This window comes from Saimiri boliviensis, chromosome 5 (assembly GCF_048565385.1).
Source record: "Saimiri boliviensis isolate mSaiBol1 chromosome 5, mSaiBol1.pri, whole genome shotgun sequence".
NCBI lineage: Eukaryota > Metazoa > Chordata > Mammalia > Primates > Cebidae > Saimiri > Saimiri boliviensis.
The window spans coordinates 103002450-103472334 of NC_133453.1; the positions used below are offsets into that span (position 1 = coordinate 103002450).

At 38.4% G+C, this 469885-nt stretch overlaps 3 protein-coding genes, 1 long non-coding RNA gene, 2 other non-coding genes and 1 pseudogene across 21 annotated transcripts; 5 read left to right on the forward strand and 2 right to left on the reverse strand.

Moving 5' to 3' along the window:
• The first annotated feature begins 43291 nt into the window (after nucleotides 1-43291).
• Nucleotides 43292-333372, forward strand: ZRANB3 (zinc finger RANBP2-type containing 3). 13 transcript variants are annotated; one of them, XM_074399747.1, is made up of 21 exons: nucleotides 43292-43371; nucleotides 63733-63900; nucleotides 156846-156864; nucleotides 186574-186752; nucleotides 191368-191599; nucleotides 202043-202128; nucleotides 229171-229342; nucleotides 231097-231213; nucleotides 256125-256244; nucleotides 258334-258453; nucleotides 261388-261567; nucleotides 264511-264663; nucleotides 294516-294930; nucleotides 297419-297610; nucleotides 301692-301783; nucleotides 307371-307472; nucleotides 308965-309107; nucleotides 318329-318439; nucleotides 319494-319896; nucleotides 324452-324583; nucleotides 329810-333372. In XM_074399747.1, exons 1-21 carry the CDS (start codon nucleotides 43298-43300, stop codon nucleotides 329906-329908), a joined length of 3309 nt encoding a protein of 1102 aa, XP_074255848.1. In that variant the 5' UTR covers nucleotides 43292-43297; the 3' UTR covers nucleotides 329909-333372. The 13 variants fall into 13 exon arrangements, with proteins under 13 accessions (XP_074255848.1, XP_074255853.1, XP_074255847.1 ...); XM_074399752.1 differs by lacking the exon at nucleotides 43292-43371 and adding an exon at nucleotides 43384-43405; XM_074399746.1 differs by lacking the exon at nucleotides 43292-43371 and adding an exon at nucleotides 43649-43868 and having other exon boundaries at nucleotides 297419-297604.
• Nucleotides 55949-59898, forward strand: LOC104650171 (ras GTPase-activating protein-binding protein 1-like; annotated as a pseudogene).
• On the forward strand, nucleotides 139914-144466 carry LOC101046466 (ubiquitin carboxyl-terminal hydrolase 16). The gene has a single exon (XM_003922014.4). The coding sequence runs from the start codon at nucleotides 141906-141908 to the stop codon at nucleotides 144384-144386; it is 2481 nt and encodes an 826-aa protein (XP_003922063.3). The 5' UTR covers nucleotides 139914-141905; the 3' UTR covers nucleotides 144387-144466.
• A 13669-nt stretch (nucleotides 333373-347041) lies between the features above and the next one.
• LOC104650052 (uncharacterized) lies at nucleotides 347042-361574 on the forward strand. The gene is made up of 3 exons (XR_743784.3): nucleotides 347042-349861; nucleotides 353852-357573; nucleotides 361145-361574. It is a non-coding gene; the product is annotated as an uncharacterized LOC104650052 (long non-coding RNA).
• On the reverse strand, nucleotides 356495-462411 carry RAB3GAP1 (RAB3 GTPase activating protein catalytic subunit 1). 4 transcript variants are annotated; one of them, XM_074399757.1, is made up of 26 exons: nucleotides 462315-462411; nucleotides 462113-462159; nucleotides 461953-462008; nucleotides 456410-456485; nucleotides 429239-429371; nucleotides 426369-426447; nucleotides 411045-411164; nucleotides 409099-409264; nucleotides 403149-403248; nucleotides 399830-399911; nucleotides 397557-397625; nucleotides 396831-396904; nucleotides 394054-394146; nucleotides 393107-393276; nucleotides 390560-390649; nucleotides 388843-389015; nucleotides 387269-387323; nucleotides 386649-387020; nucleotides 377694-377831; nucleotides 374162-374389; nucleotides 363919-364015; nucleotides 363719-363822; nucleotides 363469-363584; nucleotides 361568-361670; nucleotides 357993-358013; nucleotides 356495-357171 (listed from the first exon to the last, which is right to left on the reverse strand). In XM_074399757.1, exons 2-26 carry the CDS (start codon nucleotides 462128-462130, stop codon nucleotides 356935-356937), a joined length of 2970 nt encoding a protein of 989 aa, XP_074255858.1. In that variant the 5' UTR covers nucleotides 462131-462159; nucleotides 462315-462411; the 3' UTR covers nucleotides 356495-356934. The 4 variants fall into 4 exon arrangements, with proteins under 4 accessions (XP_074255858.1, XP_039325939.2, XP_039325941.2 ...); XM_039470005.2 differs by lacking the exon at nucleotides 462315-462411 and having other exon boundaries at nucleotides 462113-462195; XM_039470007.2 differs by lacking the exons at nucleotides 357993-358013; nucleotides 462315-462411 and having other exon boundaries at nucleotides 462113-462195.
• Nucleotides 447338-447442, forward strand: LOC120364500 (small nucleolar RNA U13). Its single transcript, XR_005579748.1, has one exon. It is a non-coding gene; the product is annotated as a small nucleolar RNA U13 (small nucleolar RNA).
• A 5411-nt stretch (nucleotides 462412-467822) lies between the features above and the next one.
• On the reverse strand, nucleotides 467823-467925 carry LOC120364485 (small nucleolar RNA U13). Its single transcript, XR_005579736.1, has one exon. It is a non-coding gene; the product is annotated as a small nucleolar RNA U13 (small nucleolar RNA).
• Nucleotides 467926-469885: the final 1960 nt, after the last annotated feature.

The window sequence follows — 469885 nt, forward strand, 5'->3', positions numbered from 1 at the left end:
TGCTCATTTCCACAACTTTGGGAGAACCATTTTTATTGTAGGTCCTCAGTTGTAAAGGGGAACTGATTCTAGCACTGGGCGTGGAATGCATCATGCAATCAATATTTTTTTTTTCCAAAAAAGTTTTTATCTCTCTTTGGGCATATAAACCAATTTTCCCTCATGTTTTCAGCTGCTAATTAAGTTATACAAAATAGATTCTTGAGAGGCTGAAGGTAACAGTGACACAGTCATCTAATCACTAACAGTAATCAAATGAAATTTATTTCATTTGCAAGTACATGGGCCACAAAGTAGAAGGCAATATTTGCTTACGCATTGCTGCAGTATAGACACATCATTACACATGGAAAATACTTTAGACAATGCTTTACTACCCTACATGACATTTAATACCCAGATCATTTAACTTGATTTTCAATTAACTGTTGATTGTAAACATCTTTTATTTTTAATATTTTATATTTGAGATGAGGAATTTTAAAATTTAAACAATTATTCTTATTTGCTCCCACTTAAGCTTGTGTTCAACAGCTGTATCTAGAATAATTCTCTTACCTTTCATTATTTGTTACACAATATTAAAAATAAAACATGTTTACAATCAACAGTTAATTCAAAATCATCAGCTGAGGAAATGGATTTTTTTCCAATTCTTGAATGAAAACAACAAATGGATCAAGAGTTAACACTTAAAAAAGAACTTACTATGTGGGCCAGGCGATGTGGTTCACGCCTGTAATCTCAGCACTTTGGGAGCCCGAGACAGGTAGATCATGAGGTCAGGAGACCGAGACCACCCTGGCCAACACGGTGAAACCTTGTCTCTAGTAAAAAAAATACAAAAATTAGCTGCGTGTGGTGACACACGCCTGTAATCCCAGCTACTCGGGAGGTGTAGGCAGGAGAATCGACTCAACCCGGGAGGCGGAGGTTGCAGTGAGCCGAGATCGTGCCACTGCACTCCAGCTTGGCAACAGGGTGAGATTCCCTCTCAAGAAAAAAAAAAAAAAAAAAAAAGAGCTTACTATGTGAAAGATATGTTTTAAGCATTCTTTATGAAGCAAGTAGTACTAACATCCTTATTTCTAATTTGGGAAATCCCAGACACAGGTAGGTAAAGTAACTTGTTTAAGGTCACACAACTAGCGAGTGGTAAAGATTCGTATTTGAAGTGAGCAGTCTGGCAATATAATCCATGTGCTTAACTACTTTGATATGCCACCCAATTCTCCGTGATTGCGATTTTTTTTTTTTTTTGAAATGGATTCTCACTCTGCTGCCCAGGCTGGAGTGCAGTGGTATCATCTTGGCTCACTGCAACCTCCACGTCCCAGGTTCAAGACATTCACCTGCCTCCTGAGTAGCTGGGACTATAGGTGCATGCCACCATGACAGGCTAATTTTTGTAGTTTTAGTAGCAATGGGGTTTCACTTTGCTGGCCAGGCTGGTCTTGAACTCTTGACCTCGTGATTCATTCACCTTGGCCTCCCAAAGTACTGGGATTACAGGTGTGAGTCACCTTGCCCGGCCAAAGTATGATCTTTTACCAGCGTGGGGAAGGGGACTAGGGGCTTACTGCTTGACCAGTATTTGATGAGAATGGTAAAGCTGAGTATTTCACTTGTTCACCTCTAGAGCTGAGTATGCTACAGTATATCAAAATGCATCTATTCCCTTTAAAAAAGTAAAAAAAAAAAAAAAAAAAAAAAAGTCACACTTTGAGAGTGAAAGTAAATCTTGTAAGTACTCATTCATCTTTGGGAATAAATCAAGTTACTGCCTATAAATATGACTTAGGAAATTAATAGCACCCAACATACCTAGATGTATAATTCCAAGGAATAAGTACTGATTAACTATATTGAGCTCTAACTGGACCAAGTGTACAAAGAGATGTAGAGTGTTAGGGGATAGCAGGGGTTGCAGATTGGTAGGATACTGCTGAGTTTACTGCAAAAAAATTCATACTGTGATGTGTATCCCAAACACTATTATAGACACTTTTGAAATTAAAAGGAAATTCTTTCACACTTGAAAAAGCTGAGAACTTGACCACAAAGATGAGTAGTAGAGCCAGTAGTACCAATACCAGCAAGGTAGAAAGCATCTCCCTGGGGTTTTTTTTTTTTTTTTTTTGAAACAGAGTCTGGCTCTGTTGCCCAGGAGTGCAATGGAACAATCTCCACTCACTGCAACCTCTAACTCTTGGGTTCAAGAGATTCTTCTGCCTGAGCCTCCTGAGTAGCTGGGATTACAGGCACCAGGCATCATGCCTGGCTAAGTTTTGTATTTTTGTAGAGATGGGGTTTCACCATGTTGGCCAGGCTGGTCTCAATCTCCTGACCTCAAGTGATCCACCTGCCTCAGCCTCCCAAAGTGCTGGGAGATTATAGGCACGAGCCACCCCGCATGGCCTACAGTTTTATTTCCTTCTCTAGGACAAGTATATTCCTTCCAGACCATTCAAACAACTAACAAACCTTAATCTGAACCTCTTGCTCACCCAACAGCCTTCTAATTATAGTTTGGATTTCCATGCAGATTTGCAGATTAACCTGAAGAAGAGGATATCCTGGCAAGGCTGACAGAAGCACTACTCAACCCTCACAATAAATTAATAATCTGGCATTCAGATTTATTCAGTCTCTGCAAATGTCATTAGCATATATAACCTGAGCTTATGTTATGTGAATCTACAAAAACAAAATTTCTGAGTTCACAAAGTTGAAGCCACAAGCACTAGATTTCAATAATGTAAATGATGCCTTGTGAGGTCTCTGAGCAGTACCACTCTTACTCCCTAACTTACCCCTTTCACATAAAGAGGCTATATAAGATAGTATAAAGAATTTTACATATATTCTGGATAAGTATTACAAAACAATTGCCAAGTTTTTTTTTAAAAAAAAACTCCCCTGCTTTCCCCCGAAAACCCCTAGCCTTCTATCTGCTTCAAAAGGGTGTGTCTAGCTCAGGGAAGGTGGAAGTAGTTCAGGGTAGACAATCAGATAAAATAAGATGCAAGCATGATATACAAATCATAAGTTTTTTAAGAGAAGTTTTCAATTTTACTATATCTGAAGTTAAGTTTCAAATATATCTTTTTATTGTACAAGGCAGATTTAATTTCTTATTGTTGAAACTGCAAAATAAAGGCTGGCTCTAAGCAGTAATTACTAAAATTTAATAATCAATATTGGCCGGGCGTGGTGGCTCAGGCCTGTAATCCCAGCACTTTGGGAGGCCGAGGTGGGTGGATCACGAGGTCGAGAGATCGAGACCATCCTGGTCAACAAGGTGAAACCCCGTCTCTACTAAAAATACAAAAAATTAGCTGGGCATGGTGGCACGTGCCTGTAATCCCAGCTACTCAGGAGGCTGAGGCAGGAGAATTGCCTGAACCCAGGAGGCGGAGGTTGCGGTGAGCCGAGATCGCGCCATTGCACTCCAGCCTGGGTAACAAGAGCGAAACTCCGTCTCAAAAAAAAAAAAAAAAAAAAAATTAAGGCATATATTTTTTAATATTACAAGTAAAGAATAAAAAGATGAACATACCCATGAGAAATAGCCAAAGAAATGAACAGATAGTCCCAGGAAAAGAAATTAAAGATTTTTGATTAAAGAAAAGCAATTTTTAAAAAAAGCAGCACTTCTGAGTTAGATGCAATGGCACGTGCCTGCAGTCCCAGTTATTTGGAAAGCTAAGGCAGAAGGATCCCTGATCCCAGGAGTTTAAGTCCAGCCTAGGCAACATAATAAGATCTCATCTCTTAAAAAAAAGAAAAAAAAAAAGCATTTTTTTTTTTCCCACTGGTAAAGACAGAAGAGAATTTTGCCAAGTGCAAGGAGGGCTCACCAAATGTGTACTCTCATAAACTGTTGTGAAAAATGGTCCAGACTCTTTGGAGGTCACTTTAGCAGTATGTATCAAAAAGCCTTATACTGAATACGTCCTTTGATCTACATCACTTACAGAAAGTTCATCCTAAAGAAAAAAATTGCAAAATACATCAAAGTGTTGTTTCAAAAGACTGAAAAATTGTACAAACTAGAACTGGCTGTGTTAAACAGAAATACAGTACATTCAATAAAATCAGAAATTTATTTACTGGCAGCCAAGAGGATGATGACATTTTAGGTAAAATGAAAAAATAGATGATAAAATGTTATGTACTGTCTGATTTTTATCAGTTAAAATAAGAAAAAGAAATACCTTATCCATTTTGTGGTAACTACTTGCCACGCAATGTGGAAAATACATTTTTAAAAGTCTGGAAGGATATACACCAAATGTTAACAGCAAATAGTAATTTATTGTTGGCTAGTTTTCATATTTTTGTTTACCTTGTATTTCGTCCTCTATGAATGTGTATTACATATTTATTTATAAAAATATAAACAAAAATCAATTGCTAGGACCTATGCATGAGGGAAATGTGACTCGGAGACAAATCTTACTCTGCTATGTACTATAGAAACTTTTCTGCAACATTTAGGCTGGGCTTGGTGGCTCATGCCTGTAATCCTAGCACTTTGGGAGGCAGAGGTGGATGGATCACCTGAGGTCAGGAGTTCGAGACCAGCCTGGCCAAATGGTGAAACCCTATCTATACCAAAGATACAAAAATTAGCCAGGCATTGTGGTGCACACCTGCAATCCCAGCTTCTGGGGAGGCTGAGGCAGTAGAATCGCTTGAACCAGGGAGGCAGAGATTTCAATGAGCCAAGATTGTGACACTGCACTCCAGCCTGGGCAACAGAGTGAGACTGTCTCAAAAACAAAACAGAACAAAAAAAAAGAAATTTTTCTGCAACATTTAAATTCACCATTTGCAGAACGCACATTTCATTCATATTACACATGGTAAGAAAGCAGCTGTATATAACTTACTGCCTAGGTAGAGATACAAAATATACAGTAATACAGTTTGGATGTTTGTCCCGTTCAAATTTCATGTTGAAACGTAATCCCCAATGTTGGAGGCAGAACCTGGTGGGAGGTGTCTGGGTCGTGGGGGCAGATCCCTCATGAATGGCTTGGTGCTGTCCTTGTGATGATGTTGAGTTTTGGCTCTGCGATCACAGAACATCTGATTCATGTGGCACTTCCCTACTCTCTCTTGTTCCTGCTCTTGCCATATGATGTGCCTGCTTTCCCATTACCCTTCCTATGATTGAAAGCTCCTTGAAGCCCTCACCAGAAGCAGATGCTGGCACGATGTTTCCTGTATAGCCTGCAGAATACTAAGCCTAAACAAACTACTTTTCTTTATAAATTCCCCACACTCAGGTATTCCGTTACAGCAATGCAAGAATGCACTAACACATATAGAATACATAAGAGCCAAACTGTAACCATCAAAAATTAAGGCTGGTATTGTATAACTAGCTTATTTTTAGTGATTGGTCTTTTCCTCCCATAACAGGATTATAAAAATATTCCACTGGGCTTTGGGTACTTACCCTTGTCCCCACTTGTTTAAAAAACAGTAATGGCTCGGCCAGGCGTGGTGGCTCAAGCCTGTAATCCCAGCACTTTGGGAGGTAGAGACGGGTGGATCACGAGGTCAAGAGATCGAGACCATCCTGGTCAACATGGTGAAACCCTGTCTCTACTAAAAATACAAAACATTAGCTGGGCATGGTGGCGCGTGCCTGTAATCCCAGCTACTCAGGAGGCTGAGGCAGGAGAATTGCCTGAACCCAGGAGGCAGGGGTTGCGGTGAGTCGAGATCGCGCCATTGCACTCCAGCCTGGGTAACAAGAGCGAAACTCCGTCTCAAAAAAAAATAGTAATGGCTAATATTATGGAGTGCTGAAAAGATACTTGTTATGGTTTTATATCAAATACCTTGCCAAAAATTTTAAATGGCTACTAAAGAGCCAAAAAGTACACAATAAAATCAAATAAATCACTCTTACCAAAAGGAAGACATGTTAATCAAAACCGCTAATACAGATAACTGGCAGGAGATTAAATCTGGGTCTAGGAGTCACAGTAGCAAGAGCAAAATGGAACAAGCTATGTACACAGTTCTCATTCTCAGAAAATCAGGAAATATGCCAAAGTTTTTAGAACAAAGAAGATTTTTCTTGCTTTAAATTAAAAGGCAATTCTCAAGTTTGCTTTGGCAGTGCATAAGCAAAAATTATATTATAGGGTTCCAGGACAAGAGTGACACACACGCATGAATTTATTCACCATGCTAAGGATTTTGGAGTACCTGAGTATCATCTCATAGGCTACTTGCTAGTTGCAAGAGGTAAATGAAAAAATTAAGTTATTAGTCAAATGAAACAAAACACTCACATAAGACATTTCTGCTAATCATTGTCAGAAATAGTAAACAATAGTGAGGTTGACCAAATAACTTATCATCCAAAGTGGAATACTTTTCATAATGAAAGGGGATACTATTGGTTTTGCTAGGCAACAGGTAATGTGGTCCCCCTAGTTATAAACCTGACAGCAAATGGTAAAGGTAGAAAGGAAAACCATGACAAATTAAATAATATGAACAGTTAACATTTACTGAGGTTGAAACAGGAAGTTTTTGCTAAAGATGAATTTATCCCAGCCAGATAAGGTTAGTTGACTTAGCATAGTTGGCTTTAAAAAGATACCTGATAAACTACGGGACTAACGTAGGAATGTAAAGGTGAAAGCACCTGGCCACTTAAAGTCAGTTCAGCTGTACAGGTGTTCATCAACCTGAAGGTGTAAATACATTTGAGAAGGAAAGTTTTATACAATTAAGGAGATAAGATTTTTCAAGTCTAGATACTGGTAAGTGAACTCCTCGTTTGCAAAATATGGTGTAAGTTCAAGCGGCTTAGCACATTTGATGCCAAATCCTACCAAAATTATAGTCTGAATTACTAGAATAAATGCATCTAAAAAAAAAAAAAGTGACCACGAATTTAGAACTAGCATCGACAGAGTAAGTCATATCACTTAATACTGAATTTCATATTCTTTTTTGGTAGGCTTAGTATGTTGTTAATATACTACAGACTATATATACTATATGATATCCAAAAAGTTCTTGACCAAATATCCTATAGAAGCTTTGGGGATGATGGTCAAAAACATATTGAAAGATGTCGGCTAGAAAGATCAAATGTAAAGCCTGGATGCCCATATACCTCATTCTTACAAACAGCTATTAGTCACCTGCTGTGAAGACAGAAAAAGAAAATAAAAGATGGATTTCATTGTAACTATCTGAGATCATGAGATAACGTCCAATGGGCTATTTCTCTTTAAAATTAAGCATCTTTAATTCTTTTAGCCATTCCCTATGTTTATGGTGTCTAGACTTTTGTTGAGACATTCTGGTGACCATTCCTCCAGACTAACTTTGTCAATTTTTCCTGTAAAATTTGGTTGCCTTGAATGTAATAGAAGAGGTTGGACTGGTTCACAGTACAGGAGAGAGATCTGCCATAAACAAAAAGCCAAGCCTATAATTCAGTTAATGTTTTAATGGTTATTTTATTGTTTTATACTAAGTTGACACTTTTTTCTCATGAATTGGGTCAAATCTTACAGCTTCTGTAGTTAATTTTTCTAAACTTAAATTTAGTTTATTATATTCTAGTTAATAAAACTTTTCTTTTAAGCTTGATGGGTTGTTTTTATTTTTGACACGGTCTCACTTCTGTCACCTAGGCTGGAGTGCAGTGGCTCTATCACGGCTCCCTACAGCCTCGATATCCTGGGCTCAGGTGATTCTTCCAACTCAGCCTCCTGGGAACCTGGGACCACAGGTACATGCCACCACAACCAGCTAATTTTTTTATATTTTTAGTGGAGACGGGTTTTCGCCATGTTGTTCAGCCTGGTCGTGAACTCCTGGGCTCAAGCAATCCGCCTGCCTTGGCCTACCAAAGTGCTGGGATTTCAAGTGTAAGCCACCACGCCCCACCAAGCGTAATGCTTTTTAAAATGTCATTTGCAATTTTATTCTCTTTTCTTCTAGGTTAACAGACCAGGGAGACCTGAAAACTATCTCTGGATAATAAAAAGCTGCCATAAAGTATAAAATTTATCTGGAGGCAGAACTGGAACCAACAGATAAAATGGAATCATGACTTTGGCTCACTAAAAAGAGAAAAATTTGTTACAGATACAGTTGTCCATCAATGGAATAGATCATCTCACAGAACGTACAGTGCAGAGATTCCTGATCTCAGAAGCAGTCTTTAGGAATCTGGTGGAGTCAGTTAGATGAGATCACCTGTGATCTAGTAAGTCAAGCAATGCTGTGATAATTAACCCTTAAAACTCACTGGATTAACAGAAAGACTTCATCTTGCTTGCACCATACATTTGTTACTAGCACAGAAGTTAGTAAATGAGGGCCTGTGGCCTGTTTCTGTATGTCCCTTGTACTAAGAACGACTTTCATATTTATATTTGCTATCTTCCTTCCATGTCATGACTCAGAGATTCAGAATGCTTTAAGTTTGGGGTTCCCGGTTTCTCTAAGTGGCTCTGCCATCTTAACATACAGCCTCCACAACAGTCTCTCCTCACGCTCCAGAAGGAGTCACCTGGTACGACCTAACTGCAATGGGCCTGTGAAGTATATTGTTCCAGATGCCCAGAAAGTAGAACTGAGTACAGATAAATAAGCACTGCAAGTCTCTACCACAACTTGTATATTTATTATTCTTATCCAAAGATTCTATGATTCTGAATATTTCAACTACATTTTCATTTTTAGTACAAATTTTAGTGAAATGGTTTTAATGAAAGATTCAGAAAGAAATGTGTCAAAATATCACAGATGGCAGTAAAGTAAAAATGCTTTATGTCTGGTAAGAACTGAGACAAAGGGAATCTAAGTATCATGGGCAGCATGTTTAGATTAAACTCTTTAGTTTACATACCTTCAATTTTTAGTATGCCCACAATGTTACCAGTAAATTCTAAAAACTTGAAATTTTAAACATTAAGTGGTTTAGAGTGAAAAAATCAATAGGTCCTGCAGACAAAAATATGTATGTACCGACTTTATAAATAAAGACCAAGTAACTTCTATGCCATCACTGCAGGGAAAATTTATTTGGTCATTTCAAAATCTCAGCCCTTTCACTGAATTGATTTACTAATTTACGGTACAGATGCAGACTGAATTATGTATGATGATAGTGAAATATTTTATAGTTTTGTTCAACTGTTATCTACTGCGCATAGTAAAAGGCATACATAAATTAAGAGTATTTCTTTTTCCTTTAGTAAGTGAATGTTTCACTACTCAGACGAATTTATTACTAAGAGAAAGCTATAGTCAGCTCCACATTCCAAAAACATAAAAGGGTTCTGCCTGGGCATACTTCAAACATTCATGGAGACAGACAGGTCCTTCAATCAACTAGTGATAAGAGACAACCAACTACTAAATAATTGTCTAAAATACTGAATTGCAGACAGTGGTAAATAGCTGGATACTACGGCGGGAGAGAGAGAAATAAGATGGCCCAAAGGGCTCAGCACAGGTATCTAACAATTGATAATACAGAGATTAAGGCATATAAACCTACTTCTAGTCAAGGGTTATTTTAAAAGCTTCAAAAATAATAGAAATTAGAAGAAATACAGGATGGACCTGGTGATTTTCTACCATCCCAAAATATCTCAGGGGACAAAATAACAATCTAGTAAGGAGTGAAAGATGATAATATATTTTGTGGACCAGGCATGGTGACTCATGCTGCAACCTCAGCACTTTGAGAGGCTGAGGTGGGAGGACTGCTTGAGCCCAGGAATTCGAGACCAGCCCAGGGAACATGGTGAGACTCTGTTTCTATTAAAAAAAAATTTTAAATAAAAATAGCTGATGTGGTGGTGTGCACCTGTAGTCCCAGCTGCTTGGGAGGTTGACATGGGAGGATCATTTGAGCCCGGGAGGTGGGGACTTCAGTGAACCATGATGACGTCACTGCATTCCAGCCTGGGAGACCAAGCGAGACCCTGTCTCCAACACACACACACACACACACACACACACACACACACACACACACACTCACTCTCTCTCTCTCTCTCTCTCTCTCTCTGGAATAATAAATACCAGTTTTAGTTTTAAGGTTTCATAAAACAATTTTAAAGTTAAGGTAGACCAAAAAGTAGTAACCTTTTAAGTCTTTTTAAATTACATTTTAACTTTCAGAGAACAAAACCCTTAAGAAATCCTAAAGGAAAGATGATTATTATTTTAGAGGTTAAAAAATACGTTTAGCTGCATTAAAAACAAAATACTGAACAAATTACCATGAAATATGTACAGAAATCTTTGGCAAAAATTTCAAATTGCCAAGACAGTACTGAAATGTTCATCTCTAGATCTCCCCAAATTACATTTTCTGTACTCAGTCTATAATAATATACACCAATATACATTAACAAATGGCTCAATTGCTACAGCTCCAAAGACGTTCAATACAAATTTAAACTGTTGGATTACTGGCTTTCATTATTTTAGCTCCCATTCTAAGGTAGTGATATAACAATGACAACAAAGCCTAACACTTAAATGCTATATGTCAGCTGAGTGCGAACCACATTTACATAGATTTAAGTCATTTAATACTCAAAATAACACACTAAGATAGGTATATATTTACTCACATTTTATGAATGGGAAAACAACAGCAAGTTTGTAAAACTGCCCAATATCTTAAAGATGTTAAATACAGGAGGCAGGATATTGATTAAGTTATTCCAAATTTAGATAGCTGTGCTGTCTAATAAGGTTCCTAACAGCCACACAGGGCTAAATTACTAAGTAAAATTAAAAATTCAGGTCTTTAGTTAAACTAGACACACCTAAATTGCTCACTAAGCATATATGGCTAGTGGCCACCATGTTGAGCAGTGAAGATATGAAACATCTCCATCACTGTATAAAATTCTATTGGATGGTACCAATGTGTGAAAACTGATGTTTTCACATCAGCTGCTTATGATGTGTGCTTATTTACAGAATTGGCATTACACTTGAACCAATCAATCTAAAATTCATTATTTCTAATGTTTCATTGTTATTTTTCTCCCAACGCATTATCATTTATCATCCACTATATGTCTTAAAATACATACTTCTCTAGCACTGTGGGCTCCATTCAACTCAAAGAATTAAAGTTTTAATGTATTCTAAGATCTGATGTCATTCCTTTGTACATGGGCCCATGTTTTTTGTTCAATGTATACTAACTACACATACTAGCCTCTATCATTTCTGTCTCTTGAGTGCCTTGTTCCTCTACTTCCCCTGGTAATAATATCACGCAATGTCAGCAGCCTTGCTTGGCACTTAAGTTCCACTTCCAGCCCCAGGGGTGAGAACATCACATAGACATGAACTATACCCCAGTCCCTGGTCACAGTTCAGTGTTGACCATGTGACTTAAGCTCGGTCATTCAGAATATGATGTAAGATCTTCCTTGTCACTGGCTCATTGCTATTGAGATCAAGAGCTATAAGGACCAAGTAAGTCAGGATTTACAGCAACCAATTTTTCTTGGTAACGTGAATGAAGCTGTCTACAGAATACCTGTGTAGAAGACATAAGACTCAGATTATATCATCTGAGACCTGAACCTGGCTGTCTCTTAACTTCTAGACCTGTCATTCAGATGAGTTTAGTAAATTCCCCTACTCCAATTTTGTTGAGTTTGTAGGCTTTGGATTTGTATCACTTACAATTTAAAGTACATGAGTAGAATAATCAGAGATAAAGAGTTTTAAGCCCCTTGGTATAGTACACGAAGAAAAAGATACAAAGGATATACTCATGTTAAATATGCACTGTAAAAAGAAAAATAGTAAAATTAGTAGAGGAAAAAAAGAGCAATAAACTAACAACAAAATATTTCCTTAAGGTTACTAAATTGCTAATTATCACTGTGGAATAAGTAGAACCACAAGGGCACTTGTCCTAGAATTCTAGATTTAGATCTTTGAACTAGAGCCAAGTAGAGGTTCAAAAGTCACTGACTGGCCGGGTGCGGTGGCTCATGCCTGTAAACCCAGCACTTTGGAAGGCCGAGGTGGGAGGATGATCAAGAGATAGGAACCATTTTGGTCAATATGGTGAAACCCCGTCTCTACTAAAAAATACAAAAAATTATCTGGGCATGGTGGCATGCACCTGTAGTCCCAGCTACTAGGGAGGCTGAGGCAGAAGAATTGCTTAACCCAGGAGGTGAAGATTGCAGTCAGCCAAGATTGTGCCACTGCACTCCAGCCTGGTGCCTGGTGACAAAGCAAGACTCTGTCTCAAACAAACAAACAAAAAAGTCACTGATTAAGTAAGAAAAAAAGGTGTAAGATTCTATGTTTCAGTCTTTACCCTACGGTCTTCAATCTTTAAACAGCAGCACCTTCCTTACCAGTAAGGGTAAAAACTTTTCTAAAATAAGCTAGATCAGTGAAGAATTCTTTGGGTTAAAAAAAAAAAAAAAAAAAAAGGATGCTAGAGCAATATGATCTAGGTAAACAGCTGATAAAGTTGTAAGACCTAGAGAATCTAAGCAGAGGAATTTTAATTTTTTTCTCTACAAATTCTAATAAGTGTTGCTTCAAAATGATTGTTTTGATTCTTGTTTTATTCAAGTTACTTAATGATTCTGTCTTTTCAACTAAGATGAAACCCAACTCTCTTGTCTTTTCTCATCCAGTATTTAACAAAGAATCTGACATAGCGTATGCATAATAAATGATTAATCAACTGCTACTCTTAAACACAGATTACCAGGTCTAGTTGATTTTTTCATTGTTTTGATCATATATGTTCTAGTGTTTTTTTTTAAAAAAACTGCTCTTCTCTTCCATTGAGAAGTCTTTCTGTGTCGTGAATAGCATTTTGATGACCTGTTGACACACATAGGCAAATAACATAGGGACGTATCTGTTATGAAAATCCACAAATTTGGCCGGGCGCGGTGGCTCAAGCCTGTAATCCCAGCACTTTGGGAGGCCGAGGCGGGTGGATCACGAGGTCAAGAGATCGAGACCATCCTGGTCAATATGGTGAAACCCCGTCTCTACTAAAAATACAAAAAAGTAGCTGGGCATGGTGGCACATGCCTGTAATCCGAGCTACTCAGGAGGCTGAGGCAGGAGAATTGCCTGAACCCAGGAGGCGGAGGTTGCAGTGAGCCGAGATCGCGCCATTGCACTCCAGCCTGGGTAACAACAGAGAAACTCCGTCTCAAAAAAAAAAAAAAAAAAAAAAAAAAATCCACAAATTTTTAGATAGTGCCCTAAAAACAATTTTATATGCCTCACTGGTTGTTATTCTTAGGTTGTTCACACACTTGACTTTATCATTGTTTACTACTAGTAAAAAGTAGCATTGCTAAATAATCCCTAATTTTCCACTAAAAAAATAATGAAATGAGGTTAAGCTTTTTGAAAAGTTTAGATTAAACCTACTGTTGTTAGATTAACGCATTTCTTGCTTCCCTTTATCTGGAATGTGGCATTAGCTTTTTTATTTTAACTCTCTTTAATTCTTATTCAATTCCATGACTTACGTTTGAGAGCTAAACACTGGGATTTTTTGGATAACAGACTGACAGTTTTGTTTGCATAATTATAATCGGCATTGTACACAGAAAGGATATGGCTACCTTTTGTTAAATCTGCACTTAATATCAAAAAAGGGAAATGAAGTATAAATCAATTTTTTTAATATCCGTTTGAAATATGAATTTTATTTGCTTAATATTAGGGCTTTGCCCCTTTTCTGTAAGTCTCTTGGGATCCTGTGTATAAGCTGTTCTCACTAAACACCAAACTATTCTCTGGTACTAGCTACAAATTCGGTTTCATACGCTACTTAACAATTTAAATAAACGGAAATATTTCTAAATGGTCTACTTCTGTTCATATAAAAACAAAACTTGATCTCCAAAAAAAAACCAAAAAACCAAAACTGCTCTGCTATTATTCATGTACCACACAATGGCATATTACTACCGAATGGTATAAAAGCCATTAAATGGCTTTTGTATATTCAGAATAGTGTGACCCTCACCACAATCAATCTTAGAACATTTTTATTACCACAAAAAACAACCCCACTGCTCTTAATCATCACCCCCTAATCCCCTGCATTCTCCCAGCCCCAGGCAATCACTAATTTACTTTGTGTCTATAGATTTGCCTATTCCAGACATTTTGTATGCCTGGAATCATACACTACATGGTCCTTTGTAACTGTCTTCTTTTACTTAGCATGTTTTCAAGGTTCATTCACGCTGTAACATGAGTCAATACTTCTTTCCATTCCCCGCCACTCCCTGCCCCCTTGGGACAGGGTGTCATTCCATTGCACAGGTTGGATTGCAGTGGCAAGATCTTGGCTTACTGCAGCTTCAACCTACTTGGCTCAAGTGATCTTTCTCACCTCAACTTCCCATCTAGCTGGAACCACAAGTGTATGCTACCATGCCTGCCTACTTAAAAAAAAAAAATTGTAGAAATTATGATGTCCAGGCTGGTCTCAAACTCCTATAACTCAAGCGATCCTCCTATCTTGGCCTCCCAAAGTGCTAGGATTACAGGCATGAGCCACTGTGCCTGGCCCATCATTCCTTTTTATTGTCATACAATATTCTAATGCATGGATATACCACATTTTGCTTATCCATTCAACAGCTGACAGAGATTTAGGTTGTTTCTACTTTTTTACTATGATAAATAATGCTGCTATGAACATTCATGTACAAGTTTTGTTTGGTCATATTTTCATTTCTCTTGGTTATATACCTAGGAGTGAAATTCCTGGGTCATATGGTAACTCATGTTTACTTATATAAATGTTTAACAAATTGAGGAACTTCCAGACTCCTTCCAAAATGACCACACCCTTTATATTCCTACTGGCAGTATATGAGAATTCCAATTTGTCTACATCGGGCGTCCCCAAACTTTTTACACAGGGGGCCAGTTCACTGTCCCTCAGACCATTGGAGGGTCGCCACATACTGTGCTCCTCTCACTGACCACCAATGAAAAAGGTGCCCCTTCCTGAAGTGCAGTGAGGGGCCAGATAAATGGCCTCAGGGGGCCGCATGTGGCCCACGGGCCGTAGTTTGGGGACGCCTGGTCTACATCCTTGTTAACACTTATTATCTGATTTTTAAAATTAAGGACATTATAATTACAGACACGGTGGTATCTCACTATGGTTTTGATTTGCATTTCTGTCATGGCAGATGACATCTATTTTACTTTTAAGTTTACTTCTGTACGTCACAGGAGGAGTGTGGCATCAAAGCAAAGGAAGAAGTTTGCCTATTTGCTAGGACAGAATGAACATGGACCACTTCATGTAGTAGTTTGCAAGGGCTTTTGTGACAAAGTATGACAAACTAGGTAGCTTTAACAACAAAAATTAATCATCGCACAGTTCTGAGTATGAAATTAAAGTGTTGGCAGGGTTGGCTCCTTGTGATGGTCAAGTAGGATCTGTTCCAGGTCTCTATCCTTGGCTTATAGATGGCCATTTTCATGTTCACATGGCATTTTTCCTGTATGAATAACTGTCTCCAAATTTCCCTTTCTGATAGATATCAGTCATCAGTACACTGAATTAGGGGCCCACCCCTAACCACAGCTTGATGAGTATACAAAATGGTAAAGCCACCTTAGAAAACTGTGTGACAGTTTCTCAAAAGGTTAAATATAGTTACCATATGACCCAGCAATTCTACTCCTAGACATATGACCAAGAGATATGAAAACACACATCCACTCAAAAACTTGTCCAAAAACGTTTACAGCAGTGATGCTCACAATAAAAAAAAAAAACAGAAAAAAAAAAACAAATATCCATCAACTGATGAATAAAAACTTACGCATTCAAAGCCATATTATTCAGAAAAAGGAATGAAGTACTGATTCATACAACATGGATGAACCCTAAAAACATTATGTTAAATAAACAATCCAGTTGCAAAAGACCACGTACTATACGACTGTATGTATATGAAATTTCCAGAATAGGAAAATCGATAGAGACAGAAAAGCGTATTTAGTGGTTGCTGAGGACCAAGGAAGAGGGAGAACATGGGAGAGATGGCTAATGGTTATGGGGTTTCTTTTTGGAGAGATGAAAATGTTGTATAATTAGATTATGGTGACAGCTGCATAACTTTGTGAATATATAAAAACCAAAAGAACTGTATACTTTAAAAGCGTTAATTTTATGGTAGGAGAATTATATCTCAATAAAGCTGTTTAAGAAACCAGCAGAGGCTGGGCACCATGGCTCATGACTGTAATCCTAGCACTTTGGGAAGCTGAGGCAGGCAGATCACTTGAGGTCAGAAGTTCGAGACAGCCTGGCCAACATGACAAAATCCCATTTCTACTAAAAATACAAAAATTAGCCAGGTGTGGTGGCTTATGTCTGCAATCCCAGCTACTTGGGTGGCCGAAGCAGGAGTATAGTTTGATCTGGGAGGCAGAGGATGCAGTGAGCTGAGATTACACCACTGTACTTCAGACTGGGTGACAGAGTGAGACTCTGTCTCACAAAACAACAAAATCAACAACAGAATATCAACGTCGACCACTTTCAACATGATTCATATGAGTCAGGTTATATACAAACTTTAAAAAAAAATCACATTTTGAAACCTCCTTATAGCAACTTATAACAGCACTTGATAGAGAGTATCAGCTTGACCCACATTCACATATTCTGATGCTCCTGAATTCTTGATTTCTGCAACTACTACACATCTCAATTCCTGCCTATTCCTCTTTCCATGGTAATGACTTGGAAACATTATTGCCAATGTTAATCTGTTGAAAATTTATACAAATCACTGCTGTTTGGCTTTTGCCACAACATATTTATTGTGATCCTAAAAAGCACAAATGTCACTTTATAAAAAAGGAATCAATGATTGTACTTCATTTCAGTATGAAATATACTGAATTTCCTCCCATTTAGCTGAACTTTAGTTCAGAAAGACTCTTTCAAATATTTAAGCAAACATAATCTAGACAACCAAGAAATCTATTCATAGAATGGATGTCAAGTAATGTTAGAACCAGACACGGTAGCTCATGCCTGTAATCCCAGCACTTTGGGAGGCCAAGGCAGGCAGATTGCTTGAGTTAAGGAGCTAAAGACTGGCCTGGGCAACACAGTGAGACCTTCTCTACAAAAATTAACCGGGTGTGGTGGCACGTGTCTGTGGTCCCAGCTATTAAGGAGGTTGAAGTAGGCGGACTGCCTGAGCCCAGGAGGGTAAGGGTGCACTACAGCCTGGGCAAGAGAGTGAGGTCCTGTCTGTGAGGGAAAAAAAAACAACCAAAAAAACCCCAATATTAACACCAAACTACCTATCAAAATGTTCTGCTTCACAAAATTTACTTCATTTAAAAATATATTCTGGTTTGCAAAATGAGTAAGCAGTTATAAATTTCTAAAAACTACTTTTTTCAAGTCATTATAGTGAAGAAAGCTAACTTAAACTGCAGTGCCAAGTGATGACCTGGGTTTTTTAAGAACCAAGATCTCTATCAATTTTCTCCAAAGCCACCCTTAATTAATATACAATCTAAATAAATACAGTGTTTTTGCTATGAAAAAAGTACCTAGGGTCAACCACCAGATTGTCACTCTCAAGTTACTCATTAGAAATTCTGAAGCTATGACTGGTTGACTTAGTCTATAACATGAAGAATTTAAATTCTGGATTAGGCCAGGCATGGTGACTCATGCTTGTAATCCCAGCACTTTGGGAGGCTGAGGCAGGTGGATCACTAGAGATGAGGAGTTGGAGACCAGACTGGCCAACATGGCAAAAACCGTCTCTACTAAAAATACAAAAATGAACCAGGCATGGTGGTGTGTGCCTATAATATCAGCTACTTAGGACACTGATGGGCGAGAATCGCTTGAACCCGGGAGGCAGAGGTTGCACTGAGCAGAGATCATGCCGTTGCACTCCAGCGTGCGTAAGAGAGCAAGATCCTGTCCCCAACCCCTGCAAAAAAAAATCTGGAATACATTAGATCGAGGCACAAGTTAAAAGAGATGTAGGTATGCTTTCATAATTATTACAGTATATATTTTATTATTAAATCTTACAATGCTGAAAGCAAAATCCCTTGCATAGTAGACACAAAAACTTCTTTACTAAATAAACTGAAAGTATTTTTCATTTATATGACGAATAATTTATGCTACCTTTTCAATTTTGCAATTAGACTCTAAGCAGCTCATGTTAATTTACGATACAGTCATAAATACTACCATCAACAAACAATCATTTTCATATTAAAATAAACTTTTGCTTTCAAGGTAATAGTGAGTTAAACAAATCTGAAGCTTAGTGAACTTTCAAATCAGTTTACATGTACATTTTTGATATTTCACTCAAAAAATTTAAAAAGCTGTAGAAACAGAAAGAAACCAGAAAGATACACCGCCCCCTACCCTCAATCGCAAACAGCAAGCACTCTAGCAATTCCATTTGAACAGATTCTCCTAATACCTCACAATGTAAAAGGACAAAACTATAAATTATATATGAGTCAGCTCTGAGTTTGAAATAACTATCAGTGCTCACATGCAATTCAACGTGATTTAACTTTTAATTTGGTAATAATTATTTGGCATAATCAAAGAATGAGGATATTTTCTAGATGATTGTTGCACTCTTTATTTTTTCATTATTCTTTTAAAAACAAAATATCACAGTGCAACTGAGTAACCTTAGCAGTTTTTTCTTCTAGTAGGATACACAGACAATTTATCCTACACTAAATGGTCCCAAATAGTTTTAAACTACTTAATGCCATTTACAGTTCTATTTCCTTCTTTGATTTTAGTTATCAGTTTCTGCTGCTAGTGCAGCTACAATGGGCAGCCTCTCCCACTTGTAATTTTGTTTCTACTTTTCTATGAGGAAAAACAAACCTGTCAGTCTGCCTGAATCTCCCATTAACCTACTGCCATCACGTTGGCTAGTTAAAAGTGCTAATGATATATTGGCAGGGAATCACTACGCTGTCCTATGATCTTAAAACTACAATCAATGAGAAAATTCTAGGTTTCCTCAGCCTCCTGTCCATAAATGAATTTACAAATTTGGATTATATGCTATAAGTCCCTTGTCCACTGGTGGATGAATTAATTTTTTTCTTAATCTTCATGACTTGAGTCAGTAGAGAAGGTCTTCTAAGTGCATGAGTAATTTGCTATAAGCAACTGGCAATTCTAAGAACATTACAAAGTATGAACAAAATATGGAGTATAATTGTAGTATGCCTGACAACCTATTCATTTTGAAAATTTCCCCAAAAAACCCTTTAAATTCTGGGGCTAAAGATACATTAATTGATCTGATTTGTAAAATAATTTATACTTGATACAAGTATAAAGTTGGACTTTTATAAGGGGAGGACAAGTAGAAAGAAGAGAAAAAAGAAAGTGGAAGCTACAATTTTTTATATTGAAATTCTGACTCAAATGGATCTCCACTAAGTCATGAGCAGAGGTATATCGTTGATGATGGAAACAAGTTAATTAGTAGCCATTTCTGTGATCTTGGTGTGACTTTTACAAATAAGAACACAAATTACCCTACCCCTTATTTTTATTTTACTTTTTTTCAGATGGAGTTTCGCTCGTTACCCAGGTTGGAGTGCAATGGCGCGATCTCGGCTCACTGCAACATCCGCCTCCTGGGTTCAGGCAATTCTCCTGCCTCAGCCTCCTGATTAGCTGGGATTACAGGCATACACCACCATGCCCAGCTAATTTTTTGTATTTTTAGTAGAGACGGGGTTTCACCATGTTGACCAGGTTGGTCTCGATCTCTCGACCTTGTGATCCACCCGCCTCGGCCTCCCAAAGTGCTGGGATTACAGGCTTGAGCCACCGCGCCCGGCCTACCCTACCCCTTATTGTAGGAACAGTATTTCTGTGAGCATTTTCATAATGCCACATAAGCCAAGAAAAAAATGACATGAGAAAAGATGATAAGCCCTTTCTAAAATTACAGTAGAGGTGTTAATTGCTAATAAAGTACAAGTCAATTCTCTTAAACTGCCACCTATTTTGCCATTGGGTTTTCCATTTCAGTAGCAAGATAAATGCAACAAAAACATGGTAGAGCAGCAGTATGAAAGCTGCTTGCTTACGAAAAGGCATAAAGAAATTTCCATATACCACAATAAAACTTGAACACTAGACTAAAAACACTTTATCCTTTCCTTAATTAAATTTCAAAATCAGCATTCATTAAACGGAAAGTCAACACTCACAAAAAGCTGTGGAGTGTAAAAAAAAATATTTTGTATAACAGAATGACAACCAAAAAATTTCATTTGCAATTTATTACATGGACTTAACAAAACTTCAGCTGGAAAAGACACTCCAGATCACGAAAAGAAGATTTTAAACTTGGGTCTTATGAATATAAACTGCCATTCCCAAAGCTATGGAAGGTAGAACTGACAATAATCTTCACCAAAGAACAAAAAAAAAATTATAACTAAAAAAGTTATGTCTTTGTGTCAAGGGTAATTCATATGTAATGTATTCTTATTCAAATGAGGTGAAAATCAAACACAGTTGACCATTTTAAAGACACAATTCAGTATTATTGAGTGTATTCACAATATTATCTCTACCAGCTATCTCTAGTTTTAAAACTTTTTCATTACCCTGTAGAACACCCATATCCATTTAAGGAATAACTATTTTCCTTTCCCCCAACTCCTGGTAAACTCTATTTTCTGTCTCTGGATTTGCCTACTATGAATATATCATATAAAAGGAACCATATAAGCTGGGCATCCCTTGAGCCCAGGAGCTCCAGTTCAGCCTCAGCAATATAGCAAGCCCCATTTTTTTTTTTTTTTTTTTTTGAGGCGGAGTTTTGCTCTTGTCTCCCAGACTGGAGGGCAATGGAGTGATCTCAGCTCACTGCAACATGTGCCTCCCAGGTTCAGGCGATTCTCTTGCCTCAGCCTCCCAAGTAGCAGGGATTATAGGCGCTTGCCACCACGCCCAGCTAATTTTTGTATTTTTAGTAGAGACGGCTTTATTATGTTGACCAAGATGGTCTTGAACTCCTGACTTAAGGTGATATACCTGTCTTGGCCTCCCAAAGTGCTAGGATCGCAGGCATGAGCCACAGTGCCCGACCAAGACGCCATATATATATATATATATATATATTTTTTTTTTTAAATCAAACCAAACGAAACCAAAATCACACTATATGTGTTCTTCAAAATTAAATGACCATATGCTGAATATGCACATAAATACATTCTAGGAAAGACTCACACTTAATTACACCTAATTAATATAAACAACTACTTACCTAGTCAATTAAGAGTTAGAAAGGTTAATTCTAGTTTCAATAAATATGTTTAAATCTTTTTAAAATGGGGATGACTTTAAATAATCTTCTTCCTGCTCTTTATACTACTGAGAACAAGAAATCATAAAAAGTTTGACAGTATTAAATTATGACTGAATTTTGTTATTAACAAAATTTCAAAAACTAGGTATAAAGAAATGCAGGACTAACAAGTAGACTTTTGAGCACTATATTCCATGTTAGCAGGTATTTCTTTTTCGAAGATTTAAAACATTCTCAAATTACTAGGTAACAGAAAAAACCCGGAGCCATCAACAGAAAGGAAAAATTAACTGTGTATTTATATAATAAAACAAAATGATATTCATATGTGCAATAAAATGGATAAATCTGAAAAATATATTGAGTGGATGAAGCCGTACACAGAGTATATACTGTATAATTTTATTTATGTAAATCCTAAAACAGCCAAGTAAATGTTGGAAAAGAATCGGAAATTTTGGTTGTTGCCTCTTGGGGTACTGTGGGGGGTCACTGACTGGGAAAGAAAATGAAGGAACTTTCTTGGGTGACAGCAACGTTCTATATCGCGATGGATGTATGGGATGTAGAGATGTATACAATTTGTCAAAAACTAATTGAATGGTATATTTATGATTGATGCATTTTTCTGTATGCATACGTACCTCTAAAAAGTAATCAAATACTGAACTCTAGTTAATGATATGTATGCCAAAGTGTTTAGGTAATGTATACTATTATAATACCTGCAACTTAATTTAAAATGCATAAAAAACATGGATTAATATGGGAGAAAGCAAAAGAGCAAAATGTTAACAACTATAAAATTGAGTAATTTATCAAATTTTTTGTATGAATGGAAAATTTCAAAATAATATGAAATGCCAGATTGGCAGCAGATCTCTCAAAAGCAATTTAGATGTTGGAGGACAGTAGAGATTATGTCTAAGTACAAAGGGAACATGATTCTGTACTTAGCATTCTATGCGTCAATGAAGTCTGATGTCAGAAAAAAGATTTCAGGCCGGACTCAGTGGCTCACACCAGTAATCATACTACTTTGGGAGGTCAAGGTGGGCAAATCATGAGGTCAGGAGATCGAGACCATCCTGGCCAACACGGTGAAACCATATCTCTACTAAAAATACAAAAAAATTAGCCGGGCGTGGTGGCACGCGCCTGTGGTCCCAGCTACTCAGGAGGCTGAGGCGGAAGAATCGTTTGAACACAGGAGGCGGAGGTTGCAGTGAGCCAAGATTGCATCACTGCATTCCAGCCTGGTGACAGAGCAAGACTCCGTCTCAAAAAAAAAAAAAAAAAAAAAAAAAAAAAGAAAAATTAGCTGGGTGTGGTGGCACATGCCTGTAATTTCAGCTACTTGGGAGGCTAAGGCGGGAGAATCACTTGAACCCGGGAGGCGGAGACTGTAGTGAGCAAGATCACACCACTGCACTCTAGCCTGATGACAGAGCAAGACTCAGGTAAAAAAAAAAAAAAAAGAAAAAGAAAAAAAAAAAGACTTCAGACATGTAAGTTCTCAGAGGGTTTACTTTCTAAGCAACCTTCCTTGGAAAAACATCTCAGACTATTACCTAATAAATGTAAAAAAACAAGAGAAGGATCCATAGGATCCAGCAAACAGTTGATTCAACCCAGTAGGGCAGTGAAGGGATGAGAGCTGTGAGCAGGACATTAAGAATCCAAGAGAAAATCTCATGGAAACACAGACTAGATAATCTTGAGGATATACTAATGTGCACTATTATCAACCAGGAAAAAAATAAAGATAATTAGAAACTCCAGAAAAAATAGAGGACAGTCATGCTTCTAATGTGCAACAAGTAACAACGTGCTATAATTCTGATAAACTGATGGAAGCATTTAAAAAAATCCATTTTTTTGGGTGCTAGAAACATTATCTTCAAGTAACTCATGAATCCTGATAATAAAACAGGATGAGAATGACAGTCAAATGCAGACCCATCATACTGATTTTTATGTGTGTGTACTGTTTTGATTTGTCAAAATGCTATTTAAAAAAAGTTCTGGGCTGGGTGCCGTGGCTCATGCCTGTAATCTCACCACTTCGGGAGACAGAGGCGGGCTGATCACGAGGTCAGGAGTTTGAGACAAGTCTGGCCAACATGATAAAACCCCGTCTCTACTAAAAATGTAAAAAAAATTAGCAGGGTGTGGTGGTGCACGCCTGTAATCCCAGCTACTTGAGAGGCTGAGGCAAGAGAATTGCCTGACCCCAGGAGGCGGAGGTTGCAGTGAGCCGAGATCGCACCATTGAACTTCAGCCTTCGCGACGAGAGTAAGACTCCAAATCAAAAAAAGAGAAAAAACTAAAAAATTAATTAGAGAAATGTAGTAGGTACATTCAGGCTCAGTTTTCTATCCCATGCCTGCCACCAAAATGTATATAATTTGTCAAGTATACTGAACAATAAATATGAAAGGTGTTTTGAGTTCAAAAGATGCAGAAGTTATCAAAATTACTTGAGATAAAACCAATCTGACCATCTTCTTTCTCAAATCAACTTATCAAAATGATCTTAAAAAAAAAAGGTTTTTAAAATGTCCTTCAAAACATTTCTTGGCTGGGCGTGGTGGGTCATATTTGTAATTCCAGCACTTTGGGAGGCCGAGGAGGGCAGATCACTTGAGGTCAGGCATTCAAGACCAGCCTGGCCAACATGGTGAAACCCCATCTCTACTAAAAATATAAAAATTAGCCAGGTGTGGTGGCACATGCTTGTAGTTCCAGTTACTCAGGAGGCTGAGGCATGAGAATGTCCTGAATCTGGGAGGTGGCGGTTGCACTGAGCCAAGACAGCAACACTGCACTCTAGCCTAACCATTTCTTTTCTGTGGTCATACCACCCTGAGTAAGACAAAAACCAAAATCACGAACATAACATCATGGTCTGGTTGCCTGGCACTGTGATAGTATCTCATGTGCTTTGGGGACTCGATTTAGCTTCTTAGTCAGCAACAACAGGGAATACACCCTGGTAAGCATAAGGAGCATGCCAAACAGCCAAAGGGAGTAAAAAGGGGCGATAATTACTTACTGAGGACATTTATAGAATTACTCCTCCACCATTTCCCCCTTTTTAGGACAAATGAACCAGGCAGGAGGGTCTTGAGCCTTGCAAACCAAGTCTCCCATCTCTATTGCTATCCCATCTATTCTATTCTCTTAAGGGTAGAGAGGGAAGGAAAGGGAAGAGGGGATAGGTGACATTGATACTAATGCACTTTTAGGGTAACAACTCACTTGTGTCCAGGACCAGGTGGATTTCCTCTCCCTTGCCTATGCCATTCCTCCCTATATCCAGAAAGGAGAACAGAACAAAAAGATTATATCGTAATTTTTAGACCCTGAAACATAGAAATACAATGTAGAGACAAAAATTATCTTAGGAATGTGCTCTTGGCACTAGAATAGTTCAAGCAAAGAATTAAAACATTATCTGCCTGATTTCTCTGTTAATGTCAGATACCCACAGGCACTTGCTCAAAAGGCTTAGCCAGGCATCTCTTCTTCCCCTATTTCGATATTTCCTGGAAGAAAACAGACAAGGAAAAGCAGACAACTTTAGGAAAAACTGCCCAAGTGATTGCCCCTAGATGGGTCCCACACCACTGAAGTTGGATCAGTTGACTTCTCACATTCTAATAGCTAAGATTTATCAGTCTGTCTAAATGGAGGTAATTTTATTTAAGAAAAACTATGGCATCATTTGTTTAAATACTGAGAAGACAGGAAATCCTTGATATACGGAGATTAAAGATTGGAATTTAGACTTCCCAAGTGTTCCCCCAAATCCACTACATTTGGGATGAAGAGACTACTGTGGGAGTGATTCACGTAACTAACGAATATACCTAGCTAACAGCCCAGAAACACACCTCCAGTATTCTTTATGTACTTATTTTAATTCCCAATTTTCTACAAGAAAACACTGCAAACTTTAGTAAACAAGTATATCTGCAACTTCATCCAAGTGTGTACCTCTTTCCTGGCCTTTGTACTTTCTGTTCCTTCCACCCAAAATATTCTTCCCTAATAATATCTCACGGCTTGTTCCTTCACTTCATTCAGGTGTTTGCTCAAATGTCAAGAGATGTTGCTCTGACTACCCTTTGTAAAATAAGCCCTACAGTCCATTCCACCATGTTCTAACCTCTCAACCTCCTCTTTTTAAATCATTGCAATAGTTTCTGACACTATATTATACACAAATATTTCACTGTCTCACTCACTAGAAAATAAGATCCATGAGGGCAAGGGACTCTGTGCTTTATATAGCCAGTATAGGGCACATAGTAAATTATCAATAAATACTTCATGAATGAATGCTGAGTGAATCCATAATTTCCTAGGTTAGCAACAATCCTATCATTTTAGTTTTGCAGATATATTCAAAATTAAAATTACCACCAGAATAATACAGAGTTTAATCACAGGCTTTTACTTTTTAGAACTTTGTATATGATTTGGTCCAGTATTTATGGAATCATTAAGGATGTGGGGGTTATTTATATTTTATTAATTTTAACAGGCAAAATACATGCTAAAGCACCATGTTCTTTTTTTTCTTTTTATGAGACATTGTCTCACTCTATTACCCTGGCTAGAGTGCAGTAGTATGATCTCAGCTCACTGCAATCTCTGCCTCTGAGGTTGAAGTGAATCTCATGCCTCAGCCTCCTGAGTAGTTGGGATTAACACGAGTGCACCACCATGCCCTGTTATTTTTGTTTTTGTATTTTTAGTACAGACAGGGGTTTCACCAGGTTGTCCAAACTGGTCTCAAACTCCTGGCCTCAAGTGTTCTGCCCACCTCAGCCTCCCAAAGTACTGGGATTACAGGCATGAGTGAGCCACAACACCTGGCCCTGTGCTCTAATTTAATGTACAATTTTTGCAATTTCCTTCATTCTTCAATAGTTGGTACTAGGATTAGGATAAGTGGCAAATGGTTTTAAAGGAGCTACTAATTTTATTCCCCCATTTCTGGAATTTTTAACTTTTTGTTAACCCTTCCCTTTCCTTGTTAATATCTTTTTTTTTTTTTTTTGAGATGGAGTTTCGCTCTTGTTACCCAGGCTGGAGTGCAATGGCGCGATCTCGGCTCACCGCAACCTCCTCCTCCTGGGTTCAGGCAATTCTCCTGCCTCAGCCTCCTGAGTAGCTGGGATTACAGGCACGCGCCACCATGCCCAGCTAATATTTTGTATTTTTAGTAGAGACGGGGTTTCACCATGTTGACCAGGATGGTCTTGATCTCTTGACCTCGTGATCCATCCGCCTCGGCCTCCCAAAGTGCTGGGAATACAGGCTTGAGCCACCGCGTCCGGCTTGTTAATATCATTTGTCGAGAAAAGGCCTGATAATAAGAAACTATATGAATACAGCTCAGCTCACTGTAAATACCACTATCATAAACTAAAGTTTTCACATGTAACATGAAAACTTTCACTGGAAAAAAAATTAGCTAATCCTATACAGAGAAGTCAACAAGTATAAACGAATGAAAACAGCATAGATTCTTTAGTGGTATCTACATACCAAAACGTTTACTGGCATTACCTTGTTTCCTCCCTACAAAATCCCTAAAAGGGGATGTCATCATCTTCATTTTATAAATGAAAAAACAGACTGAGAGGCTAAGTAACTTGTCCAGCTGTTAAGTGGCAGACCTCTGAATTTCAATTAGGTCTCTGAGTTTCCATATAAATGGAATTAAATTAAGACACAATTTTTATGTCTTAATTCTATTAAGACACATAAAATTAATGAAATTGAATTGAAAGTCCAGAAATAACCACATTTTTAAAATCAATTTTCAACCACAGTGACAAGACAATTCAAAGGGGAAAGAAGAGTCTTTTCAACAAATGGCGCTGAAAACTAGATATTTACATGTAAAAATAAATCTGATCCCCTACCTCATAACACATACAAAAATTAATCACCATTTTACATATTACAGAGAGTGTATCCTCCCCAAGTTGGTGGTCCTTTACTTTTGATATCCTCACATTCCATTCCCATTGCTTTAAAACATTCAGGCCAGGCACAGTGGTTCACACCTATAATCCCAGCCGTTTGGGAGGCTGAGGCAGGCGGATCACTTGAGGTCAGGAGTTTGAGACCAGCCTGGCCAACCTGGTGAAACACTATCTCTACTAAAAATATAAATATTAGTAGGACATGGTGGCACATGCTTATATCCCAGCTACTTGAGAGGCTGAGGCAAAAGAACTGCCTGAATCCTCGGAGGTTGTGGCGAGCCAAGATCATGCCACTGTATTCTATCTAGCCTGGGCTTCAGAGTGAAACTGTGTCTCAAACAAACAAACAAACAAACATTTGATACTTTTGGTCATACAGTAACCATAGTGTAACTTAAAGCATTTACATTACCCTCTTCCCTCAAATTAGTTATCATTTGCCAGTTTGATGTTTGATATGTCATCACAGGGGATGAAATCTTTTATTTCATCTTACAGATAATACGCTGACAATATACATATCTGGTTGAATAATGCCTTTTGACAAACCACATTATAGCAACTGGACAATGAAACATATAGATAACAGATTCTTTCTAGTTTATACGAGTTAAAAAACGAACAAGCAGCAAGATCTAACAAAAGGAGAATGAGAAAAGAATTGGCTTTAGAAAAAAACAAGGCATACAAAGTGAAAACAAAAACTGCAACTTGGATTTGTTTGATGTTAGAGGTATTTCTATTGTGCTCCATACATAGGAACATGGCTTAGTAAAAATAACACAATTGGGCGGGGCATGGTGGCTAACCCCAGCACTTTGGAAGACCAAGGTGGGTATATCACGAGGTCAGGAGTTCAAATCCAGCCTGACTAACATGGTGAAACCCTGTCTCTACTAAAAATACACACACACACACACACACACACACACACACACACACACACACACACAAAATTAGCTGGGCATGGTGGCACATGCCTGCAATCTCAGCTACTCAGGAGGCTGAAGCAGGAGAATCGCTTGAACCCAGGAAGCGGAGGTTGCAGTGAGCCGAGATCACATCACTGCACTCCAGCCTGGGCAACGGAGCGAGACTCTGTTTCAAAAACAAAACAAAACAAAACAAAAAACAAACATAAACACACAAAATTGAACTATGTTAAATATATGAATGGTATTTTGCAGAGGATATTTGTTTAAAAACAGGTACTTTACTCCCTCAGTACTATATAGGAACACACACAAATTGCGTAGACCTAATTTGAAAATGTGAAATCCAAAAATCCAACAGTTTTGAGCACCAACATGACGATACAAGTAGGAAATTCCACACCTGATCTCATGTGATAAGTTGTAGTCAAAACTTTTATATGCAAACAATTATCTAAAATAGAGTATAAAATTTTCTTTAAGCTCTAAGTATAAGGTATATATGAAACAAATGAATTTCCTGTTTAAATTTAGGTCTCATCCCATAGATATCTCAATATTCCAAAATCTGAAAAAAAATCCAATACACTTCTGGTCTCACACATTTTGGGTAAAAAATACTCAACTTATATGCACTTTAGAGAGACATTGATTTCTTTTTTCTTTTCTCTCTCTCTCTCTCTTTCTCTATACATATATTTTAAACAAATTGAAGGTTTGTGGCAATTCTGAGTCGAGCATATTTTTCAGTACCATTGTCCCAAAACATGCTTACTTTGTGTCTCTGCATTATATTTTGGTAATTCTTGCAGTATTTCAAACTCTTTAATATGTCTGGCGATGGTGATCTGCAATCAGTGATCTTTGACTTTACCATTGTTTTAGGGGACCACAAACCACACCATGTAAGACAGTGAACTTGGTGGATAAATGCTGTAGGTGTTCTGATTGCACCACCAACCGGCTGATGTCCCATCTCTTCTCCCTCTTTGGTCTTCCCTATTCACTGAGACAAAACAGTATTGAAATTAGGTCAGCCGGGCGCGGTGGCTCAAGCTTGTAATCCCAGCACTTTGGGAGACCAAGGCCGGTCGATCACGAGGTCAAGAGATCGAGACCATCCTGGTCAACATGGTGAAACCTCGTCTCTACTAAAAATACAAAAAATTAGCTGGGCATGGTGGCACGTGCCTGTAATCCCAGCTACTCAGGAGGCTGAGGCAGGAGAATTGCCTGAACCCAGGAGGCGGAGGTTGCGGTGAGCTGAGATTGTGCCATTGCACTCCAGCCTGGATAACAAGAGCGAAACTCCGTCTCAAAAAACCAAAACCAAAACAAAAACAAAAAAAGAAATTAGGTCAATTAATAAACCTACAAAGGCCTCACCATGTTTAAGTAAAAGGAAGAGTTACGGATCTCTCACTTTAAATCAAAAGCTAGAAATGATTAAGCTTAGCAAAAAAGGCATGCTGAAAGCTGAAATAGACTAAAAGCCAAGAGAGGCCTCAAGCTAGGCTACTTACATCAAATAGCCAAGTTGTGAATGGAAAGGAAAAGTTCTTGAAGGAAATAAAAACTGCTACTGCGGTGAACACACAGATGACAAGAAAGCAAAAAACCCTTATTGCTGATATGGAGGTTTCAGGGGGTCCAGACATGATCAAACAAGCCACCATATTTATTCCCTTAGGCAAAAGCCTAACCCAGTACAAGGCACTCTTCAATTCTATAAAGGGTGAGAGAGATGAGGAAGCTAACAGAGTCTGATTTGTGAGGTTTAAGGAAAACGACACCATCTCTATAATATAAACATGCAAGGTGAAGCAGCAAATGTTGAAGAAGCTGCAGCAAATCACCAGAAGATCTAGCCAAGATCACTGATGAAGGTGATCACTAAACAACAGAATTTCAATATAGACAAAGCAGCTTTCTTATTGGAAGATGCTATTCTAGGACTTTGATGAACAGAACTCAATACCCTGCTTCAAAGCTTCAAAAGACAGGTTGTCTCTCTTGTTAGAATTTGAAGCAGCAGCTTAACTTTAAGTTGAAGCCAGTGCTCATTTACCATTCTGAAAATCCTAGCCATTAAGAACTATGCTAAATTTACTCTGCCTGTGCTCTATAAATGAAACAAAACCTGGATGACGGCACATCTGTTGACAACAAATGTGCTATTTACGAATACTTAAAATCCACTGTTGACACCTACTGCTCAGAAAAAGAAGATTCCTTTTAAAAAACTTACTGTTCATTGATAATGCACCTTGTCATCCAAGAGCTCTAATGGAGATGTAAGACGAAATGAATGTTCTTTGGCCTGCTAACATAACATGTATTTTGCAGCCCATGCATCAAGGATTAATTTCAACTTTTAAGTTTCATATTTATGAAATACACTTTGTAAGGCTATATGGCTGCCAAAGATAGTAATTCCTTGGATGCAACTGGGTAAAGAAAGCTGAAAACCTTCTGAAAAAGATTCATCATGCTAGATGCCATTAACAACATTTGTGGGCATGGGGGCTAATGCGTGTAATCCCAACTCTGGGAGGCTGAGGCAGAAGGACTGCTTGAGGCCAGGAGTTTGAGACGAGCTTGGGCTACAGAGCAAGACCTTGTCCCTACAAAAAAGAAATTTCATTATTTTAAAAACTTTTAAAATTAATTAATTTATTTATTTCGCTTTCAACAATTCCAATCTTTTTTTTTTTCTATTGCATTTTAGGTTTTGAGATACATGTGAAGAACGCGCAAGATTGTTGCATAGGTACACACATGGCAGTGTGGTTTGCTGCCTTCCTTCTCATCACCTGTATCTGGCATTTCTCCCCATGCTGTATCTCCCCAACTCCCCACCCCCTGCTGTCACTCCCCTATTTCCCCCTGACAGACCTCAGTGTGTGATGCTCCCCTCCCTGTGTCCATGTGTTCTCATTGTTCAACACTCACATGTTCAACACTCACATGTGATGTTTGATTTTCTGTTCTTGTGTCAGTTTGCTGAGAATGATGGTTTCCAGGTTCATCTATGTCCCTACAAAAAACACGAACTCATCATTTTTTATGGCTGCATATTCCATGGTGTATATGTGCCACATTTTCCCTATCTATCCAGTCTATCATCGATGGGCATCTGGGTTGGTTCCAGGTCTTTGCTATGGTAAACAGTGCTGCAATGAACATTCCTGTGCATGTGTCCTTGTAGAATGATTTATAATCCTTTGGATATATAACCAGTAATGGGATTGCTGGGTCAAATGAAATTTCTATTTCTAGGTCCTTGAGGAATCGCCACACTGTCTTCCACAATGGTTGAACTAATTTACACTCCCACCAACAGTGTAAAAGTGTTCCTATTTCTCCACATCCTCTCTAGCATCTGTTGTCCCCAGATTTTTTAATGATCACCATTCTAACTGGCGTGAGATGGTATCTCAATGTAGTTTTGATTTGCATTTTCTAACGACAGTGATGATGAACATTTTTTCATATGTTTGGTGGCCTCATGTATGTCTTCTTTTGTAAAGTGTTCATATCCTTCACCCACTTTTGAATGGGCTTGTTTTTTTCTGTAGATCTGTTTCAGTTCTTTGTAAATTCTGGATATCAACCCTTTGTCAGACAGGTAGACTGCAAAATTTTTTTCCCATTCTGTTGGTTGCCGATTCACTCTAATGACTGTTTCTTTTGCCGTGAAGTAGCTGTAGAGTTTGATTAGGTCTCATTTGTCTATTTTGGCTTTTGTCGCCAATGCTTTTGGTGTTTTGGTCATGAAGTCCTTGCCAACACCTATGTCCTGAATGGTTTTGCCTAGATTTTCTTCTAGGGTTTTTACGGTGTTAAGTCTTATGTTTAAGTCTTTAATCCATCAGGAGCTAATTTTAGTGTAAGGTGTCAGGAAGGGGTTCAGTTTCTGCTTTCTGCACATGACTAGCCAGTTTTCCCAACACCATTTATTAAACAGGGAATCCTTTCCCCATTGCTTGTTTTTGTCAAGTTTGTCAAAGATCAGATGGTTGTAGAGGTGTTGTGTTGCCTCTGAGGCCTCTGTTCTGTTCCATTGGTCTATATCTCTGTTTTGGTACCAGTACTATGCTGTTTTGATTACTGTAGCATTATAGTATAGTTTGAAGTCCGGTAGTGTGATGCCTCCCACTTTGTTCTTTTTGCTTAGAATTGACTTGGCTATGCAGGTTCTCTTTCGGTTCCATATGAAGTTTAAGGTGTTTTTTTCCAGTTCTGTGAAGAGGTCATTGGTAGCTTGATGGGAATAGCGTTGAATCTGTAAATTACTTTGGGCAGTATAGCCATTTTCACGATATTGATTCTTCCTAACCATGAACATGGGATGGTTTTCCATCTGCTTGTGTCCTCTCTTACTTTGTTGAGCAGTGGTTTGTAGTTCTCCTTGAAGAGGTCCTTTATGTTCTTTGTTAGTTGTATTCCTAAGTATTTTACTTTGTTTGTAGCAATTGTGAATGGCAGTTCATTCTTGATTTGGCTCTCTTTAAGTCTGTTATTGGTGTATAGGAATGCTTGTGATTTTTGCACACTGATTTTGTATCCTGAGACTTTGCTGAAGTTGCTTATCAGTTTCAGAAGATTGTGGGCTGAGACGATGGGGTGTTCTAGATATACAATCATGTCATCTGCAAATAGAGACAATTAGACTTCCTCCTTTCCTATTTGAATACTCTTTATTTCTTTTTCTTGCCTGATTGCTCTGGCTAGAACTTTCGAATATTACATTGAATAGGAGTGGTGAGAGAGGGCACCCTTGTCTAGTACCGGATTTCAAGGGAGTGCTTCCAATTTTTGCCCATTCAGTATGATGTTGACTGTGGGTTTGTCGTCAATAGCTTTTATTATTTTGAGATACATTCCATCAATACCTAGTTTATTGAGGGTTTTTAGCATAAAGGGCTGTTGAATTTTGTCAAAGGCCTTCTCTTCATCAATTGAGATAATCATATAGTTTTTGTCTTTGGTTCTGTTTATGTGGTGGATTATGTTTATAGACTAGCGTATATTGAACCAGCCTTGTATCCCCAGGATGAAGCCTACTTGATCATGGTGGATAAGCTTTTTGATGTGCTGTTGCAATCGGTTTACCAGTATTTTATTGAAGATGTTTGCATCTATGTTCATCATGGATATTGGCCTGAAGTTTTCTTTTCTTGCTGAGTCTCTGCCAGCTCTTAGTATCAGGATGATGATGGTCTCATAAAACGACTTTGGAAGGAGTCCCTCTTTTTGGATTGTTTGGAATAGTTTCAGAAGGAATGGTACCAGCTCCTCTTTGTATGTCTGCTAGAATTTGGCTGTGAACCCATCTGGACATGGGCTTTTTTTTTGGTGGTAGGCTCTTAATTGCTGCCTCAACTTCTGCCCTTATTATTGGTCTATTCAGGGTTTCGAGTTCTTCCGGGTTTAGGCTTGGGAGGATGCAAGTGTCCAGGGATTTATCCATTTCTTCCAGGTTTACTAGTTTATGTGCACAGATTGGTTTGTAATAATCTCTGATAATGGTTTGTATTTCTGTGGAATCTGTGGTGATATCCCCTTTATCGTTTTTTATTGCATCTATTTGTTTATTCTCTCTTTTTTTTTATTAATCGGGCTAGTGTTCCATTTTGTTGATCTTTTCGAAAAACCAGCTCCTGGATTTATTGATTTTTTGAAGGTTTTTTGGCGTCTCTATCTCCTTCAATTCTGCTCTGATCTTAGTTATTTCTTGCCTGGTATTTTAAAAGCAGAAAGATGTGGTGGCATGCACCTGCAGTCCTAGTTACTCAGGACTGAGGTGGGAGAACTGCTTGAGCCCCAATGTTCAAGGTTACAATGAGCTATGACAGCAGCACTACACTCCAACCTGGTCAACAAAGCAAGACTTCAACGTCTTAAAAGAACATTTGTGCTTCATGAGAGAAGGTCAAAATATCAAGTTTTAAAAATTTTTATTTTTTGACTACCTATGCATCGGTGAAGTTACAAAATAACAGGAGTCTGGAAGAAATTAATTTCAACCTTCATAGATTACTTGGAGGGGTTCAAGACTACCACTGAATAAAGTAATTACAGATGTGGTAAAAACAGTAAGAGAAATAGAATCAGAAATGGGGCCTGAAGATGTGACTGAATTGCTGCTCATGATATCATTAATTTGCCCATGATTATGGATGAGCAAAGAATGTGGTTCCTTGAGATGGACTCTATTCCTGTTAAATCTATTTCTGTGAGCATTGTTGAAATAGCAACTCAGTATTTAGAATATTACACAAACTCAGTTGTAAAGTAATAGGAAAATTGGAGAGGATTGACTACTAGTTTGAAAGAAGTTCTACTGTGGGTAAAATGCTTTGAAACAGTAGCGCATGCTATAGAGAAATCTTCCATGAAAGGAAGTGTCCGTCAACGTGGACACTGTTTTAATTGTTGACTTATTTTCAGATATTGTCACAGCCACTTCAACCTTCAGCAACCACCATCTTGATCAGTCAGCACCCACCTACACTGAAGCTAGTCTCCACCAGCAAAAAGATTACATCTTCCTGAAGGTTTAGATGATTATTAGAAATTTTTTTAGCAGTATTTAAAAATTAAGATATGTGCATTTTTTTTTAGCATAATGCTGTTCACTCTTAATACACTATAGTATTGTATGAAACTTTTTTTAAAAAGTGGTAACTTCAGTAGTAAGCCTAACTTTTAAATGCACTGGGATACCAAAAAATGTGTTTGACTGGCTTTTTCATGGGTGTCTGGAACTGAACTCACAGTATCTCCAAGGTGTGCTTGCAATTCTTTTGGGATCCATTCTAGTTGCTGTATCAACACAATCATGCACTGCATAATGATACTTCAGTCAACAATGGACTGCATAAACGTCAGTGGTCCCATAAGACTATAATGTTGGTGAAAAATTCCTATCACCTAAGCATATCATAGCCTTCACAACACAACGTATTACTCACGTGTTTATGGCGATGCTGGTGTAAACCTACTGCTCTGCTAGTCATATGAAAGTACAGCACATTAGTATGTACAGCACATAATACTCGATAATGGTTATAAATGACTATGATACTGGTTTATGTTTTTACTTTTTATCATTAGAGTGTACTCCTTCCACTTATTAAAAAAAAAATTAAAAGTTAACTGTCAAACAGCTCAGCAAGGTCCTTGAAGAGGTATTCTAGAAAAAGACATTAATATCAAGTTGACAGATCCATGAGTGTTATAATCCCTGAAGACCCACCAGTAGGACAAGATACAAAGGTGGAAGACAATAATAGGCCATGCAGGCCTAGACTAATGCACGTGTTTACGTGTTAGTTTTTAACAAAAAATTTTAAAGGAAAAAAAAAAAACAACAAAGCCAGGCGTGGTGGCTCACGCCTGTAATCCCAGCACTTTGGGACACTGAGGCTGGTGGATCATCTGTGGTCAGGAGTTCGAAACCAGCCTGGCCAACATGGTGAAACCTCGTCTCTACTAAAAATACAAAAATTAGCTGGGTGTGGTGGTGGGCGCCTATAATCCCAGGTACTTGGGAGGCTCAAGCAAGAGAATGGCTTGAATCTGGGAGGCAGAGATTACAGTGAGCCAAGATCGTGCATTGCACTCCAGCTTGGGTGACAAGAGCAAAACTCTGTCTCAAAAACAAACAAAAAACCCAAAAACTTTTGAAACAGAAAAATGCTTATAGGACAAGGATATAAAGAAAGAATATTTTTGTACAGCTGTACTGTGTATTTTAAGCTAAGTGTTATCACAAAAGATTCAAAACTTAAAAATTTATTTAAAATTTATAAAGTCAAAAGTTACAGCAAGCTTAAGTGAATGTTTTAGACAGAAAAATATTGTATAAATTTAGTGGAACCCAAGAATACAGCATTTATCAAGTATGCATTGATGTACAATTATGTCCTAGGCTTTTGCATTCACTGACTGGCTCGCCTACCATAATTTCCAGTGTTGTAAGCTACAGTCATGGTTAAATGCTTTAGGTATACCATTTAAAAATATTTTATACGTTATTTTTACTGTACCTTGTCTTTGTTTAGATACACAGATACTTAACTACCGCGTCAGAATTGTCTACAGTATTTAGTATAGACTGTATAGTAGCATACTGTATATATTTAGTAGCATACTGTATAGGTTTGTAGCTGAGGAGCAACTGGGCCATACATATCACATAGCTTAGGTGTCTATCAGGCTATATACCATGTAGGTTTGTGTGAGTACACTCTATGATGTTGGCACAAAACTGTCTAACAACACGTTTCTCAGAACTTATCCCTAATGTTAAACAAGATATGACTTCAGTTTGTTCCTTTTTTTATGGTAGTGTAGTATTCCATGGTGTGGATGTGTCACAGTTTAATAATTCACGCAGTGAAGGACATTTGCGTTGTTCCAGGAAAAACCAAACAGATACAGAGCAATTCTGTATGGAGGAAGCTTCTTTCCCAAGAGCATTTTTAAAATGAGGACTCATCAGGCATGGTGGCTCATATCTGTAATCCCAGCTATTAGGGAGGCTAAGGCAGGAGAATTGCTTGAGCCCAGGAGGTTGAGTGAGCCAAGACTGAACCAATGCACTCCAGCCCAGGCAACAGAGCAAGGCTCTGTATCAAAATAAATAAATAAATAAAATGAAATGAGGACCCATTAAATGAAGGCCTAAGTTTGGCATGGTGGCTCATGCCTGTAATCCCAGAACTTTGGGAGGCCGAGGCAGGCGGATCACTTGAGGTCAGGAGTTTAAGACTACCCTGGCCGATATGGCAAAACCCCACCTCTACTAAAAATACAAAAATTAGCAGGCATGGTGGCTCATACCTGTAGTCCCAGTTACTTGAGAGGCTGAGGCAGAAGAATCCTTGAACCTGGGAGGCGGAGGTTACAGTGAGCCAAGATTATGCCACTGACTCCAGCCTGGGCAACAGAGCAAGACTACATTTAAAAAATACATATATGAAAGCGTAATGCTCACTTTAGCTATTGTTCTGTACACATGTACGAACAATTTTGTTCACAACAGTAAGCCTTTTTTTAAAAGTTCCAGAGCTTCTCTCCCCACTGAGGGGCAAGGTAAAAAAGTAAATCCACAGTTAAGCTACCTTAGACTGTAAAGTGTTATTTTACTCTAGTTATGGAACTTCTGTCCTTAGAGCAGCAGTCCCCAACCTTTTTGGAACCAGGGACCTGTTTTATGGAAGATAATGTGCAGGGGGTGAGGCAGATGGTTATGGGATGAAATTGTTTTACCTCAGATCATCAAGCATTAGATTCTCATAAGAAGCATGCAACCTAGGTCCCTCACGTGCACAGTTCACAATAGGGTTTGCAATCCTATGAGCATCTAATGCCACCGCTGATCTAATAGTAGGCGGAGCTCAGGTGATGTTCACTGGCCCACCATTCATCTCCTGCTGTGTGCCCAGTTCCTAAGGGTTGGGGACCCTTGCCTTATAGGACAGGTTAGTGAAGTTAATTGTACAACTAACCCACAAAGGTAATTTATATTTGTCATTCATCAAACTAATGTTGGGAGAAGTCAAATTTGCTATTTTAAATGCTTAGATCAATCAAGTTATTCCCTCTCAAGAATAGTCAAGAATTAAAACAAATGTAGTTTATTTTCTCTACTTAATTTCTTTTGCAGATGAAGTTGTTATAGAGAGTTATAGATAAAAACTTTAGTAAAGCAAGCACCATTTAAATATGCTGTGCAATTTATGAAACAGGCTGGGTGCAGTGGTTTATGCCTGTAATTCCAGCACTTTGGCAGGCCAATGAAGGAGGATCACTTGAGTCCAGGAGGTGGGAGACCAGCCTGGGTAACACAGTTAAAAGCTGTCTCGAGTAAATAAAAAATTAGCTCTCTGCCTGTAGTCCTAGTTACAAGCTTGTATTCCTAGTTTCTTGGGCACATAAGGTGGGAGGCTCACTTGAGTCTCAGAGTTCAAGGCTGTGGTAAGTAATGATCCTGTCACTGCACTCCAGTTTGGCTGACAGAGTGAAACTCTGTCTCTTAAAAAAATAAAAAATGAAATAAGGGGGCTCAAAACCCTTACAATTTGCCTAAAGAAGTGAGCTGACAGGCAGAAATTTGGAAAAAAAAACTCACAAATATAAAATTCATAAGGCAAAGAACGAACAAAGATCATAAACTGCAGGTTTTCAAAATTTTCAGAAAAAGAAATTTAAGTTAATAGGTGTGTGTGGAAACTAAGAATGGGTAAGATGAGGCAAAATATTAAAGACAAAATCTAGATATAAAAAAACCAAATTGCTGGAAAATAAGGTACAAAACTAAACTAACTTTCAGCCAGGATTTAGTTTCATCTCTATTTCATCCCTCAGTCAATAACTAATTGAATAAAATTCTGGAAATGATATGCATTCATGTGCATGCTAATGTCTTATTAGGTACAAGCAAATGTGTTTAATTATATAACTTTCTTATTTGAGAAGCAAAGTTAATGTGACAAAATTTTGTTTAAATATATGATTTGATTCTTTGCACATGTCCTATTAATAAACATCATGGGAAGGTCTAGGGATTAAGTGGAAGATGATTTAATTTTTTTTTAAGTTTATAATTATACTAAGAAAAACTGACTTCCTTTTCTTTATAACAGACATCTCATTTTATTTATTTTATTTTATTTATTTATTTAGTTTAATTTTTGAGACAGAGTCTCACTCTGTCACCCAGGCTGGAGTGCAGTAGCACAATCTTGGCTCTCTGCAACCTCCACCTCCTGGGTTCAAGCTATTCTCCTGCCTCAGCCTCCCGAGTAGCTGGGATTACCAGCACCTGCCAACACACCCAGGTAATTTATGTATTTTCAGTAGAGACGGTGTTTCACCATATTGGCTAGGCTGGTGTCGAACTCCTGGCCTTGTGATCCGCCTGCCTTGGCCTCCCAAAGTACTGGGATTACAGGTGTGAGTCACCCTGCCCGGCCCCCCATTTCAGTTACCTTAAGTCGTAAGAAATAATTATCCCTATATGCAAATGTGGCTATAAAGACAGAGTATTGATTCTGTGATTTGGTGCTTCAATAGTTATTTTAAAATTACATTACCATTTGTTACCACATCTCCTTGACACACTAACTCCCCAACTTATTTATAATAGCCTATGGAAAGTGTCAATAGTGAAATTTTCTATTTCAAAAAGCAACAGTATTTTACAAACCCATCAAGCCTTGTTTATCACTGTAACATTTTCAAGAATAGGAAAAACAAAACTTCTACCAATTTTCACTAATTTACTTCTGAGAAATTAAAATTTAATACTAACTCAAATAGATAGAATTAGGTATACTAAAGTACCAGTTCAAAAAAAGAAAAATAAAAACTGTTACTTGCAAGGCATGGCAATGCACATCTTCTGCATAATATTTGACCAGCTTATTTCAAGTTTATATAATTTTCTACTGCTGCTGTCACGTAAGACCTTGGAGGAGCACCCATTTGCACTAGGTCCAACGACATGGGAGGCCCACCATATATGCCTTAGCTCATTATTTTGCATAAGGTGCAGCTTGCCTTGAACCCTGGCAGGGCATTCCTGTCAGAAAGACTTTGTAATTTAACTGTCTTCATGCTAACCTTAAATTTATTTAATTATACAAATTCCAAGAACACTATTATGTGTGAGGATTGTACATTTTCAGAAATGACTGGAAAGATAAAGGAATAGCATCATTCACATACTGTTTCACAGAAAAGAAACACTCAGTGTTGATAAACAAGGAGAATTAAAAAGAACAGCAACAAAACTGTAGTCACATATGGTCATAACAATTTCAAATGATTTGCTTAATCTTAACTCTGTATTAAACAGTTGAAATGTCTCCTGGTAGCACAATGAATATGGATACCAATTAGAGCTTGAATATGGATATAAACTAGAGCTTGAAACATATATCGCATAAATAAAATTTAAAATATATTAATAGTTAACCACTACATGGAGCACAATAATTTTTATTCCCAATAATCCATATGAAATATATTCCATAGACACTTGCATCTTAAATCAAAGTCAAAAAAACTTCTGTAAGCTAGTAAAAAATCACAAGCAACAAACGGCGCTTAAGTCACTAGATAAATTAATATGCCTATGGTACTCTTCACTAACAGAATATTTTCTAAGGTTGCAACTCCCTGAACATATGAGCAACAAATCCATTCTCTATGCATGAAAATAACAATGGTTAATATTTAATATCACAAACTACGTGTCAGACACAATGCTAGGGGATTTACAGACTTTATTTCTAATTTTCATAACCCCCTAAGCATATCATCCTCATTTTACAGATGAAGAAACCGAACTGAGTTTCGTGGAGTGATCCAACAGCCAGGAATAAAATGTAGAAGACTCCTATAATTTCAACAGCCCTTTCCCTATATAAAGCACACAAGATCTGAAAGTATCAATTGTATAATTTATCAATTAACTAATAAGTTTTGGAAAATATTATGCTGGCAGCTGGCAAAATATGTTACAGGAACTTTGTGGGGATCTCAGGGGACTTACCTTCCAAGGCTACATATTTCTTTCTTTTTTTTTTTTTTTTTTTGAGATGGTGTTTTGTTTTTTTTTTTGAGACACTGCTTAGGCTGGCCCTGAAGTCCTGGGCTCAAGTGGTCTTGTCACCTCATAGTCCTGAGTAGCAGGGACTACAAGTCATTACCGCATGGCTGGCAATTTTCATTTTTTGATAGATACCCAAATTTCCTCCAGGACTTGAATATATGTATCTATGTCAATTCTGTATCTAGGTGTACTAGTTATGGAATACAGAAGACCATTAAGCTACCATAGTCAGACCCCGAAGAAATGATCAAAACTAAGATGTTTCTTCAGAACCCAAGTTTATTCTGCTAACAAGTAAACCTCAGAAATGGGCCTAGAATTTCATCTCTGATCACAAGCACGTCTACTACAGACTACAGAATCCATGATTTAAAGACATACTCTCCCAAGCAAAAAAAGGAGAGTGGTATTTGAAAAGATGAGCATTCGATCAAAATATGATGCAGAAATAACAGAATGCCCTGAAAATAGCCAAATATGCCAAAATTTTAGAAATTGAGAAGTGTCCAATTATTCCTGTCAGAATCCTACTAAATATTTAGATCTTGTTTCAAATATTATATATAAATGGGGAGACTTCCAGTTTGACTTTAACCATCTTTTCATTTAGAAGTTTTTGTCATCAGGTCGGGCGCGCTGGCTGACGCCTGTAAACCAGCACTTTGGGAGGCCAAGGCGGGCAGATCATGAGGTCAAGAGATCGAGACCATACTGGTCAACATGGTGAAACCCGGTCTGTACTAAAAATACAAAAATTAGCTGGGCGTGGTGGCGCGCGCCTGTAGTCCCAGCTACTAGGGAGGCTGAACAAGGAGAATCGCTTGACCACGGGAGGCGGAGGTTGCAGTGAGCCAAGACTGCGCCACTGCACTCCAGCCTACGGACAGAGCAAAATAAAAAAAAAAAAGTTTTTGTCATCTATGACATTTAAGCTACAAGCAAAGGGTTTCTTCAAAGTTACAATTAGGTAAACCACAACCAAGAAGATATATCTAAATTTAGAAAATTTTATTAGAAAAATCATTTGCTGTTTACTAATCCTTACTAATCTGGAAAGCACCTCTTCACCTTTTACTCAGTTGACTTGCTATCCCAGGACAATTATACACGAAGCATGATGGACTCAATAACTTAAGTTTCTTTATAAAAACAAGCTCAACAGAGGCACCCTTTGCACCTAATAACAACAGAAGAAAACGAAACACAAAATAACTTCAAAGCACACAAAAATTTTTTTGGCAGCCTCGGACTAAGGCATAAAAACGTGTGTAAATCTGATCCCGGGGGACCGTGGCATTGACAGTCATTCAACTTTCTTTTTAATATTCCCATTGTGCTTTTTCTGGTACCAAAGGCAAAATGTACCTACATTTCACCAATCGGTCGAAGCTGAAATTTCTCTCGGTGCAAGGCCAGGGGCTGCGGCCGCGGGAGCCCGGGGCACCGGCGCCAGCTACCCGAGAGTAGCACACGTTCCTGGCAGGCCTGCTGTGGCTGGCTCCTGAGTCTCTGGGGCTGCGAGAGCAGCCGCGGCGGCGGCTGCAGTAGCAGCCATGGCAGGGACTCGGAAACCTTTCCCCAGCCTCCTCCGCTAGGCCTCGAGGGGTTTGCTTTTCACATGGCCCCCGGGTGGGGGCGGTGGGCACAAGGTAGTGGCTGCAGCTGCAGCCGCAGCCGCGGGCCAGGCGAGCCTGGCTCCCGCGGAACGCGACCTCCTGGCGGGCTGGTAGCAGCGGGCCGTCGTAAGGCCCCGGCTGGAGCGCCGACGACCCGGCAGGGAAGGCCACCTTCTCAGACACACATCTCTCCCCTGCCTGCCTCCTTCTCCGTTAGCGCTACCGGTTGGCGGGCGGGGGAGGGGAGCGAGGCGCGTTATGCCCGGGGAGCTGGACGGGGGAGGGGAGGGCATCTCTTACCCGCGTTACTGAGGAGGAGGAGGCGGTTGGAGCGCGGCGCGGCGGGGCGACGGCGGGGCTGGGTGGGTGCAAGTAAGAGTCTTACGAAAGGGAATTAACCCCATCACCAGCCCGGACACCGGCTCCAGCGGCAGCCGCGGCTGGCAGAATCCCGCCCCTTCCCACCACGCACTAGCCCCGCCTCTTCGTTCTCTTTGAGCAGCAGCCGACTGCTCATAGGCTGCACGTCCTCGGAGTGACATGAGTATTGCCCAATCAGGCCTGAAAAATTGCCTTCTCTCCACCCCTTTATCTCCTCCCAGGCCGCGGGAGAGCCATGCCAAGTCTTCCTCCAACCTCAAGGGGAAAAGAACCAATCCATGATAAGTAACCGCCCTTGAAGGACGCAAAAGCCAACCAATGGTAAAACTAGGAGGACAGCCATTTTGCCCACTTGTAAAAGAGACACCTTTTCCCACGAGTTGGCGCCTAAGGTGAGCGAGTTTCGGGAGTTTTTACTGACCCAAGGTATTTAAAAGATAACCATATATCCTCATGGAGTATTTATAGTGCTTTTTAGGTGTAAAGGAAAATTATCATCCTCCATGTGGGCAAAGTGAGACATGCTGCTTAAGGGCTTGGCTCCTCCCCTTAGCGCTAACGGGTTCTAAACCGAACACCTGGTTTCTCCGGCTTCAGGGGCGGAGGGCGGGGTGATTGGGCTCTTTGGCCGGGAGCGGACTACAATTCCCAGCACGCTTTCCCCCTACTCACAACATCTCCTCCGTTCACTTGTCGCTTTGATTGACGGGAATTGTAGTTCCTGAGAGGTACCCATGCCGCGGCCTCAGCCAATAAAAAGGGGTAGAGTTTTGAATGATTTGGAATTAGGAACGAGTTGTCGCGAGGCCGTACTGAGCCCTTTTCCCAACCCTAACAGAAGAGAGACAAGATGGAAGAAGGGTGGCCTGAAGAGTTTTCTCAGAACACCGTAGGTATTTTAAACTATTAGGATATATTTAAACTCGTCTACTTTCACTTTGTCTCGTTGAACGTCATTTCCGCTTAGGGGTGGACACGTCCCAAACCTGTGGCGGGAGTTGGAGCGTCTGCAGCGAATGCTCCAGGTGTGACTGTCTGGAAGTGGCTTGGCGTGGCGGGCAAGTCCCTAGTTTCCTGTGTGGGAGATAAAAAGTTGAACGGAATTTAATGGCGTTTTAAGAAAGCGTGGGTGACCTGGGATGGGGGTAATTCCTATGCCCCTCATGCTGTTCCCCACCCCGGTCTTCAATTCCGGGGTCCCATTCTTTGTCGTCTTGGCCTGTTTGCTATTAGATTGCAGGGATAAATTTATAGAAGGTACCTCTAATGACTTTAGGCTTCGCGTGGTCAGTTTGAACTATAAAGAAAGGGCTCCGAAGTTGTGAACTAACTCCTCCCATTTTTACAAACACAGTTCTAAAGACGGCTTTGAAGGAAAAAAGTCACAGAAAAGGGCTCAGGTTTGAAGGATTGATAATCAAGAATGGTCTTTTAAGGCCGGGCGCGGTGGCTCACGCCTGTAATCCTAGCGCTTTGGAAGGCCTAGGTGTGTGGATCACCTGAGGTCAGAAGTTCAAGACCAGCCTGGCCATCATGGTGAAACCCCATCTTTTTAAAAAAATAAAAAAAATAATGGTCTTTTAGTAATGACCATTCTTTGAGTAATGACCATTCATTAAACGAGTGGCGGCCAGGCGCGGTGGCTCACGCCTGTAATTCAAGCACTTTGGGAGGACAAGGGCGGATCACTTGAGGTCAGGAGTTTGAGACCAACCTGGGGAACATAGTGAAACTTTGTCTCTACTAAAAATACAAAAAAAAAAAAAAAAAAAAAAAAAAAAAAAGCCGGGCATGGTGGCGTGGGCCTCTAGTCTCAGCTACACGGGAGACTGAGGCAAGATAATCGCTACTCGGGAGGTGGTTACATTGACCCGAGATCGCGAGACTCCGTCAAAAAAAAACCAACAACCTAAAAACAGGTGACTACGGGGTGCCAACTATAATACACCAATGAATAAAGGCGTCATTAAAAAGATTAAGGAGCCCACAGCCTAATCTTAGCATGTCAGGCCCTCATTTATGCCCCCTTTGGAATTCAAGGGCGACTGTATATATGCTTTTGAACATGACATTTAAGGTCCCCGGGAAAACTGACTAAGTAAAGGAGATACAAGTTACAGAAAAGGCTTTCCCTCCCTATGCGTTTGCCCTTTATTCTTATATTCTTCCTTATGATTTTGAGACTTTCTCAGATCAATTTTAATTCAGTTTACTCCGTGATTTTACTGAGATTTTTCTTTTATAAATCCTCTTGTATATATGGTATGAGCGGTTACACTACACTGTATTAGGTACTATACCAGAGTTTATCGGTAGAGCAGTGCTTAAAAAGACAGGCTCCTTGTCCAAAAGTCATGAGGAAGAGAGAGGCTAAACAAAATTGTAATGTCACTTACTCATTTAATCTCTAAGTAAAGTCTTCTTTAGTCACATTTTGTGTGTTTATTTGGTCTCTTCTTTCCATTTTACCTTTGAATTAAAATAAGCACATTTTCCTCTTTGCATTATTTTTACTAAAGCACTAAGAAGTCTATGTCCAATACTCGTGAACAATGTTTATATACAAAGTATATGGTAAATTTTATAGTGTAATCCTGCTAGATATAGGAATGTAACTGTACCTTTTGCAAGATGTTTTTGTAGACCTACCTGACAAAGTGTTGTCTCTTGCTTTTTAATGCATAGTCAATGATAATTTAGCAATGCGGTCTTCTGTAGATGCTTAGTTTTTTAAATTTGTTTTTGTCGGCAGTTCTTTCAGTGTAAATCCAGTCAGTAAATTGTAATGATGCCATCATTTTATTACATTTCATCTGAGCTAGAAATGATGTTATGTATGATAAGTACATTTTCCTTGTCGACAACCTGTAAGTCTTCTTTGACATTTTTATAGTTGAAGAAAGTGGGGTTCAATGAAGTTAAAGAAGAAGAGTATTTGAACTATACAGTATAAGGCTCACACCTGTAATCTCAGCACTTTTGGAGGTCAAGGCGTGAGAATCACTTGAGTCTAGCATTTCTAGACCAACCTGGGCAACAGAGGAAGACTCCATCTGTACAAAAAATAAAAAAATTAGCTTGTTGTGATTGTGCACAACTGTGGTCCAGGTACACAGGAGGCTGAGGTGAGGCTTGGGCCCAGGTCAGGGCTGCAATGGGCTGTGATTGAGCCGTTTATTCAATAATTCATGTTTCCACTCCCACTAATTTAAGGTATCATTTTTATCATATTTGCATTTCTCATTTATACCTGGCTCTCTTTGGACACTTCTTTTTCATTTTTCTGTCGTTTCTTTGACTTTTAACCATACCCATTATCTTAATTTCAGTAACTTTGTGTTTTGGTATCCAGTAGGTAAAGTGTGCCCGTTTTCTTCTTTTTCAGACATTTTCTTGTTATTCTCAGCTTTTCTTGTAATCTATTAGTAGGATTTTTGTCAAGTTAAAAATAATCTCTGCACTTTTATATTTTAACAAAATGCAAGTTTGACATTTATAGAGACACTGAATGTGACTTTTTTTTTTTTTGAGACAGAGTCTTGCTCTGTTGCCAGGCGCCAGGCTGGAGTGCAGCGGCGCAATCTCGGCTCACTGCAACCTCTGCCTCCTGGGTTCAGGCAATTCTCCTGCCTCAGCCTCCCAAGAAGCTGGGACTACAGGCATGTGCCACCACGCCCAGCTAATTTTTGTATTTTTGTAGAGATGGGGTTTCACCATGTTGGCCAGAATAGTCTTGATCTCTTGATCTCACGATCCACCCACCTTGGCCTCCCAAAGTGCTGGGATTACAGGCATGAGCCACTGCACCCAGCCCTGAATATGACTTTTTGAAGAAAGCCAAGTATTCCATTTCATATTAACAATACAGAATTTTTCATAGGTGTCATCGAGGCTCAGTGGGCCATTCTGTGCTTTTTTAAAACATTGCCATTATAGAATTCGACGGGCTGGGTGCGTTGGCTCAAGCCTGTAAACCCAGCACTTTGGAAAGCTGAGATGGGTGGATTACCTGAGGTCAGGAGTTCAAGACCAGTCTGACCGACAGGGTGAAACCCCATCTCTACTAAAATACAAAAAATTAGCCAGGTATGATGGTGCATGCCTGTAGTCCCAGCTACGTGGGAGACTGAGGCAGGAGAATCCCTTGAACTTGGGAGGTGGAGGTTGCAGTGAGCTGAGATTGCACCATTGCACTCCAGCCTGGGTAACAAGAGTGGAAACTCTGTCTCAAAAAAAAAAAAAAAAAAAAAAAGAATTCAATCGAAATGGTTACAGTTTAAAAGCACATCCTGTTTTTTAAATTATATAATCACTTTTTAAATACAGACACTTGCATTTTGTAGGCTGCTTCCAGGAGATCCTGATAACTTACAAATGCTTGTCTCTAACTTACAACTACTTATCCCACTGTACTTCACAGCCGTCTCCAAGTACTTCAAATTCAGCATGTTCTATATCATAGCCCATAATCTTTACCCCTAAATCTGCTTCTACTCTCTATATTCTCTCATTCATTTATTTGTTCATGGAATATTTATTGAGCATCTACTAAAAGAGGTACTGAATAATTGAGACTATAGGCTGTAGTCTGCCTATGTCTGATTCTTTGTTGTGTCATTGTGCTACCTTGGACAGATTAGTTGACCATCTGTGTCTCAGTTTCCTTGTCTGTAAAACTGAGATAATAAGAATACCTACCTCAGAGGCTTTTGTGAGGATCAAATAATATATATAAAACACTAAAAATAGTACTTTACACATAATCAGTGTGTGTTGCATTTTTAATTAATGCTGTTTCTGTTAATCACACTGATGCCAGGTGCTAGAGTGCTGAAATAAAACCATAAGAAAGTCTGTGGTCCCTGATTTATGAAGGCATTCTAACAGAAGTGAGAGACAAAATTTAAGGAAACACAGAGAAATAACTGCCAATTACAATAAGTACTTTAAAGAAACCAACTGGTATTAAGGGAAATGTAGAGGAGTCCAGTTGGGAGCTATTGCGCTAATCATGTTGAGGGGTGATGATGGCTTGGGTTTGGTAATAGCAGTGAAACTGGGGAAAAAAAGATTAGACTTAAGACACATTAATATGTTGGGAATAATGAATAATAAGTGGATTCAACTTGGCGGTTTAGGGAAAGAGAGAAATCAAGAATGAAACCCAGTTTGAGTACCTTGCATGGTTGTACTATTTACTGAGGCTTCAGGGGCACATAGATTTGGTGAGAAATCAAGACTGGTTTTGAACGTTTAAGCTAAAAATGTCTGTGAGAGATCCCAAATGTCTGTGAGAGATCCAAAATGTCAGGTAGGTAATTAGATATAGTATTCTAAAGTCAAGAGAGTATGAATTATATTACCTGGACTATTTGTGGTAGCCTTCTGAAAGGTTATCCCTGCCCCTACATTTGTCTAAACTTGACGAGGTAATCTTTGTAAAATAGCAACCTGATTACACTTTAAGAATTGCTTCCAGTTCCTTACAGTAAAAAGTCCAGGCTCTTAGCATGGCACCTCCTTGACTTTGCCTGTTTTTACTTCTTTACTACATGTCATAAGCGTCTTTTTCTTTAGCTATACTAAAGTGCTCTAAGATTTTCTAAAACTTTTTTTTTTCTTTTGACATGGAGCCTTACTCTGTCGCCCAGGCTGGAGTGCAGTGGCTAGATCTCAGCCTGGCTAATTTTTGTATTTTTAGTCGAGACAGGGATTCATTATGTTGGTTAGGCTGGTCTTGAACTCCTGACCTCAGATGATTTGCCCACCTCAGCCTCCCAAAGAGCTGGGATTATAGATGTAAGCCACTATGGCTGGCCAGATTTTCTAAAACTATGCCTTTGCAACTGTGGCTTCTTTCTCCCTAGAATATCCTTATCATGATTTCCTGTCTACAGACTCCACTCTTCAAGTTTTGGCTTGAGTTGCATCTAGTATTTAAGTAAGGTATACCATACCAAGCATTTTTTTCTCCCAAATGAACCCTTTTTTGATTCTTTGCTACCATACAGAGTCAACTTATGTGCTTATGTGTAGTGCCTTATGATTATTACTGTTATTTTGTGAGAGTCTCTGTTGTCCAGAGTGGACAACAACCAGAGAGAAAGGTTGTGTTACTAACAAAGGGAAGCCTGTCAGACTCATAGCAGATCTCTCTGCAGAAACCCTATAAGCCAGAAGCACTTGGGGGCCGGTATACAACATTCAACAAAATAGACTGATATCCAGACTAGTAAAGAGAGAATCAAATAGACACAATAAAAAATGATAAAGGGGATGTCACCACTGATCCCACAGAAATAAAAACTACCATCAGAGAATACTATAAACAACTCTACGCAAATAAACTATAAAATTTGGAAGAAATGGATACATTTCTGGCCGCATGCACCCTCCTAAGACTAAACCAGGAATAAGTCAAATCCCTAAATAGACCAAAAACAAGTTCTGAAATTGAAGCAATAATTAATAGCTTACCAACCAAAAAAAGCCTGGTACCAGACAGTTACACAGCCAAATTCTACCAGAGGTACAAAGCGAAGCTGGTAGCATTTCTTCTAAAACTATTCCAAACAATAAAGAAAGAGGGACTCCTCCCTAACTCGTTTCATGAGGCCAGCATCATCCTGATACCAAAACCTGGCAGAGAAACAACAAAAAAACAAAATATGAGGCCAGTGTCCCTGATGAACATTGATGCAAAAATACTCCATAAAATACTGACAAACCGAATCCAGCAGCACATCAAAAAGCTTAGCCACTACGATCAAGTTGGTGTCATCCCTGGGATGCAGGGCTGGTTCTACATATGCAAATCAATAAACATAATCTATCACATAAACAAAACCAAAGACAGAAACCACGTGATTATCTTAATAGATGCAGAGAAGGTCTTTGATAAAATTCAATACCACTTCATGCTAAAAACTCTTTTTTTTTTTTTTGAGATGGAGTTTCGCTCTTGTTACCCAGGCTGGAGTGCAATGGCGCAATCTCGGCTCACCGCAACCTCCGCCTCTTGGGTTCAGGCAATTCTCCTGCCTCAGCCTCCTGAGTAGCTGGGATTACAGGCACGTGCCACCATGCCCAGCTAATTTTTGGTATTTTTAGTAGAGATGGGGTTTCACCATGTTGACCAGGATGGTCTTGATCTCTTGACCTCGTGATCCACCCGCCTTGGCCTCCCAAAGTGCTGGGATTACAGGCTTGAGCCACCGCGCCCGGCCAGCTAAAAACTCTTAATAAACTAGGTATTGACGGAACATATCTCAAAATAATAAGAGATGTTTATGTCAAACTCGCAACCAGTATCATACTGATTAGGCAAAAGCTGGAAGCATTCCCTTTGAAACCAGCACAAGAGAAGGATGCCCTCTCTCACCAGTCCTGTTCAGTATAGTATTGGTAGTTTCGGCCGGGGCAGTCAGGCAAGAGAAGGAAATAAAGGTATTCCAATATGAAGAAAGGAAGTCAAATTGTCTCTTTTTTTTGCAGATGACATGATTGTATATCTGGAAAACCCCATTGTCTCAGCCCAAAATCTTCTTAAACTGATAAGCAACTTCACCAAAGTCTCAGGATACAAAGTCAATATGCAAAAATTACAAGCGTTCCTATATACCAATAATAGACAAGCAGAGAGCCAAATTATGAGTGAATTTCCACTCAAAATTGCTACAAAGAGAATAAAATACCTAGGAATACAATATATAAGGGAGGTGAAGGACCTCTTCAAGAAGAATTACAAATCATTGCTCAAGGAAATGAGAACACAAGGACTTTTGTATGTTTTGTTTTTGTTTTAGATCTTTAGATAACACTTTACATCTCTTAGGCTTTGTAGCCATCCCAACTTTATTTGAATCTTATTTTTCTCACTGTGTTATAGTTTCCTTCCTAATAAATAAGAATACAGGCCGGGTGAGGTGGCTCAAGCCTGTAATCCCAGCACTTTGGGAGGCCGAGGCAGGTGGATCACGAGGTCAAGAGATCGAGACCATCCTGGTCAACATGGTGAACCCCCGTCTCTACTAAAAATACAAAAAATTAGCTGGGCATGGTGGCGTGTGCCTGTAATCCCAGCTACTCAGGAGGCTGAGGCAGGAGAATTGCCTGAATCCAGGAGGCGGAGGTTGCGGTGAGACGAGATCGTACCATTGCACTCCAGCCTGGGTAACAAGAGCGAAACTCCATCTCAAAAATAAATAAATAAATAAAAAAGAATACAATACTGTACTTGTTTCGTAGTGTTCTTAGGAGAATTAAATAATATAGTATATGTCCAAGTTCCTCACATAAAATAGACATGATTGTATGATAAGCAGTCCATAAATATGAGTTCTTTTCTCACTTTTGGAAACTAGTAACTGGCTTTATTTTTACTGGGATTCACATTTCAGTGGCATGTGGTGTTATTCTGAGAGTTTGTTTATATTATAATCAGTTCCATTCTGTTAACAGGATTACTACTTTTTTGTTTTAGATCTGATTTTTTTTTTTTGAAAAATATTTAATTTCTGTGTGTAAGCCTTGCACATCTTTTAAAAATAATCTCTGGTCTTTGAATTTTTTGATGTTCTTGAAAATGATATCAGTTAAAATTTTGTTTTCCAACATAATTCATTGTGTGTATTAATCATATATTCTTCAACCTTACCAAATTTGCTTATAAATCTATTATTCTATGTACTTAATCTTGCTACATTAAAATTTTATTTCAATTTTTTTTTCTGTCTCTTTCTCCTTTGTCTTGTTGAAGGATCTCTTTACAGTATTAAACTAGAAATAGTATACATACTTACATCTTTTTTCTTATTGTTCAGGGAAAGCTTTTAACATTTTATCTGAAGTATGATATAAAATCCATCATATAAGGCCAGGTACAGTGAGTGGCTCATGCCTGTAATCCCAGCACTTTGGGAAACCGAGACTGGTGGGCTTGAGATCAGGAGTTTCACACAACCTAGTCCACATAGTAAAACCCTGTCTCTACTAAAAACACAAAAAGTATCTGGACATGGTGGCACATGCCTGTAATCCCAGCTACTCAGGAGGCTGAGGCAGGAGAAGTGCTTGAACTTGGGAGATTGGAGGTTGCAGTGAACTGAGATTGTTCCATTGCACTTCAGCCTGGGCGACAGAGCAAGAATCTGTCTCAAAAAAAAAATATTTGTTAAGAAAATATATATTTATTAAAATATATTTGTGTGTGTGTATATGCACACAAATATAACTATGTTTTTGTATGTATATTTGTGTATATATACCTATATTTGTGTGTGTGTGTGTGTGTGTGTGTGTGTGTGTGTGTATATTTGGGAGGCTCCCCGTGGCCTCCCGAAGTGTTGGGATTACAGGTGTGAACCACTGCGCCTGGGCCCTTTTTTTTTTTTTCTTCTGAGATGAAGTCTTGCTCTGTCGCCTAGGCTGGAGTGTAGTGGTGCAATATTAGCTCTTTCAGCTCACTTCTGAGATAGATACCTATCTAGCTGTAAGGGAGCTACTCAGTTCATTATATAGGCATTGCACGACTGCACTAGAACCTGGGTCAAGGAGCGAGACTCAGTCTCAAAAAATAAATATTAAAATTTTTAAAAATCCATCACATAAAGTTGTTAGAAAATATTTGGTATGCCAGCGAGCCTTTACTCTGAATGGATTTTGAATTTTATCAAATGCTTTTCCTCCTGCTATTAAGATGAGAATGTTAATTTTTTTATGTTGTTGAGAATTACATTGAATTTTTTTACAATACATTTTTAACTGCTTAATTGAGATGTAATTCATATACCATAAAATTAACTCATTTTACAATTCTGTGTTTTTTGACTTATTCACGGAGTTGTTGAATCATCATCACAATCTAATTTCAGAATATTTATCACTCTAAAAAGGAACCCAGTACTAATTAGCAGTTACTCCCTCTTCTCTACCCCATTTCCTTACCCTCCTTAACCTCCCCTAATGTACTCTCTATCTTTATAGATTCGCTTACTCTGGAATCATATAAATAGAATCATACAATATGTAGTTTCTTTGTGACTGGCTTCTTTTGCTTTACAGAATGTTTTCAAGCTTCATTCATGTTGTAATACGTATCAATGCTTCATTCCTTTTTTTTTTTTTTTTTTTTCTGTAGACAGTCTTGCTGTGTTAGCAGACTGGAGTGAAATGGCGTAATCTTGGCTCACTGCAACGTCCATCTCCAAGGTTCAAGCAGTTTCTTCTGTCTCAGCCTCTGGAGTAGCTGGGATCACAGGCGTGTGCCACCACACCCGGCTAATTGTTTGCATTTTTAGTGGAGATGGAGTTTCACCATGTTGGCCAGGCTGATCTTGAACTCCTGACCTCAAGTGATCTACCTGCATTGGTCTCCCAAAGTGCTGAGATTACAGGCGTGAGCCATCTTACTCGCCCCCCTGCCCTTTTTTTTTTTTTTGAGATGGAGTCTTGCTGTGTCACCCAGGCTGGAGAGCAGTGGCACAGTCTTGGCTCTCTGAGCTCACTGTAGCCTCCGTCTCCCCAGTTCAAGTGATTCTCCTGCCTCAGCCTCCTGAGTAGCTGGGACTACAGGCATGCACCACCACTCGCAGCTAATTTTTATATTTTTAGTAGAAACGGGGTTTCACCATGTTGGCCAGGCTGGTCTTGAACTCCTGACATCAAATGATTGGCCCACCTCAGCCTCCCATAATGTTGGGATAACAGGTGTGAACCACCATGCCCAGCCCATTTCTTTTTTTCTGAGACAGGGTCTCTCTATTTCCCAGGCTGGAGTTCAGTGGCATGAGTATGGCTCACTGCAGCCTCGACCTCCCAGGCTCACGTGATCCTCTCACCTCAGCCTCCTGAGTAGCTGGTAATATAAGCATGTGCCATCATACCCAGCTAGTTTTTGGATTTTTTGTAGAGACGGGGTTTTGCGGTGTAGCCCAGGATGGTCTTGAACTCCTGGGCTCAAGCAATCGATGTACCTGGGCCTCCCAGTGTTCTGGGATTACAGATGTGAGCAACTATGTCTGGACCATTCCCTTTTATTTTCAAATAATATTGTATGGACATAGCACATTTTATATCATCAGTTGATAGACATTTGGGTTGTTTGTACTTTTTAACATTGCTATGAAAATTTGCAGTAAGTTTTTGTGTGGTTGTATGTTTTTATTTTTCTGGCGTATATTTAGGAGTATAATTTCTAGGTCATATGGTAACTATATTTAATATTTTGATGAACTGTCAGACTATTTTCTATAGTAGCTGTACCTTTATGCATTTCTACTAGCAGTGTTGGAGAGTTCTAATATTTCTACATCCTCATCAACACTTGTTATTATTTGTCTTTTTTGTTTTAGCCATGCCAGTAAGTGTGAAGTAATGTCTTATTGTGGTTTTGATTTCCAGTTCCCTTCTGACTAATGATGCTTAAGATCTTTTCATGCTGTATGTATGACATTGATCATATGTATACCGTTTTCGGCAAAACATCTATTCAAATCCTTTGCTTATTTTAAAATTGTATTGCCTTTATTATTGAGTTTTATCTGTTTTTTATCTATTCTAGTTACTAGTTCATTTTCGTGTATAGTTTGACCGTTGGCAAGTATTTTTTCTCCCTGTGAGTTAGTTTCCCTTTCTTATGGTATCATTTGTAGCCCTAATGTATTTAAGTTTGGTGAACTTCATTTTATTTTTTGTTTTCTTGTTTTTGCTTTTGGTGTTGTATCTAAAGCCATATTATAACCCAAGATTACAAAGGTTTACTCTGTATGTTTTCTCCTTGAAGTTTTATAATTTTAGCTCTTATGTTTTAATCTTTGATTCATTTTGTTGGTTTTCATATACAACATGAAGTGGGGTATAATTTCATTCTTTTATATGGACATCTAATTGTCTCAGCACTATTTGTTGAAAAAATTATTCTTTTCCTATTGAATCCTTTTGCCACCCTTGTCAAAAATGAATTGTCTGTAAATGTAAGGATTTATTTCTGGACTTTCAGTTCTGTTCCATTGACCTAGCTGGTCATTATGCTGGTAGTGCTACACTGTCTTGATTGTTGTTACTTTGTAGTAAATCTTACAAGCAGGAAGTACAAGTCCTCTAGCTTTGTTTATTTTCAAGATTGTTTTGGCTATTTTACGTTCCTTACATTTCCATAATTTTAGGATCAGCTTGTCAGCGATTGAAATTTGAAAGTATAATCCGCTGTGCATTCCTAAGCCAAAATAAGCCCATTTTAGTCTTGGTGTGTTAGTCTTTTAATATTTGGTTTGCTAATGTTTTGTTTATGAATATGAGAGACTGGATTATATGTGTTTCTTGTAATGTGCTTGTGAGATTATTTATGCTGGCATTACACAATGAGCTTGAAAATAATACTCCTGTCTTTGCATCAAATGGGTCTGATTTGTTTATTGTGTTCTTTAGATCATCTTTATCCTATTAGAATTTCAATCAGCTTGTGTAACCAATTACTGAGAGGGATCTGGTTAAACTTTTCTACTATGGTTATAGATATGATTGTGTCACATTTTCCTTTTATTTGTATTAGTTTTTGCTTTATATATTTATTAAGATATATTTTGAGGCTAAATGTTTATAATAAATCTTTTATCATTATAAAATGCTGTTCTTTAGTTTAATACTTTTTTTTTGTTTTGCCTGAAACATGTTATCTTATAATGTAAAGCAATATCAACTATACTTTGGCATGTAGAACATACCTTTTAAAATTCTTTAACTTTCCATGTTTATTAATTCTTCTATGTAGGAATTCTTTTTAATCTTTCTAATTCTTCTATTTAAGGGTATGTCTTTTAAAAGCAGCATGTAGATTTATATATATTTTAATCTAATATGGGAATCTTTTTCTTTTCATTGATGTTTTTGGTCCATTTACATTTAATATCTTTTCTAATAATTCTTTATTCTGCAGTAAATTTCATCTAATACATTATTAATTAAAAAAAAATTGTCTCCCCAAATTCTATGTAATTTTCCAGACTAGCCATTTATTTATTATTTCCAAAATAAGTCTCTAGGTAGTGTGTTTTAACGATATCTGATCTCTTCAATACAATTCTACTGTTTACTTAAATGAGTCAGTGAATTCCAGTTGAATTTACCTTGTTCTCAATTGATTACAAAAACACTATCTTGACTTTAAAGATAGAAAATAAATCTTTCCTTCATTCTTTTTTCAAGTTTTGCTTACCAAGAGAATTGCTTAGAAAATAAGTTATACTAGATTTTGCTTTCACTCAATTTCTGTAGCCAATATTGCCATTTTAATTTTAATAACATGGTATTAAAAATTATGTATTGCTGATGTGGATGCAGTTGCATGAGGGGTTTCTGCCATCCTCAGTGCTGTGGAGCAGAGCTAGTTAGTTCCTCTCCAGCTCAGCCATGCAGGTTTGGACGTATTTGACATTTTTCCCTCCCAAGTTGAATTGACTGAAGCAATGGTGATGGAGAAGCCTAGTTTCCTACTGGTCAGGTGAGAATTTGTGAGTCAATATTACACACTGCTGAACCAGGCCCCAGACATGCTGCATAGATTTTATGAAAAGAATTCTTCTTATGTCCGAGGAGGATTGGATTCAAATGGAAAGCCAGCAGATGCAGTCTAAAGACAGAAAGAAGTCTACAGGAAAATGATGTCACAGAACTTCACCAGCTTGGCCACACCAAGATTCGCCATGTTGATGCTCATGACACACTAAATGATGGTGTGTATGGGCTTTTCTCTAACAACAACCAGGCTTTGAGGAGATTCATGCAGACGTTTGTCCTTGCTCCTGAGGGGTTTGTTGCAAATAAGTTCTGTGTTAATTAGCACTGCTTCAGATACTAAGATGAGGTCTTTGGTGGGTTTGTCAGTGAGCCTCAGGATCAGTCTGAAGAAAAATTAGAGAAACCTGAAGAAAGATATTAAACACCTGAGGTGATACCCAATGATTCTGGAACATTCTGTTATCAAGCAGTTGTCAGTAATGACATGGAAGAACATTTAGAGGGCCTGTTGCTGAACCAGAGCCTAATCCTGAACCAGAGCCAGAACTAGAACCTGTATCTGAAATCCAAGAGGAAAAGTCTGAGCCAGTATTAGAAGAAACTACTCTGAGGGTGCTCAGAAGAATTCTTCTTCAGCACCTGCAGACATAGTTCAGACAGTACAGGAAGACTTGAGGACATTTTCTTGGGCATCTGTGATCAGTAAAAACCTTCCACCAAGTGGAGCTGTTCCCATTACTGGGATACCACCTCACGTTGTTAAAGTACCAGCTTGACAGCCCTATACAGAGTCTAAACCTGAATCTCAGATTCCACTACAGAGACCTCAAAGGTATCAAAGAGTGTAAGAACAACTAATAAATATTTTTTCCAGAGTGGACCCAGACCAATCCATGAGGCTGGTGACATTTAGTGCAAGAACAACGAATAAATATTTCTCCCCAAAGGGGACCAAGACCAATCTGTGAGGCTGGTGAGCAAGGTAACATTGAACCCCAAAGAATGGTGAGACACCTTGACAGTCACCAACTCTTCATTGGCAACTGGACTCATGAAGTGGACAAATCAGAGCCTAAAGATTTCTTTCAAAATTGTGGGAGTGGTGGAGTTGCACATTAACAGTGGTGGGTAATTACCCAGTTTTGGTTTTGTTGTGTTTGTTGATTCTGAGCCTGTTCAGAAGGTCCTTAGCAACAGGCCCATCATGTTCAGAGGTGAGATCTGTCTAAATGTGGAAGAGAGGAAGGCTCGAGCTGCCAGGGAAGGGGACTGAGAACATAATCACCTTCAGGGACCTGGAGGCCCTCGAGGTCAGCTGTGTGTGGAATGAGAGGCCTTCGTTGTGCAGAACCAGGATTTGGAGTGGGAAGGGGGCTTGCTCCACAGCAGTGAAACTTCACAGATCTTCACGCAGCCATACAAACCGTTGTTCCTACAGAATGGTGAATTTCTTCGACTAGCCTTTGGTATCTTGAGTATGACCCTAGCCTGTTTTAAACTGCTTAAGTTTGTATAGTTTCACTTTTTTGTGTGGGTTAATAGTATGTGCTTTCTCTCCCTCTCTTCCCTTTTCTGACCTTTCACTTCCAATTTTGTGGAATGATATTTCAGGAGTAACAGATTTTTAAAAGAAGAAGAAAAGACTGAATTTCCTTGCTTACTTTGTATACAGACTCGACCTTTTTTTTTAACAGTCATTTCCCCAAAGGAATATGTCTTGTGTATTACTGACTTTTGGTATGTTTAGTTCATTTGGAGTATTTCTTACTTATTTTCTACATGTTTCAAAGCCTGTGAGAAATACAGGATTTGATAACATTTTGAAGGCAGGAAAAAACCTAAATTGTTTCTTCTTTGAGAGTCATGAGTATCTTCTGGTGTGGAGAAAGTGCCATTGGAAAATTTGATAATTTTGATTTTCACTGGTATGTTTAAAACTGAAAAAAATAAATTGAATTTTTCTTTTGATATAGGATCCCAAAACAGTTCTAAAACCTACTGTTTTTACCACTGAAATTTAAATTGTGATGTAGGTTTTAAATGTCTAGAATGCATCTGATAGGCTTCTCTTGAACTGTTAGTTTTTTTGAAGTAGATTTTTTCATGTTTAATTTGTACTTGTAAAAAAACAAAAAACAAAAAGATTTCCCAAACCCAGATAACAACCAGAGCAAAACTGTTGTGCCTTCTATTTATCTTTGATTTCAGACTTGGCAATTGTTTAAAGAAAAATAATTTTTTTAAAATCTAGATTTGTTTTATTGGGGTCAGAGTAGGTGGGGAATTGTAGAATCCCTCTTTTATCGCCTTGTATGTCTTCTGTTAACATATTTGCCTTATTCTAAAATTGAATCTTAGAGGATCCTTCATATCTTCTGCCTTTGAAGACAGGGTCTTTGACCTAAATAGTTCAGCATTTGTATTAAGTTTTATTCTGGTATCTAATCAGATTCCTAATCATAGCTCATAAGAAGGAATGTGACTTTAATATTGGATTTTGCTGATGTGCTCCTGTCCTCATTTTATTTTCTTTAAATCATAGCCATATGGTAAATTTTCTATTTTGTTATGGTTCTCTTTTATTGATGGGCATGCAGTGGGTGTTTCTTGAAATGGACAATTTTTATTAAAATATTTCTGGAAGAAAATTTTAAAAAATTATGTATTACTGGTTTTTTGATATGCTCCTCCCAGCTTTACTATAAATTGGTATACATATGTTGAATAAAACCTTTTAAGCTAAACCGCTGAACTGAATACAGTGTTCATGGTTAGAGAGGTATACAAATTATTGTAACTGTTAATTTCTTGGCAATTTAGAAAGATGAAATCTGAATCTTTTATTAATGTAATATTGGTTACAACAGACTTTTCACTATATGGCTGAACCTACGTGAGATATTCTTTATACATCTTTTTTACTTTAAATCCTATAAATTGAAAAGAATATTTTAAAAATTATTTTCAGAATTAACAAAAACATTCATGTTCTATTTATTAGATATTAGATTGTACCACTACACACACACACACACACACATACATACATACATACATACATACATACATATATATATTTTTTTCTTGAGATGGAGTCTTGCTCTGTTGCCTAGCCTGGAGTGCAGTGGCACAATTTTGTCTTACTGCAACTGCTGCCTCCTGGGTTCAAGGGATTCTCCTGCCTCAGCCTCCCCAGTAGCTGGGACTACAGCTGCTCACCACCATGCCTGGCTAATTTTTGTATTTTTAGTAGAGACAGGGTTTCACCATATTTGCCAGGCTAGTCCTGAATTCCTGGACTTGTGATCTGCCTGCCTCAGCCTCCCAAAGTGCTGGGATTACAGGCATGAGCCACTGTGCTTGGCACCCCCTACATATTTTTAAGTTCTTTATGTATCCAAATATCTGTTTAAATCATCAGTGAGCCACACCATCATCTTGTTCAACTGAAGTTTTTCCTGTACATTCTCATGATGTTTTAGATTTCTTCTATCTTCATATGTAAATAGTTATTTCTTCTCTTATTTGTGACTATTAAAACAAATTTTTGATTAACATAGCTTTAGTTTCATTGTTTATTTTTTACAAATATCGTGCCTGAGTCAATCCTCATAAAAATAAATCATGTAAGTGGAAAAGTGACCCCAATTTACCAGATTCTTTTTGGAGTATCTATCAAAATTTTTTATTAAGTAAAATAAAAAGAAGTGGTTTTGTTTTGTTTCTCTCTCTCTCTCTCTCTCTCTTTTTCTCTCTCTCTTTTTCTCTTTTTCTTTCAAGATAGAGTCTCGCTCTGTCTTCCAGGCTGGAGTGCAGTGACACCATCGTAGCTCAAATTCCTGGGCTCAAGCAACCCTCTCAAGCCTCCCAAGTAATTGGGACTATAGGCATGCACTGCCACAACCCAGCTGATTTTATAATCTTGTAAGTAACAGGATCTGCCTGTGTTGCCCTGGCTGATCTTCAGCTCCTGGCCTCAAGCTGTCCTCCTGCCTCCACCTCCCAAAGTGTTGGGATTACAGACATGAGCCACTGAGTCTAGCAAAGAAAAAAAAAGGAGTCTTGAACAAAGATGATATACAGCAAAATTGTTTGTTTTTAAAATTTTTTACTTCTTGCCAGTGTTCCACTCTGAAACATTGCATCCTTTATTCCATTGACCCTGAAAAGTGCTTCTGAAACGCCTGTTAACTTCTGGAAAGTGGACATGGTTTTCTGCTGCTCTTAGCTGTGCCAGAATGAATTTTACTTAATCTCTGCTCCTTTGAGTTTTGACTTTCTAAAGTCCACAGTGGGTATATCTGATTAAGAAGTTCAGTAGCTGTAAGGCAGGCTGGGAAAGTGTCTAATATTTCTCGTATGTATCCAGCCTCTATCCCTCCCTATAGGAGCTTCAGACTCATATTTTCGAACATACCTGAGATTTCCACTTCATATCTTATAGCCATCTCAAACTTTACTTATTCCTAGAAGATCTATTGATTTTTTTCTTCCCAGTTTATTTCTTCTGTAGTTCTCACTGTCTCAGCCAATTGCGTTACTAACTACATCACTCTAGGTTCACATTTTGATTCTACATTTCTCTTGTTCTCTATGTGTACTTCATCAGCAAGTCCTATTTGCTTTACCTCTGATACACTTCCCGAATCTTTTCAGTCTCACTACTAAGGATTTTTTGCCTTGTCTGTTGCAACTTGAAAACAGTTTTCCTGTTTCCATGCTTTCCCTTTTTGCTCCATTCTCTATTCCTTGCTATGTTTTGTTATGAGGGTGGTGGTGTTGAGAGGGTCCTAGGGAGGACCATCCATGAGTTTTTATGAAGACCTTATTCAGACAGAACTGACTCATAAGTCATTTCTAAATTCAGTTGCCTAATGAAGCAGTGGAGGCTTTCTTGACTGACCAAATCCTAGAAGAACATTTATCTCCTATCTCCTTATTGATACCTTTGTCTCCTTCTGGTGATTTTTGAACTGTAAGGCAGAGTATGTCATTCCCCTGTTTAAACCTTCCATTGAGTACTGTCCAATAGAACTTTGAGTGAAGAGAAAAATGTTCCGTATCTTTAGTATTAAATATTGTAGCTACCAGCTATATGTGACTGTTGAGCCCTTGAAACATGGCTGGTGAAACTGGAGAACCGAATTTTTAATTTTAATTTTAATTAAATTTAAATAGCCACATTTGCCTAATGGTGTATGGGACAGCACAACTCCATTAGCATTCCTTCCTTCTTAAAATGGAATCCGAAGTTATTATCAAGGCTGTATATGATTTGGCTCTTGTTTATCTTGGTAGCTTCATCTTTTACCTTTCCTTCCTTTGGATTGGCCACGTTGGCCTTTTTTTTTTTTTTTTTTTTTTTTTTCTCTGACAGTCTTGCTCTATTGCCCAAGCTGGAATGTGCAGTGGTGCAATCTTCTGCTTCCCAAGTTGAAGCGATTCTCATGCCTCAGCCTCCTGAGTAGCTGGGATTACAGGCATGCGCCACCATACCCAGCTAATTTTTCGTATTTTTAGTAGCGACAGTATTTTGCTATGTTGTCCAGGCTGGTCTTGAACTCCTGACCTCAGGTGATCCACCTAGCTCGGCCTCCCAAAGTGCCTCCCGTTATAAGCATGAGCCACGGTGCCTGGTCCATGTTAGCCTTCTTTCTGTTTTCTGAAAACACCAAGCCCTTTTCAACTCAGGTCCTTTGCATTGATGCTCTCTGCCTGGACTGCTCTTCTCTTAATTTTGATTCTGGGTGGCTTTTACGTCTTTCAGACCATAGGCCAAATAGCGCTTCCTAAGACAGGCCACTGTTGGTCAACCTACCTAAAGTGGCCAGTACTCTCTTAAATTCCTTATAATATTTGTGCTAATTTATAATTAATCGTCCTTCCAATTCAAGCAGATGTAGCTAAAAAAAAAAAAAAAAGAAAAATTACCTTATTTATTTATTTGGTTATTTTTAGTCTTTCCCTGAAGAATAGAAGCCCTGTAAATGTGTGTGGGTCATGCTTCTCTAGATTGCGGCATGTAGTACCTATTTGTTATTAATAAATAAATACTTGCTTTATTCTTGACCACCTTAGTAGACACAGGAGTTGGTTACTTTTGTGGATGGAAGTAATTGAGGAAAAAAGCAAACTTGTTTTTAAAGATGAAATGAGATAATATATAAAGAGAAGGCAAGGTACCATCTAAATACAAAATATTATTACTTGAGAGGCATTATAGTATAGTGGTATAATATGACATTTTCTTCCAGAGTTACAAGAATATACAGATACATGAATTTTTTATGTGGTAGAAAATTAAAATAACATCTGTGGGAAACCAGGGGGTGAGGAAGGTGTTAATCAGGCAGAGTGTCATACTGTGGATTCATTCAGCTCATTAAAAAGAATTAATTTTAATAGTTAAAAATCAATTTAATTAGGCCAGGGGCGGTGGCTCAAGCCTGTAATCCCAGCACTTTGGGAGGCCGAGGCGGGTGGATCACGAGGTTAAGAGAGCGAGACCATCCTGGTCAACATAGTGAAACCCCGTCTCTACCAAAAATACAAAAAATTAGCTGGGCATGGTGGCGCGTGCCTGTAATCCCAGCTACTCAGGAGGCTGAGGCAGGAGAATTGCCTGAACCCAGGAGGCGGAGGTTGCGGTGAGCCGAGATCGCGCCATTGCACTCCAGCCTGGGTAACAAGAGCGAAACTCCGTCTCAAAAAAAAAAAAAAAAATCAATTTAATTTAACAATATTGCATTAATTTAATTACTATATGTTTGAATTTGGAGTTAATGTCTTTGTATTTTATAATTTTTAAAAATGCTACTCTACTTCAGTTTTAGAAAATCTGGTGTGATAAGAAAATGTGCATCCATGAAAGGATATATTATTAAAGAACTCATCTTTCTGTATCAGACTCATCCCTTATTTTAAAAAATTATTCAATTTGTGAAAAATTTAGTTTATTTATAATTTTTAATACATTTGTTGCATTTAGCTGGTATATGACTGTATTATGGCTGAAAATGAAACAGAGCATACTGAGTTCCTAGAGAGTTCATTAAGTAATTGCTTTTGGACTCAGTGCCTTGAACTTTCTTAGTAGCTTACTGTGAGAATATGATTTAGTTTATATAAATGGTATGTCAAGACTATAAGTGCTTTAATATTATTTGTATGTGATTCTGTAACATATTTAGTAATATCTATTTCTTCCACCCCTCCCTTTTTTTGTGGTTTGTTTTTAGGATCATCATGCCTAGTGTTCATAATGTAAAAAAGTCTCTTACACCTCAGATCTCTTGTTTGACAAGTGAATCTGATAAACTGCTGGATTTTTTGCCTGACAGACTAAGAGCAAAGTTGCTTCCATTCCAGAAAGATGGCATCATTTTTGCCCTCCAAAGAAATGGCAGGTAAAGTTCTTCTTTTATGACATGCTAAAAATATTAAATTCCTGACAATTGTATTAAAAACAAAGTTCTATTTGAACCATTCTTTTCATATATTCAGTCTTTCTTTAGTAGAACTGTGACTAAGTTAACTTTATTCATTTACTATGGTTGACTGAAACTTCATGTTGAAAAATTATGAACCAATTCTGATTTCTTAAGAGAAAGTATGTTCAGTTATGTTAATTATTTCAGTTACCAGATATTCTCACTTCTCATATATTGACAGTTTTTAGAATGTATTGCTTTCATTTGAAAGTAATTCAACTAATTTTCATCGTGTTTTGGTTTTTTGTCTGTTACTGGAAGGATTTTTTTTTTTAACAGACTTTGCCCTTTCACCCAGGCTGGAGTACAGTGGCTCACTGTACTCTGTCTGTAACCTCTGTCTCTTGGGTTTCAGCGATTCTGCCACCTCAGCCTTCTGAATAGCTGGTACTATAGCATCTACACCACCATGCCGGGTTAATTTTTGTTTTTGTTTTGTTTTTTTAAAGATGGGGTTTCACCATGTTTCCCAGACTGGTCTCAAACTCCTGGGCTCAAGTGATCCTTCTGCCTTGCCTCTCAAAGGCCTTGCCTCATTGCATTTTTATTCATTTTATTTTTCACTTTAGATTAGCAACTTCTAGGTGTGTCTTATGAGTACCTTATACCACTGTCTGTATTTCTTTACTCTTTTCAAACTTTGTAATAGTTATATGATCTCTTCCATCCAATTGGGTCATTATGTGGTTTTCCATATATTTAAGGATAGTATTGTCTTGGTTCCATGGTCACATATATCATATACTTTCTCTTCAACATTTTATTATGAACAATTTTCAAAAACATACAACAAAGTTGAAAGAATGTTAGAGTAAGTGCTTGGTATAGCCCACACCCACAGTTTATTATTAACATTTTGCCATGTTTGATCATTCACGTATTTATTTATTAATCCATCCCTCTATCCTTCTAGTCCATGAGTCCATTTTATTATTTTCACTCATTTCAAAGTAAATTGCAGTTATTATTATATTTTTCCCATATATACTTAAGCATATGTATGATTAACCTGCATTCATACTTGTTTGTAGACTTTTTTCTGTTGAGATTTAATTAATGAAATGTACAAACCTTGAAAAATGCATATACTCGTATAACCCAAACCCACCATCCTAGAAAGTTACCTCATTCCCTTTCTCAGTCAATCCCCACTCTCACAGTCCTTGATCTGATGTTTTTTAAGTTATTGGTTTATTTTGCCTGTTTTTAGTGCTTTATATAAATGGGATCCAGTAATATGTGCTGTTGGTGAGATTTTTTTAATTGTTATGATCTTATTGAGATTTTTATGTTTTTACATGTATTAGTAGTTTGTTTCTATTGTATACATTTGTATTTATAGTTGTTAGTTGACACATAAGATTATGTATCTGGTGTTTTTACCTTACACCTACATCTTCCCAGTTTTTCCAGCCTAGACATCACTTCTGTAGATTTCCATTGCTTTTATGGAGTTAGAAAAGTTGTTCTTTTCCATATTCACAGTGTCAACAGTCCTCCTCAAATTCCTGAAGATTCAGTCACAAATGCCATTTTAAACTTCCATTTGACAGCCTTTAGGTCCTTTAGGTATTTCATATTTGTGTGGTTGGGCTTGTCACTATGACAGAATAGAAAGAACGTATGGTTTAGGGTCAGGCTTGGTTTAAATCTGAGCCACTTACTATCTCTGTGATGCTGTGCATGCTTCTTTAAGAATTCATACCTCAGGTTCATTAACTATAAAATGGATTTTATAATCCTAATTACTGTGGTTACAAAAGAAGACCAAGTTCCTCATAATGGTGAAATAAAATGCCTTTTCCCCTTTTCATAGCTAGACTTAGTAATTTCCAAACACTTGTCCTTGGATTGTTAACCAATCCTAAAAAAATATGAATACATGTAGCAAAATGAGAAAATAAAAAGTATGCTGTTCACAAAGCAAAATTCATTCATTTTAGAGCAGCTTCATTTATTTTGAAATTAAGTCTTTTTGGAGGCTTAGAACTATCCTTTCTTTTCTGAAAACATGATGTTAGTAGCAGAAATGTTTTATTACATTATTTGGCAAATGAAAAGTTGGCAATGTTATATTGGTTTTTCATCATTTTTGTTTGTTTGTTTTTTTTTACTGTATCATGAAATAATAATTTCAGGATTTAAAAATAATTTCAGGATGTATTTTTTTTTTTTTTTTTGAGACGGAGTTTCGCTCTTGTTACCCAGGCTGGAGTGCAATGGCACGATCTCAGCTCACCGCAACCTCTGCCTCCTGGGTTCAGGCAATTCTCCTGCCTCAGCCTCCTGAGTAGCTGGGATTACAGGCATGTGCCATCATGCCCAGATAATTTTTTGTATTTTTAGTAGAGACGGGGTTTCACTATGTTGACCGGGATGGTCTCGATCTCTTGACCTCGTGATCCACCTGCCTCGGCCTCCCAAAGTGCTGGGATTACAGGCTTGAGCCACCGCGCCCGGCCAGGATGTATGAGTTCATTCTTCAGTAATATTTTCATTGGCAGTATAGGTTTGCTTTAATAGTTATTTTTTTCTTAGCACTTTGAAGGTTGTATCTTCCTGTCTTCTTTCCATAATTGTCATTGATAATACCCTTAAGTCTGAAAATATCGCCTTATAGATGACTTATTTATTACAAAGGGAAAATTTGCAAAATGGCCAAGGTTGGTATTGCTAATTATGGGACAGCCACATGCATAATGTGGTGTACAGGAGAGACATAACATTACCTTATGTGGTGTTTTTACTGTAAACATTTGATGCAGGAATCATGAGGAAACAGTCCACCTAATCCAGAATGTGGAACTCTTTTTATGACAACCGATCTGGAATCTTCAAAGCATTCAGTATCATCAAAAATCAAAGGAAGTAGTGTATCAAGGAAAGTCTCTAAATTGAGAGAGACCTAAGAACTATACCATCTGAAAGTAATGCACAAGCCTTGATTAGATCCTGGATCAGTAAAAAGAAAAGCTTTAGGGAACAATTTTAATATCACTGGGAAGATTTCATCGAAACTCTTTTTAGATGATGTTATTGGATTAATGTTGTCTTAGATGAGTTAATGGTGTTGTAGTTGAATAGAATTTTCAGATGAAGAATAGTGCTATTTATAGTGCTATATTTGCTACATTTTCCCCAAAGGGAAGGACTTATGTTCAGAAAAATTTTAAATGGATAAGCCAAAATGTTAACAGTGTAAATTTAGTGAGTAGTATATTCTGGTGGGTGTCTTCATTGGTGAGTGGTATAATCTACAGTGTAGACTCACTGAATTATTCTTCCTGGCTTTTCTTTGAGTTTGAAATTTTTCAAAATGAAACAATAAAATCAGTCTAATTTTTGTTCCTTTTTGCATCATCTAACTTTAAGATTTTCTCATTTTCTTTGGAATTCTGCAGTACTTTGTTCGGTATGATTTTATTTATCCTGTTTAGGATTATTGTGCATTTTAAATCTGGTTTTTGTATCTGTTGATTCTAGGAAATTCTCATCTATTACCTCTTCAAATATTGCTTCTCCCCTATTTTGGCTTCTGTAATTCCAGTTAGATTCATAATTGACCTTTTTACTTTATCCTATGCTTCTGTTAACGTCTCTTATATTTTCTCTGCCTCTGCTACATTACGACTGTTTTCAAGTTGTCTCATACAATTTATAACCAGCTGGTCTAATCTGCTGAATCTATTCAGTTTTTTAAAGAACTTTTTTTTAAATTGATATATAACTTACATGGACAAAGGTGTACAGATTATGAATGTATAGCTTGAGGAATTTTTACAGTACAGCATCACCAAGATCAAGAAATAGAACATGGCCAGCATCACAGAAACCTCCCTCTTGTCCCTTCCCAATCACTACTACCTCCTTTCTCTTGACAAGTAACCGCTATCCTGACGTCTAACATCGCAAATTGCTTTCGCCTGTTCAACTGTGTTATTGTATTTATCTATTGTATTCTTTGGTGTCTTCTTCTTAACATTATTTTGAGATCAATGTACGTTTTTGTATGCAGTTGTAGTTCCTTCATTCTCATTGTCATGTAAAATATATATACCATAAAAATGAATATACCATAATTCATTCTCCTGTGGAGCATTTGGGTTATTTCTAGTTTTGGACTCATAAAATAGTAATGATATGAATGTTCTTATGCAAATCTTTTGGTGAACATACATACACATTTCTGATGTGTCTCTATCAAGAAGAATTGTTGGGTCATAGAGTGTGCGTGTATTCTACTTCAGTAGATAATGCCTGTATTAGTTTGCTAGGACTGTCTAGAAGTATACCACAACTGGGTGGCTTAAACAACATAAATTTATTGTCTTACAGTTTTGGAGGCTAGCAGTCTAAAATTAAGGTGTTGGCAGGGTTGGTTCCTCTTGAGAGCTGTGAAGGAATTATCTTTTCCGGGACTCTCCTTGACTTGTAGACTGCTGTTTTCTTCTATTTCTATTCAAATCGTCTTCCCTCTGTTTATGTCTCTGGGTCCAAATTTGCCGTTTTTATATGGATACTAGTCATACTGGTTACATTGGTGATACCCTAATGACTTCATCTTAACTAATTATGTCTGCAATGACCATATTTCCAAATAAGGTCACATTCTGAGGTGCTGTGGGTTTGAACTTCAACATATGAATTTTGAGGATACATAATTCAACCCATACCACTACTAAATATTTTCCAATGTGATTTCACCAATTTTTACTTGTATCAACAGTGTGTAAGAGTTCTACTTGTATCTCATCCTCACCAACATCTCATTTTGCCTATCTTCATTTTAGGTATGCTGGTAGGTATATAGTGATGTACGTTGAGGTTTTTATTTACATTTCTCTGATAACAAGTACAATTTAATACCTTTTCATATGCTTCTTAGCCATTTGGACATCTTTTTTATGTGCCTGTTCATTCTTATCTGTTTTTCTACTGGATTTTCTATTTGCTTTTATTGTATTGTTTTGTAGGGGTCCTTTTGTCAGATTTATATTCTGAATATGAGTCTTTTATCAGGTATATTTGTTGTAAGTAAATTTTCTCAGGTTGTGTTTTGCCTTTTTCTTGTCCTAATGACATCTTCTGATAAGCAGAGATTTTCAATTTTAATTTCATCTTACATAATCTTTATCAGTATTCATTCTATAGCTGGTACTTTCATTGTCTTAAAAAAAAATTTTTTTTTTTAAATCTTTGTCTTCAAAAAAAAAAGAAAAAAGACTGGGTGCTGTGGCTCAAACCTGTAATCCCAGCACTTTGGGAGGCCAAGGTGGGCAGATCACCTGAGGTCGGGAGTTTGAGACCAGCCTGGCTAACATGGAGAAACCCCATCTCAAAAAAAAAAAAAAAAAAAAAAACTTTGTCTACTACAAAGTCATGAAGAGGCTTCCTATGTTTTCTTTTAAAAGCTTGTTTTAATGTTTACATTACCTCAGGTACAGTCTACTTGGAATTGTTTTGTGTATATGGTATGAAGTAGACATCAAGATTGATTACTTATTTATTTATTTATTTTTTGAAATGAAGTCTCACTCTGTCACCCAGTCTGAAATACAGTGGTGTGATCTTGGCTGAATGCAACCTCCGCCTCCTGAGTTCAAGTGATTCTCCTGCCTCAGCCTCCTGAGTAGCTGGGACTACAGGTGCCTGCCACCATGCCCAGCTAATTTTTGTGTTTTTAGTAGAGATGGGGTTTTACCATGTTGACCCAACTGGTCTCGAACCCCTGACCTCAGGTGATCCACTTTTCTTTGCCTCTCAAAGTTCTGGGATTACAAGCGTGAGACACCAAGGTTGACTTCACTTATTTATTTTTTAATTTATTTTTACATATGAATGTCTACTTGCTCCAGCACAATGTATTGAAAAGACTTTTTCCTACTGAATTGTTATGTTACTTTTGTCATAAATCAAGTAATTTTATGTGTATACCTTTCTAGATAAGGGCTATCTAATGGAACTTTCTACTGTGGAAATATTCGTTATAGATATGAGTCAGTTCAGTAGCTATTGGCCCCAGATGGCTATTGAGTGCTTGAAGTGTGGCTAGTGCAACTAATTAATAATTGAATTTTTTTTTTTTTTTTTTTGAGATGGAATCTCACTTTGTCACCAGACTGGAGTGCAATAGCAGGCTCTCAGCTAGCTGTAACCTACACCTCCAGGGTTCAAGCAATTCTCCTGCCTCAGCCTCCCAAGTAGCTAGGACTGCAGGTGTGCACCACCATGCCCAGCTAATTTTTGTAGTTTTAGTAGAGATGGGATTTCACCATGTTGGCTCGGATGGTCTCGATCTCCTGACCTTGATCTGTCTGCCTCGGCCTCCCAAAGTGCTGAGATTACAGGCGTGAGCCACTGTGCCTGGCTAGAATTTTTAATTTCACTAACTTTAATTAAATTTAAACAGTCACATGTGTTTAGTGCCTACCATATGGAATAGTATAGCTGTAGATTCTTTGTTTTGTTTCTCTGTTTGCAATCTTTGTGTCAGGATCATACTTCTTATTGTAGGTTTAAAATAAATATTCTCGTACCAGGTATTATAAATCTTTCAGCCTCACTCTTTTTTTTCAAAATTGTCTCAGCTATTATTGACTCTTTGTATTACATGTAAATTGTAGAAGTCATTTATTAATTTTCACAGAAAAATTTACTGGGATTGTGAATGGAGTTTTATTGCATCTATAGATCAGTTTGGAGAGATTTGATATATTTATAATATAGAGTATTTCATTCCATGAACATGAATTATTTGTACGTTTATTTAATTGCTTTTTTGGTGTCCTGTGTATCTCTTTTTTTGTGTGCTACAGTTTTGATATTTTATATTTAGTCATATTCAAGCTTACTGATTTTATCTTTTGCTGTTAATTAATTTATTGAATTATCTTAAGGACAAGACCATCACTCAATACACTTGAAACCAAAAACCACTCAATGTCTTTGTTGCTAAGCAATGGAGAACTGTGCTTCTTACTTTCTAAACCAAGCAAAGAGTTGGTATTGTGGGCTTTGCAAGGCTGGAGACTTTCAGAAACAAGAGTGTCTAAGAACTGACTGAAATTTCTGTGTGTAGTTTAGGGATTAACTGACTACTAGAGAACAGTTAATCCTTTCCTTTCTTGAAATTGGAGAATAGGGACATTTAATTTTCTGTTCTTAATGTCAGTAAGTATATTTTGAAGTCCTAGAATATCCAGTTCAGCTCTGCCTGCTTATGTTGGTAGTTTCTTGCTTTTTACAATATTTTGATTCTGTGTCTCATTTCTGTAGAATATTTAGAACATACTAATTTATATAAGTCATACTTATTTATATATTTGAAGTCCTTTAGAGGTTAATTTTGCCTTTTATTGTATGTGGTGGTTTATTTCCCCATGTATTTTAAAATGTCTTAAATTTTGTTTTAATAATTAAACACTGTTAATCTGTGGAAAAATAATTTTACATATATATATATACACACACACACACACACACATATATATATATATATACACACACACACACATATATATATATATTTAAGATGGAGTTTTGCTCTTCTTTTTTTTTTTTTTTTTTTTTTTTTTTGGAGACGGAGTTTCGCTCTTGTTACCCAGGCTGGAGTGCAATGGCGCGATCTCGGCTCACCGCAACCTCCGCCTCCTGGGTTCAAGCAATTCTCCTGCCTCAGCCTCCTGAGTAGCTGGGATTACAGGCACACACCACCATGCCCAGCTAATTTTTTGTATTTTTAGTAGAGACGGGGTTTCACCTTGTTGACCAGGATGGTCTCGATCTCTCGACCTTGTGATCCACCTGCCTCGGCCTCCCAAAGTGCTGGGATTACAGGCTTGAGCCACCGCGCCCGGCGTTTTGCTCTTCTTGTTTGTGTGTTTGTTTGTTTATTTGATACAAAGTCTCACTCTGTTGCCTAGGCTGGTGTGTAGTGGCACAATCATGGTTCACTGCAATCCCTGCCTCCCATGGTCAGGCAATTCTGCTGCCTCAGCCTACTGAGTAGCTGGGATTACAGGTGTGTGCCACCAAGCCCAGCTAACTTTTGTATTTTTAGTAGAAACAAGGTTTCACCATATTGGTGAGGATGGTCTTGAACTCCTGGCCTCATGATCCACCCGCCTCAGCCTCCCAAAGTGCTGGGATTACAGGCATGAGTCGCCGTGCCTGGCCTGCTCTTCTTGGCCCAGGCTGGAGTGCAATGGTGCGATCTTGGTGGCTCACTGCAACCTTTCCCTCCTGGTTCAAGCAATTCTCCTGCCTGAGCTCTCTGAGTAGCTGGGATTACAGGCGCACGCCACCACACCAACTTATTTTTTGCATTTTTGGTAGAGATGGGGTTTTGCTGTGTTGGCAAGGCTGATCTCAAACTCCTGATAGCAGGTGGTCCACCTGCTTCAGCCTCTCAAAGTTGTGGGATTACAGGCATGAGCCACCATGCCTGACCATTCTGTGGGAATTTTGAGAGATGTAAATCATGAGTAAATTATTCTATGGAGGATTTGTAAAATTTGATTCTTGGCTTGCAGTTTCCCAGGTCACACAGATAATGTAAATTCAAACCTCAAATTCATTTTTAGTCAGGTGCATTATTATGAATTGTGATCGTTAATTTTCATCTCCTGTCAAGCTTTAAGATTCCTGATTAGCTTAAATAATTAAATATAATTAATTTAATAAAATATATGGATTTCAGATGCACAGTTTTGTGGATTCTGATACCCTGAGTACCTCTGTTTTTTCGTAAACCTCAGTCAAGATGTAAAACATTACCACCACCCAGAGTAGGCCTTTTTCTATACAACCCCATCCTCCTAATTTAAAATCACTGATCTGACTTCTGTCAGAAGTGTATTTTTTTTAAATTTTTTTAAATTTTTTAATTTTTTTAGAAAGAAAAAATAATAAAAAGAATAAAGAAGAGGAAGAAAGAGGAAGAGGGAGAGAGAATGGGGGTATTGCTTTATTGCCCAGGCTAGAATGCAGTCTAAATATGGGTATACCTATAATTGTCCTTAATAATGGAGACATGAAAGAAAATGAGGGAAGAGAATAACAAACAAGGAGCCAACTAACATTTCGTTTAAACTTCTAAGTTGATATGATGTGGTACTGATAAGAGTGTATATTTTGTGTATTTAAAGTGGTGAGTTCTATAAATGTTAATTACGTTTACTTGTTCCGGATCTGAGTTCAAGTCCTGGATATCATTGTTAATTTTCTGTCTCATTGATCTGTCTAAAGTTAATGTTGAAGTCTCCCACTATTATTATGTGGGAGTCTAAGTCTCTTTATAAGTCTTGTATGCCTGGGTATTCCTGTATTGGGTGCGTATATATTTAGGATCTTTAACTCTTCTTGTTGTTGCGTTGATTCTTTTATCATTATGTAATGTCCTTCTTTGCTTCTTTTGATCTTTGTTGCTTTAAAGACTATTTTATCAGAGGCAAAAATTGTAACTTCTGCTTTTTATTTGTTTATTTTTGCTCTCTGGTTGGTAAATCTTTTTTTTTTTTTTTTTTTTTTTTGAGACGGAGTTTCACTCTTGTTACCCAGGCTGGAGTGCAATGGCGCAATCTCGGCTTACCGCAACCTCCGCCTCCTGGGCTCAAGCAATTCTCCTGCCTCAGCCTCCTGAGTAGCTGGGATTACAGGCACGTGCCACCACGCCCAGCTAGTTTTTTGTATTTTTAGTAGAGACGGGGTTTCACCATGTTGACCAGGATGGTCTCGATCTCTCGACCTCGTGATCCACCCGCCTCGGCCTCCCAAAGTGCTGGGATTACAGGCTTGAGCCACCGCGCCTGGCCTGGTTGGTAAATCTTTCTCCATCCCTTGTTTTGAGTCTTTGTGTATCCTTGAATGTGAGATGGGTCTGGATGCAGCATACCCATGGGTTTTAGTTTTTTGTCCAAATTGCCTATCTGTCTTTGAATTGGGGAATTTAGTCAATTTAAATTTAGAATTAATAATGATATATGTGAGTTTAATACTGCCATTTAATATTAGCTGACTATTTTGCCCATTAGTTGATGTAAATTCTTCATTATATTGATGTTCTTTACTTTTTGGTATTTTTTAGAAAGGCTGATACTGTTTGTTCCTTTCTATGTGTACTGGTTCTTTCAGAAGCTCTTGTAAAGCAGGCCTGGTGGTAATGAATTCTCTGAGTGCTTCCTTGTTCACAAAAAACTTTATTTTTCCTTCACTTATGAAGCTTAGTTTGGCTGAATGTGAAATTCTTGGTTGAAAGTTCTTTTCTTTAAGGATGTTGAATATTGGTCCCCACTCTCTTCTGGCTTGTAGGGTTTCTGCTGAGAGATCTGCTGTAAGTCTGATAGGCTTCCCTTTGTGGGTAACCTGACCTTTCTCTCTGGCTACCCTTAGTATTTTCTCCTTCATTTCAACCCTGGTGAATCTGACGATTATGTGCCTTGGAGTTGCTCTTCTTGAGGAATATCTTTGTGCTGTTCTCTGTATTACCTGGAGTTGAATATTATCCTGCCTTATTAAGTTGGGAAAATTTTCCTGAATAATATCCTGAAGCGTATTTTCCAGCGTGGATTCATTCTCTTCGTCACATTCAGGTACACCTATCAAGCGTAGATTAGGTCTTTTCACATAGTCCCATATTTCTTGGAGACTTTGCTCGTTCCTTTTTATTCTTTTTTCTCTAATCTTGTCTTCTTGTTTTATTTCATTGATCCATCCATCCATCTATCCATCATCCCATCCATCCATCCGCAGATGGACTCACAATTTTTTACTGTATTATATCTTAGTTTTATCTGTTTTGGAACTTTTTACAAACAGAATTATGCAGTTTATGTGGCTTTTCTCTCACTCAGCATAATGTTTTAGCAATTTCATTTTTGTTGTTTTACCTCTGAATATGTCACAATTATTTTGTTCATTTACTTGGTGATGGACATTTGGGTTGGCTCTGGTTTAGGGCTCTTATGAATAAAGATGGTCTTAACATTCTTAGACGAGTCCATCTGTGGACGTGTTTTCAATTCTCTTGCTACCTCTTTAGGTGGGAGTCTGTTTTAGCTTTATTTAAAAACTGCTTATTTTTTTCCTACCCAATCAACAATATGTGAGAGTTCTAGATAATCCACGTCTTTGTCAACATTTGATATTTTTTATTTTAGCCATTCAAAATGAATGGCTATTCGACAGGTAGCTTATTATGTTTTACTTTGTACTTTCTAAATGATGTCGAATGTGTTTCCCTGTACTTATTGATCATCCTTATATAGTTATATATGTTATATACAACATAAAATAAATTGTGAAATGTTGAAATGTTTTGTCCATGTTTTAATTGGGTTAACTTTTTTTTTGAGACAGAGTCTTGCTCTGTCTCCACGCTGGAGTTAAGTGGCACAATCTTGGCTCACTACAACCTCTGCCTCCTGGGTTCAAGTGATTCTTCCACCTCAGCCTCCCAAGTAGCTGGAACCACAGGTGTGTGCCACCATGCCCAGCTAATTTTTGTATTTTTAGTAGAGACGGTGTTTCACCATGTTGGCCAGGATGGTCTTGATCTCTTGACCTTGTGATCCGCCTGCCTCGGCCTCCCAAAGTGCTGGGATTACAGGCTTGAGCCACTGTGCCCGGCTTAAGTAACAGTCTTAAATGCACTTTCATTCATAGATATTAGAGATATATTTAGTATTTATTCAATTATCATAGTATTTGTTGTGGTTTCTGTTGCCTAAATATATGTTACTATATGACCATTCTGTGATCCACTAAATATGTCATTATATAATCCATATTTTCCTGTTTTCATTTAGTATGCACTATTAGTAATTTAAAGGTTTGCTTTGGAATCCATTGGTTATCTTTATAACTAATGTTTTGTGTAATATACTTGGTTCTCAATTTTATTGTGTATTGTTTTCTTATTCCCAGTTACGTGAATGTCATTGGTATACTGCCTTTTTCTCCCTTTCTGTCCTTTCTAAGCACGTGATATTGATTGGTTAAATTATTTTTTTTACTGTTCACCTTTATTTAGTAATACTTACACTTTTCGTTTATAAAAATACATTATTTTCTTTACCAACTTCAATAATCTTTGCCTTTGTTTCTTCTGTACCTCCCCTTAGGTATGTAATTTCTGTGTTGTGATTATCTATAACTTATGTTCTCATCTGTAGACCAGATTATTTAAATAGTTAAATATTTTCATTGCTTCCCTTCAGTCCCTTTTGTTTCTGTGTAGTGTCCTTTGTTTGAAGTTATTGGAATTTTTTTAAAAAGAGCTAATGTGTCTGGTAACAGTGACGCACGCCTGTAATCCTAGCACTTTGGGAGGCTTAGGCAGGACAATCATTTGAGCTCTGGAGTTCAAGATTTGCCTGGGCAACATAATGAGACCCTGTCTTGAATGAATGAATAAGTAAATAAAGAGTAATGTGAGGCCGGGTGTGGCGGCTAATTCCTGTAATCCTACCACTTTGGGAGGCCAAGGCAGGTATATCTCCTGAGATCAGGAGTTTGAGACCAGCCTGGCCAACATGGTAAGACCCCGTCTCTACTAAGAGTACAAAAAATTAGTCAGGCATGGTGGTGTGTGTCTGTAGTCCCAGCTACTTCAAAGGCTGAGGCAGGAGAATGGCTTGAACCTGAGAGACAGAGGTTGCAGTGAGCCGAGATTGCATCACTGCACTCCAGCCTAGCCAACAGAGCTAGTCCATCTTCAAACACACACAAAAAGAAATAATGTGAAGTCTATTCCCTAATTTCTTGTACTTTATTTATGTATTTTCTTCTTTGTTCCTTCTTTTTTGATATGTAAGAGATGTATGCATTTTTGGAGTACATGTGATAATTTGATAGATTCATATAGTGTGGAAAGATCAAACTGGGGTAACTGGGATATCTATCACCTTAAATATTTTTTTCTATGTTAGAAACATTCCAATTTTTCTCTTCTGGCTCTTTCAAAATGTACGATAGATTAATGCTAACTGTAGTCACCCTATTAACCTACTGAACATTAGGTCTTATTTCTTCTATCTAACTGTGTATTTGTACCCATTAATCAACTTCTTCATCCTCCCCTCCCCACTATCCTACTCAGCTACTAGTAGACACTAATGTGCTCTGTACCTTTGTGAGATTCACTTTTTTAGCTCCCACATATGAGTGTGAACATGTAATATTTGTCTTTCTGTGCTTGGCTTATTTCACTTAGCATCATGACCTCCAGTTCCATCCATGTTGCTGCAGATGACAGGATTTTATGCTTGTTTATGGCTGAATAATATTCATGGTGTGTGTGTGCGTGTGTGTGTGTGTGTGTGTGTGTGTGTATATATATGTGTGTGTGTATATATATATATATATATATAGCATTTCCTTTTTCCATTTATCTACTCATAGGCATTTAAGTTGATTCCACTTTTTGGCTATTGTAGACGTTGCTACAATAAACATAAGAGTGCAGATATCTCTTGATTTCTTTTGTTTTGGATATATACCTAATAGTGGAATTGCTGGATCATTGGTATTTCTATTTTTAGTTTTTTAGGAACCTCCATATTGGTTTCCATAGCAGCTGTACTAATTTACATTTCTACCAAGAGTATGCAAGGATTCCCCTTTCTCTACATCTTCACTAGCATCCCTTATTCTCAATTTCTTTGATAAAAGCTATTTTAACTGGGGTGAAATAATATCTCATTGTGGTTTTGATTTGCATTTCTCTGATGATTAGTGATGTGGAGCTTTTTTTATATACCTGTTGGCAGTTTATATATCTTCCTTGAGAATTGTCTGTTTAGATCTTTTGCCCATTTTTAAATTGAAGTACTTCTGTTTTTGCTACAGAGTTAAGTTTCTTATATATTCTAGAATATATAAGAATATATATAATATATTTTAACTGTGGCTCCCTTGAGCTCTGTTATTCTTATATATTATTAATTTCTTATCAGATAGACATTTTGCAAATGTTTTCTCTGTATTCTAAAAATATTCTTTCACTGACTTTATAATTACTCATCTGTTGGGTATGAAATTCCTCAGGCCCATTTTAATTCCTGGCTCATTTTGTTGGCAGTGGTCCACTGTTTGCTATAGTCTAGTCTGAGGGCTCACTGGATTATTTTCTTCTTAGAAGTGATCAGTTTTTGCCCATTTTTGAATAGGCTTGTTTGTTTTTTTCTTGTAGATCTGCTTTAGTTCTTTGTAAATTCTGGATATCAGCCCCTTGTCAGATGGGTAGGCTGCAAAAATTTTTTCCCATTCTGTTGGTTGCCGATTCACTCTACTGACTGTTTCCTTTGCCGTGCAGAAGCTGTGGAGTTTGATTAGGTCCCATTTGTCTATTTTGGCTTTTGTCGCCATTGCTTTTGGCGTTTTGGTCATGAAGTCCTTGCCTACACCTATGTCCTGAATGGTTTTGCCTAGATTTTCTTCTAAGGTTTTTATGGTAATAGGTCTGATGTTTAAGTCTTTAATCCATCTGGAGTTAATTTTGGTGTAAGGTGTCAGGAAGGATATGAACAGATACTTTACAAAAGAAGACATACAGGAGGCTAACAAACATATGAAAAAATGCTCATCATCACTGGTCATCAGAGAAATGCAAATCAAAACCACATTGAGATACCATCTCACACCAGTTAGAATGGCGATCATTAAAAAATCGGGAAACAACAGATGCTGGAGAGGATGTGGAGAAATAGGAATACTTTTACACTGTTGGTGGGAATGTAAATTAATTCAACCATTGTGGAAGACAGTGTGGCGATTCCTCAAGGACCTAAAAATAGAAATCCCATTTGACCCAGCAATCCCATTACTGGGTATATATCCAAAGGATTATAAATCATTCTACTACAAGGACACGTGCACACGAATGTTCATTGCAGCACTGTTTACAATAGCAAAGACCTGGAACCAACCCAAATGCCCAACGATGATAGACTGGATAGGGAAAATGTGGTACATATACACCATGGAATGTTACGCAGCCATCAAAAACGATGAGTTCACGTCCTTTGTAGGAACATGGATGAACCTGGAAACCATCATTCTCAGCAAACTGACACAAGAGCAGAAAATCAAACACCGTATATTCTCACTCATAGGTGGGTGTTGAACAATGAGAACACATGGACCCAGGGAGGGGAGCACTACACACTGGGGTCCGTTGGGGGGAAATGGGGGAGGGGCGGAGGGTGGGGAGGTGGGAAGAGATAGCATGGGGAGAAATGACAGATACAGGTGAGGGGACGGAAGGCAGCAAACCACACTGCCAAGTGTGTACCTATGCAACAATCTTGCATGTTCATCACATGTACCCCAAAACCTAAAATGCAATAAAAAAAAAAAAGTGATCAGTTTTTTATCTCACTACCCATTTTTTGTAATCCAGTACTAGAATATGTCTTGGCATTGACCTTTATGTTTCTCTTTTTCTTGGATGTGCCATATTCTTTTAGTTTCTAATTTACATTTTTCTCCTATTTCTAGAAACTTTTCTTGAATTACATTGATAACAGTTTTTTAGTTTTTTTATTTTGGTTTGCTTCTTTGAAGACATCAAATATGCTTATATTTGGTGATTTGTCTTGGCCTATTTATATCGTTTTTTTCCCTTTTTTGCATTCTTAATTTTTTTTTCCAAAACCTATTTATTTATTTATTTATTTATTTATGAATGAGATGGAGTCTTGTTCTTGTCTCCCAGGCTGGTCTTTGCCTCCTGAGTTCAAGCGATTCTCTTGCCTCAGCCTCCCGAGTAGCTGGGATTACAAGTGCCTGCCACCACACCCACCTAATTTTTGTACTTTTAGTAGAGGTGGGTTTCGCCATGTTGGCCAGGCTGATCCTGAACTCCTGACCTCAGGTGATCCACCTGTCTCAGTCTGCCAAAGTGCTGGGATTACAGGTGTGAGCTACTGCCTGGCCTTTTTAAAAAAAAAACTTTTTGAAAATTTCCTTTTCAATCCTATCCTGTGTGTACTCTCCTATTTTAGCAGTACCTGTTCTCTCTTCTTCCATTTGGTCTTCATTTCAGTTTTGTTTATTTATTTTTTTAATTTTTCTGACCTGTCAGTTCACATTTTATTTCTTCATCTTTTTGACCGTAGCTCCCCTAAGCTCCTGCATCTCCTCTTTAGGTTTTCTGTTGTAGAGGTGATTGCTGCTTTAAGTTTATATTTGTGGCAACATATTTGACTATACTTTTCATCTGCTTCATAACTGTTTTTATTGTGTGTTTCCATTTGATTTTTCTTTTTCTTTCCTTCATTTTATTTATATAATTTCTTTTTTAAGAATTACTGCTCATCAGTCAACGAAGGACATTTTTTCCTATCATACTGTTTGTGAAAGGTAATCGTGGAGGCTAGAGCAATGTTATATAGACTAACACCTATTCTCCTTATGACATTATTTTTGTAGGTAGTAGATTTCTTTTGATTAGATAGCATACTTTGTTTTATTATAATTTGCTTTCTTGTGCTTTGTGTATATTATGGTTTTTGCAATTTGAAAGTTTGTGCATTCAGCACGTCTTTTGGCACCAGTTTTCAAACAGCACGCCTTAAATTTGTGTTTCTGTGTCATATTTTGTTATTTCTCAATATTTCAAACTATTTCATTATTACCATATCTGTTATGGTGATCAGGGATTAGTGACCTTTAAGTTTATAATTGTTTTGAGGTGCCGTGAAACATTCCAGTTCATGTAAGATGGTGAACCTAATGGATAAATATTTTGTGTGTTCTAGCTGCTCCACTGACTGGCTATTCCTCTGTTTCTTTCCCTCTACTCAGGCCTCTACATTTTCTAAGACAAAACAATATTGAAATTAGGCCAGTTGGTAACCCCATAGTGGCCTGTAAGTGTTCAAGTACAAGGAAGGATGATACATCTCTCACTTTAAATCAAAAGCTAGAAATGATTATGCTTACTGAGGAAGGCATGTGGAAAGTGGATATAGGTCAAAAACTAAGCCTCCTGTGCTAGGCAGCCAAGTTGTGGATTGCAAAGAGAAAGTTATTGAGAAAAATTTAATGTTCTCCTTCAGTAAATGAGAGATAAGAAAGCAAAACAGTTTTATTGCAGATGTGGATAAAGTTTCAGTTGTGTGGATAGAATGTCAAACCAGTCACAACATTCCCTTATACCTACCAAAGCCTAATCCAGAGCAAGGCCCAATTTTATGAAGGTTGAGAGGTAAGAAACCTGCAGTGGATTATGAGGATTAAGGAAAAATGCCATCTTTATAACATAAATGTGCAGGGTGAAGTGGCAGTTGCTGATGTAGAAGCTGCAGGAAGTTACTCAGAAGATCTGGCTAAGATCATTGATGAAGGTAACGACACTAAACAACAGATTTTCAATGTAGATGAAACAGGCTTCTATTGGATGAAGATACCATCTAAGGCTTTCATAGTTAGATCAAAAGGAGCACATGTTCATTACCATATTTTAGCAATTTTTTTTTTTTTGAGATGAAGTTTTGTTCTGTTGCCAAGGTTGGAGTGCAGTGGCACAATCTCAGCTCACTTCATTCTCTGCTTCCTGGGTTCAAGCAGTTCTTCTGTGTCAGCCTCCAGAGTAGATGGGAGGAGTGTGCCATCATGCCCAGCTAATTGTTATATGATTAGTAGAGAAGGGGTTTCACCACACTGGCCTCACTGGTCTCAAACTCCTGACCTCATGATCTGCCTGCCTCCCAAAGTGCTGGTATTACAGGCATGAGCCACCACGACCAGCCTTAGCAATGTTTTAAAACTAGGATATGTACATTGTTTTAGACATAATGCTATTGCACACTTAATAGTTTACATTTTCGTGTAAACATAGCTTTAATATACACTGGTAAACAAAAAAGTCTGTGTGACTCACCTTTTTATGAAATTAGCTTTATTTAGGTGATCTGGAACAGAACCTGCAATATCAGGTATGCCTGTACCAGTCTTACAGTATTGTGACCAACTATAAGGATTAAATTCCATGTTTATGACAGCACCCTGCACAGTGTCTGTAGGGGAGCACACACCGTAAATGATGATTGCTGTAATAATTATTGTAATAATCTATATCATTCTGGGCTGAACCTCATAATGTCTAGGAGGTATGCCTGTATTTTCTGAATCAAGAGAAAGATGGCTAGCAGGGAAAAGACTCCAACATGTGCCTGCCTTAATATGAGTACTTCCTACATTCAGCATTTGTCATTGAGCCTTGCCTGCTTCTCTTCTCCTGCAGCCAGAATGGCCCCAGGGATAGACAGTGTACGTATCATCCTGTGTTGCTGCAAATAAGGGATTCTTGACTTTGCAACACAGCTATTCCTCCTACTTTGGAACTGTGTTTGGCTGTTATGTTTTGGTTTGTTTTATTTCTCTGAGATATATAGCTTGAAGTGTTCTTTGGGGTATACTCCCTCAGTTATTGGGGTTTAAAATATATCTTTATTTTTATTTATTTTTAAGATGGAATCTCATTCTCTTGCCCAGGCTGGAGTGTAGTGGCACTATCTTGGCTCACTGCAACCTCTGCCTCCCAGGTTCAAATGATCCTCCCACCTCAGCTTCCCAAGTAGCTGGGATTACAGGTGCCTGCCACCTCACCTGGCTAATTTTTTGTATTTTTAGTAGAGATGGGGTTTTACCATATTGGCCAGGCTGATCTCGAACTCCTAACTTCAAGTGATCTGCCCACTTCAGCCTCCCAAAGTACTGGGATTACAGGTGTGAGCCAACATAATATTTAGGATATTTATTAAATATTTGAATTTAATTAATTAATTTTATTTTATTAATATTTATAAAATATTTAAAAACCTGGCTTTGTTTTTTTAAACATTTAATACTTTTAGTAACCTATCTTTTTTTTGCCATTTGAGATTTTTAGATTTCTCCCAGTTTTTTAGATATCTAATAACCATGCATTAAATCTTTGAATCTCTGCTCCATCAAGCTTAGTGTTAGATACATTACCTAATTCTTTTATTAATGAGTATTTAAGTCATGTATTTATTTCTGGATATGTATATTTGTGAATATACATGGTTAAAAATAATTGACAAATGTATTAATAGATGAAATTTTTAGTATACAGTTGAACAAGAACATTTGCTATTTGTCATGTAGATGTAAGAAGCCTGTGATTGAATAAAATTATTAGGCTTAGCATTGTATATTGTCTTTTTTGCCTTTCTCATTAGTTCATAGTCTTTGTATGAATATTGTTCTGAAATGAATTTTATTTTTTTCTGGAAATTCTGGCAGAGCAGTTTAATTGTCTATCTGTTGGGGGAAGAGAAGACTGTGGTATTTAATGCTTTTGCTAAAGGGCTAAGAGAAGATTTTGTAGTAATTTTTATTCTTTGAAAGTATCACTTGATGACAACCTAATTTCTTTCATTTTTTTTCCTCTCCTAAAATTGAAAAGTTTTCTGTTATATTACTCATTTAGGTGTGTTGTTTTTGTTGTGTTATAATCCTTAATTATTTGGCTGATTGTAGATTGAATTTTTGCAATAGTGAACAAAAATCTTGAAACACCTGGTGGTTTTGCTATAAAATGATTCTTTGTTAAATTATTTTAAGGGCATAAATTTCCATGCTTATCATCTCAACCTAATAAGGTAAGGTTACCAAGTGAAAGTATGAATGAACCCTAAGTGTAGGTAGAAAAAAAGCCAAAGAAATGAGTTACAAAAATGTAATTAATGGAATACTGCCTGAGTCATCTAATTTATGAGAAATCGTATCTTGGCATTCTGAATCGTATAATTTCATTTGTAGAATAATGTCATTGTTTTGTCCCTTCTTCAAGTAGGGTAGGTCCTGTAAGAATGTCTAAAGAGAGACTTGGCTGTTTGTGTCTGTTATTCATGCATATATTAGTAGGTGTATTTTTTTTTTTTTTAAATGAGATGGAGTCTTGCTCTATTGCCCAGGCTGGAGTGCAATGGCCTACTCTCTTGACCTACGGCTCCGCCTTCCGGGTTCAAACAATTTTCCTTCCTTAGCTGGGGTTACAGGTACCCGCATCATGCCAGCTAATTTTTGTAGTTGTGGAGAGATGGGGTTTCACTGTGTTGGCCAGGCTGGTCTTGAACTCCTGACCTCAGGTTATCTGCCTGCCTTGGACTCCCAAAGTGCTGGGATTATAGGCATGAGCCACCTATCCTGGCCAATAGGTGTACTTTTTAAATAGATGAACTTAACTACTGTTTTCATTTTAGATAAACTTTCTACTTTATCAGACTCTGTATCCGAAAGTACTCTTCCACAATTCTCTAGCCTGTGAATTTTGGAATAATATTAAGTTGCATTGGTGAATATATATATATACTAATTTCTGTTGGAGATATGCATATATAAGAACAAAATTGCAATGCCACTACATACATACCCACCAGAATGACTGCATTAAAAAAAAAAACAACAATACCAACAAAGATGTTAAACAGTTTTAACTGTCTTATACTATTGTTCAAGGGGAAATTGGCACAACTACTTTGGAAAACTATTTGGCAGTGTCTACTGTAGATGAACATATGTGTGTTCTGAGAGCTAGTAATCCTTCCTGTAGGTATATAAGTATATATAGCATACGTGTAAGTATATATACACACTTACATATGTTTACATGTATACATATATAACACATAATATACATATATGTATATTTGTATACATATTTATATATAGTAGTATATATGTATGTTTATATATACACATATGTACAAATATGTATACAAATATATGTATATACATGTATATTTGTTTACATATTTGTATATGTGTATATATAAAAACATGTACAAATATATATATTTACATATATACAAATATACATATATGTATGCTTATACAAATATACATAGATGTATACTTACATATAAATATATACATGTAACATATACATATAAGCATCTATATTATTTATAAACATATGTTATATATGTAAACATATGTACTTATATATATATGTTTACCAAAAGTATAGTAGCTCTGTTCGTAATAGTTAGCTTCAGCTGTTTATCCATCCTATGATGGGAGATAATCGTGGTATATTCACATAATGGAAAACTTACAACAAGAATGAACAAATTTATAGCTACCGTAAGAACTGTATGAATCTTTCAAACATAATGTTGAGAGAAGAAAACCAGCTATAAAAGACATATATTAATTGTACATACATAAATTTATTGTATATGTTCATTTACATAATAGATATATAAGATACTAATTTATGTATAACCACTTATGTGAAATGTAAATAACATGTTAATCTACAGTGTTCAGTGTCAGTGATTAGCCAGCATTCAGTGGAGGTGGGGAAGGTTGTGAAGGGAAGGGGCCACAAGAGAGGCTTCGGGGGGTGTTGATAATATTCTGTTTCTTGAACTTCATGCTCTTTACATGGGTATGTTCTTTTTTTTTTTTTTTTTTTTTTTGAGACAGTTTCGCTCTTGTTACCCAGGCTGGAGTGCAATGGCGCGATCTCGGCTCACTGCAACCTCCGCCTCCTGGGTTCAGGCAATTCTCCTGCCTCAGCCTCCTGAGTAGCTGGGGTTACAGGCGCGCGCCACCATGCCCAGCTAATTTTTTGTATTTTTAGTAGAGATGGGGTTTCACCATGTTGACCAGGATGGTCTCGATCTCTTGACCTCGTGATCCACCCACCTCGGCCTCCCAAAGTGCTGGGATTACAGGCTTGAGCCACCGCGCCCGGCGGTATGTTCATTTTATGAAAATTCTTAAATTTTCTTAAGCCGTATGCTTGAGATTTGTTTAATTTCTGTATTTTTAATACTTCAGTAACAAGTTTACCAAAATACTAAATGTGGTTTGCTTTTCCATATGTATAAATAGAATGTATATATGTATATTTATATATTTGTGTCTGTGTATATATATATATTTTTAAACATAGACACTCTCGAAATAGTTCTATATTAGATACTTTATCCAAAACAAAGGATATTCTAATAAGCCATAAAAAAAGTGTGTGTGTTTGGGGGGTGTATGTGTGTATGTGCGTCTGTGTGTGTGTGTGCTTCTGTGTGTTTCCAGACTGAACTGTTAACATGCTATTTTTTCTTTTTTCTTTTTTTCTTTCTTTTTTTGAGACAAGGGCTCATTCTGTCACTCAGGTTGGAGTATGGTGGCATTATCATGGCTCACTGCAGCCCTGACCTCTAGGACTCAAACAGTCCTCCTTCCACCTCAGCCTTCTGAGTAGCAACCATGGGCACATGCCACCATACCTGGCTAATATTTAAATTTTTTGTAGACATGGAATCTCACTGTGTTGCCCAGGCTGGTCTCCAACTCCTGGGCCTAAGCAGTCTTCCAGCCTTGGTTTCCGAAAGTGCTGAGATTACAGACCTCTGAGCCACTACACCTGGCCTACTCTATTTTTTTCTTATACTACTTAATTAGTCAATTAGCAGGAAATAGAAATTTACTCAGATGATTCAACTTAAAAAATTTTAGTGGGAAACTGTTTCAGAAGTGTAAGGTTAATGTGGCCATTCGACACATCAGGTCTCCTCACATCAGGGGTCACCACCTGTGACATTGATTACTACGTATGGAGGTCTGTTGCATACCCTGACTCAGTGACAGATGAATGAAATATACTCTCACACACCAGAGTACAGTGTAAGATTTGGGCTAGGTTGTCATCAGCTGCTCTTAGAGGGTTATTGCAGCTAACCTAAGGCTATACTCCCTTTTTCTCCTCACATTTATTCAGTATAGATATAATAACAGGGATTCTAAGTCAACAGTCTTGCAGATAATTAACATGGTTAAAAGAGTGGTTTTATGAATGATAAAAGGTTTTGGTTTGGGGGCCCTGATCAGAGTAAACACCGTTAAGGGGTAATTCCCCTTCAACTTCCCCCTGAGAGGGCCATCAGGCACAAAGTGTACATGAGTAAACAGAGTAGAGACAAAGGAATGTGGGATAAACAGACTTAAATGGGGAAACTTTTATTATCCCTAATCTTTAGCCTATGACCTAATGCTCTAAGGTAAGAACTGGCTGCCTTCAGCCAGTCACATTAAACCTTTTGGCCTTCCAAAAGGTTTGAGACTATAATCTTACACTTTCCCTAATACTTCCCTTAATATTTTGACACCACCCTGAGTGAATCTCAACAGTTAAGAGAGCCAGCAATTAGTTTCAGTCACAAAGAAACCAGCGATACATAGCGGCCAGTTGTGACCATTCCTAGGCCTGAGAGAACAAGTACAGCCTTGTGGGCTTTGGAGCTAAGGAAGAGGCGTTGCAGGCAGTATGCAGCTATGACCAGACCTTCCTCTACCATTTCTTCTTCCCGTTGTATAATCTCCAGCTGGTACCTCCATTGAGCTAGTTGGCAAGGGAGTATTCTGTAGGAAGGAGCAAATGGAGAATAATCAGCATAACTACTTAGACTTTGGGCAACTTCAGAGAATTACTATAGACTATGACTTCTGTGCCCCCGTCCCCATCACCTTTTGCCTCTGAAGTTCCATTTTGGGTATTTTCATGTTGCATGTACATATCTATCCTTCTTTCTCCTGCTCTCTGGTTATGTGTATGTATATTTACACGTAACAGAGAAAAAGACATACTGTACTTGACAGCAAATAAAATGAAAAACACTAAATTTAAAATCAACACTAATTAAAAAGTGATGATATATAAGCAAATATGATAAGAGTTTAAAATAGTAAAATATGTTGTTAGAAATATAGAGAAGCTAGGCATGGTGGTTTATGCATATAATCCCAGCACTTTGGGAGGCCATGGTGGGAGGATAGCTTGAGCCCAGGAATTTGAGACCAGTCTGGGCAACAGAGTGGGACACTGTATCTATAAAAAAAGTGGTTTTTTAAAAAATAAAAATTAAAAATTAGCCAGGGCATGGTGGCACATGCTTATAATCCCAAGCTATAAGAGAGGCTGACGTGGAAGGATCCCTTAAGCCTGGAAGGTCAAGACTGTAGTGAACCATGGTCACGCCACTGCACTCTAGCCTGGGATACAGAGTGAGACCCAGTCTCAAAAAAAAGAAAAGAAATATGGAGAGCTAAATATTTGTTGGATTTTCTGGTTTTCTCTCAACTAAGGTTTGTGACATAATTACACAGTGTTTTGTACCAGAAAGAAAATGTACAAAGTATAGTACTGCCTTTTGTTTTATCTAAACACTAAGAATTTTCAAGTGTGTATAGAAATACAGAGAAGAGTATATTAATCCCTTGGGTGGATATCACCCAACTTTAGTAATTATGAACATTTTGCTAGTTTTTATTGTTCTGTCCTGTTCCTGATCTACAGACATACTTTGCTTTCCATTGAATGTTTAATAGTAAATGTAAGAAATTATACTTTACCCATAAATACTTCTGTTATTTTAATCTAACAAATAAACTTTTTCCATATATACAGTGTTATTATCACAGCTATCAAAATTTAATTGCTCAATATAGCTAATGTTTGGTCCATATTAAAATGTCCCCACTTACTTCAAAAGTGTTTTCATGCTGTTGGTTTATTCAAATTAAGATCCATACAAGCCCTATCATTGAATTTAGTTGTGTCTTTAACTTTTATTAGACCAGCAAACTTACTAAAAATTTTAATTTTTTTTTTCTTTTGAGACAGGGTCTCATTCTGTCATCCAGGCTGGAGTACAGTGGTGTTGTCTTGGCTCACTGTGACCTCTGCCTCCCGGGTTTAAGTGGTTTCCTGCCTCAGCCTCCTGGGTAGCTGGGATTATAGGCGCCCATCACCATGCCTAGCTAATTTTTGTATTTTTAGTAGAGACTGGGTCTTACCATGTTGGCCAGGCTGGTCTTAAACTCCTGACCTTAGGTGATCCTCCCACCTCAGCCTCCCAAAGTGCTGGGATTACAGGTGTTAGCCACTGCACCTGGCCAAAATTTTAATATTTTTATTTGCTTTATTAGCCACTTTAATTTTTTCTTTGGTTAATATAAATATCCATGAGTCCTTTGTATGTTTTTGTGAATCGCCAAAAGGACTTAATGAAATAACTTTAAACTTGGCCTTTCTGGAAAGTATCTGTGTAGTGCTTAGCATTGCATTAAATACTTAATAACACGGGGCTAGAACAAAAGAAGCATGAACTTTGGCAAAAGCTGGCTTTAGGTTCTCTCCATTCCTTCCATGTCAAGAGTATGCCCATGCCACCATTGTAATCTTGGGCATAGTCTTAAAACTCTGAAAGTGAGTATGACAACATGATGCCCAGTTCAAAAGATACACTTAAGATGCGTTAGATTTAATTATTGTTAGTTATTTACATATTTATGAATAAATGAATCGTCTCTGCAAACTGAGGCTTTCAGAATGACTGCAGACAGAGAAGTGGATGGAGGGCAGGAAGAGGATCCTCTCTAGTAGTGAAGATGTAATTGAGACCCCAGTGTTAGGTGAATGCTTGTGTAAGTGTAGACTGTGTAAGAAAGTGTTCTTTTCTTCTATTCAGAAACTAGAAATTTGAGAAAAATAACAAAACACAGAAGAATATGTTACATTTCTAATAACAATTAAAAGTGGCTACTGGGTAAGTGAATGGTTGATTCTGTTGTTAGGCTTCAAGAAATGAGGAGACCAATAAATGAAGTGCAAGGTAGAACAGCCCTTTTGTCTGCAGAACAGAAATCCCATGGTTCTTTTCAGTTCATAAAGGCAGAGGCCAGGATCATTCTGAAAGTCAGGGTGTGAATGGGAGTGTGGGGGTGGTGTGTTTTTGGATTAAGATAATGCCCTTTTGAGTTGCATTTCAATTCTTAGCTTATGATACCTCACTGGTATGTATAAATCCTTTATTTTCCCTATCTTAGAAGAAATAACTTTGAACACCTAGATACTGAACTTTCAGCTTATCATAGTAACTGTGCTATATTTAAACCAAAATACAAGTATTCTCAAATCTGTTTCAGTATCCATCCCTATATTAGTCCTTTTAGCATTGCTATAAAGGAATATCTGATGCTGGGTAATTTATAAAGAAAATAAGTTTATTTGGCTTATGGTTTTACAGGCTGTACTTGCATGATACCAGCATCTACTTGGCTACTGGTGAGACCTCAGGAAGCTTTAACCCATGGTGGAAGGTTAGCAGCGGGCGTATCATATGGAGAGAGAGGAGGTGCCAGGTTCTTTTTCACAATTAGATTTCATGGTAAATAAGAGTGCAAAAATTCACTTCTAACCATGGGGACAGCACTATACCCCCATGAGCCAGATTCCTCCCATGAGACCCTACTTCCACCACTGGGGATCACTTTTATTTTTTTGAGACGGAATGTTGCTCTGTTGCCCAGGCTGGAGTGTAGTGGCATGATCTCGACTCACTGCAGCCTCTACCTCCTGGGTTCAAGGAATTCTCCTGCTTTAGCCTCCTGAGTAGCTGGGACTATGGGTGCACGCTGCCATGCCTGGCTAATTTTTTGTATTTTAGTAGAGACGGAGTTTCACAGTGTTGCCCTGCTGGTCTCAAATTCCTGAGCTCAGGCAATCCACTCTCCTCAGCCTCCCAAAGTACTGGGATTACAGGGATGAACCACTGTGCCTGGCCTGGAGATCACATTTTAATAAGGGATTTGGCAGGGACAAACACCCAAATTATATCAATTCCTTGAAAGAGGAAATTTAAGGCTAAAGTTTGGTTAAGTCGAACATGGCAGAATCCAATGAATTTATATTACTGACTAAAACTGAACTGAAACTAATTGTTGGTTTTAGCATTTTAGATTAGTTGTTTGTTTGTTTGTTTTTGAGATGGGATCTTGCTTTGTCTCTCAGGCTGGAGTGCAGGGGCGCAATGCTGGCTCCCTGCAATCTCTGCTTTCCAGGCTCAAGCGGTCCTCCCGCCTCAGCCTCCCAAGTAGCTGAGACTACAGATGCATGCCACCATGCCCTGCTAATTTTTGTATATTTGTTTTTGGTAGAGACAGGGTTTCGCAATGCTGCACAGGCTGGTGTCAAACTCCTGACATCATTCTGTCTGCCTCAGCTTCCCAAAGTCCTGGGATTGCAAGCATGAGCCTCTGTGTATGACCTACATTAGTTTTTATAAGTGTGTCTATCAGGCAAGGTAAGCTTCCTCAGCGGGTGTTTTTCTGTTGGGTAGGATTGGAGCTCTGCAACTGAGAAAGTGACTTCTAGTGCTCTAGGCCGCACTGCCACCTGGAGGTCTCAAAGAAAGATGGCCATTGTGTCACAGCCAGAAATCTTTGACATTGACCTTGGCTCTACTTAAGACAAACAAAGGCCGGGCACGGTGGCTCAAGCCTGTAATCCCAGCACTTTGGGAGGCCGAGGCGGGTGGATCACGAGGTCGAGAGATCGAGACCATCCTGGTCAACATGGTGAAACCCCGTCTCTACTAAAAATATAAAAAATTATCTGGGCATGGTGGCACGTGCCTGTAATCCCAGCTACTTAGGAGGCTGAGGCAGGAGAATTGCCTGAACCCAGGAGGCGGAGGTTGCGGTGAGCCGAGATCGCGCCATTGCACTCCAGCCTGGGTAACAAGAGCGAAACTCCGTCTCAAAAAAAAAAAAAAAAAAAAGACAAGACTTACTTGGTTCTATTTAAGACAAATACCAAGAATGCACTTAATGCCACCAATATCTATTCAGAGGCACCAGAATAATTCTGTTGGTTTACCTAATGATGTGGAATGATACAATATTATGAAAACACATTTTAAAATTGAATGTGTATTTCCATATTCTTTTCCTTTCCTTTTTTTTTAGCATATTGCCAACTATCTTGAGTCAAAGGCAATGTACATTACTTAAGTCCTTTCATATGTATATTACTACTTAGTATTTATAAAAAGCATTATGTGGGAAGTGTTAGTAGTTATCCAGTTATGCCATAAAATTGGTTGGTAAATCAATGTTCTTTTCTCAGCTCAAATTCCTTGAACATAAAAAAAAAGATCTTTGTGGTGTTGCTATGTACACATATGTTTATTTTAGGTCTTTTTGCTAGAAGAGTTACTATTATTAAATATGCCATTGGATTATTTGACCCTTTATATATAACTAAAGGACAAACATTGTGATTTCACTTACATGCGGTATCTAGAATAGTCAAATTCATAGGAACAGAAAATAGAAGGTGGTTACCAGAGTTTATGGAGACAGGACATCATGAGAATTATCATTGAATGGGTACAGAGTTTTAGTTTGGGATGATAACGTTCAGGAGATGGATAGTTGTGATAATTGCCAAACAAAGTGAATGTACTTAATGCTATTTGACTATATATTTAAAATGATTAAAATAGTGAATTTTACGTTGTATATTTTACCATAATAAAAATAGTGCAGCTGTACTAGTAATATTAACTGGTCTGCTTTCTTACGGTATAGGAATGAATATGAAAGTCAATTTGATTTTTAAAAGCACATTTTATATGCTAGAAGTGTTACGTGTATAAGACTACAACCTTATGATGTATATACTTATTACTAGCTCTCTTTTACCTGTAGATGAACCACTTTGAGCTTAAAGGGGTTCATTCATACAGATTTATTAACAGCCTCCTGTTTTCAGGATAATTTGTCTGTGGTGTAAGACTTCTAAGCCAATAACATGTCAGGCACAGTAGCTCATGCCTATAATCCAAGCACTTTGTGAAGCCAAGGCAGGTGGATCACAAGGTCAAGAGATCAAGACTATCTTGGCCAACATGGTGAAACCCCATGTCAACTAAAAATATAAAAAGTTGTTGGGTGTGGTGGTGTGCACCTGTAATCCCAGCTACTTGGGAAGCTAAGGTAGGAGAATCACTTGAACCCGGCAGGCAGAAGTTGCAGTGAACTGAAATTGTGCCACTGCAATCCATCCTGGCGACAGAGTGAAACTTCATCTCTAAAAAAAAAAAAAAGCCAATAACAGACATGGCTGATATTTGAACTTACTTCTGCTGACTCTATTCCACAACTCTACCTTTAGTGAGAATATTGCAGATTCTTGTTATGTTGAAATATGGACATGGCATTTTGTTATACCATAGATTCTGCCATGTCATAATTCAGGACTGGGGGGAAAGAGTCATGTGGTGACAGTGCAAGCATCCCAAGATAATCCCAAGCTTGTGAACATCTGTGAGTTTTAAAAGGTCATATCTAAGTTGAATACATTGTAAGATGGAAATGATTCATGTACCATGAGGTCATTATGACAGGATTTTTTAAAGTTATTTTCTCATCAGTTATAAAGTTGGTGCTTTTCTTTATAATGCCACAAGTCTCTAGACCAGGCGTCCCCAAACTATGGCCCGCGGGCCGCATGCGGTCCCCTGAGGCCATTTATCCGGCTCCCGCCGCACTTCAGGAAGGGGTACCTCCTTCACTGGTGGTCAGTGAGAGGAGCACAGTATGTGGTGTGCCTCCAACGGTCTGAGGGACAGTGAACTGGCCCCCTGTGTAAAAAGTTTGAGGACGCCTGCTCTAGACTATCTCAGGGAAGAATTTGATTCTTATATTTTATTTGTTGTTTTACATTGGATTCCTTCATTTCTGTTTTTCTTTCTTCTTTTGGGAGCCTTCATCCTTCTTTGAAAGAAAACTGAAGTTGTCTCTTCTTGACAAATAATTCAATGGAAAATGTCAGCATATAATAATTTCTAAAGTTTAGTCATAGAATGACTGATTTTTGGTAATGCTAAAAGTAAAAGAACTTTAGCTTATATCATAAAAAAAATCTAGATATTCCCTTTGTATTTGTGGTAGCTTGATTTTACATTTACCCTTTCCATTACCCTTCAGTAATGGAATGTTTGATGTACTGTGGAGAAAACTAAATCAATTTTACATTTCATGAACCGTGTTACTTAACTATCTTTATATTTCCATGGCTACTAAATAATTTAATAACGATGTATATAGATAAATATATATTTATATATAGTTAATTTATATATAGTTTATATATAGTTACTAAATGACTGCCTAATTACCTAATTTTCTTTACATACAAAAATGACTAATAAAATACAATGTTTTTTAAGTAGTTATGATGTTTTGTTACAGTGAAGCAATTTATGTATTTTCTTAACATCTTTCCCAAAACTCTGAGAGTACTGAAACACAGTGAATGCGTCTTTGGAAGCCAAGGAGCTTGTTGCTGACATAGTAATAATTTGGTTGTTTGCACATTTTATAAAATACTAAAATGTTCCAAGTTACCATATTCCTTAAATTACTCATGATAAGACGTTATCTCTGAAGTGTTGGCTTGTGTGTGTAGGAGGGAAATTATATGTTACAGTGTTATATAAAACTGACTCATATGAGTAGGTGAAAGATCCCAAGAATACCAGGACACCCACACTAGAAAAAGCCAATATGTACACTTTCTCTTTACACTGTGTTCTAGCAGGCTGCTTAATGGAACTATATTCATTAAAGAAATTTCTGTCATTTCTTTCATTGCCTTGGTGGATATCTTTCTGGTAAAAAAAAGTGAAATTGAAATTTTTTGATTATTTAAAAAATTATTTTCTGTAGGATAAAAAAGCTTGACTCAGTATTTGAAGTAATTAACTTCTCTATGCTTCAGTTTTTGGTTTTGTTTTGTTTTGTTTTAAGATGGGTTCACTCTGTTGCCCAGGCTGGAGTGCAGTTGTGTGATCTTGGATTATTGCCACCTCTGCCTCCCAGGTTCAAGCAATCCTCCTGCCTCAGCCTCCTGAGTAGCTGGGATTACAGCTGCCCACTGCCATACCTGGCTAATTTTTGTATTTTTTAGTAGAGATGCACTTTTACCATATTGGTCAGGCTGGGCTCGAACTCTTGACCTCAGGTGATCCACCCACCTCAGCCTTCCAAAGTGCTGGGATTACAGGCATGAGCCACTGTGCCCAGCCTAGAATATTTTTAAAGTTCTATATAAATACAATTAAATTATCTTTTACCAAATACTTTTCCAAGTCTTGACAAATAGCTCATACTGTTTTACTAACAAAAACTGTGTTGTGTGGGAATCTTCTCATCTCAGATTTAGTCCATTTAAGAGTTAAACATTAATTAAGATACTCATTTGCATAGTAACCTTAAATGTCCTAAACTATATTTGTTATATTATCTAAAATATTGTTTTGGTTGAATATCAGAAGTTAGATTTTGATTGGAGAATTTTTTGTGGGTGTTTGTTTTTTTAAAGAACGCTTCTGAGGTTCTTTCACAACGTGTTCACTAGCCTCATTGTTTCATCAGAATTCTCATTCTATTTTTAACCAATGTTCTTCATCTAAAGTGAGAATCTCAACCAATACTTAAAAGAAACCATCCTATTTTGTTGAGAAGTATGTAAACCCCATTTGAAGACAGCAAAAGGGCAGCTCTTGTGACATAGACCTTCTACAAGACATTTTCATTAATGGTGTACAGTTACTACAAGATCTTTGTGATAGTGATGGTGTTATTCTGACTTTTTCAGAGAGAAAGCTGTGGCTATGAAAGATAAAGTGACCTGACTCACTAATGCAGAGTTGAGATTTGAACATAAGCCTGTCTGACAAAACCCCTGCCATTCAATTTGAGTGCTATTACCATGATATATCTGCATTTGTATATCAGTATTTTTCCTTCGTCTCTGCATTGGTGTTTACATGTGTAGCATACATTTGTTTGCATGCCTGTCTCAGCCCCCAGTACAATAAGAAATCTAACAGACTTTTAAGGAAGTTTGTCCCTGCTATCTTCTCAAAATGGGATGCTATTCAAACTGAATTCTATTATACATTAGTATGGTTATATTTTCCAGATTTAAAAAATGAGTTTAAATTGATTATATATATTCTTAATTGATAATGATTAAAATAACCATCCTTATGATAGTTAGAATTTCCATTCTTAATCATACTTTCGAAGTATGTAGCAAGAAATACACTCTGAGCCATAGAAAGAGGAATTGGACCAAGAGAGACATAGTTCCTACAGCTCATTTACCTTAAAGGTTATGAAAACCTACCATGTAGGCCGGGCGCGGTGGCTCAAGCCTGTAATCCCAGCACTTTGGGAGGCCGAGGCGGGTGGATCACGAGGTCAAGAGATCGAGACCATCCCGGTCAACATAGTGAAACCCCGTCTCTACTAAAAATACAAAAAATTAGCTGGGCATGGTGGCACATGCCTGTAATCCCAGCTACTCAGGAGGCTGAGGCAGGAGAATTGCCTGAACCCAGGAGGCGGAGGTTGCGGTGAGCTGAGATCGCACCATTGCACTCCAGCCTGGGTAACGAGCGAAACTCTGTCTCAAAAAAAAAAAAAAGAAAAAGAAAACCTACCACGTAAAATAATAGAATAGCATCACACTTAAAAAATACTTGATCATGTAACTAAAGCTGTGATCAAATGATTAATGTTACTTTTACAAATTGTTTATTTACTTTAGTAAAGAGGACTCATGCAAGAATTTTAAGTAAATCCAAATTTCCGGGACGTATATGTTTATCCCATATGTGTGTATATCTGTGTGTGTTTGTGTCTGCATGTGTGCTTGTGTATGTATCAGATTAAATTTTAATTTAAGATGTGTTGTACACTTAGAAAAATATTGATTTGTAAATCCTTCTGAGCCTTTCCTTAGTCAGTGGAAACTTAATTTGATCAGTAGTGTCTTCAGAAGTTTAGTTTTGAATCGTAATCAATCATAATTGTAACTCTAGCAATCATTCCATGGATTTATGTGGCATCTTTATTTTTTTAATTTAATACTTTAATGTGTATGATTTCATTGTAGTTGTACTATGTACAGATAGTATGTTGAAGGAGATAATTCTTGATGATTTTCTTATGTAGCATAATATCAAAGATAGAAATAGAATTCAGGCTACTTACGACCACTGACCCTTAGTTCTTTCCGCCAAATCATTTGCAAATATGTCTGTCAGATCTGTGAGAATTTTTTACATTGTCTTTTTAGCTTAATGAAAAAATAAGTTCTATAGGTAAAAGCTCATGTCTCATAATAATTTCTTGTTGCAATGACATTTTCATAGGATTGGACTTTGTTTCTTAAGCCAGTGTTTTACGACTTAGGGTCTAAATACTGTTTTTGCTTTCTGGTGTTAGTTCAAATAAATGTCCACTGAGTGGCAATATATTGGCCACAGAGAGAGGCCCTTAGAATGCAGAAATAAATAAGACATTGTCTTATCTTCAAGAAATGCATTGCCTAGCTGGAGAACATACATAAATTTTGTTACATTGTATAGATGTCACAGCGGAAGTATGTTCAAAATACGTAGAGCATACTGGTTGAAGATGGCATGAAAGGAAAAGTCGTCTTGGAATGCTTCACAGGGGACTAATGTCTAAACTCGGTTTTGAAGGACAAATATGCATTTACTAACTAGATAGAGTTAGGAAGGGATATAGGAAGGGAATTTTTATGAGGACATTCAGGTAAAAGGAACAATGATTAGGGAAACATTATGCAGAAGAGCAATTCACATGTATTTCAGATGATCTTTTTAAGCGTGTTTCTTCTTGCTTTTTAAGTAAAATTTTGCGGTAATTAGAGCATTTATCAAGTAGTACTTGTACTGATCCAAGCTTCTATCCATCTCTGATCATTGATAAGCATTAAGGTGGCACTAATAAATGATAAAGTAACTGAATAGCAGGTAATAAAAGAGGAATGGAAGAACAAGATGTCTGAATTATCTACCAAGTTTATAAAGAAAAGGTAACTATATATTTTCTAAAGCATAAATTCTGCAGAACACTCATTTATTCAGCACATATATATTCAGCTGGTATCCCCACTTCACAAGCCGTAAAATTAAAGCACAGAGGTAAAGTAATTTGCCTAAGCTTACCAATATAAATGGATGAGGCAGCTTACATTTTGATTCCAAGCCAGTGCTTAAAGAGCTTGAAAAAAGCTCAGCATCTAGAGTGCTGGTAGTGAGACAGAGAGACTCACTGGAAGCTGGAAGCTAGGCTGTGAAGAGGAGGGAGAGAATGACTGGAAGCTAGAGAGGCAAAGTAAAGACCAAGGAGGCATTTTTGTTTGTTTTTAAGATAGGCAATGCTTAGCATGTATAAATGCTGATAAAAATTATCCAGCAAAGGGAGATAATTAGAAAGTACAGATGAAAGAAGGAGGGATCTTCAATAGTAAAGGTTTCTGAGAATATAAGAGGGGTCAGGACCCAGAACACCAAATTAGAGTTTGCCAGAAGGAACACCCCCAAAGAGGATGAAGAAAGGTGTGGTACAGATGAGGAGTTAGGGTTTGTATTGGGAAATTAAAGGTGATTTATTTATCTCATGTATTGGCCTGTTGGGCTGCTTTGCTTGTGCATGTTGTCCTTTAAGTATCTCTGATATACCAGAAACAACAACCTCATAAGGTTTATAAGTTCTCTTAGAAGTCATCTAGCTGTCTTAACTATAGATGTGGACAAAGAGGGGTTGGTATTTGGTAGTTTTAAGAGAGAAAGTTGTGACTGCCTGGTACAAAGGAAAAAGTGAGATAATGCTCTGCTCGTTTGTTTAAATGGGAGCAGAGAATGAAAGCCACTGAAGCCTGGGTCTAGGAGAAGATGTAGCAAGAAATACACTCTAAGCCATAGAAAGAGGAATTGGACCAAGAGAGACATAGTTCCTATAGTTCATCTACCTGAAAGGTAACGAAAACCTACCATGTAAAATAATAGAATAGCATCACACTTAAAAAATCTAACCTTTTTTCTAAGTGCTTTTATATGCAATAACTTTTCAGATCACAGATGATAAAGCCAGGTGTGGTGGCACATGCCTGTAATCCCAGCACTCTGGGAGGCCAATGCAGGTGGATCACTTGAGTTCAGGAGTTGGAGACTAGCCTGAACAACATGGTGAAACCCCATCTCTATAAAAAACACAAAATATGGAATAGTGACGTGTGCCTGTATTCCCAGCTACTCAGGAGTCTGAGGCAGGAGAACTACTTGAACCTTGGAGGTGGAGGTTGCAGTGAGCCAAGATTGTGCCATTGCATTAGCCTAGGCAACTGGAGTGAAACCCTGTATCAGGAAAAAAAAAATCAAAACAAATAATAGAATTATAAAGCTGAAGGATCCTTGTATACCATTATGGACCATTTAATAAAAAAAGAGAACTGAGATCCATCAAAGTTGAGTGATTCATCCAAGATTCCAGATACAGCTTTTAGTGGCAAAGTCAGAACTCAAACCACAGCTTCTTAACTCGCAGGTCACTGTCTTTCCACCATACCGTGCTTTCTTAAAACATGACCATTGCCTCTCCAAACATTTTTTTCTCTTAAAATAGTTTATGCATCCCTTTCTCCTCCTTCCCCCTTTCTACTCTTTCCCCTCCTCCTCCTCCTCCTCCTTTTTGAGATGGAGTCTCACTTCGTTGCTCAGGCTGTAGTGCAGTGGCAGGATCTTGGCTCACTGTGACTTCCACCTCTCGGGGTTCAAGCTATTCTCCTGCCTCAGCCTCCCTAAGTAGCTGGGACTACAGGTGTGAGTTACCACACCCAGCTAATTTTTATATTATTAGTAGAGATAGGATTTTGCCATGTTGGCCAGGGTGGTCTCAAACTCCTGCTCTCGGGTGGTCCACTTGCCTCAGCCTCCCAAAGTGCTGGGATTACAGGTTCACACCACTGCGCCTGGCCTATCCATTCTTCATATATTGTGTTTTTCAGATTCTGTACTGTTTTAGTGAGTCCTCAGCATTTAATTGATACTTTTCTTCAAATATCTAATTTAAATGGCCAGCTACTTGGTCTGCAAAATATGTTAGATGAAACCATCAAATTTATTTTGTTATTTTTGTTATTTTGTTTCAGTAAATATTTATGATATGGTAGGATATTCTGAGCGAATATACTATTTCCTTATTAACTTAGATTTTGATTACCTCATTTTAAAATTATATAAAGGTACTCTTTCAAAATTTTAAGTTTTCTTCATTTAGGAATGTTTTAATGAAAACCTTTTAAAGCATAAAAAATTCAGGTCAAGTCACAGTTCATCATTATTCTTAGGATGTAATCAGACTGGCTGTTCCATAGGGAACTTGGTGAACAAATGCAGCAGTGACATTTCATTTTATTTTTTTTTAATTCCTGTGTTTTCTTTTGGTGGATTGAATCAATTTTCAGAACATGAACTGAATATTTATGTGAAGTTGAAAATAAACGTTTCATAACTTTGACTTGTACTTTTGGATATAGATTTCATTAAGTTGTCATAGGAACCAATGGGTAAGATAATGACAAAATTAGCTAACTGTCAGTTAAGGTGGAAATGTTTACATGAACTTTAAAATAGGACCAGAACTAAAGATTTCGGAATCTAAGATATTTTAACTTGGTGTCCTTTGATAAGTCAGCTTAGGATTCATTGTCTTCATTGATGGAATGAAGAGGTTTATGAATGAATGCAGGAATTGTTTACAAAATACCTACCACACATAAGGAACTGAGAATACCATTTTATTTCTCAACTTCTTTGATTCTTTTCTCCTTTTGCTCGCCTATATACTAAATGCCTTCTACCGCCCCATTTTTAGTTTATTTTGGGGATATAGTATGCACTCCAGGCTGAGGCTATTTTTTAGTTCATCCTCCCTGCTCAGAGTAACAAAGCTTCTAATTATATGGTATTCAAGTAGTTTGTGTAATTTTCTTTTGAAGCAGAGGTGGTGTTCCACCATATCTAAACAAACTCCCATTCGGCAACTCTTGTTATTTATTAAAATATTAAATGAAAGACAAATCTTTGTATTCCAGCAGTCACATGATTGGCATGTTCAAGCTGTGGAATAAGTACATGGCTTAGTTACCTTTCTTACTGTAGATCTTAAGAACTACCTGTCAATTTCTCTCAAAAATCAACTTGTAGGCCACAGGTAGGTAACATATACCCACAGATTTTTTTTTTTTCTGAGTTGTTTTAAGGGTTGGTACCTCAGAAATCTATATTGTCATTCTGAATAGATCCCTCAAAGGTTAACTTCATTGTTAGAAGGTTTGCTTCGTAAGGAGAATTTCTAGATATGTTAAGCTCTGGAACTGGATGAAAACTATTTTCTTTGTACATATTTTACTATTTTAGATCTTTATGTTTTTCAGATTTTAAAAGGCAGATAGAGATACACAATTGCTTTAACAAAATCAAAGACAGTGATAAAATTCCTGAATGGAGCAAAGGATCATAATTTCTTCTGTTAGGGCCTTTCTTTGACAGAATAGTAACAAGACATTTGTAATAAGAGGAAATTAGGGTAATATTCATTCTTCTCTGGGCCTGGTATGCTTCTTCCTTCGTCCTTTGATTTGAGCTTCAAATTTTACTGAAGAAGCTGGGTACTGTCATTGTCTCAATAAGCTGAAAGTGTATTAAAACGAGATGAGGAGATGAGTTTTATAAGCCTATTGGTGACATCATAGCCCCAAATGTCTCATGTATATGAGAGTAGTCTTATATTCAAGAGAAGAATGAGACAGAAGGAATTGACAAAGAATGATTATGCTTTCTGCGTAGCTACCAATTCCATTAATATAATATTAGGCCCCTCTGAACTGTGACAGTCTGGGAGTCTGTCACATATATAAAAAGAGTGATGATCACTTTCATTTAGTTTTTTTTGGTTACCCAAGGGAAGATGATAAGAAGTGGGAAAGAGGAGGTTCAAAAAACTTAGATTATAATCTACAAACCACAGTATCTTTGGGAGTTAGGAGACTTGGGTTTTAGTTTTAGTTTAAATATTTAGTTATCTGACCTTGAGCAGTGCTTTAACCTGGCTTGATCAGAGTTTTACTTTTTCTTTCTGTCCCTTTTTAAAATTTGAAAATATTTTATTACAGTCAAAGTAATGTATCTGAGGTATTGTTTCTACTATAGCAAATAAATTTAGCATGCATCACCCTACAACTGAATTAAAAAATATAGGAATATTAGTGATACTATTAAATTTAGTACTGGGTGGATTAGAGTAGGTCTCTGTGTTTCCTCATAAACTTTTTTGTTGTTTTCTTCACCCCACTTAGACCTAGGGACAGACTGGAAGAGTTTCTGATTCTAAATAGATTTTATTCCTAGAATAATTTTCTTCTTTTATCAATAGAGTTCAGTATCTCTGAAGTACCAATTTCATAAGTGATTAACATGGTATATAATAAATATGATCATTTTTCTCTGAACTCTAAACTTAACGTCTTTTTTGCATCTCTGGTAGACATATATGCAGCATGTCTAAAATCAATTGATACTACAGATTCAATGTAATAGTTATCAAGATTCCAGCTGCCCTTTTTTGTAGCCTTGGCAAGCTGATTATAAAATTCATATGAAATGCAAAGGGATTCAGAATACCAAAAGAATTTTGAAAAAGTCTCATACTCCTGATTTTGAAACTACTGCATAGCTATAGTAATGAATGAAGAGACTATAAGTATTGGCATAAAGAGAGACACATACATGATCAATGGAATAGAATTGAGAGTCGGAAAATAAATGCATACATCTATGGTCAATTGATTTCACCAAGTATGCTGACTCAATGGGGGAAAGAATAGTATATTCAACAAATAATGCCACAACAACAGTTAACTCACATATAAGAGAACGAAGTATAAACCCCTTCTTTACATGATTCACAAAAATTAACTCAAAATAGATCAAAGATTTAAATGTAAGGGCTAAAAGATCGAAGATTTAAATGTAAGCTGAAAAATGTAAACTTGAAAGAAAACCTAAGTGTAAATTGTTGTGACTTGGCAGTAGGCAGTGGCTTCATAGATATGACACCTAAAAATGTACAGCCAAATTAAACGTAAACTGAATTTCATTCAAATAAGAACTTCTGTACTTTAAAGGTCATCATCAATAAAGTGTAAAGATAACCCATAGAATAGGAACAAATATTTGCAAATTATTTTTCTGATAAGGGACTTGTATCAAGAATATATATACAACTTACAACTCAGCAATAAGAAGATAACTCAATTAAAAATGTGCAAAGGATGTGAATAGACATTTATCCAGAGAAGTTATACAGATTGCCAATAAGCTCATGAAAATATGCTGAACATCTTTAATTTCACCTATGAGATGGCTATAATAAAAAAGAAAGACAATAATAAGTGTTGACAAGGATATGGATTAATTGAAATCCTCATGCACTGCTAATTGGAACATAAAATAGTGCAGCCACTTTGAAAAACAGTTTGATAGTTCCTCAAAAAGATATGCATAAAGTTACCACATAATCCAGCACTTCCACTTCTAGATGTTTTGTACCCAAGAGAATTGAGAATATATGGTGACAAAAACATGTATACAAATGGTCTTTCACCATTTTTTCATGATATCCTAAAGGTAGAATAAACCCAAATAGTCATGAAGTGATGAATGGACAAACAAATGTGCTGAATCCATAAAATGGACTAGTATCTATGAAATGGAATACTAATACACTGTACCACATGGAGAACCTTGAAAACATCATGCTGAGTTAAGGAAGCCAGACACCAGATGCCGCTTACTGTATGATGACATATTTATGAAATGTCCTGGAATTAGATAGATGGTTGTACAACTTTGTGAATGTATTAAAATCTACTGCATTGTATACTTTAAAAGAGTGAATTTTATGGCAAATGAATTATATTTTCATTAAAAATATTGAATTTACTAATTTCCTTTTCAATTTGCGCCTCCCACAATCTCTGTTTCAGAATTTAGAGGTCATTTGAAAGGCGTTCCGCTGTCAGAGGTGGCAGATTCTTACATGAGAATGAGATCCAGACACAGTCAATAGAGTGATAATTTGAAGTTTTTTAGAAACACACTGTACTCCAATCCTGTACTTTGCATACTCATAAAAAATTCTGCTGGGCGCTGTGGCTCAAGCCTGTAATCCCAGCACTTTGGGAGGCCGAGGCGGGTGGATCACGAGGTCGAGAGATCGAGACCATCCTGGTCATCATGGTGAAACCCCGTCTCTACTGAAAATACAAAAAATTAGCTGGGCATGGTGGCACGTGCCTGTAATCCCAGCTACTCAGGAGGCTGAGGCAGGAGAATTGCTTGAACCCAGGAGGCGGAGGTTGCGGTGAGCCGAGATCGTGCCATTGCACTCCAGCCTGGGTAACAAGAGCGAAACTCCGTCTCAAAAAAAAAAATAATAATAATAATAATTCTTTGGCCAGGCATCTAGTAATGTAACAATCTAACTCCAGATGAATCTGTAAGTGTGGCTTTCTGGCTCCTTTGGAAAAATCGCCACAGCTTCCCATGGCTGGCATTCTTAAGATAAATGAGAACTACTTCACCCACAAGATTAACTATTAATACAGTCTGCCCCAAAGCACCTCCCATCTTGCCTCTAAAAATAGATTGTCATAAATAGTGCCTTAACAGAATGACTATGACAAGACTGTTAGCTGTTCCTCAGAATCTGTTTCTTATTCTTATTGAGTATACAGCTAGCCTACATTTCCCCACCTTCCTTACAGGTAATGTAAGGCCATGTAACTGAGTTCTAGCCAATTAAATATTAGCAGAAGATACTTCCCACATGTGTTTTCTCACTTTTCCCCCTTGCTAGTTAGATGGAGAACCTAGGTGTTGGCAAAACCTCAAGATGGAAGGAGCCTGGATTCCTAAGTTACCGCATGGAGGAAAACTGCATGCTGATCAGCAACACCTTCTCACTACTATGTGGTTAGGAAATAAACTCCTTTTTCAGATGAGTTCTTCCACACTTTGGAGTCTATTTGCTATACACCCAAGTGTACCCTTATCGATATACTGGCTGATTGTAATTCTCACAAAAAATAATGAAAAAACAAAAATTTGCAAAGCCAGTGTCATGACAGACAGTGAACTAAACAAGTAAATAAACTTTAATCCAAGGAAATAAGCAAAGTATATTTTGGAATAATTTAATCCTTTGGAGATGTGAAATATTTTATCCATAAACAATGATCACCTAGAGATACTGGCAAGCTGGAATTTTAAAAAAATCAATAGTTGGGCTCAGTAGTATTATGGAGTCATTTGAAGGGTGAGCTAGAAGGGCCAACATAGATCTTGGGCTGTGGCTTCAGAGGGTGAAAGCCCCAAGCCTTGGCAGTGTCCACATGATGTTGAGCCTACAGGTGCGCAGAAGTCAAGATCTGAGCTTGGGAACCCCTGCTTAGATCTTAGAAGATGTATGGAAACACCTGCATGCCAGGCAAAAGTTGCTGCAAAGGCGGAGCCCTCATGCAGAACTTCTGCTCGTGCAGTGTGGAAGGGAAATGTAGGGTTGGAGTCCCCACGCAGAGTTCCTACTTGGGCACTGCCTAGTGGAGCTATGAAAAGAGGGCCACCATCCTCTAGACCCCAGAATGGTAGATCCACTGACAGCTTGCACCTGGAAAAGCTGCAAACACTCAACACCAGCCTATGAAAGCAGCCAGGAGAGAGACTGTACCCTGCAAAGCCACATCCTACCTCTTGCATAAGCGTGACCTGGATGTGAGACCTAGAGTCAAAGGAGATCATTTGGGAGCTTTAAAATTTGCCCTCCCCTGCCCCCTACTGGATTTCAGACTTGCATGGGCCCTGTAACTCCTTCATTTTGGCCGATTTCTCCATTTGGAACTGCTGTATTTACCCAATGACTTTACACCCATTGTATCCAGGAAGTAACTAACTTGCTTTGGATTTTACAGGCTCATAGGCAGAAGGGACTTGCCTTGTCTCAGATGAGATTTTGGACTGTGGACTTACAGGTTAATGCTGAAATGAGTTAAGATTTTGGAGAACTGTTGGGAAGGAATGATTGGTTTTGAAATGTGAGGATATGAAATTTGGAAGGGCCAGGGGTGAAATGATATGGTTTGGCTGTATTCCCATTCAAATCTCAACTTGAATTGTATCTCCTAGAATTTCCATGTGTTGTGGGAGGAACCCAGGGAGAGGTAATTGAATCATGGAGGCCAGTCTTTCTCATGCTATTCTCTCTCTCTTTTTTTTTTCCTATGAGACTGTAATGCTATTCTCATGATAGTGAATAAGTCTTATGAGATCTGATGGGTTTATCAGGAGTTTCCACTTCTGCTTCTTCCTCATTTTTACTTTGCTGCCACCGTGTAAGAAGTGACTTTCACCTCCCACCACGCTTCTGAGTCCTCCCCAGCCATGTGGATCTGTAAGTCCAATTAAACCTCTTATTCTTTCCAGTTGCGAGTGTATCTTTATCAGCAGTATGAAAATGGACTAATACAAATGTTTATAATTTTTCTTTTTTTTTTTTTTTTTTTTTTTTTTTTTTTTTTTTTTTTGAGACGGAGTTTCGCTCTTGTTACCCAGGCTGGAGTGCAATGGCGCGATCTCGGCTCACCGCAACCTCCGCCTCCTGGGTTCAGGCAATTCTCCTGCCTCAGCCTCCTGAGTAGCTGGGATTACAGGCACGCGCCACCACGCCCAGCTAGTTTTTTGTATTTTTAGTAGAGACGGGGTTTCACCATGTTGACCAGGATGGTCTCGATCTCTCGACCTCGTGATCCACCCGCCTCGGCCTCCCAAAGTGCTGGGATTACAGGCTTGAGCCACCGCGCCCGGCCTATAATTTTTCTTATACTTTTCTCCTTCTGTTTCATTTTGAATGTTATGCTCTGTCTTCAAATACACTAATCTTTTCTTCTACAATGGCTTATCTGTTGTTAATCATGTAAAATATATTTTTATCTTTTTCAGACATTATAGTTTTCACCTCTAGAAGTTTAATTTGGATTTTTTGTGTCTCATGTATCTCAAACATGCTAAGTCATTTTTTTCTAGCTTCTTGAACATATGGAATGCTGTTATTAGTAACAGTTTCTTCTAATGGTCCTTCTGGTTTAAACTTCTACTGGTTTTAGTTGATTGGTTCTCCTCCTCATTGTTGGTCAGTTTCCTGGGGTTTTCTTTTTTCTTTTTTTTTTTTTTTTGAGACAGAGTTTCGCTCTTGTTACCCAGGCTGGAGTGCAATGGCGTGATCTCGGCTCACCGCAACCTCCGCCTCCTGGGTTCAGGCAATTCTCCTGCCTCAGCCTCCTGAGTAGCTGGGATTACAGGCACGCACCACCATGCCCAGGTAATTTTTTGTATTTTTAGTAGAGACGGGGTTTCACCATGATGACCAGGATGGTCTCGGTCTCTCGACCTCGTGATCCACCCGCCTCGGCTTCCCAAAGTGCTGGGATTACAAGCTTGAGCCACCGCGCCCGGCCTAGTTTCCTGGGGTTTTTATGGCTGGTAATTTGTGTGTGTGTGTGTGTGTGTGTGTGTGTGTGTGTGTGTGTGTGTGTGAGATTTTTGGTTTTTGGATTTTTAGCTCGTCAGCTGTTGTTAGTGTTAGTGGTTTTTTGTTTTGTTTTTGTTTTTGTATGTGTGTGTGTGTGTGTTTTTGCAATGGAGTCTCACTCTGTTGCTTAGGCTGGAGTGCAGTGGCGTGATCCCAGCTCACTGCAAACTCCGCTTCCCAGATTCAAGTGATTCTCCTGCCTCAGTCTCCCAGATAGCTGTGATTAGAGGCATGTACCACTTCGCCTAGCTAATTTTTGAATTTTTAGTAGAGACACTGTTTCTCCATGTTACCCTAGGTGGTCTCGAACTCCTGATCTCAGGTGATTTGTCTGCCTTGGCCTCCGAAAGTGCTGGGATTACAGCTGTGAGCCACCATAACTGGCTGGTAATTTTTTACTGGATGCCAAACATTGTATATATCACCATGTTGATGCTGGAAAATTTTAATATTCATAGGAATATTGTTGAACTTTTTTCTAGGACACAGCTAGTTTACTTAGAAATGATTTGATCCTTTTGGGCTTTGCTTTTTTTTGTTGTTATTGTTAAATAGGACTAAAGCAACGTTTAGTCTAAAGATAATTTTGCCTCACTGTGAAGGCAGAAACCCTTCTGAGTACACAATATCCTGTGAATTATGAGCAGAAACAATTCCTGGTGTGAAGATTGTTCCCTCAGATCTTTTAAGTGATTCTTTTCCTGTACTTTGTTAGTTTGCTCACTGGCATGCATTAAAGAGTGAGTACTAGGCTAAAGACTTAAAGGGATCTTTGGATCTAATAGATCCAGGTATCTCTCCCATGTGAACTTTAAATTGTCTTCGTTTCCCCAGACGCTCAGCTTGACCTCCTTAACTCACAGACTGTGGATATTATGAAAATCCATCTGGGTTCCTCCTGGAAGCTCTTCTCTAGGCATACTCTTTGACTTTCATAGGGCGAACATCCTTTGATACTGGTCTTTCAAGGATCACTTCCCTTTGTTGCTTCATGTCCAGTATCTTAAAACCCATTGTTTAACTTATTTTGCATGATTTTTTCGTTTGTTTTCAGTTTTAGATAGGGAGTTAAATCCAATCTTTTACTCTCTTGGCTGGAACTCTTTCTATAATTTTAAGAAACTCATAAAAGCAATATGAGAAGGCTGTGAAGCTCACTTGCTTCAGTTTAAATGCTGGGTCTTCTACTACTAGCTGTTTGACCTTGGATACATTACTTAACCTCTCTGAGCCTCAGTTTCCTAATCTATATTAGGAAAATAAAAATTTTTAATATCATAGGGTGTTTTCGAGGATTAAAAGTTAATACATGTGAAACACTTCAAATATTGCCTGTTATATAAGCTCTCAATAAATGAGTTATTCTAAAATAAAACTTCTAATGCAAGAATCTCCACCTTTGGAAGGAGAGAGATGTTGATTTCAGTATCAGCTCCACCACTTATTTAGCCTCTGTTAATCTCATTTTACTCACTACAAAATGTGGGTCAGGTGCCATGGCTAATGACTGCAATCCCAGCACTTTGGGAGGCTGAGGCAGGAGGATCACTTGAGCCCAGGAGTTCGAGACCAGCCTGGGTGACAGAGTTAGATCCTGTCTCTACTAAATATACAAAAGTTATCCATATGTGGTTGTGTGTGCCTGTAGTCCCAGGTACTTAGGAGGCTGTGGCAGGAGGATTGCTTGAGTCTGGGAGTTCGAGGCTGTGGTTAGCCAAGGCTGTGCCACTGCACTGCAGTCTGGGTGATAGAGAGTGACTCTGCCTCAAAAAAAGAAAAAGATGTGGATGATAGTAAAACCTACTTATTACCTAGTTATATGGATAAAATAAAATGGTATTTGTAAAGCACTTGGTGTAGTGCCTGGCACACATTACTCAGTGATTATTATTGTTCCAATTATCTATTGATGCATAAGGAATTGCCCCAAATCTTTGTGTCTTAAAACAATTCTTAAAATACCATTTCTTGTTTTATTATCTCTAATGGTTCAGGGGTTTGGCAGGGCTCACTCGGGATTTCTCATTGCAGTTGTATTGAATGGTGGCGTGGGCTGCAGTCATCTTGAGGCCTTTCTAGTCATATGCCTGTCAGTTGATTTAGGTTCTCTGCTGGAATCTCACTGGTGCTATGCACACCCTCATTTGATCTCTTTAGTTTCTCATAGTATGGCTACTGAATTCCAAGAACAAACATCGCAAGAAGATCAAGTAGGAAAATGACCTTTTATGACAGCCTCTGAAATAACATAGTATTACAGTGTAGTTATAATCATCTAGTATTACAATGTACTAGGTTATTTTTATTGTAGTCGTGGGCCCACATAATCTCAAGAGGAGGGAACATAGACTCCTCTCTCATAGTAGGATGAGGGTCAATGTCATCTTGCAAGAACATGTGTAATGGGAAATATAGGTGCATCCATTTTTAGACAGTACAGTCTACCACAGTTAGCTATTATTCATGTGCATGTTTACATGTATGCACACATTTCACATAAAATTTTGGGTCCTCTCTTCTTCTTTATGAAGTTTTCCATGTATTTTTTGTAAACTCTTTTTTCCATATCTGAAGTACCTGTGGCCAGAATTCTTCTAGCTTGCATTCTTCTGGCTTCCATTTGAGCCTTCTACATTATTTAGTCTTTAATCAGAGTGCATGAGACTAAAACATTAATTCCTTCTCGTTTTTATCATAAACGAATACGTTGCCCACTCATATGTTTATGGAGGACATCAGCAATTGGTATAAAGTCTTGACTCCTGTTTCTTGTGTTTTGCATACAAAATCTAATAATGTGTGTTGTAGTGAATGTCTTACTATCTTCCAACCGTTGTTTAACTGAAGTATCTTTTATTACTTTACAAAGAGATTGAATTTCAGATTGATGTCATTGAAGTTTCTTTATAAGATTACTTTGAGATTTTTCAAAGTAAATGTATGGCTGTTCAGATAAATGTCAACATTTTATTGATGTCAACTCAACAATTAATTGCCAAGAGTAGCTTTCATTAAAATTGGTATGCAGCTGAGAGCGCAGGAAATCTTTGTTAAAAGAGAAAAGATCATGAATCATAATGCCTAGTTCTTAACTAATTAGGCTATTTGTGTACTTTTCTATCTCTTTTAATCTTGCTCAAGCCCAATAGACCTGGAAATTTGGTCAAAAACAAGAATTCTAAAATATTAAATATATTAAAAGAGCTCAACTATTCCTTTTTTCTTTGTAATTTAGCACACAGATTTGGGAAGTTGGGTCTCCAGGCGGCAAAAATATGGCAACTCTTCATCTTTGTATAATACTCTAGAGTTTCCAAAAGTACTTTAACTAAGTGGGCTTTCTAGTTGAATACATTAAGTACAACACAAAGAATATGGCTTCTGGTACAAAATGGTAGAATAAGTAACCAGTCATTTCCCTTGGGTCCCTCTCAAAATCTCATTAAAACTCACTGTAAGTATAAAAAATAAACCTACAACAGTGCAAAAAGATTGGTCATTTATAGATGAAAAGGTTCAGCAAATTTATTGAAGATTGCTGACAGCCGAAATAGAAAAAGAGGAAGTTCCAACTCGCAGAGCAATATAGAAGGAAACTTAGTGGAACTTGGAGCTGATTTTTCTACATAACGAACAGCAGAAAATATAAAACACGTTACCTAGAATTATAAGTCCACTCCTTCATTCTTATTATAAATGAGCCACCAGTGATCACGCTGAAAGAGGGAGACTTGAAAGAGGGAGACTGTCCTCAGAAGAAGCAGATTATTCAGGGAATATAAGATAATTTAGAAAACACACTCTGAGAAACATAAGAAAATGTTGAGAAAACCAAAGCATTTATAAGATGAAAAATGGCTATGAAAAATGAACAGGCTGTGAATAAGAAATAACTCTTATAAATAAAAAGTATGATTCTTGATATTTTAAAAATTCATAAAGGGTTAGTTGGGCATGGCGGCTCACACCTGTAATCCCAACACTTTGGGAGGCAAAGGCTGGCAGATCACCTGAGGTCAGGAGTTTGAGACTGGCCTGGCAAACATGGCAAAAACCCATCTCTACTAAAAATAGAAAAATTAGGTGGGTGTGGTGGTGTGTGCCTATAATCCTAGCTACTCAGGAGGCTGAGGCAGGAGAATCATTTGAACCCAGGAGGCAGAGGTTGCAGTGAGCCGAGATTGTGTGCCACTGAACTTCAGCCTGGGTGACAGAGAGTCTCTCAAAAAAAAAAAAAAAAAAAAAAAAATATTAAAGGGTTGAAATGAGGAACCCAAAAAGACAGAAAAATAGAGAAAAAAAATTAAACAGAACAACCCCAAAAGTTAAACACATAGCTAAGAGATACTTCATAAAGGGAAAGCAAAATAACAAAATTAAACATTAAATTGAAGGAATTATCAAATAAATTTTATAAGGAAAAATTTCACTTCTTATTTTTCCTGCTCACACCTTTTCTACTTCAGCTCCAACAAATTAGTCAACACGACTACGACCTGCAATCTATTGATCCTTCCAAATGCTACATACACCTTTGGACAGTCTCCCACTCTCCTGATAGCCTGCCTTGTCATCAAACCTAGATTAAATTCCATAGTTAATTATTCTAATAATTTTCTCAAATGCATTTCTCAAATTTCTTCCTCCCTTTTATTTTCTGTCTTCAGGTGGCTAAGACAATTCTGGTTAAATCCAACTTTTCATCAAGCTTGTTCCAGTATGCTTCTGCTCCTAATGGTGGTTGGAGAAAAACCTGCTGATTATTCTAACTTTAAATTCATGCTCTGGCTGGCAGTCATACTATATTGTGCTACTCATTCTCCGTCATTCTCCATGACAACTATTTCTTTCTTTCTCCCATGTCCTCAAATTTCTAACACCTCCTCCTGCCTCTTAACACCTAGCTGATGATGCTGCTTCCTCCGTTTCCAAGGAAATGAAGCTACCAGACAAGAATTATTACAAGCTCTCTATATCTACTCATGTCTCTACTTTTTTGTGTCCTCTCCCCTATTACCGCGGATGAACTGTCTGTTCGTGTTGTCATGCAATATTTTTTTTTTTTTTTTTTTTTTGTCGACTTGAGTTTTGCTCTTCTTGCCCAGTCTGGAGTGCTGTTGCACAATCTCGGCTCACTGCAACCTCCACCTCCCGGGTTCAAGTGATTCTCCTGCCTCAGCCTCCCCAGTAGCTGGAACTACAGGCATTCACCAGCATGCCCAGTTAATTTTTATATTTTTAGTAGAGATAGGGTTTCGCCATGTCGACCAGGTTGATCTCAAACTCCTGACCTCAAGTGATCCACCCACCTTGGCCTCCCAAAATACTAGGATTACAGGCATCAGCCACCACACCCGGCCTATTTTCCCCTTTAAAAAGCAACCAACCAACCTACTCCTGACTGCATATTCTCCTCCAGTTTCAACTATATTTCTCTACTTCTTTCCTGTAAAACTCCATGTAATGATTATCTGTATTTGCTGTTTCTAGTTCCTCAGCTTCTGTTCTTGTTGGGTTTTCATCCTAACCATAACACCAAAATTATCCTTTGGAGGCTACTAATAATCCTTAGCATGGCTAAATCCAGTGATCATTGCTTATTTCTTAATTTTATCAAAACTATCAGCATAATTTGAGTCATATGTTGTCTTCTTATCTTTCTGATTGTACTGCCCCAACGCCTACTGCTTTAATAGCTTATTGCAGTATAATACACATATAAAAATTAACATATAACTGTACAATGTGTTATAAACTGTATAGTTTGATCAGTTTTTAGCAAGCATCACTAGAATTGTTTTAGAATTCCATTTTACCAAAAGTTTGTGTCTGTTTGTAACCAGTCAATCCTTGCCCCCACCTCCAGACCCAGGCAACAAATGATCTTGCTTTTTTCTGTCTTTACCTTTTCTATAAATTTCACATAATTGAAGTAATATACTGTACAATCTTTTTTTTTTTAAGTTCCTATTTTTTTTCCAGTCACCAGTTTGCTGGCAAACTATGTAATCTGTTGTTTGTGGCTTTTGTTTCCAGGTTCATCCCTGTCGTACACATCAATAGTTTGTTCCTTCTTATTGCTGAGTATTTCGTTGTATGGGTAGACTACATTTTGTTTATAAATTCACTAATTGATGGACATTTGTATTGTTTCCACTTTGGGGCTATTATGCATATATAGCTGTTATGAACATTCCCATGCAATTCTGGATATATGTTTTCATTTCTCTGGTATGAAAAACTAAGAGTAGGATTACTGGGTTGTGTGTTAACTCTGTATATTATATAACCGCCTAGGACAATGCCAAGTAGTTTTCTAAAGTGGCTATACTATTTTACATTCCTTCTGGTAATATATGAGGATTCCAGTTTTTCCTCATTCTTATCTCAGTGCTTTTTTTTTTTTTTGTCTTTTTGATTATAGCCATTCTAATAATTTGCATATTTCGTTGTGGCTATAATTTGCATTTACATATAAGTAATAATGTTGAACAACTTTTCATGTACTTGTTTGCTGTAACATATCGTGTCTAGTGAATTGTCTATTCACATATTTTACATAACTTTTTTTTTTTTTTTGAGACGGAGTTTCGCTCTTGTTACCCAGGCTGGAGTGCAATGGCGTAATCCCGGCTCACCGCAACCTCTGCCTCCTGGGTTCAGGCGATTCTCCTGCCTCAGCCTCCTGAGTAGCTGGGATTACAGGAACGCGCCACCATGCCCAGCTAATTTTTTGTATTTTTAGTAGAGACGGGGTTTCACCATGTTGACCAGGATGGTCTCGATCTCTCGACCTCGTGATCCACCCGTCTCGGCCTCCCAAAGTGCTGGGATTTAGGCGTGAGCCACTGCGCCCGGCCATTTTACATAACTTTTAATTGGGTTGTCTGTCTTCTTCTTAAGTTGAAATAGTTCTTTATTCTGGTTACATATCTTTTGTCAAATAGAAGATATGAAAAAATTTTCTTCTAGTCTGTGACTTGTTTCTTTATTTTGTTAATTTAGTACAGGCTACCACATTGCATTTAATTATTGTGTCTCTTTAATCTTTTGATTCTGTGGTAGTTTCTTAGTCTTTTCTTATCCTTCAGGACCTTGATGCTTTTGAAAAATATTGCCAGTATTTTGTTGAATGTCCCTTATTTCAGATTTGTCTGATGTTCTTTCACTGTAGACTGAGATGATGGACTTCCAGGAAGAATACCACAGAAATGATGCATATGTTTCTCTTTGACTCCATTCTTTTGTGATAAACAAATGCCTTTTGCTTACCAATGTAAATTTTTAGCCTTTTAAAAAGTTCTTTTTCTTAGTTGTTGCTCTAGGAATTATAATACATATTTTTAACATATCTCAGTCTACTTCAGTTTAACATTGACTTAATTCTTGTAAAATACAGCAATTTTGTTCCAGTAACACTCTATTTCTTTCTCTTTCCTTTGTGGTATTGTCTTGTATTATATGTGTATATATTATATGTAAGAATATAATGTTTACTTGATATATCCTCAGGAGAGAAAAAAAAAGAATATAATGTTAGGGTTATTGATTTTAAAATCTTTTTTAATAAAGAGAAAAAATACATGTGTATGCATGTGTATATTCAGTCTTTTATATTTATAGGAATATGTACTCAAATATTGACCATTGTGAGACATACGAACGACCACTGTAGGATAGGTCTGCCTGCAACAAATTATCTCAATTTTTGTTTTTCTGAGAATGTCTTTATTTCATCTTCAGTTTTGAAAGGCAGTTTTGCTGGGTGTGGGAGTCTTGGTTGTTAGTATTTTTTCTTTCTACGCTACTGTCATTTGATTGCCTTCTTTCCTCTGTTGGTCTGATGAATAAGTCAGTCACTAGGTGGCGTATCATTGTTTTTCTCTTGCTGTTTTAACATTCCTTCTTTGTCTCTATCTTTAAACACTTCTGATGTATCGATGTGTGCTTTTTTTGTGTGTTTATCTTACTTGGGATTTATTGAGCTTCTTGGGTCTGAGAGTAAATGTTTTTCTTCATTTTGGGAAGTTTTGGACCCTAATTTTTCCTTATATTTTTTTCTGCTCCTTTCTCTCTGTTTTTCGGGGCCTTCCATTACATGAATGTTGGAATGCTTTACATTGTCCCAAAGGTTTCTGTCTGAGGCTTCGTTAATTTTTCTTCAATCTTTTCTATTCTGTGTACCTTATATTGGATAATTTCTATTGTTCTATCAAATTCATTAATTATTTTTTCTCATAAGTTTGTGAGCCCATTATTAGTTTCTTTTTGCTGCATAACAAATTACCACAAACCTAGTAGCGTATAATGATACCAATTTGTCACTCACAGTTTGTAGGTTAGAAGTCTGGCATGACATGGCTGGATATCCTGCTCAGAATATCACAAGGTTGAATCAGAGTGTTAGCTGGACTGAATTCTCATCTGGAGAATCCATGGGAAAAAACCTGCTTCCAAGCTCTTTCTTTTTTTTTACAGAATTTATTTTCTTGCAGTTAGTTGTAGGAGTAAGGTATCTCCCGGCCTTGATGTAGAATAGTAGGGAAGAAATACAACCTGAGAGCACAGCTTGGTTCTACTCTGAACAATACATAAATCCTGAGAGTACATGCTATGTATTGATTTTTTTTTTATTAGAATTAACTATATATCCAAAGTCTGGAAGTCTTAATTATGGTACTAGAATATAACATAAATTTTATCAGCCTGAAAAATGTTTTTTAAAAGTAGAGGTGATAGAAGTTGGGAGGGACAAGTATGGTCACTGCTACTAAAACTCTTAATCCTATTAGTGGTTCTGAAACTTCGTTGCATATTGAAATCACCTGAGAAGCTTTCAAAATCTTGATACCCAGACTTCATCAAACTGCATCATACCAGTTAAATAAAAATTTTTGGTGGCAGGGAAAGCTAGGTATCTGTTGTTTTCAGTTTACCAGATGATTCTAGTGTATAGTCAAATTTGAGAACCATAAGGCTAAAGTTCCCATAAATAGTCCTAGAATCTTAAGTAAATTTTCTACAATCACGAATGTGATGAGTGGTAGAATCATTTGTAACTATTATTGTTGGGAAAAGAAAGGAGGAAGTGAGGTAGAGGGTGCTGGAAGTGAACCAAGTTTTTTTTTTTTTTTTTTTTTTTTTTTTTTTTTTTTTCGAAAGCCAAATCTGTTATAGTGGGATGTGGTAACAAATCAAGATTCTGCATTTTACTTCACAGTTAATCTGTTAGTCATTTTATTTTACTTGCAAAACGGAAATGTTCCTTTAGTCATGTTCCTAATTTTATGAGAATCTGTATCATCTTTTTATATAGATTTGTGTTAATTAGAGCTAGATCAATGAGGTCATTATGAATACATTATTATGTGGATGTTAAAATCAACTTCATTTGGCAAACATAGTTGACATTTATTAGTGAATAGACAAAGTATTCTGTAAAAGATATTTTAACAAATGTAGTTTTCTCTGACAGACTTTAGATACAAAGTTACATGCTAATAGTCCTTGGAACCATCAAAACAGAGCTTTCAGTATTTCAGTAATGTCATTTGTCTTTCTTAGCAAAAAACTTAGGAAGAAGTTCAACTTTTTAAATTTCTTACAGTGTCCATATTTGGTATACATTAGCAAACACAGATAATATAAGGTACAAAATAATTATGGATTTACTTTATATTTTATAGTAATTAGAAGGTAAATATATTTCAGCTTTTTCCTTTTTTATCTGACTCAGCCTGTATCAGCCTTGACTGTGCATTTGTGTCACCTGCAGAGTTTTGAAATCAGTCTTATCTTTTTAAAAGTTCTTCATTACCTTTTAAGGATCCCAGTGCTTTGTCTGGCCTCAGAGATACTCATTAGAGCCTAGTATTCTAGCCTCAGAGATATTTTTCTAATTAGGGTAAAATTCAAGAATATGTATTTATGATTTTCTGTTTCCACAGAAGTTAGTAGATAATGTCTGTAGTTAATGAATAATGGAGTTGTAAAATAAGTATATTATTTAAGATTATCAAGGTTGTCTTCAGGGGTGGTATGGGGACTTGAAGTAAGAAGGGATCAAGATAGAGGCAGTTGCTTTTCACTATAAGCTCTTCCATACTATGTCCTTTTAGAAATAAAAACTATGGCCATGAAATACATTGATTTTAAAAAAAAAATTTTTTTTTTTTTTTTGAGACGGAGTTTTGCTCTTGTCACCCAGGCTGGAGTGCTGTGGTGCGAACTCGGCTCACTGCATCCTCTGCCTCCCAGGTTCAAGCTATTCTCCTGCCTCAGCCTTCTAAGTAGCTGGGATTATAGGTGCCCACTACCACGACTGGCTAATTTTTTTTTTGAGACAGAGTTTCACTTTTGTTACCTGGCTGGAGTGCAATGGCGCGATCTTGGCTCACCGCAACCTCCGCCTCTTGGGTTCAGGCAATTCTCCTGCCTCAGCCTCCTGAGTAGCTGGGATTACAGGCACGTGCCACCATGCCCAGCTAATTTTTTGTATTTTTAGTAGAGACAGGGTTTCCTCCTGTTCACCCAGACACATTCCTTTATATTTTGTAGCAATAGGATGTTTTTTGTGAGAATGGAAATTTATGAACTCTGTAAGTTAGAGTGTAGTTATTTTGTATGAAAAAATAGTTTTAAACTTAAAATCCTTTTTAGAAAGTCTCTTCTTGATTTTTCTTTTTCTTTTCGTTTTTTTTCTTTTTTTTTTTTTGAGACAGAGTCTCACTCTGTTGCCAGGCTGGAGTGCAGTGGCACAATCTTGGCTCCCTACAGACTCTGCTTCTCAGGTTCAAACTATTCTCCTGTCTCAGCCTCCCGAGTAGCTGGGACTACAGGTGCATGTCACCATGCCAAGCTAACTTTTGTATTTTTAGTAGAGACAGGGTTTCACCCTGTTAGCCAGGCTGGTCTGGAACTCCTGACCAGGTGATCTGCCCACCTCGGCCTCCTAAAGTGCTGAGATTACAGGCGAAAGCCACCATGCCTGGCCTCTTCTTGATTTTTTTTAAATAAGCTTTTTACTAAAGTATATCATATGTGCAGAAAGGGCCCACATCATAAGTGAGTATCTCTGTGAATTGCTCACAAAGGGAACATTCCTGTATAACCAGCATCTAAACTGGGAATATGTATTGCCCAGATTCAGGATGTTTAGGATGTGTTCCTTCCAGTCACTATTCCCTCATCTCCAAACTACTGTTCTTGCTTTGTACATCATTAAATAGTTTGTTTCTGAACATTATGCAAATAGGATAATATATTGTACACTCATTTGTGTTTGGCTCTTTTCACTGAGCATTATGTTTATTAAATTTGTCATGTTGTATAGTTGTAGATAGTTCATTCTCATTGGTATATGGGATTCTGTATTAAGAATATGCCATAATTTATCCACTCTAGTATTGATGAACATTTGTAGTGTTTCCATTTTAATCTATTATGAATAGTACTGCTATGAAAATTCTCTAGCCTCGTTGTATAGTTTGAAGTTGGATAACCTGATGCCTCTAGCTTTACTCTTTTTGCTTAGGATTGCCTTGGCTATTCCAGCTTTTTTTAGCTTTCATATCAATTTAAAAATAGTTATTTTCTAGTTGTATGAAGAATGCCATTGGGAGCTTCGTAGGAATAACATTGAATCTGTACATTGCTTTGGGCAGTATGGCCATTTTAATGATATTTATTCTTTGTATCCATGAGCATGAGATGGTTTTCCATTTGTTTGTATCTTCTCTGATTTCTTTGAGCAGTATTTTGTAATTCTCACTGTAGAGATCTTTTACCTCCCTGATTTGCTATCTTCCTAAGTATTTTATTCTTTTTGTGGCAGTTGGAATGGGATTGCCTTTCTGATTTGGCTCTTGGTTTGGCTGTTGTTGTTGTATAGAAATGCTAGTGATTTTGTACATGGATTTTGTATCCTGCAAATTCGCTGAATTGTTGATCAGATAAAGGAGCTTTTGAACGTGCAAGGCTACACTAACCAAAACAGCATGGTACTGGTTCAAAACAGGCATATAGACCAATGGAACAGAATAGTGAGCTCATAAATAAGGATGTACATCTATGACCATCTGACAAAAAAAAGTAATACAGAAAAAAACTCCCTATTCAATAAATGGTGCTTGGATAACTGGCTAGCCATATGTAGAAGATTGAAACTAGACCCCCTCCTTACACCATACTCAAAAATCAACTCAAGGTGAATTAAAGACTTAAATGTAAAACCCAAACTATAAAAAGCCTGGAAGACAATCTAGGCAGTACCATTCTGGACACAGGAATGGGCAAAGATTCCATGACAAAGACACCAGTAGCAATTGCAATGAAAGCAGAAGTTGACAAGTGAGATCTAATTAAACTTACAAGCTTCTACACAGCAAAGAACTATAAATAAACAGTCTACAGAATGGGAGAAAAGTATTTGCAAACTATGCATCTCACAAAGGTCTAATATCCAACATTATAAGAAAGTTAAACAAGAGAAAAACAACACCATTTAAAAGTGAGCAAAGGACATGAACAGACACATCTCAAAAGAAGACATGCATGTGGCCAACAAGCATATGAAAAAAAGCTCAATATCACTTATCATTGGAGAAATGCAAATCAAAACCACAGTAAGATACCATCTCACACCAATCAGAATGGTTATTAATAAAAAGTCAAAAAATAACAGATGTGGGCAAGGTTACAAAGAAAAGGGAACATAAACACTGTTGGTGAAAGTGTACATTAGTTCAACCATTGTGGAAAGCAGTATGGCAATTCCTCAGAGAGCTAAAAGCAGAACTGCCATTTGACTTAGCAGTCCCATTACTGGGTATATATCCAGAGGAATATAAATCATTCTGCTATAATCCTTGCAGACAAGTGTTCATTCTTGCACTGTTCACAATAGTAAAGATATGGAATCAACCTAAATGCACATCACTGACAGATTAGATAAAGAAAATGTGATACATATACACCATGGAATACTGTACAGCCATAAAAAAGAACAAAACCATGTCTTTTGCAGGAACATGTATGGAGCTAGAGGCCACTGTCCTTAGCAAACTAATGCAGAAACAAAAACTAAATACTGCATGTTCTCACCTGTAAGTGGGAGCTAAATGATAATTTATGAACACAAAGAAGGAAACAATCAACACTGGGGTCTACTGGAAGTGAAAGAGTGGGAGGAGATAGAGGGAGCCGAAAAGATAACTATTGGGTACTAGGCTTAATACGTGGGTGATGAAATAATCTGTACAACAAACCCCTGTGACAAATGTTTACCTCTGTAACAAACCTTCACGTATACCCACAAACATAAAATTAAAAATTTTTTTAAAAAGTTTAAAAATTTTATGTATATCTTTTCTGTTGCTGCATTTACCTAAAATTTGCGTTTGGGATCTTCTGCCAAAGAAAACATAATCAGATGATGAAAATAAGAAATTGGCTTTTCATTTACAAAAATTCCATGTGTACTTTTAAGAATGCATGTATATGCTGGGCGCCGTGGCTCACGCCAGTAATCCTAGCACTTCGGGAGGCTGAGGCGGGCGGATCATGAGGTCAGGAGTTTGAGACCAATGTGACCAGCATGATGAAACCTTGTGTCTACTGAAAATACAAAAATTAGCTGGGCGTGGTGGCATATGCCCATAATCTCAGTCACTCAGGAGGCTGAGGCAGGAGAATCACTTGAACCCTGGAGGCGAAAGTTGCAGTGAGCCGAGATCACACCATTGTGCTCCAACCTGGATGACAGAGCAAGATTCCATCTCAAAAAAAAAAAGGAATGTATATGTAACGTGTACCTTTCTTATTCAACTTGGATTAGTTTATATTCTACCTTCTGAACAGTTTGGCCTGTGAGTACACTCATATTCAATGGAAAAACAGGATTGGTGATAGTAAATCTGGGTATTTATAAATTAACCTCTGTTGCCTCAAGTTTTTATGCCACATCAGGGATAAAAATGACAAAATCAAAAGTAATAGGTTTTGATTCTGATAACTGAGCTCTAAGGGAAACTATGTTCCTTTAAATATTCACTTCTAGCCCTGTATTTTAAGGGCTGTTGCACACTGATAACCATTTTAACTGATAGATTATCATCCTTCTCCAGTGTTTCAGAACATGCAGTCTGAAACTGGCTTTATTCTTGAATCCTAGTTCTCTCTTAACTTACCTTTTCAGCCTTTCCATCATTCAGTCTTCTCTTTGTTTACTCATAACCTTCCTTTTTCATTTTTTGGGCAGCCATTTGACTTTGTTCCTCTGCCGAAGTACCACCAACAGCAGACAAGGGACTCAGATCCACATGTTAATGTTTGGGACATCTAACATGTATTTCCTCATGGACAACCCTGCCAGAGGTTGCCCTGGATCAGTTTTCAAAAATTGTTTTATTTTTTTTCCCCTCTGTCACCTAGGCTGGAATGCAGTGGTGGGATCTTAGCTCACTGCAACCTGTGCTTCCCGTGTTCAAGTGAGTTTCCTGCCTCAGCCTCCTGAGCAGCTGTGACTAGAGGCACCTGCCACCACACCAGACTAATTTTTGTATTTTTAGTAGAGCTGGTGTTTCACTATGTTGGCCAGACTGGTCTCGAACTCCTGACCTTAGGTGATCTGACTGCTTTGGCCTCCCAAAGTGCTAGGATTACAGGCGAGAGCCACTATGCCCAGCCCAAAATTGCTTTCCTTTGTCAAATTCATCTAGTGTTTTTTTGAGCCTGAGAATTTTTACCTTCTGTCACAGGGTAGGCCTATCTCAGGTTCTCACTGGAAGGAGAAAGTCTTTGTGTCCTGTTTTTGATCAATTGCTTTTTAAACTCTGATTTCTTTGTTTGTTTGTTTGAGACAGGGTCTCACTTTGTCACCCATGCTGGAGTACATTGGCACAAACACGTTTCAATGCAGCATCACCCACTTAGGCTCAAGCAATCCACCCACCTCAGCATCCCAGGTAGCTGGGATCATAGGCGCATGCCACCACACCTGGCTAATTTTTGTATTTTTTGTAGAGATGGAGTTTTGCTGTGTTGCCCAAGCTGGGAAATCTGATTTCTTCTTTATGTCAAGGTCTTCTTAGGGGGGTTCATTCATCCTTATCCACATATAATACCCTGTTTTCTGCGTCCATTTACCTAGACCTCCTAGAGTTTCAGCCCAGCATATATAGGTTAGGTCACTCACCTTGGGTACCTTTGATAGTCTCACCAGCTGTGAAAAATAAGCACTTCAGTCTAGCTTGTCCTTATTTTCCAGAGGCATAGACTCCTAGTGCTAAATAGCCATGACTGTTTGAAGTTGGGGGTGAGGGGGATTTTCCTGTGGTTCACTTGGCAACAGTGACATAGAACATTCCTCCTAGCCTCTGGAACAGAGTATTGGCCTCCTATTTAAGACGTAGCCCTTTAACTCCTAACTTTTTGTCATTGTTGTTCCTTTCTGGCCTTATTTGAGACATTTTGGATAACAATTTCCTATGTTTCAGACATTCCTGTTTGGACTAACCAAAGCCTAGAGGAGGGGTAGAGTGGAAGAATAGTTGATTTAAAAGGTTAAGCTCTACCTAAGTGCCCAGTGTTTCCATCTATGCATACCTGGCATTCGTAAGTGTTATCAGTCCAGCTTGTCAGCTATGGTTAACTCTTAAAACCATAAAGTTTACCAAACTTTATATCCATGTTGTCTTATTATTATCAGGAAATCTTTCTTACACAACTTCATTTTACTCTATAGGTTAGGTTTTATGTTGATTGCTGATCTTGACTCAAAATTTTAGAACACAAAAAGTATCATCATTTCTATAACTTGTAGAAAGCATTAACAATTTCTATTGTCATGTAATGTTTTATATATTTGAGTAAATGTATATTTTTAAAATTCCTCTAGAAATATTTGAATCCTTATTTTTGGCTCTATTCGGGATTATTTTGACAGTTGAAAAAAATCCCTATTGTGTTATTGAAAAATGCTTATATTTTGTTATTTTTGTATTCTTGACTTCCTAATAACATCATATTTCTGCATTCTAACTCATGTTACTTTTTTCCAACTTTAAAAATTGCTGTAAAATATATATAACATAAAATTTACCATTTTAACCATTTTTAAGCCTTTACCTGGGCTCAGTGTTTACAGTTCAGTGTTAGACACATTCAAATGTTGTACAACTATTTAAATTTGTTATAAATTTTTCATTTCCACCAGAAAATACATGAGGTTCTAGTCACTTTGCATCCTTCCCTTTTAATTTTAGCCATTCTAGTAGTTATATAATGGTATCTCACTCTGGTTTTAATTTGCAGTTTTCAGATGACTAATGATAATAACATTTTCTTGACTTACTGGCTATCTGTATATTTTTGTTAGTCAAGCATTTGCCCAAATCTTTTGCCAGTTCTAAAAATTGGATTGTCTGTCTCCTTATTACTGGATTATAAAGGTGTTTGCATATTCTGGATATAAGTTCTTTATATTTTCTCCCAGTGTGTGCCTTGTCTTATAAAGTGTCTTTCAAAGAGCAGATGTTAATTTTAATGAAGTCCAATTTATTTTTCATACTTTTTGTGTCTTCTCAAAGAAAAAGCCTAACTCAAGATCACAAAGATACATATATAATCCAAATATATGTAAATATATAAATTATATATAATAATATATAATATATAGTAATATATAATTGATCTATATCATCTTTTTTTACATATATATTTTTATATATACCTATACACATTGAGACAGGGTTTCACGCCATCATTTAAGCTGGAATGCAGTGGTATGATAACGGCTCACTGCAGCCTTGACTCTCTGAGCTCAAGCGATCCTCCCACTTCAGCCTCCTGAGTAGCTGGGATTATACATATGTGCCACCACACTCAGCTAATTTTTATTTTATTTTATTTCTTTATGTATGGAGAGATAGAGTCTCACATCATTACTGAGGTTGGCCTCAAGCTCCTGGGCTCAAGCAATCCTCCTGCCTTAACCTCCCAAAGTGCTGGGATTATAGGCATGAGCCACTGATTCAAGCTGATATTCTATGTTTTCTTTCACAAGAGGTATGGGTTGAGAGTTTTGTTTTTGTTTTTACTTATGGAAATCCAATTCTATCACCATTTGTTGAAATGACTGTCCTTTCCTCACCAAATGACTCTCTCAAAAATCATTTGTAAAAAATTTTTTAACCATATATGGATGGATTTCTTTCTCAACTGTATCCTGTTTCATTAATCTATATACCTATTCTTAAGCAAATGCCACATAGTTTTGATTATTGCAGTTCTGTAGTAAATACTGAACGTTGGATTAGTCTTATATTGAGAAAACTCTACTTTGAGCTGAAATTTTTCTATCTGTAAATTCTCCTTTTTAATTCTGCCCTCTAAAATTACTTCCTATTTTATCTAACAGTTCTTTGTCTATTTGAACAAATGTTTATACATTTTCATCTGGACCAAGCCTCTATATGCTCTAAAACTCTGCACCTTACTATGTGTTTGGTTTTATTTCCCTAAATCTTCTTACTTTGTAATATTAGGAAGTCAATCAGTATTTATTGAAGTAAAACTAAACTCTCTGTGGAATAATTGCTCATTAGTATCCTTAACATATGTATCTTACATTGAATGTAGTAAAAAACAAAACAAAACATAGTTCCTAAGATCATATCATTAAAAAAACCCACGGCTCTCTTTATCAAGAAATGAATCTTTCTGGACTCTTGCATTTGTTTAACTTGTAACTGGTGTGGTTTTTTTGTTTTTGTTCTTGATTTTTTGAGATAGGGTCTTGCTCTGTCATGCATGCTGGAATGCAGTGGTGTGATCATGGCTCAGTGCAGACTCATCCTTCTGAGCTCAAGCCATCCTCCCACCTCAGTCTCCCAGGTACCTGGGACCACAGGCATGCAATACCATGCCTGGCTAATTTTAAACACTTTTTGTAGAGACAGGTTTTTACCATGTTGCCCACGCTGGTCTCTAACTCCTGGGCTCAAGCAATCCTTCCATCTTGGGCCCCCCAAAGTGCTGGGATTATAGACATGAGACACCAGGCCCAGCCTGATTTGACTTTTATATGCTGGAAAGTTCTTCATTTTATTATCAACTTTACTTTTTATTTTTATCAGAGTTTTACATGAACGTGGTTTAAAGGGTCAGTAACTATATAATGTTCATTATTAAAATAGCTACCTCCTACTCTCCCCCAATCTCTCTGTACAATATCCCGTATCTCTAAATGATGTACATATATTGAAGTTTTTGTTTTTCCAGTTATGGGCCATTCTCTGTTAACTCTCCAATATGGAAGATGAAAAATTGCCTCTCTTTCAGTCTACTTCCCACATCACACACTACTTCTCATTCTTACCTTTTCAGTATAGATTTGCTATAATTTTGGTTAGATAAATATTTGATGTTGCGAGTTTTTTTTTTTTTTAACTTTTAGGTTCAGGGGTACATGTGCAGGTTTCTTATACTGGTAAATTGTATGTCATGGGCATCTGGAGTACAGATTATTTTGTCTTCCAAGTGATAAGCATAGTACCTGATAGTTTTTTGGATTCTCTCCCTCCTCCTACTCTCCATCCTCAAGTAGGCCACAGTATCTGTTGTTTCTACTTTGCATTCATGTGTACTCAATGTTTAGCTCCCATTGATAAGTGAAAACACAGTATTTGGCTTTCCGTTCCTCTGTTAATTGCTTAGGATAATAGTTTCTAGGTTCATCCATGTTGCTGCAGAGAACATGATCTTGTTCCTTTTTATGGCTGCGTAGTATTTCATAATGTATATGGACCACATTTTCTTTATCCAGTGTACCATTGATGGGCATTTACATTGATTCTATGTCTTTTCTATTACATAGTGCTGTGATGAACATATGCATGCATGTGTCTTTATGGTAGAACAATTTATATTCCTTTTTGTATATACCCAAAGGGTATATACTAAATGGGATTCATAAGTCAGATGGTAATTCTGTTTTAAGTACTTTGCGAAATCTCCAAACTACTTTCCACAGTGGCTGAACTAATTTACATTCCTACCATCAGTGTATAAATATTCCCATTTCTCTGTAACTCCAACAGCATCTATTATTCTTTGATTTTTTAATAATAGCCATTCTGGCTAGTGTGAGATAGTATGTCATCAAGGTTTGGATATTCGTTTATCTAATAATTGGTGGTGGTGGTGTGCATTTTTTCATATGCTTGTTGGTCTCATATGTATCTTTTGAGAAGTGTCTGTTCATGCCCTTTGACTATCTTTACATACAGTTGTTTTTTGCTTGTTAACTTGTTTAAGTTTCTTATAGACTCTGAGCTTTAGATCTTTGTCAGATGAATATTTTGCAGATACTTTCTTTCATTCTGTAAGTTGTTTAGTCTGTTGTTTCTTTTGCTCCTTAGTTAATTAGGTCCCATTTGTTTATTTTTGCTTTTGTTGGAATTGCTTTTGGAGTCTTCTTCATGCTTTTTTTTTTTTTTTTTTTTTTTTTTTTTTTTTTTTTTTAATGGAGTCTCACTCTGTCACCCAGCCTGGAGTGCAATGGCAAAATCTCGGCTCATTGCAACCTCCACCTCACAGGTTCGAGTGATTCTCCTGCCACAGCCTCCCGAATGGTTGATACTGTAGGTGCCTCACCTTGCCAATTTTTGTATTTTTTAGTATAGATGGGGTTTTTCCATGTTGGTGAGGCTTGTCTTAACCTCCTGACTCAGGTGATCTGCCAGCCCCAGCCTCCCAAAGTGCCAGGATTACAGGCATCAGCCACTGCACCTGGCTTTGCCATGAAATCTTTGCCATGGCTTATGTCCAGAATCGTATTTCCTAGATTTTCTCCTAGGGTTTTTACAGTTTCAGGTTTTACGTTTAAGTCTTTAAAATATTTTGAGTTGATTTTTGTGTATGATGAAAGGAAGGTGTCCAATTTCAATCTTCTACATACGGCTAGCCAGTTATCCCAGCACCATTTATTGAGTAAGGGTTCCTTATCATGTTGCTTATTTTTTTGTTAACTCTGTTGAAGATCAGTTATAGGTGTGAGGCCTTATTTCCATCAGTTTATGTGTCTGTTTTTGTGCCAGTACCATGCTGTTTTAGTTACTATAGCCTTTTAGTATAGTTTGAAGTCAGGTAACATGATTCTTCTAGCTTTGCCCTTTTTCCTTTGAATTGTTTTGAGTATTTGAGCTTTTTTTTTAAATTCCATATGAATTTTAAAAGTTATTTGTAATCCTATGAAGAATGTCATTGGCAGTTTCATAGGTATAGTGTTGAATTTGTAAGTTGCTTCAGGCAATATGGTTGTTTTAACAATATTGATTCATCCTATTCATGAGCATGGAATGTTTTTCCATTTGTTTGTTTTCTTTGAGCAGTGTTTTGTTATTCTAGTGGAAATCTTTCACCTCCCTCATTAGCTGTTTTCCTAGGTATTTTATTCTTTTTGTGGCTGCTGTGGATGTACTGGGCTCTTGATTTGGCCCTCAGCTTGGATTTTGTTTGTATATAGGAATGCCACTGATTTTCATATATTGATTTTGTATCCTGTAAGATTGCTTAAGTTGTTTATCAGATCCTGGAGTTTTTGGGAGAGACAATGGCATTTTCCAGGTATAGAATTACATCGTTTGCAAGCAGATACTTTGACTTCTTCTCTTCCTATTTGGATGCCTTTTATTTCTTTCTCTTGATTGCTGTGGCTAGGACTTGTAGTATTATGTTGAATAGGAGTGGTGAGAGTGGGCATCTTGTCTTGCTCTGGTTTCAAAGGGGAATGCTTCCAGCTTTTGCCTATTCAGTATGATGTTGGCTGTGGGTTTGTTGTAGATGGCTCTTAATATTTTGAGATATGTTCCTTTGATGCCTAGCTTGTTGAGTCTTTTAATGTGAAGTGATGTTGAATTTTATTGAAAGCCTTTTCTGTATCTATTGAGATCATTATTTGGTTTTTGTTTTTAGCTTCGTTGATGTGTTGAATCATATTTATTGATTTGCATATATTGAACCAATCTTGCATCCTAAGGATAAAGACTACTTGATTATGGTAGATTAGCTTTTGATGTGCCGCTGGATTCTCTTTGCTAATATTTTGTCAAGGATTTTTGCATCTGTGATCATCAAGGATATTGTCCTGATTATTTTGTTTTGTCTCTCTCTACCAGGTTTTGTTTGGTGTTAGGATGGCAACTGGTCTCATAGAGTGAGTTAGGGAGTAGGGAGGAGTCTCTCCTCCTCAATTTTTTGATACAGTTTTAATAGGAATGGTACCAGATCTTCTTTTTACATCTGGTAGAATTTGGCTGTTGATTATTCTGGAATATGGCTTTTTCTGCTTGGTAGGTTTTTTATTACTGAATCAGTTTTGGAACTCATCATTGGTCTTTTCAGGGATCCAGTTTCTTCCTGGTACAGTCTTGAGAGGTTGTATATTTCCAGGAATGTATCTATTTCTTCTAGGTTTTGTAGTTTGTTTGCCTACAGATGTTTGGAGTAGTCTCTGAGGGTTTTTTTATATTTCTGTGGGGTCAATGGTAATGTCCCCTTTGTCATTTCTGATTGTGTTTGGTTGGATCTTTTTTTCTTTATCAACCTAGCTAGTGGTCTATCTATTCTTTCAAAAAAACAATCACTGGATTCGTTGATCTTTTGTATGATTTTTTTGTATGTGTATCTCTATTTCCTTCATTTCAGCTCTGACTTTGGTTGTTTCTTGTCCTCTGCTATCCTTAGGATTGGTTTGCTCTTGTTTCTCTATTTCCTGTAGGTGTGATGTTAGGTTGTTAATTTGAGATCTTTCTAACTTTTTGATGTGGGTGCTTAGCACTGCAAACTGCCCTCTTAATACTACTTTAGCTGGGTTCCAGAGATTCCGGTATGTTGAATCTTTGTTCTCATTCATTTCAAAGAATTTCTTTCTTGATATCTGTCCTAATTTCATTTTTTACCCAAAAGTCATTCAGGAGCAGGTTGTTTAATTTCTGTCTTTTACAGTTATTTGACTGTGGAAAAATATACTCACAGCAGAGCCATGTAGCTTACTATAATTTCTTTTATTAACACTTTTGGAGTTTATAATTAGCTTATTCACTTGCTTAACTTTCTATGTTTTTTATTATTAATTTGACTCAAACTAACTTCTCCTTGGGTAAATCTCTTCTCAATACTTTCATACACATTAAGTATTCTATTATTTTTATCTTTTTGATGTCTCTTCCAAAGGCTTCCGACTTTTTCAGTACAATTTTTTGCTGCGTGTGCTGTGTAGCTGTTGTTTTTTTTTTTTTTTTTCTTTACCTCATCATCCTGGAGATTTTATACACACTCTTTTCTTGAATTTCAGGGAGCTAATAATGCATGAAAAATGCTTTGAGAGCTTGCATGTCTTAAAACATTTTTATTTCACGCTAACAATTTGATTGACAGCTTAACTAGGTATATAATCATGGCTTGTAAATTTTTTTCCTCAGAATTTGTAGGTATTGCTCCCTCTGTCTTCTAGCTTCTGGAATTCCTATTTAAATCCATTGAATTTATATGCTCCATATTTTTCTAAGCTTTCTTGTTCTGATACCTCATCATTTGTATGCAGTCTTTTGTATAATAGGTACCTTTTGTATGAAATCTCTTTATGGAAGCTTTCAGGATCTCCTATTTTCCTCATTCTGAAACTTTGCAGGAGTAGCTTTAGGGTTAAAGTTATTTTCAGACTTTGTGCGGGGTACTGGTTCAACCCATTAAATATAGAAACTCATTTCCCTTAGTTTGGGGAATGTATGTATGTATGTATGTATGTATGTATTTATTTAGAGATGGAGCTTAGCACTGTCACCCAGGCTGGAGTGCAGTAGCACAATATTGGCTCATTGCAAGCTCCGCATCCCAGTTTCAAGTGATACTCCTACCACAGCCTCCCCAGGAGCTGGGATTACAAGTGCCTGCCACCATGCTTGCCTCATTTTTGTATTTTTAGTAGAGACAGGGTTTCACTATGTAAACCAGGCTGGTGGCAGGCACTTGTAAATACAAAAATTGCCTAACCTTAGTGGTCCACCTGCCTTGGCATCCCAGAGTGCTGGGATTACAGACGTGAGCCACCACACCCAGCCTAGTTCGGGGATTTTAAAAGAATGATTACCATTAATAATATTTTTATTCTTTTTTATTTTGTTTTCTTTCTGTATTGTTCAGATAATAGATGTCTTGGAATTGATCCTTTAATGTTTGTATTTTTTTATCCTGTTTTTCAACTCATTGTTTTGCTGCGTTTTATGAGAATTTTTTCAACTCTATTTTCTAGTACTTCTATTGAGCTTTTATATTAATGCTATTATTTTTAAATTTCAAAGAGCTCACTTTTGTTCTTTAAATATTTTCTTTTACTAGTATTCTCTTCTGGCCTCATGAGTGAGACTTCTCTGAAGGTATTAATGATAACTTTTCGTAAGTTCTTTTTAACTTATTAGTGTTTTCTCCAACTTGCTTTTTTTTTTTTTTTTCTCAGATGGAGTCGTGCTCCGTCACCCAGGCTGGGGTGCAGTGAGGCGATCTTGGCTCACTGCAACCTCTGTCTCCTGTGTTTAAGCGATTCTTCTGCCTCAGCCCCTTCAGTAACTGAGAGTATAGGCATGCACCACCACGCCTCGCTGATTTTTGTGTTTTTAGTAGAGAAGGGTTTCACCATGTTGGTCAGACTGGTTTCAAACTCCTGACCTAGTAAGCCTCCCACCCACGTTGGCCTCCCAAAGTGTTGGGTGGCGTGAGCCATCGTGTCTGGCCCAGCTTGCTTTTTTTTTTTTTTTTTTTTTTTTTGATATGGAGTCTTGCTCTGTTACTTGGCTGGAGTGTAGTGGTGTGAACTTGGCTCACTGCAATCTCTGCCTCCCAGATTCAAGCAATTGCCCCTGCCTCAGCCTCCCGAGTAGCTGGGACTACAGGCTCACATTGCCATGCCTGGCTAATATTTTGTATTTTAGTAGAGGTAGAGTTTCACTTGTTAGCCAGGATGGTGTTGAACTCCTGACCTTGTGATCCATCTGCCTGGGCCTCCCAAAGTGCTGGGATTATAGGCATAAGCCACGCCCAGTCCCAATTTGCTTTCGTAAAATGGGTTTTGCATTCTGTCTTTCATGTTATTAGCTCTTCTTAAATGTCTAGAGATCCATCTCTGGATGATTTGGTTTAAGATCAAGATGTTGAAAAGGCGATCAGAAGCACCCTGACTAAATGAGGTTGTGGGGTCGTTAACTACAGTCTTTGCTGTTGATTATTTGGCTGAGCTGATCCCTTGGAGGACCTCCTGATGGTAACATATTTAGATAATTTATTCTGGGCTGGTCTGATTGTCTAGAGAAGATACTTTAAGAATTTTACCTGAAAAATATAAAATTAGCTGTCAGTTTTCTTTAAATTAGGAAAGAAGCCTGGAAATTTTCCTAAAACTTTGTAAAGCCTCACCTATCTCTCTTATTTTCTGTTCCTATCCCCCTACCCTCACTGTGACTAGTGTTCCAACTCTAGAAATCCTCTGGGTAGTAGATGAAATTGTGTCTCCTGAAAAAATATGTTGAAGTCTTTATCTCTAGTACTTGGGAATGTGACTTTATTTGAAAATAAGGTCTTTGCAGATGTAATAAATTTAAAATGAGACCATAGTGGATTAGAGTGAACCCTAAATTCAGTGACTGGTGATTTTACAAGAGAGTTTTGTTTTGTTTTGTTTTTGAGACAGGGTCTCACTCTGTCGCCCTGGCTGGAGTGCAGTGGCATGATCTCAGCTCACTGCAACTTCTGCCTGGGTTGAAGCAATTCTCCTGTGTCAGCCTCCCTAGTAGCTGGGATTACAGGCATTTGCTGCCACACTCAGCTATTTTTTATATTTTTAGTAGAGACAGGGTTTCACCATGTTGGCCAAACTGGTCTTGAACTCCTGACCTCAGGTGATCCACTCACCTCAGCCTTCTGAAGTGCTGGGATTACTGGCATGATCCACTGCACCTGGCTGAGAGAGATATTTAGACACAGAAAAACACAAGGAATAATGCTATGTAAACAGAATGGCAGATATTGGAATGATGTACCTACAAACCAAGAAACATCAAGGATTCCAGACATCCACCAGAAAGTAGGAGGGAAGCATGGAACAGATTCTCTTCAACACTTCCAGAAGGAACCAACCTTGCTGACATCTTGATTTTAGACTTCCAGCCTCCAGAACTGTGAGAAGATAAATTTATTTTGTTTTAAGTCACGCAGTTTGTGGTACTTTTTTACAGTAGCCCTTGGAAACTAATATATTCTGTTTCACCCTCTTTAGAGAAGAAAGACATCTAATACAATGTGAGAAAACTTTGTATCAAGTAGGGGATCTGTAAATTATTTTATAAACTTTTAACCAATCATCCTGTTTTCTTTACATCTTAACCATCCCTCCCCCTACCCTCCACCCTCCTGTCGTAGAAATACCCTTTTCTGACATTTTCTGAGCTCTTTGGGGGTTCATCAGTGCCAATCAGGTTGCTTTTCTGGTCTGTCCCCTACTGAAGTAGAGTTCACATTCTCACATCTGTTAATGCACTTTTTAATTGTTCCTCTCCTTTCCACCCTCTGCAATTTACTTGCTGTTTTCTCCTTCTGTTCTGTGGGTTTATGTCCTTTTTTTTTTTTTTTTAAGAAAGATACCAGAAGAATATGGCACTCTAGAAGCCAAGTAAAAATATTTTCAACAAGGAGACAATGAACAACTGTAGCAAATGATGCTGAGAAGTCTAAATGACCGTTGGATTTGGCAATATATCGTTCATGGCTTGGACAAGAGTAACTGTGATGGAGGGGTAGGGATAAAGCCTTACTTGAGTGGGTTCAACAGAGATGAGAGGAAAGGAGAAACAGTGAGTATAGATTACTGTCTCAGGAATTTGTCTTTTAAGGGGAGCAAAGAAACATAGCTGTCAGGAAAACTGAGGTCAAGAGAATTTTTTAAAAAAATAGAATAGACAACCAACTAAGTGTCTTATTGACTATGAATTTGACACCTTGCAGGCAGGTAAAAATGTGATTTGGGAACTTAGAAATCAATTCGAGACCATGAAGAAAAATAAGAAAGAAGCTATGCGTGAAGATAATAATTAAAGTGGAAATAAATAGTGTTCTCTCATGTGTAAAATGTAGAGAAATGAGAGAAATTTTGCATGGCCAGAACCTTGGGAAATATTCTTTTAGAAAGAGAGGAAAAAAGGAAAGTATTCAAAAAGGAGGAGAACAAGGATAGGAATTTAAGTCGACAGTATCAAATACCACAAAGATGTTGCAAAAGAAGAGGGCTAAAAGGCCACCATACTAAATAATTATCAGGTTGCTTGTAAACAGCATTCAAAAATAGTTAAGGAGATTTTAGGTAGCAGAAAAGAGGCAACAGATACAGAGTAATCAGAGAGGAATTTTGGTAGCAAAGAAAAGTTTAAAAATAGGGCAGGGGCTATGAAATATGTTGCAAATCTGGAGAGTGAGGAAGGAGTCAACAGTGAGAAAGAAAATAAGAAAGATGACTAAGGAAGCCTTCAAGTGCTACTATAAAAGGGGGAAAATATGGCTAATACGACTTTTTATAGAAATTTCATACCATATTTGACTGCAAATGAAGTCCACTTTGTAAACGGTGGACTCTATAATTACAGTTATCCATGGAAATAAAAATTGCTTTTTTTCCCCACTAGAAAATGGTAACTAGGATCTGAGTTAGAGGGTTTTTAACCTACAGCTAAAAAGAAAACTTCCTTCATTAAAGACAATCCATTGTATTTTCCAAATCTGGTTTGGTATGCCAGCAGCTATATTTTCTATCAGAATTTTATAAGCAGTTCAGTTTTCTATAGTTACAAAAAGTAAATTATATTCTTCATTTCAAATTCATTGTTAATTGCTTCAATTGTAATTTATCCAGCTTGGCTGCAGACTTCAAGCAGCTTTCCATTTCAGAGTGGATTTCAGAACCTTGCGACTCTTTACATTAATCATCCACTTACAATATCAATACATATACTCTCCAGTGTTCACAGCAGCCATATCTTTGGATGCACATACTCAGTGTTTGCTATTTTTAATCCAAATTCTGATGCAGATAGAAAATAGAAAACTAAACAGCATTACATTTTCCTGAGAATCACTTTAAATACCAGCTAAATTACTGAAAACCCATAAACTGAACAATGTGTCTAACCTGAAATTTTCCCTTAATTTCTTTACAAAAAAACCCTTTTTCTGTAGTTAATACCCATATATCTTTTAAATAAATTGTATCAATATAAAGAAAACAGGAAAACTCTCCAAAATAAAATTTTGATTATGCCAAGAATTTAATGAGGTGTACAGATAAAAGAAGAGCATTCTTACTGTCTTTGGAGTCGTAAGTACAGGATTCAGGACACGAAAATAGGATATGCTTAATCAATTACCATGCACACTTCAGCCTCAGAAGTAGAGTATTAGCTCAAAGAGAACTGGCCCCATTTGGACATTCATATGTAGTCTGTCCATAATTAGGAATCAGTCGTAACCTACTCTTTTATATGACAGTTTACTATGGCATGCATATTCCCATTTCAGTGCCTATTCGCAAATAAACATCATTTTCTTTGAGAGTTTTCCTCTCTGTTATTTAGGTTATCTCTCTCTCTCTCTTTTTCTCTGTTCACACACATACACACACAATGTGTGTATGTCACATATAATCTATGATTTATACCTTTCCTGATCTTATGTAAAATCCAAAATGTGTACAGAAGGTACACAAAATAGCATTGTAATATTATGAAACTAAGAAAAGGAAAAACTTTGGTTGAAATAAGAAAAAAAAGAATTCTTATTTTTCATTGCTCTGGTAAATGGCAGGTTTATATAGTCAGGAAAACCTTCATTGTCAACTCTCATCTAGCTCAGCTCTTTGTAGTGTCTCAGGTGGAACCACTGCTTCCCAGTAAAGCTCCTCTGGGCCCCTCAGCTTTTCTAATTCTTTAAGCTCTCATCTCTGCCTCTTCTGTACCTCCTCTTCTGCCCACCCTCTTCAGTGTTCAGTCTTTATCATTTTCAATTCTTCTTTCACCTAATTTCCTGAGGCTATCATCCATTTTCATAGTACCACCCATTTACAAGTCCTAAATCTGTACATTGGCCTCTTATCATATGCTCCAGATCCAAACTTAATACCTACTTTTGGATATTTTTTTCCTGGATATTCTGAGGTTACTATGACATACAGTGCATGTTGTTATTTGAAACTAAAGCTAGTTAAGCCCTAGATTAAAAAAAAACAAAACTCTAAATGCATTAAACAATTTGAGTCTGTGATTCTTATTCTTGGGTCAGAAGTTTCTGTTTAAAAACTACAAAACAATAGTATTGTCATGCCTTGGTATATACAGGAGATTGGTTCTAGTACTCCAATGGATACTAAAACCCACAGATGCTCAACTCCTTCATGTAAAATGGCATAGTATTTCCATATAACCTACATATGTCTTCTCATATACTTTAAATTATCACTAGATTACTTATAATATTTAATAAATGTAAATGCTATGTAAGTAATTCTTTTGTATTTTTTATTTGTATTGTTTTTGTTATTTTTTTTAAATTTATTTATTTTACTTAGGTGCATACTGTATCTGGCATTTCTCCCCATGTTATCCCTCCCCACCCTCCCCTCCCTCCTCACCCCTGGCTGTCTCTCCCCTACCCTCGCAACTGTCCCCAGTGTGTGATGCTCCTCTCCCTGAGTCCACGTGTTCTTGTTGTTCAACACCCATGTATGAGTGAGAACATTGTTGTTTTTTTAAAAAAATTTTTATCTGTGGTCGGTTGAATCTGCAGATATGAAACCTATGGAGGTTGCATAGCAAAGCACTACTCTGTTTGCAAGCATATAATTATAAATACCTTATATCTCTGTACTGAGTTTCCTAGTCTCATGCGTTTTTGTGAAAATGACTAAGCCAAGTAAACCATGCTATGATCAAATAAGGAGAGATAGTACTTTGTAAATGGAAAAATGTCATAAAACCTTTATTGCTATTGTCAGTAAATAAATATGGACAACAGATAAAAGGAAGTTGCAAAGGGTGGTTGCTTCAAATTTAGCCATTATAAACTGCAGGAAATGTGATTAACCTTAATACCTGGTTTTATAAAAACTTTGAATTAGGATGTTGTACCATAACAGAAATACAACTCAAAATGGCTTAATCACTAAAGAGAACTAATATATCACATAACACATAACAAGAGTGGGATGGATCTACGATTGGTTAATTCACCAGCCTATTCATGTCATCTTTCTACTTTTTCCATCCTTAGCAGCTCCAAATATCATATCCTTACCCAGCAATGTTCAGAAACACATGGAAGATACATCCAAGGAGTTCTAAGGTATCTTAATAGGGAAGGAAGAGGAGAAAAGCTTTAGGTGAAGCAACCCATTATCTGCTGCATATGTTATAACTTTGAAAAACTGGTTAAAATAGCATTCAGTGTTTTGTTTTGTTTTAGTTCTTTTTACTCATTATCAAATATCAGTAATATACAGGAAAGACATAAAAGCCTGTAATAATTACAAGGTACATAAGAGATCCAGAATAATGCAAAAAGTCCTTTGTGTATTCCAAAAACCTAATGAATTTTTAAAAAGAACTGCGTTTTCTGTTCATAAGCTTTAAAAAAATTGAACTAGTCAATAATGCTTAATAATAACTTGTAAATATTATGCTTCATTAGTCTGACTCCATTAGCACAAAATTGCCCTATAACTTTTACTAATAAAGAACAAAATAGGAATTAGTCTCTGCATCTTACTAGATGATTTGAACAAAGGTATATCTCAGCTGTTTTGAGAGAATTTATGATTTTCAAGATGTATAATAATTCCCACTTAGCCATTATTTCACACATTGGCTTTTATACAATTATTTATTCTTATTCATAAGACTGTAGATCAAAAAACTTGATTATGCCTGCAGCAACTAGTAGAAAATTTTTAGGGCTTAATTAGATAATAACATTCATTAAAATATTTTGGAGTTAAAAACAAAAATATATTTTATATAAAAAAGCAAGAAAAAGTAAGCCAGGTCTTCTTGACCTAGTCTATCATGGTTTTGTAAGTAGTAAAAACGATTTACAATATTAAAATCACTTCATTCATAAAGATGTGGATATAATTTATACCTAAATGTTGATAGATGGCGAAATAAGTCAAATAGTTTTGTTACAAACTGAGTGCCTCTTTTAGAATATAACTTGACACCAGTCTTTTGTCTACTCATCAGGATTAGTCTGGTTGTTTGATTTGGTGAATTATATGCTAAGAAAAACTGAGCATTTCTGTTACAATCTCTATCTTGTGGCAATGTGGAGATCAGTTAGAGCAAGTATATACCAAAAATTGTTTTTCCATTTCAGTAACCATCAAATACACATTATTTATTTAGTCATTCACAAAACATACCTTTGAGCATCAAGCACAGCGCTAAGCCTTTAACAAGAGATAACTGTATAAACAAATAAGTGTACCAAATGTTATTGATGTTATGATAAGTTTGTTCAGAGGTAGAAGAAGGGTGCAGTCACTTCTTTTTTAAAAAATTATAGATTCAGAGGGTTACATGTACAGGTTTGGTACATAGGTATATTGCATAATACAAGGGTTTGGGCTTTTGTAAGTTCACCCAAATAGTGAACTTACACAATAGATAGTTTTTCAGCCCTTGCCCTCCTTTCCCTCTACCCCCTTTTAGAGTCCCCAGTGTCCATTGTTCATCTTTATGTTTATGTGTACCATTGTTTAGGTGCCACTTACAAGTGAGACCATGAGGTATTTGATTTTCTGCTTCTGTGTTTTTTAATTTCAGTAACTATTAGGATAATGGTCTCTAGTTGCATGCATGTTGTTGCAAAGGACATCATTTTGTTTGTTTTTGTGTTAGTAATCCCTGGTGTGTATACACGAAATTTTCTTTATTCAGTCCACTTTTGAGGGACACTTAGGTTGATTCCATGACTTTCCTATTGTGAATATTGCTGTGACAAATATATCAATGCAGGTATCTTTTTGATAAAACAATTTCTTTTGCTGTGGATAAATACCCAGTAGTAGGATTTCTGATTTGAGTGGTAATTCTATTTTTAGCTCTGTGAGAAATCTCCTACTGTTTTCCTTTGGGGTTGAACTGATTTACACCCACCTCCTCCCTCAGCGGTGTTTAAGTGTTCTCTTTTCTTCATATTCTTGCCAATATCTGTTATTTTTTTCTTTTTTTCTTTTTCTGAGATGGGGTTTTACTCTGTCACCCAGGTTGGAGTGCAGTGGCACGATCAGGGCTCACCGCAGCCTCAACCTCCTGGGCTCAAGCAATCTTCCTACCTCAGACCCCCAAGTAGCTGTGACTACAGGTGTGTACCATCACGCCCAGCTAATTTTTTGTAATTTTAGTAGAGACAGGGTTTCACCATGTTACCTTGGCTGGTCTTGAACTCCTAGACTCAAGCAGTTCACCCATATTGTTCTTCCAATGTGCTGGGATTACAGATGTGAGCGCCATATCTGACCTATTTTTTGACTTCTTAGTGTAAGCCATTTTGACTGGTATGAGATGGTACCGTATTATGGCTTCAGTTTGCATTTGCCCAATAATTAGTGAGGTTGAGCATTTTTCATGTTTGTGGGCAACTTGTATGTCTTGAGAAGTATCTATTCATGTCCTTTGCCCACTTTTAAATGGGGTTATTTGTTTCTCCTTGTTGATTTGTTCCAGTTCCTTATGCAGTTTAGATATTAGTTCTTTTTCAGATGCATAGTTTGCAAATATTTTCTCCCATTCTGTAGGCCATCTCTTTACTCTGTTGATTGTTTCTTTTTCTGTAAAGAAGCTCTTCAGTTTAATTAAGTCCCATTTGTCTAATTTTTGTTTTGTTGCATTTACTTTTGTGGTCTTAGTCATAAATTCTTTGCATAGGCCAGTGTCCAGAAGATATTTGACTAGGTTTTCTTCTAGGAATTTTACAATTTGAGGTCTTACATTTAAGTCTTTAAACCATCTTGAGCTAATTTTTGTATATGGTGATATGTAGGGTTCCAGTTTCATTCTTCTCCGTATGGCTAGACAGTTGTATCAGTACCATTTATTGAAAGGGAGACCTTTCCCCATTGCTTGCTTTTGTCAGCTTTGTCAGAGATTAGATGGTTGTGTGGCCTTATTTCTGGGCTCTCTATTCTGTTCCACTGGTCTGTGTGTCTGTTTTTATACCACTACCATGCTGTTTTGGTTACTGTAGCCCTGTTGTATAGTTTGAAGTCAGGTAGTGTGATGGCTTCAGCTTTGTTCTTTTTGCTTAGAATTACCTTGGCTGTTGGGGCTCTTTTTTGTTTCATATGAATTTATAGTTTTCTCTAGTCCTGTGAAGGTTGCTATTGGTAGTTTGATAGGAATAGTATTGAATCTGTACTTTGCTTGGGGCAGTATGGCTTTTTTTTGGTTGTTTTTTTTTTTTTTTTTTTTTTTTTGAGATGGAGTCTTACTTTGTTGCCCAGGCTGGAGTGCAGTGGCACAATCTCAGCTCACTGCAACCTCTGCCTTCTGAGTTCAAGCAATTCTCCTGCCTCAGCTTACTGAATGGCTGGGACTACAGGCGCATGCTGCCACACCTGGCTGATTCTTTATGTTTTAGTAGAGAGAGGTTTCACCATGTTGTCCAGGCTGGTTGTGAACTCCTGAGCTCAGGCAATGAGCCCGCCTCAGCCTCCCAAAGTGCTGTGATTACAGGAATGAGCTACCGTGCCCAGCCTATATGGTCATTTTAATGACATTGAGTCTTAGTATCCATGAGCATGAGATGTTTTTCAATTTGTGTCATCTATGATTTCTTTCATCAGTGTTTCATGCAAAGGAGATAGAGCTCTTTCATTTCACCTCCTTGGTTAAATGTATTGCTAGGTATTTCATATTGTGTGTGTGTGGCCATTGTAAATGGGACTGAAATCTTTAATTGGCTCTCAGTTTGAACATTACTAGTATATAGAAATGCTACTGATCTTTGTACATTGATTTTGTATCCTGGAACTTTACTGAAGTTGTTTATTAGGTCTGGGAGTCTTTTGGAGGGATCTTTAGGGTTTTCCAGGTATAAAACCATGTCATCAGTGAACAAAGATAATTTGAATTTCTCTTTCTCTATTTGGATGCTTTCTGTTTCTTTTTATTCCTCTGGCTAGGACTTCTAGTACTATGTTGAATAGGAGTGGTGAGAGTAGACATCTTGGTCTCATTCTAGTTCTTTGGTGGAACACTTTCAACTTTTCACCATTCATTATGAAGTTGGCTGTGGGTTTGTCATAGATGGCTCTTATTATTTTGAGGTATATCCCTGATGCCTAAATGTTGAGAGTTCTTTTACCATGAAGGGATATTGGGTTTTATTAAATTCTTTCTCTGCATTTATTAAAATGATCATGTGGTTTTTGTTTTTAATTCTATTTATGAAGTGATATAGTTCTTTTCCGAATTTCATGTTGAAATGTAATCCCTAGTGTTGAAGTTAAGGCCTGGTGAGAGATGTTTGGATCATGAGGGTGGATCACTCATGAATAGCTTGATGCTTTCCTTGTAGTAGTGAGTTCTTGTGAGACCTGATTGTTTAAAAGTATTTGACACCTCTCCACTCATTCTCTTCCTTCTCCGTTTGCCATGTGATGTGCCTGCTCCTCCTTCACCTCCCAGCATGATTGTAAGTTTTCTATGGCCCTCACCAGAAGCAAATGCCAACACCACACTTCTTGTACTGCCTGCAGAACCATAAGCCAACTAAACCTCTTTTCCTTATAAATTACTAAGCCTTGGCCATTTCTTTATAGCAATGGAAGAATGGCCTAATACATGTGTATGGTGCAATAAAGGTTACATTGAGAAAGAATGGACTGGCTGGGCATGGTGGCACTCATGCCTATAATCCCAGCACTTTGGGAGGCTGAGGCAGGTGGATCACTTGAGGTTAGGAGTTGAGACCAGTGTGGCCAACAAGGTGAAACCCATCTCTACTAAAAATACAAAAATTAGTTGGCATGCACCTTTAATCCCACCTACTCAGGAGGCTGAGGCAGGAGAATTGATTGAGCCCAGGAGGCAGAGGTTGCACTCCAGCCTGGGTGACAAGAGTAAAACTCTTTCTCAGAGAGAGAGACAGAGAGAGAGACAGAGAGAGAGACAGAGAGAGAGACAGAGAGAGAGGAGAGAGAAGAGAGACTCTGGCTTCGGCTCCGTCGCTCTCAATTCACCACCAGAAGGAAGGCAGAGCTGGATGCCCAGCCCAAAGGCCCATGAGGGGATGCAGTTATGGGCTCTGTCGCCGTGGTTCCAGGAGCTGGCCAAATGAGATGCTGCTGCTGGCGCTTCTCGACCCCGTGGACCCCGAGCTTCCCCTGTGGGATCGGAGCTGTTAGAAGGGGAGGAGAGGGGAGATGTGGCAGGCGTGGAGCAAATTGTTATTTTGTGTCAGTAAGTAATCCATAAAGTGCCAACATGGGAAAGAAACGGACAAAGGGAAAAACTGTTCCAATCGATGATTCCTCTGAAGCTTTAGAACCTTTGTGCAGACACATTAGAAAAGGATTGGAACAAGGTAACTTGAAAAAGGCTTTGGTGAATGTGGAATGGAATATTTGCCAAGACTGTAAGACAGACAATAAAGTAAAAGATAAATCTGAAGAAGAAACAGAAGAAAAGCCTTCAGTTTGGCTATGTCTTAAATGTGGTCATCAGGGTTGTGGCAGAAATTCTCAGGAGCAGCATGCCTTGAAGCACTATATGACGCCACGATCTGAACCTCACTGTCTGTTTCTTAGCTTGGACAACTGGAGTGTATGGTGTTACATATGTGATAATGAGGTCCAGTATCGTAGTTCAAACCAATTGGGTCAAGTGGCTGATTATGTTAGAAAACAAGCCGGTATTACAACTCCAAAGCCAGCAGAGAAAGATAATGGAAATATCGAGCTTGAAAATAAAAAATTAGAAAAAGAGAGTAAAAATGAACAAGAGAGAGAAAAGAAGGAAAACATGGCTAAAGAAAATCCTTCCGTGAATTCTCCTTCCCAGTTAACCGTGAAAGGACTCAGTAATTTGGGAAACACGTGTTTCTTCAATGCAGTTATGCAGAACTTGTCACAAACACCAGTACTGAGAGAACTACGTAAAGAAGTGAAAATGTCTGGAACAATTGTAAAAATTGAACCACCTGATTTGGCATTAACAGAACCGTTAGAAATAAACCTTGAGCCCCCAGGCCCTCTTACTTTAGCCATGAGCCAGTTTCTTAATGAGATGCAAGAGACCAAAAAGGGGATTGTGACACCTAAAGAACTCTTTTCTCAGGTCTGTAAAAAAGCAGTGCGGTTTAAAGGCTATCAGCAGCAAGACAGCCAGGAGCTGCTCTGCTATTTATTGGATGGGATGAGAGCAGAAGAACACCAAAGAGTCAGTAAAGGAATACTTAAAGCATTTGGTAATTCTACTGAAAAATTGGATGAAGAACTAAAAAATAAAGTTAAAGATTATGAGAAGAAAAAATCAATACCAAGTTTTGTTGACCGCATCTTTGGTGGTGAACTAACTAGTACGATCATGTGTGATCAGTGCAGAACTGTGTCCTTGGTTCATGAATCTCTCCTTGATTTGTCCCTCCCAGTTTTAGATGATCAGAGTGGTAAGAAAAGTGTAAATGATAGAAATCTAAAAAAGACAATGGAGGATGAAGATAAAGATAGCGAGGAAGAAAAAGATAATGACAGTTACATAAAAGAGAGAAGTGATATTCCTTCTGGAACAAGTAAGCACTTACAGAAAAAAGCAAAGAAACAAGCCAAAAAGCAAACCAAGAACCAACGAAGACAACAAAAAATTCAAGGAAAGGTTCTTCATTTAAGTGATATTTGTACTGTTGACCATTCTGAAGATAATGAATATGAAGCTGAAATGTCACTTCAAGGAGAAGTAGATATTAAATCCAGCCATATTTCACAAGAGGATGTTATGCATAAAGAATATTGTGTCAACCAAAAAGATTTGAATGGCCAAGAAAAAATGATAGAAAGTGTAACTGACAATCAAAAATCCACAGAGGAAGTTGATACGAAAAATATCAACATGGATAATGATCTGGAGGTTTTGACATTGTCTACCACTGAATGTACTAGAAATTTAAATGGTGCCCACCTGAAGGAAGGGACCAATGGAGAAATGGACATTTCCAGTGGTTTCAAAAACCTGAATTTGAATGCTGCTCTTCATCCTGATGAAATAAATATAGAGATTCTGAATGATAGTCATACTTCTGGAACAAAGGTGTATGAGGTTGTAAATGAAGATCCAGAAACTGCTTTCTGTACTCTTGCAAACAGGGAAGTTTTCAGTACTGATGAGTGTTCAATTCAGCATTGTTTGTATCAGTTCACTCGTAATGAGAAACTTCGAGACGCAAATAAACTGCTTTGTGAAGTATGTACACGGAGACAGTGTAGTGGACCAAAGGCAAATATAAAAGGTGAAAGGAAGCATGTTTACACCAATGCCAAAAAACAGATGCTAATTTCTCTTGCTCCTCCTGTTCTTACTCTTCATTTAAAGCGATTTCAGCAGGCTGGTTTTAACTTACGCAAAGTTAACAAACACATAAAGTTTCCTGAAATCTTAGATTTGGCTCCTTTTTGCACCCTTAAATGTAAGAATGTTGCAGAAGAAAATACAAGGGTACTATATTCCTTATATGGAGTTGTGGAACACAGTGGTACTATGAGATCGGGGCATTACACTGCCTATGCCAAGGCAAGAACTGCAAATAGGCATCTCTCTAATCTTGTTCTTCACGGTGATATTCCACAAGATTTCGAAATGGAATCAAAAGGGCAGTGGTTTCACATCAGCGACACACATGTGCAAGCTGTGCCTACGAGTAAAGTACTAAACTCACAGGCATACCTCCTATTTTATGAGAGAATATTCTAATATCAAAGTGCTTTCTCTGGAAACACGTTTATGGCTTTTATAATGGCTGAAATAACAATAAAGTATAAAGACTAAAATCATGTTGACCTAACATTAAATACATGCCAGAAGAAATCATGTTTAAAATATTGAAGGGAAAAGTACCTAAAAACTTAACAATAGTTTTGTATTGTTATGGTGGTTTTTATTCCTACTTTGTTTCTGGAAAGGAAATCCTGAATTACTTAAGTCTTCTGTGTTTAATGTCTGGGTGATAGATCATATCAATAAACTGACTTACCCCCCCCCCAAAAAAAAAAAAAAAGAGAAGAGAGAATGGACTAATATGTATATGTAATAAAGGTTACACTGAGAAAGACATTGAAATATTAAAGTATTACCTCAAATCAAGGTTAGTACATCACTCCAAAGCAGTCTTCTTATGTGAGTAATCACTGAAGTCATTTCAAAGGAAAAATATTTTCCAAAAGCACCACTGTTTACTTAAAATTTATTTATAGAAACAAAAACCAGTTTTAAAAAATTTCATATACTACTAGTTGAAAAAAAAAATTCACATACTTACAGCTTTTAGGGAATATTTTCAAAATATGAACAACTTTTCAATATTAAATATAAATAAGACAAAAAACAGTTCCATTAACAATATTAGTTTAATGTGATAGTATTATTTGGCAGATGCTAAATTGATGGTATTGAGATCTTATGGCCAAAATAAATAGCCTCATGTCTCTAAAATGTTTAAACTTCATTCATATCCTATACTTCCTTTTTAATGATGAGAAATTGAGTTCAGCTGTACTTAACAAATAGCTAAAATGTACTGGAGTATTTTCTCCTGCACTTAACAGGATTTCAGAGCTGCACCTTTCCAATCTTCTTGTCCTTTTCTGCCCAGTTGATCACAAGGTAGCTATCACAGTTCCAGATTTGGCATCATTGCTTGATGCAGGAAGAAAGGAAGAGGACAAAACGACATGTGCCAACTGAGTCAACCCTATTTTAACAATCTTTCCCAGAATCACCACCTAGTGATGTCGACTAAGGCCTCTTTGGCCGCACTTTGTCATATAACCACCTCTAGTTGAAAAAGAGATTGGAAAAGGAGAGGTTTAGTTTGCTACAGGCCTCCACACCCATATGTCATGTTAGTGAGGGGTAAGGGGAGAAGGGATTTTGGAAAAGCAACAGCAAGCTCTACCACAACATCTAAGGCCTTTTTTTTTTTTTTTTTTTTTTTTTTGAGATGGAGTTTTGCTGTTATTACCCAGGCTGGAGTACAATGGCATGATCTCAGCTCACTGTAACCTCTGCCTCCTGGGTTCAAGCAATTCTCCTGCCTCAGCCTCTTGAGTAGCTGGGACTACAGGCACGCGCCACCATGCCCAGCTAATTTTTTTGTATTTTTAGTGGAGACAGGGTTTCACCATGTTGTCTAGGATGGTCTCGATCTCTTGACCTTGTGATCCACCCTCCTCAGCCTCCCAAAGTGCTGGGATTATAGGCGTGAGCCACTGCGCCCGGCCCCCTAAGGCCATTTTTAATGAGGGATGATTTGGAAGCACTATAGCCACCTTTATGACATAAAGATCACCTCAGCTTTGGGGTATCATTGAAAACAGTTCTCTCATGAGTATGGTGTTCTCTATGCATGCATCCCTGTGTGCCAAGTGATGTCTCAATTATTCCAAATCTTCCTAAGTCCGACTATTGTAAAAACCTCTATTTACTCAGCATTCCGCAATAAGAAGTATTTAATATAGGTTAATGGTGAGGGATTTCTCATGCAATACTAAATGCAAAGGGATCACTAAATATACATATGCCTGATTTTAAAGTAGTTGTTCAGATGATCCAGAATATACTTAATGGTAATATTTTTTGACTTAACAATTAGCAAAGAGAATTCTGAGTCCCTTGCAAGTTCACAAATTACTGTCCATAGGTCAAACCAGGCCCACCAATTATGTGTGTAAATTAAGTTTTGTTGGAATGAGTTTTTGCTCATTCGTTTATGTATTGGCATTGGCTGTTTTTTTGGTATAAGAACAGAGTTGAGTAGTTGTGACAGACATTGCATGCATGACCTGTAAAGCCTAAAATATTTAGGCTTTAAGAAAAAATTTGCCAACCCCGCCTTAGAATATATTGTTAAGCCACCTTTTAAGAATTAGTGACAGACCGTGCACGGTGGCTGAAGCCTGTAATCCCAGCACTTTGGGAGGCTAAGGCGGGCGGATCATGAGTTCAAGAGATCGAGACCATCCTGGCCAACATGGTGAAACCTCGTCTCTACTAAAAACAGAATAAAATTAGCTGGGCGTGGTGGTGTGCATCTGTAGTCCCAGCTACCTGGGAGGCTGAGGCAGGAGAATTGCTTGAACCCAGGAGGCAGAGGTTACAGTGAACCGAGATCGCGCCACTGCTCCCCAGCCTGGCACCTGGCGACAGAGCGAGACTCTTGTCTCAAAACAAAACAAAAAAAGAATTAGCGACATAAAGTCAACCCCCTGCCTTAGAATGTATTGTTAAACCACCTTTTAAGAATTAGTGACATAAAGAAAGTTTCTGGTACAGTGCCAAAAGTTATGACTTTAGTTTGATATATAAAACTGTTCTATTAAGACTGGATGAGATCAAGGTGAGCAGATCATGAGGTCAGGAGTTTGAGACCAGGATGGCCAGCATGGTGAAACCCCATCTCTGCTAAAAATATAAAAAATTAGCTGGGTGTGGTTGCCTGCGCTTGTAATCCCAGCTACTTGGGGGACGGAGGTAGGAGAATCACTTGAACCCAGGAGGTGGAGGTTGCAGTGAGCTGAGATCACACCATTGCGCTCCAGCCTGGGCGACAAAGCAAGACTCTTTCCTGGGGGGGTGGTGGGGTCAGACTGGATGACGAAACAAAATTTGGATTTATCAGAAGAGTGAACACATAGAGTCCATGCCAATAGGATGTAATTTAATAGGAATAAATTTGAAGTCCTAAGTTCAGAATTAAGAAAAATACAAAAACATTGTTTAAAAACAAATTAGGCCCTATTCACTAAAAGAGCTACAATGACACAGAGATTACCAGTTAGAGAAATGGTAGTCTCAGATTGATAGAATCTTGTGTTTTACCCCTTCCCCCTGACCATATGCCAAGGTGGCATTCATTCACAAGCATGTTATTGGCATTTTTTACAAACAGCACTCAAACTACAACTACAGGGTCCGGGCGTGGTGGCTCACACCTATAATCCCAGCACTTTGGGAGGCCGAGACGGGTGGATCACGAGGTCAAGAGATGGAGACCATCCTGGTCAACATGGTAAAACCCCGTCTCTACTAAAAATAAAAAAATTAGCTGGGCATGGTGGTGCATGCCTGTAGTCCCAGCTTCTTGGGAGGCTGAGGCAGGAGAATTGCCTGAACCCAGGAGGCGGAGGTTGCGGTGAGCCGAGATCGCGCCGTTACACTCCAGCCTGGGTGACAAGAGCAAAACTCCGTCTCAAAAAAAACAAACAAAAAACTACAACTACAACTCAAACTACTTAAACTACAACTCAGTTATAAGTGAACAACATGGAATACTAAGCAATACTAAACATTTTTTATTTTTGTCATCATCTTATGAGTTAAAGTGCCTAAAGAGAATCTTCTGTCTAACCTTGTATGCCCCTCTCTTGAGAATATAAATAGCATTCCTATAAAAATAAAACGATGTGAAAAAACCACTCCAGTTTATATGTGTTCACCCTTATTCCTTCCAGGGTACAGCTTAGTCAATACTCTAAACCTTGAGTCTGTGCTGTTATTTCCTATTACATTGTTCATATTTTTAAAACCTGTGAATTTTTGTCAATGGCATACTTAATATATTGCCACTAATTGAATGTACACTTTAATACTATCTGAGGTTATAGTTTTAAAACACTGTATTTCCGATCTGTAACTCACATGTGCTTATAAATTCATATACTTGTAGAGGGTACATAAGAAAGTGGGTCCAGAGGTTGCTTCTGGGAAGGAGCCTGGGGAGCTGGAAGACCAGGTGACAGAGTGAAGAGAGAACTGGTTTCACTGTATACCCTATTGTGTCTTTTTACTCTTGGTCCATGTACGTATATGGCCATTCAAATAAACCAATGAAATATCTTTTAAAACCCATATATTCTCCAGAATCATCTTCTAACCTAGCCATAGTCCATTTGCAAATCATACTATCATCACAGTCACACTCTGGACATGAAACAGCCAACCAAAGCAACTGTGACAAGCCAAAGACTAAACAAGTATACCAAACACTGTGATTAGGTGGTTGTCATCACTTAGGAAAAATACTTTAATTGGTTGGATAGGTATATGAAAACCAGTTTACACAGCAATCCAAGGATAACTAATCAGTAAAAAACACATCAAAAGAAATGGTTTTTGTTTGGTCACAGGAGGAGAAAAAAAAGAGTAAGGGGGAAAAGATGCAATGAAATGTGCGACATAAGACTTGATACCCTTACAGTGGAACACAAGAGTCAGAAGCTAGTAGATGAAATTAGGAACAGGCATGTAAAATGTGGAGAGCAAATGGACATGATCCTTATTGCTGCAGTTCTCCAAAAATATGAAATGCATAGATGTGCAAGATGGGGAAACAGCCACTTCTGCTACATATGCAGACAATAACCCTGTTGTATGTATGTCTCTTCCATGTATATGTTTTGGGGGAGGAGAGGTAAGAGAAAGGGTTACATGGTAACTTTCAACATTCTTGACCTAGGACTGTAAAGCAGCAGAATAGTGTATGTTATTGACAGCACAGCAAACAGGGCATTTCTAGAGTGTAGCAGAAAGCAGGCAAGGAAGCACACTGTATTCCTAGCATATGTTCAGTTACCAATGGAAACAATGGTTACTTTTAGTAGCCCTCCTGCTAAAATAACTTAAATTAGAACTAGGTTCTTGCCTGAAGAAACTGAGAAAGATTTTTGGTTAAAGGGAAGTTTTAAGAAAGAAAGGAACTACATGAGCATGTTCTTTATAAGGAAATCTTTCTTATTTCTTCAACAGGACACACCCATCCTAAAGTGACAGTAAAGGGTTTTTTTTTTTTTTTTTTTTTAAGACAGGGTCTGGCTTTGTTGCCCAGGCCAAAGTGCAGTGGTACGATAATGGCTCACTGCAGATTAAACCTCCTGGGCTCAAGCATTTCTCTTATCCCAGTTTCCTGAGCAACTGGGGCTAGAGATACATACCACCACACGTAGCTAACTTTTTCTTTTTCTTTTTAGTGGAGAGGAGGTCTCACTATGTTGCCCAGGTCTGTCTCAAATTCCTACATTCAAGTCATCCTCCTACCTCAGCCTCCCAAAGTGCTGAGATTATAGTCTTGAGCTACCTTGTCCAGTCTCTCAGGTTGTTGTTGTCGTTTTGAGATACGGTTTCACTCTGTTGCCCAGGCTGGAGCACAGTAGCATGATAATAATAGCCCACCATAGACTCAACCTCCTGGGCTCAAGGGATCCTCCTGCCTCAGCTTCCCGAGTAGCTTAGACTACAGGCGTGGGTAACATACCTGGCTAATATTTTTAAATTTTTTAGTTTTAGTTTCTGTGGGTACGAAGTAGGTGTATATATATATATATTTATGGGGTACATGAGATATTTTGATACAGGCATACAGTACATAATAAGCAGATGTGTCACCTCAAGCATTTATCCTGTATGTTCCAAACAATCCAATTATACTCTTTTAATTATTTTTAAATGTACAATTAAATTATTATTGACTATAGTCACCCCATTGTGCTATTGAATCTTATTCATTCTTTCATTTTTATTTACCTTTTAACCATCCCTACTTTCCCCCAACCCCACCATACCCTTCCCTGCCTCTGGTAACGATCGTTCTATTTTCTATCTCCATGAGTTCAATTGTCTTAATTTTGGGTTCCCACGCATAAGTGAGAACATGCAAAGTTTGTCTTTCTGTGCCTGGCTTATTTTGCTTAACATAATAACCTCCAGTTCTACCCATGTTGTTGCAAATGACAGGATCTCATTCTTTTTAATGGCTGAATAGTACTTCATTGTGTATATGTACAACATTTTCTTTATCTCTTCATCTGTTGATGGACATATAGGTTGTTTTCAAATCTTGGCTATTATTAATAGTGCTGCAGTAAACATGGGAGTGCACATATCTCTTTGATATACTGATTTCCTTTCCTTTGGATATATACCTAGCAGTGGGATTGCAGGATCATATAGTAGCTCTACTTTTAGTTTTTATGAGGAACCTCCAAATTGTTCCCCCCGTGGCTATACTAATTTACATTCCCACCAACAGTGTACAGATGTTCCCCTTTTTCCATATCCTTGTCAGCATTTGTTGTTGTCTTTCATTTTAACTGGGGTAAGATGATACCTCATTATAGTTTTTATTTGCATTTCTCTGATGATAATGATGTTGAGCACGTTTTCATATAACTGTTTGCCCTTTGTATGTCTTCTTTTGGCAAATATCTATTCAGATCTTTTGTCCATTTAAAAAACTGGATTGGCCAGGTATGATGGCTCACATCTGTAATCCCAGCACTTTGGGAGGCTGAGGCAGGCAGATCACCTGAGGTTGGGAGTTCAAGACCAGCCTGACCAATAAGGAGAAACCCTGGTGGCACATGTCTGTAATCCCAGCTACTTGGGAGGCTGAAGCAGGTGAATTGCTTAAACCTGGGAGGTGGAGGTTGCAGTGAGCTGAGATCAGGCCATTGTACTCCAGCCTGGGCAACCAGAGAGTGAAACTCCATCTCAAAAAAAAATTGGATTGTTAGATTTTTTTCCTGAAGAGTTTTTTGAGCTTCTTTATTCTGGTTATTAATCCCTTGTCAGATGGATAGTGTACAAATATTTTATCCCATTCTATGGGTTGTCTCTTTACTTTGTGAATTGTTTCCTTTTGTGTGCAGAAGTTTCTTAACTTGATGTGATCTCATCTGTTCATTTTCTTTGGTTGTCTGCATTTTCTGGATATTACTCAAGAAACCTTTGCCTGGCCAGGTGCCGTGGCTTACCCCTGCAATCCCAGCACTTCGGGAGGCTGAGGGAGGCAGATGATTTGAGGTTAGGAGTTTGAGACCTGGCAGAAATGGTGAAACTCCATCTCTAATAAAAATACAAAAATTAGACAGGTGTGGTGGTGTGCATCTGTAGTCCTAGCTACTCTGGAAGCTAAAGCACGAGAATCGCTTGAACCCAGGAGGCAGAGGTCATAGTGAGCCAAAATCACTCCACTGCACTCCAGCCTGTGTAACAGAGTGAAACTCTGTCTCCAGAAAAGAAAAAAAATGAAAAGAAAAGAAATCTTTGCCCATTCTTGTGTCCTGTAGCATCTCCTCAGTGTTTTCTTGTAGTAGTTTCATGGTTTGAGGTCTTAGATTTGTCTTTAATCCATTTTGATTTGGTTTTTGTATATGGTGAGAGATAGGGGTCTGGTTTCATTCTGCTGCATGCCAATACCCAGTTTTCCAAGCATGACATATTGAAGAGACTGTCCTTTCTCCCAGTATGTTTTTGACACCTTTGTCGAAAATGAGTTCACTGTAGATGTATGGATTTGTTTCTGGGTTCTCTATTCTGTTCTTTTGGTCTATGTGTCTGTTTTTATGTTAATACCTTGTTGGTGACTAAAGCTCTGTAGTATAATTTGAAGTCAGGTAATGTGATTCCTCCATTTTTGTTCTTTTTGCTCAGGATGGCTTTGACTATTCTGGGTCTTTTGTGGTTGCATATAAATTTTAGGATTGTTTTTTCTGTTTCTGTGAAGAGTGTAATTTTTTTTTTTTTTTTTTTTTTTTTTTTGTAGAGACAGGGTCATGCTATGTTGTCCAGGCTGATCTCAAACTCATTCCTGTTCAAGCAATCCTCCTGGCTCAGACTCTGAAAGCACTGGGATTATGGACATAAGCCACCATACCCAGCTTAGTATCTTTCTACATAACTGGACGTTCCTTCTCATTGTCTTTTACTGGATTCTTCCCCTTACTTGAACTGTCATTGTTGTAGTGCTTTAAGGCTTTTTTCCCTTGTGATTAAAAAAACACGATGTAGGCCGGGCGCGGTGACTCAAGCCTGTAATCCCAGCACTTTGGGAGGCAGAGGCAGGTGGATCACGAGGTCGAGAGATCGAGACCAGCCTGGTCAACATGGTGAAACCCCGTCTGTACTAAATATACAAAAAATATTAGCTGGGCATGGTGGCGCGTGCCTGTAATCCCAGCTACTCAGGAGGCTGAGGCAGGAGAATTGCCTGAACCCAGGAGACGGAGGTTGCAGTGAGCTGAGATCGCGCCATTGCACTCCAGCCTGGGTAACAAGAGCAAAACTCCGTCTCAAAAAATAAAATTAAATTAAATTAAAAAAAAAAACCATGATGTAATATTTACTGTCTTAACCATTTTAAATTTACAGGACAGTAGTGTTAACTGTGTGTACTTTGTTAAGTAACAAATCTCTGCAACTTTGTCATCTAGTAAATCTGAAACTCTATACCCACTGAAAAGCCCCCTGTTTTCTCTTCCCTTGTCTCTATACTCTTCCTTCCTAGGTGATCTCATCTACTGTCTTGACTAAAATATCATCTATTTTGCTTTAGAATAATTTCAGCTTCCCATCTCCCTACCTCCCTTCAGTTTTGCACATTCAGATTTTTGGATCATGTCCCTTCTGTTTCTAGAGTCTTTATTTAGAGTATATATGGTCATTAAATTCTCACATATCAAGCTTCATTGCTTACCAGATTCCCTTTTCATCTTCTCCTATCTTGAATCTATGTTAAGGTGTTTTTATTGTTTGGTTATTTTCTCAAGTATTTTTAATGAGATGATTTGCTTTAGTGGTGTAATTCTGGTAATCTTGGATAGCCTCAAATATCTTTTTGCCATCCCATAACAAATAGGGGGTATCTTGACTGAGTATAAGATTCATGACTTCTGCTGCTTTTCTTTCAATTTGTTTAAGATCCTGTTGCATTGTGTTCTAGTTTCTGGAGTTGACGATTAGTCCAGCCCCAGTCCTAGTTTTTCCCTTTATAGATAATTGTTCTTTCTGGACACTTTTTTTTCTTTATTTGTAAAATTAATGAATTTTATAAGGGCATAATAGATATATGTCTTTTCTCTTCAATCTGCTCTGAAACTTGGTTTCCCTTTTCACTTATCCACCAAAGGTCAGCCCAGAGAAATTTTTCTTTTATCGTTTACTTAATTGTTGCCTCTCTTCCATCTGGTGCTGCTTCTCTTTTTATCATGTATTTTTTGTATAATAGGTCTTCTGGGACTACCTTGAAGTCTTTCTTTTCCTTCAGTATTTCCATTTATTTAATTTTTTGTTCTGTGCTTTGAGATAATCCAGGGACTTCGTCTTCCAGTCTATGTATTTAGCTGTCAATAATGATCATCTTTAAAGTTCATGTACTCATTTTGCTTTGAAATCTATACATGAATCTTCCTGGAAAAAAATTATGTTTTTCCAAGTATTGCTTTTTAGTTTTCTACTTTCCCGGTTTGTTTACAGAAAATGTAATAAATTTTTTACTCTTATGTATGTTTTACTTTTCAATTAAAGTATTTGAATTTTATTTTTTTATAAAGATGTTTACTGGGGCCAGGTGAAGTGGCTCACGCCTGTAATCCCAGAAGTTTGGGAGGCTGAGGTGGGTGGGTTACATGAGTTCGGGAGTTCTAGACCAGCCTGAACAACATAATCAAACCCTGTCTCTACAAATAAAAAAACTAGCTGTTTATGGTGGCATACACCTGTAGTTCCAACTACTTTGGACGCTGAGATGGAAGGATTACTAGTGGTTGAGGCTGCAGTGAGCTGTGATCATGCCACTGCCTTCTAGCCTGGGTGACAGAGGGAGACTCTGTCTCAATAAAATAAAATTTTATAAAAGATATTTATTGGGTAAGCTGCCTTTCTTTAATAAAGAAATTTCATTTTTTAACTGTAATGTATTCTTTGATAATATATTTACTCCAAATGCTTAATTTGTTTTGTTGTTGTTGTTGTTTTGAGATGGAGTCTCAGCCGAAAACAGTGGCTCACGCATGTTATCCTAGCACTTTGGGAGGCCGAGGTGGGTGGATCCCCTGAGGTCAGAAGTTCAAGATCAGCCTGGCCATCATGGCAAAACCCCATATTAAAAATAAATAAATAAATAAAATAAAAAGAGATGGAGTCTCGCACTGTTTCCCAGACTGAAATGCAATGGCAAAATCTCGGCTCAGTGTAACTTCTGCCTCCCGGGTTCAAGTGATTCTCCCTGCTCAGCCTCCCAAGTAACTGGGATTATAGGCACTCACCACCATGCCCAGCTCTTTTTTTGTGTGTTTTTAGTAGAGACGGGGTTTCACTATGTTGGCCAGGCTGAATTCGAACTCCTGACCTCGTGAGCCACCACACCCGGTGGCTTTGTTTTTTTTTTTTTTTTTTTTTTTTTTGAGTTGGAGTCTCACTCTGTCACCTAGGCTGGAGTGCAGTGACACAATCTCGGCTCACTGCAACCTCTGCCTCCCAAGTTCAAGGGCATTTCTCCTGCCTTAGCCTCCTGAGTAGCTGGGACCACAGGCATGTGCCATGATGCCTAGCTAATTTTTGTGTTTTTAGTGTAGATGGGGTTTCACCATGTTGGCCAGGCTGGTCTCGAATTCCTGACCTCAGATCCTCGGCCTCCAAAGTGCTGGGATTACAGGCATGAGGTACTGTGCCCAACCATAATTTGTATTTTATATAAAAATAAACCTTACAAGATTATGTAATATCAAGACCACTGGGAAAAAGGAATAAAATAGAAAAAGTAGTTTATTTTTTGCCTTTTTTTTGTTTTTGTATTTTTGTTTTGTTTTGCTTTGTTTTAGAGATAGGGTCTGCCTCTTTTGTCCAGGCTGGGGTACAGTGGTACAATCATAGCTCAGTGTGGCTTCCAATTCCTGGCCTCAATCTGTCCTATTTCACCCTCCTGAGCCACTGGGATAACAGGTATGTGCCACTGTACCTGGCCACTTGCCAATTTTTATAGTATTCCAGCATTTTTTTTAGGTTGTCTGGATATCTCCTCAGTTAAGAGATTGGTTTCCCCCCTTATTATGTTTGCTGTCTCAAAGGAACATCCAATGATCCTGACCATGCCTGCTTTTCTTTCCCTTTGCCCTTTGTTTTCCTGCTACGTAATACTTAAGTTTATGCCCCCATCTTCAATTATCATTGTATAGAATTTATTTCTATAGGCTAATAAGAAAGAACTGAAAAAAGAAAGTTTAGCAAAATAATGGAAACAAAGTTCGGCTTAAAGGTAGGCTGAGCATATATACTACAGCATATATAGTTATGTGTTTAACTTATACTAATATGTAATCACACTTATTTTCTTGAATTTTAATCCATAATTATTTTGATTTATAGGGAAGACCAATCTTAAGGTTTAAGGATGAGGAGGGTAGTCAATAGTATAATCACTTACCACTCTGCTCACATATTTTTTTCTAACTAGAATAACCAGTTTATTTTTCTTTTATTTCTTTTTCTTTCTTTCTTTCTTTTTTTTTTTTTGAGACGGAGTTTCGCTCTTGTTACCCAGGCTGGAGTGCAATGGCGCAATCTCGGCTCACCGCAACCTCCGCCTCCTGGGTTCAGGCAATTCTCCTGCCTCAGCCTCCTGAGTAGCTGGGATTACAGGCACACGCCACCATGCCCAGCAAATTTTTTGTATTTTTAGTAGAGACGGGGTTTCACCATGTTGGCCAGGATGGTCTCAATCTCTTGACCTCGTGATCCACTCGCCTCGGCCTCCCAAAGTGCTGGGATTATAGGCGTGAGCCACCGTGCCTGGCCTATTTCTTTCTTTTCTAACTAGATTTTTTTTCTTTCTTCTAACTAGATTTGCTCACATTTTTGAAGGGTCATTGTAGCTATTTTCATGGGCGAGCTGTGGGAACAGCACATCTGAAGCTCTCCGTATATGCCTTTGGCAGCTAAAGAGTCATATAATATCAGCAATGGCCCATGTTCTCATACTTATAAACACCTCTCTCTGGCTTACTACTTTAGTATTATAAACTATTTTGTAGTAAGCTACTTAATCAGAACTTGAAAAATGGTTCACTTTGACCGGGCACGGTGACTCATACCTGTAATCCCAGTACTTCGGGAGGCTGAAGCAAGTGGATCAAAGGTCAGGAGACTGAGAACATCCTGGCCAACATGGTGAAACTCCGCCTTTACTAAAAATACAAAAATTAGCTCACGCCTATAATCCCAGCTCCTCAGGAGGCTGAGGTGTGAAAATGATTTGAACCCGGGTGGCAGAGATTGCTGTGAGCCAAGATCACGCCACTGCACTCCAGCCTGGTGATAGAGCAAGACTCCGTCTAAAAAAAAAAAAAATTCCCTTTGATAATTAATTTTTTCTTTTTTTTTCAGGTGTATGGTGGCTGATGAAGTAAGTGTTTCAGTGGTTTTTATGTCTTTTATAAGATTACACAGCTAGTTTTTAGTATCTACTATTTTCTATGCACTCTTTTTCCATGTGACTGTATGTCTATATATGGGAACGAGGAGAGAAAGGAAGATGAGAAGGTGGGGAGGGAGGGAGGGAGAGAGAGAATGAGAATGAATGAGTGTGTATGTGTGTGTGTTTTCAAGATATGCATGTGATACATGTTGATATTAACATTAGTGACTCTAAATTGTTGCCTAAGGATGCATGAATGAGCTTTGAAATGCAGCCCTCCAAAAAAACTTTTCCATTATAATAGTATTTGCTTAAAAGCTAAACTTTTAAGATTCTGTTCTAAAGGTTATTGTTAATTGTTTTCTATGAGTATGAAACATAGTGCTGAAATGGTATTTTATTATCACTCAACAATTTAATGTATTTAAATGTTATGTTCTTATATGTATCCCTGTTCATGTTTTCTCATGTTGTAACATGAACTGTGATACTCTTTGTGTACATTCTCAGAGTAATATAAATCAATAAAGTTGTAATTTTATTTATTTATTTATTGAGACAGAATCTCTCTCTGTTACCAGGCTGGGGTGCAGTGGTGCGATATCAGCTCACTGCAACCTCTGCCTTTCAGGTTCAAGCGATTTTTCTGGCTCACCCTCCCAAATAGCTGGGACTACAGGTGCGCGCCATCAAGCCCAAAATAATTTTTGTACTTTTAGTAGAGACTGGTTTCACCATGTTGGTCAGATGGTCTCCATCTCTTGACTTCATGGTCTGCCCACCTTGGCTTCTCAAAGTGAAGTGCTGTGATTATAATCATCAGCCACTACTGCATCAGGCCCCAAAGTTGTAATTTTTATTATTATTTTAAAATTTATTTATTTTACTTTAAATTCTGGGGTACCTGTGCAGATCATTTGTTACATAGGTACACCTGTGCCATAGTGGTGACGATCCTTTGCCCCATCGTCTACACCAGGTATTGCTTTTAATGCTCTCTCTCCCCAATCCCCCCACCCTCTGCTATTCCTCCTCTAGCCCCCCACCCCTTAGGCCTCAGTGTGTGGTGTTCCCCTCCCTGTGTCTGTGTGTTCTCGGTGTTTAACAACCACTTATGAGTGAGAAAATGTGGTGTTTAGTTTTCTGTTCTTGTGTCAGTTTGCTGAGAATGGTTTCCAGTTTCATCCATGTCCCTGCAGAGTACATGAACTCATCCTTTTTATGGCTGCATAGTATTCCACGGTGTATATGTGCCACATTTTCTTTATCCAGTCTGTCATTCTATTATATAGACATATGCACACATATGTTTACTGCGGCCCTGTTCACAATAGAATGATTTATAATCCTTTGGGTATATACCCAGTAATGGGATTGCTGGGTCAAATGGTATTTCTATTTCTAGATCATTGAGGAATTGCCACACTGTCTTCCACAATGGTTGAATTAATTTACATTCCCACCAACAGCGTAAAAGAGTTCCTGTTTTTCCACATCCTCTCCAGCATCTGTTGTCTCCTCATTTTTTTTTTTTTTTTTTTTTTTTTTTTGAGATGGAGTTTCGCTCTTGTTACCCAGGCTGGAGTGCAATGGCACGATCTTGGCTCACCACAACCTCCGCCTCCTGGGTTCAGGCAATTCTGCCTCAGCCTCCTGAGTAGCTGGGATTACAGGCATGCGCTACCATGCCCAGCTAATTTTTTGTATTTTTAGTGGAGATGAGGTTTCACCATGTTGACCAGGATGGTCTCGATCTCTTGACCTCGTGATCCACCCGCCTCGGCCTCCCAAAGTGCTGGGACCACAGGCTTGAGCCACCGCGCCCGGCCGTCTCCTCATTTTTTAGTGATTATAATCCTAACTGGTATGAGGTGGTACCTCAGTATGGTTTTGATTTGCATTTCTCTAATCATCAGTGATGGTGAGCTTTTTTTCATGTTTGTTGGCTACATAAATGTCTTCTTTTGAAAACTGTTCATGTCCTTTGCCCACTCTTTGATGGAGTTATTTGTTTTTTCTTGTAAATTTGCTTAAGTTCATTGTATATTCTGGATATTAGCCCTTTGTCAGATGGGTAGATTGCAAAAATTTTTTCCCATTCTGTTGGTTGCCAGTTCAGTCTATTGATAGTTCAAAGTTGTAATTTTTAATAACAATTTAAGAAACATGTTAAAGGCCAGGCGCGGTGGCTCAAGCCTGTAATCCCAGCACTTTGGGAGGCTGAGACAGGTGGATCACGAGGTCAAGAGAGCGAGACCATCCTGATCATCCTGATCAACATAGTGAAACACCGTCTCTACTAAAAGTACAAAAAACTAGCTGGGCGTGGTGGCGCATGCCTGTAATCCCAGCTACTTAGGAGGCTGAGGCAGGAGAATTGCCTGAACCCAGGAGGCGGAGGTTGCGGTGAGCCGAGATCGCGCCATTGCACTCCAGCCTGGGTAACAAGAGCGAAACACCATCTCAAAAAAAAAAAAAAAAAAAAAAAAAGAAATATGTTGCTGTTTTTCATTACATTTTTAAGAATAACGGCAAAACATACACTTTTCAAAATGTATTAGAAATGAAGGGAATGGAAACTGAATTGTTAACAGATAAAAGTGGAAACATTAAAACATTCTCCCAATTAATTTTGTGTTAGTTTTACTTACATATAGACTCCCACAAACGGCTTATCTTTATAGTCTCTTTTTAAGGAAAAGCATGAATAGAGAATTTAAGGATTTAAGGAATAACATGAGTACTATACAGAAATGTTGATATAGGGGTTCATAGTTCATGCTGATTTATAATTACCTAATTTTTTAGTTTAAACTCTTCATTCATTCATTCAATAGGCATTTATTTAGACTAGATGTTATAGTTAGTAAAAGAGTCATTGCCAGTGAAGAAGTTTAGCAATATAATTGGAGAAACAAGACATAGCCATTTTGGAAACAATAAACAGAAATTTTTCCTTTGAAACAGAATGAGTTCCAAAAGGCTCTTCATAAATTAATTAGAGTCCAAATGACTGAAACAAGCTTTTTATGTTTTCAGTCCCTAAATATGTTTTCAACAAATAGAAATGTGAACTCATTTTCCAAAACCTCAAGACTAGCCACAACTATCTCCTCTTACATACACATATATTGAATATATATCATATATGTATATGCATGTGTATTTATTTTTTCCCAAACAGACCAGTTTTATGTCCACAGAAAATATATTATTAAAGGTAACAAACAGCATCCTTTATGATCTCCACAAGTAAGTCATTGTGAAAATCTTAGCAGTCATGGTACACCATTGGTACTTTCGTTCTTGCTTTTATGTTTTAGGGATTTAGATGGGCCTTAAATCTATGGAATTCACCATGAATTGAGATAAACACTTGATCAGTATCATAACCCTTCTGATATGTTTTGTCTGTGTCTCCACCCAAATCTCATCTTGAATTGAAGCTTCCATAATTCTCACGTGTGATGGGAGGGGTGACCCGGTGGCGGGTAGTTGAATTATGGGACGGGTCTTTCCCATGATGTTCTCATGATAGTAAATAGCATGAGAGCTGATGATTTTATAAATGGAAGTTCCTCTGCACACACTCTCTTGCCTGCTGCAGTGTGAAAGAAGTGACTTTGCTCCTCTCTCACCTTCCACCATGATTTTGGGGCCTCCCTAGTCATGTGGAACTGTGAATTAAACCCGTTTCCTTTAATAAACCCAGTCTCAGGAATGTCTTTATTGGCAGTGTGAGAACAGACTAATACACCTTCTTAACCCTTATGTCCTCCAACAAACCCTTATCTTATCCTCAGTTAACATCAGTTAAGGAGTATGCAGAGTTCATGAACCCTTAGCAAGAGTCTTCCCATTATACAAATTGCTTTTCCTCATCTTGTTATTTGTACTTACGTAGCACTTTTCATATTTGGCTAATTCACATATTGTCATCTTCTTTCAGAACCATTCTTATTTTTTAACTAAATAAATTTTAAAGATCTGTTTAATATTTCCTCAGTACTTAAAATAACTTCCACCTTTGTGTCCACCATAGTTACTTAATTCTCTCTTTTCACCAGTGTTTTTGAAGACCCATTATTTTACACCTGTTTGACTTGACAGGGTTTATGATGTTATATTGTATTAATAATCTTAATTAAGAAAAAAAATCCTCAACTTTATACATAAATATGAATCAGGCCATAGAAATAAACAGAATGACGTACAAGACTTAAGATCACATCTCATAGCCACTAATAATCTATTTAGTGGTAGAGTTGGAGTGCCATTTTTTATGGAATCTTACCATGCCATTGTGGATGAAAGTTAGTAAACTAAATGTGCTGAAGTAAAAAGAACTTGTATATATGTAAATTATATGAACTGTGGTTTGAAATTCATTCTGTTTCCTAATATTGTTTTCCTTCTCTTGCTCTTATCATAAAACAGTGATGAAGCCAGAGAAGGAAGTATAGTTTATAATTTGAAGGTCAACCACTTTTTGATTTGTAAATTTAAAATATATTTGATGTGATGACTGTCTCATCAAATAGCTAAAAGCCTTGGGAGAGCAATTTTACATCTCTGTGTTATTGAACCTACTATTTTTTTTTTTTTTTTAACATTTGAATACCCATTTGGAATATTGTGTAATTTAGTTGTCTGCAGTGATCTTTTCTCCCTAGCTTTAGAAACAAATGTCTTCCTTCACTGGTATTACTCCCCATTCTTTTAGTATTTTTTCGCTGGTATCTTTTTCTTTCTTCTTTTTTTCTTTGAGACAGTATAATTCCATCACCCAGGTTTTAGTGCAGTGGCACGATCGTGGCTCACTGCAGACGCCACCTTCCAGATTCAAGCGATTCTCCTGGCTCAGCCTCCCAAGTAGCTGGGATTATAGGCCCCCACCACCATGTCCAGCTAATTTTTGTATTTTCAGTGGGGTGATGGATGCAGCAAACCACCATGGCATGTGTATATGTATGTAACAAACCTGCACGTTCTGCACATTGCCCCAGAATTTAAAGTATAAAACAAGAAAAAGACAAGTATAATATATAAATATAATTATTTTTAAAAAAGGAAACAGGACCATCTTGCAGTACCTTGGTTGGGTTTTTGTGTGATTCAGATGAATAAAGGTGGTTGATGTGTTTGTAAACAGTAATGTAATACTCAAAAGAGAGTAGCAGCAGGTTGCTTTGTCAATGCTTTATTTTGAGGAACGAATTAATGTTTTCAATAAATGTTATTGAGTATTTACTATTAAAAAAAAAAAAGTCCATTTCTACTAAGAAGACCTTAAAATTGAGAACATATATAGAGTCTGCCAGCATTAACTTCATAGGTTTGATGACAAAGAAATTAAGCTAGACATGAAAATTTTTAGTTTTCCTCTTATATAAGACTACCCTTGTTTGGCAAAGTGGACTAAGATTGCAATTTTTATGTCATTTTCTTCTACAGTTCTTAGTTTTTTATTTTTATTTTCCTACCGTGCCAAAGTTGAAGTTAGCACTTTGTCCTTTGAGCTCTTACTGTTTCTAATTTATAACCCTTCTTTTTTGTCAGTGTATGTTTGCTGAATGAATGAATAAATGAATAAACTTAGTAATTAGAAAAGACTTAACTTTCATTTATGAGGTTCTGGTCTAATGCTTTACGTGTATTAATTTAATTAATCCTCATAATAAGCCTGCGGGGCCTTCTTACTCTTTCTTTTGTTCTTTCTTTCTTTCTTTCTTTCTTTTTTTAAGAGACAAGGTCTGATTCTGTCTCACTCAGGCTAGAGTGCAGTGGTGCGATTAGCTCCCTTCAGCCAAAAATTTCTGGGCTCAAGCAGTCCAATTTCAGCCTCCTAAGTAGCTAGAATTACAGGTGCACACCACCACGCTCAGCTAATTTTTAATTTCTTTGTAGAGAGAAGGTCTTGCTTTGTTGCCCAGGATAGTTCCAAACTCCTAGCCTCAACCAACCAATCCTCTTGCCTCAGCCTTCCAAAGTGCTGGAATTATAGGTGTAAGCCACTGTATCTGACCTCATATTGTGATTTTTACACTCATTTCACAGACAGGAAAGCTGAGGCACAGAGAGGTTAATTAAATTGCTCAAGCATGTATAACTAGAACATGCCAAAACCTGATATTTGACCTGAAGTCAAATAATTGGAGTGATTCAGCTCCAAGTCTCACTATCAATTACTATTACAATCCCCAGATACCAGACTTTCTATTTTTGAGACAGGATTCTTGAGGACAGAAGAATTTGGAAGACACAGTGCTCAAAGGAATAAGACAGTAATGCTACAATGAAGGTGATAGCATTAAAATTTTGTGTTGGTGGGACTACACGGTGCTTCTTTAAGTCAGTGTCACCTGCCTGCTTGCTTCTTATTTCTAAGACAAGCTTTATTATTTTTGAATGCACTTTAAAAAAAAAAACTTAATTTAAAACAATTTTAAATTTACAGAATTGTTACAAAGATACTACAGAGTTCTTGTATACCCCACACCCAGTTTCCCCTATTATTGATATCTTAGATTAGTATGGTACATTTGTCTCAATTAATGAGCCTATATTCATATATTACTATTCACTGAAGACCATACAGGTTTTCTCAGTTTTTCTCTCATGTCCTTTTTTTTAAAAAAAAAACAAAACTCTGGGATCCCATCCAGGATACACATTACTACATATATTAGTAATGTCTCTTTAGGCTTCTCTGAATTTTGACAATTTCTCACACTTCCTTTGTTTTTGAAGACTTTTACACTTCTGAAAATTAATGGTTAGCTATTTTGTAAAATGTCCCTTAATTGGGATTCACCTGGTGTTTTCCTCATGGTTATACTTGGGTAATATGTGTTTTGGGGTGAAGACCATAGAGATGAAGTGTTGTTGTCATCACATCATACAAAATGTGCTTACTATCAATATGATTTATCACTGTTAATGTTAACTTTGATCACCTGACTTAAAGTAGTAGATTGCCAGGTTTTCCCACTATAATGTTACTCAGTTTTTCCTCCCTTTTTATACTGAATTTTTGGGAAGAAAGTAACTATTCCCAGCCCAGTCCATACTTGAGTAATGGAGAGTTGTGTTTTACTTTCTTTACTTTCTTTCTTTTTTTTTTTTTTTTGAGACAGAGTCTCACTCTGTCACCCAGGCTGGAGTGCAATGGTGAGATATTGGTTCACACCAGCCTCCCCCTGCCGGGTTACAAGAATTTCTCCTGCCTCAGCCCCTCGAGTAGTTGGGATTATAGGCACCCACCACCACGCACAGCTAATTTCTGTATTTTTAGTAGAGACAGGGTTTTGCCATGTTTGTCAGGCTGGTCTCGAACTCCTGACCTCAGGTGACCCACCTGCCTTGGCCTCCCAAAGTGCTGGGATTACAGGCGTGAGCCACTGTGCCTGGCTGTGTTTTACCTTCTTAAACCTTGTTTTTGTCAGGGTTCTCTAGAGGGACAGAACTAATGGGATAGATACATATGTAAAGGGGAGTTTATTAAGTATTAACTCACATGATCACAAGATCACATAATAGGCTGTCTGCAGGCTGAGGAGGCAAGGAAACCAGTCCGAATTCCAAAAGTGAAGAAGTTGGAGTCTGATTTCAAGGGCAGGAAGCATTCAGCATGGGAGAAAGATGTAGGCTGGGAGGCTAGGCCAGTCTCTCTTCTCACATTTTTGTACTTGCTTATATTCTAGCCATGATGGCAGCTGATAAGATTATGCCCACCCAGATTAAAGGTAGGTCTGCCTTTCCCAGCCTGCTGAGTCAAATGTTAATCTCCTTTGGCAGCACTCTCACAGACAAACCCAGGATCAATACTTTGTATCCTTCAATCCAATGAAATTGACAGTGTTAACCATTGCAAAGCCAGAGTAAATACATAAGATATTTGGAATTCATTCATTTATTTACTTAATCATGTATTTATATCAGTGTGGACTCATGGATATTAATTATATACTTTGAGTTATAATTCATTACTGCTTTCTTTATCTTGTTGCTCCAATTGTTCCAGCTTTGGCCATTGGGAGCCCAATTCTATGTCCCTTTGACATATCCCCTTCATTTGGAACTTTTTTGTTTCGTTTTTTTGTTTTTTGAGAATTTTCTTACTTTCTGGTACTACATGATGCTTCAGGCTCATCTTATGCATTTCTTGTCCCAGTCTATAATCAGCCATTTCTCGAAGAATTCCCAGTTCATTTTATTGAAGATTGATACTAGAATGATGACCTGGGTGCTCCATTTCTCCTGGAGTTTCATTCCTTCCAGGTTCTATTAGCTTGTAGAGCAAGGAGATAAATGTATGTAAACTAATGTCTGTGTGTGTGTGTGTGTGTGTGTGTGTGTGTGTGTGTGTGTAGGTAGATAGACAGATACACATACATATATCTATATGTATAGTGGAGTGTGAAGGCCAGCAATCTTTGACATTCCTTGGTTTGCACAGGCTATGCACTCACATTGCTATATACATATATTACTTATTTGTAATCTTTCATTCTAACAGTGGGTCCCACCATCTGCCATCTATTTAGTGAATTGCTAATTTCCAGTATACATGTATAGCAGTTTCACAGTTGTTAACCCGTACTTTCATGAGAAAGAACTTTATTAGCTAGAGCATGATGTAATGTAGAGATCCTTTTGACTTTATTCTTACAGACTCCATTTATATCCAGAATTACTCAGGTCAGCACCTTATTCCTCTACACCCTCCAATGAGGGTATTTCAGACGTTCGTAATACATATACATTCCTTTATCACATTTTGCTTTCCATCCTGGTATTCTGTACCTCCTAAATTATTTTTAAAATATTTGCATACATTCAGGTTTACTCTTTATGCTGTAAAGTTCTATGGAGTTTCACAAATGCTTAATGTCTTGTATTCATACAAAACTGTTTCACTACCCTGCACAATCCCTGTGACTCACTTACTCAATTTTCCCCAGGACTGAACCCCTAGTAACCACTGATATGTTTAATGACTTTGTTTTTGCATTTTCCATAATGTCATATAATTAGAATCCTATATTGTGTTATGTTTATGAAGCTTTATTCACTTAGCAATATGCCTTTAAAATTCATTCATGTCAGGCTGGGCACAGTGGCTCACGCCTATAATCCAAGCACTTTGGGAGGCCGAGGCGGGTGGATCATGAGGCCAGGAGTTCAAGAACAGCCTGGCCAATATGGTGAAACCCCAGTGTCAACTAAAAATATAAAAATTAGCTGGGTGTGGTGGTGGGCACCTGTTATCCCAGCTACTCGGGAGGCTGAGGCAGGAGAACTGTTTGAACCTGGGAGGCAGTGAGCCGAGATTGCGCCATTGCATTCCAGGGTGATAGGGCGAGACTCTGTCTCAAAAAAAAAAAAAAAAAAATTCATCCATGTCTTTTCCTGTCTTGATAGCCTTTTTTTTTTTTTTTTTTTTTTTAAATCACTGATTAATATTCCATTGCATGGATGTAGCACAGTTTGTTTTTTCATCCATGAAGATGAAGGGACATCTTGGTTGCTTCCAATTTTTGACAATAAAGCTGCTGTACATATTCAGAGTATTGCTCTGTCTGCCAGGCTGGAGTGCAGTGTTGGTTCACTGCAACCTCCGTCTCCTATGTGCAAGCGATTCTCATGCCTCAGCTTCCCGAGTAACTGGGATTACAGGCATGCATACTACTACACCCAGCTAATTGTTGTTGTTGTTGTTGTTGTTGTTTTGATATGTATCTCACTCTGTCACCCAGGCTGGAGTGCAGTGGCTCTATCTTATCTCACTGCAACCTCTGCCACCCCAGTTCAAGTGATTCTCCTTCTTCAGCCTTCCGAGTAGCTGGGATCACAGGCACGCTCCACCATACCTGGCTAATTCTTGTATTCTTAGTAGACACAGTGTTTCGCCATGTTGGCTAAGCTGGTCTTGAACTCCTGGCCTTAAGTGATCTGCCTGCTTTGGCCTCCCAAAGTGCTACAATTATAAGTGTGAGCCACTGTACCCAGCCCACCATGACTTTTTATGCTTTAATATTTCTACATAGTTCTTTTTCTGATTAATTCCTTCTGTATCACATACTTTTCTCAAGTCCATCTAAAAAGTAAACCTTCAAAACATTCTTCAGATATCATTACCTCTGTATTGCCATCTCTGGTTGCCTTTTGGTACCTGTGTGCTCTCAATTCTTCAGTAATTTGAATCATATTCTGCTGTACTTGTCTGGCTTGTCTGGTTTCCTCCCCAGATTGCATCTCCAAGGCTGGAGCCATATATAACCACAGTGCCTGGGAACATATTTCTAGTAAATGCCTCCTGAACAAATGAATGAACTTTTTTTTTTTTTTTTGAGATGGAGTTTCGCTCTTGTTACCCAGGCTGGAGTGCAATGGCATGATCTTGGCTCACCACAATCTCCACCTCCTGGGTTCAGGCAATTCTCCTGCCTCAGCCTCCTGAGTAGCTGGGATTACAGGCATTCGCCACCATGCCCACCTAATTTTTTGTATTTTTAGTAGAGACGGCGTTTCACCATGTTGACCAGGATGGTCTCGATCTCTTGACCTTGTGATCCACCTGCCTCGGCCTCCCAAAGTGCCAGGATTACAGGCGTGAGCCACCGCTCCTGGCCCCAAATGAATGAACTTCTATAAGTTTATTGTTTTTATTGACTTAAGATCACGTGAACTAGTCAGACAAAAGATCTCTTCATCTAGACAAATGGAGGTCTTGTGTATCAGTAAGCAATGCTTTTTTTTTTTTTTCTTTTTGAGATAGAGTCTTGTTCTTGTCCCCCAGGCTAGAGTGCAGTGGCATGATCATACCTTATTGCAGCCTTGAACTCCTGGACTCAAGCAATCCTCCTGCCTTAGCCTCTCATATAGCTAGGACTACAGGTGTGTGTCACCACATCTGGCTAATTTTTAAACTTTTTTTCTTTTTAGAGACAGGGTCTCAGTATATTGCCCATGCTGGTCTCAAACTCCTAGCCTCAAGCAATCCTCCTGCCTTGGCCTCCCAAAGTGCTAAGAGTACCCGTGTGATTCACTGCACCTGGCCTTTTAGCCAGTGCTTTAAATCAGGTCCACGCCTACTACCACTCACGTCCATTTGTTGTAAGCATGGAGGTAAAGGAGCAAATATTCCTTTAAGTGGGTTTGGGGTTTGGGGATCATCTTGATCCCATCTGACTCCTATAACAAAAATGCAATGGACAGGTGGCTTAAACAACAAACATTTATTCCTCACAGTCCTGGAGGCTGGGAAGATCAGTATCTGATGGGGCCAACTACTCGTTCATAGACAGCCATCTTCTTGATGTGTCCTTACATGGCAGAAGGAGTGAGATGGCTCTTAACATCCTCTCTTGCCTTTTTTTTTTTTTTTTTCTCCCCTGAAACAGAGTCTCTCCCTATTACCCAGGCTGGTGCAGTGGCACCATCTCGGCTCACCGCAATCCCTGTCTCCCAGGTTCAAGTGATTCTTGTCATCAGCCTCCCAAGTAGTTGAGATTACAAGCACCTGCCACCACACCTGGCTAGTTTTTGTTATTTTTAGCAGAGACTGAGTTTTGCCATGTTGGCCAGGCTGGCCTTAAATTCCTGGCCTTAAGTGTTCCACTTGCCTTGGTCTCCCAAAGTGTTAGAATTAAAGGCGTGAGCCACCATGTCTGAGCTGAAGTCTCTTTTTTTTTTTTTTTTTTTTTGAGACTGAGTCTCACTCCTCTGTCACCAGGCTAGAGTGTAGTGGCATGATCTTGGCTCATTGGAGAGCAATTCAAGCGATTCTCCTGCCTCAGCCTCCTGAGTAGCTGGGACTACAGGTGTGTGCCACAACACGTGGCTAATTTTTTTTTATTTTTAGTAGAGACAGGGTTTCACCATGTTGGCCAGGCTGGTCTCAATCTCCAGACCTCAGGTGATCCACTGCCTCAGCCTCCCAAAGTGCTGCGATTACGGGTGTGAGCCATGGTGCCCAGCCTGAAGTCTCTTTTAAAAGAACATTGATCCCATTCATGAGGGCTCCACCCTTATGACTTAACTCCAAAATCCTCCACCTCCTAATACATTGGGCGTTAGAGATTTTAACATGAATTTTTTGGGAAAAAACGTACAGCCCTTGACAGGAATCTTTTCAAACACTTTATTAAAATGTCTAGCATTGAGTATTCTTGTTTTTCTAAATAAGTTCAAGTCATTTCTCAGTCTAAAAATTTATCTTGAACACTAGCAAAGTAAAAATGCAATTGATTGCATTTTCAATTTTAAAGAGGTCTATCCTGATTTCTTTGAAAGCTAATGTCATTTTGTTGAGACCTCCTGCTGTTTTGCATGGCTGGGTTATTTCAGTGTTCTCTCAATAGTCTTAGACAAAATTCAAAATAAAATGCAAAGGTGTCAGTGATGGTGAGTTAAACCATACCTAGATAGTATCAGGCACAAAGTATCCTCCCGGAATTTAATGTTTAAGTTCACATAAGCATTTGAAAAGCACAAAGCACTAACAGCATCATCTCATCCCGAGTATTGTTATTACATTAATATATTAACACCTCCAAGTGCATTATAAGGAGGATGTTGCAAACATTCCTACCATACCAGTTTTTATTAAATGAAATGTTCTTGATGACTAGAAATTGTTTAACTGGGAGGAATGGTTAAAATTAAATATCACCCTGTAATCTCCTTTTCCTTTTTGAGTAATGAGCTTAAATTTTTATAGAACTTAAAAATCCAAAGAGGCCACAACTTTGTTGGTATGTTAGTACATTCTCGTGCTGCTATGACGACATATCTGAGACTGGGTAATTTATAAAGAAAAGAGTCACGGTTCTGCATGGCTGGAGAGGCCTTAAGAAGCTTAAAGTTATGGCAGAAGGCACCTCTTCACAGGATGGCGGGAGAGAGAATGAGTGCAAGCAGGGGAAAAATGCCAGATGCTTATAAAACCATCAGATCTTTTGAGACTTACTCATTATCATTTGAATAGCATGGGGGAAATCCTCCATGATCCAGTTACCTCCACTTGGTCCCACCTTTGACACATGCAGATTGTTACAATTCAAGGTGAGATTTGGGTGGGGACACAGAGCCAGATCATATCAGTTGGCTCTTCCCCCATCTGTATGGGAATTGGACAATTGTGAATATACATAAAGGCTCCTAACTTTTTTTTTTTTTTTTTTTTTTGGAGACAAAGTTTCGCTCTTGTTGCCCAAGCTGGAGTGCAGTGGTGGGATCTTGGCTCACTGCAACCTCTGCCTCCCAGGTTCAAGCAATTCTCCTGCCTCAGCCTTCTGAGTAGCTGGAATTACAGGTGCCCACCACCACGCCCAGCTTATTTTGTGTTTTTAGTAGAGAGGGGCTTGTCCTCCCCAAGTGTTGGGATTACAGGCGTGAGCCACCTGGCCCCAACTTTTCATATAGAGTAGCTAGGGATGGTTATCAATAGAAGTCTTAGTCTTAACTCTTTGTACTAAAATATTTTAAAGCCATATTTTCCTGTATCCATTGATTAATCTTTTACTACTGTATTCAACAAATAAATATTGTTGAATCTTCTATTTGATAAGTTATTAGAAATATGGATTAAGAAACATGCCTTCATTTGCTGAAACCTGTATGATATTGGAGATCATTATTCTGAGTGAAGTAACTCAAGAATGGAAAACCAAGGGGGCCGGGCGCAGTGGTTCAAGCCTGTAATCCCAGCACTTTGGGAGGCCGAGGCGGGTGGATCATGAGGTCAAGAGATCGAGACCATCCTGGTCAACATGGTGAAACCCCGTCTCTACTAAAAATACAAAAAATTAGCTGGGCATGGTTGTGTGTGCCTGTAATCCCAGCTACTCAGGAGGCTGAGGCAGGAGAATTGCCCGAACCCAGGAGGCGGAGGTTGTGGTGAGTCAAGACCGCGCCATTGCACTCCAGCCTGGGTAACAAGAGCGAAACTCCGTCTCAAAAAAAAAAGAATGGAAAACCAAACATCATATGTTCTGACTTATAAGTGGAAGCTAAGCTATGAGGATGCAAAAGCATAAGAATGACAGTGGACTTTGGGGACTCAGGAAAAGGCTGGGAACGGAGTGAGGAATAAAACACTAAAACTGAGTGCAGTGTATACGGCTCAGGTGATGGGTGCACCAAAATCTCACAAATCACCACTAAAGAACTTACTCATGTGACCAAACACTACTTGTTCTCTAATAACCTATGGAAATAGAAAAAAATTAAAAAAACAGATTACAGAACAATAGGTGTAAAATGAGCTTGTTTTTGTTTAAGCCACCCACCTCAAAACACAAAATTATAGCTATTTATTTGTATGTGTATACATAAAGATTTTAAGATATTAAAAAAAAAAAAGAAAAACATGCCCTCCCTCTAATCAAGTATGGATGAGTAGGGGTGTATTACTCTGTGTGGTATCTGTAAAATGTAGGGTACTAGAAATGTTAGAAGTTTACAATATAAATTATATGATAATGATTGTGGAAGGAACTATTAATTTCGTTTTGATTAAGTTGGAAGGGTCTGTGGGAGAGGTAGATTGGAAGTGGGTCTTGTAAAATAAATAAGTAGAAAACCAACATTGAAAAAAGGAGTATTGAGGAGTTTATTCACTGGGCAACACTCAGTGCTTTGCAAGCCCTGTTTCACAGAACTGTTTTTCACAGAACTGAGGTGGTGACTGAGGGTATGGGGCTCTGAGGTCCCTGCTTTACATTGACTATAGTGGTCTCACTTTTTCTGCTTTACAAATGTTGAGTTTCTATGTAATAATTTATTTGAAAGAAACTTTCATTGCTTTTTTGAAAAAGTGTAAAATTGGCTTTTTAGAGTCTTAGCTTCTTTGTGTTGTCTTCTGTTGTTTTGTTTTGTGTTTTTTGAGACAGAGTCTTGCACTGTCTCCTGAGCTGGACTGCCCAGTGGCACAGTCTTGGCTCACTCCAACCGCCACCTCCTCTGTTCAAGCAATTCTCCTGCCTCATCCTCCTGAGTAACTGAGATTATACAGGTTTGCGACTCCACGCCTGGCTAATTTTTTGTATTTTTAGTAGAGACGGGGTTTCACTATGTTGGCCAAGCTGGTCTCGAACTCCTGACCTCGTGATCCGCCTGCCTCGACCTCTCAAAGTGCTGGGATTACAGGCGTGAGCCACCGAGCCTGGCCTTGTATCCTCTTGTTGTATATTAAAGCAAAGTGTGTCTATCTCTCTTACTCCTTGTCTAATTTTACTCACCACTGGTTCAAAAATTTAAAGTAGAATGATTTAATCTTTGACATTTTCTGCAGGTTCAGATCCTCTCATACTGCTTCCAATTTTTTAAACATTAATTTAGAAAGTCAAATTATTAATAGAATGTATTTGTAATGATGGCAATGTTTTCCTGTTTTGAAATTTTATATATTTAAGTCTATAGGAAATGAGGTATTTCTAGAGAGTCAGAATTTTTAGGACAGCAGGCATTCTGGGTTTTTTTTTCAAATACTTTCTATATATTTCTGCTTCTTTAAACATTGTACTTTGGACATAATTTAACCTTTTTTGTTACTCAAAGTTATCAACTACTGAGACAAGTTAGGCCCTTTACTTAATCGAATAGAGTGTTTTAAGTTATATATCTGCATCTTATTTTTCATTTACCCTCCTCCAAACCCTTTTTCTTCTCTGTTCTGAGTTTCCAGGCAAACTGAAATGGCTATCTATTTTTGTAAATATTGGTACTGTGGCTTATTTATTATTGATAAATAATATTAGAAAAAACAAATGAGTAGATACTGTCTGCTGAAATTTTCTGTCATTTTTCAGTACATTTTTATTTGAAATTTATATTTTAGCTATTTTATAATATATCATTAATTCATGGATTAAGTTAGCTATCTTTTTCAATTTTTAATTTTGTGGGTACATAGTAGGTGTATTTATTTATGGGGTATAGAAGATATTTTGATACAAGTGTACAATGTGTAAAATCACCTCAAGGTAAATGGATATCATCATCTCAAGCATTTATCCTATTTTTTTTGAGACAGAGTCATACTCTGTCACCCAGGCTGGACTGCAGTGGCTCGATCTCAACTCACTGCAACCTCCGCCTCCTGGGTTCAGGCGATTCTCCTGCCTCAGCCTCCCAAGTAGCTGGGACTACAGACATGTGCCACCATGCCCGGCTAAGCATTTATCCTTTGTGTTGCAACAATCTTCTAGTCATTTTCAGATGTACAATTAAATTAATACTGACTACAGTCACCCAGCCATCTTACTGTTACTTCAACATTGATTCCTATCATTTATTACTTTATTTCAACATTTTTATAATGTTATGTTATTTTCTTTTATTACTTTATGACATGATGTTAACTATGAATTTAATGAACTATTTTCACTGCTTTTAATGCCACTAATAGTTCAGTAAAATAAAATAAAGCCCAGATTAGGTCTTAACATATTCATTTTCCCATAAAAATTAACTTTCATTATTGTTTATTTTTGTAGTTATTAGTACATAGCAAATAACATTTATTTTGATGCTTAACCCAATTTGAATTTATTTTTTTAGGAAGATGTTTTTAGATAACCTTCTTGTTAACTTTTCTGAGGTTCATATGTATTGCATTTTCTCTAATCAACTGGTTCCACAAAATTAGTCATTTTTTAATTTAGCATGAGTAATATCTAATAAATGAGGAATGTGACTAGTGTATGATATTGTCAGTTTTGACATATCTCATTTCTTTTTATAGATTAAAAGTGAATTCCTAAATAATTGACAGACAGTGCACTTTGAGAGTATTCTACATATAGATTCATTTAAGAAATTTGGAGCCATTACTAAGTCTACTGGAAGACAAAAGAACAGACAAGTAATTGAATAATAAGTGTTATTATTGGTTGTTATAACTAATGATTGAATATATTATTGAATAACTTCTCAGTTAATTCATGCTACTGAATAACAGTGAAGTTATTCAATAATATATTTAGTTATATTGGGGAAACAAGGGACATCCCTATCCAATAAAAATGTCAGAAACTAAATATATTTCACCTTGCCATAATACTACCCTTAAGTTCATGGTGATACTGTATTATAGGAAGAGTTTTCTGTCACTATGTTTAATGTATAAACAATTTATGCAGATTCTACCCTAGAGAAGAAAACCATATGGTTTAGACCCAGGAAACTCTACCTTGATATAGGGTGGTTGGTTTTTAGGTAAAAATCACCTGTGTAAATATTCTTTAAATATATGAAAATTAATTTATAAATAATAAATACTTTAAAAGAATTGATGATTTTCTGTTTCTTATTCGTTAGTAGTCCTGGTTTTTCTCCTTTATTGCCTAATACAATTTAAACAGCAAATTTTACTTTTGGTAACATTCCATATCTTTTTCTTAGAATAACTAATTGATTTTGCTGTCTCAGTTGATTCACATTCTTGTTTTCATTTCTGCAGATAATACCCAGCCTAATCTCTGAATTCGGTGGCCTTCCTTTATGTTTTAAGTTTTGAACACTAACTACTCAGCGCATTAGGGCTCAATTTTTAGTCAATTGTGGCATTTTGGCAACTGGCAGAGGATGTGATTAATTAGCATTTTGTTTTCTTTTTGTTTATTTTCTTTTTCATTTTATGTAATGATTTAGTAACCAGTACGTAAGTTAATTTTTACTTTTCTTAAAAAAAAAAAAAAAACCTTTCACAAAGGCTTCCTTTCTTTCTCCTTCTTTTTAATATGTACAAGACCCATCTTAAAAGAGTGTACGTTCTGAATCTGAGTAGAGAATCTCCATCATTGTTTACTTAACTTTTCCAAAAATTATCTAGTTGAGATTTGGAATTCTTTCTAATGGTTATTCTAAAGTGATAGTTATGGGTCAACACATGAATTGACTGATTAATCCAAGTCCTTGTTCAACCGAGAGTATCCTAATAACCTGCAAAAATTTTGTCTCAAGCTGTTGATGGATACGCTTTTGATTCCTTATTTTGAAAGCAGAAATAATTTTCCCTTTGTTACAAGTAAGTGGTGGCCTTATTTATTTATTTTACTTCTACCATAATTTTATGTGTCATTATTTAACTGTAGAACATAGTATTTTAATATGCTAATCTGAATTTCAATACAAGGTTCTTTATTTTCTAATTCTGATATTGTCTTCAAATTCATTATAGTGTTGTCACATTAAAAAAGGATGTAAAGCATCACACTTCAATTATTTGCTATACTAAGCAAGGGATTCGTTCATCTTATCTTTTATAAAATCTCCAACTGAATTTATCTGTGGTCCTTAATGGTAGTAATCAAGTTTGCCAAGTACAAATGCTTCTTATCTGCTCTTTGTTTCCTAATCCATATTTTAATAAACTTTGAAACACCCTTTTGTTTATATTTGTGATAAACAAACTCACAGTTAATAAACAAAGAAAATTTAGGATTTTTCATATATTCTTTTTTAAAGAATGTATTATATTTAGTTTCACTGTGTTCATTACATTTAGAAATTTTAGTGATGTACGTTATTGTTCTTCCAATTTGTTAAACAGTTAAGGTTGATCATTGAGGTTTATATATAGCACTTTAATTGATTACCTAAGATACATAATCAAAGCAAGGTGCAAATTAGATTCCCTTTCAGAGCTTTATTAAACTTCTGAAATTAGTCTTTTTCTATTAAATTGCTAGCTGATAGAAGTAGATTGTTAAGTAAGAAGCCAAATTTTGTTTTTGTTTTTTTGAGACAGAGTCTTGCTCTGTTACTCAGGCTAGAGTGAAGTGGCGCAATCTTAGCTCACTGCAACTGCGGGTTCGAGCAATTCTCCTGCCTCAGCCTCTTGAGTAGCTGGAATTATAGGCACCCACCACCACAACTGGCTAATTTTTGTATTTGTAGTTTTCTTTTTCTTTTCTTTTCTTTTTTTTTTTTTTGAGACAGGGTCTCACTCTGTCACAACCTAGGCTGGAGTGCAGTGATGCAATCTCAGCTCACTGCAACCTTTGCCCCCTGGACTTAAGCAATTTCTCCTGCCTCAGCCTCCCAAGTAGCTAGGATTACAGGCATGAGCCACCGCACCTGGCCTAATTTTTGTATTTTTAGTAGAGTTGGGTTTCACCACGTTGGCCAGGCTGGTCTTGAACCCCTGACCTCAAGTGATCTTGGCCTCCCAAAGTGCAGGGATTATAGGCGTAAGCCACTGTGCTCAGGCCCAAATTCTGTTTTAGATAAATTTATTCTACATACTATTTAGCAGGGTAGAAAGTGCTATGTTTATACTGCCTTGGAATTGTCACTAAAGGTAGGTCAGAGAACAAGATTCTCCAGAAATGATTTAAAAGTTTAAGAATAAAATCATGGAAGTGTTTTTCATGGTTTTATCTTTTGTTTCTCCTGATGAGAAAATGGCCAAAAATTAGGCAAAGCTCTCTAAGATTTTTTTTTCCAAAGTTTAATCATTATAGTAGTTACTCTCAAAACACAACCCGAGAGCCATCCACGTAAGAATCATTTTAGGGATTGCCTGCCTGCGTGTCTGCCTGCCTGCCTTCCTTCCTCCCTCCCTCCCTCCCTGTTTCTTTGTTTCTTCATTATTTTTAGAGACGAGGTCTTGTTCTTTCAGGCTGAAGTGCAGTGTCCTGGCCTCAAGCAATCCTCGTACCTCAGCCTCCCCACTAGCTAGGACTACAGGCACACACCAGCACATTAGTGAATTTTTTTATTTTTTGTAGAGATGGAGTCTCACTCTATTGCCCAGGCTGATCTCAAAACTCCTGGCCTCAGATAATCCTCACTTCTCAGCCTCCCAAACAGATTTTTATCTTAAAAGTCCATTTTGATTGAATCAGAATTTGAGTTGTTGCCCTGAAGTCTGAATTTTCAACTAGTATCTAAATGATACCTAGGTATAATAGGTTGTAAAGACTTAGAGCATAATTAGGAGATTGGACTTTTTCCCTTCATATCTTTTCCTCCTTTCCTTTTCTTTCTTTCTCCTACCCCCAAGCATTTACAGTTATGTTCTTCATGCTGTGTTGATCTCTCAATTTTACGAAATTGCCAAGGCACTGATCCTATGATACAGGTGGAGAAAATGACTAGACTCTTGATTCAGTTTGTTAATTTGGTTTTAATTTTACAAAACAGATTTAAAAGGTACAAAAATTAAGGAAAATTTACTTTGAACTGTTCAGGATTATCAGTCTATATTAGGCTGTCATGACCTTTTATTTATTCATATTTTACCTGAGGAATGGTACTGTTTAAATGAATAATACATATGCATGTGAACAGTTCCCATTACAGTTAAGTATCTCATTTTTTACTGTCTTGTGACTCTTTAAGATTAAATATGAGCTGGGTGAGGTGATGCATGCCTATAGTTCCAGCTACTTGGAAGGCTGAGGCAGAAAGATCACTTGAGCCAGGAGTGTTGAGATTTCAGTGAGCTATGATCATGCCACTGCACTACAGCCTGGGAAACAGTGCAAGATCCTGTCTGAAATAAATGAGTAAGAATTTAGAAATGTTTCTTCTTTTGGCATTGTCTGCTATAGATTACTGTCGTTTCTTTTTGTCTACTATTCTTGAAGGGTAGAACAGCCTGTAGAGCTGTAACTTTTTGTTTTTGAGCTTTTTATTCGTAAGTTATTTTATACTTACAGAAGAGTTTCAAGAACATGAATAATATGAAGAGCATCCATATATCCTTTACTAAGATTTATCAGTTGATGACATTTTATCCCATTTCTGTAACTTTGAATAAAACTTTACTAGAGACTGGAGGAGGATAAAAATACCATATTAAAAGCATAACATTTAACTGCCACTAGAAATGGCTACTCTTAAAGCACATTTGCTCAAGTGGGGCACAGTGGCATGCACCTGTAATCCTAGGTACTCTGGAGGCTGAAGCCAGAGGGTTGGTTGGCCCAGGAATTTGAGGCCAGCCTGAGTAACATAGAAAGGCCCATGTCTAGGAAAAAAATAAAGAAAGAAAGAAAAGGGGGCATATATTTGCTTATATCCAGCCTCTCAGACCATTCCAGAGCCTTCTCCCTGATTTGTTTTTTCTAGTCCCAATGTGGGTATCTCTAAGCCACGCTTTGGACTACAGTGCAATTTGAGTTCTGCCACCATCCCCAACTCAATGCCTTGCCTTTAGATAAATAAGTTTTTTTTTCTCTCATCCTGCTGCTCTCTAAGGCCCATCTCCTTTTGACCTTCCCCTGATTCCAGTGCATTCGCTTCAGGAGAAAGCCTGCTCCTGCACACAAGGACCAGCCAACCATCAGGAAAGTGTGACAGCACAGTTCCCAAAGCGTGGACTCTTCTGTCTTGAGTAAGGAGAAGATCAGGGCTGTATGCATACCCATATAGCTTGTTCTCTGTTCCTTGTCTCTTATGAGAAAAGAAGAAAAGATTGGAATGTACACACACTATTCTAAGAACAAATAATCTTCACATGTACCATCTAAAATTCTCTATTGGAAAGAACACTAACAATCTACAAGAACAAGGAAATAGTTCTGCTAAATATATACCCCCTTAACAGTAATAAATAACAGAACATAGTATTTCAGTATGCTATTTATTTATGTGGGTTTTATTTTTTAATTGAAATTCTCATTAAGATTTTAAATGCATACCTAAAGGGGTCTTCCAAAGTGATCTCTTTTAGAACAAACAGGCCACCTATTTTAAAGACAAACCTACATCTCATCTCTGCCCTCAAAGGAACAAGTTGCTTATAACTTTAAAAAAATTTTTTAGTTTTGAAAAATCATCAATCAACAGGCATTTTTTAATGCATGGGAATAAAATTTGCTGTATGAAAGCCATCACAGTATAAAAAACTGAAACTGAAATTTTATATATCAGTATCAGTTATTTGATTGCTCTTAATAGTTTTTTAGAATAAAACATTTAGGAAACCTAAAATTAATCTCCTAAGTAAAATGGTGATTTACAATTTTGAAAACATTGATGAAATGTGTTCTTGAGGTTAATGTATTGTATTTAATTCTTATGTAGCTACCTGGACATTTGTACTATTGTTTAGTCAAGGCTTTGATTCTTAGTCATTGATTTAGCCTTAATGGTGATGAAACACTGAAGGGTTCCACTTTAACAAATTCTATTGTTGTTAGAGCCCAGGGCTTTGAACCACATATTGAATGTAGTTATTTCTGTATGCCTAAATTACTTGAAGTTTATTACTGTGTTTATAAATGAATGCTGTGCTGTTTTAAATTCTTTTCAAAATACTGAAATCTGGCCAGGTGCTGTGGCTTATGCCTGTAATCCTAGCACTTTGGGAGGCCAAGCCAGGAAGATTGGTTGAGCCAGGGGTTCAAGACAAGCCTGGGCAACAAAGTGAGACCCTCCCATCTCTACAAGGAAACAAAACAAACAAACGAAAGCAGACCTGATGGTGTGCACCTGTAGTTCCAGCTACTCAGAAGTCTAAGGTGGGAGAATAGCATGAGTCCAGGAGTTTGCGGTTGCAGTGAGCTGTGATCCGGCCACAGCACTCCAACCTGGGTGACGGTGAGAGCCTATTTCAAAACCAAACAAAAATCCAAAATCTAAGTACACATTTTAAAAGTTTACTTGGCCAGGCGCAGTGGCTCACGCCTGTAATCCCAGCACTTTGGGAGGCTGAGGTGGGCGGATCACGAGGTCAAGAGATCAAGATCATCCTGGCCAACATGGTGAAATCCCATCTCTACTAAAAATACAGAAATTAGCTGGGCATGGTGCCGTGCGCCTGTAGTCCCAGCTACTTGGGAGGCTGAGGCAAGAGAATTGCTTGAAACCGGGAGGCGGAGGTTGCAGTGAGCCAAGATCTCGCCACTGCAGTCCAGCCTGGCGCCTGGCGACAGAACAAAACTCTGTCTGAAATAAAAAACAAAAACAAAACGCAAAATAAAAGTTTACTTTATTTTATCTATGTATTCATTTATTTTATTTTTGAGATGGAGTTTCACTCTTGTTGTCCAGGCTAGAGTACAATGGCATGATCTTGGCTCCACCTCCCATGTTCAAGCAACTCTTCTGCCTCAGCCTCCCGAGTAGTTGAGACTACAGGTATGCACCACTGTGCCTGGCTAATTTTTTTGTATTTCTCATAGAGATGGGGTTTCATCATTTTGGCCGGGCTGGTCTCGAACTCCTGACCTCAGGTTATCTGCCTGCCTTGGCCTCCCAAAGCACTTGGGATTACAGGCATGAGCTGCTGTTCCTGGCCTTAAAAGTTTATTTTAAAATATAGTCCTTTTACAAATTTTGTTTAGAACTGAGTTATTCTAGGTATCATTCCTTTCTTTAATGGGAATATGGGATTACAGCAATATACTTTTATTTTCTAATTTAGAATTATGTATTTTTCTAGTTTGTTCCATCAAACTTTATTTCCTACTTGATCAGGTCCAAAAAATGAACAACCAAAAACAAATATCTAAGAAAGCTAGTACCCAAATGCTTCCCTTTGTATTGATAAATACCTTCCTTATTTCTGATAATCACTTTTAGTCATTTCACTATGTGATCTTTAAACTAAAGGATGCTGAATAAGATGTTGAGGGTTGTTACCAGGAAAGATAAGTGGACAAAAACTGAGTGTCAGTGTCAGTCCTAATATCATAGGATATTATCTTCAAGTAGATAAGGAAATCGGTAGATTAAGAAACTTTCTCCCTCCCTTCCTTCCTTCCTTCCTTCCTTCCTTTCTTCCTTCCTTTCTTTCCTTTTTTTCTTTCCTTTCTTTCTCTGTCTTCCTGTCTTTTTTTTTTTTTTTTTTTTTTTTTTAAGACAGGATCTCATTCTGTCACCTAGCCTGGAGTCCAGTGACGTGATCATGGCACACTGCAGCTTAAACTTCCTGGATGCAAGCTGTCTTCCCACCTCAGCTTCCCAATTAGCTTGGACTGCAGGCACATGCCAAATAATTCACTAGGAATTATTTAATTTTTTTTATACAGACAGAGTGTCACTCTGTTGTCCAAACTGGTCTTAAACTTCTGGCCTCAAACAATCCTCCCACTTCAACCTCCCAAAATGTTGGGATTACAGATGTGAGCTACTGTATTCAGCCAAGAAATTTATTCTATTCAGTGATGGCGAGGTGATAAAATTCTGAGATTTTTTTTTACTGTAGCTAACAAAGCTGAAGGAAAGTCTTTGATAAAAATCACAGTGCTACTTTATTAATGTATGGCTTTTGAAAGATGGCTTTCTGTTTATCATGGTCACCATGAAGAGGTGCAATGGACACTTCCACTCAAAATTTCATTTGGATGTCAAGGCTGATGATGCTACCCAGACATGAAGAGGGTATCAAAGGATTTATTACTCACATAACAAGTCTTTCTGGGAAGAGCAGGGTAGGCTTCCAAGTAGGTATAACAATGACCTGAAAAAAGAAAACAAGAAAAAGAGACAGGCATAGTCTGTTATTAGGCTTTTGGGGTGGGGTTAAGGTGAGAGTTCTTACCATGTGGGCCAGGGCTTGTATGGCTTTGATTTCCCCCAAGTGCCAAAGGAAATAGCACCCACACTTTTGTATCTGCTTGTACAAAATTGGGGCAGGTGGGTAAGAGGGCTTGCATGTAAACCTATAACATGGAGCCACTCTTTATTTTATCCTTCTGTTTGCTTCCTTTGCTTACTCTTAGATTCAGTACATCTTCTTCTTTTCAAGGCCAGTCTTTCCATGAGTTATACTTAAGACTACTTGACTTGAGAACCGTTTTTTAAAATGACTTCATATTTCTTAATTGGTTCTTAATGCTTTATGTTTAATAGTTCTTAAATGGCAATCATGTTTTTTAAGGTATTAGGAAAGAGTATGATATGATAGCCGGGAACAGGAAGAAAATGTTTAGAATTTTGAAAACCTAACAAAATTAATACATTCTTAGCTCCCGAAATTTGTTTTTCCTTTTTCAGCTGCCTAATTCATCACTGAATGTTCAGTTGTTTCTCTTACTTATGCCTTAAGCAACATAGACAGGCTGCTTATACTTGTTTCTATCAGAGACTATTCTGTCTAGTTCCCAAACTGTGCACTGTGCCATGTAGATATGAAGATACAAATCTCAGAGAGGAGGAAACTTGAGAGAATTATCAAGAAAATCTGCATGTGCATCACCCTTAAGTCGTTGGCTATTTCATAAACTATAAATGCACAGAATGAGATCCCAAGAAACCCAGAAGAAATACAGAGTTGGGAAGGATTAAAACTAAGCCAAGGTTTTAGCAGTATCCTGATACTAAGTAGACAGAGATTAGGTTGAGCCTTGTTGAGGTGAGATTGTTTACAAATATCCTGCCTTGGCTTCTACTGACCCCCACAAGGGCCATCTTCTGTAATAAATACCAGGCTCTGGGAATAAGGGCAACACTGAATAAAATTGCTTTTTAAAAGCCTAAAACCAGATCTTAAAAGGAGTGAGGTATTTGCTCTTACACAGTTCTCTTGCCCTAAGAAAACTTAACCTAACCCCTTTTGGGAGAAGATAATATGACCCAAAGTTTCTATACATTTTTTACCCATGATATCTGGTGTTAAATCAGAAAATATAAGGGATCCTGGAAAACCAGTAACAATATCTGAATACCGAAAGAAAAAGGAAATAGAGGCCAGGTGCTGCGGCTCACGCCTGTAATCCCAGCACTTTGTGAGGCCGAGGCGGGTGGATCACGAGGTCAGGAGTTTAAGACCAGCCTGACCAACATGGTGAAACCCTGTGTCTACTAAAAATACAAAAATTGAGCATGGTGGCACACGCCTGTAATCCCAGCTACTCAGTCGGATGAAGCAGGAGAATTGCCTGAACCTGGAAGGCGGAGGTTGCAGTGAGCCAAGATCAATCGTGCCACTGCGCTCCAGCCTGGGTCACAGAGTGAGACTTCGTAACCAAAAAAAAAGAAGAAGAAAAAGGAAATATAGCCCACACGGGATCAGGTATTGTTATCAGAGAGAGACTTTAAAATAACTTGTTGTTTTTGGCTAAGCACAGTGGCACACACCTACAATCCCAGCATTTTGGGAGGCCGAGGCAGGCAGATCACTTAAGGTCTAGAGTTTGAGACCAGCCAGTCAACATGGCACGCCTGTGATCACAGCACTTTGGGAGGCCAAGGCAGCCAGATCACCTGAGGTTAGGAGTTTGAGACTGGCCAACATCATGAAACCTCATCTCTACTAAAAATACAAAAATCAGCTGGCATGGTAGCTGGGACCTGTAGTCCTAGCTGCTTAGGAGGCTGAGGCAGGAGAATCGCTTGAACCTGGGAGGCGGAGGTTGCAGTGAGCCGAGATTGTGCCACTGCACTCCAGCCTGGGCGACAGAGCAAGGCTCTATCTAAAAACAAACAAAAAACCTGTCTCTACTAAAAATGACAAAAATTAGTCAGGTGTGGTAGCATTCACCTGTAGTCCCAGCTGCTCAGCAGGCTAAGGCAGGAGAATTGCTTGAACTCAGGAGGCAAAGGTGGTTGCCGTGAGCCAAGATCATGCCACTGCACTCCACCCTCAGTGACAGAGTGAGACTGTTTCAAATACAAAACAACAACATCAAGAAAATCAGCAAAAAGGATGAACAGTTTCAAAGGAGAATGTAATCTATTAAAAAGAATATTTAGGCCGGGCATGGTGGCTCTTACCTATAATCCCAGCACTTTGGAAGGCCAAGACAGGTGGATCGCTTGAGCTCAGGAGTTCAAGACCAGCCTGGCCAAAAAGTATTAAAAAAAATTCTCTGGGCATGGTGGCACATGCCTGTTGTCCCAGCTACTCAGGAGGCTGAGCTAGGAGGACTGATTAAGCCCACATCAAGGCTGCAGTGAGCCATGATTATGCTACTGCACTCCAGCCACAAGAAGATCCTATCTCAAAACAAAAACAAAAACAAATATCTTTAGCATGTTAGAACAACAATAAAAGAGAAACAGATTCTAGAGGACATTTTAGAACTGAAAAATAACATCTGGAATTAAGAACTCATCTAGTAGATTTAATAGATTAGATGTGAGAGTATAGAATTAGAGAACTAGAAGAAAAAGTATTCAAACTTCTAATCAAATTAGCTTCCCAACATATCAGGATTATTCTTATTCTTACCCATACTCATGCTAGTTTCCCTTTTCTTTGCCTGTCCTCAACTCAAAACTTCTTTTCCTTATTTTTTCTTTAAAAATTTATTTGACAAAAAATATATATATTTATGGTACAGTATGTTGTTTTGAAACATGTATACATTGTACAATGGCTATATGGAGGTAATTAACATCTATTACTTCACATGCTTTTTTGTGATGGGAACACTTAAATTTTACTCTCTTTGCAATTTTTAAGAATTTAGTACGTTGTTATTAACTATAGTTACCCTGTTGGACAATATAGCTCTTCACCTTATTCCTTCTTACTGTAATTTTATTGTCTTTTTATTCTACCCATTGTTTCAAGTCTCAATTCTACATATCCTTTTGAAGGTTTACATACCTGATCTCAGTAGACAATATTAGGAAATTTTGAGGAGTGCTGGTCTTTGGGAGAGAGTTGCCTGGAAAGCCAACACAGAACACTGTTGATCATACATGAAGTGCAAAATGTATAGATGGATGGGTGACTGGCACCAACTAAATTTAACGGCAGGTAGCCAAGGTTCTAGTGATAGAATCTGGGTCCCAGGGAGAGAATTCTACTTTCCAGAAAATCAGGGAAGCAAAGCAGATCCCTATTTCCATATAAATTAAAATTAAGAAAATATGTTTTGAAACCATGGCAGGAAACAAAACCAAAGACCCCTAACCATAGCACAAAGTTAGTGATATTATCCACACACCAAAAATAGGGCCAAGCCTCAGTTCCTGGAAGTGTGTTTTTGGCAGAGTTGTTGAGGTGGGGAAGCAGCAACACTGAAGAACTCTAGCCAGGTAAAGATCTTTAATTGTTAAAGTTCTTCTGTATTGGAACCAAGTTGATCCCAGAATCCAGTGAGTTTGAGTGGTTTCAGATATGAAAATTGGAGGGCTTTGAAGATAGGGAAACATACTAGTCATCAGCCCACCAATGTGTAAATGTAACTTTGCATGAATTATTCTAAGATTGCTTTTTTTGTTGTTAATAGGAGCAGTTAAAAGAAAAATACATAAAATAAGGTTTTCTCAATGGAAACTTGCTAGAAGTCTAAAATCTGCTCTTTTCTTTTTTCTTTAGTTTTGCTCAGCATTTAAAATTCATTTTTAAACTCATTGTTTTCTGTTTGTGCATTTTTCTTTTTTATCTTTGCATAGTCTGGTAAACAGGGTCTGTCTTTAGTCTCTCTTTCCCATTGTTTGCCTTAGTAACTAATAAAAAGGAAGAATTATTGAGGTATAATTCACACTTGTAAGTAAATTCACCCATTTTTAGTGTACAGTTCTGTGAGTTCTCAAGAATGCATACAGTTATGTAACGGCCACTAACATCAAAGTATGGACCAACTCCATTCCCAGAAGTTCTCATGCTATTTCTCTCCCCTACCTCCAGCCCCTGGCAACCAATGATCTGCTATGGCTCCCTTTTGTTTTACCTTTTCCAGAATAAGACATATAAATGAAATCATATAGTATATAGATTTTGAATCTGACTTCTTTCCCTTACCAAAATGCATTTTAGATCTATTCATGTTGTAGAGAGCATGAGTGAGTTCTTTTTTCATTACCAAATAGTATTCCATTGTATGAATATGATGTCATTTGATTATTCATGCTTGGGTGAATCACATTTTTTACTGTATCCAGTTTCTGGATATTTTGAATAAAAACACTATAAATATTCACTAAGTGAGCGCTTTTTAAATTAGAACAGCTTAAAAGTCAAGCAGTGTGACGGTGTGGATACAAGTCAAGTGAGAAGACACCTGAGACCTGGATCTCATACTAGTTTTGCATCAGCTAACTGTGATTTAAATAATTTAACTTCTCTTTGTCTGTTTCTTTTGTAAAATGTGCATCATTCAGGGCTTATTCTAGTTTTGAAATAGCATGGTTTTGTGCTGTTAAGACATTTACTGTTGTCTAAGAGGAGACACTATAAACGGTTACATATATTTTATAAAACTAATTATATGAAATCAACGTAACTAATATTTAACCTTAGGAGTTATTTTGTCTCTTTAAGTTCAATCATGAGTAGTTTGAATATAATATGATTTGCTTAATGAATTTTACAGGTCCTTACAACCTCAAACTTTTTATTAACTGTATAATCCAAGTGATTTTACGTTGGAAAATTATTTCGATAATAATTTTTTTTAGACAGTCTTGCTTTGTCACCCAGGCTGGAGTGTAGGGGTTCAGTCTCCGCTCAAGATAACCTCAACTCCCTGGGTTCAAGCAATCCTCTCGCCTCAGCCTCATGAGTAGCTGGAACTACAGGTGCATGCCAGCACACCCAGCTAATTTTTTGTACTTTTTTTTTTTTTTTTTTTTTTATAGAGACAGGGTTTCATCATGTTGGCCAAGCTGGTCTTGAACTCCTGGGCTGAAGCAATCCACCTATGTCATCCTCCCAAAGTGCTGGGATTACAGCCATGAGCCATTGCACCCAGCTAATAATACTCTTAAATATTTGATAAATATTTTATTTTAAAATATTTTAGTCTTTATTATTAATTGGCATTTATTTATTTTTTAACTTAGATGGGTCTAGGAAAGACAATCCAGGCAATTGCAGTTGCCTACTTCTATAAAGAGGAATGGCCTCTGTTAATAGTGGTCCCTTCATCTCTGAGGTACCCTTGGACAGAAGAAATCGAGAAATGGATCCCAGAGCTAAGTCCAGAAGAAATCAATGTTATTCAGAATAAAACTGATGTTAGGTAAGAACAATTTTTTAATCTTTAAGAAAAAAAGTCTTCCTTGTATGTACCTGGTATATATTCATGTTTTAGAATGCAATGTCACCTATAGATCATAATTTAGAAATAAGTGGAGTAAGTAGTGTGGAGAATTTATTTTATATTTTAAAATATGAGTCATCTAAAACCCAACAGTATATTTTATTTTTAAGTTCCTTTATGGTGTATTTTTAAAGTAAATGCAAAATATGTATACTTTTAAAGATATGTATAATATATCTATTTTATAGGTACCTTAAGTATATTTGAAACTATCATAAGGTTCAAGAATAAATCTCACAACTTTTCATTGATTAACTTGAAGCTTTGTGATCTTTTATTATCAGCAACTATAGTAGATTTTGCTTTCCAGTTTGTTAATGAATATGCAAGTTTTGTGTATAAACTAACTAGTTTGATTTTTCTTATTATAATTTTAACATTTTCTATGTTGAAAGTATTTGCCTCGTGTTTATTTGAAACTCACTCTATGTTACAGTGTATTGTTTTTCCTTATTTTGCTTTCTAGCCATTAGAATAAGACAATCAATTTGAATATTGTTAAGTTGTTACATGGAATGGTTAGGTGATTCATACAAATTATGTTTCTGGAGGTTCAGAGTTATCTATTTCTGAGCATTAAATAAAAAGCAGTACAGCTGCTGAAATAAATATCTGTTAATACTTAGATTTTAAAATTTTGGTATTGTACTGTATGTATTCTCTGAAACTGTTAACATAAAAGGTATATGTAAAAATAAAGTTGTCTTATGAATGTGGAAGGAAAAACAAAATGTATGGAGGGCCTTTTCAGTTTCAGCCTTGAAATGCTGATTCAGTAGAATATGTCTTTATGAGCCCAAGAAAATCCGTACACTATTTACATGGTTAAAATAGAAAAACTTACATCTTATCCTAATCATTATAAATAAAGCTTCTCTCTAATAAAACTGCATTAAGTTAAAAATACAAATTTGGAGAATGTAGATATTTGTTGGGGGGGGGGCGTGCTGTTGTAAATGGTATTCTTTTTTCTTCTTTTTTTTAATTGTACTTTTAGGTTCTGGGGTATATGTGCAGATCATGCATGATTGTTGCATAGGTACATACATGGCAAGGTGGTTTGCTGCCTTCATCCCCCCATCACCTATATCTGGTATTTCTCCCCACATTATCCCTCCCCAACCCCCCACTGTCCCTCCCCTAGCCCCCCAACAACTGACCTCAGTGTGTGATGCTCCCCTCTCTGTGTCCATTTATTCTCATTGTTCAACACCTTCCTGTGAGTGAGAACATGCAGTGTTTGATTTTTTAGTCTTGTGTCAGTTTGCTGAGAATGATGGTTTTCAGATTCATTCATGTCCCTATGAAGGACACGAACTCATCGTTGTTTATGGCTGTATGGTATTCCATGGTGTATATGTGCCACATTTTCTTTGTCCAGTCTATCATTGATGGACATTTGGGTTGGTTCCAAGTCTTTGCTATTGTAAATAGTGCTGCAGTGAACATACATGTGCACGTGTCTTTATAACAGAGCAATTTATAATTCTTTGGATATATACCCAGTAAAGGGATTTCTGAATCAAATGGTATTTATATTTCTAGGTCCTTGAGGAATCGCCACACTGTCTTCCACAATGGTTGCACTAATTTACACTCCCACCAAAAGTGTAAAAGTGTTCCTATTTCTCCACATCCTCTCCAGCATCTGTTGTCTCCTGATTTTTTGATGAGAATGTAGAATTTTTTTAAGGCCCCTGTAACCATCATCTGTTAGATATACCTTAATTTATTTTATTTAATTAATTTTTTCTTGTTTTTTATTTATTTTTTTTGAGACAGAGTATCACTCTGTCACCCAGGCTGGAGTGCAGTGGCACTATGTCAGCTCACTGCAGTCTCCGCCTCCTGGGTTCAAGGGATTCTCCTACCTCAACTTCCCTAATAGCTGGGATTACATGTACCACCACCTGTAATCCCAGCTACAGGGAGGCTGATGTAGGAGGCTGGCTTTTTTTATCTTTAGTAGAGATGGGGTTTCACTATATTGGTCAGGCTGGTCTCAAACTCCTGACCCCAGGTGATCCACTCATCTCAACCTCCCCAAGTTCTGGGAATACAAGTGTGAGCCACCACACCTGGCTGATATACCTTATTTAAATGTTTACATTTAAAAAAAAAAAAAAGAAAGAAAAAGAAAAAAGTAAATGTTTACATTTAAATTTTCTTAAAATGACTATTCTGTCATCTTTTTTTCTTTTTCTTTTTTTTTTTTTTTGAGACAGAGTCTGGCTCTCTTGCCAGGCTGGAGTGTAGTGGCCGAGTCTCGGCTTACTGCAACTTCTGCCTCCCAGGTTCAAGCGATTCTTTTGCCTCAGCCTCTTGAATGGCTGAGATTACAGATATGTGCCATGATGCCTGACTAATTTTTGTATTTTTAGTAGAGATGGGGTTTCACCATGTTGGCCAGGATGGTCTCAATCTCTTGACCTTGTAATCCGCCCGCCTGGGCCTCCCAAAGTGCTGGGATTTCAGGCGTGAGCCTCCGCGCCTGGCCTCTATCATCTTTTATAGCACTAGGGCATCTAGTTTTTATATTGTTTTGAAAATACACTCTTCAGCCTGACCAACATGGAGGAACCCCGTCTTTACTAAAAATACAAAATTAGTCAGGTGTGGTGGCACATGCCTGTAATTCCAGCTACTTGCAAGGCTAAGGCAGGAGAATTGCTTGAACCCCAGAGGCAGAGGTTGCAGTGAGCCAAGATCACGCCATTGCACTCTAGTCTAGGCAACAAGAGCAAAACTCTGTTTCAAAACAAAACAAAACAAAACAAAACAAAACAAAACAAAACAAAACAAAACACACCTGGCGGGGGTGGCTCATACCTGTAATCCCAGCACTTTGGGAGGCTGAGGTGGGCGGATCACAAGGTCAAGAGATCGAGACCATCCTGACTAACACCTCTACTGAAAAAAAAAGTACAAAAATTATCTGGGCATGGTGGTGCGCGCTTGTATTCCCAGCTACTCTGGAGGCTGAGGCGAAAGAATCACTTGAACTGGGAGGCGGAAGTTTCAGTGAGCCAACATTGCGCCACTGCACTCCAGCCTGGTGTCAGAGCCAGACACCATCTCAAAAAGGAAAATACACTCGTGCAGTTAAATGGTGCATAATATTTTTATTTGAATAGTGTTTGGGATATGTTAGATAGGACTACAACCCCAAAGTATAAGTTTCCTGGAGGATGTTAGTTAAGGACAGAAAAATTATATAATGTCTTCCAGGTACTTAAAGTAGCAGTATTAGGTATATACTAGTGTCTCTACCACAAATATATATACTTTCCTTCTATCAGTTATTCGTGGACTGTTCACTAATCAAGATACGGTAGGACAGAAGCTGCAGACTGCTTGCTACAGTGGCCTTTGAAGCCATTGTCTCCTATATTTTGCTCTCAGTATACCTAAGTTAGTAATTAATGTTAATCCTGTACTTTTCTTCTTCAGGCTCTTCTGGTATTTGAATACAGAGAGAAAGTCATAGGTCTCTGTATTAAGTAGATTTATTCAGGGCTTATAATGCATTTGACATAGTAGCTCTGGCTGCTTAGGAGCTCTGCCTTTTCTGTGAGAGGATAGAGAATTGCAGAAGACTGGCCCTGTACTGTATCATTATTTTTGTTTTTTTGTGCATGATACAGAAAATGCAAAAGTGATATGTTTTAGTATTAATGAATTTGTCTAATTATTTCATTTTACAAGCTTCCTTTGGAATCATAGCACTGTATATACAAAGATGAATAAGGCACATTCCCTGCCCTTACCAGTATCATGATGTGCCCTTACCAGTATCAAGGGACATAAATATGTAAATGAGTGATTTAATGACGGTAAGATAAAGAATATTACAGATGTATGTATTATAGAGATTTAAAGATCAGGAATTATTTTAGCTTAGTGGTTCTCAATATGAGGCAGTACCTGCCTCTTCTAAACACACTTCATACTTCATCACCTCAGGTCCAGGAAACTTTTTGTTGTCACAGTGACCAGGACTCCACTGGTCTTTAATGGGGACGACCAGGAAGCAAAGCTCTGCAGTTCGCTAAACAGCCTTGTACGTCTGTTCTGCTACTTGTATTTGAGCAGGAGGGGCTGCTAGTGCATTGCAGAGCTTCACTTAGTCCTGCTCAAAGTACCAGTAGCATCTGGATTGAAAAACTTCTGTTTGTGTAAAGGTTTCATTGAAGAGTCAACTAATATTTAAGTATCCATTTTATGCACGATCCTAGGTGCATAGAAGCAGATATTGTCAGAAAGTAATGTGGCTTGCTGGATGTCAAAATCTTTCAAAGATCATTTGACTAAAATTTTGGTCTTGGTCAAGCAAAACTGTAAATTTTGGATCCTGGTTTATTATATTTAAGGACTGTAAAATCTTAAGAGAAATCTTAAGAGTTTCAGTAGTAGTACCATCTCCTTTTATTTTTCCTCTATTCTTCATTCTTCTCTGTATTTTTTCCCAAGAGAGCTGTATTGTTTATAATAATGTTACTGTGATTTTTTTAAGTACATGTATTTTCTTTTCTAGGAGAATATCGACCAGTAAAGTGACAGTTCTGGGTTATGGTCTCTTAACCACAGATGCAGAGACTTTGATAGATGCACTGAATAATCAGAAGTTCAAAGTAGTTATAGTGGATGAATCACACTACATGAAATCCAGAAATGCAACTCGCAGCAAGATTTTATTGCCAGTAGTACAGAAAGCCAGACGAGCCATTCTTCTTACAGGAACACCAGCTTTAGGAAGGCCTGAAGAGGTACGACAGTCTTTATACTTTGAACTTAAAAGAAGAGAAGGGAGTTGGGGGGATATTAATGACCTGTTTTGCAATTTTTCATTTCAAATTAGATGCCTTAACTGCTAGAGGAGTACATTGGGAATTTCTAGATAGTACATATGTTTTATTATGGCTATTTTAATCTATGTACATTTAAACCTTAGCCAAGCTTGTAGGTATGTATAAAAAATAGCTTTTGCCTTTATGATAAGGCTTCCATATTTAGTACAACTTTCTAATATTCTTCACAATGTGTTTCTGTGGTCTTACTCTTCATTTATCCTATTTTACATTATAAGCTTCTTAGGATCGGGATTAAATCTACCTTATTTCTTTTATACCACATTGCAGAACTTCTGTCTGTTCTTCGTTCACTTAAAGATTCACATTTGGGAAAGTAAAGAGAAACTAAAGCTTATGTGCAGACCTGATAAGGTATCTGGTTAGAATGAAAGAATAAGGCAGGCATTGGATACCCCATTTAGCTTTTCTATTCTAAGAGGTGAATAGTACATGGAGTGGTTAAAGGGTTAGGAAGAAGACATGATGGAAGAAACATAGGTAAGGTTTAGTGTTCCTTAAGAAAGCCCTGCTTACTAATGAACACTAAATCATAGAAAAAACATGGGTTGTCCAACGAAATAAGAGAGGACACAAACAGATGGAGAAACATTCCATGTTCATGGTAAGGAAGAATCAATATCATGAAAATGGCCATATTGCCCAAAGTAATTTACAGATTCAACGCCATCCCCATCAAGCTACCAATGACCGTCTTCACAGAACTGGAAAAAAACACCTTAAACTTCATATGGAACCAAAAGAGAGCCCGCATAGCCAAGTCAATTCTAAGCAAAAAGAACAAAGTGGGAGGCATCACATTACCGGACTTAAAACTATACTACAAGGCTACAGTAATCAAAACAGCATGGTACTGGTACCAAAACAGAGATATAGAGCAATGGAACAGAACAGAGGCCTCGGAGGCAATACAACGTTTCTACAACCATCTGATCTTTGACAAACCTGACAAAAACAAGCAATGGGGAAAGGATTCCCTGTTTAATAAATGGTGTTGGGAAAACTGGCTAACCATGTGCAGAAGGCAGAACTGAACCCCTTCCTGACACCTTACACTAAAATTAACTCCAGATAGATTAAAGACTTAAACATCAGACCTAACACCATAAAAACCCTAGAAGAAAATCTAGGCAAAACCATTCAGGACATAGGTGTAGGCAAGGAATTCATGACCAAAACACCAAAAACATTGGTGACAAAAGCCAAAATAGACAAATGGGACCTAATCAAACTCCACAGCTTCTTCACGGCAAAAGAAACAGTCATTAGAGTGAATCGGCAACTAACAGAATGGGAAAAGATTTTTGCAGTTTACCCATCTGACAAAGGGCTGATATTCAGAATCTACAAAGAACTAAAACAGATTTACAAGAAAAAAGCCCATTCAAAAGTGGGCAAAGGATATAAACAGACATTTTACAAAAGAAGACATACATGAGGCCAACAAATATATGAAAAAATGCTCATCATCACTGGTCATTAGAGAAATGCAAATCAAAACTACGTTGAGATACCATCTCACGCCAGTTAGAATGGCGATCATTAAAAAATCTGGAGACAACAGGTGTTGGAGAGGATGTGGAGAAATAGGAACACTTTTACACTGTTGGTGGGAGCGTAAATTAGTTCAACTATTGTGGAAGACAGTGTGGCGATTCCTGAAGGACCTAGAAATAGAAATTTCAGCCGGGCACGGTGGCTCAAGCCTGTAATCCCAGCACTTTGGGAGGCTGAGGCGGGCGGATCACGAGGTCAAGAGATCGAGACCATCCTGGTCAACATGGTGAAACCCCGTCTCTACTAAAGGTGCAAAAAATTAGCTGGGCATGGTGGCGCGTGCCTGTAATCCCAGCTACTCCGGAGGCTGAGGCGGGAGAATTGCCTGAACCCAGGAGGCGGAGGTTGCGGTGAGCCGAGATCGTGCCATTGCACTCCAGCCTGGGTAACAAGAGCGAAACTCCGTCTCAAAAAAAAAAAAAAAAAAAAAAGAAATAGAAATTTCATTTGACCTAGCAATCCCATTACTGGGTATATATCCAAAGGATTATAAATCGTTCTACTATAAGGACACATGCACTATAAGTTCATTGCAGCACTGTTTACAATAGCAAAGACCTGGAACCAACCCAAATGCCCATCGATGATAGACTGGACAGGGAAAAAGTGGCACATATACACCATGGAATATTACACAGCCATCAAGAACGATGAATTCGTGTTTTGTGTAGGGACATGGATGAACCTGGAAGCCATCATTCTCAGCAAATTGACACAGGAGCAGAAAATCAAACACTGCATGTTCTCACTCATAGGCGGGTGTCGAACAATGAGAACACATGGACACAGGGAGGGGAGCACTACACACTGGGGTCTGTTGGAGGGAAATAGGGGAGGGAGAGTGGGGGGTGGGGAGTTGGAGGGGGGATGGCCTGGGGAGAAATGCCAGATATAGGTGAGGGGGAGGAAGGCAGCAAATCTCACTGCCACGTGTGTACCTATGCAACAATCTTGCATGTTCTTCACATGTACCCCAAAACCTAAAATGCAGTAAAAAAAGAAAGAAAAAACGTGGGTTGTCTTGTAGGGTTGCTGGGAGAATTAAAGGCAGTACTGCTTTGAAAGTACCTCACCATGTGCCTTGTAACACTCAACATATGGTAGCCAGTATTATATTAATTTTTGAGCCAAACCTGTGTGACAGCTATTAATTATTGTTACCTGTCTAACAGTATTACCTTAGCTCTGCTTTTCAATTCTGTCCTGGAAATTTTGTGAGATACATATAATAGTACATAGACAGTGATGACAAAATTCTTAATTTTATCTTTTACAGTTTTTACTCTTGGATACCAACTGACAGTGGGGGTAGAGTAGCCCCAAGTAATTTACATATGTCCCAAAATTATGTCATTGAATGATAGGGGTGATTATATTCTTTTTGGGGGTGGAGGACAGAGTTTTGATTTTGTCCAGGCTGGAGTGCAATAGCACAATCTTAGCTCACCTCAACCTCCACCTCCCAGGTTCAAGTGATTCTCTTGTCTCAGCCTCCATAGTTAGCTGGCATTACAGCCTTGCGCCACCATGACCGGCTAATTCTGTATTTTTAGTAGAGATGGGGTTTCACCATGTTGGTTAGGCTGGACTCAAACTCCCAACCTCAAGTGATCCACCTGCCTCAGCCTCCCAAAGTGCTGAGATTATAGGCATGAGCCACCATGCCCAGCCTTGATTATATCCTTTAAAAAGACATCGTAAAATGTGTTCTTCGAGCTAGTATGCTAGACGCAGTAGCTCACGCCTGTAATACCAGCACTTTGGGAAGCCAAGGTGAGCAGATCACTTGAGGCCAGGAGTTAAAGACCAGCCTGGCCAACATGGTGAAACCCCATCTCTACTAAAAATACAAAAATTAGCCAGGCATAGTGGCCAGGGCCTGTAGTTCCAGCTACTCGGGAGAATCACTGGAACCCGGGAGGCAGAGGTTGCAGTGAGCCAAGATCTCGCTATTGCACTAGCCATTGCACTCCAGCCTGGGCCACAGAGTGAGACTCTGTGAAAGAAAGCAAGAAAGCAAGAGGGAGGGAGGGAGGCAGGCAGGCAGGCAGGCAGGCAAGCAAAAGATACATGCATCTCGAATGATAATACAGTGAATACTCATCTGCTTATTATCAAGCATAAGAAATAGAACATTGGCAATACAACAGTGGCTCTTACAGCCCACTCTTACCACATTAGTACTTTTCACCCCTCAATATGGTAGCCACTATTCATTGCAAGGGTAAATCCCAATTTTGTGGGTTCTGATGACTGTACAATTTGTGTTTGGGATTTTTTATTTGTTTGTTTATTTTATTATTATTTTTTATAATGCAGCCCCAGCTGTTGCAATGTTTGGGATTTTTTTTTTAAGAAAAAGAATCTAAAAATACAAATTCTAAGGAGTTTTGAAATAAGGAAGTGTGAGTTCTCTAATTTTTTTTTTTTTTCTTTTTTTGAGTCAGAGTCTCCTTCTGTTGCCCAGGCTAGAGTGCAGTGGCACAATCTCAGCTCATTGCAACCTCCACCTGCCAGGTCCAAGCTATTTTCCTGCTTCAACCTCCCTAGTAGCTGGGATTACAAGCGTATGCCACCATGCCCAGCGAATTGTTGTTGTTGGTTTTTTTTTTTTTTTTTTTTTTTTTTTTTTTTGAGACGGAGTTTCGCTCTTGTTACCCAGGCTGGAGTGCAATGGCGCGATCTCGGCTCACCGCAACCTCCGCCTCCTGGGTTCAGGCAATTCTCCTGCCTCAGCCTCCTGAGTAGCTGGGATTACAGGCACGCGCCACCACGCCCAGCTAATTTTTTTGTATTTTTAGTAGAGACGGGGTTTCACCATGTTGACCAGGATGGTCTCGATCTCTCGACCTCGTGATCCACCCGCCTTGGCCTCCCAAAGTGCTGGAATTACAGGCTGAGCCACCACGCCTGGCCTAATTGTTGTATTTTTAGTAGAGATGGGGTTTACCATGTTGGCCAGGTTCGTCTGGAACTCCTGCCCTCAGGTGATCTGCCCACCTTGGCCTCCCAAAGTGCTGGAATGCAGACGTGAGCCACTGCGCTCGACCTTGTTTTTCTTTCCTTTTTTAAAAAAATTAATTATTTATTTATTTTTATTGTACTTTAGCTTCTGGGGTATATGTGTAGATCATGCAGGATTGTTGCATAGGTATATACATGGCAAGGTGGTTTGCTGCCTCCGCCCCCCCATCACTTATATCTGGTATTTCTCCTCGTGTTATCTTTCCCAAACCTACCCACCCCCAACAGACACCAGTGTATGATGTTTCCCTCCCTGTGCTCATTCATGTGTTCTCATTGTTCAATACCTGCCTCTGAGCGAGAACATGGAGAATTTGCTTTCCTGTTTTTGTGTCATTTTGCTGAGAATAATGGTTTCCAGATTCATCTATGTCCCTGCAAAGGACACGACTCATCATTTTTATGGCTGCATAGTATTCCATGGTATATGTGTGCCACATTGTCTTTGTCCAGTCTCATTCATGGGCATTTGGGTTGGTTCCAGGTCTTTGCTGTGGTGAACAGTGCCACAATGAGCATACATGTGCATGTGTCTTTATAACAGAATGATTTATAATCCTTTGGGTATATACCTAGTACTTGGATTGCTGGGTCAAATGGAATATCTATTTCTAAATCCTTGAGGAATTGCCACACTGTCTTCCACAATGGTTGAACAAATTTACATTCCCACTAACAATGTAAAAGTGTTCCTTTTTCTCCACATCCTCTCCAGCATCTGTTGTCTCCTGATTTTTTTAATGATCATCATTCTAACTGGAGTGAGATGGTATCTCAATGTGGTTTTGGTTTTTCTTTTTCAAGATTAGTTTGGATAATTATGAGTCCCTTAAATTTCTAGATGAATTTTTTGATCAGCTTGTTAATTTTTGCAAAGAATCAAGCTGAAATTTTTGTTATGTATTGTGTTGAATTCATAGATTGCTTTGGGGACTGTTGCCATCTTAACAGTATTAAGTCTTCCAATCCATGAATATGAGATCTCTTTCTGTTTTTTTAGGTCTTTAATTTTTTCCCAGTGATACTTGATAGTTTTCACAGTATAAGTATTATGCTTTTTTTTTTTATTAAATTCATTCCTCAGTATTTTGTTTGTTTTTTGAAGCTTTTTTAAGTGGAATTTTCTTAATTTCATTTTACATTGTTTATTGCTAACTATAGAAATACAGTTGGTTTTTGTGCATTTATTATGTATCTTGCAAACTTGCTAAACACATTGTTAGCTTTAATACTATTTTAGTGAATTCCTTAGGATTTTCTGTATATTAACATTATGTCACCTGCAGATAGAAACAATTTTACTTCTTCCTTTTTTACTCTTGATGACCTTTATGTTGGTTTTTTGTTTGTTTGTGTTTTGAGATGGAGTCTTGCTCTGTCGCCCAGGCAGGAGTGCAATGGCAAGATCTTGGCTTACTGCAACCTCTGCCTCCCTGGTACAAGCGATTCTCCTGCCTCAGCCTTCCAGTAGCTGGGATTACAGATATACACCACAAAACCCAGCTAATTTTTGTACTTTTAGTAGAGACGAGGTTCCACCATATTGGCCAAGCTAGTCTCGAACTCCTGACCTCGTGATCCACCCACCTCGGCCTCCCAAAGTGTTGGGATTACAGGCGCGAGCCACCGCACCTGGCCTTATTTTGTTATCTTACCTGTTTGCCCTAGAACCATGTTGAATTGGAATGGCAAGAATGGGCATCCTTTTTTTGTTCTTCATCTTAGTGGGAAAGCATTCAGCCTTTTACCTTTAAGTATAATGCTACTTGTGGGGTTTTCCTAGATTTTCTTTATCAGATTGAGGAAGTTCCTTTCTATTTTTGGTTTATTGATTGCTTAATCATGAAGAGATGTGAAATTTCATCCCATGCTTTTTCTGCATCTATGGGTATATTCATGTGTTTTTTTGTCCTTTATTCCGTTGTTACAGTATATTACATTAGTTGATTTTGGAATGTTAAAATAACCCTGCATTTCTGCAGTAAGTCTCACTTGGTCATGACATATAATCTTTTATACATGTTGCTTGCTGGATTTAGTTTGCTAATTAATATTATGTTGATGATTATTATTTCTTTATTCATAAGAGATATTGGCCTGTAGTTTTCTTTTCTCATGATGTATTTGTGTGGTTTGGGTATCAAGTTAAGACTGGCCTCATATAATGACTTGGAAAGTGTTCTTTTCTTTGGAAGGGTCTGTGAAACATTAACGTTACTTTAAAAAAAAAAGTTAGCTAGAATTCAGTGGTGAAGCTATTTTGGCCTAGGCTTTTCTTTGTGGGTAGTTTTTTGATTACGGTAATCTCCCCTTATCCACAGTTTCACTTTCCATGGTTTCAGTTACCCTGGTCAACTATAGTCTAAAAATAGCTGAGGATAGTATGGTAAGGTATTTTGGGAGAGAGAGAGAGAGACAGAGAGAGAGAGAGACACCACATTCATATGACTTTTGTTACATTTTTATGATAGTTGTATTTTGTTATCTATTGTTATTAATATCTTTCTGTGCCTAGTTTGTAAATTAAATTAAACTTTGTAATAGGTATGTATGTACAGTATAAGAAAAAGCATAGTATATATAGGGTTGGGTACTATCTGAGTTTCAGGGACCCACTGGGGGTCTTTGGTACATGTCCTCTGGGGTAAGGGGATACTACTCTGCTAATTCAATCTCTTCACTGAGTACGTATCTATTCTAATTGTTTTTTTTTCTTGAGTCAGTTTTAGTACGTTGTTTCTTTCTAGGAATTTGATCATTTCATCTGAGTTATCTAATTTATTGGCAAACAGCTGTTCATAATGTTCCCTTATTATTATTTGTGTTTCTGTGAAGTGGTTGTATTGTCCCCTCTTTCATTCCTGATTTGAGTAATTTGACTCTTTGAGTCTTCTATCTTGTTTTCTTGGTTAGTCTAGCTAAAGTTTTATCAATAATGTTGATTTTTCGAAGAATTAATTTTTGGTTTCATTGATTTACTCTATTGTTTTTGTTTTCTATTTCATTTATGTCCATTCTAATCTTTCTTTTTTTGATATGGAGTCTTGCTCTGTCACCCAGGCTGGAGTGCAGTGTCATGATCTTGGCTCACAGTAATCTCTACCTCCCATTTTAAAGCAATTCTCCTGCCACAGCCTCCCCAGTAGCTGGGATTACAGGCATGTGCCACCATGCTCATCACATTTTTGTATTTTTGGTAGAGACAGGATTTCACCATGTTGGCCAAGCTGGTCTGGAACTCCTGGCCTCAAGTGATTCGCCCATCTTAGCCTCCCAAAGTGCTGGGATTACAGGTTTGAGCCACTGCTGCTGGCCTATTTCCACTCTAATCTTTATTGTGACCTTCTATTTGCTGTGGGTTGTTTGCTCTTCCTTTCTCAGTGTGTTAAGGTGGAAAATTAGATTATTGATTTGAGTTCTTTTTGTTTACCATAGGAATATGCACCTATTAATTTCCTTCTAGGCACTATTTTTGCTGCAACTCATGTTTTGGTATGTTGCGTTCTCAGTTTTCTTTGTCTCAAAGTGTTTTCTAATTTCCTTTGTGATTTCTTCTTTGGCCCATTGGTTATTTCTGAATATGTTGTCATATTAAATGGATATAAAACACTGAATTCACTTTAGAAAAATGTAAGTTATTTAAAACATTACTGTATGACCCAACAATTTCATTTTTAGGTATATACCCAAGAAAACTAAAAACAAATTCACACCAAAAATTACATACTCATGTGCAAGGTTACATAGTAGCATTATTCATGCTGTTTCAAAAAGTGGAAACAAGTAAAATGTTCATCAATTGATGAATATATAAACAAATATGATATAGCCATACAATGGAATATTATTTAGCCATAAAGAGGAATGAAATACTATACATGCTACAACATGAATTAACTTTGAATGCAATATTCTAGGTGAAATAATCCAGATACAAAAGGCTACGTAGTGTATGAGTAGATTTATATGAAATGCCCAGAATAGGCAAATTCATAGAGACAGAAAGTGGATTAGTAGTTGGCCAGGATTGGAAGAAAGGAGAACTAGTAGTGACTACTAATGGGTATGGAACTTTTTTTTTGGGGGGGGGAGTGATAAAAATATTACAGAATTACATAGTAATGAATGGTGCACAACTATGTGAATCTGGATATGGAGCTTTTTTGGGTGGTGATTAAAATATTACAGAATTAGATAATGATGTTTGGTGCACAACTATGTGAATCTATTGAAAGCCACTGAATTCTGTTTTTTAAAAGTTTGGTATATGAATGCTATATCACAATAAAACTTGGTTTTTTTTTTTTTTTTTTTTTTTTTTTGAGACGGAGTTTCGCTCTTGTTACCCAGGCTGGAGTGCAATGGCGCGGTCTCGGCTCACCGCAACCTCCGCCTCCTGGGTTCAGGCAATTCTCCTGCCTCAGCCTCCTAAGTAGCTGGGATTACAGGCACGCGCCACCATGCCCAGCTAATTTTTTGTATTTTTAGTAGAGACGGGGTTTCACCATGTTGACCAGGATGGTCTCGATCTCTCGACCTCGTGATCCACCCGCCTCGGCCTCCCAAAGTGCTGGGATTACAGGCTTGAGCCACCGCGCCCGGCAAAACTTGGTTTTTAAAAGCATATTAAAATAACAATGAGACAGTACTGTGTGCAGCCTATCAGAGTTGTAAAAAATGAGAAGATTTCATGATACTATTGATGGGAGTGTGAATTGGGACAATCTTCTTACTGGGCAACATGGTAACATTATCAAACTTTTAAAAAGCGTATACCTTAAAAATCAGCTATTCCATTTCTAAATATACATACTACATCACGTCTAATAGAAATACAAATGGATGGATGGATGGATAGATAGATAGATGATTAATAGATATAGATATAAATATATATACTATACCCATATATTCACATATATATAGACACAATTATATGAAGTTATTAATATTAGTAACTGCCTAAAAGCTAGAAATAGCCTATATGTCCAATATCAGGGGTCTGTTTAAATATTTTACAGTACATCTACATAATAATAATGGGTAGCTATTTAGTTTTTAAATAGTGCATTATTATTATATTGCTTGTATAGGTATTTAAGACTAAAAATAGATACATCTGTACTTTAAAAGTGTCTGAGACATGTGTAATGGGACAAAATTCTAGTTTGACAATGTGTATTATTCTGCAGTTTGCTTTCTTTATCTAGTATATATGTGTATAAAAGCATAAACATATGCTTATATCAGCATAGAAAAATGTATAAATGGGCCAGGCTTACGCCTGTAATGCCAGCTCTTTGGGAGGCCAAGGTGGGCGCATCATGAGTTCAGTACTTTAAGACCAGCCTGACCAACAGAGTGAAATCCTGTCTCTACTGAAAATGCAAAAATTAGCCGGGCATGGTGTTGCATGCCTATAGTCCCAGCTACTTGGGAGGCTGAGGCAGGAGAATCACTTGAACCTGGGAGGCAGAGGTTGCAGTGAGCCAAGGTCAGGCCACTGCATTCCAGTGTGGCGTCAGAGCAAGACTCCATCTCAAAAAAAAAAAAAAAGGAAAAGGAAAAAGAAAAATATGTAAATGTATATTTATAAAACAGACAATGGTTATTCCTGATGAATAGAAGGGAGGGGACTTGAGGAATAAAGAGTTGGATTTTCTTTTATACTTTCTACTATTTTGTTAAATGGTTTTATTATTGTAATAATAATTTACTTGAAAATATTACAACATATTAAAAACACTTCTCTTATTATAGCTTTTCATGCAGATCGAAGCTCTCTTTCCACAAAAATTTGGAAGATGGACTGACTATGCAAAAAGATACTGTAATGCACACATCAGGTAAGACAAACTATTTTCCACAAACTTTTTCCTCACATATTAACTGTGAACATTGCTTTATTAGTCATTCTTTATGCCATTGTTTTACAACACAATTAGTGGTAGCTATGAAATAATTGGTGCATTATTATACGTATAGGTGGATGACCTATATGTAAAATAAATAAAAGTAATAGATAATGGCAAAGTTTGCCTTTATTCTTATTTTTTACTTTCTACTTTTTATTGTTGAAATTATTTATTTTTATTGGCTAGATTTACATGTATGTTATACAAAAGTAAAAAGTAAGGTGTTTCTTCTACTCTTGTCTCTCAGCAAACCATTTCCCTTTCCATGTAACCAGTGTTGGCACTTTCTTTTGTATCCTTTTGAAAATACCCTTTGGATGAACAAGGATGTATGATTATATGTACATAATATTTCAGTTTATTTCAACACATATAGCACAATTTGTGCATTATTCTGCAGTTCACTTTCTTCATCTAGTATATATTGTAGATCTTTCCATATCAGTTAAGAGCTTTGATACTCATTTTACTTTCTTTTCTCTTATTTTTTTGAGACAGAGTCTTGCTCTGTTGCTCAGGCTGAATGGAGTGAGGTGGCTCAATCTTGGCTCACTGCAACCTCTGCCTCCTGTGTTCAAGCAATTTTCCTGCCTCAGCCTCCTGAGTAGCTGAAATTACAGGCATGTACCACCATACCCGGCTGATTTTTGTTATTTTTACTGGAGACGAGATTTCACCATGTTGGCCAGGCTGGTCTCGAGCTCCTGACCTCAGGTGATCCGCCCACCTCGGCCTCCCAAAGTGCTGGGATTACAGGCATGAGCCACCACACCCAATCTAATACTCATTTTAAATGCTGCATGTATTCTAGCGTTTAGAATTTATTTATGCCATCCACTCTTAGTGGACATTTGTAGTATATAGCTATGCATGCAATGCAGCAATGAGTATCTTTGCGCATGTAGAGAGCTAGTTTTTTATAGTTGTCAAGAGCATGGAAATTTAGAACTAGACCACCTGTGATTTATTTTCACACCTACCACTTACCAAATGCTTCATTTTAGAAAAGTAACTATCTCCCCATGCCTCAGTTTCTTCAGCTCAAAAAAATGGCAAATTATTATGCCTACCTTGGAGAGTTATTATGAGATGTATATTAACTAATATTTATAAAGTGCTTAAACAGTAACCATACATAGGGGGTACTCAATAATTGCTAGCTATTTTAGTATTTCATGCCATATGCATAGGGGAAAAAAATCTAAGATAAAGTTACAGAAGTGACATTGCTAATTTAAAAGGCATGTGCATTTTTATATTATTAGATTTTTCCAAATCATGCTCCACAGAAAGTATAGCTTTTTATATTCCCACCAGCCGTGTGTCAGATTGTTTCTTTTTCCATACCTTTCCAACATAGTGGAATATAACTTATTTCATTCTTGCCAATGTGAACTGATAGTAGCTTTAATTCACATTTACCCATTATGTCATTAAATGAATTTGAGCTTTTTTTTTCCTACACATATGAGTTATTTGTACTTTTTTTCTGTCAGTTGTCTGCGTGTGCTGTTTGCCCTTCTGTCTACTAAATGTATTGACTTTTTTCTTGGTATATTGAAAACCTTTATATATTACAAAAATAATCTCTTTATATGTGATATGAGTCTCTCATTTATTTTTCCCAATGCATTCTTTTTTATAATTCCTTTAAATAAAACCACACGGTCATGGTTTTCTCATGCCTTTTAAAGGGCTCCAGAGTACAAAGATAGAAAGACTTACTCGAAATTGTTTCTATGAAGTCAGTGTAACACTGATACCAAAATCAGACGAGATAGCACAAAAAATGAAAACAAGAGACTATAAATGTAGAAGTCCTCAATATTAATAAATTAATGGAATCTATAAACTCATCAAAACCCTAATGTATTGATTATATGCAAATGGCATTCACATTAGGAATTCAAGGAATGTTTAATTTTTTATTTTATTTTATTTGTAGAGATGGGGTTTCTCCATCTTGATCAGGCTGGTCTCGAACTCCTGACCTCGTGTGATCCACCTGCCTGGGCCTCCCAAAGTGCTGGGATTACAGATGTGAGCCACTGTGCCCGGCCCAGGAACGGTTAATATTAAGAAATACATAAATGTAATTTGCCATATTAATAATGACAAAGAAAAACGGCATCATATCTATATGTACTGGAAAGTTCTTAGGTAAAATATAGCATTTACCACTCCCTCACTTTTTTTAAATTTTGAGATAGAGTCTCTGTTGCCCAGGCTGGAGTGCAGTGACACAATCATGGCTCACTGCAACCTCTGCCTCCCGGGTTCAAGCAGCTCTACTGCCTCAGCCTCAGAGTAGCTGGTACCACAGGCATGCCCTACCATGCTCTGCTAGTGTGTGTGTGTGTGTGTGTGTGTGTATTTAGTATAGATAGGGTTTCACCATGTTGTCCAGGCTGGTCTCGAACTTCTGACTTCAAATGATCCACCTGCCTCGGCTGCCCAAAGTGCCGGGATTACAGCCGTGAGCCACCATGCCTGGCCAACATTTACCCTTGATTACAGTTTTAAATAAACTTAGGGTATGTGTGTGTATGTGTGGTTTTACATATGCTTGTTTATATATGTTTATGTGTGTCTTTCAATTCCAAGACAACTACCACAGCATACCTTTACTCTGGAGGACTGATCAATTCAGTTACTCAAAAGAAAAATAAGAGGATATGAGGCTAATTTCATCCGGAAAAAAATTTTTTTAATTAAAAAAAGAAAAGAGAAAAAAAAAAGACAGGCACAGTGACTCACAACTGTAATCTCAGCACTTCATGAGGCTGAGTTAGGAGGGTCACTTGAGCCTAGGAGTTTGATACCAGCCTGGTAAACATAGTGAGACCCCATTTCTATTAAAAGTGATAAAAGTTTTCAAGAAAAACAAAATTATCATTTTCTACAGCTGTTGTTATTTATTTGGAAGACTGAGAATCAGCTGAAAAGTGTTCAAAACAAAATAGAATAGATTAAAATAGCCTAGCACAAAGTTAATACTAAAAAGTCAGTTGTCTTTCTCTACATAAATAATAAATAGTTCTAAAATACAATGAAAATAAAAGATAGTAGAAAACTCAAGAATATTAGTGAAGGACATTTAAAAAGATAAGTAAAAAGACATGCTCCTATTTGATGAAGAGACTTGATATTATAAAGATTTTACTTTTTTCTGAACTTATTCATAAATATAGTATATTCAATAAAAGACAATTTTTCTTGTAGATCCAGAAAATTTGAAAACATAAGTAACAATTGTCAAGAAAGTTGTGAAAACCTAGAGTATTAGAAAAAGGGGGACTGGGCACAGTGGCTCACGCCTGTAATCCTAGCACTTTGGGAGGCTGACGTAGGTGGATCACCTGAGGTCAGGAGTTTGAGACCAGCCTGGCCAACATGATAAAACCCCCTCTCTACTAAAAATACAAAAATTAGCCGGGCGTGGTGTCGGGCACCTGTAATCCCAGCTACTTGGGAGGCTGAGGCAGAAGAATCACTTGAACCAGGAGACAGAGGTTACAGTGAGCTAAAATTGAGACATTGCACTCTAGCCTGGGCAACAAGAGCAAGACTCTGTCTTTAAAAACAAGGGGAGCAGTTAAGGATTTCTTTCCCCTGTTTTTACACAAAAATTAATTTCAGATGAATAAAATGTTTAAACATTATTAAATAAAACCCTAAGTAAAACATAGAGGAATTCTTTTATAACTTTGTTGTAGGGAAGTCATAAAAAAGAATATATTTGATTGCATAAGAATTTGAGAGTTGTCATCCTTCTAGAAAATATATCTAAAGTAAAAAGAAATTTCTAATTAAGGAAAAATTATTTATGTGTTGCAAATAAAAGAGAAGGCTAATTTCAATGACTGAGAAAAGTGTGCAAAAAATATTAACAAATAATTGATAGTAAAGGAAATACAAATAGGTTTTAACTATATAAATGTAATCAATAAGAGAAATTCAAATTGAAACTGCAGTAAGTCAGATTTTTACCTATTGTAGCTATAAAAATTATAACATTTAACAAAACAATATATAGATGAGCATATAAAGAAACAGGAACTGTCTTACATTGCTGAAAGAAATGTAATGGCTATACCATCTACTTTGGGGTTTTTTTGAGTTAGTGTCTTGCTTTGTTACCCAGGTTGGAGTGCAGTGGCACGATCATGGCTCACTGCAGCCTTAACTGCCTTGGCTCAAGTGATTCTCCCACCTCAGTCTCTCTAGTAGCTGTTAACAATGGGCATGCACCACCGTGTCTGGCTAATTTTTTGGTTTTGTTTTGTTTTTAAAACGATTTCTTGCTCTGTCAGTCAGGCTGGAGTGCAGTGGCGTGATCTCAACTCACTGCAACGTCTGCCTCCCAGGTTCAAGAGATTCTCCTGCCTCAGCCTCCCAAGTAGCTGGGATTATAAACATGTGTCAGCATGCCTGGCTAATTTTTGTATTTTTAGTAGAGACGAGTTTCACCGTATTGGGAAGCTGGTCTCGAACTCCTGACCTCAGGTGATCCACCTGCCTTGGTCTCCCAAAGTGCTAGGATTACAGGTGTGAACCACCACACCTGATGATTTAAAAAATTTTTTTGTAAAGATAGAATCTCACTATGTTGCACAGGCTTGTCTGGAACTCTGGGCTCAGGCAATCACCCACCTCAGCCTCCTTAAATTCTGGGATTACAGGCATGAGCCACCATGCCTGGCCTATACCATCTATTGAAAGAAATTTCACTATACCTACCAAATATTTAAAAGCCCGTACACTTATCTTAGCAATTAAAATTTAAGTTTATCCTGCACTTGTTCATATACACTATTTTATGTAATTGTTCATGTATCTTCTTATCATGTATATTATTCACATATTTATCAAATACACAACATACAGATATACACATACACACATAGGCACATGTATGCAAAATTTAAATTGCACATTTAGTAAATAAAACATGATTAGATAACAACCAGCTAAAGGAAACTTACTGTTAAATTATTATACATCCCTACAATGAATATGTGTAATTCATTGTGTAATCTTGATGCAACTCATTTTCAAGATATAGTGTTGAAATCTTGGAATGTTGGAATACTGTGTAATCTTGATGCAACTCCTTTTCAAGATATTGTGTTGAAAGAAATTGTGTTACCTTTTGTATTTTTTAAAAATGTGTCCGTATAAAACAAACACACACACACACACACACATGCAGATTTTCCCTGGATATCTTGAAATTGTCAACATGGTAGCCTCTGATGGCCCTGACCCAACTGACAGTCTCAGACTTCTCTGTGGAAGCCACTGTGGAGTCCACTTTCCATGCTGTTAGTTCAACTTTTCAGCATAGTGTGATTACCCAGCTGGCTGAAGATTTGTAGCAAGAGACACTTTGCAGTGGCATATGATCATTTTGACAGGGAAATTGACCTACCTTGTGTTCTCCATTGGAGTGAGTTACTAGCTAGACGCTCTTTGAGGGTGGAACACTTGTTTTTTTCCTGTGTTCTATTCCCAATGGCTAACACAGCACCTGGCACATGATATCCAGTGTTTATTGAATCATTGAATACTAGATCTGGGTTTTTTTGTATGCTAGATCCATGTAACTTCTTGGTATGAATAACATCATTCATCTGCTAAATCTACAGATGTTGTCAAATTAATGGGGTTCCTCAGATATAACTTCATATTGCTCTGAAAATTGACACAGTATTAAAAAATAAGCAGCACAGTCATCTTGGAGAAGGACTTCTTATACTTTAAATTTGGAGCTTCTGGAATAAAAGGGCCGAACTAAGTGATTTGGATAATCTTTCCCAGCTCAAAGTTTGGTTTCTTCATACTGACTTTAAAAATCATGAGCAAAACTGGGATTCTTCTTATAATAAATGAAATACTAATAGGAGTTCTTACATAACTAAAACTGTTAAATTTATTTTACTACTTCTGTATAAAAGAAAATAATAGAAAAACTGGTATCATTTGGCTACTTTCTATTAAGAATTTTAAGTTAATATACTTTTGTGACGGGCTCAGAGGGTTCTGTGACACAAAGTTCTTAGTTGTTTTTCTAGTAACTGGGACTATAATTAATTTACTAACATCAGTTTTGATTAAACTATAAATTGATTTAGATGCTAGTTTCACCAAAGTAATAACTCTTTAGTCTTTACTAAGTGGTTTTTTTAAACAATGCATGGAAATTACTATAATGATTTTGTTACAGTACCACATATTAATATCCCTTCCCTCCATTAGGAAATCAACAGTAGCAAATGTGGTAAACACTGTTAGTTGCCTACCCCGTCTTTCTTCCAAACAGATTCCTGATTTACTTTAGGTATATGTATATACATGCCTATAGGACTGTGGGGAAGTTGACTTTGTATCCGATATCACAGGTGGATTCCAGTCATTCTAAGCCAGTTAGTACATGGTATTCTTCAGACAACTATTATTGGTCTGGGGTTGGTCATGTGCCAATTATGCTGAAGAAAAGGGCTTTATTTCAAGGAAGGAGGACAAGATAAGCACCTTAAGCTGAATATGAGCAAAGAAGCATGTTGTACTACCTGCTGCTGGTAGCTGTCTTCTGACCATGTTGGGTATTTAGTTTAGATGAGCAGGCTTTTTAATGGCACAGTGAAGAGGTGCAAGGAATCCAGGAGTTGACCAATCCAGGAGCCTTTCTTTTATTCATGTTGTAAAACATTTCTTTTTTTATTAAGCAATTTTAATTCAGAGTTTCAGTTCCTTATAGCCAAAAATCATGGTTCCTGGTACGTCATTCCTAAATATTCACTTTGTTCCTATTGTAGGTCTGTTTGGCATGATACCAGGTTTTGTTGGGAAACCCTTAATCATAATTCTTGCAGACTGTCAATGCCAAAAGTTTACCCACGTAAGACAAACATACTTACACGTATTTATCTTTTGGAGACTGGGAAAACTTAAGTGATGAATAAGCATTTCTTTTTTTGTTTCCTGACTAGGACCTGTCATATGACAAAGAAGCATATACCTGTCTCTTTCTTAATTAATGCCTACACTGTTTCACAAAAAAATTCATCTTCTTGAAATGTTTTATGATTGTGGAAGACATATTCTGTTTTCTGGAGAAAGCCATTTCAAGGTTAAGATTATGCTTCTCAAAAGGCATATTCTTTCAGGTTCCATTTCAGAAGTTTTATGCGATTCCTTTACTTCTTTACCTTGAAAGCACTATGGTGCCATAGACTCTAATTCAGCTCAAGTCACTTCCTGGCATTTTAAGTTAGTCTGTGGAATGCTATATATTTTTCCATAATGTTTTGATTCTGTGAAGGTGTCATTTTCACACTATAATTTTGCAGAATGCAAATTTTGGTTAGTTATTCAGTTCTAGACCCATATTTTATATTTGAAATGTCATGACTGTATTCAAAGTAAGTTAAATGAAGCTTCAGCAAAAGTGTAACTTTGATTTTATAAAGTATTTTAAATACCTAAGTAATGACAAACAGAAATGTATTAATACAAATGTAGTTTGTCAGTCAGTATAGGTGACCAACTACCTGGTTTTACTTCACAGACAGCAGAAATATTACTCAACCAGAAAAATTCTTATCTAAAATGCCTTACATCATTCACTTTACAGGATTATATTTAGAGGAACTATAAATGCAAATATGATTTGGAGAAGGCAACATATTCAGTTGTCAACCGTTAGCACATTGAATGATCAATTGTTAAAACTAAAATATTTTGGAGATTACCCAGTTCCCCTCTGTCATTTTATAAGTACTTGGGGAGTTTAAATGGCTTGCTCTATCTCACTTGATAGAAGTAATAAAGATTTAGGGAATGGCAACTTTAATAAATACTCTTTGACATAGAAAACAAGGACATATAGATAACCCAGCCAAGCATCCTGTTATCAACAGCTATCTTCAAAAACTATGCTGTGGGAAGACATATTGGTCTTCCCTAATATTATGTCTTTGTTTTGTTTTGTTTTGTTTTGTTTTGTGAGACAGAGTTTTGCTCTGTTGCCTGGGCTGCAGTGCAGTGTTGCAATCTCTGCTCACTGCAACCTCCGCTTCCCAGGTTCAAGCGATTCTCCTGCTTCTGCCTCTTGAGTAGCTGGGGCTCCAGGCATACGCCACCACACCTGGCAAATTTTTGTATTTTTAGTGGAGACAGGGTTTCCTCGTGTTGGCCAAGCTGGTCTCAAACTCTGGACCTCAAGCCATCCACCTACCTCAGCCTCCCAAAACGCTAGGATTACAGGCATGAGCCACAGTGCCCGATGTCTCCCAATGATATGTTAATGTTATCTTTGAATTGCTGTTAAGATATTCTAGACGCTATTCTGTCACAAAATTCAGCAGTTTTTTAAACATTATTTGTCATTGGTATTGTATTCCAGTTCCATCTCTAAGGAGAATTCCTTGTCTAAATTTTTATGAGAGGAAAAATGTTGGATGATAATATAAATTAAAGGTATTTATAGCCATATCCAAAGATTGTTAATTAATGGGTCATTGTTAGCTTCAAGAAATGTCTCAAGGGAGAACACCAGGATAAATAGCTAATGCATGCGGAGCTTAATACCTACATGATGGGTTAATAGGTGCAGCAAACCACATGGCACACGTTTACCTGTGTAGCAAACCCACATATCCTGCACATTTATCCTGGAACTTAAATTTTTTTTTTTTTTTTTTTTTGGAGACGGAGTTTCGCTCTCGTTACCCAGGCTGGAGTGCAATGGCGCGATCTCGGCTCACCGCAACCTCCACCTCCTGGGTTCAAGCAATTCTCCTGCCTCAGCCTCATGAGTAGCTGGGATTACAGGCACGTGCCACCATGCCCAGCTGTTTTGTATTTTTTTTAGTAGAGACGGGGTTTCATCATGTTGACCAGGATGGTCTCGATCTCTCGACCTCGTGATCCTCCCGCCTCAGCCTCCCAAAGTGCTGGGATTACAGGCTTGAGCCACCGCGCCCGGCTAAATTTTTTTTTTTAAAAAGGAAATGTCTCTTATGGATTTGCACTGTGTTACCACTGTTGCATTTAATGTTCTCAACCGTGACTAAATAGAGGTCGCGTCTATTCCATTTGCAAATGATTCACATCTGAGAGAAATACTTAATATAGTGAATGGCAGAAATATGTTTGAAAAATAATTAGATAAATATTAACAGAATATGTATTCTGCATTGAGACTTAGAAAGTCAGCTTTGTATAGAAGGGACTTGAGAAACCCTCACCTATTATCAATAGTTCAGTTCTAAAAGATTTGTGGTTTTTTAATAACCCTAGGCTAACTTGGAGTAAGGGGTGGTTTTACTCCATTCATTGATTAGACTGCATCTAGAGTACAGTTTAATTTTGAATTTATTCATTCATTCTGAAAGTATTTTAGGATGTCTCTTACATGCTAACCCATATGGTAGCCATCAGATACGCGTTAGGGAACAAGACCCACATAGTCCAACCTTCACTGAGTTTTCAAGTCACATGCTAACGTAGTTGAATAGTCCAGAACTAAAAGAAGAGAGTTTCAAGACAGTGATTGAGTTAGGTAGGAATAATATACAGAGTCTTGTTCTTCATCAAAATGGCAATAAGAAGGCATCGCAGGGTTTTTGGGGTTTTGGTTGTCAGTATTGTAGGTTTTTAAATTGCAGTAAAATATGTATAACAAAATTTACCATTTAAACATTTTTAAATGTACAAATCAGTGACTTTCAGTAGATTCTAATGTATTTCAGTACATTCTGTTGTTGTCCAGTCATTACTACTTTTCATCATCAGAACTTTTTCATCACTCCAAAGTGAAATTCTGTACCCATTAAATAATTGTCCCCATTTCCCCCTTCTCCAGTCCCTGTACTGTGACACTTAAAGCATGAGACATACATGATTAGATTTACAAATTTGATTTATTATCTAAGATATTTCACATGGTTCAAAATTCTAAACCTATAGAAGAGTATATACATTAAAAAATCCCTTTTACCTAAGTTCTTCTCCCTATTGGCAACTGTATTTAGTTTTTACTCTTTCCTCAGAAACTGTGTACATATTCAAGCAAATTCATGTTTTTAAAAGATTGTAATATAAGCATAAACATTGTTTTATACTTTCCCCTTTTGTCTTTTTTTTCACATACATAAATAACTTCCTCCTCTTATGGTTGTGTGGCATTATATAATTGGAAATATACTGTACTTATGAGGATGGCAGGAAGTTGAGAGTTTGCATTGTACAATTTATATTTTCTCTGTGGAATGGGAAGGAGGATAGTCATATGTTCAGAGAAATGGAAAAGGGTTAAAGGTTTAGTGAAAGTTGATACGGTTAGAAATTTTGCCAAATGATAGGGAAAATGTGGTACATATACACCATGGAATATTACGCAGCCATCAAAAACGATGAGTTCACGTCCTTTGTAGGGACATGAATGAACCTGGAAACCATCATTCTCAGCAAACTGACACGAGCAGAAAATCAAACACCGCATATTCTCACTCATAGGCGGGTGTTGAACAATGAGAACACATGGACACAGGGAGGGGAGCACTACACACTGGGGTCCATGGGGGGCAATGGGGAAGGGGCGGGGGGGTGGGGAGGTGGGAAGAGATAGCATGGGGAGAAATGACAGATACAGGTGAGGGGATGGAAGGCAGCAAACCACACTGCCATGTGTGTACCTATACAACAATCTTGCATGTTCTTCACATGTACCCCAAAACCTAAAATGCAATAAAAAAATAAAATAAAAAAATAAAAATAATAATAATAAAAAAAGAAATTTTGCCAAATGAGAATGAGATAATGTGATTAATGTGGTAGTATTGTTAACAGCTCTCAGTAACCATTTGAGATCAGCAACCCCAAATTTGTAATGGAACCAGTTTTCTCTAAGGTACAGTTTCTCCAGTCACATCCAGTAGCCTGGATACAGGCCTGGAAAAGGCTTCAGGCCTTTTTGAATCCTGAAGTTGGATCCATTCAGGATTGGATTTTTTCACCAGCTTATGATGCATGGACTGTGGGACAAGGGAACTTAAACTATATTAATAAGAACAAAGCTAATGTATGAACTCAGAAATCAAAAGGGCTGAGGAAATATGTGAAGACAGGGAAAATGTAATAGATTTGGAAATTAGAAGAGTCAGTTTACCGAAATGTACTGATGAGATAGTGAGTATAAATGAACATAGTGAGTATAAAGACATAGTGAGTATAAATGAACAAGCACCCTTGAAAGATGGGGTAGGTAGAGAGTAGAATGTCTGAATTTACCAGGTAGAAATGTTTTTTTTAGGACCTGGTTGTAACCACAGGAATAGTTGGAGTAGATTTTAGATTTAGTAGAAGGTCATTGTAGGCAATGAGTGTGAGGAACTAAGAGGGAATTAAAAGCATTATTTTAAGAAGCTTTTCAACAATTGAAAACATATCTCAGTAAAGGTGACCAGAATGAGAGGAATCTCAAATCCAGCTCTACAAATGTCTAATGTTATCAATTGCCTACTATATTTAAGACATTATTTCAGAGCTGCCGGCAATACAAAGATGAATAAGACATGATCCTTGATCTTATGAAGCCTATAGGAATTTGAAAAAGAGAAGCCCTAAGGGGGACAGGTTTTTAAATATTTAAAGATCTGTCATGTTTTAAAAGAATTAGGTAACTGTCTTTGTGGCCTCAGAGAGCAAAACTATTTTCAAGTAGGAAAACTTAATAGGGAAGTAGATTTTGGCTTAATATGAGTAAGAACTTTTAAAATACATATACTTATGTATGTAGCACTATAACAGTAAAAATCGAAAGGAAAAATACCATAATTCTGCTATACTAACAAGTAAATTGTTTTCATTTTTAATTTCTACACTTATCTGTATATCTAATAATTTTTACATAGCTTTAATCTAGCTTATATATAATGAATGCTATCATTTGCTAATTTTCTCTTAGCAATGCCTTGTCCCATGCTTTAACATTGTTGTTTTATTTTCTTTACTTTTATTAATGTAAGGATAGTTTATTGCATTTGGAAAAGTTATTCATACTTATTTTAATAAACCGCACATAGAAAAAATATTTTTTTAAAAAAGTAAAAGTCAACTGATGTGCTTTGGTAACTTTCCCTCTAGATAGCTTCTCTACTAAGTACATAAAGAAGGATGATTTGATAGATAAACAATTTTATGTAAATAGGGTCATATTGCACACACTCTTCTGTAATATGCCTTTTCCCTTTAATGCTGTCTTAGGACATTTTTTGGTATCAGTAACTGAAATATATAATTTTTATTGGCTATATGATTATATTTTGTATATAAGATACTATACCGTGTGTCTTAGATGTATTATTTTTAATTCTTTCAACAGTCCTACAAGTAGATGATAGAATGTCCATTTTATAGATGAGGAAGCTGTATTTGGAAAGGTTAAGCTGTATTTGGAAAGCTTAAGTAACTTGTCAAGTCACATAACTAAAAAATGAAAAAACAAGAATGCAAACACCCTTTAACACCACTTTTCTTCCATTCTCCTTCCAGTATTTGAATTATTTGGTAATTCAGTGTCCATGTTTATATTGTTAACTAAATATGTTAAATCAATGGACTAAATAAATCAATATTCTCTACTAAATCAAGTAGTTGACTGTTCCTTTCCTGGTCAACTTTTTGTTTACCTTATAATTCATTTTTTTCCCCATCTGTTTGGTTTTCTATATAGCTGTTGCTGCTTTTTCACTGAAAGACTCCAACCAATCTGTCAACTTCCAGCATGTCTTCTAAGCACATAAAATAATCTTTTTCTTTTTCCTGGAGATTTTCCTCCCACAGCCTTCTGTTTTGTTCCTATGTAAGCTGATTTTTCTTTAGGCATGGCACAAAGCTGTCACCCTGAATTTCCTTGGGTCATTCTGCTCTGTTTGGATCCCGACATTCCTGGATTTCATGTCTTTTATTTCTTTGTTTATTCCCTGATAGTTTCAATATTTTATTATGGAAAAAATAACGTATACAAAAGTACATGCTATAGTATAATGAACCCCTATGTACTCATCACCCAGTTTCAACAATTGCTAACTCATGGCCAGTTTTGTTTCAGCTATGCCCTCATCTACCTCTCCTACCCCATATTATTTTGAAGAAAATCCTGGACATTGTATTTATCTATAAATTATTTCACTATATATCTCTAAAGAGTAAGGAAGGACTGTTCTTAAAAATAATTATTTGGGGCTTAATACCTAGGTGATGGGTTGATGGGTGCAGCAAACCACCGTGGCATGTTTACCTATGTAACAAACTTGAACATTCTACACATGTATCCTGGAACTTAAAGTAAAATTTTTTTTAAAACCTTTATAAATATTAATCCCCATTAAAAAATTATAATACCATTGTTATGCCTTAAAAATTAATTGCATTGGCTGGGCGCGGTGGCTCAAGCCTGTAATCCCAGCACTTTGGGAGGCCGAGGCGGGTGGATCACAAGGTCAAGAGATCGAGACCATCCTGGTCAACATGGTGAAACCCCATCTCTACTAAAAATACAAAAAATTAGCTGGGCATGGTGGCGCATGCCTGTAATCCCAGCTACTCAGGAGGCTGAGGCAGGAGAATTGCCTGAACCCAGGAGGCAGAGGTTGCGATGAGCCAAGATTGCGCCATTGCACTCCAGCCTGGGTAACAAGAGCAAAAACTCCGTCTCAAAAAAAAAAAAAAAAAATTAATTGCATTAAATCCCTTGATTGCATTAAAATGCAGTAAATGCTCGGGTGATGGGTACACAAAAATCTTACAAATCACCACTAAAGTACTTATTCATGTAACCAGCTACCACCGCTACACCTATGGAAAAGCACAAGGATGTACACACACTTAAAACATATTTAATTTTACATAATTAAAATGCACTTATATTACAAAAAATGCAGTAAAGGTTGAAATTTCCAGTTGTTTTGTGAATAAATAATTTTACAATTTTGTGGGGGGGTTTTGTTAGTTTTTCCTCTAGTTTGTATAGATCAGTACTCAAATAAGGCTCATATATAGCAAATGTTAGATGTCACTTAAGTCTCTTAATCTCTAGATTTCTCTTCCATTTCCTTGTTTTATTCATTTATTTTTCCATTGTGGAAGAAACTCAATTGTTTTTGTAATCTAGATTCTGCTGCCTCCATCTTCATGGTGGTGTTTAACACATTCCTTTGTCCTCAGTATTTCCATATTCGTGTTTAGATCTAGAAACTTCTAATTTTTGGAGACAATTCTCCTTTGTAGTGATGTTTTCTTTTGTTAGTTGATATTTAAAGCCTCTCTTTTTATGATGTTAGCAGCTGTCAATGTTTGGTACATTATTTATTAAGTCGTTAGACATTGCAGAATGCTGATAGTCTAACACACTGCCTTCATTTAATAGTTGGCATGCCTCCGTAAAAGAAAACCTCCCTCTCATTTATTATTTGGACATTCACTGGTTCACTTTGTTTAAGAAAGACAGGATAAATTTTTTTCCTTGTCATTTGTTCATTTTCAATGTAGTAGATTGTTTCATTATCAACTTGCGGTGATATCCAATGCACTTTATTTTTGAAGTTGGCAAGTTTAAGTTCTTCAACTGTGTTCTTTTTCAAGGTTGTTTTGGCTAGTCTGTGTTCTGGCATTTTTATATAAATTTCTGTATCAGCTTGTCAATTTCAGCAAAGAGGTCAGCTGGAATTTTGATAAAGATTACATTGACTGTAGATTAACTTGGGGAGTTTGACATTTTTATAATATTAAGTATTCAAATTCATGAACAGTAATGTCTTTCCATTTATTTTATTAAAAAAGAAATCCTACAGTGTTGTGTAGCTTATAAGTCTCAAATTTTAAAAATCAAGTTGAGGGCTGGGCACTGTGGCTCATGCCTGTAATTTCAGTACTTTAGGAGGCCAAAGTAGATGGATGACCTGAAGTCAGGAGTTCAAGACCAGCCTGGCCAACATAGTGAAACCCTGTCTCTACTGAAAATATAAAAATTAGCTGGATGTGGTGGTGCACGCCTGTAATCCCAGCTACTCAGGAGGCTGAGATAGGAGAATCACTTGAACCCAGGAGGTGGAGGTTGCAGTGAGCCAAGATCACACAACTGCACTCTAGCCTGGGCAACAGAGCAAGACTCCATCTCCCCCCCACCAAAAAAAAATCAAGTTGAGGAAGGACTCTTTCTAACCCTAGTTTATAATTTGAGGGTTTTTATTTTTAAGTCATATTTTTTTCAATCAATTTTATTTATAGACCTTGTTGATTATCGAATTTTCCCTTTTTTGACAAATGGGACCACCTCCAATTACTTTGTAATTTACATTCTTCTTTTCATCATGATACCTTTATTCTACTTTCAGAGCAATTTCATATTTCAGTATTTAGTGAGCAAGTTTGTGTTCTGTTTATCTGGGCTGTTCTTTGTCAATTCTATTTGTAATCTGCCATTATCATTTCACTCTGAATAATTTCAGTTTTTCAATGTATCCTCCTATAACTTCCACATTCCACTATCTCCCTCTGTTATGGTAACAATTAGATTGGTTCCCCTTTGCAAATCTTGTCAAGTTTATAATATTTCAATGATACAACCATAACTACACATTTACAGGACACTGTTAGTTGACTGTTGGGATTACAGGCATGAGCCACACCATGCCTGGTCTCAATATTTCCTTTTTTTTTTTTTTTTTCTTTTTTCTTTTTTTTTGAGACAGAGTTTCACTCTTCTTGCCCAGGCTGGAGTGCAATGGTGTGATCTTGGCTCACTGCAGCCTCTGCCTCCCAGGTTCAAGCTATTCTCCTGCCTCAGCTCTCCAAGTAGCTGGGATTATAGACATTTGCCACCACATTCAGCTAATTTTGTGTTTTTAATAGAGATAGGGTTTCACTATGTTGGTCAGGCTGGTCTCAAACTCCTGACCTCAAGTGATCCACCCCCTCAGCCTCCTAAATTGCTGAGATTGCAGGCATGAGCCACCATGCCTGGCCTCAATCTTTTTTAAATAGCAGTTTCCCTCAAATTGTTCTGTAGATTCTGTGCAAAAACAGTCAAACCCGTCTGGGTGCCATGGCTCATGCCTGTAATCCCAGCATTTTGGGAGGCCAAGGCAGGTGAATTACGAGGTCAAGAGATCCAGACCATCCTGGCCAACATGGTGAAACCCCGTCTCTACTAAAAAATACAAAAATTAGCTGAGCGTGGTGGCATACACGTGTAATTCCAGCTACTTGGGAGGCTGAGGCAGAATAATTTCTTGAACTGGGAAGTGGAGGTTGCAGTGAGCCGATAATGCACCACTGCACTCCAGCCTGGCACCTGAAACAGAGTGAGACTCTGTCTCAAAAAGAAAAAAAAAAAGTACAATTTTTGTAGAAATTTACATTTTAAATCTAAAATGCCTATGCAAAGGCAAAGGATAGGCAAAGCAACTTTGAAAAAGAAGAAAAAAATAAGATTCACACTACTTTTCTTTATAGTCATCAGTAAAGGAGACACACATAAATCAGTGGAACATACAGAATCTAGAAATAGACCCATAAATGTGGTCGGTTGATTTCTGACAATGTGCAAGACAATTCACTGGAGAAAAGCTAGTCTTTTCAACACATGCTCTTGAAACAATTGCACATCCTTATGTGAAAAGAAGAAGAACCCCAACCTGTATCTTAGACCATAGGCAAAATTTAATGATAAATGGATTGTATATTTGGGACTTTGGGTTAGGCAAAGATTTTTTCAGACAGGGCACAAACTTCATGAACCATAGAAGACAAAAGTGATGAATTTCACCTCATGATAATTTAAAATTTCTCTCTCTAACACTGTTGCGAGGTGAAAAGACAAGCCATAAACTAGGAGATAAATTTTTGAACTACATATGTGTTAAGGAAAGAAATATATAAAAAGGACACAACATGAATTTTTAAAATAATATATTAAAAATTCTCACCAAGGCAGAGTGGCTCACATCTGCAATCCTAACTTTGGGAGGCCAAGGTAGGTGGATCGCTTGAATCAGGAGTTCGAGACCAGCCTGGCCAACATGGCAAAACCACATCTCCACTAAAAAAATAAGAAAATTAGCCAGGCATGGTGGCACACATCTGTAGTCCCAGCTACATAGGAGGCTGAGGCAGGAAAATTGCTTGAACATGGGAGGTGGAGGTTGCAGTGAACTGAGATTGCACCACTGCCCTCCATTTTGGGTGACAAAGTGGGTCTGAAAAAAAAAATTCCTAAAACTCAGTAATAAGAAAACAAAATAATTTTTTTTTCTTTTTTCTTTCTTTTTTTTTTTTTTTTTGAGATGGAGTTTTGCTCTTGTTACCCAGGCTGGAGTGCAATGGTGTGGTCTCGGCTCACCACAACCTCCGCCTCCTGGGTTCAGGCAGTTTTCCTGCCTCAACCTCCTGAGTAGCTGGGATTACAGGCACGCGCCACCATGCCCAGCTAAAATTTTTTGTATTTTTAGTAGAGACGGGGTTTCATCATGTTGACCAGGATGGTGTCGATCTCTTGACCTCGTGATCCACTCGCCTCAGCCTCCCAAAGTGCTGGGATTAAAGGCGTGAGCCACCACGCCCAGCCAGAAAACAAAATAATTAATTTTAAAAATAGTTAAAAGATTTAGAAAGACACTTGACCTAAGGAGATATACAGAAGTCAAATAAACACATGAAAAAATGCCCAAGACCTTAGCCATTAGAGAAATGCGAGTTAAAACCAGAGAGGTATGAGTACACACGCATTAGAATGGGTAAGATTTTTTTTTTTTTTTTTTTAAAGCTTACTATATCAAACGATGACAAGGATACTGAATAACTGGAACGTTCTGGTGGGAATTACATTGTTTACATTGCTGCTGGGAATGCAAAATGTTCAGCCACTTTGGAAAACAGTATGGCATGTACTGACCATATAGACCAGAAATCCTCCTGCTGGATATTAGTAAAGATAAATGAAAACATGTTTACTCAGAAATCTGTGTGCAGTTGTTTATAGTAGCTTTATTTATAATAACCTAAACTGGAATAATCCAAATGTTCTTCAACTAAAGTGACTGCAGAAATTGTCATATAGCCATACAATGGAATGTATTACCAGGTAATAAAAAGCAATGAACTATTAATATACCCCAATAACATATATAACTTTTTATTTTTTTGATACAGAGTCTTGCTCTTTCATCAGGCTGGAGTGCAGTGGAGCAATCTCGGCTCACTGAAACCTCCACTTCCTGGGTTTAAGTGATTCTTCTGACTCGGCCTCCTGAGTAGCTGAGATTACAGGAGCCCACCACCACACTCAGCTAATTTTTTGTATTTTTAGTAGAGATGGGGTTTCACCATGTTGTCCAGGATGGTCTCGATCTCTTGACCTCTTGATCCACCCACCTCGGCTTCCCAAGTGCTGGGATTACAGACGTGAGCCACTGCGCCTGGCCAGCATATGTAACTTTCAGATGCATTATGCTAAGTGAAAGAAATAAGATTTAAAAGGCTACCTACTGTATAATTCTATTTATGTAACATTCTGGAACGTACAGAACTACTAGGGAAAAAAACAGATTAATGGTTGCCAGGAGCCAAGGATGAGAAGAAAGGATTGCTACAAGAGACACAAGAGGATCTAACTTTAAAAAATCAGAGGGTGATTTACAAAGTCAAAGTTAACTCTGCATGTGTATGTGTGTTCGTGAACACAGATAAGCATACATGTTCTTGGCCATAAGCTTCCTGTTTCATCATCATAAGCTAATGTTATGTGCATACTGGGAAATGCCTCTTTTTAAATTAAATATGATCAAAAGGAGATTAAAAGGCATATGTTTATTCTTTCAATTTAGAAAAGGATAAATGAATTTTTACTTACTTTGTAAAACTGAGTGAGAAAATAATTGTTCTGAATCCAAACGAAGGTTCACATTTCATAATATCTTTAGAGACATTTGCAATTTTTTAGCAGTTGCTAATTTTAGTTTGTTAGGAATTAAGAATCCTTTTGTTTTAAACCTACCCCCAAACTGCACTACTTATACTTTGTCCTTAAAAATATTTTTCTTACTCATTTATACCTTTTGTCTTTCTTCTGTGCACTTTACCTATTCGATATTACATTTACAAATTTGTTTTATAATTTTCTTTCCTTCCGATAAAACTGTGAACATTAAACTTCAGAATCTCATTTTTAGCTGGGCCTGGTGGCATGTACCTGTAGTGCCAGCTACTCGGGCACCTGAGACAGGATAATCACTTGAGCCTAGGAGGTGGAGGCTGCTGCACTATGGCCATGCTTGTGAATGGCCACTGTATTCTAGCTTCAGCAATGTAGTGAAAACCCATCTATGGGGGAAAAAAAGGGTTCACTCACTTCTCAGGCCATTTTAAGACCCTAGGAGGGAGTTTTGGCAGTTTGCACAAGATCATATGTCCTTATCAAATTTATAGAAGGAGACACTTTTAATAGATTAAAAGGTCTCTTTTCAGCAAAACTTCCTCTTCTCATATTTTTCCTTGTGTTTTTTGATGGTGGAGTATCGGCAAGCATTTTTAGAATCAGTCTAAGAAGAAATTACATTAGGGGTATGTTTGGTTTGGATTTAGTGGGCTATATTTGTGTATTTAGTTAGGTTACTGCTAGCCAACCTAGTATAGGAATGGCTTCCAGAAATATTTCTGGTATGGAGTAAGTGGACATATTGCAATGTGAACGTGTCCTATGGTGCCAGAAGCTGGGAACATGTGAGTACTGAAAGAGAAACAAGGTTGAAATGTAGAGAGCCAAAGGATAATCTTCTAATAATTCTTTTTTTTTTTTTTTTTTTTTTTAACAAGTAGTCCTGCCATGGATCTTCCCATTCTTATAGCTTGTATTTGACAGAAATTTGATAGAGGTTGTTTTTTTTCCTCCAAATTTGATAATAATTTAGAAATATATGTACACACACAGGGTATGCCACTAAGTTATGAACTTGAAGTAAACTTAAAAAAATGATTATCAATAAACAACAAAATTTGAACATCCATACTTGAGTAAAGACTGAATTATCCTGTTTCTCAAGTATTACAAAGTTCTTGTCACACTGAAGAGGCAGTCAAAGTATAAGCAGTGGATAGTGTTGAAAAAAACATTATAGATATGATAAGTGGTTAATTAAAAAGTGTTATTTTTCTGGATTTAGGAACATATGTAACCCTCCGTAAACTTTCTGTGTAATTTTTTTCATTGTAGACTCATGTTTGTACTTTTTTATTCGTAATTCTGTTTAAGTAACAAAAGTATCTAACTCTAAAAGGTCTCATTGTGTCTTTACTGGCCAATTTTTTTCATTCAAGTTGTGCCCATGCCTGATGGGCTCTTGCCAGTCTTTTCAACTCTGTATACACCCCATTTTAAAGCATTATTTTTTTTAGCATACAGCCAATGCATGAATTATATTCATGTTACTATTCTAAGCATTATGTATATTTTAAAACTTAAATGAAAAGAGAAGCTAATTTAGAAAGCTGAGATAAGAATACAGTATATAGAGAATGTTTCTTTCTGCACCTCAGTGGGGTGACTTGAACCCTTCTGGAGTCTACCCATCCCCACAGTTTGAATACCACTGCTATGAAGTGTGAAGCTATTGAAGGTGTCTTTCTTTAAGATTCTTTAACATTGGATTTTAATTGCAAAAGCATTATTTGCTTATTGTAAACTTTCAGATAGACAAAGTGAAAACAAAATGGGGTGACAAAACCTTAGTTTTTCACTTAACCTTTTGATTCCCTACCACTGTGACCCCCAAGGTAAGCAATGTATCATATTTGATGTGTATTCTCCTGGAACTGTTTCCATTATTATACATACATACATATGTACACACATCTACACACATACATAATCCTTCATACCAAGCATATTACTCTGCGGCTTCCATTTTTCATTTAACATATATCTTCGACATCCTTCTTACTCCATACATAAACATCTAAATGATTCTTATGAATAATTGCTGAATAGTCCATAGTTGGCGTGCCCCACATTTTATTCAACCATCCCCCAAACAGTGGATCTTCCCGTTTTATATATGTAGGAATTGAGAATTAGGAAAATAAAGTCCAAAACCTGAAGTCAGGAATGCTTCCTAGTCCCAGAATCTCTTGCTTTTGTGTAGCTACCCCCACCATGTACACACACAAAAAAGTATGTAAATAGCATAGTAAAATAATCCCAAGAAATATATTTAATGTAATTTTTATATTGTTAGGTAAAAGTTGGCTTTTAGTAAAGCAAGTCTTTGGAATCAGACTGCCTTAAGTTCAAATCTCAGCACCACTATTAACATCCATGAGATGTTGAGCAAATTCTTCAATCTCTTTGTGTCTCAGTTTCCTTATCTATAAAATGGGGATGATATTGGCACTTTACCTATGTATAGAATTGTTATTAAGGCTAAATGTATTCATTCACAGAGTACACTCTGCTGTAACTATTATCATTGGCATTGATGTCATTATATAGATATTTCTTAAATACTAATATTAACTGAGCGTTGTTGTTTTTTGTTTTGTTTTGTTTTTGGCATTGTGGAGCCAGTAACTTGTTCTTTTTATTTCGTTTCTGAGGTTTTTTTAAAGTCTTATAGGCCTTTGAAAATTTCTAGCCCCAGGCAGGCAATTAAAAAGTCCCCAGCCCAAGATTCCAAGCAGTCTGACACCAGTGCAGGTACCCTTAGCTAAAAAGATCTGTAGCCTCAATGGGACTGGAGAGGAAATCCTGGGAAAATGTAGGACAGTGACTGCACTACACACATACATACTAGTTTTTGTTTTTGATTAATAAACTCTATTTTTTGTTTTTTTTGTTGTTGTTGTTTTTGGTTTTGTTTGTTTTTCAAGAGTAGTTTTAGGCTCGCAGCTAAATTAAGCAGGAAGTACAGAGGCTTCCCATATACCCCATGCCTATACACATGCCACCCTCCACTATCAACACCTTCACCACAGTGGTATATTTCTTACAACTTCTGAACCTGCATTGACATATCATCACCCTATGTCCGTAGTTTGCATTGCGATTCACTCTTGGCATTGAACATTGTATGGTTTTGACAAATGTGTAATGATATGAATCCACCATTGTAGTATCATACAGAATTGTTTCACTGCTCTGAAAATCCTCTGTTTTTCTGTCTATTCATCTATTCCTCCTTTGTAACCAAGGCAACCACCAATCTTTTACTATCTCTATAGTTTTGTCTTGTCCAGAATGTCATATAGCTGGGGTCATACAGTATTGTAGTGTTTTCAGATTTGCTTCTTTCCCTTAGTAATACGCATTTTAGTTTCCTCCATGTCTTTTCTTGGCTTGATAGGTCATTTCTTTTTAGGACTAAATGTTTTCTTGTCTAGATGTACTACAGTTTATCCATTCCCCTACTGAAGGTCATCTTGGTTGCTTCCAAGTTTTTGCAATTATGAAAAAAACTGCTATAAACACCCATATGCAGGTTTCTATGTGGACATTTGTTTTCATTGTGGTAATGCTGGCCTCATAGAATGAGTCCAAAAGTATTCACTCTGCTTCTAGCCTCTGAAAGAGATTATAAAGAATTGGTCTAATTTTTTTGGTAGAATTCACCGGTGAGCCACCTGGGCCTGGTGTTTTCTGTTTTGGAGAATTACTGATATTTAATATATGTCTTTAGTACATATAGAACTATCCAGATTGTCTATTTCTTCTTGTGTGAGTTTTGGCAGATTGTGATTTTCAAGGAATTGATCTGTTTTCATCTAGGTGATAAAATTTGTTAGCATAGATTGTTCATAATATTTCTTTACTATACTTTTAGTGTCTTTGAAATCTGTAATGATGTCCCTCTTTCATTTCTGATATTAGTAATTTGTGTTGTCTCTCTCTTTCTTAACCTTGCTAGAGTGTATCAATTTTATTGATCTTTTCACAGAACCAGTGTCTTAGTCTGTTTTGTGTTGCTAAAAGAGAATACATGAGGCTGGGTAATTTATCAACAAAAGATGTTTACTTAGCTCATGGTTTTGCAGGCTGGGAGGTTCATAAAACATTGTCCCAGCATCTGCTCATCTTCTAATGAGAGCATTTTGTTCTGCATCATAACGTGGCAGAAAGTCAAAGAAGAGGATATGTGCAAAGAGGCAAAACCTAATGAGTGTCCTGGTTTTATAATACTTTTGTGGAAACTTCCATATCTGCAGGAACTAATGCAGTCTCATCAGAGCAAGAACTCACCTACTATCCTGCGAACAGCACCAAACCATTCATGAGGGATCTATCCCCATGACCCAGACACCTCCCAACAGGCCTCACCTCCCAACACCAGCACAGCAACCTCTGCTTCCCAGGTTCAAGTGATTCTCCCATTTCAGCCTCCCGAATAGCTGGGACTACGTGCATGTGCCATTATGCCCAGCTAATTTTTGTAGCTTTTTGGTAGGGACAGGGTTTCACCGTGTTGCCCAGGCTAGTCTCAAACTCCTGAGTTCAAGAGATCCACGCACCTCTGCCTCCCAAAATGCTGGGATTACAAAAGGCTTGAGCCACCATGCCCAGCCAGCCATTGACATTTAAAGTAATTATTGATACTGTTGGATTAATAGCTACCATGTTTGTTAATGCTTTTCTGTTTGTTGCCTTTGTTCTTTGTTTCTGTTTTGTCTTCCACACTCTTTCTGCCTTCTGCAGCTTTAATTGAGCATTTTGTATAATCCCTTTTTCTCTTCTATTATTTTTAGTATGTCAATTATAGTTTTTTCAATACTTTTTTTAGTGACAGCCCTAGAGTATGCAGTATACGTTTACAACAAAACTAAGTCTGATTTATGAAAGTCCAGAATAGGGAAATCTGTGGAGAAAGAAAGTAGATTAGTGGTTGCTTAGGTCTGGAGAGTTATGACATGTTCAGGGGTAATAGCTAAAGGATACAGTGTTTCTTCTTGAGGTGATGAAAATGTCCTAAAATTTACTGTGTTGATGGTTGTGAATTGCTACATTTGTGAATGTAGCAGAAATAACGGAATTAATTCACTTTGGGTGAATTGTATAGCATTATAAATTCAATTTCAATAAAACTATTTTAAAATGTAAGATATTCCAAAACGTATATATAATTATTATCAAATTTAAAGAGACTAGGGGTTTACAGGAGGCAACTCTTCTAGCCCTCCCTACACCTCTTATTTCCCCTTTGCACCCCAAACATGGATCTGGGGTTTTGACAAATGTGGTATTGCCACCACTTTTTAGAACAACTCCCACCACTAGCATTCCAAGCTGTAGATGAAAGAGATGGGTGTGGGGAGAGTGGGTAACAAGAAATAATTCCTCTGAACCATGGTTCATGCCAGGCATATGGCTTAGGATCAACTAGTGACATAAAACCCAGGAGGCAACTAGCTAAAACTTCTCTCAATAACGTACCCTCTCCTGGAGCAGGGAGGAAACCTCATTGTTACAGACCAGGTACTGGCACAATGACACTCTGAAAATAGATTGCTCAGACTTCAAAACAGATCTGCACTTCGGGAGTACAACTATTGGTACTCTGCAGGAGGCAAGTGTGGCCTATGTGGTTAGCCTGTTTGAAGACAGTTGTATGTTGTCTCTACCAGCATGTAACAGTCATACAAAAAGACCTCCAGCTCCCATATTGTACACCTGTACAATGTCTCATGTAAGTAGAGAGTGTACTTCAGCATCCATTTTCATCTGGGCACGGTGGCTCACGCCTGTAATCTCAGCAGTTTGGGAGGCCTAGGTGGGATGACCATGAGGTCAGGAGTTTGAGACAAGTCTGGCCAATATGGTGGAACCTCATCTCTACCAGAAGTACAAAAATTAGCTGGGCATGGTAGTACATGCCTATAGTCCCAGCTACTCGGGAAGCTGAGGCAGGAGAATTGCTTGAACCCTGGGATGGGAGGTTGTGGTGAGCCAACATCGCCCCACTGCACTCCAGGTGGGGCAGCAGAGTGAGACTCCCATCTTAAAAAAAAAAAAAAAAAAATCCATTTTAATGGCAAACATTGCATTTTCAAAAAAACAAAAACACCACCTTCTAAATTCTCAATATTGGTAGTTCTGAATGTTAGATTTTTTTAAAACCATGTGATCAAAAGTATATGAATGGAAAAATAGGTGTAGAATAGGTATTGGCAAGTATTTTCCCATTTTTATTAGTGTGTGATTTTTTTTTTTTTTTTTTTGAGACAGAGTCTTGCTCTGTCACCCAGGCTGGAGTACAGTGGCATGATCACGGCTCACTGCAACTTCCACCTCCTGGGTTTAAGCGATTCTCCCACCTTAGCCTCCCGAGTAGCTTGGATTACAGGTGTCCGCCACCACACCCAACTAATTTTTGTATGTTTTGTAGAGACAGGGTTTCACTATGTTGGCAAGACTGGTCTTGAACTCTTCACCTTGTGATCCACCTGCCTTAGCCTCCCAAAGTGCTGGGATTATAGGCGTGAGCCACTGTGCCCGGCCTGTGAATTTTTAATATAAATATGGGAACATAATGTCTTAAAGGAAGTCAAAATATTTTAATGAACAAGTTTCAGCAGTTCAATTTATAACAGTTATTAAGTAAACCCATTAAAATATTTATACAATGATAGCACTTAGATTTTTTTTTTAAAAAAGTACATTTCTTATTGATGACAACTAAATGGCATGTGTATAATTTTATCATACAGTAGATTCCATTCATTCACTATAGTTATGTAATTGACTCTACATGCAAGTATATCATTTTAACATTGCATGTACTATTTATGTTTAATAGTTATTTTTTAAAAAGCTAATGTTAACGACTTCCACGTTTCTCAAATTCACATCTATTCACGCTAAAATCCACCCAGTATTTTTTTATCCAGTAAAAGGAATGAATAGTTACTTAAATTATTAATACTAGTAATCTTAATCCAATCTAACAGGAATTTTTTCTTTGTAAATTATTCTCTAACAACTGTTTTCAATAGTGGGTAGTATGTACCCCTGGGAGATGATTGGGAATTTTATGGGGTAGTATTTTGGTTGTCACATTGATAGGGAAATGTTACTGGATCTGTTGCCCTAATGTGTAAGTTCAATTGATTTCAGTAAGTTGTCCTAATGTGTAAGTTCACTAGATTTCAACCCTTCTCTCAACATTTTTTCACAGTACTTGGTGCTTTGAGCTTCTAATTTCCTCAGAGGTCTAGAGAATAACTTGTCTTTTACAAGCAGTTTAAGTTATCGCTTTCTTTCGCCAAGTCAGTTACCACTTGTCTGCATCATGCCGTCTAAATATTTCTTTAAATCGCTTATCCTCTGATGTCTCCTCTTTCATTCTCTCTTTCATAGTAGTTTTGTGTCCTCTTATTTTATCCCTTTGCTGTCGATCCAGCAAAGGGTTGGAAAGGAAGAAGTGGTTTCAAAGGAAAAAAAGACCACCTTGTAATCAATCTGCTATGCTTTTTAACACCTCTATTGGAGGTAGCGTCTCCTCCTAGACCGAATAGGAGATGTTCTAGGTGTTTTTGGTTATCATAATGACTGGCTGATGCATTGGCAGTTCATGCCTGCTTTACAGCTAGATCTGCTAAAACATACTGCCATATGTGAGCCCACCCAAAATGCCAGTAACAGCCCGATTTACAAACAGTGACCTAGTACAATTCAAGTTCATCACAGCCTTGCATTAACTCAGTGTAAACAGTATGTTTAGATACTAACATCTTCTCTAATTGAGAGTAGTGTCAAATCTTACTCATTACTATTTTTCAGCTGAGCTTTTGAAACTAATGTTCATTCAGAAAGAACAATGAATACAGTCTTGGCTCCTTATTATTAAAAGGAAGCACACATTGGATAAACTGTTTTCTTAACTACAGCATTCAATTTTGCTACATGTTTTGTCTTCGTATTAACAGATATTTTGGTAAAAGACCTCAGTGGGATTGTAGAGGGGCATCAAATCTTCAGGAACTTCATCAGCTATTAAGTGACATAATGATTAGAAGATTAAAGACTGAAGTTTTAACCCAGCTGCCCCCTAAAATCAGACAGCGTATTCCATTTGATCTTCCATCAGCAGCAGCCAAGGTGAGAACCCTTGCTTGATTGAAAGTCTTACTTTAAATAATTTTGATTATACTATTACAGATTGCGGGTATTTCATATTTCACAGAAGGAAAGGTTTGCTTTCCTAAAATGGATTTAATTAATAGAGCCTACAAATTGGTTTTGTATTTCAGCAAAAAAGTAGGAAGATTTCAGTTTTATTCATCAAATACGTAAAAAGATATGGTAACCTAGTGATTTTTTTTTTAAAGTACTTTTTGCTGAAAAAAGTACTTCAGTTGCAACAGAGATGTAGTATTAAGAATTGTAAATATCAGCCTAGCGAGGTAGCTCACACCTGTAATCCCAACACTTTGGGAGGCCGAGGCAGGTGGATCACCTGAGGTAAGGAGTTTGAGAACAGCCTGGCCAACATAGTGAAACCTCATCTCTACTAGAAATACAAAAAGTAGTTGGGCATGGTGGTGCACACCTGTAATCCCAGCGACTCAGGATGCTGAGGCAGGAGAATCACTTTAACCCAGGAGGCAGAGGTTGCAATGAGCCGAGATCATGCCATTGCATTCCAGCCCGGTGACAGAGTGGGAGCGAGACTCCATCTGAAAAAAAAAAAAAAAAAGAGAATTCTAAGTATCTGTAAGGTGTGAAACCCAATAATTAGCAAGGGAAATTATGTTTCTCGCTCTAGAATTTCTTTTTAAAGTATGAATAGCTGTCTTCTAGAATAACTTCATGCAGCCCTATTCTTGAAATTCTAAAACTCTGTGATCATGTTGTAAGACATGAAATTCAGTATATCAGAAAACCAATTTGCTAATCCTTACCTAATTCTTATCCATGTTTACTTTTGGGAAATCCAATGCTTTATATTCTCTGAAATTTCTGCAAATCTTAAAATAACTTTATTAATAGAGTTTTTCATTGTTATCCTGAAAACTTAAAGTAAGCATTTTGTAAACATTGAGCAATATGTTACTTCTAAAATAAGAACAATCTGATTTTTTTTTTTTTTTTTTTGAGATGAAGTCTCGCACTGTTGCCCGGGCTGGAGTGCAGTGGCACAATCTCAGCTCACTGCAACCTTTGCCTCCCGGGTTCACATGATTTTCCTGCCTCAGCCTCCCCAGTGGCTGGCATATAAGCGCACCCTACCACACCCAGCTAATTTTTTTTATTTTTAGTAGAGATGGGATTTCACTATGTTGGTCAGACTGATCTCGAACTCCAGACCTCATGATCTGCTGGCCTGGGCCTCCCAAAATGCTGGGATTACAGACATGAGCCACCATGCCGGCCTCTGATTTTCTTATCTATTATTTTAGCATTCAAAAGAAAAATAAAATGGAATCAACGTATGATTATATTATATTTTTACTTAATTTTATTTAATATTCCCCATCTTTAAATCAAACCGTATCTTTTTATAAAGTACTTAGCTGCCATATACATTTTTACTAGTCTGATTTCTTATGGTTCTTATGTTTGCTTTATAGAATGTATCTTCTTAAAAAGTTATAATTGTTTGATTTATGCTGTTAGCAAAAGGCTTTGTTTTCATTCACAGCTTATCACTGGTTTCTATAATTGGCATGAAAATGTGACTGACCTACCTCTGAATTGATGTTTTTAAATGAACATGTTGGAATCTTTGGGAATTTTCTTTTTATATCTTTCTATAGAGAAAAGGAAAAAAAGTAGGACATGATTCATGATTGCATTAATTTGTTCTGTTTGTTGTGTTATATTCCTAAACAATGTTATTTTTTCCCACATAGGAATTGAATACCAGCTTTGAAGAGTGGAAAAAATTAATGAGAACTCCAAATTCAAGGGGCATGGAGACAGTCATGGGGTTGATAACTCGCATGTTTAAACAAACTGCTATTGCCAAGGTACTCTTTGCTGCGTCATCATGTATTTGTCTTCATACAAATTATTCAATATATGTTACTGTTTTTAATTAAGCAGGTTATTTATGTATTTGCAAAATTTCTTTGCCATTGTTCAACTCTTTTTTTTTTTTTGAGTCAGGAGTCTCACTTTGTCACCCTGGCTGGAGTGCACTGGCATGATCTCGGCTTACTGCAAACTCCGCCTCCCGGGTTCAAGTGATTTTCCTGCCTTAGCCTCTCAGGTAGCTGGGACTGCAGGCGTATGCCACCATGCCCATTCTGTTTAATTATTATGGAAAAATTCAGACTATTCAAAGTAACCAGTAATGCTATATCTAACCACATATTCATCTGTTCCAATATACAGGTATATTTTGATGAAAGAAAATAATATACTTTATACTTTCTCATTTAAAGGACTTACATATATATATTCATCTTTTTTTTTTTTTAAACAGAGTCTTGCTCTGTCACGCAGGCTGGAATGCAGTGGCTCAATCTCAGCTCACTGCAACCTCCGCCTCCTGGGTTCAAGCAATTCTCCTGCCTCAGCCTCCCAAGTAGCTGGGATTACAGACACATGCCTCCACACCTGGAAAACTTTTTAAAAATACTTTTAATAGAGACAGGTTCCACCATCTTGGCCAGGCTGGTCTTGAACTCCTAACCTCAAGTGATCCCCCCGTCTCGGCCTCCCAAATTGCTGGGATTACAGGTGTGAGCCACTGCACCTGGCCTACATTTATCTTTATTATTAGTATTCCCATGGTTTTACAACATTATTACTGCAAATAATCTTTTTTTATTTGTCAGTCATCTTCCATTGATAGTCTGTGTTCAGTACCCTACAGAGGTAATTGTGCTCACATTCTGTTTGTCTAAAAGTGAAAAATATAGGATTTTAGAATTTAAGTCTTAGTGTAACTGTCAAGTAAACTGATCATATATTTGTGGTAGTTGTTGTTTTTGCCACCATAGTAAACCTGTAAATACTGAGGAGTGTCACCCCGCTTAATTCTGAGACTTTTTTATAACATAATTTTTTAAGTTGAGGATTACTGAGGTATATTTACATGAAATGAAACTTACCTTTTAAAATGTATGGTTGGGACAGAGGTGGTAGTGTGCCTGTAGTCCTAGTTACTTGAGAAGCCGAGGAGGGAGGATCCCTTAACTCAGCAGATCAGGGCTAGAGTGAGCTATGATCGTGCCACTCTACTCCAGCTTTGCAACAGAGCAAGACTCTGTTTCTAGAATAGAGTAGAGTAGAGTAGAGTAGAGTAGAGTAGAGTAGAGTAGAGTAGAGGAGTAGAGTAGAGTAGAGTAGAGTAGAGTAGAATAGAATAGAATAGAATAGAATAGAAGATAGTGATTGGATGAGGCTTGACAAATGCGTGTAGTTAGGTAACCACCGCTGCCATGAAGATACAGATATTTTCCGTCATGCCAAAAAGTTCCCTCATGTCCCTTTGTAGCATTTCCCCTTCACCCATCTCTATACCTTGGCAATCACCGATCTGCTTTCTGTCACTGTCGTTTTACACTTTCCAGAATGTCACAGAAGTGGAAGAGCAGCATGTAGCTTTTTGTCTGGCTTCTTTCACTTAGTATAAAGCTTTTGAGATTGATTCAAGTTGTTGTACATGTTATTTTTTTCTTTTTATTGCTTACCTTACATCCTCCAATGTATGGGAACAAAACTTAAAAACATTTTTTTTTTTTGAGAGACAGGGTCTTGCTCTGTCACCTAGGCTAGAGTGCAGTGGCACAATCGCAGCTCACTGCAGTTCTGAACACCTGGGCTCTTAGGGATCCTTTTGCCTCAGCCTCCCAAAGTACTGGGATTACAGTTGTGAGTTACTTTACCTGGCCTCTTAACTTGGTTTTGTTTTGTGTTGTTTTTTTTTTTTTTTATTCCTTCACCAATTAATGGATATTTTGAATATTTCCATTTTAGACTATTATAAGCAAAAGTAATATAATCATCCATATACAGGCCTTTATATAGTCATATATTTTCATTTTCCTTGAGCAAATACCGGGAAGCGGAACTGCTGAGTCATAAGAAAAGTGTAGATTTAACTGTATGAAAAACTGCCAAATTGTTTTTAAAAGTAACTCTAATATTTTACATTTCTACTGGCATTGTATGAGAGTTCCATTTGATATCTTTGTCAGCACTAGGTATTGCCATCTTTTTAATTTTAGCCATACTTGTGGATATGTAGTGGCATCTCATTGTGTTTTTAATTTGTCTCTTCCCAATGACTAATGGTGTTGAACATGTTTGGCTATTCATTTTCTTTTGTGAAATATCTGTTCATGCTGAGTCCATATTTATGTGAGGTAATAACTTTATTTATTTTGGAAATAAGATATATAATATATATATCTTACAAATATGTCCTCCAAGACTAGGGATTCCATTTCTATTTTATTAACATTGTCTTTTGGTGAACAGAAGTTTTAAATTCGAAAACAGTCTAGTATATTAATTTTTTCCTTTTTTTTTTTTTGTATTTTGATTTCTAAGAAATTTTTGCCTAATCTTAAGTTCACAAAGATATTCTCTTATATTTTCTTCTAAAAGTGCCATAGCTTTAGGTTATCAGTCATGTGCTACTTAATCAAATTTCAGTCAACAAAACACCACATATACAACATTGGTTTCAAGATTATAATGGAGCATATATGGAAACAATAAATGGCACTTGACATTGCATTGCAGATCAAGTAGGAGAAATAATTGGTATTCAGTAATGGTGCTAGGTCCTTTGGTTTTTCATATGGAAAATATATATATAAATAAAAATATATATACCATCTAGGTTTGTGTAAGTACACTCTGTGATGTTCTCACAGTGACAAAATTTCTTAACAATGCATTTCTGAGAACATACCTTGTAGCTAAGTGATTCATGACTGTATATATAGGTCTATAAACTATTTTTAATTAATTTTTTATATGCTACAAAGGAAAGGTAGAGGCTCTGATTTTTAAAATTTTGTTTGGTTTGTCATTTTACATATGGATTTTCAGCTGTTCCAACATTCATTGAAACACGAAAGATTATTTGGCCCTCCTTACATTTCCTTGGCACCTTCATCAAAAATCAATTGGCAGTATATATGTAGGTCTGTTTCTGAACTCTATTCTCTTTCATTGGTCTATTAATCATCCTTATACTACAATGGCTTGATTACTGTAGCTTTATAATAAGTCTTGAAGGCTGGGTGCAGTGGCTCACACCTGTAATCCCAGTACTTTGGCAAGCCGAGGCAGGTGGATTGCTTGAGGTCAGGAGTTTGAGATAAGCCTGGCCAACATGGCAAAATGCCATCTCTACTAAAAATACAAAATTAGCTGGGCATACTGGCACATGCCTGTAATCCCAGCTTCTTTGAAGGCTGAGACAGGAGAATCGCTTGAACTCAGGAGGTGGAGTTTGCACTGAGCCGAGATCGCGACACTGCACTCCAGCCTGGTCAACACAGTGAGACCGCATCTCAAAAAAAAAAAAAAAGTTTTTGAAATTATATAGTGTTTACTGTGCTTTATTCCTTTTCCATATTGTTTTGTCTTATGTAGGTCCTCTGCTTTTTCATATGAATTTTAGAATCAGCATTTTAAGTGTACAATTTTGTTGGAATTGTGTTAGATCTGTTGATTACTTTGGAAGAATTTACTTCTGAATAATATTTAGTCTTCTGGTCCCCGAAAAGAGTATTTTCACCTTTAATTTATCTCCACAATGTTCTCTAGTTTCTTGAACACATTTTATTAGGTACATCCATAGGTATTTTATGACCTTTTATGTTCCTGTAAATGCTATTTTTTAAAATGTAAATTTCCAAGTTTCCATTGATAAGTATAGATTTATTATAGATTTTCATATATTAACCTTTTATTCTGTGACCTTGCTGAACACCTTTTATTAGTTCTTGTGGATTTTTGGTTAATTCTAGAAGATAGAAAATCTTTTTGTCTGCACATAAAGACACTTTTATTTATTCCCTGTAATCTATATTCCTTTTATTTATTTATGTTGCCTATTATGTTGAAGAAACACTAGTACAATTTTGGATAGAAATGATAGGACTGCACAGCCTTACCTTGTAGCCAATCTTAGAGGGATGGCATTTATTTAGTCTTTCACCATTAAATGTGATATTATTGCTAAGTTTTTCTTAGGTGACTTTTCTTATGTAAGGGAAAATTTCTTCTTTTTTCAGTTTGTTGAGAGAAGAAATGGAACATATGAACATTTTTTTCCTTTGGCAGAGAAGGAAAGGAAGAGGTAGCTATTATAAAAATGGATATGAAGAAAATAGCTAAAGTTCTAACACTACTCTAACTGAAAGAACTAGGCTTTTATGAATATTCACCCGAGTGTAGTGGCTTACATCTGTAATCCTGGCACTTTGGGAAGCTGAGGTGGGACAGTCCCTTGAACTTAGGAGTTCGAGATCAGGCTGGTAACAGAGGAAGACCTCGTCTCTATTCTGTAAAAAACAAAGAAAAGGACAAAACAAAAAAAAAGAACAAAAATTTTTCAGAAACAAAATTTTAAAAAAGAAAGTTAGTTCACAATAAAAAGGAGTCCTGCCACAGGGGAGTTTATACTCACTCACAAGCTTTATTTCCACTGGCATCTACCAGGTGTTAACTAGGAGTCCTGAGAGCATATCCATTAGCTCAAGCTCAGAACTATTTTCAGTACCCTTTCTTTTACTAAAAAAAAGCCTTAAGCCATTGTAGAAATGACAGAGTACCCCCTCCTCCATCCTCAAAGCCTAGTCCCTGATGGACTGCTTCTGGTGGTGGGATAGGGACAAATGCTGCCTACCCATGGGGAGTGAGCAGGAAGCCCTACTGGACTCAGGACCCTGCACTGCTAGAAGGCAGAGATCTGTAACTGCCAAGGGAGAGGCAGGGACCTCTCTAGTACCACCTGCAGTTACAAGACATAGTTTCGTTAGTGGTGGGGGCAGGTACACCAAAAAAGTTGCACCCTCAAGGCTCAGCTGCAGCAAAAAGTTTGTCTTAATGCTGAGTTGGTACCAGGAGACTCAAAAGGTTCCCCAACCCCCACTATGAACTTACACTGAGAGACCTTTAAGATCAGTCTACCACTGGGAGACAGAGACACACCCCTCTATAATACGGGCATGCAGGACTGCTGAAAGCTGAGAGTGTAGCAGGGATACTTAGCAAAACCTTTGACACACAGTATTACAAGTTAGAAGTATCCCATTGCTGGGGGAATTTGAGGTTCGAGGTGCTCCAAAGGTAAATGTAACAAGAGAACCTAAACACAACTCAGGGCTGACTACATTTACTCAGTCCCTTCCCCCACCATACTATCCCCTCAAAGGAAGAAGCATGCCCAATTCCGAATGTAACTATCATTTCCTCAGTATGGACTGTTCTTCTACACACAACTCGTAGCATTCAATAGAAATTGCAAAATGACAAAAAAGACGTTAAAAAAAAAACAAAACCATTGCCAAGAGATAAAGCAACTGATAATGCCAAATGCAGAAATGACCCAGATTGTAGACAAGGGATTTAAAATAGCTATGAACAATATGTTACAGAATCAAATAGAAAAGATAAACAACATGTTTGAAAAGATGGAGAATTTTAGAAATAGTATGAAAATTATAAGAGTAAAATGGAAATGCTAGAAATAGAAAACACAGTATCAGAGATAAACAAAATTTCTTCGGTCAGTTTATAAACCAATAGTGAAGATAAAATATAATCATAAAAAATCTGGCTGGGTGTGGTAGCTCACACCTGTAATCCCAGCACTTTGGGAGGCTGAGGCAGATTGCTCAAGCCCAGGAATTTGAGACTAGCCTGGGCAACATGGTAAAACCCCATCTCTACTAAAAATGCAAAAATTAGCTGAGTGTGGTGGCATATGTCTGTGGTCCCACTATTCAGGAGGCCGAGTTGGGAGAATCGCTTGAACCCAGGAGACAGAAGTTGCAGTGAACTGTGATCATGCCACTGCACTCCAGCCTGGACAACAGAATGAGTGAGATGCTGTCTCAAAAATTTAAAAATAAATAAAATAAAATTCATCAATTATAATATTTGGCCAGGCACAGTGGCTCACACCCGTAATGCCAGCAGTTTGAGAGGTTGAGGTAGGAGGATTACTTGAGGCCAGGAGTTCAGGACCAGCCTGGCCAACATGATGAAACCCCGTCTCTAATAAAAAACAGAAAAATTAGCTAGGTATGGTGGCTGATGCCTGTAGTGCCAACACTTTGGGAGGCCAAGGTGAGCGGATTACTTGAGGTCAGGAATTCAAGATTAGCCTGGCCGGTGTGGTAAAACTCCATCTCTACTAAAAATATAAATATTAGCTAGGCATGGTGGTATATGGATATAATCCCAGCTACTCAGGCGGCTGAGGCAGGAGAATTACTTGATCCCAGGAGACAGAGGTTGCAGTGAGTCGAAATGGTACCACTGCACTCCAGCCTAGGCGACAAAAGTGAAACTCTGTCTCAAAAAAAAAAACAAATTAAACGTATTAGTTGGGCATGGTGGCACGTTCCTGTAGTCCTAGCTACTTGAGAGGCTGAGCCGGAAGGATCACTTGAGCCCAGGGGTCAAGGCTGCAGTGAGTCGTGATTGTGCCACTGCATTCTAGCCTGGATGACAGAGCAAGATACTGTCTCAAAAAGAAGAGGAATTCTGACCGAGACTAGGCTGGAGGTCACTGAGAGCTGTAACTACATTATGTCAGTCACAGTTTATAATTTATTCTAAGTGTTTTTAGCAGTCAGTTACAGTGGATTGGAGTAAAATCATCAGATTTGGGCTCTAGATGAATAACTGTAGCTGTATGAAGAATGTATTGGAAGCAATAACTAATAGGGAGAGAATCCATTTTGGATGTCTCACTGGGAATCTAAATGAACAGTGCTGGTGATCTATACCAAGGCAGTGGCTGTATCATATCTTAACAGGAAAAGGAATAATTCAAGAGATATTAAGGCAGTGCGATCAGTAGACACTGGTGATTGCCTGAGTGTGGAAGTGAGGGAAAAGGTCAAATCTAGATTTCTTGCTTGGTCAACTAGATTGATATTTGTGCCATTCATTAAAACTGAAAAAATAGGAGATACATTTTGTGCCCAGACACTTATTAAGCATGATCTGTGCCAAACACAACAAGGTGAAAGCTGTTAGATAGTAGAAATTTTCTTTGTATTCTGTGGCATCATTTTAGAAATACTTTTATTTTTATTGAATCATTTGAATAGTTCTGTTGAGAAATTTGAAGATAATTTAAAACTATCTGACGATGTTTTATTTTTAATATCTTGATAATAAGGAAAAATTTAAAGAAAATAATGAATTTTCAATAAATAGGATTTGTGTAAATATGCAGCTATTTATAGGATATGCTATTTTAAGGGCATATACTTAATTATTACTTACAGTAAAATGAATTCCTCATTATTTGTGGTGTTTAATTTTTAAAAGGCTATAATTCTATAATAAATACATAAATGTATGAAGTACGAAATCTTGTTCTTGACAAACTGAGGAAATGAATACTTTCCCTATTCTTTTTTTTAACACTATTCACTAATTGTGATTAGAGAATTTCTAGGCACTGGGCCCAGAAAGGACCTCTGGGGGTCATCTTTCCTCTTCCTTTGCTCTAGGCAGAGTTATATGCCTAAAGCCTTCCAGACAAATGGGTCTCCATCTATCTGAATTTTATACATCTTCAGGATAAAAGATTTCTTTCTCTGCTATAATCTTTTTTTTGCCTCATATCCTACATACTGTTGTAGGCAGACAGGAAAACGGTACAGCGCTTCAAATTAGGTCATATCTGCAAATTAGGTCATATTGATAATACATTTTAATATGTATAGTACTATGCTACAAAATTATAATATTGGCAGGTATTATTTATGTGCTGTATAAATATTTATGCTAGTCTCCCTTTGGAAGTACTTCTATTTCTTAAAAGAACAGAGTATATTTTAAGTATGTTTGGTATCTCCTTGGTGTTATTAGGTTATCAAGGTTTCTTTTTCAGATAGTTCTTAATGAAAACAAATAATGGCAATGATAAATAGTAAAAAATGATGATAGGGAGGGCTGCCAATAGAATTGGGAAAGGGCCACAAAGAGAAAGAAACTTCCAGCTGAACTTTGTAATAATTTTGACCGAGTGCAAATATTCTTGGGCAGAAACCTGGGAAGAGGGGTAGTGTGCAAGGAGAATGAAAAGTACAGATACAAGCACAGAAGCAGTTGTAGGCAGAGCCAGGGAGGCTTCTAGCCTGGGGCAAGAGCTGCCTGGATGTAATCTCAGTGCTATTGGTAGAGCACAGTGGGATTGAGACTGGCCTTGCTGGCTGTCTGGCAGCTGGATGAGGCCTGTCACTGTCAGCTTTCCCCCACGTCCCTGGCAACCTGTATGACACAGCAGAGACAGCCATAATTTTCCTGAGAACATAACTCCATTAGCATGAGAACCATACTCACATCTCCCACAGTGGCTGCAGCCATCTAAGCCCAAGGAATCTGAGTTTGGACACAACTAACCCTGATCCCATGGTGGTCTTCTCTACCCACCCTGGTAACAGAAGATAAAAGATATAATCTCTTAGAATCTCTGTAGTCCTGCCTATCACCTGAGAAACTGGAATACTTATCCAGGCAACTTTAGAACAAGCTTGTATGCCCCTTATACTGCTGAAACGGCTGTTCTCTTGAAAGTGACTCCTCCTGGCTGGAGGCCAACCAACTCAAGCCGTTACAGCAATTCAGAACAACCCTGCTCCAAGAAAGGAGGAAACAACAGCTAATAACACTGCCTTTAACATCCTGGATAACCAGAGGTCCTGAGTCTGTCCATGTGACAACTTGACTGCTAACACAATCAGCATTCAAGAAAACCAGTGCACTAAACAAAACCACAACCAAGGACCATCACAGAGTCCTTTTCACTCCCCTACCACCTTTTCCAGAGCAGTTGATGGTATGCACAGCTGAGAGGCCTGAAGATGGATCACATCACAGGAGTCTTTGCAGACAGTTCCCAGTACCAGCCCAGAGGCCAGTAGCTCTGCTGGGTGGCAAGACCCATAAGAGCAGTAACAATCACTACAGTCCAGCTCTCAGGAAGCCCCATCCCTAGGGAAAGGGGTGAGCACCACATAAAGGGATCACAGGGTTGTGGGACAAAAGAAGATGAACAGCAGTCCTTGATCCCCAGATCTTTCCTCTGTCATGGTCTACTCAAATGAGAAGGAACCAGTAAAACAATTCTGGTAATATGATAAAGCAAGGTTCTTTAACATCCCCAAAAGATCATACTAGCTCACCAGCAGTGGATCCCAAACAAGAAATCTGAAGTGCCAGAAAAAGAATTCAGAGGTCAGTTATTAAGCTACTCAAGGAGGTACCAGAGAAAGGTAAATACCCACTTACATAATATTTTGTTTTCATCATTGTTGTTGAGACAGAGTTTCACTCTGTCACCCAGGCTGGAGTGCAGTGGTACAATCTTGGCTCACTGCACGCTCTGCCTCCTGGATTCAAGCAATTATCATGCTTCAGCCTCTCCTGTAGCTGGGGCAACAGGCACGTACCACCACACCCAGCTAATTTTTGTATTTTCAATAGAGACAGGATTTCACCATGTTGGCCAGGATGTTCTCGATCTCTTGACCAGGAAGGCAGAGGTTGCAGAGAGCCGAGATCCTGCCACTGCACTCCAGCCTAGCTGACAGAGTCAAACTCCATCTCAAAAAAAAGAAAGAAATCAACTCCAAAAGGAACCTCAAAACCATGCAGATACGCGGAAATTAAATAGTCTGTTCCTCAGTGATCACTGGGTCAACTATAAAATCAAGATGGAAATTTACAAATTCTTTGAACTGAATAATAATAGTGACATAGCCTATCAAAAACTCTGGGATACAGCAAAAACAGTGCTAAGAGGAAAGCTCATAGTATTAAATGCCTGCATCAAAAACTCTGAAAGAGCACTAATAGACAATCTAAGGTCACACCTCAAGAAACTAGAGAAACAAGAACAAACCACACCCAAACCCAGCAGAAGAAAAGAAGTAACAAAAATCAAAGCAGAAGTAAATGAAATGGAAACAATACACACAAACAAATACAAAAGATAAATGAAGCAAAAAACAGGTTCTTCGAAAATATAAACAAAATTGATTGACCATTAGCAAGGCTAACCAAGGAAACAGAGAAGGTCCAAGTAGGCTCAATTAGAAATGAAACAGGAGGCCGGGCGCGGTGGCTCAAGCCTGTAATCCCAGCACTTTGGGAGGCCGAGGCGGGTGGATCACGAGGTCGAGAGATCGAGACCATCCTGGTCAACATGATGAAACCTCGTCTCTACTAAAAATACAAAAAATTAGCTGGGCATGGTGGCGCGTGCCTGTAATCCCAGCTACTCGGGAGGCTGAGGCAGGAGAATTGCCTCAACCCAGGACGTGGAGGTTGCGGTGAGCCGAGATTGCGCCATTGCACTCCAGCCTGGGTAACAAGAGTGAAACTCCGTCTCAAAAAAAAAAAAAAAAGAAATGAAACAGGAGATACTACAACCGATACCACAGAAATACAAAAGATCATTCAAAGCTGCTGGTAACACCTTTAGGTACACAAACTAGAAAACCTAGAGGACATGGATAAATTTGTGGAAATATACAACTCTCCTAGATGAAACCAGGAAGAAATAAGAGACTCTGAAAGACCAATAATAAGCAGCAAGATTGAAATGATAATTTTTAAATTGCCAGCAAAAAGATGTTCAGGACCAAATGGATTCACAGCTGAATTATTTCAGATATTCAAAGAAGAATTGATACCAATCCTATTGTAACTATTCCAAAAGATTAAGTGGGAATCCTCCCTAAATCATTCTATGAAGGCAGTAATATCCTAACACCAAAACCAGAGAAGGGCATAACAAGAAAAGAAAACTACAGACCAATATTTCCAATGAACACAGATGGAAAAATCCTCAACAAAATACTAGCTAACCAAATCCAACTGTATATCAAAAATATAATCTACCATGATCAAGTGGATTTCATATCAGGTCTGCTGGGATGCTTTAACATACACAAGTCAGTAAATGTGATACACCACATAAGGAGAATTAAAAACAAAAATTACATGATCGTCTTAGTAGATGCAGAAAAAGCATTTGACGAAACCTAGCATCGTTTTCTGATTAAAACCCTCAGCAAAATCAGCATAGAGGGTACATATTTTAAGGTAATAAAAGCCATATATGACAGACCCACAGCCAACCTTATACTAAATGGGGAAAAGTTGAAATCATTCCCCCTGAGAACTGGAACAAGGCAGGAATGCCCACTGTCACCACTTCTATTCAGCATAGTTCTGAAAGTCCTAGCCAGAGCAGTCAGACAAGAGAAAGAAATTAAGAGCATCCACGTAGGTAAAGAGGCAGTAAAACTGTCGTAGTTCACTGACAATATGATTGTATACCCAGCAAGACTCAACCAGAAGCTCCTAGATATGATAAATGAATTTAGCAAAGTTTCTGAATACAAAATCAATGTACACAAATCAGTAGCACTGCTGGGCCAGGCACGGTGGCTCACACCTATAATCCCAGCACTTTGGGATGCTCTAGGCACAAATCTTTCTCCTATTAAAAAATTATTTTATGGCCAGGCGCGGTGGCTCAAGCCTGTAATCCCAACACTTTGGGAGGCCAAGGCAGGGGGATCACGAGGTCAAGAGATCGAGACCATCCTGGCCAACATGGTGAAACCCCGTCTCTACTAAAAATACAAAAAATTAGCTGGGCATGGTGGCGCATGCCTGTAATCCCAGCTACTCAGGAGGCTGAGGCAGGAGAATTGCCTGAACCTAGGAGGCGGAGGTTGCGGTGAGCCAAGATCACGCCATTGCACTCCAGCCTCGGTAACAAGAGGGAAACTCTGTCTCAAAAAAAAAAAAAAGAAAGAAAGAAAAAGAAAGTAGCACTGCTCTGCTATACACTGTGACCAAGCCCAGAATCAAATCAAGAACTCAAGCCCTTTTACAATAGCTGTAAAAACAAACAAAAAAGAAAAAAGCCTTTTCCGCTGGGCACGGTGGCTCACGCCTATAATCCTAGCACTTTTGGAGGCTGAGGTGAGTGGATCACCTGAGGTCAGGATTTCAAGACCAGCCTGGCCATCATGGTGAAACCCCATCTTTAAAAAAAAAGCCTTTTCCAAAAGAAGGAACATGGAAGAAAAAAAAAAAAAACTTACCTAACCAAGAACCTGAAACACCTCTGCAAGGAAAACTACAAAACACTACGAAGGAAATCACAGATGGCACAAACAAATGGAAACATATCAATACATTCCGTGCTCGTGAATGGGTAGAATCAATATTGTGAAAATAACCATACTGCCAAAAGCAGTCTACAAATTCAATGCAATTCCCATCAAAATGCCATCGTTCTTCACAGAACTAGAAAAACAATCCTAAAATTCATTTGGAACCAAAAAAGAGACCTCATAGCCAAAGTAAGACTAAGCAAAAAGAACAAATCCGGAGGCATCACATTACCCGACTTTGAGCTATCCTATAAAGTTATAGTCACCAAAACAGCATGGTACTTGTATAAAAATGGGCACATATACTAATGGAACAGAATAAAGAACTCAGAAACAAAGCCAAATTCTTAGAGCCAACTGATCTTCCACAAAGCAAACAGAAGTAAAATGGGGAAAGAACACCCTAATTTAGCAAATGGTGCTGGAATAATTGGCAAGCCACATGCAGAAGAATGAAACTGGATCCTAGTCTCTCACCTTATACATAAATCAACTCAAGATGGGTCAAATTCTTTATGTGACCTGAAACCATAAAATTTCTAGAAGATAACATTGGAAAAACCTTTGTAGACATTGGCTTAGGCAAAGAGTTCATAACCAAGAACCCAAAAGTAAATGCAACAAAAAACAAAGATAAATAGCTGGGACTTAATTAAACTTAAAAGCTTCTACAGAGCAAAAGGAAGAAGTCGCCTGAGTAAACAGATAACACACAGCGTAGAAGGAAATCATCACAAACTATGCCTCCAACAAAGGACTAATAGCCAGAATCTATAAGGAACTCAAACAAGTCAGCAATAAAAAAAATAATTAATCCCATCAAAACTTGGGCTAAGGACGTGAATTGACAGTTCTCAAAAGAAGATATGCAAATGGCCAACAAACGTGAAAAAAATGCTCATCATCACTAATTACCAGGGAAATGCAAACTAAAGCCACAATGTGATACTACCTTGTTCCTGCAAGAATGGCTATAATTTAAAAATAAAAAAATAATAGACATTGGCATTGATGTGGTAAAAAGGGAAAACTTTTACACTGCTGAGGGAGTGTCAATTAATATAAACAGTATGGAGATTCCTTAAAGAACTAAAAGTAGAACTACCATTTGATCCAGCAATCCCACTACTGGGTGTCTACCCACAGGAAAATAAGTCATTATATGAAAAAGACACTTGCACACGCATGTTTACAGCAGTACAATTTACGATTGCAAAAATACAGAAACAGCCTAGATGTTCATCAACTGAAGAGTGGATAAAGAAAATGTGGCATGGAATACTACTTAGCCACAAAAGGGAACAAAATAGGCTGGGCACGGTGGCCCATGTTTGTAATCCCAGCACTTTGGGAGGCCAAAGCGGGTGGATCACCTGAGGTCAGGAATTCAAGACCAGCCTGGCCAACATGGTGAAACTCCGTCTTTACTAAATATAGAAAAATGAATTGGGCATGGTGGCACACACCTGTAATCACAGCTACTTGGGAGGCTAAGGCAGGAAAACTGTTTGAAGCCAGGAGGCAGAGGTTGCAGTGAGCAGAGATTATTTCACTGCGCTCCAGCCCAGGTGACAGTGCAAGACTATGTCTCAAACAAAAGGAACAAAATAATGGCATTTGCAGCAACCAGGGTGAAGTTGGAAACCATTAATGAGGTAACTCAGGATTGGAAAACCAAACATCACATGTTCTCATAAGTGGGATCTAAGCTATGAAAATGCGAAGGTAAGGCCAGACATGGTGGCTCATACCTATAATCCCAGCACTTTGGGAAGTCACAGTAGGCGGATCAGTTGAGTCCAGGAGTTTGAGACCAGCGTCGCCAACACGGTGAAACCCCATCTCTACAAAAAATACAAAAATTAGCCGGTGTAGTGGTGTGCACCTGTAGTCCCAGCTACTTGGGAGGCTGAGGCAGGAGAATTCCCTGAATGCAGGATGTGGAGGTTGCAGTGAACCGAGATTGTGCTACTGCATTCCAGCCTGGGTGACAAAGCAAGACTCCATCTCAAAAAAAAAGAAAGAAAGAAAGAAAGAAAATGCAATGGCATAAGAATGATAGATACGATGGGACTTGGGGGAAGGCTAAGGAGGGTGTAAAGGATTAAAGACCACACATTGGTTGTAGTGTACACTGCCCAGGTGATGGGTGCACCAAAATCTCAGAAATCAAACCTGAAGAACTTATCCATGTAACTAAACACCACCTATTCTCCCAAAAGCCTATTAAAATAAAAATAAAACAATGGAACATTTCAAAATAATGATAAGTAGTAAACAAAGGAATGAAACAAAAAATAATCAATGTTACCAGTACAAAGTCAGTTAGTGGAGAATCGGAGATAATTAGAATTACTTTTCTTCTTCCATATCATTATTTTTGTTGCTTTGGAATATATGTTGAGAATACAGTGGATGAAAATGAACAGATTCTTCAGGTTTGGCATCAGCATAATATTCTCCTAGAAAAAAAAAACAGATTTATGTGTTACATATGGTTTAGCCGTCTCTCAATACAGGTACATTACAATGGGTACATCACAACAATGCCTCATTTTTAGAAGAAACCATTTTAGGAGAAATGCCAGTTATTTTTCTATGAAAAGGATTTAAGCCAACCCATAATTTAAAATTTCTTGTCACTGGAGGGATGGCAGCATTCCTTAGTGCCTTAACAACTTTCCAGAAGGCAAATTACTTTAAACATGTTTCCATTATGCACAAAGTGTGTTTCCTCTTTATTGCCTTAGCAGCTTAGCACAGGTGGAATCCTATTTATAAGATGCGGTGAGGTATAATGAGGCCACTGCAAGTATTCTCTGCTGCACAGGGACTGGGAAGATATGAGACTGAAGAGTGCTTCTGGTTGTGCCAGTTCTGTAGTTTCAGAAGGATCTCTGGTTCTGAATTGGGAACGCTCTGCCTCTTCAACATTAGCAGGAAATAGCAATAATCAATAAAATGCACATAAAATAATGATGTTACTATTTTAGAGGAGGAAAGTGTATATTAGCTATATGGAAATGTGGTGTGGGGGAAGGCTTTATTAAGGAAGGAATTGTCCACTTGAGAAGGAGTGTTGTAAAATTTTTGAGGTGGCGAGAATTGGTAGGTTGGAATCACAAATAGAGGAGTTTACCATAGAAAAAGAAGAAATAACCTCTCTTGTTACAAAAGGAAAGGAAGTGAGGATGAGTAAAAAAAGTAAGCAAAGGTAGCAGAATTCTCAGGTGTTGATTCTATTTTCTTTGGGCAAGGGATGGTTTGCGAACCAGGAGTCATAGGCTGTGATTTTGAAGCAAGTGGAAGAGGAGAGGTTAAAATTGTTTTTGCAATTTGCTGGAGAAATAGGCTAGTAAGAGCTAACACTTTTATAATCTTTACTATGTGCCAAGCATTAATCCAGGCAGATTTCATGGACTAACCTATTTAATTTTCACCACAACCCTATGCAGTGTAGTTACTTTTCTCTTCTTTTATAGTGAGAAAACTAAAGCACAGAGATTAAATTACTTGCTCAATTTCTCTCACTTTGTAAATATTGGAGCCAGGATTCAAACCCAGACTGACTGTCTCCAGAGTTCATGTGCTCAGCCATCATTCTACCAGGATAGCTAAATAGATATAATACTTGTTAATAACCATGGATTAATGTGTTACTTATTTTTCTATTAGTGATTTTTTTAAGGGTCAGGGTCTTCCTCTGTTGTCCAGGCTGGAGTATAGTGGTGTGATGATGGCATTCTCTAACTTCTGGCCTCAAGCAATCCTCCCACCACAGCTTCCTGAGTAGCTGGGACTACAGGCATGAGCCATTATGCCTGGCTCCCTGTTGGTGAATTTTCAACATCCCTGGGTAGGCATGGAGAAGATACAGACTTTAAAGTCCATAAATTCTGTGTATTTTGATTTTTAACATCCAAATAAAGTTTATTCATGAATGAATAAATAAACCTCACCAAATAAGGTTTATTCTGTACTTTAGTAGGACAAAGTTGATTATCTTATTGACATGACTAGTGGATGGAGTTTAGAAATAAATCAAGAAGGTTTTTAAAAATTGAATTCAGTTTTAAAAGAATTAAATTAGCTATTTTGTTTGAGACAGGGCTTCACGCTGTCACCCAGGCCGGAGTGCAGTGGCACAGTCACAGCTCCCTGCAGCTTCATCTTTCCAGGCTCAAGCAATCCCTCTGAGTCAGCCTCCCAAGTAGCTGGGACTATAGACACACATGCCACCATACCCAGCTAATTTTTAAAATGTTTGTAGACAGGCTCCCACTGTACTGCCGAGGCTGGTCTTAAACTCCTGGGCTTGAGCAGTCCTCCTGCCTCAGGCTTCCAAAGTGCTGGGATTATAGACATGTGTCGCTGTGCCCAGCCTAGATTAGCTGTTTTGATCAGTGACTTTTATGATCAAACTTCCATGAAAATAACATTTTTGAAGTTCATCATGCTATTGGCTTTGCTTTGTCAAACTTTGGGTAAATTTTGGATAAATGGAATTATGTCATTCATGGGAATGCTCTCTCTCATCTATCCTTGCCAAATTGATTGATTGATAATGATTGCTTTATTATAACTTGTTCTGAAAAGCTTATGGGAGATTTAGGATCCCAGATTTTTGTGTAAAATTGGGTTGGTTAAGATATAAAACTGGAATTGTCCTCTTCACGGGGTATTATATCCCATCTACTTTCCAGTGCACTGCTTGGGGAACTCCACCAGTGTCAAAAGATAAATACATTAGAGGTTTTAGATTTGTATTTGCAGATATATTTATAAGGAAATAAAACTTTCTTTGAGATAAGAAAATAATACTTTTTATTTTTGAGACAGAGTCTCGTACTGTCACCCAGGCTGTAGTGCAGTGGCGCGATCTCAGCTCACTGCATTCTGTACCTCCTGGGTTAAAGCAATTCTCCTGCGTCAGCCTCCCAAGTAGCTGGAACTACAGGTGTGCACCATCATGCCCAGCTAATTTTTTTGTATTTTTAGTAGAGATGGGGTTTCACAGTGTTGGCCAGGATGGTCCCAATCTCCTGACCTCGTGATCCGCCTGCCTTGGCCTCCCAAAGTGCTGGGATTACAGGTGTGAGCCACCGTACCTGGTGGAAAATAATACTTTTGATAGTTTACTGGAACCATCTTTTGAAGTGAAACTATTGTTTTCTTTTGGAAAATTTAGGCATGAAGCTCTGTAAAAATATTCAAAGCCTTGACATTATGGAATGGAAACTGCCAATCTTCTCCTGAAGGCTGTCTTCTACCAGATTTGAAAATGTTTACTAACAGATTTGAAAATACTTTTTCAGGTTGATGAAAGAGTTTCTAAATTAAAAACTATTGGCAAAAGGGGAAGGAATACTGGAAGACAATGTCTAGCCTTCCTTTTGTGGTGGGCTACAGAAGCTAGTCAGGTAGTAAATAAACAATGCATAGTCTCCTTTACTTTGGTACTTGCCTTTGCTTATTTAAGATAATTTTAAAGGATAAAAGGTAAATCAGCTATCACAAAATAAAGTTAATAAGGAACAGTGAGTTAGATAAATGAATAAAAATAATAGTGTATCAACTGATGAATGGATAAATAAAATGCATATATATTCATACAATGGAATATTATTTGACATTAAAAAGAAATGAAGTACTGAAGTACGTTACAACATGGATTGAAAACCATTATGCTAAGTTAAAGAAGCTGTCTCAGGAAACATGTATTATTTGATTCAATTTATATGAAATGTCTAAAAGAGTTAAATTCATAGAGACAGAAAGTTGATTAGTGTTTACCTGGAGCTGAAATGATGGGGAACCGTGGTGTGACAGCTGAAAGTTGAAAGAATTCTATTTAGGGTAATGAAAAGGTCCTAACATTGATTGTTGTGATGATATAGAACTCTGCAAATGTACAAAAAGCCATTGAATTGTACACTTTAAAAGAGTGAATTTTATGGTATGTGAATTATATTCCAGTGACGCTATTTTTGCTAAAAGAGAGAGAACCTAGGTCCTTTTATCATTTTGTTGTCTAACCCAGTTCACTGCTTGCCCTCTGCAGCTCCTATTATTGCCCCAAGATAACTGTTGCCTTCCAGGATATCAGATATCAAGTGCAGCCTATAACACGCAAAGCAAGGAAAAGCATTCCTAAAAGTGCCTTTGTCAGTGAGGATTTTTTTGAAACCCCCAGCAGACTCCTCAGATGTCATATTAGTCAGAATCATTCACAGAGGAAATGAAATTGCCAGGTTTACCTAGACCAATCACAAGACTAAGACCAATTAGACCAAGACTAATTAAGGAGGCATTAAAAGAGCTTAAAAAAAGAGCTTAAAAGGACATGAGATAACCGAACAAACTGTCATTTCGTTGAGTTCTGAGGACTTGAAGATTTAAAAGGAAGGTTCCTTTATGCTCACACTCTTAGCTACAAGTTACGGCTGTTAAAGGAAAGAGGATTCTTATTTGGTAAAACAGTAGGGAAGACTACTCAAGACTATTACAGTACAGGTCAACTCTTTTGCAGTAGAGGAGAAAGGTTGAGCTCAATTCAAAATACAAGGACAGTGGAGATTTATAGCCAGGGAGTAGGTTGAGAGAGTTGATGAATGGAAAATTACTAAGAGGAGACATCAAGGATAAGAGGATTCTTGCTAAAGACAGGTCAAGGGCTTATACATCAAAGGTGCGGAATGAGGAACTAGATCCATTATCAAGAGTTGGGGGATTTTCACTGAAATGACTTAGCAGGATTCTTACTAAGTAAGACTGGGCTCTGCCAGGCGCTGTGGCTCACGCCTGTAATCCCAGCACTTTGGGAGGCCAAGGCAGGCAGATCACTTGAGGTCAGGAGTTTGAGACCAGCCTGGCCAACACGGTGAAACCCCATCTCTACTAAAAATACAAAATCAGCCAGGCGTGGTGGCGCATGCCTATAATCCTACCTACCTGTGAGGCTGAGGCAGGAGAATCGCTTGAAACCAGGAGGCAGAGGTTGCAGTCAGCCAAGATCATGCCACTGCCCTCCAGCCTGGGCAACAGAATGAGACTCCCTCTCAAAAAATTAAAAAATAAATTTAAAAAAAGACTAGGCTATGCAGACATGGCAAGGACAGAGTGAACACAGAAGGCCAATGTTCAATGAAGGCTTAGTTGAGAAGGGGGCTCAGCAGAGCCTAACTAAAGTTAGGTCAAAGGAGAGTCTTTGTCATACCTCAGATTTAATGTTTTTGTCTTTCATTTTTAAAATTATTATTATTTTATTAAAAGCCAGCAATTTGAAATCAAGTAACTTTTGTCAGGTCTTTAGTGCAATATAGGTTTTCCTTTAATTGCTTTTACTTCAGAAAGTATAATGTGTACTTCTTTGCTGATTACAAAAAAAAAAGGATATTCTCTTCATTGCTATATTTCTTTAAATAAGATATATAGTCTTCATTAATTACTTACATTAGACCTTTGACTAACAGGCTCATTACTAACAGATCAATTCTAGTAAAATAAAATAGAGTTTTGAACACATGCATTTTCTGCAACTTCTGTGAAACCTGAACTGGCATAACCAAGCTGCTGATTATTATGAGGACCTGCCATTCTACATACTATGTACTTGAGATAGTTTGGAAGCAAATTTCTGTTTAGACCGTTTAAAATCTGACAATGCAGTGATAGTTTTTATTAGAATAAAATCAAGATAGTTAAAATACATGCATAGTACATTTTAAAATGAAAATCTGTGTAATCCCTAACTGAAGAACCTAAGAAAATCCTAAAAGTTCATTTGTTACTTTTGATGTTTTTGGTATTCCAAACACATTTTCCCCTGAAAAGCAATATCACAAATGATGGTTAAGTTGCTATGTTAGTCCTAAGAGCCTACTTAGCTAGTTATGTAATTGAACTTTACAATAATGTTAGTAACCGTAAATCTTTTTGAAGCACTAGTGGAAAGGAGTGGGAAAAGGGGAGCTTGAGCTTTGGCATCAGCAGCTCTGGTTGTGATGGAAGCAGTTGATATGAGTGGAGGAGGCTCTGACAAAAATTGCTCACTTGTGAAGAGGAGGGGGAATCCATCTGAGACTAGAGGTTTAGCAATTATATAGTTTTTGTAAGTCTGAATTGGATAGTAATGAATGTACCTTAAAAGTACTCCAAATTGACATGTACATTTTAAAAGGCTTATCACAGTAAATATAGCTCTTTAGGCAAACATGCACTTTATTAAAGTGGTTCAGTTGCCATGACAGCATATCCGGAATTTATAGCTCCTTGTTTTGACAGTACTTCATTTCCACTTTCTGAGGCACTGAAATCCAGGGCTAAAGTTCTTAACAGCCTCTACTCTCATTGTATGATGAATTTCTATTGTTTAGAAAACTTAGACATGCAAAATGTAGTTTGCTGAATTTGTCTTTTGACTTTACAGTCATATGGATGAATTTTAAGTAGGTATTTTTCAGTTTTGAAATGCTTCCTTTATAATTTTTTTATTATTACCAAAGCTACATAGTATTATAGTTTAATGACCAGAGATAGCCATCCCAAAAAATAAGAGTCCCCAACCTTTTTTCCCAAAGGCAAAAACCTTCTTTTCTTTGAGCTGATTTTTTTTTTTTTTTTTTTTTTTTAGTATTTACTCCAGATCCCTCAACACCATACTTATATTGCTGCTTACTTTGTATTTCTGTTTGCTTTGTTATTTTAGCTGTCATAATATGGGAGGTAAAATTTCAGCCCTGTCTTCCATTGCCTGACTTTCACACACATATCTTTCTGTTATTTCTAACCTTCTATGAAAGTGCTAGTCATAGTTTTACTGATTTTATAGCAATTTATTACTAATTTTGGCTTAATCAGTATTCACCATCTTTATTATTAGAACCACATTTACAACATTGACAGGTAAAATGTAGTATGCTATGGATATGTTTTTCTTCCACAACTCATTTTATTTTCTTTGGCATTAATAATTATAAAGGTTTTTCTTCTTTTATTAGTTTTCTATGTAGTTATCACTAATCCATCCTCAAAGTTTCCCCTAGTTATTTAATCTCCTTCCAGTATCTTTAAACAGTAAGCATTGTATAAATCTCATCTTGTTAAAGACATTTCCCCTGGTTCCTTCTGATAAAAGCCAGTCTGAGCTGTTACTCTTTAGGCCTGCTGCAGAGCTCTAATCCTGGAGATTTTCACCTCTTTCCTTTATATAATTTTCTTTCTTTGTTTACTTCCTTGTTTTGCTGGAGCATTTTCTCCAGTAGTCTCCCAAGAAAGGGTACATTGGAAGCAAATTATTTGTGTTCCTTGCATATTTGAAAATATCTTTGTTCTACCTGATTTTTAATTAGCTGGGTATAAAATTTGAGGAAATAATTTTCTCTTATTTCTAGTATTAGTATTGGGAAATCCAATACAATTCAGAATTGTTATTCTATTTTGATTGTGTGAAATCTTTTTGGCTGGGCGCGGTGGCTTATGCTTGTAATCTCAACACTCTGGAAGGCTGTGGTGGGCAGATCACAAAGTCAGGATATCGAGACCAGCCTGACTAACATGGTGAAACCCCGTCTCTACTAAAAATGCAAAAAATTAACCGGACATGGTGGCACATGCCTGTAATTCCAGCTACTCGGGAGGCTGAGGCAGGAGAACAGCTTGAACCTGGGAGGTGGAGGTTGCAGTGAGCCAAGATTGCACCAGTCGGCCTCCCAAAGTGCTGGAATTACAGGCGTGAGCTGCGATGACATCTAGCCTATATTTTGTATTTTCTTTGTTATTTTCTATGTACTTTCTGGGAGATTTCCTTAGCTTCATAACCAGTTATCAATTTCTACTATATTTTCTTGATTTCTGAGATTACTTTCTTCTCTTCTTTATACATATATAAAGAATATTTTTATATATCGTATATATATATATATATATATATATATAAATATATTTTTATAGCATACTGATCTTGTTTTACAAATGCAATCTATTCCAGTTTTCTTAGCTCTGTATATTTGATCTGTTCATACGTGTGGCTTTCTACAAATGTCTGTTGATCTTTGGTTGGTTGCTTATATTTATAAGAAAGACACTAAACACTGACTGGAATCTCTATGGATGTACACGATTTATAGACTGTGGCCTTCAATAAATGGTGATCTGAATGGGATGGGAAATCCCATTGGGAAATGGAAATTTCCCAATTGGGAAACCCCTGATAGCCATATCTTCAATTTTTTCTCTTGGCTGGTCAGATTCCTTAGAAAAGAATTTGTATGATTCTGCTCTCTTTCCTGAATGACATAAGCCTGTTTTTCTGTTTTGGGAAGTATGGGGTAAAAAGGCTGAGAGAGAGGGGAAGATCTCAGCATTTATTTTGTAACTTTCATGTAATCCCCATGAGTTTTGTAGGATATACCTATCATCAGTATAGGATTCCTCCATTTAAATACCCTCTATTTTATCCTCTCCAGAGAATAAGTCTGTTTTTTTTTTTTTTTTTTAATGGAGTCTCACTCTGTCACCCAGGTTGGAGTGCAGTGCCACTGCAACCTCCGCCTCCTGGGTTCAAGTGGTTCTCCTGCCTCAGCCTCCCAAGTAGCTGGGACAACAGGTGCGTGCCACCATGGCTGGTTAATTTTTTATATTTTTAGCGGAGATGGAGTTTCACTGTGTTAGCCAGGATGGTCTCAATCTCCTAACCTCATGATCCACCTGCCTCATCAGCATCCCTTAGTGCTGGATTTACGGGGATGAGCCTCTGCGCCTGGCCAAGTCTGTAGTTTTCTACCAGAATGGTTATGGTAGTTACCTATTGTTGGAATAGGTAGAGAGAAGGTAAATAGCAGTATTGTACATAATCAACTACTTAAACATTCTTTCAGCAGGCCCTCCTATTCTAGCCACACTCCTGTCCCCATTTCAGTTGTGTTATTTTCTGAGACTTTTTAGATAACTGCAGCATAAGCCAAGTGCTTCTCCACTTTCCATCTCTAGTTAGGATCTGTCATATTGGTTTATCAGTTATCAGACATTATCTACTTCTTAGCTTCCAAAGTTTTGTTGCTATTGACTTTTCTCCAATTCTCTTTGTCCCCATGCACTTCACTATCTTTTAAACATAGCACTGAGAAGGAGCAGAAGCTAAATGTGGTCAGCCTGGTATATCTTTCTCCAAAATTTCTAAATAACCAGTTTTTAAAAGTTAAAAGATACGTATGTTCATATTTTACACTTAATTCATGCTATCCTCTTTAATTCCTGTTTAATTCATACCAAACTGATTTTTCACTCTTACTAAGTAACTTGACCTCAAGTTACCTGTTAATCTGAACTTTCTTAATTTTCTTCCTTCTGCCTCACAGTTGTTCTATATGTCCCCCTTTTCTCTCAGACCTCACTACTGTTGTCTTTATCCCATCACTACAGCCTCTTCTGGAACCCTCTCCATCCCAGAGATAAGCTAAGTGACCTCATTTCCATTTCTCTTAATCTCTGTATTTGTAAATCTACCTCATTTCCATTTCTCTTAATCTGTGTATTTCACCTGCCTATTTACAGTCTACCTAAGTTTCTTAAGTTAAAAAGAAAAACAGCAACAAAAAAAAGCTTTCCTGGCTGGGTGTGGTGGCTCACGCCTGTAATCCAAGCACTTTGGAGGCCAAAGCGGGCAGATCACCTGAGGTCAGGAGTTCAAGACCAGCCTGACCAACATGGTGAAACCCTGTCTTTAAAAAAAAAAAAACAAAAAAAAAACAAAACTTTCCTTAACCCTTAAGCTTCAGTCCCTGATTTCTTACTCTTTTCAGTCTTCCCTTTAAAAAAACAGGCTCTTCGTCTCTTTTTTTTTTTTTTTTTTTTTGCCTTCCGTTTTCTTCTTAACTATATTCTATTTAGTCTTCTATAGAAACTTTTTTGAAAATCATCTTCTAAACAAAACTGCCAACTCCTTCTTGGCCATCGCCTACTTGACTACTCCTTTCCATTGAAATCCATCGTGTTGTTTTCTAATTCTTCTAGTTTTTGTCTTGTTCTCATTTAACTGCTCAGGTTTTCCCCTTTTTGTCCCTCTTCTTTCACATTTTCCTTGCATGTGGGCTTCTACTTCCTTAGGCTACCTAGAGAACAATGCAGCTAAAAGTTCATATTTACTCATTTTTAAGCCATTTTCTTGCTTTATTAAAAGTGACAGCCGGGCGCGGTGGCTCAAGCCTGTAATCCCAGCACTTTGGGAGGCCGAGGTGGGTGGATCACAAGGTCGAGAGATCGAGACCATCCTGGTCAACATGGTGAAACCCCGTCTCTACTAAAAATACAAAAAATTAGCTGGGCATGGTGGCACGTGCCTGTAATCCCAGCTACTCAGGAGGCTGAGGCAGGAGAATTGCTTGAACTCAGGAGGCAGAGGTTGTGGTGAGCCGAGATCGCGCCATTGCACTCCAGCCGGGGTAACAAGAGCGAAACTCCGTCTCGAAAAAAAAATAAAGTGACATAAATTTTAAATAATCATTTTTATGACACTAATAAGGTTTAACTTTTAGGCAGGTGCTGTAAAGGATTATATTAAGATGATGCTTCAGAATGATTCGCTTAAATTTCTGGTTTTTGCTCACCATTTAAGCATGCTCCAAGCTTGCACAGAAGCAGTCATCGAAAATAAGGTATGTTGCCATTTTTTAATTAAATACTTTTTAGAACACATATTTTTATTATATAAACATCAGTTGTAGTCTCATAATTGAGTTTTTTGTCTTCTGTAGTTGGTGACGTATAAATTATTACACGTTTTTCTTAAAAATTATATTAATATTATAAGATGATGATATACTATTAAATTTTTTTCTTTTCTTAACTGATCTTAGCATTTTTCACTGATCAAATTATCTGGATTGATTAAAGCTACACTGACATGACAGGCTATAATGTGAATTTAATTTTTGTTTCTGGTTATACCGTTTCAGAGTGGTGAAAGCAGTTTAACATTAAACTTTTTTTATTTACCTACATGATGGTCTTTGAATGTTGGTGACGTAGAGAGGAAAGAAAGAATGAATTTGGCCAATTTTAGTGTCCAACTGCAGTCATACCATTAAATTTCCAGGCAATATAGTCTGTGGAAAATTATTACTAAAATTTAGTGTAGATATATTTGAAACATATGGCCCAAGTAATTTATCAGGTTAAGCTCCATCAAGACATGTGGCTTACTGCGTCTTCTTAAGTCTACCTTGATTTCCAGTAGTCCACCAGTGAGTGACAACATCTTCCTTTGTTTCTATCAAAGATAAAAACAGTATACATTGTTTAAACCTTAATTAATATGTTCATTAACGTTACCAAAGAAATAATTCTAGTGTTTGCTTCATAGGAAGATTTAGAATATAATAAGGTGCTATACATTAAAAGATACTTTCTCACTGGTTATCATATAGTTTCTGAAAAACACCCTCTAAGAGTTAATTAAACTTAATAATATTTTTAAATGATTGGGGAAGATATTAGATTCATAATATTTTTCTTATTCTGATTCCATTATACCTTGAAACTACTGGGATTGATTCCAAGTATAGCAGCCTTTTTTTCTCACATCCATTTTACTGATATGTTTAGAATCCCATTTAGCTTTACTAAGAGTTAAAAATGTAGATATTCATGGAGTTGGAGGTCAATTTTTCCCAAATTCTCCCTACCCTGACAATGTATTTTCTTTAGAAAGACCCTCAGGGGATTTTATAGTCATCCTTAATGGATATTAAATGGTTCATTAATAGTCATCCTTAATGATATTAAATATAAATTACTTGGGCCATATGTTTCAAACTAGTCAGTTTATACTTGCTCTATGAAGAGAGAATGTTAATACAGGACATTCTACTTAATAATTAACTTGGATATTCCCTTATAAAAGTGAATATTCATATGTTCCAATAGTTAAGGCTATAGCTTCTATAAAAGTGCATATATGAATAAGTTTTTTTGAAATTTAGGACTTACTATTTTTATAAGTTGAATAATGACTTCTTTGTAGAAGTTATTATTCTAACACATAATGATAACCCCCTTTTCTCAAATCATTCTTAAAAGCAACAATGTTTAGTTTAACACTTAATGTTTTCCTACTTTTTAAAAATGTGTATGAGTGCTTCAGTTCCCCACCTCACTGGATATGACCATATTACATATTTCTTTTAAGTTTAATAATGTGAAAAACCGGAATTGAAATGATAGATTAAAAGCTCTATTTTCCCAGTTAATATTTGCAGTATTTCGGAAACGTACTTACTACTCTCCATGAATCCATAATATGTGGGCAGAATCATCTTTCTCCTTTTTCACATGCCTGGCTTTATTTTCACTTTAGAATTAGTGATTTTATAACTTTAGAGTTAGTCTGATCCATGGTTTATAGTTAGCATGTTAATTTACATAGAATTTTACTGAAGACAACATTAGCTTAATTCATAAAAGATTTGTGGAGCTTCTGCTATATACAAGGCCTTGCCCTTGACATTGATGGGATAAAGATGAATTAGACATAGATGCTACTCTCAAGTAGCTTAAAAGATTTAAATAAACAAGAAATTGTTATAAGAAGCTATTTCAAAACTTTGGTAATAACATTTACCAATCTGCCATCTTAACCAAGTTCAATTTTTTTATGTGACCATAAAAATAAGCTGTAAAATTTATAAAATTAGATGGGCGTATAGGGGCTTGTCCTAATTTTGCTATTTCCCTTGTTGATGCTAGACTCGTTACATTAGGATAGATGGAAGCGTTTCATCTTCAGAAAGAATACATCTGGTTAATCAGTTTCAAAAGGATCCTGACACTCGTGTGGCTATCCTAAGCATTCAGGCTGCTGGCCAGGTAAGAAATTTCAGGTCTAAATTTGGCGATGAAATGTCATTGAAATACGAAAAAAAGGCCATTCACTATGACTTTGGTTTGTAAACTCGTAACTTTATATCTGGATGATTTGTATAATAAACATTAATTCTTCTTCAGAGACTGCTAGAAAGTGTAACAGAATGAGGCCTCAACGTCTTTAACACAGATCTTCCTAAATTTTCAAGGAAAGAATGTTTTTGAAAGACTATACTTTCAAAGAAGAGTAAGAAGAGTATAGTTAATTCAATCATAATATATTTGTGACCTTTTTTCCTTCCTTTGAATTTGTATAGGCTTTTCTCATACCTGTCTTATAGCCAGCCCTTCACTTACTTGGTTGTGTTGCATTAGGATCTGTGTGGCAAGGTGGTCTGGGGGAAGAGAACTCTTCTGTCTCAGGACTTTTTATGGAATGCCCATTTTGTCCCTTAGGATTAAGTTTGGGGACAAGTAAACAAAAATGCTGATTAAGACTGACTTAAATACACTAAGTTTCATTCTCTTATGTAGACTGTCCATGCCTAGTATGGTGTTTGCACGAAGTCCTTAGGACCCACGCCCCTTCTGGCTTTCTGCTTTACCACTCCTAGCAAGTATCTCTTTCTTTTCTTCTTTTTTTTTTGAGACGGTCTTGCCCTGCCACTTAGGCTGGAGTGCAACGGCATGATCTTGGCTCACTGCAACCTCCACATCCTGGGTTCAAACAGTTCTCAGGCCTCGGCCTCCCGAGTAGCTGGAATTACAGGCACCTGCCACGATGCCCAGTTAATTTTTGCATTTTTAGTAGAGACGGGGTTTCACCTTGTTGGCCAGGCTGGTCTCAAACTCCTGACCTTGTGATCTGCCTGCCTCAGCTTCCCAAAGTGCTAGGATTACAGGTATGAGCCACCACACCTGGCCTAGCAAGTATCTCTTATCTAAAAGGGCTGCTAGAGCTTCATCATATTTGCAGTCCACGCAGCTGCCTGGAAAAAAGCACACTGCATCTCACTGTCTTGTAGTTAGTCCCACAACACACCTAACTTCAAGAGAAGCTGGGAAGAGTAGACTTTATTCCAAGTGGCCCTGCTAAACATTGGGTGTTATGTTACAAAGGAATAAGAGAAGGATAGATATTAGGGAAAGTAATGGCAGTCTCTGCCGCACTATATAAGAGGTGATCCTTTGGACTGTTTTTCTGCTAACATTCTAAAATATTTTGTTGTAAATGTCTAAGCTAGGATGTTTAACATAGGGAAAAGTAATTGAGCATACTGTTATTCGACCAAGCTGGTGCATGCCAAAGATCTGCTTTTACCCAGCTAATTGAAGTATGTAAAATTGTATATAGAGAGAAACTTTATGAGGAGGAAGCAGTTCCACAACTCACTGGGAGTTCTAACCAAAAGGAGGGTTGTTTCAACACTTCCCGCATGTTCAGTTAAACTTCTAATAACCAGTTATATATCTGTTAGACTATTCCAGCCATAGAGAATATCATCAAAAAGAGCTTAGAATTAGAAATGAAGTACTTAGAGCTGAGGAGGTGCTAAGTAGGAGAAAGCCAGACAGGAGAGTCTAGGACCTTTTGAAATTAATAAAGTATGGGGCACTTACATTTTATTCAAGGCTGTATTTCTGAAAACCCTATATAAATCAAGACTCATATACTTGAGGACTAATATCTCCATAGGAATGAAAGAAAGTAGAAAGGTCTTTGTTCTTGGTACTGTGTATCTTACATTATAGTTTAATAGCTGCTTAGAATGGTATTGATCTTGCCAACATATTTTCCCTTTATACTTGTATAGCCAAATGATGCTTTTTATAAAATTAAGGCTGTCTCTCTTTAAATACTACTATTTATTTTTTCAGCATTATTTCTAATATTCGGTGGCATTTTCAGTCCTAAATAGCAGTACAGTTTAACATGTTTGGGTCTGGTCTGTGTTTTCATTACCTCTAACTTCTTTTTCAGAGAGATTGATTTTCAGTGAATTTTTTAGCTTAAGAACTAGTACCACTATTTAATTAATGTTAGTATGATTTTGTCATGTGATATGAAAACATTTTAAATGAAAATAACATATCAAAATGATAGCACAGCAGTCACAAAGGTCACTCACAGGAGTTTGGTGCATGTGAACAACTAACAGCATTGATTAGATGATTCTCAAAAAAAAAAAATAGATATTTCTGTTTACCACCTAATGTCATTTTACTGCTGTATGGCAATAGCATAAGCATGGCTCGCATTTCATTCAGCCTACCAACATTAAAGTCGTGCATTTTTGACACATTTTTTAGTTAGACGCATTTTTTAGTTTGAGGATATTTGCATTATTTCATATATTGATTATAAAGCAAGACTTAGTTACATTTTTTACGTCACAGTATTTGAAATTCATGAAAATGCAATTGCACTGTATATATTGAGACATAGGCAGTAAATTTCAGGTCTTCGGAATATAACATGAGAAATTTCACAGGAAGAAAATAGTATGACCCAAGACATGATTTTCTTGCTTTATAACATGACAGTGTGAATTAAAGAAGATGTAAATGCTCTCTGCCTAGTTGCTATGGATACCATATGTTAGGAATTATATCCTCATTGATAAGGTATTTTATTAGATTTTCCAGTGGTAGTGTGAATCTAGTCATCATCAGAATAAAGTGATTTAGTTTATTTACTTCCATCAGCTAACTTTTGACATTTTGAAATACCTTTTAAATGCGTTTTTTTGTAGTTAAACATTCTTCATTTGCCTTTCATGAATTAAATTTTAATTTGGCCTAAAATAAACAACTAATTTGTTTTTAAGTCCTTTAGTGTTCTCAACTTAACATCTTCTGAAAGAGTTTCTTATATATGGCTGTGTGTTACATTCTCAATTTATTTGAATCTCAGTTTTTTTGCTTTATTTCACTTAGGGATTAACATTTACTGCGGCAAGTCATGTTGTTTTTGCTGAGTTGTATTGGGACCCTGGACATATAAAACAAGCAGAAGACCGAGCTCACAGAATTGGCCAGTGCAGTTCCGTGAATATTCACTACCTTATTGCAAATGGAACTCTAGACACCCTTATGTGGGGAATGTTGAATCGCAAGGTAAAGCTTGAATTTAAACCAAATTAGCTGCTTCCTTATGATGATCCATAGCCTATGTGAGTTAAGAGGCCGAGTTTTAGTGTTTTCAGGCAAAGGCTACTTCCATGCATCAAGATAATAATGATAATAGAGACCAAGTTAAGAAAAGGCTTCAGTAGTAGTACCTTGGCTGCTATCTTCTGTAATAAGAAAGGCATGAATTTCCATGTATTCCTATTATCTTCCAAGCCCTTCTACTGCTTTAGAGGCTAGAACAATGGACTTGGCTAGCAAGGGAATATACTATTTCAAGCCCCAAGTCCTTTGTGTAACCTAAGAATAAATCCTTTCCAGAAGAATTCTTGAGTTCCCAGATAATTTTGGACTGAAGATAGCCTGTACCTAGACTCTAGAAAATGTAGGAATGACATTGCTTCCTCCATCCTCTCAGCTGTCTCTTCTCAGTCTTAACAATGTTATAGAAAGGACTTGACTAAGGCTTAGGTGATTTCTGGCTGGGTGCGGTGGCTGACGTCTGTAATCCCAGCACTTTGGGAGGCCAAAGGTGGGTGGATCCCCTAGGTCAGGAGTTTGAGACTAGCCTGGCCAACATGGCAAAACCCTGTCTCTACTATAAAAATATAAAACATTAGCAGGGCATGGTGGTGGGTGCCTGTAATCCCCACTACTTGGGAGGCTGAGGCAGGAGAATTGCATGAACCCAGGAGGAGGAGGTTGCAGTAAGCTGAGATCGTGCCATTGCACCCTAGTCTAGGTGACAGAGCAAGACTTTGTCTCAAAAAAAAAAAAAAAAAAAAAAGGATTAGATTATATCTGAGTTAATTTGGGCAGCCATAACAAAATACCATAGTTGGGTGGTTTATAAACAATAGAAATTCATTTCTCATACTTTTGGAGGCTAAAACTCTGAGATTAGGATGCCAATGTGATTGAGTTCTGGTGGACCCTCTTGAGGACCCTCTTCCAGGTTGCTGACTACTGCTTTCTCATTGTGGAAAGAGGGCAAGAAAGCTCTCTGGATCTCTTTTACAGGGGACTAAGGCCATTCATGAGGGCTCCACCCTTATGACCTAATCACCTCCCAAAAGCCCGACCTCTGAACACCATCAACATTGGGAGTTAGGATTTTAACATATGAATTTGGGGGGATACAAACATTCAGCCCATAGCACTGTTTTTCAGTGCAGTGTTTTTCAAGCCCTGAATATAGATGCTCAAAATGGCCAGTCATATGTTCGTTAAGTTCCAAAGCATATAAACATTAGAATAAAAGTTTTTATGAAGAAACTGAATAGTATAACTTCTCAACTAAGACCATTTTCTCATTAAGCATGAAACCACTGACTAGGTAATGGATTATAATTTTGGATAATTATTGCTCTGGTTTGAATGTTCATTTCCTCTAAAATTTGCTTTGAAACTTAATCCCCATTGTCGGTATTGAGATGTGGACCATTAAGAGGTGATTGGCCTTCTTTCCCACCCTCTTCTCAAAAAAAAAAGAAAAAGAGGTGATTGGGTCATGAGGGCTCTGCCTCATGAATGGATTAACCCATTCATGAATTAAGGAATTAATAAATTATCATAAGAGTGGGACTGGTGGCTTTATAGGAAGAGAAAGAGAGACCTAAGCTAGCACCACTCAGCCCCTCCCCATGAGATGGCCTGTGCTGTCTCAGAACTCTGTAGGTACCCACCCCCAAGAAGCCCTCACCAGATGTGACCCTCAACCTTAACTTCTCAGCTTCCATAACTATAAGAAATAAGTTTGTTTTCTTTATACATTACATAATTTCAGATATTCTGTTATAAGCAACAGAAAACAGACTAGGATGTCAATGAAGAGTCAGACTGTAATCATTTGAAGAGATTTATTCTAAGCCTGTTGTGAGTGACTATGGCTGATGAAACAGCCCCAGGAGATTCTGAGAACTTGTGCCTTAGATGGTTGGGCTACAGCTTGGTTTTATGCAAGGTGTGGTGGAGGGAAGCATTGATTACAGATCACAGGTGGATGCAGATTTTTTCTGATTGGCAGTTGGTTGAAAGAGTTTATCTGAAATCTTGGAATATCTGGGTTAAGAAAAGGGGTTGTGGAGACCAAGGTTCTTATGCCGGTAAAGCTTCCAGGTAGCAGGCTTCAGACAGAATAGATTGTAAATATTTCTTATTAGACTCTAAAAGGTGCCAGACTCCTTAGTTAATTCTCTCCTGGATCAAGATAAAGACCTGGAAAGGAAAGGGGATTCTCTACAGAATGTAAGTTTTCCCCACAAGAGACAGCTCTGCAGGGCCATTTCATAGAAAAGAAATATTTTGGGGAATAAAATACTTCAGTTTGTTTTAGGGCCTGCTATCTGTCATGTTGATGTCTTACTGCTGCATGGAGTCTGCTTTGTCTGTTTTAAGATCTGTTTTAATGTTAATGCTGGTCAGCTTTTTTGAGATGGTGTCTTGCTCTGTCACCCAGGCTGAAGTGCAGTGACAAGATCTTGGCTCACTGCAACCTCTGACTTCTGAGTTCAAGTGACTCTCCTGCCGCAGCCTCCCAAGGAGCTGGGATCACAGGCGCCTGCCACCATGCCCGGCTAATTTTTGTATTTTTAGTAGAGATGGGATTTCACCATGTTGGCCAGGCTGGTCTCAAACTCTTGACCTCAGGTGATCCACCTTCCTTGGCCTCCCAAAGTGCTGGGTATTACAGGCGTGAGCCACTGCGCCTGGCCTGTTTTAGGTTACTTTGGATGCTCTTGGCTAAGACGAGGGACCCGTTCAGTTGGTTGGGAGGCTTATTATAATTATATTACAATATAAAGCCCATATGTTGGAACATAAGATTTTCTTAGTGGGTAGCTTATGATTTAAATGCAAAATTAAGTTACTTAGTGAATTTCAGCTGTAAGGCAAACTGGTGTAAAATTCATGTATTTTTTCCTCTTGTAGGCTCAAGTTACAGGGAGCACACTGAATGGTAGGAAGGAAAAAATTCAGGCTGAGGAAGGTGATAAGGAAAAATGGGATTTCCTGCAGTTTGCTGAAGCCTGGACTCCAAATGACAGTTCTGAAGAGTTAAGGAAGGAAGCTTTGTTTACTCATGTAAGATTACTCTTTTCTATTTTTTAAAATCCTAAAACTATAACAACTTTATATGTATGGTTGTAAATAGCAGCTCTCAATTATTTATCGTGTTGAAAGGAGACTTCACATAAAGCTGGAAACCTCCTTAGAACCAAAAATTAACATTGCTGTCCAACAGTTTTAGTACTCACCGTTCAGCTCCTCAGATAAACAAACTGAATAGAATTCAGAATTTAGAGGAAAATATAGGAGGCTATCTTTATGATCCTAAGAATAGGGAAGGATATATTAAATGTTTCTTAAAACATGCAAATAATAAAGACAAAGATTAAGATATTGAAGTATATCGAAATCAAAGGTTTTGTTTTACAAAATGTCCCATATATAAATCGCAGACTCAGTAAAGATATTTGCATTACAGTGTCCAAAGTATATGAAGAATTTATCGAACTCAAGTAGTGGAGCATAAACAAGCCAACAGAAAAACAGGCAAAGAGCCTGGCATGGTGGCTCATACCTGTAATCCCAGCACTTAGGGAGGCTGAGGCAGGCGGATCACCTGAGGTCAGGAGTTCGAGACCAGCCTGGCCAACATGATGAAACCCTGTATCGACTAAAATTACAAAAATTTGCAGAGCATGGTGGTGCACACCTGTAATCTCAGCTACTCGAGAGGCTGAGGCGTAAGAATCTCTTGAACCGCCGGAACCAGGAAGGCAGAGGTTGCAGTGAGCTGAGATGGTGTTGCCGCACGCCAGGCTGGGCGACAGAGTGAGACTGTGTCTCTGTCTCAAAAAACAAAAAAAGAAGAAAAATAGGCAAAGAATATTAGCATCAGAGGATACCTGAATAGCCAATAAACATGAAAAGAAGCTCTACCTCACTAAAATAAGGCAAATTGTAAAGATAATTTCCCCCTTTACTATTTATGATTATTAGTAACTGATATAACACTTTAAAAGCATGGGATCCCCCACCCCAGCCCGTTCCCGAAACTTTTCACTGAATGATTTTAGGCATTTATTGATGTTTGCATGAATCACCTTTTAAATGGCTTTTCTGATTCCATCATTGCTTCTATATTTACTAGTTGGCATTTTTCTATAAAGAAGAAATTTATCTCCCTGCTTTAAAAAAATAAATTGCCACTGTGGGCTGGGCGTGGTGGCCCACAGGCCTGTAATCCAGAACTTTGGGAAGCTGAGGTGGGTGGATCAGTTGAGGTCAGGAGTTCAAGATCAGCCTGGCCTACATGGCGATCTCTACTAAAAAAAAAATACAGAAAAAAAGTTAGCCAGGCATCATGGCACATGCCTGTAATCCCAGCTACTCGAAAGGCTGAGGCAAGAGAATCACTTAAACCCAAGAAGTAGAGGTTTTGGTGAGCCAAGATCACACCACTGCACTCTAGCCTAGGCAACAGAGTGAGACTCCATCTGGGGGAAAAAAAAAAAAAAATTACTATGACCTTTGGGGTTTCAATTAATGTTGTTACTCAATATGTTATAATCCTTTACCTTTTTTCCTTTTCTTTTTCTTTTCTTTTTTCTTTTTTTTTTTTTTTTTTTTTTTTTTAGTAGAGATAGGGTTTCACCATGTTGGCCAGGATGGTTTCGATCTCTTGACCTCATGATCTGCCCACCTCGGCCTCCCCACCAAAGTGCTGGGATTATAGGTGTGAGCCTCCGTGCCCAGCCCCTTTTCTTCTTTTTAAGCTTAAATCTGGCTAATGAAAGCTCCCTTAAACCGGCTCTTTTTTTAAAAACACATCCTTATAATTCTCTGAGTGCTTCCTTGCTTTCTGGCACACACACTCTCCTCCCAGAGAGGAGAATGGGTCTGGGGAAGAATAAAAATGTGATAGCAACTTAAGCAAAAATGTTATATTTCTTTTATTTTATAAAAAGATCAGAAGTACAATATTAGTATTTGTAAATTTTGAATGGTGGGTATATAAATTTTTGTTGTGTTCACTGTATAGTTCTATATGTAAAAATCTGTCAGTCTCACCTCTAACAAATGGTATTAGGAAATTATTTATAAGTTTAATAACAAATAATATAATAGAGAAACTTATAATTTATACTGTCTGCTGTTTCCTAGCCTTTATTTATTTATTTATTTATTTATTTTCTTTTAACAGTGCTTATTATGTTGTGGTCTACAAAAAAGTAGAAATCCTAGCTATTTTAAAAATACGTAAATAAAACTATGATTTATAACTGTTCTTTCTCTAAATTCCTATCAAACTGTTTACAAGTTCATTTCTAAGATAGGTATTAAGAATTTGAAATAAATCTTCCTACATATGTATATGTTTATTGTTTTTAAAATTTTCTCTGAAGAAAAATATATATTTGTATACACAGTTTTTAAAAATCACCCATACCAGGCTGGGCATGGTGGCTCACACCTGCAATCCCAGCACTTTGGGAGGCAGAGGTGGGTGGATCACCCAAGGTCAGGAGCTTGAGACCAGCCTGACTAACGTGGAGAAACCCCATCTCTACTAAAAATACAAAATTAGCCATGCCTGTAATCCCAGCTACCCAGGAGGCTGAGATAGGAGAATCACTTGAACTGGGAGGTGGAGGTTGCAGTGAGCCGAGATTGTACCATTGTACTCTAGCCTGGTCAACAAGAGCAAAACCCATCTCAAAAATAAAAATAAAAAAATCACCCATATCAAATTTTACTTTCTTAAGTGTTTTTCATAAGTTAGTATTGTCTTACAGATTTTCCAATGCATGTCTTTATATAGATGCAGTTTGATATAAATTGGAATTTTAGAATGTAGAGATTATTTGTTTGTTTTTATTAGTTTTGCTATGCTGGTATTTGTTTATTTGTTTTCTGGCCAGCATATGAAGTGTGCTTTGGTGACTTCAGGTGGCGTGCCCCCTCACTACTCTGTCTGTAACCTCCCAGCTTCATGCAGTTTAAGAAATGTTCAATTTCAAAGAAAGAAAGAAATGTTCAATTTATTCAAAGATCCTAAGGAAATTTAGTCTACTGATTAACTTATTTTTCTTCTGAACATTGCCAGAATTTCAGTATTTCCAATGGGAATTTTCCTATTTGTTTGATTCCTTTTTTATCTGTTTACAAAGCCTCTTAAAGAACAATTTCAATATTTAGCATTTTTCGAAAACTTCCAACTTTCCATTAAACTTTGTCAAATTAACCAAACTTGCCATTTGATATCAAAAACTTCTTTGACTTAAAAGTTTATATCAGTTCTAATTGGATTGTTTTTATGTAACAGCTTTTGGATATTTCAGTAGTATCAGCACTTTAAGTAATGTTCTTTTCTTCCCCGTCCCAGTTGCCTGCTGCTGCAGCTGGAGGGAGCTAGAGCAAGGAATAGTGGCCTAACACTATTCTCATCTGTGGGAAGAACAGATTGTGTTAGTCAGCGTATGACTCAGACCAGCTGGGCAGCCACAGAGGTGCAGAGTCCAAAAGGCTCAAAGAGGAGGAGACCCAAGGGTAGAGAGTGAGCCTGGAGGACAAGAAAGGATAAATTAAGGGCAGGAAGAGAGTGAAGAGGCCCCAGCACCCTGGTTCCTTAGGTCTCCATAGTCTTCTTAACTTTACCAATCCATCATATTCAAAATGATTTTTTAGGAAACAAATGAATTTGGTGAATTTGACTAATTGGTCTTCAGTGAGTATGATTTCAGGTGAATTGACTTTTAGTATATTGGTTACTGGGCAAATAAGTCACTTCTTGTATGAGTTTTGGCAAATTGGTTTTCTGTTAATTGACCTAGAACCTAACATTACTTTGATTATGGGTCCTGGGAGCCGGGAAACTTGTGGTTAGGAAGAGAAAGAGGTAAGAATGAGAAAAAAATTCCAAGGCAAAATATTTATATTAGTTTTGATATTTTTTGCCTTCACATCTGGTGCTCATCACTGCTCAAATTGGCATTATCTTTTCTTTCCTTCTTCTTTTACTCAGAATTCTCTTTCTGCCACATAATTCAGCTGTTAGGATTAAAAAAATAAATAAATAGAACCAAGGGTGGTACTCTTAGCAGCAGTGAATCTTTACAGTTCTGCAGCAACTAGCTTTTTGCCTCCTTAGAGGAGAGAATTTGGCTAAGGGGCACAAGGCAGGAGAGACTGAGGCAAGTTTTAAAGCAGGAGTAAAAGTTTATTAAAAATGTTTAAGCATTTTCTTGGCCTCTGACCTTCTAGTTGAAACAAAATTAGTTACCTGTAGACATAGGCAAATGCTATGCTGCACATAGGCACACAACCCCACCTATATAAGCACTAAGAAAATTGTAACACTTTGCGTTGGTCTGCTGGAATTGTCTCCTCCGACCTTCTCCTTGTATCCAGTTAAAGCAATAAATTCTCTTCTTTCCTATTTTGTCTGCTCATTACTGGGCCAGGAGAAAATGCAGCTGGACCAGCTCAGTTCCAGGAACAATCTGGTTATCACTAGGACTCTGCTTCAACCCAACATTGGCTAATGCCGCTGCTATACCTTGTATATACTTGAATATGTTACACACACACACACACACACACACACGAATGAATATATTATTCAAATATTTGAATAATACCTTGAATGAAACTAATCTACACAAATGTATGAGTCATAATTCTTTACCTATGCTATATATATTTACATTTTTAAAAGAAATTACAGTATTAACCCAAATGAAACTCAAATTGAAGTCCAACTCAAGTGAAAAGAAAAAATTCCACCACCACAAGGAAAGGTACTTTTGCACAGCTCAGTTGGCTGTCCCATAAGTAAGTAGTCCTGCCTTGGAGTCCATCACCAGGGTCACTGCCTCAGATGTGGTCAGTCCAATTTCTACCGCTTCTTCCTTTCTTCTACATCTGAATGTGCCTGACTTCTAAGTACTATTTTGGTTTTGAGGTGTTTTGATTTCCCTACAGTGGCTTCCGTTGAGTGATAATGTAGGTCATCTCCAGGCGGGAGAAAGGTATGCATGACATTAGTGTATATTATTTCCAAGCAATGAAAGCCTGTTTCTGAATAAAGCAAGCTGAGTGGAGTAGTCAAATAGTGAGCCTGCTTCTCTCTCCAGTTTTCATTTTGCTACCATCATCTGACTGGAATCTCTTTCTCTAGCTCTAGCTGTGGGAAATTGGGGCCCTTCCCTTAACCTCTTTAGGGCCTTTTCTTATCCTCTTTTACTCCTTTCTCCAATAATCAGCAACATTATTTATCTAGCCATTTGAATCCCTAGATTACTAGATGGCTTCTAAGCCCCCTTTCATCCATTATATATAAACTATAATGTATCCTAAGAGAAACTTGGTGCATAAATGATTCATAGGTGAGAAAAAAAAAAGGACTCTAATTTAGTATGGGTAATGACTCCTGCTTCTGGTGACGATATGTCTGATTTCTGCTTGGCTTCTCTTCATCTCAATAAGCCAGAGCTGCTTCTGTTTCCTTACTTCATACACTAGTTTATCTTTACATTTTGAGATGGATCTCTAGGAAATTCACAAATCCAGCCAGAAGGACTACTTCTTCCAGTCATTTCTTAACTACCTCTTGCATCAGCCCACAGTGCAATCTCTGTTTTCCCTTGGCAGTTGTTTTGTGTGCCCTTAGTTCAATGTGTCCCATTGTTCCTTGCCCTCATTCGCCTCTCCCTAGTTGCCTGCTTTCCTCACCCTACCTCTGTGTGAGCATCTTTGGCCTGCCTTTTCTCCATCACAGTCACCCTTAAGTTCCCTGGCCTGCTGTCCTCAAGGGCTTCTGGACCATCCTTTACCCAAAGCAAATTTACATTTCGAACACTTACATTTGCATTAAAAATATGTAGAATGGTTGCTTGTCTGCTGCAAAAAATTGTATGTAATTAGGAGAGCTCTTCAGCATTATTATGAAATTTTAAAATATGCCCTCAAGCCAGAGCTTGGTGGCTCATGCCTGTAATCTAAGCACTTTGAGAGGCCCAGTTCCACTTGAGCCCGGGTGTTTTGAGACCTGCCTGGACAACATGGCTAGATCTTATCTCTATTTAAAACAATAAGAAGAAAATTAGCTGGGTATGGTGGTACACACCTGTAGTCCCAGCCACTTTGGAGGCTGAGGTGGGAGGATCGCTCGAGCCCAGGAGGATGATTGTGCCACTGTACCCCAGCCTGGGCAACAGAGTGAGATTCTGTTTCAAAAACAAACAAAAATAAAACAAAGTTCTCAAAATTCAAAAATAAACCACATTTTTTATTAAATGCCAACATTGTATGAAATGTTTGCTTTGCTATGGTAAAAAGTGCAAATTAAAAAGGTCTCATATATACAAAAAAAAATCCTTTTTTCCTGCATGTTGTCTAATTGAGTAAATGGTAACAGCATAAGGAAAGCTGACCACAGGAGTTGTGGCATTCATGAAATCTAACCCTCTTGCCCAAAATCTCTTCTATCGGAATATGGTAAAGACCTGGTTTCTTGGGGCTAGCACATCTTAAATATTTATTTAATATATATTTTAGGAATTCAGAGCACTTTCTAACTATTATGTAATTAGTCTGCTTAATAGCCTAATAATAAGGATATAAGGGTAGCCTCATTGTTACAGATAGAGACATACAAATGTCTCTGTCATAGTGTCGTGGGAAAATCTAGGTTCTTATCACATGACCAGGATAATTTAGGCATGCAGACACATTGTAGGGTGAGAAGGACAGGGTTTATTGGGTGAAAAGAATAAAAAGGGAAACAGGGACTCCCAGCAAAGCGAGAGTCCTGCTAGCAGTTACCACCCAGGAACAAAAGAGGCCAGGCTTCTCTTTCCTGCAAAGGGTGTGAACTTCCCAAGGCTCCACCCCATCCTCCCAATGCACAGGCGGGTTGGAGATTCTCCAGGGAGCCCTTTTTACTTTATTGTTTCAATAGCTTACATCACATTACGTTATTATTAGACATTTGTCTTATTTACTTTTATGACTTTAATATACTCAATAATAATGACTAACATATATTGAGTTGTTATTTCTTGCAGACACTGTGCTAAGCCCTTAACATTCAGGATCTTTAAAAAAAAAAAAAAAAAAAACAAAGAAAACTTATTTAAATAAAGATGAGATCTCACCATGTTGTCCAGGCTGGTCTCAAACTCCTAGACTCAAGCAGTCCTCCTACCTCAGCCTCCCAAAGTGTTGGGATTACAGGTATGAGCCACCACTCCAGGCTCATGATCTTATTTTATAGCCGGAGTGGCCACAGGAAATGGATCTCTCGAACACCAGATAAAGGAGGGAAGAGTTTATTTGGCCGGGAGACGAGGCAGTAATTTGTGGAAAGCCCAGCTCATTTAACAAAGGAAGGTTCTGGCCGGGTGCCGTGGCTCAAGCCTGTAATCCCAGCACTTTGGGAGGCCGAGGCAGGTGGATCATGAGGTCAAGAGATCAAAACCATCCTGGTCAACATGGTGAAACCCTGTCTCTACTAAAAATACAGAAAATTAGCTGGGCATGGTGGCATGCACCTGTAATCCCGGCTACTCAGGAGGCTGAGGCAGGAGAATTGCCTGAACCCAGTAGGCGGAGGTTGCGGTGAGCCGAGATAGTGCCATTGTACTCCAGCCTGGGTAACAAGAGCGAAACTCCATCTCAAAAAAAAACCAAAGGAAGGTTCTTTTTTATATAGGCTTATACTTTAGATGTTACACATGGAAGAATCTTAGGTTTATAGCTTTAGGAATCACATATGAAAGGGTTCTGGTTTACAGTTTCAGGAATCAAATATGAAAGGGTTCCGGTTTACAGTTTTAGGACTCACATGTGAAAAGGTCTCTGTTTACAGTTTCAGTAATCATATATGAAAGGGTTTCAGTTTACAGTTTTAGGACTCACATGTGAAAGGTTCTCTGTTTACAGTTTCAGGAATCACATATGAAAGGGTTCTGGTTTACAGTTTTAGGACTCACATGTGAAAAGATCTCTGGTTTGATCTTGTTTTAAGTAAAAATAGTGTCTTCCAGAGAGTTTCCCCAAGACCAAGGGTGTTATTTTTAGGAAGGAGATTCAGGAGGCGCCAGCTTGCCTGCTGTCTCTTCTGTTGAGCTACACAGTGGATGACAGAGTGGGAGGGAATCCCAGATCCCTTGGTCTCCTTCCTCAATTTAACCTTCAGAGCAAACATCATGAGGAGGATACCCCACTAAATCTGAGAAAGGTTACATAATGTACCCAAGGTCATACAGCCAATAAGTGACACAATTGGGGCAGAAAGTACCAGGCCTTTTTGCTCCAAGGTCTGTTCTCATAACTTTGCCAAGCTATACTAGATGCATTAGAGTTAGTATATCGTGGGCCTTCAGTAAATGTACATGGAATGAATACAACATTGAAACACTTCAATTTGGTTTAGTCAGTGTTTCTAGGATGTGAGCCACATACAGGACATTCAAAGATCATTCATTATATAAACATTTATTAAGATGATATGAAATACAAGTCAAAACCACAATGAGATGCCACAACACACCCAGTAGGATGACTAAGACAAAAAAAGACAAGTATTGACAATGATGTAGAGAAATTAGAAGACTTTATATTGCTGGTAGGAATGTAAAATGATACAGCCATTTTGTAAAACCATATAGGAGTTCCTCAACTTAGAGTTACCATATGACCCAGCAATTGTACTTCCAAGGGAATTGAGAACATCTGTCCACACAAAAACTTGGATATGGGTGTTATAGCAACATGATTCATAATAGCCAAAAAAGTTAGACCAGTCCAAATGTTTATGAACTGATGAATGGGTAAACAAAGTGTGATTAATCCATATGTTCCCAGAAAGGGGTCCCGGTTCAGACCTCAAGAAAGAGTTATTGGATCTCATACAAGAAAGAATTCAGGGTGAGTCTGCAGAGTAAAGTGAAATGACACTTATTAGAGAAGTAAGGAGACTAAAGAATGGCTACTCTATAGGCAGAGCAGTGACATGGGCTGCTTTACTCAGTATACTATGGTTATTTCTTGATTATATGCCAAACAAGGGGTTGGATTAGTCATGAGTTTTCCAGGAAACAGGTTGCAGTTTCCTGGAACTGAAGGTTCTTTCCCTTTTTAGACCATTTAGGATAACTTCCAGATGTTGCCAGGGCATTTGTGAACTGTTACAGTGCTGGTGGTAATGTCTTTTAGCATGCTAATACATTTCATTAGCATATAATGAGTTGTGAGGATGACCAAAGGTCTCTTTCATTGCCATCTTGGTTTTAATGGGTCTTGGCTACCTTCTTTATTGAATCCTGTTTTATCATCAGGGTCTCTGGGACTTGTGTGTTGTGAAACCAGTCCTATCAAACTCCTGTCTCATCCTTGAAATGCAGTCCAGCAGGTCTCAGCCTTATTTTACCCTGCCCCTATTCAAGATGGAATTGCCCTAGTTCAAATGCCTCTGACACATACAGTGGAATATGATTTGGCCTTAAAAAGGATACTTGCTGTACCATGGATGAACCCTGAAGATATGCTAAGTGAAAGAAGTAGGACATAAAGGCCACTTCTTACATGACTCTTTTTATTCAGATTAGCCAGAATAGGCAAATCCATAGAGACACAAAGTAGGCTAGTACTTGCTAGGAGAGGATGGATAGTGACTGCTGTCAAAGAACAAAATTTAGCCTGGACAACGGGACAAAACCCTGTCTTTACAAAAAATACAAAAATTAGGTGGGCATGGTAGTATATACCTGTAGTCCCAGCTACTCAAAAGGCTGAGATGAGAAGATCACCTGAGCCCAGGGCAGTCAAACCTGCAGTGAACCATGATTTCTCCACTGCACTCCAGCCTGGATGACAGAGTAAGTCCCTATCTCACCAAAAAAAAAAAAAAAAAAAAAAAAAAAAAAATTAACAAATTGAGTTTTAAATATCTGATTGTGTTTTTTGTTTGGGAAGGGTTATGTGTGTGTGTGTGTAAGAGACAGTCACTTAACCTTACCCTCACCACTGTAACTGATTTTTTTTTTTTTTTTTTTTTTTTTTGAGACAGAGTTTCGCTCTTGTTACCCAGGCTGGAGTGCAATGGCGTGATCTCGGCTCACTGCAACCTCCGCCTCCTGGGTTCAGGCAATTCTCCTGCCTCAGCCTCCTGAGTAGCTGGGATTACAGGCACGCGCCACCATGCCCAGCTAATTTTTTAGATTTTTAGTACAGACAGGGTTTCACCATGTTGACCAGGATGGTCTCGATCTCTTGACCTCGTGATCCACCTGCCTCGGCCTCCCAAAGTTCTGGGATTACAGGCTTGAGCCACTGTGCCTGGCCCACTGTAACTGATTTAAAAAAAAGAGAGACACAGAGTCTCACTCTATTACCCAGGCTGGAGTTCACTGGAGAGGTCAGAGTTCACTGCATCCTCAAACTCTTGGGATCCAGTGACCCTCCTGCCTCAGCCTCCTAAATCCAGCACTATTGTCATGCTACCATGCCGGGCTAATTTTTTATTTTTTGTAGAGACAGGGGCTTCCTTATGTTGCTTAGGCTGGTCTCAAATTCCTTAGCCCAAGCAATCCTCCTGCCTCAACCTTCCAAACCATTGGGATTATAGGCGTTAGCCACTGCGTTCAGTCTGATTGGTTTTTATTAGCGATTCATGAATTGGGCAGCATCTCATTTATGAACTAGAAAGATCCTTCACTAAGCTGAGCAGAGCAGAGTAACTGAGTTTTATAGGGAGAAAAGGAGAAACAAGGAACACAAAGCAGATTAATGGTTTCAAAGTTATTTTCCTTGGAGGGTTAAAGTAGAGAGGACTTCCTCATCATACTGGTTCAGGTTGACTGGGCCCCTTTTGATTGTTTGCTTTGAATCTCCAGGGGTTTTGTTTGTTTGTTTGTTTTTGTTGTTATTTAAAAAAGAAAGCTGGCCTGTTTTTAAGTTCGGTTTGATTAAGTAGCACCTAGCATGTGTTACTCTGTTCTGGTTTGGTTTAGTCTTTTGGGTCCTAGTGTAGGAGCTCAGACTAAAACAATGGCTTCACATAAATTTTATTTAATGTTGCCTAATGAGTGTAGGGTTTCTTTCTGAAGGTAATGAAAATGTTCTACAAACAGGGGTGATGGTTGTAAAACTCTGAATATACTAAAATAATTGAATTGGACACTTTAAAAGGGTGAATTTTATGGTGTATGGATTATATATCAATACAGATGTTTTCTGTTTTGTTTTTTTTTTGAGACTGGAGTTTCACTTTGCCACCCAGGCTGGAGTGCAGTGGCGCGATCGTGGCTCACTGCAACCTCTACCTCCCAGGTTCAAGCGATTCTCCTGCCTCAGCCTCCCGAGTAGCTGGGATCATAAGCATGAGCCACCACACCTGGCCAAAGCTGTTATTTTTTAAAAGACTATATGCTAAATTTTGAGGAGATAAAGATGAGGAAAATGGCTAACTTTCCTGTGAAGCTTACTCTTTAGTTGGGAAAAAACAGTTAAAAACAAATCATTTTAATGCAATATGTTAAATATGAAAATAGAGACATGTAAGCCAGGCTCTGGGAACACAGGACAGAATAACTACCTGTTACATTTGAGAAAATTTCCCTTAGGAAATATCTGAGCTGGATTTTTTTTTTTTAAGAGATGGGGGGTTTCACCATGTTGGTCAGGCTGTACTCAAACCCCTGACCTTATGATTCACCCGCCTCAGCCTCCCAAAGTTCTGGGATGACAGGCATGAGCCACCATGTCTGGCCCTGAGCTGGATTTTAAAGGATGAATTCAAAGGCAATAAGTCCAATTTCAGGCTGAGAGAACATCAAAAGCATGCCTTAAAGCGCAGCAATATGAACAAACGTCAGTTGTTCTGGGAATGTGAAATCTACACAAATATGTGAGCTTATGGCACATGAGAAGTGAGTTGAAGGAGAGGAAACCTAAAACTGTGGCACTAACCAGTTGGAGAGGAACTCAAACTTGCCATGCCAAGAAGTGAGACCTGATTCTGGAAGTATGTAGTGTCATGAGAGATTTTTAAGCAGACAAATGACATGTTCAGATTTCTGTCTTCAAAAGATAATCCTAATGGCAATGTGAAAAACAAATGGGAGGGTAAAGAGACAGAAGTTCTTGGAGGCAGTGGTACTTGGGGAATGGATTACAGTCATGCATCACATAATAATGTTTTGGTCAACTACAATCGTGCATACAATGGAAGTCTCATAAGGTTATAATGGAACTGAAAAGTTCCTGTCACCTGGTGAGGTTGTAGCCACAGTAACATGGTAGCACAATGCATTACCTTTTCTATGTTTACATACACAAATACTCACCATGTGATACAGTTACCAATAATATTCAGTACTGTAACTGCTGTACAGGTTTGTAGTCTAGGAGTAATAGACTATACCACATAGTCTAGATAATGGTATGTATGCTATACCATGCAGGTTTGTGTAAGTATACTCTATGATGTTTGGCACAGCCGTGAAATCACCTAAAGATACATTTCTTAGAATGTGTCTGTATCTCCATTGTTAAGCAAAGCACAGTATAGTTTCCCATCTAGTTTCAGTCTGTGGTGAAGGTATCTCTCTCCATTCCTTGTCAGGGCTTTCTCCTGCTGATTTTTCAGAGCGTGAGAACTTGTTTGGGTCACAGTTCAAGGTATGTGAACTGTGCTTCGCTCTTTGCCTCTCCTTTGCTTTCTGCCTCCACTGTGAGCACAGCAAACAGGCCTACTTTGGCAGGCTCTACCACTCCTCTGCTGCTATATCTGAGCTGACAGGTTAGGAAGTCTCATTTTGGCCCTGCGTTCTAACTGGCTTCTTCAATATAACTTTCACCAGACTTTTACTTTGGTACTATCAGGCACTTACAGGTCTATTATTAATAAAGCCGGTTCCTTTTTATTCATGATGCTATTAGTATGTATAAAGCTTCCCCCAAGAGGGGATTTGAGGCACCATACCCACCCTGAATTCCTAACAATGCTAATGACAATAGAGAGGAAAAAAATGCCAGACATTTCAGCAGTAGAATCAGTAAAATGAGACCTGGGTAGAATCCTATCTAATAGCAGCAGAACAGAAGGAATTGAAGCAGGCACTTAAGGAAAACACCACAGCCAACAGCATGCAGGTAGATAAGGAGAGAACAAATTGAAACAATGGAAAGAGATCCAGTTTAGTCTAAACCTGGAGATTCCATATAGAGGACTTTATAGTTAATTTAGATGAGCAGTGAAGAGCTGAAAGATTGTAATGGTAAAGAGGAGCTGGCTTAAGGACAGAGGTGAAGAGTTCACTCAGAGTATCTGGAGAAGGAGGTGTCTCTGAACTTCAGCTGTTGTCCAATAGTCGTTTGGAGGCCAGCCCTCGAGCTTAAAAGAGAAATAATGATACATAGATGCACACTAGATATAAGTGGATTAATTTAACCCCCTGAGTTACATTCTAATAATTCATATGTTATATGACATTTTGCCATAAATTCTAATTGTCCTTATTGGAAGAGACAGTCATTCTCAAAGACACTTGCTTATACTACTTTTGATGTTATGATTTTTTTTTTCTACAAAAAATCCTTTAATCTTTTCTTTATATTTTTTAACTTTTACTTTAGGTTTGAGGGTACAATAGAAGGTTTGTTACATAGGTAAACATGTGTCTCAGGGGTTTGTTGTACATATTTTTTTCACCCAGGTATTAAGCTCAGTACCCAATAGTTATCTTTTCTGCTTCTCTCCTCATGCAACCTCCCCCCTCAAATAGACCCTAGTGTCTGTTGTTTCCTTCTTTCTGTTCATAAGTTCTTATTTTTTAGCTCTCAGCTCACTGCAACCTCTGCCTCCTGGGTTCAAGCAATTCTCCTGCCTCAGCCTCCTGAGTAGCTGGGACTACAGGTGCGCACCACCATGACCAGCTAATTTTTGTATTTTTAGTAGAGACAGTGTTTCACCATGTTGGCCAGGATGGTCTTGATCTCTTGACCTTGTGATCTGCCCACCTTGGCCTCGCAAAGTGCTGGAATTACAGGCATGCATCACTGAGGCCTGGTCTGTTTTAGTCCATTTTCATGCTGTTGAAGACATAACCAAGACTGGGAAGAAAAGGGTTTTTTGTATTTTATTTATTTATTTATTTATTTATTTATTTATTTATTTATTTATTTTGAGGCGGAGTCTTGCCCTGTGGCCAGGCTGGAGTGCAGTGGTGTGATCTTGGCTCACTGCAGCCTCTGCCTCATGGGTTCAAGTGATTCTCCTGCCTCAGCCTCCCAAGTAGCTGGGACTACAGGTGCACAACACCACGCCCAGCTAATGTTTATATTTTTTAGTAGAGATGGGGTTTCACCATGTTGGCCAGGATGGTCTTGATCTCTTGACCTCATGATCTGGCCACCTTGGCCTCCTAAATTGTGGGGATTACAGCATGAGCCACTGTACCTGGTGGAAAAAGAAGTTTAATTGGAATTACAGTTCCACATGGCTGAGGAGGCCTCAAAATCATGATGGGAGGTGAAAGGCACTTCTTACATGGTGGTGGCAAGAGAAAATGAGAAGGAAGCAGAAGCAGAAATCCCTGATAAACCCATCAGATCTAGTGAAACTTACTTACTATCAGAAGAATGGCACGGAAAGACCAGCTCCCATGATTCAATTACCTCACTCTGGGTCTCTCCCACAACACATGGGAAATCTGGGAGATACAATTCAAGTTGAGATTTGGTTGGGGACACAGCCAAACTATATCATTCCACCCCTAGCCCTTCCAAATCTCACATCCTAACATTTCAAACCGATTATGCCTTCCTAAAAGTCCCTCAACATCTTAACTCATTTCAGCATTAACCCAAATGTCTGTAGTCCAAACTCTCATCTGAGACAAGGCAAGTCCCTTCTGCCTATGAGCCTGTAAAATCAAAAGCAAGCTAGTTACTTCCTAGATACCATGGGGTTACAGGTATTGAGTAAATACAACTATTCTGAATGGGAGAAATTGGCCAAAACAAAGGAATTACAGGGTCTATGCAAGTCCGAAATCCAGAGAGGCGTCAAATTTTAAAGCTCCAGGATGATCTCCTTTGACTCCAGGTCTCACATCCAGGTCACACTGATGCAAAAGGTAGGTCCCCATAGTCTTAGGCAGCTCTGCCCCTCTGGCTTTGGAGGGTACAGCTTCCCTCGTGGCTGCTCTCACAAGTTGGCAGTGAGTATCTATGGTTTTTTCCAGGAGTATGATGCAAGCTGTCAGTAGATCTGTAATTCTGTGGTCTGGAGGACAGTGGCCCTCTTCTCACAGCTCCACTAGGCAGTGCCCCACTAGGGACTCTTTTTGAAGGATCCAACCCCATTTATCCTTCTGCACTGCCCTACCACTGTTCTCTGTGAGGGCCCTGCCCCTGCAGCAGACTTTTGCCTGGACATCCAGTCATTTCTATACATCTTCTGAAATCTAGGCAGAGGTTCCCAAACTTCAATTCTTGACCTCTGTACACTTACAGGCTCAATACCATATGGAAGCTGCCAAGGCTTGGAGCTTCCACCCTCTGAAGCCACAGCCCAAGCCATACGTTGGCCCCTTTCAGCCACGGCTGGAGCAGCTAGGACACAGCTAGGACCCAGGACCTGGCCCACAAAACTACTTTTTCCCCCTGGGCCTCCGAGCCTCTGATGGGAGGGGCTACAATGGAGGTCTCTGAAATGACCTGGAGACATCTTCCTTACGGTCTTGGGGATTAACATTAGGCTTCTTGCTACTTAGGCAAATTTCTGCAGCTGGTTTGAATTTCTCCCCAGAATTTTTTTTTTTCCTATCACATAGTCAGGCTGCAAATTTTCCAAACTTTTATGCTCTGCTTCCCTTATAAAACTGAATGCCTTTAACAACAACGACGTCCCCTCTTGAATGATTTGCTGCTTAGAAATGTCTTCTGCTAGATACCCTAAATCATCTCTCTCAAGTTCAAAGCTCCACAAATCTCTAGCATAAGGACAAAATGTCACCAGTCTCTGCTAAAACATAACAAGAATCACCTTTGCTCCAGTTCCCAAAAAATTCCTCATCTCCATCTGAGACCACCTCAGCCTGGATTTTATTGTCCATATTGCTATCAGCATTTTGGGCATAGCCATTCAACAAGTCTGTAGGAAGTTCTAAATTTTCCCATATTTTCTTGTCTTCTTTTAAGCTCTTCAAACTGTTCCAATCTCTGCCTATTACCCAGTTCCAAAGTCGCTTCCACATTTTCAGCAACATCCCACTCTACTGATACCAATTTATTGTGTTAGTCCTTTTTCACGCTGCTGATAGAGGCATACCTGAGACTGGAAAGGAAAAGAGGTTTAATTGGACTTACAGTTCCACATGGCTGGGGAGGCCTCAGAATCACGGCAGGAGGCAGAAGGCGCTTCTTATATGGCAGTGGCAAGAAAAAATGAGAAGGAAGCAAAAGCAGAAACCCTAGATAAACCCATCAGATCTTGTGAGACGTATTCACTATCACTAAACTAGCATGGGAAAGCCTGGCTATGATTCAATTACATTCCCCTGGGTTCCTCCCACAAAGTGTGGGAATTCTTGGAGATATAATTCAAGTTGAGATTTGGGTGGGGACACAGCCAAACCATATCACACTTCTAAGTGAGAACATGTGGTATATGGTGTTCTGTTCTTGCATTAGTTTGCTAAGGATAACAGCCTCCAGCTCCATCTATGCCCCCACAAAAGACATGATATCATTCTTTTCTATGGCTACATAAAAAACCATATTCTGTGGTGTATAAGTACCACATTTTGTTTATTTAATCTGTCATTGATGTGCATTTAAGTTGATTCCATGTCTTTGCTATTGTAAATAGTGCTACAACGAGCATTTCTGTGCCTATGTCTTTATGGTAGAATGATTTCTATTCCTCTGGGTATATACCCAGTAATGGGATTGCTGGGTCAAATGGTAGTTCTGCTTTCAGCTCTCTGAGGAATCACTGTACTGCTTTCCACAATGGTTGAACTAATTTACACTCTCACCGACAGTGTATATGTTCCCTTTTCTCCGCAACCTTGCCCACATGTTATTTTTTCACTTTTTAATAATCGCCATTCTGACTGGTGTGAGATGGTATCTCACTGTGGTTTTCATTTGCATTTCTCTAATGATCACTGAGGTTTTTTTTCATATACTTGTTGGCCATATGTATGTCTTCTTTTGAGAAGTGTCTGTTCGTTTCCTTTGCCCACATTTTTTTTTTTTTTTTTTTTTGAGACAGAGTCTCATTCTGTCATCCAGGCTAGAGTGCAGTGGTATAATCTTGGCTCACTAGAACCTCTGCCTTCCAGGTTCAAGCAGTTCTCATGCCTCAACCTCCCGAGTAGCTGGGACTATAGATGCACACCACCATGCCTAGCTAATTTTGCATTTTTAGTAAAGACAGGGTTTCACCATTTTGGCCACGCTAGTCTGAAACTACTGACCTCAGGTGATCCACCCACCTCAGCCTCCCATAGCTCTGAGATTATAGGCATGAGCTACCACACCAGACCCTTTGCCCACTTTTTAATGGAATTTTTTGCTTTTCTCTTGTAAATTACTTTATTTAAGTTCCTTATAGATGCTGAGTATTAGACCTTTGTCAGATGCATAGTTTGCAAATACTTTTTTCCTTTCTGGAGGTAGTTTGTTTACTCTGTTGATAGTTTATTTTGCTGTACAGACGCTCTTAATTTAATTAGATCTCACTTGTCACGTTTTGCTTTTGTTGAGATTGCTTTTGGTGTTCTTTGTCATGAGATCTTTGCCTATTCCTTTGTCCAGGATGGTATTGCCTAGGTTTTCTTCCAGGGCTTTTATTGTTTTGGGCCTGGAGGCTCTATACAGGGAGTTGTTGAGTCACTACTGGCTCGATAGCTCTGGTGGGGGATGGCTAGAGCCCCAGGCTGAGAGGACCTACCCAATGAGCAGATACGGGAATGGGCACCCATGTAACAGTCTGGCCAGTTCTCCATAGGGCTACTGGAGAATGCTGAGTACCCCTCCAGTCCCTAGTCACCTCGGATTTTCCAGTACCTAGAGGTATCACCAGTGAAGTGTGCGAAACAGCAAAGATGGTAGCCTATCCTTCCCTCTGGGAGCTTCATCCCAGGGAGGTACAGGCCTGTTGCTGGTCCAGAGGCTCCTGAAGGAGATAGCCGGTGACTTGGTTGGGAGGTTCTGCCCAGTGAGGAGAAATGGGATCAGGGACTCACTTTAAAAAAGCAGTCTGGCCACATTTTGATAGAGTAGCTGTGCTGTGCTGGGGGATGTCTTCTGCCCTCCATACTCCCTTCCACTCTTCAAAGCCTGAAGACTGGAAGGGCTAAGGTGCCCAAACAGCAAACATGGCAACCAGCCCCTCCCCTCAGGACCTCCTTCTTAGGGAGGTGCAGTGCTGCTTCTGGTAGCTGACTGGAATTCCAGTGGTGCCATGGAAGTGAGTTGCTGTGGAAGTGGGGCCTGCAGGCTGTTGCTGCTCATCCACCTGCATTCAGCCTCTTTCCTAGGGATGTGTACAGGAGTCTGACCTCTCACTTCATGGGACATCACACCTGGCTAAGACCATGTCTCTAAAAAGTAATAATGATAAGTAATAACATTTTCTTTTTTACTACTTCAGGTTTTTTAAAAAATCAAAATGTGTTTTGTTTTCTCTCTACCTGCAGAGAAACTCTAGTAGTTGTGCCTAAGAGTGGATCGTTGTGAGTGTTTTATTCAGTTATATGGGAAGGAACATTTTGGAAAATCTGAAAAAATACGGTCATTTCCTTCTTAGAATAATTTAAACCTATTTTTTCAGTTAGATTATTAAAACCCTACTGTGTCACTCTATATTTGAAAACAGGCTCTTGTTGGCTTGTTTACAAAGGCCAGTAAGGGCTCCTTAGTTCCAGTTCCAATCATCAATGTGGTTGAAGAGACCAGCATGGTGTCCCAATCACCCATTTGTAAAACAGGTTTATTAATTTTTTTTAGGAACTGGAGCCAGATGACATGAGGCAGTAATGATTCCTACCAGAGCTGCCCTTTGATCACAGTCTATTAAACCTGACATTAGTGCTTTTGTTGGTAGCCTGTGCTTCCCTGGAATAGCACCAAGCTTTGAAGTGCCTTATTTTTTATGAATTTTACTAGATTTTTTTCCCCTCTCCTTCATTTCTAATAACTGACTTTTAATCCTATCGTCATAGGGGATTTGTCTGTAAAGACTAGTAGTTTGCTATGGTGCAAAAAAGAGCAAATAGATTACGACTCTGAACTTTTCAGATAAAAACATGCGTTTTGCCATCTTAAGCATTTTGCAGTTTGTATTCCCAGCACTTCTCACCAAAAACAGTATTTTTCTTTTGTTTTTCAAAAACAATATTGAACAAAAGACAGGAACGTAAAACCTGAATTTCAGCTGTATAAAGAGAGGAATATGTTCTTCTTTCTTCTACTTTCCTTATGACATGGGCATGTTGTTGTAATTATATTTTTCTCATCAGCTTTGTGATAAAAATTATTGTAGACTTAGATCACTCCTCCTCCTCTGAGGAGCAGGGAATCATGTTACTGATGAATCTAACATTTTTGGAAAACATGCATTTACTTGGGGAGCATTCTATTTGCAATTATTTCTTACTGCCTTTTTCCCAAATGCTTTAATCAGTGAATTTACTAACATCTGTAGCAGTGTCACCATCTCTACTAAAAGGGGACAGTCTATGAAGAATTAACAAAAAGGACAACAGAAAAGTCATTAGAAGCATCTTACAGATAGAGAAATTTTATATTTATATTGGTATCTGTTTCTACAAATCAGTATCTTGTTTAAGATCATCTGCGTCTTTTATAAACCAGACATATCCCCAATACCCACTTGAATCTTCATGAGTTGATAGTTATATGTCTCTGTGTCAAAACATCAAAGATGGCTGGGCGCTGTGGCTTACGCCTGTAATCCCAGCACTTTGAGAGGCCAAGGTGGGTGGATCACCTGAGGTCAGGAGTTCGATACCAGCCTGGCCAGTATGGTGAAACCCTGTTTCTACAAAAAATTAGCCGGGCGTGGTGGTAGGCACCTGTAATCCCAGCTACTTGGAGGCTGAGGCAGGAGAATTGCCTGAACCTGGGAGGTGGAGGTTGCAGCGAGCCGAGATCATGCCACACTCCGGCCTAGACTCCATCTCAAAAAAAAAAAAAAAAAAAAAATTCAAAATAATGTGTTTTGTTTTAAACCGACCTGTGTGACCTTCAGGTCCTGCCAATATGGTAACTTCCTAGTCATTCAAATCCATGTGCTTTTTTTTACTTACCTTATCAGCGTTTCCCTCTTTTTGGTTGTGTGATTCTGCTTGTCATTTGCTATCTTATGAAAAACTATCCAAACTCCAGTTACAGTGACAGACAGATGAGCTCAGCTAGCACATTTCATGCCTGCACAGGGGTTACTCTGTGATGGCATTCTTCAGTTTTTAAAAATTATTATTTCAGAGAGGCCAGAGGAATTCTCCTGAAGTATGTCAGAGAATTCATGTATTTGTTTCTCCTTAAAAAGAATGTCACCACCCATGTGTTTATTCACATATGAATTCTTAATTCCACTTTACCTGCAGATAATTAAGGAAAGAAATTAAGCTACTAGGCCAGGCCCTCACGCCTGTAATCCCAGCACTTTGAGAGGGCAAGGCGGGTGGATCACCTTAGGTCAGGAGTTCAAGACCCACCTCGCCAAGGTGGTGAAACCCTGTCTTTACTAAAAATATATAAATTTGCCAGGCATGGTGGCAGGCACCTGTAATTCCAGCTACCCGGGAGGCTGAGGCAGGAGAATGGCTCGAACCTGGGAGGCGGAAGTTGCCATGAGCTGAGATCACACCATTGCACTCCAGCCTGAGCAACAGAGCGAGACTCCATCTTGAAAAAAGGAAATGGAGCTATTAAAACCACAAGTGCCTCTTCAGATGTTTTATTTTAGTCTCTTACACCTAGCCTTTGTTGGGTCCTGAATCTTTTTTTTGAGACTATGGAGACAGTAGAGAACTGCTTCCCACAAAACACATAAAATGCAGAAAAAATGACAATTTCAGGGGCTTCCCAAGTTCACAGATGGCCATCCAGGGTCTTGTGAGCAGCCCATAGTCTCCAAGTTCAGAGCTCATATTCAGGCCAGGCGCCTGTAATCCTAGCACTTTGGGAGGTCAGGGTAAGCAGATTGAGCTCAGGAGTTTGAGACCAGCCTGGCCAACTTGGTGAAACCCCGTGCCTATTAAAAATACAAAAAATTAGCCAGGTGTGGTGGCACGTGCTTGTAGTCCCAGCTACTTGGGAGGCTGAGGCACAAGAATCTCTTGAACCGGGGAGGCGGAGGTTGCAGTCAGCCAAGATCGTGCTGCTTCATTCCAGCCTGGGTGACAGAGTGATACTCTGTCTCAAAAAACAACAAAAAAAATCATTTTCAGTAAACCAGCAGCTCCTCTCTGTTTCTATCCAGCAGATATAAATGTCTTTAGCGTATATCATAGAGATATTCTCACTTGTTTTTCTATTTGTCATAGCTACTAAATGTCAAAGAGACCTGTCAACCAACTTCCTGCCGATTGCCCAGAGGCTACAATTCAGAAAGCACAGTTGATGACATGGGTCAGGTTTCCCACCGATTACCTTATAGGAACTCTTTATTCCTTTTAGGCCTTTTAGCTGCTGGCAGCCCTGTGGCCAGGACCCTAACTTGTTAAGTTTTACTCCCTGTGACAGCATTCATCATTGTTCAATTTAGCCACCATAACATTGGCCGTAATCTTGCTAATCTTGCCGTCTCCTTTTGCTAACATATTAGAATATCTTTTGGTTCACAATATTATTAAAACTATTTTCTTTCTACTCTCTCCCTTGTTTTCTGAATTTTATGTGCTAAAGCCTCAATTTGATTACCCAAGTGGTATGTTCTGTTTTAGAATAGCACCTATACTCATTACTCTCATGTACTGTTTATGAACTACCATAATGGCAGAGGTATGCATCAATTTCTCATTACTGTCAGTCACTGCTAAAGTTTCCTCTCAACCTGCCTTCAGCACATAATGAGAATTCTCAAATGCTATTTTTCAAAATAAGTTACTGCTTAAATAGTAGAAAAAGTTTTTGGTTTTTTTTTGTTTTGTTAGAGATGGAGTTTCGCTCTTGTTGCCCAGGTTGGAGTGCAATACCACGTCTCGGCTCACTGGAACTTCCACTTCCTGGTTCAAGCACTTCTCCTGCCTCAGCCTCCCAAGTAGCTGGGCTTGCAGACACCTGCCACCTCACGCAGCTAATTTTCTGTATTTTTAGTAGAGATGGGATTTTGCCATGTTGGCCAGGCTGGTCTTGAACTCCTAACCTCAGGTGATCCACCCGCCCAGGACTCCCAAAGTGCTGAGATTACAAGCGTGAGCCCCCATGCCAGGCTAATTTTTGTGGTTTTAGTAGAAATGGGGTTTTGCCATGTTGTCCAGGCTGGTTTGATCTTTTTGGCCTGATCAAGTGATCTGCCTACCTTGGCCTCCCAAAGTGCTGGGATTACAGGCGTGGGTCACCACACTCGGCCTTCTTTAGTTGTTTTGTTTTGTTTTTTTTGGGAAAGTTGCTTGTGTTTTTAAACAAATATTGCGAAATTGTGATTTGTTTTGTTTTTGTTTTTTTGGTGGGGAAATGGAGATGTAAGTCTTTAAAGAAACAGATTCTTTAAAATATAGAATGGGACAAAAGATTCAAGTATTATTTGAACATTATTCAGTGTATATGACAGTGGACTATTATGTATTTTATATATATAGTTATGCTGATGTCAGTTTATTTGCTCTTCTTAAAAAAAAATTTTAAGGCCAGGCATAGGATAATTCCAGCACTTGGGGAGGCTAAGGCAGAAGGATCACTTGAGCCCAGTAGTTCAAGACCAGCCCAGGCAACATAGGGAGACCCTTGTCTAAGTAATAGCAACAAAAAAAATTAACCAGGCATGGCAGCATGCCATGGTTAATTTAGTAGTCCCAGCTACTCAGGCGGCTGAGACGGGAGGATCTCTTGAGCTAAGAAGGTTAAGGCTGCAGTGAGCTATGATGGTACCACTGCACTCCCACCTGGGTGACAGAGTGAGACATTGCTTCAGAAAGAAGAAAGAAAAAAGAATTTAAGTATATATAGGAAGAGAGGTGGTTGAGAGAACGAGTGAGGCATTAAATTGAAAACAAGCAGATTAAGAAAGATTTCTTAATTAATGGTGAGATCTTTAGCACCTTTCTCTGACCAGCTCTGTGGTAGTTAATATTGTATCCTCTGTGGAGAAACTGATTAGACCAAGCAAAAACTTGTGTAGACTGAGGGAGAGATCATAGAAGAGTCAGTGATGAACCTACAGTGAAGTCTCCCATATGGAACTCCTGATAGCATTTTAGCATCTTATTAGTATCAGTGGATAACAAAAGGCCACTACGCATTGAGGAGAGCCTCTCATGTGGGGGGGAAAAAAAAAGAAACAACTTAAAACAAACATGCAAGCCAAGAATGAAATACAGAAGAAACAATGTAACAAGCTGAAGAAAATGTAAAAACAAAACAAAAAACTACCATCAGTAGCCACAGAGAAGTAAAAATATTGTGCTCATGAAGCAATAAGAAAAAGGAAAAAACAGAGAACACAACAAGCTCTCAGAGCTTAAAACTATAATATCTGAAATTAATAATTAAATAAGGAAAGAAAGGTGGATAATGAAGAAATTACCCAGAAAGTAGAAAAAAGATAGAGAAAAAGTGAAAAAAGGCCAGGCGCGGTGGCTCAAGCCTATAATCCCAGCCCTTTGGGAGGCTGAGGCGGGTGGATCACGAGGTCAAGAGATCAAGACCATCCTGGTCAACAAGATGAAACCCTGTCTCTACTAAAAATACAAAAATTAGCTGGGCATGGTGGCGCACGCCTATGGTCCCAGCTACTCGGGAGGCTGAGGCAGGAGAATTGCCCGAACCCAGGAGGTGGAGGTTGTGGTGAGCCGAGATCACTCCATTGCACTCCAGCCTGGGTAACAAGAGTGAAACTCCGTATCAAAAAAAAAAAAAAAAAAAAGAAAAGAAAAAGCGAAGAAAATCAAATAATCTGTTTAGAAGCTTTCTTCCTAAGAGGAGATCTAGAAAGAGAAGATAGAAGAAGAAAAAAATCATTTAAAAAAACTTCCCATGATGAAAGGATGCAAGTTTATTTGAAGTACCTACTGAAAGCCAGGTGCAATGGTGCATCTGTAGTTCCCAGCTATTTAGGAGGCTGAGGCAGGAGGATTGCTTGTGCACTAGGAGTTTCAGCACAGGCTGGCTAACACAGCGAGACCCCATCTCTTTAATAAAAATAATAAACAAATTACCTGCTGAGTGTCTAGTATAATGAATGGGAAACCAAAACACACAATAAAGCCACTACCCTCCTGATTTTTTCTTTGAGTTTTCTTCTGGATATTTTTCTCATTCGACCATTGATTTTATTCTCTTGTTTTCTGTCCTTGACTTTTTACCTTTTTTTTTACTTTATTGAACTACCTTGTGGCATGACATCCACTTTTATGATTTTATCCACCTGCATGTCCATGATTGTTCTCTGAAACCTAGATCCAATTCTCTCTCTCTCTCGCTCTCTCTCTCTTTCTCTCTTTTTTTTTGTTTTGTTTTTTGTTTTTTTGTTTTTTGTTTTTTGTTTTTTGAGATAGTCTCACTCTGTCACCTACCCTCGAGTGCAGTGGCACAACTCAGCTCACTGCAACCTCTACTTTCTTGGGTTCAAATGATTCTCATCCCTCAGCCTCTCAAGAGGCTGGAATTACAGTCATGTGCACCAAGCCTGGTTATTTTTTGTGTTTTTTAATAGAGATGGGGTTTTACCATGTTGGCTGGGCTGGTCTCAAGTCATCTGCCAGTCTCAGCCTCCCAAAGTGCTGGGATACAGGCGTGAGCCACTGCGCTTGGCCTCAATTGTCTCTCTTATGTACTCCAAACCTGCTTCCTGGAATTGTCTACCCCATTACCACTAGTTCTTGCACATTTCTAAAAGTGAGCTTGTTTCTTTATCTCTTCTTTTTTGGTCTTCTAATGAACCTATTTATCTTTCTGTATTTTCTCTTGTAGTAACTGAAAATGTCATCCCATCCCTACCATGTTACAAGTCAAAAATCTAGGAGTCTGAGGATCACTCTAGGCCCCTGCATCTTCCTCACCCCTCATGTTCAATCAGCCTGTCTTATCAGATCTTGCTGATAGCCCCATGTATCCTGAGTTCCCAGGAAACCCTCCCATTCCTCATTCTTATATAGGAAGGGACAATCAAGGGTCATTAGACATTTGAAGAGAAAATCTATAGCATGAAAAATATAAATAAAAGTAAACTAATCAAAAATTGATTCTCAAGATAATTTTTGAAAAACTCTCAAATAGTAGTTTCAGATTTGAGATTATATTGCCCATAAAAATAAAATGAGAATATGGCTTAATAAAAATAAAGAATAGAGCATAACAAGGAACTTGTAGATGTTAAAATATAACTGCCAAGCTAAAATAATTCTATAGAAGGGTTGAAAGTTAAATAGAGGAAAACTTCAGAGTTTACAGGTAAAAAGACAAAAAGAAGGAAAATATTAGAGTAAAATATAAGACATAAATGTGTAAGTCCAACATTCTACTAATAGGAATGCCAGAAAAAGAGAAAAGAGGAAGGAACTAGCAAAGAATAATAGAAATTTTTAAGAGCTAAAGATAATAGTATTCAAAATTAATAAGGTATCTTGGGTGCTGAGCAGAATTTTTTAAGGCATATAAATATAGATTATATAGAGGTAGATCACTGAGAAATTTTAAAACGCCAGAAATAAAAGTTTCTGAAGGGCCGGGCGCGGTGGCTCAACCCTGTAATCCCAGCACTTTGGGTGGCCGAGGCGGGTGGATCACGAGGTCGAGAGATCGAGTCCATCCTGCTCAACATGGTGAAACCCCGTCTCTACTAAAAATACAAAAAATTAGCTGGGCGTGGTGGCACGTGCCTGTAATCCCAGCTACTCAGGAGGCTGAGGCACGAGAATTGCTTGAACCCAGGAGGCGGAGGTTGCGGTGAGCCGAGATCGCGCCATTGCACTCCAGCCTGGGTAACAAGAGCAAAACTCGGTCTCAAAAAAAAAAAAAAAAAAAAAAAAAAGTTTCTGAAGACCTCTAAAAGGAAGCAAAAATGTGCAGCCTACAAAGGAACAACATCTGCAGCATCATCAGATGTTGGGAAAAAACAGAACAATGCCTTTAAGGATTTGAGAGGTCAGGCATGGTGGCTCATGCCTGTAATTCCACCATTTTGGGAGGCCAAGACAGGTGGATTGCTTGAGCTCAACAGTTCAGGTCCAATCTGGGCAACATGTTGAAACTCCATCTTTACAAAAAACTCAAAAATTAGCCAGGCATGGTGGTATGCTTCTGCAGTCCCAGCTACTCGGGAGACTGAGGTGGAAGGATTGCTTGAACCCAGGAGGTTGAGACTCCAGTAAGCTGTAATTGCACCACTGCACTCCAACTTGGGGGACGGAGCAAGACCCTGTCTCAAAAAGGAAGGATTTGAGGAGAATTGTTTGCCCAGCAAAACTACTGAATAAGGATGAGGACAAAATCAACTGATTTCTAAATAGGCAGGGACAGAAAGTTTACCTCTCTTGGGAAAACAGTATGGTTTAACTAGAAATAGCTGATAGAATTTGTTCATGTTTGCTGAACATTTGCTAGTATTTTCAAAATTCTTCACGTCCTCTTTGCAGTTTTATTGTATAGAATAGAGTATTTTCTTTAAATATTTAATTACTTCTGTTTCTTTGTTATGTTTTTTAAGAGACAGGGGTCTTGTCATGTTACCCAGACTGGTGTAGAATTCCTGAACTCAAGTGATTCTCCTTCTTCAGCCTCCTAAATAGCTATGACTATAGGCACACACCACCACACCTGGCTAATTTTTCTATTTTTTGTAGAGACAGGATCTTGCTATGTTGCCCAGCCTGGTCTCAAACAATCCTTCTGCCTTGGCCTCCCGACGTACTAGAGTACAGGCACAAGCCACTAAGCCTGTTATTTTAAAAAAAAAAAACAAAAAACAAAACACCAAGCTTCATCAGCCAATTAATCTCTCTGCTTTCTTCCACCTTCCCCTGCTTTTTTTTTTTTTTTTTTTTTAAGTGAGATGGAGTCTCACTCTGTCACCCAGTCTGGAGTGCAGTGGCGCAATTTCGGCTCACTGCAATCTCTGCCCTCCTGGTTCAATCAGTTCTTCTGCCTCAGTCTCCCAAGTAGCTGGGACTACAGGTGTGTGTGCCACCATGCCCGGGTAATTTTTGTATTATTAGTATACACAGGTTTTCACCGTGTTGGCCAAGATGATCTCAAACTCCTAACCTTATGATCCATCTGCCTCAGCCTCCCAAAGTGCTGGGATTACAAGTGTGAGCCACTGCACATGGCCCACTCTTTTTTTTTCCCAGAATTTCCCTTATGCATTGTTCTAAAAATCATGTCTCGTGGTAAATGATTTCATTCTTTGTATTTATCTGAATTATGTATATTTCTGCAACTAATTAGATAACTTTTTATAGTATGTAAGAATGTATAAATTAACAATCAAGCAAAAAAAGAGTTCTACATTATGGGAAGTAGTGGGGTAGGGGAGCGCTTTTTCCCTATTATGACATGTTTTAATTTTACTAATTAATTTTCCTCCCTTATTTTTTTGCTTCCTTTTTTTGTTTGGGATTTTTATACTGTGACATAAAATTTGCCATTTTAACCATTTTGAAGTGTACAGTTAGTGGCATTACATTCACAGTATTGTGCACCCACCACCAGTATTTCCAAAAAATTTCCATTACCCCAGAGGTTCTATAATCATTTAGCAGTCACTCTCCATTTCTTCTTCCCCTCTAGCCTCTGGAAACCACTAATCTTTCTGTTTCTATGAATTTTATTTTATTTTATTTTTATTTTTATTTTTATTTTTTTTTTAGACCGAGTTTCGCTTTTGTTACCCAGGCTGGAGTGCAATGGCGTGATCTCGGCTCACCGCAACCTCCACCTCCTGGGTTCAGGCAATTCTCCTGCCTCAGCCTCTTGAGTAGCTGGGATTACAGGCACGTGCCACCATGCCCAGCTAATTTTTTGTATTTTTAGTAGAGACAGGGTTTCACCATGTTGACCAGGATGGTCTCGATCTCTTGACCTCGTGATCCGCCCACCTCGACCTCCCAAAGTGCTGGGATTACAGGCTTGAGCCACCGCACCCGGCCTGAATTTTATTTTATTTTTTACAGCAATAATTTAAGTGAGATGTTTCTATGAATTTTATAATTCTGTCTTATGCAGTACCACTAAGAAGTACAGATAATAATCATTATGTAAAATATCATTTATAATATATGGTATTTTGTTATTATCTACAGTGTCTGTCTTTGTTATCTATTACTGCATAACAAATTGCTCCAAAACTTAGTGTCTTAAGACAGCAATAGCCATGTATTATTTCTTACAGTTTCTATGGGTGCAGAATTCAACCAGCATACAACAGGGATGACATGTCTCCTCCAGGATGACTGTGGCTTTTGCTGGAAAACACCCCAGGCTAGGGACTGAAAACTTCTCTGAAGGCTTGTTCACTCACATGTCTGGCAATTGGTGCTGTCTGTCACCTGGGGGCTTTTCTGGGGCAGTCAACTGGAACACCACAGGATTTCTCCATGTGGCCTAGGTTTCCTCACACCAATGGTGGACACTTCCCAAGGCAAGTGTCCCAAAAGAGAAAGAAAGGGAGGGACAGAGGGCCAGCCAAGTGGAAGCCGTATTACCTTCAATGACCTACTCTCAGAATTCACACAGCATTGGCCAAGCGTGGTGGCTCACGCCTATAATCCCAGCAATTTGGAAGGCTGAGGCCGGTGCATCACCTGAAGTCAGGAGTTTGATATCAGCCTGGCCAACATGGTAAAACCCCGTCACTACTAATGATACAAAAATTAGCCAGATGTTGTGGTGTGCACCTGTAGTCCCAGTCCTCAACCTCACAGGCTCCAGCAATCTTCCCACCTCAGCTTCCCGAGTAGTTGGGACTACAGGTGCACACCACCACTCCTGGCTAATTTTTGTTTTGGGATTTATTATTTTTTAATTTTTGTAGAGACAGGATTTCAGTATGTTGCCCAGGCTGGTCTTGAACTCCTGAGCTCAAGCAATCTTGACATCTCAGTTTCCGAAAGCTCTAGGATTACAGGCATGAGCCACCACACCCAGCCTGATTAACAGCCTTTGTGCTGTTTGAAAAATGCTTCCTGGTCAGGAAAACATTTTCACATAAATAACATTATTTGTGAACATTGTGTTTATTAGTTTGAGTGTGAAAGCATTTTTTTAGGTCCTTGATTGACCTGAAATATTCAAATACACAGCTGCCTTTTTTCCTCTGACATACATCTAGGGTAAAATATTAGGTATGTTTTTGTTATATAACTTCTCTAACCAAGTTATCTTACCTCTCTAAAGCTTCAGTTTCCTCATTTGAAATGTGATAATAATAGTAGTGCTGACCTTACAGCTGACATGAGGATTAAATAAGTTAATATATGTAAAGTGTTTGGCACACAGTAAGTGTTAAGGAAAAAGTTAGACATAGGAAGTCCATGGATATGTTTTACATATATATACATATATAGATAGAGGTATATGAAGGGTCAGAGCATAATGAATTCATTTCCAAAAAGGTATTCAAAGGATAAGGCAATATGGTTAATTAAAATATTTTGTTAAGCTCTTTCATTTAAGAAGAACATATTAGATTGTTTCTTACTTTGATAACTACTGTTTGCTTTTCCTAGTTTGAAAAAGAAAAACAGCATGATATTCGATCATTTTTTTTACCACAACCTAAAAAAAGACAGTTGACGACCTTCTGTTATGAATCAAAGAATTTCCAGGAGGAAAATACTGTAGTGTCATCAGACCCTACAAAAATAGCTGCAAGAGATATCATCAATTATGAAAGTGATGTTGAACCTGAAACTAAAAGATTGAAATTGGTCACCACAGATGACCACTACAGTCCCTCAAAAGAAACACCATCTCAGTCCAGACAAATCAGAACTCCACTCATGGAAAGTGTCCAGGAGGCCAAGGCCCAGTCAACCACCCCAACCTTTCCTGTAGAGGGCTGGCAATGTAGTTTCTGCACCTATATCAATAATTCAGTGTTACGTTACTGTGAAATGTGTGAGAATCCTCAAGGCAGTGCTGGTGAGTATATAGAAGGTGACCATGGAGGTAAGGGCTGTTAGTAGTGTCTTCAGATAACCTGTGCTTTTAGAGACTACTGTTATCCAACATTAGTGTGACTCAGCACAACTTTGGCTTTTAAACTGGAATAAGAGCTTCATATAGTGAAGATTGAATTTATCCCTTGTGGAATGTGAAAAGCTCCCAGTTCTGTCAAGAATGTATATCCCCAAGCGTCTGTGATATGGCATTAATTTGGCACAAATGGACATTTCTGATTAATGTCAGCAGGATATGAATTCAGTGGGCAAGAATAGAAGCTCTGTTGCTATGGTAGCAAATAGGCCTTATACTCATAGACCTGCTGTTTTCTCTCCTCTGTAGATAATACTTGTTTTTAAGGAAATTATGGATTATTTTTATGTTTAAATTTAAACAAAATAATCTAATGTAGCTTCTTTGCCTACTCAGTATACATTGTGCCATAGTTTTTGCTTGTCAAAGCATTGAAATTCCTCTATAGATCAGTCTTCATTTGTGAACCAATTTGGTGTCTTTTTTTTTTTGAGTTTATTCTTTTCTAAAACACATTTTAAAGTCAGAAATAATAAATATACTTCAAGTATGTTTTTATAGCGTGGGATACCATTTTCTGATGTTTAGTTTCCGAAATGATAATTAATACCCATGGTTGTCATAAGACAAAGATCATTAGTATTCTTGTTTCTAATTCTAGAGAGCATTTTTATAATAATAAAAATGCCAAGTTGACAGTTTTGGAAACTGGAAGTACACATTTAATTTATCAGTTTTAATAATTGTACACATCTAATTTTACATCATACATTAATTCTTCAAAATATTAGCATCAACAAAGATGCAGCTAAGATATAAATTTTCATATCGCCATTCCTTTTTCCTGCCTTGCTCTTGTCTCTGTCTTAATTTTGATTTGAAGGAAAATGTAGAGAGAAGCTGAGTCTTCCTTCTTTCACTTCTGGGTGCTCCTACCAAAATTGACAAGTCTGCCATCTGGGAGGTTATATTTGTATGTGGGCACCTGTTGTCTGTGAACTAAATTGGAATCGTGTGCTTATTTCATGTAATATCTCTGTCACAATTAGCATGATTCCATGCAATTCCAAACTGCTACAGGCAATAAAAATAAGCTCTATTGTAACCATAAAATAATGTCAGTTCACATTAAATGTATAAGTTGAATTATATAGCAACAAAAATCAGTTTAATATGGATTTTATAGTTCTGATTTTTCCTTTGTGATACCAAAAGCAAAAATGAAAATTTCTAGACCCATAATTTAATAAGAAATCTGTCAAGCAACTTAAAAAAATAAAAAAAAATTCTAAGTAACAGCGATATTACTGTATATAAAAATATATTAGATTGTGTTACTACCACTGCCACATCTAATACCCAGATCTACTCCCTGATCTTTACTACATCATGCTAAAAACCTGGCCTGTATCTTTTGGTCTCTTTCTCTCCTCCTACACTCAACCCATTGAGTAACCTCCAAAATAAATCTTGATTCCAACCACTTTATCTTTATTGCTACCATCCTACTCTAAAGCCACCATCTTTCTCCCATACCTCAGTAGCCTCTATATTAATCTGATCCTTCTGTGCACAACAGCCAAAATAATCCTTTAAAAATATAGTTCATTATTATTCCTTTGCCTAAAACTCTTTAATGGCTTCCAGTTACATTTAGAATATTTAAACCAAGAATATAGGCCTGAGTCCAAGTTTTCTAGATTCATGAACAGCTCTCAGCTTAAATGGGATTCCTCTTAGAGCTTGATCCTAATGACTTTTGCTATAGTAATACTCTGCAATGGCCTGGCGCGGTGGCTCAAGCCTGTAATCCCAGCACTTTGGGAGGCCGAGGCGGGTGGATCATGAGGTCAAGAGATCAAGACCATCCTGGTCAACATGGTGAAACCCTGTCTCTACTAAAAATACAAAAAAATTAGCTGGGCATGGTGGCACATGCCTGTAATCCCAGCTACTCAGGAGGCTGAGGCAGGAGAATTGCCTGAACCCAGGCGGCGGAGGTTGCGGTGAGCCGAGATAGTGCCATTGTACTCCAGCCTGGGTAACAAGAGTGAAACTCCGTCTCAAAAAAAAAAAAAATACTCTGCAAAACCTTCTTACTTAAAAAAACAAAAACAAAAACAAAACTTAGTTGTGTTCTCTTTATCTGAAAATACACTATTTTCCTATTTGTTTATTTTATTGTCTCTCTCTGCCACTTACAATGGAGTCTAGGATGCAGGGATTTCTCTGCCCTGTTCCTGCTGTCTCTTCAGCATCTAGAATAGTACTGGGTGTATAGTAGGCTCTTGATAAATGTTTTGAACATATGAATAAACATTATTCACTTTGTTTCTTTTTATAAGACCTAGCTGTTACAGTCTTTTTACTTTACTTTTAAATGTAAATTATTATATTTTTGTAATAATTTTTATTTTAATCGTTACGCAAAAAGATAGCCTCAACCATAGCCAGGATAAAAACAAAAATGAGGACGATTCTCTGAAAGATACCTCTGAAGTTCAAACTATCTTAGACTGTGAAAAACAAGTCCTTGCACAGTCAGAACCTGACCAGTTGGCTGACAGCAAGGAAGAAACATTAAAAATCGAGAAAGAAGACAGACTTACACCCCAGCCAGGTAATGGTAAGTCTTGTTTCCATTTCTAGCATCCAAATAATAACCATGTACTTTCACACATAATACTGTTATTAGATTTGTAATTACTACCTTATTCCAGGTTCCTTTTACTCTCTTTTATATTAAAAATACCAACCATTTGTAACTACATACTTAAACACCAGATGGCTGGAAAAGCTGAGTGTATCTGTTGGCATTCAGACATTACACATAGAGCAAAATTGATAAATAGCTACATGTGCTGCCACCAAGCCTGTTGCCCAGCCTCAGCCAAGCCTAGCTCATTCACACAGTGATGGTGTTTTGAGATTTGGGAGGTGCTTTGGGACAAAATAGTAAGACTGACAGATAATTAACTAACACTTAGCATATCATTAATCCTTTACACAAAAATTCTTGTAAATGGCTACAGTTAATTGGCATATTTTTTAAAAAGTATTTTAAAGAAAATGTTTTTAAGGAACATAGTGTCAAGACTGAATCATGACTGCCTTTGGAGCCAACCATACAGTGTTTCGGATTTATTTACTTTTTGGTCGATTCCATTCATTATTTATAGCTGTGACGGTTAGCAAATATCAGCCTGTATGTCATACGTCACTACCATTTATGGGCCAGCTGGCAAGAGGCTGAGTACTTTTGGGTTACTCGTTTAGTGACTATAGTAACCTACAGATTGATATTCTTATTAAAACAAACTCAATTGTTGGGATGAAACTGTTGAAGTTTTTCTTCTAAGTTAGTTGCTATTAAATACTGACATAATTTGGAGTCTGGCTCAGCTTTAAAATGAAATGTTCATTTAAGAATTTCTGAGCTCGGCCGGGCGCGGTGGCTCAAGCCTGTAATCTCAGCACTTTGGGAGGCCGAGGCGGGTGGATCACGAGGTCGAGAGATCAAGACCATCCTGGTCAACATGGTGAAACCCCGTCTCTACTAAAAATACAAAAAATTAGCTGGGCATGGTGGCGCGTGCCTGTAATCCCAGCTACTCAGGAAGCTGAGGCAGGAGAATTGCCTGAACCCAGGAGGTGGAGGTTGCGGTGAGCCGAGATCGCGCCATTGCACTCCAGCCTGGGTAACAAGAGCGAAACTCTGTCTCAAAAAAAAAAAAAAAAGAATTTCTGAGCTCAAGGCATCCTCCTTTCTTCTTCTTTCTGCCTTCCTTCTAACTCCTCAAGATCTTCCCAAAGAATGTCTTGGAATGGATCTGTTTAGGTCTGTTAATTTTAGCAGCTTTTAAGTAGACAGCGTAGACTCAGGTGGGTTGTACTGTTTTGTGTCTCTAGTTTTCTTGGTCTCATTCTGAGAAATTCAAGTGCTGATGAAATTCTGGTTGTGGGACAGCATATGGCTCAGTGAACTGTACATCAGACTAGGAACCAACACCTGGCAATTGTCATCTATGGCAGGGAACTACTGGCATGTTAGTTGTACATTGATCTCTTAATGAAAAATATGTTAGCTTGTACTTAAAAATGCTTTTTAGAAATCACTAGACTTTTGAAGTTCTATTCTGCCAATGAAATTTGCTTTGGCCTCATTCACTCCAGACAATGCTAGCATTTACCCCTTACCTAGTCCTGCTTCCCTTTTTTGACTTTTCAGATCACTAGGCTGAGAATTCCACTTAAGAGGTATGTTTCACATCTTTCCACTAGCATGGATTTCCATAAAAAACTAACAGGAAGCCAGGTGTGGTGGCTCACGCCTATAATCCCAGCACTGTGGGAGGTTAAGGCAGGCAGATCATCTGAGGTCAGGAGTTCAAGACCAGCCTGACCAACATGGAGAAACCCCATCTCTATTTAAAAAAAAAAAAAAAAAAAAGGCAGAAGACAAATGAGGCACACTTAGAACCAGAGTAATTTTGTTCTCTCTGGAATTCTAGAAGTTTGGAAGAATGACCATAGGTCCATCATCTATAGTTTCAAACCATTGAATTACACTTCCTGGCATCACTGAAAAAAGAACTATGTTCCCTAATGTAGCTAATAGCTATCAAGAATGAATATCAACTGATTTGGAATTGTTGTTACAGTTATTTTTATTAAAGAATGGCTTCTGATCTTTAAGCATTAATGCATAGTTCTTCAAATCTGACGATATACTGATTATGAGATGTACTTATTTTCTGTATCATTAAGAAAGAAAAGAAAACTGCTCATTAAGTTATGACACAATACCTTAATGACAGCCCAGACCAGACCACATCATCCTCTGTTGCTTTGACATTTCTTTCATTTGTTTTGAGAGATTTGGCAATTTCTCCTGCTTTCGATTGGTTTGTTTGGCATGTAATAGGCAATCCTTTTGCACATATTAGTAACCGAATGTAAGACAGCTTCCTCTATTTGCAGAGATCTCATTTCCTTCAGTACCATGAAGCACTCAGTTTTTCCTTTACAAGAAAATAAGATATTTTGGTTATTCCTTCAGTAATACACATTTGCTCCTTTAATATCAAACTTCTACTGTCCTGCTCTGTATCCAAGTTTTATGGTATGCATGGTAACTTTTCATTTCAATACCAACTCATAGTGAAAAAAATTAAAGACATTTTAAAGATAATGAAGTCAATACATATAGTAACAACAATGCATTTACCTCATGTAATGTAAAAGTGACAACAGTATTACAACTGTGACTCAGCTCATGCATACTAGGGCATTGACTACTTTACAACTGCCACTTGGCCAGCAATGATTGTAAAATGCCATGTTGTTATTGACTGTAAGATGCCAGTTTCAGCGATATTAAAGTACATTTTTGAATTTACACAGTAAGAGAATAATTCATAAACCAAGTTTATAAAGTGGCCAATGCCTTGATTAGAAAAATAATAGTATGATGACATTGCCAAGTAGAAATGGCAAACAAATCAGACTCCTAGATCTGGGAAAGTACTTTAAAAGATCACTGATGAACTGTGAGAGAAGGTAAGAGCATAAGCCCTGGAGCCAGCTTGCTGATTTTAAGTCCTTTTACTAGCCATGTGACCATAGGCAAGTTAATGTGCCTCTGTTTCTTGTTTTTGAGACAGAGTCTTGCTCTGTCACCCTGCCTGGAGTGTAATGGCACAATCTCAGCTCACTGCAACCTCTGCTTCCTGGGTTCAAGTGATTCTCCTGCCTCAGTCTCCTGAGTAGCTGGGATTACAGGCACCTGCCACCACACCGGCTAATTTTTTTTATTTTTAGTAGAGACAGAAGTTTCCCCATGTTAGTCAGACTGGTCTCAAACTCCTGACCCCGTGATACGCCTGTTTTGGCCTCCCGAAGTACTGGGATTACAGGTGTTAGCCACCACGCCCAGCCTTCCTCTGTTTCTTCCTATGTAAAGTGTACTTTTTATTTCTGAGCGATGTTACTATATATACCTACAACAGTGGCTGGCACATTTTTTAATTTACAAAATAAGGGAATAACTCATAAACCTAGTTTATAAAGTGGCCAATGCCTTGATTGTGTGTGCTCACTAAGTGTTAACTATAATTATTATTTAGACCTGCATTGATAATCCCGTCTCTCCTACAAAATAATTGGATAGTAGGACTGAGAAAGGGCTAAATAAGAAGAGATTATCAGAAGAGAAGCTTGTCTACCTATCTTCTTTTGTGAATGTCAGGCACCAGGCTACAGGGAATCAGGCATTTAATTGGCCCTCAACATAGCGATGTTGCTTCTGATAATCAAAGTGGTACTCATTCAGTCTCAAGTTAAATCTACTCTAGCAAAAGGAATAGATTAGTCTAAACTTCTTCGAGGCCAATAACAACTCTTATTGGCAGAGATTCTTCCTATGCCTACCTAACTTGTATTTTTTCAGCTAATTCTGAATCTGTTTGTTTCTCATTAGGCCATTAGCAAAAACGTAAAACAATTGGTTACCATATAAGCCAATACACTCTTCAGTGGCCTACCGTGGTAGTTTTATTTCAAGCCGAGACAATTACTTTTTGTTAAATATATATATGTATATATTTTGATATAGCTATTTCATCACTCTAACCTACACAAGATTAAAATAAGCTATTTAAGATAGAGGTTAGATAAGCCTTCAGGTTCTCTTTTGTCTTCTTTAATAGAACAGTTGAAGAGTTCAGACACTTTGCCAGTGTATGACACCTTAATGTTTTGTGCAAGTAGGAATACTGACCGGATTCACCTCTATACTAAGGTAAGCATAATGCAGATTCTGTAACTTGAAACATAAAAAAGACTTCCTTTTTTCACTTTACAATCGAGATACTTAGTTTTATTAACAATGAGATAAGCATCTAGTTATTCTCCTCCTTAAAGCTAATTCTCAAATTTCTATGTTAAATCCAAAGACAGTGAGAAGTAAAACCATATAGTCTTTAGACTTCAGGGCCAGGCTGCCTCATTTCAAATCTGTTAGTATGTAATCTTGGACACATTGCTTAACTGCTCTGTGCTTCAATTTCCTCAGCTGTAAAATGTGATATACCTCATTTACCCTGATGTGATTATTACATATTGTATGCCTGTATCAAAATATCTCATGTACTGCATAAATATGTAAACCTACTGTGTACCCTTAAAAATTAAAAATTGTTAAAATAATAAAAATAATAAATAAAAAATAAAATGTGGACAGGATTTGTTGCAAAGATAAAATGAGTTGAGTCCTGTAAAGCAATTAGCACAGTGCCTGGCCTACATGAACTCTGAATAAATGTTAATTCCTGCACCGATCACTTGCAGCAGCAGGAGCAGCAGCAGAAGCCTCGGCCTGCCCATTCGTGTTAGTAAATGCTAGGAAGCTTTTGTCAGTTGATTGCTGATTCCTGCCATAGGCTAGCTTGGTAGTGCCCAAAACTTTTTAGACTCAGTACCCCTTTGCACTCCTAAAATTTGTTGAGAACCTCGATGAGCTTTTGTTTATATGGGTTATATCTATTGATGTCTACTATATGTGAAATTAAAATAGAGACTCTCAAAAACATTCATTTATAGCACCCTTGGTGGCACACGCCTATAATCCCAGCAATTTGGGAGGCCGAAGCAGGTGGATCTTCTGAGGTCAGGAGTTTGAGAGCAGCCTGGCCAACATAGTGAAACCCTCTCTCTACTAAAAATACAAAAATTAGCCGGGCGTAGTGGCGAGTGCATGTAATCCCAGCTGCTCAGGAGGCTGAGTCAGGAGAATTGCTTGAACCTGGGTGGCAGAGGTTGCGGTGAGCCAAGATCATGCCACTGCACTCCAGCCTGGGTGACAGCATGAGATTCTGTCCTAAAAAAAAAAAAAAAATTATTTATTCACTTAAATGTGAATAATTAACAAGTACATTTTTCTATTTCTGGTTTTTTTTTTTTAGACAAAGTGGCTCCATTGCTTAGGCTAGAGTGCAGTGGCGCAATCTCAGCTCACTGCAACCTCCATCTCCTGGGTTCAGGCAATTCTTCTGCCTCAGCCTCCCAAGTAGCTGGGACTACAGGTGCTTGCCACCATGTCCGGCTAATTTTTGTATATTTAGTAGAGACGAGTTTCACCATGTTAGCTAGGCTAGTCTAGATCTCCTGACCTTATATACACCCACCTCACCCTCCCAAAGTGCTAGGATTACAGGCATGAGCCACTGCATCAGGCCATTTTTTTGTTTTCCTTTTTTAATAGAGAGAGGGTCTTGCCATGTTGCCCAGGCTGGTCTCAAACTCCTGAGTTCAAACAGTTCACCCCCCTCAGCCTCCTAAAGTGCTAGGATTACAAGCGTGAACCACCATGCCTGATCAACAATTATTTTTAAGTGAATAAATGCATATTTTAAGAGAAATAAACCCATTATATATTTATATAAATAACATTTTTTTAAAAATATATTTTTGAAGTCAAAAAATATTTAGTGAGAAGAGTGTCATGTTTTACATGTTTAGCAATTTTCTCTAAAGTCTTAATGAAAAACAATGGGATTCTCATCTCTGCCTCTGCATTCCGTTTGTTGAGATAGCATGTCATGTAGCCAATGGGAAAAGTCACGATACATTTGTGAAAGAGTAAGAGTGGAAAAGGTAAATAGTATCTCGTTATTACAACTCATTATTAGTATGAAAACACTTAAGACTTTCTGAAAAGATCACTGGAACCACGTGAGAATCTGCGGCCTGGGTAGATTATGAATACTTTTATTTGGTCTAAAATTTTACATTTCTAATCTTTATAAGATAGTATTTGAAATTTTTAAAACACATGGCCCCTTATATCGATGTTTAAAAGATAATATGTTGGAGATGACCAAACTTTCAATTACAGGTTTTCTACTAAACCAAATAAAAGTTATTTGGTACACTGTCTAGGGTACCATGTGATAATCTTCACTTAGGAGGAGATGGCTAGGATCATGAATCCCCAAGCAGCCTCTAGCATGAGACCATGGCTGAGAGAGAGACACTAAGAACAAAGCCAGGCAGTAATCAATGCTCTTCTTATAGGTGTGGAGCCTGGTCTACCATGTGCAGCCTCTGACATGGTAAACCAGGCTGCAGGGAGCACCAGTGACTCCTTTGCTCATCTTGAGGGAGGTTTAAGTGCCTGACCCACCCTCATTGCCCATATTGGGGGAGCTCTAGGTCATGCTTCTGTCTCAGACTATCACATGAGAGGGATAGAGAAATTTTCAAGAGGGGCTTGAAGGTAGAGAAACCAAAGGGCAGACACCAGGCAGAGCATACCACAGAAATCCAGAAACCCTTCAATTCTTTAAACTTTTTTTACTCTATACAGTGAAAGCTCTGCCTTTTGGATTACCTGATCACTGTTTTATCCATGTTGAGGTAGAGACAGGGAGAGAACTGCAAGCTCCTGGTAGAGGGTATAATGCACCTGCTGCCAAACCAAACCACAGCAACCACCTCACTGACCCACAGTCAGGCTCTGCCACCAGCCCAGTAGCCTGGGACACTGCTTCTTCTTGACATCTCTGTTAATGGTCTCAAATATATTTTTATGACTGTTCTAAATACTTACATGTCCCTTTACCATAAAATGTTATTACCCAACTAATTTTCCAAACACAAGACACTAAGCAGATGAATTGTTGACATATCTTTTCACAACCAGGGTCGAGTTTAAATGAAAGCTTTCCTTTTCACCTTAAAAGAGCTGAAGTAAGGCTGGGCACAGTGGCTCACACCTATAATCCCAACACTTTGGGAGGCCGAGACAGGCGGATCACCCGAGGTTATGAATTCACGACCAGCCTGGCCAACATGGTGAAACCCCCTCTCTACTAAAAATACAAAAATTAGCCAGGCGTGGTGGTGGGTGCCTATAATCCCAGCTACTTGGGAGGCTGAGGCAGGAGAATTGCTTGAACCTGGAGGGCAGGGGTTGCAGTGAGCCGAGACCGCACCATTGCACTCCACCCTGGGCAACAAGAGCAAAACTCCATCTCAAAAAAATAAACTGAAGTAAAGTCTGGATAAAATTCCTAGTTCAGCTGGGTGTGATGGCTCACACCTGTCATCCCAGAGCTTTAGGAGGCTGAGGCAGGCAGATCATAAGGTCAGGAGTTCAAGACCAGCCTGGCCAACATGGTGAAACCCTATCTCTACTAAAAATGCAAAAAATTAGCTGGGCTTGGTGGAAGTCACCTCTAATTCCAGCTGCTCGGGAGGCTGAGGCAGGAGAATCGCTTGAACCCGGGAGGTGGAGGTTGCAGTGAACCAAGACCGTGCCACTGCACAAAAACAACAACAACAACAACAACTTGTTTATTGCCTAAAAGAATACCCCTTAAAAAGAAGAGTAGTCGACCAGGCGCAGTGGCTCACACCTGTAATCCTAGCACTTTGGGAGGCCAAGGTGGGTGGATCACCTGAGGTCAGGAGTTCAAGACCAGCCTGGCCATCCTGGTGAAATCCCATCCTTTTTTATAAAAAAAAAAAAAAAAAAGAAGAGTAGTAACAGACATTTAGCATCCTGTGTCATATTTGAACTGTTCATTTCAGCAGAATCTCAAGTGTATATCAGGGTTTAGAATTACATATTGCCATTACATATCAGAATTTTAAATTAGTTTATACTTTTTGTATGTTCTTTTCCATAGTAATTGTGGGAGCTGTAACTTTTTTTTAACTGAGAGAATATGAGTTCAACTATTGTTGATAGAATAGATTTTCGTATGAGAGGTTCTTCTTTCTCTTTATAAAGGAAATACCTCTACTCATGTTTAACTGACTACACTGCTGTATGTGGTTACTTTCTACCCTTAAGATTTCAGGAATCAGGCATGGTGGCTCATGCCTATAGTCCTAGCACTTTGGGAGGCTGGGGTAGGAGGATCACTTGAGCCCAGGATTTTGAGACTAGACTGGGAAACATGGTGAAACCCCATCTCTACAAAAACACAAAATTAGCCAGGTGTGGTGGAATGCACCTGTAGTTCCAGCTACTTGGGAGGCTGAGGTGGGAGGATCACCTGGGCCCAGGAGGTTGAGGCTGCAGTGAGCCGAGATCATGCCACTGCACTCCAGCCTGGGCAACAGAATGAGACCTTGTCCTTCCCCCACCCCCTGCCCCGCCCCAAAAAGAAGTGTTGGGGCCAGTGGGGGAATATTTTAGGATGTTGTGCACCCAATTATTGGGACCTAAATGCAGTTCCACTTACTCTCCAGGTGGCCCCATTGGCAGACAGTCCTCATTGACTGATATTGTGACGTTGCTTTGGGGGAGCAAATTTTTAAATAATTTATCTAGAATTTATCTTTCTACCTTTTCTTTTTTTTTTTTTTTTTTTTTTTTTTTTTTTTTTTTAACGGAGTCTCACTCTGTCTCCAGACTGGAGTGCAGTGGCACAATCTCAGCTCACTGCAACCTCCACCTCCCAGGTTCAAGCTATTCTCCTACTTAACTTCCCAAGTAGCTGGGACTGCAGCCATGCACCACCATGCCCGGCTAATTTTTTGTATTTTATTAGAGACGGGCCAGGCACGGTGGCTCACGCCTGTAATCCTAGCACTTTGGGAGGCTGAGGCAGGCGGATCACTGGAGGTCAGGAGTTCAAGACCAGCCTGACCAATATGGTGAAACCCCGTCTTTTTAAAAAAAAAAAAAAAATATATATATATATATATATATATATATATATATATATATATATTTATTAGAGACGGAGTTTCACTATGTTGGTGGGGATGGTCTTGATATCTTGACTTTGTGATTTGCCTGCCTCAGCCTCCCAGAGTGCTGGGATTACATCCACGATGCCTGGCCTCCATCTTCTCTTTATTTCCTTGTTCCTGTTAACAGTGGACAGGCATATCATTTGGGGAAGGTTATTCAGACTATTCCTTGACACCCTTCTTTAATGTGATACTTATATTGTCAGTGAGTATATATTTGCAAATTTGGGAATGATTGTGCTACTATTAACTTCAAAGATGTAATATTCTTCTGTATTAATTTGCAATGTACAAATTCTATTATTTTGATACTTATTTGCAAGATTAGTTAGTAGAAAAGAGTATGACACAGCAGTAGACATAGCATTCCAGGTGGAAGGCAATAGCCTTGGGTAGGCATGGGCAGTGGAGGCATTCAGTGCAATAGAGAGCCTGCCTCCCCTTCTTGGCTCACAGTTTCTCCAGGGGAGCCATATTGGTGGACCCTTGTCTAGAATGTGTCACCTCAGTTTTTCTTTTAGGAGACTATGCATATTGTGTCATAATGTAATTATTTTCATTTAAAATAGTTGCTAGTGCCTATACAAAAATGGATTATTAATGTCTTACTAATCCATCATCAGGATGGAAAACAGATGAGCTGTAATTTCATTCCTTTGGATATAAAATTAGACCTTTGGGAAGATTTACCAGCAAGCTTTCAGCTGAAACAAAATCGCTCTCTGGTAAGAATAGTTTTAAATAAAATGGCTTTATTTATTTTAAATAAACTTGTTTTAGTAGAGTTAATGATCTTTTTGAGTTTAATTTTTAAAAAGCACTTTGTGGCATGTTATAGAGTGAAATCACTGGTTGCATTTTCATCAGTCTAGGCGGTGCCTATTAATTACCCAGTGCTAAGAATATATGTGAAATCTGTTTCCTTGGCAAATGATCACACCTAGAGTTGCTGTTTCTGTGGATAGAATCATCCTCACATTATTTAATTTCTCATTCACAGGATTAGCAACTGTGATATTTGTATCCGCTAGAATCACATTTTTTTTCTGTTAAGGTTTAAGTTCTAACAATGACAAATTCCGAGATCAGAGATTATACCTTATTGAGTGATTCTTGATTCATTATCAGAAGCACCAGCATGCAGCTGCAGGCCAAATTCCTGCCAGAGAGGTCTTAACACTGATCTGTGGGTGATTTTCCTTCGCTGCCAAGAAGGGTCATCATGCGTAGGGGCTGATCCAGCATGCTGTGTACCATTTTTACAAGAAAATGGTGATTATTTTTTTACAATCTGAGTGGCAATGAAGCATTGCTTATAGATCAGCTGTACCTGTTTTAAATGAAAAGGTATTTACTTGGTAAGCTATTTAGTTGGTATCACCTAATCCTGATTCTCAGAGTCCCAAAAAATATCCACTTATATATACTTGTCTAATAAGTAAGAGTAATAGTAACCTTACTAAAAATGTCCCAGATTTACTGATTTTTTTTTTCCTGTGAAAACTTAGGCATCATTTACAAAGCAATTCTTAGATGTTGCACTGTCAATTCTGTCACCCAGTTTTGCCTTGACCCCTGCTGGGGTATTTACATCCAGACCTTTTTTGGTCTCAATGAGCATATTATCACTGTTGATCCTATGTTTGTTAAGGTCATACACTGCATGTCTTGTCACATGCCTTTAGAGAAAAAGTTCTCTTGGCTGAGTATGATGGCTCATGCCTATAATGCCAACACTTTGGGAGGCTGAGACAGGAGGATCACTTGAGCCCAGGAGTTTGAGACCAGCCTGGGCAACATAGTGAGACCCTTTCTCTACAAAAAATAGAAAAACTAGCCAGGTGTGATGGCATGTGCCTACAGTCCCAGCTCCTCAGGAGACTGAGGCAGGACTGCTGGAGTGCAGAAGGTCAAGCCATGATCATGCCACTGCACTTAGAGCAAAACCCTACCTCAACAGAGCAAGTCGAGGGAACAGAGCAAGAACTTATCTCAAAAAGAAAAAAAGAAAAGAGATCTCTTAAGAACTACTGTAGGTGGTTTACAGTAAAGATATGAAAACTACATCAAGTTAAAGAAAGCCTTAGATTGTGGAACTCAATAGCCTATTTGGGGGACACAACAAAATGGCAGTTTTCTGATGTTGTAAATAGGCTTGCTTTCAAAGAAAGATGGCTAGTGAGCTATTAACTCTTTTGTTATCTCATTTTCTGCCAGATTTTGCGGTTTGTTCGAGAATGGAGTAGTCTAACTGCCATGAAGCAAGGGATAATCAGGAAAAGTGGACAGCTATTCTGTAGCCCAATTCTTGCTTTGGAAGAGATCACAAAGCAACAAACTAAACAAAATTTCACCAAAAGGTATGAGTTGTCTTTCTTTTTTTGATTTTGTATTATATTACTTTTCATGATTCTTTCTATAGGTGGGTCTGAGGCATCTTTTGGAACCACTAATGAAATCCTGATGAGTTATGAGAAAATTATGCATAAAATCACAGCCATATTATTTCATAACAACGTAATTATATATTTAGTGAATTTGATAAAATCTAAAAGAGATCAGGTTGTCCAGATCTTACTCACCATGAGTCCCATTTATCAACAAAAAGAGCAGAGTCACAGGATGGTACAACCTATGACCTGCCAAGCCTGGGACACTTACTAGCAACAGGAGTACATTTTATTCTTAGAACATCAGAGCATGCCTCTGGACCCCATCTGCTCTGCCCTCCTGTGGGTGAGTATGATGCTGTGCAGCAAGGGAGCTGGTTCTGTTTGAATGCATCACTACTGAAGTAATGGAAGATAACTATAATCATGTCCATGATTAGAAATGAAATAAAATAAAGATTGTCAGATATTTGTGACTGTTTGCCCTTATCATTACAGGTCCTCTTCTAATCTCTATATATTTGATTTCCTTCCTTGTCATTACAATCATCTTTATCACCTTGTGTTATCTCAAATCCCCATTCTTTGTAAACCTTTTTCTAAGCATGAAGCAAGGATTATCAGGAAAAGTGGTCAGCTGTTTTGTAGCCCAATCCTTGCTTTTGAAAGAGATTGCAGGTTAGGCACAGTGGCTCATGCCTGTGATCCCAACACTTTGGTAGGCCAAGGCAGGTAGATTGCATGAGCCTAGGAGTTCAGTGATCAGCCTGGGAAACATAGCTACTCGGAAGGCAGAGGTGGGAGGATCGCTTAAGCATGGGAGGTTAAGGCTGCAATGAACCAAGATTGTACCACTGCACTCCAGCCTGGGCAACAGAGTGAGACCCTGTCTCAAACAAAACAAAACGAAACGAGAGATTGCAAAGCAACAAACCAAACCACAGCATTGACAGAGAAAACCCTTTAGCTCTTGCCGTCTCCATACTCTTCATTCTTATATTCCATCAGTTTATTAGAGAAGTTTTCTTTCTCTAGCTTTTTCCATGCACCCAGGTGAAAAAAAAAATCCATTAATGGTTGAGGGTGGGGAGGAGCAGGGGACCGAGAACATGGTTAATTAAATAAATTATGATAGTTCCATACGGTGAAAATCTTTTTCATTGTTTCAAAATATGGCATATGGTACATTTATTTGTTTGTAAGAACAAGGAATGATACTTGTGATAAATTGTTAAGGGTAAATATAAGTTGTAAAAATAAAAAAGGGGGGGAATGGAGACACAAACTTTACTGTTTGCACAAATAGCACAACTTGCTATTGTTAACATAGAAATTATCTAGAAGGATACCTTAGGAATTCTTAACATGAGATCCTCTGGGACAGTGGTTTTCAGTTGGGAGCAATTTGTTCCCATAGGGTGGTAGGGTCTGGAGACATTTTAAATGTAAAGGATGTGACTAGGGAGTATGTAGTGGGTAGAGGCCCAGGATGCTGCTGAGAATCCTACAATGAATAGGACTGCACTCTCCAAGACAGAATTATCCATTACAAAATGTGTATATTACCATTGTTGAGAAATCTTGCTCTAGGACATAAAACTTGAGGGTTTGTGGAGGTAGTAGGGACTTTATGCCAGGATTACAAACTCATATGACTAAAAACAAAACAGGAACCACAAATGAATGAATAAGGTCAGTTATCAAGCTAGAAAAGAATGTGATATGGGCCGAAACTATGTCAAATAGGCAGATTTGGAACCCATCTGAAGTCATTCAAATTCAGATTTAAAAATAAAATACTGGACTGGGTGCGGTGGCTCATGCCTGTAATTCTAGGATTTTTGAAGGCCAAGGAGGACAGATTGCTTGAACCCAGAATTCAAGACCAGCCTGGGCAACATGGAAAAACCCCATCTCTACAAAAAAACAGAAAAATTAGCTAGATATGGCGGTGCATGCCTGTAGTCCCAGGCTGAGGTGGGAGGATCACCTGAGCCCCGGGAGGTAAAGGCTGCAGTGAGCCATGATTGCACCACTTCACTTCAGCCTGGGAGACAGAGTGAAACCTGTCTTAGAAATAAAATAAGATAAAATAAAAATAAATTAAATGAATTTAATTTAATTGAATAAAATTTAAAAATTGAATTAAAAAAAAAAAAACTGATTAGCCATGATGGCTCATACCTGTAATGCTAGCACTTTGGGAAGCCAAGGTGGAAAGATCACTTGAGGCCAAGAGCTCGAGACCAGACTGGTCAACATAAGCTAGACCCTGTCTCTACAAAAAACAAAAAATAACCAGGTATGGTGACTCATACCTGCTATTTGGGAGGCTCAGGCAGGAGGATCACCTGATGTTAAGGTTGCAGTGAGCTGTGATCATGCCACTGCACTCCATCCTGGGTTGACAAAGCAAGGCCCAGTCTCAAAATGAATGAATAAATTAAAAATGCTATGTGAATGAGTACAATAAAGCCCTTTGACTAATTGAATTTATCCATAATTTACCAATTTTGGACTCTTGGCCTGAACTCTGCTGTAACGGTTGATTTTTTTTTTTCCCATGGGCATGTGTCACTTTCTATAAAAATGCATTTAAAATACATGTGTTACGTATTTGTATACATATATAGATATACTTACACATAAGGACACACACACACACACACACACACACCCCAAAAAGCACAACGCCTATTTTATTTTTCCTGATACTTCCTGTCCTCTCAATCTTTCTCATTTTTGTAACCAGTCTTTGCTGGAATATTGACCCTCTCTTTCTCACATGATCGGAATTCTCTTCGTAACTGAATTTCTAGCTATTTATAGACATGCCCTATTATTTCTTCTCCATCAAACATTGATGACCACTTAAAGTGCCATCTGAGAAAGGCAACTGATCAGGTTTAAAAGCAAGAATCAATTCATAAAACCAAAGTCAAACACACTGTTATCAATGTAAAGGATATAATTTGTGTTAACAAACAGCAGATTAAGTAATTAGATTTGTATTTTTAGGAGCTAACTCTAGCAGCAGTTGGGAGCTTTGATCAAAAAGGGCAAGACTCAAAGTGGGGAAATAAGTTACATTTTTCTATAGCTGCCATAACAAAATACCACAAATTTAGAAGCTTAAAACAACAGACATCTATTATCTCACAGTTCTATAAGTAAGAAGTCCAAGTTGGCTGTTACTAGTTTTCTAGTAATGCTCTGGATTTACAACGAAGGAATCACAGTGTTGGGTGACTGGGCTCTAATTGATACGCTTGGAAAATAATTCACCTCCAAGCTCACTAAGATTGTTGGCAGAACTCATTTCCTTGCAGTTGTAGGACTGAGGTTCCTGTTTTTTGCTGGCTGTCAGCTGAGGCCACCATCAACTCCTAGGGGTTTCTCTGTGGTCCTAGTACATGGACCTCTACTTCTTGGAATCTCTGCCTTTCTCTTCTGCTTTTAAGGGCTCAAGTGATTACATTGGGTCTACTCAGTAATCTCCCTATCTTAAAGTGAGCTGATCAGCAACCTAATTATATCTGTAAAGTCCTTTTATAGCATTATCTAAATTAGTAATTGATTAAATAACCTGGGGACAGGAATCCTAGAGGGTATCTTAAAATTCTGCCTGCTATACAAGTTAAAAGACTATTCTAGTAGACCTGGAGAAAAATGATGAGGATCTGTATTAAGTTATTACAGTGGGAATCAGGAAAGAGAATGAAGAGAGCTATTAAGGAGGTATATCTGGAGACTTGGTGACTGATTATAGAGAGGCAGAGAGAAAGAGGCCTCCAGAGAAACCAACCTAGCCACATCATGAAATGAAACCTTTGTACCTGCATTGGGGAGATACTGTCAGGAAGCATTCTGATTCTTGCTGCAGAACCCAAGTTAAGTCTCAGTAATTTGGAATAACCATATATCTCTGAAAGCAAATGTGAAATATGCTGTTGAACAGCAGCATTGACTGGCAGTCTGTATGAGGACCAGTTAGACACTGCTGTTATCAGTTTACTTTCTAGAGAAACTGAATCAGAGTCTCTAGACTTAGAAACATCAGGCTCAGTGAAGAGTGAGGTATTATACTGAAAAGTGAAACTCCCCAGACCCCCTTTTTTTTGCCAGCTTTCAGATTGACAGCAGCTACATTTTACTTTCTTTCTTTCTTTCTTTTTTTTTTTTTTTTTGAGACGGAGTTTCGCTCTTGTTACCCAGGCTGGAGTGCAATGGCGCGATCTCGGCTCACCGCAACCTCCGCCTCCTGGGTTCAGGCAATTCTCCTGCCTCAGCCTCCTGAGTAGCTGGGATTACAGGCACGCACCACCATGCCCAGCTAATTTTTTGTATTTTTAGTAGAGACGGGGTTTCACCATGTTGATCAGGATGGTCTCGATCTCTTGACCTCGTGATCCACCTGCCTCGGCCTCCCAAAGTGCTGGGATTACAGGCTTGAGCCACCGCGCCCGGCCTTTTTTTTTTTTTTTAAGACGGAGTCTTGCTCTGTCCTCCAGGCTGGAGTGCAGTGTCATGATCTTGGCTCACTGCAGCCTCCACCTCCCTGGTTCAAGTTATTCTCCTGCCTTAGCCCCCTTGAGTAACTGAGATTACAGGCACGAGCCACCATGCCTGGCTAATTTTTTGGATCTTTAGTAGAGATGGGGTTTCACCATGTTGGCCAGGCCGGTCTCAAAACTCCTGACCTCATGATCTACCCGACTCTACCTCCTAAAGTGCTGGGATTACAGGCATGAGCCACTGTACTCAGGCCATTTTACTTCCTAAGCAGGAGGTTAGAAGATTTCTCTTTTAAAAATATTGAATGCTTCTGAAAAAAGAGCTGCAGTTTAACTTTGGACATACTCCCAAGTGCAATGGCTAGGTCCCCAACCAGATTATCCTCTAATGATGTCCACCAGTTTGCAGGCCCCATCCAAGCTCAGAGCTTGCAGTCAGCTTTTGAATATCTCACTCTTAAATTTGAATGGAAGCCAAGATTACCAGCCACTGTTTTGGTTGCAGAGTTCCATTTATCAGAGGCAGGCCTAATTCACTTGGAACCCTGTCTTGTTGTTTAGGATGCCAACTGTTTAATCTCTAGTTAGAGTTGAGCTGCAAAGCAGGTCAGAAATCCAGAGCCCAAGATTGTATTCATTGATGTGGGCCGCTTTCCAGTGTACTCACTTCTTATAAAAATTGCCATCTTCCACTCCTTTTACTATCCAGGAATTAGTTTAGGAGACAACATTCTCCCTTCTCTATTTGCTAATATTGGGATTTACCATAATAATCCTTTTGGGAGTTGGTGAACTTCCTAACAAACCTCAGTAGAAAATTAAGTATTGGCAACTTGCAGCTAGGTTTCAAAAGTTGTTAGCTCCCTTTTTTTGGAATTGGTTCATCTGTTTCTCGTGGTTTCCAAAAATTTATTTTTAAACCTCTTGTAGGAAAGCAAAAGGTTATTTTTAGTGTCTAAATCTCTGACTAGATTTCTCAGCATCTTTTAAAGTTACTGAATTAGGTTTTTAAGCTTTTAAACATTGAATAATACCTCAGGCAAGGCTTAATATCCCATTGCTTCCAAAGCTAGGAAGCTTTTGAGTTCATCTAGAATCCACAGAAATACTTTACCAAAGTGCATTTTTCAAGGGAATAAAATGGTTGAAGAAATTTTTGGAGGTGGGGCCAGAGAAGGAGAGTTTGAGAACTAAAAGGGCAAGTTTAATTTACTGTGCTTTAACTACTGCTGCTACCCAGACTGGAGAACAATGGCTTAATTTCCTTTTTGGTCTAAGAAAGACATGTAAGTAGAGTACAAACATGTGAAAAGATATTCCTCCTTACTCTTAATAGGAATGCAAATTTTAAAATCTATGATGAGATACCTGTCATTATTAGCAGAGACTTGAAAATGGCATTGTGCTAGTGAAAGAGAAGAAACAGATACTCATTCATTGCTGGTGGACACGTACACTGGTATAACCTTGGAGGAAAGAAATTTGTCAAAATCTACCCACATTTAAAACACCTAAGACCTTTGACCCAGGAATTCTACTTCTGGAGATTTATTTTACAGATACATAATGTGTAGAAAATATCATATATAACTATATTTATTGCAGCATTGTTTGTGATAGCAAAGACTGGAAATAACCTAAATGTCCATTAATCAGACTGGTTAAATATATGGTTTATCCAAATAATGGAATAACATGGAGCCATTAAAAAGAATAGGGAAACTACGGCCAGGTGTGGTGGCTCACGCCTGTGATCTCAGCACTTTGGAAGGCCAAGGTGGATGCATCACGAGGTCAGGAGTTCGAGACAACCCTGGCCGAGATGGTGAAACCCCGTCTCTACTAAAAATACAAAAATTAACCAGGTGCGGTGGCAGGCGCCTATAATCCCAGCTATTCGGGAGGCTGAGGCAGGAGAATCACTTGATCCCAGGAGGCGGAGGTTGTAGTGAGGCAAGATCGCACCACTACGTTCTAGCCTGAGCAACAGAGCAAGACTCCCTCTCCAAGAAAAAAAAAAAATAGAGAAACTATGGATCTTAATAAGGAAAGATCTCTGAGAAATATGTTGTGGTAAAAAGAGCAAAGTGAAGATTAGTGTATATGCTATGCTATTATTTATTTCTAAAAATAATAGGTATAATGAAAAATGAGTGCTAGTGGGTATGGGTTTATTTTTGTTTTTGTTTTGTTTGAGACAGGGTCTCAATCTGTTGCCCAGGCTGGAGTACAGTGACGCAATCTCAGCTCACTGCAGTCTCTGCCTCCTGGATTCAAATGATTCTCATGCCCCTGCCTCCCAAGTTGCTGGGACTACAGGTGTGCACCACCATGCCTGGCTAATTTTTGTATTTTTAGTAGAGACAGGGTTTCACCATGTTGACCAAGTTGGTCTCGAACTCCTGGGCTCAAATGATCCCCCTGCCTTGGCCTCTCAAAGTGCCAGGATTACAACTGTGAGCCACCAAACCCAGCCTCAGGTTTCTTTTTGGAGTAATGAAAATATTCTGGAATTAGTGATGATGGTTACACAATCTTGTGAATATACTAAAATGCACTTAATTGCCAACTTTAAATTGGTGAACTTTATGCCAATTTAATTCAATAAAATTATGTCAATTTTGACAAATTATGTCAATAAAAATGCAAAAATAAAAGGCATACACGTATACTCAAAAAAAAAAACAAAACTCTTTTTTTTTTTTTTTTTGAGAGAATATTTCTCTGTCACTCAGGCTGGAGTGCAGTGGTGTAATCTCAGCTCACTGCAGCCTACACCTCCCAGGTTCAAGCGATTCTCCTGCCTCAGCCTCTTAAGTAGCTAGGATTATAGGCACACACTACCACATCCAGCTAATTTTTGTATTTTCAATAGAGACAGGGTTTCGCCATGTTGCCCAGGTTGGTCTTGAACTCCTGACCTCAGGAGATCCACCTGCCTCGGCCTCCCAAAGTGCTGGGATTATAGGTGTAGCTCATGTCTGTAATTTCAGCACTTGGGGAGGCTGAGATGGGCCAATCACTTGAAGCCAGTTCAGGACCAGCCTGGCCAACATGGCAAATTCTCATCTCTGCTAAAAATACAATAATTGGCCACTTGTGGTGCATGCCCATAATCCCATCTACTTGGGAGGCTCAGGCATGAAAATAGCTTGAACCCAGAAGGTGGATGTTGCAATGAGCCAAGATAGTGCCACTGCACCCCAGCCTGGGTGACGGAGTGAGACCCTGTCTCAAAAAATAAAATAAAATAAAAATCTGGCAGCAGATGTAACTTTGCGGAGGGGTCAAAAGGAAGACAGGAATGAGAGAGAAACTCATCACCATAGACACTCTTGTTTGCCTTTTGAATTTAGAACCATGTGCTTATATCACCTAATCAAAAATTAATAAGATAGTTTATGTAAAAAAGGAAAGCTGTTTATTGTTAAATCTACCCCAATAACATAAATCAAATTTCTAAAATTTTACCTACAATTGCACAATTCCATTGTGATTGAATTTTAATATGATTGTCAAGCTGCCTAATTTTTTTTTTTTTTTTTTCTTTTTTTTTTTTGAGACGGAGTTTCACTCTTGTTACCCAGGCTGGAGTGCAATGGCGCGATCTCGGCTCACCGCAACCTCCGCCTCCCGGGTTCAAGCAATTCTCCTGCCTCAGCCTCCTGAGTAGCTGGGATTACAGGCACACGCCAACATGCCCAGCTAATTTTTTGTATTTTTAGTAGAGACGGGGTTTCACCATGTTGACCAGCATGGTCTCGATCTCTTGACCTCGTGATCCACCCGCCTCGGCCTCCCAAAGTGCTGGGATTACAGGCTTGAGAAGCTGCCTAATTAAGAAGCACTCAATAATATTAAGAAATTCATGTTTAAACTAATTTTAAAAATCTACAATAAGTGTAAACCACCAGAGAACCTGGGCCAATTAATAAGAAGGAATTAATTGGGTAATTGCATTTCACCAACTTAAATTCCCCCATCACCTTTAATTGGAATAAATTCTCTTTACTTCTAGTCCCTGAACCATTGTGTGATATTGTTAGTGTTGTGTAATAAGGTTCTGAATCCCACATCAAGAATGGTTTTATTTCTGTGAAAGAATCCATAAACCCTGTATGGGCTGATAATAAGGGGAACAACCTTGAGATTACAGAAGATGTGATTGAACCTGGTTAACTAAAAAGAGACTCAATTTACCCAAACATTCATATACTATTATAACTGACTAAGGTTATAATAGTATAACCTTATATTTGGAGAAGCCTTAAAGGGAAAGTCAAGAGGGAAGTAAAAATGCAGTTAGAGATTTTCTGCACAGTTTGCCAAGCAATTTCCTCAAGGCTGTCAGTTGTACGTGTATTTGATCATTTCTTATTCTCACACCCACTCCTTTTTCCCCTAAATGAAAATTGGTCCAAAGGATATTGAGTGACTCTTGAATTTCTTAGAAAAAGAAATTGGAGAAAACTAATTTGGAATGAAGAGATGTATTTCTCACGTAATGGACACCAATATAAAGGGTGAAAATTCCATTTTCTAACCTGAGTTTTAGCATAGTGAATAGAATTGTACTTGCTTTTTCTCCTATTGCTTTTGCAAGGAACAACGTAAACATGCAATGGAGACATTTTTATATGAGATAGAGGGAATCTATTTAACATATCATTGTTTTAGATACATAACCAAAGAAGATGTTGCTGTAGCTTCAATGGACAAAATGAGAAATGCTGGGGGCCATGTTCGTCTGATCACAAAGGAGGCCAGGCCATGGGATCCTTTCACAAAGTAAGGTTTTTCTACTGTTAGTATATAGTATTGCTAATTCCACTCCTTTACATGTATGTACTGATTTTCATAATAATGTCTCACCCTTGTATGACCACTTTAGAGGTTACATAGAACTTTAACAAAATAGTAGCTCTTCAGTTGTCCTAGCAACCTGTTGAGGTACCTGGTGTCCTCATTTTAAACATTAGAGGTGAGGATGGACCCTGAGACCAGGTGGACTAAGTAACCTGCCCCAGGGCTTGAGGATAGATGTCCTCAAGGGTAGGAGACCTGAGGTTAAATCTGGGCTCTGTCCCCTAATCTTGAGCTCCATCATTAGAAGTCTTTCTTTTAACTTTTCAAGTAACCATGGAAAATAGACAAAGCAGCTGCTGTTACTTCCCAAGTGGGACTTTCTAACAAAATTGAGTAGTGTACCTTTTCTTTTATTCTAACAGATTGAGCACATATCCTATGATGTTTTGTTTCTAAATTTAATTTCATCAACTCTACACTTACCTGTAGGAAACATGGTATTGAACAAGTCTTCTGTTCTAATTCCTATCAGCACTGTCAGCTATTTTACTCTGTCACTTTATGGCTGTGACTCTGTTTCCTGTGAGCTAGCAGAGGCTGGAGGAGAGAGTTTGTAATGACCTGTCTGAGCTAATGAGGTGTGTGACCCCATATATTTAAGGAGCCAGGTAGCCACTAAGCTTTAGCTGGGGTTTTGCATTAGTTGTCCTTTTCTAGCCTGAAGAAACATTTTCTAGCAGCCTCTCCAGATGTTTCATATGTTTTCACATTTTACATGTTTCCAGATTCTTTAACATGAGGTCATCTAAATTCCCAAGAGAGGCATCATATTTGTATTCAAATTAATATTTTATAATACATCGTTCTTCATTGCTCGGCATGGAATATAGAGTGCTGACTACAGCTATTTCATTTCTACATTGTGATCTGTGTTTACTACTTATTCATATAGAAACTTTGATAACCTTTATATGAAGCAATGACTATTTAGACTAATCGTTCATTAGTTACCTATTCAGTGTTTTTTTAATTATAGAAACTTTCTTGAAGATGGAGCCTGTGTCGCATTTCTAAGTCCAGACACAGTCCAGGCTGATCTCACTGGGAAACCTTCTACATCCAAAGGCTATTTACAAGCTGTGGATAATGAAGGAAATCCACTTTGCCTTCGCTGTCAGCAACCCACTTGCCAAACTAAGCAAGTGTGTAAAGCAAACGCTTGGGATTCACGGTTTTGCTCTCTGAAATGTCAGGAAGAGTTTTGGATTCGATCTAATAACAGTTACCTGAGAGCCAAAGTATTTGAAACTGAACATGGTGTGTGTCAGCTCTGTAATGTGAATGCACAAGAACTCTTTTTACGTCTGAGGGATGCCCCTAAAAGTCAGAGGAAGAATCTTCTGGATGCTACCTGGACTTCAAAGCTCCCATTAGAACAGGTAAATTATAATCATCTGATAGATAGAAAGCAGCATTGTACTAAGTATAATGAATATTGACTCTTTAACTTTACTTTTTAAATTTTAACATGGGAATATTCATATATATAAAAGGAGAGAAAATAATGGACCCGTGTGTTCATCAGCCAGCTTTAATAGTTTCCAACATTTTGCCATTCATTTTCACCTGTCCTTTGACTCATTTGTATTTTTCTCCTAGCATATTTCATTTTATTTTATTTTTTTGGAGACAGAGTTTCACCCTTGTTCACCCAGGCTGGAGTGCAATGGCACGATCTTGACTCACTGAAACCTATGCCACCTAGGTTCAAGCGATTCTTGTGCCTCAGCCTCCTGAGTAGCTGGGATCACAGGCATGTGCCACCATGCCTGGCTAATTTTTGTATTTTTAGTAGATGGGACTTTGCCATGTTGGCCAGTCTAATCTTGAACCCCTGTCCTCAGGAGCCTCATCCTCCCAAAGTGCTGGGATTACAGGTGTGACCTACCGTGCCTGGCCATCTCCTAGAATATTTTTAAGAAAATTCCAGATATTTTCTTTCACTCTTGAATATTTTCATTCTGTATCTCTCACAGGTAAAGACCTCCTTCCTTCTATTCTTTCTTCTCTCTCTTGCCCTTGTTCCCCCTCCCTCTTCCCTTTCACTCTTTGTCTTCCTTCACTCCTTTCCTCCTTCTCTCTTTCCCTTTCTTCATTTCTTTTCCTCTCATTCTTTTTTTTTTTTTTTTCTGAGACAGAGTTTCGCTCTTGTTACCCAGGCTGGAGTGCAATGGCACGATCTTGGCTCACCACAACCTCCACCTCCTGGGTTCAGGCAATTCTCCTGCCTCAGCCTCCTAAGTAGCTGGGATTACAAGCACGCGCCACCATGCCCAGCTAATTTTTTTTTGTATTTTTAGTAGAGACGGGGTTTCACCATGTTGACCAGGATGGTCTCGATCTCTTGACCTCGTGATCCACCCGCCTCAGCCTCCCAAAGTGCTGGGATTACAGGCGTGAGCCACCGCACCCGGCCCCTCCTCTCATTCTTTTAAATATAATCCCAGTACAAGTTATCATACCCAGCACAATTACAATTCCTTAATTATATTAAGTCTGTGTTTGGCTTCCCAGATTGTGTCAAAAATGTCTTGCTGGGCTCAGTGGCTCCTGCCTGTAATCCCAGCACTTTGGGAGGCCGAGGCAGGTGGATCACCTGAGGTCAGGAGTTCAAGACCAGCCTAGCCAACATGACAAAACCCCATCTCTACTAAAAATATAAAAAATTAGCCAGGCATGGTGGCAGACAACTGTAGTCCCAGCTACTTGGGGGCTGAGGCAGAAGAATCACTTGAACTTGGGAGACAAAGGTTGCAGTGAGCCAAGATCACACCGCTGCACTCCAGCCTAGGTGACAGAGCAAGACTGTCTCAAAAAAAAAAAAAAAAAAAAAAAAAGTCTTCTATGGTTACTGGGTTACTGTTCAAATTAGGATCAAATTGTCACCCAGATAGTACATTTGATAATAATGCCTCTTATGCTTCATTTAATCTATAGTAGCACCCCATTCCTTTTTTATGCTGTCAATGGTTGAATATACTGGATCATTTGCCATTCTGGATTTATCTCCCTGTATCTGCAAGGTATTGTTTTACATGTTCTTCTGTTCCCCCAATTTTCTGAATAACAGTTTTAAGATCTAGAGGCTTAATTTCATTCTCATTCAGTTAGTTTGGGAAAAGATCTTAACAGGTGTTACAGTGTGTTAAGAGGCACCTATGGTCTGTTGATTCCACTTTCTATAATGTTAATATTTAATGGCAAGGAGCAAATAGGTAACCCCAGAAATATAGTCCATCACAATCAGAAGGCTATGTATGTGTATATACACTCACACACATATATGTGTTCATTGCATTGTAAAATGTAATACACCAGTTTATGACAAAATATTATTTATAGCACACTGTCCTCAATATTCACTTTCATTTTCAAAATTCAGTTGGATTTCTAATTTTGCTATCTGAAAAATTCTAAATTTCAAATTAGGCCAGGCCTTGGCTCACACCTGTAATCTCAGTATTTTGAGAGGCAAAAGTGAGAGGGTTGCTTGAGCCAAAAGTTACCAGCCTGAACAACATAGTGGGACCCCGTGTCTACCCCCCAAAAAAAAAAATCAGAAAAATTAGCCTGGTGTGGTAGCATGCACCTGTAGTCCCAGCTACTTAAATGGCTGAGATAGGAGGATTGCTTGAGACCAGAAGGTCGAGGCTGCAGTGAGCTGCGATGGTGCCACTGCACTCAAGCCTGGGCAGCAGAGTGTGACCCTACCTCTAAATAAAATGTGTAATTGTAGTGTGTTTAATTTTTAAAAATCACTCCTCACTCTCTGCCCACTAAAATATGGAATGAATTCCTGCCAATTAGATAAACGATATATTTTTATTTACCTGGGATAGTGTTGCTGAATTATGAAGGAATGAATTCATAGCATTTCTGCAAAGATGAATTAGCATATATTTGAGAGCTAGGGAAATACACTATTTCTCTAATGATATCCAGAGTTCCTGAAAGATCTTTTGGTCTAATTGATGAGGGACACATTGTACACATCCCAGGGATATCAGTCAGACTCCAGTTACTGCTGCCTCAGTGTGACGGCTTCCAGAAGACATACAACAAAATGACTCAAGGTTATTTACTGAAGGCAACCTGTCCAGGAATGCAGAAGTAATATAATAGATAGCCAAAACAAAAGTGCTCTGAGAATAAGCAGCACAATAGGCTCAGATTGGGTAGGACTAGTCAGAGAGAGAGTGATTTTATTTTGTTTATTTATTTTTTGAGATTGGATCTGGGGTCTCACTGTGTTGCCCAGGATGATCTTGAAGTCCTGGACTCAAATGATCCTCCTGCCTCAGCCTACCAAACATCTGAGATTACAGGCATGCACTACCACATCAAGTGATTCTTTCAAGAGGTGGGCAAATCTAGGATATTAAAGAGTGGCCCCAAGTGATTTGCCTTACAGTTTCTTGGAAAAACTAAAGAAGCATCTTCTGGATCATTGAGTTTGTCAGAATTGGGATTGTTCAGAGAGAAGGAATTGGTTTAAAAAGGCAAAACCGGCCGGGCGCGGTGGCTCAAGCCTGTAATCCCAGCACTTTGGGAGGCCGAGGCGGATGGATCACGAGATCAAGGATCGAGACCGTCCTGGTCAACATGGTGAAACCCCGTCTCTACTAAAAATACAAAAAATTAGGTGGGCATGGTGGCGCGTGCCTGTAATCCCAGCTACTCAGGAGGCTGAGGCAGGAGAATTGCCTGAACCCAGGAGGCGGAGGTTGCGGTGAGCCGAGATCGCGCCATTGCACTCCAGCTTGGGTAACAAGAGGGAAACTCGGTCTCAAAAAACAAAAAAAGGCAAAACCAAAATGGTTTTTTTCTTTTTTCACTAAGACTATGCCATTTGCTTGATTCACGGGACTGTAATTTGTAGGTGCTTCTAACAATTCCAACCTCAAAAACAAAAATCAATACATTTCTTCTTCTCCTTCTTTTTTTTTTTTTTTTTTTTTTTTTTTTTTTGAGACGGAGTTTCGCTCTTGTTACCCAGGCTGGAGTGCAATGGCATGATCTCGGCTCACCGCAACCTCCACCTCCTGGGTTCAGGCAATTCTCCTGCCTCAGCCTCCTGAGTAGCTGGGATTACAGGCACAGGCCACCATGCCCAGCTAATTTTTTGTATTTTTAGTAGACATGGGGTTTCACCATGTTGACCAGGACGGTCTCGATCTCTTGACCTCGTGATCCACCCGCCTCGACCTCCCAAAGTGCTGGGATTACAGGCTTGAGCCACCGCCCCCGGCTATCAATACATTTCTTCTAACAGAAGTTGGGAAGTTCGACACAGAAGAGAAGGTAAGGCAGGCAGTAGTAAAGGTCAGCTAAAGTGTGTATATATGGACTGGCCTAAATAAAGGCTACTTTAAATGGTCATCTTTAATTATTCCAAATATGCAAGTTACAGAGATTTGTTCTAGAAATTTCATTACAGTTCACATAACTTGGAAAGTTCTCTGGTGAATAGTATAAAAGTTCTAGCTAACAGCCATTGATATTAAACTGCCACTGTATAGTGACAAAAGCATTTAGGTCAACAATTAAAAATTGTTTGACTCAGTAGTATTTAGAAGTTTTAAATTTCTAATCTGTTCTTACTCTTTCCTTAGATTTGGATTAGTAAATATATAAACCAAAGGTGCACAAAAATCAGTTTTTCCCAATCTGTCAGGAGTCTTGGTATTTTATGTTTCCTTGTAATTTTTTCAAAATGAGTTAGATAAGGGAGAAAAAAAACTTGCAGAAACACATTTTATTGTTTTCAAACTGCTAACCAGAAGGTTTTTTCTACTCACAGTAAAAGCTATAAAAAGCTATCCTGATGTATTTTTCCTCGTGCTTTTGCTATATAAACATGATTGTACAATGCAGAACAACACATAGTTCTTGCAATATATGTTGAAAATTGCTGCTCTTGTATTCTTATTGCAGCTAAATGAAATGATAAGAAGCCCAAGAGAAGGACATTTCTGGCAGGTGGATCACATCAAGCCAGTGTACAGGGGAGGAGGACAGTGTTCCCTGGACAACCTGCAGACTCTCTGCACAGTCTGTCATAAAGAGGTCAGTGAAGCTCTCATATAGCTATGACTCCATCCTGAGAAGTCAAATGGAAAATTGTGCATACAGGTGTGGAAGATTATGTGGATGAATTTATCCCTGGTCTGAGATTCAAGATGAATTTTATCCCTTTCATCATCTAACACTTGCTTTTCTTCTCAAGGCCTGTGTCACAGATGCAAGAGAAGCTGCTTCCCTTTTAATTCATTCTAGTACAAGACATTAGCACCACTACCAAAAAAGAAATGAATACAGTTTATATATTGTCTTGACAAGACCCTGATCTTCAAACTGGAAGTTTGGTGAATTGGGGCAGTCATACAAGTTTGCATATAACTAAGGGTATCCTGAAATATCTGAAAACATTAATAAATTATCTCTAGGACCAACTCAATTCAACATGCAGAGGTTTCATTGCTGGCCAAAGTATAAAACCAATTAACTCTGGCATATCATTGGGTAGTTAGTTACCTGTTGCTTAGAATGAGAGGAAAAAACACATAGTATTGCTTATCTACCAGGATGAATTTTTTATAGGCAGTCCAGTAACAGTTAATAAGATTCACCTGTTGAGATCATCTTAGAAAGAGGCATACATGGCTGGGCGCGGTTGCTCACGCCTGTAATCCCAGCACTTTGGGAGGCCGAGGCGGATGGATCACAAGTTCAGGAGTTCAAGACCAGCCTGGCCAAGATGGTGAAACCTCATCTCTACTAAAAATACAAAAATTAGCTGAGCATGGTGGTGGGCGACTAACCCCAGCTACTTGGGAGACTGAGGCAGAGAATTGCTTGAACCCAGGAGGCAGAAGTTGTAGTAAGCCAAGATTACACCCCTGCATTCCAGCCTGGGTGACAGAAAAAGACTCCATCTCAAAAAACAAAAAAAAAGAGGCACATATTCAATATGTGACTTCGTGTTCACCTTTTTTTCACTTTTGGCAAGATCTAAGCATTTCTCATGTTTTCCAACCATTCATAATTTATATCATCTAAAATGACTGCATAATATGATATTCTATTGAGTAGATCTCTAGTGTAATTTACTTAACCATTCTCATACTGATTAATATTTAATTAAATTTTTTTTGCTTTTCTGCATCCATGCCACCAAGCACATTTTTTGTAAACAAAACTGTTTCCTACTTTTTTTTTTTTTTTTGGTAAGACTTTATTTTTAAGAGCAGTTTTAGATTATCAGCAAACTTGAGAGGCAAATACAGAGATTTCCCATATATCCCCTGGTCTCACACATGCATAGCCTTCTATTATCAACATCCCCCTCTAGAATGGTACATTTGTTGCAACTGACGAACCTGCATTAACACATCATAATCACCCAAAGTCCATAGTTTACTCTAGGGTTCACTCTTGGTGGACAAGTATACGATGGCATGTATTCATTATAGCATCATACAGAACATTTTCACTGCCTTAAAAATTCTCTGTGCTCCATCTGTTCTTCCCTCCCTCTACCCTTGACTCCTGACAGTCACTGATATGTTGACTGTCACGGGTCTTACTTTCAAAGCACACTTTTAATCACTTTAGAACATGAGTTTTGAGGGAAGTGGTTTGGGGCTGATTCAGAGCACTGGAATGACCATCTTGTGGTATGCCTGGCCTTCTTGTGGTCACAGGGTGACTGGCATGTTCCAAACATGACATCCTCACACAACAGCATTCACCAGGTAGAGCAGGAACTTTCTTTGCAAGTCTTTGTTTTTCTTTTTACTAATGAGGTAGGACTTTCCTGGAAGATGCCAGTAGACTTCACAGCAGGTCCAGTGGTGCCCAAACTAAGTAGGTGTAAGTGCCCAAACTGACCCAAATCCCTACCCCACACCACCCCTGGCATAGGGGGAAAGCTTAGATTGATTCCAGTTCATCTGCTGGGCCAGGCTGTTGTTGCTCCTGGGAAGGTGATGTTTAATTCGAAAGGAAGATGAGTGTGCTGAGTCCAGGTTGTCCCACAGCCTTGGTTCCCCATTGCCCCTATGGGCATGTTTTTCTTAAAATAATGCAGACTAGAGAGAAGCTCTTTCTGGTTTTCAGTCTCCTTTGTGGCTCACAGGTTCTGCACTCAGTGGTTCTGACCTTGGGTGGGTTACTGAGCCTTGGAGTTGGTTTTCTTATTTCTGTTACAAGCAGTTTCATGAAAGTGGATGGAGAGGCTCCCTGCCTGGCCAAGGAATGGAGGATCATAGCTGTTCATTGCCTACCTTCACCCTTACCTCTGAGTTTGGTTGGGTTGGATTCTGTATAAAAGTACAGTTTGAAATGGGCTAAAGGCAGTGTATTTGGTGGGTATTGTGGAGCCTGGAGACCTGTTCTCTCCCAGGAACTCATTTATGGAGAACTGTTCAAGTCCTGCCATCAGTCATTTCTTTCATTGGGTGGTGACTAAAGGAATGAGCTAAATGCATACCCCAGCTTACCAGTTTTGGGGCACCGGTTTCTTGGAAAAGGTACGGGTCCCCACCCTCTTGTATCCTCTTAGTCCTCAGCTTCCAGCTTCAAGCTCCAGGCAGCATGGGCATCCATTCTGCTCCCAGGACATCCGTCTCTACTCCTGCTCTGTTAAAAACACCACTACCCAACCCCCACCCCATTTCTTATTTTGTTAAAGTTCACATAGTCCATAGTGATAACGCTGCCAATTCATCTCTGCCTCCCCATCCTACTTGCAAGTGTTAACATTGTTTTTTAGGTTGGGATTTTGTCAGGATTTTCATTTTTTCCTAAACTCATACACACAGAATTGTAATGTTTTTGTGGATTTTCTAACGGTTAGAACTATGGTGAGTGCCCACCCTCAGTCTTCCAATAAAATCAGTTTTGTGCTAATTACATGTTAACCACTGGCTGACCCTCCAATCTGGGATCCTAATTAGAGAATTTCAGGAACTCAGTGTCAGCTATCACATTTGGCTGGCAGTGGCTTCCTGAGAAACCAATGTTGATGTTGTTTTTGAAAAGGAAGTTGCAGATACCTATTGCAGATGTCTGTTCCTCTTTTCTCATAGCATCTCTGAAGTTCCCCTTTTATTGGAAGGTGCCGTCATGGCTGGTCCAGCTTTTGGGAAACTGGGATAATAAAGAGTGGCATTTGGGTTTATGATTTATAATGTAGTTTTACTATTTTGGCAAGCTACTTCACTTCTCTCTGTCTGCCTCAGTTTCTTCTTCTGTGAAATAGTGCTTGGTCCAACATGTCCCAGTTTCAGAGGGGAGCAGGGATTAGATGCTTCACAGGCTGCAGCTTCCTCTTTATTCATCCTCTCTCCAGTGGAGTCCGAAAGCCAGGAACGTGGGGGACCTGGCCGGGTGAGGTGGCTCACGCCAGTAATTCCAGCACTTTGGGAGGCCAAGGTGAGCGGATCACTTGAGATCAGGAGTTCCAAGACCAGCCTGGCCAACATGGTGAAACCGTGTCTCTGATCTATTTTTGTGTGTTTCCTACTTTTTGAGGTCATTCCATAAGGTAGATTGTCATATGTAAAAATCACTGAGTCAAAAGTGTTTGGTTATTTTTGACAATGTAGGAATTTATCACCAAACTGTGTTCCAAAGAATTTTATTCATTTATGGCCCCAGAAGCCCATTTAACTGCCACTGAATACAGTCAGTGGGTGGGTGCCATGTGGTGCAAGGAGAATGGCCTGCAGTTGTTTTGTTTGCTAAAGACTGATGTTTTTAAAAGATGCTAATCAATTATATTTGAACTTTGAGAACTATTTCAGATCCTTTGCCAATGTTTATAATGTATGAACTCTTTACTACTACTCTTTTTTTTTTTTTTTTTTTTTTTTTTTTTGACACAGTCTTACTCTGTTGCCCAGGCTCAAGTACAGTGGTGTGATCTCGGCTCACTGCAACCTTCGGCTCCTGGGTTCAAGTAATTCTGCTTCAGCCTCCCAAGTAGCTGGGACTACAGGCATATGCTGCCACACCTGGCTAATTTTTTGTATTTTTAGTAGAGATGGAGTTTCACCATGTTGCCCAGACTGGTCAAGAACTCCTGAGTTCAGGCAATCTGCCCTCCTCAGCCTCCCAAAGTGCTAGGATTACAGGCATGAGCTACTGTGCCTAGCCTACCACTCTTTTAATATGCTATATTCCACAGTTTTTTCACAAACATTTTTATGTGAAAACGTTTTACCCCCAAAACCTAAAATGCAATTTTAAAAAAACACATTTTACATAAATGGAATCATGTCATGTAGGCAGGCTTTTTGGTTTTTGTAATTTGTTTTAGTTGTAAGTGTCTCTTCTTTTTTATTTATTTATTTATTTTTTATATGGAGTCTCACTCTGTCACCCAGGCTGGAGTTCAGTGGTGCGATCTTAGCTCACTACAACCTCCACCTCATGGGTTCAAGCTGATTCTCCTGCCTCAGTCTCCTGAGTAGCTGGGATTACAGGCATGGGCCATCATACCTGGCTGATTTTTGTATTTTTAGTAGAGACGAAGTTTTACCATGTTGGCCAGGCTGGTCTTGAACTCCTGACCTTAGGTGATTCACCCACCTTAGCCTCCCAAAGTGCTGGGATTACAGGCATGAGCCACTGCACCTGGCCATAAGCTTCACTTCTGTCCTTCACTCTTTCCACCTGGATCACCTCACATGGACTTCAAATGGAAAAAAAAGTCATCTGATTTCTCAGCTAAGCAAGTTATTTGCAAATTCAAGACCTATAAGAGAATTAAGAAATAGCCAAAGAAAACGCAGCCTTTTCTGTAATTATTTTTAAAAATTGTCATGAAAAATATTATTTGTGGGATTAGTGGAAGAATCCAGTTCTGGTCTATGTCATTTTATTTTCTGCACCGGCTTATCTGTTGAGTTGGAAATGGCCTCTGGGATCAGAGACTAGGAAGTGGGCAGATCTTCTACTCTGGGTAATCCCAAGATGCCTTAAGAACTCCCATTTGGATGGGAGAATCAGGGCCTCTCTAGTCTCCAAATGAGAAATGTATGCTGTCGCTGGGTAGCAAGACATCTCTCAAGTTGTATGTCTTCTCCTGCTACTTTGGTCCTAACCTTGGAGTTGCCAGAGTTGCAGAGTATCTGCCTTGTGGTTTGGTAACTCTTTAATAGCCAAGCACTGGAAAATGTGTGTAGTGACAGTGTAGAGTTTCCAGGCTAACAGTACAAAGAATTTTTGAGCTTCGGTAGCCAGTGCTTTTATCCTAACATATGCACACGCATATTTTTTAACTTTTAGAGAACTGCCAGACAAGTTAAGGAAAGAAGCCAGGTGAGAAGACAATCTCTAGCATCAAAGCATGGATCAGACATCACACGATTTTTGGTAAAGAAGTAAAGTGGAAAAATGTATGAATGAATGACATATGGTTTACATGTGGAATAATTTAATACAAAATTTTTCCATGTTTAATATATTGAAAGTAAAAATTTTCAGAACAAAAATCAAGAATTCAAATTCTGTTGTACTAATTACTTTTAGTGTTAAATACATTTTGAAAATATTTAACAGAAACTAAGATATGATACTAAATATTTCTGTGGTCTTTTTGATTTGATGCAGACTAGCAATTATGTTTCAGCAATGTTTTGTTAAGCTCTTTATCCCTAATATGCCTAATCAATATATTATGCATAGACTGTGTTTAAAAAATGTACTCTCAATTACCTGAAAAATGCTTCTGGATTAGTATTGGTTTTGGACTGTCATAGGTATGAATGGAACACTGCAAAACTTTATGGGAAATTTCAGAGGCAAATCATTATTCAGGAGTTCTGGGCTAAGCATGACCAGCCTCCTTAGGATTCAAGAGAGATTGTCTGCTGAATACCTCCAGAATGACCTTGGGATACACATTTTGGGTGTTTCCCTTCTTGCTTTATTTCTTAGCCAGTCATCTTTATCAAAAATATCCTTTTCAAAATAAAGTACCTAACGCTAATGGTGTTTGTGTACAATTCAGAGGTTCTGTGTAATTTTTAAAACTATTAAATAACTGAAACCGTAAAATGTAAAATGCCACTTAAACTTGATTTTTTTTTTTTTAAGTATATGTGCTGCCAAAGCGAGCACAGGCCTGATTTTTCAGATCTTTTTTTAAAAAATGAATAAAACTAGGCTTATTGTCAAAATACTCTTTATCTTCTTGTTCTCATATTCTCCTTTTAAAACCCTGTGTTATTAAAGGTATATTTCTGCTACTTCTTTTAAAAAGAGTGATGATGATAAAACACTTTATAGTAAGGCATAACCAGATGGTTATATGCTTTTTTTTTTTTTTTTTTTTTTTGAGACGGAGTTTCGCTCTTGTTACCCAGGCTGGAGTGCAATGGCGCGATCTCGGCTCACCGCAACCTCCGCCTCCTGGGTTCAAGCAATTCTCCTGCCTCAGCCTCCTGAGTAGCTGGGATGACAGGCACGCGCCACCATGCCCAGCTAATTTTTTGTATTTTTAGTAAAGACGGGGTTTCACCATGTTGACCAGGATGGTCTCGATCTCTTGACCTTGTGATCCGCCCACCTCGGCCTCCCAAAGTGCTGGGATTACAGGCGTGAGCCACCGCGCCCGGCCTTTTTTTCTTTTTTTGAGACAGAGTTTTCGCTCTTGTTACCCAGGCAGGAGTGCAATGGTGCGATCTCAGCTCACCGCAACCTCCGCCTTCTGGGCTCAGGCAATTCTCCTGCCTCAGCCTCCCGAGTAGCTGGGATTACAGGCACACGCCACTATACCCAGCTAATTTTTCGTATTTTTAGTGGAGACGGGGTTTCACTATGTTGACCAGGATGGTCTTGATCTCTTGACCTCGTGATCCACCCGCCTCGGTCTCCCAAAGTGCTGGGATTACAGGCTTGAGCCACCGCGCCCTGCCGGTTATATGCATTTAGAAGTACAATGATAATATTAAAATGTAATTGACATAAGGTAAGAGTGATCCTGAAGCAAAGCGCCTAATCCTGCAATCTAATTGTCAGAATCATGAAAGCAAAGAGTCAGAACTATACAAAATACGGGTCCAAGGAAGAATTGCATTCCCAAAAGGGACCTATTTGTAAATACTATTAGAATGTGTACCTCTTTGGTTTGAGCATTTTCCTGCTTTAATTAACAGCAAGTGTTTTACAACCCAAAGACTTGTTTTTAGAAAGATTATATAATCATAAATTTTCCTTCCAGAGTTGTTCCTCGGTTTCTATTTCATTGTGAGATCAAATCATGTTGCTTATTTTATAAATGAAGTTGGGCTTTCTTTAGCCTCCTTTCTGCTTAGTTGGTCAGGCTCTTTGCAGTTTTCTGCCTCATTTCCAAGGTAACCTAGGATTTGTCATGGTTGTTCTTTGTCAAGAAGCAGGCACGCTGCCTTTCCTCCAGCACGGAGTGTTTGCAAGTGTGGTCTAAGTAGGTCAGATTTGAGGGGAACTTGCTCTTCAGATCACATTAAGGTGATAATTCTAAGGAGAAAGTTCTCAGATGTAAGAACTGTGTGTTGGTTTGAGGTGAAACAATCCATGAAGATAGATAGGCTCAGTCTATACAAAGTTTCCGAGTTCTGACGAATTAAAAATGCCATGAGGAGCAGTGACCATTTGCTGTACAGGATGCTGACTGGCTCATCCCCATCCCTTCCTGACACGTCTCAGAGCTTTGTGTCCTGCCTTCCCCCTAATTTGGTCTGCATTACTTGCGGGGCACATTGAGATGAAGGTTCTGGGACTGAAAATAAAGATAGAGATTGATCTAATCACCAAGACCAAAAGGGTATCTTGAGGAGACTGTTCTTTCATCCTCACAATGTGAAACAGAAGCTGCCCCCTATGTATTGCAAATGGGAGGTTATGACAGAGGGACACAGAAAGTGTCAGAGCAAGCAGCAGATCCTGAGTGCAGAAAGAAGTGCAGATGGCCACCAGGAAGAACTTAGCTGCTGCCATGCAGTAGATGGAGATGAAGTGAAAGACACAGCGGGGTACAGTGAGTGTAGAAGGACAGGACCAGCTCTGAAAAGACTCAGAGAAGTTGCGAGATACAGTGTAGGCTAAGAAAACAGCAACAAAAAAAGGCTCTATCCAGGTGTGATGGCACTTGCCTGTAGCCTAGCTACTCTGGAGGCTGAGGTAGGAGGGTCACTTCAGCCCAGGGGTTCATGGCCAGCCTAGGTAACACAGCAAGTCCCCATCTCAGAAAAGAAAAACAGCTCTGGATCCAAGGAACAGAACTGGGAAGTGGGAGGTGGGAATGAACCAGCTTACGATACGGAACCATATGAAAATATGCCTGTGGGTAGGGGCTGGGTGGGGAGAACCTGAGCACGGTGGGGCTTACACACCCAAACCTCGCATAGCCAGCATCAGGCTAGCCTGCCTTCCTGTTCCTGTCACTGAGTAACAATGATCCCGTAAACATTCTGATGATTAATAAAGTTGCTTTTAGTAGCCCCAGAGCCAGGAAGAAGAATTCATAGGGAATTTTAAAGAAGCCTACTCTCGGCCGTGCGCAGTGGCTCAAGCCTGTAATCCCAGCACTTTGGGAGGCTGAGGCGGATGGATCACAAGGTCAAGAGATCGAGACCATCCCGGTCAACATAGTGAAACCCCGTCTCTACTAAAAATACAAAAAATTAGCTGGGCATGGTGGCACGTGCCTGTAATCCCAGCTACTCAGGAGGCTGAGGCAGGAGAATTGCCTGAACCCAGGAGGCGGAGGTTGCGGTGAGCCGAGATCGTGCCGTTGCACTCCAGCCTGGGTAACAAGAGCGAAACTCTGTCTCATTTAAAAAAAAAAAAAAAAAAAAAAAAAAAAAGAAGCCTACTCTCATTGTTAACTGCAGCCTAACATACATTTCTTGGGGAGATTTTCTTGGAACAAATGAATATCCTCTATAATATTTTATTAACTGGATATGAAAGGATTTTCTGCTCATACATCTTGCTAATAAATCAAATCTCTTCTTCAGATTCTTGAGTGAAACATTTAAAATGTAGTTTCTTTAGAAAAATAAGTATGAGGCATTTTACATTATGTCAAAAAAGTCGATACTCTTGAGCTCTTTACGGTAAATAGATGGATTGTATTTACTTACAGGATACAGAATTATGGATTTCAAACATCAAAAATAAATTGTGGAAATAATATCTCATTTTCTGTTACATATTACTAGCCTGTCTCTCATTCCACCATTTATTCTTTTGGACTGGAAAGCTGTGGGCTCCTAGTCACTGCACTAATCTATCCGAATATCCAGCTACCAGAAAATGTTTTATACCATTTCAAGTTTATCAGTTGCTTTATATTGTTCAGGGTGGTTTTGCCACCCTGGTTATGTTCATATTTACCATTGAGAAATGTCACTGTTACTAAGAAACATTCTGTGTTCCAACTACCTGCCTCTCTGCCTTAGTAGTTTCTCCTTAGATCATTGACTGGATCTTCCTAGCAGTAGCTTCTAGCTATTTTCTGTAAACTGGTCTCTAGTATGCCTTAAAAATATTGTTAATTATTCCACATTTGCTAAAGTGTTTGTATTTCACAGTCACTCTGCTCTTACACATCTGCCTTCCTGCAACCAGATGTCGTCATTAGATTGGAGAACCTCCAAACACCTGTAACTATATAAAGCTCAAGTATGTTTAAGAAAGGGCCCAACATCGTTTCAACTTAGCCTCCAAAATGAGCTAAAGAAAGCACTCTTGTGCAGCCTGAACCTAGCAAGTGCTTGGCATGAAACGTTTACACACACGTGCCACAGGCACAGCCCAATCTTCTTAGTGTAACTCCAGATTGCTATGCTTCAGCTTAGAGCCTTTGCAGTCCTGCAAAAATGTTTTACCTGCTTTCTGTGTAATACTTTCTTACAGAACTATGACTTATAATTTATGTCTTGGCCTACATCAAATGGATGTTTTTTGAAGTCATACACGAAATACTGCCATGCTGTTTTTGTTCTTCTTGCTGTTTTGAAAACTGCTCTTAGGAGGTTTAAGAAGGATAATTGCTAATGCCTCTCTCTCTCTCCACATCAAACTGGGAACCAGTTGAAAAATGAAACACAGAAGCCTGACAGATGAAATTGACAATGTCAATTGTGAGGTTCATAAAAGAGAATTAGAGATCATGCATCGATCTGCAGCACCAGTCAAGCTCTCTAATACTTAAGGCCTCTGTGTTCAACTGGGGCCCTGGGTGACTCCCCTGCAGGAAAGTAAGAGTGAATCTATCCTGCAGGGCAAGAAAACTTACCCCAAAATCCAGGCCAGCAGCTACTTGACTTCATCTTGGGGACAGTGAGAAAAGGATCTCCAGGCCAAACTTGACAGCTTCTGTCCTCAGCACATAAAAGCAGTCTGTCCTATAGACAGACTGATCAGAGAGAAAGGAAATAGGCATTTTCATCCTCCATGGCTTCTCCTAAATTTGCCAATGGGATAAGTCACTCTGCTTCCTTTAGAGAGGAGGGAGTCAGAGGGTAGAGATAAGCCAAAAGTTTCTTCTTCTAGCAAAACTTGAGGGTGAGGAAGAGATATTTCATGTTGCATCATTGTATGCCATCTTGCGCATGTAGCATGATGACAAAATCAGTTCCTACCCTATTCCTTGACCTTGGACATGTGTCCATTAGTTCTTAAACTCTCCATGGACATTAGAAACCATCTGCCACCCTGACATCAATGTCAGCCCTTTCACCAGCCTAATGTGTATCTCTGTGGCCCATTTGGTTCCTTGTGCCTGCTGCAGCTTGTAAGTAAAAATGACTCCCTTCCTTAGTGTGCCATATGCCAGTGTGGTTTCATATTAGCATATTAGTAGTTAAGTAGAGGTCAGGCACCTGATTTTGCTCAAATAAGTCCTGCCAAGGGTGTTTTTGCATTTTAAGAAAAAAAGGTATTTGTTAATTACAACCACTAATTATAATTAAACATAAAATATGTTGTGTTTCTAGACCAGTACCATCCAACAGAAATATAATTCAAGGCACATATGTAATTTTTATTGTGGTAAAATTTATCATTTTAATTTTTTTTAAGTTTACAGTTCATTGGTATTAAGTACATTCAAATTATTGCATAACCATCATCACTATGCCTCTCCAGAACTTTTTCACCATTCATACGGAAACTCTGCACTTATTAAACTAACTTCCTTCCCAGTTCTTGGTAACTACCTAATACAGTTTATTTTGTTTTGTTTTATAGTAGCCATCCTGAGGGGTATGAAATAATATCTCATTGTGATTTTGATTTACCTTTCCCTAAAGACTAATGATGTTGAGCATCTTTTCATGTACTTGTTGGCCATTTGTACATTACTGTTGGAGAAATATCTATTCAAGTCCTACGCCCATTTTTGAATTGAATTGTTTGCTTTTATTGTTGAGCTTTAGGAGTTATTTATATCTTCTGGACATTAATTACTTATCAAATAGGTGGTTTGCAGATCTCTCCTATTCTGTGAATTGTCATTTTACTCAGTTGAATGAACTTTACACAGAAGTTTTAAATTTTTTATGAAGCCCAATTTGTCTATTTCTTTTGTTGCCTGTGCCTTTGATGTCAGATCTAGAAAGTCATTGCCAAGTCCAATGTCTTGAGGCCTTTCCTGTGTGTTTTCCTCTGAGTTTTATAGTTTTAGTTCCTATGTTTAAGTCTTTGATCTACTTCATGTTAATTTTTGTATTTAGCATATTCTTTTACATGTAGATGTGCAGTTTCCCTAGCACCATTGTTGAAAAGACTGTCTTTCCCCATTAAATGATCTTGGCACCCTTGTTAGAAATCATTTGACCATATAAGTATGGATCTGTTTCTGGGTTCTATACTTTATTCCCTTGGTCTATATGTCTGCCTTTATGCCAGTACCACACTGTTTTGATTACTGTCACTCTATAGTAAATTGTGAAATCAGAAAATGTGAGACTTCTGGTTTCTTTTTTTTCTTTTTGAGATGGAGTCTCACTCTGTCGCCATGCTGGAGTGCAGTGGCCCAATCTCAGCTCACTGTGACCTCTGCTTCCCAGGTTCAAGTGATTCTCCTACCTCATCCTCCCAAGTAGCTGGGACTATCGGCACGTGCTACCACAACTGCCTGATTTTTTGTTATTTTAGTAGAGACAGGGTTTCATCATGTTGCCCAGGCTGGTCTCGAACTCCTGAGCTCAGGCAATCCACCCGCTTCAGCCTCCTAAAGTGCTGGGATTACAGGTGTGAGCCACCACACCCAATCAAGACTTCTGATTTCTTTACAAGTGTGTTTGTCTAGTTGGGGTCCCTTGAGATTCCATATAAATTTTAGGATGGATTTTTCTATTTCCATGGAAATTTCAGTAGGATTTTGATAGGTCTGTTAAGCCATTTTTGTGTCACTATAAAGAAGTATCCAAGGTTAGGTAATTCATAAAGAAAATAGGTTTAATTGGATCACAGTTTTGCAGACTGTGCCAGCATGGCTCAGGATCTGTTTCTGGTGAGGGCCTCAGGAACCTTAAAATCATGGCTGAAGGCAAAGGAGGAGCCAGTGTCTCATATGGTGAGAGTAGGAGGAGGTACCACATACTTTGAAACCACCAGATCTCAAAAGAACTCATTATCACAAGGACAGTCCCAAGCTGTGTGGGATCTGCCCTCATGACCCAAATACCACCCCCACCCCAGGCTCTACCTCCAACATTGGGATTACATTTCACCTTGAGATTTGGAAGGGACAATTATCCAAACCATGTCAATAAACATTGCATTGAATCTATAGATCACTTTGAGTAGTACTGACAATACTATAATAAGTATTCCAATTCATGAACATGGAATGTGTTCTCATTGATTTATGTCTTCTATAATTGCTTTCAGCAATGTTTGCAGTTTTTAGTTTATAGGTTTTTCCCTTTCATGGTTAATTTATACATATTTATTCTTTGTAATGCCACTATAAGTAGAATTGTTTTTTAAATTTCCTTTTGGTTCATTTTTAGTGTATAGAAATGCAACTTATTTTTGCATGTTTCATATCCTGCGTCTTTGCTAAATTTATTAGTTTTTACAGAGGCTTTTGTTCATTTGTTTGTTTTGAGATGGAGTCTCGCTTTGTTGCCCAGGCTGGAGTACAGTGGCTAGATCTTGGCTCATTGCAACCTCCGCCTTCTGGGCTCAAGCAATTCTGCCTCAGTCTCCCAAGTAGCTGGGACTACAGGCATGCACAATCACTCCCGGCTAGTTTTTGTATTTTTAGTAGAGACAGGGTTTCGCCATGTTGGCCAGGATGGTCTCAATCTCCTGACCTCGTGATCTGCCTGCCTCAGCCTCCCACAGTGCTGGATTACAGGAATGAGCCACCACATCTAGCCTACAGAGGATATAAAATGTGAAATCTCTAGAGGTTTCTGCATTAAGATCATGTCTGCAAACAGAGACTTCATTCTTTCCAATTTCGGTGCCTTTTCTTTTCTTGCCTAATTGCTCTGGCTAGGATTTCCATTAGTGTTGAATGGAAATGGTGAAGACAGGGATATCTTGTTCCTGATCTTAGAAGAAAGGCTTTTAGTCTGTAATAATTAAGTATGATGTTAATTGTGGGTTTTTAAAAATATATTGCCTTTATTACATTGAGGTAGTTTCCATTCCTAGTTTGTTGAGTGTTCTTATCATAAAAGAGCGTTGAATTTTGTGAAATTCTTTTTCTACAGAAAATGAGATGATCATGTGCTTTTTGTCCTTTATTCTTTTTACGTGGTGTATTACAATGATCCATTTTTACATGTTGAATCATGCTTGTATTCCAGGGATAAATCCAACTCTGTCATCCTGCATAATCCTTTGATTGCTGCTGAATTTGGTTGCTGGTAGTATTTTTTGAGCATTTTTGTATCCATGTTCATAAGTGATAACTGGTTTGTATTTTTCTATCTCTTGTGGTGTCCTTGTCTGGCTTTGGTATTAGGGCAATGCTGGCTTCATAGAATGAATAAAAAATTGTTTCCTCTACCAGCCTGGCCAACATGGTGAAACTCCGTATCTACTAAAAATCCAAAAATTAGCCAGGCATGGTAGGGTGCACCTGTAATCCTAGCTACTCAGGAGGTGAGACAGGAGGATCACATGAACTGGGAGGCAGAGATTGCAGTGAGCTGAGATTGCACCACTGCACTCCAGCCTGGGTGACAGAGTGAGACTCCGTCTCAAAAAAAAAAGAAAAGAAAAAATTGTTTCCTCTTCTTCAGTTTTTTAGAAGAATTTGAGAAGGATTTATACTAGCTTAACTTCAATAGCATATAGAAACTGTATTTTTAGGCCAGGCGTGGTGGCTTATGCCTATAATCCCAGCACTTTGGGAGGCCAAGGCAGGTGGATCACCTGAGGTCAGGAGTTCAAGACCAGCCTGGCCAACATGACGAAACCTCATCTCTACTAAAAATACAAAAATTAGCTGGGTGTTGTGGTGCGCACCTGTAATCCCAGCTACTTGGGAGGCTGAGGCACGAGCATCGCTTGAACCCGGGAAGTGGAGGTTACAGCGAGTCAGGTTATGCCACTGCACTCCATCCTGGGTGATAGAGTGAGACTCTGTCTCAAATATAAAAATAAACGACTTCTATACAGCTTCATCTTCAACTTCTTTAAGTTATTAATGCTACAAGATTCTATTTTTATGTAGTATGTGTCCAAAAACATAAACTAATAATTGTTTTTTTAATGCATTAGTCTCTTAAGTCATGTAAAAACAGAAACTGGAGTTACAAACCAGTTCCGATAATACTAGCTTTTATAATTTCCCAAGTATTTATTTTTGCTGGAAATATTTCTTCATATGCCTTTGATCTAATGTCTCATATCCTTTCATTGCCTTTTTTTTTTTTTTTTTTGAGTTGAAGTCTTGCTCTGCCGCCCAGGCTGGAGTGCAGTGGTATGATCTCAGCTCACTGCAACCTCCCTCTCCTGGGTTCAAGTGATTTTCCTGCCCCAGCCTCCTGGGTAGCTGGGATTACAGGTATGTGCCACCACATCCAGTTAATTTGTGTATTTTTATTAGAGATGTGATTTCACCTGTTGGCCAGGATGGTCTTGAACTCCTGATTTCAGATGATCTGCCCACCTCAGCCTCCTACAGTGCTGGGATTACAGCCATGAGCCACCATGCCCAGCCTGACATACTTTTATGTTAACCTATAGGACTCCCTTTACATTTCTTGCAGAGTTAGTCTAATGACAATAAGCTCTCTCAGCTTTTATTTACCTTAAAGTATTTTAATCTCCCCCTCGTTTTTGATGGACAGTTTTGCCAGATAAAGGATTCTTGGTTGGCCATTTTATTTCTTGCAGCACTTTGAATATATCAGTCCATGGCCTTCTGGCCTCCAAGACTTCTGATGAGAAATATGCTGATAATTTTTTTTGAGCACCCTTTGATGCAATGAATGACTTCTGTTTTGCTGATTTTAAGATTCTCTCTCTGTTTGGTGTTTGACAATTTATTAGAATGTGTCTTGATGTGGATATCTTTGTTTTTATATTCATCCAAGAATATAAACATTAAATTACATTAAATTTGGGATTTTTTGCCATTATTTGTTCAAATAATGTCTCTGCTACTTGTCTCCGTCTCCTTCTGTGACTCCCATACTGCATATGTTTGTCTGCTTTATGGTGTCTTATCCACAGGATCTGTTCACTTTTCTTTTCTTTTTTCTTTTTTTTTTTTTTTGAGATGGAGTTTCGCTCTTGTTACCCAGGCTGGAATGCAATGGCGCGATCTCGGCTCACCGCAACCTCTGCCTCCTGGGTTCAAGCAATTCTCCTGCCTCAGCCTCCTGAGTAGCTGGGATTACAGGCACGCGCCACCATGCCCAGCTAATTTTTTGTATCTTTAGTAGAGACGGGGTTTCACCATGTTGACCAGGATGGTCTCGATCTCCTGACCTCGTGATCCACCCGCCTCGGCCTCCCAAAGTGCTGGGATTACAGGCTTGAGCCACCGCGCCTGGCCACTTTTCTTTATAATTTTTTTCTTTCTTGTTCCTCAGGAGAGAATTTCAATTCTACTTTTATCACATTCACTGATTTTCTCTTCTGCCTGCTCAAATATATTTTTGAATTCCTCTAATGAATTTTTCATTTCAGTTATTCTACTTTTTTAGCTCCAAAAAAAATTTTTTTTGTTTTTGTTTTGAGACAGAGTCTCACTCTGTGCCCAGGCTGGAATGCAGTGGCTCAATCTCAGCTCACCGTAACCTCCACCTCCTGGGTTCAAGTGATTCTTGTGCCACAACCTCCCAAGTAGCTGGGATTACAGGTGTGTGCCACTACACACAGCTAATTTTTAAGTAGAGATGGGGTTTCACCACGTTTGCCAGGTTGGTCTTAAACTCGTGACCTCAGGTGATCTGCCCACTTTCACCTCCCAAAGTGCTGGGATTACAGGCATGAGTATGAGTCACCACACCTGGCTCAAAATTTCTTTTTCCTTTTTGTGTTTTATATTTCTGTATTGATATTTCCATATTCACACATCATTTTCTTTACTTTGTCCACCTCTTCCTTTAGCTCTTTGAACATATTTAAGACAGTTGTCCTAAAGCCTTTGTCTGGTAACTCTACTGTCTGGTCTTTCTCGGAGACTATTTCTGGTGATTTAATTTTTTGCTTTGTGAATTGACTGTACTTTCCTGTTTCTTTGTATGCCTTATAATTTTTTGTTGAAAACTGGACACTTGAATTTTATAGTTTGGCAGTTCTGGAAACCAGATTCTCTTCTCCAAGGTTTGCTGGGTTTCGCTGTTGCTGTTCTTAGTGTAGAAGAGTGACTGTGCCAGGCATCTATTCAAGGTATAAATTTAAGCTCTTCTGGGGTCTTTTCTGAGCCTAAATCTTTCCCTGGACATATGTAGTGGCTTTCTAAATTCCCTGTATATGCAGCTGCTTTTTGATGTTCCATTGTTCAAATGTGCCTCCCAAAAGGGAAAAGAGGGAGAAACCAAGGGGCCAGGAGGTAACAGGCTCTCAGTCTTTGAATACTCTGAAAGCTACTTCAGATGGTGGCGTTGCAGCAGTAGCGTCTGCCTCTGTGTCTGCACCTCTATGATCAGAAGCAGGATTCAGAACACAGATCCCTGATACGTGGAAGGCAAGGTCCTTATTCCCTTCTCTAACTTCCACAAGCTTTTTGCAGGCTGCACCAGGTACACGTACATGACTGACTGCCATGGAGCTAGGAAAGGGAATGGTAAGCCACTACCGTGCCAAGAGCATTTGACCAAAATTAATTGCAGTTTACTGTCCAAGTCTTCCTTTGGCAGCTGCAAGCCTTTGAATAGATTCCAGAGTTCCAAAATAGTTACATCCAACAGATTCTGCCAGTGTAATTATCTAGACAGGGAGACGGAGTCCTATATTTCCCACGCCACCATCTTGCCTGATGTCATCCACATATGTGGGTTTAAATTTTTTAGTAGCTGCTTTAAAAAATGAAAAGGAACAGATAAATATTTTAACAATATATTTTACTTAAACCAGTATATCCAAAATATGATTATTTTAACATGTAACAATATAAAAATCGGTGATTTTTTTTTTTTAATTTTGGTGGAGTTTCGCTTTTGTTACCCAGGGTGGAGTGCAATGGCAGGATCTCAGCTCACCGCAACCTCTGCCTCCTGGGTTCAGACAATTCTCCTGCCTCAGCCTCCCGAGTAACTGGGATTACAGGTGCGCACCACCATGCCCAGCTAATTTTTGTATTTTTAGTAGAGACGGGGTTTCACCATATTGACCAGGATGGTCTCGATCTCTTGACCTAGTGATCTACCCGCCTCGGCCTCCCAGAGTGCTGGGATTACAGGCATGAGCCACTGCGGTGCCCGGCCAAAAATTGGTGATTTTTACGCTAAGTATTTAGAAGTACATATTGTATACCTAGCAAACATCTCAAAGATGCTAGATTTTCCATGGCTAAAGTGCCGTGTAGCATTACCAAAACAATAATGTTGTGTTTAGCAGAAAAATATTTTATTCTGCTTTAGTTTCTAAATTAATTAAAATTTAAGATTTAAAAATTCAGTTCCTCAGTCTCAGTTGCCTCGTGGCAATGGCTACTGAACTGGCAGCGCAGCCATAAATACCCACTTCTAAAACAGGCGATATGTGAGGTAAGGTTTGATTTTTTTTTTTTTTTTTTTTTTGGTGGAGGGGGAACGAAGTCTTGCTCTGTCCCCCAGGCTGGAGTGCAGTGGTGTGATCTCAGCTCACTGCAACCTCCGCCTCCTAGGTTCAAGCAATTTTCCTGCCTCAGCCTCCATAGTAAGTCTCTACAGGCAACCGCCACCACACCCGGCTATTTTTTTTTGTATTTTTAGTAGAGACAGGGTTTCGCCATGTTGGCCAGTCTGGTCTTGAACTCCTAACCTCGGGTAATTCACCCTTCTCAGCCTCCCAAAGTGCTGGGATTACTGGCATGAACCACTGCACTTGGCTGGGTTTTATTTTCTAGTCTTTACCGAAGGGCATTCTGTTCCTTCCTTTTTCAAAATGCATACTGGATTAGGTGGGACCATTCTCATGCAAGGCAGTCTTCAATCTGTAGAAGCCTGGGAAGTCGTTATTAAAACAGAAGCCTCCACAGGGAATCCCTCCATCCTCCTAACACTAACCCTTAACATGTGAGTGGTTATATCTTCTAGGCCATAAGCTTCCAGCAGGGATGGGAGTGTGTACAGCCATTTCATGCTCGTCTTCTGTTCTGGAAGCAGCAACGCTATCATTCTCAGTCCAGCATAGAGCCTGCCACTGCTGATAAGAGCAGTGCTGGCAGCAGCTTCAGCTTTATTTTATAACCCTTAGAAGTTCTGCCCTATTTGTGGGGATTCATGCTGTGAACATTCATGCAGTAGAATTCCTGCTGCTTGCAGGAAGTTTTTAATAGAGCTGATTGAGCAAGACAGAGAGGACTTCTGCATTTTTTTAAAGTTTTCAAATTTAGCATAAGATGGCAAGCTTCAGGAAATGCACATTAAAACCATAATAAGAGGCTGGGCACAGTGGCTCATACCTGTAATCCCAGCACTTTGGGAGGCTGAGGTAGGCAGATTGCCTGAGCTCAGGAGTTCGAGACCAGCCTGGCCAACATAGTAAAACCCCATCTTTACTAAAAACACAAAAAATTAGCCCGGCATGATGGCACATGCCTGTAATGTCAGCTACTCGAGAGGCGGAGGCAGGAGAATCACTTGAATTTGGATGGAGGAGGTTGCAGTGAGCCAAGACCTCACCACTGGACTCCAACTGGGCAAGAGAACAACGCTCTGTCTCAAAAAAAAAAAAAAAAAGGATAAGGGCCGGGCGCGGTGGCTCACGCCAGTAATCCAAGCACTTTGGAGGCCATGGCAGGCAGATCACCTGAGGTTAGGAGTTCAAGACCAGCCTGACCAACATGGTGAAACCCTGTCTTAAAAAAAGAAATTTTTTTTTTAAAAAAGGATACTATTTTACAACCAGCAAATTGGTAAAAAAAAAATTTGTCAACACCCAAGAGCCTATAAGGATATGGAGTAAAACAAACTCTCATCCAGAACTATTTGGACTATAAATTAGTACAGCCACTTTGGAAAACAACTGGACATTATCAAATGAAGTCAAAGATGCAGATACTTGACTGAATGCATATACTAGAGAAACTGCATGTGATGGAGGAGTCACTCCCGAGGTTGCTCAGAAAGCACTGCTTGTAACAGCAAAAAGTCCGGACAACCCAAGTGTTCATGATAGAAGAATGGCTAAATTGGATATAGTCACATAATTAAATACTATACAGCTGTGAAAATTAATGAAGTTATGTGTATCAATGTGGGTGATGTCACATATAGAAAGTACAACATAAACAAATCAGGACGAATACATTGTGATTTCACTTAAAAGGTCAAAAACAAGCTAAACTGGATAGCAGGCCAGGTGCAGTGGCTTATGCCTGTAATCCCAACATTTTGCGAGGCTGAAGTGGGCAGATAGCTTGAGGCCAGGAGTTCGAGACCAGCCTGGCCAACGTGGTGAAACACTACATGTTTCTAAAAAAATTTAAAAATTAGCCAGACATGGTGGTGCGCACCTGTATTTACAGCCACTTGGAGGCTGAGGTAGGAGGATCACTCAAGCCCAGCCGGTTAAGGCTGCAGTGAGCTGTGATTCAGCCACTGCACTTAAGCTTGGGCAACAGAGTGAAATCTCTGTCTCAGAAACACCACCAACTTCATAGCATATTGTTTGGGAATACAGTCCTATGTGGTGAAACTATAGAAAGCAAGGCAGCCTGGTTGTGGTGGCTCCCACCTGTAATACCAACACTTCCGGTTGCTTGAGGCCAGGAGTCCAAGACCAGCCTGGGCAACATAGCAAGACTTCTTGTCTACAAAAAATTTTTTAAACATTAGCTGGGGTGGTGGTACACACCTGTAGTCCCAGCTACTCAGGAAGCTGAGGTGGAAGGACCTCTTGAGACCAAGAATTTGAGGTTATGATGAGGCATGATCACATTGTTGCACTCCAGCTTGGGCAACAGAGTGAGACCTTGTCTTTAATAAAAAAACAAAAAAGACAGAGAGAGAAATGAGGCACTGATTAGCAGAAAACTCAGAGAGTGGTTACCTGTTTTCTTTAAGGTAAAGTAATACTCTGAAGTTTGGTTTTAAGTCACAGTGATCATTGCCATTGTGTATACCTTCCAATATACACATATTTGGAAATCTGAGCTATTTCACAACAGAAATGCTACCTAGCTTAGCTAAAGCAATTATAGGACTCATTTGCATGCTCAATTAATTAGTCATGTATTATATATGGGTTAGGTGGGTTAAAGAGCAATGTAAATAAAACATGGTTTCTGCCCCTCAAGAATGTGCCATCTAGCAGACTCAGAGTCTTGGCATCTGTAGCACAATGTATCCTGACAGTCACAGCTGGCCTCCTCTGTGCAGGCATGAAGTCATTCATTGGATTAGCTAGTATAAGGCTCTGCCATATTAAGGTAAGTGTAATGGCGGTGGGGGTGGCTCATAAGTGGGGGTGTCTGAGGAGTGGGCATGACCCATTGGTAAATTGGATGATTAGTTTGAATCAGCCGTATTTCAAATACCTGCTTCAGCCATTGTGTAGTTTTGCTGAAAATCAGTCCTGACTCTTAGGAGTTCTATGGCAAATAAAAGGCAGATGTTGTGTCCTCATTTTGCCACTGGAAGAACTGAGACATTTTCTGGCTTACCCTGTTCAGAAATACTTGGTGTATGAATATATCCCAAAGGAACCCCTAAAACTTTATTCTATGTGTCCTAGTATTTAACAAGCTGAGCGTGCTCAGCCTCGGGAAGTGCAGGTCTCCTTGGGTGGTGCAGACTTCCAGGGGCATCATTTTGGAGCCCGTGCCACTATTTTATGGGTAAATTTTTCATCCAGCATCCTACTTCCACCTCCCCCAAACCCTCTTGATTCTGAGCAGCTGTGGCCCAGGCCTTTGCACCTAACAGGTAACAATTTTTTTTTTCTTTTTTTTGAGACGGATTCTCGCTTTGTCACTAGGCTAGAGTGCAGTGGCACGATCTCGATTCACTGCAGCCTCCGCCTCCCATATTCAAGCGATTCTACCTCAGCCTCCTGAGTAGCTGGGTTTACAGGTACATGCCACTGTGCCCAGCTAATTTTTGTATTTTTAGTAGACAGGTTCTCACCAAGTTGGCCAGGATGGTCTCGATCTGTTGACCTTGTGATCCTCCCGCCTCGGCTTCTCAAAGTGCTGGTATCACAGGTGTGAGCCACCACGCCTGGCCCACAGATACCATTTTGATAGGTATATTGCTGGAAAGCTCAAGAGCACATGGATCTTTAAAAGGAAGCAAATCAGGGTAGGTGAGGGAAAAAACACGAATTCCAGTGCTCAGTAGGAATTTATACAATTCCTACTGAGGCATCTGCTCTGTGGACTGTTTTATCAGTCTGATTAATGGAGGGACCAAATAAATCCTCACAGTTAATTGACATATCTCTGTCCTTACTTGTTATTACTCTATTCTTATGGTTATTTTTATTAATAAGAAAACTATTGTTTCTAGTGAACTTAAGATGGATGAGTATGAAACCTAACAATTTAGGATCTTTTCCCAGAGTCTTCCAGTCATTCCTCTGAAAAATGAGGGAGCATTTGATTCCTAACTTCCTCCTCTCCATCCCCACGACAAGCCACGGAATTATAAGCACAGGTATAAATATCTTTCAGCTGATTTAATGGTGTTCTGCCAAATGAAGATTTGTTTGAGTGTAATTTCTTGGATGCTCTTCTAAAGGAGAATGATCTTTCTTTAGAGGCCTCCATGGAAACACAGTATTACATTTTCCATTCTTTTAAAGAAGGATAACAAAATAACTATCTTCCTACTGAAATCAAGAAATTGAGGCCCGGAGGATCCTAAGCTGTCCAGAACTCTGACTGAGCCCACTGATAATTCCTGGTAAGAACGCAGCATTTTCAAAGCTGCCCAGGCGGGATAAGTAAGGCGGTGCAAAGCAGCCTTCCAGTTTACTCCTGTGGAGTAAACTCCTCCCATCCTCCCTCCAAATCAGGAAGTGTGCTCAGAGGCTAGATTTGGGAACATTTTGAACAAGACAGTCATTCCCTGTCCAGCACATTCCGCCTGGTGGGATCTAGAAGCTGCGGCACGGGAAGGGTCTATCCCTCTGAGGGTCGGGAACATACGGGGCTGCAGCGTTCAGTCCCTTTTGCTCTTCTGGGTGCCCTGCTTCTTGTCCTGACCCTGGAACCCAACCCTGTGCTCCTGGAACTTACATACCATTCTCTTCCTGTCAAACATGAGCCTTTCATAAGAAACAATGCCTGGTTGAAGTTTCCCTGAGAAGCCTGCTTGTTTGACACTGAGATCTGCTAACAACCCAGATGGCAGGATCTCTGAGTCACCTACTGTCATTGGAAAAGGCTGCTGGGGAAGGTCTTTTGTTAAAAGGACTCATTAACTCCTTCTCGGTGGGGTCAGCCCCAGTCCTTGCAGAAATATCTGGTGCAGATTCAGTCTTGAAGGATGGGTGGATCTCAAAAGGAGGGCACCCTTCCTGAGCTCCAAAAGAGTTGCAAGTCTTTCCTATACTCTATGCCGCTGTGACGGAATGAAACTGTGGGCAGTCCGGTGGGCCCTGTGAGACACCAGTGATGAATACAATCATGTTTCTCGGCACTTGCCTACCTGCGACTCCCAGAGACAGTAGCATCCATGTACCTGGAAAGCCTCAGTCCCAGGAGGCATCCTCTCAGGGCCACACTCCAGCCTGGCCTTCCCTAACCCACCTTCCACACAGCCACCAGAGTGGTGGATTTGATCACTGAGAGGCTAAATCTCTGTCATGTGGCTGAAAGACCTAATGACCACCTGTCATTATTTTAGGGAAATACTTGTTAAAAGAATTTTTTATAAAGATAGATGACTTACCTAAATGCTCATGTAAATGAAATAGTTTTTAAAAATTACCACTCGTGGCTGGGCGTGGTGGCTCCTGCCTGTCATCACAGCACTTTGGGAGGCCAGGGCAGGTGGATCACAAGGTCAAGAGATTGAGACCATCCTGGCCAACGTGGTGAAACCCCGTCTCTACTAAACATACAAAAGTTAGCTGGGTATGGTGGCGGGCACCTGTAGTCCCAGCTACTCAGGAGGCTGAGGCAGGAGAATCCCTTGAATCCAGGAGGTGGAGGTTATAGTGAGCCGAGATCGTATCACTGCACTCTACCCTCTTGACAGAGCGAGACTCTGTCTCAAAAAAAAAAAAAAATTACCACGCACAATCATAAACATCCTTTCTCTGTTGTGTTATATGTATGTGTGTGTGTACATATATAAAGATACACACAAGACATACACAATAAAACTGTACTATTATAAAAGTTCCCATAAATTGGCAATTGGCTTCCATCCTCCACTCAGGCCCCAGCTAAAGCTCATATCCTACTGGGAGAAGAGGAGACAGGGAGGGGCCAGCAAAGTCGGGGGGCAAAAGGGAAGGCCCCACTGAGGACCAGGGTGGACAGGCAGAAGTGGGACTCTGTTTCCTCAAAGTCCCACCCAGTCAGAAGATCCAGAATTGTCCCCATCAGTGTGCAAGCTGATGGCCAGTGTGCATGGGCCAGACCAACTTGGGGCTTACAGCCAGACCCCCAGACTCAGGCCTCAGGCTCGGCGGGCTGGCTGCAGCCTTTGCGTCAACTGCTTCATAACGCAATCCTGCATCTGCTGTGATGGAGACTTTTAGTCCCACAATAGGATAGAAATATATACTATTTTTATATTTCATTTATTTATTTTTGAGACAGGGTCTTACTGTCATCCAGGCTGGAGTACAGTGGCGTGATGTCGACTTACTACAACCTCCACCTCCCAGGCTCAAGCTATTTTCCTGCCTCAGCCTCCCGAGTAGCTGGGACTACAGGCACACACCACCACACCTGACTAATTTTTTGCATTTTTAGTAGAAGTGGGGTTTCACTACATTGGCCAGGCTGGTCTCAAACTCCTGACCTCAAATGATCCACCCACCTTGGCCTCCCAAAGTGCTGGGATTACAGGCGTGAGCCACTGCGCCTGGCTTAAATATATACTATTTTTTAAAAATAGTAAAATGAACAGCAGTGTACCTCCCACCTAGCTTAAAAAAGAGAGTATTCCCTCTGCCTTTAAACTCAGTCCCCTGCTGCCCAAGTGTGTCCCCTTTCCCTCCCATAAACAGACCCTGAATTGTGTGATTGTGTGGAAAGCAGCCCCTTAGCTTTTCTTTAGGGGGGTACCACATAGGAGCATACTCCTAAAAAGTTACTGAGTTGTTTTTGACCTTTATATAATGAAAGTGTAGCGCATATATGTCCCCGTGACATGCTTCTGCCATTCAGTTTTATGTTTGTGATACCATGCCAGTAAGTGTAATAATAGTTCATTTCTTTTCACTATTCTCTAAAATAATATAACTATCTTTTTTACTTTTGAAGGACATCACAGTTTCGTTTGTGGTTTCTCTGAAGTACTGCTGTGAACGTTGCTGTTCACATCTCCTGGTGCCCATATCTGCAAACATTTCTCAAAAGCAGTGGTTCTCACACTCGGATGTGTATCAAAGTCACCTGAAAGGCTTGCGGAAACCCAGGTTGCTGGGCCCCAGCCCTAGAGTTTCTGGCTCAGTGGGCCTAGTGGCTGGAGACTGGCATTTCTAACAAGTTACCCTGATACTGATCCTGCTGATTGAGGGACCATCCCAGGAGCACAATTACTGCGTTGTAGGGTATGTATTCGTTCAAACCTTATTAGGTAATGCCAAATTGTTTTCCAAAGTTGCACCAATTTGCGGTCTTGCCAGCAATGAATAAGAGCTCCTGTTGCTCAGAATCCTTGTCAACATTTGAATATTGTCTAACTTCAAAATGGGTGCCCATCTGGTATGTGTGAAATGGTGTCTCGTGATTTTGATTTGCATTTTTCAAATTACTAATGAGGTTGAACAGCTGATCCTGTGTTTTGCTCACTCCTCTTTCCTCTTCTATGACAGCCTTGTTCCTGTCTTTGTGTGTGTGTGTGTGTGTGTGTGTGCATGTGTGTGCGTGTGTGATTTTGCTATCGTTTTTAGTCTTACTGATTCAAGGGAGGGACTGTGAAGTCTGTTCTGTGCGCTAATCCATGTTGGTTGTCTACGTGCAGATTTCTTACCCTAGTGTGTAGCTTGTCTTTTCTCCTTCTGTATTTTCTTTGTTAAACATAAGTCCTTAATATTAATGGAGTCAAATGTATCCATCTTTTCTTTTGTGGTTCATATTATTTGTGTTTCCTTTAGGATTCATATTCTTTTGTATTTATTTAAGAAGACCTCTCTACTCTGGAATTTTAAAGCTACTTTCCCACATAGTATTCTAAATGTTTTATGTATTTGTGTTTTACAGAACAGAACAATCTACCAGACATTGATTTTTGAGTAGGGAGTGATATAGGGATCTAATTTTATTTTTCCTCTTGGGATACAAGGATCACCTCTTGTCCAAGCACTATTTGTGGACGAGTCCATCTTTTCCCACTGATCTGCCTTCCCATCTCTATCAGAACTCAGGTTTCCTTATATGGACAGGTCAGCTTCTGAACTCTCTATCTGTTCTACTGGACTACTTTAAGTCAGTGCCATGCTCTTTTTATTTATTTATTTACTTTTTTTTTTTTTTTTTTTGAGACAGGGTCTACCTCTGTCACCCAGGCTGGAGTGCGGTACAATCTCAGCTCACTGCAACTTCAGCATCCCAAGTAGCTGGGACTGCAGGCACATGCCACCAAGCCTGGCTAATCTTCACTTTTTTATTTATTAATTTTTTTTTTGAGGCAGGGCCTCACTTTGTCACCATAGCTGGAGTGCAGTGGTACCATCACATCTCACTGAGCCTCGACCTCCAGGGCTCAGCCTCCTGAGTAGCTGGGACTATAAGGATGTGTCACCACATTCAGCTAATTTTGTATTTTTTGTAGAGACAGGGTTTTGCCATGTTGTCCAGGCTGGACTCACACTCCTGGGCTCAAGCAATCCACCTGCTTCAGCCTCCCAAAGTTCTAGGTTTCTAGGCGGGAGCCATTTTTACTACTTTCTTTTTATAGACATGAGGCCTCGCTATGTTGCTCAGGCTGGTCTTGAACTCCTGGGCTCAAGTGATTCTCCCACCTCAGCCTTCCAAAGTGCTGGGATTATAGGTGTGAGCCACCATGTGCAGCCTTAACTTTTGCTTCTAAATGACCATAATAATTGTACATATTTATGGGTAGAGTGTAATGCTTTCATACAAGTATACATTGTGTAATAATCAAATTATTACACAATGTAATTAGTATATCCATCAAACACTTGTCATTTCTTTGTGATAAGAACATTCAAAATCTTTTCTAGCTATTTTGAAATGAACAATTCAGTATTGTTAACTATAGTCACCCTACTGTGCAATAAAACATTAGAACTTATTTCTCCAATTTAACTGTGACTTTTTACCCATTAACTAACTTCTTCCCATTTCCCCAACCCCCACCACCTCCCCAACATCTGGTAACCACTGTTCTACTCTCTACTTCTATGATAGCAACTTCTTCAGACACCTCATGTGAGTGAGAACATGTGGTATTAGTTCTGTGCCTGGCTTATTCACTTAACATTACATCCTCTCTGCTTATCCATGTTGTCGCAAATCACAGAATTTCACTCTTTTTTTAATCACTGAATAGTATTCCATTGTGTATATGTACCACATTTTTTTGTTTGTTTGAGACAGAATCTCGCTCTGTCACCCAGGCTGGAGTGCTGTGGTGCAATCTCAGCTCACTGCAACCTCTCCCAGGTTCAAGAGATTCTTATACCTAAGCCTCCCGAGCAGCTGGAATTACAGGCATGTGCCACCATGCTGAGCTAATTTTTTTTTTTTTTTTTTTTTTTGAGACGGAGTTTCACTCTTGTTACCCAGGCTGGAGTGCAATGGCACGATCTTGGCTCACCGCAACCTCCGCCTCTTGGGATCAGGCAATTCTCCTGCCTCAGCCTCCTGAGTAGCTGGGATTACAGGCACACGCCACCATGCCCAGCTAATTTTTTGTATTTTTAGTAGAGATGGGGTTTCACCATGTTGACCAAGGATGGTCTCGATCTCTTGACCTTGTGATCCACCCGCCTCGGCCTCCCAAAGTGCTGGGATTACAGGCTTGAGCCACCGCGCCCAGCCTGAGCTAATATTTATATTTTAGTAGAGGTGAGGTTTCACCATCTTGGCCGAGATGGTCTCGAACTCCTGGCCTCAAGTGATCGACACACTTTGCCCTCTGAAAGTGCTGTTATAGGCATGAGCAACTGCACTGGGCCATGGATCACTTTTTTTTTTTTTTTTTTGAGACGGAGTTTCGCTCTTGTTACCCAGGCTGGAGTGCAATGGCGCGATCTCGGCTCACTGCAACCTCCGCCTCCTGGGTTCAAGCAATTCTCCTGCCTCAGCCTCCTGAGTAGCTGGGATTACAGGCACGTGCCACCATGCCCAGCTAATTTTTTGTATTTTTAGTAGAGACGGGGTTTCACCATGTTGACCAGGATGGTCTTGATCTCTCGACCTCGGGATCACTTTTTTTTAATTCATCCATCTGCCGATGGACACTTTGCTTGATTTCACATCTTGGCTATTGTGACCAGTCCTGCAATAAACATGGGAGTGCAGATATTTCTTTGATATGCCGATTTCCTTTCCTTCGGATAGACACCCTGCAGTGGGATTGCGGATCATAGGGTAGTATCGTAATCTTTTACAGTATAGCATTACAGTAAGTCTTACTATCTTATAGAGCAATATCCACGACATTATTATTCAGGAATCATTTGGTTATTCATGGCCTTTTATATTTCCATGTACAATTCAGATTCAACTATTCTAATTCCACCAAAAAAAGTATTTCAGGGATTTTGTTTGGAATTATATGTCATTGTGGGAAGAATGGACATCTTTGTGGTACCTTGTCTTTCTGTACAAGAACAATGGTATGTTACCAAAATAATATAACAATAGCAATAGTGACATTCTCATATCTTTTAATTCTTTTTCAATAAAGTCCCATGATTTTGTCTCTGGGAACCTTGCATATCTTTTGCCAAATTTATCAGTAGCTCTCTACCACGTCTGATAGAGTTCAAATGGAAAAACCTAGAATTCAAATTTAAGAACCACTTAGCCGGGCGCAGTGGCTCAAGCCTGTAATCCCAGCACTTTGGGAGGCCGAGGCGGGTGGATCACAAGGTCAAGAGATCGAGACCAGCCTGGTCAACATGGTGAAACCCCGTCTCTACTAAAAATACAAAAAAAAAATTAGCTGGGCATGGTGGCGCGTGCCTGTAGTCCCAGCTACTCAGGAGGCTGAGGCAGGAGAATTGCCTGAACCCAGGAGGCGGAGGTTGCGGTGAGCCGAGATCGTGCCATTGCACTCCAGCCTGGGTTAACAAGAGCGAAACTCCGTCTCAAAAAAAAAAAAAAAAAAAAAAGAACCACTTAATTGAAAATGTATCCACTAAATCAGCTCTGTGGCCATGTTGCCAAGTTCTGTCCTGAGAAGTGACCCCACACAGCTTTTGTCTTTTCTCTCCATCAGAGCACACAAAAGAAAAGTTAAGTGGGTAGCAGGGGGATGGGCCACTCATAATTTCCACTTAAGACAGATTTTATTTAACTGTGAGAAAATTATCTGCTCTAAGAGCATATACAATTTGGATTATTTGCAGGTCTCAGATGGAATCTTCAGTGATGAGGCCACATCTGTCCTGGCTCGATCAAGGATTTTTGGTTGCATTGCTTCCATTATGACCCAGGTATGTCCTTGCTGGGCTTCTGCCAGCAGCTTCCACACGCCTGGAATGGGCTGGCTTTTCCTGCAAGTTTGTTTCTACGCCAGCTCCTGGGAGCAGCTGTCTACCAGGACATACCTGGGGAGCTGATAAACACACTAAAGAAGCACGTCTGGCTCCCCAGCCAGATGGCAAGACCTGAAATACCTGACCATTTTGGACAGGTTTGCTTTACTGATGGGACAGCATTCACCCTGCTAACATCTGTGTTGGGGAAGTCTTCCTACCATGTCCCTGGTGGCAGGGAGGAAGCCTGCATGCTTACTCTAGGCAGTTTGCTCCCCTGGACCCCCAATGGGGATTTCTGCGTCCTACTTGAGTCCCTAAGAAGACAGGCCATTGCTGGTGTTTTTTTTCCCCAAAATAACAACAGGAGTCAAGAAAATCAATGAAGAGTATTCCTAGGCTCTGGAATCCACTGCTGACAGTGGGAAGCCCTGTGCAAAGAGAGCCACCTGCCACAGGGACAGGGCAGGATAGGGCACGTCTCAATGCAGCCTCAGTGGCAATGGAAGTCCTCGGATGGGACTCAGCCATAGCCTCGGAGATGGCTGGGCCACCCACCGTCGCACTCCCTTCATGACGTTGTAACTCCAATCCAAGAATAGTTGAGGATGTTTGGGAAATTCACACTCTAAAAATATTTCCTTTTTTCATATAGGCAAGGTAACACAGCAGAGTGACAGTGGGTTACCAAGAACGCAGTTTCCTTCATTATGTAACACAGGCAAAAATAGTGTTTTGGGACAAAATAGGGCTGAGAAAGAGGAATATGGACAAATAGCATGGACAAGTCATTATTTACTCAAATCATCCTGTGGCTGGAGGGCTTTGGAAGAGTTCTGAGCGTGTCCCATCACTGATGACCCAGGTCAGACTGTCCGACCACAGCCGAGGCCACCTTTCCGAAGCAAAGTTTAACTGAAGCAAAGGAAGCGGTTTAAGGCAAGGCCCTGGCCCCGCACACAGGCAGACCTGGTGACTCCTGGATGAGTGAGGGATGGGGACCCCCTCCTGGGACACCATCCCATTTTGGGGCACATGTTGAAGAGTAGGGGCCATTCCAGAGCACTGGTCACCAGCATTCCTGCCATGGGGCTTGTGTGTGGGCTGGTGGCAGGGCCCCAACCCTGAGGGGCTGGGCCACGTCTCCACGCGGAGTCCCAAGCTGGGGTCTTCTGGTTCAGCTGCTTCCTTGGCTGCTAAGCGAAGGCCAAGAACGCTCCCTGCAGGAGGGTCAACTGTTCACTTTGGAAGGATCTATCCATGATCACCTGTCAGATATCACAACCTACCAGGGGAAGAGCTAGCAGAGAAGTTTTGTTTAGATGAAGTAGCTTGAGCTTGTGTTTCAAGAACTAGCCAAATCCCACTTTTGAGAGCCAGAGAAAAGCCAGCAGCAGAGTCCTTGGGCTTCCAGGAGCTAATATTCTCAAGTGTAGTCTCATGACGCCCAATGGGTGAAAGTTACAGGCCAGAAGATTTAAACAAGAGTGGGGCCTCTTCTGCCATAGAGGTATAGAGGCATCAAGGCATCCATCTACCCATCCATCCATCCAACCCTATCTGTTACAGTGTGCTGAGAAGAAAGGAGTTGGGAGTAGGGGCCAGGACAGTGGACAGGGCCACCTGTTGGACTGAGGCAAACTGGAGGCTGTTTCATGGCCTTCCATCCCTCTACATCCTGTCCACCAATGCCTGGCAAGGAGCAGTGCAAGAAACCCAAACCCCACTTGGCTTGGGGAAAGTTTTAAGTGCACCCACCCTGCTACCAAAATACTATAAGGGGAACTGACATTCCCACACTTACCTCGAGGCAGCCCTTTCTCTCTATGTTTATGCTTCAGTATAACCATTTTTACTTTGGATTGAAGTGGAAATTTTAGGCCTAAAAATAAGATTACCAAGCAGAGACCTTCTAGCAACACAGACGTAATACATGTTGATCTCCACGTAACTAGAAATGTGGTGATGTTATTCTCATACTGGGGGCTACACGTCCCCATAGATTATTTTAACTAAAATACAAAGCAAAATAGTGTGTTAAAATAATCCTCTACTCACTGCATTAGCGCATAAACCAAATGATACTATCTGCATGAGTCCCTAGGTTCCCAGACTGTATTTTTGCATGTGCTGTTCTCTACTTCAATAGGGTACGCAGCCAGCAACCACAGAAAAAGAATCCATGCTGTACAGCAAGAGAAGGGGAGGGAGATGATTTTCAGTGTGATGACTTACATGTCACACAAAAGGAAAATAAGTAAGACAAATCTCACAAGATAGATATAAAACTAATTTGCAGTGACATTTGATACATTGTTTTATCAGAAGTAATACAGTTACATGAAAAAGAGAAACTGTGAAATTATAGGTTTTTTCCTAGAATATCCAAAATGCTCATCAACAGTTAATTAGTACAAGAAAAATGACCACCAGGTGATTGAATAGACAGATGTCTTGTAGTATTTTAAAAACACAGATTCTGGGACTAGAAGCTACCACCAAAATATCCAGAAATCTGAGTTAACAGATATTTTATTTTGAACACTTGATGCTGATATATAGAACCACGAAGTGTTTACACAGACCATGAATACAGCCGCCAGCCTAGAGGACAGTCACAGAAGAGAATGTGATGAACACGGTCCCACCAGGGTGAGGACACAGAGTGTATGATGACACAGAGTGTATGATGTGTTTGTGTTTCCTCTCCATATACAAAGGCCATCTCTAGGGCAGAAATCTCTCAACAGCTCAAGCCCATTCTCTCTGCCCCCTCCATGAAACAACACAGCTCCAGCTTGGTGCTGGGAAGTCTTTCTGATGCTGGTTTGATTCCTGATCACCCAACTGGGCAAGGCCCTCTCCAAGACCTCTCGGGTTCTCCCTGGCTCACCTTCCCTCCCACAGGAGGCAGCACTGTCTCAAGAAGCCGTCAACGAGTAATGCTAGAAGAATCAGAAGAAGGAGGTATCTGATGAAAAGGCACCTGCAAGTCTAAATTCCTCTTTGGTGAGAACACTGTACATCCGCTGAGGCAGCCCTTTGGAGTAGGGAGCAGGGCGTGGCACAGTGGTCCGCAAAATGAATTCCCGGCCAGCAGGGGGTGGGAAGTCTGACACGGAGTTCTGCCGCCTTTCCTCTGCAGAGCCCATTCTCGTGAATTCCTCCTCTGGTGGAGCCAGGGCTGCAGCCTGGAAAAGAATCAAATGCTGAAGTCAAAAGCAGGTAAAATGCTAAACTCAGATGCTTTTGAAGGACAGATGAATTAACATGATAAATAAATGAAAATGTCCTATGTTACTCAGTAATGCAGTCAGCTGTATGAAAGATTACTCAAAACCACATTACACAGCAAATGCAAGAAGCTTGAAACACGGCATGAGCAGCCGGACTGGAGACAGAGACAGGAGGGATGATGACTGCCAGGCAATCTGCTCTGAAGAGAGAGGGCCATATTCAGACATCTGATGAAAAAGGCCCACAGAGCTGTGCTGCTTTCTGTTTCTTCCAGCAACGACTCAAGTCTCTGTCTGGTAGCCCCAGCCCAGTAAGGAGCTGTTTTTCTCCAGAGATGATTTTCATCTTCACTCTGGGTAAGAATTTTTAATCAATTCTTTTTAAGGTTCACTTGCCAAATTAAAAGAGGGGGCATTAGTCTTGCTTTCTGGGCAGCTAATGTGATGCTGAAGTGACAGAGACCCATACAGCAATGACCACAAAAGAGAAGTTCTCAGTATCAAAGGCATCTATTTTTTCATTGAAATGACATAAAATGCATATTCACTTATAGCCTAAAATTTTAATTCTGATTACTGTATTTTTGATAATACCATCAATTTGGGAAAAAAAATTGTTTTGGGAATGGAAACATGAAATCATGTTGCACTAAACATCAGCAAGTGAGGTAAGCCAAATCCAGACTGTGAGGGAGGTGGTTAGTGTTCATGACCTTATGAAGTTAGAGGGATGGGAAGGAACAAGGAACTAGGAGGGGCAAAGGCTATTTTGTTACCTCATCAGAAGATTCAGTCAGCTTGAGAAAGGGTGAGAAAAGAAACAGTGATGAAAGGGAAACAAGCATGATGGTTTAAACAAGGCTAGACAATGGATTTCAGGATTATTTCTGAGACAGCATGCATTACATTAAGGAACATGATAATATTCAACACAAAGTCACACCACACACAGCACACCTTGCTGTCAACTACAGCAGACATCTACTACTCATGCATCTATGGCTCAACAGGTGACATGGTGTCATTTAATGCAGAAATGACCAACAGAAACCTAGCTCTTCTACGGGGAATTATGATGCTTAAAAAAAAAAAAAAATGTTCATGGCTTGAGAAATAGATATTCCAGGGAATTTAGAAATAGGTGCCTAAGAGTTATTCAATCTAGCAAGCCTGAAGCAAAAATCCAGTCATTTATTTGCTGAATTCCATTTAAGTATGTATATACCAGAGATACCTATAATCATAAGGCTTATTGCTATTTATAATTTTAAGGAAAAGTTATAAATATATAAAATTACTATAAGCTATAAAAACACCAAGTGAAACTGCATCACAACTTTCAAAGAAAAAGTGTTAAAATCTTGACTTGTAAAACTGATACAAAGTATCACCTAATGGAAAGGCATATGAATAAACCCTTAACAGTTTACTTCAGCCAGACTAAGAACTAAGTTTAAAAATGTACCACCCAGGCCGGGCGCGGTGGCTCAAGCCTGTAATCCCAGCACTTTGGGAGGCCGAGGCGGGTGGATCACGAGGTCGAGAGATCGAGACCATCCTGGTCAACATGGTGAAACCCTGTCTCTACTAAAAATACAAAAAATTAGCTGAGCATGGTGGCACGTGCCTGTAATCCCAGCTACTCAGGAGGCTGAGGCAGGAGAATTGCCTGAACCCAGGAGGCGGAGGTTGCGGTGAGCCGAGATCGCGCCATTGCACTCCAGCCTGGGTAACAAGAGCGAAACTCCGTCTCAAAAAAAAAAAAAAAATGTACCACCCAGACGCTTGTTATATGGATTACATATAACAACATTCACTACAGACATTCACTACAAGGTCTGAAACTTGACATTTTTTCTTAAATGGAATAATATAGATGAATCCACGATTTCCATTCATTAAGGGGATTAGCTATACAATGAGGCCACTGAATGATGATATACTATGTTCCTGTATTTAGTGATTTTGAAAGATATCTTAAGTATATTCAGTAGAAAATAAGAATAATGAAGTAATTACATAATATACCCCTATTTTCAGAATTATATGCACATGTATATACTAGATCTTAAATCATCAATGTGTAGTTAGATCATGTGATTAATATTTTCTTATAATTTTCTAGGCCAGTTGCAGTGGCTCACACATACCTATAATCTCAGCACTTTGGGAGGCCGAGGAAGGAGGACTAATTGAAACCAGGAGTTTTAGATCAGCCTGGAAAACAAAGTGAGACCCCATCTCTACAAAAAATACAAAAATTAGCTGGGCGTGGTGTTGCATTCCTGTGGTTCCAGCTTCTTGTGACGTTGAAGCGAGAGGACTGCTTAAACCTAGGAGTTCAAGGCTGCAGTGAGCTACAATTGTGCCACTGCACTCCAGCCTGGACAACAGAATGAGACCCATTCTTTAGAAAATAAATAAGTAAATATAAAATTTCCCATACTGTCAAAGTTTTACTTGCAGTCAGTAGAGGGATAAGGAGGTTATTTCTATTTTGGGGAAAATAATTTTGCTTAGTTATCAACAATCTTAGGACTTAAAATATAAATATTTCAGATTTTAAATCCTCTTAACATGTAACTTTTTTTTTTTTTTGAGATGGAGATTTACTCTTGTCACCTAGGCTGGAGTGCAGTGGCATGATCACGGCTCACTGCAACCTCCACCTCCCAGGTTCAAGTCATTCTCCTGCCTCAGCCTCTCCAGTACCTGGGATTGCAGGTGCTCACCACCATGCCTGGCTACTTTTTGTATTTTTAGTAGAGACGGGGTTTCACCATGTTAGCCAGGCTGGTCTTGAACTCCTGACCTCAGGGGATCCACCTACCTTGGCCTCTTAAAGTGCTGGGATTACAGGTGTGAGCAACCGCAACCAGCTAACATGTCACTTTTTAAAAACAAAGGGGAAAGACTTTTTTGCAATATGTGGAACATTCATATTGGCGGCTAAGGAAAAAAATGTGCTTGTAAGCTTCTGGGTAGTGAACTGGGTAGGTATCATCAGATGTGGAACCACGCTCGGTTCTCGTTTTCATGCCAGAGACAAAAACAAAACAAAGCAAGCATCTATTGTTTGCTAGAAGACTAATTTAGAAGGAAATAAATATTTGGTTATTAATTTGAAATTCTGAAGTTTAGGGAGCTGCCCCATAAACAAACTAAGATTTTAGCTCTTGCTAAGAACTCCTACCAGTATATTTGGCTATGAATTGGAATATATTAACTAGTTGTACTCCAGACCAACTCTACAGGGATTATCCAGTTGTTATTCCATGTGTAGACCCATAGAAATTATTTTTCTTATTTGATTCTGAAAATTACACTCTCAAAATGGGGTCATTCTAGTGTAATCACAGTGCCATGTAAGGGGGAGCAGGTAATTAGTGCACATCATAATACCGTTATCAGAATCACTAATATTAATGAGCCCTGAATTGATCATTATCTGTGGGATGTCAGAGCCCTTAGCCTGTAATCAAGATAATACATAATTTTTTTTTTTTTTTGAGACAGAACCTTACTCTGTCGCCCAGGATGGAGTGCAGTGGTGCGATCTCTGCTCACTGCAACCTCCACCTCCTGGGTTGAAGCGATTCTCCTGCCTCAGCCTCCCAAGTAGCTGGGATTACAGGTGCACACCACCACACCTGGCTAATTTTTTGTATTTTTAGTAGAGACAGGGTTTCACCATGTTTGCCAGGCTGGTCTTGAACTCCTGACCACAAGGTCACTCAGGAACCCGATCCACCTGCCTTAGCCTCCCAAAGTGCTAGAATTTCAGGCATAAGCCACCGCAGCCACCCGATAATATGTAATTTTAAAACCTTTACTTTCACTACTAGAGGTAATGATTATGATAATTTTTCAGGCTGTGCAAAAATCTGTTTCCATAGCCCTAAAAATCTGAAGTTTTCCTCTTTCCTAGGAAACCTCAAAGGTAGATATCTTCACCATTACAAGTGAATCCACTTTGCGCTACATGGGCTTTAAAGATGGTAAAACTGAACTCCATTCTAATTTGAAAGTATCTGTAAGTAAACATGTTTTCCTACAGCACAGCATTGGCCATTGCTAATCATATCCCTGCCAGCTTCTATAACAATGGATTTTGGACTCTTCTGATTTTTAAAATGTAGGTCCTAGAATACACTTATCATTTTAATTCAACATGTAGGAAAACAGATTTCGAGGCTCAGAAATCATTGTTTCTTCATTGTTCAAACCCAATGCCCAGACTTACGCTTGGATGACATCACTGTGATCAGCCACGTGTGAGAACTAAAACAGCCTCTTGCAGAGCAGAGGTCTGGAGAGATCATGATAAGAGTCAGCAAAGGTTCTCACATACCCTCTGAGCACTCACAAACAGCTTGTGAATGATCCTGCCAGCATGTCCTCTTCCTGCGCCGGTGACTAACACTTCAGGTTGCTCCAGCAGGCAACTCACAAACCTAGGAGAGACAGACAGCCAATGAAAGGGTGGAAATGAGCTGTCCAGGCCACTTTGTGTCTATCCATCCTCCCACAGGAGTTTTTTGGACAAATTCTCCAGCTCATACTGGCTGGACGCACCAAGGTTGGAGTGAAATTTTACAGCAAGATACACTGACATTTGGAATTAATACCCACTCAATTGAAAATCTTCCTGCTTTTTCACCTGTGTTCATAAAAATTTTTTCAAGTCTATCTCTGTCAAAGTGTTAAGAAAAAATATTCAGCCTAGAAGCTTAGAAAATGCTACAGTTAATAAAAGATGAAAAGAAATTTGGATAACATAAACTAAGTTATATTTATCCAATAAAAGTAATGATCCATATTTGTTTTTGTTTTTTTTTAAGCGGTGTGTGTCTGTGTGTGCACGCGTGCATGCACATATGCTTAAAATACTTGCTGTTGGGCAAAGTTGCAATTGTAAACTGTGCCATTAGATGCTGGAAACACTGAACTTCCAAGTATGTCACAGATAACGTATGGTGGAACTAACAGAGTTGAAGGCACAAAGCCACCAAGCCTGCACCACCTGCTCACTAATTCATACTGCTATTTTAGAAATGAGTCCCTTGATTAGGGCTTATTCTTCACATTTAAAAGGAAGAATTTTTCAGGAGCCAAGTAGGGAGAAAATTTGACTCAACCAAAGACATAAAATGCAAACATGAACTTGTTAAAAGACAGCAAATCCTTTGTCATATAATATTAATTATTTAGCATCAATAATGCCATTTCTTACGGAAAGGGCAATGAAAATGTTTAAATGATGACAAATTTAAGCCACTGAACAAACTAATTTGGAAACACTTTATCACACATTAAAATAATATTGGGGTCAGGCGCAGTGGCTCACACCTGTAATCCTAGCACTTTGGAAGGCTGAGGCAGGCGGATCACAAGGTCAAGAGACTGAGACCATCCTGGCCAACATGGTGAAACTCCATCTCTACTAAAATACAAAAATTAGCTGGGTGTGGTGGCATGTGCCTATAGTCCCAGATACTCAGGAGGCTGAGGCAGAATTGCTTGAACCCAGGGGGCGGAGGTTGCAGTGAGCGAGATCACATCACTGCACTCCAGCCTGGTGCCTGGCAACAAAGCAAGACTCTGTCTCAAAAAAAAAAACAAAAAACACACAACACATAAACCAATATTGCTCTTTCAAATAACACAAGCAAAAAATGAACAGGGCCTCACACTGATCTAAGCTCCACTGGTAATGGTGTTGAGTTTCATAAAGAGAAAATACTGCCCTGATCATCTGCCTCATCTGAGAAAAGCCATCTGGTCCCTCTTTCAAAGCATAATTGCAAGGTGCATAGGAGGTGTACCTTTGCTATCACAAATTTTGTTTCAAATAAACAACTTGGAACAGTAAGCGGAGATGGTTTCAGCACCCTCACACTGTGGTCAAGGAACAGTAACAGCTGAAAACAACGTTTTGGGGCATGGTGAGCAACACAGTTTCTCCACAAGAAATTTCAGACACCGCATCTCCAAGAGCAAACCAAGGAATCCCTTGAAAAAGAGGCTCTGGGAGACTATTTCTAAAAGTGGGAAGAATGGAAACACCTGGCAGAGATTCAGAAATATAGGAGAAGTCAAATGCTATGATAATTAAGTATTTCTGTCACTAGACAATGCTTGTTCAAATAATATATGAGTACCACAAAAGTCTCAATATCCATTACAATTTTTCTTAAGAGAGTGGTTGCTTTTCCTATGGGGACAAAACTGAATTAGCCAAACAGCAGTTACCTTTCAAGATCTTCCTTTTCCTCCTCCTGTTCACATTTCTCAGTTCCAAACTTGGCTTTTAGTGACCGAGCTCTTGCAATAAGAGCTTCCACATTAGTAATCTGGTGAATGATTTCCTGGCGGTGGAAAAGTAAGAGGCATACGTTGGGAGATGGCAAAAAAGCAAAGCCTTTTAAAAATGCATCTTAAAAATAATTTGTGCCAACTGAAGAGAACACTGGGCAAGATTCTGACACTACGTCAAACTTACTTCCAACTTCTTGTCTTCTGGATTGGGAAAGTGCAAAACTTTACTGGAATGGGATATTATCTGCTTTATGATCTTCTTAACTGAAGAAATATTTTCCAGACTTTCTATTTTTAAAAGATTAAAGCCATCATTAAATCAATTAAGCAAAATATACTTTCACTTTGGAAATGAACTAATGATCAGTTAAATATGACATTTACCTTCTTCCTTTACCTTGAGTACAGCTGCATGAATCACACAAGGTAACAGGTGCCGAGCAAGGTCTGCAGGTTTCTGGATTGCCAGATAGTGCAGCACCTGAAGGAGGCATAGTGTACACATACGATCACCACAGGTGTCAAAGGGTGACAGCCTCTTACGGAAGTGCAAATCCTCAGCCACTAGTCTTACATCTTAGCAAGACATCACTCCCCACCACAGGTGGACAGCCACAACCCCAAAGGTGAGGATAATGTAACTGAAAGCATCTAAGAACTTCAATCTTTAATAATGCTAAATATTCTCTTTTTTTTGGGGGTTTCCATATGTAATATATGCAAATAAGGAAAATACAAAGAAAATAAAAACCACTGATAAACTACAATGCCTAGAGATAACAATCTTGAACAGTGGAATGTTTTCGTTTTAAGACACAGAATACACAAAATAAGGATACTAATATTAAATATGTAAAATACTGCTTTTAAACCTGCTTTTCTCAGTATTTCTGAACCTTCTGACTTTACATACGTTTTTAAATTTTTTTCCAATTCTTATTATAAGAATACAGAGAAGTATATACAAAACATGGACCCTACCTTTAGGCTCTTTATTCAACAGTAGTAAAGATAAAAGAAGTATAAACCCTATAAACATATAAAGTTCTTTGATATCAATAAACAAAATTTTAAGAAGTATAATCTCATAATGTGAGTATGACTAATAAATGCTCATGGATTTCAAAATGTAAAAAAACACAGGTGATACACAAATTTTCCTGCAATCCTCCTTCACTAAAACCCATTTTCATGTTTATCCTCTCAAACTACTTATAAGCCCATTTAAACACAGAGATGTAGATGCATATGTAATTTCTTAACAAAATTAGTAACTTACATACTGGTTTCTGATTTGCTTTGTTCATCTAATGACTTATGGTGGACTTTTTTTTTTGGCTTGGAGAGTTTTGTCTGATTTGAAACTTTTTTTGAGACGGGGTTTCGCTCTTGTTACCCAGGCTGGAGTGCAATGGCCTGATCTTGGTTCAATGCAACCTCCGCCTCCTGGGTTCAGGCAATTCTCCTGCCTCAGCCTCCTGAGTAGCTGGGATTACAGGCACACACCACCATGCCCAGCTAATTTTTTGTATTCTTAGTAGAGACGGGGTTTCACCATGTTGACCAGGATGGTCTCAATCTCTTGACCTCGTGATCCACCCACCTCGGCCTCCCAAAGTGTTGGGAATACAGGTGTGAGCCATGGCGTCTGGCCCTAAAACCGGTTTTTTTTTTTTTTTTTTTTTTTTTTGAGACAGAGTTTCGCTCTTGTTACCCAGGCTGGAGTGCAATGGCGCAATCTCGGCTCACCGCAACCTCTGCCTCCTGGGTTCAGGCAATTCTCCTGCCTCAGCCTCCCGAGTAGCTGGGATTACAGGCACGCGCCACCATGCCCAGATAATTTTTTGTATTTATAGTAGAGACGGGGTTTCACCATGTTGACCAGGATGGTCTCGATCTCTTGACCTCGTGATCCACCCGCCTCGGCCTCCCAAAGTGCTGGGATTACAGGCTTGAGCCACCACGCCCGGCTTAAAACTTTTTTAAATGAAGAACTATACTATACATACCAGAGTAATAGAAATAGTTTAAAGAAAACACCAGCTTAGGAAACAGAATGTTACCAGGCCTTTCCAAATCCTCCTGTGTACCCTCCATCTCCAGAATTAACTACCACTCATTCTTCTGTTTTTCTTTATAGTTTTTTCACATATGTAACCTTAAATAATATGTTCACTTTTTTCTAGTTTTAACCTTTATATAAATAGAATGTTTCTGTTTATACCCCTCAGTGACTTGCTTTTTTTTTCAGTATTGTTTTGAGATTCATATACCATTCCAACATGCTATAGTTTACACTTTTTCACTGCTGTATTAAAATGTTCCTATACTAATAGTGGATAGATAGCTCCTCAGTTTTTGGCTATTACAAGTAATGCTCCCATTACATTGTTGCACATATTTCCTCGTACAAATGGCACTTCTACAACAATTACTTTAGGATATATACCTAAAAACGGAACTAGGAAATGTACAAGATAATTATCCTACAAAGTGTTTGAACAGATTTACATTCTTATCTAGAGTAATGAATTCCGTCTGTTGTACATCCTTGCTAACACCCACCTTTCTGAATTTTGTTTTCCTTAACTCAGAGAAAAAACAAATTTGCAGGAATAACATATGTTATTACTCTTTACCCGAATTCCCATATGAACTGTCTCCCTCCTCTGATCTGGATCCCTTGCATCTCCCTGTGCTCTTGTGTATGTACACACTACAGACAAACTTGTTTCTGAATAATTTCAGAATAAGTTGCATACTCATGTCCCTTATCCCAAAATATCTGTACTTCCTAAAATTAAAAGTATTTTATTATGTAATCAAAATGCAAATGATTCTCATTATATACAATAAATTTAACACTGATAAAATAACTGTAATCTAACCTACTAGCCTTATTGCAGTTTCGTCAACTGACCCATGTCTTTTATTTTTTTGAGACAGGGTCTTTCTCTGTCACCCAGGCTGGAGGGCAGTGGCACGATCTCAGCTCCCTGCAACCTCCACCTCGCAGGCTCCAGCAATTCTCCTGCTTCAGCCTCCCGAGTAGCTACCACTATAGGCACGTGCCACTGCTGCCCAGCTGATTTTTAGTAAAGACGGGTTTCACCATGTTGACCAGGCTGGTCTTAAACTCCTGACCTCAAGTAATCCACCTGCTTCAGCCTCCCAAAGTGCTGGGATTATAGGTATAAGCCACTGTGCCCAGCCACATAAGGTCTTTTATGACCCTTTCCCTCCACCACTGCAAGTCTAGGTAAGGATCATCCAATGCCTTTAGCCGTCATAGCTCTTCAATCTCAACTAATCTGGAACAGCTTTCACTCTGTCTTTTTATAACACTGACATTTGAGTATAGTCTCCTCTTCCTCCCTACTTTTTGGCTAACTAAATTCCATACTGTATTCAGATTTCTTTAGTTTCTAAAAATTGAGCTGTAACTCACATACCATAAAATTCACCACTTTAAAATGGATAACTTCAGTGGTTTTTAGCATATTTGAAGGATCATGTTACCATCACCATTACCTAATTCCAGAACATTTTCTTTCATTTACCCCAAGAGAAATCCAGTACTCCAATGCAGCCACTCCTGATTTCCCCCATTCTCAGTCCCCATCGCTGGAAACTACTAATCTAACTTGCTGTCTCTATCGACTTGCCTGTTCTGAACCTTTCATATAAATGGAACGATGCAATATGTGGCCCTTTGTTTCTGGCCACTTTCACTTAGCATAGTATTTACAAGGTTCATCCATGTAATGCACCAGTTGTAACACATACCAGTGCTTCCTTCCTTTTTATGGCTGATACTCCATTGCGTGGACAGATCATAATTGGCCTATCCATTTATCACTGATAGGACATTTGGGTTTGTGCGATTTTTTGGCCATCGTGAATAATGCTGTCAACATGTATGTATGCAGTTTCTTTAGTTTTTTTTTTTGAGACAGAATTTCGCTCTTGTTACCCAGGCTGGAGTGCAAGGGCACGATCTTGGCTCACCGCAACCTCCGCCTCCTGGGCTCAGGCAATTCTCCTGCCTCAGCCTCCGGAGTAGCTGGGATTACAGGCATGAGCCACCATGCCCAGCTAAGTTTTTGCACCTTTAGTAGAGACGAGGTTTCACAATGTTGACCAGGATGGTCTCGATCTCTTGACCTCGTGATCCACCCACCTCGGCCTCCCAAAGTGCTGGGATTACAGGCTTGGGCCACGGCGCCTGGCTCTTTAGTTTTTATCTAATGTCATTTTCCTGCTCCAGGATCCACTTCAAGATATCACAATACGTTTAGCTGTCATGTTTCTAGGCTCCTCTTGGCTGTGACAGTTCTCAGACTTTCCTTGTTTTTACCAACCTTGACAGTTTTCAATTCTAGTCAAGTATTTCATAAAAACTCCCTCAATTATGGTTTATCTAATGTTTTTCTCATGATTAAACTGGTTTGGAAGGAAGATCAGAGAGGTAAAGTGCCAATGTCATCACATCATGTCAAGAGTACATATTGCCATTACGACTTAGCCTGTGGCTGTTACCCTTCATCACCTAGCTGAGAGAGTCAGTCAGGTTGCTGCACTGTAATGTTATTCTTTTTCCCTCCTTGTGCACCATACTCTTTGAAAGGAAGTAACTATGTGTAGCACACACTTAGGGAGTGGGAATCAGCTTTAGCCTCCTTGAGGGTGGAGTCTCTACATACATTTAGAATTCTGCACAGGAGTTGTCTCTTCTATCCCATTAACTTACATATTCAATCAATTATTTACATCAGTATGAACTCAAGGATATTTATTTTGTACTCTTGAGTCACAATCCAACATTATTTTAATTTGTTGTTCAAATTGTTCCATTGTTGGCCAGTTGGAAACTCTTTCGGTTGGCTCCTGTGTCTTTAATATGCCCCAAAATTGTGTAGATTTTCTTTTTATCAAACTCTTTTCAAAACAGAATGTTCCTCATTTTAGGTTCATCCAATGTTTCCTCACATTTAGGCTCAGATTTTGCATTCCTGGACCAAACAGCATATAAGAGTGGTGTTGGGTTCGTCAGATGATCACAGCCCAATGTGCATGATCTCCATTTATTCCTCACTGGTGATGTTAATTTTGATCATCCTATGGAGACACTGTCCTATTTCTCCACTTGCCTTGCAACGCAGAAGCATTCTGTAGAGAAACACTTAAAAACCATGCAAGATGATGCTCTTCAAACTTCCACCTAGACTTAGTATCTGTTCGTGATTCTTGCTGAACCAGTCTTTACTATGAACATGGTTGCAAAATGAAGACTTCCAACATATCCACTACATTTACCAATCATTGTTCTGCAGGAAATGACCTCCCTCCACCTTGTTTATCCATAAATTATCAATATGGTTCCAAGAATTCCTATTTTTTCTAACAGTTTATAATTCATTTCTGTCCTTAACTATTTAAAACTCAAATTGTCCCAGATTTGGCCAATGTTGAGTCCCTTCAAGTTAGCTCTCTATGAAATGACCCCATCTTTTTTTAAGCAACTTCCTTACTGTCTAGCAATCCAGGATGTTCGAGGTTTATCTTGTACCTTCCCTGCCTCAACTATGAAATCAGTCGTTTTTTTTCTCTTTTTTTCTTTTTTTTTTTTTTGAGGAAAGCATAGTGAGGAATGTTTTAAAAAAAAAAAAAACAAGCTATGTGTGCTTATTGCTATGGGGGTGTCACTGCTTCTAGATTCTTTAAGAAGAAAGCTGGGAAATGTATGCTTGTATATATACAAATACACATGTACATACTGACATAACCTATCCATATTTTAAAAATGTGTAAGTCCATACTAATACCTCTAATTCCAATCCACTGCCACTGGGTTTTTCCTTGCATTCCTTAATTTCATACTTAAATCTCACTTCCACAGTAAGAAATTCTGGCTTCCAACACCACCAACACATTTAGTTACTTACTTCGCCCAACCAGTAATACATCTAAAAGAGTTTCAGAATTGCTTTACCCATATCATTACAAAAAAATAAGCCTAAATAATATATTTCAAGATTTTTTTTTTCTTTTTTTGAGATGGAGTCTCATTCTGTCACACAGGCTGGAATGGAGTGGCATGATCTTGGCTCACTGCAACCTCTACCTTCCAGGTTCAAGCGATTCTCCTGCCTCAGCCTCTTGAGTAGCTGGGATTACAGGTGTGTGCTAAAACCCCTGGCTAATTTTTTTGTTGTTTTTTGAGACGGAGTTTCGCTCTGTTACCCAGGCTGGAGTGCAATGGCGCGATCTCGGCTCACCGCAACCTCCGCCTCCCGGGTTCAGGCAATTCTCCTGCCTCAGCCTCCTGAGTAGCTGGGATTACAGGCACATGCCACCATGCCCAGCTAATTTTTTGTATTTTTAGTAGAGACGGGGTTTCACCATGTTGACCAGGATGGTCTCGATCTCTTGACCTCGTGATCCACCCGCCTTGGCCTCCCAAAGTGCTGGGATTACAGGCTGAGCCACCACGCCCGGCCCTCCCTGGCTAATTTTTATATTTTTAGTAGAGATGGGGTTTTACCATGTTGTCCAGGCTGGTCTCAAACTCCTAACCTCGGGTGATCCACTCACCTTGGTCTCCCAGAGTACTGAGATTAGAGGTGTGAGCCACTGCCCTCAGCCTCAAGATTTTTTTTGCAGTCCCATCCCCCACCACAACAGAGAGTATACAGTCAAACACATTTGATGTGTCCATAAATCACTTGAATTAGATCTTCCCTCCCTTCACCAATCCCTGTCAATGTGGTCATGTTACTCATTTGAACTACAGCTGGGTTCAAGTGTCTCAACTTGTCTTCAGGTTTAGGTTATTTTTCCTCTTTCCATCCTTATTAATTTATTTTTTGGGATAAGTAAATCATAGGCCAGCACACTGGCTCACACCTGTAATCCCAGCACTTTGGGAGGCTGAGGCAGGAGAATTGCTTCAGGCCAGGAGTTTGAGACCAGCTTGGGCAACACAGTGAGATCTAATAGCTGTAACAAATTAAGAAAAATAATTAGTTGGGCATCATGGTGTTCACCTGTATTCCTAGCTACCAGGGAAGCTGAGCCAGGAGAATCACTTGAGCCTAGGAGTTTGAGGGCTTTCTATTCAAGTGTGTTTTTGAGGAGCGTTTTATTTTCTTCATTAAGATTTCAAACATTTTCTGTTAAGCATTTTACCATTTTTCCTCTTATAATGAAAATTATATTTAGATCTCCTAAATGGTTATTAGTGTATATGCTACTGATTACTGTATGTTAACTATATATCCTACTGCCTTGCTGGATTCATTTATATTAGTTTCAACACTGGCTTTTTGAATTTTTCCAAGTATACTGTCATACCACTGCAGAGTTCTTCTAACTCCTATGCCTCTGCTTTGTCTTGCTAATTACACTAGCTAATCCCTGCAGAACAATTTTGATTGGCAGTGGTGATGGAAGGCATCCTTGCTTTGTTCCTGACTTTAGTGACCCCCTACAGCTTCCCCAATTAAGATGCTGTGTTTAGGACTAAACTTTCTATATATTGTCTTATTTTAAGGAAGTAGCCATCTATTCCACTTTTTTCCCAAGAGTTTCAAATTAAATTTATCAAAGGCTTTTTCAGCACAAATGGAGATAATGATATAATTTTCTGCTTAGACCTATTAATGAAGCAAATTATATCAACAGACTTCTAAATAATCATCCTCACATCTGATCAACACGTATTATTTTCTTAAAGTGATATTAATGTCAGTTTACTTCAGATTTTGCATTAAATTTCTTAAGTATTACTGGTCTGCTATTCTTAAAAATATGCTATCTTTATCAGATTTAGGTACCAATGCTATAGTTGTTTCACAGAAAGAAGCTGGAAAATTCCCTCCAATTATTGTGTGTTGAAATAATTTATGTACCATTGGGACTATATGGTTTCTTGATATTTAGTTGGATTTCCCTGTGAAACCATCTGGGCCTGGTTCTTTTTTATGGGGCAGTTCCTTGGTAACTGTCTTGTGAAAATTTGTCTGTTTATACTTTTTCTTTTTTACTGGTGTTAATTTTGATAGAAATTATATTTTTGGTAGGAAATTTCCCTAGGAAACTAATTCGACTTGGTTTTCAAATTTATATACAGAGATGTGCAGAGTAGTATTTTTAATACATTTCCTCTGTATCAGTAGTTATTAAGATGTGACCTCTTTGTCATTCATTATTTTATATATGTGCTTTCCCCTTTTTTCTTGATTAAATTAGCTAATGGCTTCTCTATTTTGCTGATTTTAAAAGAACTTGACTGAGCTCACTAATTTCATCTGTTTTTCTGTTCTCTACTTTATAACTGTCTCCTTTTAATTTCCTTCCTTTTGTTTTCTTTTGATTTTACTTTTTTTTCCCTAGGGTTTTTAGTTAGAAATTTAATTCATTTATTTTCATTCTTTTGTTTTTACTGATATAGGTGTTTAGGGCTATGAAAGTTCGTTTCATCACTTTTTTTTTTTTTTTTTGAGGCGGAGTTTTGCTCTTGTTACCCAGGCTGGAGTGCAATGGCGCGATCTCGGCTCACCGCAACCTCCGCCTCCTGGGCTCAGGCAATTCTCCTGCCTCAGCCTCCTGAGTAGCTGGGATTACAGGCACGTGCCACCATGCCCACCTAATTTTTTGTATTTTTAGTAGAGACGGGGTTTCACCATGTTGACCAAGATGTTCTCGATCTCTTGACCTTGTGATCCACCCGCCTCGGCCTCCCAAAGTGCTGGGATTACAGGCTTGAGCCACCGCGCCCGGCCTCATCACTTCTTAAGTATAGCCTATAGGTTCTAATATATAGAGTTTTCATTCTCATTGTTTTTCAAAAATTCTGTACTTTCAATTTGCATTTTCTCCTATCACCAAGTATTGTTTAACAGAAAGTTTTTATTCCATTAATTTTCTAACCTAAGTGAGTGGTAGGCTATACCATCTGGGTCTGTGTGAGTACAGTCTGTGATGTTCGCATGAGGATAAAATTGCCTAACGAGGAGCTTCTCAAAATGTATCCTCTTTGTTAAGCCATAAGGGACTGTATTAGTTCTGTCTTAGTGTTCTGATTTTTCTCCTTAAGGAAACTAATGAATTGAATATTCCTACTTTTCTTATCTTTCATTTATACTACTTTCTCTTCAATTCCTTTTACTCCTATATCTCCTTTTCATTCTCTTGGCTGTTTTCCCATTTTTCTTCAATGCCTTTTACAAAATTTACACATAAATCTATTCTCCTGGCCCTCTTGTAATTTAGTCTTCATTTTTTACATGGTTGCCTTTTTCTTTTGCTTCTATCTTGAACTAAATTAGCTGTGGTTTCATTTCTTTGTGGGTTTTTTTGGTCTGTCTCTGTTCTTGATTTTAGTATTTCTGATTAAACAGGGTTTTTTCATATCCTCTTTGTTTGAGGTTATCTGATTAAGTTTGGAATGTTACAATTTTCTTCTGTTTTGTGACTGATTTTCTGGGAAATATTTTCATTAGCTGAAATGATCTAATTTGCATTTTCTGTTTTGTAAAGTACTCTTAAATGGATGTGGTCTGTTCTCTAGTAGTATCACAAATAGCTTCAAAGTGCCCTCTTGTGCAGTTTCTTTAATGGATAGAGGGGGATGAGGGAGGCTGATTGTCTTGTTTTTCTTTCATTTCTGCAGGATCCTTAATTTTCCCCTCTTATTTCCCATCATTCCTAAGGGACACCACTCCTTTTTTGATTTTCTTATTTGATTTTCTCCAAGGCCCCATTTCTAGTCCTGTTTATATTCAAGCCCCTTCCTTGTGGCAAATGCTGTGAACTAGTAACCCTACCTGTGTTCAGTATTTTGGCATATGGTATTAGGCTCAAACTTTCTGAGGTGACTTCGTGCTTCATCTAAGTCTTCTGTATCTCTTGGCCCTTTTTCCTTCCTGCCCCCTACTCACTATTATCTATATAGACTTACAACAGGAGCTCCACTGGAATTTGGCTTATTTCTCTACTTACTGTTAATTGGAAGGTCAGTGTAATTTCTACCTCTTAGTAATGCTGAATGCATGGATTTATTTACTCTACTTATTGATTTCATGGGATTTTTTGGGGGGTGGGGGAGGTAGGAAGGTGTGCAGGGCAATTTAATTTCAGGCAGGTGCCACTGTTCTCCTTAACTCTAAATGTTTTCTAATAGCTGCAAAGCAGGCCACTGAATGGATATACCATAATTTAATGAACCAAGTCCCTATTGTTGGAAACTTTGGTTGTTTCTGCTTTTTCACTTATGAACTTTGTTGAACATCATTTATATACATAGATCTTTGTATATTTCTCATTATTTCCTTAATAAATGTTTCGTAGTAGAACTGCTAGCTCAAAGGACATACCCATTTTTAACACTTTTAACATATACTGTGAGAAAGTCAATGGTAAGCAGTCCATTTAAACTATGCATGCCTGTTATTTGCCCTGTTTGCAAAAAATCTTAAATGTGAATAGTAAATTTATAAAAAGTTCATTGAATTTCAATGTTTTGCATCTCAAGTGTGTCCAAAGCTCTCACGTCTGTGATAGTGAGTTTCTAAAATGCAAGAATAATAATTTGCTTTCTAGTATTAGAGAACCAAACCTCAATTACCTTTTCTGCTTCCCGTGTATCATCAAAGAGTCTCCTTTGCCTTCTAGCAGGAATTGGCTTAGCTGTTTCCCAGGCTTCTACCCACATATTGCTTGGAATCTTCATCCGGGCACTCAGTTCTCCTTTCAGCACCACGTTGCCCTTTTCATCAATCACCTCCTCTTCAATATAATCCCGGGGTGAATACCACCTCACAAAATCTTCCAGGAAGCAACCTGGATTAGCTGCCTAAAATAAGACAAAAAAATTCAGCAGAATCAAATAAAAATCAACAGTTACTGTTAAGCCTGTTTGCAAAATGATTTTTTCAAAAAAAGCCTAGCTAATCTTCACAATCTAATATGTGAAATGAATTTGGGTATCACCTTTAAAACAGGTCAGATGTTAAAGTACCAAAAGCATTTTATTTTTATTTTCTCAGCTTTATAGAAAAAGAAAACATTTTCACTCAGTGAATTTGGATATTAAAAACTCAATGTAAAGTAAACATCATTTTCTTAAGCACACTATATGTTATACAACTAGGTTTAATATTATAGTATAATAACTACTCAATACTGGCCAGGCGCGGTGGCTCAAGCCTGTAATCCCAGCACTTTGGGAGGCCGAGGCGGGTGGATCACAAGGTCAAGAGATCGAGACCATCCTGGTCAACATGGTGAAACCCCGTCTCTACTAAAAATACAAAAAAAATTAGCTGGGCACGGTGGCGTGTGCCTGTAATCCCAGCTACTCAGGAGGCTGAGGCAGGAGAATTGCCTGAACCCAGGAGGCGGAGGTTGCAGTGAGCCAAGATCGCGCCATTGCACTCCAGCCTGGGTAACAAGAGTGAAACTCCGCCTTAAAAAAATAAAAATAAAAAAAATAACTACTCAATACTAAGAAAAGTATAAATTAAATAATATACCACATGATCAGAATAACACAGTGATGAAGAAGTTCTATTCTTCTTTTCCTCAATAAATAATGCTGGTTCTGCAATAAATATCAGCTAACCTCAAAAACGTTCTATTCTGCCATCAAATTCTTATACTTTATGTAACAAATTCCTATCAAATTAATTGGTTTTGGGCTGTTAAGGAGTTGGAATTCAAACTACTGTTTTTCAGGCTTGTAGAACCAAACTGATTAAAGTTTTAGTAAGTGGATAGTTCTACAGAATTAATGATGTATGCCAAAAAGCTTTCAGTGATTCTAACTTCAAGCCTGGAAAAAAAGACAAGGGTACCCAGTGTTTGTGGTAAGGCATAGAGGTCTTTCTGCAACTCTTCCAGTGATGTACTAGTAGAGAACTAAGGACAGGCATGAAAACCAACATGATGAGAATGGTGTGTCTGAAATGTGAAGGGTAAAACTACCAGTTTCACCTCACTGGCCTCAAGGGCTACCAGCTGGACCATCCTTACCATCTTAGGATATACCCCTGAGGACAGATCCCCTAGAAGATCCTTCACTGTCTGTCAACAACACAAACTTAAAAGGTTTATGATATGGTCCATGGTAAAAGCAGTGGGTCAAGATTACTTCATGACACTGCGTGATTCCAGATTTATGTACAAAGATCTAGATCTTAATCAGCCAACAGCATACCCACATGAAAATATCTTAGGAAACGACAGAAGGAGGCCTGGGGTAAAGAGCATAAACTTCAAAAGAAAATAATATTCTACTCATACATTATAGATTATATTAAAAGCATTTCATGCCAAAATTCTTCCTTCTGGTTGTCCTTACTATAGCAGGCTGAACATTACTAAGAAAGGCCAAGGCTCTACTTGAGCTTATCTTCTTTTTACTATTAAAGGTATGTACCACAAGGGCATGCTCCAGAATCCACCATCTCCTTCTGGAACTCTGAGGTGTGCCCAGGCACATATTAGTATGCTTCCAATGCTCTGGGGACTCTCAAGAGCCCTTAATACTAACTTATCCCTATACAAAAAGTAAAGGCAACCATATCTATTTTAGAATAACTACCTATTTCCTTAAATAATTTCTACATATGGGCAGATATGTCAGTTGGCTGTTTAAATTACTATCTATTTTCTGGTTAAAACAATGTCATGAAAGATTTGTAGGTGCCCAGGTTAGTTCAAAATAGTCTAATGAGTCACAGTGTTGCTAAAGTGCAATGTTAGAGGAACTATATAGAAACTTACCAAGAGGGACCAGTACGTTTCCATGGGGAAAGACTTTCACAGTTCCTATTTAGAATGTCCTCTTGTGCATGCCTCTGCAAAGACACTGCAGCAGGACAGGGATAGATGACTATGAAGGCAGCTAGAGGTCAGATGGAAAATTACTGCTACGGAGGCTGCTATTTCCTGCTGTGCACACACACCTTAAGCCAATTCCCTTCTCTACTTTTTGGTTTGACAATTGCCCTGACAGCCAACTGGCTTCTCTTTATCCATTGCACCAACTATTTGTTTTAAAACAACTTATCTCTTTCTTGTCATACAGCAGTAAAGAACTGGCAGATTTTCTGTATCATTTAAGTCTCCAAGCAAAACACAACCCTTAAGGGGTTCACTAAAGATTTTTTCATTCAGTAAAGATGGGTAAAATAAGCAGGAAACAAGACTCCCTTTTATTGTCACTTAAATCTGATAGCAAGAAAAGGATGAAAGTGGCATAGGTGTTTGTGGAGTATATATTTTTAAAAATAACACACAAATGTTTCAGAGAAAAATAAAACTCACAATGGCCTAAACAGTACAGAAGCAGGACTGCGTATGGTCTATGGATTAGGAAAGTGAAAGCTATCACAGGTTAATGAGGGAAGTCCGGGGCCAGGAGATGGTTCAGAGTATCAGCAGTAGGAAAGGAAGCTCTGTAGCCCACCGGGCTACCCACTTGAGGGTTTAAAAATATACATGAACTTGCCTTTGCTTTCCAAAATAAAAATCCTTTCTTCATTCCTGGTTTTAATACAGACCGATATCCAAGCCTAAAATATTCTTCAGATAGCAAATGCCTACTCATCCGAAATAGTGACTCTTCTCAGAAACTTTTCGTGACCTACTCAGCAGACTTAGTCTCTTTGACCCTGCCTTCATAAGAGAACTCATGACATTGTAATTCCTTACATATCTCCTCCCACAACCTCAATCGACTGTAACCGAGGGTAAACACTGTATTTCTTAACTCATCTAATCACAGTACAAAGTACACAATAGGCGCTCAAAAGTTTGTTAAATGAAGTGACCCATATTAAATCCTAACAGTTTCCTAAAAGCCTTCCATTAAATTGGCTGAACACAAAGGAAGAAAGCACCCCAATCCACGTATGGAAAAAATTCTATTCTCAACTTTCAACTATTAATAGCATTGGATCTTTGCTTTTTTAAAACTTAAGAAACAAGTTTGACTATGTCCTCTGAGGGGATATGGCAGTGTTTAACTACTAATGAAATCCAAACACTTAACAAAAAAGGCATTCAGCCTTTTATACCACTTTACAGAGTGACTTTCACAGTTTCATCCCAGAATAGCTCAAAATAGACCCCAGAGCTCTGAAAGTATGACCCACCTTAAAAGACTCCATATCTGAGAGCAGACAGGCACTCTGCATGCGTGCGCGGAGGTGAGCCCCTTCTGCTGATGTACCTAATTTAGCTAAAACCTCAGACTGCTCTTCTAGCAGATCTTCTGTCATAGGTGCTGGTTCCTGTGAAGCACAAAAGGACAAGGCTCACGAACAGCCCTTTTTAGACAAAGAAGTACTATAAAAATAGAATAAAGACAACAATCATTTCAGCTCTAGCAGTCACAAGATGAGTATTTTTAAAAATTCAGAGAAAGGCATTAAATTTTTTAGAACTTACATAAAAAAGGTAACAAATTAGGAAAAATAAATACCACTTTCAGGCCTCCTCCCCCTCACAGATAAGATCATCCTGTTTCCCTTGACAAGGATTGATAGTAAAAGACAAAGGAATTTGGGTCCACTGAGCAACATTTTCCTGCCTACTAGTGATAAAGAAATGAAGTCCTAATGCTATTATTATATATGTCATCACTAGCCGCAATAAAATTTTAATTATAAGTAACAGAAATGGTCTGATACAGAAACAACAGGAGGGAACTGCTCCATTGCATTCTAGCCTGGGCGAAAGAGACAGACTGTGACCCTAAAAAAAAAAAAAAAAAAAAAGAATGACTAGGTTGAGGCTGGGCGCGGTAGCTCATGCCTGTAATTTCCAGCACTTTGGGAGACCGAGGGGGATGGATCACTTGAGGTCAGGTGTTCAAGACCAGCCTGGCCAACATGGTGAAACCCCATCTCTACCTAAAAATTTAAAAAACTAAAAAAACTAGCTGGGCATGGTGTATGCCTGCAATCCCAGCTGAGGGGGCTGAGGCAGGAGAATCACTTGAACCCAGAAGGTGGAGGTTGCAGTGAGCTGAGATCATGCCACTGCACCAGGCATGGGTGACAGAGCAAGACTCTCTCAAAAACATATGTTAGCTTGGTTCCAATCTACTAGCTAAGGGCTTTTTCTTCTAGAATATTGGGGTAAAGTCTTCAAACTTTTTCTAGCCATATAATTTATGTTATAACCTAAGTCTACATAAATGGAACATAGATGTATGTTTGAATTCTTATGAAGCAACTACATAAAGAATTATTTTTCAGTGAAGTAGGCAACTGATTAACATCACATTTTGAGCTAACTTCTAAAGCTTGAAATTACATTGGTTTCAACTGATCATTTTGAATTCCAACAATTTTATATAAGTACATTTATAATTCAAATAAAATTAACCTTAAAATAAGAAACTAAAATGGACTAAAATTTTGCCTAGATTTACCTAAACGCAAAATATAAAAACTAATTTCTAGATATATAAGATGTACATTTAAAGAGTAAGTCAGTCCAGATTTAGACTATGAATTTAAATGTGAAAATTCAAGGATCTGAGTAAGTGAGGGAGCACAGCCTCTTGAAGAAAAATAAAAGCACTAAATTTAAAAAGTATTATTTTAATTAGCTGGGCATGGTGGCACGTGCCTGTAATACCAGCTACTCAGGAGGCTGAGGCAGGAGAATTGCCTGAACCTGGGAAGTGGAGGTTGCGCCATTGCACTCCAGCCTGGGTAACGAGTGAAACTCCGTCTCAAAAAAAAAAAAAAAAAGTATTATTTTTATTTCAGGAAAGAAGTCTGAGCTTCCAAAATAACTTTCTCAGATGGCTTATTAACACATTCTAATAAAGGAAACAAATGTACTATTAGCTTATTAAAAACAGGGACTCCAGCCTGGGCAACAAAGCAAGACCCTGATCTACAAAATAGCAAATAAGGAGCTGGGCATGGTGGTAGGTGCCTTTAATCCTAACTACTCCAGAGCTGAGGTGGGAGGACGGCTTGAGCCTGGGAGATTGAGGCCGCAGTAAGCTATGACTGAGCCACTGAACTTCCTGCGCAACAGAGTGAGACCCCGACTCAAAAAAAAAAAAAGGATTACTACTAATTAAAACCTGGAAGGAAAAAGGATTAAAAAAAAATTAACCTTTGCTGAACACTTACATGTCAAGTGCTTTTGAATATGATATGTGATTTAATCCTGAACAAATCAGAGTAATGTAAACTATTACTTTTTTAAGAATAACAAAGTTATAAGATTTACACCACCAGATAGACTTATTATAAAGTTGCAATAATGATGACAGTATATTACTGGCACAGAATAAACAGAGACCAATGGAACAGAATAAATAGTCCAGAAATAGACCAACATATATACAATCACTTGATTTACATCAAAGATATCACTGTCACTCAATGGGAAAAGGCAGATCATACCAGCTGGGATTACAGGCACGCGCCACCATACCCAGCTAATTTTTCTTTTTTGTACTTTCAGTAGAGACGAGGTTTCACCATGTTGACCAGGATCGTCTCGATCTCTTGACCTCGTGATCCACCCGCCTCAGCCTCCCAAAGTGCTGGCATTACAGGCTTGAGCCACCGCGCCCGGCAGAAAACAGACTCTCAACGTGTTCTTACCAAACAATTAATTTGAGGTGGGTCACAAATGGTATCGGTAAAACAAAGCTTCCAAAAGAAAATATCTTCAGGATGCTGGTAAAGAGTTCTTAAGTAGGAAACAAAAAGCATTACCCACATAAAAACAAGGATACATGAGACTGTATTAAAATTAAGAACATCTGTTCAACCCAAGGCATCATTGAAAAAGTGAACAGGCTGGGAGTGGTGGCTCACTCAAGCCTGTAATCCCAGCATATTGGGAGGCTGAGGCAGGCAGATCACGAAGTCAGGAGTTTGAGACCAGCCTGGCCAACATAATGAAACCGCATCTCTACTAAAAATATAAAAATTATCTACAATGAAACCCCATCTCTACTAAAATATAAAAATTAGCTGGATGTGGTGGCACACGCCTGTAGTCCCAGCTACTTGGGAGGCTGAGGCGGAGAATCACTTGGACCCGGGATGTGGAGGTTGCAATGAGCCGAGGCCACGCCATTGCACTCCAGCCTGGGTGACAGAGTGAGACTCCGTCCCAAAAAGAAAAAAAAAAGTAAATAGATAAGCAACAAAGAGAAAATATTTGCAATACAAGTATCTAAGGACTCATATCCAGAATATATGAAGAATTCCTACGAAGTAATGTAAGAAAAAAGACAACCGCTTTTTAAAAAATAGGCAAAGGCTTTGAACAGGGTTTTCACCAAGAAGGCAGACAAATGAGCAATAAATATATGAAAATCTGTTTGGTATCAATATGCTTCAGGAAAATGTAAAAACACAAGATCCTACTTCCTACCTTTCAGAAAGGCAAAAAGTAAAATGATCAAAAATACAGTGTGCAGAAAAGAGTTAACATCCCAGGTCTGAGACTGCCATTCTTGGAGAGCTACTTGCAAAGTTGGTCTTTGGCTGACATCCGAGAATCTGGATTTTGAGAAGGTTCCCACCATTCTCACAACTGATAAAATGACTCACTATGTCTAAACAGTTTGAGCAAATAATATGGTTTATGCTCAACATCTGCTTTCTTCATGGGACTCTAGGATTTTGGTATGGTTAATCCTATGCTTAAGCAAAGGATGCCTACTTAACCAGACCCTACTGATAACGCTCAGTGCTTTGCCTCTAACAAGCTTCCCGGAGAAGACAACATTTCACACATGTGGTCACAATTTGTTGCTGCAGGAATTAAGTGCACTCTGTGTAACTACACTAGGAGAAGCTTTTTGGAAGCTTAAGCTTCATTTCTTCCAAACTTCATCTCATGTGCCTTTTCTCTTTGCAGATTTTCCTGTAATAAATTATAGCCACAAACATGATTACAGGCTAAGTCCTATGAGTCTTCCTAGCAAATCACTAAACCTGGGAGTGCTCTTGGGAACACATCAAATGGGGAGGATTATGCATAATAACCATACATTGTTGTTGAGAAGGTTAATAATTAGTTCAACCACTTTGGGAGACTATTTAGATAGATCTACTAAAGCCAAGACATATTTCCACCATATAGCCCAACAACTCTACTCTTAGGAATATATCCAAAAGAAAATGAGTGCCTACGCCTACCAAAAGAAACAAGAATGTTCATAGCAGCTTTATTCATATTAGCCCAAAGTGAAAACAACCCAAATACCCATCAACAGGTGAATGGATAAACAAATTGTGACAAATTCATAGAACAGAATACTACAAAGTAGTAACACATGCACAAACACTGAAGCCTGCAACAACAAGGATGAATCTGACAGTGGTTAAATAAAAAAGCTCAATGGTATACAACATATGATTATACAGTGAAAGAATACACAATGTATGATTACGTTTATATACAAAAGAGTAAGCAAAGTATGCCATTTAAAAGGTTTAAAAACTGACTATGGTGATAAAAGTTAGAGAAAGAGTTGTTGGAGGGGAATATTGGGCTTCACTATCCAATACATCAGACTATTAAAATTAAAAATGCAATTTCTTAGAAACATTAGCCACATTTCAAGCACTCAATAGCTACACGTGGATAATGGCTATTGTATTACATGGGAAAGACAGAGAATGTAGAGCATTTCCATCTTCACACAAAGTTTTATTAGTCAGCACTGTTCTAGGATGATGAGAATTTTCTATATCTTGATCTGGGAAGTAGTTATATGCATGTATCAATATGCATATATTGATAAAAACTCACCAAGTGACATACTTAAGATTTTTATTTTTTTATCTTTATATTTTGAGATAGGGTCTTGCTCTGTTGCCCAGGCTGGAATGCAGTGGTACAATCATAGCTCACTGCAACCTCTGCCTCCTGGGCCCAAGCCATCCTCCCACCTGAGCCTCCCAAGTAGCTGGAACCACAGGCATACACCACCACACTCAGCTAATTTCTATATTTTTTGTAGAGATGGGATTTTGTGATGTTCCTCAGGCTGGTCTTGAACTTTTGAGGTTAAGCAATCCGCCCACCTTGGCCTCCCAAAATGCAGAGATTACAGGTGTGAGCTACCATGCCCAGCCAAGATTTGTACACTTTGTTGTATTAAGTTATAACTCAATAATATATGAACATGTTTTTAAAATGACTAGCATATGGGCCGGGCACGGTGGCTCAAGCCTGTAATCCCAGCACTTTGGGAGGCCGAGGCGGGTGGATCACAAGGTCGAGAGATCGAGACCATCCTGGTCAACATGGTGAAACCCCGTCCCTACTAAAGATACAAAAAATTAGCTGGGCATGGTGGCACGTGCCTGTAATTCCAGCTACTCAGGAGGCTGAGGCAGGAGAATTGCTTGAACCCAGGAGGCGGAGGTTGCGGTGAGCCGAGATCGCGCCATTGCACTCCAGCCTGGGTAACAAGAGCGAAACTCCGTCTCAAAAAAAAAAAATGACTAGCATGAACCTTTAACTGTGGATTCACATCTAAAATATAAAGAATTCATATGACAATAAGAACAGGAGAGTAAACTACAAGAAAAATCACGGGCGATTCACAGAAAAGGATGGCTAACAAACATATTAAAAGATGCTCAGGGGCCGGGCGCAGTGGCTCAAGCCTGTAGTCCCAGCACTTTGGGAGGCTGAGGCGGGTGGATCACAAGGTCAAGAGATCGAGACTATCCTGGTCAACATGGTGAAACCTCATCTCTACTAAAAATACAAAAAATTAGCTGGGCATGGTGGCGCGTGCCTGTAATCCCAGCTACTCAGGAGGCTGAGGCAGGAAAATTGCCTGAACCCAGGAGGCGGAGGCTGCGGTGAGCCGAGATTGCTTCATTGCACTCCAGCCTGGGTAACAAGAGTGAAACTCCGTCAAAAAAAAAAAAATAAAAGATGCTCAGGTTCATGAACATTCAGGAATATACAATCTAAAACACTGAGATAATACTTTTGACCATCATGTTGGCAAAAATTTATATGGTTGGTAATACCAATTGTTTATAAGAAATTGAGGTTGGGCACAGTGGCTTATGCCTATAATCCCAGCACTTTGAGAGGCCATGACAGAAGGATCACTTGAGGTCAGGAGTTTAGGACCAGTCTGGGAAATGTAGCAAGACCCCATCTTTACAAAAATTTTTAAAGTGAAAAAAATCAGCCTGACATGGTGGGGTGCATTCCCAGCTACTTGGGAGGCTGAGGTAGGAGTATTACTTGAGCCTAAAAGGTCGATGCTGCAGTCAGCCATGATCATGCCACCACACTCCAGCGTAGGCAAGAGAATGAGACCCTGTCTTCAAGAAAAAAAAAAAAAAATCCATAAAACCATGTATCAATATGTACACACATATATGTATTATACATCAATGCATATAAATAGGTATAAGAAATATAACCCTAGCCAATAATACCCGTTAGTTACTTCAAGGAATGAGAGTCAAAATTAGTGGATGGTGGCTTTCACTTTTTTTTTTTTGAGATAGGGTCTTGCTCTGTTGCCCAGGCTGGAGTACAGTGACATTCACGGATCACTGTAGCCTCAACCTCACAGGCTCAATTGATTCTTCCACCTCAGCCTCCCAAGTAGCTGGGACTACAGGTATATGCTACCCCACCCAGCTAATTTTTTTTTTTGTAGAAAACAGAGTTTAGCCGTGTTGCCTAGGCTGATCTTAAACTCCTGGGCTCAAGCAATCTACCCCAACCTTGGCCTCCCAAAGTGTTGAGATTACAGGCATGAGCCACTGTACCCAGCCTCTTTCACTTTTTCTAGATTAAATTTTTCACAATAAAATGTTTTCAGGCTGGGCGCAGTGGCTGATGCCTGTAATCCCAGCACTTTGGGAAGCCAAGGTGGGTAGATTACCTGAGGTCAGGAGTTTGACACCAGTCTGGACTATATGGTGTAACCCTGTCTCTACTAAAAGTACAAAAATTAGCCAGGTATGATGGCACGCACCTGTAATCTCAGCTAGTTGGGAGGCTGAGGCAGGAGAATCACTTAAACCCAGAGGCAGAAGTTGCAGTGAACCAAGACTGTGCCACTGCACTCCAGCCTGGGCAACAGAGCAAGACTCTTGTCTCAAGGAAAAAAAAAAGCTGGCACGGTCGCTCACACCTGTAATCCCAGCACTTTGGGAGGCCAAGGTGGGCAGATCACCCGAAGTCAGGAGTTTGAGACCAGCATGACCAACATGGAGAAACCCCATCTCTACCAAAAATAGAAAAAATTAGCTGGGCATGGTGGGGCATGTCTGTAATCCCAGCTACTTCGGAGGTGGAGGCAGGAGATCACTTGAATCTGGGAGGCAGAGGCTGTGGTGAGCCGAGATCATGCCATTGCACTCCAGTCTGGGCAACAAGAGCAAAACTCCATCTCAAAAAAAAAAAAGTTTTCAGACATTACTTAAGCAAAAACAAAGGAAGAAAAGCTATTGCTGGTGGGTGTGGTAGCTCACGCCTATAATCCCAGCACTTTGGGAGGCCTAGGTAGGCAGATGGCTTGAGCTCAGGAATTCAAGACCAGCCCAGAAAACAGAGCGAAACCACATCTCTACAAATACCACAAAAAAACTAGCCAGTTATGGTGGTATTAGCCTGTAGTTCCAGCTACTTGAGAAGCTGAGGTGGAAGATCGTTTGAGCCCAGGAGGTTGAGGCTGCAAGTAAGCCGTGGTCATGCCACTGCATTCCCACCTAGATGACAAAGAGACCCTGTGTCAAAGAAAAAAACAAAGCAGAATCCATAAAAACAACTATCGCTGTTATTGTAGTTGAGTTGCTGCTGTTCTAAATCCTAATGATGTATATGGCTTCAAACTATATTTTTGAACAGATAAAGCTAATCATATAATTGAAGGATATTTACTTCTATTCTCTCTCTATATTTTTGGATTTTCTTTTCTAAACATCTGAGCATTCCCCACTCACTTTAAGAAATAAAAAATCACCTTATATACAACGAGGTAATCTACTTAAACTTCAAAACATTTCTCAGTTTCAGAAATGGCAAACCTAAAGGCCCAAAACTAAAAGCCCCAAAAATTTATTTAGACTTCTTTAATCTTTTTTTTGAGATGGAGTCTTGCTCTGTCACCAGGCTGGAGTGCAGTGGCGCAATCTCGGCTCACTGCAACCTCTGCCTCCTGGGTTCAAGCAATTCTTCCACCTCAGCCTCCTGAGTAGGTGGGACCACAGGCACGTGCCACCATGCCCGGCTAATTTTTTGTATTTTTAGTAGAGACGGGGTTTCACCATGTTGGCCAGGATGGTCTCGATCTCTTGACCTCATGACCCACCCACCTCGGCCTCCCAAAGTGCTGGGATTACAGGCATCAGCCATCATGCCCAGCCGACTTCTTTATCTTTTTTTTTTTTTTTTTTTTTTTTGAGACGGAGTTTCGCTCTTGTTACCCAGGCTGGACCTCGGCTCACTGCAACCTCCGCCCCCTGGGTTCAGGCAATTCTCCTGCCTCAGCCTCCTGAGTAGCTGGGATTACAGGCATGCGCCACCATGCCCAGCTAATTTTTGTATTTTTAGTAGAGACGGGGTTTCACCATGTTGACCAGGATGGTCTCGATCTCTTGACCTCGTGATCCACCCGCCTCGGCCTCCCAAAAGTGCTGGGATTACAGGCTTGAGCCACCGTGCCCGGCCCTTCTTTAATCTTTAAACGTAGACTTTGTCTAATTTTTTAAAGGTCCTTGATTAAATCAAGACCATATTTATCTGTGTCACTGGGAAATCTTTACCTGTAGTTTTTTTAAACATAGTCTGCATCTGTAAACATATGCTGTGCGCCACTGTGCCCGGCTAATTTTTGTGCTTTTAGTAGAGACAGGGTTTCACCATGTTGGCCAGGCTTGTCTTGAATTCCCAACTTCAAGTGATCTGCCCACTTCGGTCTCCCAAAGTGCTGGGATTACAGGCATGAGCCGCCACACCTGGCCTAAACATAGACTTTTTAGAGAATTTTCTTTATCCAAAGCACCATCTTCTACTAGGATGAAGTTATATAAACAACAAAATACATTAAAATGGAAAGAACTAGTGTATCTTACCTGGGTTACTGGAATGTAGAGAGGTTCTCCATTATGCAGCAGTGTAAGTTTCCCATGCTGATAGAGCCTTCCTTCTGGCCTTAAATTTGCCATATCCTTAGGTCCTCCTTTCTTGCCACTGTCTTGTCCATTTCCTTTAAGTTCTTCAGTATCACTTAGGCATTCAAAAAATTCTTCTTCACTGTCACTCCAGGAATCCCAAGATTTTCCTACCTCTCCCTTTTCCTTATCTGTTTCTTTTAGATTATCTGGGCCCAACTGGTCTCCAGCTTTTCCAGCGTCCCCTGGATATAGATGAGTGACATTATCTGAAGCACTTGTCTTTTTCCCCTCATCACGTGCCTTCTTTCTTTCAATACAACAATTTAACATCTTAAGAAAAGAGAAATAACATTTATAGTTGAATTAGTTACAGAAAAATAAAAATCTATCTACCCACTGCTTGAATATTTAATTTTCACTCTACTTCTTAGGACCTTGTGAACTGCAGTGATTACTGACTATAGGCAACCTACAACAGCACCATGAGAACCGAATATAACCCATTCTTACATTCAGTATTAGAATAATCTCTGATTAAATCAAGACCACATTTATCTATATCTTCGGGAATTCTTTACCTGTAGTTTCTGATGCAGTAAACAACACCTCAGATCTGGGGGTCCATTTGCTAATCTATCAAATAAAGTGAGGAAAAAAGAAAGCTTAGTTTTAGTAAAATTACTTCAGCTATGATTATCTATACAACCATAATTTTAAGCTATAGATAAGAAATCAAAACTAGATTTCCACAGGTAAGGTAAGTGAATTACAAAGGGGAGGCACATAGAATTAAAAGATGAAAATTTATTTTATATTCCTAGTCCACAAATCACCAATAGCAAATATAATAGATACTTCAAAGTATAAAAGCAAATTATTGATAGTTTTCAGGCTTATAAAAATTTAAAATGAGAAAAAGTCCCTAAACCCACCCCAGGAAGTACCTAGCATGCAGTATGTCATACCACACAAAATAAATCAGTTTGTGTATTCAGTACTAAATTTTTAGAGTGGATTCTTACTATAAAAACCAAGGTCTTGGCCGGGCGCGGTGGCTCAAGCCTGTAATCCCAGCACTTTGGGAGGCCGAGGCGGGTGGATCACAAGGTCAACAGATCGAGACCATCCTGGTCAACGTGGTGAAACCCTGTCTCTTCTAAAAATACAAAAAATTAGCTGGGCATGGTGGCGCGTGCCTGTAATCCCAACTACTAGGGAGGCTGAGGCAGGAGAATTGCCTGAACCCAGGAGGCGGAAGTTGCGGTGAGCCGAGATCAAGCCATTGCACTCCAGCCTGGGTAACAAGAGTGAAACGCTGTCTCAAAAAAAAACAAAAAAAAACCAAGGTCTCCACCTATATTTCAATAGGACCTCAAACTGTTTCTAGCTCTAGGTTTCTCTAGACGATTAGATTCCCAGCAGTCAGCCAGAGGTACTCCCTCATATTCAACATGCTTCTGGGTCTGTAAAAAGTTCCAGAGCCAACTCTTTAGAACCAAGAGAGAATCCAGCTAAGCAGAGATTGGCAAATGATGTAAAATGTTTTTGGATCAGTATTCATTTTATATTGCTACTAATCATGATTCTCCTCTCTTAGCATGGATAGATGAGCACTGAACTATGCAGTATCAACGTATGTGCTAATGAAAATGTTCTGTTTGTCAAAATACAGATTTATTACAAAAGACTTTGAAAATACATAAAAGTATAAAGAACAGAATAAAAATATAATTTCACACTAGGAAAAACTGATAGCATCTCACTGTATTTCTTTCTAATCTTTTTTCTGTGCAAATATAGCAACATAATTAAAAGCATTTTGTATACACATTATATTCTACTTTATTAGAAACAATATGAGTATCTGTTATTAAAGGTTCTTGGGAAAAAATCATAATCAATCTGTAATTTTCTATTATACAAAGAGAGCAAAATTTAACTTTTTTTTTACGTTTGATATTTAGGTTTTGCCTTTTTTTCTATTGTATTAATAAATTTGCTGCAGTGAATACCTCTGAACATAAATCATGTTTAAGCTTCTTACCATTTTCTTAGGGCACATTCTCTAGAGGGGGAGAAAAAATGGGTCAAAAGTCAAAGGTCTGCTAACAAACAAAATCCTATCTAAACAACAGAAAATTGAAATTATTACCCTGGAATCAGAAAGTTGTTTTCCCATCGAAAACGCATTTCAAGAACAAATTCCTGCCAGAGGTGTGCCACTCCTTTCAACCCTCCATGGTAAAAATTGATCATACAGAGACACAAAGCCAATTTGTATGTTAAACTGTCAGATGGTGCAGACTTGAACTGATTGTAGAGATTCTAAATTTCACAAAATAGAAACAAAGCAAACTTGTCAACAAAATATTTTACACATATAATTGAAAAGTTTGTAGGGAGAGATTATAATTCTAAAATTAACCTATCCCACCTAACCTAGGCATTATCAAACGTCTAATACACTACTGCATAAACTATTCTTAGGCAGTCCCATATTTTCAAGATTTCTGCTAAAATTAAAAAAAAAAAAAAGCTACAGTTTAAATAAAGCTAAAGTTATAGCTTTCAATATCTTCTGTGGAATCATTAGGAAGTATTCCAAATTTCATGTGTTGCTTTAAAAATTTTTTAGTTACAGGCCGGGCGCAGTGGCTCAAGCCTGTAATGCCAACACTTTGGGAGGCCGAGGCAGGTGGATCACGAGGTCAAGAGATCGAGACCATCCTGGTCAACCAAGGCGAAACCCCGTCTCTACTAAAAATACAAAAAATTAGCTGGGCATGGTGGCGTGTGCCTGTAATCCCAGCTACTCAGAAGGCTGAGGCAGGAGAATTGCCTGAACCCAGGAGGCGGAGGTTGCGGTGAGCCGAGATTGTGCCATTGCACTCTAGCGTGGGTAACAAGAGCAAAACTCCGTCTCAAAAAAAAAAATTTTTTTTTTAGTAAAAAAATGAGCATATCTAAACAAACAACAAAAATTATAACTGTATAAACTGAAAATGTAAAAAGCCTTTGCTTTTTTCTCTCACCTCATGAAATCTACTTCTCAGCAGTAACTACTGGAAAGTTTGATATATATCTACACTTGTCATTTAAATTCTTCCACTTCTTCATTTTTCAAATACTGGGCAAAGAGACCAAGAAAATTTTACCCAATTTTACAAATTTTACTTAAAGAGGTTTTGTTGTTTTTTGGGGTTTTTTTTTTTTGAGACGGAGTTTTGCTCTGTCACCAGGCTGGAGTACAGTGGCATGATCTCAGCTCTCTGCAACCTCCGCCTCCCAGGTTCAAGCGATTCTCCTGCCTCAGCCTCCCGAGCAGCTGGTACTACAGACACACCACCACCATACCCAGTTAATTTTTGTATTTTTAGTAGAGATGGGGTTTCACCATGTTGGCCAGGATAGTCTTGATCTCTTGACCTCGTGATCTGCCCACCTTGGCCTCCCAAAGTGCTGGGATTACAGGTGTGAGCCACTGTACCTAACCCTTGATTAAAGAGTTTTCCACTCACTAACTAGTTTTAAAATATAGAAAAGAAATAAAAACAAAAAAATATATAGAAAACAGTATGTTGAAAAACATAAATTTAATGATGTCACTACAACTCTACAATGAGGGAAATCCTACAGCTGTGCATAGTATACTCATGCAATTTTTTCACTGTTTCCAGAAAAATTCTTGCTACCCAAAATACGTATCTGTGCTAGTTTGTTATCTAAGTGGAAACCATGATCTCCCATCCAAAATTATCGAGGTAATTTTTAAAAGAAAAAGATATTAGGCTATTAAACTAGAAATATATAGAACCTCTGGAAATTCAGTGCATTTAAAACATTTTAATATTAATTCCAAATCAACTTACATAGTCTTCACTCTCCGATGGAGGATTATTATTATCTGTTGAAGTAGTTCCATCTAATGTTTTCTCAGAAGCAGCATCAGGGAATAAGAACTTGAAGAAAAGGAAAAAAATAATCAGATTTTAGAGCACATTTCCTACTTTGTTTATTTATTTATTTATTTTTTTTTTGAGGCAGAGTTTCGCTCTTGTTACCCAGGCTGGAGTGCAATGGTGCGATCTTGGCTCACCGCAACCTCCGCCTCCTGGGTTCAGGCAATTCTCCTGCCTCAGCCTCCTGAGTAGCTGGGATTACAGGCACACGCCACCACGCCCAGCTAATTTTTTATATTTTTAGTAGAGACGGGGTTTCACCATGTTGACCAGGATGATCTCGATCTCTTGACCTCATGATCCACCCGCCTCGGCCTCCCAAAGTGCTGGGATTACAGGCTTGAGCCACCGCGCCCGGCCTACTTTGTTGATTTTTATAACTCATATAGACATTATTTAACTTTTATTGGTTTTGCTGCTAAAACAATGGAAATGTTCTAGTTGTGCTGGCCAGTTTGTTCTACATTCTCAAATTTTTTCAATTTTTCTTTGAAAATACACAAGGAGGTCGGAGGCGGTGGCTCACACCTGTAATCCCAGCACTTTGGGAGGCCGAGACGGGTGGATCACGAGGTCAAGAGATCGAGACCATCCTGGTCAACATGGTGAAACCCCGTCTCTACTAAAAATACAAAAATTAGCTGGGCATGGTGGCGCACGCCTGTAGTCCCAGCTACTCAGGAGGCTGAGGCAGGAGAATTGCTTGAACCCAGGAGGCAGAGGTTGCGGTGAGCTGAGATCACGCCATTGCACTCCAGCCTGGGTAACAAGAGCAAAACTCCGTTTCAAAAAAAGAAAAAAGAAAATACACAAGGTTTCAGTGACTAGCCAATTTCAGAAATCAGAATTTTTTTCTTACAAGTAATCACTTGATTCTGTAATGTGAATGGTGCAAAAGCAAAATCTCTTCACTGTGACATCATGCTCATCCAAGGCCATTACAATTTTTAGTGTTACTACCATTTAAAAAACAAAACTATAAAACACAGTTTAAAAACACTCATGTACTCATGAGAATCTGAAGTTATATCATCCACATAGACTACTAAATGATGATATTCAAGACCCACAGCTTTATTTTATGATACTCCCGGAAAGTAGGAAGCAGTCTAAACCTATAATAACCAAGGTACCTTTTCCATGTGGTTTCTGTTTATATGTATGTGTGGGAGTAGTCAAAAAAATTCAGTGTACATGACAACTGAGCTATATGATTTGAATAGCATTCTTTAAGAATACAGTCTTAAGAAGGAGGCTCTCTACAGAAATTTATTTACAGTCCTTTTATCTCTGTTCCTCTCAATTGTATTGTGGTACTGCTGACTAGTAATCCCTCTTACTATGTATACTTTGCCACATATTATAGAACATGTCCATCCAATAGAGTTTTAAAAATTAGAGGACCTACTATGTGCCAAGTGCCAATACGAGGCATAATTACCAACATTATCCTATTCTCATACAACTGTGTGAGCTAAGTATCACTGTCCATATCTCACGATCTACAAGCTGAAAAGTTGGCTATGAGTTTTGTTCAGATAAATGGCAGGGGATAAGATTAACATTAAGTTTCCAAGTCCAGTTTTCTTTTGAACATTTTTCTTGAAGGCTTTTCCCAAGACTGTCTTAATGCGCAAATTTCCAGGAGTATGATTTTAACCATAATTACAGTAAGAATAGCTATCATTTATCAAACGCCCATACATACTAGGCAGTGTCACAGAAGATCCTTTAATCCTCACAACCTTGCAAGATTTTGTTAACCATATTTTATAAATGAGGAAATTGAAGAGACTTATTCAAAGTCATGCAGTAAGTCATGTGACATTAAACCATGGTGTAGAAGGTCCCCAAGCTGGGGCTATTCCACCATGTTATCCCTAAGAGCCACCTTAGCCCTCTACTCTATCTCCCTCTCGTTCTCACTAAAAGCTTTCTCTCAACTGTTGTCCAAGCAACCTTTCAAAAATATAATTCTGATCATGTTGATCTTCTACTTAAACTGTAAGGTAAATGCCAGTGCCTCAGCATGGCAGGTTACCCGTTACTTCTCCAGCCTTAACCCTAGTCACGCTCTGGGAAGCACGTTACAAAGTATCAACTGTTCCAACATGCTCTTGGACTTCTGCTATTCCTTTGCTTCTAAAACCTTCTTTTCATCAAGATTCAGCTCAAATGTCCCTCTTCATGAAGCCTTCCCTGGTTCCCACTGCCCAGACAGAGACAGATGTACCTCCGCTGTGCTGTCACAGCCCTTTGCCAGATTTCTCACATGTAATATGGTATTGTAACTATTTCCTTTCCTTCTCACCACTACACTAGTAGGAATTTTCTAAATGTGGTAACTCTTTTACTTATTTTATATTCCAAAGTCAGTGCCTACCACATAGAAGGAACTGAATACATAATGAATATATGATTATGCATATAGACCTATAAAGACAGATCATTTATTACCAGGAGAATAGTATTGAGGACATCATTATTCAGTGGTGACTCTTCTACACCTCTGTGTTTTCGGATTTTCTTCTTTGCAGTATGGACCATATTTGAAACTGATAATTTATGAATCGGAACTGGTGTTGGCTCTGTCAATTTTGACAAAGCATGAGATATATCAGCAATTTCTAAAAAATGAACAGACAAATATATCACCAACCTCAGCAGGTCAGACTGTTGAGCAAATTGATGACTGTATGGAATATTTTATTCATTCTTTTTACTAGCATTACATGGTCTCAGAATTATAAAATATTAATACACATATTCAGCTCTATATGCAAGCATGAGTGATGATGGTATCACACAAATTATTTCTCCCCAGGAGGCTTCAAAATTTAACCTCTAAAACTCTGCTTTTCAAAATATTTTACAGTTTTGGTGCAAAGAACTTATTAAATGCCCTTAATGTCTTTACAAGCACTAGGTACAGCCTGGAAAGGAACTGTAGCTGTCCAGTCCATCAAAACTTGATTCTCCAACTTAATTCAAAATGAAAAAACAGATGAAAAGCTGCTGAAAGGCCAGGTGCGGTGGCTCAAGCCTGTAATCCCAGCACTTTGGGAGGTTGAGGCGGGTGGATCACAAGGTCAAGAGATCGAGACCATCTTGGTCAACATGGTGAAACCCCGTCTCTACTAAAAATACAAAAAACTAGCTGGGCGTGGTGGCGCGTGCCTGTAATCCCAGCTACTTAGGAGGCTGAGGCAGGAGAACTGCCGGAGCCCAGGAGGCGGAGGTTGCGGTGAGCCGAGATCGCGCCATTGCACTCCAGCCCGGGTAACAAGAGCGAAACTCCATCTCAAAAAAAAAAAAATAAAAGAAAGAAAGAAAAGTTGCTGAAAAACGTGCCAAGAAAAAGGATAAGCTATTTGAAAATAATGTTTAAAAAAAAGGTAGGTTACCTTTGCCTTCTTCCTCAAATGCTGATCGTCCAAGAATCTCATCAGTTGACTCCTTTCGACGGCAAATTTTAAAAAATTCTGTGACAAAATCACCTATGTAGAAAAAGTTAATATTTTTGACACTTAATTGAAAAAAAAATCAGTCCTAGAAATTAAAGTATGTTTTTCCACAAAAGCTATTAAGATATGGTAGAAAGTAAAATTATTCATTTTTCCACTAAAAAAGACCAAAATTAATCCTGTATCAAAGGTAGCTTTGTTCTCCTCTTTCTTTCCATGTCCCAGGACATTTAAAAAGCTTTTCCTTAGAACTCCTTCCAGGAGGAAAGAAAAAAAAGAACTGGACCTAACAGTAAGTTCTTACTCTATGCCTCAATGAGACAAAGTATCCATTTGTCATTAAGTTATATAAGTAAGAAGAACTTACTCTATATGGTAGTGATCCTTCTCCAACTGCTACACTACTAGAATCTAAATCCATTAATAAGTAAAAAGAAACGCTAAAGATATGTTTCTAGAGGATTAGGAAATCATGTAGGATAAAGATATTTCAGTTTCTGTTACATATTAAAGGTATGCTTTCTGTCATTATTATTATTTTTTTTGAGACAGGGCTTACTCTGTCGCCCAGGCTGGAGTATGGTGGCATGATCATGGCTCACTGCAGCCCTGACCTTCCAGGCTCAGATGATCTTCCCACCTCAGCCTCCTGGGTAGGCTGAGACTACAGGTGTGCATCACCAGGCCTAGCTAATTTTTGTATTTTTTGTAGAAGTGGGGTTTTGCCATGTTGCCAAGTCTGGTTTCGAATTCCTGGGCCCAAGCAATCTGCCTGCCTCAGCCTCTCAAAGTGCTGGGATTATAGGCATGAGCCACTGCACCCAGCTGTCTGTCATTATTATAAAAAGAGGTAAAGCAAATTGAATCTTCTAAAGAGCTACAATGTTTACACAAGTAAATGAATGCTTAACAAATAGTATCAGTACTAAAATACATCAAGTGCATCTAAATTTTATAATTCACCAACTAATTCTGAATTAACCCATAACTCTTTTGGGGCTTCTTCAGAAAGGTAGGAAAAGTCTATAATCTAGTCATACAAAATATTAAAAGAGGTAGGGTAAGATCATGGAACATTAAACTAAAATGAGAATACTTTCAGTTCTAATACTTTCTGCAACTATCACAGAAGTCAAAAGACGACGAATAATAATGTTATTAATAAAGAACTTAGTACATAAATATAATGTGTAGTAATTCAACAATTAAACAACACAAACCATTTACTGTTCATTGACTATAACAAAGGCACTGTGTTAAATGTGATACATACACACACACACAGGCACATAATCTCATTTGACTCTCCCAATAATCCTATGAAGTATGTACTAGCGTTATCTCTATTTTACTTATTAGGACTCTGGGGCTTAAAAAGATTAAGAAACTTGCCCAACCTGGTCAATCTAGAATTTGAACTAAGGTCTGTATAACTGTAAAACTCTTGACACTGACCCTATACTGTTGCCCTAAAACCCCAGACAAATTTGCCAATGGTGGGACTTATACCTTATACATTTTTGTTTTTGCTATTATATAGTTAGCACAAATGGCAACTACTAATCAGCATTTGCCAAATAGCATATGAATGCTAAAGAGCTCAAGAAAACAATGCTTTTGAGAAATGCATCATTACTGTCATAATAAATATTTTGGTAACTCCATCAGTTAAATGGTAATATATCAAGTGATAAGAAGTTAAGGTGGCATGGATGAACATAAAAAAAGGAGAAAATATTTTCATGTGTACTAAATATAAGGAGAAAAAAGATGACAAGGCACATTGAGGAGATGAGTTTTAAAGACTTCATGAAAGAGATACACCTAAAAAAAGGAAGGGGATGAATCCCAGACGTAACACACAATAATATGATCTGAATAGCAATTAATATTTTTCAAAGTACTTCCATTTATGTTATTTCACTTGATCCCTCAAATAACCTTGTGAGATGTATATAATTATTCACACTTCTTTCCCATATCAGAAAATAGGTTACAGACGTGACGCAACTCTACAGAAGGGCTCTAATGCGCACCATCAAGATCAGTGCTCTTCAGATAACACAGGTCTAGAGGGACAACAAAAGTCGAAAAGGGGTTCATTAACAGGAATAGAGGATGCAGACTATGCCACAGGAGGAAGGAAAGCAAGTAACATAAAAGCATCAGAAGGCCGAGAGCGGTGGCTCTCACCTATAATCCCAGCCCTTTGGGAGGCCAAGGCAGGCGGATCACAAGGTCAGGAGATCAAGACCGTCCTGGCTAACATAGTGAAACACTGTCTCTAATAAATATGCAAAAAATTAGAAAATTAGCCAGGTGTGGTGGTACACACCTACAGTCCTCGCTACTCAGGAGGCTGAGGCAGGAGAATTGCCTGAACCCAGGAGATGGAGGTTACAGTGAGCTGAGATTGTGCCACTACACTCCAGCCTGGGCGACAGAGCCACAGTCCGTCTCAAAAAAAAAAAAAAATCATAAAAATAGAGCTGAGATAATGAAAAAATAATGGAGAATTCTAAGGTATAGAACTAGAAGACAAGAAAGAAATCCTGCTGGCTCTATTCAAAAAAGGATTCACTGCTATTAGCAATGACTTTTGTCCTACATAGTGTTAACTGAGGAGATGACAAAGTATAAAGAATGTATGTAGTGTTTCTGGTTTGGAAGGTAGGCAGATCAGTGGTATTTCAGGAAAGGAGTGTAATATACCTTACCTAGCAAACACTGAGGATTCTCAGCTTTTCGAACTCTCACAGACCAATGCGGAGCTTGAATAGGATCCAAATCACTAAAATGCAAACCAATAAACATAAGATCCTAATTATGACAATCTGCAAGATTCATGAACTTAGCAAAATGTAGTCTAATGAAAACATATAGAAGAATAAACAATCCATTTAGCCTCCCTTAAACTTACTGTTATCCAGATACATAGAGCAATTGGATAAGTTTTTAAAAAGTAACATCATAAGAAATCAAAGTTTTTAGACAATAAAATATAAAAGGGAACATCAAAATCAAAACAAAATTTTTTAAAAATGCATATAAGGCCGGGTGCGATGGCTCAAGCCTGTAATCCCAGCACTTTGGGAGGCCGAGGCGGGTGGATCACGAGGTCAAGAGATCGAGACCATCCTGGTCAACATGGTGAAACCCCGTCTCTACTAAAAATACAAAAAAATTAGCTGAGCATGGTGGCACATGCCTATAATCTCAGCTACTCAGGAGGCTGAGGCAGGAGAATTGCCTGAACCCAGGAGGCGGAGGTTGTGGTGAGCCGAGATCACACCATTGCACTCCAGCCTAGGTAACAAGAGCGAAACTCCATCTCAAAAAAAAAAAAAAAAAAAAAAATGCATATAAAAATTACTAGCAACTTGGGAGTTAATTTACTCTACTGAAGTTTTTTAATTTCAACATACCACTCTTAACATACTTACGAATAAACATCATTATCCACAATGATCCCTTCAGTCAGATGAGGCCAGGTAGTAGCTAAATGAAGTTCACTAAAATAAAAAATAAAATACACCCAAAAGCTTTAATACTGACTCAGCAATTCTATTCAATACCTAGAAAACTATCCTAAGGAAATAAAAGTATGTTAGAGTGGCATTATTTATAATACACAAACTGGAAACAACTTATTTAGCAAATGGTAGCACATCCTTATGAAAGTAATGTTTTGTAAACATTAATCGCATTGTACATAATAGCCAAAAAGCATAAATAACTCACCAACCAATGAATGGATAAACAAAATGTGGCATATCTATACAATGGTATATTTATAGCCATAAAAAGCACAGAAGTACATTAGTTCCCCCTTATCTACAGCTTCATTTTCTGCACATTCAGTTACCCCAAATTAACTGCAGTCTGAAAATTTAAAAAAAAAAAATCAACAAATTTAAAATTGCATGTTGTTCTGAGTAGCATGAGGAAATCTTGTGCCATCCTGCCCCAGGAGGTGAACCATCCCTCTGTTCAGTGCATCTATACTGTCTATGCTACCTGCTCTGCAAGTTACTTAGTAACTGTCTTGGTGACCAAAGAGATTACAAGGAGAAGAGTGCACCTAGTACAATGAGATATACTGAGAGAGACAGAGAGATCACATTTACGTAACTTTTACAAAGGCATATTGTTATAGCTGCTCTATGTTATTATTAGTGTTGTCTGTCTCTTACTGTGCCTAATTTATATTATTTATTTATTTTTATTACTATATCTGGAAATCTTACTGTGCCAAATTTATAAATTAAACTTTATTACTGATATGTATGCATAGGAAAAAACAGTATATTTGGCCATGCACGGTGGCTCATGCCTCTAACTCCAGCACTTTGGGAGGCCGAGGGCCACAGATCATGAGGTCAGGAGATCAACACCATCCTAGCTAAGATGGTGAAACCCTGCCTCTACCAAAACCACAAAAAATTTGCTGGGTGTGGTGGCACACGCCTGTAGTCCCAGCTACTCGGGAGGCTGAGGCAGGAGGCGGAGGTTGCAGCAAGCCGAGATCATGCCATTGCACTCCAGCCTGGGAAACAATAGCAAAACTCCATCTCAGAAAACAACAACGACAAAAAAAACGAAATAGTATATTTAGTGTTTGGTACTATCCATGGCTTCATTCATCCACTTGGGGGGGGACTTGCAACATACCCACTGTGGATAAAGTGGGACTGATTCATGCTACAACATGGACAAATCCTGAAAACATGCTAATTAAAAGAAGTCTGACATAAAGCAAGCCACATGTTATATGAGTTCATTTATATGAAATGTCCAGAATGGGTAAATCCAAAGAGACAGAAAGCTGGAGGGGCTGGAAAGATTGGGGGGAAATGATGGCTAAGAGGTGAAGAATTTCTTTTTAAGGTTATGAAAATGTTCTGGAATTTGATGGTTATGATGGTTGCACAGCTCTGTAAATATTAAAAAGCTTGAATTGTACATTTTTAAATAGTGAATTTTATGGTAGGTAAATTATATCTCAAGTCTGAAAAATGTTGCAGATCAGAAGTTGGCAAATATTTTCTATAAAGAGCCAGAGAGTAAATATTTTAGGCTTTGTGAGCCATATACAGTCTCTATTTTATTTTTTATAACCTTTAAAAATACAAATACCATCCTGATTTCACTGGCCATATAAAAATAGGCTAATGGCCAGATTTGGCTCAAAGCACACAGTTTGCTGAACTCTTACTATAGATGAATATTAACTCTCAGAAAGTTTTCATGTAAAATTACAAAATAAAGAAAGCAAGTGTAGTTCTTTCTTTCTCTCTCTCTTTTGAGATGGAGTCTCGCTCTGTTGCCTAGGTTAGAGTACAGTGGTGTGATCTCAGCTCACTGCAACCTCTGCCTGCTGGGTTCGAGTGATTCTTGTGCCTTAGCCTCTTAAGTAGCTGTGATTACAGGCATGCACAACCACATCCAGCTAATTTTATTTTTCAGTAGAGATAGGGTTTTACCACGTTAGTCAGGCTGGCTTTGAACTCCTGACCTCACAAGCCACCTGCCACAGCCTACCAAATTGCTAGGATTACAGGCTTGAGCCTGTGCCCGGCCCACGTGTAGTTCTTTATTTCCAGTACTGCATTCATCCCAGCAACCTATAGCATCATAAAGCACAGTAAAATCAATTATCAATATAAATTCAAAGTAAAATAATCCCACAATTCAAATGACAGGTTGAAATTCTCACCTAATAGGATCTTCGCAGGCACCAAATGGTAACTTGCCAAACTCCAAGCCTCCAACTTCTCCTCCTACGAGTGCATCTATGTCTAAACAAAAGAAATATTCTTCCATTATTTGGCAAAAAGCATAGAAGAGTCTAATCTACTTAGGTTAAGCCCTTGGAATATTATATCTTTAAAAGTGTCTGTAAGAGAACACATATAGCAAGACAGAGCAAGTTACAGCACAAGTAGTCTAACAAATATTTGACTTCCCCAGAAGACAAATATAGTAAAAAATAGTAAAAGGGCACACTTATTTCCTATTTATCCAGTATTTCATTCAAGCCATGTATTCTAAATTTTGCCCTTCTGAAACATTCCTTAAATATTACTCAAGAGAATATTTCTGAAAATTTTTTTTGCATTTTAAAAGAATGTAATTAATATAAGCCAAAAAGAGTATCCAAATATTTAAAGATCTAATCACCAACTACATTAATCAGTTTTGCTATCAGTAATTTCTGAATAGCAAATTAGTATATTTGTCATCATTAATAACATTATATTTTGGTTGATAGTAAATGGAAATATATAAAGATCAGAAAAGAACCTCCTAGCCATTATGAATGGTAAATTACACTGGAAGAGAACTTAGAAGGTGAATCATTCCTTAGTTCTCTCTCTCCTGAGGAAGTAACAGACATTTCTAAAAGGCATCAAAAGGATTTTTTTCTCTTTGAAAGAATACAAATTGTGCTCAATTATTCACACTACACTAGGATTTCCTAAAATTAAAGCCTGTTAAGAAAACTTCCCATATTTGCCAAAATCACATCTGACATCTATCTACATCCTAAGTAAATGATTAACATTAGTCATCAAATATTAATCCATTACTTGATTCAGTAAATTTTCTCAAGTCAATTCCATTTCACCAAGAATGCTTATAATAAGAAAGATCACAATGGCTAGCAGTTACAAGTGAGTTTGTAAAAACTTCAAAATTATAAGCAAATTTTATAAATTAGTAAACTAAAAATTATTACAAAATATAACTGTACAAAAAAGTTTTAGCTGAATTAAAAAGAGAGAAGCAACTCGTGGAATAAAAAGTATATCAGGCTTGGAGTTTGACTAGTGTTTGTATGCAACCTTTATCATTTGATTATATAACTTTAAGCCAGTTACGTGGGTTCTATAAGAAACTTAGAATCTAAGAAACTTACATCTCTAAGAAAGATAATAACACTTGTCTTGGGCTCAGCACAGTGGCTCATGCATGTAATTCTAGCACTTCGGGAGGCCGAGGTGGGTGGATAACCTGAGGTCAGGAGTTCGAGACCAGCCTGACCAACATGGTGAAACCCCATCTCTACTAAAAAATAAAAAAATTAGCCGGAGTGGCGTTGTATGCCTGCAGTCCCAGCCACTCAGGAGGCTGAAGCAGGAGAAACGCTGGAACCCAGGAATCAGAAGTTGCAGTGAGCCAAGATCAATGCCACTGCACTCCAGCCTGGGTAACAGAGTGAGAGTCTGTCTCGAAAAACAAAATGAAAGATAATAATATTTGCCTCAAAAAGTAAATGATAATTATATAAAATAAGATATAAAATATGAAAAACACAGTGTCTCGTCCATATTATATAACATGTTCAGTCCCTCCCTCCTTAGAAAGGAAAATGTTAAGAATTTATTTGGCTTTCAATCTACTGAGGAAGGTTAGTATTTTTATCCCCATTTAAAAAACCTGATAATAGAAGATTAACAAAGAACTTATTGGCAATCTTATAATGCTAAGGTTCTAGCTCTTGGGCTTCTTCACAGATCATGAGCAGATCACAATATCTTAGGAAGTCTTTAAAACTGTTTTGTTGCTTTTTGGAAGAAACAAAAAGGAGGATAAGAATGGAAACTTCTAACTAGAAGTAGACTATAAATTGTCCAGTGGGCATTGTTACCTGGGAACTAAAATTACCAACATCAACATTTGAGTATTTCTTCTGATATAAACCTAAAGCTTAGCATTTATTTCTCTCTTGTAGTTTAGATACGGTCCTTTTAGCGTACATTAGAGTTGCAAATTATTCTGTAGTATATAAAATAAAACAGTAGTAGTATATAACTTCCAAAAGCTAAGGATGTATTACGTTAATTTTTTTTTTTTTTTTTGAGACAGGGTCTCACTCTGTCACCCAGGCTGGATGGAGTGCAGTGGTGCAATCTCGGCTCACTGCAACCTTTGCCTCCCAGGGTCAAGTGATTCTCCTTCCTCAGCCTCCTCAGGAACTGGGATTACAGGTGCCTGCCACCATACCTGGCTAATTTTTCTATTTTTAGTAGAGACAAGGTTTCACCATGTTGGCCAGGCTGGTCTCGAACTCCTGACCTGAGGTGATCTGCTGGCCTTGGCCTCTCAAAGTGCTGGGATTACAGGCATGAGCCACCATGCCCAGTCTGTATTACATTAATTTTTATATCCCCTCATGCCTACCAATTGTTTTCGATCCTTTAAATAGCCAACTATTTAGAACAAAAATAAACAGTAAAGAATATTAATTTATTTTATTTCTCCCTGGGGGAGGTAGGTAAAAAACTTTTCAGGCTAGTAAAATTCTTGTGCTTTATAAGTTTGTATTATATTCCTTATTAGATGTGCTTCAATATAATCAAATGTGAAAGAAACACCCAGGAATCAAAATATTAATTAGGATATACGTTCATGAAACAGCTTTTCTAGAACTTAGGTAATGTGTTGCTCATATTGCTGTCCTTCGCATCACCTAGTCTATTACAGGTTAGTAATTAATGATTGTTGAATGAATCCGTTTATCAAGGGTAAGCAGGCAAACTGATTTTGATTATATTTTTATAAAATACAAGTTAATTATTTTTCCCCTACACATATTTTTCTTCTCTGCTTTCCTTGTTTTAGCCCCCTTCTTGAACCACTACTCTCTTTAAAGCTTTTTTGCATGTCTGTTCTCTGCTTATGAGGGTGAGCTGAGAATAGCTCTTCTCTTACAATAGTCTAAAAACAGACATGTTAATTGTTCGCTACATAGTAATTTATGGCATATGATGTGCCACATCAAGGGATACCTTATAAATAAGGCTTTCAAAGACAGATTGTCAAATATAGAGTAATACTATCTCTAGAAAACCTACAGTTTTTCTTTAACAGAAAAAAATCATAAGGGCAATGAAAGTAGCAATATTACATTTAAAATGAATCACAAATATTTCTAATGGAAAACACTTGACACTTCGTTAATTTTAATTTCTGAATGTATCTTCTTTTCCATTTATATTTAATAAGTTAAATATAGTTCTAAATGATCTCACCTGGAGGTTGCTGAGGCCAAAAATACTGCTGCCAATCTTGAAGTACATAGGTAAATCGAATAGCAATACTAACTGGAGGCAATGGAGTTAAAGGACATCCCTAGGAAACATACAAAGACAATACCAGGTAAATGCTGGTACCATTTTCCTATCAATTCAACATCAAAATTTCAAATTTATGGAATGGATTAATACTACCTTTATGAAACCTGGATTTTCAGATTCTAGTGTTAAACAATAGTGTGCATATTCTAGTTATTAAAAACATGATATTCTACCCATTCCAAAGGAAAAATAAGTCACCAAAGGCATTACAGCCAAAGATGCAAAATTTAGGAAATCCTTTTCACCAAAGAAATTCTCAAAGTCCAAAAGCTCAAGAGGTGGATCAGGGATGAACAAGAGGAAAGATCCTGCAGTAAGGAATGGTACTGCAATTGTGAGAATGGGTTTTTAAAAAATGAAAAGGTAAGCTTTCCAAAGAATCACTGTATTTTTGTCCACATATTTGTGTGTAGAGAAGGATTTCCATAATTTCTGCATACTGCTTCCACACGTTTTCATTTGATGTAGCTAAAAAAAGTTTCAAAAAAAAAAATGCCATAGAACAAATTACTTTAAAATAAAGCTGTTTAAACTGCGATTAGAAAAGAAGATATTAAATTATACTGAGCAAAATGCTCTTTAAAATATCTTTTGCAATTTTAATTATAAAATATAATTTCTTACTATTCACTTCAGACATACTAAATGTGAAAGGTGATTCATTTTTCAAATAAGTAAAACTATTCTAAAGCATAAGATTTGGTTTGGAGAGATTATGCCTTTTCTTTCTTTTAAATGAAAATAAACTCAAATTAAAGCCAGCCTTGAATATTTAACCAGAATTTCACACTGAGAGAAATGAACAATCACTCACACAAAATAGATTAAAAATCAGTTAACAAAAGAAAACTTAACAAATTAGTTAACAAAAGAAAACTGTCAATTTACTAAAAATCATAAAACTTAATACTATCATTTAAATATCCTACGATCTCAGCTTCCCTGCATAATGCTTAATCTAAACTAATATAAAGTAGGACTTAAATATGCATAGGAATCACCTAGGGTACTTACGAAATGCAGATTCAATACTCTCCAGCTTCCAGAAGCTGCTTTTCAAGAGACTACAGTTTGAGTAGCAAAGGAACACATGACATTTACATTTAGCTCAGTAGCAGCATCTATAAATGTCACTAGTAGCTTTAAGAATACAAACTCAATCTGAAATCACAATAGAAGACAACTGCTCCCAAAAAACCTAATTCAGTTTTGGGCTCCTGTGTCCCAGACAGCAAGGTAAGATTTTGGCTAGTCAATATATCCACTTTTTAGTCAGGTCCAGAAATGAAATAAGCATTCATCCATAAGAAACAAATGTTCTAGAAGCCATAACAAGGCCACTTTAACACATAACATCTCATCCAGTCACACAGATAAATACAAAGAGATACCCAGAAAGAAATAATTAAGGCCGGGCACTGTGGCTCATGCCTGTAATCCCAACACTTTAGGAGGTTGTGGTGGGTGGATCATTTGAGATCAGGTGTTCAAGACCAGCCTGGCCAACATGGTGACACCCTGCCTCTAATAAAAATACAAAAATTAGCCAGGCAGTAGTGACATGTGCCTGTAACCCCAGCTACTTGGGAGGCTGAAGTAGGAGAATCCCTTGATTCTGGGAGGCAGAGGTTGCAGTGAACCAAGATCAGCCACTGCACTCCAGTCTGGGCAACAGAGTGAGATCCTGTCTCAAAAAAATAAAGAAAAGAAAAGAAAAAAGAAAACACAGACAAAGACGGAAGAAAGGAAGGAAGGAAGGAAGGAAGGGTGGAAGGGTGGGAGGGAGGGAGGGAGGCAGGGAGGCAGGGAGGGAGGGAGGGGGGAGAGGGGAGGAGAGGGGAGGGGAGGGGAAAGGAGGCGAAGGGAGGCGAAGGGAGGAGAGGAGAGGGGAGGAGAGGAATTAGGATGAAAAATGATGGAAATATATTTGTGGACCCTGGAGGATAACTGGAGTTCAAGGCACATGCCTCAAGGTGTGGAAGGCAGCACTGACAACCTAGGATGAAACCAAAAGGGCACTGTCCGGAGTGAGGGCATTACAAGACTCTCTGCTTAAGCCAGACACTGGGACAGGTCACTCCTACTTGGCACAATGGCTTTAATGGAAGGTATAGGGCTGGGGGTTGTGTGAGGGGAAAAAACCCTTACCTGCATATGGTGAGCAAGCAATCTAAATTCTAAGACCAGTTAACAAAATCCCCAACATTACCACAGAGCAAGAGACTCAAACACAACCTTAAGACCTAGTTCTGAAATATTCTGCAGGTAAGGAGTAACCATAAAACTACGAAACCATGAGACAGGATGAATGGGAGTGAACATTCAAAATTTAAAATAAAACTCATGCAAAATAAGTCTGCAAGCTAAATTTCTCAAAACATAAAAAAAGTAGTTCTAAAAGAGACAAATATCCAAATCAACAGTCATAATACCATAAAATGTAAAGAACATCTTAAGAACCAAGAATGTCTGAACTGAAAAAGGAAGGAGGATGAAATTGAGAGTTTTCAAATATTTAGAGGATTAGGGCAGAAGAGGATTAAATTTAAGAACTTAAACCAGCTCTCACTTAAGTTCAATTCTTCTCAAATCAATTTTGAGAGACGTTTCCTATCAGAAAAGCAAGTTTTAGGTTTGTCAGATGATATGATAAACTGACTAAAAACTGTTTTTTCCTTGAAGTACTAGTAAATAGCCAAGATCTAAGTTGGGTTCAACAAATCAATGTAGTCCCTAGCTTCAAAAAAGAGATGTGACATAAAAGATCTGAAGATAATATTCATTAATGGTTTCTTAAGAAGAAGGAATAAGGCCCAAAGTGGGAGCTCATGCTTATTACCTTGGCACTTTGGGAGGCTGAGCAGGTGGACTGCTTGAGCCTAGGAGTTTAAGACCAGCCTGATCAACATGGTGAAACTCTGTCTGTACAAAAAATACAAAAATTAGCTGTGTGTGATGGTGGACGCCTGCAGTCCCAACTTATTGGGAGGCTGAGGTGGGAGAATTCAGTGAGCCCAGGAGGTCAAGGCTGCAGTGAGCCATAATCACGCCCTACACTGCAGCCTGAGTGATAGGGTGATAACAGTGAGACCCTGTCTCAAAAAAAGAAAAAAGAAAAAAAAAAAAAAAGAAGGAATAAAGTATTATTTCCATGTGACTAGAAATTTGATCTAAAAAATTTAAATATATAGCTGAATTGAACCTTACAAAGACTGAAAATAAATAAATAAATAAATAAATAAATAAATAAATAAATAAAAGTTAAAGATAATTGAAGACTTCTGATGAGAGCAAAGGAAAACTAATGGAGACGGTACTGATACATACCTGCCTTTTTCAAAAAATTTCCGGCCGGGCTCGGTGGCTCAAGCCTGTAATCCCAGCACTTTGGGAGGCCAAGGTGGGTGGATCACGAGGTCAAGAGATCGAGACCATCCTGGTCAACATGGTGAAACCCGGTCTCTACTAAAAATACAAAAAAATTAGCTGGGCATGGTGGCATGTGCCTGTAATCCCAGCTACTCAGGAGGCTGAGGCAGGAGAATTGCCTAAACCCAGGAAGTGCAGGTTGCGGTGAGCCGAGATTGTGCCATTGCACTCCAGCCTGGGTAACAAGAGCAAAACTCCGTCTCAAAAAAAAAAAGAAAAAAATTTTCCAAACTATATGTGGAATTAGCAGTACCTACAGCACTTCAGAACCCAGAAGGTTTTTTGAAAAGAAAATTACATATATACATGGAATTCTCTAAAAGCATCTGTAATTTTTCTAATGGAGATAATCACAAGCCACTGCTAACAGTTGTTATTTTGAGGAGAGAATTGGGAGAGGGGTGGAGAGGTAAAAGGAAGCTTTTAATCTAATTTGCTATCCTGGTAAATGCATTTTTTTTTTAATATCAGGGATTTATCTGGTTGGTGATAATCCTACCACTACACTATTTAGGTGCTCAACACTAAAAACATGTTTTTATGATTAAATTCTAATCCTAAATATCTTTTTAACAAATGTTATCTATTAAAAAACAAATTTCAGCAACTTTTTTCTTGTAATTCTTTTTCTTTTGAAAATTCTCAAAGCTTCAGAAAGGTTGTAAAACTAGCACAATGAACACCCATATGACTTTCACAGAGTTCATAATTATTAACATTTTGCAGGCTGGGCGTAGTGGCTCACGCCTGTAATCCAAGCACTTTGGAGGCCAAGGCGGGCGGATCACCTGAGATCAGGAGTTCAAAACCAGCCTGACCAACACGGTGAAACCGCATTTTTCAAAAAATTAAAAAATAAAATAAATTTTAAAAGACAAAGAAAAAAAGATTAAAAAATAAAAAATAAAAAATAAAAAAACCATTTTGCCACACATTCACATATATATGTATTATGCATATGACATTTTTTTGGCTGAATCTTCTAAAAGTAAATTGTAGGCATTGGGACAATTCACCCAATTGGACAATTCATACTTTAGCATGTCTTGAGTTAATTTTTTTATAAGGTGTAAGAAAAAAAGAAAAAGAAAAAAAAATACTGTAGCATGTAATTCCTAAGAACAAAGGCATTATCCTATACAACCATAATACAATTATGATACTCAGTAACTTTAACATTGATAAAATTTTCTAATATACAGTCCATATTAAAGTCATCCCAACTGTCCCAATAATGTCTTTACTGGCTATTTTGTTTTGATAAAGGATCCAATCAAGAATCATGCATTGCATTTAGCTGTCAGGTCCCATTATTGCCTTAAATCTAAATAGCTTCCAGCCTTTATTTTGCCTATCACGATACTGACCAGTTACTGTTGCGACACACGGCTCGCTTTGGAAATGTGTTGATTGTTTGCTCATGTTTTGATTTATAATATGTTAAACATTTTGGCAGGAATGCCACATATGTAATTATATATCCTAATTAATATATTTATTTATAATCAATATACTTCATTATACTTATATTTAAGTGCTAAAACTTAATATAAGTATATAATCAATATACTTATATATTTAAGTGCTAAAACTGCCACTATCTCACTTAAGTGACCAAATGTTTTTAATAGCCATCATGCAACACACGATGTCAGTTTATTAGTCAAATCTGGTCACTTAAGTGAGATAGTGTCACGTTTAGCACTTAACATACTCCAAATTTCAATCAGCATCCTAATAACCACAGAGTAATATTTCTCTAAGCAGAGGATCCCCTCCACTACTTGGTTTTCTAGCTTTCTCTCTTTTCTAGTGGTGTTCACAAACAGTTCCTCAACTTAAGCCCTAATCAGTCAGTCCCCATTCTCTCACTCCCCACAGAGCAGCACAGGGAAGTCCTCCATAGCTAGAGACAGTGTTGTTATAGAAGAATATATTGAACATGTCCCATTTAGCTCTGCTGCTCTCAGGCCTAGAATATAAGCCAGATTAACCTTGAAAATTAAATCAAATAAAGATTTATGGGGGAAAATGCAATTCAAAACCCAAAGGGCTTACCTTAAGAAGCTCATAGTCAAATACTGAAACAAGCAGCTACCTGAACCCCATTAAGCTTGTAAGCCTGGCAATATTACCATGAGAGGACAAGGAGTAAAAGACATCACACAGTCAATAAATACTAACAGACTGAACAAACAAAACAAATCAGTTGTGGCTTTGACATTAGTACACTAAAAATATAATTAGCTATGTTGTTTCTTTGAAATTACAAAGTAATTTATGTATTCACAGCTTTCTTCCAAGCAATTACATCATCAATATTATAGAGAAATGCTTCTATATACTGAATAAAATGATCAAATCTCTACTTTTATCTGGATCTCAGATAAGACTGACAATATCAATGCCAACTCACAATCTTTGATTTGAAGATATCCAGCAGACCTGATAAGTGAGTGTACTGATTTGGCACTTTTCTAAGATGAACCATTTCAAAATCAGTTCGTACACCAGGACCTTGACATTCTCCTACATACATTCTTCGCCATTTCTGGTGAATTTGCACGAAAAGTGGCACCTGACTGCAAGACATGATTAAACGGGAATAGAATACAAGCTCATTAAACATTAAACATGAACTCATGAACCTCAAATTTTTCCCAAATTATTTTAATCTCAAGAATTTAAAAGCACTAAACTGGAAACAACAAAAACATAGGTTTATAACAAAAACATTCTTAATTCCTTTTTCTCCTTATACTACTAAACCGAAGAAACTATCATCTAGAGGTACTTTGATTAGTCTGAAAATTGTTTTAGAACAGCTAACTAAAAGTCAGAAAACATGAGAATGAAAACTGTCTTGAATAAAAGTGATTATTTAATATTAGTCTTTCCAAATTAATAATAAAACCTAACTCACAGGTATTAAACAATGTAAATTAAGCCAATACTGTAGTGAAAGATTTTTCATATAATCTAAAGATAAAGGAGGACTCCTAAGCACAAGAAGGTTGTGATGTGCCTTACAGAGAAAATACATATGTTAAGCTTCGTGCATGCACAACTTACACTGCTTTTGGCTACAAGTTCAATGTTAATGACTCAATAATGTATATTAAATAAGCTACCTTTAAACAGAAACACACATAAAAGAAGGTTATGTATTAACTGGTTGACAAAAGCGTGACCAGAGGCTCACAAGAACCTACGTCTGTATCTCACCTAGCAGAAATAGGTCAGGAATTGAGAACTCAAGTGTTTGTGGCAACTCTGTAACACATAACTACCTTAAATAACAAGAAAGGATTGTACAAATACATCCCCAAGTTAATAATGCTACATTAGTAAATATTCTAGTCATTTCTTTTTTTAAAAGGCAAAATTACTCACTTAGGATATATCAGGGAGTACATCCACTATAGTAAATTAATTATTCCCCATAGATTTAGAGTTATCGTATCATAGTCTATTCACTACGCAAATGAAACACAACTCAAAATAACAGAATAGTGATTAAACAAATTTCATTTTCTTAAATATGTTCATTTAAGAATAGAGCCTAAAGGTACTGAAAATTAACTTTTAAAAAAGTTATTCAAATACACATTGAATTATTTCAGTAAGATTATCTTTAGAAATGGCCTTCATTAACTGGGCGTGGTGGCTCATGCCTGTAATTCCGGCACTTTGGGAGGCTGAGGTGGGTAGATCACCTGATGGCAGGAGTTCAAGACCAGCCTGGCCAACATAGTGAAACCCCATCTCTACTAAAAATACAAAAATTAGCCTGGTGTGGTAGCACACACCTTTAATTCCAGCTACTCGGAGGCTGAGGCAGGAGAACTGCTTGAACCAAGAAGGCGGAGGTTGCAGTAAGCCAAGATCGCGCCACTGCATTCCAGCCTGAGCAACAGAGCGACACTCTCTCAAAAAAGAAAAGAAAAGAAAAGCAAAAGAAATGGCCTCCATTTAGGTTTTATTAGTTTTGTCTGTATATAACAAATTCCAGTATAAAAATATGCAGGTATATTGTTAAAAGAAAAACTTTCAACTAATTAAACTTAACAGAGTTTATTTGAGGCCAGGTACAGTAGCTTACACCTGTAATCCTAGCACTCTGGAAGGCTGAGGCAGGCAGATCATCTGAGGTCAGGAATTTCAGACTAGCCTGGCTAACACAGTGAAAACCCAGTCTCTACTGAAAAAAAATATTTATGTGCATATATATATACACACACTAGAAATATATATGTACTAAGTTTCTAATTACAATAAAAAAGCTAACTTTTAATAACTGTTTGCCTTCGTAAATTATTAAAAATAGTTTTTTTGTCTAGGTTTTAAAAAATGTCCACTCACCAGCCAGTGTTTCCCAAGGCAATAGAAACAGAACTCAGAAGAAGGTTGCACTTAGATTCACTGAGAACAGCATCACTGTGTGCAGCCGGGGCAATCACCACGAACTCTCGCAGACCATACCTTAAAAAAAGAATTACTGCATTAAACAGGGAAAACCTCAGGACACAAAAATTCGTTACTTGAAAAACACACAAAAAATTTCCCTACAGAAAATTTAACAAGTCAGGTTTAAACTACAGGTGTTTCTTTTAATGGCAATCCAATCTACAAAGACCTCGATTTTAAGAAGCACTTCCATCATCCACCTATTAGTTCCCCTCTATTCTTTACAAATTAGAAACAATTAGAAACAATTTGCAGATATCACAGACCACTAAACAACAGTTTTGCCTTCAAAGTTTACAAGATGAAAGAAAGCAATTATTGAAATTTTGCTTTAATGAACTGACAGCAATAAGTCCCCAAATGAAGAAAGTTTGACAGATTCCCTAAACTGCAGGAAAATTATCAGCAATGATGTACAAGTCTGGTCTAAATGTGAGAATACAGTTTACTAAGAATCTTTTTTTTTTTGAGACAGAGTTTCGCTCTTGTTACCCAGGCTGGAGTGCAATGGCGCGGTCTCGGCTCACTGCAACCTCCGCCTCCTGGGTTCAGGCAATTCTCCTGCCTCAGTCTCCTGAGTAGCTCGGATTACAGGCATGTGCCACCATGCCCAGCTACTTTTTTTTGTATTTTTAGTAGAGACGGGGTTTCACCATATTGACCAGGACGGTCTCGATCTCTTGACCTCGTGATCCACCCGCCTCAGCCTCCCAAAGTGCTGGGATTACAGGCTTGAGCCAGGCCTACTAAGAATCTTAAATAAGGAATTCTTGTATTCTTTTACTCAACACATATTAAAAAGGGGTCAAAAAATTATCAAAGACAGCTTAATCTTGCTATGACAGCTACGTTAATTAAAACTTCTCGTTCAGTTGCCACATCCTTTAAAGTCACAAATTTGTTGCCAAATTTTTACAAAAACGTAGTCAAATTGATGATCTTGTCTACTGAAAATTCCTCTCCTATTCACTCTGTATTTTTATTTAATATTTTTTAAATAAAGAAAATAACTTATTTTATAAATAAAGAAAACTTATGAACTCATTTGTCCAAAATATTTTAATCTCTGGTATGTGAAGAGTTATTAATGCTTATTTTTATAAACATTCTCCTCAAGCAATTCCTAAAACAGCAGTAATGATTTAAAAAATAAAGTCTAATTCATAGTATGTTTATTATTTGGATGACAAAAACTTATTTCATTTCCTCACACTGCCTCTACCCTCCTAGCCCTAAAAATCAAAATTAGTTATGTAGAGGCAGGATAAAATAATGAAAATAATCCAGAGCTTTAAAAATTAAGCTCTAAAGATCTTTCAAAAATATAGTTTCCTTTTTTCCAAATGTCTCTGAAAGAAAGAAAACAAAACAAGTGAACAACTCCCTGTTCCATCCCCTGTACTAGTGTTAAATTACTGTCAACAGTTTCTTGGTTATTCTTCCAGAAATGGTCCATTTATCCATGTAACCACCTACTCCCAAATAAGATTATATACATAATCCTCCTAAAGCTTCGTTTCAAAGGACAATCCCCTACTGATCAGTATTTTATTTCCAGTTTCATGCTGCTGCAACAATACTGCAACTGTCTCTTTCTAAAAATATATGTCTATAATAAATTTCCAGTGGTTGCTGGATAAAACAACATTTGCATTTTAACACTGACAGCTGTTGTCAAACAATCTTCTTACTGTACACACACACACACAGTGCCACTGTATACCTGAATAACAACCCAAGCTGAATTGCCATTTATCTGCAATCTACCTTCCATCTATCTTCTAAGCCTTTGTTTCCTCTGTCTATTGATAAAATGTCTCCACTCATCCACTGTACTGCCATTACTAAATACCCAAATTCTGACAAGTCCTTTAAAGATTTACCTTGCGATGAGTGGTAGCTCACACCTGTAATCCCAGTATCTTGGCAGTTCAAGGCAGGAGGATCACTTGAGCTTAGGAGTTCAAGACCAGCCTAGGCAACATAGCAAGATACCTCTCTACAAAAATTTTAAAAAATTAGCTGGGCATGATGGAGAGTGCCTGTAGTCCCAGCAACGTGTGAGGTTGAGGTGGGAGGATCACTTGTTAAATGTACTCTCTTCTTTGTGATCTTTAAAATGTCAATTTAAGTCACAACTTTTTTCTCAATAGGTCTACTTGAATCCTAAGACTATTCCTTCATCAAAAGTAAACAAACATTAAGTGGGAGCTTTAAAAAAAATTAGTAAAAATCAACAACAACAAAAACCAACAAGATTTTAAAATGGGCAAAGGACTTGGATGGATGTCACTCAAAAGAAAATATACAAATGGCAAATAAGCACATGAAAAAATCCTCAACATCACTAATCTTACAGGAATGAAAATTGAATCTACTATGACATAACACCTCATACCCATTAGGATGGCTATTATCAAAGAAACCAACAATAAGTGTTAGCAAGGATGCAGAGAAATAAAAATCCTTGGGCATTGTTGGTAGAAATGTAAAATGTTAAACAGTATGGTGGATTATTTTAAAAAATGAACACAAACTAACCACTTGATCCAGCAAAACACTGATCATAAATCCAAAAGAAATGAAAACAGAGATTCAAATAGGTATTTGCACACCCATGTTCATAGCAGAATTATTCACAGTAACCAAAAAGGTAGAAGCAATCCAAATGCCCATCTACAGATGAATGGATAAATGTGGTATATACACACAATCAAATATTATTTACCTTTTTTTAGGGTTTATTATTATTATTTTCCTTTAAAAACAAATAAATTCCGAAACATATTGCAACACAGCTGAACTTGGAAGACATTATGTTAAGTGAAATAAAAGCCAGTAAAAAAAGGGCAAATGTTACATTGATTTTACTTATATGAGGTACTAAAAGAATGAAAAGTCATAAAGAGAGAAAGTAATACTGGTTCCAGTGGCTAAGAGCGAGAAGAGAGAAGTCGTCGTTTAATGGTTACAGGGTTTCAGTATGGGATGATAAAGTTCTGGAGGATAGTGGTGAGGGTTGCACAAAAATGTGAATATACTCAATACCACTGAACTGTACACTTAGAAATGGTTAAAAAGGCAAATTTTCTTATGGATGTTTCACCACAATAAAAAAATTAAACATAAAAAATGAGAAAAAACTAATATACATTTTATAGAATAAGAAATATAAATGGTTAATAAGTCTATAAAGAGATGCCCAATCTCACTATTAGAAAAATAAATATTAAAACAAGGTATCACTGTTACTCTACTGGCAAAAAACGTAAAATACTGATAGACTCCAGTGTTCACAAGAGTGCTGGAATATACCACAGGTAGTGATATAAACTTTTAAAGAGGTTTTATGCTGAGGTGGGATGATCACTAGAGGTCAGAAGTTCTAGACCAGCCTGGGAAACATAGTGAGACCCCCATCTCTACAAAAAATTTAAAAATTAGCTTGGCCTGGTGGTGTGCATCTGTACTCCTAGCTACTCAGGTGGCTGAGGTTGGAGGATAACTTTAGCCCAGGAGGTCAATGCTGCAGGGAGTCACAATCACACCACTGTAATCTAGCCTGGTGACAGAGGGAGGCCCTGTCTCTTAATAAAAAAAAAAAATTTTTTAATTTTGGAGAGCAAAAGAGCAGAAAATATCAATATTTAAAATTGAGAAAACTCTTATATATCTCAAAATCTATGCTACAAAACCATTCTTACAAATGCAAAAAGATGTATGTACAATATAAACAACCTCCTCTATTATTCAATAGAGGAGTGGCAAAATAATTACAGTTACCACCACCAATACCACCACGCGCACACACACATAATAAAGAGATATTCTATATTCATGAATAGGAAGACACTATTATCAAGATATCAGTTCTTTCCAACTTCATCTACAGATTCAATGCAATCCCAATTAAAATTTCAGCAAGTTATTGTAAGAATATCCACAAACTGATTCTAAAGTTTATAAGCAGAAGCAAAAAAAAAAAAAAACAAACCTCAAAATAATAATAATATACCGAAGAAGAAAAAACTTGGAGAACACTATCGAACTTCAAGTACTACTATAAAGCTACAGAAATCAATACAGTGTGGTATTGGCAAATAGAACAGACTAATAGATATCAATGGAACAGAATAGAGAGCCCACAAATAGACACACATAAATATATTATGAACTAATCTCTGAAAAGGAGCAGAGACAGTACAATGGAGATAGTCTTTTCAACAAATGGTGCTGGAACAACTGGACATCCACATGCAAAAAAACAAATCTAGACAGACTTTACATCCTCCACAAACGCTAACTTAAAATGGATTACAGACCTGAATATAAAATGCAAACTTACAAAACTCCCAGAACACAGAATAAAATCTAAATAACTTTGGATTTGTTGATGACCTTTTAGATGCAATACCAATGGTACAATCCATGAAAAGAACAAACTGATACGCTGGATTTCATTAATATTAAAAATTTCTGCTCTGTAAACGACACTATCAAGAGGATGAAAGACACAACCACAGTCTGGGAGAAAATACTTGCAAAAGGCATTTCAGATAGAGAACTGTTATCCAAAATCTACAAAGAACTCTTAAAACTCAAAAATAACGCCGGGCGCGGTGGCTCAAGCCTGTAATCCCAGCACTTTGGGAGGCTGAGGCGGGTGGATCACGAGGTCAAGAGATCGAGACCATCCTGGTCAACATGGTGAAACCCCGTCTCTACTAAAGATACAAAAAAAAAAAAAATTAGCTGGGCATGGTGGCACGTGCCTGTAATCCCAGCTACTCAGGAGGCTGAGGCAGGAGAATTGCTTGAACCCAGGAGGCAGAGGTTGCGGTGAGCCGAGATCGCGCCATTGCACTCCAGCCTGGGTAACAAGACCGAAACTCCGTCTCAAAAAAAAAAAAAAAAAAAAAAAACTCAAAAACAAGAACATAATCCAACTTAAAAAAAAAAAGCCAAAAGACTTCAACCAGACACCTCACCCAAGAAGATAAAGATATAAAGATAGCAAACAAGTATATGCAAAGATGTTCCATCACATGTAATCAGAGAAGCGAAATTAAAATAACAGTGAGAGACCACTACATACCTATTAGGGCGAGTTTCACTAACAAATCTTTATATTTCCTAAAATTTCTAGCCCAGTAACTTAAATTTATTAGATCAAATGTATCAACTCAAATGAAAATGTCACAATTGTACTTCTTTTTTTTTTTTTGAGACAGAGTTTCGCTCTTGTTACCCAGGCTGGAGTACAATGGCGCGATCTCGGCTCACCGCAACCTCCGCCTCCTGGGTTCAAGCAATTCTCCTGCCTCAGCCTCCTGAGTAGCTGGGATTACAGGCCCGAGCCACCATGCCCAGCTAATTTTTTGTATTTTTAGTAGAGACGGGGTTTCACCATGTTGACCAGGATGGTCTCGGTCTCTCGACCTCGTGATCCACCCGCCTCGGCCTCCCAAAGTGCTGGGATTACAGGCTTGAGCCACCGCGCCCGGCCAATTGTACTTCTTAATAATCGTTTCATCTGAATAATAGATTGCATATGTATGCTAAATACTATATTTAAATATAAAGTGTCCTAGCATCCCATCCTCCAAATGACAAACATAGGACAATCAATCATTTTTGTTCATTTTGTTTTAAGATGCATTTTTATTTCCTCATCCAATAAAGACCAAAAGTGGTCTTTTAAGATGCATTTTTATTTCCTCATCCAATAAAGACCAAAATTTAACCAATATTTGATATATTTGTTGTTACTCTCATAGGCAAATCGTAAAACCATACCACTTACCTTGAATGCTACCATTCTACAACTCTCACATGTGTTACCTTAGAAAGAAATAGATTAAGGACCCCTTCAAAAAAAGTGGCATAAAAGTATATGCATAAAACACTGTATCACCAAAAAATGGTGGTTCTAAACAATGAAAAAACAATTCCTTAGACATAAATACCTACCACTTACAAAAATACCTGGGAAATTGGAAGTTTTCAATCAACAACTCCTTTTTTTGAATTTATTTTTAGTTTTTTTAGATATTGTAATACACATCTTTAATTTATAATCTATTCAGGTTATTTCTAGTAAAATCTAGCAATGTTATACAATGTAACTCCATTCCCTCCCCCCTTCCTTTGTACAATATTGTCATATATATTACATATTACATATATGTTATAAACCTAACAACACATTGCTGTAATTATTGCTTAAACAATCTTACACTTTGTTTTTAAATTACGAGAATATATTTATTGCATTTACTAGAGTATATCCAATGTTCTTCATTCCTTCCTATGGATTCAAGTTACCCTCTATTTCTTTGAGTATTACTTGTAAGGCAAGGATGAATTCTGTCAATTTTTCTGTCAATATCATTATTTAACCTTTATTTTTGAAATACAGTTTCACTGGATATAGAATTCTTGGGCAACAGTGGTTTGATTTTTGTTTTTTTGTTTTAGTTTTCCTTTCAGAACTTTTTTTTTTTTTTTTGAGACAGTGTCTCGCTCTGCCGCCCAGGCTAGAGTGCAATGGCGCAATCTCAGCTCATTGCAACCTCTGCCTCCCAGGTTCAAGCAATTCTCTCACCTCAGCCTCCTGAGTAGCTGGGACTACAGGTGAAGCTGTCACACCCAGCTAATTTTTTTGTTTTTGTTTTTTTTTTTTAGTAGAGACGGGGTTTCACCACGTTGCCCAAGCTGGTCGCAAACTCCTGAGCTCAGGCAATCCAACCATCTCAACCTCCCAAAGTGCTGGGATTACAGGTGTGAGCTCCTTTCAGAACTTTGAATGTGTCATTGCACTGCCCTCTGGCCTCCACTGTTTCTGATGAGAAGTCAACCAAGAGTATTGTTCTCTTGAACATGACAAGTCATTTTTCTCTTGTTGCCTACAAGATTTTCTTTCCATCTAAGGGATTCAGCAGGTTGTCCATACTATGTCTAGTATGGGTGGTTCTCTTTTGTGTTTATGTTACTTAAGTTTCACTAAAGCTGCTGGTTCTGAGTGTTTTTAATCAAATTTGGAAAATTCTCAGCTATTATTTTTTCAAATTTGTTTTTCTACCATTTTCTTTCTCTTCACCTGGGAGTCCCATTACATGCATGCTTTGGAACACTTGACACTGACCCAGGCGCTGGGTCAGAACCTCTGACACTGATCTCAGAGGTTCTATTCATTTTTTCTCCAAATGTTTTTCTCTGTTCTTTGGACTGGACAATTTCTGTTAATTTTTCAAATCTACCAACTCTTCTGTAATCTCAGATCTGCTTTTGAGCCAATGTGAAGAAAGTTCATTTCAATTATACTTTTCAACTCTAGAGTTTCCATTTGTTTTTTTGTTTGCTTGTTTGAGATGGAGTTTTGCTCTGTTGGCCGGGCTGGAGTACAATAGTATTTTAGCTTACTGCAGCCTCCACCTCCTAGGTTCAAGCAATTCTCCTACCTCAGCCTCCAGGGGAGCTGTACTATGGGCACATACCACCAGGCCTGGCTAATTTTTTTGTTTTAATTTATTTATTTTTAGTAGAGACAGGGTGTTACCATGTTGCCCAGGCCGGTCTTGAACTCCTGACCTCAAGTGATCTGCCCACCTCAGCCTCCCAAAGTGGTGGGATTACAGGCATGAGGCACCACACTTGGCCACCATTTGGTTATTATAGTTTGTATTTATTGAGACTACTATGTAACTCATTGTTAGGATTTAATTCTTTGAAAACCCTTTCCTTCAATTTTCTTAACATACTTGTAATAAATGTTTTGACATTATTGCTATATCTAATATCTAGGCCCATTAAAAGTCCATTTCTACTATTTTTTTCCCTTGTGTGGGTCACACTTCCTGTTTCATTGTACATCTAGTAATTTGTAGTTGAAAACCATACATTTTGTTAATATATTATAGCAAAACCAGATTCTGTTGAACTTTTCTGAGGGTTGTTAGCTTTTCCAATTTTTTTGCATTTAGTAACTTGCCTGGACTTACACTGAGGAAACTGTCTTCTCAACAGAGTGCAGCCTCTGATATCTCTATTCCATTGTTTTATTCTTATTTTCAATATTTCAGCCTGGCTCTCTAGGGGCTACCTCTTGTCTGTATAGTTTGTGGGTAAACCAATAATTTTGGCACAGATCATGCCAAAGCACCTACGCCTATAAGGTTTTCCTTTCACTTTCTGCTAAATGTGTGTAGATTGGGGAATGCATTCAAAACTGCAACCAGCACTCAAGTTTGGGCTCTGCTCAGTTTCTCCTGGATATATGTAGTTTTTCTGTCATCTAGGAATGCGTAGAGAGATAGTATTCAGTCTTTCTATGGCTTTAATACAAGATCTCCCTGTTAAATTTCTGACTAATACATCACTTGCCTTGAACTGGGAATGCGACCTTGGTCTAACAAAGGTACAGGTTTTACCCATCTGTTCCCAACCAGATCCATTCCTTCTGATTGGCAAAGGCAAAAGTTTTTGTGCCTTCCCTCTCCCCCAGTAAAGAATTAAATATGCTCATCTGGCAACAGAGGTGGTATTTTCATGGCCAATCTAGACTAGAAAGCTCAGTTATCACCAACATACGTTAGGGAGAAGAAGGGAGGTAATAGAAACAGCCATAGGAAGAGGGGCCAGAAATGGTTGTTTTTTGACAGTTCTGTCCAGTTTAATGCCTTAAAAAAAAAAGTCCTCTTTGGTAAAGAGGAATCACTAACCATTTCACACTGCCATTACCAGAAGTCCTCTTAACATTCACTTTTGGAAGAATGAGAACATTTTACAGGTCCTTAGGGCTGTTCTAAAATGCTGATTGCTCAAAACTGTCAGCTTTTGCGAAATCAGCATTTTAGAATAGCCCTAAAGACCTTTACATGTATCTCTATTGACAGCAAAAAAATACATTAAAAATCACAAAAATGAGGCTGGGTGCAGGGGATCACACCTGTAATCCTAGCACTTTGGGAGGCCAATGCAGGCAGATTGCCAGAGCTCAGGAGTTCAAAACCAGCCTGGGCAACACGGTGAAACCACCTCTCTATTAAAATACTAAAAATTAGCTGGACATGGTGGCATGCACCTGTCATCCCAGCTACTCAGGAGGCTGAGGCAGGTGAATTGCTTGAACCCGGGAGGTGGAGGTTGCAGTGAGCCCAGATATCGACACTGCACTCCAGCCTGAGGAACACAGTAAGACTCAGTCTTAAAAAAAAAAAAAATCACAAAAATAAATATTTCTCAAAACCCATAATAATTATTCAATAATTCACGAACTTATTTGTGGGCTGTTCCTTTGTGGTGACCAATAAAGCATGACTGAAGCTGAAGGCCCAAAGACAACGCTTGACAAAGGCAGAGCCATGGGGACAAAATATATCTTCCCTTAAACCTAGCTGTCTTTTCAGTGTATTTTTCCACTCTTAATAGCGCCTCTCCAGGTGTCTACAGCTTTCACTCTCTTACTTTCTGTATTAGTTCATATTGCTGCTGTAAGAAGTTACTACAAGTTTGATGATTTAAAATAACACATGTTGATCATCCTATAGTTCTGCAGGTCAGAAGTCTGACACAGGTCTCACAAGGCTAAATTCAAGGTGTCAGCAAAGCTGTGTTCCTTTAGGAGGCTCCAGCTGAGGATCTATTCCTGGCCTTTTCCAGTTTCCAGAGGTTTACCCTCATTACTTGGCTTTTGGCCCTCTTCTTCCATCTTCAAAACCTACATCACTGGGACCAGTTCTTCTCACAGCAATATGACCCTAACTCTCCTCTGTCTCCCTGTTCCAATTTTAAGAACTCTTGGGATTACACTGGGACCACCCAGATAACCCAGGATAAATCTCCCTAATTTAAAGTCAACTGCTAAGCACTGTTAATTCCATCTGCTCCCTTAATCCATCTTGCCACATAACTTATATTCACAGGTTCTAAGATTTAGGACGTGGACCATCTCTGGGGACTAGCTGGGTCCATTATCTTGCCTACCACACCTTCCTATTAAAAACTCTGCTTATGAATTTACGTTTGGACATAAATGTTGGCTACAGTTAAAGTCTATGTCATTTCCAGGGTTATTTATATTATGAAAAAGAATAATCAAGATAATAAATCTGTAACGATGGTTTCGGGAAACACCCACTAGAAGGCATTTAAAGAAAAAAAAAAAGAAGTGTTTAAAGGATAGGTATATTAGAAGGCTGCAAGACACATCCGGCAAATCACATCATTAAGATCAATTACACTGCCAAGAACATAAAATTGATCATGCTCACATATCTTTTAAAGTCCATTTTTATAAAACACCCTTTACAAAGTTAAATAGGCTTGGAGCTAATCTGGGAGGTGTTTGATATGAAAACTGAAACTAGAAGATCTCAAAATGGATATAGATCAAAGACAAACTCAAACTACCAAAATTGAGCATTGAACATAAATGCCAAAAATCTATTTTCTAGAATTTGATTTGAAAATGTAAGTAAATCATATATTAATTTCAAATTACTGTGACAGGGTCAACCTATACTAATTGTATGTTTATGTTATAGTAGAATATAAATAAGTAAAAATGCATATATTGCAAAATCGTTTTCAGATTTTCACCATCATTGCTTTAATTCTGGTTTAACTTTTTCTAATTTAAATTTAAATAAATGTATAGGTAAAAACTTCTATGCATGTTACTCTTCAGTATCTCTGACACATTACAAGTAAATTGTATCCTTGAAATTTTTGAGAAATTCACTTATTAACAGTTACAACAAAAATTCTCTATGAATAAATCAGAAGTAGGAGAATATTATGAAATCCTCTTAAGAAATCCAGTTCATATTAGTCTTAAAATATCTACATACCAAACTCCATCTCATCCTTCCCCATTCCCAGTTCTCTGCTGCCATACCCAACCTTACCAAACTACCTGCAAGTTTCAAAAGTTCATTTAAACATCATCACCTCTACTAACGTTTTCCTTCTGCTTCAAGTATCTTTTTACCTAACTTATTAGTTAAGCTTATTCACCTGGCTTATTCTCACTTGTCTTTCAGGATTCAGGTGAGGTATCACTTTGTCTGGAAACATTTTCCTGACTTAATCTGTCTGAATTACAAGTACCTCCTATGAGTTTGCATCAAACCTTGTGTTCTGCCCTCTATGAGAGCATTTATCACAAAATACTATTGTTGTCTACTCCCTTTATACTAATCCCAAAGATTAATAAGGCCGAAACCATGTTTTATCCTTGATATTCCTATATCTGGATCACAGTAAATGTTTAAAAATAACATTTGTTGAATAAAATTAAATACACATACTTTTAATATGCCTAATTTTTAAACAGTTCTCAAAAGCTTTGTTGCTGGCTTCCTAAACTTTAAGAGAGATCAAGTAAGACAAAACTGAAAGTGACTTCCAACCATATGACATGACTTCCAACCAACTGACATGACACAGGCCCTCCTTGCCCCAAAACACAAAGAAATACCTATTTGTAAAATACACAGCTGAATTTGAAAGAATAAAAAGGAGTTTCCTGGATAACAGAAACAAACAGTATACTGAAAGGCAAAAGCGAGCATAGAAGGTGGCTGAAAAATACCAGGGGAAGATCAGGTCTGGCTATAGGCCCTAAGAGCTGAGCAGTGGGAGCTGGGATTTTACAGGGTAAGCCTTTTACTGTTAAAAGTCTGTTAGTGGGCCGGGCGCGGTGGCTCAAGCCTGTAATCCCAGCACTTTGGGAGGCCGAGACGGGTGGATCACGAGGTCAAGAGATCGAGACCATCCCAGTCAACATAGTGAAACCCCGTCTCTACTAAAAATACAAAAAATTAGCTGGGCATGGTGGCACGTGCCTGTAATCCCAGCTACTCAGGAGGCTGAGGCAGGAGAATTGCCTGAACCCAGGAGGCGGAGGTTGCGGTGAGCCGAGATCGCGCCATTGCACTCCAGCCTGGGTAACAAGAGCGAAACTCTGTCTCAAAAAAAAAAAAAAAAAAAAAAAGTCTGTTAGTTTGACTTATAAAAATGTTTGCAAAGCTAAGTATGCTGTGCTAGACTGGAAAGAACAAGAATGATAAAAGGAAAGTCTGTTTATATCTGACAATACCATGTATTTTAGCCTAGCAGTTGTATGTGAATTATGTAACTCTGAGGTGATGAGGTATACCCAGGCCAGGGAAGTGGTCTCTGGCATGTATCCAGATTAGGCTATGTCCAAGAATGTCCGAGTCTCATAATAAATATAAATAAGGCTAGGCCCAGAAACTTGGCTTCCAGAAGCACAGTATCACTCAGATATTATCATCCACAACTGTGCCTCTACTTATGAGGCCCTGGGACTTGGAAGCTGCATATCTTTCTGATAAGGTTACCAATTTCTCTGCTATATAACCTAAACACACAACCTTCCTTCTATATCCTTTAGATTTAGGTTTATTCCACCAATCCAAATCACTATCACTATGGGGGTCGTAATGTTTTGAATGATTTCTCAGGGATATGGGTATACATGAGGCAAGGAACTGGAACTGAGACCTCTGCTTAAATCCTAGATCCTAGAAGGAATTGACGACTCCATAAAATGAGAATGCCAGGCCCAGAAAGTTTCAAAGGCTAATGCTATCAAACAGTTAAAAAAGAAAAAAATCAATTTCACACACTCTCTCAAAGAGAATACAAGAGAACAAAATACTTAAATACTTTCTGACACACACTATGAGGCCAACATTACTCTGATACCAAAATCAAAGCATGAGAAAAGGAAACTACAGACCAACATCCCTCATGAACATAGACACTTAAGTCCTCAACAAACTATTAGCATATCAAATACACACACACTCACACAGAAATACAAATTACACCACAAAGAAGTGGAGTTTATCTTGAGACTGCAAAGCTGGTTATGTATCCAAAATCAATCAATGCAATCAACATATTAAAAATCTAAAGAGCTGGGCGCGGTGGCTCAAGCCTGTAATCCCAGCACTTTGGGAGGCTGAGGCGGGTGGATCACGAGGTCGAGAGATCGAGACCATCCTGGTCAACATGGTGAAACCCCGTCTCTACTAAAAATACAAAAAATTAGCTGGGCATGGTGGCGCGTGCCTGTAATCCCAGCTACTCAGGAGGCTGAGGCAGGAGAATTGCCTGAACCCAGGAGGCGGAGGTTGCGGTGAGCCGAGATCGCGCCACTGCACTCCAGCCTGGGTAACAAAAGCGAAACTCCGTCTCATTAAAAAAAAAAAAAAAAAAAAATCATATCAATTTAAACAGAAAAAGCATTTGACAAAATTCAATATCAATTCATAATAAAAAACTCTTAGCAAAGCAGAAACAAAAGGGAACTTTCTCAATCTGATAAAGAGCATCTACGATAAAACCTACAGCTAACATCATACTTAATGGTAAAAGACTAACTGCTTTTCCCCTGAGATGAGCAAATCCTATTCAATATTTTACTGGAAACTCTAGCCAGTTTAAAAAAAAAAAAGACTAGATTGCTTGATGATATGTTGCAATATGTATTTTTAAAAAAGAACAGAGATTAGAAAGGAAATATTACTATCCATATTCAGAGACAATAATTATATATATAGAAAATCCCAAAGAAATGACAACTCCTAGAACTAGTAATTGAGGTTAGCAAGGTTACAGGATACAAGGTCAACCCCTCAACATCAGCCATATTCCTACATACTAGTAATGAACAACTGGAAATGAAAAAAATTAAAAATATCATTATAATAGCTCCTTTATAAAAGAGCAGCAAGTAGAAACATAATGTAACATTTATAGGATCTTCATGCTGAAAACTGTACAACACTGCTGAAAGAAATCAGGTAAGATCTAAATATCAAAATGGATATATTGAGATTAGGGGTTTTTGAAAAGAATACTACAGGTGACCACCACCCCTTTTGCCAACCATGTAATGGATCTGCTACCACCATCCCCAGCATCCATGAACAGCTACTTTCACCCTCAGATTTTGAATAATCCCAAAATAAAATAATTTTTAATAGAAGAAAGATTTGTGCCTAGAGCAAAAAGTCCTCAGATATGGCACCAAAAGCACAACCCACAAAATTAAAAACTGATAAAATGGAACTTCACTCCATTTTAAAACTTTTGTTCTACAAAAGACATCGCAAGAGAAATGAAAAGATAAGTTACAGTCTTATCTGTTACAAACAACCCAATTAAACTATGTGCAAAAGACTTGGACACTGTAATATGGAGAAAATATAAATGAGCAAATAAACACATGAAAGATATCAAAATTAAAATTAGGATGAGAGGCTGGGCGTGGTGGCTGATGCCTATAATCCCAGCACTTTGGGAGGTCCACAAAGTGGGCCCACAAAGGAGGCGGGTGGATCACAAGGTCAGGAGTTTGAGACCAGCCTAGCCAAGACGGTGAAATCCCGTCTCTACTAAAAATACAAAAATTAGCCAGGCACGGTGGTAGGTGCCTATAATCCCAGCTACTTGGAAGGCTGAGGAAGGAGAGTCGCTTGAACCCTGGAGGCAGAGGTTGCAGTGGGCCAAGATCTCGCCACTGCACTCTAGCCTGGGAGACAGAGCAACATTCTGTCTCCAAAAAACAAACAAACAAACAAACAAACAAACAAAACCATATTAGGATGAGATACCGCTATGTACCTACTAGGAATGGCTAAAAAAAAAAAAAATACTGACAATACCAAGTGCTGATAAGGATGTAGAAACTGGAACTTTCATACATTGTTGGTGGGAATGCAAAATGGCAAAGCTACTCTAGAAATGTTTTGCAGTTTCCTATAAACACACACTTAGCACATGACTTAGCAATCCCACTCTAGGTATCTACTTAAGTGACCTCAAAATGCATTTTCACACAAAAATCTGTATACAAATATTTATAGTATAGCTCTGTTTAAAAATGCCAAAGTCTAGAAACAATCCTAATATCCCTCAACAAATGAATAAGTAAACAGTGTGATATATCCTTACAATAAAATACTACTCAGCAATAAAAAGGAACAAACTATTGATAAGCTTATACTTCCTCTGGACTTTGCCTCATGTGCCTCTTCTCTCTGCGGATTTTGCCTTGCATCCTGTCTCTGTAATAAATCAGCTGCTGAGTCCTCTGAGTCTTCATAGCAAATCAGTGAACCTGGGGGCAGTGCTGAGGTCTGCAACACACATAACTAAAAGATATCTAGTAAAATAGATACCTACCATCTTACCAGGCAATGTGCTCTTGGAGGAAAGTCATTATTCATACACAGCAAATCTTGCATAGATTGTGGAATAACATCTACAAAAACATACGATAATAAAAAAAGTTAGTGTGTTCATTATCAGGCAGAGTTCTAAAATATGCTTTGAGGATAAACATGTCTTTTTAGACCATGAAGTTATGATACTGCTTTAAGATTTATATGTAAAGATTGCTCTTGAGTAGGGGGAGAGGGATTTCTCTCTCTTTTTTTTTTTCTTCAAACAAAAGTAGCCTATAAAAAAGACATATGCCACTCCCATGTTTGCAATATTTTTTTGCTTCTGCGTCACAACTCACACAATTCCTCAGTATTACGAGAAAGCCTTATTTATTCTTCTCTGCCTTCCTGCCCTTGCCTCTAGTTTTCTTCCACATTCTATTGAGAGAGATGTCAACTCTGTATCACCTCCCATATCTAGCCTTTTTAGACCCCCTGGCCATCTTAAATGTTCTTGTAAAAATTCTACCTGGCTTCCCACTTCTAACCCATGTTTACACACTTAAGTTACTATCCATGATAAGGCACTAACATCAATGATCATTATACTCACAAATACATGATACATTCCATGCATAAAGAATAGTATCCATGCATAAAAATAATTTCTGTTGTATGGCTATCATTGCTTAGCAAATCTACACTTTTTACTTTGCTAAAAGACTATAGAAAATGCTAACAATTTGATGCTTTTCAGACCAAGAGCAATAGCCAACTCCAACAAAATAAATGATCAGTGCTCAAATGTCCTAACCTCTGATAAAATAGTTTTAAATGTATATCTCTAAAACTGAGCTAATAGTTTGGCTTGTAACTCTCACTATTAGTTATAAACTCAATCACAACCAAATTAAAAGAAAACTGCACTGTACATGTACACATGAAACAATGCCTTAACTAGCTTGCAATTCATTCACCTTCATTGTGCTACAGTATCTTTCATCTGTTCATCTCAGAACACGGATTCTAAGCCTCTTTACTACAGCAGCTTTTCCTTGATGTATGATCTTCCCACAAATAAACAGCACTTAAAGGCGGGGTGCAGTGACTCACACCTGTAATCCCAGCACTTTGGGAGGCTGAGGTGGGTGGACCACGAGGTCAAGAGATCGAAACCATCCTGGCCAACATGGTGAAACCCTGTCTCTACTAAAAATACAAAAATTAGCTGGGTGTGGTGGCGCACACCTGTAGTCCCAGCTTCTCAGGAGGCTGAGGCATGATAATCGCTTGAGACTGGGAGGCAGAGGTTGCAGTGAGCCGAGATCGTGCCACTGCACTCCAGCCTGGACAACTGAGCGAGACTCTGTCTCAAAAAAAAAAATTACTAGCACCTAAATTTTCGGTATCTTGAATAGTTTCCTTCATTAACTGGCAGAATGCTGAACCCAAAAATTGCTGGGCTACTGTGAGACCTCCCACCAATTGCAGACACTTCCCTCTTCCTATTAAATTTCTCATATTCGCATTCTGGCTTAATTATTTTATTTTGCTATATAATTACCTTCCATATATGTATATATGGTTAATGTTATCTGTCCTGGTTTATGAATCTGAGTGTACATGTTATCTAACTGTTTGTTTCTAAGAAGAATATACATAATAGAAAAGGTGACATAATTCTATTCCTATACAAGAATAGGCACAGATATTTCAGGTCTGAGCTTAAAAATGATAATCTGTGGGCCAGGCATGGTGGCTCACGCCTGTAATCCAAGCACTTTGGGAGGCAGAGGCGGGTGGATCACGAGGTCAAGAGATCGAGACCATCCTGGTCAACATGGTGAAACCCCGTCTCTACTAAAAATACTAAAAATTAGCTGGGCATGGTGGCATGTGCCTGTAATCCCAGCTACTCAGGAGGCTGAGGCAGGAGAAGTGCCTGAACCCAGGAGGCAGAGGTTGCAGTGAGCCGAGATCGTGCCATTGCACTCCAGCTTGGGTAACAAGAGCGAAACTCCATCTCAAAAAAAAAAAAAAAAAAAGATAACCTGTTATCATCATAAAAAATTTAACACATTCTGCCTATTTATTTGCTGAGTGAATAAAGAAGGGTATTTAACTTGCAGCTCCAAAGTTCATGTTTATTCAGTATCTTGCTCACTCACTGTTACAGTACTAGTTTACCTAAGAACAGAAGATTTTGGATGATTTGACCTATTAACAATTACAAACACCATTTATTGAGTATCTGGCATGGATCAAGTACTGAGAAAGTTGCTTATGTACAATTTCTTATTAAATCTTCACATTAGCCCTCCACGTAGTTTTACTTCATTTTACAACTGAGATACTCAACCTTAGAAGGGTCAACTAACTAGCAAGTAGAAAAAAACAAAATTTTAATCCACTTGTTTTGACTCCAAAATCTGGAGTAAATCCAAAATACTAACCTCTAATCAACAGACAGATTTTCCTTTATTTGTAATCCTTCAAAGCTAAACTTTTTTGCTTAATTCTCCATAACACCTTCTCTGATCTCCCAATTAAAAGTAGTATTTTCTCCTCTGAATTCCAGTAGAACTTTATCTGAACATCAGGATGCACTTATCACTTCCTGCCTATTCTGTTACTCACTTATCTGTATTATCTCCCGTACTGGAATGTAATTTTCATTTAACTTTGAGTTCTACAGGGCTTGTAAGTAGGTACTCAATAAATATGAGCTGATTTAATCAACTAAAAAAAATGAATGAAACTGCAATTCATCCTGCACCTCAGATGTAGTGAAACAACTCTGCTTACATAAAACAGCTCCAGAGGATACTACTGAAGAAAACTAAATTCATAATTTAAAATTATAGCCATTCTTAAATAGAAAAATCTTACCCTCTAATAACTCATCCTTTCCTTCTTTATCAGTGGACTCTTGTACAAGATAATGATGACTGACTGAGAACTTGAAGTCAGCAAAGGAAATTTCATCTGATTTCTCTTCCCATGTGCCAGAAGTAAATATACCCTATATGTAACAATAAAATGGAAAAACATTTACCTTAATCAATAGCCATCATTATATTTACTAACCACAGGGATATTTCCCCCTTTTCTGCCATATAAATATCCTCCACGCACTCAAAGAAAAAAGAAAAACATAAAAGTGAATACAACCAAGAGAAAATTATTTTATAAATGATTTATGACTGTGTTCCTTTGAAAATTCTTCTAGAATATTAACTATCAAGTGACTTACAAAGATTAATAATATTTTTGTCCAAGGTGTTTCCTTTTTTTTGAGACGGAGTTTGGCTCTTGTTACCCAGGCTGGAGTGCAATGTCGCGATCTCGGCTCACCGCAACCTTCGCTTCCTGGGTTCAGGCAATTCTCCTTCCTCAGCCTCCTGAGTAGCTGGGATTACAGGCACGCGCCACCATGCCCAGCTAATTTTTTGTATTTTTAGTAGAGACGGTGTTTCACCATGTTGACCAGGATGGTCTCGATCTCTTGACCTTGTAATCCACCTACCTCGGCCTCCCAAAGTGCTGGTATTACAGGCTTGAGCCACCGTGCCTGGCGTCCAAGGTGTTTCTATATAAAATCATGACTATATCACTAGCAAACAGCATTATTTGACACCAGAAATTGCTTCATAAAGAAGCAATCTGCACAATCAACTTAAGTGGCATGACACCTGTAGCACTTATTTAACAGATTCCTGCTTCTTTATCAAGCTTTGGCATTCAAGTCTTTCCATTTGAACAGCAACTTCTTGAATGGAAAACATATTAATTAAAATTTCCAAAGAGCCCCTTTCTTAAACATAACCCTAACCATAAAAAAGGATTTTTCCCATAGGGATTCTAATGACCCATAGCAATTTCTTCCAATGAAGAGGTAAACAGTCATTACAGCATAGCACCAACCAAGAGGAAATATCAATCAAGCAACTTGCCAAGCACAGATACTCCCAAGCTAGACTGAAAACGTATAAGCAATGAATCTGTGAGTTACTATTTTAAAAACGTTTTCATGGCTATACCTAATGTAAACACCTGCATGTTTTATACATATTCCTGGCAAGATATGTATAATTCTAAATTAAATTAAATCCATTTTAAGTGTTCTGAATGTGTATTATCACGTAAGTATATCAAAGATCAATCTGTTCATTAGAATTTGAATTGTCATGTATGATACATATCAAAAATCATAATTTTATTATATTTTAAGTTCTGAGATACATGTGCAGAACTTGAAGGTTTGTTACACAGATATACATGTGCCATGGTGGTTTGCTGCACCTATCAACCCATCATCTACATTAGGTATTTCTTCTAATGGCTAACACTCCCCTAGTCCCCCATCACACACCATGACAGGCCCTGGTGTGTGATGCTCCCCTCCCTGTGTCCATGTGTTCTCATTGTGCAACTCCCACTTATGAGTGAGAACATGTGGTATTTGATTTTCTGTCCCTGTGTTATTTTGCTGAGAATAATGGTTTCCAGCTTCATCCATGTCCCTGCACGAGCTCATCCTTTTTTATGGCTACATAGTATTCCATGGTGTGTATGTGCCACATTTTCTTTATCCAGTCTATCATTGATGGGCACTTGGGTTGGTTCCAAGTCTTTGCTATTGTGAACGGTGCTGCAATAAACATTAGTGTCCATGTGTCTTTACAGCAGAATGATTTATGATCCTTTGGGTTTATACCCAGTAACAGGATTGCTGGGTCAAGGAAATAAGAGAAGATACAAACAAATGGAAAAATATTCCATGCTCAAGGATAGGAAGAATCAATATTGTGAAAATTACCATACTGCCTAAGGTAATTTATAGATTCAATGCTATCCCCATCAAACTACCGCTGACTTTCTTCACAGGGTTAGAAAAAACTACTTTAAATTTTATATGGAACCAAAAAAGAGCCCATATAGCCAAGACAATCCTAAGCAAAAAGAACGAAGCTGGAGGCATCATGCTACCATACTTCAAACTATACTACAAGGCTACAGTAACCAAAACGATATGGTGCTGGTACAAAACAGATATATAGACCAATGGAACAGAACAGAGGCCTCAGAAATAATGTCACACATCTACAACTGTCTGACCTTTGACAAACTGGACAAAAACAAGAAATGGGGAAAGGATTCCCTATTTAATAAATGGTGTTGGGAAAAATGGTTAGCCTTATGCAGAAAACTGAAACTGGACCCCTTCCTTACACTTTATCCAAAAATTAACTCAAGATGAATTAAAGACTTAAATGTAAGACCTAAAACCAGGCGTCCCCAAACTACGGCCCGCGGGCCGCATGCGGCTCCCTGAGGCCATTTATCTGGCCCCCGCCCCCGCCGCACTTCAGGAAGGGGCGCCTCTTTCATTGGTGGTCAGTGAGAGGAGCACAGTATGTGGTGGCCCTCCAACTGTCTGAGGGACAGTGAACTGGCCCCCTGTGTAAAAAGTTTGGGGACGCCTGCCTAAAACCATAAAAACTCTAGAAGAAAACCTAGGCAATACCATTCAGGACACAGGCATGGGTAAAGACTTCATGACTAAAACACCAAAGGCAATGGCAACAAAAGCCAAAATTGACAAAAGGGATCTAATTAAACTAAAGAGCTTCTGCACAGCAAAAGAAACTTTCATCAGTGTGAACCGCAACCAACAGAATGGGAGAAAATTTCTGCAATGTATCCATCTGAAAAAAGCCTAATATCCAGAATCTACAAAGAACTTAAATTTACAAGAAAAAAAAAAAAAGACTCCATCAAAAATTGGCAAAGAATATTTTATTTTATTTTATTTATTTTATTTCTGAGACAGAGCCTTGCTCTGTTGCCCAGGCTGGAGTGCAGTGGTATGATCTTGGCTCACTGAAACCTCAGCCTACCAGGTTTAAGTGATTCTCCTGCCTCAGCCTGTCGAATAGCTGGGACTACAGGTGCCTGCCACCATGCCCAGCTAATTTTTATATTTTTAGTAGAGAAGGATTTCCTCATATTGGCCAGGCTAGTCTCGAACTCCTGACCTTGTGATCCGCCTGCCTCGGCCTCCCAAAGTGATGTAATTACAGGCATGATCCACTGCACCTGGCCTAATTTTTTGTTTGTTTGTTTTGGGACAAAGGCTCACTCTGTCACCCAGGCCAGAGTACAGTGGTGCGATCTCGGCTCACTGCAACATCTGCCTCCCGGGTTTAAGAGACTCTCCTGCCTCAGCCTCCCATGTAGCTGGGATTACAGGCATGTCCCACCAAGCCAGGGTAATTTTTATATTTTTAGTAGAGATAGGGTTTTACCATGTTAGCCAGGCTGGTCTTTAACTCCTGACCTCAAGTGATCTGCCCACCTTGGCCTCCCAAAGTGCTGGGATTATAGGCGTGAGCCACCACACGTGGCCAAAAATAATAATTTTATGTGTGGGGTTTCTTTAACATGAGGTTAACCTATCTTAACTCAAGGCATCAATGATCTATACCAAAGTCTCAAGAGGCAGTAAGTAATATGATAATGTATATAAGAGCTTGTTTTACTAGAGAAATGCCCACTACAAAGCAATTAAGGCTAAAACTAGGAAAGAGAAAGTCCAGAAAAGGAGAGAGAAATACCTTTTTCAAGTTTGCAGTAAATCTAAAATACTCTTTTTAAATGATACACAGATATCGTCCGACCCTAATTCTGGATTCTCGGTACTATTAGCAACCTTACTAACATCTATCTAGAGGAAGATTTGATTGTATTCGATAAAGATAAGGCATCCAAGTTCTGTCTCCAAAACAGACTCAACTATTAAACAAGACTCTAACATCCCATATTCAATTCCATTATGATATAGTTATTTGATACCAAATTCCAGTATGGCATATATCTGCTATGTGAAGCAGAAATGACAACTCCAGTCCTTCAAAATTAACATAGTAATTCATAGCTGGGCGCGGTGGCTCAAGCCTGTAATCCCAGCACTCTGGGAGGCCAAGGCGGGTGGATCATGAGGTCAAGAGATCAAGACCATCCTGGTCAACATGGTGAAACCCCGTCTCTACTAAAAAATACAAAAAATTAGCTGGGCATGGTGGCGTGTTCCTGTAATCCCAGCTACTCAGGAGGCTGAGGCAGGAGAATTGCCTGAACCCAGGAGGCGGAGGTTGCTGTGAGCCGAGATTGGGCCATTGCACTCCAGCCTGCGTAACAAGAGCGAAACTCCATCTCAGAAAAAAAAAAAAAAAAAAAAAAACATAGTAATTCATTCAAAATTACCTTTGAGGATCCTAACCAAAAAATAAAAAGAGATAAATGTATAGATTAAAAAGAAAATTGTCCCTATTCACAGATTACCTGATTATGTATGTAGAATATCCAAAAGAAGCTACAAACATATGACTAAAACTGATGAGTTTACCAAGTTATGAAATTCAAGGTCAATATATAATAACCATCTGCATTTTTATATACTAGCAACAAATGCTTGGAAAGTGAAATTTTTAAAAATACCCCTTACTACCATAAGAAAAAGAAATGATCTAGGAATAAACTTAATGAAAGAAGAGCAAAAATTCTACCTAAAATACTTAAAAACACTGCAGAGAAATATTAAAGATCTAATAGAGATATATCATATACATGGATTGGAAGACACAATACTGTGAACACATCAATTTTCCCCAAATTAATGTATATATTCAACATGATCTCAATCAAAACCCCAGCAGGGATTTTTGAAGAAATTGACAAGTTGATTCTAAAACTAATATGAATATCCAAAGAACCTAGAACAGTTAAAATAATTTTGATGAATAACACTGATTATAACACTTACTTTGCTATAATAATTAAGAGAGTATAGTATTGGCATAAAGAAAGACAGACAGATCAATGAAATAGAGTCCAGAAATAACATTGGCGCTTACACTTGACTTTACGACAGAGGTGCCACTGGAATTCAGGAGGGAAATAACAGTCTTCAACAAATGGTCCTGGAATAAGTAAATATTCACATGGAAGAAAACAGGAGAGTATCTTGAGTTCCTGAGAATACCCTGGGATAGGCAAAGATTCCTTTGACCAGATACAAAAAGCACTAACAATAAAATTAAAAATAGAGAAAATGAACTTCACCTAAATAAAATTTGTGCTTATCAAAATACACAGTTAAGACAATGATTAGGTGGCTGGACACAATGGCTCATACTTGTCAACTCAGCTCTTTAGGAGGTCAATCAGGGAGGATTACTTGAGGCCAGAAGTTCAAGACCACCTTGGGCAACAAGACCCTGTCTCTAGTCCTAGCTACTCAGCGAGGCTAAGGCAGGAGGATCACTTGAGACCAAGTGTTTAAGGCTACAGTGAGCTATGACTGTACAACTGCACTTCAGCCTGGGTGACAAAGCAAGACCCTGTCGCTAAGAAAAAAGAAAAAACAGAAAGAAAGAAAGAAAATGATTAGAGGAAAAACATGATTAGAAATGATTAGAGGAAAGAAATGGATTACAGGAAAAAATATATATATACCTGAAAAAGGACTTGCCACAAGGATATATGAGGATAATAATAAAAAAAAAATTGAACAATCCAAATCTGTTAATGAGTAAAAGACTTGAATAGACAGCAGAAAGTGCTATGAATGACCAATAAACAGTAATTGTGATTAATTACTAGGTGACTACTGACTATCAATAGTCATCAGTGAAATGCAAATTAAAACCACAATCTGATACCATTTCATGCCCAACAGAATGACTAAATACAAAAATCTGTCAATGCCAAGTGTCAGAAAGAACAGAGGAACTTGAAATCTCATACACTGCTAAGAGCATAAAATGATAAAACACTTCAGAAAATAATTTGCCAGTCTGTAATAAAATTAAACGTGATTATTCTAAGATCTAGCAATTCCACTCCTAAGAATATACCCAGAGAAAAGAAAGCAGATATCTACAAAATTCTCCACAGAAGTTTTGATAACAATCGAGAAATGGAGACAATTTAAATGCCCACCAACAGGAGAAAGGATGGTGTATTGTGGTGCAGTTATGCAATAAAAAGAATGACACATACGATATGGGTGAATTTAAAAATCCTCATCTCCAGCCTCTGGAGATGAGAAACAAGCAATCTTTCAGCGATAATAAAAATGTTCCATATTTTGATATGAATAGTGGTAACATGGTTATATACATTTGTTAAAACAATTATATATGTGAGTTCTGTAAACTTTGTCGTGTATAAATAACCTAACAAATTTTAAAAATCAATAAAATATCCCTTAAAAATGAGATGAAGCAGTGTTAAAATAACTTCTGAGGAAAATGTGAGGGTTGGTGAGAGAAAAATGCTCTTTTTCCAAAAGAAAAAAAAGTAATGGCAATTATGTATGACCACATGGTACTAATCATCATAATTTGGCACCAACAATCCTTTCCACTTATCTTGCAACCTACTCAATAAACATTAGATAACTAAAATAGAGTCTAAGCCATAACTTTGGAGGGCCAAAGACCACAGTAAGATAAACATCACTCCCTTAGTTAAGCCCTTCACAACACGTTTCCTAGACTGTTTTAGTAGCCTTCCATCCCTGTTACACATGGTTATCTTCCTAAAATACAAATCTGCTAATTTTTCCTTCTCCGCTTAAAATATTTCAGTAGCTTTCCATAATCTATAATAGTGACCTCTATCAGTAAAATTCTGATTATACACCTCCATATATGTATTTTTATTTACAATTATGTATTATAGTAATATGTTATCAATATATTATACATATTGTATAAAAACAAAAAACTTTACATTAAAAGGATATAAAAATGTAATATAATTACAAGTTATAATACACAAATGTTTCAACACGAGCACCTCCAAGATAGCCAAGTTACTCATGTTGGTGGAAATACAAAGCTTACAGATCTGACCCAATTCCTTTTCAGTTTTACCCCCACAGCTGCCTTCCATTGCCCTTGTATTACAATTATGCCTAACAACTTGTTTTTCCCAGAGGTGTGCTTTCTTTTTATACCTGTGCATAGGCTATTCCTACTGCTCTTCTCTACTTCATTCTTTTTTTTTTTTTTTTTGAGACTGAGTTTCACTTTTGTTGCCCAGGCTGGAGTACAATGGCATGATCTTGGCTCACGGTAACCTCTGCCTCCCGGGTTCAAGCGATTCTCCTGCCTCAGCCTCCCAAGTGGCTGGGATTACAGGCATGTGCCACCATGCCTGGCTAATTTTGGATTTTTAGTAGAGATGGGGTTACTCCATGTTGGTCAAGCTGATCTTGAACTCCCGACCTCAGGTGATCTGCCTGTCTTGACCTCCCAAAGTGCTGGGATTTCAGGGGTGAGCCACTGCGCCCAGTCCCATTCTTTAAGTAAACTTTTAGCTCATTCTTCAAAACTCAACCTAAAGATTAATTCCCATAGAAAATCTACTTTTGATTATTTTCAAGCAGTTAGTGATTATTTCTCAGCATCTTGTTCAAATACAAGAACAATGCCTTATTCTAAATATTTGTTTATATGTCTGTTTCTCCACTAGATTGTGAAAAGCAAAGACTACTTACTGCTCTAGTCATCTTTGCAGCCTAGTACTTAACAGTACCTACATGCTTAATATGTATTAAAGGAATTACCTTTCTTCAGAACTAATAATAACCCCAATAATTTCCAAAGGTACTAGAAAATATTTCCTAACCAGTATACTATCCAGTAACATATTGGATATCCATATACTGAGTAATAGATACACTGTGATCTAATTAGCTGAAATAGCACACAACCCCATCCAAAAGTTTTTCTTGTCTTGAACTGCTGCAACAACTAGATATGCACATGCAAAAGAATAAAGTTGGATCCTTTCCTTACTCTAGACTTAAAAATTAACTAAAAATGGATTGCAGATCTAAATGTAAGAGCTAAAACTATAGATATCATCAAGAAAGTAAAAGGATGACTCACAGTGATACATGCTGGAACACACAGAATGGGAGAAGATGTTTGCAAATTATGTACCCCATAAGGGACTTGTATCCAGATAAAGAACTCTCACAACTGGATGATCCTCAGGGAAAAGAATAAGCCAGGTATTGATTCAAGGAGGCGTAAGGTACACTGGTTAACACAAATAAGCCTTTGTTAAAGGGGCTAAGTACCCTTTAGCATCATCTCGGGTACTTGGATCTAATAGGCACTTGGCCTACCTTAGCAGTCAAAATCTATATTCCTTTCTGAGCCAGTTTGGCTTCATTTTAAGCCTGTGTGTTTTAGCATTATTCACAATAGTCTAAAGGTAGAAGCAACTCAAATATTCATTGAGAGATGAGTGAATGGATTTTTTTTTTTTCAGATACAATCTTGCTCTGTGGCCCAGGCTGGAGTGCAGTGGTGCAATCTCATCTCACTGCAACCTCTACCTTCCAGGTTCAAGCGATTCTCCTGTCTCAGTCTCACCGGTAGCTGGGACCACAGGCGTGCACCACCATACCCAGCTAATTTTTGTATTTTTAGTAGAGACAGAGTTTCACCACATTGGGCCAGGTTGATCTCAAACTCTTGACCTCAGGCGATCTCCCTGCCTCAGCCTTCCAAAGTGCTAGGATTACAGGTGTGAACCACCATGCCTGGCCCATTAATGGATTTTGAAATGTGGTATATACATATATGGAATATTATTCAGTCTTCAAAAAGAATGAAATTCTGACCACATGCTACAACAGAAATGAACCTTGAAGACACTACATTAAGTAAAACATGATAGACCCAAAAGGACAAATACTGTATGATGCCTTTTATATGAGGTTGTTATTGATTAATGGGTAGAGTTTGTTTGGGATGATAAAAAAAAATTCTAGATATGAATGATGGTAATGACTGCACAACAATGTGAATATTTTCATGCCACTGAACTATATACTTTAAAATGGTAAAAATGGAAAATTTTCTGATGTATTTTGCCGCAGTAAAAATATATATAAACTCTTGTGAAGTACAAGACATTCAAATTAAAAGAAAAATGACAGACGAGGGAAAATATCTGCAACTCAGAGAGTCAGCATTCATTAAAAATATAAAAGCCCTTGTACAATCCAACGAGACAGCAGAAAATTGGTCAGTGTATCTAACACGCCATCAAAAAGTAAATATTAATGTCTAATAAACACTAAGGAATGCTCAATCTCAACAGTCCTCAGGAAAATATAAAAAATGAGATAGTTTTAGTCTGTTATATTAGCAAACATATAATGAAAATAAAAAGTGTGGACAGAGTGAGGACATGGGTGCTTTCATACACCATATGTGGAAAGAGTATCAACACAGTCAACTATTTTGGCAGAAAACATGGCTGTATTTATAAAAAATAAGAATCATGTCCTCTTTGACCTTGTAATTCTACTTTTAGAAATCTGTTACAGAAATATTCATACAGATATGCAAGAGTATTCACAAGGAGAAGGAGACTGGCAGGCTCAAATGAAAATGCTTACAGAGACTGATACTCAGTGATTCCACAATGAAATAAAGTTTTTGATCCTATGAATCCCACAAATTTTAGTTCCTCACTCTCAAATGAGTACATCGATATCATCAGATATTTGAAGAAAACCCCCATATGAAGGAAACAGTGACCCCCTTCCCCCAGAAAAAAGGAAAATATGCAAGAGTATGTAGAACAATGCTTATCCCCTCCAGGTTGCCCTAAGGACACTCCTCCAGGTAACTGCCACCAGTGCAGAAGGCCAGGCCACTACAAGGCAAACTGCCCAAATGAGCTACATTGGGAAGAGCCCTGCACAGTTTGCCCCTCTGCCACATGCTCAGTCACTAAAAACAGGACTGCCTGAGGGGCAAAGGGCCACTAGGACAATACGAACCACTGACAGCCTTGAGCTGAGGGGTCTCTCTTCTCTAGCTGGCTTCCAAATCAGACACTGGCATCAACAAACAAAGCCAAGGGTAACTCTGTAGGATGCAAATGAAATTATAAATTTCCCTTTTGGGTTCAAAAGCTGCCTATTCTGTACTAATCTCCTTCTCTAAGCAACACTCCTCCAAATCCTGCTGGGTAATGGGGGCAAATGGCACTCCCTCCTCTCCCTCCAAAAGAAAAAAAGTCACACCCCTTTATATTACTTAAGGGATCAGTTAGCATTCTCCCACCAGTCCTGGGTAATGTCTAAATATCCCACACCCCTCTGGGGCAAAAATATACTTTCTAAGACAGGTGTCTGCTTAATATTTACCCAATCTCTGAATTCATTTTTCCCTCTAATAGCTCTATTTCTCCTGGGAAAGCTACCTAAATCTTTAACTAGTAACTTCAACCTAGATAGACCTACCCCTGGGGTTAAAAATAGCCCACACTTATTCAGACAGAAACTAGCAGAAAATCTAACTGAGCAATCTCTTGAGGGGGAATAACTCCTACAGTATATAGATAACCTCCCTATCTGCTCCCTTTCACAGGCTTACACAGAAACATGTAATACAAACCATAAATTCCTAACAGAAGAAAAACTTCTACAGTATGTAGAAAATCTAACTATCTCTTCCCCTTCACAGACTCACACAGCAACATGTAATACAAACCATAACTTCCTAACAGAAGAAAAGTAACTTTTGTCTAATTCAAAGGCTATAAAGCTAAAGAGGTATTTTTGGTAAGGAAGGCTTTTAAAAAGATATGTTATATGAGAAAGGATCCTGTATGGTAAATTCTTGCCCCGAAGTAAAATAACTGGTTGTTTAAAAATAAAGGATGCTTAGGACAAGTCATAAAGTCCAAGCACATAATAGATGCTCTACAAAAGCTATAAGAAAATCATGACAGGAAATTTATTTATTTTATTTTATTTTTTTGAGATGGAGTTCCACTCTTGTTGCCCAGGCTGGAGTGCCATAGTATGATCTTGGCTCACTACAACCTCCACCTCCTGGGAGGAGAATTCAAATGATTCTCCTGCCTCAGCTTCCTGAGTAGCTGGGATTACAGGCATATGCCACCATGTCTGGCTAATTTTTAGTATTTTTAGAAGAGACAGGGTTTCTCCATGTTGGTCAGACTGGTCTCAAACTCCTGACCTCAGGTGATCCACCCACGTCAGCCTCCCAAAGTCCTAGGATTACAGGTGTGAGTCACCACCCTTGGCCAGGAAATTTATAAAAGGATTATTGTATATAATTAAAACATAATCGTCTCTATAAAATTGGTTCCCTACGTTGTGTCTAATTAAACACTTTTTCATTGAATTTAACTTCCAGGTTACCCAAATAAGCTTTCAATAACAAAAAAGTCACACTACAAAATGTTTTTCTTTGCCTTTTTGATAACTGGCTCAAAAAAACAAAACTTTATCTTCTAGAATTCCACAGTTTCACCTACAATGATGCTGCAAAAGGGGTATCAGTCTCTCCCTAATGATGCCTTCTACCTTTATGAATCTCCCCTTGATTGAGCTGAACACTAGTTTCACCTTAACGTGCTCCCCCTCTCTGATAAGTCTCTTCCTCCAGCAAGACCTAATACCTGGCAGGGAACCACGGCTCATGCCTGTAATCACAGCACTTTGGGAGGCTGAGGTGGGAGGGTCACTTGAGGTCAGGAATTTGAGACCAGTCTGGTCAACATGGTGAAACCCCGTCTCTACCAATACAAAAAATTAGCCAGGCATAGTGGTATGTACCTGTAGTCCCAGCTACTCAGTAGGCTGAGACATGAGAATTACTTGAACCCCCAAGGTGGAGGTTGCAGTGGGCCAAGATGATACCACTGGATTCCAGCCTGGGTGACAGAGCAAGACTTGAAAGTAAAGTAAAGTAAGGGAAAGAGACAGAGAGACAGAGAGAGAGAGAGAGAGAGACAGAGAGAGAGAGAGAGAGACAGAGAGAGAGAGAGAGACAGAGAGAGACAGAGAGACAGAGAGAGAGAGAAAGAGAGAGAGAAAGAGAGAGAGAGAGACAGAGAGAGAGAGAAAGCAAGCAAGCAAGCAAGCTCCAATACAACATCCTACTAAGTCCCACAATCCAGAACAATGACCCACAGAGCCTCCTGACAGACCCAACCAACAGCAGGGCCAGCACCATATCCACAGTTAGCAGGAAGTGGTTAGAAAATGAGACCTCCACCCCCAATGACAAAGACATTGTTCTACTGGGGGGGAATGTGGACTCCTGATAGGTAAGCAACAAGGAAGGGGAGCATGTAGCTCCAGGAACATGACCTCATCCTGCAGTCCTCTCAAGACCCTCCCTCTTTGCAAACAGCCCCTTCTCTGCTGTGCTGCACCTTGCACCCTTGTAACATATCTTTGTATTTTCATACTTTCTCTAATAAATCTTCCCTTTTTTTTTTAACCTACAACTGTCTTAGTAAATTATCTTACTACCTATGACACCAGCCCCAGCCAGTCACACCAACAGAAAGGAATTCAAAGACAGGAGCCTAAAAGCAGTTTCGTGACTATTTTAGTGAAATATGAAACCAAACTAATTTTTGTAACATCAAGTAATTATTATCCATTCAAATATTTTAAATAAATAAAACTGCTTTCCACTGATTGGGATTAGCATATTTTGGACAGGGGACGAAGATAGGGGATAGACATTGGAAACAAAGGGGAAAAAAGTAAATAATTTTGGAGCATTTAACATTTAAGGGCCAGTAAAATGAAGCCCTGGGCCTCAAAGCCAGGATAGTAGGATTAGAAAAAAGGATAAGAAGGTACAAGGGTATCAAGGACAAATTTCACCAACTTAAAAACTACCAGTCCTGTACGTGAGTAAACTGTTGCTTCTACACAGACCTGTAGTCTATCATACAAACTGTCGCAAAAGTACATGTTCAAGTAAGCCTTTGTATATATATTCTGTCAAGATGAAATACGTTAATTTTTAAAATAATAAATATACGCCAAAATATTTTTAAACATTAGCTTTTATTTAACCTTTCTTGGGGTCATGGGCTCCTTTGAGAATCTGACTAAAGCTGTGGGCCATCTCTAAAAAAATTGCGCATATTCAAAATCAAAATTAAGAATGTATACAACTGTCAGGTGCAGTGGCTCATGCCTGTAATCCCAGCACTTTGGGAGGCTGCAGTGGGCAGATCAACTGAGGTCGGGAGTTCGAGACCAGCCTGACCAACATGGTGAAACCCTGCCTCTACTAAAAAGAAAAAATACAAAATTAGCCAGGCATGGTGGCACATGCATGTTCTTCTCAGGAGGCTAAGGAAGGAGAATCGCTTGAACCCAGGAGGCAGAGTTTGCAGTGAGCCGAGATTTCACCATTGCACTACAGCTTGGGCAACAAGAGCAAAACTCCATCTCAAAAAAAAAAAAAGAGAGAGAGAGAGAGAGAGAATGCACACAATTTAAAGAGACCGAAGACTGGAGGAAGAATTCCTTTTACGGCCAGGCACGGCAGCTCACGCCTGTAATCCCAGCACTTTGGGAGGCCGAGGTGGGTGGATCACGAGGTCAAGAGATCGAGACCATCCTGGTCAACATGGTGAAACCCCGTCTCTACTAAAAATACAAAAAATCGGCTGGGCATGGTGGTGCGTGCCTATAATCCCAGCTACTCAGGAGGCTGAGGCAGGAGAATTGCCTGAACCCAGGAGGCGGAGGTTGCAGTGAGCCGAGATCGTGCCATTGCACTCCAGCCTGGGTAATAAGAGCGAAACTCCGTCTCAAAAAAAAAAAAAAAAAAAAGAAAATGGTTAATTATAAAACTAAATGCAGAAAGATTAAACTACATAGTTACTTTAAAATGTACCAGACCATCCAGAAGACTTTCCATCTTCTGTATAATGCTTTTTAAAGTGCTACCATCACCATATTTAAACAAAATTCCCAGGTAAGTAAATGTGGTCTGTTTACACTGTGTATCTTATACAAAGGGAACGTGACAAGTTCAAGGAGTTAATCATGTATTCTGGTGAGTCAATCAACAAACATGTACTAAGCACACATCAGGCAATGTGTCGTGTAATAAATGAATTATCAAATTAGCTGTTATTACTAATGATATTGAACTACAGCCTCTGTATGCCAGACCATAAAACAGCTTAAGAGTCACAGCAATAGAGATGTAATTGCCAAAATCCCCCATAAATGATTATGGCTTTGTTAATTTATTTTTTGTGAAAAAATTTTTTTTTGTTGCATTTGTTATAACAAAATGTGATCCCTACCAAGCCAAGTGATAAAATTTAAGTTAGGGCATCATGTATTGAAAATGAGTATTAGGCCCGGGCGCAGTGGCTCACGCCTATAATCCCAGCACTTTGGGAGGCCGAGGCAGGTGGATCACGAGGTCAAGAGATCGAGACCATCCTGGTCAACATGGTGAAACCCCGTCTCTACTAAAAATACAAAAATTAGCTGGGCATGGTGGTGCGCGCCTGTAGTCCTAGCTACTCGGGAGGCTGAGGTAGGAGAATTGCTTGAACTCAGGAGGCGGAGGTTGCAGTGAGCCGAGATCGTGCCATTGCACTCCAGCCTGGGTAACAAGAGCAAAACTCCCTCTCAAAAAAAAAAAAAAGAAAGAAAGAAAAGAAAATGAGTATTAATTTATGAAAAGCTCTCACAGTAGACTAATGTTCGTTGTTTAGAATTACAAAGAAATTTAATTATATCAATCAGTGTCTAAAATAAGTATGGACTTCTTTTTTTTTTTTTTGTGACGGAATCTCATTCTGTCACCCAGGCTGGAGTGCAGTGGTGTGATCTCAGCTCACTCCAACCTCTGCCTCCCAGGTTCAAGCGATTCTCCTGTCTCAGCCTCCCAGGTAGCTGGGATCACAGATGCCCAGCATCATCCTCCACTAAATTTTGTATTTTCAGTAGCGACAGGGTTTCACCATGTCAGCCAGGCTGCTGTTGAACTCCTCATCTCAGGTGATCTGCTCGCCTCAGCCTCCCAAAGTGCTGGGATTACAGGTGTGAACCACAGTGCCTGGCCTTTCTTTTTTTTTTTTAAGAAAGATTTTTATAGTCTACTTGCTTTAGTGGCATATACCCTAAACAAAATTTAAGTTTAAAGCGAAATTCATAATGCATATTGAAAATTTAATTTATCACACTGAGAGAATAATCTATCACACATTTAGTTATTGTGCAATAATTAAATGGCAAGCAAATCATTAAAAATATATAAAAAGAGGTTGGGCACGGTGGCTTATGTCTGTAATCCCAGCACTTTGGGAGGCTAAGGCAGATGGATCACGAGGTCAGAAGATAGAGACCATCCTGGCCAACATGACGAAACCCCGTCTCTACTAAAAATCCAAAAATTAGCTGGGCATGGTGGTGCGTGCCTGTAATCCCAGCTACTAAGGAGGCTGAAGCAAGAGAATCGCTTGAACCCAGGAGGCAGAGTTGGAGTGACCTTAGATCACACCACTGCACTCCATCGTGGCAATAGAGTGAGACTATGTCTCAAAAAAAAAAAAGAAGAATATATAAAAGAATTAGGAAATAATTGAACTAAAAATGTCTACAGAGATATTTTATTCTTATCTACCTCAGAATTAAACTTGAGCTTTTTCAGTCAGAATATATTACATAAATCATTTTTCCCCCTGCTAGGTGCTATGTTTTTACTTGCTAGGTGCTCTAAGAAACAATGAATTATTTTTATTGCAATAGAGTGTTAAATAATTCTATGTTTATATTCTACTTTACTTAAGCAAATATCATTTGCTGCCTCTAGAAATACTTATAAGAGAGGCCAGGCTCAGTGGACCATACCTGTAATCCTAGCACTTTGGTAGGCCAAGGCAGGAGAATTGCTTGAGCCCAGGAATTCAAGACCAGCCTGGGCAACATAGTGAGACCTTGTTTCCATTTTAAAAAAGTTTTTAAACCAATTAGCTGGACATGGCAGCATGTACCTGTAGTCCCAGCTACTCAGGAAGCTGAGGTCAAAGGATAGCCTGAGTCTAGTCCAGGAGGCTGATGCTATAGTGAGCCAAGATTGTGCCATCTAGCATGGCAAGACCCTTTCTCTAAAATAATAACAATTGCTAAAGAAAGGCAAAAACAATAAATAATGACTAACAGTAACTGAGACAGCACAAAGCCACAAAGCAAATAAGCAACAGAACCAGGATTTCAACACAAGCTGTAGGACTTTAGAGTGTATATTCTTCATCACCTATGCATGTTATTCTGCCTCTTAGAGAGATATCTCCTGCCATTTTTATATTACAATAAAAACGTTGACAACAATAACAGCAAAAAACTCCCAAAACTTCCCATTTGAATGAATAGGGAATATCCAAAGAAGCTATAGACACTACGGTTGTAATTTAAAAGAAAAGTAGAAATGAAGGGGGAAAAAACAAACTACAAATCCTATCTTACATGTCCTATTCCAAATAAAGTTGTGAGCAGCTCAGTGTTGCTTTCATTTTTATTTACTTCATTTCAGAAACACTGCATTCTCATCCATGACTGATCCTCAACCTTTCATAGTTTCAAAAAACTTCAGCTTTGATAAAACACACTCCCCCACTTTAATACTCCATAAAACACCTAAATGTTCTGAGAGAATGCAAATAAAGGAATCTAAACTATTTATATAAAGTTTACATAAGTCCCAAATTTGACTTACTGTTATAACTTAAGTTTGGGAAGTTTCTAATGGAGAAAATTTATAACTCAAATTTATTTTAAATTTGCCACATGAACTTTAAGTACTAAAATGTTATTGCAATCTACTGAGTGGGTATGAAAAATGTGAACTCATTTCAGCACTATTGTAGTCATTATTCTTCTATTAATACTCTAAAGTTAATTCTTCTCCCATGAATTTTTCAGGGAGATACGAGTCAGTCACCGACTAAACAGTTCTATTACTGGATCATGACATACCTAAGCTTAATGTTTCATTAAAAGTACTTAAAACTTTTGCTAGCTAAATAGAATCATAAAATTACAAGGTTAAAAGGAATTGAAAAGGTCATTTCTTTATTTCCCCTGCCTTCACGAAGGATCATACTCATACTACCAAAAGTTTTACCTATTTTATAAAGCCCCAGAAAACATAATTCCAAAATCTGCCTTAGAAACCTGTTTTAATACTCATTCTAAGTAATTTTACATATGCTTAATTTCTGAAACCAAAAGGACAGAGTAAAATAGAACCAACATGTGTTCTGAAGGCAAGACCTAAGTTTAACGCTCCTTTACCAAAACTACTGGCCAAATGACACTGGGCAAATTACAGTACTACATGAACTCAAAGCCTTATTTCTTGTCCATAAAATGGGGTCATAATTAACTGTTGAAATCCGTTTAAGAATTAAGTAAACAGACACAGTCTCAACCATAGTGCATGAAACCAATACCATAGCTGGTGCTCAATAATTGCCATTTCCTTCCCTTTTAAAAATAATTTCCCAGAACTTCGGGTTCTAGTAATGGTGATGCAGCTTGGTCAGATAAACCTTCCTATAAAATCTACAAAAACACCATTTTTCAACGCTCTGGAGAGACACCAAATGTAGGCAGAAACTGGGAAGAGTTTACCTGTGAAAAAAAGAAAGTGTATCTGACAACAAGCACTTGTTTATACTTTTTCATCCAAGAGCAATTCTCAAACTTTCTGAACTCAGGACCCCCTTACAGTCTTAAAAATTATTGGCTGGGCGTGGTGGCTCACTCTGGCTCACTCCTGTAATCCCAACACTTTGGGAGACTGAAGCGGGCTGATCACAATGTCAAGAGATCAAGACCTTCCTGGCCAACATGATGAAACCCCATCTCTACTAAAAATACAAAAACAATTAGCTGGGCGTGGTGGTGTGTTCCTGTAGTCCCAGCTATTCAGGATGCTGAGGCAGGAGAATCACTAGAACCCAGGAGGCGGAGGTTGCAGTGAACTGAGATCGCACCACAGCACGCCAGCCCGGCAACAGAGCAAGACTCTGTCTACAAAAAAAAAAAAAATTACTCAAGATCCCATATTAGAAATTTAGAAAACGATCCTTTCATAGTTCAAAGGCATGACATTTTAAGTTTTCACACAAGACGTATGAGATGTGCCCCCCTCAAATGTTGTCATGACATCAGTACATTACCATCTGACATGAAATACAAAAAACTGAAAAGGAAAAAATTATGATTAAGTCATTACAAATAATAATGGACTTTTTATATCTTAACTTATAACTTCTAATGACATTTTCTGGAACAAACAAAAATATTAATGAGAAGAGTAGCCCTGTTCTACCTTTTTGCAAATCTGTTTAATGTACAGTTTTTAAAAAGTTAACGGCATTCTCATATCTGCTTCTGCAAAGAACCATAGCAATCTATTATTAGTTGAAGTATATGAAGAAAATTTGGCCTCAAGTACACACGTACCTAACTGGGGCAGGAGCCCTGAACCCCCTCTTGCAGAGCTCTCAGAGACAGACAAGGGGTCCTCAGATCACACACTGAGAATTGCTGATCTAAGCGGGCGCTTATCTGTGTATAACTCAGAAGCAGAAAGATACAGCTTTACTGAACTTAGGTGACACCAAAGTTTGAGGTTGGCAGGGCAGTTCTAACACTGAGGTGTAAATTCTGGAAGCAAAGAAGCCAACAGTGGGTAAGTCCCAAAATTCATATATAAATTGTCCCAAACCTTGGCTATCTGCTAAAGTATGCATGTGCAGAGGAGATTCTAGGGTACAATGACAATGAAAGAGCTGGAAAGAAAAAATTTCAGCTGCTGCCATCACTGAAAAGAGAAGGCAGTTTTAATCTAGCCAAGCAAACCACTGACTAGAAACAAAAAAATACTCTTCAGAGGAACATAACATAAATGCTATAAATTTTATGAATTAAAATTTATGCTTATATTATAAATAAAATATAGACATTTCATCTCTACACTTCATAATGTAAGCATGAAATTTAAAAATTACTGAATACATATACCCAAAAAAAAAAAAAAAACTTCAGAAAAAAAAAACAAAAAAAAACAGGAAAATGTGACCTATACTCAAAAAAAACAGTAAAAAGAAACCAACCTCAAGAAGACATAATCATGCAACTGGCATTAGACTAGCTATAAACAATAAGCTCAATGACTAAAGAAACTATTTTCAAAACAAACTTAAGAGAGGAGGAATCTCAGAAAATTGGAAATTTTTCATAAGAATCAAATGAAAATTCTAGGCCTAAAAAGTACAATAACTGAATTGAAAAATAAGCAGGTGGGCTTAGAAGCAAGTTGGAAACAACAAAAGAAAGAATAAATGAATTCAAAATCAAGAGAAATTACCCAACCTGAAGAAGAGAGAGAAAAAAGACTGATAGCAGAATCTCAGAGACCCAACTGTTTGTCAGGATGAAGAAGTCTTAATGTTCTAATGTTAAGCATAGCTTAAGTCGCAGAAAGAGTAGACAATGGGGCAAAAAAATTTGAAGAAATAATGACCTAACACGCCCCCAATGTGGTGAAAAACAAAAACTTATATCAATATAAATCTTACGCAGCAAAAATACAAAGAAAACATACCTGTGCACATCACAGTCAGATGGCTTAAATAAAATTTTTTGAAAGAAAAAAATCTCAAAAGCAGTCAGAGGAAAAACAATAAAGTCAAACAAAAATATGAATATATAGGTATCTACCTTCTCCTTAGAAACTACAGAGAACAGAATACAATGGAAATACATCTTTATAGAACTGGAAAAAAAAAAACCATCAAGCCAGCACTCTTTAGCAAAAGTATCCTTCAAAGATACGGCAAAACAAAGATACTTTCAGGAAAACAAAAACAAAATTTGTAGCTAGCCAAAACTATGGTAGTTCCCCCAAAAAGCTAAAAATAGAAAAATCAAATAATTCTGCAACTCCACTTCTGGGTATAAACCTAAAAGAACTGAACACAGGAATGTGACAGAAATGTGTACATTCATATTCATAGCAGCATTATTTATAATGGCTAAAAGGTAGAAGCAACCCAAGGGTTCATCAACACATGAATGAACAGATAAACAAAATGTGATATGTACATACAATATTATTTAATGTTCAGCATTAGAAAGAAAGTTCTGACATGTGCTATAACCCTGGATGAACCTTGAAGACATTATGCCATGTGAAATAAACCAGACACAAAAAAACCGAATACTGTATAATTCCATTTATATGAGGTACCTAAGTTAGTCAAATTCATAGAAAGAGAAGAGTGGTGCCCAGGGACTGAGGGTAGGGAAGGAGTTCTTTTTTATTGAGTAGTTTCAGTTTGAGCTGCTGAAAAAGTTCTGAGGGTAGATGGTGGTAATGATTGTACAATAATGTGAAAGTATTTAATGTCACTAAATTTTACACTTAAAAATTGTTAAAATGGTAAATCTTGTATTTTACAACCAAAATTTGTTTTAATCAACATAATTTACCTTATTCAGAAAATAAAAAAGAAAAACCATATGATTATCTCAATAGATGCTAAGTAAGATTTTACCATTGAATACTCATTTACAACAAAAACAAAAAACTTTCGGCAAACTAAGAAAAGAATTTACCCAGTCTTACGGACACCTGTTAAAAAACCTACAGTTAACTTAAGTGTTAAAGCACTAAACATATCCCCCACCTCACACTGGTAAGAGGGCAAGGGGGTCTACTTGCAGCAGTTCTACTCAACATGTTACTGAAGGTTCCAGATAGTACAATAACAATAATAAAGGTATAAAAATTGGAAAGAAAGTAAAACTACTATTTGTGTGCAACATATTAATGTAGAAAAATGCAGAAGAATTAAATAATTATTATTAGTAAGTGTGTCTGCCAGGCCTTATAACAAAAAGTTAACAAACAAAATTTTACTGTGTATCTATGTACTAGCAACAAACAACTGGAAAACAAAACTAAAAAAATTCCATTTATATTTGCATCATACAACATAAAATGCGTAGTAATAAATTTAACAAAAGACATATAAGACCTCTACCGAAACTACAAAATGTTGCTGAGAAAAATTAAAGATGACCTAAATAAATGGAAAGATGTGTCATATTCATGACTGGAAGTTTCAAGACTCTTAAAATGTCTCTAAAGTGATGTACAAATTCGACACAATCCCAGTTACAGTCTCAGCATAATCATATTCCTTTCTACAGTAATTAGCAAGCCTATCCTAAAATTTGTAATTGAAACAAAAAGATCTAAAATCTTGCGAAAACAGCAAAGATGGAGAATTTACATTAACGCCAGGATTTACTAAAAAGCCACTGAGTGGTTCTCAGCGGGGGCCAATTTTGTCCCTCAGAGGGCATTTGGCAATATCTGGAAACAATTTTGGCTGTCACAACTGGAAAGACATTACTACTACCTAGCAGGTAGAAACCAAAGATACTATTAAATATTTTACAATATACAAGACAGTCTCACAACAATGTGGCCCAAAATGTCAATAGTGCCAAGGTTGGGGAATCCTAAACTACAACAATCAAGACAATATGGGCTGGGCGCAGTGGCTCATGTCTGTAATCCCAGCACTGTGGGAAACCGAGGCAGGCGGATCACTTGAGGTCAAGAGTTCAAGACCAGTCTGGCCAACATGGTGAAATCCATCTCTACTAAAAACAAAAAATTAGCCGGGCTGGTGGTAGGTACCTGTAATCTCAGCTACTTCAGAGGCTAAGGCGGGTGAATCACTTGAACCCGGGAGTCAGAGGCTACAGTGAGCTGAGATAGAGCACTGCAGCTTGGGTGACAGAGTGAGACTTCATCTCAAAAAAAAAAAATGGTATTGACATAGGGACAGTCAAACAGATTAATAAAGCAGAATACAGATTCCAGAAGTAGACCTCTTAGGTCAACTACTCAATAAACGTGACAAAGCAACTCAATGGAAAAAGTGTTTTCCAAAGTAGGATCTAGAACAACAGGATATGCATACACAAAAGAAAGAAAGAAACAAACTACTTGATCCCTACTTCCCTCCATATAAATACACAAATAGTAGCTCAAAATAAATCACAGACTTAAATAAAAGTTAAATGATAAATTGATAAACCTTCTAGAAAAATGCATTAAAAACATCTTCACAACCTAGCAAAACTAATGAGAAAAGGCTTAAAAGCAGAATATATACACACACAAAAAAAACCTAAATGAACTCCTACAACTCGGTAAAAACAAAATCCAATTTTTAAAATGGATAAAGAATTTGAAAAGACATTTCAGAAAGGAAGATAAACAAATGGCTAATAAGTGCATGAAAATTCAAAGTGGTCAGTATTAATATTCATCACAGAAATACAAATTATAACCAAAATGAGAAATATAAATTAAAAGCACAAACTACATACTCATTAAGATGACTAAAATGTACAATACGGCAAACAACTGATTGCTTGTGATAATACAGAGCAACACAAACTCCCGTGTATTGATGGAAAGCAGGTAAAACAGCACATAAAGCTCTAGCTGTTTCTTATAAAGTTACATCTAACCTATTATCCAGTGATTCCAATCCTAGGTATTTACTCAAGAGAAATAAGCCCACAAAAGGCCTCTACAATAATGTTCTACTTTGTTCATAATAGCATGTCTGTTGACAAGTGAAAGAAACCACGTATATTCATAAAACAGACTATTTACTACACAGCAATAAACAGAAATAAAATTCTGTTATGTACAACAACCTAGATGAATTTCAAAAACATTATGGTGAGTAAAAGATGCCAGGGACATTTATGGTCACTTAAATGTAAAATTCTAGAGTAGGTGGCAGTAATTTATGATTAATTTAAAAAAAAAAAAAAAAGCTGGGCCCACTGGTTCACACCTGTAATTCCAGCACTTTAGGTGGCCAAGGCAAGCAGATTTCTTGAGGTCAGGAATTAGAGACCAGCCTGGCCTTGGGATGTGCTTGCCCCCTTCCCCTCCATCTGGTGAACTCCTACTCATCCGAGACCCAGCTCCATTGTCTCCATCTCTGGGAAGCCTGCCCTGCATACTCCAGGCAGAACCAATCCGTTCTTCCATAATGCTTCCCTGGTGCTTTGCCATTGTTTATGTGACTGTTTTTTGTTTTTTTTTTGTTTTTTTTTTAAATAAACATAAAGCAATATTTATTAAGTACCTACCATGTGCTAGGCTTTGGCTACATATACAAAAACAAAAACAGACATGGTCCTTGCCCTCATGGAGCTCACAGTCTAGCTGAAGCAGACAAACAGTCACATATACAATGGCAAAGCACCAGGGAAGCATTATGGAAGAACGGATTGGTTCTGCCTGGAGTATGCAGGGCAGGCTTCCCAGAGATGGAGACAATGGAGCTGGGTCTCGGATGAGTAGGAGTTCACCAGATGGAGGGGAAGGGGGCAAGCACATGCCAAGCAGAGCAAACAGCGTATGAGCAGAGTCTTGAAAGTGCATGCCATGATGCAGAACGATGAGTGGTCCAGCGCAGCTTATTTTGATTGAGAGGATCATTTCGTAGTCTCTGTTCGTTCGTCTGTAATTTACTAGGCATCATCTTTCCAGTTCTGAAGTCAAAACTGCTGAGATCAACAGTATTTCCCAGGTACTTTGCCATGGCGAAACATACAAAAAATGGCGAAAATACAAAATACTAAAAAACTAAAACATACTAAAATAAAAACATACAAAACATGGCAAAAATACAAAATACTAAAAATACAAAAATTAGCCAGGCAAGGTTGCCACCTGCAGTCCTCCCAAATGCCCGTAGTCCCAGTTTCTTGGAAGGAAAAGGCACAAGAATTACTTGAACCCGGGAGGCAGAGTTTGCAATAAGCCAATATCGCACCACTGCACTCCAGCCTGGGTGACAGAGCAAGGTTCTGTCTCAAAAAAATAATAATAATAATAGCAGATGACTGGAGGGCAAACCAGAAAGGGTCACTGGGGATCTTCCTGGGGTAACAGAGATGTCCTCCATCTTGATAGGAGCGTTAAGTTACACCCATGTGAACATTTGTCAAAATCAAGCAGTTAGGTTTTGTGCATTACAATGTATGTAAATCTTACCCCAAAATCTATTAAAAAATCTAGTGGAGATAGGGGAGTAAACAGAGGTACCACTCAAACAAGAAATGGCAAAGTATTAATTGTTGACACTAAGGGATAGGTACATGGGAGTTCATTATACCATTTTGTTCACTTTATATACGTTTGAAATTTTCCATGATTAAAGGTTTTAATAAAATAATTTCCCTTAATTCCCCCTCAGTGGAGGAAGAAAACTAACAATCACTGCCCTTCATATAAATTAAAATCTTCTAAGGAAGTCTCTAAACTTTCTTTTCTACACCAAACCATCCCTGTCCTTTACACTTTCTTCATATCCATCATAGTTACAGTTCACCTTGAAATCTGTCCATATTTTCTGTACCTTATTTATGTACTACTATCTAGTAGTACTGGAGCTAACATTTCATTAGCCTCTAGTACACACCCGGTAGTATGCTATCTACTTTAAATACTACCCATTTAAATCCCAAAACAGCATTTAGCATCTAACACTTTAACCCTTAGAGTGACTATAGTTAACACTAATTGACTGTATATTTCAAAATAGCTAAAAGGTAGTAATTTGTATGTTCCTAGCATAAAGATAAATATTTAAGAGTTCCCAAGTACCCTGACTTGATTATATGAACGTATCAAATTATCACATGTACCCCAAAATATGTACATCTATATCCATTTAAAAAATAAAAATATGGTGGCTCAAGCCTGTAATCCCAGCACTTTGGGAGGCCGAGGCGGGTGGATCACGAGGTCAAGAGATCGAGACCATCCTGGTCAACATGGTGAAACCCCGTCTCTACTAAAAATACAAAAAATTAGCTGGGCATGATGGTGCGTGTCTGTAATCCCAGCTACTCAGGAGGCTGAGGCAGGAGAATTGCCTGAACCCGGGAGGCGGAGGTTGCAGTGAGTGGAGATCACGCCATTGCACTCCAGCCTGGGTAACAAGAGCGAAACTCCGTCTCAAAAAATAAATAAATAAATAAAAATAAATAAAAATAAAAACGTTAATGTTTCTTTACTGACAGCCCTCACTAGATTTATGTTCAATGGCAACACTGATCTTATCTTGTTCACTATTTCTTCACATCAGGCACATAGCAGGTACTCAGTAAATACACATAAATCAAAAAATGAAAGATATCAGAGCTCATAAGCACAGTGCTTCAGCTCTCTTTTTTGGTAGTATAAATCATTTCCCATTCTAGCTATATTCAGCTTATTTTACCTTTAATCTTACTGGCATCAATATCAATTTAACAATTGTTTCAAGTATTTGTATTTGTTTAAAGTGGAATAGAATCACCCGTGTTTGAAAGCGTCACATTTTCTCTATTTAGTCAAACATGTAATGTAGTAAATCAATTTATATATTTCAACGTCTTTAAATAATATATTTTTTATATGTGGTGTTACCTTTTCTGTTCATATTCATACAGATAAAGAAAAAAAAATCCTAACACTTTTTTTTTTTTTTTTTTTGAGACGGAGTTTCACTCTTGTTTCCCAGGCTGGAGTGCAACGGCGCGATCTCGGCTCACTGCAACCTCCGCTCCCTGGGTTCAGGCAATTCTCCTGCCTCAGCCTCCTGAGTAGCTGGGATTACAGGCACGCACCACCATGCCCAGCTAATTTTTTGTATTTTTAGTAGAGACGGGGTTTCACCATGTTGACCAGGACAGTCTCAATCTCTTGACCTTGTGATCCACCCGTCTAGGCCTCCCAAAGTGCTGGGATTACACGCGTGAGCCACTGCGCCCGGCCCCTAACACTTTTTTTTAAGGGACTGGGTCTCACTATGTTGCCTGGCTTCCTAACGCAGCATTATCACCATCATCACAAAGCTGAAAAACCCTAACAAATGTTGAGAACTCAAAGTTCCTAACAGGGAAAGTGATAATTAAATTATTATTGAATTAATAACTACTACTGAGTTAATAAGTTATCACTGGTTTAATAACATTGAGCTGTAATATAACCAACCATAAATTTTACTTCAAAGGAATTCATCTAACAAACTAAGCATTTACATACACTTAATATCAAATTGTTAGATCCCGTCAGTGAATCTAGGTTTGTTCTTGGAGTATATTCTTCAGTAAAGATTCGGGGTGTGGTTTATGAATAAAAACTACCAATACTTTAGATTAGAATTCAAGTTCTAGCTCAATTTCAAAGAGTAATTTTTTTTCATTCTTAAATAAAATCCTCAAAACATCCATAAGTTAAAAAGCTTAAAAGAGCAGGGAGGCTGGGCGCAGTGGCTCACGCCTGTAATCCAAGCACTTTGGGAGGCCGAGGCGGGTGGATCACGAGGTCAAGAGATCGAGACCATCCTGGTCAACATGGTGAAACCCCGTCTCTACTAAAAATACAAAAAATTAGCTGGGCATGGTGGCACGTGCCTATAATCCCAGCTACTCAGGAGGCTGAGGCAGGAGAATTGCCTGAACCCGGGAGGCGGAGGTTGCGGTGAACCGAGATCACGCCATTGTACTCCAGCCTAGGTAACAAGAGCGAAACTCCGTCTCAAAAAAAAAAAAAGAGCAGGGAGATGTTATTAGTAATATTATAAAATACAAAAACTGAGTGAAATAGTGGTTAAGTAAGTCAATGGCAAGTACTAGATTTTTCCTCCTTAGTTAAGCAAAATACTAAAGAGGCTGGTCATTGCAATGTTTCTCAACCAACTAAAAAAATCTTTTAAAAAAATGTTTTAACATTCCCAGGGAGAAGGCAAAAGAGAAGCAAACTTCAGAAGAAACAAACAAACAAAAAAATCACTCACAAAGAATGACATTGTGTGTGTGTGTGTGTGTGTGTGTATAAAAGTTTATTACGTAAACATTTCACAAATGTCTTACATATATCATTTGCCACAGATTTAAATCCAAATTCTTTCCAAATGCCATTTGATGTTTGTAGATTATACATAACTTTAAAAAACATTTAATTCAAATGTTCCAAATGCAGCAAAGGCAGCAAAGGGCTGGAAAATAGCGGTTTCAAAGTAAATACTCATTTACAGACACCAGCAAATAGATCTGACCTTTTCAAGTGGCTTTCCCGAAGAATTGCCAATCAGTTTCCAGTCATTCAAGACTTCTTCAACTTTGGAAATAAACCTAAGAAGTGGGGAGAAAGCTTCTAAATACAACAGCACACATTTTTTTTCCTATTATTATACAAGTTCTTTGAAAAGGTATTTTTATATTTTAACAATTTAACCAGAGAGCACTCCGTACATTTAGTATTGCTAGCTTAATTTATGGATATGGAGTAAGAAAAATAATATTTTATTCAAGATTTCTTAAGTTTTGATGAATTTATATCTATTGCTTACCTAACAAAACATTCTGGCTTCTACAAAATACAAATTAAGAATTAAAGAATCTCTATTAAAACAAACAAAACAAATTTGGACCACAAACAAAAACTGACAGACTAAAATGATACTATTAAAGATAATTATGGGCCAAGTCCAGTGGCTCATGCCTGTAATCCCAGCCCTTTGGGAGGCTGAGGTGGGCAGGTCACCTGGGGATGGGAGTTCAAAACCAGCCCAGCACAAATGTTAAAAAAAAAAAAATTAGCTGGGTGTGGTGGTGCATGTTTGTAATCCCTGCTACTTGGGAGGCTGAGGCATGACAATCACTAGAACCGGGAAGCAGATGTGGCAGTGAGTGGAGATCATGCCACTGCACTATATCCTGGGCAATACAGCGAGATTCCATCTCAAAAATAAATAAGTCAAAAAAATTATGAAACCAATAATTTCTCTCCTACCCAAAATAACTGACTGTATTTAGGAATTCCCTTCTCTGATTTACCCCTCTCCCAATAAAAAAAGGAAAATATTATTTGGGAACTTGACTCATAAAACTAAAACAAGTTTTAATGGGCAGCTGACAAGAAATTACAAATAAATTTGTAAACTTTAAGGAATATAATTGACAGATCATAAAACTATTCACTAATCTTTAAATCCAATGATCAATAAGACCTACAAAAAAGAGAACTGAATTTTGACTAGCAACACGCTCGACATCAGTATATGAAAACTGTCGAGTCTCAAAAACACTTTGAGGAGACCATTATTACTCTAAGAAGCTGACTTCTTATCTAAGCTAAGTATGATGCAATCTAAAAGCAACATTGCTCCCTAAACCCCTAGAAGTACTGCTAGAACACTAAAGTTAATTCTAGTCAAACTGCATGCAAAGGCTACAGATTTTTTCCTTCAGTGACATTATGAACTAATATTTTTATGTTTTAAAATAGTAATGATAAACCCAGTTATGATTCAACTGAGGTTTCTTAGTAATTCCTCTTTAAAATTAAATGCAGTATTAATTCATATGCTAATTCACGTGGAAGGAGTCAGTCAAAAGGCAATTACTAGGTTTGAAAATGAGTGCTCTAGAAACAAGTTTATATGTTTACAAAAAAGAAAAAATTTAAATATATCCATAGGTGAGCAAAAATTTGCATGAAATGTATACTGCATTTACGAAGGTAAAAAACTGGAAGTTACCCTAATGCCCAAGTGCAGCAAACATTTGTAAATTAATGGTATATTCATCCACTCAGAGGACTAATATGCACCCATTAAAAATCATGTTTTGAAGAATGTTTGAGGAAGAAAATGTTCAGTATGTTAAATGAAAAAAATGGAAGCTATAGAAATAAATATTAATATTTGATCCAAAAAAGTTTTTAACAAAGGTTAGAAGGAAATATGTCAAACAATTAACAGTAGTTATTTCCTGGTGTTAAGTTTACAGGTGACTTTTATTTTGTATTCTACAAGGTATTATTGTTATAGTAGAAACTATTTAAAATATAGTTTTTACAGTAAAAGAAGAATTTTTTTTTTTTTGAGACAGGGTCTCAACTCTGTCACCCAGGCTGGAATGCAATGGTGTAATCATGGCTCGCTGCAGCCTCGTCCTATCAAGCTCAAGCAATCCTCCCATCTCAGCCTCCTGACTAGCTGGGACTACAGATGCACATCACCATGCCCAGCTAGTTTTTATATTTTTAGTAGAGATGGGATTTCACCATGCTGCCCAGGCTGGTCTTAGAACTCCTGAGCTCAAGTGATCTGCCTGCCTCGGCATCCCAAAGTGCTGAGATTACGGGCATGAGCCACCATGCCTGGCCAGGAATGTCTTAAAATACTTAATACATGAATACTGAATTCTATCAGTAATAGCTGAGAGACTTGGACTTTATCCTATAAGAAGTGTTCAGATTTGACTAGAAAAATTAAGTACCTTTCTCCTTAAAAGCACACAGGAAATGAAGGGTCATTTCCTGATTCCTTATTCTATATTAGGTTCCTTTGCTATCCGCTCTTATAAGACTAGGTTTCTTTCCTTTCTTAGCTTTTACATAAATTTGTAATTACAGACCTGTATTATTTGTGTCTTCACTGCACTAGACTGTACATTCAATAAGAGCAGAAACTGTACCTGTTTTACTAACCACCACATCCCTAAATCCCTAATGTGCACTGTGCTTAACACATGGGCATTCAATAAACATTCTGTCAATGAACAAATGATAAAAGGAGTCATGGGCTTCTATAAAGTTCTCTCAATAAATTATCTATATAGCTTATAACATACTGTATTGACAAGAACTTCCATTCAAAATTAAACTCAAAAGTTTGAGACTTCAAAGTCTTATTCCCATGAATTGTAAAATGCACACTACAAACTGTAAAAGCCAAAAACCAAATTTTCTATTTTGCAATAGTTCTTATAACTGCATTAACAATTATTTCCATATGCAGATCTTTAGCTTAATATTCCACTTCAGGATATTTTTAATATTTAACTAGGAGAAAGTGATCATTTTTCCATTCAAAACTCTGATGTTTCCTTATCCCCACCCTCCAAGATTTAATTTACATTTTTCTAACAACCTTCAAGACATCAAATTATTTCAAATTCAACAGATTCAACACTGCAGTCCTCTCACTTTGACACTTCCTTATCTTCGTTCTTTCAGGCAAAAAACTGCAATTCATGTTTAATTTTTCCCATTCTTATGGATCATTAAGTTTATTATGTAAGTCTTCTCTGAAATATTTTACAGTCCTCCTTTCTACCCCGTTTCTCTCCAGTCCCCAAATCACCATCCTAATTATGAAGCAAGTTAAGTCTCCCACCATTATTCTACATCATGTCCTAAAGCCACTCTCATCATATCACCTAGCCACTCTAATATCAAGTGTCTCTCCCTATTGTCTTAAGCAGTGGTTCTTTCTAAGTGTGGTCTCCTAACCAGCTGCATCTGAATTACCTGAGACCATGTTACAGAAGCAAAAATCTTTAGTCCCACCTCAGACCTACAGAATCAGAAACTCTGAGGATGGGCCCCAGCAATCAGATGTACATTAAAGTATGAGAGAATCACTGGTCATAGGAATACTGAATCTGGATTCCTATATTTAGTTTGGGAAGCTGTCCATAACCCAACTCCATCTTCCTCATTAACCTATTTCCCTTCAATAACAGTTTTCAGGCCAGGCACAGTGGCTCACACCCATAATGCCAGCAATCTGGGAGGCCGAGGCAGGTAGATCACAAGGTTAGGAGTTCAAGACCAGCCTGGCCAAGATGGTGAAACCCCATCTCTATTAAAAATACAAAAATTAGCCGGGCGCGGTGGCTCAAGCCTGTAATCCCAGCACTTTGGGAGGCTGAGGCGGGTGGATCACGAGGTCGAGAGATCGAGACCATCCTGGTCAACATGGTGAAACCCCGTCTCTACTAAAAATACAAAAAACTAGCTGGGCGTGGTGGCGCGTGCCTGTAATCCCAGCTACTTAGGAGGCTGAGACAGGAGAATTGCCTGAGCCCAGGAGGCGGAGGTTGCGGTGAGCCGAGATCGCGCCATTGCACTCCAGCCTGGGTAACAAGAGCGAAACTCCGTCTCAAAAAAAAAAAAAAAATACAAAAATTATTCAGGCATGGTGGCGCACACCTGTAATCTCAGCTACTCAGGAGGTTGAGGCCGGGAATTGCTTGAACCCAGGGGGTGGAGGTTGCAGTGAGCTGAGATCATGCCACTGCACTTCTGCCTCAGGTGTAACTCTGTTTCAAAAAAAAACAGTCTTCACTGTAGTGAAATTTCTTCATTAAGTCCTTTGAAAAGTTCATTCTCACCTATGTCTCTGCCCATGTCAGTCCATTCTTATGTCCAACCACTTCCCACTGTCAAGGCCTAGCTCATTTCCTATCTTTTCTATGAAAATATCTCCAACTATTGTAGTCCATAATATCACCCCTATCTAAATAATAATTATTTTAATTATTATGTTTATAGTAGTACCAATTGGCTTACATTTTAACTATTTGCTGTTTGTTGTTTTTTTAAAAAATACATGGGTCAGCTGGGCACAGAGGCTCACATCCAAACACTTTGGAGGCCAAGGCGGGCAGATCACCTGAGGTCGGGAGTTCATGACCAGCCTGACCAATATGGTGAAACCCTGTCTTAAATAAAATTAAATTAAAATTAAAATAAAAAAAGAAAAAATATATATACGGGTCAAGTTTCTGCTTTTCCCTTTGTATATATATCTATAGCTCTAGTTACCCAGTACCTGCTCAGTGAAGTCTTGCCAATGTGGTTATGTCTTACTGACACTTTTATGAAGGGTACCACAAATCTATTATTCCAACAAAGGCCTTTTTTTTTTTTTTTTGAGACGGAGTTTCGCTCTTGTTACCCACTGAAATGTAACAACTTAAATCAAAACGTTCCAAAGCCATATGCAGACTTTTTAAAAAGTTTATTCTAAAAGACAGGATGGGCCAGGCGCGGAGGGTTACGCCTGTAATCTCAGCACTTTTGGCAGCCGATGTTTGAGCCCAGGAGTTCAAGACTAGCCTGGGCAACACAGCGAGATCTTTAAAAAATTAGCTAGGTGTGAAGGCGCGTGCCTGTTTTCCCAGCTCCTCCCGAGGCTAAAGGGGGAGCTTCACTTGAGCCTAGGAGTTCCAGGCCACAGTGAGCCATGACCTCACCACTGCACTCCAGCCTGGGTGACAGACTGAGACCCTGTCTCCAAAAATAAATAAAAAATAAAAATTTAAAACAGTATGGAGATGGTCAGAGTGTGGACCATCACCAATACTCTGAAGAAAGACTTCCTCCTGAAAAGGGGCATACCAATGTAAACGGGATGGGGTGGGGAACGCACCTGCGAAGTTTACTGCTTAAGATAATGAGTTAAACGGTAATGAAAGCCGGAACAGTAGTTGCAGCCTCGGAAATTGTTCTTGCGAGTGGGTAACAAGAAAACCAAAGTCTAAGTAAAGCGGTAAGATAGGAGAGAAAACAAAAACTTTCTGAGAGCCTTAGCCTCAAGGATTGGCTGACAGGGGTAGGCCTGCGCTTGTCAGACGCGAGACGCGGAAGAAGCTTGGGGCTGACCAGAGAAGAGAGGAGGAGACCGGAGACCCATGGTATTACCGTTCCCGCAGAAGTGGCGTCACCTGTGGTGTGTCTGGGGTCAGGGAAGCAGCTAGGGGACGCCGGGACTCACGGAGCTGGTAACCAAAGATGCGATTCACTCACCTTTCCCATTCCGAGGCCGTGGTGAAGTCCGTGATCTCAAATACCTCGGATTCGGGCTGCAGGAAGGAGAACGAAGAAAAAGAAATTAAGCCCCAAGGCGACGACACGGAGAATGAATTTAGACAGTAATGAGGATTAAGTAGGGAGCAAAAGAACTAACCTCACTGTCAGCAGCCATCTTGAAGAGCGCCGGGACGGGCGCTAAGGCTGCCGGGAAGACGAGCGGAAGAGCTTGGGAAGGAGGGTAGTGAGCTGCCCTGGGCAGAGGGGGGTGGGGGGGGTGGGGTGAGGGTGGGGGGGGTGGGGTGAAGGTGGGGTGGGAGGGGCTCCTCGTGGCCCCGCCCCCCACTCGTGAGTCTTACCCTAGTAAGAGACGAATGCTGTTTCTTCGCCCAGAGCTGGAAGACTTTAGTCCGCCCTCAGCTGGGCGGTTTAATAACACTCCGCTCTAGCTGGTTTAATAAAATTTGAAAATTTCCTGTAAAGTAATGAATACAGAAAGGGAACAGAAGCAAGGCGGTCAGACAGGACCCTAAACTCATGTGAATAAGACTGTATCAAAAAACCTAAAGCATGGGTTTTTCATTCAACCCCTATTTGTAGTTAGTACCTACCAGTTGACTTACATTTTAACTATTGGGTTTGTTTTCATTCAGCCTCTATTTATTCATTCTAAGGCACTAAGCTAGGTGCCGTAATACTCACCACTTCTATACTCCGCTCCCTGTCCCCGCAAGAACTTGCCCAGTTGATTGACATGAAATAAAATCATCATACTAGTTACCCGGTTTCTGAGAAGAGCAACACGGTGTTGAAAAAACGTTTCATTTTTTAAGCTATTGAAGAACAGAAAGGGTGTCAACTAGCAGTTAAGAATTCTGTCTCTGGCCGGGCGTGGTGGCTCATGCCTGTAATCCAAGCACTTTGGAGGCCAAGGTGGGCGGATTACCTGAGGTCGGGAGTTCAAGACCAGCCCGACCAACATGGTGAAACCCCATCTTAAAAAAAAAAAAAAAAGAATTCTACCTCTTGCTGAAATATATACAAATGAAATGCTGCCACTCCTGGGGTTTGCCTCAAAGTAATAAGGGAAAGAAATGAGTAAGGCTAGGAATGAAATAAAAGCTATAAGTGGATAACTGTTTAAACCACTGGTAATACTATTTCCTCTACTCTTGCTTAGGTTTGAATGTTTACATAATTAAAACTTTTTAAAAATTTAATCTCATTTAATGAATTTTGCAATCCACAGAGGTTAATTTGGAGGTGGGGAACTAGGAGATGCAGCTTTAGTGATAAAAATTATTATTATTACAGTATTATTATTATTTGAGATGGAGTCTCAATTGCCCAGGCTGAAGTCCAGAGCACAATCTCCACTCACTATAACCACCGCCTCTCAGGCTCAAGCCATCCCCTCCCACCTCAGCCTGCCAAGTAGCTGGGACCACAGCCCAAGCCACCATGCCTGGCTAATTTTTTGTATTTTTGGTAGAGATGGAGTTTTGCCATGTTGCCCAGCCTGGTCTTGAACTCCTAAGCTCAGGTGATCTACCCCCCTCAGCCTCCCAAAGTGCTGGGATTGTAGGTGTGAACAACCACACCCAACCAAAAATTATTAATCTTAAAATAAGAATGAAAGACATAAAAAATTTGGTGATGTAGATAGACCAGATGAGGAAACTGAAGGTCAGAAGAATTTTGACAACAGGTTGTTACTGCCAGTGCCAAGCCTTGAACTCCTGTCTCCTGATGATCCTTGTGGTTTCTATCCACTACGCTAGTGAGGAAGCGTGGGTTGCTATTGCAGCAATCTTTCCCAAAACATCTCAGCTTGCACCTTTACTCATTTACAGGCATTCATTAAACACCTACTATAAGCCAATCACTATGCTAGACTCCAGGAATATGAAAATGTATTATAGGTACAGAACTTGACTTCAAATAACTCAGGGTCTTGTAGAGAAACTGGAATTTTGCTGCATGAGCAGAGAGAAGTGCCACAGATGTCAACATGGCTATTAGCAATGCGGAGCTCAGTGGTAACCTTGACAAGAATAATTTTGGAGAAGAGATGAAGGATAAGATAGAGGCAAGCGAGTTAGGGGTGGGGAAGCCTTCTAAGCAGAGGAAATAACTTATCCAGAGGCTCAAAGGTAGAAAAGTCTGATTCATCTAATGGACTGAAGGAGTATCTTGCACCTAAAGCACAGTGGTTATGATAAAGTTGAAGAGATTGGAGTGAGCCAGATCACATAGGGCCTTCTACACCAGGGTTGGACTTTCTTTTAAATACAATGGAAGTCACTAAAGTGTTTTAAGCAAGAGAGCAATGTGATCCAGTTCACATTTTCCACATATCTGGATGCTGCATGAAGAATACATGGGAGGGGCCAAAAGAAGAAGAAGGAACAGCAGGAGGCTATTAAAACATCCAGTGAGAGAGGGTGGAGAGGCTTTGACTAAAGCGGTCAACAGGAAAAGCAAAGTAATTTGATATGACCTTTTGGAGATAGGTCAGACAGGACTTGCTACTGTATTGAATTCAGGGATAAGGGAAAGGTAAGAATCAAGGATAATTTTCAGATACTTGGCCTAAGCGACTGTGTGAAGATGGTGCCATTTCCAGAGATGGGAAAAAGTAGAAGGAGCCAGAAAACAAAAGTTGAGTTTGGCAGATGTTAAGTTTGTCAAGCTTGTAAGATAGTTTAGGGGAGATATCAAGGAGAAAATTAACTGTCGGAATAGGACTCAGAAGCAGGACATTGGGTTGAGATAGTATTTTACACAATCAGGAGGAGAAGAAAAAAATAAGTATCAAAAATTTTTTAAAAAAAGAAAAAAAGAGATGGTTTTTTAAATCACAAGCCTAGGTGAAGTGATTCCAGAAAAGCATAAAGAAAGAGAAGTGGTGCCTCATATAAAATGCTGAAGAAATTCTGTATGTAGAGAATTGATAGAGGGAAAAATATCAAACAGAGAGAGAGAGGAAAGAAGCAGCCAAAGAAATAGAAGGCAAAGAAAGAAAGAGTGACGGTGGAGAACCCAAAGAAGGAAATTATTTCAAAAGGTAAATATGGACTGCTGCTGAAAAAGCAAGTACAAGAGAAATGTAGAGCCTAGGATGATAGGTGGTGGGTTTTTTTTTTTGTGGGTTTTTGTTTGCCTTTAGAACAGAAAATAGCAGACCTGTTGGTATGCTGGTGGAAATACTCTAGGAGAGAGAGAGATTGATGGCAAAGAAGAAATGGGAAAGCTGAAGGAAACAATTCTTAATGTGAGAAGAAAGGAAATTCACAGAGCTGGTAGTCACACAACTCCAAGGGACACTACTCTCATTGTGTTCTGAAGTGTTGCTTCAGGAAGTGCCACCCGCAGAGAACACCTTGTGAATCACACCCGTGGAATTGTGCGTCTGGCCAGTTGAAGAATTCAGAGCCCAAGTAGCAGGAGGGAGTGAAGCATATGTGCTGAGGCTGGCCTTTTTTGAGAAGAGAAAGTAGGAAAGGAAAAGATGAATACAGACATAGGGAGATTAGTGCATATAAAAGGAAAAGAGTTTCTTGTTCACTTACGTTTTAAGATTCTCACAAAGTGAAGTAAGTCCTTGGGTTTCAAGGTCAGATAGATCTGGGTTCAGTCATTTATTAACTATATGACTTTGGGAAAATTCCTTAACTCCTCTGAACCTGTTTCTCCAATAGCAAAATGGGACTATTAATACCTATTTCTACGTAGGATTGTGGCAAAAATTAAGTTCTATGTTCATATGTAAAATGGTTAGCACAATGTCCTGGCATGTAAAGATGATCAATTATCATAGTCACATTTATAATGAATGTACCAGGAAAACCAGGAAGTGCTACTCACATGTAAGACATTACTGTTTTTCCTTCTGGGTTAGGTATGAAGAAGTTTCAATACATAAAAAAGTCAGAAACTAAAAAAATCGCAAAGGCTTCATTGCATGAAGTTAAATTTTAGAAGCTGTATGAAGCCTAGAAGGTTGCTAGGTAAAGTTTTCTTCTAAGATATTTTTGGCTCCTTGTTTTCTCCCTGGAGAAATTTTTAAAATAAGTTATTTATTAAACCAAAGTGAGAAGCCAGGATGCTAATGATATAAAATGCCCAGGGGAGATATACTTTTATTAGATTTTACTGGTTCACAACACAGAAAAGATTCTGTTTCTTCAGTATTAAGAGCAATTTTGCTACCTGTCCAAAGGCAAGGGCTTTTCCATGCAAGTGCATTTCCTTTCTGGCATAATTTAGTTATTTTGAGGTGTTACCAATAATGGCCACAGGGAGATAGTTGGACGCATAGGCAATTTAAGAAATTAGAAGCCTGGAAAAACCATCCTCATCTTAGTCCTCAGAGGAATTTGGGGGCATAACAGTTTAATTAGTCATAGAGCAAACATTGTTTGTGAAAGGAGCAACAACTGTGAGACTGATTATAACATCCTCATCTATCTGGACGGCCCTTTGTACAGGGAGAATCAAGAATTCTCTATGGGCTGGGCATGGTGGCTCACGCCTGTAATCCCAGCACTTTGGGAGGCCAAGGCAGGTGGATCACCTGAGGTCAGGAGTTTGAGACCAGCCTAACCAACATGGTGAAACCCTGTATCTACTACAAATACAAAAATCAGCCAGGCAGGGTGGTGCGTGCCTGTAATCCCAGCTTGGGAGGCTGAGGCAGGAGAATCACTTGAACCCAGGAGGCGGAGGTTGCAGTGAGCTGAGATCGCACCACTGCACTCCAACCTGGGCGATAGAGTGAGACTCCATCTCAAAAACAAAAAAAGAAGATACTGCTACGAGAACCAGTGCAGTAGAAGGTGTGACTGGAAGAGGAAGACTTGTATGAGAGTAAGAAACTCTTCAGAGAAAAATTCTCTAAATTATCAGCATTTTTTCATTTGTTAATATTTTTTTTCGACGTCCACTGTCACGGCCCTATGGTCAGTCCTATGGAGGGATTCAAAGAAGAATCTCTGACTACTGGGTTCTCACAATCTGAGCATCTAGAGATAAGACATAGATAACTATATATGCTTTAGAAAGGGATGCGTGATGGCTATTCAACTTCTTAAAGCTCTATGTAAAATCAGTTGCAAAAAAAAATTCAAGGACTTTTCAGAACACCCACATAATACCTTATACGCTTAAAAAAAAAGTAGTCCAGGCTGGGTGCGGTGGCTCACACCTGTAATCCCAGCACTTTGGGAGGCCAAGATGGATGGATCACCTAAGGTCAGGAGTTTGAGACCAGCCTGACCAGCATGGAGAAACCCTGTCTCTACTAAAAAATACAAAAAGGCAGGGTGCGGTGGCTCAAGCCTGTAATTCCAGCACTTTGGGAGGCCGAGGCGGGTGGATCATGAGGTCAAGAGATCGAGACCATCCTGGTCAGCATAGTGAAACCCTGTCTCTACTAAAAATACAAAAAATCAGCTGGGCATGGTGGCGCGTGCCTGTAATCCCAGCTACTCAGGAGGCTGAGGCAGGAGAATTGCCTGAACCCAGGAGGTGGAGGTTGCGGTGAGCCGAGATGGCGCCATTGCACTCCAGCCTGGGTAACAAGAGCGAAACTCCGTCTCCAAAAAAAAAAAAAAAATACAAAAAATTAGCTGGGCATCGTGGTGCAATCCCAGCTACTCGGAAGGCTAAGGCAGGAGAGTGGCTTGAACCTTGGAGGCGGAGGTTGTGGTGAGCTGAGATCGCGCCATTGCACTCCAGCCTGGGCAATAAGAGCAAAACTCTGTCTCAAAAAAAAAAAAAAGTAGTCCAGTATTTCTTGAACCAGAAACCAATATAGTCACCCAGGCAAGACATTTCCAAAGAATTTATTTTTTTTTCTTTTTTCAGGTCAGATGGGTAATGTGCTATGTTGTAACGAGGGTCAAGGGTGGCACATCTCACACATGCACCTGAACACCCAGTAATCATGCTCGTGAACTACAAAAGGATCACAAATCTCCACAGAATTTCAAGAGAAGTGATGCAACCTTCATTCACTCATCAGTCATTCAGTCATTTCTTCATTCAGAAAATATTTCTTAAAAGCAGCTGCTATGTGCCTGGCACTGTTCCAAAAACTGGGAAATGAAAATATAAAAACAAGGTGCCCTGCCCTCAAGAAGTTTCAAATATAAAGTAATTGAATTCTAAATGGTAATATCCAGTCAAGAGCAGCTAGTTTCAGTCCTTAAGTGGGTAATTTGTTGTCTGGCAGGTTCGAATAAGATGTAACAGCTAACAGATTGATGTAGTTTGCTCAAGTTTATGTGTTTCTAGTTTTAAAAAGTGTTTTAATAGATCTTGAACTCAAAATGTGAGAAACAAAATCGTTAATTGAAGAGTCATGAGAATTACATATGAGTTTAGAGAATAAGCATGTTTTGCTAAGCATGTACATGTGAGCTTATGTCTATGTACAACTTATTACAGCATTTTACACAGACATATTCTTATTTAAACTCTAATCTTTCCTAATTCAGGATGGTGAACTATTCTACCTACAGATGATTAACAAATGAGGCCGAGCATGGTGGCTCAAACCTGTAATCCCAGTACTTCGGGAGGCTGAGGCGGGAAGATCACCTGAGGTCAGAAATTTGAGACCAGTCTGGGCAACCTGGTGACACCCTGTGTCCACTAAAAATACAAAAGAAATTAGCCGGGCATGGTAGTGCTCACCTGTAATCCCAGTGTACCCAGGAGGCTGAGGCACAAGAATTGCTCAAACCTGGGAAACGGAGGTTGTAGTGAATCAAAATCATGTCACTGCACTCCAGCCTAGGCAACAGTCTCAAAAAAAAGCAAAATTTTAGACCTAATCCTAACTATCTTCATCTGTTTTCTATTGCTTATCACAAAATACGTGGAAACTGGGTTATTTACAAAGAAATAAATTTCTTATAGTTATGGATGCTGAGAAGTCCAAAGTCAAGAAGGAATCACATGGGGAGGGGACTAAGTGTGCTGGCTTAGATCTCTTCTTCCTCAAAGCTACCAGTTCCACTCCCACCATAACCCATTAATCCATTAACCTATTAAGTGATTAGTTTGTGTGTATATTAATCCATTCATGAGGCCAGAGAATTCATGATCTAGTCACCTCTTAAAGGCCCCACCTCTTATACAACCATATTGGAAATTAAGTTTCAACATGAATTTTCAAGGGAACATTCAAACTATAGCATGAGCCGAGCGCGGTGGCTCATGCCTGTAATCCTAGCACTTTGGGAGGCCGAGGCGGGTGGATCACGAGGTCAAGAGATCAAGACCATCCTGGTCAACATGGTGAAACCCCGTCTCTACTAAAAATACAAAAATTAGCTGGGCATGGTGGCTCGGGCCTGTAATCCCAGCTACTCAGGAGGCTGAGGCAGGAGAATTGCCTGAACCCGGGAGGCGGAGGCTGTGGTGAGCCGAGATCGTGCCATTGCACTCCAGCCTGGGTAATAAGAGCGAAACTCCATCTCAAAAAAAAAAAAAACAACAACTATAGCACGGACTTTCTTTTGTGTCACATTGCTGTGAGTCCCACTAACTACTTTCACAACAATAACATCTCCAAATGCTTACTGATCTTCTCCTCAGATTTATTTTAACATTCATTTTAGTCTAGTTACTAACGTTTACATATTTCCATCTCTACCGCTTCTGCTATGTTGCTGCAATTGGTCTTGCATCTTCCATTTATGTTTGTTCTTTGGAGATACTTATCACTGTTTATCACCAAAGGTACAGCCTGGGAATCTATTTTACATTAAATTATTTAAGTATGATACAGGTAATAGGAATTTCTTTTCACTGTAGAAAGTTCAAATGGTTGGATGTGATGGCTCACGCCTGTAGTCCCAACACTTTGAGAGGCTGAGGCAGGCAGATCACCTGAGGTCGGGAGTTCGAGACCAGTCTGTCC

Excerpts from the sequence above, each read along its gene's own strand:
- ZRANB3 (XM_074399745.1), top strand. The coding sequence starts at position 43,714 with ATGCCGCGGCCTCAGCCAATAAAAAGGGGTAGAGTTTTGAATGATTTG. Across the intron at positions 202,129-229,170 it reads TACTGTAATGCACACATCAG|ATATTTTGGTAAAAGACCTC; the intron begins GTAAGACAAACT and ends TCGTATTAACAG. Across the intron at positions 264,664-294,515 it reads AGGAAGCTTTGTTTACTCAT|TTTGAAAAAGAAAAACAGCA; the intron begins GTAAGATTACTC and ends TGCTTTTCCTAG.
- LOC101046466 (XM_003922014.4), top strand. The coding sequence starts at position 141,906 with ATGGGAAAGAAACGGACAAAGGGAAAAACTGTTCCAATCGATGATTCC.
- RAB3GAP1 (XM_074399757.1), bottom strand. Across the intron at positions 397,626-399,829 it reads GCCTGCGAAGATCCTATTAG|TGAACTTCATTTAGCTACTA; the intron begins GTGAGAATTTCA and ends TTTTTATTTTAG. Across the intron at positions 387,324-388,842 it reads AACAACTTTCTGATTCCAGG|ATTAGCAAATGGACCCCCAG; the intron begins GTAATAATTTCA and ends TTTATTTGATAG.